Genomic DNA, 566468 nt, shown 5'->3' with positions numbered 1-566468 from the left:
AAAGCAGGGGCTGGGACAGCTGCACCCACATTCACAGCAGCGCTTTTCCTGACAGCTAGGGGGCGTGGCCGCCCGAGTCCCTCGCAGGGGAACGCTACACAGGGGTCCATCCGTGCAGTAGACTATTACGCAGCCAGGATAAGGAAGGGGGTTCTTCAATGTGCTTCAGGAAGGCGCACCTTCGGGACACCATGCTGAGTGAAACGAGCCATCGTCAGAGGACCCGTCCCACATAATTGAGTCGTTTATGCACTTGTCATTATGCACTTGTCTGAGTCACGTGGTAGGCAGGACACACACCTCACACACTCTGGGGGTCTGGGGTCTGCCTCGGTCCCCTGCATGAAACGGTGGGACTTCTAGAATCTGAAGGGCATCGGGTCTCGGCTATCTTAGCAGTCCCGCGAGGAGCCCGCGGCGGGAAGAGCTTACCGTGGAGGGGTGGGGAGTGTGGCTTTTGTCTAATGACATAGACCCCAGTAAGAGTCATAGGAGGCTGGGTGCGGTGGCTCACGCCTGTAATCCCAGCACTTTGGGAGGCTGAGGCGGGAGGATCATGAGGTCAGGAGATCAAGACCATCCTGGCTAACACGGTGAAACCCTGTCTCTACTAAAAATACAAAAAAAAAAAAATTATCCAGGCGTGGTGGCAGGCGCCTGTAGTCCCAGCTACTCAGGAGGCTGAGGCAGGAGAATGGCGTGAACCCGGGAGGCGGAGCTTGCAGTAAGTTGAGATCGCGCCACTGCACTCCAGCCTGGGCGACAGAGCGAGACTCCATCTCAAAAAAAAAAAAAAAAAAAAAAAAGAGTCATAGGAAACCCGCAGCATTTTGGAGAGAATTCCTGGCACAGGCCCTGCTAGGCCAGCTAACGTCAGTCATGCTGCCTACAAAACAAAGAGAGCACTTCCAGTTTGGGCTAAAGAGGACAGGAACGGGACAACGAGGGTCCTCCTGAACTCCAGTGGGGAGGGGGAAAGGGGAGAAGACTCTGAAGCCTGGGCCGGGAGCATGAGAGCCACCGGGACTCCTGGGAAGAAGGGGTGCGCCAGTCAGCAACCTCGAAAGCTGTGCCCCCCCCCAGGGTTTCAGAACTGCTGCGGGCGGTGCCTGTGGGTGCCTCTGGGCAGCCCCACCCTTGAGTGCAGGACGTGGGCAGAGCTCACCCTGCAGGGCCAGCAGGGAGCCCTGGGTCTCTGGGGTGCACGGAGGAGGCACCCCGAGGAGCCGCGTCCACACCTGGACCCGCAGGGAGAGGAGGGATGGGAAGTGTGGCTGGAGGGCGGCTGTGGCAGAACACGCTTTTCAAAAGTGGTTGCGCGTCGTCCCCTCCCTCATGCTCATCTTGCTCTGGGCCTCTCACAACCACACTCTGAGGCAGGCTCCATGCCCGGCCCCTGGAAGCTGGGTGCAGGGTCCTTTGGTGGAGGCAGAATGGGCGACTCCAGGCTGGGTCACCGGCACGGCTGTCTCCTGGGTTCTCCTGAGCACTTGCTCCTGGGACCTGGAGCTGGGCTGTGAGGAAGCCCCAGCCACACGGGGAGGATGGGGAGGCTGCGCTGAGAGTTCTGACTCCAGTCCCAGCTGAGGCCGCGCTGAGAGCACCCAGCCAATGCCTCCGACGTTGTGGAGCGGAAACAACCCCACCCCCACCGCCTACTCTGAATTCTGGGCCTGGAGGCCGTGGGCATCGTGAAATCGCCCGGTGGAAGCCGCTCAGCTTTGGAGTGGTTGGTGCTGCCACAGCAGACCCTGAACACCCGAGACTCAGCAGCCAGGTGGAGCCCGGTGTCTGCAGGTGGCGGGAGCAGGGTCTGGCTCAGATGCCAGCAGGCAGGTGTCCCAGAGAGGGGGCAGGTTCCTGCCAAGGAGGAGATGTGGAGGCCCCACGTGTGTGTTGAGAGGGGGCAGGAGGGGGGCAGGGCCAGAGCCATGGGGAGTTGAGGTCCTGGGAGCAGCTGGCAGACAGCACTGCGGGAGCGGGACAGAGCACTGGGGGAGCCGCCGCAGGGTGGGGGTGGTGCTCAGTCTGGGTTTTCTTCGCTCTAGGCTGGGGATGCTTTTTCTGGAGTGGGGCGGGGGCTGCAGCGGACGCTCTGGGGAAGCAGGAGGAGGTGGGAGGGCGTGGGAGCAATGGTAGTCCCGGGAAGGGCCCCAGAGGATGGCCGTGTCTGTCGGAGGAAGGGGGTAGTGCAGTCCCTGTGCTGTCCTGGGGGAAGTAGGGTGGTCATGCGGTCCCAGCACTTGTTGGAGAGAGGGAGTGAGGGGCCCTGACCCGCCCTGAGTCTCAGTTGCGAGGCCAGGGCGCCGTGCGGCTTTGTGAGTGGGGGGCTCCCTGGGGTCTCTCGGGGATGTGCTGACCTTGGGTGTCCCCCACGCCCTGCACACTGAGGCCCCCTCCTGCCCACGGTATGGGACCCTCCACGTTCCTGTCCAGGGTCCAATTCCAGGCTCCAGGTCTGCGCCCTCAAACAGCACTGGGTGCCCCCACCCCAACCTGCGTAGGCAGCCACCGCCTACACCCCGCCTGAGCCCTCCCCATCTCCTTTCTACTCCGGCCGCTGCACACGTGGGGTCTGACTCAGCCCTTGGGCAGCCCTGGGTGGGTGTGGCAGCCTCGAGCCTTCTACCCCACCCATCCACACAGCCTGGGACCATCCTGGGTCTGCACCAGGCAGCCCCTTCCCGGGGGCAGGAACTTTCCTCGGGTCCTGTCCACCCCAAATGTTTAGAGTTGGGGGCAGCAGGGGCAGGCACCCTGCCTGGACTACCCCGCAATGATGGCCCCAGTGTGGCCTGGGCAGGGGTCTCTGAGGGCAGCCGGGCAGGGCTTTTCTGGCAGGCTGGAGGCAGCAGCTGTGCCCATGAGGGCTTGTGAGGGATGGGAACCCTCCTACCTGGCTGGCCCAAGGTGGCCTTGGCCCCGTCACCCCGAGAACTGACACCGGCCAATGTCAGGCCTGCAGCAATCGCTGTCTGCTCTGCGTAGGGCACTGCCCAGGACGCCTGCCAGCCTCTGAGGCTCCACACCCCAGGCTCCCTGGGGCCATGTTTTGTGACATTGCTTCTTCCACTTTAAATCTGCTTAACCCTTTCTTTGGGGCAATTTCAGCATATCCTGAGGGGGCTCTTCAAGCTGCAGGCCGCACACACACTGCCAGGTGGTGGGGGCTACCTGGTGGGAGCCGTGTCAGTGGGGCCAGGGATGCTTGGGAGGGGCAGGGCTGCCTTCACCACCCAGAGCCAGGCTTGACCCCTCCAGTGCCAGGGTCTGTAGAGGGAGGAAGCCTCCTGGGACCATCGGCAGAGGGATGGGGTGCCAGGCCCCACCCTGCCCCTGAGCTGCCCCAGGCCATTCCTACCCACTGGGGCTTCCAGCCTTGGTCAGCAGGGTGTCCTCTCCTGTCCTGCGGTGGGCGGCCCAGCAGCCTCTGTCCCCGCCTCTCTGTTGCTGTGGTCGGCTCTGCCTTCTGCCCTGCAGAGGGGAGCCATCTCGCCCCTCAGGGACTGTGGCTGGCCTGTCTCTTGTGGGCCCCTTGAAGGTCTGGCTCTTCCCCTCCCCGTGGGTGACGATGCGTGGCTCCTGGGTGTGCCCACCAGCGTTTACCCATTCCACCCTCCTGGTGGCCCCACGCCTGCAGGCTGTTGCCATCCCATGTCTTATCCAAGGAAACTGAGGCACAGAGAGGCTCCTTGCTACTCGGCTCGCCCCACTCATACACACAGCTGGGCTTCCCACCGAGCAGGAGCCGCCGCACTGGGCTTGGGGAAAGGTGGCGAGAGGACGCAACCTCTGAACTCAGGGCCCTCGTTGTGAAATGCGCCACCCCCGAGCTGTGTCCGGACGGCTGGGAGATGGGAGAGGATGGAGGACAGGGCAGCCAGGAGGGCGGCCCCCATGACCTGAGTGCCGTGGCCTGGCCTGGCGGGTAGACGGAGGGGGCGTCCTGGAGTGGTGTGAGCCATGGCCCTGGTGGGCCGGCTTCCGAGCAGCCCCTCCCGCCGGAGCCGGCTCCTGCTGCCCTCAGACCCCTCCTGGGGCCCTAGTGGACCTCCTTCCCACGGTGGGTGGGCCGAGACCCCTGGGTTCCGGGACCGTCACACCCGCACTTGCCACTGCCGTACCCTACACCGGGTCTCGCTCAGCCTGGCCTCGCAGCTCCTGCCTGGCGGGGAGGGGGCGCGCGGAGGGGCCCAGACCTGAAATAATTCACTTTCTCTCCCCCCAGCTTTGAAGCGAGTCAATTTTTCAAACCACATTTGCTCTCTTATTGTTTATTTTCGGGCAGCAGCAGCAATTTTCGAGGCCGCTGCCGATACCCACCTCAGATATCTCTCGGGTCACCTGTCATTCCAGAAAGGTCAGCGATTCATTTAAAGTTTCATCACTCTTCACATAAGCAGGCAGACACCATTTCATTTGCCGCAGCCTTTGTGTGGGCCAGAGACCCCAGCCTGTCGCCGCCTTCCTGGCCGGGGAATTGACGGCAAGACCGGCACCTCTGCCTGTGTGTTGCACCCACTGCCCCTCCCTTGCCCCTGCAGCCACCTAAACAGACTTTCATTTGGAGGCAATTTGGGAGGTGGGGGCCCAGCTCCCCCGGCAGGGCTTCTTGTCCCAGATCTCTTAAAATGGAATTATCCAATTATGCCAGGCCCCCCTGCATCTCTGCCCAGCCACCGTGTGGATGACACCACCAGCCATGCATGAGGCAGGCCTGGTCCTGGGTGTAGCCGCCGGCACCACCATGAACCAGCCCTGGTGCCCTGGCACGCCAAGGTGACACCCACCGTCCCATCTCCCCGGCCCACCTCCACCATCCCACCTCTCCCGTCCTACCTCCCCCGGCCCACCTCCACTGTCCCACCACCCCCATCTCATCTCCCCCGGCCCACCTCCCCAGGCCCCACACAAGCTGGACTGGCCGCCCATCACCCCTCCCCCAGCCTCGCACTAGCTGGATTGGCCACCCGTCTAGTTTGGCACCTAGTCCCCATCGGGCACTTTGGGTCAGGCAGCCCACGTGCCAGGCCCTGCCATAGCTTAGGGCCCCCAGGAGGGACACATCCTCTCCCCAAGGAGCTCACAGCCCAGGGACAGGGGGTGCCAGGGGAGGGCAGGAGAGACAAATGTTGCTCCTGGGGAATGGGTGATCCTGGCAGGCCTTGAGGGTTGGGCATGGCAGATGGGGTGCATGGCAGATGGGGTGCATGGCAGATGGGGCGCAACCTGTTCTGCAGACTTTCCAGGTGTGGGCTGGGGGGTGCAGTGCACCCGGGAGGGGGCAGCAAGGCACAGTTGGGCGCAGGAGGAGGCCTAGGAGCTGGAATGACAGGGGCCGGGTCCCATGGAGCTCCTCCCGCCACGCCCTGACTGCTCAGCCCTGGCCTGTGTGAATGGTGGACGGATGGGCCCTTGAGGGTGGTGTGTCGGGAAGAGCAGCTGGAAGGGCGAGGCCGCTGCCTGGTGTCCCCACTGTACAGGGGGCCCCCGGAAAGCAGTGCCCAGGAAAGTGCAGGTTTTCCCTGCATGGGGGACCCAGGTGGGTGTCAGACCTGTTGCGGCTCCAGGGGTCCCTTGGGAGGTCTCTGGCCCTGCCCGTTGGCAGCCTGGGATGAGGTGGGGGCCTGACTCAGTGGACAGGGTCTGGAGGACTGTCCCAACCCCCACCCCCACCTCCACTGTGGCAGCTGGGGCAGGGCTGGGCAGGAGGGCTCTTGAGATGGAGGCCTCAAGACAGCTGGCCCTGGGCGTGGCCCTGGGGGGCGTCTGCCTGCTGTTCTAGGAGCCTTGAGCTTCTCGGCCCCTCCCTCCCGGGCTGGGCCCTGGGGCAGGGCTAGTCGCCATGTCCCAGACGTCGAGCCTAACAGCCTGGGCCTGACAGGAGCCGTCTCCTCCGAACCCGCACTTGCCCCGCAGAGGATGCAGTGGTACAGATGCTAAGACGGAAGACACAGCGACAGGGAAGTGGTCAGGGCTGGGTGCAGGGGGATTGCCTGAGCCGGGGAGGCTGAGGCAGGAGGATCGCTTGAGCCTGGGAGGTCCAGGCTGCCGTGAGCTGTGATCACACCACTGCATTCCAGCCTGGACGACAAAGCAAGACCCTGCCTCAAAAACGAAAAAGAAAAAGAAAAGAAGTGGTCAGGTGGAGCAGGGCAGAGGGGAGGCAAGCCGATGGGGACCGCGGTGTGCCGGCCACAGCAATGGCGCCTTTCTTGCTCACCCTGGCCGTGTGGGGCCTGCAGGGACAGTGCACACGTGGGGGCCCAGCCCCTGCCAGGGCCTCGGGTGGGTGGGTGGCCTCCTGGTGCAGCCCTGTCCTCCCCTACTGGGGCAGCAGTAGGGGAGGGGCTGAGGGTTAGAGGGAGAGTGGCTCCCTGGCCCCACCTGCCTATAGACATGGCTTCCTGGTTCATTCGGCCTGGGGAACTGCCGTGTCCACCTGCTGACTTGAGGGGCACCCTGAGGCTCCTGTGAGGGGGTGAACCCAGCTCCTGCGTGCCCCAACTTCAGGCCAGAGCCCTCCTCTGCAGAGGAGCCCCAACTCTGACCCCTTCTGGAGTAGGGCACCCGCTCCTGCCCCAGCCCTCAGCTCACCTCACACTGAAACTGGCAGCAGGGCTCGGCTCATCCCTGGCAAGGCAGCCCCCACCTCAGCTCAGCTGAGTGCCTGGACTCTGGCGAGGGGGGACTTGCTCAGTGGTCCCTGCATTAGGGAAGTGGCCTGTGCCCCAACCATAGCACCCAGTGAAAAGTGGGAGGGGCCTCGCCTAGGTGGGAGAGGGGGTCACACGTGGTGGGGCCTGCATCAGGGGAAGGGAGAGGGAGAGGAGGAGGGGGAGGAGAGGAAATAGGAGGGGGAGGGGCGGCAGTACCCCGAGGGACCGCCACAGCGCCATTCAGCCCACACCCTCTGCCCTGCCGTTTTCTTTCCTGGGGGCCAACACTCAGCGCCACTGGCCCCACTGGGACTCGGGGTGCCTGTGCAGGTGTCTGGGGTGAGTATGCGTGTGGCTGGCAGGTGGCGGGGTGTGTGGTATCTGTGCATGTGTGTTTGACCAGTGTGGGTATGTATGTGTGTGTTGTGAGGGGGCGCAGCCTCCCAGCGGGCCAAGCGGGGTGGGCTGGGCTGGGCCAAGGCCCGCCTAGGCTCTTGCAGAGGTAGGGAAGGTGCTCTGGTACCCCGGGCTGAGGGCAGTCCCCACCCTTGAAAATTGTGCTATTTGCACAATTCTTTCTCATGCATTCCACCTGTGCTGACGAGGGCCCACGCCTCCCCAGCCTCCTGTCCAGTGCTGCTCCCGTGGCTGTGGGGCCTGGGGCCACTCATTTGGCCTCTGTGCCTTGTCTCCTTGTCTGTGAAACACTGGAGATGTCCCTCAGGTCCAGGTGCCATGCCCTGCCCCTGATGGGCTCCTGGCTGGCCCGAGTCCCACTGTGCTTCTGCTCCAGCCAAGTACCGGGCGGAGTTGTTGGAGCCGACGGCCCTGCGCTCCGGCACCCGGGATCCCCCGGCCTCGGTGACGAAGGGTCTGCCAGGCCAGGAGGGAAGCGGGCCGGGGAAGGAACGCGGTGCTGCACCCGCACGCACCCCTGCGCACGCCGCAGAGAGGAGAGAGAAAGATAACTGATGGGTAGTATTTTAAGGCATATTAACCCAATTACAAGTATATTTTTACAATCATGACTCCAACATTTGTCACGCAGCATTTATTAGCCCCAGAGCTGGGCTGTGCCACGTGAAGGCTGTGAAACAGCAGCATTTCATTACGCTCCGCCCGCCGGGCTCCATCCTGCGGCTCTTAAACCGCATGATTTTATCAAAATCTTCGGAAATTGAAGCAATCACTAAAAGGTGTCGGGGAATTAAAATGTCCTGTCTCAGTGTAAGAGATACACTTCTCGTAACATATATCAGTGGCTCTTTTTTTTTTAAAGACACATTACTATGCAGAGAAAAGGCATCAAACCGGGAGGGGGTGCGTTCCAGAAGGATCGGACGACAGCAATTCTTCACGCTTAAAAATCGTCTCCTGAGGGACGTGCTGCCTGCAGAACTGCTTCTGCGGCCGCTCTGGGAGTGCCAACGTGGCTGTCTTACCGACTTCCTTTCTCAGCCTCATTGTTTGGGGATTGCGGCCCCCGTCAGCCTCTGCTTTGAGGAAACAGATCCAGGCAGCCCCTGAACCAGAGTGGGGGTCCTGGCTCCCGTCCGTGCCCCTCTGGGCCAAGGGCCTGGCGGAAGGCGCAGCGTTTGGAGTCGGCCCCACGTTTTTCCCGCACACTCCATGCAGCTGCGGCTGCACGCCTCGGATCGGAGCAGGCAGTCCCCTGTGCTTTCCCCACCGCCCAGGGCCTCGGTGGAGCTGTTTTTCTCCCAGAATCTTCTCCCACTTACCTCCCCACAGCCGGAGAAGGGGCAAGAAGGGGCTGGGCCCCTAGGGGCTCACAAAGGGGGTGCGTAGGCAGCAGCAGTGGCCTTCGGCTGGGCCTGGGGGTGCAGCTTGGCTCTCAAAGGGCACCTTCCAGGTGTTTCTTTTAGAACAGTCCTGGGGTTCCCACGAGGTCATTCTGCCAAGGTCCTCAGTTCTTTTTGGAGCCTCGCTCTGTTGCCGAGGCTGGAGTGCAGTGGTGCGATCTCAGCTCACTGCAACCTCTGCTTCTCAGGTTCAAGCGATTCTCCTGCGTCAGCCTCCTGAGTAGCTGGGATTACAGGCGCCCGCCACCACATCCGGCGAATTTTTGTATTTTTAGTAGAGATGGCGTTTCACCATGGTGGCCAGGCAGGTCTCGAACTCCTGACCTCATGTGATCTGCCTGCCTAGGCCTCCCAAAGTTCTGAGATTACAGGCGTGAGCCACCGCACCCGGCTGGTCCTCAGTTCTTTGGGACGATGGGCTGTACCACCCAGGTGCCCCCTGCAGCCACATAGGGCTGGATGGGGCAGGAGGCACTGTTGGGGGGCCCCGGAGGGTTTGACTTCCCCTCTCAGGAACTTGGGACTGTTTAGGGACCCACACTGTGCTGGGTCAGTTCTGAGGGAGGGGCTGGGGGTCTGGAGCAGGCAGGGGGCACACCTGTGTGGGGTGTGTGGCTCTCCAGGGCCCTGGGCCCAGCAGCATGGTTCCTGGGCTCCTGCCTGGCCCCGAGGAAGAACCTGGTCCCCCAGTGCGTGTTTGCTGTGGGGTCTGAGTTGGGGGTAGACATGGGGGCACGGGGCAGTCCTCAGGGCTCCCCTCACCTCAAGCTGTGTCGGGCTGGTGGGGTTCTGCTGGGTTTGAGTTTAGGATGGGCAGTGGTGGGGGGAGGAGCAGAGGCAGGGGAGTGAGGGGACCCTCGAGGGGGACCCCTGATAGAGAGCCAGGCGGCTGAGGGCCCTGCCAATGTCTCGCTGGAGCCCAGGGGTGCCCGGTGTCTGTGTTCTCCAGATGCCCTTGGTGTCTGGGGAGCCCAGGCCTGTGGGAAGAGGCTGGAGTCCCAATGAGGGAAAAGAAGGCCCTGCCCCACTGGCTCCAGAGATGCCAGAGGAGCTGCCTGTCCCCTCTCGGAGCCTTGGTGGCCTGGATGTTGAAGTAGGGGAGATGCGATGCTGGAGGGAGGCCCCGAGGAGGGTGCGGAGCTGCCCAGGGCGAGCCCCCGGGGGCCTTTCCCACCTGCCAGGGGCTGTCTCCCTCTCCTCCGTTTCTCCGTCTCTCTCTCCCACTGTCTCTGTCTCTCCCCACTCTGTCTCTGTCTCTTCCCCATCTCTGTCTCTCCCCTTGTCTCTGTCTCTCCCCTTGTCTCTGTCTCTCTCTCTCGCTGTCTTTTCCCCTTTTAAAGGAAGTTTCATGGGAGAAGTACAGTTGGGAATCTGGAAGCAACCTGCATGTACCATGTGGCACGGCCTCGGTGGAGGCCACAGCAGCGCGCGGCGGGCGGACGCCGTGTGAGTGAAAGAGCCAGTCCCTGAAGGTGCCCTTCCATCTGGTCCCTGTAGAGGGCATGCCTGCAGTGACACAGCTGTGGAAATGGAGGGCAGATGAGTGGTGTCTGGATCGGGTGGTGTGGTGGGCAGTGGAGGGCCAGGAGGGTCCTTGAGGTGGGAACAGCGCCCACATCTGGACGGTGTAGCCAGCGTTGGGCGGTGACACTGGCCACAGCTTGGCAAGAGGGTACCTTTGGGGGAGGGTGGGTGGGGGCGCACTGGATCTCTTTGTGTTGTTTCTCATAACTGTATGTGGAACTACAATTTTCTCAAAGTAAAAAGTTTAATTGAAAACAATACGTGGCTATAATAAAAAATCTGGACAGCATGGAATTATGTAGAGGGGACCTGCCAGCCCAGCGTCCCTCAGCCTGGCCCCGTGCTCACAGGAGGGGACCTGCCAGCCCAGCATCCCTCAGCCTGGCCCCGTGCTGCGAGGACATGAGTCAGAACTCAGCCCCCGCCAGACCATGCATGGTCCCTGGAGGTGGCCTGGTGATTCTGTGGGTGTGGCCTGGTAGTGGCCTTGGAGCCAACCCTCCCCTCGTCCCTCTGTCTCTGTGTGCAGTTTTTGCCCAGCGCAGGAGCAGGGACCCTCATGGGCCACATCAGCAGGGACAGGCAGCAGAGGCTGGACGGCCACTCTTGTGGCCCCACGTCTCAAGATAGTGGTGCTGGTCCCCATTGAGCTCAGCCATGCCTTGGGCAGACAGTGACCGGGGTCACACCCAGTCCTGTGGACCCTCACTGAGTGCCTGCACCACAGAGAGGATGAGCCTGGCCTCTGGGATGGGACTCTCCTCTGACAGCACAAGAGAGGAAGAGACAAAGGGCCCCAGTAGACCACAGATGGGCCTACCTGAGGCCTCTCAACACATCAGAGCTGGTGCCTGGACTGAGTTGCAATTCTGCTGCTTCCTCTCTGCCCGGCTGGACTGGGGACCGGGCCTGGCTCCTGGGAGCTGTGTGCTGGCGCTTCCCACGGTGCTGGGTAAGCTCCAAGTGTCCTGCCAGACTTTGCAGTGTCAGGAGGGGTCTGTGCACAGGACAAGGGCTGCTTGGTGCTGTTTTTTTGTCTGCCGTCTGTGCCACGATTTATACCAGTGGTGACTTCCCAGGGCTCCCACCAACCCCAGCCCCACCCCACCAGCCACGTAAAGTGTCAGTGGTTTCTGATGTGCCCAGCACCACCAAGCCTAGGGGTGGGGCAGCCCTGCTGTCCCCGGCCTGTGGTGGACCCCCAGCCTCTGCATGCCCCTTCTCAGCCCTCAATAGACAAAAGCCTGGGAGGGTCAGCAGGGCGCCAGGATGTGGGGAGCCTGTCCTGGCCACTGTCCAATGGCCACGCAGGACCATGGCAGCGTCTGTACAAAGAGGGGCTGGTGGGGCTCCTGCTGCCCGCCTTCTTGCACCCCTGCCGCTGGGGCCCTGTGGCCGTCCAGAGCCTGGAGGTGGGCGGGGGTCCCTGTGGGCAGAGGGACCAGTTGTGCGTTTCTGTCCTTTCAGTGGCTGCGTCTTCCCTGTCCTCTGACTCCTGTGGGAGCTGGAATCTGTGCCTCCCCGTCCCTGGCATGTTGGCACTGGCTGGGTCCCATGGTGCTTTGGTTGGTCCCCGATGAGCAAGCTGTGTCTCCATCCTGTGGGGGGATGGGGTGGCAGACGGCCCAGTGGGCACGTGCACGGCTTTGCCTGGGGCCGGCAGTCTGCAGGAGGAACAGACGTCCCCCTCCACACCCGAGAGCTCCTTCCTGGCAGCAATGCATATTACGAAGGAGATGTGAACTTTGTAAAACTTAAGCACCTTACACATTTTTTTTTAAGAGACAGGGTCTTGCTCTGTTGCCCAGGCTGAAGTGCAGTGGCACCATCACGGCTCACTGCAGCCTCCAACTCCTACACTCAAGTGATCCTCCTGTCTCAGCCTCCTGAGTAGCTGGGACTACATGTGTGGAGCCACCACACCCGGCTAACTTTTGCATTTTTGCAGAAATGGAGTCTCCCTATGTTGCCCAGGCTGTTCTCCAACTCCCAACCCCAAGCAATCTGCCTGCCTTGGTCTCCCAAAGTGCTGGGATTACAGGCGTGAGCCACTGCACCTGGCCTAAAACTATTAAAGCATAGATCCACATTACCAGATTTTTGAAAAGAAGATAGAGAAGAGAACCCAAAATAATCATGATGACAGTAATACCCCCACCGTGGGGGGTGCCTTTTGTGCCTGCTTGTATACCCCGGGGGGCAGTGCCTCTATCATCCTTTTTTCATGAGGGGAAACTGAGGCTGGGGATTGTTAGATCCTGCCCAGGGTCCCCCCACAAGGAGAAGGGGACACAGGCTGGGGCAGGTGCTGGGTCCCTCCCCTTCTTCCACCTCCAGGAAGTCTTCCAGGCTGAGCCCTGACCTGGTGACCTGTGAATCGGTTTATCTGTCCATCCTGCCTCCTGCTATGTGGGGCCGCTGGAGGCGGGGCCGCTGCTGGCTCCCAAGGGAAGGAGGGAATCTGCCCAGAAGGGGCTCAGGGACTTCGCAGAGGAGGCTCCGGCTTGGCTGCCCTGCTGGCAGCCTGGGGGGACCTGGGGCCCGCGGCGCCCCTCCCTGCAGCGGTCTCTGCTCACCCTTGGCCCCGGGAGCTGCCCCCAGCGGCCCCTGCTCTCCCTCGGGTCGGCCTTCCGCGACGCTGCCCTGCCCTAGACCGTATTTCCTGCTTGTTGGTGTCACAGACTTTGCCACGCAGGGTCAAGAGTTACCCTGCCCCGTCCTTTGTGTTCTAAATTTAATTGTTGCACTCCTTTTCTCCCTTAAAAAGATCAGTAAAAACTGTTAATTTGATCAATACTTAATTTTTTCACCCGAGCGCGCGTCTTCTGCTGGCCCGTGATAAGCTGGCGGCAGGGCAGAGGGACAAGTGAATTGTCAGGAATTTCTCCAGTCTCCCGCGGCCACTCCACCACTTAGAGCCGTGTAATTTATACCCCGGCAGCCGCTCTGCAATTACCCTGTCTATTGCTGTCGACAGTATCGCGCTATCTTTTAAATAGATCCGGCCTGGCTGGTCCAGACGAGCGTCCAGGACAAATGACGCCATCCCTCATCCCGCAAGCCCTAAAGAGATAAGTCCCTTAAAGAGGGGACCATTTATCAGCTGATACAAGCTGGATACTTACAAGCCCACTTCTTTGTTTGGGCTCTTTTCAGATTTCCAAAGCTATTGATCTACCGAGGGGGGAGCCGGGTTGGGGCGTGGGGCGCGGGGCGACTGTCAGGGGCGGCCCTGGGCCTGAGCTCACCCTACTCGGAGGGGCCCTGGCGTGGCTCCGGGCCGCGGTCCAGCCTCCCCTGGCCTGGGCTGAGCGCACCTGCCGCGCGGGCTTCCCTCCTGCGGGCGCGCGGGGACGTGGGTGCCTCTGCTGACTCCAAACCTCTGGGTTGCAGACGAGGCGCCTGGGCCAAGCCCTGGACCCGCGAGGCCGGTGTCGGGAAGGCTCAGATGCCCCCGGCCCCCGACCCAGGACCTGGTGCCTCTCTGGCCGCCACCGGCTCCCGCACAGGACGCCTGTGTCCCCGCCGGCGGAGAACGCCCGACCCTCTGCCGCGCCCGCTCGTGCTCCGCATGGGCCCTCGGCCCTGGGCACTGGGGAGAAAATGACCCAGCTGGGCTGGGATGGGGCAGCAGCTGCCCCGAATCAGGGCCGGTTCCGTTGCCATAGGCTAGCCGGGCAGGGTGTGAGCGGCCCCGCGCCCCGCAGCCAGGACCTCGGCCATGTGCCCTGCAGACGCCCCTCCTGCGGGGCCCGTGTCTGGGGGGCTCCAGGCGTGTGCGGGTGGGACGTGGTGCGCGGCGCCCACTCAGGCGCCCCCGCGGCCGCCTCTCCTCCCTGTGGGCAGCGATGGCAGGGGCTGCCTGGGCTCTGCGGCGAACTCTGTTCCCTCCTGCTCCTTCCACCCAGGCCTCAATCACCTCCTTCCTTCCATGCTGTGAAGATCCTGCCCTCCCATCCCCAGGCTTCCAGGCTCTCCAGTGTCACGGCCCTGGGTTCACCCTGGCTTGGCCCAGGAGAGGGGCTGGGCAGGGGGTGCAGAACCGCGTGTCGGGGGCCCCTGGGTGTGGCTGGCGCCCGGGAGCCCTAGGGCCCCTCTCCTGCCCCTGTTTTCCCCCAGGAAGGACCGCAGCGCCCCCCAGCCTCCGGGATCCCGCCCCCTGGCCCCCTCGGCCTTGCTCAGGAATCCTGGGCTTGGGCCCTGCCCCTCCGGGACTTTGCGGGTAATCTGTGTGGTGTCGGCCTCGCGCCCTCCAGGCCTGCGCGCTCTGACGCTGCCTCCCGGAGCCCTCGCTCCGCCCACAGAGACTGATGGGGCCGCGTGTGGACGTGGCTGGTGCGCACCGTGCACAGCCGGTCATCTGTTTGGTCTTAATTTAGAAAACCTTCACGAGATTATTACGTGGCATTTTTTTTTCCCTGTGGTGTTTGATGGTATCAGGTGGGTTCAGAGCTCAGCCTCTCCAGTTTATCTTCCTCAGAGAGCTGCATTAACACGTAGGCACAGCGGCCCGACAAACCCCACAGAACAAATAGAAACGATCTTAGCAGCGTCTCTCTTTAAAAATAGCATCCATTTATCATCCAGCCGGATGGTGCTGGGCTCAGCCTGTGGTCTGGGGTGACCGACTGCTTGGGCTTAAATATCCACTCTCCCGTTTCACTGTATTTAAAGTCTTCTCTTTCTACCCTGCACCCAAGAAGGAGGCCCCCAAAACTTGTGTCAGCAGCCAGAAAGGGGTGGGCAGCTGGCATTCGGGGTGGAGCTTCCCAATTTGTAAAGGAAGGAGGAGCCCTGGAGGGTGACCTCCTGCGGCCCTCTGGGGAGTCCCTCAGCTCAGGGTCTCTGGGTTTCCTTCTGCTGCTAAGATCCCTCTCTGGGTCATGCTTTCCCTCCAGAGACTCCCAGGCCCCTGGATGGATCCCAAACTCACACCCAGAAGGAGCTGAAAGTAGGGTAGGGCCTCAGGGCAGACCATGTGCTCAGAAGGAACCAGGACCTACCTATTCCTTTGTCCACTCACAATAACATGAACTAGGGTATTTGATGTGCAGGTGGGCCCTGTGTGGGGTGTTGCAGTTGCTGTGGGAAACAAGACTGACTGCCACCCCATCCTGGCAGAGCTTACCATGCCATGGCCAACACTCTCTGTAGGAATGTCATGGGGTACATGTGCATGCGCATTCTCTCTCTCTCCTCCATTCCTGGCAAGTACAGGGGTGGCTGGCTTCTTCAGGTGCATCACAGGTCCCGGAATGCAGAGTCCACAGTGTGTCCAGAGTGGGGCCAGCCTGCAGAAATAAACCCTAATGCAACAGTGAGTACAATAAATGTAAATGAGTTAGACTCAATGATCTGAAAGTAGAGACTTACAGGTTGAACGAAAAACAAACTGCTGCTGTATGCTCCTTAGAGAAGACACATTTTAAAGGAGAAAGGGCACAGAAAGATTGAAAATCAAGGGATGGAAAAGAGATACACCAGGCAAATATGTACACCCAAAGCAATGTGGGATAGCAATTCTAATGTCAGACAAAATAGAAATAAGGCCAAACAAATCACAAAAGACAAAGAAGAATATTAGGGACTAGTTCAAAAGAACAACAGACCAAGAACATAGAATGATTATATATATATATATATATATATATATATATATATATATATATATGTATGTATATATGCATTAAATAATATAGTCTTAGAACATATAAAACTATAACTGAGAATATTACCAGGAGAAATATATGACTAAACTGTGTTATTTAGAATTTTCGACAAATTCCTCTTATAAAACAATAGATTAAATATACAAAAGTAAGTCTATTTAATTTGAATGGCATAATAAATTAATTGAATTACCTCTATTATCTATCAGTTTACACATCTCATGGAGAATACAGATTTCTTTTGTGCACAGTTATTATTCACAAAAACAGGCCATGTGCTAGGCTACTGTATGGTCACCTTCAGAGGCAACCTACCCAAAATTTGTTTCAAATATTGGGAACGGATGGCTTCACACATACACACCAACAGGGCTTGAAATGGTTTGGATTGTTTGCATAACTGAGGTCTCTGAGGAGAGCAGGGCAGGCCTCCCAAGCAGGTCAAGAATGGCTTGAGAGAGCAAGGAATGGAAAGGTTTTTATTGTGGTTCAGGGCTGGACCTGGTTGAGAGTTTTCATGTGCAGGCAGGGCCTTTTGTGGTTTGAATTCCCCACCAGCATCAAATGAGGGAGCACCCGGGCTTTCTTATCAGCTTGTCCAGATGTGGGGCACAGGAGAAAAGGGAGGGATGCTTAAAAGCTGTTGGCAGCCAGACATCAAAAAATGGAGTCAGGCTGCTTATTTCAGCCACAAGAGAAAATGTGATAAATTTCAAAGAATTGGCATAATAAAGACTGTATCCTTTCACTATAATGCAATACAATAAATAAAAGAATTGTAAAAAAAAAGGAAAGTCCAGATATCTGGGAAGAAAAATCGTAAGTACTGAATACCCCTGGTTAAGAGAAAAATCATAAAGAAATTATGCAACATTTAAAGCTCTGTGTGTCAGGAGCTGTGAGACATACCCAAAGCAGTACCTAGAGAAAAAAAAATTATGATTTTGAATAAACTTATCAGAATACAAACAAAAGTCAAAAATAAATAAGCAAAGCATTTAACTCAATAGGCTAGAAAAAGAACTAAAGATACAGCTAAGGAAACAAGATGTAAATAAAGAAAAAGCAGAAAGCAGTGAAATAGAAAACATCTTTAACATTAAAAAGTCAGAGAAGATTTTCAAAGCTAAAACTGGACGTTGTAAATATAATAAGACAGGCAGTACTGATGACAAAGGAGAGAAGAAGCAAAGTAAATATAGAATGAAAATGGAAAATAATGGCAAAAATAATGAAGGGAAAATTATGAATGACTATACACTAGTATATTCAGAAAGCCCAAATAAAACGAATGCATTTCTGTAAAAATATAAAATGCCAAATTGACGCCACAGTAAATAGAAAATGTAAAAGACTAATATCCATGAAAGAAATTGAAATGGAAAACAAATAATTCCCCACTAAAAATCTTCAAGAAAGAGAAATTATTTCTCATGTAAACTCTTCCAGAGAACAGAAAAAAAAAAGAAATGTCCTGCAGCTCATTTTATGGGCAAGCAACACTCTTATTCCAAAATCAGAAAAGACAATTGTAAGGCCGTTCAATAAAAAAATTATAAATAAAATATAACCAACCAACCCCAAGTGTATGTTTCTAAAAATCATTATCAAATAGGTTTATTTCAGGAATGCAAAGATGGTTCAACATCAGAAAAATCTATTGCCATGATGTACCTCGTGAATAATGACTAGAGGGGAAGAATTGCATGATTATCTTTACAGATTAAAAAAGGATTTGATAGCACTGGATCTCTATTTATTGTTTAAACTCTCAGAAAACTAGTAATGGACAGAACATTTTCTTAACTTGATCAAAAGCTACCTATTTAAAGACTGACAGCAAACATCACTATTTATTAGAAAAACTTTACACAGCATCTCCCATAGGAGCGAGTACGAGATAAAGGAATATCATGTCTATTTCTCAAATTCATCACCAGGATGAATAGAATAAGACAAGAAAAATGCATAGGAAGTACTGGATTGGAAAGGGAGGAACACACTGCTATCATATGCAGATGATGTGATTACCTACACACAAAGCCCAACAGAATCTGCAGATACATCACTAGAACTTATAAAACGATTTAGCAAAGCTGACTGATACAAGATCATTGTATCATTGTCCATTTATGCATAATAAATTACTCTCAAGTTTAGCAGCTCAGAACAATAAACATTTATTTTTCCAAAGCATGGGAGCAGGCACTTGGGAGCAGCTAAGTTGGGTGGTTCTGGCTCAGGGTCTCTCAGGAAGCTGAGATTGAAGTGCTGGCTGGAGCTGAAGTCACCTGAAGCCTTGCCTGGGCTGGAGAATTTGTCTTGAGGATAGCTCCACTCATAGAAGACCTCATCTCCTTACTGGCATTGGTGGAAGGTTCTTTCCTGACCATGTGGACCTGCCTGTACTTGGATGTCCTCATGACACAGCAGCTGCCCCCACCCCCAGCAAGTGACCTGGAAGCCAGCAAGTAAGGAGGGCACCACAGGGCCTTTGATGGCCAGTTCTTGGCAGTCATGCACCATCATTTCTGCCGCATTCTGTTCATAAGAAGAGATCACTAAGCACAGCCCACACTCAAAGCGAGTGGAATTAAGCTCCACCTCTTGAAGGGAAGGGCACTGAAGAATCTGGGAGCATATTTGTAAACCACCACAATTATCTTACAAACATCACTAGTGTTCTGAGGGAAAACAGGAACTGCAAATGGGGAACCACCACAACAGTGTTGAAACAATCGAAGACCTAGGAATTCACCTGAGGAAGAACGCACCAGACCCTATTTGGAGAATGGGAAAATCCCAGTCTGCTGAAAAGGCGGGCATGAAAGCAGAGCTGCATCACAGCCGCCAATGGCTGACTCAGCATTAAGAATGCTAGTATTCCCTGAATTAATCTGTAAATTAAATATAATTCAAATGAAAGATTTTTGGGAAGTGTAATAAACTAATTTTAAAATGTACATTGAAAAATGAAGATACAAGAACATCTTAGTCTTTGAAAAGAAAGAGCAAAGGGAGGGGGAATTACCCTACATTTATTAAAATATTAAATATAAATTAAAATACAATCATTTAAAATTTATTAAAATTGCCTACAGTTATAAAATGTATTAAAATATGCTATAAAGACATAAAAACAGTATGCCAATGGCACTGGAACAAATAAATAATAAAACTGAAGACAGATTCCCCCTGATAAATCTGTTTTTTGTGGCAGCTTGATGTCACAGGGTGATATAATATGTCTTTGGAAAGGGAAGAGGTTTTTTTTTCTTTTTGAGGCAGAATCTTGCTCTGTCACCTAGGCTGGAGTGCAGTGGCACGATCTCAGCTCACTGCAACTTCTGCCTCCTGGGTTCAAGCGATTCTCCTGCCTCAGCCTCCTGAGTAGCTGGGATTACAGGCATGCACCACCACGCCTAGCTAATTTTTGTATTTTTAGTAGAGATGGGGTTTCACCATGTTGGTCAGGCTGATCTTGAACTCCTGGCCTCAAATGATCTGCCTGCCTCGGCCTTTCAAAGTGCTGGGATTACAGATGTAAACCACTGTGCCCGGCCAGAAAGGGAAGAGGTTTTAAAAATGCCTACTGTTTTTAAGCAACAGGTTTGGGAAAAGCTTCATGACATGTGGTCTGGGTAATGATTTTTTGGATATGACCCCAAAAGCACAGGCAACAAAAGAGAAAATAGATAATTGGGACTATGTCACACTAAAAAGTTTTTGCACAGTAAAGGAAACAATCAGCAGAGTGAAGAGACAACCAGTGGAATGAGAGAAAATGGTTATAAACTGCCCATCTGATGAGGGGTTCATTTCGAAAATAAACAAGGAACTCAAACAACCCAATAGCAGGAAAACAAATAACCTGATTGAAAAATTGGCAAAGGACCTAAGTAGACATTTCTCAAAAGAAGACACACAAATGGCCAACGGGTTGTAAAAAGGCACCCAGTGTCATGAACAGTCAGGGAAATCAAAATCACAATCCCAGTGAGATATCACCTGACACCTTTTAGAACAGCTACTATCAAAAAGATGAAAGATAACAAGTGTTGGTGAGGATGTGGAGAAAAGTGGAAAAGAGTACAGAGGTGCTTCAAAAAATTAAGAATAGACCACCACACGATTCAGCAATTCAACTTCTTCTTTTTTTTTTTTTGAGATGGAGTCTCGCTCTGTTGCCCAGGCTGGAGTGCAGTGGCGCGATCTTGGCTCACTGCAAACTCTGCCTCCCAGGTTCACACCATTCTCCTGCCTCAGCCTCCCGAGTAGCTGGGACTACAGGCACCCGCCACCACGCCTGCCTATTTTTTTTTTTTTTTTTTTTTTTTAGTAGAGACGGGGTTTCACCGTGTTAGCCAGGATGGTCTCGATCTTCTGACCTCGTGATCCGCCCGCCTCGGCCCCCCAAAGTGCTGGGATTACAGGTGTGAGCCACCGCGCCCGGCCTCAACTTCTGAGAATATATTCAAAGAAAATAAAATCAGCTTCATGGCTGGGGGGGTGGACCACCTGAGGTCAGGAGTTTGAGACCAGCCTGGCCAACATGATGAAACCCCGTCTCTACTAAAAATACAAAAAATTAGCTGGGCATGGTGGTGCATGCCTGTACTCCTAGATACTCGGGAGGCTGAGGCAGGAGAATCGCTTGAACCCAGGAGGCAGAGATTGTGGTGAGCCGAGATCGTGCCACTGCACTCCAGCCTGGGCAACAAGAGGGAAACTCCGTCTCAAAAAAAAAAAAAAAAAAAATCAGTCTCACCAAGAGAGACCTGCACGCCCATGTTCATGATAGTACTATTTGTAACAGCCAAGATATGGAATCAATCTAAGTATCCATTGACAGATGAATAAAGGAAATGTGGTCTATATACACAACTGAGTACTACTCAGCCTTTAAAAAGAAGGAAGCTGGGTGAGGTGGCTCATGCCTATAATCCCAGCACTTTGGGAGGCTGAGGCGGGAGGATTGCTTGATCCCAGGAGTTCAAAGCCAGCCCAAGCAACATGGTGAAACCCTGTCTCTACTAAAAATACACACACACACACACACACACACACACACACACACACACACACAAATTAGCCAGGTGTGGTGGCGCATTCCTGTAGTCCCAGCTACTTGGGAGGCCAAGGTGGGAGGATCACCTGAGCCTGGGAAGTCAAGGCTGCAGTAAGCCAAGATTGCTACTGCACTCTAGCCTGGGTGACAGAGTGAGACCCTGTCTCAGAAACAAAGAGAAGGAAATCCTGTTATTGACAATGTGGATGAACATGGAGGACCTTATGTTCAGCAAAATAAGCTAGGCACAGAAAGACAAATACTGCGTGATCCACTCATGTGTGGACTCTAAAGAAGTTGAACTGAGATGTAGAGAGTAGAGACATTGGGCCGGGTGCAGTGGCTCACACCTGTAATCTCAGCACTTTGGGAGGCCGAGGCGGGCAGATCATTTGAGGCCAGGAGTTCGAGACCAGCCTGGCCAATGTGGTGAAACCCCGTCCCTACTAAAACAAAAATTAGCTGGGTGTGGTGGCATGCGCCTGTAATCCCAGCTACTGAGGAGACTGAGGCAGGAGAATTGCTTGAACCTGGGAGGCAGAGGTTGCAGTGAGCCAAGATTGTGCTACTGTACTCCAGCCTGAGTGACAGAGCAAGACTCTGTCTCAAAAAAAAAAAAAAAAGAGAGAGAGTAGAGACATTATTAGTCAAAAGGTACAAAATTTCAGTTATTAATAGATTGGAAGAGTAAGTTCAAGAGATCTACTGTACAACGTGTGACTATAGTTAATCATATATTGTGTTGTTGAAAGTCATTGAGAGTAGATTTTGTGTTCTCACTACAAAAAATGATAAGCATATGAGGTTATTTAGCTAAATTTATGTTACTTAGCTAAATTTAGCCATTCCACAATGTATGCATATTTCAAAACATCATCTTGTACATAGTAAACATATATAATTTTAGTCAGTTAAAAAATTAATTAATTAAAAAAACAAGTCTGCAAATACCATGACATTCCTCCCACTGAAAGATGAAGTCTGTCTCCTCTCCTTAACTCTGGATTGGCCCTTGTGACTTACATGTAACCAATAGAATGCAATGCAAATGACACTGCATGACTTTCGAGGCTAGGTCAGAGAAGGCCACGCAGCCTCTGCCTGTCCTCTTGGGACACTTGCCATAGGGGCAGCCAGGCACAGAGTAAAAAGTCTGACTGTCTCAAGACCGCCATGCTGGAGGGGCCACATGTAAGCATTTGTGTTGACAGCCCAGCCAAGCTCCCAGCTGACAGCCAGCCTCCATTGCCAGCCACGGGGGTGGCCAATGGGGACATCCAGCCCAGGTGGCTCTAGCCCCAGCTGACATCCAGGTGCAGCCACATGCCACTTTCTCTCTTCCCAAATAAGAGCTGCCCTTGCTGAACCTTTCCCAAGTTACTCATGCTCAAAAATGTGAGCAAATTAAGATACTTGTTTTAAGATGCAAGGTTGTAGAATAATTTGTTATGCAGAAATAGTAACTGGAACATATAATGTTGGGAAAATTGCCTCACTTTATGGAAAATGGAAGGCAGGATCCCTACCTCATACCATATACAAAGAGAAACCTAAACATAAGAGATTCAGGACCTAAATGTAAACGGTAAAGCTGTAGGCTCATAGGAGAAAATGCTGTGGAATTTCTTTGTGACCTTGGCTAGGAAAATATTTCTTAAGCAAGACTCCAAAAGAACAAATCATAAGATGAAAAATGGATGGATTTGAATATATCAAAATGAAGGATTCTGTTTGACAAAGAATTCGATAGGCCATGTTAATGAATGGACGACAGAGGAATAGATGATATCGCAACATCTGAAACCCACAAGGGATTGATAGAATACACAGGAAACAGCCATCAATCACCTTGAAGAAGACAAAGCCTCCAAAAGAAAAAGGGGCAGAGACACGAACAGGAGATTCTCAGAGAGAACCTGAATGGCTGATGATAAACAAGGAGTGGTTGTTCAGCTTCTCCAGTGATCAGAAAGACGCAAATGGAAACAGCAGTGAGATAAACTCTGCACCCGTCAGAGAGGCAAAAATTAGATAATTGTATAGTTCCCAGGATTGACAAGGATGTGGGCCAAGGAGAACCTCTGCCTGGAGAGGACGTCTCCTGGAAAGCAAGCTGGCGGCAGGTGGTGAAAGCAGGCAGGTGCCCACCCATGAGCCGGCAAGAACGACACTAACGCTTCAATCCTCGCACAAGCCCCGGGAGGAGGGACAGGTATCAGGCGGAGCACAGCAGCAGGGTCAGGAGCACAAAGGCCAGGATGGCTCCACCTGAGCTGCTGGGAGCTGCAGGACCGGGAGGGTTGTGCACACTCGCTGTGCCTTGTAACCGGAGCTGCGCATGAGATGTGTGAGAAGCACATGAGGTGATCATGCAAAGTGCTTGATCCCTGCTGGCACAGACCAGAGATTATTGTCCTCCTGGGAGCACAGATCAAGCACAGGGAAGCCAGTGAATGGCTCGTTCCCCAAGGGAGACACGAGACTCCTCTGACCAGTGACTTTGGCCTTAGGCCTGTGCTGGGTCTCAGATGTGGCCACCTTGCCTCCTGCTGGTCCCGCTCTTCTTCATGGGGCAGACCTGGGACCCCGCTTCCTTTGCTTTTCTCCCATCTCTAACTGTACCCTGCCTGCAGAGGACACTCCGCCCACCTCCTCTTGGTGCTGGTCCCCTCCCCAGTGCACTCTCAACAGCCTCTGGCCCTCCCAGAGAACATGATTTTGCTGGGTCTCTGGCACCCACAGTGTGTTCACCCAGCACACCCATCTCCCTTTGCCATCTCCCAGGACAACTGGGCATTGCCATTTCACTGAGAGTTAACTATCACTTTGTTTAGGCTCCTAAGAGCCAACTAGCAGTGAGTTTGCCCTGTCACCCAGGTTCTTGACAGGATGTTAATTCTCATGACCAAGAAAGAGTCGTCAAATCAATGCATTCTTGCTCATCCAGGCTGATCCCTTCATCTGGGACCTAGAAATCCAACTCCAAGGTTTTTCTCTGGATCCTGCCTATATATGTAGCTATTTTTTGTTTTGCTTTAGTTGAGACAGGGTCTCACTCTGTTGCCCAGGTTGGAGTGCAGTGGGGAACATAGTTCATGGCAGACTCGACCTCCTGGGCTCCAGTGATCCTCCTGTCTCACCCTGTCTAGTAGCTAGGACTACAGATGTGCGCCACCACACACCTGGCTAATTTTTGTTTTTGTAGAGATGGGGTCTCACCATTTTGCCCATACTGGTCTTGAACTCCTGGGCTCAAGAGCTCCTCCCGCCTCGGCCTCCCAAAGTGCTGAGATCGCAGGCGGGAGAGGACTGATCTCGGGCTGGGTGGCTCTCTGAGGCCAAGGTCAGCCTCCAAATGGGGTCTCAGCCAGGGCCACCAGCCTCCTCCTAGTCTTCCCAGCCTGGGTGCAGGGTGCAGGGCCTCCCGTCCACTCTCTCTTGGGTCTGTGTGGGTGGCATACATGGCACTGGCTCACTCCCTGCCCTTCTGGTCTTTCCCCGCGGGCTGGTGGTGGCGTCCCTGGCAGGGAGGGGAGTGTCGTTCAGCTGGGTCCAGGAGGAACTCCGTGGACTCTGTCCAGCCCTGCTGGGCAGCATGCCCTGATGGCCGTGGCCTGGCTGGAGTATAGGTCGCAGAGTATCTGCCCTGCCACACTGCCCCCACGGCAGGGACCCTTCTTATCATATCAGTAGTAAACGCTGAAACATGACATGAGAATGGCGTCTCCTTGCTGTCCTAAAGCTCATTTGTTGGATTGCTGACAAGGTTCGGCTGTTTGCCATGTGCTGCCTTCAAGTAGTCAAGGAGCTCTGTGTGGCTGATGTAAAGAAATTTTGGGCGGGGAGTGATGGCTCACACCTGTAATCCCAGCACTTTGGGAGGCCAAGGCAGGAGGATCACTTGAGCTCAGGAGTTGGAGGAGGCTGCAGTGAGCTGTGATCACACCACTGCACTCACACCCAGATGACAGAGCAAGACCCTGTATCAAAAAAAAAAAAAATGCTGGGCATGGTGGCTCAAGCCTGTAATCCCAGCACTTTGGGAGGACGAGGAGGGCAGATCACCTGAGGTCAGGAGTTCGAGACCAGCCAGGGCAACATGGAGAAACCCTGTCTCTACTAAAAATATAAAAATTAGCTGGGTATGGTGGCGGGTGCCTGTAATCCCAGTTACTTGGGAGCCTGGGCAGGAGAATTGCTTGAACCCAGAGGCAGAGGTCGCAGTGAGCCAAGACTGCCCCATTGCACTGCAGCCTGGGCGACAAGAGCAAAGTTCTGTCTTAAAAACAAAACAAAACAAAAAAAGATATTTGGCCTGCTTAGAAACACATACATGTCTTAAAAGTCTAATTGGGTTTTGCCAGTAATATTCCAGATATGCAGGACCAGGAGGAAGAGAAAATTCAGGTAACAGTTATTAAATATTTAAGAAAATGACCGATTTCTAGAACATTTGGAGAAAATTGGAAACTCAAAATTGGTTTTGTCTTTAACTTCTACTTCTGTAAGGGAGGGGACATTATGATGAAAGTCTGGTCTGAGCAACTGTGGCATGCAAGACCGCAGGAGGCGAGGCCCGGGTGAGGGGCGGGGCCTGGGCCGCAGGCGGGGCCCTGAGCAGAGGTGGGGCCCTGAGTGGGAGGCGGGGCCCTGAGTGGAGGCGGGGCCTGGGTGGGAGGCGGGGCCTTGAGTGGGAGGCGGGGACCTGGACGGGAGGCAGGACCTGGGAGGGAGGGAGGGCTCGGGCAGGAGGCGGGTCCCTGAGCGGGAGGCAGGGTCCTCAGTGGGAGGCGTGGCCTGGGGGGAGGCGTGGCCTGGGCGGGAGGCGGGGCCCTGAGTTGGGGGCAGGGCCTGGGCAGGAGGCAGGGCCTAGGCGGGAGGTGGGGCCCGAGGTTGGAGGCGGGGCCTAGGGCGGGAGGCGGGGCCTAGAACGGGAGGTGGGGCCCGGCTCCCTGAGTGGAGGCGGGGTCCGGGCGGCAGGCGGGTGGGGTCTGGGGCTCCGTGCACCCCGCGCCGGGGATGCTTTCTCCCTAGCTTGTTGCGCCGTCCGATTCTGCCCCAGCCTTAGATCTCAGCTCTGAGCTGCCCTTACATCCCTGCAGATCTTTTCTGGCCACACTGGTGGCCCGCGGGGTATGGCTGCTTCTGTCTCGCAGCGTTGGCCTCCCTGACTGGCCGCCGGTGTAGGGCGCCGTGGGCGGGGTCCCTGGGGCGAGGCTGCCTGGCCTCCGCGGTTGGTTCGGCGGCCGCGGGGCTGCAGCTCCCGGCTCGCACTCCATCATCGACGGATGACAGCGGGAACGGTGGGAGTTCATTACAGGGACCATGAATTGTTGGAGGTAATTTAGATTACAATTTAAAGTTTAATTTAAAAATCTATCAACAAATGTGAAAGTACTGGAGGAACATTTTAAAATGCACTTTAATCTCACCAGCACAAATAGCTTCTCGGGGCTCTAAACATCATCACCTGGAAAAACAGTAAAACTTTACTGCATCTTTAATTAAATTACAAACACAAAGGATAATTAACTTTTTTATTTTTATTTTATTCGTGCCATTGTTTCTCCTCCGAGTCAATATCTTCCGGCTGCAGGAGCGGCTGTTAGGAGGAAGTTTACGGCGAGGCCTGATGGGTGGATGCCCCGGGGCGGATGCTCGGCCCCTGCGCCCTCCCTGCGGGCCCCGCAGCGCTGGGGCCGCGCCCCTTCGTGTCCCCACAGCGCGGACACTCCTGGCCAGCCCGTGGCGGGAGGCGCCCTGGGGACACGCGTGGCCGTGGCTCGCGGGTGTCGCGTGTGCTCACCTCGGACCTGGGCGTTCTGAGTCGTAACTCACGCCTCGCAGCGGCCCTGGGAGGCAGCCCCACCCCCTTTTACAGGCGGGGAAACGGGGGCTCAGAGAGGTCGGGCCATCCGCCCTGGTCACACAGCGGCTGCGTCACCGGCTGACTCGAGCCTGGCCCCACCCGTGCGCGCTGCACTTCTGGGTGCTGGGCTGCGGCCCAAGCCCCCTCCCCAGGACGCGGGGCTGGGACAAGGGGGCGAGTGCGGAGGGCGGGGGGGTGGCGCAGGCGCCCATGCAGGGGCTTGGTACCTAAAGGCGACATGCCGGTCCCCATGGGGTAGTAGACCGTGGGGGCCCGAGGGCGGCCGGCGTAGGGAGGGGCCTCCCACGAGGGCCGTGGGCGCAGCGGCAGGGCCCAGCCGAGGCCACCAGGGGGCGCCCAGCAGGCGCGGGCGGGGCCGGGGGCCGGGGCTCTGGCTGGGACCCTCGGGCGGGGATGGCGGCTAGGGGCGGGGGGCGCGCCAGAGCAGGGAGGGCAGGGGGGGCAGGGACCTGACGGGAGCCCCTGGAGGCGCAGGCGCCTCCGGGCTGGTCGGATTCGGGAGGGCTCGGGAGGGGCGTTCAGTAGCGCTGGGAAGGGGATTCCGGCCTGGAGGGCGGGCGGTGCTATGGGGGGAGCGCCCCGGCTCTGCGCCTGCGGGGGTGGGGGGCCTAGGGGTGTCGCAGCCGGGCCGCGCCCTTTCCCGCCTGCCCTGCCTCGAGAGGCGACCCCTCTCCTCCCCCTCTTCTCTCCCTTCCCCTTCTTCTCTCCCCTCCCCCTCTTCTCTCCCCTTCTCCGCCCCTTCCCTGCCCTGCCCTCCCCTCCCTTCCCTGGTGACGGTGGGAGCTGTGGTTCGCTGCTTGCCTCCTCCGAGCCTCGTTGTCTGCAGAGGGCGGTTCGGGGTAGGGGGGTCGCGACCTCGTAGGTGGGCGTGGAGGGCAGGGCGCTTCCCACGGGGACCTGCAGAGTCTAGTGGGTCTGTCGCGCTCACGACAAATCTTCTGCCCCCAGCAAGGCCCGTGTGATGCCCTCTCCCCGTAACTGAGGGTCCCCTCACCTCCTACCCCCACACGTTCCTGCAGAGCTTGCAGGCCACACCGGCTCTCACGCCAACGCTCGCGCCCTTCTACACACCGGGTGCGGGCACTAGCGCACGCACCGCTGTCCCCAAGGCTGGTCGGCCCCTCCTGCCTGGCACGCCCGCCCCTGGCACTTGCACGCAGACGGGGTGCAGGCCACCCGGGGTGTTCAGTTTTAGTGCAGTGGCTGCTTAATTATTGGTTAATCTAGCAATTTAGCATGCTTCATTTAATTCTAATTAGGAGAATTAATAGGCAGGGAATAGCGATTTCAATAGACTGGCACAAAACAAAACCTAGCCTGGACATCGTGCCGGTCTGGGGGCCGTGTCCAGGCTTGGGGGGGCCTGGGGGTGTTGGCAGCCAGGACTGCAGACCTTCCCAGACGCCTGAAGGTCGTGGCGGGGGAAGGCGCTCAGGGCGGGCAGGAATCGTGCTGTGGCTGCTCACCCCGGCCTGCAAGGGCAGCCGGGTCAAGGGCATGGGGAGAACCCCCAGAGCATCCCCGGGCAGCACCCCCACAGCCCCCACCTGCACCCCCGCAGCCCCTCACCTGCAGCCCCCGACCCGCAGCCCTGCGGCTGCCTGGTCCCGGCAGAGCCTGTGTTTGTCTCTGCTCATCAGGCGGCTCCCTGACAAGGCCCCGACATTGGACAAGGCTGTCCTTCTAATTAAGGTGCTAATTGAATTAAATGGCCGCGGTAATGAGCAGATGAGCGGCATAAAAAGTACAGAGTCAGATAGGCCAATTAACAAGAGCGCCGCGCATAATTATAACATTGGAAATACATGCAGCTCGCTCCAACATTGTTAATTGTTACCGGGGGATTTATGGTAATTGGCCCACAACAGGCAGCCGGGGAACCTGCCCAGGGCTGGTAATTAAAAAAATGATATTCTACACAAACGCGGATGGCCTAATTAGGCCTTGATTTACATAAAGGCCTTTGAGGAGGTGCTGGGTACCTCACCGCTGCTGCTGGGGCCACTCTGGCCAGCAGTCCACGAGGTGAGACCAGCAGGCAGGAGCCCCCCTACCACCCCGCACCCTGTGGCCACGGGAGCTGCTGGCGTCCAGGCTCCGTCTGCTGGCGGGGTCCCCATGGCCATCCCTGAGCCCTGAGCACAGGCCCTGCCTCTGTCTGGGAGAGGACCTCCAGGGCCCAAGGCCACCTTCCCCTGGGTTCGCCACTGTCCTGGGGGGGGGGGGCAGGTCCATTCGTCTGGCACATGGCCCCCTCTGCTCTCCCTGTGTGCTCCCCTCCTGCAGTGTCCCAGTGAGTGTGCCTGGCCAATGTCCTGGGCACGTGGTCAGGCAGGTGATCTGGGTCCAGCCCTCCCCTACCACGAGGACAGCCTCAGACCCAACACCCTGGTGCGGGAAGTGCCCCTGCCCCCACTGTACCTGCTCAGTTGCCTCAGAGAGGACCCGGAACACTACCAGGCGCACAGAGGGCTGGAGGGAGGGAGGGGCCGGGAACAGTGTGCAGTGTGGGAGGGAGGGGCGGGGGCACCCTTGGAAGGCAGAGAGGAGACCAACTAAGCTCTGACTCACCCCTCGTTCTCTTACCCCCTCCCTCAAGGAGGCCGCCCTGCGCCCCATTTTACAGAGTGGGAAGTGAAGTCTGATGTCTGACAAACTAGGCCCAACTCTCCGGGCTTCCGCCACAGCCCCTCTCCTCTCCTGGGGCTGTCCCCAGGGGCCAGCACGGTGCCGGGCACCTCTCCAGAATGTGGACCCTGGCCCCGTGCCCCGGCCCCAGCCGGGGCCCAGTCCCAGTCGCCCCTGCGGCGTCCCCGGCCTGCCCACCGCCGTCGCCTCTTCGACTTTCTGGAGCAGATTTACCGTAACGTTCACACTCTGAACAGAAAACTCTGCCTCATTTACAAATGTAATTTCAATTGAGGGTAGTTTTCCAATCTCCTTTCATTGGAGTCCCAATTGAGCCCCTTCTCGCGGTGCTGATGGCATGATTAGACAGCGTGCGCGCCGAGGCAGATTAGTCAAGCGCGGCCCCGTAAATTGGGAAGGATGTTTTATCAGGACACGTCGCTGCGCTGCAGGCAGCTGTGGGGTGCTCTGGGCTGTCCCCTCGAATCACAGTTATGGAATAATTTAGCCGGCGATTCTCTGCGATTACTGCCGCCACTGATCATGCTGTCACTTTCCGAGTGAGCACTTCATCCTGCGTTTATTCATGCCAGATCTGTTTTGCTTTTGTAATGAGCACATATTACCCCGGCACAAAGAGGATGAAGGCAGCCGCGTGATAGATAGGCGCGAGATTAAATGGGATCTTTATGACTTCTGCAGCCATCAGTTCTGACTGTGTGATAAGACGCGTCGACTAGGGCCCTGATTTGCTCTTTATTGGAGCCAATATTAGCATGCTCTCACCAGTGCACGGGCCGATCAAACCCACTTAAGGTGGACTCACCGCGTAGGCCCAGCTGCAGATGCTGCTGGGATGGCCAGGAGGGAGGCTGCAGCCCACAGCCGGGCAGGTGGGGGGTGTGGAATTCTCACACTGCCCTGGGGCCACTTCACCCCGGGTGGCTTGCAGGGGGTCCCGGGGGTGAGGTGCCCCTGGTGACCCCGGGCTCAGTGGACTGTCCTGTATGCCTGGGTCTCAGGGTGGCCCTCTCCCTTCCCACCCCTTATCAGGCCTCCAAGAACGATGGCTCTCCCAACCCATGCTGGGGACCCAGCAGCCTCCTCATTCTGCCCCCAGCTCCTGCTCTCTGGCAAGGAGGGAGATTGGCTTGTTTAGGACCCCAGGGGTGCCAGGCCATTTCCTGGGTGGGGGCAGTGTCCAGCACCTTCCTCTGCCACTCAGTATCATGGAGACCCCTGCCTCCCCCTGCTGGACAGCCGCCACCTGTACTCAGCTTCGGGCAAGGCGCTCCCCGTCCTGCCTCTCTGTCTTCCTGCCATACCTTCAGCAACCCCCTTGAAAGCCCCCCTCCCAGGCCACCCTTCTGTCAGGGGCACTGCCTGTGCCTGTCACTGCCTTTCTTTCCCCTGGTGTGGCCCCTGCCAGACCGCAGCCATCTCCCCTGTCAAAGTCTCCTAAAACTCAGACTGGATGATCTGCATCCAGTCTGCACATTGGATGATGCCAAGTGGAGATTGGATGATGCCAACTCGGGCACAGGGTGGGATGGGGTAAGGTTGGGGGCCAGAGAGACTTGGGGTGTGGCGGAGCCCTGGACCTGAGTCCACACAGCATCCCATCCTGTGGCTGCGCTTTCTCCTGAAGGGGCTGCCAGCCCTCCGCAGGGACCGCAAGCACAGCTGGGTGTGCCCCGTGCAGTCAGCCCTGCCAGGTGGCCCCCAGCTGCCTCTTCCCCCAGCAGGGCATGGGCAGGCAGTGGGCACTCGGGGTAGCTGGCTTGCTGCACCCTGTCCTCTTGGTGGGCGGATGGGGCCCCTTCACTGCGTGGGGACTGGACTGCTGTCACGTGCCTTTAGATGTGCAGGTTGCTTCTGTGGCCACCTTCTGTGAAGGAGGCCTGTCACTCATCCACCTGGCACATTTTTAACCTCAATGTTATGTGTTGACACCGAGGGAGGCAGAGACCATGAAAGGTTGCCATAGCCGAGGGGTTCGGGCAGCCGATTGTCCGGGGAGGCCCAGCAGCCTGGCACACAGGGCTTGGGCCCTCCTGCCAGAGACAAGCTGAGCCTGCCGCCCGCTGACCACCTGCCGTCCAGCCAGCCCCATCCACCGGCTCCAGGCCCACCTCCTGCACCTGTTCAGGCCTTGCCTGTCTCAGGGGTGCCCGTGTCTGCAAGGCCCCACAGGAGGGGCTGGGACAGAGTGGGGCTGGGGGTCCCTTGAAATGATCCCTCGGCTGAGGGCCACAGAGGAAGAGAGGCGTGGGGGCACCAGAGGCCATCTGTGTTTTAAACGAATGTCTTCCAATCTTCCTCACAGAGGAATCTGAAGAAACGTGCTGGATGTCCCCGGAGAAGGAGCTGAACCATTTGAGTGGGGGCTTCACTGACTCTCCCCACACACAGGGCACCGGGGGAGAGCAGCCACACGACCGGCAGGTGGGGGTTTTGCCCCTGGTGGGAGGGGATGAGGAGGGCACCAGTCCGGCCCTGAGACAACCCCCCAGACCAGCCCTGACTGGGACACTCTGCAGGATGTCAAGCAGTGCCCCCAAAAGCTGTCAAGGCCGTCCTAGACCAGCGGGGCCTCAGGAGATGGTGCAGAGTCCCGGACCAGACAAACGGCACTGGGAAAGCAGGAGCCCAAAGGAAGGCTGGAATTCAGGGAAGAGCCACGTGCCAGGCTGTGACGAAGGCGACAGGATGAAACACTGGGCGGGGGGGGGGGGGGGGGAGGCATCCAAACTCTATGTGCTGTCTTTGCACTACTCTGTAAATCTAACATTATTCGGAAGTGAAAGTTAAAAATCACTCTGGCTCTGGTGTGCAGTGTGGCTGCTGGGAAGGAGGGGAAGAGTTGGGGATGCAGGAAGAGCTGGGATGAGGGAAGAGTTGAGGGTGAGGGAGGAGCTGGATGAGGGAGGAGCTGAGGGTGAGGGGGAGCTGAGATGAGGGAAGAGCTGAGATGAGGGAGGAGCTGAGGGTGAGGGAGTTGCTGAGGGTGAGGGGGAGCTGGGAGGAAGGAGCTGGGAGGGAGGAGCTGGGAGGGAGGAGCTGAGGGTGAGGGGGAGCTGAGGGTGAGGGGGAGCTGAGATGAGGGAAGAGCTGAGATGAGGGAGGAGCTGAGGGTGAGGGAGGAGCTGAGGGTGAGGGGGAGCTGGGAGGAAGGAGCTGAGATGAGGGAGTAGCTGAGGGTGAGGGGGAGCTGAGATGAGGGAGGAGCTGAGGGTGAGGGGGAGCTGAGATGAGGGAGGAGCTGAGGGTGAGGGGGAGCTGAGATGAGGGAAGAGCTGAGATGAGGGAGGAGCTGAGGGTGAGGGGGAGCTGAGGGTGAGGGGGAGCTGAGATGAGGGAGGAGCTGAGGGTGAGGGGGAGCTGAGGGTGAGGGGGAGCTGAGATGAGGGAGGAGCTGAGGGTGAGGGGGAGCTGAGGGTGAGGGGGAGCTGAGATGAGGGAGGAGCTGAGGGTGAGGGGGAGATGAGGGTGAGGGGGAGCTGGGAGGGAGGAGCTGAGGGTGAGGGGGAGCTGAGGGTGAGGGGGAGCTGGGAGGAAGGAGCTGAGATGAGGGAGTAGCTGAGGGTGAGGGGGAGCTGAGATGAGGGAGGAGCTGAGGGTGAGGGGGAGCTGAGATGAGGGAGGAGCTGAGGGTGAGGGGGAGCTGAGATGAGGGAAGAGCTGAGATGAGGGAGGAGCTGAGGGTGAGGGGGAGCTGAGGGTGAGGGGGAGCTGAGATGAGGGAGGAGCTGAGGGTGAGGGGGAGCTGAGGGTGAGGGGGAGCTGAGATGAGGGAGGAGCTGAGGGTGAGGGGGAGCTGAGGGTGACGGGGAGCTGGGAGGGAGGAGCTGAGGGTGAGGGGGAGCTGAGGGTGAGGGGGAGCTGAGATGAGGGAGGAGCTGAGGGTGAGGGGGAGATGAGGGTGAGGGGGAGCTGGGAGGGAGGAGCTGAGGGTGAGGGGGAGCTGAGGGTGAGGGGGAGCTGAGATGAGGGAGGAGCTGAGGGTGAGGGGGAGATGAGGGTGAGGGGGAGCTGGGAGGGAGGAGCTGAGGGTGAGGGGGAGCTGAGGGTGAGGGGGAGCTGAGATGAGGGAGGAGCTGAGGGTGAGGGGGAGATGAGGGTGAGGGAGGAGCTGGATGAGGGAGGAGCTGAGGGTGAGGGGGAGCTGAGATGAGGGAGGAGCTGAGGGTGAGGGAGGAGCTGAGGGTGAGGGGGAGCTGGGAGGGAGGAGATGGGAGGGAGGAGCTGAGGGTGAGGGGGAACTGAGGGTGAGGGGGAGCTGAGATGAGGGAAGAGCTGAGGGTGAGGGAGGAGCTGGGTGAGGGAGGAGCTGAGGGTGAGGGGGAGCTGAGGATGGGGGGAGCTGGGAGGGAGAAGCTGGGGATGAGGAACTGCAGTGAGGGAGAAGCTGGGAATTGGGGAGGAGTTGAAATGAGGGAGCAGCTGGGATGAGGGAGGATCTGGGAAGAGGAAGGAGTTGGAAATGAGGGAGGTGCTGGGATGAGGGAGAAGCTGGGGATTGGAGAGGATCTGGGGAAGAGTGAGGACCTGAGGGAGGAGCTGGGATGAGGGAGGAGCTGGGGAGAAAGAGGAGCTGGGATGAGAGAGAAACCAGGAAGAGGGAGGAGTTGGGAATGAAGAAGGATCTGAAATGAAGGAAGAGTTGGGATGGGGGAGAAGCTGAAGGGGCGGGAGGTGTGGAGAGACATTTTAGAGGTGGGAGGCTGTGTGTTTGTGTGTTTGAATGTGTGAGGGTGAATGTGTGTGAGTGAATATGTGAATGTGAGTCAATGTGTGAATGTGGGTGTAAATGTGAATGTGGGTGTGAAGGAACGTGAGTGAATGTGAGTGTGAATGTGAGAATGTGTGAAAGTGAATTGTGTGAATGTGGGTGTGTGAATGTGTGTGAATGTGAATGTGAGAATGAATGTGTGTGAAAGTGAATTGTGTGAATGTGGGTGTGTGAATGTGTGTGAACGTGTGTGAATGTGAATGTGGGAATGTGAGTGAATATGTGTGTGAATGAGTGTGAGTGAATGTGTGTGTGTGTGTGTACACGTGAGTATGTGTGTGAGCAGTTTTGCGAGTGGACAGTGTGTGCATGTGCACATAGGATGTTCGGTGTGACTGCGTGTGCAGGGGCCTCACCTGCCTCCACAGTGGCTTGGCCACACCTTTTCACAGCTGGGGAAGCTGAGGCCCGGCCCTCTGGGGCAGGAGTCAGGATTGGTGGTGTCATCTGCCCGTCTGCTGGAGCCCCTCCCACCCTCATGCTCCCACCAACCCCCACCTGGCTTCTGCCACAGGTGGCTTGCTCTTTGTGATTTTTAGGCCTCCAGCCCCCTTCCCCCGACCAAGCCATGGATGTCCCCCAGCTGTCCCCACAGGAGTGTGGTGAGGGTCTGCGGGTCTACACGGAGCCTTAGCTGGGGCTCCCACCTTGGAAGCTGGGTGGGGGTTCTGTGCCTCCTGCAGGCCCCCCCCAACCTCTCCCTTATCAGAGCTGCCGAGGGCTCCCGACTCCCCCACCCACCGCCCTTAATAGAAACCCATAAATATCTCTACTTGCTAATTTAAAAAGGGACAGGGCTGTTTATGAGCACCCCAAGAATGACATTTATGGGCCTGAAGGTAAGTGATTATTGACAGTAGACAAAGGCCCAGGAGTGGAGGAGCTGGCCCATTCGCTCCCAGAGATAAGGAGAGTGTTTCCTTTTCTCATGCTAATTTCGAACCTGCACTGTACACATTAGAGCAGGGAGGACTTCCCTTTCTTTTCATCTTAAATGTCACTACAAAGCGCTGGGATCCCAGGAAAGAGGCGCCAGGACGACACTCCCCTGCCGCAGGAGCGGGGGCTGCCAGGCGTTGGTGGTGGGACTGGGATGGGGGACGGGGCTGGGAACTCAGGGTGTGGGAGGCCCCAGGGTGCGGGGGTCTTGTCTCCTCCAGGTGTCAGAGCGCCTGACCCCACAGCTCAGCTCCCAGGCAGAGTGGGCCAGGGACCCACCGTCTTCCTATCTCACCAGGCCTCAGCCCACAGAGTGCTTTAAGAGAAAAGCAGATTAAATGTGTTTCCTTGTCTGTTTATTACATGTGTGTGTGCCAGAAGCCGCTGCATGCACACTTGTTCCAGGGCGAGGAAAATAGGGGTGGCTGCTGCCCTGGGCCTCGGATCAGAGAAGGGTGGGGCAGCCCAGAGAGCAGCTTTCCACCTCCTTGCACGATGCACCCCTTCCACGCTCCCTTCCCCCTGTCCAGGGTCAGGGCTCTAAGAGAAGCAGGAGGTCACCCCCAAGCGGCTTGCTGAGGAGGCCCTTCCGCCTCGTGGGGCCATGGCAATGAAGAGCACACTTGGACCCAAAGGACAGAGCACTTAGGGTGGCGAGCACAGGCCCTCAACTCCAGGGACACCTTCCTCCTGCCGGCGCCAGGACCTGGAGACGTTCTTCCCTGGCAGCACCAGCACCTGGCACCAGGTCTGGTTCACCTGCCGACCCCAGCCCAGGTGAGGCCCTGCGTGGCTGGAGTCAGGGCTGGGGAGGTGGAAAAATAGCAGGTGATTCTCCCGGGGAAGCCTGGAAGAAACGGGTGGGCTCCGGGAGGACACCGGCTGGGCAGCCAGCGGCCTGGCCCGGTGAGGCTCAGCCTCAGCCTCTGCTTCCACCCCTGCACTCACAGCTGCACACACCGTGCTTGGGGCAAGACTGCTGGGCTGGGGTCTGCCAGACGCTCAGTGAGGCGGCCAGCATCCCCCACTTTCCCTGGGAACTAGGGATGAGGGTCAGAGTCTGCCCCCCATGGCCCTACCCACACTCCTAACCCTTGGAAACCTCTGCTGCACACCTGTGACCTGTGGTGGGTTGGGCACTACCCTCACCCTGTGGCCCTCCTGGCCCCTGCGGCCCCCAGCTACAGTGCCCCAAGCGGAGAAGGGTGTCCCCAAATGCATAAACACAGGTTCCAACCCGCAGCCTCACCCACCGAGGCCTCATTGCACATTGTCGAGATTGGGGCATCCTCTTCACCCCCACAGACCACCCCCCCCACTAGTCTGGCCTTAAGCAGCTCCTCCAAGCCCCTCAAAAAGGCCCAGGAGCCCAGCAGGTCTGGTCCCAGTGGCCTCCCCAGCCTCCTTGACCTTCTTAGCTGGGCTGAGGCTGCCTCTACCCGCCTGGGCACCCTCTCTCCTCTCAGGCCTGCTGGGTCCATTCAGATTTGACACCAGGGCTGTGCTGCTGTGTTGGCCTGGAGTGGATGGGCTGTCCAGGAGGAGCTGCACTCGGCTCGGGGAACTAGGGTTGGAGAAGCCCCTGAGGAGAGAGGACGGGCCGTCATTTGGGGACCCCTGCTGCTGATGCAGGGGTGCAGACGGGGCCGTGAACCGCCAGGCCTTGACCTGGTTCTGGGCGTGCACTGGGGGAGCTGTGGAGCCGAGCAGTGTGAGAGGGAGGCAGGTCCCTGAGCGCGTGTCACTGTCCTCACCTGGCACACGCGGATGGTGTTGGAGCCAACCCGTGTGGATGGATAAGCCACCTCGTGGCGGTGCCAGACGAGGACCCAGCTGCTCTGTTGCTAGGCACAGGGCCGTGGCCTTCACTGCACGGCCGGCACCGAGCCCAATGCCAGGCACATGGAGGGTGCTCAGCCCACCCTGGCCGGGCCATTTCCTTTGTCCCCTCTGGATCCCTGTGTTTGTTGAGTGGCTGAATGACCCACTCTGTGTGATGTCTGAGGACTGAGCCACCCCTCTGGCTAAACACTGTCCGCACACTTCCAGGCGTGAGTTAGGAATTCCGTGCCCTTGCACCCTCTTCCTACCCCGGGTCACCCCCCCTCACAGCCCCACAGGTGTCCAGAACCCAAAGTTCTGTGGCCTAAGGAGCCCCGCTAGATAAGCCAGGAGCTAACATCCCCGCCTCTCAGTGTCAGGAGCCCCTGGAGTGGGGTTGTGAGCACCAGGCAGATCTGCTGAGGATCTGAGCGGATTCCTCAGCCAGGTGCATCTACCGGCATCTGCCAGCCGCAAGCCAGCCATGCGCCCCCTACGCGGGTGTCTCAGAGGCGGCGTGAGCCCCAGACAACGCCCTGGAGCTGGGCTGTGTCCAGGGTTCTGCCTCCCCCATGGCATGTTGCCTGCAACTTCATTTCTGCCCCAAAGTCTCCCCAAGAAAAGCGTGTTACTAATGCCATTGCGCTGCTGTGTGAAGCCGGAGTTCTGGGGGTCCTTGGGGTGGGTGAATCTGGCCTCCCGGCTGCCATGGTTTCGGCTCCACAAAGGGCTCCCACCTCGGTATTCTGCTGCCCCACCCTTCCTCCCCCACAGGCGCAAGAGGGGTCACCCTGCACAGGCGGAGTGCTCAGTGCTGTCGTCTGGCCCTGCCGCTGGTTCTGGCCTTGCTCTCCTTGCACGACAGGCCCAGCCTCTCTTCATGGGCCTTTTCTTGCCTTTGCCCACACACCCCTGGGATCCAGGGTCGTCTGAGCCAAAAGGCCTTCGAGGTCATCCGAGGTCATCCAGGTCGTCCTGGACCACGGCACCCCAAACTCCCCTGAGCTCCCCAGAGGGCTGCCCAGCCTCTGAGAAGCACAGAGAGCAGCCTGCCGCAGCCCACTCCACATCCTGCAGACTCAGAGCCAGAGGCCGGAGAGACCAGGCGGGCTGTGGGGAGCTGGGCCCTGCCCCGTGCCCTGTGGGCTCCCCAGGACATACTGCCCTTGGCTGCCTACAGACCCACGGCCACACAGGAGCCCCAGGACCAACCAGCTCAGCCTACCAGAGACCTCGAAGCCGGGACAGCAGCTTGCCGGGCCTGTGCCGGGAGGGTCTGCCCGGGACTGCGGTCCATGTTCCGGCTGCGTGGTGCGGCCCACAGCCCCCATGGGGCTCCTGGGAAAGCCTGCCCCGCTGGCTCCACGGCTCTCCCAGCCTCTGGAGGACCCGAGGGCCTGGCGTTTCTAATGCCCCTCAGAGCTGGGTGCGCCGTGGGCGTTGTCAGGCAGCTGGAAAATTGAAGGGCTCGCGGGGCGCCCTGGGAAGTGCGTGGCCGCTCCCTTCTGTTTCGTCCATTTCCCCTCAAACAACTTCCCGGGAAATGGACGCGGATGCTTCTGACAGTGGATGATGGATGGTGCCGCACAGCCTGCCCAGGAGAGCGCCGCGGGGCTGCGGGTCGGAGGCGGCGCGGGTGGGAGGTGGCGCGGGTGGGGTGGGTGGGAGGCGGTGCGGGTGGGGTGGGGTGGGGTGGGCGGGCCGCCCCAGGCTGTCTGTGGGCTGCATGGGAGAGGGTGGAGTTGGGATGGGGGCGCTGCTGGAGGAAGGACCCGCAGAATGAACTGTGCAATCGTGGGGAGTGGGCCCTCCGGACACTCGCTGTGGGGAGATCCCTGGCTGGCTTGGACCCTGCCCCATTCTCCAGCCGAGACCCAGCCCGCCCATCACCTCGCCGGGCCTCGGCTTCCTCATCTGTAAAATGGGCCTGTGCTTGCCCTGCCCCGTGGCGGCGTGAGCTCCAGGAGGTGCTGCTGAGCCGGGGCCTGGTGCACAGAAGGGAGCTCCCGCGGGTGGTGTGCTGGTCACTGGGAGGCCTCAGGGTGTGCGGGCCGGACCTGCCCCGGCTGGGAGACTTCCACCTTAAGGTGTGAGGAGCCCTCCGTGGCCGAGTTCTCCTCCGCCCCCACCGCCCTGGTGACAAATACTAATGTCTAAATCAGCAGCCGCAGGCCGCCGCCTGCCGTGTTCTTTGCTGAAATGTCACCTGTTCCTATCTAACGATTTGCATAATGCAAACCTTCTCACTCGTAAAATACAGATTAAGAGGGGAAGCCGGAGTCATTCTGGAACCAGGGAGCCATTTCAAAGGGAACGAGGAGGGAGGCCTGGGAGGCGCCGTGCTCTTAACCCCGTCCCTGCCGGCCCTGCCTGCACCTCCACAGCCGGTCTGGCCTAACACACTGGGGCCGAGCTGGGGTCAAGGTTGATCCCATGATGCTGGGCGGGTCCAAGCTCTGGAAGGGCGGGGGGCGTGCTGCCCAGCCCTTCCCCTGGCCGCACGTGTGGACGGCTGTGTCCCCCATCCCCCTGCACCTTCCACCCATGTGTGGAGGGGAGGCTGGAGGGGCCGGGGGCCCTGGGCTGGGGCTGCTCCTGGTAGGTCCTTGGGGGCCTTTAGGGCTGTCCTGGCCCCAGGTGTTTTAACGATGTGGCCTCAGGCCGAGGAGGGACCCCGAGCCCAAGTCATGATTAGGGGTTTCTCCAGCCCCCCAAATCTGGCTGGGTGTGTGGTCTCAGCAAAGGGGGAGCAGGTGCTGAGGAGAGAGGAGATCCCAGGACTCTGCTGGGCACAGGGGGCGTGGCCAGGGCCACCCCTTCAGCCTGGGTTGTGGGGCCATGGCCAGCTTCTGGGCCGGAGGAGGGGGCAGAGGTCCTGAAGGTCCCTGGTGGGGGATGGCGGGGGACAGGGCTGCTGCAGGGGGTGGGAGGGGAGCTCAGAGGATGGGGCCTCTCTTCCGGCAGGAGGCGAGGCTGCTCCCCGCCCTGCGCAGCGAGGAGTGGGTGGGCCTCACGCAGCCCCAGGTCCTTCATGCTGCAAAGCCAGCACCCGCCCGCCGGTCCTGGACCTTGCCCCCTCCCTCTCTCCCTCCACTGGTCTGCCCTCCACCAGTACCGGGTACCACCAGCCCTGCTCCTCCAGCTGCCAGGGGACTCCCTGGCCCAGCCTCTGCTCCAGGAGGGTCACAAGGGAGGGGCTGACTTACAGGCCTTCCCTGTGGAGAAGAAGAGAGACCTGGGGCTGGACCTCCCCAGGAGCCCCCCTCTGTGACTCCACCCAAAGGGAGCCCCGCTCACCTGGAGCTACACCCAACCTGTGACTCCCGCCAAAGCCACACTCACCTGAAGCCACACCCACCCGGAGCCCCACCCACCCAGAACCACACCCACCTGTGACTCCAGCCATATTCCCGCCCACCTGGAGCTACACCCAACCTGTGACTCCCGCCAAAGTTACACCCACCTGAAGCCACACCCACCCAGAGCCCCACCCACCCAGAGCCCCGTCCACCGGGAATGCTGCGAGGTGGGAGCCTTGCCCCTCTGCCTGCCCTGCAGCTTTCCTCTGATCATGGTCCTGGGGAGTCTGGATTTACCAGCTCCCAGCATTCACCTACCCCTTCCCTCACCTCTCCCGGGACAGTGGACGCCTGGGAGCCTCCCCTGGTGCTCCTGGGCACCGTGGCATTCTCATCTCGGCATCGGCAGCACTGCGGCTTTAGCGGTGGCTCTGCGGGGCCCGCTTGGTGCCGCGTCCATGTCAGCTCAGGAAGCGCTGGCAGCCCTGTGGTTGGTGCCACCCTTTTCTTGGCGGGCTCCAGCACAGACAGCATCTGTGTCTGATGCCCACGAGACAGAAACCCAGACTAACCCTGGGATCTGCCGAGCCTCCCCCTCTGCAGGTGGGGCGCCCGCCTCGCCGCCGGGGACGAAGGGGGTCATTGCCTCCCCCTCTGCAGGTGGGGCTCCTGCCTCCCCGCCGGGGACGAAGGGGGTCATTGTCCTGGATCTGAGGTCCTTCTCAGTGCCGTGAGACCTCACACTGTCCCCTACCTGCCTCTACCGCAGTCCCCAGGGACGTATGGAGGAGGCTGGCGTGCACACACATGACCTAGTGTGCTGGCTTCTCTGTACTTGGAGAGCCCAGTTCTGCCCCTCTGCTGGATGCTCTCTACCGGCAGCAGGCGAGCCGTCTGTCCCCATGGGGCACCTGCGGGGCCACACCCTCGCTCTGCCTGGGCCTGTGGACATCCTGAGGCTGGTTTCAGCAGTCTCACTGGACACCAAGAACAACATTCCTAAGCCTGGGTTTAGCCATGGGGTCATTAGGTTGAGCCACAGCCAACCTGCCTGCACGGGCTTGATTTATGGCCAAGAGACTGAGAGGGCCCCCTGCAGGGTCTTCACCCCACAAGGCCAGGACCAGGCCTGAGAACCCAGGATCCCACCCACATAGAGGCCTCTCCCCTCCAGGGGCAACCTCACCTGTGTGGGTGCGTCCCCACCTGGAGGAGATGCTAAACCTTGCTAAACCTTGGAGCAAGTCTCAGGCCCCAAATTACTCCCCCTACCCCCATTTCTGGCCCAGCTGAGCAATGACCCAGTGCCCGGCTCTGAGCTGATGGTTCTGAGAGACCCCTGAGGAGCAGGGCTGTTGAGTGGCTTTCATGTCGGGAGCTGCTGTCACTGACTGCCCTGACCTCTTTCAAGGCTGACAGGACCACGGGGTTTTCCAGTCTGAGCTTGCAGGGGAGTGGCCTCGGGGGTAGACAGAGGTGAGGACGAGGGAAAGGCTGTGAGCAGTCGGGTGGGGCAGGGCCCCTCACTGCTCATCCATCATTCACCCGCCTTGCCAGAGGGGCCCAGCCTTGGCAAGGTCAGGGTCCTGCCTACCGAGAGCAGACGTTCTGGGGACTCCGACCTGCACCCAGGCAGCTGCCGAGAGTCCCCCAACACGGAGGCCCAAAGAACAGCCAAGGATGACCCCACGTGGGACCCAGGGAGCAAGGCCAGGGTCCCCAGGACTAGGAGGCCTTGGACAGGGCTTGGCCCCACAGCTGGGGAGGATGATGCTGGCTCAACTCCCAGAGGGATGCCAGCTGCAGGAGGTTGTTGAGCTGGGCTGCGGAGGGGTCGGCGTCGGCAAGCAGGCCTGGCATGCTGGGGAGCTGAGGGGCAGGGGGAGCGCCTTTGAGGGCCCCCAGCCCAGCCGGCTGCATCTGCAGCCTCCCCCATCCTGCCCCTCACTCTGGCCTCTTAGACCACCGACCCCACAAGGCCCCCTCCTCAGCCATCAGCAAAGACAGGCTGGCTGGTCCTGCTCCTTCTTTAAGCACCTTGCCCTGACCTGCACCCCCTGCCCTCCTCCCTGGCACCCCAGCCCACCCCCTTCCCTTGGAGGGGCAGCCTCCACGGCCCTCCTGGACCCACACCGAGGGGGCTTCTGTCTGGTCACCATGGGGACCTTGCTAAACCTCGGGGGCAAGTCTCAGGCCCCAAATTACGCCCCCACCGGCAACGTTATCTGGCCCAGCTGACGTCTCCTTCCTCCGGCAGACACCGCACAGCTCCCATAGCTCTGCCTCTCCATCAGCCGTCTCCTCACAGCCTCCTCCTGGTCCCCTCCCTGCTCCTCTTGTGTCATTCCCACACACACCTGTCCCACCGCCCGCTCCGCCTTCTCAGGGTTGCTGCCTGAGGCCACATAGCCTCTGGGGTCCTGCCCCTCCCCTGCTCAGATCCCCACTGGCAACCCTGTGCTCCAGAAGCCTGCTGACCCTCAGGTGTGCACCTGTTCCCCCTCAACCATTCTGCTTTGTGTCCCTGGGTCCCACAAGCAACCGGTTAGCCTTCCAGCCCTCGCTCCAGCACTGAGGGTGGTGCAGGGCACAGGGTGGGTGCCCTTAAGCCTAGTGCAGTAACCAGGGGCACCCCAGGGCTGGGGCCGCCGGGACCATCCTCCCTGGGGCTAAGTCACCCCAAGTTCTGGGCCTGGATGTGCTAGGTGCTGGGGAGAGCGGGGGCAGAGGGTGCCACACAGGTCACTCCTGCCTCCACCATAGGGGCTGGGGGTGCAGCCCTGAGGGTGGCCGGGAGGCGGAGATGGGGAAGGGCCAGGCCTCCAGCTGCTGATAAAGCTTCATTAATGGCCTCTCGCTAATGAGAAAGCCGGGCTGATTATGACAAATCGAAGGGGGCAGGGGCTAAGTGGAGACACCAGAGACACCCTGGGGCAGGGGTGGGGGTGGAAGGGTGGGCAGGGTGGAAGGGAGAGGTGGTTCCCAGGCTCCTTGCTCCTCCAGTGCCCCCACGCTGGCCCTTCACCTGCCCAAATCCCCACCCACCTCCCCACGCTAGCTCTCCAAAGTGCATGGGGCCTGGGCAGCAACGGGTGGGGTCCCTAGGGGTGACTGAGTGATCTGTTTCAGGCTTTTCTGGGCAGGACAGGAGGAAGGGCGGTCCTCAGCTTGAGGCTGGGATGGGGGTGCATGGCTTGGATGGAGACTCAGGGGCCTCTAGGGCTGCAGGGAGGACGGGCCAGGCAGGTGAGGAGTTGCCCAGAGACCCCGGGCCCAGCCATGGGGTTGTTGAGGACACCTTGAACCACCCTAGCAGAGACAGCTAGGCCAAGGCTGGGGCAGGGACCATGTGGGCAACACTCACCCCGTGGGGAGCTGGCCCCGTGGTCTCTGGCTTGGGCAGGGAGGCACAAGCTCTGTGCCTCAGTTTCCCAAGAGTACCCCAGGTAAGAGGCCCATTTCCTCCTCTCCTTCAGTCCAGGAGGTGTCTGGCTTGGGAGACACACAGTCCTGGGTCTGCAGCTCTGGTGCCCCTTGTCCCTCTCCAGGTCCTTGTCCCTGTATCCAGGACCTCAGGTCCGGGGACTGCTTTTTCTGGGAAGCACCCCTAACTGGGGCAGAGGCAGCTGTCTGAGCTTCCCTTTGCCCATCCGTCCGCCTGTTTTGAGCCTCATTGCGCACCAGACTGTCCCAAGAGCTGGGCACAGCAGGCAGAGCAGATCCTGCTTTCAACATCCAGGCCGCGGCCCTGCCCACCCTCACGAGCCACCCTCCTTCTGCTCGGCCCTCCCCCCAGCAGCCCCTTCCAGGCCACGGCCTGTTAGACCTGGGGACCCACACTGCTGTGTCCAGCAGCAGCCCTGGATGCCCTGACACCTCCCTTCCCAACGCCCATCCCCAGTCAGCTTCTGGAACCTTCTCTCCAGGTTCCCTTCCTGACCACTGGGGTCCTGCCAGCTCTGCCTGCCCATGGGTGCTCCCGCCCGGCCCACGCCAGCCCTGGGCTGGACAGCAGGCGGGAGCCGCAGGATTTGAGGCACCACAGGCCCCATGCAGCTGGCCTCCTACCATGCTGGGGTGTTATTTAGAGGGTTTGGGGCGAGACGAGAACAGCCTAATGGGGCTGACCATGTGGAAGGATGTCTTATCTGAGCCCGCGCCGGCCATCCATTACCACTAATGACACCGGCCTCGCGCCTCGGCCGCTCTTGGCCAGGTGGGCCACCCTGTCCTCATTGTCCTCTTCCAGGGATGGCCCCGAGACCTGCGGGAAGGGCCTGGGGTCTCCCTATCGTCCCGGAGCAGCAGCCCCACGTCGCGGGCACCCCGTGATAGATGAAGCATGGAAATTAGTTCCAGAGTTTAACTGATAACCACAGAGCCCGCGACACTCGGTTATGGCAGCTCTAATTGATGAGCTCATTAAGTCCATTATTAGAGAAATTGATTTCAAATAGGCACTTGGAGCGCGCGGGGAGGCAGGTGGAGAGGGAGCGCGGAAGGCAGGGGAAGTCTCGAAATACATAATGAGGCACGTAATGTTATAGGTTTGTTTAATGAAAAGCCTCAACTGCACGCTCGTGGCTGTGTGTGTTTTAAACACCCATTTTATGTACTAATAAAGCTCCCGGTGCTGGGGTCCCTCCCTGGCCCCAGCCCACTGTGCTCCATGGCTGTCCCTAATTAATTAATTAACCCGGGCAAGGCGATCAATGAGTTAGTGGCGCAGAATCGACACTCCGAGGCCGTGGCTTGTTGGGAGGGATGAGGGAGGCCGGTGGGGCCGGCGGCCGAAGTGGGTACCTGGCCTTCCCATCCTCTGCCCTCTCGGCCTCACCCTGCCTGGCTCGGCCACCCGAGGCTGAGGCAGACCCTGTCCTGGATGGTGGGGACCTGGGTTGCCATGGAGCTGCTCCACCCGGCCAGGGAGAGGTGGCCCAGACCCCGAGGGCCAGGGTCCCAGAACCAGGGCGGGAGACAGTCTCGGTGACCCTGACCTGTCTGCTCCAGCTCCAGGGGTCCCTCCCAGCCATGCTCCACAGGCTACCGACGCCCTCCTCTCGGGGCTACAGGGCTCAGTCTGGGATGGTTGTCAGCATCCCCACCCAGCCTCTATGCAGCCCCCAGACCACCTGCACCTAGATGGACACACGTGGACACACACAGGTACTCGGCATCCCACATGCAGACACACGTGGACACACATGGACACACGTGGACACACAGAGATACTGACACAGAAATACACAGAATCCCTTACAGAGACACATGGTCACAGAGACACACGCAGACACTCAGGGACACGCTACATACACATGACCAGCCCTTCCTTTCTGCCACGTGCTCCAGTGTGGGTCCAGGGCTCTGTGCTCCCCGGCTCCCAGGCCTGTGGCTGCGCCTGCCCTCTGGGTCCTCTGCTCTGAGGCTTGACGCCTGCTCTGTCCGGCCCTGGCCTCTCGAGCCGCCTGTGCTGATGACCACTGGCCACCCTCCTGCCGCCGAGTCCCAGGCCGTGAGTCCGGAGGCCCCGACATCTCCACCCGGCTGTCCCAGAGGCTTCTCACACTCAACGTGGCTGAATCCTCATGATCCCCGATCACTTGCTGCCCAGAAGTCCCCGTCCCTAGTGAGGGGTGCCCAGCCTTCCAGGCCCCGCCGTGGGCCCCGCAATTCTCCCATAGAGGTTCCCATGGCTGCACCACGGAAATGCACAGAACCCAATCCCTCCTCATGCTGCCTCTCGGCTGTCCAGGTCCCCTCAGCGTCCACCCCGTCGCTGCAGCTCAGCAGCCGTCGCGCAGAACAGAGCCCTCTGGCCTCCAGCCCGTGGCCACGATGACCCTGGCTGTGCCTCCCACACCAGGTGCTGTGGCGAGGGCCTCCTGCTGTCCCCTGTCTGGAGCCGCTCCCCAGGTGACCGTGCTCCCTTCGCCCAGCCCTTCCCGCCTTGTCCCACCTTCCTCCACGGTGGTCACCTTCACCTGGGGTCCCGCGTGCATCCCGTGGACCGACTGCCACATCCGCACTAGGACGCAGGCTCTACAGGACATGGTGACATCTGTTTTCTTTTTCCTCCGAGGCAGCCCAAGTCCCCAGAACAGTGTGGGGTGCCGAGGAGCTCCGCCAAGTTCAGGAGAGAACAGATTTGTCTAACTCATTTAGCCGCACAGCAGGGAGTCAGGAAACAGCGCCCGGTAACACAACAAGAAATGATGCATTTTGCAGTGGATACGATAATTAAAATGGTGCTGGAGCCATGCACAAGCTGAGCTGGGCCCGGTGTGCAGGCAGCTGACGCAGGGCGCTGAAACACAGAACAAACCTACGAGTCTGTCGGGTGACTCGACAGGGGCCGCACCTGAAGACCGGGTGACCGAGGCGCTGCGGGAACCCGTGGCCCACGGCAGGAAGCCGCTGCCATGTCCTAAGGCTGCCGGGGTGAAGCTGGAGCTGGGGACGCAGAGCCGGGCCAGGCTTCCTAGAAGACGAGGATCAAGAAGGAGGCACCTCCCAGCGGGAGCCGAGGTGAAGAAATGCCACCCAAGACAGATGTGGAGGGGTCCAGGCCCCCGATCCCTCTGGGCTGCGGCCAGGGGCTCCCTCGACTGGACCCAACCAGAGGGCAGTGGTCGGAAGCCTGGGAGCAAGGGTGAAGGGTCAGTCCCAGCCCCAGGGCAGAGTGGCCGATGTGGTGGGGTGGAGGTGAGAGGCAAGGCAGACGGCCGGCACAGCCATCGCTGCACGGCGGCCCAGGCCCACACCTGACTTCCATGTGACCGGGCCCCAGGTGGCTGCCTGGGACACTGCAGCTCTCCCCGAGCCCCCACCCAAGACGGAGACCCTGGCTCCAGCCACCCCGCAGGCACCACGCAGGGGTGAATTCCGTGTGACATCACCTGGGCTTTCTGTAACCCATAGCTACGGTGCCAAACACCACAAATATTTAAAAAGTAAGGGTAGGCTGGGTATGGTGGTGCATGCCTGTAATCCCAGCTACTCGGAGGCCGAGGCGGGAGAATCGCTTGAACCTGGGAGGCGGAGGCTGCAGTGAGCTGAGATCGCGCCACTGCACTCCAGCCTGGATGACAGAGGGAGACCCTGTCTCAAAACAAAAAACAAAAAACAACAACAGCAAAAAACCAGTAAGGGTAGGAGAAAGGGTAAAAAGACGTAATTGCATTAATGAGATGGCTGGATTCGTGATGAGGACACCGGCACCCCCAGCTCCATTTCTGTGCTGTTCACGAGGCCAGCTGGCGGGGTTGCCTCCTGCCATCTCCCAGGGTTCCCTCGCCCTCCTCAGGTGGCCCGGCTTCCTCCTCCCACGGTGCAGGGAGGTTGTGGCATCTCAGCCTCATGGGATCGGGCCACCACGGAGTCTAGGGTCCAAGTGAACTCCAAGAGCCACCTCCAACTGCGGGAGTAGGAACATTCAGCCCAGACCTGTCCCCCTTGGTGTGACACCCTCAGAATCCACATTCACGCTGCTTCCCCGTGTCCCTGCATGGTCTCCTGTCCCTCAGGCTGTGTATTCAGAGAAGACAGGACAGTTTCCTTCTGGTCGTGGGGAGGGCAGCCAGCCGGGGGGGCTGGTGTGGGGGTAGCACGGGGGTGGGTCCCTTCTGATAGGGGAGGGGCAGCTTCTGCTGCCAAGGGAGACTCATGGGGACCCGGGGCTCAGGGGTTTCCAAGCTTCCAGAATTCATCTCAGTTCATCCGGATCCCATCCCCGTCTCAGGACACACCCCCTAGCCCAAGCCCCACTCCGAATAAAAGTGCAGACAGGGCCAAGCACTGGGTTCAGGCTGTCACTGGAAACCCCAGCGTCACGCTTGGAGCCTCACCTTCAGCCACATCTGTCCTAGGGCTGTAAGGAAGGAGAAGTGGGTTTAAGACCGTGGCGGGGCACAGGGAGGTGCCTCCTGGCTTTCTGACTATGGCTTGGCCTTTTTGCCCTGCACTGCCCTGCCCTTCCTTTCCCTTCCCTCCTCTCCCCTCCCCTCCCCTCCCCTCCCCTCCCTTCCCCTTCCTTCCCCTCCCTTCCCCTCCCTTCCCTTCCCTTCCTTTTGCTTTCCTTTTTTCTTCTTTCTTTCCTTTTTTTTTTTTGAGACAGGGTCTGGCAATGTTGCTCAGGTCAGTCTTGAACTCCTGGGCTCAAGCAATCCTCCCGCCTCAGCCTCCCAAAGTGCTGGATTGCAGGTGTGAGCCGCCGTGCCTGGCCTGCCTTGGGCTTTTTATGTTAAGGCGTCTGTGCTCATTGTTGTCCACACATGCAAATATGACTGTGAGGAACCTCGTGAGCCAGGCAGGCATCGGCCGGGGAAACAGTTCCTGTAGGCTCGTGGGGCCTCCCCCTCCGCAGTGTGGCTCCGGGCTGTTCTGAGGCCTGGCGGGGATGGTAGGTGATGGGTGGCCCTGCAGAGGGGACTCGGTGCTTCCCAGCCCCTCTGTCCACCTCCCAGACCAGCTGATCCAGGGCCTGACAGACACAGCCGGCCCGGGTCATGCCGAGGAAGGGACAGGAACCACCCTGCCCATCCCACTGCCTCCCAGTGAGGTGTGAGGCTGAGCCCTGGGAGCACCGCTGGGACCTGGAATTTGCCTGGCAGTAACCCAGGATCTCGCAGGAGTCCCTGGCATCGGGCCTGACCCTTTGCTCCAGGTCGTTTTTCACCCTCCTTGCTCTAATGGTCAATTCGATTGAAGAAAGGCCCACGAAGTGCGCGCATTGCTGAGACACGGCCTCCGTCGCCTTCTTTAATTTTCAGGTCTGAAGACACTACTGCCCGTTGCCGCTTCAAACCCACTGAGGGCCGCCCCCGACCCTGTGTGTGGCTGTGCAGGGGCTGGTTCTTTCCAGTGTCCGTGGCTGTGGCCAGCGTCAGGGTCGAGCCGTGACCAGGGTAAGTTGAGGCTCTGGAGGGGAGTGGGGTGGGGCCAGGCAGTGCAGGGGTAAGTTGAGGCTCTGGAGGGGAGTGGGTGGGGCCGGGTGGTGCAGGGGTAAGTTGCTCTGGAGAGGGATGAGGTGGGGCCGGATGGTGCAGGGGTAAGTTGCTCTGGAGAGGGATGAGGTGGGGCCGGACGGTGCAGGGGTAAGTTGAGGCTCTGGAGGGGAGTGGGTGGGGCCGGGCGGTGCAGGGGTAAGTTGCTCTGGAGAGGGATGAGGTGGGGCCGGATGGTGCAGGTGTAAGTTGCTCTGGAGAGGGATGAGGTGGGGCCGGACGGTGCAGGGGTAAGTTGAGGCTCTGGCGGGGAGTGGGGTGGGGCCGGGCAGTGCAGGGTCCCTGTCATCCATCTGTTCACTGTGTCCTCCACTCCCAGGCCCCGTGTGGAGACAGAGACAGATGGCAGAAAAGCGATTTACAATGTGGCCTGTTCTATTTCCAATTAAACCACAGACATTAGTTAATATGCAGGGCTGGGAATCTCGGGCGGAGATAATGTGCAGATAGCTCTATAAAACTCTGCTAGGAACAAATAATTTTGCACAAATTTGCAAACAGCATGGTTTTTGTAAATAACCGTAATCTTTCTACCAGCGCTGGTGCCGATTATGCGTTTTTCCTCATGATAATTTAATGATGACCTAATTTACCTACTGTTGCTGGGCGTCCAGTGCAGCCGATGGCGTTGTCCAATGTGGTCCCAAATCCATCCTGTTGGCTTTACCTCATATTGACCAAGTGTTTACAAATTGAGCTTTTTTCCCCCTCGTTATGCCTGACGGTTAACTCCGCTAATGAGCCCGCTGCTGACGCGGCACCGGCCTGCCGGCCCGGGAGTCTCGGCCGCCCTCGCCTGTCCTGAGCCCATCCTGAGCCCGTCCTGAGCACAGCCCCGGCATCAGCATGGGCTGGCAGGGGGTGTCTGGCCTGGGTGCCGCCCGCCCCGAGAAGAGGAGGGGGCAAGGTGAGGCCAGGAGAGAGGCAGGGGTGGGGCTGAGGAGGGAATGAGGAGGGGGCCCGGGAGCTGGTGCAGTATAGGGAGGCTGCTCAGAGGAGGGCGTGACCTGAGGCTGGGTGGGGCGGGCTGGGGACTCCGGGTGAGGTGCGGTGTGGCCGGGGGAGTCACAGGACGGCCCCCAGGGGAACTTGCTCTGGGGCTGTGGAATGAATACCACGGGCAGGGGTGGAGCTTAAAACAGCAGCATTCTCTCATGGTCTGGAGCCCAGAAGCCACCTGGAATTTACCCGGCACCAACCAGCATCACCAGGGGGTACCCGGTACTTGCCCCATGGCTCCCTCTGAAGGCTCGGAGCTCCCTCCTGCCTCCTCCAGGTCCGGGGGCTGCGGCAACCCTCAGAGTGCCCTGGCTTGGAGCGGCCACTCCAGCCTCTGCCTCTGTCTTCCCCAGCTGCTCCCTGGCACCTCTGTGTTCCTTCTTAGGAGGACACGGTCATTGGTTGGGGACCTGCCCTTATCTGGAAGGGTCTCATTTGAGCCTTACCTCAGCCACATCTGCAAAGACCCTTTTTCAGATCACGGTCAGGAGCGCGGGCTTCAGGGATCTTCATGGAGGCTTCCCTCCCCGGGGTCACTGTTCTGTGGACACGGAGGCTTCCCTCCCCGGGGTCACTGTTCTGTGGACGCAGAGGCTTCCCTCCCCAGGGTCACTGTTCTGTGGACGCGGAGGCTTCCCTCCCCAGGGTCACTGTTCTGTGGACGTGGAGGCTTCCCTCCCCGGGGTCACTGTTCTGTGGACGCGGAGGCTTCCCTCCCCGGGGTCACTGTTCTGTGGACGCTTCCCTCCTCGTGGTCACTGTTCTGTGGACATGGAGGCTTCCCTCCCCGGGGTCACTGTTCTGTGGACATGGAGGCTTCCCTCCTCGTGGTCACTGTTCTGTGGACATGGAGGCTTCCCTCCTCGTGGTCACTGTTCTGTGGACATGGAGGCTTCCCTCCCCGGGGTCACTGTTCTGTGGACATGGAGACTTCTCTCCCCGGGGTCCACTGTGTGGACTGCTCGGGTGCCGTGGGCAGTGGCTGCCTCCACTGCTTAGAGAAGTGGGAAGGACGGTCTGCAGAAAGAGACAGGACCCAGGAGTGAGGCCAAGAGGGAGAGAGGCAGAGGCAGAGGCCGCAGGCGAAAGGACAGGGACAGGGAGGCCGGCGTGCAGGAAGTGTCGGGCCAGCCCGGACTGGTCCCCACCAGGAGCACCCTGCCAGGGCTCTGTGGCTCCGAGATTTCTCCCAACAGATTTGCTTCTCTGATCAACGGTGGTCGGAGGCCCAGAAAGAGACATGGGGAGCCTGGGTTGGGAGGTCCCCACCAGCGTCTGGAGGCCTCAGTGTACCCTTCTGTAAAATTGACGAACAAGGACGCCTCTTCCCTGGCGTCTTGGGGAGGGTTAAATGGCGTCATCTCCGTGTGGGACCTGGTGCTGGCCTTTGTCACCATCCCAGGGTCTCAGTGCCTGGGCAGAGAGGCCTCTCCCCCACCAAACTCAGTTTCCAGCGGTGGCTGCTGTGTGACGGTGGGGCCTTTACTTGGTATCCGTGTGCTCGTTTGATATCCGATTCTGTCCTGGAATGCCAGCTCACAGGGCAGGGGTGGCGTGTGCTTCTCCCTCAGCTCGGAGCCCGCAGGTGGTCCACGCTTGTTGACTCTGTGGCAGGTCTAGTTCTGAGCGTCATTGTCACCTGCGCAGAGCAGGGTGCTTGGATCAGCGCCTGGCCCGTGGTTGGCACCTGTGGGCATTGCATTAGCTGCCAGTATTATTCTCTCATTTAATCTTCACAAGCTCACGAGGGTTTGCTGAGTGGATCAAGGGTCAGAGTGGGGAGTGGGGGTGCTAACTGGACTACCCCAGAACTAGCAGAGCAAGGCTGGGCCAGGGCTGGTGAGGATGGCGGCTGCCCGGGCCATGCCAGGCAGGCTCCATGCCACAGACCCTATGCCGGGACCCACAGGCTTGTTATTCAGCCCCAGGCATCGGCAAGCGGGGCATAAATAAATGGATGATGGGACGGGCAGGTCGAGGCTGATGGGGGCCGTGGCTGCACAGGCAGAAGGTGGTCTGGGGGTGGACAGACACGCTCTGGTTGAATAGATGGGCGCATGGGTGGGTGGGTTTGGGATTTAGTGGGCAGGTGGGTGCATAGATGGGTGGGGGAGGAATTGGGGGGGTGGAGACAGTAGTGAGGGGGTGTATTTGGGAGCCCATGGGTGGGTGGGTGCATGAGCAGGTGGGTTTCTGGGCAGTGGTAGGCGGGCTGGTGCCTGGCGGGGGCCTGGGTGCGGCCCGAGGGGCTTGCCCACTGGGCTTCTCCTGGCCTCCCCTGTTGGTGGAAGCCTCAGAGCCGCGGGACCCGGGAGTGGCGCTTTTGTCTGTTGCTTGGAAACACAAACAAACCAAAAGAGAGTTGCCAGCTGCCCCCTGAGGGCACCTGGAAACCACATACCGAGGTGATGGGGAGACAGACCAGGGGGCTGGTGAGGAGGGGTCCCCGTCAGACAGGTCAGACAGAGGGTGAGGGGTGGTTGCTGGGGTCGGGGCGAGGCAGCCTCGTAGGCACTGAGTCCCAGTTGTGCATGGGATGTCAGGGGCATGTGGGGTCCGGGCCAGGGAGAGACCTGGCAGCCGGGGAGGGAGTGGCCTGGCAGCCGGGGAGGGGGTGGGAGCTGGCTCTGAGGGGGGCAACCAAGTGGGCTCCCTGGAGGAGGAGTGCCTGCAGGCCAGGGGGCTGTGGGTCATGGGGGCTCAGGGGAGAGCGATAGCTGTGTCTGAACAAAGGGGTGGAGGCGGCACAGACCGGAGATCTCAGAGGAGGCCTGGCGTCCCACAGCTGCGGAGGTGCAGGGCTGAGACCCCGGCAGGCCTCGTTGGGCGGCTGCCCATTCTCTCCAGGAGCCCCATGGTGGGCGCGTCATCCAGGCCATCCTGCTCAGCTTCCTGGACGTTGCACGCCATGCTTGCACCAGCTGGCGGGGCTGCCCCTCTACCATTCTTTTCCAGGCATCTGGGCTGGGGGGCGGTGATGCGGAGAAGGCATCATTGAAGATGTTGTCGGGCCTGTGGGTTTCTGCATCCCCTGGGCAGGCAGCTCACACCATCACCCCAAGCCGTGCTGGGGAGGAGAGGAGCCATGGGTGCCTGTGAAGGGGTTGTTATTACACCGCCCTTAAAAACAGTCCCGTTATCAACTCTTCCACTCAATGGTTATGACAGCAGCATTTATGTGCTCTGGTGACGGGGGCCTCGAGGCTCAGTACCGCCTGGCAGCCCTGGAGCCTCGGACCGGGCACCCCGTATTCTCCTCGGCTGGATTAGGCCCCAGTGCCATCCTCCAAGCACCGAGGGCTTCCCGGGCCCCTTCCCAGACCCCGCCCCCCCAACCTGCTTCTTTTTGCTAAAAAGCTAGATTTTTCTACTATTTGTGCTGCTTTTAATCCATAGGAAGTCAATTTTCCACTCATATATTAGTTTATTTTATATTTTCAAATTGATTCGACTATGCATTGATTTCCTGTTGTGGGCATTGTGTCCTGAGCCGGGATTACGCGTTTAGGAGAAGTGGATACTCGTGGCACATAAAGGTGCTTCTACGCCACAGAGCTCTTATCTTGAAGAGGGAGAGTCCAATTTTATTGAAACAGCTAAAATCCCACTTAATTGAATTTTTTTGCTCTAAGATGTACAAGCTTAGAGACGTTTGCTTTCCAATTCAACTCAGGCTCCGTGGTGTTTAAATTTCCAGACCCATAAAGACCTTTATGAAAAAGACCCTGCAAATATTGTATTTCTGAGCGGGCGCGTCGGTGAGCACCCAGGTGGGAGTGGGGAGGCATCCGTGCCCTTGGACAGCCTTTGATCCTGCGGAGGGGCCCTGGGCGCTGGCTCCTGGACGGTGCCTCCCCTGGACCGCTCGCTCCCTTCCTTTGGGCCAGGCAGTTTCCTCTCCCCGCTGTGCTCGGTGGCCTGGGCTCTGCGGCTTCCTCAGTGGCCTTTCTGGGCGTCGCGAGGGTGCTGACCCCACCCTTGCCCCCACCCTTGCAGTGGCCGGGCCAGGTGGCCCTCATTCGTCAGGGACTGGCCCTGGCTGCCCGGTGGCTGAGCTGGGCTTTGACCCCGGCCACTGGCTCCCAGGCCCTCTCCTCTCACCTCCCACTGACTCTCAGGGAGGACAGAGGAGAGGGGGTGAGCAGGCCGCACCCAGCGCCCGGCTCTCTGGAGCTGCTAGACGAAGCCTCCTGGACAGCAGCCTCTGCCCCCGCTCGGCCCAGGCCATGCCCAGGGCAGGGGTGTGGCCAGTGTGTGTGGGGACCTGGGTCTGGGCGGGGTCTTCACTGCACCTGCCCTGGGCCTGGGCTCCAGGCCCACCAGTCACAGCTGGGTGAATGAAGGGGTGGCTGAGAGTTGGGGACCCTCCCTCTGTCTCGGGGTGTCTTAGGTGAGTCTGGGACCCTCTGTCTGGGGGTGTCTCTGAGGTGAGTTTGGGACCCTCTGTCTGGGGGTGTCTTAGGTGAGTCTGCGACCCTCTGTCTGGGGGTGTCTTAGGTGAGTCTGGGACCCTCTGTCTGGGAGTGTCTCTGAGGTGAGTTTGGGACCCTCTGTCTGGGGGTGTCTTAGGTGAGTCTGGGACCCTCTGTCTGGGGGTATCTCTGAGGTGATTTTGGGACCCTCTGTCTGGGGGTGTCTTAGGTGAGTCTGGGACCCTCTGTCTGGGGGTGTCTTAGGTGAGTCTGGGACCCTCTGTCTGGGGGTGTCTTAGGTGAGTCTGGGACCCTCTGTCTGGGGGTATCTCTGAGGTGATTTTGGGACCCTCTGTCTGGGGGTGTCTTAGGTGAGTCTGGAACCCTCTGTCTGGGGGTGTCTTAGGTGAGTCTGGGACCCTCTGTCTGGGGGTGTCTTAGGTGAGTCTGGGACCTTCTGTCTGGGGGTGTCTGGTTGGCTGGGCCTCCTCTGTCCTCAGGAGGCACCCTTGTCTTGCTCCCTGAGCCTGGCTGCCTCTTGAGTCCTGGAACCCGCTTGGCTGCTCCAGGCGTGTGCTGGCCTCATGGGCACCAACCCACATGCAGGGACACAGGCTCCTGTGTGCTCTGCTCAGATGCAGCTCCGCCTCCTGCCAGGCGCCACATGTGCCCCCCATGGAGTCATGCCCTGCTGCCCGGGCCCCACCTGACCACATCCAGCCTCCATCAAGGCCTGGTCCCCATCCCTGGAAAGGCCAGACACTGGGCCGTGACACCCCCTTCCCACCTCCCACCTGCCCACCGGACTCTTTACTGAGTCTGCCCTGGCCTGGGGCCTGAGCACCTGTGGGCTGGGCATGGCCAGGTGGAGTGGACCCTGGGGACCCTAAGAAGCTCCTCCCAGCCTTGAGCGTCCGCCCCAGCCATGCCCCTGGGGCTCCTAAATCCCCATGGCCCTTAGACACACTGAGGGGGAATGCTGGGTCCAAGGACAGCTCCTTCCCCCTGGAGACGGGGTGGGATCTAGGCCTGCTTCACCTCTGGTCCCCTACCCCAGCCTCAGTTTCCCTCTAGCGCCAGGGGCTGGGGCTACGCCTCACTCCTGTGGCCGCTGGATTGGTGGTCTGAACGCCAAGCTGGGACAGACGGGAGCTTGGCCTGACTCCAGGGCCTGCACTGGCCATGGCGCCGTGAGTGGGTGGCCCCCTCAACTGTGGGGGGTGGCTCTGCCTCTGGGGACACCAGCCCCCTCTCCCCAGCCTGGACTGTCATCTGTTCTTCACGGTTCCTCTGTCTTCCCACCACCTTTGGCCGGGTTCAGAGCCCTCCTGGTGTGCTGGGCGCCGGGGCTGTCCTGCCCAGGCAGTGAGTGTCCTTTAGGGGGGCAGGCCGGGGTGGGCAGTGGTGCTGGGTGCCGAAGAAGGCCTGTCTCTCTAGGTGAGGCCTCTCTCTAGGAGGGCTGGGCTGGGTGCAGGGCCAGCGACTCAGGCGTGCACAGCCCTGACCGTTATCCGATGCCTCTTCACACACAGTTGCACAGACGACAGTTTAATGGCGCTTTGTAATGGGAGCTCCTTTGTATCTCTATCCCATGAAAATGGCTAACGGTGATAAGGGAAGGAAGAAATGAAGAGTCTGCAAGGCCCCTGCCCACCTGCTCCTGAGAACACGCTCGCCGCCTGCGGGCATCGCCTCCGCTCCCTGGAGCCTCCAGGAGATCTCTGACCCACCAGGGGCAGGGGAGGGCATTGGTGGGGGGCTGGGGGCATAAAGGGGAGGCCAGGGCTGGGCCCAGGGGTGGCCGCCGGCCCCTTCTTCTGTTTCTGGGGTGGGAGGGCTTTGGCAGGGCCCTTTTGGGCTGTGTGGCCCGACCCAGCCTGGGTGGTGCAGCCCTGAGAGCCCAGGCAGTGCAGGGAGAGCCCAGGTCCGCAGCCCTTGAGCAGCAGGTTTCATCATTCATTCATCCATTTAGTGGCTGTTTCCTGAAAAACCTCTGGGACTTTGCCCCAAACCTCCCGAGTCTTAGAGAGAAATGTAGCCGGAGAGTGGCTGCTCCCAGGGCGGGAGTTCAGGGGAGGTGCAGTCAGCTCAGAGTCACCGCTGGGCAGTGCAGTCTGGGGAGACTTCCTGGAGGAGGTGGCATTGTCACCGTGCCCCGAAGCATTTGAGCCCCTGGACTCGGGACCCCTCGCTGCCCAGGGGCATTGCCGGCCATCACTCTTCTCCCCCACAGTTTGTGCTGTCCCAGAAGAGCACAGCTGCTGAAATGTGCTGCCCATCTCCCCTGACAAGCTCCACCATCTTGCCCCATCCTCCCCTGCCAGCCCCTCTGGGGCGTGTGGGACAGGACACCCAAGTCCTGCTCCTTCCTGCCCTCAGCATCCCCTCTCAGCTTGTGCACAACAGAGGCTGGATCTGGAGGATGGGGCAGAGAGGCCTCCGGGTCCTGTTGTGGGGATGGCTGGCACCGGCCTTGGGCCTTCAGTGGGTGGTCCCACTGAAGCACCGCCTTCTCTGGCCCCATGCCTGACTGTGAATGGGTGAGGCTCTGAGGACCACAGAGACCTGTCCCTCAGGCCCTGCCCATCCCTCCTGCCTGGGGCTCTGGGGCTGGGTCGGTGAGAGCAGATCGGGCAGTATCTGGGGAGTCCCAGCTCTGCCCTCAACTTGCCCTGAGGTGACAAAGCCTCGGCTGAAGGCGAGTGGGACCCACTGGGTCTGCAGTAGGGAAGGTCCAGGCCCGACCACGCCTGGGGGCTGTCCCGGCTCTGGCCTCGGCCCGGGCCCCCCCCCCACCCCGACCAAGCTGGCCTTCCTGCCTGCACCCATCTGGGTCTTCTGTGCCCCTGAGCTGGGGCAGTGCCCCCGCCAGCATCCCAAGAACAGGAACGGGCCGCAGAGGACCAGATGTGACTGCACAGGGGCCTGGACGCCAGCTTCTTCCCTCCCGCCTGCTTTCTCACCTGGAACCGTGGCCATCTCAGAGGAAACCGGCCTGTCTCGGGATTTTCTCACCCGCAGAGCGGGGAGGGCCCTCTGGGATGTCTGCAGTGCACCGTGTGTCCAGCAGGGGGCAAGCGCCCGGCCCTGGAGCCGCAGCAGGGTCCGCTTGGGGCCGCACAGGGTCCTCGCCCAACCTGTGTCTGAACACACAGGAGCGGCCGGGCCAGGCAGTCCCAGCGCATTTTAATAGTGGAATGTAATTCCTGGGTGGCAGAAAAATGAAAGTGAGAAGTCTATGAATTATTACAAATGCTCTCGATCTGCTGGGCCGTGCAGCGGGGCCCTGGGCTGCAAAGCCTTTTTTTCTCATGTTTAAGTTGGCGTGGAAGATGAAATAGTCACAGAGACGCGGTGGCCCCTCAAAGCTGTTATTGCCAGCTGTGTGTCTCCTGTAAACACTTTTCTGATTTATAACCTCACTCTGCTTTATAAATGGAAAAACCAGAAACGCCTTCAGGAGCAGCCTTTCACCGCCCAAGAGGCCTCTGCATCCACATGTGGCTGCGGTGGCAGGGTGCCGAGGCTTCTGGTCAGCCTTCCTTCCCAGGGCCAAGGCCTCCACCCAGGCCTGGAGCGAATGTGGGTCCCGGAAGGGTGACCCACGGTGCCTGTTTGCCTGGGACGGACGGGGTTTCCGGAACTCGGGGCATTTGATGCAAACCTGGCAGGTTCCCGGCAAGCTGCTTCCCTGGACTCTGGCGGTTCTTTTGGTCGACAGACGCTGTGGACAGGTTTTCTGTTTGTTTTGGAAGGAGAGGGGGTACTCAAACATCCGGCGATTGTCTTTGCTGGCCTGTGTCCAAGAGGGGAAGCTGATGCCCATGGCTGGAGGATCTCGTGTCGTATCTAGAGTCCCCTCAGGACGGCCGACTGCCAGCCATGGGCCACCCGGGAGCTCACCCCACAGCCCCACCTCGGTGCCCACACCTGGGCCAGGTGGCCATGGGGTCCCCAGGCCTCGTGCAGATGAGGGAAGGGACTCGCTGCAGCCTCCATGCTGGCGTCTGGCCTCAGAAAGAGGGCTCAGGAAACGTTGGCCACTGACTCTTGATATCACAGTAACCCAGGGTGGCTGGGATGCTGTCCTGCTCAATGCGGAACTGAGTCACTCGTCCCAAGTCCTGCAGTGACCCAGGCCATGCAGGTCCAACCCGGAGCAGCAGAGCCCTTGGAGCAGGCGGTGTGGATGGCAGCCCCGTCACAGCCAGGATGCCAGGATGCGGGGTCAGCTGGGGTGTGGGTTGTCAGTCTCCTGGAGTTGTCTGGGGTGTGGGTTGTCAGCATACTGGGGTTGCCTAGGGTTATTTGGGGAGTGGGTTGTCAGTGTCCCAGGGTTGTCTGGGATTGTCTGGGGTGTGGGTTGTCAGTGTCCCGGGGTTATTTCAGGTGTAGGTGTGGGTGTGGGTTTTCAGTGCCTTGGGGTTGTCTAGGGTGTGGACTGTCGGTGTCCCGGGGTCGTCTGGGGTGTGGGATGTGGGTTGTGGCCTGGGGTTACCTGGGGCGATGCCTCCCCTCTCCGGGGCAGGTCTTCGTAACATCAGGAATTTGCAGGCACATGTGTCTGGGCGTTGGGAAGCAAACAGTCTGTGCTGGATTTGCTCTGTGGATTCTTGAATTATCTGGAGAATACGAGCTTCTTGATGAAAGTTGTGATTTTGTGTTATGAACCGGAGAGTCATGGGCTATCAGGCCGGGGGCTGGGTAATGTCCTGAATGGCAGGCGCTGTCGTTTCCAGGAAAGACGATGGTGTAAACGTGCCATTCACCCTTTAGAGCCCGAGGCTCAGGGCCCACACTGAGGCCCTGCACTGCTTCTAAGTCTGCCCAGGATCAAGAGCCCTTGGGCAGGGGGTGTGGGTCCCTGGAGACAAGTTTATCAGTAAAGCAGGAGACCTTGACCGCCAGCTGAGAGCCTGGGGCGGGTCTGGCTGTCCAGCTGAGAGCCTGGGGCAGGGGTCCGGCTGTCCTGCTGAGAGCCTGGGGCAGGGGTCCGGCTGTCCTGCTGAGAGCCTGGGGCAGGGGTCCGGCTGTCCTGCTGAGAGCCTGGGGCAGGGGTCCGGCTGTCCTGCTGAGAGCCTGGGGCAGGGGTCCGGCTGTCCTGCTGCACTGAACCCACTGTTAATCCCCACTCCCCACACGGCCGCTAATGACTCCCTCAGTAGGGCCTGCGGTGGGGATGTTTACTGAACAGGAAGTAAAATTGTAATCTCCTGTTCAAACAGAATATTCACACAACAATAAAATTATAGGTTTGGCCTCAGGGAACCATTCCTAGGACTTGGTGCTTCAGTGAAGAAGCAGTTCCTGCTGGGAGCTGGGCAGCATGGGCTCTGTGTGGGCCGAGAGTGGGATCAGTGTCAGCTGCCAGTGCTGCACCAGCGATGCCACGGCCACCAGCTCTGCAGGGGCCCACGGCGGCAGCGGGCACCCATGAGAACCATCCGCAGGGGGGGTCATCAGGGCCACGCAGCCCCAGGGCGGGGGGCGACAAGGCAGGAGAGTGCCCCCAGCACCTACCACCCTGCCCAGGCTGTCCCCTTTCCAGGCAGAAATGAAAACGGGTCATATTCTCATACTGCTGGGCCTAGCACATGCGAGATCTGCCTAGACACGGTGAGTTTGCAAAGTACCAGAGACTGGAGACCGTCACCACAGCAACATACACCCCGCAGTTCTGGAGGCTGGAGGTCTAGGATCCGGTTGCAGGGCCGGTTCCTCCGAGGCTGCGAGGCAGGACCGGTCCCATCCTCTCCCCAGCTCCCCGTGGCGGCCGGCAGCCCTCGGTGATCCTTGGCCTGAGAAAGCACCGCCCTGACCTCGGCCTTCATCTTCGCACGGCCTCTCCCTGCGTGCCTGTCTCCAGATCCCCTTTCTGTAAGGGCGCCTCGTGCTGGGGTGAGGCCCGCCCTCCTGACCGCCCCTTAACCTGACTTTCTCTGTAAAGACTCTGTCTCCAAACAAGTCACATTCTGAGGTGCTGGGGGCTGGGACGTCAACACCTTCCTGAGGTGCACACATTGACCTAGGACAAATGGCATTTTCAAATTAAAAAAAACTTTAATTTTGAGTAAATTTTACAAAAAACTTTTAAATATAGTATGGAGAGTTCCCGTAGCTCCCTCACCTCCCGCAGGACAGCACTGCACCGAAGCAGGGTCCCCTGATCGGCCTGGGGTCGGCGCCATCCACAGAATGGAGTTGCTGGGGCTCCCACTGGGGCCCTACTCCAGGACCCCAGGCTGCGTCGAGGGGTCACCTTTGTGGGACCCCAGCCTGGATGGGTCCTCAGGCTTCCCTTGTCCTTCATTATCCTGGCCAGTCTGCAGGGAGCTGGCCGGGCGTTGGTGGAATGCTCCTTCCTGATTGGGGTGGGCATACTGACGCCAGTGTGCTCTGCTCACACCCTCGTCCTCGCCTGTCCAGGCATCCATGCTGTTGGCAGCTCTAACGTGCCAGTGGTGGCTGCTGGACACCCTGGCTGTGGGTGTCTCAGGCCCCGAGTTCTGGCCTCAGTAGCAGGAAGGACAGTGGGTGGGCGCGGGGTGTCCATGGTGGGGGCCACAGTGCCGCCAGCTTTGCTCAGTGGGAATGTGGGGCCCACAGAGGGACCCAGGCTGCCTGTGGACTTTTCCTCCTGCTGCCCCTTGAGACACAGCAGTGCCTGCCTTAGCTCTTCTTGGGGGAAGTGGGGAGGGGCACCTGCTTCTCAACATGTCAGTGACTGCCTGGCCAAGCGGGCAAGCAGGGCTGGGAGGTCTCACTGCGTGCCCTGCCCACAGGAGTTTCTGGAGAGACTCGCTCTGTTTCTAGGGGCAGACTTGGGCTGGCAGAGGCGACCCTTGGCAGTGGCAGGAGCAGCCCCTGTCTGGTCAGGGCAGCCCAGACCGGTCCCTCCAGCCCCTGCAAGCACCTATCAGACTCCTTTCTGCAGAAAGAGCCAGAAGGATGCCACCATTTGCAGCTGGCCCTTGGGACCCCAGGTCTCCAGCTGCCCCTCCCACCATCCTGAGTCCTCACACTTCTTCATGCTTGTGATGAGGGCGGTGAGCCCTGAACTCTGTTTAGGGCCAGAGAAGGGGTTGCATCAGTGACCTCAGGCCCGCAGCATCGTTCCTAGTGGCCTGGACGCTGGGCGGTCATCTCACATGGGAATCCCAGGACGCAGCGGTTTAAGGACAGCAAGCGGGCAGCAGCAGGCCGGGAGGTCTGACCCCATGGCTCACGGGTGCCCTGCCTGCCCACTCCCTGGCTTGTGCACTGGGCCTCGGGGTCCTGAGCCCGGCAGCCGATGAAACCTCCGAGATCCTTGGAGTCTTGGGGCTCACACCCTGGCTCCCCGTCTGAGGGGCTCCCTGGGTTGGGGCTGCTGTGATGCGTGCTCAGCGTCTTTTCCTGAATTCCTGCCTCCACCTCTAAAGCTGCAGGGACAAAAGAGCAAACCAAATCAAGCCCTACAGCACTCCAGGCATCCCCCTACCCCCCCCGGGGCCAAGGCCTACTTTTGTCCTAGCCCGACTGGCCCCCAGGCCTGTGCCTGGTATCTGGCTGAACCCCAGGGCCTGCAGCACCCACCTGACCCCCAGGGTGATGGCCGGTCAGGAAGGTTTGTGGGTCAGGCCTGCTCAGAGCCCAGGATAGATTTCACAACTCCCACAGAGCTGGGTGGGACAAAAGGTCCATTTTTGTGGCCATTGTTGATGTCTCCTCCTGTGAGTCAGAGAGGTGGCCCCACCTGCATCGGTGAGGCGGAGTGAAGGCGCCGCTCTGGGAAGCCTGGCTGTCCCTGGGTTCCCCGTGGAAGCCCCACTGCATCGGAGTACAGAGCGTGAAGCCACGTAAAAATCTTTATTATCTTGGCAATTTCCTAAGTCATTGGTTACTGTGTTTGTTAGATAAACCCACAGCCTTGGAACGTGCTGTGCTGGGGTGACACTCCTGCTTGGGAGGTTGGAGCGGGGGCTTCCTCGGATGACCCCAGGGCCCTGGAGGCCACACATCAGACCCTCCAGCTGCTCCAGTAGTGGACAGTCAGGGGCACCACCGAGGCTCTTGTCCCTGTTAGAGGTTCTGGCCCTGGTGGACCCTCGAGATGACTCACGGTGGGACTCTGGGGGGAGTGTGGGTGGACGGAGCTGGTCCCGGGGCTCCTGCCACCAGGCAGCCCCACTCAGCCATGGCCGGGGTGTCTGCACGGTTCCCAAAGGGCCCTGAGGAGAAAGGAAGATGGTGCCCGACTGCCTGTTCATGCAGCCCACTCACAACGTCCAGGCAGGGGAGGCGAACAGCACCCCTGCCCAGAGGAATGAGTAAGAAGGCAGAGCGTCCACACCAGGAAAAATGGGGAGTGTCCACACCGGGGAGGATGCGGAGTGTCCACACTGGGGAGGATGCGCAGTGTCCATGCCAGGGGAGGGTGCAGAGCGTCCACGCCGGGAAGAATGCGGAGTGTCCACAACAGGGAAAATGCAGTGTGAATATTCCGCATTCATAAGGGAAAACCCTTAAAAAGGAAGGATGTGCTGACGCCACTGTGTAGACAAACCTGGGGACCCTGTGCTCAGCCCTGAAATAAGGCCAAATGACTTGTCCAGAACGACAGATTCCCAGACAGAAAGCAGAATGGGGGGTGTCGGGCTGGGAGGAGGTGGGGGCGTGGCCCCTGAAGGCAGGGGGAGGTGGGGGAGGCAGTTGGGGGAGGTAGGTTGGGGAGGAGAGTGGGGCGGGGCTCCTGAAGGTGGCGGTTTCTGACTGCGGTGAGGATGAGAACCTGGGATGGCACCGCTGGTGTTGGGTGGGTGCCATTGCAAACATCCGAGTACACAGACATGTGCCGTGTAAGATGGCTAATTTTAGGTTATGTGAATTTTGCTTCCAGTAAAAACTAAAATAAAATAGGTACAGTGACCACATCAGTGGGGCCAGGAGGAAGTGAGGTGATGGAGGGAGGGATCCTCCAGGGTCCTCTGGAGGCTGCAGAACCTTGTCTGGGGCCTGCAGATTTGCAGGGAGGCATGGGCCGGAGGCTGCAGAACCTCGTCTGAAGCCCGTGGATTTGCCGGAGGTGTGAGCCAAAGCAGGCAGCCTGGGGTGCGTCCTGGTCTCAGGGCATCTCACCAGGGAAAAGGGCCCCAAGCTGGGCAGGCCTGGGCTGCCTTCTTGACTCTGCCTGTGCCCACTTGGGGTCCAGAGCAGGTGGAAGGCGGTGGTGCCTGGTGTGGCCCCTGCTCTGTCTGCTGCTCTCTCCTCCTGGGGGCTGAGGGAGACCTGTGGGATGCGAGCTGGAACAGCACAATCGGAGTCCCTGAGCCACGAGCTGAGTCGGGAGTCCCCGGCCTCCGAAGCACAAGCCTAGAGACCTCCAGTGTCCCCGGGGATGGACCTGCAGCATTTCCGAGAACACAGATGCTGACTCCACGAGGCCGACTCAGAGACGCCGTACTCACCGGAACCCGCAGGAAGGGCCTGAAATCAGTGGTGTTTTCAGGGCTGTCGGAACAGACGGGGCTTCCAGGGCCTGGGGTGGGGCCGGGGCCCGGCAGCGTCTTCCTGAGTCATGTCCGCTTTCTCCTCCTCACTTGCTCCAGGGACCTTCACTCCGGGGTGTGCGGCTGAGGGCAGAGGTTTCCGAGTCCTTCTCTGTCCTCGGCTGCCGCACTCGCGGAGATGCTGATGAGGAGAAGGCAGGGTGCCATGTGTGTCCTCTCCACCAGCCTGCGGCCCCCGCCCACACAGGACCGAGTTTCCTCATCTGTAAAGGGCAGGTCATTGTCCTTCCTCATGCTGTCATCTGGGCGCTTAAACAAGGGGACATTTGCAGCCACGCGGGGCAGACACAGGTGCTTTTTATGACCCCAATGTCAATGTTGCATGGCAGAAAGTTGGGGAGCTGGGACCCCCAGGCCCACCCGAGCCTAAGCCTGAGCCAAGGATGTGTCCTGGCAGGGAGAGGGAGTCCCTGGGGTCTTGTGGGACCTGTCCACAGGGCACGCCGGGGCCTGGCCAGTGACGATGCTTCCCCAGGCCTGTGGACACGGAAGGCAGGAACAGGGAGGGGCTGCAGCCGGGCCGCCACGGGCAAATGCTTGTCCATCACAGATGGGCGTCTGAGGCTCTCGGGCTGCCTCTGCCATGCCCCGGGCCCCACCTGGCTCTCTGGGGGGCGGCCTGTTAGGATAATGGCCTGGCACTGAAGCCTTCCTGGGCACTGTTGCGGCCGGTCCCTCCCCAGTTCTCCGCCGGCCGCGTGATGGAGCTCTGACGGGGACAGACTCCCGGCCGGAGCTAATCGAAGCTGAAAAGGTGGAATCAGCGTGTGTCGTATCCTTTTGCCACCTTCATCAATCCAGCTAACTGGGTTTGAGCTGCGCTCGGCAAATGTTCTGCAGCGGGAAATTAATATGTAAGACATCTGAGGCCTGACGGCGGCCGCAGGGCCAAGCGGGTGCTCGGGCAGGGTGGCCTCCTAGGGCCACCACGGCTGCCGCCCGCTGAGGACCTGCAGTCTGGGGAGGGTCCCCACCCTGGCCCCCACCCTCTGCATCATCAATTCAGTTACCTCCGCGGTTGATACATATTCAGGCCCGAGGACGCCGGGAGACAAAGGAATCTGTATTTACCCAATAATAAGTTCTATTTGGAGGAGGTTTGAAAACAATTCCCCGTCACATTTGTCCCTGTCAGATCACATTATTCACAAATGAAGTTCACAAAGTATCAATTCAATTTCAACGAGGCGCTGGCTGGTGGGGCTGGGGCTGAATTTAGCTGGGTGCTGGGGGGGCGTGGACAGCGTGGCCGTCAGAGGTAATCAAAGGCAGGCGCAGCGGGCAGGCTTTCCATTTCACCCCCTCTGTGCACATCTGTTCCTGGATAATCCCATTTTCTACACTTCCAAATCACTGAAGACGGCAGCTGGGGGGGCTCCGGGCCCCTGGGAGCTGAGGCGGAGCCTGGGGCTGTGCGCCCACCCAGCGACGGGGCCTCCTGGGACTGGCACCTCTCCAGGTCAGGCTGCAGCTGTCCTGGTCCCCGGGCCGTGTGGGGTCACCGGGCCTCACACCCCCTGGGGCCTCTCCCTGCGGCCACATGTCTGTGGGTCCCGTCCCTCTCTGACTTTGGGAGCTACACTAGGACTCCAAGTGTGGCAGGCCAGGTCTCCTAACGCAGGCCTCCACAACACCTGTTTCAGCACTGACTGGGCAGTGAAGTTAAATATTAAAAGCCAGTGCCCTGATACAAACGCTGGAGTGTAACAAAAGCCCACCCAGAGTTTTGCCCAGGCCTTTTGTTTTGCCTGGCCCTTTAAAACTCTTGCCCAGGCCCAGAGTTTGGCCTGGGCCTTAAAGCGACAAGACGATGAAGGAATTCGTCACAGGACCCGTTTAGGATTAAATAAGTTTTACTGTGGGTCTGAAGGAACTCCCCAAACCTCTGTGATTTAGCAGGAGACAAGATAAGGGCAATCACCTCAGCACCTGGACCCATTTAGATTAAGTAAACTTAAACTTGCTGAGGCTCCAGAGGAAGGTCTTCAGGACTCAGACCTTCGTTATAGATGAAGAGAAGTTCATCACTTACGTCTTGAGATGAATGCACACTTACACGCAGACTTAGAGCTTAGAAGGTAGATCAGCTCTGGAAAACTGCAATTTTGAGTTGGTCTGGTGATAATTTCCCAGCCTTCTCCTTGTAACCAGTTGCAGAAATAAAACCTCTCTTCCTCCCCAGTTCATCTGCATCTCATTATTGGGCCATGAGAAATAGCAGCCTGACCCTCGGGTTGGTCCGGGAACGCAAGGGGGATGTTCCTGCACCCTCCCACCTCTGCCCTCCCACCCCTCCCCTCCCACCCCTGCCCTCCCACCCCTCCCCTCCCACCCCTGCCCTCCCACCCCTCCCCCCACCTCTGCCCTCCCACCCCTCCCCTCCCACCCCTGCCCTCCCACCTCTGCCCTCCCACCGCAGGAACGCTCCCTCTAGCCCGGGCACCTGTTAGCACTTCCGCGTGTCCGTGTGTCCCGGTCAGCAGCCCCTCCTTTCCCGGCACTGGTGAGGCTGGGGGGAGGGGAGGCTGGGTGTTTCTGGGGCTTCTGGGTCAGACGACTCTTGGATCCACTCCAACCTCAGAGCGGAGGCCAGGGGCCAAGGGCTACAGGGTGGACCCAGCCCCATCCCCAGCCCTCCCCATTCGACCTTGTCATCCAACCAGTCCCAGGTCACAGGTATAGCACCAATGAGCACCTCCCAGGACCCAGGAGGACTGCCAGGGGTGGGGGTCAGGGGCATGGCTGAGGGATCAGGCACCCCCCAAGGCAGGCTGGGCTGGAGGGGGCTCAGCAACCCCAAGAGGCTCTCTGAGTCTCAAGGTGCCCTGGCCTTTCCCCTGCCCCAGCATGGACCTGCCCCCAGTAGCAGGACCAGCCGTTCCTCTGCCCAGGCCTCTCCTGTCTGCTCCGGGGCTGCCCCTGCCACACCTGGACTCTCCCAGCTGCTGGACTTGCATGTCCCAGCACAAAGCTTGCCTCCTGCCCCTTCACTGCCTCTGAGGACCAGGCTCCTCCTCACCAGCCATAGGCACACGGCGGGCCTGATGCTACCTGGGGCCCCTGGTTCTAGATGCTGCTTCCCTGTGGCACAGGGCAGTGGGTGGGCCCTGGCCCCGCAGCCCTTGGCTCAAAGGGTCCCACTGTCCCGTCAGAGACTGCCGACCCCCTACCCAGGGGTCTGCACCCAGTGTCTCAGCCCAGTGTGGCCCAGGAGGCAGCCCCACCCTGCTGTGACCCTGGCCCTCCACCGCCCCATCCGTGAAGGGAAGGCTCAGGTCCTTGCTATGCTGGGTTGGGCTGGTCCGGGCCTCACAAAAGACTGCAGACCCCACATGAGCCTCAGGAGGGGACGGGGAGCCAGACAGATACTGGGGACCCGGGTGGATGTAGGACCTGGGTGTGCAGTGGGGGCATCAATGGGCTTGGACCCCTCCTCCCCAACCCTAACCACAGCAGCCTCTCAGCGTGGGTGCGAGGGAGCCGTGGGCCTGCGTGTGTGTTTGTGTGGTGTGTGCATGAGCGCGGGTGTGAGGCGTCGCCATGGGCCTGTGTGTGTGTGTGTGTGTGGTGTGTGCATGAGCGCGGGTGTGAGGCATCGCTGTGAGCCTGTGTGTTTGTGTGTGTGCGGCGTGTGCGTGAGCGTGGGTGCGAGGGAGCCGTGGGCCTGTGTGTTTGTGTGTGCGGCGTGTGTGTGAGCGTGGGTGTGAGGCGTCGCCATGGGCCTGTGTGTGTGTGGTGTGTGCATGAGCGCGGGTGTGAGGCATCGCTGTGAGCCTGTGTGTGTTTGTGTGTGTGGCGTGTGCATAAGCGCGGGTGTGAGGCGTCGCTGTGAGCCTGTGTGTGTGTATGTGGCGTGTGCATGACAGCGGGTGTGAGGCGTCGCTGTGAGCCTGTGTGTGTGTGTGTGGCGTGTGCATGAGCGCGAGTGTGAGGCGTCGCTGTGAGCCTGTGTGTGTGTGTGTGTGGCGTGTGCATGAGCGTGGGTGTGAGGCATCGCTGTGAGCCTGTGTGTATGTTTGTGTGGCGTGTGTGTGAGCGCGGGTGTGAGGCATTGCTGTGAGCCTGTGTGTGTGTGTGTGGCGTGTGTGTGAGCGCGGGTGTGAGGCATCGCTGTGAGCCTGTGTGTGTGTGTGTGGCGTGTGCATGACAGTGGGTGTGAGGCATCGCTGTGAGCCTGTATGTGTGTTTGTGTGTGTGGCGTGTGTGTGAGCGTGGGTGCGAGGCGTCACCATGGGCCTGTGTGTGTGTTTGTGTGTGTGGCGTGTGCATGAGCACGGGTGTGAGGCATCGCTGTGAGCCTGTGTGTGTGTTTGTGTGTGTGGCGTGTGCATGAGCGCGGGTGTGAGGCATCGCTGTGAGCCTGTGTGTGTGTTTGTGTGTGTGGCGTGTGCATGAGCGCGGGTGTGAGGCATCGCTGTGAGCCTGTGTGTGTGTGTGTGTGGCGTGTGCATGACAGCGGGTGTGAGGCGTCGCTGTGAGCCTGTGTGTGTGTGTGTGTGGCGTGTGTGTGAGCGTGGGTGTGAGGCGTCGCTGTGAGCCTGTGTGTGTGTGTGGCGTGTGCATGAGCACGGGTGTGAGGCGTCACTGTGAGCCTGTGTGTTTGTGGGTGTGTGGCGTGTGCATGACAGCGGGTGTGAGGCGTCGCTGTGAGCCTGTGTGTGTGTGTGGCGTGTGCATGACAGCGGGTGTGAGGCGTCGCTGTGAGCCTGTGTGTGTCCGCGCATGTGCCTTGTGCCTTTCGTTGCCGCCCTCCCAAGCAAGATGTAAGAGGAAGGCTGCAGGGATGGGTCTGGGGTCCTGGGCTGTTTGGGGAGTGTGAGGATCCCTGCGGGTCTTGATGTGGCCTCTTTCTGCTTTCGGCCGCATTGGACATTAGCACCCTGCTGGGCAAAAAATGGTTTCATGCTCCTGGAAATTGGCGGGGCCAACATGCTGATTGATTTTCCAGGCAGGCCCCTGGGTCCCCGCGGTTCCTCTGGCTGGGTGGGGTGGGCTGCCCGGCTGTGGCAGCCACCTGTGGGATGTAGGGGTCGGGAGGCACCGGGGTGTCTGCCCCAGAGGCCTTGACTGCAGGTATCTCTGCCCACTGATGAGGTCCAGCTTCAGAAACGGGAGAAAATGCCATTGTCATCCTGTTTCAGCGAAAGCTAATCTGTGTCTTTGCTTCTCCATTTGGCTCTGCTGTGCGCCCCTGGGGGGTTCTGGAACACGAGCCAATGGAAAGGGCCTTAGTGAGAGCGAGGGATGCCGTCACCACCGCCCCCCACCCCCCGCCCGCCGCCGCCCCATAGCACCTGCCTGTGTGCTGGCCGCGTCTCCTCTCTGCAAAGGCAAGACCTGGGTCCCTGCAGCCTGGCACCCATGTGGGGCTGCCTCACCCCGGGAGTGTGCAGGAGGTTGGGGGTCCTGTCAAGTAAGAGGACGGAGTGCCGGGGCCACCCTGGAGCCGAGGTCTGCGCTGGTCCCCATTCGAGCAACTTGGAGCTGCACCGGGCTCTCGGGCGCCTGCTTGCTGTAACATGCTGGGGGAGCCATGGGGGCGCGGGGTGGAGGCTGCCGGGCTCTCCTGCCCCTCACTACCTCCCCCATGGCTTCCCCTCTTTTGCCCCTTTCCCGGATTCTGCTGCGCCCTGGGGAGCCCCCGCTCTGGGCAGGCGTGACCCGAGGGGCAGGAGAGGCCGGGCCCTGCTGGCAGCAGCCCCCACTTCAGAATCTTGTCTGGATCGTAACCGGCGCTGGGCCCTCTTGATATATTGATCCCAGGGCCAAAGCATGTTGTAAAATGAGGTGATCATAATGGGATTTAAAGTTATGACGGCGAAGTCGTGCAACATAGCCGGGCCTTGGCAGTTTCATTTACCACTGAAAAATCACATGGACGCTAGAGGCTGCAGATACCTCCGGAGACAAGGCTTGGCCTGGCCTGGGGCCTCCATTTAAGAACTGGGAGATACACCTAATGCTAGATGACGAGTTAGTGGGTGCAGCGCACCAGCATGGCACGTGTATACATATGTAACTAACCTGCACATTGTGCACATGTACCCTAAAACTTAAAGTATAATAATTAAAAAAAAAAAAAAAGTATTTGTAGCCCAGCTTTTGTTTTCCTTCTTTTTCTGTGGATAGAAGGACATTCCTTCAAACCCAGGAAGCTGAACACCCACGGCAAAGCCAACCGTGCCTGTGGGGCAGACCTCAGCCTCCTGGGATCTCCTCGGCTCCACGTGACTTCTCTGAGCACACACACACACACACGCCGGCACATGCACGCACAGTCACACACACGTGCACACACGTACATGCACACACATGCACACGTGCACACACATACACCTGCACACACACGTGCACACATGTACACGGACACACTGCACCTGACCATGCGCTCAGACACACATGCACACACAGTCACACGCATGACCCACTTGCATGTTCACATGGTGTGTGTGCACACACGCACACGCACACACACGCGCACACGCACACACATGCACGCACACACACACTGCCTGAGCTCCACCTGTCCAGTACTGTGGGGATGGGCCCAAGGGGGAGCTTCCCTTCCCCATCTGGTGTTGCAGACGGCTGTGTCCCTTGTCTCCAGCTCACGCCTCTTGTGTCACACTGGTTGAGTGTGTCTCTTGCATTTCCAGAAAAGGCGAGTGTGTTCCGGCCTGGGAAGGTGGGTGAAACCCGGGTCTCCTCCTTTCAGTCCAGCGAGGCAGGTGCTGGTGCTCCCTGGAGGAGGTTCTAGGGGGCCTCCCAGTACCGTGGGGTTCTGGACCCAGTGGTGTCATGGGTGCTGAACAGCGCACGGAGAACAGTCTGTCTTTGGCTGTGGTTCTGAGGACCCCCAACCAGGGGAAACAGTGTGGCCGTCCTGGGCCTTTTCTCAGTTGTTGGGGGGTGAGGGGGGTGGCTTTGCAGAGCTGTGTGCTGGGACTGGGGACCTGGATGATGTGAGAGGCTCTCCCAGCTTCCAGAAGCTCTTGGTATGGGCGGGGGGAGGGCGTAGGCCCAGCAGCCACAGGCAGCAGTGACACCCAGGAAGGGCTGGGGAAAGGCAGGTCAGGGGAGGCTTCTTGGAGGAGAGAGCCCAGAGCTGGCTCTAGGACGAGCTCCAGTGGCTTTGGCTCCTGTTTGCCCTTGTTGTGCACCAGCCACCCACAGCCTCCCCTCCTGCAGAAGCACAGACACACTCCGCAGACACACTCCACAGACACACTCCCACCCAGGGCTGCCATGGCCGCAGGGATGCACTCTGGTTGGTGTGGGCTGAGGGGTGCGTCCTGGTGGGTCTCAGCCGCACACTGCTCGGCTTGCTGTCTTGGGCTATGTCCTCGTGGGGCATGAAGCTGGACAGAGGACTTTTCCTGGGTCCCCAACGTCCCGGGGCAACAGGGTGGAAGGAGCTGGTGGGGCCCTCCAGTGCCTCTGTGGCAAGGAGTGCCCCAACCCAGGAGCTGCCTGGGCCCAGCCAGGAGCACGGCCCAAGCCTGGCCTGTGCCTCACCGGACGTAGAGATGTATCGAATTCAGCTTAGCAACCCAAGCATGAATGCCCGGCCTTTAAAGAGAAACTTATCTGTAATTAAAATCATGCACAAGTTTTAGAAAGAGTGTTTACAACTGGGAAGAAAGCTGATTGTGAAAAAGAATAGGCTTCTGTGGGGCTGGGAGTGTTTAATTCAGAAATAAATCCCCCCACGGGAGGTGCTTCTCCGGGGCTCTTTTCCCTGGTGCTTTTGGGGGCCGGCGGCTGGCGTGGCGCCGTGTGGATGCTGTTGACGGTGACCTTATCGAGCTCCCATCACAGACGCGAGGGCCGGGCTGCGGGCTCGCGGGTGGCTGGAGAAATTTGCTGCGAACTCAGGTCCTCCGCTTGTGAGCAATAAATTAGCCCAGTTAAAATCAGCAGGACCTGCTTATTCAAAGTTTATGTTTCCCTGTAAGCAGATGGTGGCCTCAGCACGTGTGGAGCAGGTGGCATCAATCATGGCTTTGGGATTTAGGAGACAGTAACACTGCTCTCAGCGGGAGAGCCTCTGCCCTGACGCGCGGCAGTCAGAACGTGATTTACGCCGGTCCGGGCTGGCTGCGGCCGCCGGTGTAATTTAGGAGGTGAAGGTGGCGATTAGGCGTTAATTGTGGGGAGGCTGATGGATCTCTGTCCCCAAAGCCCCCTGCTGGCCCCTTCACCGCATCGGCGTGACCCTCTGCAGTCCTTCTTGCCATCAGAGATGACTAGCGTGGCCAGTCGGGGGCTAAGTGCTTTTCTGGGCATTGACTGCAATTAAGAGCACACATTTGAGTGGGAAGATGAGGGGCTGCGGGCTGGAACGCGGCCTGAGGCGTGGGCAGCTGACTGGCCTCTGAGTACCCAGAGCCCCCGGGCAGAGCAGCTGTCCCGAGGCCTCTGAGCCACCAGCCCCTGTGATGTGAGATGCGCCCGAGACCCTCCCTGCCTGCCCCACCCAGGCCCAGAAAACTCCCAGGATGAGGAGGCCGCGCGCTGTGTTCGCGTCCAGGTGGATTTAGCTTGCCACGCTCAGCCGCCGACGGGCACTCAAAAGAGACCCCCGTGAACTGATGTTCCTGGCAGGCTCCCCGTGGCGCCCACAGACCCAAGCCCCTTGGCCACTGTGGCTCACTGTGGACCACCCAGGGCTCAGGGCTCGCCTCTCACGGAGTTAGGGGCAGGACCCCACCACCCAGACTTCCCACTGGGGTCCGCCCCTTGGCGTGGGTCTTTCTGACCGGCTTTGCCGAGAGGCAGGACCCCTTGGTGACTAGGGGGTGTTTAGCAGCGGGGGACAGTTTACCACCCCCTGCGTCTGTGTGGGCACGTGGCTCCGGTTTCACTCGTGGGTCCGTGTCTGTGAGGTGTGATTCCTGGGTCGCCGTGGCCGTGTCAGCTGTCCCCGAGTCCCACTGACTGTCCTCTGAGCGTGTCCTCTGTCTCACTCACCCCATTTTGGCCCAGCCATTCCCTGGGGCTGGTGTTTTGAGGCTGTGAATTGCTAATGGGGGTCCCTGGAGGCTGCTGGGGACACATCGGGGTGGGCAGGAGGCTCCGGACCCAACAGAGATGGGGGTCCACGGCCGGTGCCTGGGAAGGGGTCCCCCCACGGCAGGTTCTGCCTGGATTTCCTGGCAGGCTGGACCTGGGTGGGTGGCGGGGTGTCCAGGATCCCTGCAGATTCGATGCAGGTGCATAGCCAGGCTGCCGGCTGGAGTCAGGGCTGGCGGACGGGGTTGGGCGCCCCTACCTACAGATGCTGGTGGGGAAGGCAGGACAGGTGGAAGGCCTGAGCCCTGGGGTCACCGGGACAAGTGGCTTCCTTAGAGCCCACACAGGCCTCCCCTGTGCCCAGCTGGCTGCCCGGGTGCCTGGACCCCCACCGCTAAGCTCACACGAAGGCCAGATTCAGAGAGGTATGGCCTGCGCCAACCTGCTGGGGGGCAACCCTGTCCTCCTAGCCCACCAGCCCTCGGCCCTGCTCCTCCCTCATAGCCCGTACCCTGCCCGGCCTTCAGCTGCCCCCACCAGCAGAGACTCTGCTGCTGCTTCTGTGTCTGAAGGCAAATCTGTCCTCCCTCTTGGGAGACATCGCCCACCCCAGGCCCCTCCATCTGCCTCCCTTTCTCCGGTCACCCTCTGATCCCTGCATCTCGGTGAGGAGAGTCAGCAGAGTGGAGCAGGGCCGAGGGGCGTCTGGCCCAGACACACACACAGCTGCCAGGACAGGGACGCAGGCAGGGCCTCTGCTGCTGATGGGGGACAGAGTGGGGGGTCCCTGATGCTCTAGGCCTGGGCCCCTGTAGGTGCAGCCTCCTCCTGCTGCCCAGGGCGGGGAAATGACCGACTGTCTCCTTCCTGCTGGGAGAAGGGTGTCCCCACAAGGACAGGTGACTCCTAACACCCAGTCCCCACTCATTCCAGAGAAAATGGACTTTCACCCAGGCCGAGCCTATCCTTGGGGGCCTCGCCTCCAGCCTCCAGCCTCCAGCCTCCCTGTGGGAGCCGATGTCCTGCCTGTGGGCAGGGAGGGAGGTGTGTCCAGGTCTCCTCAGAGCTGTCCCTGACACACAGCAGCTGCGTCTGTTGGTTTTAACACCAGGGAGAAATACAATTATTTCTTAAATACAGCCTTCTGATTTATTTCTTAAACACGACCTCACCTAAGCAGCTGTCAATAGGGGTTTTCTGCTACTTGCTGCCAACTCCATGCTACGTGCCATAGACCAGAGCTCCCTGCTGTCCACACGAGGCATCTTCAGGCAGATTACAGGAGAAAATACGGGCACTCATCTCTGTGACCTTAGTAAGCACTGACCAAGGGAGGGCCCTGAAGAGAAGCTGTGTCAAACCCCAGAACTTCTCTTTGTCAAATGACACCCCAAGAGAGGGGACCTCCAAAATGACACACCAAGAGAGGGGACCTCCAAAATGACACCCCAAGAGAGGGGACCTCCAAAATGACACACCAAGAGAGGGGACCTCCAAAATGACACCCCAAGAGAGGGGACCTCCACACGCCTGAGAGGATATTTTCTGTGCACAGAAGCAAAGTACTAGCATCCAGAAAGAATTCCTAGAATCAGCCGGGTGCGGTGGCTCACGCCTGTAATCCCAGCACTTTGGGAGGCTGAGGTGGATGGATCACTTGAGGTCAGCAGTTGGAGACCAGCCTGGCCAAGATGGTGAAACCCTGTCTCTACTAAAAATATAAAAATTAGCTGGGTTTGGTGGCGGGCACCTGTAATCCCAGCTACTTGGGAGCCTGAGGCAGGAGAATCGCTTGAGGTCGGGAGGTGGAGGTCACGGTGAGCTGAGATCACGCCACTGCACTCCAGCCTGGGCGACAGAGCAAAACTCCGTCTCAAAAAACAAACAAACAAACAAAAAGCATTCCTAGAATTAATCAGATCAAGACAGACAACTCAGTATGAAAACCAGCAAAGGCGCACACAGGCACACACAGGCGCACACAGGCACACACAGGCACACACAGGCACTTTGCACGGTGAGTGTCAGTGGGTGTGAGGGAAGAGGCTCTCCCTGGCTGGCACCAGGGTCAGGGGGGATCGCTGCACCCACCAAGCAGCAACAAACAACATGGAAGCTGGCGGCAGTGTGTGTGCATGCGTGTGGCCCCAGAGCCCCAGCCCCAGCACCAGGGGATGAGCCAGACCAGCGACTTGGGACAGTTTGGTTGAGTGTGGGAAGTGGGCAGCGTGAACCCAGAGGACCCAGGAACCCACACCTGAGCAGGGCCTTTCTCGCTTTTTTTTTGAGGCGGGATCTCACTCTGTCACCCAGGCTGCAGTGCAGTGGTGCGATCATAGCTCACTGCAGCCTCAAACTATTGGGCTCAAGTGCTTTCAAACTTTTTATTGCAATTTACAATCTTTTGTAAACATCAAATATTTCAAAATTAAAAACTTAAAATTTGAGTTAAAAAAAGCGAAGCTGGCTGGGCGTGGTGGCTCACACCTATAATCTCAGCTCTGTGGGAGGCTGAGGTGGGAGGATCACTTGAGCCCAGGAGTTCGAGATAAGCCTGGGCAACATAGCAAAACCTCATCTCTACAAAAAATACAAAAATGAGCTGGGCGTGGTGGTGCACGCTACTCAACTACTCGGGAGGCTGAGGTGGGAGAATCACTCGAGCCCGGGAATTGGAGGCTGCAATGAGCTGCAATCACATCACTACACTCCAGCCTGGGTGACAGAGTAAGACCCTGTCTCAAAAAGAAAAGCTAAGATTTGGACTCAACCATGAGCTGGCCCGGCTTACTGCCAGGGAGGGTCGCTGTGGGATTCTCACCCTCAGTGCTGGTTTTACTCTGATTCTCTGCCCCAGCCCTGGGCTCGGCTGTTTCTCTAAATACGACTTGGGAGGTGTTTAGGATCTGGTATCTGAGTGGCCCATGTGCCGACTGTCATCAGGGTGTTATTGCTTCCAGCCCGTCAGTGGTCAGAGCTGGGACGCGTGTGCATGTGTGGATAGACTCACATATGTAAAGAGCACAGGACGACATTTTGGGCTGGATGATTAAAAAAAGGGACACAGTAGAACAGGTGACAACATTTGAATGTTGTAGGTTAGATCATATTTTATTAACGTTAATTTCCTTATTTTGATGTTTGTACTGCAGTTACATAAGAGAATGTCCTTGCTTTTAGGAAGTGTGCATTGCACTTAGAGGGACATCATGTCTGCAGCCTACTTATAAATGACAAAAAACGATGTAGATAGAGGAGGAGGGGGAGCGTGGGAGACAGCAAGGGTGCTAAAGGCCAGCATTTGCGGAATCCGGTGAAGGATGTGTGAGAATTCTTTGCACTATTTTTGCAACTTACCTAGAAGTCTGAAATGATTTAACAATGCTGAAAGATGATGTACTCTTACCCCTAGGAAAGGAGGAAAATGCTGAGATTGGATGGATTCTTTGTGTGAAATTAGTAACAAAATACTCAGAACTGTTATATTTTAGGAGGATATAATCAATAGATATTCTGGGTTAGCTGCTACCCATATGGATGCAGCAAAATTTGACCCTGCAGAAAAAAAAAATCTTCACGGCTTCGGGATGGAGGATGTTGAATAGTACACATGAAGTGCCAACTATAAAAAATTTAGAGAAGCAGAGCTTTTGCTCATCAAAATCACCACAGGCCATCAGCCAAGGGCTTGTATAATCACAACATAAAAAACTGCTACAGACGTATAAGAAAAAGTCAACGCAATGTCAAAAACTAGCAAAAGACTCAAACAGGCACTTCACAAAACACGGCACCTAGGGACCAAGCAGCATGCAAAAAGGTGCTCAACGTCATTAGGAAGCAGGGGTGGCAAAATAAAACCAAAATGAGATGCCGCCACGCATCTACCAGGGCGGCCAGAATGAAAAAGACTGAAAGCCTCAAGGGTTGGCAAAGAAGTGGAGCAGGAATGTGCTGGTAAGCGCCCAACAAGCACTCACCTGATCTGCAGCGCGGGCTGATTTCCATGGTGCAAATACTCCTGCCGTGGTTGATTTCCAGTTACCAGTCTTGTTGCTCGTGTGGAGTTGGAAGAGATTGGCATGGTTGGCTCTTGCAAGCCCCTGTGAGCCAGCTCCAGCCACTACTAAGGAGCAATCAGAACTCCCATCCCTGCTGGTGTCATGTACGTTGGTGCAAGCACGTTAGGAAACTCTCTGGCAGCATCTACAAAAGCCAAGCACAAGAACTCCCTGTGACTCAGCAACCCCACTCCTAGGGGCACCTCGAAACAGAAACATACACATCATTCACAAAAAGACACGTGCAAGAATGCTCCCAGCTCTGCTACCTGGAATAGCATCAAATGAGAAAATACCCAAATGCCTACTAACAGCATGGGGAAAACTTACTTGTGGTATATCCACACAATGAAACATTCTAGAAATGAGAATGGGCAATTTACTGCTACACATGGCAAAATGAATGTGCTTCCTAGACACAATGTTGATTGAGCAAAAGTGTTCAGACACAAAAAGTTACTCATGCAGGGTTCCTCTATATTAAGTGTGAAAACAGGCTGAACAAACTCATGGAGTTAGAAAGTATAAAAGTAGTTACCTTTGGGGAGCACAGAGGTGCCAGGAGGTGGCATCAGATGGTAATCATCTATTTATTGAGTCGGAGGGGGTTACATGGATTTCATTTGGTGATAATTGAGTGGTACATTCATACATTAAGCACTTTTCTGTATGAATATTATGATTACATTTTTAAAGCTTTAAAAAATCATGACAATTCCTATAAACTAACAATGAACAATCCACAAATGAAATTAAGAAAGCAATTCCATTTTCAACAGTGTAAGAAAGAATAAAATACTTAGGAATAAACGTAACCAAGGAAGTGAAAGACTTGTACTTTGAAAACAACAAAACATTGCTGAAATAAATTAAAGAAGACATAAATAAGTGAAAAGACTGCCCATGTTCATGGATTGAAAGACTTCATAGTGTTATGATGACAGTACCACCCAAAATGATCTACAGGGTCAATGCAATCCTTATCAAAATCTCAACATGTTTTGTAGAAATAGAAAAGCCCCTCCTAAAATTCATATGGAATCTCATGGGACCTCAGATAGTCAAAATAATGTTGAAAAAGAATAACAAAATTGGAGGAGTCACACTTTCTAATTTCAAAACTTACTACAAGATGATCTAATCAAAACAGTGTGGTAATGGCATAGAGACAGACATTTAGACAAACCAATGGAATAGAATAGAGAGTACAGAAGTAACCCTTGCATATATGATCAAATGATTTTCGCCATGATATACAAGTGACCGACAAGGGTGTCTAGACCACTCAATGGGGAAAGAAAGGACAGTCTTTTCAACAGAAGGTGCTGAGAAAACTGGATATCCATAGGCGGAGAATAAAGTTGGAGCTTTGGTCTTAAATCACATACAAAAACTAAGTAAAAATGGACAAAAGACCTAAATGTAAGAGGGGAAACTATAAAACCCTTAAAACATAGGGAGAAATCTTTGGATTTGTCAGTGATTTCTCAGATATGACACCGTAAACACAGGCAAAAATAAATAAATACAACTTACTCAAATTTTAAAACTTTTGTGCCTCAAAGGACACTATCAAGAGAGTGAAAAGGTAAACCACAGAATGGGAGAAAATATTTGCAAATCATGTACCTGATAAGGGAGTAACATCCAGAATATGTAGAGAACTCCTATAACTCAACAACAAAACAAACAACCCAATTCAAAAACTGGCAAAGGACTTGAATAGCCGTATCTCCAAAGATGATGAACAGGTGACCAACAAGCCATGGAAAAAATCTTTATATCATTAGCCATTAGGGAAATGACAATAAAAACTACAGTGAGTTACCAGTTCTTTATCATTAGCCATTAGGGAAATGACAATCAAAACTACAGTGACTTACCAGTTCTCTATCATTAGCCATTAGAGAAATGACAATCAAAACTACAGTGAGTTACCAGTTCTCTATCATTAGCCATTAGGGAAATGACAATCAAAACTACAGTGAGTTACCAGTTCTCTATCATTAGCCATTAGGGAAATGACAATCAAAACTACAGTGAGTTACCAGTTCTCTGTCATTAGCCATTAGGGAAATGACAATCAAAACTACAGTGAGTTACCAGTTCTCTGTCATTAGCCATTAGAGAAATGACAATCAAAACTACAGTGAGTTACCAGTTCTCTATCATTAGCCATTAGAGAAATGACAATCAAAACTACAGTGAGTTACCAGTTCTCTATCATTAGCCATTAGGAAAATGACAATCAAAACTACAGTGAGTTACCAGTTCTCTATCATTAGCCATTAGAGAAATGACAATCAAAACTACAGTGAGTTACCAGTTCTCTATCATTAGCCATTTGGGAAATGACAATCAGAACTACAGTGAGTTACCAGTTCTCACCGTTAGGATGGCTACTATCAAAAAACAGAATGTAATAAGTGTTGGTGAGGACATGGACACATTTAGAACCCGAGCACGGGTTGGTGGGAGTGCTAAATGATGCAGGTGCTGTGGAAAACATGAGGAGAGTTCCTTAAAAAATTAAACCGAGACCCACCACAGGAACCAGCAATTCTGCTTCTAGGTATGTTCCTTTGGTACATACTCAAAGAAATTAAAAGCAGGGATTCAGACAGATATTTGCCCTCCCGTGTTCGTAGCAGCACTATTGACAATAGCCAAGAGGTGGAAACAGTGCATGCGTCGAAGGGTAAGTGGATAAACAAAATGTGGTATACATAAACAATGAAATATTATTCAACCTAAACAGGACGGAAGGTCTGACACGTGCTACAACACGGGTGAACCTTGCAGGCATTATACCTAGTGAAATAAGACACAAAAGGACAAATACTGTGCGATTCCATTTATATGAGGTCCCTAGAATATACAAATTCCTAGAGACAGACAGTGGGATGGTGGGTGCCACGGGTGTGGGATGAAAAGAGCTCTGTAGACGGATGGTGGGGATGGTTGCGTAGCATTGTGAATATACCCAGTGCCACGGAATTGTACCCTCAAAAAGGGTGAAAATGGTAAATTTCATGTTATGTACATTTACCCACAATTTGAAAATATGAGCAAAAAGTCACAAAGAAGTTGTTTCAGTCTGGGTCCAATCAGGAGACAGAGACCACACAGGGCAAATCCAGGTGATTTAATGTGGAGAATCACAAATGACCAGAAGTGCAACCAGAAGTCAGAAGGGGCTGGTGCAGGCCTTGGGGAATCTGGTGCCGGGGGCAGGCAGGAGGCCTTCAGGCGCTTCTTCCGCATAGAGAGGGGAAAATCTTCCTGCCAGCCGGCCAGGAAAAAAACAAAAGACATGCATTACCTACAAATCTGTGATACTTTGGGATGAGCTTAGATTTCCCTGTGTTCTGAAATATCAAATGACTCTGAGCTACACACACAGACATTTGGGGGGAAAGAATATGTCACACAAATTACTGTTCCCATGAGAAGGGAGCAGAAAGACATTCCCGGATGCTGCATGGTGCAGCCACCAGCCCTGTTGTAGGCGCTGAATCTTCTGTGCCCAAGGCAGGCTGTGGCACAGGGAGGGAGCTCACAAGAATCTGGCGTGAATACAGTAGTCTCCTTTCCCATGGTTCTGTCTTCCAGTTTCAGCTACCCGTGGTCATCCACAGTCCAAAACTGTTCAATGGAAAATTCAGAATAAAACAATTCTGAATTTTAAACTGCATGATGTTCTGAGTACTGCAGTGAAACCTCACACCTGCCTGCTCCATCCTGCCCCGGACAGGAGTCATCCGTTTGTCCAGTGGATCCACGCCGCAGATGCTGCCTTCCCATTAGCCACTTAGCAGCCACTTCGATTATCAGATCAAGAAGACAGTGTGCAGGTATTGCTACTATGTGAGGTTTCCAGCTTCCACTGGTGGTCTTGGAACATATCCCCTAGGGACGAAGGCGGTGGGGGGGTTCTTCTGAAACAATGCCAGTGATGAGAAGCCGGAAGGACGGCTGGCGCGGCCCCTCCTACGTGCTGCTCCAGTGCTTCTGTGATAGGTCTTTTTACTGTCCCTATGCACAGATTAGACAGAGGAAAACAGAGGTTAAGTGGCTTGCCCAGAGTTGCAAGTGCAGAGCCAGGAGTCGGCTCCAGAGCAGGTGCCATCCTGAATTAATGAAGACGTTGGTCCCTTGACGGGACAGCAAGGAGGCTGCAGCAGGAGCCCCGGAGCCTCGGGGCCTGAAACATACACGCTGTGTGGATGCCACACGATGAAACCACCGGTGCAGCACTTGGAAAGAGCTGCACAGCTTCCGTGAGAAGGAAGGGCAAAGGTGACTCCTCTGCTCTCGCCCTCAGTAACCAGAGGAATCTATGTTGAAAATAAATCTGAAAAAAGCAAGAAGGATTAAAACAAGTTGTTCCTTCTCCAACTCATGGAAGGTGATTTAAAAGTGCACAGCCCGAGTCCAGGGGTGAATGGCAGAGCTGTGCAAGGAGCTCAAACGGGGAAGTGTGGGAGGAGGCAGCAGAAGCCACAGCAGAGGTCCCTGTGAGGATCGATAACTGAGGGCAGCACTGCTTGCACCTGAGCGTCAGGGGACACACAGGGCACAGCAGGCGGATGGGAGAGTGCAGGGGCAGACACCCCCACTCCACTCTCAGAGCACCCCAGCTCCTCTGAGAACCAAGACCCTTCCCTGGCAAGGCAGAAGTGAAGGGCTTGTCTGGTGAAGCAAAGCCCACTATCCACAGGATTTGGTGGGTGTGGGAAGCATGGAGGGAGGAGATTGGCCCGGAGGGCCTGGGCTCCCAGTTCCAAGTGAGGGAGGCCCCTAGAAAGGAGAGTTTGAGTCTGGCCCCATCCCGGGAAGCTGGCCCCACCACGTCCACAGTCTTTGACGTGTCTTGTATAATTCCCCCACCCACACTGAATATCAGCTGACTTTAAGGACAAGCTTCAAACAGAAGAAGAATGGGGCAGGCTGAGGCTGGGTGACTTCCAAGGATGGATCATAAACGGCAACTTACCCTAGTCCTGGCCGCCATGTTGAGAGGAAGCCCAGGTCAAGGTGAGGCTACACGCAGGGGTCCCAGTCCCAGCCCAGCCAGCCTGACCACCTGATGGTGAGTGAAGGGGCCTCTGGACGACTCCAGCCCAGACTCCAAGTCACCCCAGTGACATCAAGAGGAGCAGAGACCAGCTGTCCTCACTGAGCCCTGCCCAAAATGCAGATTTGTAGGCAAAACAGATGCTGTCATGGTTTTAAGACATTAGGTTTTGGGGTGGTTGGTTATGCAGCAATTGATAACACTAGGCAACCTTTGCCTCCACGTGGGAGACCCTGAGGCAGACACCTGGGGGGACTCCCCAGTTTCTCCTGGCTGGTCGTCTGTGGTGGTCTTGAGCGTGTGCAGACTCTGTGGCCACTGTGGAAGCCATCACCCAGTGCTGGGGATGGAGGGCAGATGGCACATCCCTGCCCCATGTGGGCACCCTGGTACAGCCACAGGCAGAGGGGGAGAGGCCAGGCCTGCCAGCCTTCTTGCATCACCCAGATAGGCCCCAGCAGGTCCCTGGTAGTGGCTCCTCCTCCGGAAGCCCTCCTGGTGGTCTTCTGCAGCCCCCCTGGCCCTCCCTTCTCTCCCAGCCTCATGACGATCAGGGTAGGAAGGAGGCTTCCCTGTGCTTGCTGAGACGCAGTCAGACCCCTGAGACCTGTTCTGTCATGCAGAGCACAAGCGGCACCTGACTTTGGGCTGAGTCGGGATAATTTCCAGCCGCGAGTCCAGGCCCACATCAGGATGCGGCAGAGGTCACAGAGCCTGGCTTGCCCCAGAAAGACCTGGACTCAAAGTATTTGGGCAGGAGGCTGGTAAGGCACTGACGTCCCCAGGCCTTGCCTGTGGCTGTGACGGGACAGAGGACAGGTGGGCCTTGGGTGTTCACACCAAGGGGCATGAGGGTGAGGGGGGCAGGGGCCAAAAGAGTGGAGGGGAACCCAGGGTGGCAGCAGCAGCCTTAGCTACAGGCCGGCCTTGCAGGGGGGCTTGCAGGGGAGCCTGGTGGGGTTGCTCTGTGTGCTGGCCGTGAGGATGCAGGGCCTGGTCCCTCCGGATGCGGCCTCTGCTGAGTCCTGCAGTGGAAACACTCCTGCCGTGTATCGGGACAGGACAGACAGCTTCCTCCTCACCTCAGGGACAAAGGGGACTGTCTGTACCTCGTCTGTGAAGCCAAGGTGTCCGCCCAAAGCGCTGTGGGGCTGAGGCGCTTCCTTCTTCCTGTGTCCGTCCGCTGCCCCTGGGGGTCTTGGGGACAGCTGGGGGAGGCGTTGCTGTAGGCGCTGGGTCCAACCTCTTTCCAGGTGGGGACCCGAGTGGCAGCTGTAAGCCCAGGAGGGCGCTCTTCCTCGCGGGCCAGGGGGGCTGCAGAAGACCACCAGGGGGACTTCTGAGTTGCTGGTGGGCACTCAGCTGGGGGCCGGTCCTGGGGGCCAACAGGCGCCCAGCAGGGGCTTGGCGTGGCCTCCGCCCTTGGAGGGATGAGCTGGGGCTGGTGCTCGACCCGCGTTAACTTTTAATTTAAAGTCTCTCACCAAAACACAATGGACTTTTGACATACAAATATTAAAAATTAAATTTCCCGAGTTCATTATCTGATAATTAGAACTAAATAACATCTTAACTGAGAGGCCAGCCCCACGCAGATCAAGTCAGTTCCATTTAAGATTCCATTAGACCAGTGTCGGAGCGGTAAGTAATGGACCATAAAATTTAATTTGGAAATGATCTCGCGCCGAGATGGAGCGATAGCGCTTCACAAAGAGCGGCCGGGCCACAGGGCCCCGGCGGGGGCGGGATTCAAAGGCACCGCGGCGGCCGCCGGGAACATGTGTTCGCGCTTTCTTCCCTTTCTCGGCCCTGCGGTATTTAAAAGTCAGAATTGACCAGTGTAGCTCCGTGTAATTACAAAGATCCCCTTATCAGAGTCTATTTGCCGGCGCGAGGAAAGAGAGGCCGGAGCCGTCGGCTCATTTGCATGCGGGGCCCCGGCGGCCGCAGGAATCACCAGAATCAGCGCGGGCCTCGCTGCACCGGGAGGGGCCGGGCATGGGCGGGGCTGGAGGGAGAGGCGTCCCCGGGGCGGCCTCGGAGGGGCTGGAGGGGGGAGAGGCGTCCCCGGGGCGGCCTCGGAGGGGCTGGAGGGGGGAGAGGCGTCCCCGGGGCGGCCTCGGAGGGGCTGGAGGGGGGAGAGGCGTCCCCGGGGCGGCCTCGGAGGGGCTGGAGGGGGGAGAGGCGTCCCCGGGGCGGCCTCGGAGGGGCTGGAGGGGGGAGAGGCGTCCCCGGGGCGGCCTCGGAGGGGCTGGAGCGGGGAGAGGCGTCCCCGGGGCGGCCTCGGAGGGGCTGGAGCGGGGAGAGGCGTCCCCGGGGCGGCCTCGGAGGGGCTGGAGGGGGGAGAGGCGTCCCCGGGGCGGCCTCGGAGGGGCTGGAGGGGGGAGAGGCGTCCCCGGGGCGGCCTCGGAGGGGCTGGAGCGGGGAGAGGCGTCCCCGGGGCGGCCTCGGAGGGGCTGGAGGGGGGAGAGGCGTCCCCGGGGTCGCCGCCGCGTAGGGAGGGGTCCGCGCACCCTGGACAGGCCGGGGCTTGTGTCCCAGGGTCACTCGGGTCTTTGCAGAGTGACGACGGCTGGGAAGGACCCCGCTCCTGAAGCCAGACCCAGAGCGGCTGAGACCTTTCCAGAAGCTGCTTCCGTGCTGAGTGCAGGGAGCCTTTCCAGGGAGCCTTTCCGCGCTGCCTTTCCAGCCGTTCCCTCCCCGAGCCTGGCCTCCGCCCTTTTCCGCCCTTCTGGGCTCAGCAGGCTTTGGACGCTGGTTCGATCCCCGCCCCTGGAAACCATCCCCGGGGTTTGTGGGTGCCGGGGCCGTGGCGCAGCCCCACGCTGACCGCAGAGGAGCCCTTGAGCCCTCGCCGAGCCCACGCACTCCTACCCTGTGCTGGCAACCTGGCCACCTGTCCCCTGGTCCACCCGCGCCATCAGGGCGGACCAGGCAGCGGGGCCTCCAGCGACAGGATCCAGCAGCGGAGAGGAAGGAGGCTGAGGGACCCCACTCCGCGCCCCCCCCTCGCCCTACCCTCCGCTAGGCAGAAGCCCCCGCCGCCAGACCCCAAGGAAGCGTCTAAAATTAATTCTTGTTCCCGCAGCAGCGGGTGACCCCGATGTCTCGGCCTCCACGGCTCTAGCCGGCAGCCGGCTCTGCGTCTTATCTCCAGAGCAGCCTCATTTGTTAACTTCTCGCTGAATACACCCACTCCCATTATTTCTGTAATTCTTGGCAATAACAGCCCTTCCCCTAATGAAACCTGCATTATTGGAAGGTTGCAGTCCTGACCCGGTGAAGATTAGCTGTGTCCTCTGTTATTGCTACATATGTAATTGTATAATTGATTTTAAAATTTACTTTTGTGTCCGCACATCATAAAGTAAGCAGCCCATTAAGGGGCAGAAATATAATTAATATATCTCTAACCACTTCAACCCCGGGAAAACAAGGGCTGGGGGGCTCTGCCGGCCTGTGGGCGGGGGCGCCGCGGGGTCCACCCCTAGGCCTCCTACAGTCATGGGCCTCGGGAGGGGCTGTCCAAGGGGGTCCGAAGTGGGGTGGGGTGGTGCCTCCTCCAGCGGGAAGGCTGCCTGCCTGTGGCCATGCCCCCTTCAGCCGCCCCCAGGCCCAGTGGCCCTGCCCTTGCTGGAGTGTGGTTGTGGTGAGGCTGGACTGATCCCACGGGGGCCCTCTGAGGCTGAAGCCCCTGCCCAGCTGCCTGCATCGTGGGCACCCAGGGAGCAGAGGGGAGTGAGGGGCCTGTAGGAGGCTGCAGGGAGCTGGGCCCAGGCCAGCCTCTGTAGCAGGGTACATTCCACCGTGGTTCTCTTTGCCTTTGCCACCCCTTCCCAGGCACACAGACACCCTGTGCCTGCTTGTCCACCCTCTGCCCTAACCAGACCCCGTACTCCATGAAGGGCCACTTGGGCCCCAGGGTCAGTGCCCATGCTGGCTCCAGAAGAGCCTGGTGCTGGCCCCCAGCCTTTGCAGCTATGCTGGCCGGCCGGGAGGTCTCCAGGGCTGGCTCCAGGCACTACCGCCTTTGAGGGGATGGAGAGGAACCAGGGTGCCGGGAGCCTGGAGACCTGGCCCAGGCGGAGGGAGGCGCATAGCCTTTGCCCAAACACCCCTGTGGCACCCCAATTTAATGTTTTTTGTTTGTTTGTTTTTCTGAGACGGAGTCTCGCTTTGTCGCCCAGGCTAGAGTTCAGTAGCGCAGTCTTGGCTCACTGCAACCTCCACCTTCCACGTTCAAGTGATTCTCCTGCCTTGGCCTCCCGAGTAGCTGGGATTACACGTGTGCGCCACCACACCCGGCTAATTTTCGTATTTTTTATAGAGACGGGGTTTTGCCATGTTGTCCAGGCTGGTATCGAACTCCTGGCCTCAAGTGATCCATCTGCCTTGGCCTCCCAAAGTGCTGGGATTCCAGGCATGAGCCACCGCGCCCTGCCTAATGTTCTTTCTTTTTATTTAAACAGCTTTATCGAGATATGACTTGCACACCATTTAAACTGTAAAATTCAGTGTTTTTCATTTTCCACAGAGCTGCGCAACCATCACCACAGTCCATTTTCAACATTGCATCACCTCCAAAGAAACCCTGCGCCGTCCCCTCCGCAGCCCCCTGCAACCCCTCACCCGTCATCCAGATTTGCCTGCTCCGGGTGTTTCCCAGGAGGGTGTTTCCCAGGAGTGGAGTCACGGAACACGCCCTTTGTTGCCGGCCTCCTTCACTGGGCACAGAGTCCTCAGGGTCCCCCCAGGCTTCAGTGCCAGCGTCCTTCCTTTTGATGCGTGTGATGCTCTGGGTGAGGACAGCATCTGTGGGTGGCCAGCTTGCCCGGCAGTGCAGACTTGGGTGCCCCCACTGTGGCTGTCAGGGCGGCTCCCTGTCTGCTGTTGGCACGGGGTGGATGCACTCACAGATGTGCAGACGCATGGATCACAGGTGTGCAGATGCATGGGTGGGTGTGCAGCGCACACTCGTGGGTGGGGTGCTGGGAAGGGCTGGTGCCAGGCCAGAGCTGCAGAGTACAGCAGGGGCTCCTCAGCCTTGGGCCCTCAGGCGGCTTCATGGCCAGGGGGCCCCACTCAGAGGGTACCTGGTGCTGCCCCGGGAGGCCAGCTTTGCTGCACGTAGGTCCTGGGCAGTCAGGCAGTGCTGCTGGCTGAGGGGCTGGGCAGGACGAGGGCCTGGTCTGCTTGGCCTCCCTAGGACAGCCTCCACACAGACAACAGCCCGGGAAAGGCCGTAGGCTCAACTTCACCAAGTGCTGCCCGTCCAGGGTCTGGTGCCACCGGAGAGGCTCACTGACTGCCCCTGTGGCTGGTGAGCTCGAGGCAGGGGTGTAGTCTGCCCACCAGAGGACCTGTGTTGCTCCCAGGCAGACCGTTCACAGCCCTCTGGTGTGGATGGGGCCACTCGTACATCACAGTCCTCAACACCCGGGTCTCTGGGCTCAGCCCTAACTGTCGGCCAGGGGGTGGGGGGCTCATCTGTGAGGAGCAGTTTTTGTCCCACAGGAGTGAGTGAGGGGTCTGAGAAGATGTCATGAAGACAGGGCGAGAAACAAAAGTTTCATTTCAACTGGCTGACGCTTTTACAGAAGCAAATATCAGCGACCCAGTGACAGGTGGTGGGTGTCCCCGAGACCCCTGGTGGGAGCTCTGTGGGTCACAGCGGCCACGGGGTCTGACCCCAGCCACCCACTGGGGGCCAGTCGCTCCCCAGGGCCACCATGGTGTGGGTGTGCCGGGGGGTTCTGCCTAGATGCCCAGGACAGCCCTGAACAGCCGCAGTGCCTGACACCGCAGAGAGCAAGCGTCTCCACCCAGGGCTAGCCCAGGTGGGTGGCACCTGTGGCTGCTGGTGGGCGGAGGGCTGGAGCCTGTTCTGGCCACTACTGGCTGACTTCACTGCATGGGAGAAGGGCGCGGACCCTCCCGTGGTCCAGCTCCAGGGGCAGGATCGTCGCTGTTACCCAAGGCCAGCGGTGGCCTCAGACACAGCTAGGTGCAGAGATGCTATACTATACTCCCCACTGCCTCCCTCCCCTGAGGAGGGGTGGCAGAGGGCCCAGGAAGATGCCTGGGGCTGAGAGGGAGAAGGCCAGCGGGACACCAGGAGCAGGGGACCTGAACCCCACATGCTGAACCCCTCAAGCCTCAGGTGAGTCCTGGAGCCCGGGCCCTGCCCAGCCAGCCTGGCTTACAGATACACCCCGAGGGCACCCCTTCCCTCACTGTCGACCCACTCCAGGAGAGGACGCATCAGATAACCCCGTAAATCACACGTCAAAACACTTTTTAAAGGAAACCGCTGAAGAGACAGCGTTTCCTCAGCCTGGTGAAGACGCATATAGCAAAATCTATGTAAGAAAGCCGGCTACTTAATCACGGAGACGAAGAACCTCTGCGAGAGATTGTTCTGCTTAAAAAATGTGGTGGCGACTTGCAAATATGTTTTTAGAAGCAATTTTATTACAAACTGTCCCATCGGATAGCGCCTGGAAAGTTATGGGGAGCTGTGTTCATTCTTCAGACGCTGGGACAGCAGCGGGAGGTTGTTACAGGAGGATTTATTCCAGCAGAGCTGGGGAGGGGCCCGGGCCAGGTGTCGAGGGGACGGGCTCCATCTGGGTCTGTGTCCTTCCCAAGGGGCCGGGTACAGGGTCCCTGCCAGCCCCTCCTCTGCTCAGTGCCTGGCCCTGCTGCCTCCCTCCTTGCTGGTGCCCCAGTAGAGGGGCCCTGGGAGTGAGGAGCAGCCGTCTGGAGGGAATGCACAGATCGCAAAAGGCCGGAGGGAGGCCCAGGCTCAGGGACACGGCACCCACAGTCTGGCTGACGGAGAGACGTGAACACAGCCACAACTCACAGAACACTTCAGAGGGACTCAGGCCCCAGCAGGAAGAGGCAAATCACAAGAAGCCCCTGGTGTGGCCCAAGAATCTTTTTTTCTAAGTCAGGTGTGAGACCTGGAGTCCACAGGGACTGTGTGGGGTCTCTGACCTCTTCCTCCTGGCTGGAGGGGGCTGAAGCCAGAAGACACTCTCTGCTCCTTCTGCATTCTCCTCATCACAGTGTCTGCCTGGCAGCTCTGAGATGGCCCCAGGGATGCACACCCCTACGGAGTCCCCTCCCCTGGAGCAGGGCTGCGCCTAGCAATGCTTCTGGGTGATGTGGCAGGTGGAGAGGCAGCTCCTCTGAGAGGAGGCTGTAGAAAAGAGCATGCCTGTGTCTTGGGTGCTGGCTGGATTTCTCCCTCGCCTTCCTCCCCTCCCTGACCCTATCTCTCTCTTATCACTTCCCCTTGGGGGAAGCCAGCAGCTGGAGCGAGTCCACTCAGACAGCCTATGGAGAAGCCCATAGAGGCAGGAAACCGACATCCCTGGGGTATAGGCAGTGAACGTCGGTGGCTTGCCAACAGCCTCGGGATGTTCTTGGGAATGAATCTACCACCAGTCAGGCTTTGAGATGCCTACAACCATGGCTGACAACTTGACTGCAGTTTCACCAGAGACCTTGAGCCAGAACTACACAGTTAGGCTGCTCTCAAGTTTCCAAGGGTCCCTCAGTAACCGTGCAGGATAATAAATATTTGTGATTTTTAGGTACTATGTTTTCAGGCAATTTGTTATACAGCAATAGATAAGTAATACAACTAACCACCATAATCATTATGACCATCATCACCATCACCATCATCACCACCATCACAATCATCACCATCACAATCATCACATCACCATCACAGTCATCACCATCATCACCATCACCATCACAATCATCACCATCATCACCATCACAATCATCACCATCACAGTCATCACCATCATCACCATCACAATCATCACCATCATCACCATCACAATCATCACCATCACAACCATCACCATCACCATCACAATCATCACCATCATCACCATCACAATCATCACCATCATCACCGTCACAATCATCACCACCACCATCACAGTCATCACCATCACAGTCATCACCACCATCACCACCATCACCATCATCACTGCCATCACCATCATCTCCACCACCATGATCGTCACGACCATCAATATCACATCATCACATCAATATAATCATCACCATCATCACCACCATCACCAGTGTCATCTTTGTCACCATCACCATCAATAACATCACCACCATCACCATCATATCTCCACCACCACCATCACCATCACCACCACCATCATTATCACCATCATCACCATCACCAATACCATCATCATCATCACTGTCACTGTCATCACCATCATCATCACCACCACCATCGTCACTACCACTATCATCCCCATCACCACCATCACCATCTCCACCATCACCATTGTTACCATCATCATCACCACCATCATCGTCATCACTATTACCACCATCACCACTATCATCACCATCACCACTACTTTTATCATCACCACCATCACCATCGTCACCATCACCATGACTACCATTACCATCATCACCACCACCATCACCACCACCATCATGACCACTACCACCACCATCACCTCAGTGTCACCATCATCATCACCATCACCACTATCACCACCATCACCATTAACCACCACCACCATCATCACTACCATCACTACCACCATCATTACCAACATCACCTCCATCATCATTGTCACTATCACCATCATCACCACCACAACCGTCATGACCATTACCATATCACCATCATCACCATCACCACCATCACCATCATGGCCATCACCATCAACCGCCATCACCATCAACCACCATCATCACTACCATCACTACCACCATCATTACCAACATCACCTCCATCATCATTGTCACTATCACCATCATCACCACCATAACCATCATGACCATTACCATATCACCATCATCACCATCACCACTATCACTATCATGACCATCACCATCAGCCACAACCATCATCACCATCACCATCATCATCAACCACCATCATCACCACCAGCATCACCATCATCACCATCACCACCACCATCATCCTCATCACCTCCACCATAGCCATTGCCATAATCGTCATCTCCTTTCTTCGTGGTCCACAGCTCTTTTCACACCTGGTCTGTTAATAATCAGAACAGTCATGCAAGAGGAGGAAACTGGGACTCAGAGGTGGAGCAAGTTCCTTACGGCCACCCAGCAGACATGGCAAAAACCGAGCTGAGGCCAAGTCTGTCCAACTCCAGCTGCTCCAAGGCTCAGGACAGGCGTGTGCTGGCCCATATTCCCTGGAGGGCTCTTTAGTCCAAGATGGAAGAGTATGGCCACCCAGCTGGGACCAGCAAAGAGGGGTAGGAAGGGTGGGGTGATGAGGGAAGAGCTTCCTCCCAGCCTCACCCTTGAGCCTCGAGACCCGGCTCAGGCAGCCCTCACTCCCCAGACCCCTCCATGTTCTGGTCCTATAAAGAAGGCCGGGCTCGGGCAGCCCTCACTCCTCAGTCCCCCTCCCTGTTCTGGTCCTATAAAGAAGGCCGGGCTCGGGCAGCCCTCACTCCTCAGTCCCCCTCCCTGTTCTGGTCCTATAAAGAAGGCCGGAAGCCCGGGCCCTGCCTGGGTCAGCAGGGGTGCCTGTGTGGGCAGCCTGGGGTGTGGGGAGCCAGACCGTTTCTGAGTGTCCAGGCTTTAACATGACGTTCAGTGTCCAGAGAGGCTGCAGGCGACGGCGCCATGATGGGAGAAGAGGCTGGCGGGCAGGGACTTGGAGGGCGGGGACCTCCAGGCGGGCTGCGGCAGCGGGAAGGGGCCCCAGCGGCTCCGGCGCGGCGCACGGGAGGGGAGGGCCCGCCGCCAGGTGGCGCCTCGCCCTGCTCCACCGATGTGGCCGCGGCTCCCAGCTCCCGGCGGCCCGGCCCCGCCGCCTCCCCACGGCCGCACCTTGCACCGGCACCGCGGATGGGCCCAGTTTCTACGGCAGCGGCGGTCGGCAGTCGGGCTGGGGCTGCCAGCGCGGGCCGCACCCTAGGGCGCACCCCGCTCATGCGCTCCACAGCGCCGCGTGCCCTGCGGCCGTGCTGGGACCCTCCTGGGGCGGTGCTGGGACCCTCCTGGGCGGTGCTGGGCGGGGGGGTGGGGGGTGCCGGGGCCGTGCTGGGGCCGTGCTGGGCTGTCCTGGGGCCCTGCTGGGCGGTGTTGGGCTGTCCTGGGCTATGCAGGGGACGTCCTGGGGCGGTGCTGGGCCGTCCTGGGCGGTGCAGAAGCCGTGCTGGGGCCGGGGCTGGAGCCGTGCTGGGCTGTCCTAGGCTCGGGGACTGCCCGCACTGGCGCTGCCCCAGGGACCTGGTCCCTGACCCCTGGCTTCCCCGCTGAAGCCCGCCTGGCAGGCCTGTCGCCCCCACGGACATCGGCCCGGACCTGTGGCGCGCTCGGTCCCCATCAGGCCTGACAGTGTGGCCCTTTAGCCAGGGCCGCTAATTGATAACACTTAATTAATCTGCCCAGGAGAGAGATCAAATGGGGCTGGGTCCCGGCGGCCGTGTATTGACCCGGTTATTTCAGTTAACCGCGGAGCCAGGGACTGCTCTGCTGAGCCCACTCCAGCTGCCCCCGGCCCGATCCCCGATCTGTCTGCGGCCCAGGCCCTACCCCGGCGCCCCGCTCGGGGTCCATGGCCGGCAGCTCCAGGACCGCAAGGCTGCGCCTAAAGGAGCTGCTGCTTGCAATTAACTGCTTTATTTAGGGCATTTTTTTTTCTTCAAACAGCAATTAGATTTCTGTAGGCTTTGGAGAAAGCAAATGACCCGCAGCAAGACACCTTATAAATCAGGCCCTGAGGGTGGGCGAAGCCCCACTTTGGCAGGTGGCTGGCTGCCCTGCAGGGGCGTGGATGGGGGGGCTGCGCCCAGAACTCCCTCGGGGCCTGTGTGGGCTGGAGCCACGGTCTCTGCCCTGGAAATGAGAGTTTCGGGAGGCCTTGGGTGCTGGCACCCTATTAAATTGCAAAGCACCCACCCTCCCCTGTCCCCGCTACCCTGCCCTTCCTCCCTCATTCCCTCTCACCTCCCCCATCCACCCCCCACCCTTCCTCTCCTCCCTCTCTCCTTCCCCTTCCCTCTCCTCCCCTACTCCCTTCCTCCCTATGCCCGCTCTGTTCCTCTTCCCTATGGAGCTATGATTGGACAGCCTAGGCCATGTGCCCGTGCGTGGACCAATCACCATAGTTAGACAGATGGGGCACCATGATTGGACAGCCTAGGCCATGTGTCTGTCCCTGGACCAATCACTGTGGCTAGACAGATGGCGCACTATGATTGGATGGCCTGGGCCATGTGCCCACTCCTGGACCAATCACTGTGGTCGTAAAGATGGGGTACTGTGATTGGACAGCTTAGGCCATGTGCCTGGCCCTAGACCAATCCCTGCGGTGGGAGAGATGGGACACTGTGATTGGCGGCCCTCCTGACGGGGCTGGGGCACCGCTCTGGGCCGGGAGCCACAGCATCCGGTGGGGCAGGGGTCGAGGCCACCCCAGCTGCCTTGATGGCGGTCTTGGGACCCTGGGCGCTGAGCTGGGGCACGGGCAGCCTGAGTGTGTTAGTCTCTGAGGCCCAGCCACGGAGGCCGCGTTCCAGAACCCTTGAAAACCTCGGGCCCAGCGACAGCTAGTCCCAGCTCCGGGATGGCCATTCCTTTTCTGTCCGCCTTCCTTTCCGGTTCCCAAGTGGCTGCGGTCTCCGGAGGCCCAGTGCAGACTCCTGGTGGCAGGGACTGGGGCAGAGAGCAGGCAGCGACTGCGGAATGGGAACAGGGTTCCCTCTTTGTCAAAGTCAAAATAAAACGTAGATGAATCTCTATGTTTCGTGGGTTTTATTTGAGAGGAAGGAATTGCAGTTCGGGGCACACACTCAGACCAGGGGGGCTCCCCATCTGAAGAATAAAAACAAGGCTGCAGCTCAGGAAACAGGAAGGTCACCTGTGGTCCCGAGGACGTCGGGCATTGGAAAAGCTCGGGCCCGCAAGTCCCCACTGCTGGGCCAGGCCGGGCAAAGTCGGCCCCGGAGTTGCGGCCCTGATGGCAGTAGCTGCAGATGAGGCTGCCTTCAGGTGACAGCAGTTTCAGCAGCTGGACTTGCAGAGAATCACATTCCTAGAGGAATGTCTTGCACCCCGAGTGCTTTTCCCTCAGCCTCCTACTCTCACGTAGTTGGGTGTGACAAGAATGACCCAATTTGTAAGATCAACTTTCACAGGGTGAGGAAAATGTTCTGGAATTAGGCCGTGATGATGGTTTCACAACCTTATAAATACACTAAAAATCACAGAATTGCATGCTTTAAAATGGTTAATGTCATGTTATAGTTCAATTTGAAAAAGCAGTGGAAAATTTCTTACGAATTAATACTAAGAGAAACAACCCAATTCAAAACACACCAAAGATTTGAGGAGACGTTCTTACCAGAGAAGATACACAGCTGGTAAGTGAATACATGAAAAGATACTCGACATTGCTAATTATCAGGAAAACGCAGGTTAAAACCGCACAAAGCTGCCACTGTGCACCTATTGGAGCAGCTGAAATTACAAAGACCAACCTTGCCAAGTGCAGGTGAGGACACGGGGGAGTGTGCGTGCATCGCGGTGGGGAGTAAAGTCGAACCGCCAGTTTAGAAACCAGCTTGGCTGTTTCTTTAAAAATTACATATACATCTACCCTACAATTTCACCATTCCACTCCTAGGCATTTACCCAGGGGAAATGAAAGTGCATGTCCACACAAAGACTTGTACGTGAAGTGCATTGAACTTTATCTGTAACAGCCCCAAACTGGAACTACCCATATGTCCATCAAAAGGTGAATTGTAAACTGTATCACTGTGTATCATAACCACACAATGGAGTACTGCTCAGCTCAGCAACAAAACAGAACTACTGTTACTCAAGACGACATGAATGGATTACAAAATAATTGTGCTGTGTGAGAGAGGCCAGAGGGGAAAAGTGTACATTTGTACAAAATTCTAGACAGTGAAACTTAATCTACAGTGACTAAAGATCAGTGGTTGCCGGGCTCAGAGGAAAGGTGGAGAGGAGGTGTCAGGAAGGGACAGAAATGACTTCTGGGGGTGACCGGAATGTTTGTGTCCTGGGTCCCGGGGATGTTCTTGCTGGCATGGACACATGTCAAAACCCATAACATTGTACATGTTAAATATGTGAGGTTTGTTGTATGCCAATGATACTTTGATAAAGCTGTTTTTTTAAAAGGAGCCCATCCCTGGGGCTGCCCTGCTGTCCCTGGTCAGCTGCTCGTGTCCCTTCGTAGGACAGGCAGGTGAGCACTGGATGAACCCGCAGCCCTCGGAAGGCCTTGAGCCTCTCCACTCCTCCCTGGCACTGAAGCTGGGCCTCCCTCCCGAGCCCCAAAAGCTAGGGGATGTGCAGGCACCGAGATAAATGAATCCCAGCCAGCAGGCATGGGCAGGGAACACCCCAGGGACGAGGGGCAGCACGGAGCCCACAGAGGATGGGGGCAGCCAGGGCTGCGAAGTGGCTGAGACGGGGGAAGGTCAGGCCTGGTGTGTGGGCCTCTGGGGCAGGGCCTGGGCTCTGAGCATGGTCACCCCCTTCCACTATCCACGCCCAGCCCCTGATGCCTGTGCCCTGCCTGCTGTCTCCACCTCCAGGGTGCCACGGATGTGGCCCAGGGCCGGCCTCGAGCCTCAGGTCTGCTACTTGCCCTGGGAGAGTATATACCTCACTCCCTGGCCTCAGTTTCCCTGCTTTTAAAAGGAGACCCCATGGGCTGTCTGCTCTTGACCAATGGGAGGCAAGCAAGCTGCTGCTGGAGGGAACATCTTGTTTGAGGCTGCCACGGTGCTCCAGAGACAGCCCGTGCTGCTGTCCCTCCAGGTGGAGTGCAGAGGAGGCCCGGAGGCCCAGGTACCCAGGAGCTCCCTGAGGAAGGGAGGGAGGGAGAACCCTAAATGGAGCTCCCCCACTGCTTCCTCCCTCACCCCCATCTGCCCAGAGAAGATGGGCGTGCATCTCCCTCTGCCCAGGGCCCACCCATCAGGCTCTTCTCTTCCCAAATCCACTCCCCATCCCAGGCGACCGACCCAATCCCCGAGCCTCAGGCGACCGACCCAATCCCCGAGCCTGGAGAGACCTCGCTGGGACACCCTGCCTGGGTCAGCCACCTGCAACTGTGCCCCACCCTTCAGTGGCGGCCCACTGGGTGGTCCTGTCTGCATCTGAGAAGCTGAACTTTTCCAGCTGCCAGCCTGCCACAGCCCAGGGAAACAGGATTGCCCCAGACAGAGAACAGAGACACAAAGTGTGGAAAATTGGAGTGACAGCGCTGCACTGATCGCTTGTTGAATGAGTGAGCGAGCAGTTTGCAGGGAAATTTACATTTATATAGTGCATTTCACCAGGCTGGGTCAGGGCCACTGGCCAGACACCCGTGCCACAGCTGCTGAGGCCACACACACCTGGGCCCCAGGAGGCTCCCTCATGAGCCTGGGAGGACCCAGGGTGGGCAGAGCCCGGCTGGGCATGGGGGGTGACTCCACATGGCTCTCCCAGGCTCCCCCTGTGCACCGCTGCCTGCGGTCCAGGGACCTGTGCCCTTCCAGCGCCTCCCACAGCTCTTCGCCCACCCTGCCCTGTCCCTGCCGACCCTCCCATGCCCCCCCACCCCCAGATAACAAACCTCTCCAGAGCACGCCAGCCTCCCGCCTCTGCTGCCCCTCAACCTCAACTACGTGACCTCACATCCCTCACAGACGCCTGCCCAGCCCTAGCCAGCCTGGGGACAGCGAGGACCTGCAAGGGCTGTTTCTCGGCTCAGGGGCAGACGCCATGCCAGTGCCAGCACTTACCACTCGGGCGTCCTGCAGTTAGGAAGAGAGAGTCAGGTGCTGCTACAGATGGAATCACCCCCCCAGTCCTGTGATTTGTGTGTTGAAGACCTGACCCCCAGTGCCAGGCTACCTGGAGACAGGGACCTTGAGGGACTGTCATCTGAAGTGATGGGTGTCCCTACAAGGAGAGAGAGACCCCAGGAGGTGAGGACACAGTGAGAAGATGCCACCTACAAGCCAGAGAGGCCTCAGGAGAAACCAAACCTGCTGGCACTGGAGTCTTGGACTTCCAGCCTCCAGAAGTGTGGGAAAATAAATGTGTGTGTGTGAGCTGCCCAGTGTGCTATTTCCATCATGGCAGCGAGCTGACTAACACAGCAGTCCATGTGGAAAAGTGGAGGGGAAATGGCCATTTTTAAACAGATGATGTGGCTGTATCCCTGCAAAATCAACTGAAAACCACCTATAGCAAAAGCGTACGTCAGTAAGGAGGCTGGGAACAAAATAAATAAGCCTAAATCCACAACAACCAGAAAGAAAGAAAATTATAAAATGCTTATGAAGCTGGCCAGATGCAGTGACTCACAACTGTAATCCTAGTACTTTGGGAGGCTGAGGCAGGCAGATTGCTTGAGCCCAGGAGTTTGAGACCAGCCTGGGCAACATGGCAAAGCCCCATCTCTACCAAAAATACGAAAATTAGCTGGGTGTGGTGGCGTGCATTTGTGGTCCCAGCTACTTGGGAGGCCGAGGTGGGAGGAGGCAGGAGAATTGCTTGAACCTGGGAGGTGGAGGTTGCAGTGAGCTGAGATTGTGCCATTGCACTCCAGCCTGGGAACAGAGCAAGACCTTGTCTCAAAAAGGAGAAAAATAAATAAATAAATAACTTAGTAAAAGATGTGAGCCCTGTACCAAGAAAGCTTTCAAGTTCTGCTGGGGGACACAAAAAGCAGCCCATCCCAGGATGGAAAGACTAAACGGAGCTTCATCCCTGAAGTCATTGCCAATAAAAAACAACAGGATCATTCAGAACCAGACAAGCTGAGTCTGAAGTTGTGCAGAAAGTAAGCATGCAAGAACAGCGGGAAGCCCAGAGAAGGCACGCGTGGGCTTCGGCATCCAGATAGGAGAATAGATCACAGAGCTACAGGGAGCCACCATGGCACAAAGGACTCAGCACAGAGCCCAGCAGTGAGTCTACAAAAGAGAACACGTGCTGCAGGCACCTTCTCAACGGAGAAAGCAGAAGATGGAGTGAGTGCCTGGTGACCCCTTGGTACCTAGTTCACTTGCAATCAAATTAAACTATAGACGTAATCTCAGAGGAGACAAAACTTTTCTATGCAAACAAACACTATAAAAGATGGATACATTTGACTAATGTAAAATCATGTATTTCTTTTTTTTTTTTTTTTCTCATTTTTGAGACAGAGTCCTGTTCCCGGGCTGGAATGCAGTGGCATGATTGCAGCTCACTGCAACCTCCGCCTCCCGAGTTCAAGCGATTCTCTTGCCTCAACCTCCCAAGTAGCTGGGATTACAGGTGCCAGCTACCACGCCCAGCTCATTTTTGTATTTTTAGTAAAGATGAAGTTTTGCCAAGTTGGCCATGCTGGTCTCGAACTCCTGACCTCAAGTGATCCGACCGTCTGGACTCCCACGGTGTTGGGATTACAGGTGTGAGTCACTGCACCCAGCCAAAATCACGTATTTCTAAATGGCAGAAGTTGCCTTCCCAGGAGAAAAAGACGAACGGGGGCGGGGGTATTGCAACACGTGAGAGGAGTAAAAGGCTAATGTCCTCAAAAAACTCCCCCAAAAAGAAAGCAAGAGACGGCGATGGAAGAGCAAACCAGCATAGACAGGAGTGCAGATGCAGGGTCTGGACCCCCCACAGTGGGACGGGATATCTCGCCCCTGCTCCCCTCCGGAGTGCCACCCCTCTGAGTCTATCCCACTCAGGACCCCCAAGTCTCCCAGTCTTTGGCCCTGCCGAAGCCACCTCTGTCCTCTCAGGGCACAGCACGTTCACGGGGGAGGGTTAGGCCAGAATTGTCAACCTGAGAGCAGGGGGAGGGTGGCACGGACGCCTCCTGAGCCCCCATTATATCCCTCCCAGGCAGCACCAGGCATGTAAATGCTGGAGCTCCTGCCCCTGTGCGCAGCTGATGTTCTCCGAGGCCTCGTGGCGACACCGTTCTGGAAGCAACGCCAGCCTCCGTGGCTGAGGCTGTTCCAGGCCGCCCTCCTGGGGGGACAGAGGCCCTCGGGACCCTACTTCTGGAGGGCATAGGGGCCTCTGGCCAGGGAGCTGCCCCATCCCCAGAAGCCAGCCCTGTTCCCCAGGGTGCCGCCTGCAGCTGCTGTCAGCTCTGCGAGTGTTTTACAGAAAACACACTTTGATGAACTGAGTAGACAGGATGCCTTCGCACCTCACTGGGGTGTCCATCAATTCTGCCAGCACAGGCAGTGAGCACCGCAGCAGGATGCCTGGCACCCAGTCGGGTACTGCCCCAGAAGTGGCATTTTTCCTGGGAGGCCATGGAGGACAACAGAGCCTGTGGCATTTGCATGTTTTGTGACACTTCTCATGCCAGGGCTGTGCACGGGGGAGAAAAGCAGAGGGAGCCGGGTCTCCGTCTCACCTGCAGTAATCCTGGCCCATGAGGCCGCTGCCAGGTCAGTGACAGGGCAGGGGACAGGTGGCATTTCCTCTTGCTATGGCTGAATCTGAAGGTGCAACCAGTATCCAGAAAGCCCAGCTGAGGCCCACGTTGGAAAAATGAGAAAAAAGGGAGTTTTCTCCACAATGGCCACAAGGATACACTAAACATATGAAAATACGCTCCCCTCTTCTCCTGGCCCTCTGGGACCCGGACAGAGCCCCTCTCCTGAGTCTCGTCCGCCAAGGCTGATCTGACCTACTCCGTGGGGGCTGGCTTCCACCCCACTGCACTCCAAGAGGCTGTGGCTCCAGTCCCCCAGGGAGGGGTCGGCCCAAAGGCCCCACCAGGCCTGGCCCCAGTGCCCTGCTGCCAGCCATGACATCAGGAGACAGGGCAGGGGGAAAAACTGGGGGGCCTACAGACCCAGGGCCTCCCTGCTCCAATTGCCCTGTGGCCTGTGACTTCACCTTGGGGTGTGTGCTGCCCACTCTAGTGCCCCTCTCCAGCACCCCAGTACTCCCAGTACCCACGTGCCAGTGGCCCCAGAGGCCACTCTACAGCAACCCCAGTGCCCACTCTCCACTCCTTCAGTACCCATCCCCCAGTGACTCTAGTGCCCCCACAGTGACCCCAGTGCCCACTTTCTCAGTGAGCTAGGAGGCAGAACTCAACTCCAGAGGTGGGGCTTGGACACTGGACCAAATCGAGGACTAGCCAAAACAGATCTGGGGCAGAAGCATCTCCCAATAAGACACACTCACCAGTGTGTCATGTCAGTCACCACTGCCATGGCAACAACCAGAAGTTACTGCCCCTTTCCATGGCAACCACTGACAGCCCAGATGTCACCGCCCTCATTCTGGAGAATTCTGCATAAACCACCCCTTAATTTGCATATCATTAAAAGTGGGCATAATGAGCACAGAGCTGCATCTGAGCCGCCACTCTGGACGCACTGCCCATGTGAAGCCCTGGTCTGCGAGGAGGGGCACCTCTGCCTCTGCTGTGACCCCTGCCCTTGGATTCTTTCCTGGGGGAAGCCAAGAACCCTCCCAAGTTATGGCCTCGACTTTGGGGCTTGCCCGTCCTGCATCACCAGTTCCCCCCACCACCCCCTGCAGTGGCCCCAGCACCCCCAGTGGCCACCTCACAGCGACCAGCGTGCCCACTCCTCTTCCCACTCCTTCAGTGCCTCCAACTCATGGCCCCAGCGCCCACCCTCCTGTGCCCCTTCCCCATGTTCCCCAGATCCCACCTTCCAGAGCTCCCCTGTGCCCCCATCCCAATGCCCGCAGTGTCCACTGCCCAGTGACCCCACCCCAAGGACCCCAGGAGCCTCCAGGTCCCAGCTCCAGGTCCAGGCCTCCTGTGGCCACATGGACAGCACAGCCTGGCAGCCACCTTGTCTTCACCCTGGGGCATTCTTCCTGGGGGGAGGGCAGAGGTCAACCAGAGGTCAGGCAGAGGTCAGCTAGAGGTCAAGGTGACCCTGGTGGAGGCCCCTCCCACCCGCTGAGCTGCAGAAGTCCCTGCCCACCAAGTGAACCGTGATTGGCTCAAATCAGAGGCGGTGCATGGCCCCAGCTGTGAGGATTGGCTGAGGCACACATGACCTCAGCCCATCCAATCAGATGAGGGCAGGCCGTGGTGAGGCCGAGGGTGGAGGCTGCAGCTGCCCTAGGCTGGACACTGGCACTGAGGCCTTCGAGGGGGACGGGGCTGGGCCGGCCCAGGGACCCTGTGCCCTCATGCCTGGTGCCTCTCAGGCCAGCCTGGGCTCCTGCAGAAGCGCAGCAGCCTCTCGGGCCCGTGCGAGTGGGCTGTGGGAGGAGGGCGCCGGCCGAGGGGTGAACAGGAGGACCCCGGGGAGCCGGGGGAGCCCGGGGTGTCCGGGTGATCGAGTCCTGGGGCTGCCAGGGCCTTAGGGGACTTTCGGAGCCGGTCACCCGCGGGTGGGTCCTGGCGTGCAGGGGCCGCAGGCTTGCAGGCAGGAGTTTGGGTGAGGGTGTGGGGCTGGGGGCAGCCGCTGAGGGTGGTCCCCGCCCTGCCCGGGGAGGAGCGCGGCCGCCCCGGGGCCCCCCACGCCACTGTGGCGGGAGTTTTTAATGCCACCCACGAGATATCAATCTCTGCTCCCTCCAAGACAAATGCCGTGTCAGGCCGGCTGCCTGGACCCCTTATTTATCACCATTTAATATATATTAAAGCGCTCACACCTCTGATTGCCAAAACAAACAAACAAAAAACTGCATCAATCACAGGCCGGCAACAGGCGGGTGGCAGGTGGGGCGCTCAGGGTGTCCCCTCCGGCCCAAACTCCCTTGGCCTCCCTGCCCTAGCAGAGGCCGGGTATCCTCCTTCGGCCCAGGTCACCCCCTACCACGTGCAGCGATGCCCCGTGGGCAGGCCAGCTCTCCCCACTCCCTCCCCCGGCGAAGCCATCGCGGTGCAGAGGACACGAGGCACAGAGGATTTGGCCTGTAGCCAGCAAGAGTTCAAGAAGACACAGCGGCCTGGCACCACTTCCTGACAGATCTCCGAACCCATCACGGCCACCCTGTCCCACCAGGTACTGCCTGCTGAGACTGCCTAGGCACAGGTGGTCTGGGGCTTAGGGACCCCCAGTTCAGGGAGCCCCCTACCTCACTCAAGGCGGGGCCTGGTTCTGGCTTTCCTTTCCAGGGAGCTGGGGCCCCGTGGCCTCCGTGTTAGGATGGGGAAACGGCATAGCTGTGATGGACCCAGGGCAGACTCTTTCACCTGGAGAAACGGACCCAATTCCAGGGAAATGTTGAAATACGGAGCAGTGATTGTAGTTGGAGACGGTGGGGAGTGGACAGACCCTTTCCTGTCAGGTGCGTTGGCCGCCGTGGACTTGCGAATGTGGGCAATAGAGACAAGACTGAACGTAGCCGGAGGCGGAGCCAGGATCCTCGGGGCACAGGCGGCGCATGGAGACCCATAAATGGAGAAACTGAGGCCTGGGCCAGGCAGGCTCACACCCTGATGGGCAGCCTGTACATCAACGGTCCCTCCACCCCAAGGTGGGGACGCCCCTGGCCCTGCCCCCACCCATCCCCTGCCTCTGCCACCATCCCACTCCGTCACCACTCCCCCCTCATAATGAGAATCTCTTGGTCCCTGGGGGTGGAGCCCTTGGTAGCCCCCAGGAGTGGGGGCTGCTGGGACTGCAGTGAGAGGGGAGGGGCATGGGCTCGGGCCACTAAATCAGTCCACGCTTGTCACCAGCTCGGGGCCGCGGGAGCCGCCCGAGCGGAAATAACAAATGGCTGTCATTGTGGAGCCAAAAACCTGTGATTATAATTATCACATCCTCAGTGACCTTGCGTAAACTTTAATCCCTCTCCAACGGAGCATTTAAATAGCCTTCGCTGCGTGCCACAGAGCCCCCCGGCGCGCCTGCCGTGCCCCCAGCTCCTGCAGCTGGCTCCCAGGGAGCAGGGACACCTCTGGAGCCACCATGTCTGCCATGGAGCTGTTCACAGGCACTGGGCTGGGGGTGCCTGTGGCCAACTTCTTATTGGGCTGGGGCAGCAGGTGGGGGGACAGGGTGAGGGTCGGCCAGGGAGGTGGGGAGCCAGGCACTGCCTCCAGGACCCTCTGACTCACTGCATCCTGTGGCCTGGTCCTGGGGTGAGGACAGGGGGTCGGAGGCCACAAGCCCTCCATCCCCTCGCCCTCCAGAGGCTGGGCACGTAGCCCACCAGCCAGCTTCTCCTGGAGGGCCCCTGGAAGTCCCTCAGTTAGCCTCGGGCAGCACCCTATTCCCCTGTTCCTTGGCCAGCCTTGGAGTGGTCCGGGCCTGAGTGGGCTGAAGGGTCCTCGTGCAGCCTCAAGGTTCTGGCCTGGGAGACCCTGGGGGTCCCTCAAGAGTGGCTCCCCTTTAAGAATGTGGCAGGATGGGGACCCTTGGGGCCTGGGAGTGTGGTCCCCCACTGACTCAGTGTGGCTGTTCCAGGTGGGCATCCACACCTGGAGTCCCACAAGGGTCGTGAGAGGTCTGGATTGAAATGGTGGCTTCCCTGTAGCCTTCCAGGGCCCCCAGCACACACCCCTTCCCAGGGCAGGGAGAGCTCTGGGGCCGAGCTGGGCCTCCAGGCCAGTCTCCTGATCACACACGGGCTTTGGACTCGAGGCCCAGAGGGCCAGGTGTCGGTGACCTTCGTGGTGCCCCAGTAGGCCCGGACCCAGCCCTGTCCCTCTCCAGCCCCTGGTATGAGTGTGCCCTTGCTTGGGGAGGTGCTGCAGGAGGGACTGAAAACTCTCTGAACTCCTCCCTGGCCCTCTGGAGGCAAGGGGCTTGCGGCAGAAGCCCCCCGGGGCTTGGCTGGTGCCCACTCCCTTTCTCCCCACTCCTCTCTTCCCAGCAGGAGGAATTGCCCCTTTTCAATATCACTTCTCTGCAAGATGTCGGAGCCATGGGGTCAAACGTGCCAAGGACGTTCCTGCAGGCTTCGCTCAGGGCAGGGGCAGAGGGGCACTTGATGCCAGTCACCAAAGGCACTGACAAGTGCTGTTGTAAAGAACATGACTTAGTTTGAGTCCTGAGTTCTCCAGATCAGTGTGAGCGGGAGCCCCTTGCTTTCGAAGCACCCCCATTACCTTCCCGGGGTTGGAGGAGGGGTGGAACTTCCTTCTCCCCTCCTGGGGTCACACCCCATGCCAGGTTCTGGGATAGCCAAGACCTGGCAGACGAGGCCTCTGCCCTCCCTAGAGCTGCCTGGCATCAATCAGGTCATGCCAAGTGCGGGTGTGCACCGTGAGGGTGGCTGGAGCCTTGAGCGGTCGAGGGGTCCTGAGGGAGTCGGCTAAGCAGAGGTGTGGATGGGGGGTCCTGAGGGAGTCGGCCAAGCAGAGGTGTGGATGGGGGGTCCTGAGGGAGTCGGCCAAGCAGAGGTGTGGATGGGGGGTCCTGAGGGAGTCGGCCAAGCAGAGGTGTGGATGGGGGGTCCTGAGGGAGTCGGCCAAGCAGAGGTGTGGATGCAGAGGGGACGTGACCAGCACATGGGCAGGAAGGGGATCCCAGGCAGAGGGAGCATCTCATCTCTGAGAGGGAGAGGTGGGTGCTAGGACTAGCCAGGCCAGGCCCTCTCCTGGGCCAGTCCCCCTCTCCTCCCTTCACCTGCCATGCCCACACGCACACCTGTCCCCAGCTGCTGATGCGGATGGCGTGCTGGGCAGGTGGGTTGCAGATCAGGAAGCAGTCACAGTGGCCTCCCGCTGTCAGGGTGTCTATCAGGCAGGTAGGGGGGTCCGTGGGGCACCCAGGTGCTGTACCCGTGCCCCCTGTTGGTTCCTTAGCCTGGCTTCCACTCACAGCCTGCAGGTCACAGCCTGCCCCCAAGGGGCTCCCCTCCTCTGCCCCAGTCCCAGTGCTAGGCTCTTCCCAGAACCAGGCCCCCGCCTACACGGTCCCCCAGCTACAGGTGCGGATCTCAGTGTCTCTCCTGGGGAAATCCCAGCTCATCCCTGAGATCCTATAGTTATCCCCCAGGAAGGTGTCCCCACCCCTGCCCTGAGCACCCAGGACGGCCTTGTCCCCAGGGTGGCAGGAGGGTGGCAGGGGCAGGAGAAAGCCACCAGGGAGCTCTCCCTGCAAGCCCAGCCTTGCACACAGCTGGAGCTCAGAGACACACCCAGGGTGGGACTGAGACTTCTGGATGGTGGTACCGAGGTGCCTTCATGGGGTGAGTGGGGGGCAGGCCAGGCCCTGCACAGCTGCACACACATTGGCACATGCAAACACACACATACGATGCCTGTACACTCATGCACATGGACACACGTATGCATAGTTACACACAAACACGAGTATGGTAACATGAGCACACCTGAGTACTTGGACACACGAACACAAGTGCGTGCGCACACACACACGCACACTCACCGTGCTGGGAGTGTGAAGGGCTGGGCCCAGGCATGGGTGCTGGCTGTGGAGCAGGGGCCTGGCTGGTCTGAGACAGCAGCTGAGTCTGCAGATGGGGACAGGCCACCAATAGCAGAGGGGCTTGGAGGGCCCAGGCCCAGCCCTGAGGAGCCCCAGAGCCCAGGGCTGGAGGAAGCGGGGCCTGCCTCAAGGCTGGAACAACTGTGACCAGCAGTGGCCTGTCCCAGGGGGAGGTGTGGCCACCAGGGCCAGTCCAAGGGATGGAGGTCCAGGAATGGAGCTCCTGAGAGCTGCTGGCCTGTACACCACCCTTTCAGGGGCCTCAACTGGCCAGGCTGCCAGAGGCAGGTGTGGTCAGGGGGCCGCTCAGCACTGGGATGGGGATGGAGGCCTTGACACACACTGTGGGGCCCAAACCATAGGCCTTAGGGGTGGAAACAACCTCAGCTGGTTCCAGGCAGAGGTTTTTCATCCTTCCACCTACCTGCCCCCAATTCATGATCCTCTCTCCTTTTATCCACCGTGCGCTCATACCATCTGTTCGCCCCTTATACATTCATCCATCAAACTATAAATTTGTCCATCCACTCATTCATTAGCTCATCAGCTCTTCCGTATGTCTATCTATTCACCTGTCCATCCGCCCACCAAGCCTCCATCCACCTCTGTATATTCATATATCCGTCCACCTGCTTGTTCATCAATTCATACACTTACCCAGACATCCATTTCTCTATCACTCAATTGGCCCATTTATGTGACAGGGGCTGGAGTCTGGTGCCCATGAGGCGGTGCCTGCCTTCACCAGGAGCACATACCTTCGCCCAGGTCCAGGTGCAGAGCCTTTAATGGGAGAATGAGGAACTTCTCTTTTTGGTTATCCTAGATTTCAGTGAGTGAAGAAGTAAGGTCAGCAGCTGAGATTGAAGAGTAAGTGGAGGGTGTTAGCAGTTTAAGGAAAGAAGAGACTGGTGAGGGGAGAAGTGTCCCTGAAAGCAAGAGTGCGAGTGAGGAAGAGAAAAGGAGCAGGATTGCTGGGCAGTGTTAAGCAGCCCCTGGAGGCTCGTGGCCATAGATTTACCCAAGTTCAGCATGATTGTGTGTTTGTGTGATTGTGTGTTTGTGTGCAGCCACATTCCGCTGCTCAAGTTCATCTACACATTGACCCACCTATCCATCCATCTACCCAATCCATCATCCATCCCCCTACCTATTCATCCACCCATCCAGCCACACCCCCGTCCACCTGCCCACCCCTCATTCTTCCATCCATCTGTCCACTCACCCACCCACCTGTCCATCCACCCACCCATTCATCTATCAATCTATACATTTATCCACTTGTTCATCTCTTCATCTGTCCATCCATCACCCACCCCCCTCAACTGATGCAGACAGGAGACAGGGAAATACTGAGTGGAAGAGAGTGGTTCCCTGGCAAAGACCCCACCCTCAAGCCTGGAAAACTGAAGACTTAAATGGGAACAGGCATTCCTGTTTTTTCACCCAAATGCTGCTTTGTGGCCCACGACACCACCCTATCCTGTACGCATGTAAACCCCAAACCCAAGGCTCCACAAGCAGATGAGCAGAAGAGCAGAGAAACAGCAGAGTGGTGCTGTAGAGAAGGAGAGAAGAGAAGGAACATCTGAACGTCAAGAGGAGCTTGGCTAGGGACGGTGGGAGAGGAGATCAGCCGCGGGACAGCTGAACTCCAGGGGTAGGTCATCTTCCCACTCCGTCTCTTTTCCAGCTTCCCATCCATCTCATGGAGAGCCACCTCCATCTGGCAATAAAATCCCCCACATTTACCATCCTTCAATTTGTCCATGTGACCTGATTCTTCCTGGATGCCCGACAAGAACCTGGGTACCAAGAGGGCACTGAGCTGGTTAACACTTAAGCTGTCTGTGGATGGCAGAGCTAAAGGAGCCCTGTGACACACTCACTGGGGCTTCCGTGCAGGCACCATCCCTAGATGCTACTGTGGGGTTGAAACCCAAAAGCACTTGCTCCAGCTCCTGTAGCTGCCCAGCTGCATGTTCCCCCTCCCATAAGAGATTCGAGTGCACAGCGGCCGAACATACGAGCCACACCCCTGTTGCGTGTCCTGTGAGGGGGATCAGGGAACACGCCCATTTCATAACTATCTATCTATCTTATTTATTTCTTCATCCACCCATCCATCATCCACGCTTCCATCCACCCACTCACTCATCCGTCCTTCCATCCACCCACTCACCCATCCATCCATCCATTTCTTCATCCATCATCCATATCTTCACCCATCCTCTATCATCCACCCATCCATCCGTCCATCCATCCTTCCATCCACCCACCCATCCATCCATCCATCATCTACACATCCATCCATACGTCTGTCCATTCATTTATCTCTCCATCCATCCATTATCCATCCATCCATACATACACCCATTTCTTCCATCCATACACCCATTTCTTCCATCCATACACCCATTTCGTCCATCCATTCATCCATCCATCATTTACACATCCATCCATACATCTGTCCATTCATTTATCTCTCCATCCATCCATCCATTATCCATCCATCCATCCATACACCCATTTCTTCCATCCATACACCCATTTCATCCATCCATGCATCCATCCATCATTTACACATCCATCCATACATCTGTCCATTCATTTATCTCTCCATCCATCCATCCATTATCCATCCATCCATCCATCATCTACACATCCATCCATACATCTGTCCATTCATTTATCTCTCCATCCACCCATTATCCATCCATCCATCTATCCATACACCCATTTCTTCCATCCATCCATCCACCCATCATTTACACATCCATCCATATATCTGTCATTCATTTATCTCTCCATCCACCCATTATCCATCCATCCATCTATCCATACACCCATTTCTTCCATCCATCCATCCACCCATCATTTACACATCCATCCATACATCTGTCCATTCATTTATCTCTCCATCCATCCATTATCCATCCATCCATCCATCATCTACACATCCATCCATACATCTGTCCATTCATTTATCTCTCCATCCACCCATTATCCATCCATCATCTATCCATACACCCATTTCTTCCATCCATCCATCCACCCATCATTTACACATCCGTCCATACATCTGTCTATTCATTTATCTCTCCATCCATCCATTATCCATCCATCCATCCATCCTCTACCTATCCATCCATACATCTGTCCATTCAGCTCTCCATCCATCCGTCCATCCATCCTTCCATCCACCCATCCATCCACTCATTCATCCATCTGCTCTTCCATCCATCACACATATCTCACCCCTCCTCCATTCTAGGGAATGGTATGAAGGACAGGACACTGTTCCTGCCCTGGAAGAGGATTAAAGTCCGAGGTGAACAGAGGGTACAAGTGAGTAAATGTGGAGGGTGACACTGTGGTCATGATGCGCAGCACTCTTTGTGTCTCTGTGGTTGCTAGAGGCTGAGCGCCAGCTCTCCACCATTCCCCCACATCCTGGACTGTATCTTAGACCACTCAGTTCAGGAATGGTGTCCCGGGCTGCCTGTCGAGCTGGGTCTGGGCTGTGGGCAGGTCCCTTTCCTTCTTCCCACTCACTGCCCCTTTTGTTGTCTCCCACCCTTCCAGGCCACGTTTGGCTCCCTGGGGGCTGGGCTGCAAGGCCCATATGTTCTGTACGCTACAAGAAAGCAAAGCCACATGGAAGCAGTTCGTGTTCCCCATGTGGCTCCAGACTCCCTCTGCCCTGCGGTGGGGTGGAGCTCGGGGGGAAGCGGGAGCCCAAAGCCCCTCTAGCAGTGGCTGAGCTGTCTCTGGACCCACAGAGGCTGCGGCTCCTCAGGAGGAAAAGCCTTGAGCCCCAGCCAGCCTCCAGCACCCAGGCTGGGCTGAGCTTTTCATCAGGGGCCTCACCACGAGGGACATTGGGGGTGAGGAGGCAGAACTCAGGACAGGCAGCCAAGGAAGACCTCCTGCCCCTGAGCTGGCCCCGCACGATGGCTAAGGATGGCAGGGCCTTCCCACGCCTTCCCTGGAAGACCTCACGCAGCCCAGCCGGACAGGTAGGCCCAGCACGGCTCTCGTCCCACTATGTAGATGAAAACAGGTTCGGGAAGCGGTGCCCACAGCCAGAGGTACTGTCCATCCTCCCTGGCAGGGCAGGGCAGCCTCCCCACATCCCCTGTGGCCACACATGTGGAGGCATTCACACTCCCTGACCCGGTGTCGTGGCTGAACCCGGATCTGCTCATGCCTGTTTCCCGGCTCGTGGCAGCCTGTCACTGCTCTGCACCTGTCTGGGTCACAAGGACCAGGCTGTGGGCCCCTCCCTGAGCAGCCCTAGAGTCTCCACACTCCAAGGCAGGGTTGGCTACGGCCTCAGGGCCACAGAAGGGCCCCTGCCCCCGCCTATCCAAGCTGCAGCCTCTGACCTGGGGGGCGGTGGAGGGGGCGAGGCAAGAGCGAGTCCTGGGTCGTGGTGGGGCCGGGCCCTGGGATCCCTGAACCTCGGTCATCACACGGTGCCCTCCATGCCCACCCGGCAGTCGCACTGAGACCCGGGCCGCAGCCTCACTGTGAGCCTCCTTCACACACAGTGACCTTGAAATGCAGGAGGAGTCCCGAGTGATCAGGGGAGAGTGTGTGCTGTATAAATTTCATGCTCTTCATAACGACATTTGTCTGCTGCCCGGCTCCCCTAGGCCGCACCGTCAGTCTCCCAGACACGCTCGCCTCCCGCCTCTGCCCAGAATAACCTAAAACCCGAAAAACTTCCATCACTCCTGCTTTCTTCTTAGAAAACACTCAATATCTCAATCTTATCAGACCCGTTATTTATGTGTCTCTACTCCCAGCAGATGAAACGGGACCGCAAAATCCTCAGGCCGTGCCTCCAGCAGCAACAGACAAACCCTCGAGGGGCTCCCGGGGGAATTCTGGGAGTGGGTAGGACCCCGACAGGAGCCGTGCTGGGCCTCCCATCGGGGTCCGCCCTGCCCTGGATGTCCACTCCACCGGGCTCCCGGGGCTGATGAGAACCTGGTGCCTGCACACCCACCCTGCGCCAGCTCTGGAGGGCTGGGCCTGCGTGAGGGTCACACTGTAGGGCAGTTTGGTGGCTCCAGGGACATGCACGGCTCTGTGGCCCTATCCTGTCCCCCTCACACAGTCAGAGCTCTGCCGGCTCACACACAGTCAGAGGCCCGGAGGGACCCTGTTGACGACAGGAGCAGAAAGGCTCCTGGTGCTCAGGGAGGCTGGTGAGGCTGGCCTATGGGCCATTGGCCAGGCGAGGTGGCCCTCCAAGGTGGGTGTGGAACCGCTGCCCACCTCCCTCTCAAGCCAGACACCCTGTGTGGCTCTGATGCCTGCTCTCCAAGCTCTGGGGAGAGGGGCCCGTGAGGTCGTAGACCTCAAACGTAAGCATAAACAAGCGTTTTCCCCAACATACAAGACATGCAGATTCGATGCTGGGTGCCAGGCTGGGGGGTGATGGCGGGGAGGGCCCCTCCGTGGAGGTGGCTTCACTTAGGAGGTCTGGGGAGCGGAGTCCGGGGTCAGGGGTGGAACCATGGACAGTGGTCCTGAGGCGGGGTGTGGGGCCTCATACCCGCCTCGCACACAAGCGTCTTCCTGAAGATGACGGGTCTGAATGTAACATAGTAAATGGGAAGTTAGAAGACGTCACTATTAGCCACAGGTGGGAGAAAGATTTCTCAAACAAATGTTCGAAAGTATAAACTAGAAGGTCAAAATGGACACACATTTTGATGCCATCAAATAATTAAAGATTTTCCTGCACAGAAGCGAATGGACGGGCCACACTGGGAAGGACGTTTGCGATGTCTAAAACCGACGGACACTTGGTATCTAGAACTCCACACGTCAAATTACACAGCAGCACGACGACGCGGCCTTGGCCGGAAACTAGGGGACGACGCCAAATGGCAATTTGCAGCAGGGAAAACCCAGGAGGTGCAGAGGCTAAAGTCATTAGGAATCTAGACATGCAAATAAAGCCACGCTGTGTGCCCATTGGACTGGTGAACACGGAGGCACCCGTCGTGCTGAGCACCGCCAGGATCTCGGGGGGCCCCGCGCCCTGCAGGGAGCCAGGATTGGGGGCGGGTCTGTCTCCACGTCATCGACCAACTGTCCTGGAGGGACCTGCAACTTCCCGCCCAAACCCAGTCACTCTTGCAGCCAAAGGGACAAGTGGCGAACACTGGCGAGCAAACACTGGCAAACACTGGTGAACACGGGCAAACACTGGCAAACACTGGGGTGTCTGTAGACTCTTAGGGACGTGCAGTCTCTCTGCCTGGGGTCAGCAGCTCCCCAGGAGGCCCCGAGGTCCCTGAGTGTAGGCCCCAGTGCTTGCTGTGGCCACAGTGGGCACCAGAAGTGGGTGGGGGAGGGAGGGGGCTGTCCTCAAGAGAATGTGCAGCACCCACAGCAGCTGGGAGCCCCAGACCCTGGAGCCCTGGGCTGGTCGGGAAAGGCTTCCTGGAAGAAGCAACCTCCTGGCAGATAGTGGGGAGGGCTGGCCAGGAAGAGCTGTGGAGGGGGGCTGTCCCTGTGCCCTGCGCTGCTGCCCCCCAGGACATCACAGGACTTCCTCCCACTGCAGAGCCTCGGCCTTTCTGGGAGTTGGGCAGAGGGGGCTCCTCATATCCATCTCGGGAGCGCCCGCCCTTGCCAAGTGGCCCAGGGCCTTCATCATCAGATGTGAAGAATCACAACGTCCCCTAGTTCCCACATGAACGGGCACTGTCCGGGGCAGGGTGGCCGGCACAGCTGGCTGGAAGAGTCCAGGACCTCGGCAGGTCACTGGTAATGGTCCCTGCCAAGGTTCCCTGGGTGGCCTCACGGGTCTGATGATGGCTGAGGTGCAGGAGTCCCACCTCCCAGACTCTGAGGCCCCCCTGCAGGCTCTGGCGTGTGGCAGTGGTGAAGACCCGAGGTGTGAACCTGTGGGGCGGGGGGCTGCAGAGGCAAAGCCCAGGCAGGGATCCACCAGAAAGGCAAAGGACAGAGATGGGGCTCTCTGCCCGGCGAGCCCCCAGCTGGCAGAGGCCCCATTCGCCAGCACAGCTGCCACGGGGGATGGAGCCGCACTGGAGGAAGCAGCATCAGACGTAAAATAAATCTCTTAATAAAATTACCGTGGCTCGGCTCGGCACCCTCTGTGCGTGCAAAAACCTCCTCGTGCTGCGGCGATGAGGGGAGAGGTCTGTTCCCAGGAGGGGCCCAGCGGTGCCCACACCACCAACGTGCGCCCGGCCCCACGGAACTACAGCAATCCCATGACAGTGATGAACCAGCAGAACAAAGAATCCGTCCCCAAAGCAGATTCTGCCTCTGCCGCAGGGACCAAGGGCCTTCTCCTGACGCATGAGGAGAGAGACCATGTGCCGCTGGCCGTCACAACTTGCCTGCCTGGTGGACCGAGCCCAGCAGCTGGGCAGCCTCCTGGGGAGGGTTCCAGGGGCCAGGAGACATTGGGGCTAGCAGAGGGGCTGGAGAGGGAAGTAGAAGAGGGGAAGAGGGGAGTTCAGATCTTGGCTCCCGCAGGCACTCTGGACCTCCATACCTGACTTCATCTCTGTGGCCCAAATTCCCCAACTGGAAAATGGGTATAATCAAACCTGCCCTGTCAGAGGCACCGTGGGAGGCTGCCCTCCCACCCTCAGGCGTCAGGTGCTGATGTAGCCCACCTCCAACCTCCGTGGCCCACTGAGCTCCAGGATGGGTGCCTGACTGAGCTGAGACTACCACGTTCCTGCTCCTGGGGTGCAGCCGCACACAGCTGAGAGGCAGGCAGGGTGGGAGCCAGGAAGGCCAGGTTTGGGAGCTGGTATGCCTCAGGAGGAGGGTGTGCCACCAGCTCACAAAGGGAGAGCATGTGGCTCCAGAGGGAGACAGAGGCACTGCCAGGCCCCTGTGCTGCTGGCAACAGGAGCCTGCACTCACAAAGCATCACGGGCAACTCCCTGCTCACACAGCCAAGTGGGCTGTGACCTGCCTGCTTCAGGCACGGTTGGATCCAGCATCTCAAAGCAGAGACCAGGCTGCTTCTGCCTGTCGGGGTGGCTCAGAGGCCTTTCTGGGGGGCAGAGGCAGTGAGACCCAGTCCCAGCTTGCACCCCAGGCTGCTGGATACTCAGGTGGGCCCTGGAGGGGAGCAGGGGAGCGGGAGGAGAGGGCTCTGTCTAGGTTGTGCTGGACCCTGGGAACAGATGGCAGCTGAGATGGGCACTGTCCCCCAGGAGGACAGCCGGTCAAGGGGGTGCAGAGGCCCGAGGGAGACACCGTTGTGCCCCAGGAGGACGGCGGTCAGGGGGACGCAGAGGCCCGAGGGAGACACCCTGATGGTGGCACAGCTGAGTCTCCCATGCTCAGCATGTGTGCCGTGAAGCCCCACTCCTCCCCCAGGTGGAAGAGGAGGGGCTGCCCCAGCTGTGACCACAGCTTGCAGGAGGCCTCAGGTGAGGGGGTGAGGATGGCCCCTCTCTGCAGGCAGGGGTCAGTGTGGGGGTGGGCACCCCCGAGTCGGCTTGACACTGGTGCCCTGGGGCTGCTTAGCCTCTGTGAGCCTCAGTTTTTCCATCTGTGTGGGAATGCGCCCATCCAGTGTGATAAGGTGTCCCGTGTGAGCTCCCGGGGGGCTGTTAGGGCTCTGAAGGAGCAGCGGAGGTGAGGTCGCAGCACTGCAGCTGCACTCGGGGGTCCTCGGCTGGGCACGCACTGGCCCTGGGGGGGAAGATTCTGCCAGGGCCCTCAGCACGCCGGGAAGGGCCCAGTCTGTCACCCACGCTTGTCCTTGGCTCTCACCACACAGCCCGGGGCGGGGCCTCCCTGCAGCCACACGGCCACCCGGGCCTAGGGCCGCCAGGCACTGCCCTGTTCGGTAATGGGAGGGGCCCTCAGCTCCCTGGTGGTCCGTTTGTAGGGGAGCCCCCTGCCCACTCCTCTATGCCAGCCGTCGGCCCTCTGAGGGGGTGCCACACTGCCAGACCCTGGCTCAGGAGCCTGCGAGCTGGGAGGAAGCAAGTTTATTACCTTCCATAACGTGATAAGCCCGTGCTGATTGCTGCATTAAGGGACAGGACCGCTAGGCTATAAATTACAGGGGATGTTCTCACGTGTCTGTCTCTCCAGGGCCAGCCAGGAGAAGTTAATTATTTTTATAGGTCCAGACAGGGCATGGGGTGATCAGAATGCCAGGTCCTGGGTCCAAGCCACACAGAAGCCGCCCCCTGCCTGCTCCGAGAGCCAAGCCCAGCGTCCTGGGAGAGGGGGCCGGCTGTGCCTGCCCGGGCTCCGTGTGCCAGCCCCTGGCTCCTCCCGCGGATGAGCAGGTGGGGGAGTTGTTCCTGCCCACAGAGGAGTGGGCTGAGCGCTGAGTGGCCGGCGGGCCATCAGTGACCCTGAGGAAGCAGGCTTCCCCCAGTCGCCCACCACAGCCTACATTACAAATACATAAATCATAATGTTTCAACAAAAGCAAAATTTAATTTTCTCCTTTCAGCCGTTATCTGGGCCGGGTGGTATATGGCAGCCTGCGCCCGCTCATTCATTACGCCCGCTGAATGGATAATGGCAGGCCGAGTCGATTGCAGCCGGCTTTGTGAGGCCTCTGAATGTGCTGTGCAGCCTGTGGCGGCCCAATCTCCCCGCATCTGTAATAGATACACAGGACTCTATTATTCCTTGCCAGAGCAAAATTAAATAGTTGTGTGTGTGCCGGGGTGGGGGCCGGGGCTCCGGGAGGCGGGAGGCAGCGTCGCACCAGGAGACCCGCTCAGCCGCCAAAGCACCCCCGGCAACCACAGAGGCTGTCCCCAGCCCGGCAGGTCCAGGGCCCCGGAGCAGCTCCAGCTCCACGGTCAGCGACCCCTGAGTCCGTGGCCTCTTGGCCTTCCCATACCCGCCATCCCACGGGACGGGCCCATTTCACAGACCCAGGACACTGAGGCCTGAGCTGTGCCCTCCTTTGCTCTGGGTGTTTCTGTGGGACAGTGGAGTCCAAGGCTCCTTGGCTCGAGACCCAGGGACAGGGTGGTTGGGACGAGAGGCTCACGTCAGCTTGTAAAAAGGGGGCCCCTGCACCCCACCCACCTACGATCCGTCCATGTCCCTTCCTGTGTGGCGGAGCCCCCTCCACCTCCAGCCTGCAGACGTGCCCCAGCCAGGCTCATGGCCTGCCATGCTTCTCATGGGGCGGGTCTGCTGGCCAATGACCCCACCCCGGGGTTCTGAGAGTCGGGAGCTGGGAGTGAGCTCAGATCTAACCCCCTCCCACCTTCTAGGTGGTAGAGCTGGGAGCTGGTCCCCCTTCCCAGGGGAGGGACCTGCCAGGGCAGAGAGCTGATCGGGACTTGGCTTAGCATCCAGGGCACCCAGGAATCCCCCAGCACCTGGCTCCTTCCTGCAGAGCACCTGGCAGGGGCAGGAGAGGGTGGGCCTGCCATGGACCCTGGAAAGGGATGCCCAAGCCCCCTGTGAGTGAATTGCCCTGGCCCTGTGTCCAGTGACTGCCGATGGCCATCATCCACTGCCCCCGCTCCTGCTTGAAGCCTACACCCCAGGGCAAAAGCCTGTCCTGGAAGTAGGGGCTGGGGTCCCCCAGGAAACCCCCGCCTGTCATTCCCAAGGGCATGACCTCCCATGTGGACAGAAGCCATCCGAGCAGAGACACAACCTGGACGGGCAGCTGCGTCCAGCTCCCGGAAGCGCCCTGGGGAGGTGGGAGGCGGCAGGTTCATGATGGAAGTGTGGATGCCTCTGACACAGCCGGAGTTACTTCCTCCCGTGCCCCCTCGTGCGTGTCTGTGAACGCGCTTGACAGAATGGAGATGGAGTGCAGCCCGGGCTGCGGCCCCCTTTCCATTTAACCTTCGCGCTGCCCCTCCTCATTCACAGACGCCTCTGCAGGAGCTGCTCTGGGGCTGCCGAGTGCTCTGCCCGGTGGAGGTGCCCTGGGGTCTCTCAGCCCCACCCCAGGCGCTGAGGCCAGCATCCCACAGACACTGGAGCCCCAGGGCCCCATGGCCCCACGTCCCCACACACGGCTGTTTCGACCTGACAGCCGAGTGTCTGCAATCTTGGCCCCATCCCGTGGCCTGAGTCTCACTCTCACTTTGCAGCCCACAGCTGCCCGTCAGCTTGGGCTGAGACTGTGCAGAGAGTGGGGGGCCAGGTTCCTTGTGTCCCGCACAGCCTGGCTGTCCCAGGAGCCTCTGTTCTCATGGAAAACTGTTGGAGGAGCCAGGCATGGTGGTGCACACACCTGTAGGCTCAGCTACTTGGGAGACTGAGGCAGGAGGATCACCTGAGTCCAGGAGGTCGAGCCTGCAGTGAGCTGTGATAGCACCTCTGCACTCCAGCCTGGGTGACAGACTGAGGCCCTGTCTCCAATAAAAAAGAAAGAAAGAAAAGAAAAGAAAATGGTCAGGGCCTGCCTAGTGCCCACAAGCTAGGAGCCCAGGCCTGGGTTCCAAGGCACTGAGGTGGGGACCGCCACAACAGTGTAGGGCCCGGGGGCTCGTGGCAGCAGCTGAAGGCCAGCGTGGGTCCAGGAGAAGCTGTGGCTCCTTGGTGGGGCACTGGCTTTTGGGGTAGCCTCGGCTGGGTCTGGATACTTGGTGACTTCCGTCAAAGCTCCTGCTTTGTCCCTTGATAACTGTGGAGCAGATGTCTTGAGTTTCTGGTCACATTTGGCTCCTAAAACTCAGTCTGAACTGGGCACGGTGGCGCATGCCCATAATCCCAGCACCTTGGGAGCCTGAGGCAGGAGGATCGCTTGAGCCTGGGAATTTGAGACCAGCCTGGGCAACACAGTGAGACCCCATCTCTACAAAAAATAACAATCAGCCAGGCATGGTGGCATCTGCCTGTAGTCCCAGCTACTTAGGAAGCTGAGGCAGGAGGATCCCTTGAGCTCAGCATTTCGAAGCTGCAGTGAGCTGTGATGATGCCACTGCACTCCAGCCTAGGTGAGAGAGCAAGACCCTGTCTCTAAAAAAATAAAAATAAAAAGTAAAATAAAACTCAGTCTGGTTTAAACCTTATTTACAAACCTTTCTGTTTGTTCCCCCAGGCCCCTGAGAGCTCTCGGTGGGACTGAGCTGGCGTGGCGCTCCCTTGGCAGGTGGGTACTTCCTCACCGTCTCTCCCGTCACTCAGAAAACATTTACTGAGCACCTGCCACATGCCTGGCATTGTGCTGGGGAAAAGAGACTCAAGAACTCCTGTCCTCACGGACCTGGCATCCCAGGGACAGAGATGGTCACTAAACACAATACGGAGGTAAATTTTGAGGTTAGAAAGTGACAACTGCATGGAAGTTAAACATTGGCAGGGGGGTGGAGTACAAATTCTTAGTAGGCTGGAGGTACGTTTGCTATTTTCAGTAGGATGGGCTGGGTGGGTAGCAAAACCTTGAAGGCAATAAGGGCAGGAACAGCATTTCCCACAAGGGGAACAGCCAGTGCAAAGATCCTGAGGCCAAGGCCTGCCTGACCCCTCAGGACAGCAAGGAGGCTGGCAGAAGGCTGGAGAGGGTGAGGTCTGAGAAATCATGGAGTAGAGCACGTGGATCTGAGACCTCTCAAGGGCCTTCACTTGGCTGTAGTGAAGGAAGCCACTGAAAGGTCTGGTGGAGAGGAACGAGGATCTGATATGTGTTTTAAAAGGATCACCTTGACTGAGGTGCAGAATAGACTGCAGGGCCCAGGTGGAACCAGGAACGGCAGGAGGAAGCCCCTGCAGGGAAGCAGCTGGGAGATGATGGTGGCCAGGCCTGAATAATGGGGTGGAGATGAGGGACAGGTTCAGGACATATTTTGAAAGTAGAGCTGGCTAGGCTTGGTGGCTCATGCCTGTAATCCAGCACTTTGGGAGGCCGAGGTGGGCAGATCACCTGAGGTAAGGAGGTCGAGACTGGCCTGACCAAGATGGTGAAACCCCGTCTCTACTAAAAAAACAAAAATTAGCCGGGCATGGTGGTATGTGCCTGTAATCCCAGCTACTCGGGAGGCTGAGGCAGGAGAACCGCTTGAACCTGGGAGGCGGAGGTTGCAGTGAGCTGAGATTTTGCCATTGCACTCTAGCCTGGGCGGCAGAGCAAGACTCTGTCTCAAAAAAAAAAAAAAAAAAAAAAGTAGAGCCAACAGGACTTGTTAATGAATTGGATGAGATGAGTCAAAGACAAATTCAAAATTTTGATATGAACAACTCAAAGATGGGAGCTGCTTGCACCTGAGTGGAGAAGGCTGGAGGAGAGCAGGGCTGTGGGAGGGAGGTCAGGAACTCAGTTCCGAGCACGTCGATTGGGCATCCGAGTGCCAGTGCTGACAGCAGCAGGTTTTATGAGAAGTTCAGAGAGAGCTCTGGGCTGGAGAGAGAGATATGAGTCATTGTGTGGAGATGGGTTTTAAGCTACATGAGCCAATTAGATCACCCAGGGAATGATAGAAACAAGAGGAGGGCCAAGGCTGTAGCCTGAGGACACCCATCATTAACAGGTCAGAGAGATGAGGGGAAGCCAGCAAAGGACATGAGAAGAAACATTTGGGGAGGGGGGAAGCCAGGGGCATGAATTATCTGGAAGCCATTGAGGAAAGTGTCTCCAAGAGGAGGGAGAGACGCTGCTTGGGGTAAGGTGAGGACTGAGAACCGACCATGTGATTTTCAAATGTGGAAGTCCCTGGTGATCTTGACAAGAGCAATTTTCATGGAACAATAAGGAAGAAAACCTGATTGGAGTGGACTTAAAAATAATGAGCTCTATTTATGGACAAGATGAAGTGAGAGGATTTGGATTTACCCTCCCACCTGAAACAACTAAAAAAGATAAATGAACCAATGGATCTACAGACATTGAACATCAGGCAATGAAGGAAAATTATGTCAGAGACATGGAAAAAATGAGGTGAACCTTAGGATTTTCCCAGTTTACTGCCTTGAGAAGTTTCCAGACCATGGTGCAGGGAGGGGGAACCCAGGTGGAGCAGTGAAAAGAGCACCAGTGACCTCTGGGAGAACTTCAAGCAGCACTGTCAACCTAATATTCAAGCAATGGGCCCTTTTTATCTGTGGGTTCAGCATCTGAGGATTCAACAAACCACAAATCAAAAACATTTAAGAAAAGAAAGCATCTGTGCTGAACATGTACAGACGTTTTTCTTGTCATTACTCCCTAAACAATACAGTATAACAACTATTTATGTAGCATTTACATTGTATTAAGTATTATAAGTAATCTAGAGATGATTTACAGTATTTGGAGGATGTGTGTAGGTTAAATACAAATACTGCACCCTTTTATATAAGGGACTTAACTCCATGGATTTTGGTGTCTCTGGGGAATCCTGGGCCCAAACCCCTGATGGATACAGAGGGACAGTTGTATATGTGTGATTGGAGCTCTTCAAGGGGGAGGGAGGACAGAAAAAAATACTTCAAGAAATCATGGCCAAAACTTTTCCAAATAAGATGAAAACTATAAATCTACAGGTCTAAGAAACTCAATAAATATCAAGCATGGTTCATTAAAACCAGTGATAAAGGGAAAATCTTAAAAGCAGCTAGACTGTGACACACACACACACACACACACACACACACACAAAATGTGCAAAGAAACAAAGATGAGGGTGACAGCAGATTTCTAATTGGAAACAATGCAAGCTGGGAGAGAATGGAACAACATTTTTAAGGTGCTGAAGGAAAAAAAAAACCACTGTCAACCTAATATTCTTTACACAGTGGAAAATATCTTTCAAAAACAAAGGCATGACCAGGCATGGTGGCTCACACCTCTAAACTCAGTGCTTTGAGAGGCTAAGGTGGGAGGGTCTCTTGACACCAGGAGTTCAAGACCAGCCTGGCCAACATAGTGAGACCCTATCTCTAAAAAAAGTAAAAAAGCTTAGCCAGGTGTGGTGATGCATGCTTGTGGACCCAGCTACCCGGGATGCTGAAGTGGGAGGATCCCTTAACCCCAGGAGTTCAAGGTCACAGTGAGTTGTGATTGCATCACTGCACTCCAGCCTGGGTGACAGAGAGAGACCATCTCTAAAAATAAAAAAACACACACAGACTTACACACACATGCATGCACACACACCAAACAAAGGTAAAATAAAGAATTTTTCAGACATAAGAAAAGCTGAAAGAATTAATCACCAGGAGATTCACACTACAGGAAGTGTTAAAGGATCTTACTCAACAGAAGAAAAATGATAACAGGGGAATACACAGAAGAATAAAGAGCATCAGAAACGGCAGCTGTGACAATTTTCTGTTTCAAGCAAAAAAGTAAAAGCAAAATATATTGTGGGGTTTATAACATGTGTAGAAGTAAAATGTATGACAACAGCACCAAGACCAGGAAGGGGGAAATTGAAGTATGTCAGTGTAAGTTCATATGCTGTCTATGCCACACTATAATATCACTTGAAAGCAGACCACGACAAATTAAAGAGGTATACTCTAAACCCTAAAGCAACCACTAAAATAAGAAAACAAACAACTATAGTTAATACAGCAAAAGGAGAGAAAATGAAATCATAAAAAATGAGACATGGAAAAAATGAGGCAAACCCTAGGATTTCCCCAGTTTACTGCCTTGAGAAATTTCCAGACCATGGTACAGGGAGGGGGAACCCAAGGGGAGCAGTGAAAAGGGCACTGGTGACCTGTAGGACAACTTCCTGAATCCAAAGGAAGACAGAAAGAAAACAAAGGAACAAAGGATAGGTGGGACAAATGAGAAACAAAAAGAAAAACCATATATTAAATCCAGATAGATTAATATTTACATCAAATGCAAATTGCCTAAACACTCCAATTAGAAGGCAGAAATTTTCTGATTCGGTAAAAATGTCAAGACCCAACTATATGCTTCTTATGAGAAACTCACTTTAAAGACACAAATTGATTAAAAGTAAAAGGATGGAAAAAATAAATCATGTTAATACTAATCAAAATAAATCTGGAGGGGCCATATTAATATCAGACAAAGTAGATTTCAGAGTGTAGAATATTACCAGGGATATGAGGGTCATTTTATAATGCTAAAGGGTTAATTCATCAAGAGGACAAAAAAATTCTAAATATTTATGCACCCAACAAGGGACCTACAAAATACATTAACTAAAAACTGAGAAAATCACAAGAAAACGTAGACAAGCCCACTGATATAGTCAGAGATTTCAACATCCTTCTCTCAATAATTGATAGGACAAGTAGGGAGAATACCATCAAGACTAGAGAAGATTTCAATGCTATCAACCAATTTGATCTTATTGATGTACAGAACACTCTGGCCAATGACAGTACGAGTTCTATCCTTTCAAGTTCACAAGGAACATTTACCAAGAAACACCATATTCTGCACCAGAAAATAAGTCTCAATAAACTTAAAAGTATTCAAGTCATGCAATATATAACATACATATGTTGTACAACCACAATGGAATTAAACTAAAGATCAATAACACAAATATCTGAAAATTTTCCAAATATATGAAAACTAAATAACACACCTCCAAATAACCCCTTGATCAAAGAAGAAACAAAAAAGGGAATGAGAAAGTATTGTGAACTGAGTGAAAAGGAACATATAACATGTCAAAAATTTTTGGATGCTGCTAAAGCAATGTAGTACTTAGAGGGAAATTTATAGCACTAAACATTCATATTAGGAAAAAAGAAAGATCTTAAATCAATGATCTCAGCTTCCACCTTACAAAACCAGGAAAGAAAAAAGCAAATAAAACTCAAACAGAAGAAATAAAATTATAAACATTAAGTGGAAATCGATAAAATAGAAAACAGAAAAGTAATAGAGGAAAATCAATGAAACCAAAAGTTGGTTCTTTGAGAAGATTAATGATATTGATGATCCAGGCTAATCAGGAATAAAAATGAGAAGACACAGATGACCAATTTCAGGACATTAAAAAGGTGACATCATTTTAGATTCTACATGTATGAAAAGGATAATAGAACATTGTAGACAGTTTATGCCAATGAATTTAACAATTTAGATGAAATGGACAAATTTCTCAGAAGATACAAACTATCAAACCTCATTCAAGAAGAAATTTTAAGTATGGATAGTCCTTTAGCTATTAAAGATTGAATTTGTAGCTAAAAATCTTCCCAAAAGAAAACTCCAAGACCAAATAGGTTTTAAGGAGGAAATAATACCAATTGTATACAAACTCTTCCAGAAAATTGAAGAGAAGGAAATAATTTCTAATTCACTGAATGAGACAAGCATTACCCTGATGCCAAAACCAGGCGAAAAAAATGACATTAAAGAAAACTATGTACCAACATCCATTATGAACATAAATGCAAAATTCTTAGATTTTAGCAAATAGAATCCAACAATATTGTTAAAGGATAATACATCATGATCAAGTGGGGTTCATCTGTGGAATGCAAAGTTAGTTTAATATTTAAAAAATCAATCAATGTAATTCACCATATTAACAGCCTAAAAAGAAAAACCTTATGACTATTTAGATACAGAAAATTCATTTGACAAAATCCAACAATTGTTTCTGATTTAAAAAAGATAAAACTTAGCAAAATAGGAGTAGAAGAGAACTTCCTCAACTTGAGAAAGGACATCTCTGAAAAACCCACAGCTAATACCGCTGAATGGTGAAAGACAGAATGCTTTCTCCCTAAGGTTAGGAAAAAGGCAAGGATGTTTGTTCTTAACCTTCTATTCAACATTGTGCCAGGTATTCTAGCCAGTGCAATAAGGCAAAAATGAAAAGCACCCATACTGGAAAGGAATAAGTAATACTTTATTCATACACAACATGATCATCTACACAGAAAATCCTATGGAATCTACCAAACAAGATATGGAATATACAAAGGCTAATAGAAATAATACTTTGTTGGGTATGGTGGCTCACACCTGTAATCCCAACACTTTGAGAGGCTGAGGCAGGAAGATTGCTTAAGCCCAGGAGTTTGAGACCAGCCTGGGCAACATGGCAAAACCCTATGTCTACAAAAAAAAATTTTTTTTAATAGCTGTGCACGGTAGCATGTACCTGTGGTCCCAGCTGTGTGGGAGGCTGAGGTGAGAGGATCACTTGAGCCCAGGAGGTGGTGGCTGCAGTAAGTCTGCACTACTGCACTCCAGCCTGGGCAATAGAGGAAGATCTCACCTTAGGAAAACAAAAACAAAAACAGAGCCAATACTTAAGTGAGTTTTGCAAGGTTGCTGGATACAAGATTATTATATGAAAGTCAATTGTATTTCTATATACTAGCAACAAAAAATTGGCAATTAAAAAATTTAAATAGTATTTACAATGCCACAAAAAATATGAGATGCATAGGAATAAGTCTGGCAAAATGTGCATAGGAGCTGTACACTGAAAACTATTAATGTAAAACATTGCCTAGAGAAATCATGGAAGACCTAAATAAATGAAGAGATATACCATATTCATGGATCAGAAGACTCAATATAGTAAGTTGTCAATTATCTTTGAATTCATCCATGGCTTCAATGACATCTAAATTAAAATTCCAGCAGGTTTTTTTTTTCTTTTTTGAGATAGAATCTCACTCTGTCACCAGGCTGGAGTGCAGTGGCACAATCTCAGCTCACTGCAACCTCCGACTCCCTGGTTCAAGTGATTCTGCTGCCTCAGCCTCCCAAGTAGCTGGGATTACAAGCACATGCCACCATGCCCAGCTAATTTTTGTATTTTTAGTAGAGATGTGGTTTCACCATGTTGGGCAGGATGGTCTTGATCTCCTGACCTCATGATCCACTTGCTTTGGTGTCCCAAAGTGCTGGGATTACAGGCGTGAACCACCACGCCTGGCCAGCATTTTTTTGGTGGAAATTGACAAGCTGATTCAAAGAATCTAAAATAGTCAAAATAACTTTGTAAAATAAGATCAAAATGGGAAGACTTACACTACCTGACTTCAAGACTTATTGTACAGCTACAACAATTAATACAGTACGAGCTGAAGTTGAGACTTTGCATTAGTTCATCCATCAACAGCCACAACAACCACATTCAGTATTGTGCGTGTTTCTCTCTCACCCCCTTCTACACTGGGTGGCAGGAAACTTTTGCCAAAGGCCAGCTCCTACAGGGTAGCCTCCCCTTTCCCTGGCCCTGGTGACAGCTTCCTGCCCTCATCCATCAAGCCCACCCTGTGGCCAGCCCTGGGGCTTTGCCACCCCCAGTGGGTTTCCTTGTGGCTACTTGGTGTGTGTGTAGCCTGGGTGGCTGGGTCCAGTAGGAATCAAGACTGAACGACCCCCCCCACCCATGGAGGGTGTGGGCTAGGAGCAAAGACAGGTGCTATGTTCTGAATGTGACCGCAAAATTCTTGTGTTGAAACTTAGTCACCAATGCAATCGTATTAAGAGGTAGGGTCTTTATGAGGGGATTAAATCAGGAGGATGGAGCCCTCATGGATGGGATTAGGGCCCTTATACTATAAGAGGGATTGAGGGAGTGGTTTTGCTCTATTCTGTTCTTCCACCATGTGAGGACCCAGCAACAGAGGGCCATTTTGTGAGCAGAGAGCAGCCCTCACCAGACATCAAACCTGCTGATGCTTGATCTTGGACTTCCCAGCCCCCAGAACTGTGGGAAGTGAATTTCTGTTATTTATAAATTTCCCAGTCTGTGATATTTTGTTATAGCAGGACTAAGACACCAGTCAATGAACAAATGATTCTTTGAAGGAGAAGAAAACACAAAGATGATAAAACTAGGCTGTTTCTGTCACTTGCTGATTAGATGGACCAGCTGGGTGGAGAACCCAGCAGCAGCTGGACCACTGTATTGTGAGCTTCCAACTCAGGGAAGCCCTCTACCTTGGGCATTTCTGTGTTTCCCACACAGTGTTGCTCCCAGGGGCAGCCCCAGTGCCTCCTGGCTGGGGATTGGCATCTTTGGGAGGGCATGGACCATGGCTGCCCCATTGCTGCTGGGGTCCTGGTACATACTGGCACAAATAAGGTGCTAGTAGCTCCTTGGAAGAATAAACTCTTCCCTCTTGCTGTCTGCAGTCTGTGAACTCACCCCTTCTCTCTGCCAACTGGGACTGTGATCACATCTGCAGACACCCATAGTCTAGCCCGGGGTAGAATGGAACAAGCCATGTAAGGGGTCATGAGTCAGCTCACCCCAAGAGATTCAAAACCTTGGCCAGAGGAGAGCAGCTGGAAGTGGGAGCTAGTGTCAAGCATCAGTGACAGGCATGGGGAGGTGCAGCCCAGGGCAGCAGGACTGACAGGCCTCTGGAACAGACCAGGCAACACAATGCCCCCATGTGATCTCTACCTGGGATCCCCCTCATGGCTCTCTGCCCACACTGGATACTCACAGGAATGAGCACTACCTGGCTGCAGCACCCCCTCCAGGTCACCATCTGGGTCCACCCATTACAGCATTGGCGCTGGAGACGGGCACGTGCTGGTCCATGCAGATTCCACTCTTTTCTATTCCACTGAAGGCAGGGGCAGTCCCCTCCTGGAGGTTGGGATTGGGTTTGGGGGGAGTTTGGAGCTTGTCTGGCAGCTTCTCTGGCAGAGCAAGGCCACATCTGCCCTGAAGTTAGGAGCCAGTCTCTGAAGACTCTCCGTAGGCCCTATGCCACCCATTCTCTCAGGCCTAGGTGGGTAAGAGGTGCCCTAAATAGCGACTGATTGGAAAGTGGATGATGGCAGAGCCAGCAGCCAGGAGGGGGGTCCATTGGCTGATGGCTTCCCTTTCATCAGTGGCTCCTTCTTTTTCTAAATGGGCACCCCCATCCGTCCCCAAGCCATGGAGGACATTGAAGGCAGCCTTGAACTGTCCCTTCCTCCTCTGCCGGGGCTGGCAGCCACCCAGGTAGGCTCCCGCCTTGACAAGCCTGTGCCCCCTGAAAGGGCATCCTTAAAGCCCTGCTCCTGGTGGGGAAGCCAAGCACTTCTGTGGACAAGGGCCCTGGAAGGGAAGGGTGAAGAGTCGGCCTTGGGTGGAGGCTCAGCTGCATGCCTTTCCAGGAGGTGTTGGCCTAGGGAGGGGTCCCATCCTTACCTGGGCCAGGTTCCCAGGCTGCCCTGTGAATTCACACGTCCTCCTCGCCCCTGCACAGCCAGCACCAAGGGAAAGCAGCCCCAGGCTATGGTGACAGGAAGTCCCCCTTCCCGCTCCTGCAGATCCTCCTGGAATGGCGCCAACTATCTCAGCTGAGATAAATTCCCAGGCAGAGGATGGGCCTGAGGGACAAAGGCCGCCTGGGGCAGGAACGGTGCTAAAGCAATAAGGAAAGGCATAACGGCCCCGCACTTTTAATTTGTGACTAATTTGTTGCACAATGAGGTTGCAATTTTCTAATTGTGATTGCCATTTTAATTTTACTCATGGCTGTGCAACCAACAATGTATAGTCTAGTAATTAAAATTAATTGTACCTTCACCTGCATATTTCTATTAGGCTGTTAAATTTAGTCTGTAAGCTCAATGATTCTGTTCCCTGAAAGATGCCGAATTCATTTCACTGAGCCTGATTCTGCCACACTTGGTAACTCCCTACTCTGAAGGTGGCCTTGCCTTCTGATGAGGGGACGGGGCCATCTCTGCCCCAACCCCTTGGCTCTTGGCAGGCTAGGGGAGGTGAGCTGTCAAGGGCTTTCGCTGAGCCTACAAATCTATTATTTGTTACATTTCTAATGAGTTATTAGGTTCTTAAATTGTATGTAGGGATTTCATGAATAATCTTGGAAGACACAAATGGGCTTTCTCCACCAAGTTAAGTCCATGTATGACTCCCATGGCTCTTGCTGGATGCTATTTTCCCAACATAAGCATCTTGGTGGCCTTTGGTGGGGGTGGAGGTGGGGCAGGGGTCCCTTCTGAGTTCCGAGTGTGAAGGCCTGAGAATCAGGCCCGGGTGCCAGGGCCAGGGAGCCCTTGGATGCCATTACCTCTTCCCAGCAGCCACCTGGGTTCATGGGGAAAGAGCCTTTCCTGTGCTGGATGAGAGCAACTTCCAACAATCCTCCTTCCACCTTGGAGGCCTGGTGCCCCAACCCTGGCTGTGCCCAGGGAGCACTAAGCTCCTTCAATTAGAAGTGCCCTACCAGTTCTTGGTAAAATTGCAACAGCAGCCAGGCCAGATAGATGGACCCTGAAGTGCTGGGGACCCAGACCATCCAAGCCCAGCCTGCTGCCCATCTTTTGCACCATCCCTTCCAATAATCACCTGGGACCCAAGACAGCTGTGGTGTCTGTGATTTGAGACCAAGAATCCTACTGATGGGCCCTGCACTGTGGAGGAGCAAGCTGAGGCCTCGGGCATGGCCGACTGTTCACTCAACTGGTCTGTGGACTCCATAATCACATGGAGGGAAGGAGGCCCCTGAACAGAGTCTCCCGGGCCCTGGGGACCGCATGGGCCTCTCCCGGCCACACAAGGAGCCAGAGAGTGATTCATACAGGCCCAGGCCGGCCTCCAGAGTCACGGCAAAGAGGGTCCTCAGAGCAAGTGACAGTGAGCAATGGGGACACAGAGTGGCTGACCCAGCCAGAGCCAGCCAGGAGAGGGAATAGCCCAAGCCGTCTTCCCCAAGGGAAGCAGAAAGAAGACAGAATTCAGGAGGAACACCTAGAAAAACCCAGCCTGGGCAAAAAAAATGCTCACCCTGCATTCCCCAGGTGGACCCGCCCACGGCCTCACTGGTTCTGGTAGGACCCACCACCATGCTTATGCAAGTCTCTACCCGGGGGAGGTCAGGAGGGCCCACCAGGATCACCTGGACACTGCACTGTACCCCACACATGTCACCAGCCATGCAGATGGCCCCTGAGGCCAGGCTCCCTGGGCCCCTCGGGAGAGGTTGAGGGAAAGCTGGACCTGGTGACTCCTGCTGGGGCGGGGGTATTTCTGCCCCAGAGAAACTCTCACTTGGGCTTCAAGTCACCCGGCTATGTTGGTATTGACTCCGTCCCCTCTAAGAGCCCCTGGAGGGGCACGGATGGGCCAGTGGGCAGAGGCTAGACAAGGCCTCCAGGTGTGGGTCTCATGCTCAGGAAATGGTGTCTGCCCAGACTGAGGGCTCTGCGCCCATGGGCCATGCCAGGCAGCCTGGGCAGGGGAGGGAGGGAGAGAGATATGAGGCCAATGGGACTGACTCCTGGCAAAGGACCTGAGCCTTCTTCTGTGAGTTGAAGGTTCCCAATTCCACTGAGCCAGGAAGCCCATCTTGCTGGTGCCTCTTCTCTGAGCCAGGCCATAATGGGGCTAGGGAGGAGTCATCAGTTACTGTCCTTCCTTGACATCAAGGAAAACATGGATCTTGATTGTGCAAGAAGGAAGGATGGGCCCTGAGAACCTTTCAGGGAAACTGGGAATAGATACCTCCCCACCCACCCACCCACACATGCAACCATCCATCCACCCACCCATCCATCATCCACTCAACCAACCATCCATCTTCCCATCCATTCATCCATCCACTCACCCAGTGACCCATTCACCCACCCATCCATTCACCCCCTAATCCACCCAACCATCCAGCACACATCCATCATCCATCTACCCACCCACTCACCCACCAACCCACCCAACCATCCACCCACCCATTTATCATTCACCCATCCATCCATCCACTCACCCATCTACCCATACACTCACCCACCCAGCCACCCACCCACCCATCAATCTATCCACCCACCCACCCATCATTCACCCATCCATCTGCCCACCAACCCACCCAACTATTCAGCACCCATGCGTCATCCGCCCACCCACCCATCCATCCATCCATGTGTCATCTGTCCACCATCCATCCATCTACCCATCCATCCATCATTCAGCCATCTACCCACCCAGACACCCACCACCAATCCATCCAATGACCCACTCACCCACCCAACCATCCATCCATCCATCCGTCCATCCATCCATCCACCAATTTACCTATCAATCCATCCATCATCATTCATCCAACATCTATATATCCATCTACCCACCAGCCACTCATATATCTATCATCCATCCACTCGCCCACCCACCACCCATCCATCTATCCATCCACCCACCCATCTATCCACTCATCTATCATCCATCCACCCACCCATCCATCATCCACCCATCTATTCATCCACCCAGCCACCACCTATCCATCCATCTATTTACTTATCAGTCCACCCATACATCATTCATCCATCATCTATACATAATCTACCAATTCATCATCCATCTATCCATTCATCTACCTATCAATCCATCATTCTTCCATCATCTATACATCCATCCACACATCCAGCCATCTACCCACCCATCCATCATCCTTCCATCCATTCATCCATCCATTCATCCACTCAGCCATCACCTATCCATCCATCTATTTACCTATCAATCCACCCATCCATCATTCACCCATCATCTATACATCATTCACCAATTCATCATCCATCTATCCATTCATCTACCTATCAATCAGTCCATCAGTTATACATTCATCCACCCATCCACACACCACTGATCCATTATCCATTCATCCACCAACCTACCAATGCACCCATCCATTCCCCATCCACCCACCCCATCCATCCACCCACCATCCATCCATCCCCCACCCATCTATCCACTCACCATTCACCTGTTCATCATCCATCCTTCCACCCACCCTCTCATCCTCTCAGCAAGTGCACACTGAGTGCCTGCCACATGTCAGAGCTGAGCACAGAACAGGACAGGCAGGGCTTGGAGCCCTCAGGTTTTTCACATCCTTAGGTGAGGCTGGTAGGCAAGATAGATAATAAAATGTAAATTTGGAAAACTTGTAGCATGTCTTGCCAATACACACTATGAAAAAAATAGTGCAGGAAAGGGGGCCAGGTGCTGAAAGCTGGTGGGGTACAGGGGTGGCATTACAGCCTCAGCCTGAGGAGGTGAGGGCAGTCTCATGTGGAGCTTCGAGGACTGTTAGAGAAGCAGCCAGGGAGCCAGGTGACTGGGGGGTGAGCATGGGACATGGTCTCAGGACCATGGAAGGTCTTGATCCCTTCTCTGGGTAACACAAGAGGCATCAGAAGCTGAGAGCCAAGGAGCGACAAGATGTGAATCTGGCTTTATGTGACCTCCCCATGAGGCTGCCCCCACCTTCTCTCCTGACACACACCAGCAGGGGGTCCTAAGCCACGGATGTGACCAGTCACCCTGCTTGATGCCCTCAGTGGCTCCTGTCACCTCACGGTAAAGCTCAGCCCTCAGCACAGGCTGAAGACCCAACAGCTCCTGCACCACCCCCGCACCCTGTGTGCCCTCGCCCTCCACTAGCAGTCATGCCAGCGTCTTGCTTTCGTCCTTCCTTGCCTTTGACCTTCCTGTCCTTGCCCCTAGACATCCTTTCCCCAGTTCTTACTCTGGTGAGCTCCCTCTCCTTCACAGGCATCCTCCCCCAGGAAGCCCTCTCTGGACCCCTGGGCAAGGCTGGGGGTATCTGCAAGTGCCAGGCATCTTGGCTGTGAGCAGCGGCCGGGTGCATTCAGGCCATGGCCCACCCGCTCTGCTGGGCCCACCTGGGGAAGCTCTGCCCTCCCTCCATCCGTGAAGGTAGTCCTCTGGGGCTGTCCTGTACCCTGCAGATCTGGCTTTTTCCTGCTCTGCTGGTGCCCAGCCAGGTGAAGAGCACATGCCTGGCTCCCCTGGTGGGTCCCTCCTGCACCTCTAGGGACACCGGGGGATGAGACGGTCCTGCCCAATCCTGCCCAGTGGAATATGCCCAGGCCTGGATGCCTGCCCTTCCCCCTCACTTGCCCCGATCCTGGCAAAGTACTCCCCATGCTCCTGCACTCAGGCCAGCAGTCAAGAGTCCTCCCCCGTCCCTCACCCCTCCATCACCAGGGCACCATTTCATGGTGAACAGCTCTCCCATCTGCACACCCTGGGCCAGGCCTCAACCAACGAAGGGGCCTCTGCACGGCCTCTCACTGTCCCATCTGCCTCCACCCCACAGCCAGAGGGGCCTCAGCAAGGCCTCTCACTGTCCCACTTGCTTCCACCCCACAGCCAGAGCAGCCTCAGCACGGCCTCTCACTGTCCCACCTGCCTCCACCCTACAGCCAGAGCAGCCTCAGCACGGCCTCTCACTGTCCCACCTGCCTCCACCCCACAGCCAGAGGTCTCTGCGCGGCCTCTCACTGTCCCACCTGCCTCCACCCCACAGCCAGAGGGGCCTCTGCACGGCCTCTCACTGTCCCACCTGCCTCCACCCCACAGCCAGAGGGGCCTCTGCATGGCCTCTCACTGTCCCACCTGCCTCCACCCCACAGCCAGAGGGGCCTCTGCACGGCCTCTCACTGTCCCGCCTGCCTCCACCCCACAGCCAGAGCGGCCTCAGCACGGCCTCTCACTGTCCCACCTGCCTCCACCCCACAGCCAGAGGGGCCTCTGCACGGCCTCTCACTGTCCCACCTGCCTCCACCCCACAGCCAGAGGGGCCTCTGCACGGCCTCTCACTGTCCCACCTGCCTCCACCCCACAGCCAGAGGGGCCTCTGCACGGCCTCTCACTGTCCCGCCTGCCTCCACCCCACAGCCAGAGGGGCCTCTGCACGGCCTCTCACTGTCCCGCCTGCCTCCACCCCACAGCCAGAGGGGCCTCTGCGCGGCCTCTCACTGTCCCGCCTGCCTCCACCCCACAGCCAGAGGGGCCTCTGCGCGGCCTCTCACTGTCCCGCCTGCCTCCACCCCACAGCCAGAGGGGCCTCTGCACGGCCTCTCACTGTCCCGCCTGCCTCCACCCCACAGCCAGAGGCCTCTGCGCGGCCTCTCACTGTCCCACCGCCTCCACCCCACAGCCAGAGGGGCCTCTGCACGGCCTCTCACTGTCCCGCCTGCCTCCACCCCACAGCCAGAGGGGCCTCTGCGCGGCCTCTCACTGTCCCGCCTGCCTCCACCCCACAGCCAGAGGCCTCTGCGCGGCCTCTCACTGTCCCACCGCCTCCACCCCACAGCCAGAGGGGCCTCTGCACGGCCTCTCACTGTCCCACCTGCTTCCACCCCACAGCCAGAGGGGCCTCTGCGCGGCCTCTCACTGTCCCGCCTGCTTCCACCCCACAGCCAGAGGCCTCTGCGCGGCCTCTCACTGTCCCACCTGCCTCCACCCCACAGCCAGAGGCCTCTGCGCGGCCTCTCACTGTCCCACCTGCCTCCACCCCACAGCCAGAGCAGCCTCAGCACGGCCTCTCACTGTCCCACCTGCTTCCACCCCACAGCCAGAGCAGCCTCAGCAAAGGCCACTTTGGGCATGTTCTTCTCTGTGTGGATGCTACCCTTCCCATCCTCTCCATGGCCCAGCCTCATGCCCCCCAGGGCCTCTCATCTTCTCTGCTCAGCCCAGCAGCCTCCAGAGCCCCTCAGCCCCGTGGCTGCCCCACCACCTACTGCTGGTGCCCGCGGTGCCCTCTGCCCGGGGCGCCTTTTCCTCCCACCCGCCCGGAGCCCTGCACTGCTAGCTTTCTGCCCCTTCTCCTCAGCGCTGGTCAACGTGTGCTGCCACCCAGGGCTCACAGGCAGGGACGGGGCCTTGTTGCTGCTCCCGAGGCAACCCCAGTAGCAGAATTCAATGAATATCACTGAACAAATGAATGAACGAATGGACGGGCGTCAGTAGTACACCTCAGCTGCATGGTTCCCATGCTCACTATTTTTAAATAATAGGACAAAATGCAGCTATGCTTTGAGGTCCCATGGGAGTGGATTCTGTGGTGCCAGGGAAGGTGGGCACTTGGTCATATGGAGCTGCTGGGCTGAGAGTTCCAGCCTTGTCGGTCAGGCCTGTGCTCCTGGGTCAGGGCTGGAGGTCCCCTGATGCTCCCTCTGTCCTGCTGCCTGTGGCTGGCTCCCGCCCAGAGGAGACAGGGAGGAAGGCCGGGGCGGTGCGGGAGCACTGGGGAGGCCCTGCCGTCATCGGGGTGGGCAGAGTTGCCAGCAGCAGGTGCTGCTGTTCCAGGGTGAGGGCACGGTGGGTCCAGAATCCTGAGCAGTCCAGTTTACTGGCCAGTGCGCAAGAGGGTGCCCCCACCAACCCTTGACCTTCTGACCTCCCCCTACCCACCCAGTCCTCCACCCTAGTGGCTGCCTCCTCCTGGCCCTTCTTCTCCACCCACTGCAGGCCAGGCTGTCATCTCCTTTGCACCCCACCCACCCTGGCCTGGCAGCCATCCCATTTCCAGGTGGCAGGGTGGGCAGGTGGGGGGTGGGCAGGTGAGGGGTGTAGCAAGTGGGGGGTGTGGCAGGTGGGGAGTGTGGTAGGTGGGGGTGTGTGGCAGGTGGGGGCTGGGCAGGTGGGGAGGGGAGTGAACAGGTGGGGGTTGTGGCAGGTGGGGATGTGGCAGGTAGGGAGTGGGCAGGTGGGAGGTGGGCAGGTGGGGAGTGGGCAGGTGGGGGTGTGTGGCAGGTGAGGGCTGTGGCAGGTGGGGGTGTGTGGCAGGTGGGAGTGTGGCAGGTGAGGGGTGTGGCAGGTGGGGGGTGTGGCAGCGGGGGGTGTGGCAGGTGGGGGTGTGGCAGGTGGGGGTGTGGCAGGTGGGGGTGTGGCAGGTGGGGGTGTGGCAGGTGGGGGGTGCGGCAGGTGGGGGGTGTGGCAGGTGGGGGTGTGGCAGGTGGGGGGTGTGCAGAGCTTCCTAGCACCCGCCTGCCCTCTTACTCCAGGAGCTGGGGCCTCCCCTATCTAGTAGGAGACAGAGGGTTGACAGATCCCATGGGCCTGTCAGTGGCTGCTGGGAACAAACGCAAGCAAAGGAGGGGACAGAGGCGGATTGGGGGGAGGGGGCCAAGAGTTTAATCCAGAGGTCGGGAAAGGCCTCCTCGCCCAGGTGACAGCGAGAGCCTGACGGGGATCCCGGCGTGGCCACCTGAGGAGGAGCCTTCTCGGGCCAAAAGAGGAGGTGGAGGAGCAGCCGGGCAGGGTGGGCTTGACCAGAGGGCTCGGAGGCCTTGCAGGCACCGCAGGGAAGAGGCGAGGCTGACCAGACTGGCGTCCTGGTGGAGAACAGCGAGTGGAGGTCAGGGTGAGGGGTTGCGGGTCTTGACAGGCGCAGCCAGACAGCAGGAGCGCGGCGGGGCTGGGGGGGCCTCTGGGGAGATCCGGGAGGGGGAGCCGGGAGGAGCTGCCACCCGGGTGGGACCAGGAGTGGGGGGGTCCCAGCCTCGGGGGACGGCTCGTGCGGGGTGGGCCGGAGTCCCAGCTGGAGCAGCGGAGTGGAGATGCCCGCAGGGGCTGGACGCCGAGCCCCGGGTGCGAGATCTTGGGGGCGGGAGGACGCGTGAAGCCTGCAGCGGACGGAGGGCAGGCCCGGCCGGCCCCGACACTCACCCGGGCTCTGGCTGCCCCGCGGGACACGGGCGCGGGACACGGGGCGCGGTGGCCGCTGACACCCGTCAGGCGCGATAACGGGCGCGGCGCCGCCGACGCCGCGAGCGCATTAATCTTCCCCAAATTAAAATCTGCAGCGCGGCGTTTAAGATTGAGGCCACCACGGTTCAGCGCGGTGTGACCGCCAATTTTGATAAAAGTGTTTTAAGAGCGGGGAGACGGAGATAAATTGCCTGCGGCTGCGGCGCGCCACCGGGTGAGAGCCGCGCAGACCCCGGGTCGCCCCCGCCGGCCGCGCTTCCCGCGGTGACGTCCGCTGACATGGGTCCGGCCTGGGCAGGCGGGGACCGCGCCCCCGGCGGCTCCCCCAACCCCCACACCCCCGAGACACCGGGCAGGGAGCTTGCGTGGGGTCCATGGAAAGCCCACCCGGCCAGCCGGCGCCAAGGAGCCGCCCGGAGCCCGGAGCGCAGCCGTGTTCCCCACACGGTCCCCACCCGAGGTGCCCAGCTGCGCCTGACTGAGAGGGCGAATGCCTGATGCGTGCAAGTTCCTTTCTTCAATAAACCCCTCTAGAGCGCCCGAGGTGCAGGCACTGGCTCTGTGCGATGAGCTCCTGCAGGGATCAGCCACCTGGTTCCAGAAGGGGCTGGCCAGGCTCAGCAGTGAGCCCCACTCAGGACCACGCCCACTCTGCCAGGCCCAATAGTGAGTCCCTCTGGGAACCACATGCGCCCTGCCAAGCTCAGCAGTGACGTCCCTCTTGGGACTACACCCACCCTCTGCGCCCTGACAGCTCAGCCAGCCCCAGCTCTGGCTGGGGTATGATGGGTGACGCTGGCCATGTGGAGTCAGACACCTGGGTGGGGACACTGGGAGCTGCCCTCCTGGGGAACCTCCCCAGGATTTCCCTGTCCCCTGCTCATGAGGGACCCCACAAGACGGCCCCTTCACCACCCCTCCTCCTAGCCAGATTGGCCCCTGTTTTAAAGTCAGAGTTAAAGACCCTTCCTCCTTGGGGCCTTCTCAGGCCTCACTCCCCTGACTTCCAGCGCCATCTTCACCCCTGTGCCTCACTCTCCTGCCCTGTTGGGCGGTGCCCTCGGGTCCTCTACCCATGGTCAGCATTGGTCCCAGCAGATGCCCTGACCCACTCCCACAAACCCTCCCAGGCCTCGGCCCCTCCTGCTTCCTAGACACATCCCCACCTGGCCAGCTAGAGCTGCCTGTGAGGGCAGTAGGGCTGGGCTGGCCGGGTCTCCGGGGGAAGGAGAAGCACTGGCCTGGAGCCTGGGCAGAGCTGGGCCCACGCCAGGGCCTGGGGTCTGAGAAGGAGCTCTCTGCGAGGGGTTCCTGGAGGAGGAGACAGAGCCTGAGAGGGATTCGCAGGGACAAGGGTGCTAGGAGGGCTGGTTACAGCATTGGGGTCAGGGTGGAGCAGGTCCAGGGGAGGAGCAGTGTGGGGGACTTGGGGCCGATTTTTGAAGGACCCAGAGAAGTTGCATTGGCGTCAGCTCAGCTGGACATGTCGTTGATGGCTTTTGCCTTTTCTTAGAAAGTTGAAGCCTGTAGGAAACACCTGGTTTGCTTTGGGTGAAGCCTGCTTGCCTGCTTGTCCTCTCCCCTGAGCAGCCGTGAAATTGATATTTAAAACTAATTGTACACCACCCTCAGGGCAGCACTGCCAGGCAGTGGCTGGACAGTGGCCATATTCATTCCATCTTGCCTCGGGCTTTGTCCATGACCCCAGCAGGAGATTAGGGGCTGAAGATGAGGGGCTTATCTCCAGCGGACAGCGGCTGCCCCACCCCCACTGCCAGCCGCAGCCCCCTCCTCCGGCTGCCCACGGCCGCTCAGCTGCCCCCTCCTCGGAGAGTGGCCCTCCGATCTCATAACATCCAATTACTGCCCTGACTGCTGTCTGGGTCTCAGATCAAATCGCTCAGCTGCAGTGAGGAGCTCCAAACAGGTCAATCTTGGCTGGTTAGACACGGTGTCCAGCATGAGGCCGCGGAGCCCGCCTCGGGAGCCAGAGGCAACACGCACAGCCCTGGGGTCGTGGCCGCCACCAGCGTCTTGATGATACTGGGCTCTGGCTGTGAGTCAGGGCCAGGACACTGTCAGCATGCAGGGCGCGGTCAGGCATGGACACGAGGGTGGTGGCCTCGGAAAGGGTCACCAGCGACTGGCCACCAGGCTACCCAGCAGCTCTGGCAGTAGGTGCCGCGGCCCCCGGCCCACTGGCTGCAGGCCTGTGTGCTGTAGTGCACTGGGTGGAACAGCATCCCTCTGAAATTCCTGTACATCAGTACCCACGAGTGTGATTCATTCAGAAACAGCCTTTGCAGATGTACTCAAGGTAAAATGGAGTCACATGGGTAGGGCGGGCCCTAATCCAATGACTGGTATCCTTGTAAGAAGAGAAAACAGAGACACGGAGACACCCATGCAGGGAGATGGCCATGTGAAGACAGAGGCAGGTGGAGTGTGCCGCTACAAGCCAAGAGGATGGCATCCAGAAAGGCCAGCAGCCCAGGAATCTGGGGAGACGCAGGAAGGTCCTCCCCTGGAGACTGCAGAGAGTGTAGCTCTGCCAGCACCTGGGTTTCAGGCTTCTGGGCTCCAGCCTGTGATAGGACGCACTTCTGGCATTGTTAGCCCCTCGGGTTGGGGCACTTTGTTATGGCAGCCACAGGACATTGGTGTGCCCACTGTGTTGGCAAAATCTCTGGTTGGTCCCTAGGCCCACAGCTTCTGCCCACCTCCCACCACCTCCCCTCCAAGCCTCCTACCCTTCCCATGGCCCTTTGGGATACCCACAGCTATACCCTGATGTTCGGAGGTCACTTGAATCCACTGAGAATCTTATGTCAGTCCCAGCCATGTCATCAAACAGGGGCCAGCCCCCTGTGATCTCCACCCCCTACCCTGCGGGCCTCCTCAAAGCCAGGCAGCAGGGCTCTGCAATGCCCTTCAGGGTCCCAAGACCCTGAACCTCCCCCCCTTGCCAGTCAGCCCCAAACTCAGCAGGAGCAGGGTGCAGCGCTTAGAGCCATCCACAGACCTAGCTCCACAGCCTCCACCTCTGGGAGCCTCAGGGCTTGCATCTGTAAAATGGGGGCAAAACTCCCACTGCTGAGGTGGCCTGCGCTCTATCATCCAAAGGAAAGAGTGGAAGAAGTTGTGTAAAAACGATGCCTGGTCAGCCAGTGTAGACGGGAATTATCCAGGAGAACCAGGTCCCTGAAATGTCCCTAGCCCCAAGGGTCATCGTGAGGACTAAATGGGTAAAGCTCTCTTTGCACAGTGCCCAGCCCTTAGTGGGCACTCAGCAGACACTTTTCTCTGCCCCTTGGTATTGACAGCCACTGGGGGCCTCCTCTGGACCCTGCATTCTCAGCCTAGAGTGGAAGGTGTCACCAGTACCGGTGGCCTGGTCTCCCTTTAAGGTTGGGCCCCAAATGTGGGGTCCTTTATGGCCCTCCTGCCACAGGCACTGATGCTCATCCGTGGCCTTCCACTTGGTGTCTCCTATTTCATTCACAGCCTCTTGTACTTGTGTGCTCTACCAAGGTTTCAAAATGCCATTATCCCATTTAATCTAACGGCAACAGTTTGAGGTCAGCAAGGCAGATGTCTTTCCTGTTATCTCTCACATCATCATTGCTCATATTCACCCATCATCACCACCATAATCATCACCGTTATCATCATCCCCATCATCACTATCACCATCATTATTATCATCATTCACATCATCCCCATCAACATTATCACCACCATCACCACCATCAGCAGCAGCATCGCATCATCACTGTCACCATTAACATAATCATCACCATTATCATCAACATCGCCATTATCATCAACGTCACCATCATCATCATCACCATCATCAGTAGCATCACCATCAGCATCACCATCACTATCATCATCATTACCCCTACCATCATCACAATCATCACCACCATTGTCATCACCATGGTCACCACTATCACCACCACCATCATTATCACCATCACCATCATCATCATCACAGTCACCATCATCATCACCATCACCATCATCTTCACCATCATCATCGCTACCACCATCATCATCACCATAATCACCACCATCACCACCATCATCACCATAATCACCACCATCACCATCATCATCACCACTATCATCATCACCATCACCACCATCATCACTACCACCATCATCATCACCATCACCGTAATCACCATCATCACCACCATCATCACAATCAACACCATTATCACCATCACCATTGTCACTGTTGTCAACCCAATGATGATCTTCTTCATTATCTTCACAATCATCATCATCATCACCATTGTTGTCACTGCCATCAACCCCTTCGTTATCTCCTTTATCACCACCATGACTGTCATCATCATCGTTATCATCATCATCATCCAAAACCAATTTTCAGCTGCAAAGTCAAAGGTAAAGAGAAGCACTCAATGACTTGCTGAAGGCCACTCGGTCTTCCACAAGGCCACTTTTTAGAAGGGTTCAAACACCTTCTGATCTTCTTCTGTACCAGTCCCAGAAGAAATGCCACCCAAGCAGCCCCCACAGTGCCCTACGCTCTCTACCTTCCTCCTGGAGATGCGCTGATTTTCTGGCCCATGCCCACAGTCAATTCTGCTTGAGGCTTCTGTATCCTGCTCACTCCCTCAGTCATGCCCCATCTCTGTAAGGCCAGAGAATCCTTTTCCATAATACCCAATAAATAACCTGGATTTAATTGAATTAATATCGACAGCATGTAATTGCTCCTGGTTGTTCAAGCCTGCTGAAGAGGGGCGTGAGTGGGTGGGGCAGTGAGGTTATTGCTTTAAAAAAAAAATACCCTCAGCCCCGAGCAGCGTTTTGGCCTTATTATTATAGTTATAATGAGGGCAGCTGATTTGATCTCTCCTTCCACAATAGCGCAGCACAGCCTGGCTAAATAAACAGCCAAAGTCCTTTGTCCCTGTGGGCTGTTTCTGGGTAATTAAAATCAATAGGGTCTTCCTCGCAGATCTCCTTAGCCTCATCAAGCCTCAGTGCTCAGGGCTGCCAGGTGTAAGACAAGCAAATGAACTTGCAGGCCCCTGAAGGGGTGGACTCAAGAGCTGCTTGCAAATGAACCAATGAACCAACGGAGCGGGACGGGTGGCGCCCCGGCCAAGCCCCCTTCCCACCTGCTGGTGGCTGTCCTCCAGTGCTGTGGCCTCCCTGGGTCCCAGGAATTTTGGAAACAGCCACAGTCCCAGAGGTGATTGTGTGTAGGGGGGAGGTGGGGCAGGGGGGAGGCTGCAGTGGGGGGACTCCAGAGTGGGCCGTGAGGCCAAGGTCTCAGGCTGCAGCTCCGAAGCCAATGGACAGAAGCCCCCAGGTGGGGCCTGGGGTCTGTGAGGAGGATCAGAAAGGGTTCTCCCCACCCGGGCCGGTATCCTTTGCCCACTCTCCCCACCCCGGCCGGGGACCTCTGCCTTCCCCACTCCACCTTTAACTTCATGGAAGGTGAAGTAAGTCCCTGTGGAGCACTGGACTCCTCTCCCCAGCGGCCACCCCACATCCTGTCGCTGGTCCCAGGGTGGCAGTCAGCGGCCATGCGTGGACTCTCTGGACCACACAAGCTTCAGGGTCCTTGCTCACTGCTCAGCGGGTGGGCACCGAGGGGCACCCACCTGCAGGGTCCTGTCCTGGGCTCTGGGGCCCAGGAAGGGAACGGCATAGAGCCCACGCCAAGGCAGGGAGGCCGGCCTGCTGCACTTGGAGCAAACTGGGAAGGAGCTGGCACAGGGTGTGGGCAGTGGGGCGGGAGGGTCCCGAGGAGGCCGTGGCAGGTGCAGGGACCAGGCCCCGGGAGGCCGTGGGGGCAGATGAGTGGATTCCAGAAACACGCCAAGGACAGAGACTGAGAGGTCTATGAAGATGGGGTGGTGGGGGGCACTGACGTGAGGGTGAGGGGCCAGCCGTGGGGGTCATCAAGCTCAGAAGAGCCAGCGGGGCTGGAGGCACCCGCTTGGGGTCCTCAGTGTGTGGACAAGGGATGAGTGCAGACAGGGCAGGGAGGGGTCAGGGCAGCACCGGGTGCCCACAGTTAGAGGATGGGGCCTGGAGAGACAGAGAAAGCAGCACGGAGCCAGGGCAGGAGAGTCTGCAGGGAGCAGAGCTGGGGTGCTGGGCCGAGCTTGGGGTGGCCGAGCTCCAGAGGCAGGATTGGAAATGCCCCCAGGGGCTGAGGCCACACTGGGCTCCTCCCCGCCTCCTCCACCTCCGCACCCTGTGAGGCAGGGACCACAGTGCTCCTTCTACAGATGAGAGTGGGCATCATACTCAAGGTGGCACGGCTCGCCCTGTCCTCCTCATCTCCAAAACAGACCTCGGCCCCGCCCACTTGTCCACTCTGGGGGACCCCTGCCGAGTCTGCCTGGCCACTCAGGGACCTTCTCACTGGTCACCACCACGGACGCATCCTCCCTCTCTTGCCCCTTGCTCTGGCCCAGTCTCCTCCCTCAGGGCCTCGGTGGCTCCCCCTGCACTGGGCTGTCTGTCCAGCTGTTTTTGACGCTGCCCCCCCAGATCTCCCCGCCCTCTGACATCCCTTCTCCTGGCCCCCTCGACCACAGTGCCCGGCGTCTCCTCCCCAGCACCGCACAGTCTGGCTGCCAGGTCCGGCTTTAGTCCAGAGAGCAGGCTTAGAGGGCAGGGGCAGGGGTGGGGCAGGAGCTGCCCGCTGGCTACAGCCCCTAAGGGAAAGGCCCCTTCTGGATGTAAACTGTTACATTTCCACCCATGTGTGTGAGTTTTGGCTTCTGCTAGGTCCTGGCCTGGCCTCAGGCCTGCAGGGCTTGTCCCATGTGGTGGGGTGGGGACCACAGCACCAACCTGGGGAGGCCACTGCAGCCTGGGAGAGGCTCCACCTGAGGCCCTTCCACCCCAGCCTCTCCACTCCCACTCAGAGCTCCCTCCCTGCCCAGCTGCTCAGAATCCTCTTCAAGACAGCCTGCAGCAGGGGCTGGAGTCACCCGCCTGTGCCCTGGGACCCAGCACGGAGCCTGGTGACCCACAGGAGACAGCCAATTCCTGTGTCCGTCAGGGTCCAGCCGGAGGCAGAGCTGACACAGGCCACCCTTGGTGTGGGCTCAACGGGTGAGTCCCAGAGGGTTGGGGGAGCAGGACCAGAGGCCCTCGGATCCTGATACGTAAGGACCTGATGCTGGCAGAGGGAGGCGGCCCCAGCCAGCCCTGCGGGGAGACTGCCCACCAATCAGAAGGCGAAGGGTTGGGCTCGGCCAGGCCACCCGCCCCTCACCTCCACTCAGCGGCAGGTTCACCAAGGATGTCTAACAGCCCAGCTCTGGCCTTCCTCCCACACAGCCTACGGGCCACCCAGTGCCCGATGACACCTGACTTTGAGGGTCTCTGTCTGGCTTGCCGAGGACCAGGAAAGAGTTTATTTCCATTCTTAAAAGAGGTTTCAACTTCATGATCCTCTGTAAGCCCTCTTTTCCTAATTAAATGTAGCCTGAATTAAATTCCTTTCAGGGTGCGGGGGCAGCCGGCGCGCTGACCAGCCAGAGGGACCCTCACCCCTCAGGGTGGGCACGAGCAGCGATCACAGGACAGTGATCCATGGGCCAATATCCCCAGCACCCACGCAGCCGACTCCAGGGCCGCTATTAGCTGCTTTTTAATTAACTGTCCACCTCTCCCACCCTGGGCAATCAGACGCCCAGAAGAGGGAAGGAGCAGCCAGGCAGTCTGGTGTCCATGGCCTCCTTTCCTGCTGACGCTGTGGGGCTGCCGGCGCCCCCTGAGCCGCACTCCGGGGCCTCTGTGTCTCCCCGTCCTGCACAGTGCAGAAATCCCAACCTTCACCCACATTCCCTCGGGTCTCCCAGGGCCTTCTGGTCTTCTCGGGTTGGCTGGGGGAACACTAGATCCCGCAGAGGCAGTGGCAGGAGTGAGGGGCCCTCCGGGGAGGGAGGGCAGGGGCTGGGGAGGGGACACCCGAGGTAGGAGGGGGCGGAAGGCCTGGCAGCAGGAGGACCAGGGGTGGGGGAGCCGTGTCGGCCACGGGGTCAGGGGGCTGCGGCTGCCCCCTCCCTTGGGGATGCCTGGGGACACGGTGCACCCCACAACCACCAGCCACCCCCCAGGGCCTGCCCACGGCACAGGGGTCCAGAGACCGACAGTGGTGAATCAGGTACGCACCGACTGGACTTTGGGTTTCCAGAAACTGCCTCCAACAGAGATCCTTGGGTTTGAACCCAGGCCCAGACAAAGCTGGGACCCCAGCCCCACTCCTGCACTTATTTCATGAAGCTTTGTGGGCACTGAGTCGCTGCCTTCCTGCAGCAGAAATCTGGTGGGAGAGAGGGGCATAGACGGGAGAGGGCAGGCTGCCTGGCGAGGAGGGGGCAACGGTTCAGCTCGGTCGGCATGGGGGCCACTTTGAGGAAGTGACTTGGAGCTGAGGCCGCAGCAAGGGAGCAGTGAGCTCCACACAGCTGTGGGTCCCGTGCTCCCTGCAGATGGCATGTGCAGAGGCCTGAAGCAGGCAGGGGTGAGGTCAGCGTGGCTGGAGCGCACGCAGGAAGCCGGCGGCCGGGGAGGAGAGAAAAGGCTGGGGGCCCATGGGGGAGGCTCTGCGGCCTGGGCCGCAGGCTACAGGAGCTGGCCCCTCTGAGAGCCGGAGGGAAGGACAGCTCTGGGCTCCTGACTCAGGGGGCCCTGCCGGAGCCCTCTCAGGCCCTGCCAGCACGGCCGCCACAAGTCCCGGCTTACTCCCGGGACCCCAACTGCAAGCAGAATGTGGAGCCCACACAAGGGGCTTCAGAGAGCTGCAAAAACACATGCTTACAGCCCCTGGGAGGTTCGCAACCAGCAACACATGCCCACACACCTGACACCCTCCCACACACACCTGCACTCCCCACACACGCCTGCATAGCCCGCCGCCAGCACACAGACGACCACCCCCCGCACTGGTGGAGGCCTTGGCTCCCTGGCTGGCTCACGCTCCATCCACTCCCACCGCCTGTGTGCACAGCCCCACGGGGGCCACCCACCAGGCTGTCCTGGACACTGACCCAGTGCGGATGCTGGACACTGACCCACGCGGGGCTTGTCGGGGGGCGACGTGATAACTCTGCAGTCTCAATGAAACGCTGCCGCCAGCCCTTGGCTGGAGGATGTTGGGGGCGGGGGCCCTTCTCCAAGCCTCCTTTCCTTTTCCCCAGCTCCAGGGCTGGAACATCAAACCTCAAGCCCCTTCTCACGCTCCATTCGCAGGGGACGCCAGTGCTTTCTGATCTGACACCCGCCTCCCCTGAGTGTGGCTCCTCTGGGCTGGGACGGGCTCAGGAGTGGCCTCCCCTGAGTGTGGCTCCTCTGGGCTGGGACGGGCTCAGGAGTGACGGGAGCAGCACAGGACACGGCGCACATTCTGTTCTCTTCTCTCCCTGCGGCTGGAACACAGTGTCTCGGGGCCTTCCCTGGCTGGGGGACAACCTGTGTGTGCACCTGGGCCCTGAGCACAGGGACTGGGCCTCTCCTTCCTCTGGAGACCCCAGACGTGCACAGTGTGTCCTCCGTGACGAGCAAACATCAATATTCCTTAATCCACATCCAGTATCATGAAGCCCAGTGGGTGGTCACTGGGGGCTGCCCGGTAACCTCGGGCCAGCTCAGTGGGGTCCTGGGCAGCAGCTTCTCCCCCCACTTGGAGTCGGAGAGCAGCCTCCAAAGACCCCCGGAACCCCCCCGGGCACAGACCGAGGTCAGGTCACCCCCAGTGTGCTCAGGACCGGGATGCAGAGGCCGCCGGCATCGCGCAGGCTGGGACTGGAGGGAGGCGGGGCGGGAGGGAAGCCTCCTGGGAGAAGCTGACCCTTGCAAGCGAACGATCCCTGGCGGTTTCCCAGTCAAGTCCCGGCAAGCAGTCAGAGCCCCCCGCCAAGGTTCAGGAGCACGGATGGAGGCGAGAGGGTGGCCTCTGCCTTCATGCTTTATTCCCTGACAGTATCCATCTTTCCAAATTGATTTTTGATATCCATAGTGACCTGGAAGGGAGACACGGCGATAACTCTCAGAAAGTGGAAAACAATATTATCGCCACAAATATGAATTACTGGCCGCCAGGTGAAATCTACTGTGCAGTGAATTATGTGGCCCTGGCGCTCCTATAATTCTTGGGAATTTTATAGAGTCGTGAGAGGGCCTGTGGGCGCTGACAAGCACTTAACAGCCAGAACCGGCCCCACAACTCTCGGGGCCATTTGATTTAGCCGTCCCGGGCACTGTGGGCCACTCTGCCCTGTCTGGGAAGCACGGGGAAGGGGGAGGGGTGGGCCGCCACGTCTGGAGTTTCAGACTTCATCTGTGGCTCTGATCATCATTCTCAGGGCTGGAGACTCTCAGATGCTGCCTCGTCGCGGTCATGGGCAACAGAGCAGCACCCGCTCTGTTCTCTGTTCACCCTCTCTGTTCCCTTTTCACCCTCTGTTCCCTTTTCACCCTCTCTGTTCTCTGTTCAACCTCTCTGTTCCCTTTTCACCCTCTCTGTTCTCTGTTCACCCTCTCTGTTCCCTTTTCACCCTCTCTGTTCCCTGTTCACCCTCTCTGTTCCCTGTTCACCTTCTGTTCCCTTTTCACCCTCTCTGTTCCCTGTTCACCCTCTCTCTTCCCTTTTCACCCTCTCTGTTCCCTTTTCACCTTCTCTGTTCCCTGTTCACCCTCTCTGTTCCCTGTTCACCCTCTCTGTTCCCTTTTCACCCTCTCTGTTCCCTGTTCACCCTCTCTGTTCCCTTTTCACCCTCTCTGTTCCCTGTTCACCCTCGCTCTTCCCTTTTCACGCTCTCTGTTCCCTTTTCACCTTCTCTGTTCCCGGTTCACCCTCTCTGTTCCCTGTTCACCCTCTCTGTTCCCTTTTCACCGTCTCTGATCCCTGTTCACCCTCTCTGTTCCTTTTTCACCCTCTCTGTTCCCTGTTCACCCTCTCTGTTCCCTCTGTTCACCCTCTCTGTTCCCACTGTTCACCCTCTCTGTTCTCTGTTCACCCTCTCTGTTCCCTCTGTTCACCCTCTCTGTTCCCTCTGTTCACCCTCTCTGTTCCCACTGTTCACCCTCTCTGTTCCCTTTTCACCCTCTCTGTTCCCACTGTTCACCCTCGCTCTTCCCTTTTCACGCTCTCTGTTCCCTTTTCACCTTCTCTGTTCCCGGTTCACCCTCTCTGTTCCCTGTTCACCCTCTCTGTTCTCTGTTCACCCTCTCTGTTCCCTTTTCACCCTCTCTGTTCCCTGTTCACCCTCTCTGTTCCCTTTTCACCCTCTCTGTTCCCTGTTCACCCTCGCTCTTCCCTTTTCACGCTCTCTGTTCCCTTTTCACCTTCTCTGTTCCCGGTTCACCCTCTCTGTTCCCTGTTCACCCTCTCTGTTCCCTTTTCACCGTCTCTGTTCCCTGTTCACCCTCTCTGTTCCTTTTTCACCCTCTCTGTTCCCTGTTCACCCTCTCTGTTCCCTCTGTTCACCCTCTCTGTTCCCACTGTTCACCCTCTCTGTTCTCTGTTCACCCTCTCTGTTCCCTCTGTTCACCCTCTCTGTTCCCTCTGTTCACCCTCTCTGTTCTCTGTTCACCCTCTCTGTTCCCTCTGTTCACCCTCTCTGTTCCCTCTGTTCACCCTCTCTGTTCCCAATGTTCACCCTCTCTGTTCTCTGTTCACCCTCTCTGTTCCCTCTGTTCACCCTCTCTGTTCCCTCTGTTCACCCTCTCTGTTCCCACTGTTCACCCTCTCTGTTCTCTGTTCACCCTCTCTGTTCCCTCTGTTCACCCTCTCTGTTCTCTGTTCACCCTCTCTGTTCCCTTTTCACCCTCTCTGTTCCCTTTTCACCCTCTCTGTTCCCTGTTCACCCTCTCTGTTCCCTCTGATCACCCTCTCTGTTCCCTCTGTTCACCCTCTCTGTTCCCACTGTTCACCCTCTCTGTTCTCTGTTCACCCTCTCTGTTCCCTCTGTTCACCCTCTCTGTTCTCTGTTCACCCTCTCTGTTCTCTGTTCACCCTCTCTGTTCCCTCTGTTCACCCTCTCTGTTCTCTGTTCACCCTCTCTGTTCCCTGTTCACCCTCTCTGTTCCCTGTTCACCCTCTCTGTTCCCTTTTCACGCTCTCTGTTCCCTTTTCACCCTCTCTGTTCCCTGTTCACCCTGTCTGTTCCCTGTTCACCCTCTCTGTTCCCTTTTCACCCTCTCTGTTCCCTGTTCACCCTCTCTGTTCCCTTTTCACCCTCTCTGTTCCCTGTTCACCCTATCTGTTCCCTTTTCACCCTATCTGTTCCCTGTTCACCCTCTCTGTTCTCTGTTCACCCTCTCTGCTCCCTTTTCACCCTCTCTGTTCCCTGTTCACCCTCTCTGTTCCCTGTTCACCCTCTCTGTTCCCTATTCACCCTCTCTGTTCCCTCTGTTCACCCTCTCTGTTCCCTTTTCACCCTCTCTGTTCCCTGTTCACCCTCTCTGTTCCCTTTTCACCCTTTCTGTTCCCTATTCACCCTCTGTGTTCCGTCTGTTCACCCTCTCTGTCCCCTATTCACCCTCTCTGTTCCCTGATCGCCCTCTCTGTTCCTTGTTCACCCTCTTTGTTCTCTGTTCATCCTGTCGGTTCCCTGTTCAACACTCTGTCCCCTGTTCACCCTCTCTGTTCCTTGTTCACCCTCTGTTCATCCTCTCTGTTCCCTGTTCACCTTCTCTGCTCCCTGTTCACCCTCTCTGTTCTCTGTTCACCCTCTCTGTTCCCTGTTCACCCTCTCTGTTCCCTTTTCACCCTCTCTGTTCCCTGTTCACCCTCTCTCTTCCCTTTTCACGCTCTCTGTTCCCTTTTCACCTTCTCTGTTCCCTGTTCACCCTCTCTGTTCCCTGTTCACCCTCTCTGTTCCCTTTTCACCCTCTCTGTTCCCTGTTCACCCTCTCTGTTCCCACTGTTCACCCTCTCTGTTCTCTGTTCACCCTCTCTGTTCCCTCTGTTCACCCTCTCTGTTCCCTCTGTTCACCCTCTCTGTTCTCTGTTCACCCTCTCTGTTCCCTCTGTTCACCCTCTCTGTTCCCTTTTCATGCTCTCTGTTCCCTTTTCACCCTCTCTGTTCCCTGTTCACCCTGTCTGTTCCCTGTTCACCCTCTCTGTTCCCTTTTCACCCTCTGTTCCCTTTTCACCCTCTCTGTTCCCTGTTCACCCTCTCTGTTCCCTTTTCACCCTATCTGTTCCCTGTTCACCCTCTCTGTTCTCTGTTCACCCTCTCTGTTCCCTTTTCACCCTCTCTGTTCCCTGTTCACCCTCTCTGTTCCCTATTCACCCTCTCTGTTCCCTATTCACCCTCTCTGTTCCCTCTGTTCACCCTCTCTGTTCCCTTTTCACCCTCTCTGTTCCCTATTCACCCTCTCCGTTCCCTCTGTTCAACCTCTCTGTTCCCTATTCACTCTCTCTTTTCCCTCTGTTCACCCTCTCTGTTCCCTTTTCATGCTCTCTGTTCCCTTTTCACCCTCTCTGTTCCCTGTTCACCCTGTCTGTTCCCTGTTCACCCTCTCTGTTCCCTTTTCACCCTCTGTTCCCTTTTCACCCTCTCTGTTCCCTGTTCACCCTCTCTGTTCCCTTTTCACCCTATCTGTTCCCTGTTCACCCTCTCTGTTCTCTGTTCACCCTCTCTGTTCCCTTTTCACCCTCTCTGTTCCCTGTTCACCCTCTCTGTTCCCTGTTCACCCTCTCTGTTCCCTATTCACCCTCTCTGTTCCCTCTGTTCACCCTCTCTGTTCCCTTTTCACCCTTTCTGTTCCCTGTTCACCCTCTCTGTTCCCTTTTCACCCTCTCTGTTCCCTATTCACCCTCTCTGTTCCCTATTCACCCTCTCTGTTCCCTGTTCACCCTCTCTGTTCCCTCTGTTCACCAGCTCTGTTCCCTTTTCACGCTCTCTGTTCCCTTTTCACCTTCTCTGTTCCCTTTTCACCCTTTCTGTTCCCTCTGTTCACCCTCTCTGTTCCCACTGTTCACCCTCTGTGTTCCCTATTCAACCTCTCTGTTCCCTATTCACCCTCTCTGTTCCTTGTTCACCCTCTTTGTTCTCTGTTCAACCTCTCTGTTCCCTATTCCCCCTCTCTGTTCCCTGTTTACCCTCTCTGTCCCCTGTTCACCCTCTCTGTTCCTTGTTCACCCTCTGTTCATCCTCTCTGTTCCCTGTTCACCTTCTCTGCTCCCTGTTCACCCTCTCTGTTCTCTGTTCACCCTCTCTGTTCCCTGTTCACCCTCTCTGTTCCCTTTTCACCCTCTCTGTTCCCTGTTCACCCTCTCTCTTCCCTTTTCACGCTCTCTGTTCCCTTTTCACCTTCTCTGTTCCCTGTTCACCCTCTCTGTTCCCTGTTCACCCTCTCTGTTCCCTTTTCACCCTCTCTGTTCCCTGTTCACCCTCTCTGTTCCCACTGTTCACCCTCTCTGTTCTCTGTTCACCCTCTCTGTTCCCTCTGTTCACCCTCTCTGTTCCCTCTGTTCACCCTCTCTGTTCTCTGTTCACCCTCTCTGTTCCCTCTGTTCACCCTCTCTGTTCCCTTTTCATGCTCTCTGTTCCCTTTTCACCCTCTCTGTTCCCTGTTCACCCTGTCTGTTCCCTGTTCACCCTCTCTGTTCCCTTTTCACCCTCTGTTCCCTTTTCACCCTCTCTGTTCCCTGTTCACCCTCTCTGTTCCCTATTCACCCTCTCTGTTCCCTGTTCACCCTCTCTGTTCCCTCTGTTCACCCTCTCTGTTCCCTTTTCACCCTCTCTGTTCCCTGTTCACCCTCTCTGTTCCCTTTTCACCCTCTCTGTTCCCTATTCACCCTCTCTGTTCCCTCTGTTCAACCTCTCTGTTCCCTATTCACTCTCTCTTTTCCCTCTGTTCACCCTCTCTGTTCCCTTTTCATGCTCTCTGTTCCCTTTTCACCCTCTCTGTTCCCTGTTCACCCTGTCTGTTCCCTGTTCACCCTCTCTGTTCCCTTTTCACCCTCTGTTCCCTTTTCACCCTCTCTGTTCCCTGTTCACCCTCTCTGTTCCCTTTTCACCCTATCTGTTCCCTGTTCACCCTCTCTGTTCTCTGTTCACCCTCTCTGTTCCCTTTTCACCCTCTCTGTTCCCTGTTCACCCTCTCTGTTCCCTGTTCACCCTCTCTGTTCCCTCTGTTCACCCTCTCTGTTCCCTTTTCACCCTTTCTGTTCCCTGTTCACCCTCTCTGTTCCCTTTTCACCCTCTCTGTTCCCTATTCACCCTCTCTGTTCCCTGTTCACCCTCTCTGTTCCCTCTGTTCACCAGCTCTGTTCCCTTTTCACGCTCTCTGTTCCCTTTTCACCTTCTCTGTTCCCTTTTCACCCTTTCTGTTCCCTCTGTTCACCCTCTCTGTTCCCACTGTTCACCCTCTGTGTTCCCTATTCAACCTCTCTGTTCCCTATTCACCCTCTCTGTTCCTTGTTCACCCTCTTTGTTCTCTGTTCAACCTCTCTGTTCCCTATTCCCCCTCTCTGTTCCCTGTTTACCCTCTCTGTCCCCTGTTCACCCTCTCTGTTCCTTGTTCACCCTCTGTTCATCCTCTCTGTTCCCTGTTCACCTTCTCTGCTCCCTGTTCACCCTCTCTGTTCTCTGTTCACCCTCTCTGTTCCCTCTGTTCACCCTCTCTGTTCCCTCTGTTCACCTTCTCTGCTCCCTGTTCACCCTCTCTGTTCTCTGTTCACCCTCTCTGTTCCCTCTGTTCACCCTCTCTGTTCCCTCTGTTCACCAGCTCTGTTCCCTGTTCACCCTCTCTGTTCTCTGTTCACCCTCTCTGTTCTCTGTTCACTCTGTCTGTTCCCTGTTCACCCTCTCTGTTCAACCTCTCTGTTCCCTATTCCCCCTCTCTGTTCCCTTTTCACCCTCTCTGTTCTCTGTTCACCCTCTCTGTTCCTTGTTCACCCTCTCTGTTCTCTGTTCACCTTCTCTGTTCCCTGTTTGCCTTCTCTATTCCCTCAGCGGATACTTGCCAGTGGGAGTAGGTGGTGGGACACCCGTTTGGCCTTGTCAAGGGTCCACACACCTTCTGTGAGAGGGGCCTTGGGGCTCACCTGGCCCAACCCAGAGTAGTTGGACACCCAGAGCCCCACAGCAAAGGGCGTCCTGCCACCTCACAGAGCAAGGCCAGGCCTGCCTTGCAGGATGAACACAGCAGAGGACATCTGGAGGGCAGGTGGAACCAGTGCTGACCAGTGCCTGTCCCTGGAGGCGAGGCAAGGCTCCCACCCAGGCAGGCAGGATCGAGGGGTAGGGAGGCCTGGGGGCTGGACTGAGCCCTGCCCACAGCTGCTGTCCATTGGTTGAACAAAAGCACAAAGGGGCCGGGTGCGATGGCTCAGGCCTATAATCCCAGCACTTTGGGAGGCCGAGGCAAGCAGATCACCTCAGGTCAGGAGTTCAAGACCAGCCTTGCCAACATGGTGAAACCCCGTTTCTACTAAAAATACAAAAATTAGCTGGGCGTGGTGGCGCATGCCTGTAATCCCAGCTACTCAGGAGGCTGAGGCAGGAGAATCGCTTGAACCCGGGAGGTGGAGGTTGCAGTGAGCCTAGATTGCACCACTGCACTCCAGCCTGGGCGACAGAGCAACACTCAGTCTCAAAAAAAAAAAAAAAAGTACATAGGAAGGAATGAGAGAATGGATGAATGAATGAATGAATGAATGAGAGAACTAACAAAACAAGGAGGGAGGAGGGAAGGAAGGAAGGTGGGAAGGAAGGAGTAGCTGAGTGAGTGAACATGAGTGCCCATCTAGCTGGCCAGAGCCAGAGACAGTGGGAAGCATTTCTGAGCTCAGACCCAAACTCCAGCTGCCCCAAGTCGGCCTTGTCTGATGGGGGGCATTTGGGGCCCCGGGGTACAGACGTCGGGGAGAGAGGACAGTCAGTCAGTGTGAACGCTGTGGAGGTAAACTCAGTGGCAGGGTTAAGGGGAAGCACCTTGATGTTCGTGCCCCTGGATCAGCTCTATGCCCATTACTGGCTGGGCTGCGGGCTGTCCCCACCCCAGGGATAGCCAAGGATCCTGGGGCTGCGTGTCTGGGTTGAAGTCGGGGACATAAGATGGCGGGGAGCTGGGGGAGAGGAAGGGGCTGCTGGAAGTTGGGGCTGAGGGGGGTCGCCGTAGGGCCTAGTCATCAGGGTCCCTTGCTGACCAGGACTCCCCAGAGCAGGGCGGGGCTGGCTCGGCAGCTCCCCACAGGTGATGGCCACCTCCTCCAGGACCCCAGCCCCAGGGCCACTCAGAGATGGGGGTCCGCATGGGAGGTTGAGGGAGAAGCCTCTCGGCCAGGTGTCCAGGATGTCCTGGTTGTCACTGATGCCTGGAACTGACTGGAAGTAGAGTCCACAGGCTTCTCCAGGCCCAGACCTCGGTTCCTCGTTCTCCGACACCCAGGATCTCCCTCAGTCCTGAGACTGGGATCCACGCTGCCCACTGGTTGCAGGAACTTCCTGTGCCAGGGTCCTGGGGGGCAGAGGCCGGGACCGCGGGGCTAGCCCGGGTCTGTCCTCTGGCCTGGAGTTCTCTTGGCAGCCCGGCCTGGGGGCATCCGCTGCACCGCCTCGCCACCAGTTGGGGGTGGGGGCAGGACCAGGACCAGTGCCAGATCGCACCGGGAGGCCTCGAGGGTGGGATGTGGCCCGCCGTCTCCCACGGTGGGACAGCAACAACACAAATGTCATTTAATTTACATGACAAAGTGGCGCCTTTATTGCGAGCTGACAGAATGCCGCTGGGGCAATTTCCGAAAATTATTTAAACAATGTAATGAGTTAAATGTCAGCGCTGGCTAATTATGTTTATGCTAATTGTTAATTAGCCCTATAATGCAGATAGTCTTAATTAACAATGGTTGTGAGTGTGGGTGGGGGCTCTGGTGGCTGACACAGATTGTGTGGGCTCGGAAAGGGCTGGGAGGTCCCGGGGGCTGGGCACGGGTCCTGCCAGCCAGGCCTGGGCACCAGCCCGCAGCTTCTCCTGTGTGGCCTTAAGGTCCCCTCAGCCACCTGCATCCATAGCAGAAGGACCTCCGGAGGCCAAAGTGTCCTTCCTCTCCCTCTCTCCTCCCTCCCCCGCCTTCATCCTCCTCCCCTCTCCACCAGGCTGAGGACAGATCGGAAGGAACCTCACACAGGCCAGCTGGGCAGATGTTGGGGTCCTGGTGGCCCAGCCCTGCATGAGCCCCTCCTGTGGGAAGGACAATGTGGCTCATTGTTAGGGGAGGAGAGGCTGCTCAGCCAGGCCCCCCCAGTCACTCACCACCCCCCAGAGCGCTGCCAGGAGAGGGTGTTTAGTCCCCTGTGATGGAGAAGTCAGACACCACTGGGGAAGGCTCTCCTGCCAGGCAGTTTGCTGAGGCTTAAAGGCCCCAGAGCCCCCACACTTTCCTCCAAGCTCCCTTCTACTGGGCCACCTGGACTCAGGGAGGGGTTCTGCCTTACACTCCATGACTTCCCAGGGACCCTGACCTCACTGGACAGGACCCTGGGGCCACCCCATGGGCAGAGCGGGCCGCTGTGCACCCAGCTGGATGAAATGAAAGGAACAGCCACAGGGACTCCCTGGGGTGGGGGCCCTTGTCTAGGCCATGGGGGGCTGAGCTGGAGAGGGAGAGGAAACAAGCAAAGTCACCCAGAGGAGCCGAGATGGGAGACCTCTTGAGTAGGATCTAGGAAGTGTCAGGGAGAAAGAGGAGGACTGGTCTTACAGGGCTGGGTGGGATTTGCATAGCACAGGGCAAGCATGGAAGCTGAACCAGACACAGGGAACAGAGAGGACAAACACGGAACAGAGATGACAAATACACAGCTGAGAGGGCAAACAGGGAACAGAGAGAGCAAACACAGAACAGAGAGTGCAAACACGGACCAGCGAGGACAAACAGGGAACAGAGAGAGCAAACTGGGAACAGAAAGGGCAAACACAGAACAGAGAGGACAAACACAGAACAGAGAGGAACAACAGGGACCAGAGAGGACAGACAGAGACCAGAGAGAACAAACAGGGACCAGAGAAGACAAACAGAGACCAGAGAGGACAAACAGGGAACAGAGAGGACAAACATGGACCAGAGAGTACAAACACAGAACAGAGAGGGCAAACAAGGACCAGGGAGGACAAACACAGAACAGAGAGGGCAAACAAGGACCAGGGAGGACAAACACAGAACAGAGAGGACAAACAGGGACCAGAGAGGACAAATGTGGAACAGAGAGGACAAACAGGGAACAGAGAGGACAAACATGGACCAGAGGGGACAAATAGGGAAAGGAGAGGACAAATGGGAACAGAGAGGACAAGCAGGGAACAGAGAGGACAAACAGAGTGTAAACTAAAAATAAAATCCTAAGCTCCTCACCAAATAAATGGAGTCCCTCTATCCAAGGGAACCCCAGCAAAACCTTAAAGACTTGGCTCCCAGCCATGATGGAAAGGGAGCTAGAACTCACCCCGTTTTAGTTTCTCCTTTTTAGAGTGTAGCCACAACTGACCAGCATTAATATTGGTGCCTAAACATTAGAGGTCATTAGAGATCATTGGAGATCTGGAGATCACATGACTGGCAGAACAGACTCTTCATGGGAATAAGATATCAAATTATAAACAGGGCTCAAAAGCTACTCCAGGCAAGGGTAAGTCCCACCTGCGGGCCATTGATCCTGCTAAGCAGGGCATATTGTGGCTGACTGACATAGCATCCTTATCTTAAACACTCCTTTCTGCTTTTTGACAAAGTTTTATTCCTTTAATCAATTGCAGATTAAAGGATCTCTGAATCTACCTATGACTCGTGATATTGTCTGGCTTTGTGTTCCCACCCAAATCTTATCTTGAATTGTAATTCAAATTGTAATCCCCATATGTTGGGTGAGGGACCTCGTGGGAGGTGATTAGATCATGGGGCAGGTTCCCCCATGATGTTCTTTTGATAGTGAGTGAGTCTCACCAGATTTTATAAGTGTCTGGCATTTCCCCTGATGGCACTTCTCTCTCCTGCCACCATGTGAAGAAGGATGTGTTTGCTTCCCCTCCCACCATGATTTTAAGTTTCCTGAGATCTCCCCAAGCATACAGAACTGTGAGTCAATTAAACTTCTTCCCTTTATAAATTACCCAGTCTTGGGTAATTCTTATAGTAGTGCGAAAATGAACTAATACAGTAAATTGGTACCAGGAGTGGGGCACTGCTAGAAGGATACCTGAAAATATAAAAGTGATGTTGGAACTGGCCAGCTGGCAGGGGTTGCAACAGTTTGGAGGGTTCAGAAGAAGAAGAAAAATGTGGAAAAGTTTGGAACTTCCTAAAGACTTGCTGGATAGCTTTGAATAAAATGCTGATAGTGATATGGACAATGAAGTCTAGGCTGAGGTGGTCTCAGATGGAGATGAGGAACTTGTTGGGAAGTGGAGTAAAGGTGACTCTTGCTACGTTTTAGCAAAGAGACTGGTGGCATTTTGCCCCTGCCCTAGAGCTCTGTGGAACTCTGAACTTGAGAGAGATGATTTAGGGTGTCTGGAGGAAGAAATTTCTAAGCAGCAAAGTGTTCAAGAGGTGACAGAGCATTAAAGTTTGGAAAACTTGCAGCCAGATGATGCAGTAGAAAAGAAAACCCCATTTTCTGGGGAGAAATTCAAGCTGGCTGCAGAAATTTGTATAACAAGGAGCCAAATATTAATTTCCAAGACAATGGAGAAAATGTCTCCAGGGCATGTTAAAGACCTTCATGGTGGCCCCTCCCATCACAGGCCTGGAAGCCTAGGAGCAAAAAATTGTTTTGGAGACCTAGGAGGAAAAAATGGTTTCATGGGCTTGGTCCAGGGCCCCCTGCTGTGTGCAGCCTAGGACTTGGTGCCCTGCATCCAAGCCACCCGAGCCATGACTAAGACGGGCCAAGGTACAGCTCAGGCCATTGTTTCAAGCCCCAAGCCTTGGCAGCTTCCATGTGGTGTTTGTCCTGTGGGTACACAGAAGTCAAGAATTGATGTTTGCAAACCTCTACCTAGGTTTCAGTGGATGTGTGGAAATGCCTGGATGTCCAGGCAAAAGTTTGCTGTGGGGGCAGAGCCCTCATGGAGAACCTCTGCTAGGGCAGTGCAGAAGGGAAATGTGGGTTTGGAGCCCCCACATAGAGTCCCCACTGGGGCACTGCCTAGTGGAGCTGTGAGAAGAGGGCCACTGTCCTCCAGACTCCAGAATGGTAGATCCACCAACAGCTTGCACCATATACCTGGAGAAGCCACAGACACTCAACACCAGCCCATGAAAGCAGCCGGGAGGGAGGCTCTACCCAGCAAAGCCACAGAGGCAGAGCTCCCCAAGGCTGTGGGAGTCCACCTCTTGCATCAGCGTGACCTGGATGTGAGACATAGAGCCAAAGGAGATCATTTTGGAACTTTAAGGTTTAATGACTGCTCTACTGGATTTCAAACTTGCATGGGCCTGCAGCCCCTTGTTTTGGCCAATTTCTCCCATTTGGAATGAATGTATTTACCCAATGCCTGTACCCACCCTGTATCTAGGAAGTGACTAACTTGCTTTTGATTTCACAGGCTCATAGGCAGAAGGGACCTGCCTTGTCTCAGTTGAGACTATGGACTTGGACTTTTGGGTTAATGCTGAAATGAGTTAAGACTTTGGTGAACTGTTGGGAAGGCATAATTGTGTTTTGAAATGTGAGAAAATGAGATTTGGGAGGAGCCAGGGGTGGAATGATATGGTCTAGTTCTCTGTCCCCACCCAAATCTCATCTTGAATTGTAATTTGAATTGTAATCCCCACATGTTGGGGGAGAGACCTCATGGGAGGTGATGAGATCGTGGGGGCAGTTTCCTCATGACGTTCTCATGATAGTGAGTGAGCCTCATGAGATCTGATGGTTTTATAAGTGTCTAGCATTTCCCCTGCTGGCACTTCTCTCTCATGCTGCCATGTGAAGAAGGATGTGTTTGCTTCCCCTTCTGCCATGATTGTAAGTTTCCTGAGGCCCCCTCAGCCATGCAGAACTGTGAGTCAATTAAACCTCTTTCCTTTATAAATTTCCCAGTCTTGGGTAATTCTTCATAGCAGTGTGAAAACAAACTAGTAAAACTTGTAAGCCTCTGTTTTGAGATTTCCCACCTTTTTGGGCTGAACCAACGTGTATGTTTGATACAGTTTAGATATTTGTCCTGCCCAAATCTCAAATTGAATTGTAATACCTAAGGTTGGAGTTGGAGATGGGGCCTGGTGGGAGGGGTTGGAACATGGGGGTGGATCCCTCATGAATGGCTTGGACCCTCACCCTGGTGATGAGTGAACTCTCCCTCTGAGTTCACATGAGATCTGGTCATTTAAAAGTGTGTGACACCTCCTCTCCATTCTCTCTCTCTTTCTCCTCTTCTGGCATGTGATGTACCTGCTCCTCCTTTGCCCTCCACCATGACTGGAAGCTTCCTGAGGCCTCCCCAGAAGCAGATACCAACACCATGCTTCCTGTACAGCCTGCAGATGTGACTTTAGAGAGGACAGTCCCCTCACCCATACCACTGCCACACAGAGAGGGAAGAAGAGAGAGCACCCATGCATATGTGTGACCTTACAAATCACAGCCCCACCCATTGGTTGACAAGGCCCAATTGGTATTTTGTAGATTACAGTTTGAGCAATCAGATTATTCATGCCTCCTTTACTAGGGAGAGGTGTCAGAGGTAGAAGCCTTCCCACTCCCCTCTCTCTGTCTCCAAGGAGGTCATTCATCCTTGCTAGAGCACACAAAGGCCCCCACCGCACCTCTGCAGCCACATCTGTAATGGTGTCCCCACATTGGCACCTCCCACTTCCCTCTCGATAGTTGAGGGAACGTAACATAGCATTACACTACTGATGATGGTAGAATAACAGGAAGAGCAGGGGCTCAAGCACTCCTGCCCCAGAACAGGCTACAGGGCCAGGAAAGCTATGCTTTTTGATCAAGGAAACATATGTGCATCCAAATCCAAATTCCTCCACTGAAAAGCTGTGTGACCTTGAGCACTTTACTCTCCTGAGTTTCCTTATTTGTAAAATGGGAATAACACTTCTCTGTCTGGGTTGTGTTAGGGTAAGAAATGAAGTGTGCAAAGCATCTAGCATGCAAAAAACACTTGTTATGCTTGATCAAGCTTTATCATCATTGCCATCAAGCATCACCATCACCTGATGGGGTGATGATGGTAATGATAGTAATGGTGATGACTGTGGTAGTGATTGTGTTGGTGACGATGATCGTGATGGTGATGATAATGATGATGATAGTGATGATGATAATGGTAATAATGGTGGTGGTGATAGTGATGTGATGATAGTGCTGTTGGTGGTGGTGATGGTGATGATGGTGACAATGATAATGTGAGATTATGGTGGTGATGGTGATGAGATGATGGTGTTGATGGTGATACTGATGGTACTGATGATGAGATAATGGTAATAATGGTGATGATGACGATGATGTGAAACAATGATGGTAATGGTGATGATAATGTTGATGGTGGTGATGGTGCTGATGAAGGTGGTGATGATGCTAGTGACGATGTTGATGGTGATAGTGGTGGTGATGGTGTCGATGGAGGTGATGATTATAATGGTGATGGTGGTAGTGATGATGGTGGTGACAGTGATAATAGTGTTGATAAGAATGGTGGTGATGACAATGTGATAATGGTGGTGATGGTGGTGATGGTGGTGGTGATGGTGATGGTGATGATGGTGATGGTAAAAATGTGATGGTGGTGATTGTGGTGGTGATGATGGTGATGATAGCAGAGGTGATGGTGATATGGTGGTGATGGTGGTGGTGCTTGTGATGATAGAGGTGATAGTGGGAATGATGGTGATAATGGTGGGTATGGTGATTATGATGGTAGTGATGGTGACAATGATGATGGTAGTGGTGATGGTGATGTAACGATGGTGATAATGGTGATGCAGATAATGGTAATGATGATGGTGATGGTGATGATAATGATAATGTGAGATAATGATGGTGATGGTGATGGGGATGGTGGTGATGTTGATGTGATAATGGTTGTGATGGTGGCGACAGTGGTGGTGATAGTGATGACAGTGGTGATGGTGGTATTGATAGTGATCATGATGGTCATAATGGTGGTGATGGTGGCAATGGTGGTGGTGGTAGTAATGCTGGTGTTGCTGGTAGTGATGATGGTGATGGTGATGGTGGTAGTGATGGTGATGATGACTGTGGTGATGATGATGTGATGGGGATGATGAGGAGAATGGTGGTGATGATGATGTGATCATGGTGTTGATGGTGGTGGTGTTGGTGGTGGTGATGGAGACGATGGTGATGGCAGTAGTGATGATGACGATGTGAGGTGATGATGGTGACGGTGGTGATAGTGGTAATGGTGGTGATGCATTCAGTGGGCAAAAGTTAAACAAAGAGCAAAACCTCTGGTTGCTGTGCCATGAAGATGTGTGACAGCATCGTGCTCACAGTCTCTCGGCACTCATGTTTCCGTTGGCATCCACTTTCAGCTTGAATGCCATCAAGAAGTTATCCTTCTCTCCAAAAGAAGGGAGGCATAAGGCACACCTTCCTGTCCTTTCAGGGTCACAGAACACAGATGGGTACACCTTACCCCTCAAGCTCCTTGGGCTCCAGGCTCCCTTTCCAAGTGATGGGGGCTTGAGATGTGTCAAAGACTTGTTGGGCTCCCCAGGGACACACAGGAGACATAAGTGGGGGAGGGAGAAGAGGAGGGGCCCCCAGTGAGGACTCGCCAGGCAGGTTCACTCTGCTTTGTGTGCCTCAGAGACTTCCCATGCACCAGAGGGCCTTGGGAACCACCTGTGGTGATGGTGGTGGTGCTTGTGATGGGATGCCCTGGGAGGCATCCTTCAGCCAGATGATAATAAGAAGTGGGGATCATATATACTACCCAACAGGCCAGCTCACACACTCTTCAGGGTGAGGGGCTTGAATAACACTCGTGTCTGGATGTACACCAGGACACATGCTCACCCTGGTGAGAGGGCCTGAGGCTCACGTGGCTCCAATGCCCTTCACCAGAGGACATCTGGGAGCTGCAGGAGCATCTTCAAGGAGGCTGCATCCTGAGCCCACCCCAGCAGGGCTTGGCACAGAGTGACAGAGATGGAGGGTGGTGCACGGACTGGGGCAAGCCAAAGCCTCCCTGGCCAAAACCTACCATTGGACATGCAGTTCCAAGTCATGGGGCACCCTTAGAACCCCTGACCCCAAGCAGTGCCAAACGTGGGCGGAGCTGAGGGTGGCTGGGCAGCAGCCAATTAACCCTAGGCCTCCAAAGCCAAAAATGGCAGCACTTAGCCTTATTTAGTACCATTTATACCAAACCGACAATTGTACATTCACTCACTCAGCCAGTATTCCCTGAGCACCTGCTGCGTCCAGCCATGTCCTCAGAGCTGGCCGAGCTGAGAAGGCGAGGGCAGGAAACAGGAACAGCCCTCCCTCCCGAGCACCTGCTCTGTCCACACCTGGTCCTCACAAGGAAACTCAGGGAAGTCCAGGGAAATCCCCAAACCGATGAGGAATCAGGCTCAGGCAGAGGGGCTGCCCAAAGTCTGTTCCACGGGCAAACCGGGCTCCCACTGGCCCCGTGATTCTGAAACCCCAAGATTCTGAAACTCCATGCTGCCCAGAAAGAGCTGCAGAGACCCCCTCCTTCCCCCACCAAGGAGGGAAGAGGTCCACAGGCCTTAGACAGGGCCCCGTGGGTGTCCAGACCATCAGGATGGTGTGGGCACCTGGGAGAGTGAGGTGGGACCAGAGCTCGGCCGACGGGGCCCACTGGAAATTGCTATCTGCTCAAAGCCTTTCTCTTCCTGCCCTGTGCTCTGAGGAGGAAGTCAAGGAAATGGCAGTGCTGTATCCTAAGGCTGGGGGTTCACTACAACTCTTCCAGTGCTCCCTTGTGCAAGAGATGAGGTGCATGGAGGTGACAGATTGTGCCTGGGCCCCGGAGGGAGGGAGGGGAGGCCAAGCTGGGATTTAAGCCTGTGCCAGCCAGGTTCTGGGTGCGAGTTCCTAACCAGTCCCAGAGCCCCCAGCTTCCACCCTCTGATCCCAGCCATGGAGTCCCCTTGTCCCGGCCTGGGGGTGGGGGAGGAGCAGGACGGTCTGACCACAGGGGGACTTGCACCCACCCTCGTTTCTACACCTGTCCACCAGCTCTCACCCCCAACCGCTGACGGCAGAAGAGGGACCTCACGACGCCCAGGAGAGGAACCGGAGACCAAAGTCGACCCCTTGGGTCCAACTCAGCATCTTTGGGCACCTGCAGCCCAGTCAAAGCCCAAAGTCGCTGGGGACGCTGGCTCCCTCCCCTTTCCCAGAGCTCAGGGCCTCTGCCTGCTCCTGCCGGGGACTTGGTGGGCTGTGCCCTGAGGGTCCCAGTGCCTGGTCCCTCCGTCTGAGCCCCTCATCCTTGCCCCAGGCCCCACTGAGGCCTCTGCCTCGGACTCCTACACACTCCAGACTGAGGTCCCTGAACCCTCCACAGGAGCCCAGGCAGAGCTCTTCACAATATTCCGGAGGACCCCGGGGTCTGCAACCTCCCCCACCGGCCTGTTCCCCCACCTGGCACCATGGGAGAAGAGGGATTTGGCCCCACTTGCAGGCCTGCTGTCTCCCTGCCCAGGGCTGGCGGACCCTCCCCTGGTGCCAGCAGACCCTCCCCTGGTGCCAGCAGACCTTGCACAGCGCTGGCAGGTCCCATCTCCACCTGGGGTTTTGATTCCCCCACTCAACCCCCTGGCTTGGACCCAGAGTGGGGCTTCCTCTCTCCCCGCCTCCACTCTGGCCCCCTCTCCACCATGGCGGAGAACTCCAGGGGCAGGACCCAGCTTCCCACAGGGAGTGGAGGCCAAGGTGCCTCCCTCCTCCCCCTCACGGCTCCTCTCCTCCTCCTCCAGGAAGACTCCGGGGACCCCCACAGGCGGGTCCCTCCCTTTTCCCCAACCCCCCACTCCCTGTGTGCCGGTGTGCTGCTCTCACCCTCTGACCACAGACCTGCCGAGAACACTGCTCCCCGGGCCAGGCCTCAGCTCGGTTGGGCCACGCTGGGCTCCAGTCTCCTCCAATCTGACCACCATCGGCTGGGGCCAAACCCAAGCCCCCTGACAGAACGGGAGGGAGGAAGGTGGGAGACAGGCCTGGAGGCTTGGGGGAGCCAGGCCCAGCCCAGATCAGCCTGCAGGGTGTGGGAGGAGCTGCATTTTGCTTTTAATGGGACAGACACTTAAAGGAGAGACGGGGATTTGCGGTCCCCATCAAACCATGGCCCATCTCCCAAGGCCTTCTCTTATTCCCGGCAACTGTAATAAAAAAGCCAGGTGTGTGGCCTCCTGTTTGTAGCTCCCCAGTTGTGTGGAGACGTCATTTACAAGAAGACTCACCCTAACCAGCCCACTCTTTAGGCTCTGGCCCTGGGCAGGGAGCCAGGGAAGCAGTCAGCTCTGCACCCAAGGCTCTGTGCAGGCTCTTGTCCGCTGTAAGCCCGGGCTTAACAAAGCCTCTCCCAGGACCCCAGGTCCTCTAAGGATGGTGCCTCATGCCCCAGCAGCAGGCGCCACGGGCTACCAAGCCCCCCTGGCTGGGGCTCCTGGGGACCCGCGTTCTGGGCACCTCACCCACACGCACCGAGCAGACGGGTTGAGGCGTTGCAGTGATGGAGCCAGGGGGCTACCCGTGTGTCCACGCAGGGCAGGACCCATCTCACCAGACCCTGAAACCCCAGGTGGGATAGGAGGAGCGGACACGGAGGGCTCCCCAGCCCTCTGTTGTCTAGCTTGCTCTGCAGCCCCCGCCCTGCCCTCGGAACAGCGGAGGAGCTCCGGGTGAGACCTCAGCACACAGGCGAGGCCAGCCCTGAGGACAGTGCACTGTGGAAGAGCCTGGGGCTGACTTCAGCGCATTTAAGCACAAGGCGAAGAGGGTGGAGCCATCACTCGGAGTGTTAGGAGCGTGGCAAGGAGATGGGGGTGGCCTGGCTGTGGGGGGAGCCCCAGGGAGGGCCCACACAGGCACCGTCGAGGGTCTCAGCACATGGGGCCAGTGCTGGTCAAAGCGGAGGTGAGAGGGGCAGGGAGGTATCAGCGTCTGTGTGGCAACACCGCCCAGACTGGGGAGGGGCTGTCAGAGGACCCAGGGGTCTCTCGGGATGTGTGGGCTGGAAGTGGGGTTCTGGGCTTTGGGACGCTCAGAAGGGCCTGGAGCTCGGGGAAAGGGGCTGCCCTGGAAAGCCTGGGCTGGGGCCCCAAGGGGTAGGGGCCGGGACATGAGGAAGCAGAGGAGAGTAGGAGGGCAGGCAGCGCCCAGGGCAGAGGAAGACCCATAAAGCACAGGCTGGTGAGGAAGGGGCCTCATATCCCGGCCTCCTCCCTTCTGAGACCCAGCCCCTGTGCCAGGCCCACTCAGATCCAGAGCCGCACATCAGATGCCCCTGGGCGCCTGGATCCCACCCTCCTTCTGTCCTGGCAGCCCCGTAAGAAGGCTGCTGCCATCCCACTATGCCCTGAAGAGGACAGAACAAAGCCAGGGGGTCAAACCAGGGTCTGTGTGAGTGTGCGCTCCTCTGAGTGTGTGCCCCTCTGAGTGTGCACTCCTCTGAGTGTCAGCTCCTCTGAGTGTGAGCTCCTCTGAGTGCGTGCTTGTCTGAGTGTGTGCTCCTCTGAGTGTGCACTCGTCTGAGTGTCAGCTCCTCTGAGTGCGTGCTTGTCTGAGTGTCAGCTCCTCTGAGTGTGCGCTCGTCTGAGTGTCAGCTCCTCTGTGTGTGCACTCGTCTGAGTGTGAACTCCTCTGAGTGTGCGCTCATCTGAGTGTCAGCTCCTCTGAGTGTGTGCTCTTCTGAGTGTGAACTCCTCTGAGTGTGCACGTCAGCAGGCCTGGCCTGTCACTGGGTGGCAGTCTGGGGCCAGTCCACCTTGGCTTTGGTACCAACCTCCTCTTTGCTAGGAATGGCACCAACACTAACGGCCCCCAGGCCATGATCCTCCGCCCAGAGAATTGATGACTTGGAATTGACTCCTCATAGCTTCTCCATCAATTAGAGCTTTGCCCTGCTTCTGCTGTCTCACTTATTGTACTTCCTGCAACTGCAAAATCAAAACAGTTCTGTTCAGCATTGATTAGGACACGGGACCCCATGTAAACATGCCCCTCCTCTGTCACACATCCTTCAGAAAGTCCCCAAGATAAATGCTCCACTTCCTGGGAAACACAGATGAGAGTCCCATCTGGCATCGGCACTGCCACCAGCAGCAGAGACCCTCAGGCGGTGGGGCCTTCCAGACGCCTGCGGGGGAGAGGGGTGTCCCCTCTGCCAAGGACCCTGTGCCCCTCCTGCTGCCTGATCCGAGGGTCTCAGAATGACGGGTCCTGTCTGAACCTCCAGACCCCAGGGTGTTTCACTCTCTTCTGCACCCCTGGACCCTGTGCCAGCCACAGTTCTCCAGAAAAATGGGACTGCTGGGAGAGGCCTGCACATTAAGACACTGATTTCACAGAACTGGCTTATGCAATTGTGGGGTCCAGCTGGGCACGTCTGAGTAAGCAACAGACTGGAAACGGGTGGTGGCTGACACTGCCATCTTCAGACAGAATTTCTTCTCTGGGAAGCCTGTGTTGCCCGTCAGGCCCTGCCCTGGTTAGAAGAGGCCCAGCCCGCGCGGTGGCTCACGCCTGTAATCCCAGCACTTTGGGAGGCCGAGGCGGGCGGATCATGAGGTCAGGAGATCGAGACCATCCTGGTTAACACGGTGAAACCCCGTCTCTACTAAAAATACAAAAAAAAAATTAGCCGGGCGTGGTAGCGGGCGCCTGTAGTCCCAGCTACTCGGGAGGCTGAGGCAGGAGAGTGGCATGAACCCGGGAGGCGGAGCTTGCAGTGAGCCGAGATCGCGCCACTGCACTCCAGCCTGGGCGACAGAGCGAGACTCCGTCTCAAAAAAAAAAAAAAAAAAAAGAAGAGGCCCAGCCCATTAGGGAGGGTCATCTCCTTCCCTGAAAGCTGACCGATGGTGATGTTAACCCCACCTGCAGCGCACCCCACACAGCACCTAGCGAGGGCTTGGTGGGATGTCGGGGCTGCAGCCTCACCAAACCAAGCCGAACATCATGGGCTAGGAGCTCCCTGAGGGCAGGGTCTGGCCTGTGAGGCAGTGGCCTTCACACCCTGGCCTGGCACAGGGGACCTGGGCTTACTTGGGTCTTGTCCCTGCCCTGAGAGGCCAACACCTGCTCTGTGCTGGGGGAGCCGGGGAGGCTCAGGGTGGGGGATGGCGCAGGGGGGACTGCGTTATTGGGTAAAATTGGAGGATGCTGGGGTCTGCCCAAACAGCTGGCAGGACAGACAGGGCCTCCGCTGTGAGGACCTGGGGCTCAGACTGACCCTTCGATGCTCCGCGTCTACCCACTACCACGGGGGCTCATCAGGGGCAGCCACGTGGCCTTGCCCGGCCATTGACCTTCACCGTGGCTCCAGACCCTGTCCAGCTGCCTCCTCAACACGTCCAAGTGGCTGATCAAGACACTTGAAGTGATCAAACCAAACCATTCCTCTCTGGCCCATCGTCCATCTTCTTTTTCTCAGAAAAAGGCGCTGGCCCTCGCTGTCACCACCGCCATCCTGCGCACCCACCAAGGCCCTCAGCAAACCCCACCAGCTTGCCCTCGGCACGCACACCAGACTCAGCACCTTGTGGCATCTTGGCCCACCTGCACCTCTGTCACCAGGCCACTGGCCACCCCAGCTCCAGCCCTGGTCGGCTCCATCAGCCAGAGGTTGCTGTAGATCTTGGGACCCCGGCCGGGCTCCCTGTGGCCCAAGCCATGTGCCCAGGAGACCCCGAGCTGCCGGCCCGCCTTTCCAGCCTCCACCCTGCTGGTCCCTCAGTGGGAGCTCAGTCACCTCATCCTCCTCAAGGAGCTGCCCTGGCTGCCCAGACCACCACACAGAGCTCCCACCTCTGCACAGGGCCCACCAGAGCCATGCCTGGTTGTTCCGGCACATTTCTCCATCAAGGTCAAGCACACAGGGCAGGACCCACCACACGTGTTCACGGTGGCGTCTCCATGCCCCATGGTTTGTTGATGAGCAACTGACTGGTGCTCCCAGAACAACGCCCTCCCAACCCAGAGCAGGGTGGTGGGTGAAGCCCCTGGATGGGAGCCCACGCAGGCCCTTGGGGTGCGGCCTACATTTCAGCTCCCACAGCTAAGCTCATGGGATCCTCCCCTGGGCCACAGACACTCGGCGAGGGCAGGCTCCAATGCTGAAGGAAGCATTGCTTCACACGGAGGGGCATGGGGAAGGAGCTGGACCCCTTAGATTAAAAAGAAGAAAATCAACCCACAAAATTTTACAGCAGACGGGACTAAACCTCAGAGAAGAAAGAATGGTTCGAGTGATGAGGACGCACGGTGTCCTCTTTGCATCGCCAAATTGGGCATATTCGAAGGATAAACAGGGGCTGTGTGGGCAAAGGAGCCAGCTGAGGGCCCAGGATGGGACAAGTTCAGCTCCAAAGAGCAGAATGACTGCCATGAATGAAACACATCAAATCTGGCTCAAGCCTTGGCTCAGTAATGACACAAAACAAATGAACACCTCACTGGGCACCATTGGAGGTGGTTAGGGTGCCAGTTTGTTACTCTGAAAAATGTATCAATACAGGAGAAGAAAACAAGCATTTATCCTGTTTGTCCTGAATAAGTGATATTTCAGAGTAACCAAACAATTTACGAAGGAAAATTCTCCCTTATATAATTGCAGCAGATAAATGACTAAGAAAATAATGAATTAGAAAAAAAATCTTTGTGTAACCTTTTATAAAATAATGAATTGGGGCAACAATTATCAACTGCCACCACCTCAGCCCATAAGTCAATCTCAGCATCAGACAGGGCCTAACCTGGTGTATTGCTTGCTGACACAAAATAAAACAAAAATCTCCATAGGATTTAAAGAAGATCCAAAGTCTCATAATTTCATATTCAAAATGACCAGGATACAATCCAAAAATACTCAGTATGCAAAGAACCAGGAAAAGTCTGACAAATTATCAAGGTGAAAGACAATCAACAGATATCACCCCCCAAGAAGACCCAGTTGTTGGAATTATCACACTTTTTTTTTTTAGACAGTCTTTCTCTGCCACCCAGGCTGGAGTACAGTGGTGCGATCATCACTGACTGCAGCCTCCACCTCCCAGGCTCAAGCAATCCTCCCACTTCAGCCTCCTAAGTAGCTGGGACTACCAGTGTGTGTCACCATGCCTGGCTAATTTTTAAATTTTTTTTGTAGAGATGGGGTCTCAGTATGTTGCCCAGTCTGGCGTTAACCTCCTGGGCACAAGCAGTCCTCCTGCCCTGGCCTCCCAAAGTGCTGAGATTACAGGCATGAGCCACTGTGCCTAGTCCTATCACACAGATTTTAAAGCAATTATTATAATCACGCTCTAAGAAGTAAAGGAAAACACTATTGAAAAAAATGGAAAGATTGAAAGTCTCATCCCAGAAAGAGAAGCAATAAAAAAGAATCAAATGGAAATTTTAGAACAGAAAAATACAATAACCAAAATTAAAAATTCACTGGGTGAGTTCACAAGAAGAATGGAGATGACAAGGAGGAAAATCATTCTGAAATTTTAGAAAGAGCAATGGAAATTATCCAGTCTAATAAAAGAGAAAAAAATTCTTGAAAAATAAACTGCTGGCCGGGCACGGTGGCTCACGCCTGTAATCCCAGCACTTTGGGAGGCTGAGGCGGGCAGATCACGAGGTCAGGAGATCGAGACCATCCTGGCCAACATGGTGAAACTCTGTCTCTACTAAAAATACAAAAAATTAGCCCAGCATGGCGGCAGGCACCTGTAGTCCCAGCTACTCGGGAGGTTGAGGCAGGAGAATGGCGTGAACCCGGGAGGCGGAGCTTGCAGTGAGCTGAGATCACGCCGCTGCACTTCAGCCCGAGCGACAGAGCGAGACTCCATCTAAAAATAAAAAAATTAAAAAAAAAAAAACAGCTGGGTGATCATAGTGGCTTATGCCTATAAACCCAGCACATTGGGAGGCTGTGGTGGGAGGATTATGTGAGGCCAGGAGTTTGAGACCAATCTGGGCCACATAGCAACACCGTGTCTCTACAAAAAAGTTAAAAATTAGCCAGGTGTAGTGGTGCATGCCTATAGTCCCAGCTACTCAGGCTGAGGTGGGAGGAGTGCTTGAGCCCAGCAGTTCCGGGCTGCAGTGAGCCAAGGTCGCACCACTGCACTCCAGCATGGGCAAGAGACTAAGACCCTGTCTCAAAAATGAAATAAAATAAATAAAATAAGTGAAATAAAATAAAATAAACAGAGCCCCAGGGTCCTACATGATGCTAGGAAATGGTCTAAGTTGTGTGTCACTGGAGTCCCAGAAGGAAATGAGAAAATAGAAATATTCAAAGAAATAGAGTATAAAATCTGCTGAAAAGTCATAAATTTATAGATTCAAAGAAGCTCAGTGAACTTCAGAAAGGATAAACTCAGAAAAATCCATACCCAGAAACATCAATCAAACTACCAAAAACCAAAGACAAAGAAAACGCCTCGAAGGCAGCCAGAGAAGGACGGTGCACGGCCTGAGGGAAACTTGGGTTTGAAAGCCTGTGGATTTCTCATTAGAGAGCACAGGCGCCTAAGGCAGTCGGCCAGTGTTGTTAAGTGCGAAAAGAAACTAGTTGTCAGGCCGGGCACGGTGGCTCACGCCTGTAATCCCAGCACTTTGGGAGGCCGAGGTGGGTGGATCACTAGAGGTCAGAAGTTCGAGACCAGGCTGCCCATCGTGGTGAAACCCTGTCTCCATTAAAAATACAAAAATTGGCCAGGCGCAGTGGCTTGCGCCTGTAATCCCAGCACTTCGGGAGGCCGAGGCGGGTGGATCACGAGGTGAGGAGATCGAGAAAATCCTGTCTAACACGGTGAAACCCCATCTCTACTAAAAATACAAAAAATAATTAGCCGGGCGTGGTGGCGGGCACCTGTAGTCCCAGATACTCGGGAGGCTGAGGCAGGAGAATGGCGCAAACCTGGGAGGCGGAGCTTGCAGTGAGGCGAGATTGTACCACTGCACTCCAGCCTGGGTGACAGAGCGAGACTCCATCTCAAAAAAAAAAAAAAAAAAAGAAAAGAAAAGAAACTAGCTGTCAACCAAGAAGTCTGTACAGCAAAAATGTCCTTCAGGAATTAAGTAAACTAAAGACATTCTCAAATGAGGGAAAATAAAGAGAATTTTTCACTGCAGATTTGTTCTAAAAGAAATGTGAGGCCTGGCGCAGTGGCTCACACCTGTAATCCCAGCATTTCGGGAGGCCAAGGCAGGTGGATCACTTGAGGTCAGGAGTTCGAGACCAGCCTGGCCAACATGGTGAAACCACATGTCTACTAAAAATTAAAAAAAAAAATTAGCCGGGCCTGGTGGTGGGTGCCTGTAGTCCCAGCTACTCAAGAGGCTAAGGCAGGAGAATCGCTTGGATCTGGGAGGCAGAGGTTGCAGTGAGCCAAGATTGCACCATTGCACTCTAGCCTGGGTGACAGAGCGAGACTCTCAAAAAAAAAAAAAAGAAAAGAATAGAAATGTGAAAGAGGGTTCTTCAGGCAGAATGGAAATGATTCCAGAAGGAAACTTGGAACTGCAGAAAATATAAATATCTCGGTGAAGGTAAAATACTATTTTTTCTTCTTACTTTGTTAAAGCATGCATGATAGCTGAGAGTAATGAGTTAAGAGCAAAAATTATAACACTGGGGATGTTATGAGTGTATATACATGTAATAATGATTATAACACTGGAGGAAGTTATGAGTGTATATACATGTAATAATGATTATGACACTGGGGGAAGTTATGAGTGTATATACATGTAATAATGATTATAACACTGGGGAAGTTATGAGTGTATATACATGTAATAATGATTATAATACTGGAGGAAGTTATGAGTGTATATAGATGTAATAATGATTATAACACTGGGGAAGTTATGAGTGTATATAGATGTAATAATGATTATAACACTGGGGGAAGTTATGAGTGTATATAGATGTAATAATGATTATAACACTGGGGGAAGTTATGAGTGTATATAGATGTAATAATGATTATAACACTGGGGGAAGTTATGAGTGTATATAGATGTAATAATGATTATGACACCGGGGGAAGTTGTGAATGTATATATATGTAATAATGATTATAACACTGGGGAAGTTGTGAGTGTATATAGATGTAATAATGATTATAACACCGGGGGAAGTTGTGAGTGTATATACATGTAATAATGATTATAACACTGGGGAAGTTATGAGTGTATATAGATGTAATAATGATTATAACACTGGGGGAAGTTATGAGTGTATATAGATGTAATAATGATTATAACACTGGGGGAAGTTATGAGTGTATATACATGTAATAATGATTATAACACCGGGGGAAGTTATGAGTGTATATAGATGTAATAATGATTATAACACTGGGGGAAGTTGTGAGTGTATACACATGTAATAATGATTATAACAATGGGGAAGTTATGAGTGTATGTACATGTAATAATGATTATAACACTGGGGGAAGTTATGAGTGTAAATAGATGTAATAATGATTATAACACTGGGGAAGTTATGAGTGTATATACATGTAATAATGATTATAACACTGGGGAAGTTGTGAGTGTATATAGATGCAATAATTATTATAAAACCGGGGGAAGTTATGAGTATATATAGATGCAATAATGATTACAACACTGGGGGAAGTTATGAGTGTATATAGATGCAATAATGAGACAACTTTCTGTATAAGGGAGCAATGTGGTTGTGGTGTGAAGTTCTCTACGTCCCATTTTCAGTGGCAAATATTAATTATAAATAGACTGTGACAAATTCAGCATGTAGATTTCAATCTTGAGAATGATTGCTTAAAACAAACAAACTATTTAAGGAGTGCAAAAACCCAGTAGAAGAATGAAAGTGGGAGACTTCAACATAGAAATAATCTGACAGAAGACAGGAAAGGGATGGCAGAGGAACCAAGTGTGAGGCTTCAACAGACACTCATAATAAAGCGTTGGGTCCAAGTCCAAATAAATAGTTAAAATTAAATACCCAGGAATTCACCAAATAAGTGGAGATCTCTACAATTAAAACTACAAAGCAATGACAGGAATTGAAGAGGAGGCCGGGGCGGGGGCTCACACCTGTAACTGATGATAGGAATTGAAGAGGAGGCCGGGGCGGGGGCCCACACCTGTAACTGATGATAGGAATTGAAGAGGAGGCCGGGGCGGGGGCTCACCCCTGTAACTGATGATAGGAATTGAAGAGGAGGCCGGGGCGGGGGCTCACACCTGTAACTGATGATAGGAATTGAAGAGGAGGCCGGGGCGGGGGCCCACACCTGTAACTGATGATAGGAATTGAAGAGGAGGCCGGGGCGGGGGCTCACCCCTGTAACTGATGATAGGAATTGAAGAGGAGGCCGGGGCGGGGGCTCACCCCTGTAACTGATGATAGGAATTGAAGAGGAGGCCGGGGCGGGGGCCCACACCTGTAACTGATGATAGGAATTGAAGAGGAGGCCGGGGCGGGGGCTCACCCCTGTAACTGATGATAGGAATTGAAGAGGAGGCCGGGGCGGGGGCTCACCCCTGTAACTGATGATAGGAATTGAAGAGGAGGCCGGGGCGGGGGCCCACCCCTGTAACTGATGACAGGAATTGAAGAGGAGGCCGGGGCGGGGGCTCACCCCTGTAACTGATGATAGGAATTGAAGAGGAGGCCGGGGCGGGGGCTCACCCCTGTAACTGATGATAGGAATTGAAGAGGAGGCCGGGGCGGGGGCTCACCCCTGTAACTGATGATAGGAATTGAAGAGGAGGCCGGGGCGGGGGCTCACCCCTGTAACTGATGATAGGAATTGAAGAGGAGGCCGGGGCGGTGGCTCACACCTGTAACTGATGATAGGAATTGAAGAGGAGGCCGGGGCGGTGGCTCACACCTGTAACTGATGATAGGAATTGAAGAGGAGGCCGGGGCGGGGGCTCACCCCTGTAACTGATGATAGGAATTGAAGAGGAGGCCGGGGCGGGGGCTCACCCCTGTAACTGATGATAGGAATTGAAGAGGAGGCCGGGGCGGGGGCTCACCCCTGTAATCGCAGCACTTTGGGAGGCCAAGGTGGGCAGATACCTGAGGTCAGGTGTTCAAGACCAGCCTGGCCAACATGACGAAACCCCGTCTCTACTAAAAATACAAAAATTAGCCAGGCGTTTTGGCGGGCTTATAATCCCAGACACTTGAGAGGCGGAGGCAGGAAGAGTTGCTTGAACCCGGGAGGTGGAGCTTGCAGTGATCCGATATTGCACCACTGCACTCCTGCCTGGGCGACAGAGAGATACTTTGTCTGAAAAAAAAAAAAAAAAGAAAAAAGAAAAAATGAAAGAAAAGAAAAAGAATTTGAAGAGGGCACAAAAAGATATTCCGTGTTCAGGAATTGGAAAAATCAATATCGTTAAAATGTTCATACTACCCAAAGTGATCTACAGATTCAATGCAATCCCCCTATTAAAATACCAATAACACATCACAGGAATAGAAAAAAAATCCTGAAATGTATATGGAACCAAAAAAGACCCCAAATAGCTAAAGCTATCCTGAGAAAAAAACAACAAACAAACAAAGAACAATTGTAGGAATCACATTAACACATAGATCAATGAAACCAAGCAGAGAATCCAGGAACAAGTCATATACCTACAATTAGCTCATTTTCAACAAAAATGCCAAGAACCTACATTCAGGAAAAGACAGTCTTTTCAATACACGTTTCTGGGAAAACTGGATATGCATAAGCAAAAGAATGAAGCTCAGCCCCTACCTCTTGTCATATACAAAAATCAAATCAAAGTAGATTTAAAGACTTAAATCTAAGACCTCAAATTATGAAACAGCTATAAGAAAACATTAAGAAAACTCTCCAGGACATTGGTCTGGGCAAATGTTTCTTGAAGAATACCCCACAAACACAGGCAACCAAAGCAAAAATGGACAAACGAGATCACGTCAAGTTAAAAAGCGTCTGCACAGCAAAGGAAATAATCAAAACAATGAAGAGACTACCTGCAGAATGGGGAAAATATTTGCAAACTACCCATCTGACAAAGGATTAGTAAGCAGAATAGATAAGGAACTCAACAGTATAGGAAAAAAAATTCTAATAATCTGATTTTTAAATGGGCAAAAGTTCTGAGTAGACATTTCTCAAAAGAAGACATACAAATGGCAAACAGGCATGTGAAAAGGTACTCGACATCACTGACCATCAGAGAAATGCAAATCAAAACTATGAGATATCATCTCACCCCAGTGTAAATGGCTTTTATCCAAAAGCTGGAGGGTAACAAATGCTGGTGAGGATGTGGAGGAAAGGCAACCCTCACACACCGCTGGTGGAAATGTAAATTAGTGCAACCACTATGGAGAACAGTTTGGAGGTTCCTCAAAAAACTAAAAAGAGAGCTACCATACGACTCCCCAATCCCACTGCTGAGGACACACCCCAAAGAAAGGAAATCAGGTTACCGAAGAGATACCTGCCCTTCCATGCTTGTTCCAGTACTGTTCACAACAGCAAGATTTGGAAGCATCCTAAGTGTCCACCAGGAGATGAATGGATAAAGAAAACGTGGTACTTATACACAATTCTGTCATAAAAAAGAATGAGATCCATGGCCAGGCGCGGTGGCTCATGCCTGTAATCCCTGCACTTTGGGCAGCTGAGGTGGGGAGATCACCTGAGGTCAGGAGTTTGAGACCAGCCTGGCCAACATAGTGAAACCCCGTCTCTACTAAAATTACAAAAATTAGCAAGGCGTGGTGGTGCACGCCTGTAGTCCCAGCTACTCAGGAGGCTGAGACAGGAAAATGGCTTGAACCAGGTGGCAGAGGTTGCAGCGAGGTGAGATTGTACCATTACACTCCAGCCTCGGTGACAAAGAGAGACTCCATCTCAAAAAAAAAAAAAAAAAAAAAAAAAGAATGAGATCCTGTCATTTGCAACAACATGGATGGAACTGGAGGCCATTGTGTTAAGTGAAATAAGCCAGGCATAGAAAGACAAATTTTGCTTGTTCTTACTTATTTGTGGGAGATGAAAATGAAAACAACTGGACTCAGAGAGAGTAGAAGGATGGTTCCCAGAGGCTGGAAGGGTGGTGGGGGTGGGAGTAAGGCTAATGGGCACAAAGGGCAGGTAGAAAGAATGAATAAGACCTAGTATTTGATAGCACAACAGGGTCACTGTAGTTAATAACAATTTAATTGTACATTTAAAGATACCTAAAAGAGGCCGGGCGTGGTGGCTCACGCCTGTAATCCCAGCACTTTGGGAGGCCGAGGTGGGTGGATCACGAGGTCGGGAGATCGCGACCATCCTGGCTAACACAGTGAAGCTCCGTCTCTACTAAAAATACAAAAAATTAGCCGGGCGTGGTCGTGGGCGCCTGTAGTCCCAGCTACTCGGGAGGCTGAGGCAGGAGAATGGCGTGAACCCCAGGGGGTGGAGACTGCAGTGAGCCGAGATCGCGCCACTGCACTCCAGCCCGGGCGACAGCGAGACTCCGTCTCAAAAAAAATAAATAAATAAAATAAAGATACCTAAAAGAGTATAATCGGATTGTTTGTAACACAAAGGATAAATGCTTGAGGGGACGGATGTCCCATTCTCCATGATGTGATTTTTATGCTTTGCGCGCCTGTATCAAAGTATCTCATGTACCCCATAAATATACACACATACTCTGTACCCACAAAATTAAACTCAAACACAGTTATGTTAAATGTCAGTAATCTAAACATACCCAATTAAAAGGCAGAGATTGTTACACTGAATTTTAAAAAATATCCATTCCACTACATGCTGGCTACACAGAACCCACTTTATATATGACTATATTTGTAAATTAAAAGTTAAAGGATAAAAGAGATATACCAGGGAAATGTTCATCAAAAGAAAGCTGGAATGGCTACAATATCTGATAAAGTCAACTTCAGAATGAGAAAAATTATTAGGGGTAAACAGACATTTACCCCTAATACATTTTGTCATTACATAATGACAAAAGGGTCAATTCACCAAGAAGACATAAAAACCTAAACGTGTATTGCCCTCATAACAGACCTTTAACTGAAAGGAAAAGTAACAGACTCACAACTCTAGCTGGGGCCTCAACAGTCCTCTCAGTATCAACAGAACAATTAGGCAGATAAGGAGGGAGGATACAGGAGAACAATACCATCAGCCAACAATTTCTAAATGACATTTACAGCATCTGCCATCCAACAGCAGCAGGACACACGTTCTTGTCATGTACACATGGAACTCTCCAGAGAAACCATATCCTGGCTTATAAAACAAAACTAACAGATTTAGAAGAATTAAAATTATGTAAAGCATGTTCTTTGACAATAGTGGGTTTAAACTGGAAATGAACGACCTAAAGATACCTTTAAAACCCCAGAGGCTGAGAAATTAACAATTACACTTGTAAGTAATCCATGGATCAAAGAAGTTCTCCTAGAAGAAATTAGAAAGCATTCTGGACTAAATACAAATGAAAATTTAAAATATCAAAATTTTTGGTATGCAGTTAGAGCAGCTCTTAGAGGGAAATTTTTAGCAATAAATGCTTATATTAGAACATCTCATTGACAACCTAAGCTTCTAATTTAGGTAACTAGACAAACAAGAGCCAAAGAAAACCAAAGCAATCAGAGGAAAGAATAGTAAAGATAAAACCGACGTCAGTGGAATTAAAAACAGATAACCAGGTGCAGTGGCTCATGCCTGTAATCCCAGCACTTTGGGAGGCTGAGGTGGGCGGATCACTTGAGGTCAGGAGTTTGAGATTAGCCTGGCCGACATGCAGAAACCCCGTCTCTATTAAAAATACAAAAGTTAGCCAGGTGTGGTGACACATGCCTGTAATCCCAGCTACTTGGGGGTCTGAGGCAGAAGAATCGCTTGAACCTGGGAGACAGAGGCAGTGAGCTGAGATGGCGCCACTACACTCCAGCCTGGGTGACAGAGCGAGACTCCATCTCAAAAAACATAAGTAAATAAAATTTTAAGAAAAATAGAAACAAAAATATTAGATAAAATCAATGGAATCAGAAGCTGGTTCTTTGGAAAAGTCAATAAAAATAGGTAAAACTGATAAAGAAAGAGAAGATACAAGTGACCCATTACAGGCGTAACAGAGGGGCTGTCACTGCAGAGCCCACAGGCATTGTAAGGATAACAAAGGAGCATTCCATGCACACATTCAGCACCTCAGATGACTGGACCAATTGGAAATCCACAAACTACCAAGACTCACTCAAGAAGCACTAATAACCTGAACAGCCCTATCCCCACTAAAGCAGTTGAATCCATAGTTAATAACCTCCCAAAAAAGAAAACTCCAGGTCCAGATAAATTCACTGGTGAATCTTACAAAATATTTAAACATAAAAATAACTCCAATTCTATACAAAACTTAATCAAAAAATAGAGGTGGAAGTGACACTATTTTATTTTATTTTTTTCTCTTTTTTTTGAGTTGGAGTCTTGCTCTGTCGCCCAGGCTGGAGTGCAGTGGCGCGATCTCGGCTCACTGCAAGCTCCACCTCCCAGGTTCAGGCCATTCTCCTGCCTCAGCCTCCCGACTAGCTGGGACTACAGGCGCCCGCCATCATGCCCGGCTAATTTTCTGTATTTTTAGTAGAGACGGGGTTTCACCATGTTAGCCAGGATGGTTTCGATCTCCTGGCCTCGTGATCCACTCGCCTCAGCCTCCCAAAGTGCTGGGATTACAGGCATGTGCCACCATGCCCGGCTGGAAGTGACACTTTCAACTCATTTCGCAGGGCCAGAATTCCCCTAATACCAACACCAAAGTCATCGCAAGAAAATACAGGACAAAACCTCTCCGGCACATAGATGTGGAAATCTTCCACAAAACACTAGCGATCAAATCCAGAAACATGGAAAGCAAGAGCACATGATGGCCAAGTGGGGTTTACCCTGAGAACACATGGCTGTTCAACAGAGAACGCCAGCCATCACAATCCACCATGTTAACAGACGCAACGAGAGAAGGCATATGAGCCTATGGATACAGAAAAAAAAGGTGATAAAATGCAACATCTGTTAATGATTTTACAAATTTCTCAGAAAATTAAGAATAGGAAGGAACTCCCTTAACCTGGAGCTGTTATAAAATGTTTTTGAATTTTTAGGATTTAATCACTGATCGTGGGTATATAGAAATTAGATTGACCTTTTTCAGGCTTTTTCTCTGACCTTGCTGACTTATGAATTCTGGGTGCTTTTTCCTTGGGATTTTCTACGTAGATAATCATGTCGTCTGTATGCAGGGCTAGTTTTATTTTTTCTGTTTCAATATGTTTACATTTTATTTCTTTTTCTTGCCTGAAATATTTACAGGTGAAGCAACTTAATGTCTGAAGATATATTTTAAGATTCCAGAATAAAGGTGTGGCTCTGGATACACAAAACCATATTGACACCAAAATGTTGACAGATGTTGCATCTGAGTGACAGGTCCCAGGAAGCTGATCTTACTCTGCTCTGTATTTTTGTGTGTGTTTGAAATATGTTATAGTAGAGGGTACTTTTTTTTTTTTTTGAGATGGAGTCTCCCTCTGTCGCCCAGGCTGGAGTGCAGTGGCGCGATCTCAGCTCACTGCAACCTCTGCCTCCAAGGCTCAAGCAATTCTCCTGCCTCAGACTCCCGAGTAGCTGGGATTACAGGCACCTGCCACCACGCCCGGCTAATTTTGTATTTTTAGTAGAGACGGGGTTTCACCAGGTTGGCCAGGCTGGCCTCGAACTCCCAACCTCAGGTGATCCGCCTGCCTCGGCCTCCCAAATTACAGGCATGAGCCACCATGCCCAACCCAAGGGTACTTTTTAACCTATTGCCACCCACAAAACAACCTCAATAGCTGACCAAATGGAAAAAAGACAGAGCTCACAAAGAAGACAAAGTTCACACAAAAAAAGAAGCTATGTAGCTAATATTCATGAGGGAAAATGTTCCTTCTCACCAGTGTCCACAGAAACGGCAACCGCCACAGAAGGAGGCGGGGATGCCACCCTGTGGGATGGTGCCCATGCCAGTGACGCCGGAGACGTTACCCAGCCTTTAGGAATTCGCTCCCTTTAACCCAACCCATCACTTCTGGTGTCTCCTAGAGGTGGACTCAAGTCTAAACAAGAATCTACGCAGCAGTGGTTCCAGGCACAGAAAGCCAGACTGCCTAGGCACACGGACGGACGGCTCACGCCCTCCGTGTGACAGGGTTCTATGGGACCAGTAGAACCTGTGTTACGAAGTCTGCTATGACAACGAGAAATGCCTAGGATACAAGGGGGGGCCAGCATCCAAGCGCCCAAGGCTATAGGTGCAGCGCCCACATTTATGGTTTTTTTTTTTTTCTGAGACAGAGTCTCGCTCTGTCACCCACGCTGGAGTGCAGTGGCATGATCTCGGCTCACTGCAACCTCCACCTTCTGGGTTCAAGCAATTCTCCTGCCTCAGCCTCCTGAGTAGCTGGGACTACAGGTGCTCGCCACCACACCCGGCTAATTTTGTATTTTATTTTTTAGTAGAGATGGGGTTTCACCATATTGGTCAGGCTAGTCTCGAACTCCTGATCTCAAGTGATCTGCCCGCCTCGGCCTCCCAAAGTGCTGGGATTACAGGCGTAAGCCACAGCACCCGGCCAACATTTATGTTTTTAGGAAGCAGAAAATGAGATGAGAGGAAAGCAGAAAACGGCAAGGTGTGAGCTGGGCCGTCGCTGTGCTGTGGGTTATGGGAGATGCTGCTTCTCCTCTGTGCTTTTTCACGAGTACATGTTACTTTGATCGCTAGAAAAGGCAACGGTTGTCTACAATCACTGTGAGGGCAGGATGTCCTCACAGACACCTGGCAGGGTTCGGCCAGGTCAGCAGGAAGCCCAGGTGGCATCCTCGTCACAGCTGGAAAGAGATACCGTCCCGACCAGCCCCCCTCGCTGGGATCACGCGGTGTGGTCCTGGGTGGTGTCTGTGTTCACATTCCCTTATTCATCCCCAGCCCTGAGCTGCCTCCCACGTCTGCCGTGTTGGGGAGGTGGAGGAGGGGACATGGAGCCTCACCCCACAGCCTCCTCAGTGTGATGACAAATGGGCACTTGGATAGGGGCTGGGAGGACTGACGTAATGGGGCATCCTTTGGTGAGGCAGCCACCAAGACCTATCTTGAGTATTGACCCCAGGGCACATCAAAAAAATTAAGTTCAGTAATTTGCTGGGTGAGGTGGAGGCTTCTGTAGTTCCAGTTAGTGAGGAGGCTGAAGTGGGAGGATCATTTGAGCCTGTGAGTTCCAGGCTGCAGTGAGCCGTGACTGCGCCACCGCACTCCAGTCTGGGCGACAGAGTGAGACCCTGTCTCAAAAAACAAACAAAAGTTATCATTGGCCCAGCACTTTGGGAAGCTGAGGCAGGAGAATGCCTTGAGCCTGGAAGGTCGAGGCTGCAGTGAGCCAAGATCTCTCTCCTGCACTCCAGCCTGGGTGACAGAGTGAGCCTACCTCTAAAAAGAAAAAAAAATTATGGCAGAAATTGCCATGTAATGAAACAAGCAACAGAAAGTGCATGCCAATGGTGAAAGTTTTATTGAATTTATATATTATTAGTAAAAAAATTACGTATTATAATGCAAAATCGGAAAAAGGGAATGGGTTGATGCTTTTTAATGACATGAATGTCATAAATATTTCCTTTTTGGAATCATTTTAGATTAACAGCAAAGCTGCGAGGAGCGTGAGACAGCACCCACCCACACCCCACGGCAGCCCACATTCACCTCTTAAGTCACCCCCGGACATTTGTCAAAACTAGGAGAGCGGCATCGCCACACACTGTGAAGCAAACTACACACCCTCTGGGATTTCACCAACGTTTTCCCCCACGAATGTCCCTTCTGTCATCCAGGGTCCAGTCCAGGACGCCAAACTGCTCTCGGCATGGATGTATTTTTAGCAGAAAAAGGCGCTTGAAGAAACATGTCCGAGGGAGTAAGTGCCGCGAGGCGTGCGGGCAGCCTGCGCCTGGAAGAACAGGGTGGGAGGCACCAAGTTCTGCAGCTTGGTCTCTGCGGCCACTGTGCCATCTGTTTATTTTGAACCTACTGTTTACACAAAGGAACGAGTGCGACCTGGGGTGGGGTGGGGACAGGAGCTGAGCTTGAAATTGAGCCGCGCTCCCAAACCACAGGCCTCCTCTCAAAATGGACGCGTGTGGCCGCATCAGCGGGCCACAAGCAACTGTGAACCGGGATTCAAAGGACATTTACATGCTCATATGCTACCTGTCCACATGCACACACCCGGCAGTACCCACAGCCGCCACTGCAAGCTTTGACCGACAAAACACATTCCTGGGCAGGAGTGTTGGTCACGGACATTGTTCAGAAGCACGTCTCTTGTGGTGGGAGGAAGCAGGCAGCCCGTTTGTTGCTTTCACTTTTTTTTTTTTTTTTTTTTTTGATATGGAGTTTTGCTCTTGCCCAGGCTGGAGTGGAGTGCAGCGGTGTGATCTTGGCTCACCGCAACCTCCGCCTCCCGGGTTCAAGTGATTATCCTGTCTCAGCCTCCCAAGTAGCTGAGATTACAGGCAACCACCACCATGCCTCGATAATTTTGTAGTTTTAGTAGAGTTGGGGTTTCTCCATGTTGGTCAGGCTGGTTTCGAACTCCCGACCTCAGGTGATCTGCCCACCTCAGTCTCCTAAAGTGCTGGGATTACAGTCATGAGCCACAGTGCCTGGCCTCACTATTGTTTTAAATTCCCTACAGACAGGGTGCCCACTGCCCGGCCACCATGCCCAGAGACAGTGAGGAGGACCTGGGCCATTTGGGCAGGGGATCGGCCTGGCCTGACAGGGAAGGGGTGGTGTGGAGTTTCAAACAGCGAGCCAGCCCCGCTGAAGCCCCCTGGATCCCCGCCAGGAGGTTCCAAAGAACCTCAGGCTGCCAGAAGACAGGTGCGTCTGAGGCCCACAGCTACTGGGCAGGGCAGACTCACTGGGCCGCACCTCCAGGCCCCCACTAGGAAGCCCAGCAAGGGAAGGGCTGCATTCACCAGAGCCACCTGCAGGCACCAGGCTGCCTGCAGCACTGAGGACGAGGGGGAAAGCAGCCGTCAAGCTGCAGTGTCTGTGATGTCGTCAGATTTCACCCCAGACCACCATGTGTGTCCTGATTTTGGGCATGGGACAGCAGCGCTCCTGAAAGGCACACGACCCGGGACTGCGGAGCCAGCGTGGGTCCTCCATTCCACCAGCAAGTCAATACATCCTGCACTGGGGGGCAGTCTTGGCGGGCATAGGGGGTTGACCAGGGCAGCCAGGATCCAGCCTCTCTGAAGAGCTAATGTCAGAGCAGAGAAATTCATGTCAAAGAGAAGATGAAGAGGAGGTGACTTCAGAACAAGGGGACAGCCAGTGCGAAGGCAGCTGGCCCGCTCACCCCTCAGGCAGCAGGGAGGCCGTGCGGTGGGGGCGTGGGAACCAGGAAAAGGAGAGGAAGGGTGGGCAGGGCAGTCCCGGCCGGCCCCGTGGACTCTGGCCACCGGCATGGGTTTCAGTCTCTGAGTGTGGGGTGGTGTTGGAGGAGCTCGAGGTGAGGACTGGACTCCACACATGCAGGGAATGGTCCGGCCAGGCCCTCACTTCAGAGAAAGACAGGAAAGCCGGCGGGGGACAGGGGCCCTCCAGGCCCCAAAAGAGAGCCAGGAACGTGGGCACCTGCCCCCCCGCCCCCCCGCCAAGTCTGCAGCTCCAGGCCAGCAACACAGGCGGGCGGGCCCTCCACCCCAGTCTCTCAGTTCTGCCCTCCACCCCAGCCTCTCAGTCCCGCCCTCCGCCCCAGCCTCTCAGTCCCGCCCTCCGCCCCAGCCTCTCAGTCCTGTCCTCCGCCCCAGCCTCTCAGTCCTCCTGGCCCGCTGAGGGCCCCACCTCAAGCAACCCTGCCTGACGTGCCCACTGGCTGCGTCCGAGGAAGCTGGGCCATGCTGGGCCTGCTGGTGGGGACGAGGCCAGCGAGGCGGGCAGCAGTATCCCAGGCCTTCGCAGCACCTGTCCCCAGATTAGATTTCCCCTTTCTCATTACCACCATAATGGGTCCTTCAGACCTCATTCCAGCCCTAGATATTATCTGACCCGTATAATTAATTAATTATAGCCCAAATATTATAGATTATTAAAAATAGCATAACTAATAGTGTAATATCTCAAGCTGTCGACTTTAATAGTCAACATTGTCTTGGCGGAGCTTATCAGCCCGGGACACCCGGTGAGAATATTGATTCCGGGTAATTTTAGCCGTCATCTGCCATCCTGACGGGGAATTGTCAGGTCCTCACCCGAGCCGGGCCTCATTTGAAATCGTTAAACCGCCGCGCAGCTCACAGTGGATCTTAATGTTTCCTTTTTCTCCCCTTCAATATGTTTCGGCAACAGAGAGGAAAATAAATGGAGAATTGAAGTGCTGGAAGTGGGATAGGAGGATCTGTTCAAGAGGAGGGGGTGACTGACTTGTCTCTTGCCTTGGGGACGCTGGACTCTGCATCCCTCTTCTTTTCTGGGGGGCTCCTTTTGGCCAAGCCCACGAGGCTGTGAGGGGGAGGGGCCAAAGGACAGGGCCGAGGGACTGAGTCGCACACAGACACCGCACATGGCACTGCAGCCCGGCCGGAGACCAGGGGGCCCAGTCCAGGGGCCCCGCCACAGGCCCACGACAGAGGCCCCGGACACGCTCAAGCCAGGAGCAGAAACACACGCATCCACGCGCACAAACCCACGGACGCCCGGACGCTCACACAGGCCGTGGTTGGCATGCACCGTGCGGTCACACACGGACACGGACACGCGTGGATGGCCCGCAATGCACACGATCGTAGGGACACGTGGATGCGGACACTCGGACACACCGCGCGGTCTCAGGCGCACGCACCCACTCGGAGATCACAGGTCGGACGCGCGGGACGGACACCCACGCGCCACTCACGGGGTCCTGCGGGTGCCGGGAGGGGCCGAGGCTTAGCAGGGGACGGGGGGATCCGCGAAGGTCGCAGAGAATCAGAAAATGTAGGGGCGGCGCGGGGGGCGGGTGAGGGCGGGGGCCGGCTCCCAACCGCCGAGAGGAGGGGTCCGGAGGAGCTGCTGTGGGGGGAGGGCAGCTGCGGGGGCGGTGCAGGCCCGGAACCGAACGGCCCCTGGGGGAGGGGCTCGGCGGTGCGAGGGGCGTGAGGAGGGGGGGGGTCCGCTGCGGGGTGGGCGGGGCCTTCTGAGACCCCCGCCTTGGGCTCCGCCGGGGGCGCGCCATGTGAGCGCGCAATAGCCCGGGCTCACGCGCCTACCCCCACCCACCTCCCACGGACACGCGCCCACCCCCACCCACCTCCCGCGGACACGCGCCCACCCCCACCCACCTCCTGCAGACACGCGCCCACCCTTACCCCCTCCCGCGGACACGCGCCCACCCTTACCCCGACCCGCGGACACGCGCCCACCCCCACCCACCTCCCGCGGACACGCACCCACCCCCACCCACCTCCCGCGGACACGCGCCCACCCCCACCCACCTCCTGCAGACACGCGCCCACCCTTACCCCCACCCGCGGACACGCGCTCACCCTTACCCCCTCCCGCGGACACGCGCCCACCCTTACCCCCTCCCGCGGACACGCGCCCACCCTTACCCCCTCCCGCGGACACGCGCCCACCCTTAACCCCTCCCGCGGACACGCGCTCACCCTTACCCCCTCCCGCGGACACGCGCTCACCCTTACCCCCTCCCGCGGACACGCGCCCACCCTTAACCCCACCCGCGGACACGCGCTCACCCTTACCCCCTCCCGCGGACACGCGCTCACCCTTACCCCCTCCCGCGGACACGCGCCCACCCTTACCCCCTCCCGCGGACACGCGCCCACCCTTACCCCCTCCCGCGGACACGCGCCCACCCTTAACCCCTCCCGCGGACACGCGCTCACCCCGACTCCCTCCCGCGGACACGCGCCCACCCTTACCCCCTCCCGCGGACACGCGCCCACCCCGACTCCCTCCCGCGGACACGCGCCCACCCCGACTCCCTCCCGCGGACACGCGCCCACCCCTACTCCCTCCCCGCGGGCGGCCCCAAGCAGGCGGTGGCGCCAGAATCACTCTCCAAGGCTTCCGCAGGAGCGTTCCTCAAACTTCTAATTATGATTCACGCGCGTGATGATGATAATTTAATAATCGCGGAGCTGCGGGAGGCATTAACCTCAATTAAGCTCATTGCGCGGCCTGACCCGCCCTCCGAACCCAAAGCGGCCCTGCAGGGCGGGGTGACGGTGCCGAACTCGTTTATTGAGCACCTGCTGTGTACCTGGCCTCTCAACCCCTTACTCCTCCTTCCTCCCCGCACCCACCCTGGAAGCTCCCTGCTCCCGTGCGCCAGGCGAGGGCCGCCCTCTCACGCCTGGAGCCCTCCCAGACCGCATCCGCCGCCTCCCTCCTCCCTGAAAGGCTGCTTTAACCGCGGGGTCTCCCTGAGCGCGCTCATCCCTGCCCCTTACGGCCACCACAGTGCCCACCCTGTCAGAGGAGCCACGAGGAGCCCCGTGAGTGATAACGGGGGAGTGGGCTCCTCGTGGGGCACGGCGTGCTGGAAGAAACGCTGGCACCCGTGTCTGGGGTAACGGTGGGGAGGATAGAGGTGAACGCATGGAACCCTGTCACAGAGGGAGAAACTGAGGCAGAGGAGCCAGGTGAGATGGGAGCCAGGTAAGAGGGTGGGCTCCAGGCAGACGCACGGTGGTGGTGCTGAAGTCACGTTTTGTCAACCCCAAGACTCAGCGGCCTGCAGTGGCCAGGGACACCACTTCTTCCAGGCGGGTGGTCTCTGCTACAATGCCTCTGGGTAACAACCCCGAAGACAGGGTCGAAGCGGCACCGTCTCCTGCTCGGGGCTGTGGTCGGCTCAGTGTGGCTGCCCTTGGTGGGCTCATCAGGATGAAGGCTTCGCATTGGATCCAGTTGGCTCCACGCCTTCATTCCAAGTCCCAGGCTGAGGGAGTAATTGCTCCCTGCAGCACGTTCTCATGGAGGGGGTCTCCAACCGGCAGGGGGCCCTTATGGCCTGAGCTCAGAACCCACACGTCACCACCCTGCCCACTGCGGGTCATGGGCCAAGACCAGCTTCAGCGTGGCTGGAAGTGTTTGTTCCCCAGAGGAAGGCCATGGATTGCGGAGAGGGTAAAGGGAGGAGAATTGTGGGTAAATTCTCCCATGGGTCACATTGCTGATTCAATTAACGCTTCCCCAGTTGGATGGGGCTGCAATGAGGGAGGATGGGCCCTACTGTGAATGCACACCACACATCCTGGCTCCTGATTTGAGCTGGAGCCAAGCTCCACAGCATGGCAGGGATGAACACTCCCCCTGTGCAGGGGACTCCCCAGGTCTCTGTTTCCATCCTCTTCCTGCACCGCCTCTGGGGAAGACAAAGCCGAGCCAGAGGCAGGGATTCAGATGTGTTCAGATGCCCGGGACTTACCAAAGGCAGGGATATCAAGAAGGAGTCCAGGAAAGACAGAGCCAGAACTGGACAAAAATACCTCTCTGTAAAGTCCCCCGTGGCCTGATCCGAGGGCAGCTCGGGGGTGTAAATCCCACCAGCCGCTCAGCCATGGAGGAGGGGTAGTGTGCTCCCAGGTGTCTCTGGGGGCCCAGGGAAGTTCCTCCAAGTTAAGCCATGACACAGCAGCCCAGAGCAGGGGTCCACCAGCCCACACGGAGAAAATGGATCAGTGCCAGACCACACTGTTCGTGGAGGACAGAGTCAAGGTGGCCAGAGCCGTTTCCCTGCCCAGGGGCTAGACAGATGGACCAGGATGTCAGACAACTAAAAGGGTGGAGGTGGGGTGCACAGGCTGAAACACTGCCCCACCTGCCAGCATTGGGCCCTTCACTCTTCCCTATCCCAGAATGCTTTTGCCTTTTGCATCCTGCCTCTACAGTCTCGGGGGCACGGGGGCGGCGGGGGGGGGGGGGATCCACCAGTGAACAGATAAAGGTCACGTGACGTGTTAAGGCAGAACTGTGAAAGCTTGGGTTGGACGGGTGCACAGGATGGCACCTGCCTTACTCGAGGAAATCAGGATGGCCTCCAGGTGGTGCTGCCACCAAGGGGAGCAGGGATGATGCATGTGCACTAGTGAGTGGCTAAGGGCACCGAGAGGACACGGCAGCTCGGCCATCCAGGCACAGGGAGGGGCTCGGAGTAACCACCAGCAGAGAGGACATGGCGGCTCGGCCATCCAGGCACAGGGAGGGGCTCGGAGTAACCACCAGCAGAGAGGACATGGCAGCTCGGCCATCCAGGCACAGGGAGGGGCATGGAGTACCGGGTACAGGCCTAGGGAGCATACAGGATAGCTGGAAGGATCCAGCCAGGAATGGCCCCTGATACCAGGCTGCAGAGCCTAGACATGGTCCCTGGCACTTCTGGAAGGGGAGGAGTACTATTCAATTTACATTTTAGAATGATGGAAAGCAGACAGGAGGCAGCCAGTCTGGGGCAGTGGCAGGCAGAGGCCAGGCGGCCAAGGCACCCCCAGACCCCCACTCAGGAGAGGTCTCCTGACCATGTGTCTCCAGGCAACATGACTCTGGTGATTCCCACACAGACCCCTAGACGACTGTGGCAGCCACAGACAGGAGAATGCCTATGCTTCAAGCCCTGAGTACCAGCAGGAGCTTGGGGACAAGGGAGGGAATGTGGCCATCCCAGGCAGGCTCCAACCTGGGCATGCTGCTGCCCCATGCAGTGTAAGCCAGTGGCAGGCAGAGGCCAGAGAGGGCAGGGGCAATAAGAGAGAGTCTGGAGGGACAGAGCCTGAGGAGTAAGGACCCCTCTGGGCTTGGATGCTTTCTCTCAGAGACCAGTCACACGATTACCTATGACTTTGCACATGAAAAACGCTGTGTGAAAGGAACCCAGCGTTCACATAAAAACCCTACCACTTACCGGCTGGGGACACTGAGCACAGCATGGGTCCTCACTGGCCTCAGGCTATGCATCTGTAAGGTGGTAATCCCTGCCCCGGCCTGACCCTGTGGTCGGTAAACCCTCAGGAGCCAGGGTGCTCTCCAAGTTCAACCAGCAGCACCCGGGAGAGGGAGCCAGCCGCGGCCGCCTCTGCAGCCCTGATGGGAAGCCAGGCATCCTGCCCTCCACATAGCACCCATGTCCCCAGTTGTTCCAATTGTTTGTATCTTCTTGTTTTTAAGTTTAAAGGGTTTCAGCCTCACCTTTGCATCTCTGGTGGGCTCCTCGCCAGAAGCCAGGCCCTGTGCCACGTGCTTTCCCTCCTTAACTCGCGCAGCTTGCAGGTAGGAGAATGGAAGAACACGCGGTGAACGGCCTGGTAAACTTCTGGCCCTTTGGTGGATGCTGGCTTGGTCGAGGTGAACGGGCTGGCTTTTGATCGGGCTGTGTAATGTACGCCGTGCCAAGACTCCACACACAGCCTGCCGCCCTCTTCCTCCCCTGGGGCATCCCAAAGTTTGAGAAGGAGTCGAGGGCGGGGCAGGGAGGTCAGAGACGGCGGGCTGGAGGCCAGGAGACACTCGGAGTTGCTGGCGCTGTCCGCGGTGCTGAACACGGCCCGAGCCCGTGGCCTCCGGGGGCGTGGCGGGAGCGCGCTGTCCGCGGTGCTGGCGCTGTTCGCAGTGCTGAAGCTGCCCTGTGCGGAGGCGCACGAGGCTGGGGCCGCGGGTCTCCAGAGCTGACGTGCTCTCGAGGTTAGAGCCTGTGTCCCCTCTCGCTTCTGGTGTCCCGAGTGTGGTACACTCTTTCTTGAGGAGTCACAGGCCCCTAAGTGGGCATATCTTAGAGAAGGAACCCAGACCTGAAAGCAGAGGGCTCCCCTCTGACTTCCCAAACTCCGGTGATCAACATGGGTCGCCGTGGCGCGAGTGTGTGCAGCGGCGAGAGGAGGGGACACAGGAGCCTCCTTCCCTGTCCTCCGCCCGCACCCCCCGCCCCCGTCCGGCAGATGCAGGGAGGTGCACAGCGAGGCTGTGGGGCCAAGTGTGGGGTGGAGTGCACTTCGCACGAGGCAAACACTATACAAAGTGGAGGTGATTATGCCACTGCCCAACCCTAGAGCCCCTGGGACCCTGCTGCCTTTCCAGCCTATCCAGCTAAAGCTTTCCAGGCAAAGAGAGAAGGGACCTCCCTCCGTGCACCAAGTAAAAGGCTGTGACCTTGTCGTCATCATTCACCCCATGAGGGGAGGGTATCAGGACCTGGAGGCTCGCATGGGACTCAACCCCTACAATTGAGAGATGAAAAAAATGCGGCGGGGGGTGGCTCATAAACCCACGCTGAGTTCGTGGCAGTGGTGGCTGGCTCCCCCTCTTCCTCTTGTCCCTCAAACTTTAAAAACCTCTAATGCTGGGGAGAAAATCCTCGAAGTCTCAGCTCCCACCCACTCCTTTCCTCAGGCTCCCTTCTAAGACCCTTTACCACCACCCATACTTCTGCTCCTGTCCCAGGCGTGTTCCTGCCGACGCCCACACCCAAGCCCATCGTGACCCCACCTGGACCTGCAGCGGGGGAGAGCTCTGCAATGGAGGGAATGTTTCCTGTGCACTGGGCAGGCAGGGGCAGCCCACCCCCGGCATTGATTTCACCTGTCAGTGCCCACCTGGGGCCCTGCAAGTGAAGCTGGTGTCTTGGAGATAACCCGAGATGGCAGATGGGCAGAGATTGCACAAATGGGGGTCTAATTGACAATCAATTGTGATTAGGAGTGAAAGGACGTCTTTATAGCCCCAGACATGCTAGGTTGAGATCGGGGAGGGGAGGTATGTTTCTGGGGATCTGAGAGAGGAGGAGGGGTGCCCTGCATCTCTGTGGCTTACGTTGTTCCTCAGAGATGGGGGAGGGGTGGGGCAGGGGAGCATGCAGCGATGCCGTCTCCGAGCCTTTCCCAGGGGAGGCGACGGGAGGTGCCCTGTGTAGCTCTGGGGGACCCCTCAGGCTCCACCACCCGGCCCCTGCTCCTCTGAACCTGACTGAAAACTTCGAAGTTCATTACCCTGCCCGCTGCGGCTCACACGAGGATGGTGTGGGGCAGAGAGAGGAGGGGAGGGAAGGCTCGAGGAGAACCTTGGGGCCCACAAACTTCAGATAGCCACGTGCTTTCGTCAAAGTGGCACTCAACCCTGACCAGCCCCCGCCCCCATCAGGGAGAACATTCTGCAGTGCTCGATGTGCACGTGTTTGCTGGGAAATGAGTCATCATTGTATATTATAACGCAATTCCGTTATGCTATTCCCTATCGTATTAAATGTGTTATATTTACTATGTTTTAGCGACAATCATCATACATACTGCATCTATGTTGTATAAAACATCTTTTCCATGTGATTGTGTTCGTTTTGAAAGTTGTACTAAGAGGGCTGTGTGCCCATTACCCATCCCTTCCTCACGCGCAGGTGTTCCAACTGTCTGGGACCCGGCAGGGGTGGGTGTTGTGGCTACTAGTGGGAGATGTTTGGCTGAGGTCAGGCCGTGGCAGGGACGGAAGCTTTGAGTGGGTTGTGCTTGCAGGGAGACCGGCAGCCAGGTCAGGGGTATGCCCTTGAGACCTGCCCGGCCCTCCCCCACCCAGGACTCGCCCGCCACCCAGCGGTCTCCTGGGGAGGGGGCACAGCAACCTTGAAAGTGTCTGGTGTGCCCCTCCTCGGGAAACAGTGAAAGAGGAAGCCAACACCAGCGCGGAGCTGGCGCTGGCGCTGGCGGGGAAGAGGGAGATGCAGGGATGCCAGTGCGTTTGTGAGGGCTCTGCAGGGCTTGTGTGCCTGGGTGCTCGTGAACGGATGCTCGTGAACGGATGCTGGGTGCTTGTGTGTGCTACGCACTTGTGAACGAGTGTGTGTGTGAGTGGCGTGTGCACCTCTATATCCAAATTTAGCTGGGGGGCGGGGAGAGAGTGAAGACCAAGGTGGGGGCAAAGGAGATAATTGCCTCCCTGCGATGGGAGATTACCCACCCTCCTTCCCCAGAGGTGATTTATAAGTTAAAGATAAAGAATAATCAAGTCCTGGCAAGGAAGGACACGGTGCTGTGGACCTGATTAGAATCTCGGGATGGACCAGCAGCGGGGAGGGCGGGGGAGGGGAAGGGGAGGGGAAGAGGGACGCGAAGGCCTGCGCCCCCCCCCCGCCCCGCCCAACCAGTTCCAGGCTCCCTGGGGCTCAGCGTGTCCGAGCTTGGCCCAAATTACAGCCGATCGGTCCACCATTATTTCTCCCAACTTTTAATTTCTGCTTCCAAAGGATCATTGCCCGCGGTAATTGCAAAGGACCGCCCTGCGCGCGGAACAGGCTCCGGGGACCGCAGCGTAAGGCGGCGCGCACACCCGCCGGTGCACGCGCCCGCGCGCTCACACCCTGAAGAAGCGCGCGCGCTCCCACTGCCGGCGCCCACCAGGGTCCACCTGCGTCTGGCTGCTCGCTGCGTGGGCAGGAGGAGGAGGGAGACGAGCGACCCGCCGGGGAGCTACCACGATCCCGCACTGGGACTCCGGACGCCAGGCCCAATCCTCGAGGGCCGAGGGCCGCGGGCCGCAGGGCCCTGTCCTGCAAACACCGCCGCTGTAGATAAAACGTACCCAAATAAAGACTCAGGCCGCGGGGCTTCCTATTTATCCAGATGTGGAGAAGGGGGCATTTGTCGTATTCTTTTTGGAAGAAACACACATTTTCCCCTTACTTGAAGAGGATCGATTTTATGTAGGCCGCCTGCTGTGTGTGCAATTTGTCGGTCCCCCTTTTGGGGGCGGGTTAAGAGGGACAAGCAGTCTCTCATTTTCGATTCCACTTCTAATGAGCGGCCCGGGGACCGCCGGCTCCGCCCCTCTGCTGGGACTCCAGGTCGGGCCCTAATTTGACGACGTGAAAGGGGCGGGCGTGGGAAGGGATGGAGGGGCACAGACCCTGAGCAAGAGAGACCCTGGAGACGCAAAAGGAGACCCCAAGCGGGAGCAAGTGAGAGAGGCGGGACCGAGACCCACGGAACGCGCGGGAGGGGGCTGCAGACCCGGCGGAAACTCGGAGAATCGCGCGTGAGAACCTCTCCCCCCATCCCCACCCCAACTGCCGAGGGGCGCCAGAGCTGTGGGAGCCTTCGGAGCTCAGGGCCCTGCGCGCTGGGGGCCCGGAGGAGAGGCCGGGCCAGTCACCACATCCTGCGCCGGGATGTCCCAGCCAACTCTTGGCGCTCGCTGGCCCGCGCGCCCTGGGGTCGCTGCGGCCCCGCCGCAGATTGATCCCGCAATTATTTAAAAGCCGGGGCTGTCTCCTCCCCCTTAGCCAAAGAGGCTGGCGCGCCGTTTCCGGACGAGCGGAGGCGCAGCGACGCGCCGCTGACCACCACAGCCGCCTGCGGACCGCTCTGGACTCCGGGCTGCGTGTCTGTTCGTCCGGCCCGGCGGCTCCGTCCGTGTGTCCTGTGCGGGGCCCGCCTCCTCGGCCCGGGACCGTTCGCAGCCAATTAGGCGCGCGCGCTAACGAGGGCGGCGGAGCCCCGCGGCCGCCTGCGGGCGCACGTGTGTTCGGCGTGTGGGCGCGTGGGCGCCTCCGGCGGGGCTGCCATAAATGCGCGGACCGGGCGCCGCGGGCGCCTAAGGCGGCGGCGAAGGCAGCACCGGCCAAGCGCAGGGCGCGGCGCCGAGAGCGAGCGGAGCAGCGGCCGCCTGCGCGGGGTCGTGTGGAGGTGCGGGGGCCGCCAGGGATGGGAGCCCAGTAGGTGGCGGGGCCCGAGCCGCCGGAGCGGCGGGAGGCCGGCATGAGCGCTAGCGGCCCCGAGGCTCCTGGGGACATTCCCGCGCTACCGCCGCCTCCCCGGCCAGGTTCGGGGCCCGCACCGCCCGCTCCCGCCGCCGCTGCCCAGGAAGCTATGGACGGGCGCGCCGAGCTGCCGGCCTTTCCCCGCGCTGGAGCCCCGCCGCTCGCGGCCAGCGACACTGTGCCTGCGGCGCCCGAGGGGGCTGGAGCGGCCCGGCCCGCAGCGCCCCTGCGCCCCACCTCCTTCTCGGTACTGGACATCCTGGACCCCAACAAGTTCAACAGCAGGAGGCGTCGTTGCGTGCTGCTGGGCCCAGTGGCGCCCGCTGCGTGCGCCCCTTGCGCTTCGGCCCCATGCGCCCCTGCACCCGCCGCCTCGGGACGCCCGCCACGCGCGGAGGAGCTGGAGCGCCGCGCCCTCGCCGGCGCCGGGGGAGTCGGAGCCGCCGGAGCTGAGCCGCCGAGTGAGTAGGATGCGCCCGGCACCAGGTCGCAGGGACAGGGGGACCGGAGGCTTCTATGCGTTTACGACCCTGGGACACCGTGGCGAGTTGGGTCTGGCCCACGCCGAGGCTCCGTGGAAAGTTCGCTGAGCGCCGGGTCCGCACCAGCCCACCCGTGGCCTCCATCCGACCCGGACTGCAGGGCCTGCATCGCCAGGCTCCTCTGGAGAAGCTTAGCCGGGTCAGGCCCAGGGGCTGCAGGGCTGTGAGGCCGGTCCAGGGTTCGCCTCCGCGCGTCTCCGGCCTAGAAGGGTAGTTGGTGCAGGAGGCGAGGGGCCGCTCGCGGTGGCTGGCCCGTGACCTCCCCGCCCCCACTGTGCCCGCCCGAGGCCTCCCTCCCTCCCTCCTTTCTCCCTCTCTCTCTCTCTTTTTTTTTTTTTTTTTTTGGACAAATCAGACTAATTGTGACAAAACGCTGGTTATCTCTGGAAAAACAATTAAATCCCTTCGATTACAGTTAAGGGGAAATGTGCTTAGCGGCGGGAAGCGGCCGGTAATGGGGCGGCCCGCGCCCCCGGTCGGGTCGATATCCCATTACGGCGCGTGCATATCTCTTTCAAGCACCTTGCAAACTCCCCCCGAACATCTAAATTATAGGGTCAAAATTCGGATAATTACTCGATTAAAACCTATTACACTTATTAGGGGCCGCTATTGATCGCGAATTGCATTCGACCTGCTCCTGATTGCTTTTTGTGTCCCCTCCTCCTCCCTCCAACTTTCCGGCCCTACTGAAGCACAGGGAGGACAGCGCGGGGCGGACCGGGCTGGGCCGCGGCCACCGGCTCTGCGCCTGGAGGCTGCGGGCCGCACCTGCGCGGGGCCTCTTCCGGGTCGGCCGAGATGGAGGGCGAACAAATCCGGCTGAGTGGAGGGGACCCTACGGACTCTGCGGCGGCTGCGCTCAGAGCCTCCACCTGCGGGGAGTCTATGGGGCGCAAGGCCGGGATCCCGCTGAAGCCGGGAAGGCGCGCGCATAGTACAGCCGGGGAGTCATCTGGGCCAGGCACCCGGGGCAGGGCTGGGACGGCGCTCGCGGTCGTCTAGGGGCGGATCCTACTCCTGCTGAGGGTCGCGGGGACTCAGACCACTTGCTGGCCTCCATGCCAGGTGGCCAGTCGCCCTGGAAGAATCTGACAGGAGCGATTGGTCATTTCTTACCGGAGATTTCGGTTCCGACCTGGCGGGAGAGCAGGCCGTGGCTGCCGCTGGGCAGCTCTGTGGAGGGCACCTGCCCCGACTCCTCCTGACTTAGGCCCCCAGTGCCGGGGCACAGACGACCCTGCCTGGGAGAGATGCTTTCTTCCAAATTTCAGAGACTCAAAATGCAGTCACTTCAGGGCCTCTGCTTGGAGGATGCGGAGCTGCTGTTCAGACTCGGCCGACCCGGGCCTTTAGGCCGCGGGGAGCCACTCCGACCTGCACGCCCGCCCAGCCCTCCTGGTGAGGCCGAGCAGGGCCCTACCCGCGGCAACTCTGCGCAGGGGCCGAGGCGCGGGCAGGGGAGCCGGGGCTGACCCTCGCGACCGAAGCTCAGGGCCTGGAGGCTTGAGGTAGGGTCGGGGCCAGGGCGTAGGATTTGGGTCCCCCAAGCCCCATTCTCTCGGCCGGCTCCGGCCCCACCGCCGTGCCTGTTATTAAATGCCCGGTAATTGGCTGGCCCTGCGCCGGCGGTAATTGGGGGGTAATATACGCCGAAATAAATTAAATGGCCTTAACTAGTTTGTACATTACACAAAATGAGTTTAATTAAGTTTGTATCAGCCCTGCGGATCGATCAGAGCTTCCACTCCGCTGTCATCTCCGCAGCCGGGCCCGGCCCGCAGCACCCGTCCAGCCCCGCTCAGGCAAAAACGCCCGGCGCCGCGAGAACGGGCAGCGCGGGGCGAGAGGGACCCTCCCCATAGAAAGAAACAAGCAAGGGACCGAGAGGAGACGCGGGCGGCGGGAGGGAAGGACAGGCCGAGGGGAGGGAAACGACAGAGCGAAGGAAAGAGAGAGGAGGCGGGTGAAGAAGCAGGAGGAGCTGAGCAGGGGGCGGGAGGGAACCCTGGGGGAGGAAGCGGGGCGCGCGGAGGGCGGGATCCGGGAACGGGCCGGTCCTAACTGCCCTGTCCTGCCCTTGTCCCTCCCGCCCGCAGATGCCGGCGACCCCTTCAAGGCAGGGGAGGCCGAGACCAACGACACCAACGGCTACAGCAGCGGCGGCGGCGGCCACAGCCCCAGCGGGGACGAGGTTCCCGACGACGAGGACGACGACGAGGACGAAGCGCCCGAGACGGAGGCGGCGCGAGGCGCGGAGGAGGCGCGGGGAGGCGGCGGCGGCCTCGGGGCCCGCGGGTCGGGTTGCCAGGGCGCGGCTGAGACCGACGCGTCCCCCGGAGCCACCGTCGACGAGGCAGCGGCCCCCGGACCCCGCGAGAACTCGCCCGTTGCCCCGGGCCCACCGGGAGGTGCAGCGGCGCCGGGGGGCGCGGGGACCACCCCGCAGGGCACGGCGACGGCGGCGAAGCCCAAGCGGAAGCGCACGGGGTCCGACTCCAAATCCGGGAAGCCGCGGCGAGCGCGCACCGCCTTCACCTACGAGCAGCTCGTGGCGCTGGAGAACAAGTTCAAGGCCACGCGCTACCTGTCGGTGTGCGAGCGCCTCAACCTGGCGCTGTCGCTCAGCCTCACCGAGACGCAGGTGAAGATCTGGTTCCAGAACCGCCGAACCAAGTGGAAGAAGCAGAACCCGGGCGCCGACACCAGCGCTCCGACCGGCGGCGGCGGCGGACCGGGACCGGGGGCCGGGCCTGGCACGGGGCTGCCCGGCGGCCTCAGCCCGCTCAGCCCCTCGCCGCCCATGGGCGCCCCGCTCGGCATGCACGGCCCGGCCGGGTACCCGGCGCACGGCCCCGGAGGCCTGGTGTGCGCCGCGCAGCTGCCGTTCCTGTCGAGCCCGGCGGTGCTCTCGCCCTTCGTGCTGGGCTCGCAGACCTACGGGGCGCCCGCCTTCTACGCGCCGCACCTCTGAGCCCCGTGCCGCTCCGCCCCCGAGGCCGCCGCCGGGCCCGGCTGTTTTCTACGATTCCAGTCGTTGACTCTGTACATAACCGGTTGCTACGGAAGAGTTTTAAATTTATAAATGACCATGCGCGTCGGGGCCGGGCAGGCGGCTCCCGCGGGCTCGGCCCGCTGCGAAGCACTTTGCAGAACTTCACTCAATCAATAAACCGCAGGCGGCCGCGCCCCCGTCTCCCAGGCTCCCGCGCCGCCCTCCGCCCGGCCGGGCCCACCCACGAATCCTCTCCGGTGGGGACCAAGGCTCCTCGGGTGTTGGCCTTGAGCGGGACTCCAGCCCGTTTTCCCACCGGCCTGGCGTCCCCCGGCCGGAATTCAGGCCACTCTGCTGGTGCCTGCCCGTCGTCGTGGGCGCAGGGGCCGAGCTCAGGGGCTCACCCGCCAAGCTGGCTGAGGCTCAGGTCCCAGCGTCACCTCCCTGACCGCCCCCTCCCCGTCCCAAAAAAGATCACAGGTCTCGGAAAGTGACCAGCTGCTTCCTCTTCGCCTCTCCTCTTAGCCATGGAGCTGGTGGGGCCGCGGCAGGGGGCGCAGCATTTTCCGCCTCCTGCTCCCCACCCCTGCAGCCTGCTCCGGTCCCACTCCCCTGCCCCACAGCCCCGCAAGGGAGCACCGGGCTAGGCGTGTCAGCTTGGGGGCGGTGTCAGCTTCGGCTGCTGCCTGGAGGAAGAAGCGCCTGCCTGTTTTCCCCGGGGGAGAAGGGGCTGCCTGGGCTCAGCTACCTGCCCAAGAGCGTCCCAGCCCATTCAGACCCCGGCCCCCAAAAGTCGGGTCGAGTGCTCCCTCTTGGAGCTGCCATCTCTCCTCCAACGACGCTGAAAACAGTCCCTACATCTCCTCACAGGCTCTCGGAGCCCTGTGGGTTTGGTGTTCGCCTGAGCTGGGCTCAGGGAGGTGAGAGGCAGAGGCGCTTGGGCTGGGCGGCAGTGTAGATGCAAAAGCTGGTGCTTGGAAGCGGGGAAGGGCGACGGGAGGAGGGTTCCGAGCCCCAGAAAGGGTGGGGAGGCGGCATGAGACACTGGCCACAGCCGGGCAGGTGCTGCCCCTCTTCTGCCACTGGCGGGAGTCCTGAGTCCTGCCTCACAGAGAGAGCTTGGCTCTGCCTGGCGGCTGTGCCCTGACTGGGCCCAGTCTCCTGGTGTCCTGTTCATTTTCTGTAAGTGGGCTGAGCTCATCTCTGGGCTGTCAACCTGACAGCAACCACTGGGGGAGGGCTGGGGGCAGGTGGCGGCAGTGAATACCCAGTGCCACAGGCAAGATGGGAGACACTGCTGCCCACTGGCCTGGCCAGCACCTGTGGACAGAGAGCAGGCCCAGAGCAGCGCCGGCCATCAGGCAGGTTGGGGGGAGGGGTGCGCAGGGGCGGCTGGGATCACCCTGTGTGTTTGCTGCCCCCACACCCCAGGCCCCAGGCAGGCCTTGGTTCCTCCAGCCAAGGGCCGGCCTGACTCCCAGTTGCTCTCTGCTCCCTTTCTGGGTCTGCATAGGTGAAGTCACCTGCCTGCAGCAAGCGTCCTGAGGCTCACCAGCCCGGGGGCAGGGCAGCCTCTCCCTCCTCCCTCCGCTGGCAGAGCTCAGGCTCGCTCGGTGGGGGTCCATGAGGGAAGGCGAGCCACCTGCAGGTGGCCAAGTGTAGCCAGAGGGTCGACTCACAGCTGAAGCCAGTGCAGCGGGCTTGGCCTAAGCTGGGCACTGGGGCTGCTGAGTGGGAAAGCAGCTGCCGCGTGGCCAGGAGGAACCCAGGTCTGTGCTGCAAGGGCCTTCCCCTTTGCTGAGCTTGCTGGAACATTCCAGGAGCTCACAGCCCCACAGGGAGATGATAGAAGGTGGCTGCGACGGTGCAGGCCAGATTCAGACCCACTCAGAGCCGGGCCGGACCGCTGTGTGCAGCCCTCCCATGGAGCTTAGATCCTGGCTCCCCGTCCCTCCAGCTTCCACATGCCCCCACCCTGGCCTCCTCTGTCTCCTCCCCTCAAGGCTCAGCCAGAAACACAGAGCCACACCGGAGGGCCCTCTAGCAGTGCCCCTGGGCTGCAGGATGGGATGGAGGGTATGAGCCGGGGGCTGTGAGGTCTGGGAAGCAATACCCCCCTCCTTGCACCACCCCTTCTCTAAGCTCCCTGGACAGCCCACAGCCTCATGCTGCAGGCATGGGGGGCATTTCCTCCAGTCTCTGATTCACAGTCGCTCTGCAGCGGACCCTCGTCAGAGTCAGACTGCGTGCAAAGCCACCTGAGCCTCCCACTGTGCTTTGCTGAGAGTCACATGTGGGAAACTGAGGCCCGGCGGTCATGGGGCTTGCTGGGGGCAGTGCCAGCTGTGGTGCCAGCGGGTGCCCTGCTCCCTCCTGGAGGAGCCTCCACTTTTTAGCCCACACTCCTACTGGGTCCCCAGGCCCCCAGTCTCCCTGGGAGAGTTGGGGTGCCATTCCCTTGCCTGCCTCCCAGGGAGCCCTTGGGCTGCCCCACCACCCCCATTTCCACCAGGTTCGGGCCTCCCCTGCCCGCCATTTCCAGTCTAGGCTGCCTGTGCCTGACTCAGTTTCAGCTCCCTGGGCCTGTGCTGCAGGCAGAGGTGAGCGGGAGCCTTGTTAGGGGTCTCGACGTGTCCCCCACTTTGGTGTCAGGGCCGTGAGGGAAGGTCTCAACCCCAGGATCTGAGGGCACTCTTCCATGGACCCTCCTCCTAGGGCTCAGGACCCATCCTGCCCTGGACCACACCTGCCCCAAGTTCCCAGAACCACATGCATGTCATTGCTGCAAAGCCAGGCACAGAAGGGGCCTCCTGTCAAGCGAGCATGAGCCCAGACAAGGGCAGCGTTTGCTCTCACGCCCTGGGCTCCCATCTCCTGCCCAGAGACCGCTGAGCCCAGACGGTAAGGGGCCTCCCATTGAGGCCACCTCCCCACCCCCACCAGCCGATGGTGCTGTGGTCCATTGCTGTGTGGGTCAGGCCTGGGTTTGGCTGCGTGTAAGAGAAAACCTGAATGAAGAGAGTTGAAATGAGACTGTTTACTTTCTCTTTGTGAGGGAATTCTGGCCATGGCAGCCCTGGGCAGTTTTGAGACCTTCACTGAGTCCTTGGAGACCCAGCTCCTGGCTCTCTGTGCTGCATCAGGCCTGGGCAGGCCTCAGCCTCACAGACCCCAGTGGAAACTGAGGCTCCAGCCACCACATCCTCACCCCCGGCTGCAAACAGGAAGAAAGGGAGTGGCCAGCAACACCCCTCTCTTTTAAGGAGCTTTCCCGGAAGCCCACACAACACAGCTGCTCATGTTCCATTGGCCAGAGCTGGGTCACGGGCCCTCTCTTAGCCAAGGGAGGCTGGGAAGTGCAGTCTCCCCCCGGGCATCTCACTCCTAGTGAAAGGGGAGGACGGATTGGGGCCACCGGCTGCCCCTGCTGAGCCCCCCTGTGCTCCCCACCCCCATGCCCACCTGCCCACACCCCCAGCCCCAGGCAGCTGGGCTTCTGAAGAAAGTCACCCTCAGCCCGCCTGGTCTTTTCCGAAGCCCAGGGCCTCGACCTTGGTGGGCACCCAGCTCCTACACCCTAAGGTGTCTGGTGTACCGTCTCCATAACCCCACCCTGTGTTGGCCACAGGTCCAAGCCCATCTTCCAGCCATAGGATCTTGTCACCTGCCTGCATCCTGCCAGGGGAGACAGCCCCTGCTGGGCTTCAGATGCGTCTAGTGTCTCCCGGCTTAGGCATAACCCTCCCTGGACCCCGTGTGGCCTCCAGCTCTCCCCCTTTCCTCCCAGCCTCCAGCCAAAGTATCGAAAGAGCCGTCTACACCTGCTGTCTACACTTCCTCCTCATTTCTCCACCCCTAAGGAGGCTCTCGCCATCACTCGGGCCCTTGGCTGCCCCATCCTGGCGTGGCCTCCTCAGCGCCCTGCTCACTTGGTGGCTGGTTCCTCCTGCTCTGAGCCCTGGGCGGCCTGGGCTTGGGGAACCCTCATCCTCCACTTGCCTTCCTGCCATGGCAATGGTGTGCCTGGCCCTGTCCTTGCCCCGCGATGTCCTGGCAATGGTGTGCTTCTCCCTGTCCTTGCCCCGCGGTGTCCTGGTAATGGTGTGCCTCGCCCTGTCCTTGCCCCACGATGTCCCCCCGGGGGCCAGGGGCCCTCCAGGCACCACAAAGTCAGACCAAGCTCCTCCCAGACCAAGCCAGCCCCACAGCCTCAGAGCAAACCCCAGGCACCAAGCACCCTCCCCACATCCAACCTAATCTACCCATATCCAGATGCCTGAAAACACCCTGCATCCAACCTGATCTACCCACATCCAGATGCCCGAAAACACCCGGCATCCAACCTGATCTACCCACATCCAGATGCCCGAAAACACCCTGCATCCAACCTGATCTCCCCACATCCAGATGCCTGAAAACACCCTGTATCCAACATCCCCCCCGGCCACCCCCACGTTGTCCCCCCATCCCTAGGACCTCCCTGCGGTGCTCAGGCCTCCCCACACCCAGTGTCCTGCCTGTGATGGCCGCCACCTTGGTCCCCCATTTCTTCCCTGGTGACTGAGTGCCCCCTCACTCCTGGTCTCTTCTGGCCAGCTGTGCACAGCATCAGCTGGGAGGGGGGGAGGTGAGGCTGGACGAATAGCTCGGCAGCAGAGGGAGGTGAGCGCAGGGAGGAAGGGGCAGGGGTGGGCGGCCAGGCAGGGCTGCAGGACCGCACCTGAGGGAGGAGGCAGGGCTGAGCCCCATCCCTGCCCCCATGACCACTGCGGCCCCCACCTGCCTCTGGCACTGTTGCCCCTCCCCCATCCCAAGGTCACCTTTTCGTCCACAGAGGCCCGTGGGGTGGGGGCATCTCATCCACTGGGCGGGGACCTTGCTCATGGGTGACAACCTGGGGATGTCCACGTCCCACCTCCTCCCGACTGCCCTGCAGGGTGGTCCCCTTTGGAGACAGCTCTGCTGGTGCAGACGCCTTCTCTCTTTCCCTGGGAGGCTGTGGCTGAGCGCTCATCTCAGATGAGCTGAGCTCCACATGTCCTTCCTCTGGGGCAGCAGGCAGCTCGGTGCTGCCTGTGACTAGGTTCTGGCCAAGTTGACATGAACAGTGTGTGGGGGGCGTAGGGGACTGAGAAGGCTCCTTATGGGAATCAGCTCAGAGGGGAGGCAAAGCCCTCCTCCTTCCTTCTGCAGACCTGGTGATGGCTGGAGCCCCAGCAGCCACCTTGGGCCATGAGGTAGCCTTGGGGCTGGAGGCCACGTGCTCTGATACTGAGCCAGGAACTGGAAGGTGCTTGGGGGCGCCTACCCTTGGACCCTGATTCAATAGGACACAAACCCTTCTGTCTACGAGCCACTCTTATTCGGAGTTTCTGGTTCTGTGTTGCTAACCCTGACACCACTTTCCATGGTGACCCATCCACCCTAGCGCTGGGGCTGTGACCCATGCCCACCAGTCCTCCCTTGGTCACTCCTCGCACTCACCCCCTGCTGCTCTCTGGGCCAATCTCAGCCAGTCTGCCCTGGATGAGGGCAGCAGCATGCTGGACCAGCTGGCACGGGCCCCCTCCCACTGTGAGCCGTACCAGTAGCCCCTACGTGCATCTGCAGGCCAGACCGCCCCAGACTCCTCCCCCTCCTCCATCTGCCTGGCTCATGGGGACCCAAACCACTTTGTGGCAAGTGTGGGTGGAAGGTGTTTGCTGAGGGGATCTGAGAAAAGGAGGGCCCACCCCCAGCACCCCCTTAGTGCCAGGTCACTGACAGTGCCCTAAGCCTGCAGTGCTGGAGCTGCTCCCAGGTGCACAGGCCCCACCCCCTCACCCCACCAGCCAGAAGGGCCAGCCCAGCACCCCCACCCCACAGGGCCCCTCACTTGGTCACAAACACTGAGTCACAGGTTTGTCTTTTAATCAGCATCCATGAAAATTCATTAAAAGGTCTAATACGAAAAGCACCAGGCTAACAAATCAGTCCTGAATTCAGTTTTACAAAAACACCCTCTCCTCTTCCATCTCATCCCTAATATTCCCACGTTATCTCGAGGTACAGAGAAATATAAAAGGGATCCTTGACATAAAAACGTATTAAAAAGCCACCAGGAGTAGAATGTACGGTAACAGCATCTGACTCGGCCGGCAGGACAGGAAACCTACAGAGCCACCATGCCAGAGCTTTGTGTGAGCAGGCGGGCACTCCACATGGGCACGTGTGTGAGCAGGTGGGCACTCCACATGGGCACGTGTGAGCAGGCGGGCACTCCACATTGGCACGTGTGAGCAGGCGGGCACTCCACATCGGCATGTGTGTGAGCAGGCGGGCATGCCACAATGGCACGTGTGATCCGGCGGGCACTCTACATGGGCATGTGAGCAGGCAGGCACTCCACGTTGGCATGTGTGAGCAGGCGGGCACTCCATGTCGGCACGTGTGTGAGCAGACGGGCACTCCACATGGGCACGTGTGAGCAGGCGGGCACTCCACATGGGCACGTGTGAGCAGGCGGGCGCTCCACATGGGCACGTGTGTGAGCAGGCGGGCGCTCCACATGGACGTGTGTGAGCAGGCGGGCGCTCCACATCGGCACATGTGAGCATGTGGGCACTCCACATCGGCACATGTGAGCAGGCGGGCGCTCCACATGGGCACGTGTGTGAGCAGGCAGGCGCTCCACATGGACACGTGTGTGAGCAGGCGGGCGCTCCACATGGACACGTGTGAGAGCAGGCGGGCGCTCCACATCGGCACGTGTGAGAGCAGGCGGGCGCTCCACATCGGCACGTGTGAGAGCAGGCGGGCGCTCCACATGGGCACGTGTGTGAGCAGGCGGGCGCTCCACATGGGCACGTGAGCAGGCGGGCGCTCCACATCGGCACGTGTGAGCAGGCGGGCGCTCCACATCGGCACGTGTGAGCAGGCGGGCGCTCCACATCGGCACGTGTGAGCAGGCGGGCGCTCCACATGGACACGTGTGAGCAGGCGGGCGCTCCACATGGACACGTGTGTGAGCAGGCGGGCGCTCCACATGGGCACGTGTGAGCAGGCGGGCGCTCCACATGGTGTGTGAGCAGGCGGGCGCTCCACATGGGCACGTGTGTGAGCAGGCGGGCGCTCCACATGGACGTGTGTGAGCAGGCGGGCGCTCCACATGGGCACGTGTGAGCAGGCGGGCGCTCCACATCGGCACGTGTGAGCAGGCGGGCGCTCCACATGGACATGTGTGTGAGCAGGCGGCACTCCACATGGGCACGTGTGTGAGCAGGCGGGCACTCCACATCGGCACATGTGAGCAGGCGGGCACTCCACATCGGCACATGTGAGCAGGCGGGCACTCCACATCGGCACAAAGCGAGGGCTCATGCATAAGAGTTGCAGGGACACCTGGACAGCTATTTGAAATTTAAAAACTGGGTTTCCTGGCTCACATTTTGTATCAAAAACTAGAAGTAGATCAATGATTTCAATATGAAAATGAAACCCATAAAAGTACTAGAAGAAAACACGGAAAACATTTCAAATATAATCTTTAAGGGGGAAGAGCATTCTAACTAGAACACAAAACTTAGAAGACAAGAAAGATTGATAATTCAACTACATAACTCATGAAAGGAAGATCTGAGGAACGAGATGTCCACAGTGGCCGCTGAGAAGCTCTGCCACACTCCTGGAGGCATGGAAGGCTGTGCCCACACAGGCACAGAGCTGTGTGCGTGCCCGAGAGGAACCTGAGCTGCCCTGGCCCTCACCTCTGGCTGGCTTTGTGGCTACGTGCAAGAAGTGAAGGCAAAGGCACAGTTGGCAGCTGCCTGCTGGAGCACTGACCACACATCAACTGCGTGTCGGCAGAACCGCGATGGAGCGCTGAAGGCACACACACCACGCATCAACTGCATGTCAGCAGAACCGCGATGGAGCGCTGAAGGCACACACACCACGCATCAACTGCGTGTCGGCAGAACCGTGATGGAGCGCTGAAGGCACACTCACCACGCATCAACTGCATGTAGGCAGAACCGTGAGAGTTACTGGTGCAAAGCACTTAAAGGGGTCCTCTGTCCAGTCACTGGCTGAACATGAAGCCGATGAGATGGACACTTCAAATTAGTCCAGAACACACACTAAACAAAAGGTAACAGCAACAGAACAACAATAAACTCGTGGAGAGGGTATCTGATTTCCAGAGTTGCACAGCACATTATTAAAGTGTCCAGTCTTCAAAAAATACATATATATGAGACCACAAAGAAAGAGTATGTTATTTCCTTGGCTCTGACATGGGAAAAAAGGTCATCAATAGGAACTTCCCCTGAATAAGCCCTGATGTTGAACTTAGTAGACAAGTCACCTATCTATCTTATCTTATCCTATCTAATCTATCTAATCTATCTATCTATCTATCTATCTATCTATCTATCTATCTATCTATCTATCTAGTTTTGAAAGCGTCTCGCTCTGTGGCCCAGGCTGGAGTACAATGGCTCGATCCTGGCTCACTGCAACCTCCGCCTCCCGGGTTCAAGCAATTCTCCTGCCTCTGCCTCCCAAGTAGCTGGGATTACAGGTGCATGCCACCACGCCCGGCTTAGACAAGTACTTTAAATCAGCTTCTACACATATGTTCAAATAACTAAAGGAAACTGTGTCTACAGAATTAAAGTATGAGAATGTTTCACTAAACAAAGAATATGAGTAAAGATACAGAAATTATAGGAGAGAGCCAAATGGAAGTTTGGAGTAGAAAAGTACAATAACTGAAATGAAAAATTCACTAGAGCAGCTTGACATCAGGTTTTGTTTGGCAAAAGCATCTGTGACCTTGAAGATAGGTCAACTGAGATGACCCATTCTGAGAAGAAGAAAAAATTCCAGAATAAAGGAAAGTCAAGGAGGCCTCCAAGGCTGTGCCCAGCTCCACATCAACACACGTAGCTGGAGTCCAAGCGGGGGAAGAGAACATGGACGTAAAATATTTCGAGAAACGACAACCTAAAATTTCCCAAATTTGCAGAACCGCAATGGAGCACTGAAGGCACACTCACCGCACATCAACTGCATGTCGGCAGAACCGCGAGAGTTACTGGTGCAAAGCACTTAAAGGGGTCTCCTGTCCAGTCACTGGCTGAACATGAAGCTGACAAAACCGAAGGATTCAATACCCACATTCAATATCAATATAACTAGGCAGAAGATCAATAAGTGAAGAGAAGACATAAACAATCAGACTACAAGAAATATTAACCTCTATATCCAAGAAGCTCAAAGAACTGCAGGTAGGACACACTGAAAGATCCACAATTAGACACACCACAGTCAAACAGTCAGAAGCTAAAAAGAGACTGAGACACGGTGCGGTGCTCCCGCCATGGAAACCACAGAGGCCAGAGGCAGTGGAATGACATCTACAAAGGACTGAAAGAAAAAGAGGGCCAACCAAGTCAGCCATATCCAGCACAATTATTCTTCAGAAGAGAAGGAGAAATTACAACATTCTCAGATAAACAAAAACAAAGAGAATTCATTGCTAGAAGATCTGTCCTACAAGAAATACTTGAGGCTGAAGTCCAAGACACCACACTCAAATCCATACAAAGAGCACCAAAAAAGACAACTGCAAAGCCAGCAACAGAGACAGCAGAAACTCATTTCTGTTTGTACATCTTTTCTTCTTCTATGTGATTTAAAAGACAACTGCATAAAGCAATAATTACAAGACTGCTGACGGACTTACAATCTAAAAGGTAGCATTTATATGACAAATACAGCACCAAGAAGCTGAGAGGAAACAAAGCTACTCGAAGTGAAGGTTTTTGTACATTATTAAGTTCATCTGAACACTTGATTGGTTTTACGATGTTACTGTAATACTCAGAGCAGCTGCTAAGAAAGTTACTTTTTAAAAAACCCAGTAAAACAGACAAGGAAATTACAATGTTACAAGAGAATTAAATGTCCATTTAACACAAAAAAGTAATGGAGAAATAAAGGAAGAAAGACAAAAAAGACAATATAGAAAACAAATTTAGAAATGGCAGATACAAATCCAACTTTCTCAGTAATCACACTGAATGTAAATGGATTAAACATCCCCCTCAAACAGCAGAGACCAGCAGGACAGATGAAAAACATGATCCCACTATATGCTGTCTACAAGAAACACACTTTTGATTCAGAGCAGAGACCAGAAAGACAGATGAGAAACACTATCCTACTATATGCTGTTTACAAGAAACACACTTTAGATTCACGGCAGAGACCAGCAGGACAGATAAGAAACACAATCCCACTATATGCTGTTTACAAGAAACACACTTTAGATTCAGAGATACAATGAAAGTTAAAGGGTGAAAAAAGATACCATGCAAACAATAATCAAAAAAGAGCTAAGTGGCTATACTAATAACATACAAAAGGGACTTAAAGACAACATTTTTTTTTCACTAAAGACAAAGAAGGACATGTCATAATGATAAAAGGGTCTGTTCATCAGAAAGAAATAGAAATACAGATGCACTTAACAGAGCTTCAAAATTTATGAAACAAAAGCTGACAAAACTGAAGGATTCAATACCTCACATTCAATATCAATACAACTGGGCAGAAGATCAATAAGGGAAGAGAAGACATAAACAATCAGACTACAAACCAATCAGACCTAACAGGCTTCTATACAACACTACAAACCAATCAGACCCAACAGGCTTCTATACAACACTACAAACCAACCTCTGACCCAACAGGCATCTATACAACACACACACCAACCTCTGACCCAACAGGCATCTATACAACACTACAAACAAACCTCTGACCCAACAGGCATCTATACAACACTAGAAACCAATCAGACCCAACAGGCATCCATGCAACACTACAAACCAATCAGACCCAACACACGTCTATACAACTCTACAAACGAATCAGACCCAACAGGCATCTATACAACACTACAAACCAACCTCTGACCCAACAGGCATCTATACAACACTACAAACCAATCAGACCCAACAGGCATCCATATAACACTACAAACCAATCAGACCCAACATGCATCTATACAACCCTACAAACCAATCAGACCCAACAGGCATCTATACAACACTACAAACCAACCTCTGACCCAACAGGCTTCTATTCAACACTACAAACCAATCAGACCCAACACACATCTATACAACTCTACAAACCAATCAGATCCAACAGGCATCTATACAACACTACAAACCAATCAGACCCAACGGGCATCTATACAACACTACAAACCAACCTCTGACCCAACAGGCATCTATATAACACTACAAACCAATCAGACCCAACAGGCATCTATACAACACTACAAACCAACCTCTGACCCAACAGGTGTCTATACAACACTACAAACCAATCAGACCCAACAGGCATCTATACAACACTCCACCCAATAAGAGCAGGATAGATATTCTTCAACACTCTGGGACAGAAAATACCGTATGCCAATAAAATAACTCTCAATACATATAAAAGACAGGAAATCATACAATCTATGTTTTTTAGCCATAATGGAGTGAAATAAGAAATCAGTAACAGGCCAGGTATGGTAGCTCATGCTTGTAATCCCAGCACTTTGGGAGGCAAAAGTGGCAGGATCACTTGAGCCCAGGAGTTCCAACACAGCCTGGGCAACATAGTCGGACCCTGTCTCTACAACAAAAATTTTAAAAATTTAGCCAGGCTTGGTGGCTCATGCCTGTAGTCTCAGCTACTCAGGAGGCTGAGGTGGGAGGTCAAGGCTGCAGTGAGCTGCGATCACGGCACTGCACTCCAGCCTGGGAGACAAAGTGAGATCTTGTCTCTTAAAAATAAGAAAAGAAGTCAATAACAGAAGGAAACTTGGGAAATTCACATATATGTGGAAATTAAACAACAAACTCTTAAATAACCAAGAGATAAAAGAAGAAATCACCAGAAAAATCAGAATATACTTTTAGATTTAAAAAAGGGAAAACACAATATAGCAGAACTTAAGGGATGAAGTAAATCAGTGCTGAGATAAAAATTTATAGCTACAAATGTCTATATGAAAAAGATTTCAAATCAGTAAGCTAATTTTCCATCTTAAGAAACAAGAAAAAGAAGAGAAAATAAAATCCAAAGCAACCCAAAGGAAATAATAAAGATTACAGTGGAAATTAACAAAATAAAGAATGGAAAATCATAGGGGATAATAAACAAAACCAGAAGTTGTTTCTTTAAATAGATCAACAAAATTGATAAATCTTTAGCTAGACTAAGGGGAGTAAAAGAGAGAAGAATCAAATTACTAAAACCAGAAAATACTATGAATAGGCTGGGAGCATTGGCTAACATCCACAATCCCAGCACTTTGAGAGGTCAAGGTGGGAGGGTCACTTGAGGCCAGGAGTTTGACAAAGATCAGCCTGGACAACACAGCAAGATCCTGTCTCCACAAAAAAATTTTAAAGAAAATTAGGGCTGGGTGTGGTGGCTCATGCCTGTAATCCCAGCACTTTGCTAGGCTAAGACAGGAAAATTTCTTGAGGCCAGGAGTTTGAGACCAGCCTGGCCAACATAGTGAGACCCCATCTCTACCAAAAATAAGCTTTTAAAAAATTAGCCAGTCATAGTGCCATGCCCCTGTAGTCTTAGCTACTCAGGAAGCTGAGATGGGAAGATTGCTTGAGTCTGGGAGGTCAAAGCTGTAGTGAGCCATGATTGTGCTACTGTACTCCAGCCTGGGTGACAGAGCAAGACTCTGTCTCAAACAAAACAAAACCAAAGACAGAAAATTAGCTGAATGTGGTGGTGCATGCCTGTGGTCCTTCCTACTGGGGAGGCTGAGGTGGGAGGATCACTTGGGCCCATGAGTCTGAGGTTGGAGTGAGCTATGATTGCACCACTGCACTCCAGCCTGGGCAACAGAGTGAGATCTTGTCAGTTAAAAAAAATTTTTTTAATGCTATGAACCATTATATATGAACAGATTGCAACAAAGAACCTAGAAAGGGACAAACTCCTGGAAAGATGCAAACTACTGGAACTAAACAGATCTATAATAAATGAAGATACTGAATTAGGGGAAAAAATCCCACAACGAAAAGCCCAGCCTTCACTGGTAAATTCCACCAAATGTTTAAATAATTAACAACAATCTTTCACAAACTCTTCCAAAAAATAGGAGGGGAGGGAACACTTCCCACCTCAATCTATGAGGTCAGTAGTGACGTGACTAAAGCTAAAGACATCACAAAAAGACTACAGCCCAATATCCCTCATGAATACAGATGCAAAATCCTAGCAAACCAAAGCCAGCAGCATAGAAAAAGGATTATACACCATGAACAAGTAGAATTTGCCCCATGAATGCAAGGTCGGTTCAATATATGAGAAACAACGTAATATACTGTATCACTACAATAAAGGACAAGAATCATACTATCGTCTCGACAGATGGAGAAAAAGCATCTGACAAAATTCAATACTTTATGACAAAAACACTCAACAAACTAGGAGGAGAAGGTAACTTTTTCAACCTGATAGAAGCATCTACACAAAACTGCATTGTTAGCATCACACTCAATGGTGAGAGACCGAAAGCTTCCCGCTAAGATCAAGAGTAAGACGAGGATGTCTGTTCTCACCACATCTATTCAACATTGTCCTGGAGGTACTAGCCAGAGCAATTAGGTAAGAGAAATAAAAGAAATCCAGATTAGAAAGAAAGCTGTTTGCAGATGACATGATTTTGTGTATGGAAAATCTTAGGGAACATACAACTAATTAGAATGAATAAACAAGTTCAGCAAGGAATGCTGGATACAAGATCAATACACAAAAGTCAGTTGTACTTCCACATATTAGCAATGATCAGCCCCAAAGTGAAATTTGGAAAACAATTACATTTGTGATTGCTTTTGTAAATGCAATTTATAATCTTTTAATAATTTATAATTGCATTTATAGTCCTTTTGGTTATAAATCAAAAATAATAAAATATGAGTAAATTTAACAAAATAAGTGAAAAACTTATATACTGAAAACTACAAAATACTGTTGAAATAAATTTTAAAAGACTCAAATAAATGGAAAGATAATCAGAAGCTCATGACTCAGAAGATTTAATATTAAGACGGTAATACATCCCAAAGCAATCTCTAGATTTAATGTAATTCCTATCAAAAATCTCAGCTGCTTTTTTTTTTTTTTTGAAGAAACTGATGAGTGGATCCTAAAATTCATTTGGAAATGCAAGGGATGCAGAAGAGTCAAAACAGCCTTGAAGCAGAACAAAGTAAAACTTCTCACAACAAAGCAGCACTGATCAAGGCACTGTGGCACTGGCATAAGGTTAAACAGGTCAATGGAATAGAGTCAAGTGCCCAGAAATAAGCCTGTACATTTTTGGTCAACTGATTATCAATAATGGTGTGAAGATAATTCAATGGGGAAAAATAATGTTTTCAACAAATGGTGCTGGGACAACTGGATATCCACATGCAAAAGAATGTGGGCTCTTACACCACACACAAAACTTAATTCACAATGGATCAAAGATCTACACATAAGAGCTGAAATTATAAAATGCTTATTAGAAACTAGGTGTAAATCTCTGTGATCTTGGATTAGGTGATGGCTTCTGAAATGTGACAGCAAAAGCATAAGCAACAAAAGAAAAAAAACAGATAAATTGCTGTACTTCATCAAAATTAACTTTTGTGCTTCAGAGGACACTATCCAGAAAGCGAAACAACAGTATGGAAGAAAGTTTTTGCAAATCAGCTGAGTGCGGTGGCTCACACCTGTAATCCCAGCACTATGGGAGGCCGAGGTGGGTGGATCACGAGGTCAAGAGATCAAGACCATCCCAGCCAACATAGTGAAATCCCGTCTCTACTAAAAATACAAAAATTAGCTGGGCGTGGTGGTGCGCGCCTGTAGTCCCAGCTACTCAGGACGCTGACGCAGGCGAATCGCTTGAACCCAGGAGGTGGAAGTTGCAGTGAGCCGAGATCACGCCATTGCACTCCAGCCTGGCGACAGAGCAAGATTCCATTTCAAAAATAAATAAATAAATAAATAAAGTTTTTGCAAATCACATGAGGATCTAGTATCCACAGTATACATATAAACTCCTGGCCAGGAGTGGTGGCTCATGCCTGTAATCCCAACACTTTGGGAGACCGAAGCAGGAGGATCGCTTGAGGCTAGGAGTTCGAGATCACCGTGGGCAACACAGTGAGACCTCATCTCTACAAAAAATTTTAAAAATTAGCCAAGTGTTGTGGTGTGTGCCTGTAGTCCCAGCTACCTGGGAGGCTGACGTGGAAGGATGGCTTGAGCCCAGGAGTTTGAGGCTGCACTGAGCTATGATTCTGCCACTGCACTCAGCCTGGGTAAGAGCAAAAGCCCATCTCTAAAAGGAAAAAAAAAAAAAAAAAAAAGCAACTGTTACAACTCAAGATAAATCATTCAATTAAAAATAGGCAAGAGGTTTGAATAGACTCCTCTCCAAAGGAGATACACAAATGGCCAGTAAGCCCACGAGAAGATGTTCGGTCTCCTTCTCCAATGCTGCTGTGAACATGGGTGCACAAGCTTCCGCACGGACAGGTTTTCACCTCCTTTGTTTTATACATTGGAGGGGAACTGCATGGATAAACCTTGAAAACAACGCCAAGTGTAAGAAGCCAGGGACAAGAGGACACATGTATGAAAAGGCACATCCAGAAACAGAAAGCAGATGACTGAACGGTTCACTAGCCTTTGTGTTTGTGTTAAAAACAGCATTTGCACAAAAGTGGGTTTCCCAGAGTTCCTCTGAGTGGTCGCCTCCTGGCTGGGGAATGCACGCTCTGAAGGCTGAGCTGCACACACATTCCGTCCGTGCTGAACCCCACACCACGACACGCACTGGCCTCACGAGGACTCGCAGAAGCCCTCTGGAACAGGGTCGCTGCCTGTGTTCACATCTCCAGGCCCGAGGGCCTCTTCTGCGAGGCCAGACCCATCACCAGACGATGCCGAACCCTGTAGCAGCAGAGCGGCCGTACCTTCAGGGCATTGCAACGCACCATTTCTTTACATCAAACACAGTAATAGACAAAGCATGGTTACTGCCCAGACCCACGCCCACTCTGCTGTCCTGAGACACTGGCAGAGGGAGAAAGTGCTGATGGCCAGTGCACTGGGCCCCGCTCTCTAGTTCAGTGCGTAGTTAAACTGGTTTGAAAACTTCTCGTGCTTCTTCTGGTCCATCCGGTTCATGGCTGCCACTACCCTCCGCACAGCTGCCCTGTGGGGAAACAAGGCAAGATGTGACTTGGGAGGCTTCCGCCAGGGGCCTGGGCTCCCAGTGGCGGCATCACCAAAGTTAGGCGCTGGTCCTGGGGCAACTGCTGCCCTCGGACACGGACAGACTGCCTGTGGGTGCCACCTTCAGAGACAGATGGGTGACGGGCCCCTCGGCCCTGGCCCGAGACAGACAGGCTTAGAAAGGGCCGCCCCAGGTCCCAGAAGCGGAGTCTGCGGCGGGTGGTTCTGCGCGGTGAAGGTGGCCCCAGCCCCACCTTGGCACTTCTCCCGTGGCCTCCCACACTCCAGGATGAGGGCAGCCTCCCCCTTGGCCTCCCGGGGAGCGGCCTTGCAGGAGATGCAGCCAGGAGGCATCAGGACGGCCCTGCCCGCTGCTGCACGCACGGCTCCACGGCCAGGGCTGGAAACCTGGAGGGCTGCAGCAGGGGGGGCACAGGCCAGGCAGGCATTCCGGGGAGCAGGATGAGGTGTGCTGTGCTGACCAGCTCAGCTGCTGCGACCCACGAGGGTGTGGAGCTGTGGAGCCAGCAGGGCCTGAGGCCACAATGTGGTGAAGCTGCCGCTCAGCTGCGGCCCCTGTGGGGCTGCCAGGCGCTGCTGTGGGGGCCCCTGTGGGGCTGCCAGGCGCTGCTGTGGGGGCCCCTCGAGGCAGGGTTTTGCCTGTGGTCACCCCAGATCCTTTCTGTAGGGAGGGGTCTGGGCCACACAGCTATGGCGAAGAGCCAGCTCCTGCCATGGGCTTCAGTGTCCTCATGAGACACAGGGAGGAGGCCTGGCATGGGCCCACTGGCCATTCCTCCTCCTGGGCATCAGCACCAAGGCTGGCCTCTGCCCCTGGCTGATCCACGGAAAAACAGCCTCACCCTGAGCTCCAAGGGCTAAGGTGCCTTGGGTGGCTGGCATACGGGATGGGTCCAGCCCTGTGCCAGGGGCCCCAGGCAGCCTCTCCACAGCCCCCACCAGCGCCCCTGCCCCACCCAAGCAAGGCTGTGGATGTACCACCCACAAGCCTGGGGAAAGCCTGGTCTGAGTGCTGTGAAGGCGCCTCCCACCCGAGCCCACTCAGGCCGGTGCACGGTCATGCTGGCCAGGAGGGGCCTCCTCTGCCCGGTGCACTTAGCACCTTCCAGGTGTGTCCAAGGGAGGGTTTCTGGGATGGCGATGGGTGGGGGCCACCTCACTGGTGCTACCAGACAAACCTGCACCAGCAGGGACTTGACACAGATTTGGGAGGGAGTCAACAGCCTCAGGTGGCTTCTAAACAAGCATTCTGGATTTTCTTGGGCGAGAACAAGGCAATATGAAGACAGAAACACAAGGCCATGCGAGTGGCTGGTGCCCCAGCTGACAGACTGCACGCAGGGACGCCGGGCTGGTGGGCTTCGCACTCTGGCCCTGCCAAGTCCTCACCAGTCACACAGGCCCATGCTGGGCTGCAGAGACACCAGGCCAGCCTCCCAGAGCCAGTGCTCAGAGAAGACACGCTGGGGCTGGGCTCTGCTGGGGCTGACGCGTGGACCCCCGTTCTGCCCGCCTTTGCAGTCATCGCCCTCCCTGAAGTCACCGCTGCAGAAATATGCAGGCACTGACCTGGGGGTACAGCCAGGCAAGGGAGAGACGAGGGGCTCACTCTGCACCAGCCGAGGCCTGTGTCCTGGCATGGCTCCCCCAGGAAGCGAGGATGGCGGTGCCTGGCGGTCGAGCCCCTCTTATCCTGGGGAATGCTCAGGGGCGTTCCTGAGCAGACCCTGCCTGCTGCCCCTGCTGGCTGGCACTGCCCCTCCCCGGGGAAAGGCCGGGTGGTCCCCCAGGGGAACTCAAAGCAGGGGAGCCCCTGGAGGCCCCAAGTCCCTGGAATATCTTGGAGCTCAGATGGCCCCCCTTGAACACCCTCACACGGGGGGGCCACGCGGTGGGAGGTGACCCAGCAGCCACTCTTACTTGGCAAAGACTTTTCTCCCAATGCGAGCGCGGGCGGTATCAGCCTGAGCCTTCAGGTTGGTGAGGCTGGGGTACCTCCTCTTCTTCCCCCTGCCTTTCCCGCTATACCTGGACGAGCCGAGATCCTGCCCTGTGGCTGCTTCCACGTCTCTCATCAACTCAGGGTCCTGCCATTCTGCAAACAAAACTCAAGCACTTCAGGAGATGTCTGGCACTGACCAGAGCCCCTCTTACCCGAGGCCCCCAGGAGGGGCTCTTGGTCTCGTCCTGACAGGGGGGCTGGGTCGCCTTGCCCACGGCCGTACCCTGGCAGCAGCAAGCCTGAGAGGATGCTCGGCGGGTAGGGTTCCCTGAGCAACAGGCTGGGGAGGGTGGGCATGCTGGCCCCCACAGGGTGAAGGCGACACAGAGCTTGCCCCCACCGCCCCACACCCCCACAGGCCCCTGCAGCCCAGAGATGGGGAGCGGGGGCTCAGCCCAGAGGCCACTCCTAGGGCACCCATGGGCCTCCCAGGCTGGAAGGCGGCTAAGGCCAGCGGTTGGGGGATGGCACCATCCGCAAGCTCCTTTCCTGCCTGCAGGCTGGACCGTGCCCCACTAGGCAAACTGTGGCCCTGCTGGACACGCCTGCTGGTGGGGACGTACGTGTGGCAGGGCTGGGCCGAGCATGATGCTCAGCAAAGGGCTTTTCTTTTTCGTTGATCCAAAGATGACCTGGCCTCAGGCCTCAGAAATGCAGGCTGGGGCTCTCCTAGACAGAATTGCCCTTCCCAAGCAAGCCGTGCATTGTCTGCTTGAGGCCCTGTGGCAGTGAGGGGACAGAAATGTCAACAGCCCCACTGGGCAGCCTCCCAGGCTGAGAGTACCCACCGTGCAGATGGCACTGAGGCCCTCGGGGGTCACAGGCCCAGGCTTCCTGTGGGGTTCCCCACACAAGGTGGAGGTGGGCCTCCACCAGGTGTGGTGCTGGTCGGGCTCGGGAAGGCCACCCCTGACGGGACTGTGATGGCCAAGGGACTTACAGACAACCCTGGCTCACAGAAGGGGGCCAGGCACCAATGCTCCAGAGGCACCCGCTCCTGCAGACAGGACCCCACGAGCTGAGCCAGTGGGACCAGGCCACGGGGGCGACCAGGCCACGGGGGCACATCCCCGGAGGAATGCCCACATCTCGGACGGATGGCCAGGCCTCCCAAGTGGATTCTTTGAAGTGAAGGAATATGGGGCCCACAATTCAGATACGGGAACGATTAATCCAAGATTAAGGAAAACTGTCCAAACAGTTTATCTCCCAGTAATAAGAAAGCGCCACAGTTTAGGAACCCGGTGAATGGAGCAATTGTTTAAACACAACGAAAAAGCCCCGGCACCCAGCAGAGATGGAGCGAGCGTCTCAGTGAAATGAAGGAGCAATTTAAAAGCCTTTGAGGAAAATCAATAGATGCTGGGACCGCGCGGCCTTCCTGGGCGCTGACGGGCCCTGCAGCAGCACGCACATTGTCACTGAGGTTAGCGCCAGGGAAAGGAAAATTGTGCCGTGCGCGAGGGAGGCGGGGATCAATACCGTAGTTAGTAAAGAGACGCTATTTCACATCTGACTGGCCAGCGCCGGCCGCAGCCCGCGGCCTGATACCTGTTTGTTAACAAGTCACCAAGGGCTGGAAAACCAGATACTCTTCAGGGTTGACACAAAAAATAGGCACTTAATTTGCTCCTGAGTGTGAGCCACCAAGGAAGGCCTCACCCGGAGATTAGCAGGTCAGGGCCCTCCCGCCGCCCAGGGCTGAGCTGCTGCCTCTGGGCATCAGGCTGCACTCAACATCCGCCTCTCATGACCAGAGTGCAAGACGCCCGGGAGCCATGACAGAGACAGCTTGGAAGGGATCCTGGGCCCCCAGCGCTGCTCTTCAAGACAAGGTGTGAACCCCCACTTCGGGCCAGGGCCAGGCCTGCAGGTGTGGCCACTCTCCAGAAGGGACCGAGGCCAGGCGGGGACTCACATCTGTAATCCCAGCACTTTGGGAGGTGAGACAGGAGAATCCAGGAGTTCAAGACCAGCTTGAGTAATACAGTGCCACCCCACCTCTACTAAAAATAAAAATACAAAAATTAGTCGGGCATGGTGGCATGATAATTCCAGCTACTTGGCAGGCTGAGGCATGAGGATCGCTCGAACCTGGGAGGCCATGACTGCGCCACTGCACTCTAGCCTGGGTGACAGAGAGAGACCCTGCTTCAAAAAAAAAAAAAAAAAAAAAAAAAGCCAAATCAAAGTTAAAAAGAAGAGAGAGCGCCTGAGGCTGGCCAGGGCCTCTAAAAACAAATCTTCCTTGGAAAACAGATATGCAGGGTGGGCAGATGGGCCCGAGGGGAGGCAGGGCGGGCAGATGGGCCTGGGGTGAGACAGGGTGGGCAGATGGGCCCTGCTGATGTGGCAGTGCTGCCCCACAGTGGCCTTGCTGTCCGGGGCCTCTGGGTACCCGCACTCCTGCCGCCACAGCAGTGGCCACACGCCTCCTGAACAGAGCTGTGGCCACCTGCACACTGAGGCAGGTGCAGGGTATGGCTGAGGAGGCCAGAGGGGTTCCTAGAAGCCACTCTGGGCTCAGCCCAATCACTTCTCTCGCCTTAAGGCCTTCACCTGCCTGAAAACGCGGGGAAGCAGGACCCAGCCACACAGATGGCACCTGTGGCTTCGGGGCCGTGGGTGCCCACCTCCCAGTCAGGGCCTCATGAACACGTGACCCCCTAAAGCTGGAGCATCCTCTGGAGCCCCCAAACCCAGGACCCTCAGGGCAGCATCCCCTCCTGATTCTGCCAGTTATGACTGAGAGGCTTGTAGCTCCATGGACGAAGCTGGCAGAGCGGGTGCTCTGTGACTCTGCAGACACACCCCAGGCCACTAGTGGCAGTGAGTCCCAGGCTGTGCCTCCCACGGTGCCCGCCCCGTCCAGACCTACCTGGGCGCTCCTGCTTCTGCAGCTGCCGCCGCTGCTCGCGAGCCCTGTCTTCCGGGTCGAGTGGCCGTCCTTCATCGTCCCTTGGAACAATCTTCCCATGGAAAGGGCACTGCACAGCGAGGACACGGTGGCTGACGGTGGGGAGGGGTCCGCTTGCCTTGACCACCTCCCCCCACCACCACGACTTGGGCACAAACAGCGACCAGGGTGGGTGGTATCGCAGAGCCAAAGTGTACACAACCTGGAATCACGCGCCCCTCAGAGGAGGGCGTCCTGAGAGCCACAGGGACGTGGGGATGGCTCCGTCCCTCCTCTGGAGCCGGGAGGTCTTGGGCAGCTGTGGAAAGTCTAGGCCTCCCTCATCCAGCATGGCCATAGCGACCCCCCTGCACCATGCCCAGCTGCCAGGCTGGGAGCTGCCCTGGCCCCCTGGCCTCTCCTCACTTCTGAGGATCCCAGGCCCAGCACAGACCCGGGCTGCAACCATGGAGGATACTGTGTGTCTTGGCCCCCGGAGAGTCCCCAAGCCGTGTACCCAGGTGTCAGGCTTCAGGGCCGTGGGCAGGAGCCCCAGACACCATTCTCTGATGGCCAACGGCTAAGCAATTTCTGCCCACCACGGATAAGCCCCTTCCATGGGCTTCTCAGTGCTCACAAGCACCCTGACCCAGGGCAGGGGCAGGTGGGGCTCAGCACCCCTCTGGCTGCCCCACCTGGTCCAGCCCACACCCACCCCCGCCCTCGGGCCACGGCCTCACCTTCAGCCGGTCTTGGCGCTCACAGAGCCGGCCGTCTGGCCTCGGGGCACGGCACCGGTGCTGCACAGGCTCAAACTTCCCGGCAAAAGTGATGTGGCGGCTCCGGAGCATCTCGGAGATGTCGGCATTGACCACTTCCTCCTCCACCTCGCTGGGCTTCCAGAAGCGGTGCTGGGAGTCAGACCTGCAGACACAGCCAGAGGCCCTCATAGCATCTGCAGGGACCCCAGAAGAGCGTGGCCACGGTGGTGCAGGCACAGGGGAAGGCCAAACACCACTGCAGCCCAGCCACCCCAACACTGTGGACAGCACCCAGGCAGAAGAACACGGTCACTCCCGGCTGGGTCTGAATTCTGACGCCACGTGAACCAGCCGCGCGACCACGGGCACGACCGCCTGGGTCTGAATTCTGACGCCACGTGAACTAGCTGCGCGACCACAGGCACGACTGCCACCTGCAAGATGGGCTCTCCCTACAGGGCAAGGGCGACAGCTGCTGCGTCCTTGAGGCGTGACCTTGAAGGCCAACGGGGCATCCACATGAAGGTCGTCCTTCCACTGCAGGGACGTAAGGACAGGGCGGTAGCGCACCAGGAGAAGGAGTGAAGGCCGTTCAGCCCTTGGCAGCACAGAGGGGCCGGGTGCTGGAGACCAGACTCCACTGCCCCAGGCGTCCCAGGTGCGTCCGCTCCCACGCTCTGCTGTTGTCATCAGCCTGGTTAGGGACGCTTTCCGGCGGATGCCACGGGATGGGGGGGCTGGGTGTGCCGGCCAAGAGGAGGCCGGCCTCAGAGGACTCCGCCCCCTGCCCACCTGGATGCTCAGGCAGGGGAGAAGTGTCTGAGGGGCCCTCACACAGACCAGACTGCCCCTGTGCTGCCACCAGGCCTCCTTCTAGGGCACACAGCCACAGTTGGGGCCAGCAGGAGCCGGGGAGGACAGATGGGCAGTGCCAAGGGCTCCCAGTGATGAGAGGCTGCTCATTGCCTGCTGACTGGGGAACGGTCGGCTCTGCCCGAAGCTCCCGGGCTCCCACACCCTGTGCCTGAGGATGCTGGAGGAGCAGAGCCCAGCAGCCCTGCCCTCACCCCGGGTCCACAGACAGGAGCACAGCCCCAGGCACGGCCCACACTAGGGAGAAGGGACCAGCAGTAGGCCCTGCCCTGGGGCTGCCTGGACCTCATTTCTGCATCCACCTTGGTCTGGGATGAGGCTGGTTTGGGATAAGGCAGTGGGTGGGAACGCAGGCAGAATGTGCTGCCCAGGGCCTTGGCCCCACTACAGGCAGAGGCGTCTCAGGCAGAGGCGTCTCGGGCAAAGCCCTGGTGGGCTGAGGAGCACCTGGCCATGTGCCCCGCAGTCGAGGAGGTACATGCGGCTCCCCCGAGGGTGCCTGACCGCCCGGCCAAATGCTTCCTGCCGCACCCAAGGCCCCGTGTGAGAAGCAGCGATGCATTCTGCCACCCGGAACTCGGACCAGAGACGCCCCGTGGATCGCAGTGAGAACACTCAGGAGCCAGCGCACAGCAGCCACACCATGGGCTCCACCGCTTCCTCCCCGTCCAGGTGCAGGGATGCTCCCCTCTACTCCCCTCGGCCGAGGACCACCGGCTATTTTTTTTTTCAGACAGAGTCTTGCTCTGTTGCCCAGGCTGGAGTGTGATGGTGCGATCTCAGCTCACTGCAAACTCCGCCTCCTGGGTTCAAGCGATTCTCCCGCCTCAGCCTCTTGAGTAGCTGGGATTACAGGCGCACGCCACCACGCCTGGCTAATTTTTATATTTTTAGTAGTGATGGGGTTTTGTCATGTTGGCCAGGCTGGTCTCGAACTCCTGGCCTCAAGTGATCCACCTGCCTTGGCCTCCCAAAGTGCTGGGATTACAGGCGTGAGCCACTGTACCCAGCCGGGGCCCGCCAGCCCTCTGTGTACCAGGACGGCTTTGTTCTAGTGGTTGCCTGTGGCCGCCACCCCCATCAGCCCTGTCTCCCACCACGGCCTGGCCAGGCCCTGGCTTCCCGGACCCGCATCATCTTGACCTCCTGGATGAAAGGGGCGAGCCCAGGCTCTCCGAGATCCCTAAATGTGGCTGAGAGCCAGAGGGCAGGACCCCTCCACCTGGTGAGGGAACGTGGGGTGAGCAGCCCCTGCCATCCTGGCTAGGGGCCAGCCAGGAGGAGTGTGGCCCTCAACTGGCTGTGGGGCACATGTGGCACCCAGGTGCCATCTCCTGCACCAGCCCATGTACCCCCACCCACGCAGCTGACATGGGGCCCTTCCCCAGCCTGGGCCGCTGCCATGTGTAGGCTGCAACTCCATCAAGCCAACCACAGCAGTGTGCAGGCAGTTGGGGGAAACATGAAGCCGTGAGCTCGATGCACCAGGTGCGTGGTGCTGATGGGCCAGGCAGGTGGAACGTGAAGCCAGGCCTGCCCAGCAGGGCCCCGGTGCCATCCAAGACTAACCGGGTCCTCACCAGCAGCTGCTCAGGCCTCTCTCTCAGCCCAACTGCCTGGGGGCTCAGGGCAAAGCCTGTGGTCCTGGGGACGGGCCAGGCAGGTGGGAGGAGGGACGGGCATCCGCTTCTCGGTGGGAGCTTTGCTGGGCGTCACCTGCCAGGCTCAGAAACCAAGCACTGGCCTTGGGGCACCCCTGGTGGCAATGTGTGACAGGGACAGCTGTTTCTTCCCGACCTCTCCGGCCGCTGAGCAGCCTGCCCAGCCCCTCCCTCCTCACACTGTCCCTAATCTGGCCCCCACTAGGGGCGGTGTCTGTGGAGCCCTGAGGACGGGGCCCTCAAATCTCAGTCCTGCCGTGAGTGAGACCAGGGCCTGCCTCGCTTACCATCCTGCTCTCGTGTGTCGTGTGTGAGCCCAGCAGAACCCCGGGAACACAGGCAGCTGTGGACAATGTGCCAGGACGTCCCGGCACTCGGGGCCCGTTCCTGGGCATCCAGACACAGAGGCAGTGGCTGCCCTGGGCACACGGTGCTCCTCAGGCCCTGAAGCTGCCCTAGGACCCTTGCCCGGCTCCCCTGCCCGCCCGCTCTCTGGAGGTTCTGACATCAGCCCCTCACACGGATGAGACGCTCCCGCATCATGCTGGTCTTCCCAGCCCCGCAGACCCCGCAGCATTGGCTTTAGTGGTTACGGTGTTTGCACAGGCAGCCCGGCCCTTGAAACGGGTGCTGTGGGGACGGCAATATTCCGTGTCACACCTGGCCCTGGGTCTTGATGGCGGGGACTGGCAAGAGGCCAGGGGGACCCACCTCTGCCCTCTAAGGAAGACGCCTTAGGGTGACCTTCCATCCCAGGACACAGCCTTGGCACTGTCCTCCCCGCCCTCTCTCGGGTGTGGAGAACCGTCCTGCGGCGGGAGCTGAGGAGGCGGCAGGGGCCCTGCTCCCCCGATAGGCCGTGCCAGCGAGCTGTGGCAGGCGCTGGAGTACCCAGGTGGCCTCTTGAGGCCCAACGGTCCGGACCTTCGCACAGATGACCCCCATGTGCCCCCTTCTGCTGCAGCTTCACAGAGAAGAGGCCGGCGCGGTGAGGGGTGCAGAGGGGAAAGTGGGCAGGGAGGGTGGCTTCCCAAGGCTCCTTGCAGAGCCCCCGCCTGAGGTCTGGACACACAGTCACTGTGAGCAGCTGCAACACGGTCAGGAAGCCCCAGGCCTCAGCCAACTGTGCAGTCCTGAAGCAGGACAAACTGAACGGGCCCCAGGGCCGCCTTTAGGGGAGTGGTTTCTCGTCCAGCTGTTCCCAGAAGATTCATAACACCCAAGCTCCATGGATGGCCCCCGACACAGCAGCAGAAAGGCTCAAAAAAGCCCTGCTGGGCTCCACGAGCCGGATCAGTAGGGGAGGCCCACCCCTGTGCCCCTCCAGGTGCCCGGAAGGTGGGGCAGAGCTGGGAGGCACGGCCAGCTTCCTCAGACCCAGGGAGGCCTGGTGAGCCGGCAGCCCCCTCCTCAGGCTGGGACCCTGGTTGTGCGCCCTGGCCGACTTCAGACACACGGGGACTCACTTGACAATCTTCCCGGCTGTGAGGAGCTCCTGGCCCCAGTAGTGCAGGTCCACGCCGTAGGGCACCACAGGCGCCCGGGCCCGCTCTGCTGCCAGCTTCTGGGCCTCCTGTGGCTCTGGCAACGCTCTGGAGGGGCTACAGGAGCAGAGTGGGACAGCCTGACGGTGCTGCTGGTGCCAGCCACAGCCACCCTCCTCTCCCTCCCCACCCCCACAGCAAGGCTGGGGCCTCGGGTCGGATCAGGTGAGCAATGGCTTCTGCCTCACGACGCCTGGGCCTCAGAGCCACCGCTGAGGTCCTGTGAGAAGCTCTGGGCCCTCGCCAACAGCTGGCCTCTGGTCTGCAGTCCTTCACCCTGGCCCAGAGGTGACCTGACATCTGCCTCTCAAACCCCAGCCCTGGGGGCTCCTCTCAGAGGCACGGGCAGTGTCTGGAAGGGTATTTGTTGGCCCAGTCCCACCCGGGCTCCAGCTGATGCTGGCACTGACAAGCCCAAACATGGCACCAACACTGCTCACCCGGCCGGGGGTACAGACCCAAGGCTTCCGCCAAGATATCCAGAAAAGGCACTAAGCAGCCTCTCGAGGCCGGCCAGTGCTCTGGGCAGAGGCTGTGGCAGCGCCGGGCAGGGGGCTCAGCACACAGGACACTGGGAGTCACCTGGCAGATGAGGGTGGAAGCAAGTGGTCCCGGAGCTGCCGCAGCTGAGCAGCCGCAGAGGTGGGGTCCGACACCTCCTCGTCCATCCTCGTCCTCGTCCGCAAGCACCACACAACTGTGTCTTTCTCTGGTGCTGCCTCCAGCCCTGAAACAGACACGTGTCCACTCCCTGCCACCACTCCCACAACCCGCCAGGCACATCCCGCAAGACTGGGCAGTTAGGACGCGCCTACGCGTTAGCGTGTTCCATCTTCCGACAGTCCCGAGGTGGGTGCCTGCTATCTGCTCCTCACGGGCGAGGGTGAGGCCCGGAGCAGCAGCTCAGGCCACGCTCTGCCAGAACATGGCGTGCGTCGGGGGGTCCGGCAGTCCCGCCTTGTGGCCATGCTGTTCACACACTGTGCCGCCGGGCTTTGCGGAAGTGCCAGCCTGAGCAGATGGATTCGCCAGGCTGGAAAGAAGCTGGGCAGCAGCGAGAGCCCAGACTGCCCGGCACCCTGTGCCCACAGCCCCGGCAGCTCAGGCTCCGGTGGTGAGATGTAGGCAGCCTGGAGCCCTCCCCAGCACCCAGGCCTGAGGTGGCAGCCGCTTGGAAAGGCCACCCACAGGGCGCTCACAAGGTCCTCAAGGAGAAGAGACGCACAGCTCCACACAGGGGTTCAACCCACGTCTCACGCCGACGTCAAACCGCGATGTCAGCGGGGATTCCAGCCCCTGCGTCCCCACGGAAACGCCCGGGGCTGCACCACAGCTTCAGCAGGCGCCTCTGACAGCCACAGGGGCCGCTGGACCAAGGCCTTGGCCCTGGCAACTCCCTCCGTCTGCCAGGCAGAGGCTGAATTCCAAGGACCAAGATGCCGTCCCGGAGTGCCTGTCGAAGAGGGTCCGCCCCGCCGCCAGCAAGACGAGGCCGTGGCGCTGCCCCTCACCAACGTCCCACAGAGATGACAGGGACGAGGCCACCAGCCCCTGGCCTCCGCAGCCCAGCGTGCACCCAGGGTCCCCGGACCAGGACAAGGAGATTCTCCAACACTGCTGGGCCCTGACCTGCCTCTCCCCTCCTCCTGCACCACGGCCTGCGCTTGGCTCTCAGGCTGCTCCGTGGGGCTCACCCCGACCCTGACGGCGCCTCTCGGTCAGGGCGGGGCCTATACTCCCTAGCGGCTAAGCTGGTGTCCTGAGGCGTCGGGATGGCAGGGGGCACAGGAGGTGCCAGGTAGGCTATGGGTTAGGACAAAGGGCACCACCCACCTCCCCAAACCTGCTGCAAGAGCAACTGAGGCCTGCACTTGAGCCTGTCCTCCCCTGTGGGCTGCCGGCCAGGGGGGCTCAGGACCCCAGAGGAACCTGGACCGCAGGGAAGCCAGACTTTGGAGAGCTGCCATGGAAGAAAACAGACCGAGCAAGGCGTCCTGGCCGCGGCGGAATCCACGGAAAGAAAACGGACCGAGCAAGGCGTCCTGGCCGCGGCGGAATCCACAGAAAGAAAACGGACCGAGCAAGGCGTCCTGGCTGCGGCGGAATCCACAGGAAGAAAACGAACTGGCAGCCGGGGCGAAGAGGTGCACAGCCCATGCCACGCTCCCCAGGAGCTACGGGTACCATAGAGACACAGCGAGAGGCCAGGAAGTGAGGGGATCCTGAAGGTGCCTCCACCAAAGACAAAGGGCAAGGAAAACTGTCAGGTGCAGAAGACTTGCTGGGTGGCTGAGGGGACCGGCCACAGCAAGAGTGAGACACAGGTGACCGCAGACAGCGAGGGAGGAAGCACGGAACACCCTCTTAAGAGCTCCGAGGGGTGTGGGGGACGCGCAGGTGTCAGCATCCTCGTCTCTCCTAAAATCCCAGGAGGAGAGACATAATTGGAGTGCAGAAAACAGTTGAAGAAACAATGAGCCACATTTTCCTGGAATTGGAAGGCTCACTGACAGTCAGAGGAGACAGAGGAAAAACCATGACCAGAGGCACTACAGGAAAACCTAAGAACACCATGGCCCGAGACGGTTAACACCGAGCACTGAGGATCAACTTGATTGGATTGAAGGATACAAAGTATTGATCCTGGGTGTGTCTGCGAGGGTGTTGCCAAAGGAGATGAACATTTGAGTCAGTGGGCTGGGGAAGGCAGATCCACCCTTAATCTGGTGGGCACCATCTAGTCAGCTGCCAGCGAATATAAAGCAAACGTGAAAAGGAGGGACGGCCTCGCCTCCCAGCCTACAGCTTTCTCCCGTGCTGGATGCTTCCTGCCCTTGAACTCCAAGTTCTTCAGTTTTGAGACTCGGACTGGCTCTCCTTGATCCTCAGCCTAGAGATGGCCTCTTGTGGGACCTTGTGGTCATATAAAGTTAGCTGATACTTTCAAAAAATAAAAATTCTATTGACACAAGATTTTCAATGGCAACCGTGAATGCAAGATCTTAGAAGGTCACTTTGAAAGTGCCGAAGGAGAAGTTCAAGCTCAGGATTTTATAGCCAGCTAAAAGGTCATTTCTTGTGCAGGCACAGGACAACGACCTCATGGAGACAAGGCCTTTTGAGGTTTGCCATGGTGAGGTCCACTTTGAAAACACCTTCAGAGCCAGTAGTCACAAAGAAAAGCCAGGGGGCAGGGGGGTGGAGCAAAACATGGGCAGTGAGTGTGTAGAGACGCGGGAGGTGAGTGCCCTGAGACGCGGGAGGTGAGTGCAGGGACGCGGGAGGTGAGTGCAGGGACGCGGGAGGTGAGTGCAGGGACGCGGGAGGTGAGTGCAGGGACGCGGGAGGTGAGTGCAGGGACACGGGTGGTGAGTGCCCTGAGACGCGGGAGGTGAGTGCAGAGACGCGGAAGGTGAGTGCAGGGACGCGGGAGGTGAGTGCCCTGAGACGCGGGAGGTGAGTGCAGGGACGCGGGAGGTGAGTGCCCTGAGACGCGGGAGGTGAGTGCCCTGAGACGCGGGAGGTGAGTGCCCTGAGACGCAGGAGGAACACTGAGCACATGACTTTGTAAAGCTGACTCTCGCCTGTCCCTACCCCAAACCCACGTGTTCATATCAACCTGAATTAAGTTGGTTCTGGATGATCCAATGTGATGGGGTGGAAGGAGGCCACACGTGGGGAGAGGGTGCTAGGTTATTTGTCTTATGCAGGAAATAGTACAGAAATTGAGAAATACATATGTGTGTAAATCCTTTCTACAATGAGGAGTGACCATCTGAAGAATAAAAACCAGCACAACAACGGGGCACATAAATGGTGGGAGAAAGTAGGAAACGAGACAAGGACGGCAGCAGAAGTCGGAGAGAAAGTGCCATGGATGGACGCGTGACAGGCCGCCAGATGTGTCTTTTGAAGACTTCGTAACAACCGTTTAACTAAACAGATTCAGATTAACAGAAAGACAGACTCTGGAGTGGATGTCTTTAGCAACATGCTGTCTAAAGAAGACCCACGTGATACAACGGTTAGCGAAAAGTTGAAAATAAAGGGACGAAGAAAGATTTACTATGAAAACAGTGACCAAAAGACAGAGGAGGTCCTATGTGGGTAGTAGAAAAGCTGGATTTTAAGTAAAAAATAGGAGGGTAAAAAAAGGAATGCTTGAAGGTGTAATAAACAAGAAGAGATATGTAACTTACAAATGCAGTCTCAAAACATAAGAAGCCATGGTGAGGGCTACGGGTGCAGAGGTATCCCTGACTGCGGGGACTTCAGCGAACCCTCTTGGGAAGTGGCTGTTAGGGAAAGAATGAGCGGTATCATGGGTGGTTTGTACAGCACAGTCAAAACCACCAAACTAAGAGATGCCGTGAGATTTCCTATCTGATATGGTCTGGCTCTGTGTCCCCACTCAAATCTCATCTTATAGTTCCCATAATTCCCACACGTGGTGGGAGGGAGCTGGTGGGTCTTCCCGGTGCTGTCCCCGTGAGAGTGAATGGGTCTCACGAGATCTGACGGCTGTAAAAGCGGGAGTTTCTCCGCACAAGCCCTCTCCCTGCCTGCTGCCATCCACGTTAAGATGTGACTTGCTCCTTCTTGCCTTCCACCATGATTGTGAGGCCTCCCCAGCCATGTGGAACGCTAAGTCCAGTAAACCTCTTTCTTCTGTAAATTGCCCAGTCTCAGGTATGTCCTTATCAGCAGCAGGAAAATGGAGTAATACAATATGCAAGAAGTCCCTTCTCCAACACACACGCGGAACTGACGAAAGAAAACCAAGTACTAAGTCAACAGGGGCCTCAGTCACCTCCCAAGAATCAGCACCGCCCAGACTGTGTCCTGAGACCACAGAACAGAGCGTCAAAAACAGAGGCCGCCAGAGAGCTCAGACACCCAGAAACTCATGTACACGTCATCGATTTTACACACACACACACACACACACACACACAGGTCCACCCACAGACGCACTCTCACTGAACACGGGTGAGCTGCAGAGCGTGCAGGCCTTCTTTTGTGCAGGCTTACTGAGTACATACACACACATACATGTCCACACACAAGTACTTACAGGCATGCTGTCACTGAACACACATGTGCTCACCGCAGGCTTTCTGAGGACACCCACAGTGCCTCCACTTACCAATGTGCAGAGCCGGGAATGATCTGTTTGGAGAGAAGAGCTGGGAGGAGAATGAGGAGGCATGAGAACTGGGGGTACTGCAAGGCCGCCTGGCACAGGGGCTTCCAGGGAGGGAAGTGGGTAAGGACAAAGGGCCTTATTCAGGCCCATGACAAGCATCCCGTGAATCAAGGAGTGAGCCACCGACCCCGTCCCTGAGTTGCAGAGGAGGAAAAAGCTGCCTGTCTGAAAGGGCTCACAGAACTCGGGCTGTCTGGAGCCACCTCTGACTTGGGCCACTGACTCTCTGGACAGAGGTCAGCCTGGCACACGCGCCCTGTGCTCAGTATCTGCAGGGCTCGCCAGCCTGTGGCTATGAGCCAAGTCCAGCCCACCGCCTGTTTTCGTGAATAGGGTGTTACTGGCACACAGTCACACCCATCATCTACACGTGGAGACAAGGCCTCATGTGGCCCCCGAAGCTGGAGAGACTGCGCTCTGGCCCTTCACAGAAGGTGCCTGTCCCGCTCGGGAGCTCCTCTAAGCCGTGCATGGCTGCACGCCTGCCAGGCTGCTCCCGTTTCCTGGGTTCCCAGGGGCTGAGAGCGGAGGGTGTGAGACAGAGCCACACAGAGCAGGTGATGGGGACGGACCTCCAGCCCCGAGGCGCGCACCCGGGAGACACCGGGCAGCCCCTGCTCAGCCCTGGCACTCCATGCCGTGTCCCGGGTGTTGCTCACAAACCTGCCAAGTGCCCCTCAGTATTCCGGCAATACACATGACACAGATACGGGCTGTCAGCACACGCATGCACACACACGCACACACGCACATGCTCACAGTGACGGAGGCAAGACTGACAAGTGAACAATGTGACATTTAGATACAATCGCAGCCAAAAGATCAATCTGAGAATTCCTAAGAGTTACAAGAATGAAATATATTTTTCATCGATTTGTTGTTTTAAACCATTAAAAAGATGGGTAAGCGTGTTAAAGCAGGGTAAATACTTAGGGCACTAAACACACTCCCACTTGCGCATCGCGTGGAAAATCAATCTCTCTGACATACTTTCAAAGCAAAACCCCAAAAATCAGTAGCATTCCTCAGGCACCAAGGGCATTTTCAGGAAGAATAACGACTCCTGGAAAACAAGAGGCCACACGTCACAGCCGAACCCGGCGCCCGCCTCGCCCGCACGGCGTCTCACTCGAGTCCAGTATCTTGGCTCAAATTCACTCCCACGGTTGTTTTGAGAAAGAATCATAAAAATGTCCAAATCCCCTTTTCTGTTTACATTGGCCAAGTGGCACCTATTTGCCTGAAGCACCAAAGCAGACAGTGAGGGAGGGAATCCATGGTAGGAAACGGAGAGGGGGGCCTCTGCGCCCAGGCAGCCTGCCCAGCGCTGACATTATTGATTTTACCTAGTTCAGCTGGCCTTGTAATTAAAATGTAAATTGGAGAAAGAGATTATGTCCTGACAGAAATGGTAGGATTAAGGGGAAGATAAAGGCCCCTCAGTGAAAATTCAGAGGAAGAAATGAGAAAGAAAAAGAGCACGGTTTCCCCCGCGGTGTGGATTTAGACTAAATCTAACTACTTCAGATTCGCCCACGTTTAATTGAAAAAACAGCGGCAGAATATAAACTAGTGTTATGAACTGAGCTGGCCCCTCCGCCTGCCCCCACGCTTCCCGCCTGGTCCCCGCCTCCGGCACTCCTGGGGCTCCCAGGGTGTGAAGCTGAGTGGGGCCAGGGGTCCTCCGTGCACACCCCAGAGGGCAGCTCTGTCACCAGGGCCTGCCCCCTCCTTTGGGCCCTCCAGCCCTCGCCTGGGGCTGGTACAGCTGGTGCTGCATGCTCGCACCCGGGCGACTCCCAGCAAGGCCGCCAAGGCCGCCAAGGGTACCCAGGCCAGGCCCACAGGGCACATCGGCACCTTCAAGGCCGACGGCAGAACGTGGTTAGCCTTCCCACCTCAAGAAGTCAATCAGTGGCAATAAAACCACCAGGGCCTCTGCCTGCCCCAGGCAAGGCTGTGATGGAGCTCCCAGCTTCTAAGGCACCCTCCCCTCCACCGGGGCAGGTCTAAGGCACCCTCCCCTCCACCGGGGCAGGTCTAAGGCACCCTCCCCTCCACCGGGGCAGGTCTAAGGCACCCTCCCCTCCACCGGGGCAGGTCTAAGGCACCCTCCCCTCCACCGGGGCAGGTCTAAGGCACCCTCCCCTCCACCGGGGCAGGTCTAAGGCACCCTCCCCTCCACCGGGGCAGGTCTAAGGTACCCTCCCCTCCATCGGGGCAGGCATGGGCCTTGAGAGGAAAGGGGCAGGCGCCATGCAGTGGAGGAGGCTTGGAGCCAGCAGAGGAGGGTGCTGTGGGGACCTGCGGCTGCAGCGAAAGAACCAGCCGCCAGTGCACCAGCTGTGCACACTTCCCTGGACCAGGACGGACCCAGCAGGGACAGCTCATCATCTGCTAAGCCTGGGGCCTGAGCTGGAGACACACATCTGGAGGTGCCTTCACAACCAGGGTCAGGCTGGGACAGCCTACGGGTGAGGCTTAGCCGGGACTGCCACGCCCAGTGCCTACCTGTGACCCTGTGAGGCTCGGTGTACCTGCAGCAGGGCTGTGTCAGAGCAGGCGTCCTAGCACACCCGGCAGGGGCTGCGAGGCCCGTGCAGCTCGGCCCCCTTGGCTGGACGCTATTGTCGATGGGCTCAGGACCCCTGGGCTTCAGTGGGGAGGGGATGGCCAGGCCTGGTGACGAGTGAGCGCTGTCACCGTTGTGTTTGGCCACAGGCCGGGGGAGCCTCACCTCTTCTGATGAAAGGAGACCGCTCTGTTCTTTGGGGAAAGTCACCTCGTTTGAGTTTCGCTTCTGGCCTTGCTTCAGATAATTTAGAGCCACAAGTCAGGTTTTAGGGAAAGTGTGGATTTCTGCTTTTGAGACGCCACACGTCACCCCGTCTAAGATGTGTAACTTCTGCTGAAAAGGTTCAGAAGCCATCATAACAGGCCTGTGCAGAGGCCCAAGGCCAGGAAATGTCAGTGACACTACAGGCCAAGGGTCAGTGCCAGCTCCCAGACTCTGAAGATGCCCAGGAGGGGTCCGGGAGATGAGGCAGCCCAGCAGGCCAGGTCAGGACAGGCCTGCGCAGACAAGACGGCTGCCTAGGCCCCGGCTACAGCACCTCCAGGAGACACCTCTGTGCTTCCACCACGCTCCGGGGGCTGGACCCACGGCCTGGTCCACCTGAGGGCGGCCAAGAGCCATGAAGGAGATTGCAGCGGCCAACAGTGTGCTCAGGCACCCCCAGGGCCCTCATGTCAGGCGTGGGGACGCCTGCCCGAGGTGGGGAATCAGCAGAAACACCATTTTAGGTGGATGTTGGTGTTGGAAGAACAGTGTGTGTGGGGTGGGGACAGGGGAAGCCCGATGAGGGCACAGCTGGGGCTGCGTCTCGGTGGGGGAAGGCGTCTGACGCAGTGAGGTCGGTGGTGGGGAGAGGCGTGCAGGTCCCTCGGCTTCTGCCTGCCTGCCCCTGGAGAAGCAGCGCAGGACCCTGGTCTGGAATGGGCCAGGCCACAATGGTTCCCAGAGCGAGGTCCCGGCTGGCTCCAGGTGTCTGAGGCTTTCTTCCAGACCCTCAAGCTCACACTGACCCCAGGAGCTCAGCCTTCCCAGCCTGGGCCCTCCCTGGGCGGCCCCAGGGCAGAAGACAGCAGGCCCCAGTAAACAGGACCATACAAATGGAAGGTCGTTAGAAGCCTGGCTGTGCTAATTCGGCATGACACCCTTAATGGGTCATATCTTCACACATGAGTTGTCTAATCATCTAAGTTATCTTAACAAATTTACATCTCTTCTTACAGACTCTGATTGAAACCAACTTGTCCATTCCACACAAAAGCTGAGGGTCTTGTTTTCATTTGCCTCCCCTCCATGCAAACACCACTGTGGGTACTCTGGGGAACTTTAAGAGTAGACCCACCTGGGTCCACGCCCATCGCCCAGGGCCACAATCCTGGGTGTGGCACTGGAACGCGGCTTTGGGAGGTATTTTTGAAAAACCTAAGCCCTCCACGGCACAGGCTGTGGCAGGGTTCGGCACCTCCCGAGTGCTCCCTGACAGTGAGAAGAGCCCCTTGCCGTGGAGTGCACGGCAGCCCTGGGCCCAGACCCGAGGCTGTGGCATCACCAGCGGTGAGGAGCGATGCCTGTGCTTGTGACCCCCGTAGGGGATGGGAGCCTGGAAGGCGCGGGGTGGTGGCCCCTCCCACCTGCCAGCAACAGCTCCTGTAGCTGCGGGAATCACACCCACAACCCGCAAGTTCAAGGAGCCCACGAGAGCCCAGCCTCGTGAGTGAGACCTTTCTGTCCCTGAGCAGGGCTGCGGATGGCACAGAGGGAGAGACCTGCCCCGCCGCGTCCTCACAGCAGGCCGGTGTCCTCCACACACAAGAACCAAGGGTAGGATGGTGGCCCCTGTCCCAGACCTGGGCACCTGAGGGCCTGCCTGGCAGAGGAGGACCAGCAGGACCAGCAGAGAGGAAGCCCACCGCGGGGCAGGCTGCAGGGAGGGCCCCAGGCCCGAGAACCCGAGACGGAGCCAGAACGTAGAGGAAAAGCACGCACACGACTTCTCGGCCTCGTGGCTATGACCGTGAGCAGGAAAAGCAGCATTTTAAACCAAAGCAGCAGTTACCACAAGATGGGCTCCAGGCCCTGCCCCCGAGGTCATGACCCCAAGGGGCCACATCCTGAGTGGGGGACCCTCCACCCAGGCGCCCCCCCACGGGGCCCGCTGCTCACCATACTCAGGCCGCAGGTGGTCGGGGATGTGGGGCTCATACCCCTCCTTCTCAGGGACCTCCACAAAGTCCTCATCGTCCTCATCTTCCTCCGCATCCCCCAGGGCTTCTGTCTGTGGAAAAACACCCCAATACAAATCAACCCCCAGACCCTGTGTATGAACACAGCTCCCGGTGGGCAGAGCCCTGGAAATTCCTATTTCTTGTGGAGCTTTTTCCCCTGCTTAGGGCTCCAACATCAGCCACGGTTGGACTGCATTTAAGATCGTCTCCAAGGCTGTTCTTGTTCCCCAAAATCACACCACCTCTGCACTGCCCCTGTGCTGGGGGCTGTTTAGAGTCTATGTTAAAACCACGAACTGTAACCCTGGCTGACTCCCCAGGTCCCTGTGGGAGGTGCTGCCCTCCTGTGGAATGGAGTCACACCGGTGCGAGGGCAGCGGTGCCCCCGGGGCTTAGGGCAGTTATCTTCCCACCAGGTGGAGCAGGTGCGTCTGCGGTGCCCCCGGGGCTTAGGGCAGTTATCTTCCCACCAGGTGGAGCAGGTGCGTCTGCGGTGCCCCCGAGGCTTAGGGCAGTTATCTTCCCACCAGGTGGAGCAGGTGCGTCTGCGGTGCCCCTGAGCCTTAGGGCAGTTATCTTCCCACCAGGTGGAGCAGGTGCGTCTGCGATGCCCCCGGGGCTTAGGGCAGTTATCTTCCCACCAGGTGGAGCAGGTGCGTCTGCGGTGCCCCTGAGCCTTAGGGCAGTTATCTTCTCACCAGGTGGAGCAGGTGCATCTGCGGTGCCCCTGAGGCTTAGGGCAGTTATCTTCCCACCAGGTGGAGCAGGTGCGTCTGCGGTGCCCCCGGGGCTTAGGGCAGTTATCTTCCCACCAGGTGGAGCAGGTGCGTCTGCGGTGCCCCGGAGCCTTAGGGCAGTTATCTTCCCACCAGGTGGAGCAGGTGCGTCTGCGGTGCCCCCGGGGCTTAGGGCAGTTATCTTCCCACCAGGTGGAGCAGGTGCGTCTGTGGTGCCCCTGAGCCTTAGGGCAGTTATCTTCCCACCAGGTGGAGCAGGTGCGTCTGCGGTGCCCCCGGGGCTTAGGGCAGTTATCTTCCCACCAGGTGGAGCAGGTGCGTCTGCGGTGCCCCCGAGGCTTAGGGGAGTTATCTTCCCACCAGGTGGAGCAGGTGCGTCTGCGGTGCCCCTGAGGCTTAGGGCAGTTATCTTCCCACCAGGTGGAGCAGGTGCGTCTGCTCTTAGGCAACGGGCCAGGGCTAGCTCCCCACACAGGGTTCTCCCGTGGTGCTGGTGTGACCACAGCATGTCAGGTGACAGAAAGGGACAAGTACTTCTGGAACATTCTGTCCTTGAGGACTTGTATGAAAACCACCTCCATTTCCTTTTGACAAGGCCACTTCTCTGCCAGGGTAGGTGTGGGGGGATCCCTCACTGAGTCTGGAGAGCCCTCGTGCCACCCCCGCCTCCCTCCTCCCATTGAGGAGCTGGAGAATGGCAGGAAGACTTGCTTTCTTTTTCCCCTGAGAAAAGCCAGTTCCTTGAGCCCACCCTGCCCCTTCCTGCGCCCGACTTGGTGGGCAGAGGCAGGGACCTGTGTGGTGACTCATCTCATCAGGCCAGAGAAAGACGGTGGCTCCTGCACACAGCACGGCTGTGGCACAAGACACCATGGCTGCAGCTGTGACCATAGGACCAGCCCAGGCAGGCCTGCTCTGTTGCTAACAGAACGCCAAGCTGTCTTGTGGGCATAACAGGGCCAAGAAGAACTGGGGAGGCACCTGCCTCCCTGCTGCCTGCCCTGGTAAAGCCTTTCTCTTCCCAAAAGCTGCTGCTGCAGTACTGGCTTCTGTATGCACTGGGTAGCGAGCCCACTGCTCAGTAACATGGCCACACAGTGGGCATCAACTGCTCCATCCATGCGCTCAGAAGCGGCTGTGGGCAAGCTCTTCTCCGCCTCACCTTCCCTCTGGCCTGCATCCTTCCAACAGCCCCACCACGGCCCAGGACAGGGTGTGGGAGCTCGCACGCAGCCCCCAGGGCGCACCATCCTTCCCTGAGAGCCCCGCCTCTGCAGCTCACCCACCACCAACTTGGTGTGGGCTCAGCACAGCAGGGCGGTCATTCCTCACCTTCAGCTCCCTCAGGCCAGGAGACGGGCTGGCAGGGCTGCTAGGGCAGCTGAAGGTCTTGCCCCCAGGGTGGCCAGGGTGGTGGTGCCCTGGGGTGGCTGGGGTGGAGGTGCCCCAGGGTGGAGATGCCCCCAGGGTTGAGGTACCCCCGGGGTGGAGGCGCCTGCATTCCTGTTCCCACAGCACAGCTGAGGGAAACTTCCCGGAAGGGAGATCCCTGTTGGAGGAATACCAAGCAAGGGGACCCTTAATGGGTTTATAAGAGAAAAACCGAAAAACAGAATCACTCTGACACACACCTGCATCTCTAAAAAGCATTCCCAGCAGCAACACCTCAAAGGCGCCTGCGATCGCAGCTGTTTCCTGAAGGGAGGAAGGACAACTAAAGAGGGGCCTGACCCCTGACCCCTAGGGCGGGAGCCCACATGTTCACTGGAGACAAAGCCCGGGTGTGCAGGGGACTGCGGCTCCAAGCCCAGCCCCCACGGAGCCAGGCCACACAAGGCCACGGGGCCCGGGCTCCAGCACCGTGCGGGGAGGTGGCCCTCACGGAGCCAGGCCACACAATGCCACGGGGCCCAGGCACCAGCACCCTGCCGGGAGGTGGCCCCCACGGAGCCAGGCCACACAATGCCACGGGGCCCGGGCACCAGCACCCTGCCGGGAGGTGGCCCCCACAGAGCCAGGCCACACAAGGTCATGGGGCCCGGGCACCAGCACCCTGCCGGGAGGTGGCCCCCACGGAGCCAGGCCACACAAGGCCACGGGGCCCGGGCACCAGCACCCTGCCGGGAGGTGGCCCCCACGGAGCCAGGCCACACAAGGTCACGGGGCCCGGGCACCAGCACCCTGCCGGGAGGTGGCCCCCACGGAGCCAGGCCACACAAGGCCACAGGGCCCAGGCACCAGCACCCTGCCGGGAGGTGGCCCCAACACCAGTCATCAGACCAAGTGCACTTTGTTTAGGAGCAGCCCACTGCTGAGCATCTGGGAAGCACAGGAGACATTAATCACTGGAAACTGTAATTTTTGTTATCAGTCTAACACTGATCAAAAGGGAAGCCTGTCTCCACCGCTGACCTGTGAAACGTCCCAATTATACTCTTTGGAAATGACGGGGGCACTTAACTCCTGCGCTGAGCAAATGATGGCGATCCATCACGTCTGAATAACAACAAGCCACGGACCTGAAAATTATTTCTGTACAGAATCTGCCAGGAATTTATGAAAGGTGGAGAGCAGCCCAAGGTTTCAAGGCATTACGGTTCTCAGCCAGTGCAGCGTGTATCACACACTAAACAGAATTTATGTGTTTTAATTTTCTAAAAGGTAGATGTGGACCGGGTGCTACAATGCATAACATATAGTGCCAGATTTTAAATATGGGGGTCATTTTCAAAAAATATTATGCTTATTGTTCGCACCCTTGAATTTCATCGGGGACTTTTATCAAATTTTCATTTCCTAAAAAATATTCAACTGCTCAGGTAACTATTAGGAATTATACCTTCTTTCTCCCCAAACAATGGTTCATTTCTGTGACTAAATTTGGAGCCCTGGGTTCCCCTTTGTTCTTAAATCAGCGCTGATGAGGCCACCCTGGTCCTGGTGAGCATCTCCCTCTGTAACAGCGGCCAGGTCCGTGGCTGTATCTCCCTTCACCTCTGAGGAAGCCGCAGGGCTTCCTCCTGGGCAAGAGCCCACCACAGCCACCATTTCCATACTTCAGCTTGAAACTATTGAGGCCGTGGTAGCCCCTCAAACCACAGCAACTCAGCATTGAGGGACTTCACTGCTGATACTAAATGGAAGGCTGAAAGCTGCTGTTTTCAGGGTTCAAGTCACACGGGATAAACTCTCATGTCTGAAACCCACAGATGCACAGTGCGGTCACCTCCAACATCTGCTGCTGGGCACACTGAAGATGGGGAAGCTGTGAGCCTAGGAAGCTGTGTGGCTGTTCACAGGCCTGTTCGGAGGACAGGAACAGCGTGGTCACCAGGGACAGAGCTCACCGAGGCCTGGAAGCGCACGGAGCCCAAAGGGAGGGTGAGGCCCCACACGAAGCCCCCCTTCCACGTGGTCCCACACGCCTCCAGTTCACCTCTAAGAAGTCAAATCATCAAGTGGTGACAGGCAAGAGCCACCCGCCCTCAAGGGGAGGGACAGATGAGCCGGGGGCCAGCACCACGGGTCTGCAGGCCCTGCTGAGGGGCTGGGCACCGGTGCGGTGGGGCTCTGGACGAGCAAGAATCCAGGAAAGGAGATCATACACCCTATGTGGTGCTGGGGCTGGCGATGTCTACAAAATGAGGTTAGGTTTGGAAAAGGTTCTCAAGAGCAGTCTGCTTTTACCCCGACCTGGCAGCCGAGTTTCCTGTGATAAAGCAGGGGCGTGGGAGGCACAGGTCACCTGCAGGCTGTCCCCTCCCAAGGGGGCTGTGACCCATGCCCACACCTTCCCTAATGGGCCAAGTCCCCTGCGGGGCATTGGAAGCCTCCCGAGGCTGGTCCACAGTGCAGGAGCTACAGGAGCTATAGACCCCTCGACATGGAGAGCCAAGACCACCCGTGCACAGGGCGCCTCCAAAGGAACCCCGGCCGCTGTGGGGAGGCGGGCAGGAGCACTCCGGCCTCTGCTGGCTTCATACAAATGGATTCTCACCCACACTTAAAAGGATTTAGAAAAATGAGCCTCCACGATCATAATTAAACAAGCAATAAAATGGCTAAAATATACAATGCAATCAGTTCACAGAAGTAGGGTGGCAAGGTTACTAATTATTTGAGAAGGAAAGGAAGAGGAGAGGCTGTGTGAAGGGGCAGGTCCGTCCGCCACACGCAGGCTGGGAGATACAGCTGGGGCCATTAAATAAATTTTGTACGATCTAATTAACTTGGTACGCGGTCTCAATTACTTTTCACCCAAGAAATCACTTTTGTTCAGTTTTATGTGTGTCTGTTTCCCTTTTTATAAAAAAAAAAAAATGATGTAAGGCCTCGTCAGACAAGTGAGTTCCAAACTGCATTTGTCTTTCAGCGCCTTGATAGCTATGTGTTTAAAAACCCATTCTATCTTATAAACCAAAAATTAAACGTGCTCAGCTGTGATGGTCGTCACTGCATCTGCTATTTATATGCTAATGCCCTCCCTGGAAGGCCGTGCAAATTGCCCGGCCAGGCCAATATCTCATGTGCATCTCCGGCTGCCAGGGACGCACCTTGAGAGGACGGAGGGTGGCGCGGTGCAGGGCTGACTGCAGCGAGCCTGCGGGAAGGGCACCTGGCGGGCAGCACTGTCGGGGCCGAGCAGAACCTGCTGGACACAGACACAGCACCAGAGGCGCGTCCTCACCTCTGAAACGAGAGCCTGGAGGTTCTGCTGAAGCAAGTCGTTGCTTTCTAGAATGACTGGTTCTTTACCATAAAATCTACACTCATCAACACGCTCTTACAAGAATATCACAAAACACAGTGCTGTGGGCCTCTTCCCATTCTCGTCTAACCCAGGTCACTCCCAGGAATGAGGCTCAGACAGACCTGCCCTTGGGAGCTGCCAGCCAGCATGGTGGGCCTCGGGCCGCTTCCTGGAGTCCCAGCTGCAGGGGCCAGGACCACAGCACCACAGGCCTGGGGGCCTTCTTGGGTGTGAGAGGAGGAGGCCTCAGGTTCACAGGATGCCTGGAGGTCGATTCCAGAGCTAGGCTAGGGGCAAAATGTCTGCTGGGTCCCTGGGGCCGCCTGCCAGATAGAGACACACATCTGTCGACCAGATGCGGGCCGGGGGTCCTGGGTCTGTGTTGCTCTCCAGATGGATGGAGCTGGGCCAGGGCGGCCTCTTCTCCTGGGGCAGCCAAACTGGTGTTTGCCCCTGGGTCCCACATAGGACATTCTGAGCAGAGGTTGTGGGCCTGGTTCTTACTGAGCAGGAGCACTGGGTGCGGTGCTCAGGAAGCTGGTTGAGGCACCAGGGATCACGCGGACTTTATGTAAACGCCCCCTTCAGTGGAGAGCGGAATGACTTCTTAGAACATCTGGGGCCTCCAAACCTAGTAGCTCCTGCCCCCGAGCTCTGCGGAGAAAGCTAACTCTGGGCTCGGGAAAATGAAAGCTGCCTGTGTCCTTGCTCCTGGGCTCCGGTGAGTCACACACACACTCAGCTCACGGGGGCGGGAAAGGACCCTGCTTCAGCCTGACGTTCTCAGGGAAGGAGAGTGCAGCCAGGGCCCACAGGGGCCAGAACGCCAGCCTCTGGGAAGCGGGCGCCAGCCTCTGGGTGCGGCCACAGCACGGGTTCGTCAGGCAGCCCTCAGGCGCACTCACATTCATCAGGAGGCCAGGCCTGGACAAGGACGCCGGGGCCCACACAGCTTCTCCCGGGCTCAGCTTCCCTGTCTGTAAAACGGGGTGGAAAACCAATCGACCCCACAGGGCTGCTTTCCAAACGAAAGGGGTAACAGCATGGGGAGGTGTTTCAAGGAGCGGTGGGCTTGTCTGGCAAGTGCCCTCTGTTTTGCAGACAGGTACTGAGGGACGGTGAAAGCCCAAAAGACGGGTCTGTGCCACCGGTGTGGGAGGGAGGGCTGGCACAAGGCCCTGGATGGGCCTAAGATGTTCTCCCCGTGTTCCCTGTGCTGACTCCAGAGAACCTGTGTATCTGCACCCCGCCCCCCGTGGGCAGCCCTTGGGATGCGGTGGCGCACGCAGCTGCTTGGCCTTCGGCGTGATGGAGGGGCCCCATCACCCAGGAAGGTTGTTTCCCAGCCCTAGGGCGGTACAAGGTTTCCCAGCGGCGCTGATTTAGGTCCCTCCTCCCCTGCCTGTGCCTGGTGGGTCCACGTTTCATTCCCGGGTTTTCAGTTTCTGTCCCTTTCACCTCCCGGAAGTCAGACACTCCCATGGCTCCAGAGCATCACAGAAAACTTTCCCTCACGCACAGCAGGAAAAGGAGGTGGGGCCTCGATCCCAGGGGCTGACAGGGTCCCCGGGAGGCTGTCGGTTGCATCCTGGAGCCCACTGAACATCAGAGGGCAGAATGCTTCTGGCATCTAACTCCAAAGATCAGAGCTTTGGTGGTGAGGTCGGTGGAGGAGGCAGGCAGGCGGCCGACAGAGAAAGAAAACCACAGAGTCGGGGGGACGACTCTGGTTCTGTGGGCAACGGAGGACGCATCCATGGCCGAACCCATGTGGCTGCCACATCAGACTCAACATCGGCGAGAACAAAAACAAACCCGTATCTTTCAGCCACGGAAACAAGTAACCCGGTAACTAGCAGAAGGAAAGACAGAGCCACGCTGATGGTACTAAAGAGAACGATGCTTAAGATGGGTTTCTGACTCACTGGCTGATAGGAAATTAATATTTTGTTAATTACACAATACAAAGTAATTGGTGATTTGAGCTATGTAATTTGGCAGCAGGCAACGTGAAAGTTTCCAGAGGATTTTTATCAGCTCAGCAAATGACGCAGCCACGGATGATCACACCGGCCCTACAGCGCGGCAAGGCTGGACACTCAATCTACCAAATGACGCTGCACATCGATCCAGGAGATTCACCCTCGGCCTGCTCCCAGACAAAAGCCACACAGAGGCACTCCGAATGCACAGCACACATATTCAAACCAGCGTTGAGTATTTTCTGAAGACGGAACATCTGTCCCCAGACGGAAGCCACTCAGAGGCACTCCAAATGCACAGCACACATATTCAAACCCGTCTAAGTATTTTCTGAAGACAGAACATCTGCGTCAAAAGGAAAACAGTATTACGTAGAAACCAAGTGGGAAATGTTAAAAAGGAAAGACACGGTGTCTGCTCCCGGGTGGCTGCCCAAGGACAGCCTCAGCACGAGCACCGGCCGGAGACAGCACGAGGACGGGCTGGGCCTTCCGGGGCTAGGCTCCTGCCTCCTGCCTGCAGCTAGCAGCGTTCCATGTTCCCATCTCCTACACGTTAGTTGGAAGTTCTAAACATATTTAAATCAGGCATGACTGAATTAGCGTGCCCTGTTCTACACACGGAGTTAACGACGCCAATCCCCGTGCTAAATGGGGAGACACGGAGGGAAGTGATTTAAACCCTCTGTAAATTTTATTTGAAAATTAACGAGGAGCACCTCGTTCATAATTTCTAATTAAAAGGGCTCTAATTAACGCCCACGTTCGTCAGCCAGCCCCACCTGCCGCACACACGCCACTCGGACGCGGCGGCCGCGCGGAGCCAGGAGGGAGATGGGCAGATACTGCAGTGGTGCCACGGCATCTATTCTGGGAAGCATCGCTCACCTGAGCCAGGCGAGCCCGCCAATCACTTCATCTCCAGGCAGCTCCTCGCACTCCAGCTGCCGCGAGCAAAATCTCCAAGGACTTCAGAATGGTGCTTTAAAAAAAAACCAGTTTGCGGAGAAGAGTCTAGAAAGTGTCCATTCAACTGACAAATGAGCAGCGTGGCGCCTCCCTTCCCACCGGAGCTGTGACATCCTCAATCCAGCCTCACAGGCCCTGCTGCCCTTGCACACTCACCAGCTCTGAAGCACAGCTGGGGCACATCTGCTGGCCGGACCGTGTGGTCGAAGGGGACGAGGGGTCCCCTAAGCACTGTCAGTCCTGGCCGCAGACACCCCCCGCCCAGTGCCACCACTCAGATCTCAAGAGGATGCACACCGATGGGTCAGGAGTGGGCCCCGGCCAGCAGGAGTGAGGAAGGACAGTGGGATGGCAGCAGGCCCTGGGCGCTGGGTCAGGGTGGCTGCCTGTGTGCCAAGGGCTGGGGTCACGCGCCATGGAGGGACAGTGCTGGCGGCTCCACCACGTGGGGCGTGAGATGCTCACGTGAGAGTCACTCAGAAGCTCAGAGACAGCTAACAGTGTCGGTGGGGTCCCCGGGACCTGGTGGGTGGGAGCAGCAGCTGCTGGGGTCCTTCAGGCGGCCGTGCCCTGCCCAGTACCCTCCTGCATGGCCTGGCCCACACCCGTGTTATGGGCCCTGGCCCCCACAGACCAGGCCCTGAATATAGCATCCCTGAGGCAGGAGGGGCTAGTGCTGCCTCCAGAGGGGCACGGCCAGCAGGAGCCCGCAGCCTGCAGAGGTCTGGGAGGCCAGCACTCCTGAGCCCACACAGGGCAGGGGCCAGGCTGAGCTGAACACTCATGAAGAGCACGCAGGGTCCCTGGCACACAGGGGGAGTCTGCATCCACCAGGGTGAGGTGGAGCTGTGGGTGCAAGTCAGCCATGGCTGGGAGCCTGCAGGCCTCGCCGGTACCGTGGCCGCGCTGAATTAGAGTCCTGACTCGGGGAACGGCAGCTCCTCATCCTCACCCAAGCAGGCCGAGCTGCCAGCAGTCCCAGAGGCTGCCCAGACTCACTTCCACCAGCCAACCCCACTTGGAGGCCATCCCAGATGCTGTAGAGCTGTGAGATGCAGGCAGGGGTAGCACTAGACATTCCAGAAGGTTCCACTGCCAGAATCTCAGGCCAAGGAGAGCCACCTGGCTGCCCCAGCCCCGGCACTGCTGCTGATACTAAAGGACTGTGCCAGCTGGAGGGGCCCAGGCCTGATGAGACCAGACCATGCCACCCATCAGCCCCCCTCTGCTCTGTGGACCCTCACCAATAACCAGCTGGAGGGGCCCAGGCCTGATGAGACCAGACCATGCCACCCATCAGCCCCGCTCTGCTCTATGGACCCTCACCAATAAGCCAGCTGACCCAGGGGTTGCCACTGCCAGGCAAAGGCCCACCGGCCACCTTCAGACAAAACTGTCTGCAGACTGCAGAAGCCGTGCCAGGTGAGTCCAGGGCGGCAGGTGCACCGGTGCAGTGCCTGGTGCAGGGTCTCAGCGTGAGGCTCCAGCAAGCCTTGCCCGTGCCGTGGAGACCGGGCAGTGACCTTGAAAGGGCCTCAATGTGAGCCACAGGGAAGCGCCCATGACCCCAGCCGGCAGCCCCCACGCAGCCCACTAGGCAACAGTGACAGGGGCTGGCATAGGGGCCCGGTCCTGCGGCTGCCATCCTGTGGGCCCAAGTGTGCTGGGCATGGGCAGTGGGCTCACCCTGATCCTGACGTGCTGATGGCACTCACCATCTTCCTCCCAAGCCTAGACCAGCATCCTTTCGCATTGCAAAAAGTATATTTTCGTCACAACTCACAAAAGTATTTCCTTGTGGAGCAAGGTGTTGACCAGCACCCACAAACGCGGCCACACACGAGCGGCATGGCCAGTGGGCTCCCACGTGTCTATAAATTCTCCGGGAGTCGGTTTCGGACTTAAAGGAGAAAAGCAAGCTCGCCCTCTGCTGGCCCCCGTGGGGGCTGCACACCACCATGTTGGGGACGCGGGGCCACTGACCTGGGGAAAACGACAGGCTCAGCATTTAATCGAGAGGAGCCTCCCCACCCCCCAACTTCCAAGGCCCCGCACGCCTGCTGCTGTGGAACCCAACCTCTTCCCCAGCGAGGAGCACAGTGTCACTTCCACCCCAAAGCTTTCCTTAAAGTGGGGAGAGCCAAAAGGCCACCATCTCCTAGGCCAGGGCTGGATTTGGGGTCCGAGATCAGGGGTGTTGGGGTTCAGGGCTTGGGTTCCTGAAGGGAGAGGTGCCTGAGAGACAGCACTGCTGTGCGAGCCCAGGGTGGCCGCTGTGTGCCTCCAGTCCTAAGGCCCGACTGTGCTGGGTGCTGCCGAGGACGTCTGCAGAGGACCCCAGCTCTCAGGCCCCTCCAGGCACCGAGGCCCAGATTTCCATTCCATGCTCAGCCAGTTCAAGGCCCCTGGCACAGCAGTGTGCCGGGCACCCCCACCCTCGAACGGCTCCGACACACCCAATGCGACGGTCTCTGCTCCCAGCTTCACCCACCAGAGGCACCCCATACCTCCCTCCAGCCTCCAGCCCCTCGCGGCAGCCCTGCCCCCTTCTAACCCCGTGCTCCCTGCTCAGGGAAGTGCAGTGCCCCCATGACCCTCCCAAGCCCCTCGCAAGGCCCAGCAGACAGTAACCCAAGTCTTCACCCCAAGTGGGCACCAGTGCCCGCGCTGACCCTCCTGGCCGTCTGAGGGTTTGCCGAGGGTCTCTCCTCTGGTGGATACAGTGCCTGCCAGGACAGGTGCCGCACTGCTGATGACCCCCTAGAAGGAGTCACGGGGGGACAGCCTGACTGGTGGCTTCCTGGAGGCGCGCACAGCACTCAGCACTTCTGCTCAGCTACCATACACGGCAGCCGGGCAACACCCGACAGCTGCACTGTCCCCTCTGCCATGGCGATGACCCTGGGCTCACAGGAAGCCCTCGCTGGGGAGGCAGGTCCTGCTGAGGCTGAGTGGGCTTGGGGTGTGGCTGGGGTCCGCCAGGCCCACAGGCCCAGGGCACAACCCCCCCACAGCTTCTCCTCCCCCACTGAGGCCTCTGGGACCCCTTCCCGCTCGCCGCCTGCCCACTCACCCTGCGCCTTTCCTCTCCCTCAGGCTCGATGTCCAGCTCCTTGTATTTTCTCAGTACGAGCTCCAATTCAGCCTTCAGGTCAATGGCACGCTTTAAACATCCACCGTGGGTCCCGACGCGGGTGAAGCGCTGCGAAACGGGGGTGCGAACAGCTCAGGGGCTGGCCGGGCAGGACCTGGGAAGCTGTCCTGCTGGGAGGCACATGCCAGGTCCACTGGCCCGGGGGGTCCCTGGCACACCTGGGATGCAGAGGACAAAGCTGCGGGTGAGGGACAGAGCCCTCGCGGGTCAAGGGCCATTCAGTCACCGGGCCACAGTCCCCCCATGAAAGGGACCCCCCCCATGCATGGCACTCTGCACACGTCCCTCCACCCACAGGTCCCAGGTTCGAGGCTCACCTGGATCCACGAGCACACAGCCGGCAGGAACTTGTTCCGGATGAGCTTGAGTGTGTCGCGGGCGGCATGGATGAGAGCAAGGTTGTCCTCGTTCTCCTGCACCTTCAGGCCCTCTGGGGAGAAGCACACAGAGGTCACGAGAGGGCGCCGACTGGTGTCTCCCACAGGCCCCGGAGAGGCAGACCACGCAAGGAAGGCTGCTCTAGCCTGAGGGGAACCTGCCAGATGCCCATGCCTGCCCCCGGGAATCCCAAACCTGATGCTGTGAGAAGGAAGTGTTTTATTATCTCAGAAAAGAACACTGTGGCTTAACACCAAAGCCTCCCCTCACACGCAGCTCCACTGCCTGTGTCTCAGTCTCCTTGGCTGCAGCCATCCCATCTGGAGGGCGAGACCACCCACAGCCTCTTCTACTCACCGCCCCCACACGCCAGGCACAGAACCTTCCCCTCCACAGCCCACCCCACAGGATGGCGCCCCTCCAGCCCAGCCTCACCAGCCCCCACCCCCCGGCCTCTCCTCCGCTGGACACCCCAACTCCAGTTCTGCCCTGCCGTGGCTTCCCCCGCTGTGGCACCCTCAGTGTCCGGCGCAGGACAGAGCTCTATGCAGGCGAGGACAGCCCAGGCTTGCAGCAGCAGTGTCCACCCCGCACAGGCCTGCAGCCTCACTGCTGAGGCACCTCTGGGCAGCTGAGACCCGAGGATCAGTTCTCCCAGCAGCTTCCCAGCCCAGCTGCCTCCTGGCCCTGGTGAAGGGACACCTGCTGTGCCTGCTTCCAAAGAAGAAGGTTCCTCAAAGAGAGCGATTTGAAGCCACACACATACCCAAAGGGCCCCAGCCTCCACTCACACCCCAGGGGGGCAGCAGGGGGCTTGGGAGGAAGCTGGGGCTGGGGGGCGGGGGCGGCTATGTCTCTGCAATCCTCACCCACCCAGGCTGCAGTGCCGAGGCTGCCCGTGGCCATTTCTGGAACACATTTTCCTCCCAGCAAGGGCCGGTGCTACCTGACCCCTCATGGCGACACGGGACCCTGACAGGCCTGTGAGCTGACGGGATGCCCACACAGCCTGCCCAGGGATCCAGTCACTTGGAGGTCAGGCCTGTGCTCCCTCATCCTTTGGGGACCGCAACAGCCTCGAGACCCCACCTCACCCCAATCCTGTGGGTCCTTACTCTGCCCACAGCCTTACTGAGGTGGGGGCTGCCATGAGCTCTTAGAAGTGTCCCTGTGGCCACAGAGGCCTGGCATGGGTGGGGGGAGCCCAGTGCAGAGGCCACACAGAAAGGAAAAACCTGGTGGTGACCCCTGACCTAGCTCCCCAGGGGAGGCCCCTGCATTCCCAGGCTCCTGGGCCGGGTGCCAGTGAGGGAGGGGCCTACCCGGGAGCCGGGGCAGGGCAGCGCCACAGAGACCCCGCGAAGGCAGTTACCTGAGCAGAGCTCCACATCCAGCGTGTACTTGTGCGAGCCCAGCCCGTGGCTCCGCACAAACTCCTCGAGGTCGCTGTCCTCGTCCTCATCTGAGGGGTCACCTGTGGCTGTCTGGGATGGCTGTGCCCCGCCGCCCGCTCTGGGGTGGCCTGCAGAGGCAGGCAGGTCTCTACTGCAGCAGGGCTGCTCCCCGTCCCGGGGGTCAGGGGTGCCAGACCGGCAAGGGCCCACCTGGCCCGCGCAGGAGGAGCGAAGGGCATCGGACATGCCAGAAGCCACGCCAAGGGATTCCGTCTCCGGGTTCGGGTCAAAGTCAAAAGGCACCAGCAGCCTAAAGCAGCTCTCTACCTCCGTCAAGCAGGATTCAATTTCTCCAGACATTTCTGCCAGAAGATCAAGACACCTGTTTGCTGCGCCATGTGGAGCAAAAGCACCAGCCCACTCAAAACCACACTGAGGCCCACTCCCCGCAGGGTGTCACTTTTCAGCACCAGGTGGAATGCAGTGGTGCAATCCCAGCTCACCCCAGCCTCGACCTTCCAGGCTCAGGTAGTCCAGCCGCCTCAGCCTCCTGATTAGCTGGGACTACAGACACGTGATACCATGCTCAACTAACTTTTTTGTAGAAACAGGGTCTTGCTATGTTGCCCAGGCTGGCTTTAAACTCCTGGACTCAGGCGATCCGCCTGCCCTGGCCTCCCAAAGTGCCGGGATGACAGGTGTGAGTCACCGCGCCCAGTCGTGTGCTGCACTTTTTAACCGCTTACTAGAGCACCCAGCTCAGCAGCTGGGCCTGCAAGGCAATCTCTCTGTACCTCTGGGTAGCGAGCACGAGTGCGCAGGGGACAGCCCACCTGCACTTCCCAGGACATGGCTGCACCTCTTCCCTAGGGCAACAAAACAGCCTCGTTCATGCCACACCTCCCGGGCTGGAGCAGCTTTCCTCCTGGCAGCCTCCTCATTGTCTGGGCACCCAGCTGCCTGCCTTGTGAGCTCCCCTGAGGCCTGCGTTTCCAGTGGCCTGTGGCAGGGCCCACACCTGGGACCACCGTCTGTCAGGAGAAGGATCTGGGGTACATGTAGTCTGAATACACAGGGCCGTGCCTCCGCCCACATCAGGAGGTGTCTCAGGAGGGCCGTGGCACCCCCTCCTCACACTCTCGTGGTGCCCCTCACAAGAAAGGCTGACTGCCGAGAAGCAAACAGTGAAGTTTTGGGGAAGGGGCTGGCAAGGGCAAGGCAGCCACAAAATAAATAGGTGGCAGGGCCTTCAGCCAGGCTGGGGCTCAGACCACTGCCCACAGGCACACCTGTGCCTGGCATCTCTGCCCAGAGGTCCGCGCAGCGAACGGGCGTGGATGAATGTGACCACCAGAGGGCGCGGGAGAGGCATGGACGGCCTGGGAGGCCTATGGCTAAGAACGCCTTCCGGCCCGACCTGAATCCTCTCCACCTAGCCTGTCTCAAAACCTGGGTTCCTTGCGGCTGGGGCCCTGGGACCAGGAGGATGAACTGCTGGACCACGGGCAACCCTCAGAGGCGTGGGCCCCTCCCTCCGTCCTGGACACTTGCCTTGCATCTCCCTCTCTGCCTGGCTGGCTCTTTCTTGATAAATTTTATCCAAGTGCTTCTGCTTCTCCTCTTCTCTCTTCCTTTCTGCCAGACTCCGAGCATTCGTGTCTTGAAAATCCACCTGAGCAATTGAAAATAAAGACTAGGGGACAGGCGCGGTGGCTCACGCCTGTAATCCCAGCACTTTGGGAGGCTGAGGCAGGCAGATCACGAGGTCAGGAGATCGAGACCATCCTGGCTAACACGGTGAAACCCCATCTCTACTAAAAATACAAAAAAAAATTAGCCAGGCGAGGTGGCGGGCGCCTGTAGTCCCAGCTACGCGGGAGATTGAGGCAGGAGAATGGTGTGAACCCGGGAGGCGGAGCTTGCAGTGAGCCAAGATCGCGCCACTGCACTCCAGCCTGGGCGACAGAGCGAGACTCTGTCTCAAAGAAAAAAAAAAAAAAAAGAAAGAAAATAAAGACTAGGGCTGGCCCAGCACAGTGGCTCATGCCTGTCACCCCAGCACTTTGGGAGGCCGAAGCAGGTGGATCACGAGGTCAGGAGATTGAGACCATCCTGGCTAACACGGTGAAATCCCATCTCTACTAAAAATACAAAAATTAGCCGGGCGTGGTGGGGGGGTGCTTGTAGTCCCAGCTACTTGGGAGGCTGAGGCAGGAGAATGGCGTGAACCCGGGAGGTGGAGCTTGCAGTGAGCTGAGATCGCACCACTGCACTCCAGCCTGGCCAACAAAGCAATACTCCATCTTAAAAACAAAAAATAGCCAGGCGTGGTGGCGTGTGCCTGTAGTCCCAGCTACTTGGGAGGCTGAGGCAGGAGGATCACTTGGACCAGGGAGGCGGAGGTTGCAGTGAGCCGAGATCGCGCCACTGCACTCTAGCCTGGGTGACAAACCAAGACCCTGTCTCAAAAACAACATCATCAACAACAACAACAAAAACTAGAGCTATCTATACAGAATGTGAGGAAGATAAAGCTCAAGTAGGCCTAACAAAAGACAGCACCCATGCGTGGCCAAGAGCCCTATGCGTCTGTAAGTTCACAGTAGTTTTTTTTTTTTTTAAGAGACAACGGTCTTGCTGTGTTACCAAGGCTGGACTCAAACTCCTAGGACCAGGTGATCCACCAGCCTCGGCTTCCAGAGTCAGTGGGACTGTGGGTGTGCACCCTCACACCCAGGTGTTCACAGTGCATTACAACAAAACACAATGCACATCTCTCTGCTGTCTGAGCCCGGGAAAGCCAGCACGTCTGCTAACTTAAAAGAGGTGACGAGACTTCTCACCCCAAGTACCTCACAGGTAGGAGAGCAGTGTGCTTGTTCCATTAGCAGGCAGAGGCTGCTGACTGGACCCAGGAGTCTGAAACAAACCCTGAGCATGAACCCTGGGAGACAGGGCACTCCAAGGGCACACAGGGAAGCCAGCAGGGCTGGGTCATTGCACTGGGGAGGACTGAGCCTTCGTGGCAGGTGGGGTAAGGGGCACGGTAGGGTCTGGGCAATGAGGCTGGGTTCAGGCCACAGTGGCAGATCCTGGTGGGTTTCATCATGCCAGGCACCAGCCCGAGCCCACAGTAGGGTGCGGGTGGAGCCTTAAAGTGCAAGGTTGGGACAGGTCCCAGAGTCCAGGGGCCACTGTCATAGAAAACGTTGCATCTGAAAAGTTGGATTGGGCTTTTCCTTTGTCTCCTACACACACATAAAAAATGACACAAGCAGCCTCAGCTCCACCCACACATAAAGCTTATGCTCTTCCTCTCAGAGCTGCGCCGCCCCTCTCAGGGACGCCGTGACCCCAGATGCTGCCCTCTTTCCCACACCCCACAGATGGTCTGGCAGCCTGGGTGTTCAGGCAAGGCCAAGCAGGCCCCTGCTGTGCTAGGTTCAACAGGAGGCGCATCTTCACCCTGGTACCGTCTGCCCTCCTCACGTCAGGTAACCAGTCTCTGAAAAAATGGGCCAGGCCCACCTACCTTTTTGTTGTGTCTTAAGAAGTGGTAGCCCAAGGCAAGCTTCTTGTAGGCCTCCCCGAACTTCTCATTCCACCCTTCCACGGCCCGGGTGGTCGCCTGCCTCAGCCTCTGTGCCGCCTCCCTGGGGGGCGGCAGAGGCTGTGCGGGGTCTGTGCCCAGCGTGAGCTCCAGGAACTCCTGGAAGTTGGAAACAACCAGCATCCGGAACTGGTGAGACCTGACGAAGAGTTCCTCCACGATCTGGAAGGCTGAGAGACGGATCTCGGCGTGCTCCTGGGTCAGCTGTGCTATCAGCAGGCGGTAGGCGCGGCTCAGCTGCTCCTCTGAAGACCTGGGGATGCGAGCTGGCCTGACCCAACTGCCCCACACGCAGAGGATGGGCGGGGGGAGACTCTCTGTGCAGGGATGCCGCACGCACGTGTGGCAGGGACCACCACTGCCTTCCCATCTTTATTCTCCCCTTTTCTAGAGCAGGGTCTGCAAACTACTGCCCAAGGGCCACATCTAGCTCCCCAGCCCCTGCCTGTTTCTGTGTGGCCCACAAGCCAAGAATGTCGAAACAAACAAAAAATACTTGGTGAAATGTGAAAATTATATACACTTCAAATGTCGGTGTTCATTCACAAAGTTTCATTGGAACGTCGCCCATCTATCCACCTACATCATCTACAGCTGTGTGTTCACAACTGAGGCATTACAGCAAAGCCTGAAACACAAACCATCTGGCTCTTTAAACACACGTTACCTAGCGCAACACACACCGCCCGGCACAAACGCCCACCGCCCGGCACAAACCGCACACCGCCCGGCACAAACCGCACACCGCCCGGCACGAACGCCAACCGCCCGGCACAACGCACACCGCCCGGCACAACGCACACCGCCCGGCACAAACACACACCGCCTGGCACAACGCACACCGCCCAGCACGCACACTGTTCAGCTGGGTGCCTCCTGCTGCAGGAAGGAAGGAAGGCCTAGAGCTCGGGACATCTCCCAGCCCCTCCTGAATGCTCCTATTCCCAGCTCCTGACCCCATATAAACCATTGCGAATTGGATTTCCTGGCGCAGGCAGCAAAACCTGACCTGAAATTTTCTATCAAAATGTCAACACTCCATCACTGTATAAACAATCTATAAATTGCCATTTTACAAACGCAGGATACAGAATAATCAGTGTCCTCGATTTATGCTCCACCCTCCAAGGGGAAGTTTTGCTTCCCCCATGAATCTCTGGCTGCCTGAGGGTGACGGCAGAGATCCCGTCCGGCGTTTTCCTTGGAGGAAGTGAACAGAGGTGGACATACCCTAAAGGCGATGGACCAACTCGCCCATCAGCAAACTCTATTCTCTCCCTTCGAAAAGTCCAGCAGCAAAGAAAAAGATGCACGTTTCTCTCTGAATCACATATGTGCACTCAAGAACTCCTACAGGATGTGCTCCAGACCACACAAATGGGAATGAAGAGAAGCACCAACCGCAGAGCAGTGGGGTCCCCAACGCCACACGCCCCGACCCCAGAACATGACCACCCGTCAGAGCTGGGTACTGCAGGGCCCTGAGAAAATGTCCTGGGTGTGTCCCTCGGGTGGTTCTCTCCCAGGTGGGGGCAGGAGGGCAGGGCCCTGTGTGTGTCCTGGGCCCAGTGGGCCAGTTACTGTGAGTTACTGAACCCTAAGACATACTTGCAAATTTTCTTCAGTTCCTTCATTTTCTCAGGATTTAGTCGGGGTTCTCCTGAAGTTGTGAGCTCTTCTACCAACTTCGAAAGTTTCTGATCCATATCTAGAAATAAGTAAGGCAGAGATGCTATATCACCATCTGTATTTTATAGCTCTCGGTGTTATTAACGTGTTTACTGGGTTCCACTATAAACCGAAAGCTCCGGGAGGACCCTGAGGCTGGGGTCCATCTGTGGGTGCCTCTCTGGGAAATATGTGTGTCCAGCAAGGCCTTTACGGCGGTGATTGCAGTTTTAAAAGTGAACCTTAAACTCGGGACCTCTATAATCCCGTGTGTGGGACGCTGCATTGAGGGTCGTGCGTTAAAGGAACCAGTGGCACTGTCCGAATCAGCTTTTCCCCAACGTGACTGTTGCTGTTTCCCTTATTCACTCAGATTCCGCAGGGCAGCCTCCAGCAAGGCTGCAGAGGCCAAGAGGAGCCAAGAAATTCTGAGACCAATGAAAATCGCGTCCGGAGACCAGGGGCGGCCCTAACGGAGGCAGCCTGCCCGGATACCCAGGGCCGAGCACCGCGGCGTGCCTGGTGGGATGAGGCGAGGGCCTGCCGCACCGCCAGGGAAAGGCCGAAAGACCCGGAAGGAAGCGCCAGGCGAGGCTGGGGCGGAGGCTGGGAAGCTGCGCCCTACCCGGGGAAAGAAGGGGCCCGGTAGGGCCACGCGAGGCTTGGACCGCGGGGTCGCTCTCGCACAGCGGCTGCACCGGGCGGGCGCGCCGGCTTCGACGGTGCTCGGGGGGCTGCGGCCTGTCACTCGGCCCAGGGCCCGCCCTCCGGCCCCGCCGCCGGCGCTCTCGGGCACACGGACACGCCCTGGCCGCAGGTCTCTGCCCGGCGCCCGCAGAGCCCCGGGGACCGAACCGGCGCGACCCCCGCCCGGCAGCGTAACCACAGCCCCACCTACCGCTGACGCGGCCGCTTGCCTCGCCCCGCCCCTTCCGGCGGGGGGACCGCCCCTCTTGTCAGGTGCCCAAGACCTCTACCGCCATTGGCTGGCCCTGGGCCGGACGCATCAGGACCTGGGGTCACCACGGCGACGACTGCACCTACCGCTCGACGCGGCCTTTCTCGCCGTTGCCCCACCCTTTCCGCTGAAGGCCCCGCCCCCTATCACGTGCCCTGAGCTCGACAGCCAATGGCTCACCCCGGCCCAGGAGGCGCAGGCGCAAAGACGCGGCCGAGGTCTGCGCGGTGACGTAGGCGCGCTCCCGGCGAGGGCGAGGCAAGCTGCCGGGGGGGGGGGGGAGGGGGACGCACGAGAAAAAAGAGGCGGGAGGGCGCAGAAAGTCCTTAAAGGGACCGCATGTACGGGCGCCGGGGGCGGGGCCGGCCGGGAAACTGAGGCCGAAAGGAAGTTCTGGTCTGGGCCTCAACGCCACGCCCGCCCGGGGGCTCGCGGCCAGGTCCCTTCACCTGCAGAGGGCCGGTGAGGACTGCCCAGACGGGAGGGCGCGGGCCCCCGCCCCCGAGCTCGCCCCGCGCAGGGCGCCCTGAACCCCGCGGCGCCTCCCCGCTCCGGCCTCGGGAAGGGAATCCCTGGGCGGGCTCGGGGGTCTTCGGGGCCCACCTCGGCGCCAGACGCACAGCAGGTACCCCGGGCCCAGGCTGGCCCTGGGCGGAATGAGAAGCGGAGGCGCCGTCCGTCCTGCCGCCGAAGTCCGCAGCCTCGAACGCAGGGGAGTGCGAGGTCGGCTGCGGACGGACGGACCTGGAGACCGGGCTTGGGAAACCGTGGCTTCGGAGGAACGTGGTGTGGACCCCACTCGCGGGGCGCCCGGCACAGGCCACGCAGAGCAGACGCCCGACTGGGCTCCCGGGGCTGGGTGCAGGGCGGGGGCCGCCGGCGGCGGGCCGGGGTTTCTTTTTCGGGGGGATGGGCGTGCCCTTGCATTACGGTGGTGGTAGCTCACAACTCTGTTAATCGTGTTTTTACAGGGTGGGTTTCAGGATGTGTGAGTTATATCTCAGTAAAGCAATTATTTTAAAAAGGAAAAGAAGAGGGACTCCCTGCGCCGCCCCTCTCTGCAGCACCAGCTTCTGTCCCTGGGCGTCAGTGGCTCCCAGCTCCTAGCTTGCAGCCAGCCCCGAGCCGCTCCTCCGCCTCACCCCTTCCTCACCCTGCCTCTTGCTTCACTGAGCAAGCTGCAGCCAGACCCTCCCTCAGCGCCCCTTGCCCTGTGCATCCAATCCCCGGCCTGTGGCTTCCTCCAAGGCACCCATCCAGCAGTTTCCCTCTGTCTTCTACAGCATGGTTTTTTTTTTGTTGTTACTAGTTCTCATTAGTATAAAAGGGTGCCGTTTCTCCCATACTAACAAAACCCTCTCTTTATCCAACTTTTCTTACCAATTGCTAAGTCCAGTCTCCTTTACACTGCCCCGGGGTGTCCTCTCAGCCCTCAGGCTCAACAGCACAGCCAAGCTGCCCGTCCACTGCCCTCTGTATCCGCTGATGGCCCTGCAGCCTTTTTTTTTTTTTTTTTTTTTTTTTTTGAGACAAAATCTCGCTTTGTCACCCAGGCTGGAGTGCAGTGGCACGATCGCGGTTCACTGCAGCCTCCACCTCCCGGGTTCAAACGATTCTCCTGCCTCAGCCTCCCGAGTAGCTGGGATGACAGGCACCCGCCACCACGCCCAGCTCATTTTTGAATTTTTAGTAGAGACGGGGTTTCACCATGTTGGTCAGGCTGGTCTCGAACTCCTGACTTCAGGTGATCCGCCCGCCTCGGCCTCCCAAAGTGCTGGGATTACAGGCGTGAGCCACCGTGCCTGGCCTGCCCTGCATCCTTCTGTTCGCTTGGACCAATTACCTGATTCACTTGGGCTTCTCTCTTCCTCTCACTCCATGCCCATTTGGTTTGCAAATCCTGACAGCCCTACCTTCAGAACACATCCAGATCTGAGCACGTCCCACTGCCTCATTGCCACTGCCAATTCCTGGCCACCCCTGCAGCAGGTCAATGCCGTCACCTTGTCTTTCCCTTGCACCCTGGTACCCCTAGACCATCATGCAGCAACCAGAGGGACCTTTGAAAGTCTAAGGTCGGATCACAGGATTCCTCTACACAAAATCCTCCGACGGCTCCCATCCCAGGGCAAGGCAAAACTTGTCGTGGCCTGTGTTTGCTGCCCCCTGCATCCCACCGGTTGACTTCTCCAGCCTGCTCTTGCTGCCACACGGCCTCTGGGGAGCGGATCCCTCTGCCGGGAATCTTCTGCCAGTATCCAGAGTTCCTTGCCTCCTTCCAGCCACTGCTCATGTCTCACCCTGAGCAAATACTTCTGCACCCTCTCACCTCCCTGGCTCAACACCCCCCATCCGTTTTCTAAACCTGCCGTGCTTGTTCCCAGGGCACTTCTGGCCCTTGTGTCACACAGACTTACTGTCTTACTAGGTGATTCGCTTTTTTCTCTTCACTCCTAAAACATACAGTCCCTGAAAATAGGGACCTTTGCTTTGTTTCATGAAGCCAGACAAAAAGTGGGTGCTCAATATTTGTTGAATGCTGGATAAGATTAGAAAGCCAAGATAAATCATGATGAGAGTTAGACGATATTTTTGTTTGTTTTTGTTTGAGACAGAGTCTTGCTCTGTCGCCCAGGCTGGAGTGCAGTGGTGTGATCTCGGCTCACTGCAACCTCTGCCTCCCAGGTTCAAATGATTCTCGTGTCTCGGCCTCCCAAATAGCTGGGATTACAGGCGCCCACCACCACGCCCAGCTAATTTTTGTATTTTTAGTAGAGACAGGGTTTCACCATATTGGCCAGGCTGGTCTCGAACTCCTGGCCTCAAGTGATCTGCCCACCTCAGCCTCCCAAAGTGTTGGGATTACAGGCATGAGCCACTGCACCAAGCCAAGAATTAGAAGATACTTCTAAAAGATATTTTAAAAGAACCAACGGAAACTTAGAGATGATAAAACCCAAGCAGGATAAACAAAGAAAACCACCCAAGGCACATCTTAAATTGCAGAAAACTAGTGACAAATCTTAGAAGCAGTCAGATTAAACAAGGCGTATGACATAGAGGCACAAAGAAGCCAAGGATTTCTTGTCCCCTCCTCCCCCTCCACCCAAAAAAAAAAAAAAAAGCCAGAAGAAAATGGAACGTCTTTAAGGTGGTAAAAGAAAAAATACTGTCAATCTGGAACTGTATATGCAGCAATATAGCCTTTAAAAACTGAGGTGATGTAAAAGCATTTTCAGACAAAAGCTGCATGAATTATGACCAGCAGATTTGCAGTCCAGGAACTGTTATAGGATGCTCTTCAGATGAAAGGAAAATGATACCAGAGGCAAACTTTATAAAAGGAATGAAAAGTTCTGTAAATACTTTTTTTTTTTGAGACGGAGTTTCACTCTTGTCACCCAGGCTGGAGTGCAATGGTGCGATCTTGGCTCACTGCAACCTCTGCCCCCTGGGTTCAAGCGATTTTCCTGCCTCAGCCTCCCGAGTAGCCGGGATTACAGGCACGTGCCACCACGCCTGGCTAATTTGTGTATTTTTAGTGGAGACAGGGTTTCACCATGTTGGTCAGGCTGGTCTCGAACTCCTGACCTCATGATCTGCCTCCTGGAGGTGGCAATACCTTAGATGCGAGAAGGATCTAAATCTGCAGGAAGATATACCATATTCGTGGGTTGAGGACTCAATATTGTTATAAGTCCTTGTTATGGACTGAATTGTGGCCCCTGCCTACCAAATTCCTATGTCGAAGCCCTAACCTCCAATGTGACTTTATTTGGAGATGAGGCCTTTAAAGAGGGGAACGTTAAATGAGATTCTAGGGATAGAGCCCTCATCTGATAGGACTGATGTCCTCGTAAGATGAAGAGACTTCTGAGATGTGTGTGCACAGGAGGAAGTCCACCACGAGAGGTACACAGTGAGAAGGGGGCCGTCTGCAAGCCGGGAAGAGAGGCCTCACCGGGAGCCAACCCTGCCAGCATCTCCTCTAGAACCGTGAAGAAATAAATGTCCATTGTTTAAACCCGCTAGTCCGTGGTCTTCTGTTACGGCAGCCGAGCAAACTAATACCGTCCCCAAACAGGGATGATAGGTTCACTGCAGTTCCAGTGACAATCCCAGCACACTTTTTACAGTGTTGAGCAGACACTGATGAGTTGATTCTACAACGTGCGTGGAAATGCAACAGACCTAGGACCACCGCGACCACTCTGAAAAAGCAGAACTGGAGGACTCATCATACCCCCTGGTTTCAAGATTTGCCTTAAAACGGCAATAGTTAAGATAATGTGGTGTTAGGACAAGGATAGAACTAAAGGCCAGTCTAACAGAAGGTAGTGTCCAGAAATAAACCCCAACTTAACACAGCCAGGAATTTTTTCTAATGGAGCCAACGTTATTCAACGGGATAAGAAAGGTCTTTTTAACAAATGGTGTTAGAACAATAGAGTAAACATATGGGATGGTGGGGAATCATCCTCAGGCTCTTCCTCACAGAACACACACACGAGATGTGTTACAGACTTAAACATAAAAGCCGAAACTGAATCTTCTGGAAGATATATTATTGCAACCCTGGAATAGGCAGACTTTTTTTTTTTAGAACTTAGAAAAGCATTAGCCACAAAAGAAAGAATAAATTGAACTGCACTAAAACTTAAAAAATCTGCTGATCAAATGACAGTCAATAAAGTATAAATACACATATCCCTCAAAGGATTTGTATGTGAGGAATCCCTACAAATCAATAAGATAATGCAATTTAAAATGAGCAATAGACAAATATGTAAATTACAATCAGCGCATCAGGAGGTCAAAATCAGACATCAAAGAAAAGCAAGGGAAAATCACACTGTGGCCCCAGTGCACACCCACCTGAATGACTAACCTGACACTACCAAGTGTTGGCAACAATGTGGGGCCACTGGAATCCTCACACTGCTGCTGGAGTGTAAAACACTACCACCAACTTTGGATAAATCTTTGGCAGTTGTGGTACAGTTAAACATAAACACACCATGACTCAGTTCCTTCTACTTCCAGAGAATTACTTCCCAAAGAAATGAAAATAATGTCTGCAAGAAGACTGGCACACAAATGTTCATAAGAGGTTTACTTATTATAGCCCCAAATAGGGAACAACCCAGATGTCTATCAAGAGAATGGATACAGGCTGGGCACAGTGGCTCACACCTGTAACCCCAGCACTTTGGGAGGCTAAGGCAGGCAGATCATGAGGTCAGGAGATTGAGACCATCCTGGCCAACATGGTGAAACCCCGTCTCTACTAAAAATACAAAAATTAGCTGGGTGTGGTGGTGTGCACTTGTAATCCCAGCTACTCGGGAGGCTGAGGCAGGAGAATTGCTTGAACCCGAGAGACAGAGATTGCTGTGAGCCAAGATTGTGCCACTGCACTCCAGCCTGGTGTACACTGTGGTCTGTGCATACATGGATTACTATCACACCACTCAGCAACACCTAAGGACAGAACTGCTGACATGTGCAACAGGCATGAACCTCACAAGCGTCTGCGGAGTGAAACAAGCCAGACCCACCAGTGTCCACATTCCACCATCTGACACCTATGGAGGCACAGCTCACCTACGGTGACAAAAATTAGAGCAATGATTTTGTGTAGGGGTTGTGGATAACTCAGAAGGTACGAAGGGTCCCTTTCTGGGGCCATGGGGACGTTCCATGCCTGGGCTTCAGTGGTGGTCACATGGAGGTACATTTATTAAGACTCATTGAGTAGCTTTTACTTGTATGTGCATTTTGGTGTATGTAATTTTTACCTCAATTGAGAAAGAGTACAGCGAGATAACACAACCAACAAAACATCTCACATTCAAGACTCCCAGTGCCACTCGCTGGTGTGGATGTGGAGCAGATGGGCAGAAGTGGGTGCAACCCCTTTAGCAAACCGTCAGTGTCTGCTGAGTGGACACGTGGCCCAGCAATGGCAACTCCTCGGCATCTCCCCACAAAAGAATGATGCGTCCAGCAGGGGTCGCCTCCCGGAGTGCTCACGGCGGCTTTACCTGGACACCGCCTGATGTCCACCGGCGGGAGAAGGGCCAGGCCGCTGCGCTTGTTCTGCCTGGAGAGCACAGGCCTGTAACCAGGCAAGACTTTGCCGTGCCAGGGCTGAGCCGCCGAGTAACGCTGAGCCACAGACCCATGCCATGTGGCTCTGTGTTCAAGGAGCTCAGGGCTGGGGTGCGCCACTCCGATGACGACTGACCAGGATATTGACCGGGCAAGGCCAGGGGCTGGGAACAGTCTGTTTGGTGGTTACATGCATGTTACACAGAAATTCGTTATGTGAACTTAGAATGTGTGTGCTCCAGTATGTTCTACTCGAGTTAAAAAGGAAAGAACAGGACGCAAGACAAGGAAAGCCCCTGCACGTGAGGACGGTGGAGGCCGGGGCGGCTGCGTGGCGGTGGGGCCACAGGGTCTGCTTCGGCCAAGGGCTGACCTGGGGACGGGCACTCCAAAGAAGAGCACGTGGGAATGTGGTGGGTTCCAGCTGGGTGCTGTGGAGGGGCCAGGGCAGCCACCATGGGGTAAGAGATGGGCTAAGGGGCACCAGGCTGGCCACAGGAGCTGCGACGGGGCACTGGAGAGAACAGGGGTGGGCGGTGGGGGGAAGGGCCAGTGGCCACAGCCCGCAGGCCTCCTTAGCCCAACCCTAGACTCAGCCCAAGCCGCAGGCCCAGGCTTGCTGGTGGCTGCAGCCTGAGCCCCCACCCCCAACAGACAATGGCCCGCGGGTCCCAGGAACCAGTGTCTGATTCACCCAGCTGCAAGCCGGGGCCTCAAGACGCTGGGGCCATCACGCCTCAGGGCAGCGCCCGAGAGGAGGACTGCGGTCCGGGCAGGAGTAGCCTCCAGCCGGCTTCTCAACTCCCGGTGGCCGTGGTGCCAGAAGCTACGCATATGCCCGCCATGCTGCCCGGGCCCCGGGGAGGAGCAGAACACAACCTCGGTGTTAGAAACGCACGGCAGCCTCGGCTCACACGGAAATGAGAAATAGAAAACCATTTTATTCGCATGGTTTACATTTACAGTTTATTAGCTAGTCAACATCAACATGCAAAAATAAGCACTAACTACAAACCTCTACGATACGGTTCTCTGTCAGCTACGGTGGTTCATTTGTTTTGAAAAGTCATCAGTACTTCTTTCAACTGAACGATTAATTTCTGTAATGGATAGCAATTAGACTCTACAGTTATGGAACCATCCGGCAAGGCCTCTGCAGAAACTTGGTCCCGTGGATTTCCACGTTATACATTCTCGAAGCAGGAAGTAAGGCGGCACACAGAGGGTGTGATATCGAAACGACGCAGCTACGAACACAGCCCCGCGATGTGATATCGAAACTATGCACGTACGAACACAGTCCCGCAGACACGGCCCGCGAGGCAGGCGGGCGTCCTCGAAGCCAGCCCCTGACGGTGGCGGCGCCAGGCGTTTTGGCAGCAGCTCTCGAATGAAGCCATAAGTGTCCCTCGTGGCGCGGCATCGCGGGTCACTGCAGGTCAGTCCAGTGCCGCTGCCACCTTCCCCGGCCGGGCCAGGGCCAACAGGAAGTGGTGAAGGACCAGCCCGTTCTCCAAGTCTCATCGTTCACAGAAGGAAAGAAACTGAAAACACAGGGAAATCACGCACTCCTATATTTTAAACATTCTAAAGTTTCCCTCGGTGTTTAGGTCAGTCTTTAAAGAAGTTTCCTTCGCAAGTTGAAAGTACTTTTCAGAAGCATCAAATGGTTGACGTGTTACAAAATCCTACCAATCCAAATGTTTTCAAGTACAAACTTATGAAACCTTATTTTCTCTCTTCCTAAGAGTATTTATCGTTGCTCACGGATCTTTGGTCGCAAGAGACAGAAACGCCGCGGCAGGCTGGAGCGTGGGACAGGAGGAAGGCGTGGCCTCCCCGCCCGCTGCAGCCCGTCCCCGAGGCGTGCGCTTCACGACGTGGGGCCTACATGATGTACACCTTCTCGGCTTGTGAGAAGTGGAAGACTTCTTTGGTTCTCGGGCACACGACTTTATCATCTTGACGGATAGAAAGCAGAGACTGAAAAATAAAACCGGGAATGCATTAAGGCAAGCGAATACAACGTACACACGGATTTCCATGGAAAATCCCCACAATGAACCACCAGGGAATGACTCATCCTCTCAGGCAAAGTTCCTTCCCGAAGACACACCTGCCAAAGAAATCCCGGGGCCACCTCGCCTGTCCTTCCCACCCCTTCATCCATTTCGAATGAAGCTAAGGCAGGGTGGGGCGAGAGGACAGCCCTGTCCCAATGGCGACGTGTGCCAGCCTGGCCCCCCTGCCCTGCCCGCCCCACACAGCCCTGTCCCGATGGCGACGCGTGCCAGCCTGGCCCCCCTGCCCTGCCCGCCCCACACAGCCCTGTCCCGATGGCGACGCGTGCCAGCCTGGCCCCCCTGCCCTGCCCGCCCCACACAGCCCTGTCCCGATGGCGACGCGTGCCAGCCTGGCCCCCCTGCCCTGCCCGTCCCACACAGCCCTGTCCCGATGGCGATGCGTGCCGGCCTGGCCCCCCTGCCCTGCCCATCCCACACAGCCCTATCCCAATGGCGACACGTGCCAGCCTGGCCCCCCTGCCCTGCCCATCCCACACAGCCCTGTCCCGATGGCGATGTGTGCCAGCCTGGCCCCCCTGCCCTGCCCGTCCCACACAGCCCTGTCCCGATGGCAATGCGTGCCAGCCTGGCCCCCCTGCCCTGCCCCCCTCACATTGTAGCCGTAGACGTAGCCGTTGGGCAGCATCATGGGCGGATTGTTCTCGTTCATCACGTCGCCAGAAATCTTGCAGACCAGGCGGGAGTTGGCACAGTGGGCCATGGGCAGGGGCTGCGCCAGCTTGTTCAGGGAGCGGCTGCACACAGGGCAGTCAGGGCTCTTGGAGCTGCCGTCCTCCTTGTAGCACTGTCTGAGCATCGGGTCAAGGAAGGGTTGGGGGCCACCCAGGGCAGCCGGGGTGAGCCCAGCCCCCTGTGGCCACTCTGCCCTGGGCTGCGTGCCCTTCTGGCTATGTGGGCGCCATGCTGACTACACGGGGCTGTCTTTCGAGGCACAGGAAGTGCTGCACTCGACAGCTAAACAGCCCCACTGAGGCCTCGGTGGAGACAAGAAGCCTGCGCCTTCTCACCCCGGCCTCCAGCACCAGGACCACAAGCACAGAGTGGCTCCGTCGCCCGCCGCCCTCTCCCCGGCCACGTAACCTCTCCAGGCAGGACAAGAGCCACCCAGCAGGGACGTTCTGCTGGCACCTAGGAACAGGCAGTGGGCAAGCACGCCAGCCCTCTCGCTCAGAGTTCCACAAAGAGGGGACAAGGGAGGGGGCCTGAGTCTCATTCATACCCCGGCACAGCCAGGTACCAGCGGCAATCACGAAACACTCACTGCCCTCTGGGCCTGAGGCAGGTCACATGAAAGACATTCATAGGCGGGGTCAGAGTCAGTTGCAGGAGGACAGTCAGTCACAGGTGGGGACAGAGTCAGTCACAGGTGGGGACAGAGTCAGTCACAGGTGAGGGCAGAGTCAGTCACAGGCAGGGGTAGAGTCAGTAAGAGGCTGAGTCACAGGCAGGACGGAGTCAGTCACAGGTGAGACAGTCACAGGGCAGGGGCAGAGACAGTCACAGGGCAGGGGCAGAGTCAGTCACAGGCCAAGGCAGTCAGTCACAGGCAGGGGCGGAGTCAGTCACAGGCGAGGACAGAGTCACAGGCGGGATGGACTCAGTTGCAGGAAGGGACAGACTCAGTCGCAGGCAGGGGCAGAGTCTGTCACAGGCAGGAAGAAGTCAGTTGCAGGTGGGACAGAGTCAGTCACAGGAAGGAATCAGTCACAGACGGGACAGACTCAGTCACAGGCAGGGCCACAGTGAGTCGCAGGCAGGGACCAAGTCCGTTGCAGGCGGGAGCCGAGTGAGTCACAGGCAGGATGGAGTCAGTCACAGGCAGGGACAGAGTCACAGGCGGGACAGAGTCGGTCACAGGCGGGACAGAGTCAGTCACAGGCGGGACAGAGTCAGTCACAGGCAGGGCAGAGTCAGTCACAGGCAAGGTTCTTGGTAATCACACGGGAAAACTATTCTGAATGGTAATCTCCCGGCTGCCAGAACACATCAAAATCGGGCTTTTAGATCAATGCCCATGGCGGCCTCTGAGATGATGAGAGAGGAAGCGCACCACTTCCCAGAGTGAAGGCTGCACGACGCATCCGAGGCCCCTCAACACGGCCCCACCCCGACCATCCAGACACCACGCAAGTGCAGCACACGGGAGCTCGGGGCTGTCTGTGGTGGGAGGACAAGAGTGGCAAGGTGCAGGGTCAGCGTGTTAAAATATGACCAAAGACGCCAACCCCAGGCCAAACCGCACTGCGCACGGGAGGTAGGATACGGTGTCTTGATGGCTGAGAGGCCGGCCTGCAGGGTGAGGGTGAACACAGAGTTGTTTCCCAGCTGGTGTAGTCGGTAGTTGTCGTACCGGAACTGCTGGATCAGCATCCGCCACCGTGCAGGGTCCAGAAGGTCCTGGAAGACAGAGAGCAGAGGGTCCTGGGGATGCTCCCAGGGAAGCTCCTGGGACAGCTTAAAAACGTGGACCATGGTGAAGCAGGTGTCATCGGCCCACAGCCATCCCCCAGTGACCCACACACTTTGCACTAAGGGTCAGCACAAAGCATAACTCCCTCAAGTGTTGACTGATACACACAGTGGGATGAGTGCTGACTTAACTCTGATTTCAACATGCTGCGGGATGAGTGCTGACTTAACTCTGATTTCAACATGCTATAGGGCCCGTGCTGACTTAACTCTCTGATTTCAACATGCTGCAGGATGAGTGCTGACTTAACTCCCTGATTTCAACATGCTGCAGGATGAGTGCTGACTTAACTCCCTGATTTCAACACACTGTGAGGCCAGTATGGACTTAACTCTCTGATTTCAACATGCTGTGGGACAAGTGCTGACTTAAGTCTGATTTCAACACACTGTAGATGAGTACTGACTTAACTCTGATTTTAACATGCTGTGGGGTGAGTGCTGACTTAACTGATTTCAACACGCTGTGGGGTGAGTGCTGACTTAACTCTCTGATTTCAACATGCTGCGGGATGAGTGCTGACTTAACTCTGATTTCAACACGCTACAGGGTCAGTGCTGACTTAACTCTCTGATTTCAACACACTGCAAGGCCAGTATGGACTTAACTCTCTGATTTCAACATGCTGCGGGATGAGTGCTGACTTAACTCTGATTTCAACACACTACAGGGTCAGTGCTGACTTAACTCTCTGATTTCAACACACTGCGAGGCCAGTATGGACTTAACTCTCTGATTTCAACATGCTGCGGGACAAGTGCTGACTTAACTCTGATTTCAACACACTGTGGGATGAGTGCTGACTTAACTCCGATTTCAACATGCTGTGGGGTGAGTGCTGACTTAACTCTGATTTCAACACACTGTCGGAGGAGTGCTGACTTCTCTGATTTCAAAATACTGTAGGGCCAGTTCTGACTTAAGTCTCTGATTTCAACACGCTGTGAGGCCAGTGCTGACTTAACGCTCTGATTTCAACACCTGCAGGACAAGGGCTGACTTAACTCTGATTTCAACACTCTGCGGGATGAGTGCTGGAACTCTCTGATTTCAACATGCTGCAAGGCCAGTGCTGATCTAACTCCCTGATTTCAACATGCTGCGGGATGAGTGCTGACTTAACTCTGATTTCAACACACTGTGGGACAAGTGCTGACTTAACTCTCTGATTTCAACATGCTGCGGGATGAGTGCTGACTTAACTCTGATTTCAACACACTGTGGGACAAGTGCTGACTTAACTCCCTGATTTCAACATGCTGCGGGATGAGTGCTGACTTAACTCTGATTTCAACACACTGTGGGACAAGTGCTGACTTAACTCTCTGATTTCAGCATGCTGCGGGATGAGTGCTGACTTAACTCTGATTTCAACACTGTGGGACAAGTGCTGACTTAACTCTCTAATTTCAACATGCTGCGGGATGAGTGCTGACTTAACTCTGATTTCAACACACTGCAGGGCAGGTGCTGACTTAACTCTGTGATTTCAACACGCCGTGGGGCTGGTGCTAACTCTGTGGTTTCAACACGCCATGGGGCCAGTGCTGACTTAACTCTGTGATTTCAACACACTGTGGGGCCAGTGCTGACTTAACTCTGATTTCAACATGCCACAGGGCTGGTGCTGACTTAACTCTGCTACACTCACTTGTGAATCAACTTGAATGATCTGGAATGTGTGCATCCTGTGCACTGTGACAAAAAATAGATTCACACAGCTGGAAGGACAGCTCAGTGCAGAGTGCACCTCAGAGCATTAGGTGTAAAAACTCTTACTTCAGAGAAATCATGTCTGAAATGGAAAACAACCGGTCCATGTTAGGTTAAAGCATCACAGAACAGAAAATTAAACCTGATGAATGTCTGTCCCTAAATAACCTCAGGTTTAGACTTAAGAGAGAGAGCATGTGTGAGCACAGGAGAGAAAAACCTTCACATCAACCCAGAAAGGCCGCTCAGTCTCTAGCTTGGGGGGAGACGGCCACACCTGGAGGGAGGGGAGGTGGTCATCAGGGGACGTCACCCATCAGTCTCTGTAAGCTTCTCAGTCTCAGTTTAGGGTAAACACCACACTTAACTCCAACATTTTTAAAGGCTGTTTTAAATCTCATTTTTGTCTAAAAATCAAAGTCTACAAGGGAGGAAGCCCACAGTCCAGAAGGTCCTCACTGAGAAGGAACAGCTCCTGGCATCCTCAATCCCCAGGACTGGTTGCCTCTGGGCCTCTGGTGGCTTCTGCCATTCTCTGAACAAAATGCTTCCTTCTGTTTCTTGCCTGACCCATGGCAACGGGGCCCATTTTCCTGCCACGAGACACGGTTTTGCCCCCTGAATCTGGCAACAGATGAGCCTTGGGGCTGGCACTGCCTGCCTCCCTCTTTACCACACTGCAGGGCTGCGTCCGGTGAGAGGTGCATGCTCCACCCGGCCTAGGCCCGAAGTCTCAGCCCCCTGTATGGGTCAGCCTTTCCTGCATTTCTAACAAAATCCTCTCCAGAGCAAGTGAGAGAAACAAGGTGCCAACTCACAGTCCGGGAAGCTCAGACCCCACCCCTGAAGATCCTCGTGACCTAATGATGATTTATTATGAGATGCCCCAAACGCCTGAGATCCAGGAGAATTCAGGCTGAGAAAGCTTCCAGCAGCTTTCAGAAGGCAGCGGGTCTGGGACTGCCCAGGGCTTTGCAGTCCCTACAGGGTGGCAGGTGGGGGCTGCCGGGAAACACCCCCGCCTCTGACAGAGACTGGCGCCAGGCTCAGAGAACAAACTGTCAACTCCAGGAGGTTTTATCTGCTTCCCCCTTTTCCAGGAACTGAAACTGTTCCCAGTGTGACGAGCACAGGGGTGGGCACGGGGGTGGGTACAGGGGTGAGCACATGGTGGGCACAGGGGTGAGCACACGGTGGGCACGGGGGTGGATGCAGGGGTGAGCACATGGTGGGCATGGGGTGGGCATGGGGTGAGCACACGGTAGGCATGGGATGGGTGCAGGAGTGAGCACACGGGCATGGGGGTGGGTGCAGGGGTGGGCACATGGGCACTGGAGTGGGCATGGGGGTGAGCACAGGTGGGCATGGGGGTGGGCATGGGGGTGGGTGCAGAGGTGAGCACGGGCATGGGGGTGGGCAGGGGGGTGAGCACACGGTGGGCATGGGGTGGGTGCAGGGGTGGGCACGGGTGCAGAGTGGAGCCACTCACCCAGGAGCAGCCAGCTGCTGGGTTGGGGCCAGGTCTGAGCACAGGGTGCCTGGTTAGTGATGGCAGAACCCCCAACCCTACCCCAGTGACGGCAGAGAGTCGGAGGCTCCAATATTTACAGATAAAATACAAAGCGTCAGCAAGAGAAAGAACCACGGAAGACGGTGCAGCCTAACTCCTGACTCAGGGGCTGCAGAGAAAGGAGAACCAGGGAAACAGGCAAGGAAGCTGGGCCCCGGCTGAACGCTCCAGGCTGAAAGGCTTCCTGAACCTTTCTCAATTGCTTTTTTTTTTTTTTGGAGACAAGGTCCTGCTCTGTCACCCCAGCTGGAGTGCAGTGGCACAATCTTGGCTCACTGCAGCCTCAACCTTATGGGCTCAAGTGATCCTCCCACCTCAGCCTCCTGGGTAGCTGGACTATAGGCAGGTGCTAGTATGCCCAGCTAATTTTCAAAAAAATTTTTTTTGTAGAGGTGGGGTCTCACTATGTTCCCCAGGCTGTTCTCAAACCCCTGGGCTCAAGCAGTCCTCCCACCTCAGCCTCCCAAAGTGCTGGGATTCCAGGGGTGAGCCACCACACACAGCCCTGATTCAAATTTCTTATGAGCAAAATGGGAGTCAAACAAGAAAAGCTTGTCTTGGCAGGCTGGACAGGCTGTGTGGCTGGGATGGGGCCCTCACGTCCCGCCCCACGTGTGGAAGCAGCTACAGACCAGAGACACACCCTGGATCCCCACCCCAGCATGACACCGACCCCAGGGACGCACGCCCTACCTTGTACGGGGAGATGTGCGTGTCGGGCGGGAAGGCCAGCATGCCCATGGCCTGGCGCACCTCGTCCAGCTGGCTCCCTTCTGCTTGGCTGAAGTGCTTTCTTGCATGTCTAAAAAACAACATTTTGGCACATTTAAGTTTGCGTTTTAATTTTAACTTTTAGAGACAGGGTTTCACTCTGTCACCCAGGCTGCAGTGCAGTGGCACAGTCACAGCTCACTGTAGCCTCGAACTCCCAGGCTCAGGCGATCTTCCCGAGAAGCTGAGACTGCAGATGTGCAGCACCACACCTAGCTAATGTAAAAAACATCTTGTTAGAGACAGATTCTCGCTGTGTTGCCCAGGCTGGTCTCCAACTCCTGGGCTCAAGCCATCTTCCTGCCCCGGCCTCCCAAAGTGCTGGGATTATAGGCATGAGCCGCTGCACCCGGCCTGCATTTTTAAGTTGAAAAATCTGAGCTAACAGCTTTTATGTCAGAGTCTAGGTACAAAGTAATCGCCTCACTCCAAGCCGACCTGCTGGGTGGGGCTGGGATGGCGGGAGGTGCGGCTCACCAGAGGCTGGAGGAGCAGCTACCAGACACTCCTTCCTCCAGGGGACAGGGCACCCAAGCCACACACACAACCCACGGAAAACACCAGAACTGCAAATGGCACCTGCCCCCGAGGCCTCTCCAAAGCGATTCTGGTTTACAAGGAACCCAAACCCTGAGGATTCCCACTCTCCCCGGATGCTCGCCCCCACGGACCCCGTGGCCCCAGCGGACCAAGAACGTGTAGTCTTCTCAACTGCAGTCCTTGCTGTTTGGCAGTGACGCCCAGCACAACCTTCCGAAGAACAGCCTCCCTCAGCCCACAGGCTGGACTCCCTGCAGATCCGGCCCAGCCCTCTCAGCCCTGAGCGTGCCACACACCACATGCAGCCACGATCTTTCCTGAGCCAACTCTGCGGGATGCACACAGGCCTACTCCAGGCCAGAACCCCACTCTAGTCCAAGGCTGGGCAACCAAGAAACCAAAGCAGAACATAACAGATCCCTTTCAAGCTGACCAGCGGGCACCTGCTCACCCCCAGGGCCCCCATTCTCATGCCCCCCACACACACAGGGTCACTGTCCCTCTGGCTGTCCTGAGGGCCTGCACCCCCATGTCCTGACCCTCACACGGGCCCCTGTGCACCCCATGTTCTCAGCCCTCAGGGCCCCTCGGCCAAAGCGACCCCAATGCACAGAACCAGGGGCCTCAAGTCCCATGTGTGAGTCAGCCCTGTGCTGTCCAGAACAAGGCATGTACCAAGGAACACAGGGCTGAGGAGGTGCCAGGCGCTCACGGTGGCCTTGGAGAAGATGCAGTGTCTGGCAGAGACTGGAGTTAGTGTAGGAGGTGGCCCAGCAGCCCCTTGATGGACAGCACAGGGACCACGTGGTGGAAGCACCACCAGGAGAGCCCGGGGCAGCAGGGAGTGGGGGGCGTCCAGGCTTGGGACCCAGCCTGGGGAGTCCACACGGCTGACGCCCCAGGGCCTGTGCAGGGCCTGGGAGTCGGGGGTGAATCCACACGGCCGACCCCGCAGGGTGCGTGTGCAGGGGCTGGGGACGGCCATCCGAGATTCCAGTGCCCATGCATCCCCCTCCTGGAGCGCGTGGCTGGGCGTGGGTCTGAGTCCAGAAGGAGCCCCACCCAACCCCCTCATTCCATCTCTGGAGACAAGTCACCCTTCGTCACACGCCAAGACGTGCACAGAACACGGCCAACGGGCATCTCACCTCCTCCCAGAGCTGCTGAAGAGAGGAAATTTAATCTCTGTGGTTGACATCTACAAGATCTCATTTGCATGACCTGGTTTACGTGTCTTATCTCACCATCAATCAAACCCCAGACAGACATCATCCGCCTAACAAGCTGCCTCACCTCGCACCCCAGGTCCCTGATCCACAAATCCTGACCCCAAGACAGAAACAGAAAACCTAACAGTGGCAGCTGACTCTTTTCAGATCGTTTGATGCCAGCATTCAGCCCCAACACACAGAGAACTGCAGCCGAGATGTGGGGCCCTCAGAGCAGGTCTGGGGAGAACAGCACGGTATGCATCCACAGGACACAGGGGAAACAAAACCGTGACTTTTCTTTAACAAACTAAATGCAGCTAACATAAGAAACACAAAAACATCCATTTTTCTTTAAAAATATAAACACACGGGCCAGGCACGGTGGCTCACGCCTGTAATCCCAGCACTTTGGAAGGCCAAGGTGGGCGGATCACAAGGTCAGGAGTTCAAGACCAGCCTGGCCAACATGGTGAAACCCCATCTCTACTAAAAATACAAAAATTAGCCGGGCGTGGTGGTGGGCGCCTGTAATCCCAGCTACTCAGAGGCTGAGGCAGGACAATCACTTGAACCCGGGAGGCGGAGGTTGCGGTGAGCTGAGATTGTGCCAGGCAACAGAGCAAAACTCAACCTCAAAACACACACACACACACACACACGGAGAGAGAGAGAGAGAGAGAGAGAACACCCAGAAGACAAAATTCCTAAACGGTGCCTGGCCAGGCTGAGGTGTGGGTGTGCGACAGACTGCACGGAGCTGCTCACACAAAGCCCATGAAGTACAGGCCAGGTTCCAGCTGCCTGGGGTCAGGGATTCACTTACTCATTTACTAAAAATTAAAGGCATTAAAAGTTAATCACTAGCAGCTCATACTTTTGCATTTCGCAAAAACCCACAAATGCCCCAGGCAGGGCGGAGCTGCAGCCACCCCAGCCAACGAGGCCCCCTGCCCGGCCCAGCACGCTGGCTCCACAGACAGCAGGACTCACCTCGCCTGCCCCAGTGGACCCAGAGGCTAGGCTGCTGGCCTCAAGCCCTGTAGATGGTGCCCGACGCTCCAGCGCCATGTGGACCGTGAGTTCAGAGGTGCACGGGAAGCTCCTGCGGGCTGGGACCCTGGCAGCAGGTGAGAGGGCCCTGCCTGGAGCCCTCAGGAGACACGTGGCCAGGCTTCTCCGCCTTCCCTCTTGTCCAGCCTCAGCGATACACACCACCCTCTGGGCTCCCAGCCAGACACCCGCACTCCCTCACCCCACAAACGTCCTGCCGATGCCCCATCTGCCACCCCAGCCCAGCTCCCATGTGCCTTGTGGGTGGCTCCAGGGCCACGCTGAGCTGAGGCCGGACTTCCCTGACCAGGCCCTGGCATCTGGAGAACCACTCCCAAGACGGCCCCAGCAGAGGATGTAGCTCACACTGCGCCTGCCCCCGAGACACTGGGGTGTTGTTTGCCATGCCTGCCCGGCTGGCTGATGAGACTTCGAGGCAGCACGTGTCTGCTTGGGGGAGGAAGGACACGCACTTCCTGGGACCTGCCTGCTCCCCTGCAACAGACGAGGCCGCAGAGGGCACAGCTCTGAGCTCGGCTCAGACATTATGAGGTGGAGGCCCCGCGAGTCTCTAGGGCAGATTCTACCCAGAGCAGGGGGAACAAGGCAAAGAGATCCTACACGGAGTGGGGGTAACACAGGCAAATAGACCCTACGCGGAGCGGGGGTAACACAGGCAAATAGACCCTACGCGGAGCGGGGGTAACACAGGCAAACAGACCCTACGCAGAGCGGGGGTAACACAGGCAAATAGACCCTACCCAGAGCGGGGGGAACACAGGCAAAGAGACCCTACGCGGAGCGGGGGTAACACAGGCAAAGAGACCCTACGCGGAGCGGGGGTAACACAGGCAAAGAGACCCTACGCGGAGCGGGGGTAACACAGGCAAAGAGACCCTACGCGGAGCGGGGGTAACACAGGCAAAGAGACCCTACGCGGAGTAGGGGTAACACAGGTAAACAGACCCTACGCGGAGTGGGGGTAACACAGGCAAACAGACCCTACACGGAGCCGGGGTAACACAGGCAAATAGACCCTATGCGGAGTGGGGGTAACAGGTCAACAGACCCTATGCGGAACCAGCTGCCACCTAGATGAAGACACCTGTGACGGAGGGACTCCGGGATGGACACGTTTTGTTTTCAGACTCCAGGGCTGACAGTTGCCGGGGCCCTCAAGGAGACGGAGGCTGACTCCGGATGGAAGCAGACTGCCGCCGGACAGAGGCCAGCGACACAGGCACCGAGGCCACACTGAGGCCAGAGCAGAGCGGGAGCCCCTCCTCTTGACAGGGGGCCCCTGGCCGTGTCCCCGCAACGCTCACACGCCACTCTCCACTGGCCTGGGTCCCGAGATCCCCGCTTTAGCCCTCTCAGGCACAGAAGGGACCTCGTTGCAGGCCTGGCTCCCTCGTGTGTGAAGACGAGGCCTGACCTGCCACCATGCGCCCATGTTGGCATCAGGAGCCGGAGCAGGACCCCGGGCCTCTCCAGGGTCCACGCAAGGGCAGGGACTTGCCGTGGTTCTGCCGTGCATCTTGGGGACCACCCTCAGCACCTCATCGCGAGACGCCCACTTCTCCAAATGGGCCCTCTGTGGAACACTCGGCCACCTGGCCCACTGCAGGTGGATATGGAGTCGCGGACGGGTTTCTGTGGGCATGGACAGGCGCCCCCTCCTGGCAAACACACCTGCTGGGCACTCGCCCGGGAGCTGAGGGCCAGCCAGGCCCACACACCCCACACAGCAACTCAAGCGTCACCGCAAGGCTTGGCCGCTCAGGAACCTCCATGAAAGTGAGTGAGACGACCTAGCACTCAAGGAGCAGCCCTGCCCCGAGACGGGGTGAGCACGAACTGGCCGACACTGCCCAGGCCAGGGCCCACTGCTGCCTGACGATGCCCACTCTGGGGAGCCAGCGGGAAGCCAGCGGACAGCCTCTCTTACTTTGCAGACGCCGTGCACCCCAACTGGGCTGAGCCACAGTGACAGCCAGCATCCCCTTCTCAGGCCTGACCACCAGGGCGCCGCTGGCCTCAGCTCACTGCACGCCGCCCTTGGGTCGGAGACAGGTCGGAGAACCCAGAAGTGCCCTCATCACACGCTGTCAACACTCCCCGATGACCGTGAGGGACATTCCCAAGCTCAGGACGCTTGGAGCTACCTGAGGACCACACGTCAGAGACACTCCCAGCTACTAAGGCTGGCGGCACTTTCCAACGTGGAAAGGGGGTGCCGGGAGCCTGATCCACGTGTTTTACGTGGACGGTCGGGACCTCAAAGCTGGTTCCCCTGGCAGCCACGGGGGTCTGGATGCCCACCTGGGGCCACACCTTGGTGGGGGCCCTGCCAGGCTCCAGGCCTCACTCCCCAAGTCCCATTCAGGAAGAGTGGGAGAAGCAGCCACCTGAGCGGGCAGGAGTCAGACTCAAGACCCAGGGGATGACCCAGGGGACGTCCCAGGACCCAGACCACGACAGGGAGGGCTGGCAGGGGCCGCAGCCGAACATCCTGCCCTCCCTCGAGGAGACGCACGTCCGCAATGCCTACCTCACAGCGTCCAGTCTCTTATTCTGCCGGATGAGTTCAATGAACTCCTGGATTCTGAGGCTGAACTCCAGGCAGCTCTGAGGGCAAAGACAAGACGAGGGCTTAGACAGCACATCCCACAGAGCCCAGGTGCCCGGGTGCCGCACCCGCATGTCCACCAGCAGACCCCACAACCAAAGCTCTGAACCCCTCTCTCACAGGCACGGGGAAGGCAGGGCTGAGGCTGAAGTTGCCACTTTAACCTGCAGCAGACTTTCCAGGGAACACTGGGTTCTGAATGTGAGTCCCGCCCCTGCTCCTGCAGCTGCGGTGGGGCGTGCAGCCGCCCAGCATTTCAACCCGAAGGCCGGGACGCTCAGGGCGCTTCCAGGAGCACAGCTGGGAGGGCAGAGCAGCAGGTGCAGCTGCTGGAGCAAAGGCACCAACCCCTCTGCAAGGACAAAGCAGCTTCCTGGGTCCCGCCCTGAGGCCACTGCTTCCTCTACACTCCCACCGGGCCTCTGGACCCAACTATCCCGAATGTAGACTGGGTGCTGGCTTGAACCCGGGGCTGTTCTGGGAGAACGTGGGCAAGTCCTGTCCCGAGGCGCTGATGCCCCGGGCGGGGAGGAGACAGGGACCACATGTGGGGCTGCTGGCTGGTGCCTCACAGAACAATGAGGCAGAGAAGCAAGCTTGGAGCAGGCAGGACCCAGGTCGGTAGGGCGGGGAGGAGACAGGGACCACATGTGGGGTTGCTGGCTGGTGCCTCACAGGGGCATGAGGCAGAGAAGCAAGCTTGGAGCAGGCAGGACCCAGGTCGGTAGGGCGGGGAGGAGACAGGGACCACATGTGGGGTTGCTGGCTGGTGCCTCACAGGGGCATGAGGCAGAGAAGCAAGCTTGGAGCAGGCAGGACCCAGGTCGGTAGGGCGGGGAGCGCCTGCACCGAGGTTATGGACGGGGGACCGCACAGACACCTGGCGAGAACATGGCGGGCAGAAGCCAGGGCCGGTGCCGAGGCCCCAGGCGGGTGGCACATGGAACGGAGGCCTGGCCCAGGGGACACTGAGGTCCTAGGTGGCTGTGAGGCCAAGTGGCGGCTCGCGTGAAGGGAGGGCGCTTCCAGGATGTGTAGAAGACGGAGAGAGGCCGAGTTGGGGCTGCTGGCTGAAGGCACTATGCCTGAGGCGGGGGCCGGCGGGGAAGCTCCTGAAGGACCAAGTCCCACACGTGTCTGCCTATGAGCCTCTCACGTGCACCCAAGGGAAGCCCAACCCTCACTCTGAAATCTCAGCAACCTCAGTCCAACGTGGGCCGAGACTTGTGGCTGGGGTGGGGGCAACGGCAACATTGACCGCAGTCATCCAAGATGAGACGCGGATTCTACGGAAGTGACATGTCCGTCTAAACCGTAAGATCTTCCGTGTGGTTTCAGGACATTCTCAGGGCTTCACCCCGGAAACAGGATATAGGCGTGGGCACCACGGAGCGAGTCTTGGGCTGGGGCCACGTGTCACTCTGGGTTCACATGGCCTGGCTCTCAGGACGGCATGAACAGAAACTCCACGTGGCAGATGAATCCATCCCGGACCACTGCATTTAAGTTGAAGCTCATCACTTCCACTTCCCAGAGCTTTTCCCACTGAGCTTTCTGAGGTGCCACCTGTGCTCCAGCCCACTCCACCTGCCAGCCTTGCTGCCCCGACGCACAGAGCACCCACAGCAGTGGCTCCGCATGGGTGTGGGGAGGACTGGGCTGCCCAGACCCCCCGGGGGCCACCTGCCTTCCAGGGGCTCAGAGGGGCTCAGGTCCCTGCCCTGCTGCCTCTGCCCTGTACCCTCAGCCCCTCATCACCCTGTGTCCCTAGACAGACGGGTCAACAGGCTGGACGCAGAACTCACAGGCTTGCTCCAAGCTGGGGCAAGAGGACTGTCTCTGACCCCAGCAGTGGCACAGGCTCTGGGTGGGGAGTGCCAGGCTTGGTACAAATCAGCCGAGAGGCACAAAGTCATCCCAGGGTCCCAAGTCCCCACCCCACTAATCAGCAGGCAGACTTCGGTCAGCACTCCGCTCCCTTCAGAGCCAGCCTGGCAGGAGAGGAAGGGAAGGGCCAGCGGGAAGAGACAGAGGCTCCCCACCAGGGCCCCACCTGCCTCCCAGGGGCTGCCTGATGGCTGCCGTGTCTAGAGCAGGCGAGTGCCGGGGCTCTGTCTAAAGGCAGGACGCAGCTGCCGAGGGGGTGCTCTAGAAGAGCAGGACTCTGGGCCCACTCTAGGTTACCGCTTCACACAACAGACACCTCAAACCTGCTTTTCAATAACACCTTTTGCTCTAATAGGTTACTTTCAATTGGTCCACTAATATGTAAGTGTGTCTATGTCGTGAAACTTAGGTATTCAGACCCAAATCTAAAACACCGAGTCTACACTGTCCCATATGGCGTGGAGCGCCAACAAGGCTGTGCCCGCCCTGCGACAGGCGCCCACACTGATGGCTCCGTGTGGCTTTCGCACAGACGTGCAGCAAACAACTCACTGCTTCAGGGGCCTTCAGGGCCACTCACCCACCCATGCCTGTGAAATCCATCTCTCAGCCAGGTCAAACTTGGGTCTCAAGTTTCTTTTCCCATCTAGGTTCTCACAGCTGGTCCCAGGGACCCGTTAGAGCACAGTCTGGCTCCTCCTTGCCTCCCCACACACCCCCTGGCATGCGTGCACATGTGAGCAGACTGCACAGACAGCCGTGTACCCCAACTGGCTCGGCCGCATCTCGTACCGGGCATGTTTTCGTGTCATTTGGAGTCTTCAGGGCGCATTTCTGGACAGCATCTAAATATGGATTCAGGCCCCGTCCAGTCTCGACTTCATCCAACACCAGGCACACTCATCCAATCTCAACTCATCCAACACCAGGCACGCTCATCCAATCTCAACTCATCCAACACCAGGCACGCTCATCCAATCTCAACTCATCCAACACCAGGCACGCTCATCCAATCTCAACTCATCCAACACCAGGCACGCTCATCCAATCTCAACTCATCCAACACCAGGCACGCTCATCCACCAGGCATCCAATCTCAAATCATCCAACACCAATCTCAACTCATCCAACACCAGACACACTCATCCAATCTCAACTCATCCAACACCAGGCACGCTCATCCAATCTCAACTCATCCAACACCAGGCACGCTCATCCAATCTCAACTCATCCAACACCAGGCACGCTCATCCAATCTCAACTCATCCAACACCAGGCACGCTCATCCAATCTCAACTCATCCAACACCAGGCACGCTCATCCAATCTCAACTCATCCAACACCAGGCACGCTCATCCAATCTCAACTCATCCAACACCAGGCACGCTCATCCAATCTCAACTCATCCAACACCAGGCACGCTCATCCACCAGGCATCCAATCTCAAATCATCCAACACCAATCTCAACTCATCCAACACCAGACACACTCATCCAATCTCAACTCATCCAACACCAGGCACGCTCATCCAATCTCAACTCATCCAACACCAGGCACGCTCATCCAATCTCAACTCATCCAACACCAGGCACGCTCATCCAATCTCAACTCATCCAACACCAGGCACGCTCATCCACCAGGCATCCAATCTCAAATCATCCAACACCAATCTCAACTTTATCCAACACCAGACACACTCATCCACCAGGCATCCAATCTCAACTCATCCAACACCAGACACACTCATCCACCAGGCATCCAATCTCAACTCATCCAACACCAGGCACGCTCATCCAATCTCAACTCATCCAACACCAGGCACGCTCATCCAATCTCAACTCATCCAACACCAGGCACGCTCATCCAACCTCAACTCATCCAACACCAGGCACGCTCATCCAATCTCAACTCATCCAACACCAGGCACGCTCATCCAATCTCAACTCATCCAACACCAGGCACGCTCATCCACCAGGCATCCAATCTCAAATCATCCAACACCAATCTCAACTTTATCCAACACCAGACACACTCATCCACCAGGCATCCAATCTCAACTCCATCCAACACCAGACACACTCATCCACCAGGCATCCAATCTCAACTTCATCCAACACCAAGCACGCTCACCCAATCTCAACTCATCCAACACCAGGCACGCTCATCCAATCTCAACTCATCCAACACCAGGCACGCTCATCCAATCTCAACTCATCCAACACCAGGCACGCTCATCCACCAGGCATCCAATCTCAAATCATCCAACACCAATCTCAACTTTATCCAACACCAGACACACTCATCCACCAGACATCCAATCTCAACTCCATCCAACACCAGACACACTCATCCACCAGGCATCCAATCTCAACTTCATCCAACACCAAGCACGCTCACCCAATCTCAACTCATCCAACACCAGGCACGCTCATCCACCAGGCATCCAATCTCAACTTCATCCAACACCAGGCACACTCGTCCCCCAGGCATGCATTCAGGGCCCTGAGTCCTGGCCCTGCCTGTCCCCACAGCAGCTTCAGACAGGTCGTGTGCTCATGGCAAGCCCCCAACACCCTCCAGCAACACTGTCTGGCAGGTAATTAGGGCTTGCAGGAATATCCTGGCAGCACCAAGAATCTATCTTCCCTCTGACATCCACAGGAAACAGCCCTGGCGGAGTTCCCACTGTGAGGTGTGTGCCGGCTCTCTGGGAGGGAGTGTGGGGCTGGCACTGTGTGGTGGGGCCGCAGGTTACATACCAATTCTGGCTTTCCTTTTAGGGTTTCCATACCAAGGTCCAAACTTTCTTTAGGGGAGCCATTAGCCGCTCTACTTTTTCGTCCCGTCTTTGCTTCGTGCTTGTTTTGGCGGCCCTGAGTGGCAGTGTGTCACTCCTGGCTGGTAACTGCGTGCACCCTGCCAAACTCAGCCAGGGTGAGGTTAAAGCAGCGCTCAGTTTAGAAAACAGAAAAGTTTTGCTAATGGAGGCAGAAGTGTTAACATAAGTTAAAACATTTCTGCAAGCCCCGAGGGTGACAATGCCTTTTAATAAGCAGGTTTAAATTTTGTCCTTTAGGAGTCCATTTCTTAAGCTTCTTTTGGTCTCTAGAAAAGTCGGTACTCGGCCGGGCACAGTGGCTCACGCCTGTAATCCCAGCACTTTGGGAGGTTGAGGCAGGTGGATCACAAGGTCAGGAGATCAAGACCATCCTGGCCAACGTGGTGAAATCCCATGTCTACTAAAAATACAAAAATTAGCTGGGCATGGTGGCGCATGCCTATAATCCCAGCTGCTCAGGAGGCCAAGGCAAGAGAATCGCTTGAACACCGGAGGCAAGTGAGCCAAGATCGTGCCACTGCACTCCACCCTGGCGACAAAGCGAGACTCTGTCTCAAAAAAAAAAAAAGAAAAGAAAAAGTGGGTATTAACAATATCACAGCCCAGAGCTCTGCAGCCTCGCAGATGGAGAATGACTTCCCAACCAGCTTTTCTGTGTCTATGACTGAGTGCAGGGAGCCCACGGAGTACCCCCATGGAGCAGGACTGACCTGTCTCCAGGCTCTAAGCCCAGCAGCCCCAACATGCTGTGTGCACATGGTCAGCCTCCTGTAACCCACCCCTTCTGAGCCTCATGCCAGCTGTACACAAACTGTAATGCCAAATGAGGTGCACTTTTCCAGATTTTAGCCTAAAAGTGTAACACAGCCACCAAAAAAACTCCCAAACCCAACCCCCACCTTACAAACCAAAACCAAACTACTGTGAACCACCAGGCAAGGGGGTGCTGGCTCCAGGGCAGGTGGCGCAGCCTCGGCCCCGACCCACTCCCACCCCAACCTGGGAGTCCATGCACCTTCATCTTCCGGAGCCGGGACTTGTTGTCATGGCACCAGGCCAGGCAGGTGGCCGTCTCACGCCTCTCCAGGGACTCCTCCACCTCTTTGGCCGTCAGGAACATCTCAATATTCACTAGGTCCTTAGAGGAAGGAAGCAGCACCTGATCAGAATGTGCTGGCTCAAGGCCCCCATGCCACCCTCCCACACCCCAGCCTCCATGAGGCAGGCCCAGCACCAGCCACCACTCCAGATGCATCTCCAGTCCACACTGTGGGTCTGCACTCGTGGACTACTCAGGGCCGCTCTGAGATCCTAGGAACAGAACAGCCCCCAAGGACCAAAAGGTCGGACGCTCACAGAGACAGCAGCCATAGCCGGGCAAGGGAGCCAGGCTGGCCCCACCTGTCCATGGAGAGGAGCTGCTGAGACACACATGCAGGAAGGGCCAGGCCACATGCCAGGCGGCCCTGTCTCCACTCCCCACAGCCCCCCAGCACATCTACAGGCCCTCCCTGGGCAGCCCCCTCATTTCAAAATCAACAGTAAGCAAATAATAACATGCTAAATAATACATAAACACATTATGGCTAATATCGCGGTACTTACAACCAATGATTTATATGAAAGCAAAGAAAACAAAAAAAAAAAAACAAAAAAAACAGAGTAACCCAGGCTTAGCATCAAGTCTCCGCTAGTGGCCGGGCACAGGGGGTGGGTGCTCAGTGCCTAGCAGTGGAACCCATGGTCTCTGGCAGGGGCAGGACAGCAGCTGGTACGGGACTCCACCAGGCACGGCAAGGCTTGGGGCAAGCGCTCAGGTGGTCCTCAGCAGCAATGACTCCCGACCTTCCCCAGTGGGACCAAGGACGGCACCTCCACCTGCACATAGCTCAGGACCCAACGGCCCAGGATGAGGCCACAGTTCACCACTTGGGTCCCACAGCCCCACGTCTGGACCACCGGCCTCACAGATGCGCTGTTTTCTTTGATGATTTCTCTTTTCTGAAACCCCTCATAACATTGTTTTCTTGCACCTTTTCTTTCATGACTTCTTGTTTCTGATACCCCTTCATAGCGTTTTCTTGCATGTTTGCTTTAATGATTTCTCTTTTCTGAAACCCCTCATAGTGTTGTTTTCTTGCATCTTTTCTTTAACGGTTTCTCGTTTCTGAAACCCCTTCATAGCGTTTTCTTGCATGTTTGCTTTGATGATATCTTTTTTAAAGCCCCTTCATAGCGTTTTCTTGCACGTTTGCTTTGATGATTTCTTTTCCGAAGCCCCTTCATAGCGTTTTCTTGCACGTTTGCTTTGATGATTTCTTTTCTGAAGCCCCTTCATAGCGTTTTCTTGCACATTTGCTTCGATGATTTCTTTTCTGAAGCATGTTGATGATTCTTTTCTGAAGCCCCTTCAAAGCGTTTTCTTGCATGTGTGCTTTTGTTTGTTTTTTTGAGACGGAGTCTCGCTCTGCCACCCAGGCTGGAGTGCAGTGGCGCAATCTCTACTCACTGCAAGCTCCGCCTCCTGGGTTCACACCATTCTCCTGCCTTGGCCTCCCGGGTAGCTGGGACTACAGGCGCCCGCCACCATGCCCGGCTAAATTTTTGTATTTTTAGTAGAGACGGTTTCACCGTGTTAGCCAGGATGGTCTCGATCTCCTGAACTCGTGATCTGCCCACCTCGGCCTCCCAGAGTGCTGGGATTACAGGCATGAGCCACTGTGCCCGGCCTCTTGCATGTTTGCTTTGATGATTTCTTTTCTGAAGCCCCTTCATAGCGTTTTCTTGCATGTTCGCTTTGATGATTTCTTTTCTGAAGCCCCTTCATAGTGTCTTCTTGCATGTTCATGTTGATGATTTCTTTTCTGAAACCCCTTCATAGTGTCTTCTTGCACGTTTGCTTTGATGATTTCTTTTCTGATGCCCCTCCATAGCGTTTTCTTGCACGTTTGCTTTGATTTCTTTTCTGAAGCCCCTTCATAGCGTTTTCTTGCACGTTTGCTTTGATGATTTCTTTTCTGAAGCCCCTTCATAGCGTTTTCTTGCATGTCTGCTTTGATGATTTCTTTTCTGAAGCCCCTTCATAGCGTTTTCTTGCATGTTTGCTTTGATGATTTCTTTTCTGAAGCCCCTTCATAGCGTTTTCTTGCATATTTGCTTTGATAATTTCTTTCTAAAGCCCCTTCATAGCGTTTTCCTGCATGTTGATGATTCTTTTCTGAAGCCCCTTCAAAGCGTTTTCTTGCATGTTTGCTTTGATGATTTCTTTTCTGAAGCCCCTTCATAGCATTTTCTTGCACGTTTGCTTTGATTTTTCTGAAGCCCCTTCATAGCATTTTCTTGCGTGTTTGCTTTGATGATTTCTTGTCTGAAGCCCCTTCATAGTGTTTTCTTGCATGTTTACTTTGATGATTCTTTTCTGAAGCCCCTTCATAGTGTTTTCTTGCATGTTTGTTCTGATGATTTCTGAAGCCCCTTCATAGTGTTTTCTTGCATGTTTGCTTTGATGATTCTTTTCTGAAGCCCCTTCATAGTGTTTTCTTGCATGTTTGCTTTGATGATTTCTTTTCTGAAGCCCCTTCATAGCGTTTCCTTGCATGTTTGCTTTGATGATTCTTTTCTGAAGCCCCTTCATAGCGTTTTCTTGAATGTTTGCTTTGATGATTCTTTTCTGAAGCCCCTTCATAGCGTTTCCTTGCATGTTTGCTTTGATGATTTCTTTTCTGGAGCCCCTTCATAGCGTTTTCTTGCATGTTTGCTTTGATGATTCTTTTCTGAAGCCCCTTCATAGCGTTTTCTTGAATGTTTGCTTTGATGATTCTTTTCTGAAGCCCCTTCATAGCGTTTTCTTGCATGTTTGCTTTGATGATTCTTTTCTGGAGCCCCTTCATAGTGTTTTCTTGCATGTTTGCTTTGATGATTTCTTTTCTGAAGCCCCTTCAGGGCAGGCGAATGTTGGGTCTTCCACAAAGTCTTGCTTTGTTTTGCAACTTGAAAAACCATTTTTTTTTTTTTTGAGACAGGGTCTTGCTCTCTTGTCCAGACTGGATGGAATGCAGTGGTGAGATCATGGCTCACTGTTGCCTCAAATTCCTGGGCTCAAGTGATCATCCCACCTCAGCCTCCTGAGTAGCTGGGACTATAGGCGCACACCACCATGCCCAGTTAATTTTTTATTTTTATACAAATAGGGTCTTGCCACATTGCCCAGGCTGGTCTTGAACTCCTGGGCTCAAGTGATGCTCCCACCCTGGTCTCCCAAAGGCCTTGTTTTGTAGTTTTGCTCTAAATTTCAGGAAGTGGCTCCTGGTCTATATCCTGCCTCATGTCCCGTCCACACAGCCTCGGGGTCTGAACCCAGCTGGATCTCTCTTACTGAGGGTTTCTCCAACATCCGGGTCTCCGGTTGTGAGAGTCACATGAAAGATGTGAGGCCAGCTGGCAGCAGGCTCGTACGTCAACTGAAACTGGAAACCATCTAAGTGAACTGGTTTTCTGTCTCACACGAAATGCTCATGCTGACTTTTGTTTGTTTTGAGACAGGGTGTTGTCCTGTTGCCCAGGCTGGAGTGCAGTGGTGCAATCTTGGCTCACTGCAGCCTCCACCTCCTGGGCTCAAGTGATCCTCCCACTGCAGCCTCCAGAGTAGCTGGGACCCCAGGCACCCACCAACACTCCCAGCTAATTTGAAAAAAATTTTGTAGAGAAGGGTTCTCACTTTGCTGCCCAGGCTGGTCTCAAACTCCTGGGCTCAACGGATCCGCTCGCCTCAGCCTCCCAGAGTGCTAGGATTACGGGTTGAGAGCCCTGCGTCCAGCCTAAGGCAGCACAGGCAGGTGCACAGCACCAGCCACACTGAGGACTCTGTTCTGCCCCTCCTGGGCAGCCTTCCCTCGGCAGCAGGCTTCCTGTCCTGTTCCTGGGTGGCCTTCCCTCGGCAGCAGCTTCCTGTCCTGTATCGTCTGGGACCTTGCTCCAATCCAGAGCATGAGGTTATTTTCCTAAGTTTGTCACATCTCCAATTTTGGTGCACAGGAATTTTGGTGCACAGGTAGGAAACTGGGGTCCCACGTGGGAATTCCATGGCGCCCCCTACAGGAAGTCCAGGTCTGACCAGCGCAGCCAGGGTTTACATTTCCACAACCTGGCAGCTCCCCCTCGGCCACAGCAGCACCTTCCCCAGGGCTTCCTAGTGCCGTGGTCACCTGTGGTCAAAAGCGATTCCTCAGCTCAACGCCCTCCGGAGCATCTCAGCAGAAAGAACCCCTCCCCCCCAACCCAGTCCTCATGGGCTCCACACGCCCGCCTTCTTCCACACAGCAGCTCCAGGCCCTCTTTCGGACAGACACGCTCAGGGCACCCTAACACCTTGAGTCTAGCCTGTCTCACCCTGCTGAGGCCTACTCCAACTGGCCTTAGAATCATCAGCCCTCCCATATCCACCCTGCTCTACGCACTTCTGTGGAACGCGTGGCCTGTGCCCACCACAGGACCCCCTTCTTTCACTTCACGTCTCTCTCCCCCAACACAGCGCACATTCCCTGGGGCCAGGGGCACCCACAGCTCATGCTTCAGCAGCCACTGCCAGGTTGCTTGGCCACACCCCGTGTGTCCCAAGGACAGTGTGCTGGGCGTTTAGGAGAGGATGGCTAGGTCATCTGTGAACACACGGGGGGCCGCCCCAGGCAGCCAGGACATGTGGGCAGCATGGAGCGAGGGCCTGTGCATTGGGGGAAGCCAGGCACACGGGGCCAGGGAGGCGGGTGGGTGGGAAAGGCATGTGGGACAGGGCACCGGAGCGGACATGTGCTGGCCCCACTGTCCGTCACATGAGCCTGGGCAGGTGCAGGTGAGAATGCCCTTCCCTGACACCCAGGTGGAGGAAAAATGGCACCAGATGGGGGTCACAGCAGCCCAGTGGGCAGCGCGGCAGAGGCATCACAGATGACCCCGTCCAGCGACGAGAATGTTGGGTGCACACTGGAGTGGCTGCGAGTCATGACCTGGAGGCTTCGGAAACTCAACAAGACTGCAGGGCACCCAGGGGCACCAGCCCCGGTCACCCAGAGGATCAGTGCACTTTGCCATCTGGCAGATCAACTCATGGCACAGCTGTGACACGTCACACTCACGCTTGTGAACCGAGATGCCATACCCCAGCGGTGCCGAGAGCAACAGCGCTGTGCAGGTCTGGGCAGGTGAGGGCCTCCAGGACACGAGGACTCACTCGCTCACCCTGCCCACTGGGCAGCTGCTCACCACTCCCCTCCTGGAGGGCAGGACAGACACCACACACACACACGAGCAGGGAGGCTGTGCAGCAGTGGGGAGAAGGCATGGGTGGGAGGGTGCCGCTCCACCCAGGTTAGCATCTGAGAGAAGGTGAACGAGGTGCGGGACAAATGCCGAGGACAAGAGCCAGCAAGAGGGTGGGGCCGAGTGGGTCTGCGGGTGAGTCCGGAGTGTGGGGCCTGCAGATGAGTCCGGAGTGTGGGGCCTGCGGGTGAGTCCGGAGTGTGGGGCCTGCAGATGAGTCCAGAGTGTGGGGCCTGCAGATGAGTCCAGAGTGTGGGGCCTGCAGATGAGCCCGGAGTGTGGGGCCTGCAGATGAGTCCAGAGTGTGGGGCCTGCAGATGAGCCCGGAGTTGGGGCCTGCAGATGAGCCCGGAGTGTGGGGCCTGCAGATGAGCCCGGAGTGTGGGGCCTGCAGATGAGTCCAGAGTGTGGGGCCTGCGGGTGAGTCTGGAGTGTGGGGGCTGGGGTGGGCCTGCAGGTGAGTCTGGAGTGTGGGGGCTGGGGTGGGCCTGCGGGTGAGTCTGGAGTGTGGGGGCTGGGGTGGGCCTGCAGGTGAGTCTGGAGTGTGGGACCGGGTGGGCCTGCGGGTGAGTCTAGAGTGTGGGGGCTGGGGTGGGCCTGCAGGTGAGTCTGGAGTGTGGGGGCTGGGGTGGGCCTGCGGGTGAGTATGGAGTGTGGGGGCTGGAGTGGGCCTGCGGGTGAGTCTAGAGTGTGGGGGCTGGAGTGGGCCTGCAGGTGAGTGTCGAGTGTGGGGGCTGGGGTGGGCCTGCGGGTGAGTGTGGAGTGTGGGGGCCGGGGTGGGCCTGGGGGTGAGTCTGGAGTGTGGGACCGAGTGGGCCTGCAGGTGAATGTGGAGTGTGGGGGCCAGGGTGGGCCTGGGGGTGAGTCTAGAGTGTGGGGCCGGGGTGGGCCTGCAGGTGAGTCTGGAGTGTGGGGCCGGGTGGGCCTGGGGGTGTCTGGAGTGCCGCAAGGCTGGGGAGCTGGGCAGGAGCGTGACAGGAGTGTGGGGGAGGCTGCAAGCCAGCAGGGCGTGCAGATGGCTGCATGGGGGCGTGAGTGTGGCCCCATGGGCACCCGAGGCCTTGGACTGCACAATGTGAGGCCGCCTCCAAGGCTGGGAAGGGAGCCTTGTGCTGGGGTTGAATGCAGCCAGGGCTGAGGCCCATGATGCCCCAGGTGGGAGCCACACACATGTGGGTGGGATTTAAGCCGTGGAAAAAGAGAAGACCCCTGGTTAGACAGAAGCAGGGAGGAGGTGGGCTGAGGAGCCGTGGCAGGGAGCAGCATGGGAGGGAGGCCTGTGGGGCCAGGCGCATGGCTGGGCATGGGGAGGCTGGGCCCGGGACAGGGCCATGGGGCACAATCCTCTCGCACAAGTCCTGCCTGAGAGGTTCTCAAGTGTTGTCATCTCAGTCAAATGGAACACGGACGCCACCTTAACCCGAGTCAGGTGAGGCTGTGCTCCCACAGCGGGATCTGGACAGGGGCAAGGGCGACGGGCCCAAGTCCTGGTCTGGGAGGCTCCAACTGCCATGGGCCCCCACGGCAGTGGACAACTGCCCAATGGCAGAGAGGCCGCCCCAGCTAACCTGGCCCAAAGGTGCCAGAGGGCAGCACCGCCCAGCGTCTGCTCAGCTGTACCCACGGAGGGCAAGGGTGCCACGTGTTTCTACAGGGTGCCACAGAAAACACGGAAAACGCACCCCGCCTGAGATAAAGGCAAAGCTCTCACGAGGCAGCAATGGAGCATGTGTCAGCGCAAAACCTGGGGTGCAGGTATCGGGCGGGAAAATCCTAAGCAGGATGTGTGCAGACACCACAGGGAAATGAGAAGAACCTGGAGAGCCGCTTAGACACTGACTTCCTGCCTTCAGAAGGCTAAGTCCCAGGTGCGTTTCCACAAAGGGTCAGGGCCTCTCAGCTGGGGAGGAGGCCCTCACCACAGCGCGGACACACACATGGGGTGGGGGAGAAACACGCACACGGGGGGGGGGCACACACACGGGAAGGGGACACACACACACAGGGGTGGGGACATGCACACGGGGCGGGGGAGAAACACGCACACGGGGGGGACACACACACGGGAAGGGGACACACGCACACGGGTAGGGACACGCACACGGGGGGAGGGGGACACGCACACGGGGAGGGGGACACGCACACGGGGAGGGGGACACACACACACACTGGAGGGGGGACACATGCACACGGGGGTGGGGGGAGGGGGACACACGCACATGGGGGTGGGGGGAGGGGGACACAAGCATGTAGGGACACAGGCATGCTGGGGGACATGCCACAGGGCGGCTGGCCATAGGCCTGGGGCCAGCTGGGGCGCTGTGCCTGCGTCTGGCGGGCACCCACCTCGATGCCGCTCTGGCGCGCCAGCTTGACGGCCGTGTTGTAGTAGCCGCAACGCAGCAGGTGCTCCACCATCATGCGATCCATGCGCTTCCTCTTCCACACGCTGGCTGCCGCGGGCTGGTCGCTGCTGTGCTCTTTGAGGTGCTCGATCCGGCGCTTGCACAGCTTGGCGCTCTCGTCCTCGGCCTGGATGGATTCCACCGCCTGAGCCACACACACAACAGAGGCCCGTTCAGGACAGGGATGCCCCGCAGCCCTGCACCAAGGGAGGCCAGGCCGCCCCAATCCACAACACTCACAAGGAGAAAAGCGGGGATTATGGGACAGAAAGAAAACCGTGCTCTACCGAGTCCGCTAGGCAGGTGTGCCTGGCCCAAGAGCTGCAGACGGAGGCAGTGAAAATCCACCACCCTGGATCTGCAGCTTCTCTCTGCTATTTCTGGCTTTATATTAATATACCCTGAAGCCATGTTGCCAGATGCATACAATTTCAAATTTCCTATGCCTTTCTGGTTAAACTGTTTATCATTATAAGGTGACTTTAAAAAAATCTTTTGCAATACTTTTTTTCTTAAAGTCAATTTTGTTAAAAATGAATCGGGCTAGATAGAAACGTTCCAGGCCTGTGCTGCCCAACACAGCTGCCACCAGCCCACGTGGCTGCCACACACTTAAGGGCAGTGGTGCAAGTGAGGAACTGAATTCTTCGTTAAAATTTGACAGCACGCACGGCGACTGACTACTGGACAGATCCAGGATCCGGGCTGGCTTCTTTCAGCACATTCTACCAATTTTGGCTTCCAACTGCTGTGCAGAAATCAGCTGTCCGGCTGTCTGTTGCCCCTTTGGAAGTGATCTTTTGCCCTCAGGAGCTTTTCAAATATTTCTTTGTCTCTGTTTTCTTCAGTTCCACCACGGGAAAATCCCATGTCGGTTTATTTTCACTTACTCTGTGTCGGATTCTGACCTGGTGGTACTCATCAGTTCTGAAACCTTGGTCACTCTCCCCGCACCATCTCTGTCCCCACCCACTGGTGGGCTCTGGTGAAACACGCCACAGGTTTCTGCTCTATTCCATGCTTTACTCTCGCAGCCACTTTGATTTTTCAGTCTCTGTGCTCCATTCTCAATCACCCTCCAGTTTACTAATTCTGTCTTTAGCTTTGTCTGTTAACTGTTAAACTGTTATAGGCAAATGTTGAGTTTTTCATTTTTGGTTATTATATTTCCCATTTCTTGAAATTTTAATTCCTTTTAAATTCTGAATTTTTTTTTTTTTTTTTTTTTTGGAGACAGAGTCTCTGTGCAGGCTGAAGTGCAGTGGTGCGATCTCAGCTCACTGCAACCTCCAGCTCCTGGGTTCAAGTGATTCTCCTGCCTCAGCCTCCCGAGTAGCTGGGACCACAGGCGTACACCATGCCCGGCTAATTTTTTTGTATTTTTAATAGAGACGGGGTTTCGCCATGTTGGCCAGGCTGGTCTTGAATTCCTGACCTCAGGTGATCCGCCTGCCTTGGCCTCCCAAAGTGCTGGGATTGCAGGCGTGAGCCACTGTGCCTGCCCAATCACTTTTTTAAGACAGTGTCTCACTCTGTTGCCCAGTCTGGAGTACAGTGACACAATCTCTGCTCACTACAACCTCGACCTCGTGAGCTCAAGCGATTCTCCTGCCTCAGCCTCCCAATTAGCTGAGACTACAGGTGTGTGCCACCACGCCTGGCTATTTTTTGTAGAGATGGGGTTTTGCCATGTTGCCCAGGCTGATCTCAAACTCCTGGGCTCAAGCAATCTACCTGCCTCGCCCTTCCAAAGTGAGCCACAGTGTCCAGCCTTAAATCACTTTTTATACTGTCTGTTCCCTGCAGAGACTTTCAAACTCTTTTTTTGAGATAGGGTCTTGCTGTCGCCCAGCTAGAGAGTGCGGTGGCATGATCGTGGCTCACTGCAGCCTTGACCTCCTGGGCTCAAGCAATCCTTCTGCCTCAGCCTCCTGAGTATCTGCTGGGGCTACAGGAGGACACCAGTACGCTTGGCTATTTTTTATGTTTTGTGGAGATGGGGTCTCCCTGTGCTGCCCAGGCTGGTCTCAAACTCCTGTGCTCAAGTGATTCTGCTGCCTCAGCTTTCCACAGTGCTTTCCAGGTGTGAGCCACCGCGCCCAGCCTGCTTCTGTTCTTTAAGCACAGTAAGGTGTGGCACCTGGCAGCCCCTGCACCTGCAGTCCATGCAGCCCTCTGTCTACTGCCTGCTGGGTCTCCAATCCATCGTGGTGTCTTGAGACAGGGTCTCACTGTTGCCCAGGCTGTCTCTGTGCTAGACGTTGTACTTGAAAACTGAGAATCTAAGAATCATCTTATGCCCATATTGAAGGTATCCTCCCCAAGAAAGAATCTGAATTGACTCTGCCCAGAGCTGGAAGGCACCACCAGCCGGGACCACCTCACCGGAGTGAAGGCTGAGGGTCTCCAATCACCCCAGTCCTCTGAACGTAGGCTGCAACGCTGTGTCAATGCCAGTCCACTTCTGGTACACCCCACGCTGAGCTGTAGTACCGTGGGGTCCCACCTTCTCTCCACTGGGCCCCACTTTCCAAGGCCTGGGTCATCGGTCCTCACCTCCATCTGGCCTGGCCAACACTCCAGGGGGCAACAGCAGTCTCTTGCTGCTCACCTCTGACCCCTGCTCTCCGGTTCTGGCCTGGTGATTCCTTTCGGTTTCATGGTTTATTGGGTATTTTCAGTGCGACGTTTCAAGATATCTCATCCCACTTTCTGGGTGTCTTCAGTGGGCCAGATTAGTTCCAACGCCCCTGTCCACCAATCCCAGTGACAAGGAACTTCACATGCTCCTTGGAGGTGAAATTCCATCTAAAAATAATCGATCAGGCCGCGTGCAGTGGCTTACACCTGTAATTTCAGCTTTGGGAGGCCAAGGCAGGTGAATCACCTGAGGTCAGGAGTTCGAGACCAGCCTGGCTAACATGGTGAAACCCTGTCTCTACTAAAAATACAAAAATTAGACGGGCGTGGTGGTGGGCGCCTGTAGTCCCAGCTACTCGTGAGGCTGAGGCAGGAGAATCGCCTGAACCCGGGAGGTGGAGGCTGCAGTGAGCTGAGATCGCACCACTGAACTCCAGCCTGAATGATACAGTGGGACTCTGTCTCAAAAAAAAAAAAAAAAAAAAAATCAATCAACCTGCTATACATCCTGGTCTCCCTGTGGCCTGGACTCTGGACACACCTGGAGCAAGACAACACGGTCCCTACAGGAACAGGAAGCTGGCCTGCTCAGCCGACAGTGGCCCCAGAAGGCAGACAGCAGGGAAGGGGGCCCCCAACCGCACCTCCCACGTTCCCATCATTGCAGCTTGCCTGTCTTAGGACTCATTTTCGAGACAAAAGGGGTGTCCATGCCCCAGACTGAAGAGGGACCGCCGGGCGGGACCAACCTTCCTCTTGAGGACGCTGAGCTTCTCCACCACGCCGTCCAGCAGGCTGACCACGGAGTCCACGGCGGGGCAGCCGCTCAGCGTCTTCTCCAGCTCGGCCACCACCATGGTGACGTGGCTGGTCTCCCGGTCAATGTTCTTCTGAGCGGCGCGAAAGCGTTTGTTCAGCGTCTCGTAGGGCACCTGGAGAGGAAGGAGGATGGTGAGGGATCTGCTCCCCTGGTGTGAGCCCCACCAGCCCCACACCCAGGACACACCAGGTCTCCTCATGGCACTTGTAGAGGCAGAAGTCTCAGAAGGTTCATGGTCTCAAAGTATCTACTCTAAACCTCAACCAAGACCCACAAAAGCCCTGCTGAACGGAGAGCCACTCCACATCCCTGGATGAGAAGCAACCCCAATTTTTGCCAAAAACATTGTACGTGTATGTTGACAAAATAATCCCAAAGTTCATCCAGAATAACGAACAGTTAAAGAAATTTCCAAACAGGAGAGGAGTGACCGGGGTGTGAGGCTATCAGACGGTAAAACACAGGCCTGGCCGGTGATCAGCCAGGCTGCTGCGGCTGCAGGCGCCACCACACGAGGCCGGGCAGGGACAAGGGTGCATGGGGCGTGGGCTCCACACGGGCTGGGGTTGGGCACAGCAAGCCTCACACACGCACGGGAAGCCACAAGTGCACGACCCACACCTCTCCTGTGTGATAGCGTTTGCCTTCCCCACTCGTAAGAACCATCCATTCCCTGTGGAAAATAAGCCAATCAAGGAGAATCTTAAAGTCGCCGTTAGTTTTCTGTCCCTCTGAGAGAAGCGCTGCTGAGTTCTTCTCCGCCTGTTTCCTGTGCTCTACGGTTTGAAAGCGGCACGACAGAATCACGCCCCAGCGCTCCCCGGCCTCCGTGGCCGGGCTCCCGCAGGAAACACCGCCCGTGGTCCTGGCTGCACTGGTGGCCGGCAGCTCACCACACAGCGCGTCAGCAACACGGCCGTGCTGCCACCCAAGAGCAGTGGGCCCAACTCTGCCGTCGCAGCTGTGCCGGAACAAGCGCTCCACCTCGCCTCCTCTCCAGCCGTGCCCAACCATGGAGGACAGACTCTCGGGTACCGCCTGCTCCCCCGGCCCTGGGCACGCCTCGACCTCGTGTCAGCCACTGTGCTTAGCCGTGAGGCCACGTGAGGAAGGCAGGGCTGCAGTGAGGGAGACCTGGACGCAGCTCAGCGCTTGGGCTTCCCAGAAGTAGGGACAGCCAGGGCAACAGAGACAGGACTGGCCTCAGCCAAGGAAGGAGCCACACAGCAGGGCTCTTCCCCAGACTCACTTTCCCCCCGAAAGCAGGGGCAGGAGGCAGGTGGCAAGGCCGGCCCTGAGCCCGTCCCCCCGGCTGCCACTCCCCACTCGGCCTGGCACCAGCTGCCCTCCACTCAGACATCCCCCAGGGCCGACGTGGACCCACTGCGGGTGACAGGGTGCACACGCTCTCGTCCACACCAGACAGCCACACAGGAGGGTTTGCAAATGGCAGCCAGCATCACCGTCTGCTACCGAGCAGGACTCACACTTGCTGGTGAGCAAATGAGTCAGGATGTTGAGAAGGAGGGCAGGGAAGCTATCAAGACACAACACGCTTAACCAACTCACAAAGCAGTGACAACAGGAGACGGACTTGAAGCCAGGCACCGTGTGTGGCATCGGGAACCAAGCTTGCTGGTGCCACGCAGCCTGGGGTCCCATCATCCACACTGCCTGCCTTCAAGATTTCTCCCAAGGATTCGGCACTGCTTAGGAAAGACGGGAAAGATTCTTTTCGTCTGCTCTACATCTAGTGGATGGGAAGTCACAGCAGACAGCACTTCAGCTCTCCATAAATACCTGACCAGTGCAAGCGAGCTCAACGAGACCCACTGGGGAAGGCCCCCCCGAGGCCCTGACACCACAGCCCGACACCGGCCTGCAGGACTCTCCCACTGGAGACCCTATCTGAGTGTATCCTGCCACGAGGTGGAATTTCTAAAGGACGCAAGGCATATACTCAGTCTTTGCTCTGCCTGTGCAGGCGCCTCACAAGAGCAGGACAGAAAGTCTTCGCCATTAGACCATTAGACAAAGCGGCACAACCACCCTCGCTCGAGCGGAGGAACCCACACAGCATCCGCACACCAGCACATTCCAGACCGCCACCAGAAAAGGAAAGGCCTCTCTGGACGTCCCTTAGCTGCATTCAAGTTCTACGCGGGAACGGGGCCTTTCTGGACTTTCCAACCCCTGCCGGGCTGTCCGCCTCACCGCGGTGCTGACGCTGCTCAGGCACAGGGCAGAGCTCCGGGCAGCTGGTGTGCTGCAGACAGGAACCCTTTGCTCCCAGTGCAAGGGAAAAGGCCCTGCCCAGAACGCGCCACGGTTACGCAGAACGCAGGCATGAAGGAGGCCGGGGAGGGGCTCACCGGGGCCATGGTGTCTTCACAACTGGAAGACCCCACCTCCCTGCCAGTGGCTCTCAGGGTCCACATCCAGCCGCTTACTCCTCAGGCCTCCCACGCCTCTGCGCACGCTCCTCCCACCTCCCTGCCTCTGCTCCTCCTCCAGCGCTGGCCCGGGGCTATCCAATCTGAGTTCAGGGGATGAGCGCAGCACCCCCTCTCACTCCAACAGGGCAGCTGCTGACCCAGACAGCAGCTCCTCCCTACATCCACGCCCCCCAGAGGAGCCAGGCCAGCCCCGGAAAGCACCGCCTCCTCTTCCGGGGGACCCAGCACGTGACTCCGGGCCCTAAAAGCTCCCCTCCACTGGCCTGGGCTGGCTGGTTAGCAACAGCCCCTTCACAGGCTCCTTAAAGGGCATTTGGTGACCGAGTGAGTGGAATTTCAGAAATGCTAAAGACTCTAACTCGAGCCAAATTATCACTCAAGAATGAGGACAAACTGAAGTTACTTTCAGATACGCAAGGGCTGAAAGCTGAGCACACACAAACCTTCCTGGCAGAAAAACTACTCAGAAATATTGCTTAGTGATCAAACACAATAAATCCATGGACAAAGACAATGTAAGACACAAGAAACAGCAATGCAGAGAGGGGCCAGCAGATTCTAAGACACAATAAACAGCACTGCAGAGAGGAGCCTGCAGAAGATACAGCTCGCCCAAATGAGGACAGGCAGCCTCACAGACCGTATCACAGGAAGAACAGTGAAAAGGGGCAAAGCATTAAAAATAGATTCCTAATAGCACAGGCAACAGAAAGAGACAAATGGGACTACATCAAACTTAAAAACTGCAGAGCAGGAAAAACCAACAGAGTAAAAAATGGGAAAAAATAGCTGCAACCCAGGGATCTGCATATGGAGCTACTATCCAGAATGCAGTTTTAAAAACGCCTACAACTCCACAACCAAAGGAAATATCCAATTTTAAAATGGGTGAAGGACTTAGACACTTGCACAGAGAAGATAAACCAATGGCCAAGCGGCACATGACAAGATGCTCCACACGACCAACCACTGCTCAGGAGACACAAGTGCAGACGTGAGGCATCACCTCGTGCCCGTTAGGACGGCGATCACTCAACACCGAAAGCTATGCCACGGCAGGAAGCGGAGCAGCGGGACACGCGTGCAGTGCCAGGGAACGTGCCCGGCGCAGCGTGTAGAGCAGCGAGGCAATCCCTCAGAACGTTAGGCACAAGGCTCCTGAGTCCCCAGCAGGCCACGAGAACTGAAGGCAGGGTCCCAGGAGGTATCTGCACACCTGTGTTCATTGCAGCCACGAGGCAGAAGCCACCCACATGTCCATCACCAGGGGAATGAAGAAAGAAAACGTGGCAGTCACACACCACATAACGACATTTTGGTCAACAACAGACCGTGCAGGTGATAGTGGTCCCATTAAGATTAGGATACTGCATTCTCACTGCAGCTTTTCTATGTTTCGATGTGTTCCATGCAAAACACCACCGTGAAACAGCTGCCTGCAGTACTCAGCGCAGTGACATGCTGTACAGGTTTGCAGCCCAGGAGCCACAGGCTGTACCACGGTGCAGGCGTGCAGCAGCCACACCATCTGGGCTCCTGTTAGTTCATTCCGCGAAGTTCACACCGCGAAGTCGCCTAACGATGCATTTCTGAGAGTTTTTCCATGTAAGTGACACATGACCGTATGTGCACAGGTAATGGTTCATTTCAGGCATCAACTTGATGGGATTAGGGATACCTAGAGAACCTGTGAAGCATTACTTCTGGGTGTGCCTGTGCGGGTGTTTCCAGAGGAGACTGGTGGGTGAGTGGGAAGATATCCTCCAGGTAGGTGGCACCATCCAGTCCGCTGGGGCCCAGACAGAACAAGAAAGGCAGAGGATAAGCAATTTCCTGTCCCTCCTGGAGCTGGGATCCTGCCCTTTGGCATCAGAACTCCAGGGTCTCTGGCCTTTGGATGTTGGGACTTACACCAGCATCCCCCAGGGTTCTCAGGCCTTTGGCTTTGGACTGAGCCATGCACCAGCTTCCCAGGGTCTCTGGGGTGCAGGTCTACTGGGGGACTCAGCCTCTGTAAACACACAAGCCAGTTCCCCAATAAATCCCCTCATCTACCTCTATATATTATGAGTTCCGTCCCCCTGGGGACAACTAACACAATACACAGTGGAACAGTATTCAGCCTTTTAAAAGAGGGCAATCCTCTCACTCACTGTAACATGGGTGAACCTTGAAGACATTATGCTAAGTCAAATAAGTCAACCATGAAAAGACAAATCTGCATGACTCTGCTTGTATGAGGTATCTCACACAGTCCAACTCTTAGACACAGAAAGCAGAATGCTGGATCCCAGGGGCTGGGGTGGGGAGGAGGCAGTTTTGTTTAATGGCTATGGAGTTTCCGGTTTGCAAGATGAGAGGGTCATGGTGATATAGATGGTATGACTGTACTGTGTGCTTACAGAACGGTGTCTACGCTATAAATGGATAAAGTGGTTGCTGTATAAAATGGTTGATGGCAAATTTTATACATATATAACAGTATCTTTTTAAATTAAAAAATGTTAACAAAAATTCTAATGAATTTTGATAAATGGCACCTGACTGCCAGACTTCTCATAAAGCTAGAGTGCTGAAGCCAGTACAGCACTGGTCTAGGAATGGATGCAGGGGTCAATATAGGGTGGGGAACCCAGAAAAGGACCCACAGGCAGGGTCCATTTACATACAGCCAAGGGGCCAAGGCAACTGAGGCGAAGGACAGTCTCTGCAACAGCCAGGACAGGGAAGGGATGGCCCTCAACCCAAACCTCACATCCCATGAAAAGTGCCTCCAAATGGATCATGGACCTAAACACAAAAGCTCAAACTGTGAAACTCCTTAGAAGGAAACATGGGAGAAAATCTTTGCATCCTTGAGACAGGCAACAATTTCTTAGAAGGATACAAAATTTACCAACTGTAAAAGAAAAATCCATCTTCTGAACCTTATCAAAACTAAAACTTCTGCTCTTCAGAAAACAATGTAAGAAAGTTAAGAACACCAACCACAGACTGGGAGAAGGCCTTCACAGTACAGCTGACAAAGGGCTTCCATCTGGAATACAGCCAACTCCTGCAGCCTCAGTATTACGACAAGCAAGCCCCCCCAACCCACTTTTCTTTTCTTTTCTTTTCTTTTCTTTTTTTTTTTTTTTGAGACACAGTCTCACTCCATCACCCAGGCTGGAGTGCAATAGCGCAATCTCGGCTCACTGCAACCTCCGCCTCCCGGGATCAAGTGATTGTCCTGCCTCAGCCTCCTGAGTAGCTAGGACTACAGGCGCCCGCCACCTCGCCCGGTTAGCAATCCCATTTTTTTAATGGGGAAAAGGTTTGAACAGGAACATCACAGAGAAGTTCTATGAAGGGCAGGTAATCTCTAGGAAGACATGCAACATCGTGAGTCATCAGGGAAATGCAAATTAGACCACAGCGGAAAGCGTGATGGTGAATTTTATGGGTCCATTTGACGCTGCCAGGTTCCCCAACAAACATTTGGCCAAGTATTATTCTGGGTGTGTCTGTGAGAGCATTCTGGGATGGGATTAATATCTGAATGGGTAAACTGAGGAAAGCCCACAGCCTTCCCCATTGGGGAGGGGCCCTGCCCAATCTGCTGAGGACCTGAAGGGAAAGGCAAGGCTGGGTAAGAAGGAATTCCTCCTGTGGGCGGGGCATGGTCTTTTCTGGCCTTTGCACTTGGACTAAAACCCTGGCTCTTCTTGGATCTCCCGCCCGCCCGACAGCTTCCGGGTTAAAACTGTTACTGTCAGCCCTCTTGGTTCTCAGGCCTTGAGACTGAGACTGGAACTACATTTCAGCTCTCCTGGGTCTCCGGCTCAGGACTTAGCCTTGATAACTGCACCAGCCGATTCTTTGTGACACAGCTCCTTACATGCACGCGTGCGCACGTACACACACGCACACTCCCACACACGCGCGCACACACACACGCGGGTGCCACTGGCTCTGTTTCTCTGGAGAACCCTGGCACCCAGAAGAACAGTTCCAAGTCAAGAGGCCGCCACCACATGCTGGTGGAGCCGGGATACCTGGACTCTTGCTGGCAGCAGTTCTGATGATCCTTCTGGAAAAAGCGCTTAGTTCTTTAAAAGGTAAAGACACCTACCAGATGACTCAGCCATTCCACTCCCAAGAAAAGTGGACATAGAATATCCACATACAGGTGCAGGAATGCTTGTTCACCACAGTTCCAATTGTCCATTGACCAGGACGGGTAAACAAACCATGGTGTGTCCACACAGAAGAGTCCTCCAGCAATCAGAGTGAGGGCCGCGCCGCCTGGAAGCAGCCGGGCACAGCAGCAAAAGCAGGCTCCACTCACAAGGCATCCTAACCAGGGCCGGGCTCACCTAGTGCAGCGGCTTTCCACAGGGACAACCTGCTCCCCAGGGGACATCTGGCAATGTGTGGAGACCTTTTTGATTTGCCACAATTGGAGCATGGCTGTGAACTGGACAAACCACAAGAGGAAATTAACTGGAACAAAGAAAACCTTAACGATCCACCAAAAAAAAAAAAAAAAATGAAAAAATGAAGACAAAAGCATAGGAAATAGAAAGCAAAATAAGATGGTGAAGAGAAGTCCACGGTATTAATAATCATCATAAATCTGGATGGCTATGGAAAGACAGAAACATCAGTACAACTTTTTTGTTTTTAAAACATCTCTGAGAAACCGAAGCAGATAAAAAAAGGATAAAGCCACAAAGCAGTACCATTCAATAGACTATAGCGTGAGACACATTTGTAGAGTTTCAAATTTTCTAGTAGCCGTAGTACAAAGAAACACATGAAATATGTTTTAATATATTTTATTTAACCCAATTTATCCCGAATATGTTCATTTAAACACTCAATATAAATTACCAGGGGCCGGGTGTGGTGGCTCATGCCTGTAATCCCAGCACTTTGGGAGGCCGAGGTGGGCGGATCACGAGGTCAGGAGATGGAGACCATCCTGGCCAACACGATGCCCCCGTCTGTACTAAAAATACAAAAAAATTAGCCAGGCGTGGTGGCGGGTGCCTGTAGTCCCAACTACTCGGGAGGCTGAGGCAGGAGAATGGTGTGAACCCAAGAGGCGGAGCTTGCAGTGAGCAGAGACCACCCCACTGCACTCCAGCCTGGGGGACAGTGCGAGACTCCGTCCCAAATAAATAAATAAGTAATTTTCAGGGCCAAGCATGGTGACTCCTATCTGGAATCCCCGTGCTTTGGGAGGCTAAGGTGGGAGGACTGCTTGAGGCCAGGAGTTGGAGACCAGCCTGGGCAACACAGAGACACCCCCGTCTCTATAAAACAAAATACAAAATAAACAAACAATAAATAATCATTAGATATTTTACATTCTTTACCCTCTTTGTACTAAATCTTTGAAAGCCAGGGCATATTTTACATTGACAGCACACGACGATTTGGACCAGCAACATCTCAAGTGCTCAACAGCCACATGCGGCTCACAGAAAACACACTGGTGAGGTGAAGGAAACTGGAGCCACACGACTGACAGGGGGAGGAGGATGCGTGGGGTTTGACGGGAGCTACAGAACCTGGGCCTCACCCTTCAACCCAGGTATTCTACTTCTATGGACCTGGACTAAAAACTCCCGACTCCTGTGTGCAGAGCTACACACCACGGACGCCCCCTGCCCTGCCGGACCCCCACCCTGCCCTGCCCGACCCCCATGCCCTGCCGGACCCCCACCCTGCCCTGCCCGACCCCCGTGCCCTGCCGGACCCCCCTGCCCTGCCAGACCCCCCTGCCCTGCCGGACCCCCACCCTGCCCTGCCCGACCCCCATGCCCTGCCGGACCCCCACCCTGCCCTGCCGGACCCCCCTGCCCTGCCAGACCCCCACCCTGCCCTGCCCGACCCCCGTGCCCTGCCCGACCCCCCTGCCCTGCCGGACCCCCCTGCCCTGCCAGACCCCCCTGCCCTGCCAGACCCCCACCCTGCCCTGCCCGACCCCCGTGCCCTGCCGGACCCCCCTGCCCTGCCAGACCCCCCTGCCCTGCCAGACCCCCACCCTGCCCTGCCCGACCCCCGTGCCCTGCCGGACCCCCACCCTGCCCTGCCCGACCCCCGTGCCCTGCCGGACCCCCCTGCCCTGCCCGACCCCCACCCTGCCCTGCCGGACCCCCACCCTGCCCTGCCGGACCCCCCTGCCCTGCCGGCACTGTGCAAGCATGCTCTTCAGTTGTCTATTAAGCTGAATCATACAAAAAATCCCAATGTCATTTTTAATTTTACCAATTTTTACTGATACAATTCACAGGCCGTAAAATTCACCCTTTTAATATGTACAATTTAGTTTTTAGAATAAGCACAAGGTTGTACAAACCACTCTACTTCTAGATTTTCATCACTCCAAAAAAGGAACCCGCTGTAGTCCCCTCAGACCCAGGCAATCAACCACCAACCGATTCCATATAAATGGAATCACACGTGATGTGGACTTTTGTATCTGGCTTTTCTCACTTAGCATGTTTACCAGGTTCACCTGTGATGTGGCATACAGCGACGCTCCACTCCTCTTCATGGCTGAATGGTCTTCCGTGGTATTCGTATACCTATTTGTTTAGGAATTCACAAGTGATGGACCTCTGGCTGCTATCGAGAAGGACATGACATTCTTTTTTTTTTTTTTTTTTTTTTGAGACAGAGTCTCACTGTCGCCCAGGCTGGAGTGCAGTAGTGCGATCTCAGCTCACTGTAACCTCTGCCTCCCTGGTTTAAGTGATCCTCCTGCCTCAGCCTCCCAAGTAGCTGGGACTACAGGTGCACGCCACCATGACCGGCTTTTTCTTATTTTTATTTTTTTTTTGTATTTTTAGTAGAGACGGGGTTTCACCATGTTGGCCAGGACGGTCTCAATCTCCTGAGCTCATGATCCACCCGCCCCAGCCTCCAAAAGTGCTGGGATTACAGGCATGAGCCACCACACCCGGCCCGAGGATGACATTCTTAAGAGTTTCTACTGCTCTTGGGGATAAGCTGAGGAGGGGAACTGCCAGGTCCTATGGTAACTCCGTGTGTCACCTGAAGAACGGCCAGGTTGTTTTCCGAGGTGGCTGCGTATGAGGATTTCAATTCCCCACATTCACACCCAACAACTCGCCATTGTTTTTGCTACAGCCCTTCTGGTGGGGTAGGAAGCAGCACCTCACTGTGGTTTTAGTTTGTATTTCCCTAAGGATTAATGATGTGCTTAGTGGCCATTTGTATATCTTTGCAGAAGTTTGCTAAAATTGTGTGCTCATTTAAAAAATGTTTTCTTGGCTGGGCGCGGTGGCTCACACCTGTAATCCCAGCACTTTGGGAGGCTGAGGCGGGCGGATCACGAGGTCAGGAGATCGAGACCAACCTGGCTAACACGGTGAAACCCCGTCTCTACTAAAAATACAAAAAAATTAGCCGGGCATGGTGGCAGGTGCCTGTAGTCCCAGCTACTTGGGAGGCTGAAGCAGAAGAATGGCGTGAACCCGGGAAGCGGAGCTTGCAGTGAGCCGAGATGGCGCCACTGCACTGCACTCCAGCCTGGTGACAGAGTGAGAATCCAACTCAAAAAAACAAGTTTTCTTTTGCCTTTGTATTAATGAACTAGAAGAGTTCCTAACCTATTCTGAATACTAAACCCTTAACAGATATATGACTGGCAAACATTTTCTCCCTGTTCTGAGTGGCTGTCTTAGTCAGCTCAGGCTGCTGTAACAAAAATATCACAGACTGGGCAACTTAAACAGCAAACACTGATTTCTCACAGTGTAAAGGACTTTTGTTGCATCTATTGAGATGATTATGTGGTTGTTGTCCTTCATTCTATTAATATGATACATGACACTGATTTTCACACGTTGAACCAACTTTGCATTTCTGGGGGAAATCCTACTTAGTCCTGACACATAATCCTTTCTATATTTTGTTTTCTTAGATTTTCTTCGTTTTCTAAGATTTTGTTGAATATTTTGGCATCTATTTTCTCTCATCTGGAACAATGGTCTATGGTTTTCTTGTGATGTCTTTGTCTGGTTCAAGGTTATATCAAAGTTATACTGGCCTCATAGAAGGAGGTGGGATGTAATCCCTCCTTAACTGTTTTTAGAAGAGTTGGTATAAATACTTCTTTAAATGTTTAACAGAATTCATCAGTGAAACCATCTGGTCTCAGGCTTTTCTTTGTGAGGTTTTTGTAGTAACTTCAGCTGTTATAGGTCTATTCGGTCATCACTTTTAACTTACAAAAATAACAACTGTATATGATTCAACCTAACACTTTTTTCCTTCTACACATTTTGTCTGTGTCCCTTGTCCAGTGCTTATTTTTATTTACTTATTCACTTACTTATTCATTCATTCATATAGGGCCTCACTCTGCTGCTCAGGCTGGAGTGCAGGGACACAATCATGGCTCACTGCAGCCTTGAGCTCCTGGCTCAAGTGATACTCCTGCCTCAGCCTCCCAAAGTGCTGGGATTACAGGCATGAGCCGCTGTGCCCTGGCTTGGTATTTGCTTTTAAATTCTGGTTCTATCTTTTCTGGTTATACCAAAGAATTAAACTTTTATTTATCACATCTCCCCAATTTTTCCTAAGTAATTTGTTGCATTACAGCTTTTTATGTTCACGGGATTTCTCCACTTAGCGAATGCTAAATCACATCTCCTCCAGTACATCTTCTCCTTTGGTGACTCACAGCAGTAATCCTCCCTGATTTCATCACTGAAACAGAATGTGGCAAGCAGTGTGAGTGGAGACATGCGTGAAACGTCTGCACCTGCCCGCCCGCTGCCCCCACACGGTGCCATCAGCTTCAGGATGCGCTTCCTCAAACCTTCTCCAGCGTTTGCCGTGCTTCTGACAGAATTTGCTGACAAAACGCAACGCATTTCAGTGTGTCATCATCATGTTTTCACCAGCACGGGAAGGAAGAATTTCCTCAATGCATGAGGCTCTTTGTCTTTTGCAATTAACCAGAAGAGGTTTCTAAATATTGATCACGAAGCTCATCACAGGGCCAGAAGTGCTGGATTAAGCCCTGGGTGGCAGTTTACATCCCTCTCCGTCCTGGAGGGGCCAGTCTCATGTTCTGGTGCGGGGCATGTAATCACGGTGGCTTCCTGCCATCCTGAGCTAATCTCCCCAAGCACAGCACATACCCTGAGGGAGGCTCACCAAGGAAAAACGCTTCGAATCCCCTAAGAGGCTTCTTGAAAAAATGACACTTCCAGTCAACTTCTGAGGGGATGTAACCAGATTGATGTTGCGCCCTACAAAGCTCCCAGTGGCAAGAGCGCTGTCGGCCCTGAGCTCTGCGCTCCCTGTTGTGTGCACGCCCAGTTAGGCCCAGCCTTAGCCAGCCACTTCCTTGCAGGAACCTTTTTAAGCCACTGGTCCGTCTTGCAAAGGGTATGCAACCTGCGGCAGCGGCACACACGCACGCCACGCAGCCCCAGCCTCGGAAGCCGGCAGCACGGAAGAGCCAGGGCCGTGCCCCACGCGGTCCATTGCCCTCATTCCCAGGTCACTCCCTGACCAAACAACAGAGACTGCAAGCGGGCAGGAGTGTCAGTTCATAATCACAACATTAGCAGAGCTTCCTCTCTCACCTTTCCATAAAGTATTTCAAAGGGAGCCAGCTGTTCTGCCACAAGGTCACAACTTTGGCAGTTACATACCTGGCTGTGGTGTCTGGCAAGGCCCAGCCCTTCTTGGTGTCCCTTTCATTATAAATAAGAAATATTTATCAAACACAAAAAGAACAATATGATATCATTACGGTTTTCATGCAGAAACACGGCATCCTCTGCTAGTGCCAATCTTCCTTCGGGCCTTTCCTGAAACAGCTCCGTGGCAGTCAGGCTGCCTGCTAAGGATGCTGTTGGATCGTCTGTCTCTGCTGCTTTGGGTTATGGTGAATGGGATGTGTTCTAACTGGCTGGCGGTGATATAGAGGATGGCGACTGGGTTTCGTGCACTTACTGTATGCCCCGTTATTGTGCTGACTTTCTCAATGGTTACATTTACTTCTATTTCAATTCTTACTGCTTTAGACAGAATTGCCAAAATAATATTTAATATTATTTTGTTCATTTGTTAATTGGAGAATTTATTTCTTCTCTATACTTCAAAAGAGCTTATAATCCCAGTGGTCAGAAACAAGCAAAATACCGTTATGTGAGACAGCGGTCACGACTCACGAGGGAAAAGGGCAGAAGTGGGAGATGCTGGGGCTGCAGTTTCAACAGTGGAGTCAGAGAAGCTTCACAAGGTGACAGCTCAGCGAAGATTGAAGGAGGTGAGGACATGGGACCACGGACATCGGCAAAGATTGAAGGAGGTGAGGACATGGGACCACGGACGTTGGCAAAGATTGAAGATGAGGACATGGGACCATGGACATCTGTGGAAGGAGCGCTCCAGACAGAGGAAGGTGGCAGTAAAACCCTGGGCCCGGCATGCTGGCCTGCCTGAATGGCAGCAGAAAGGCCACTGGCCCAGCACCCTACAGGGCAAAGGGCCTGGGAGCCACTGTAACGACCCTGGCCTTCATCCCCAGGACAGGAAACTCCTAGAACAAAAAGACGACAGGATCTGGCGCTGGGGCAGCCGGGGTGGGCATGAGCAGAGCAGGAGCAGCCAGAAGGCTATTCAATATTCCAGAGAGAGATGCGACTTGAGCCGCAGGGGCAGAGGTGGGAAGAGCAGCAGCAGCTGGGCCTGGGCATGTCCTGACGCCAGGGTGGAGGGGCAGACGGGCTGGGCATGAGCTGTGACAACAGAGGCATCAAGGCCAACCTGAAGGTTCTGGCCTGACCAAGGGAGATGGAGGGGCTGCCCTTCCCGAAGAGAAGGGAGACTGGTAGAATTGGTTTGGGCAGCAGGTGTTAAGATGATAAGCTCAGATCTAAATATGCCAAGGAGCTGGGCATGGTGGCTCACACCTGTTATTCCAACACTTTTGGAGGCCCAGGAGGGAGGATTGCTTGAGCCCAAGAGATGGAGACCAGCCTAGACAACGGAGCTAGAACCTATCTCTACAAATAAAAAAATTAGCCAGACACGGAAGCAGGCGCCCGTGGTCCCAGTTACCCGGGAGGCTGAGGCAGGAAGATCGCCTGAGCCCAGGAGGTCAAGGCTGAAGTGAGCTGTGATCATGCCACTGCACTCCCGCCTGGGTGCCAGAGTGAGATCCCATCTCTAAAAATAATAATAATTTTAATAATAATAATTTTAATGCCAAAGTGCCTTGCCAAGTGGGTATGTTTTACAGGCTACTGGATACAGGGCTCTGGGGTTGGGAAGATACCTGCCTGGGAGTCATCAGTATACACAGAGGGTCCTATCAGTCCACTAGACCCTGTGAGAGCACCAAGGCAGCGGTGCTCACAGCAACACCCAGGGCCAAGGACTGAGCCCAGGGGGAAACGCGAGGATGGCGCTCTAGGAGCCCGAGGGGGTGAGCTGTGTTCCAGCCCTGTGAGAGGTCGAGATGGGCAGCAAGAATCCATCATGGGTCTCAGCAGTGTCTTGGGGTTACCTGGTGCCCTGACTATAGCACTGTGATGGGGGTAAAACCAGATGAGAAGCAATTCCAGAGACCCCAAGGCAGGGCTGGCTCAGACAGAGGGGACCTGTGGGTCCCGCACACAGTTAACCAGAAGACGGCGCGTGTGCCTCTTCGTGGATAACCAGGAGACGGCGCGCGTGCCTCTTCGTGGATAACCAGGAGACGGCACGCGTGCCTCTTCGTGGATAACCAGGAGACGGCGCGCGTGCCTCTTCGTGGATAACCAGGAGACGGCGCGCGTGCCTCTTCGTGGATAACCAGGAGACGGCGCGCGTGCCTCTTCGTGGATAACCAGGAGACGGCGCGCGTGCCTCTTCGTGGATAACCAGGAGACGGCGCGCGTGCCTCTTCGTGGATAACCAGGAGATGGCGCGTGTGCCTCTTCGTGGATAACCAGGAGACGGCACTGCCTCTTCAGGTCACAGGGATGGGGCAGGGGGTCTGGTGCATGAACAAAGGCTGGCCTTGGGCGGGGCACACATGACATATCTCCAGTAACAGAAAGGAGACAGTGAGCACAAGCAGGCAGGCGACAGACAGGGCCAAGCCGCGAGCAGAGCACAAGGACGGGGCAGGCATGGGGGGCTCATGGAGAAGGAGGGGCATATGGAACAGTACCTGGGGTAAAGGGTGCTAAAATGCCTCAAGAAGCATGGCCATGCTGCCAGGCAGTACTCGACACCCACTCCAGGCAGCAACCAGGTTCCTCAGCAGTTAGGTGCGGCTTCTGTGGCCAGTGCAGGGGCCTTGCACAGCGGGGTTTCCATGCTGGAATGTTCTAGAACAATGGGAAGCAGAGAAGGGCAGGGGCTGGGGCTACATCGCGAGGGGTGGAGGCAAGGGAGAAAGGAAACGCAAGAGGCTGACCACAGCCAGATGAGGGCACAGGCCATGAGACCAAGACATACTCTGGAATGCGGCAAGTGGACAAAAGTGAGATGCGAAGTTTAGGAATCTCCCAGACAGACGGGGGAGAAATTGGTTCGGCCAACAGCCATTGACTGACTCCTGTGCCAGGCACTCGTGGGTGTGACGTGAACGACGACAAAGGACGGCCCCTGCCCTCGCAGAGCAGACGCTCTAAAGGAAACACCCAACCAAAGCACAGAGAGATGCAGGCGACCGCGTCAGACTGTGACGATTGCTGCAAAGGAAACCAGGCAGGCAAGGGACAAAGGGCAAAAGGAACCACATCCTAATTTTATTTAGGGCAGCAATGAGCCCACACTCAAGCGCGTGCTCTCTCTATATATATGTATACACACACACGTACTTTTTCAGGCTCCTCCAAAGCTAGAAATGGCCAGCCCCGTGCTCTGGGGAATGAGCTGAAGTGTAAACACTTGGGAGGATGTCCACTAAGGCCCCACGCAGGGAGCTGGCCACGCAGGGCGGCACTGATTCCCCCTTACCCTCCTTCTGGCCACGAAGGCCACAGCCCCAGCAGCCATCGTGGACTCAAGGATAAACGTGAGAAACAGAAATCGAGAAAACCTCCGAGTTCTCGGCTGTCACTGAACAAGTGCCGGGGGACATCGCTGTCAACTGACTTGGGAAGGGTGGCTTAGTAAGGCAGGTCTGGGGCTCATCTGGGGCCCCGAGGCTGAGATGCGGCATTTGGTTTTGCGCCTGGTATCGTATCTTTGAACTGCCTCCCAGACATGCGAAGAGAGCTCCGGGAGGTGACTACACGGGATGGCCTCAGGGAGAGGCCTGGGGAGGGCAGCAGTGTGGGGACAGGAGCTTGGAGACCGTCTGTGAAGCCACACAACCTCTGGAGGGCTGGCTGGTGACATAAAACAAAAAGCCTCCAAGACTAGAGAAGACAGCATAGGCAAGTGAGGACATGCAGCGAGGGGTGGGGAGAGCCCAGAGGATGGTGTCACGGGAGCCGAGTGACGGGAGCGTCTCGAGGCAGTGGGGTCCGCTGTGGACTGACCGCTTTCAGGAGCATCATCCTGTCCTCAAGAGGAACATCTAGGTGGAGTGTTGGGGGGCAAAAATCTGATTTAGGTAAAACAGGAAGAGAGACATGAAGGGGCAGAGACAGGGAGTAGTAGCTGGAGGAGGACGGGGGACAAGGAAGGGGTTTAGTTCACGAGAGGAAGACTCAGAGCCATGTGCACACCAGGGAGCTGCACAGCCAATGGGAAAACCGACCAACAGAGAGGGAGAACCAAGTGCAGGAGCAGCCACGAGGCAAAGGGCACAGCACAGGTGAGGGGGGCACAGTGCAAGTGAGGGGGGCACAGCACAGGTGAGGGAGGCACCGGCACGGGTGAGGGGGGCACAGGCACGGGTGAGGAACAGCACAGGCATGGGTGAGAGGGGTACAGGTGAGGAATGGCATGGGTGAGGGCTGCACAGGCACAGGTGAGGGGGCACAGGTGCGGGTGGGGGGGCACAGGTGAGGGTAGCATAGGTGAGGTGCAGATGTAGGTGGGGGGCGCACGTGAAGGTGGTGCAGGAGCAGGTGAGGGAGGAGCAGGTGAGGGGGGCACAGGCACAGGTGGGGGCACAGGTGAGGGCAGCACAGGTGAGGGCAGTGCAGACGTGGGTGAGGGGGCGCGGGTGGCACAGGTGTGAGTGAGGGGGTGCAGGTGAAGGCAGCACAGGTGAGGGCGGTGCAGACACAGGTGAAGGGGCAAAGGCGCGGGTGAGGTGGGCACAGGCATGGGTGAGGAGGGCACAGGCGCGGGTGAGGGGGCACAGGCGCTGGGGAGGGGGGCACAGGCGCGGGTGAGGGGGGCACAGGCACTGGGGGGGCACAGGCGCGGGTGAGGGGGGCACAGGCGCGGGTGAGGGGGGCCCGGCACGGGTGAGGGGGTACAGGCGCGGGTGGGGGGGTACAGGAGCGGGTGAGGGGGGTACAGGAGCGGGTGAGGGGGTACAGGAGCGGGTGAGGGGGGTACAGGAGCGAGTGAAGGGGGTACAGGCGCGGGTGAGGGGGGCACAGGCGTGGGTGAAGGGGGCACAGGCGCGGGTGAAGGGGGCACAGGTGCGGGTGAAGGGGGCACAGGCGTGGGTGAGGGGGGTACAGGTGTGGGTGAGGGGGTATAGGAGTGGGTGAGGGGGTACAGGAGCGGGTGAGGGGGGTACAGGTGCAGGTGATGGGGCTCATCCACCACCGGTGTGGGAGCAGGTGCAGGTCAGGCAGGGTCTGCGACACAGGCATGGGCGAGCATGAAGTAGGAGGGAAAGTCTGAGAGAAGGACAGGTATGAAAGGCTCGCCTGGGAGGACAGGAAGGAGACTGCTCTGGGCCCCTCCCTCGAGTGGGGCAGCACTCAGGGTCCCGGTCCAGGTCCACAGCCGGCCATCAGCACAGCAGGTGCTTTCTTCTGCTCAGCCACATTCAGCTCAACAGTCACTAAATGTGGTATTAACACAGTGAATAATTCTTTTTGTTCAGGTTTTCAAAATAATGGCCCCTAGCTATAACGATTCTGAAATAGCAGACCTAAAAATCATCAGCAGTTACCCTGGCAGGAAGTGTGCTTTGCGATGCCTGGGTCAGCACCCAGACATCCCCACTCGGCCTGAAGCCCCCAGAGGGTGGGGCTCACAGCACGGCCTCTCTGCAGACGGGGCAGTCACATGCTACAGGCACCGGCCGGCCTTGTCTTCATTCTGGTGCCAATGTGTCTCCTTGGGCTTGCTTCCCATTCTGCTGACCCCTGTACCCACAGACCGAGTCACTGCCCAGCACCCAGTCTCACTGTGAGACTCTCCCTGCACAGCTCTGGGACACCCCCAGCCACATCACCCCAATGGTGCTGCGTGCCTGTGTGCCTACTGGGGTGAGAGCCGGCCAGGACTTCAACACGGTCCACAGAGCCTCACCCCAAAACTTAGCTCCGCCAACCAGCTCACAATATTGCATTCACTGGAGGAAGCTCATCCCCACCCCCGCCCCAGCCCCTGCCCCTGCCCCTGCTCCCGGCCCCACCCCCACCCCCTGCCACTGTCCAACATTCACCTCAACCTCATCAGTGTCTTTAAAGGATCTGAGATGTCTGTGTGTGCTTGTGCTGATGCCTCCCTCCCGCCGGAGCGTAGACAGGGGCCTCACTTGTCTCCCCATCATGCTAGCCCAGGGCCTGACTGTGCAGGGCCTGACCGTACCTGGCCGATGGAGGCTCTCAGACCACTGCTGCGGAGGACGGCATGGGAGAAGCTAAGTGCACCTGCAGCCCTGCTCTGCAGCCCGGCGGTGGTGCCTTGCTTAGGTCCCAGGGCCGCTCCAGGCCTCACGTCAGTACTGCCTCCAACCTAGCCCAGCCATTACGGTGAATCAGGCATTAAAAAGCCCTTTCTTGACTTGAAATGTGTTAAAAAATAATACTTAAAAAAACAAAAACAAAACCAACCCCCCAGCTAGCAGTGAATTCAAGTCTACATCCTCATCTCAGCCTTGCCCAACCAGCTGGAAAGACCCAGGCCTGGGAGGGAAGACCTGTGCCAGCGCGGAGGCCGCGGAAGCCAGCCCAGGGCCAAACCACCAGCGAACGGTGGGAGAGGCGAGGGGAGTGGAGCTGGGAGCCACAACGGGCAGACCATGGCTCTTCTGGGCAGAAGGAATTTCCACTGTGCTCTAGAGACTGGGCGGATTCTGGAAGGCTGTGTGACGTTACTGCAGATAAAGTACATCGAAAAAGCTGGCCACAGAAGAGGAGGAGACCCGGCCTAAGACTCCTCAGACACGGCATCACCAGGGTCCAACCCAATGTGTGTGTCAGTAAGTCAAACGCTTCGTGGTTGCCTGTGTTTCTCACACTCGAGAACACATGATCCTCCCAAATCCAGCCAAGATGGAGTGAAGAAAACTACAAAAGGCGCAGGAGCAGTTACAACTTCAGCACACAGCTGGCACCCGAACTCCCTACCACAGGCACAGACCCAGGCTGTGAGGCATCAGGGCCATGCCTGGGCAACCAGACTGTCATCAAACCAAAGGCAGAACATGCAAATCTTCCTGTAGAGAATTCAGACACCTGAGAATGCAACCACAAGCCCGGTGTTTCTCAGCCTGTCCTCTGGGGAGAGGACAGCATCACCACCTCGGGTGTGAGAGGACTCACTGGAGCTGGGAACCCTTGCTGGGGCTCCAGGAGAGGAGAGGTGAGCCCAGGTGGGGTTCACAGAGAGGAGCCAGGTCCAGACCAGGGTCTCCAGGTGATGAACGCCGCTTCCCGCCCTGGGCTGTGCAGACACCCATGTGAAATTCTCTAAACTATTATTTTTCTTCGGCTATCTGAAGGGAAATAGTAGGAGTAAATACACCAAAATGTTAATGAAGTTCTCTCTGTGCAGCAGGGTAACTTGAAGAAAAAACAAATTACTTTTATTTATTTATTATTTGAGACAGGGTCTCACTCTGTCACCCAGGCTGGAGGGCAGTGGCGCAATCTCGGTTCACCACAGCCTGGATCTCCTGGCTCAAGTGATCCTCTCGTCTCAGCCTCCCAATTAGCTGGGACTACAGGCGCACACCACTGCACCCAACTCATCAAATTACTTTTATAATCAGAAAAAAAAAAAACCTTTTACAAAATAATGAAAGCAAGGGCTTCCAATTCAAGATGGTGAACTATGCATGTTGAATTGAAAGATGGTGAATTCCTGAGGTCAGGAGTTCAAGACCAGCTGGACAACATGGAGAAACCACGTCTCTACTAAAAAATACAAAAAATTAGCTGGGCATGGTGGCGGGTGCCTGTAATCTCAGCTACTCAGGAGGCTGAGGTAGGAGAATTGCTTGAATCTGGGAGGCAGAGGTTGCAGTGAGCTGAGATTGTGCCACTGCGCTCCAGCCTGGGCAACAGAGCGAGACTCCGTCTCAAAAAAGAAAAAAAAAAAAAAAAAAAAGATGGTGAGTTATTCATCTTTCCCCTCCCCAACAAGGCATTACCCACCACCCTACACCAGACGGCGTTCACAGCATTTGACAGCAAAAAGACACAGCCACAGCCAGGACGCAAGGCTGAGTCCTCATGAGCCACACCTCCGTTTGGTAAGAGGAAGAAACAAGTTCCTTAAAGCAGGATCCAGCCCAGCAATTCTCATGGGTGTGTGCATGCCCCCAGGGCACATCTAGCAATGTCTGAAGACATTTTGGGGGCATGCTCTTGGCATCTGGCAGGCAGACACCAGGGATGCTGCTAAACATCCTATACTGCACAGCCCCCACCAGCGACAAAGGCTCATCCAGCCCAAATGTTCACAGGCTGGTCCACCCCTTTGGTGGAAATAAAAGCTCATGACGACAGAGGTGCCCAAGATCAGTGCGTGTTGGCTGCAGCAATTCACGTCTGTTCCATTCTCTTCCCACTTCACCAGGAAAATAGAAACATAAGTACCTGCCAGGCACCCCGGAGCCCCACCAGCCGCCCTGACGCTGTGAGGAAGCAGACATCCCAGGTGTTACTGCTGAAACCCACCTAGGGCTACCAAGCCCTCTGAAGAGAAAGGGTTAGTCTGTGGAGGACTCACATGGCAGGAAAGCAGTTTAACTCTTACCAGGTGAAGATCCAGTCCAGAGCATGCCAGCTGCTACCACCCTGCAGGAGGACGTGCTCTCAGACTAGAGAAGCAGAACATCCACCCCCCACCTTCCACAACCCCAGTCCTGCAGTCCTCGGTCCCTTCTCTGACATCTGCACTGGCCCCTCCTGGAAACTGAAGAGTGCAGCTCTTGAGCTGTGAGCTCAGCATGTTCAGTTTAATTCTATACCAATAAATGCTTCTAAATCAAGGATCCCTAGTTTCCCAGCAAAACACCTCCATTATCCACTAGGAATCACTCCTGAAAACTTCTACGAAAAAAAGTTTTAACTCAGTAGTGACACAAGTGTCAACAGAGAAATTATGACACTATAATATTTCTTTACCTGTATGACTATCTGCATGACTATTTTAATCAGAAGCTATGCAATCACTCTGGAATACAAATTACATTCACGATTACAAAACAGCAGAAGACCTGAAGAACAATCCTTTCCGGAGACCTTCCATCTCCCTTCCTAGTTCCTTCAATACACAATGAAAGGATTTCTGGAAACTTTTCCTATCTAGTGTTTCCCACATTCACCAGCCAGTACCAGAAGTGACAAACCACCACGGTTCTGATCTTCAAGCCTTCTTGTGTGTTAGCTGAAATGACAGGCCTGGAGGTGCACTGCGTGAGACAAAGTGGTCAGTGGTTAGGACTCCCTAGTAATATCACCACAATGTCCTTGTATAGACCTCTCTCAGCTGCAGGGTCTCCATCTCTAAACCAACAGAGACCCACCAATGTCACTGAGTATTAAAAACCAACCACCTACATCTTGGAGGGATCTAGCAAGAGGCTAGACCTTTGGTAACATCAGCAACATTGCCCTCCCTTCCTTGATCAAAAGAAGTGCTGGACACACAAGCACCATGAAACCCCACTGCGAAACCATTAGCGTGCCGGGCGCGTGGCTCACACCTGTCAGCCCAGCGCTTTGGGAGGTCAAAAGGCAGGAGGATCGCTTAAGTCCTGGAATCCAAAACCACCCTAGGCAACAGTGAAACCCCGTTTCTTTTTAAAAATATGAAATAAACCGCTAGTTAATAAATAGGAGGAGAAGCTTGCTTCTTCTTTCCTATGAAGACCAGCTACACCAGGGTACAGCCTGACTTCAGCAGCGCTAACTGTAGCAGGGACCTTTTAATGAATGCGAGGCACTGCTTGAAACAATACGTGGTCACTCATTTCACCCTGAGGTGACACAGGCGCTACCACTGCTTAAACCTGACAAGAATAAACAGTCACCAAGTGGGCCCTGATGTCTCCCAGTAAGGACGAATACAGAGGAGCCTGATTCACACCCCAGCAGGATGGCTCACAGCCTGTGCTCTTCAGCCCTTTGCTGAACTGCCCTGGGGCTGGGGGAACGCACAGCAACCTGGCCATACTGCATCCTCCACACCTGTCGCCACACCGTCCGTCCTCAGACGGAAGTGAACACCAAGGCGCTCTGGGAGGACAGAGAAGCTACGCAGCTCTCCAGGAAGGCAACACAGAACCACAAAGCTCAGCCGCAGCTCTAGGAAAGCTATGACCTTGATCTTTTAAGGAATTCCTTCCCAGGTGCTTCATATCAAATCCTCTACTAACTAGGTAAAGAACAAGTATCGGCTCCTTCTACTAGGAGCACAAATTTCATTCTAAGAAGTGCGACGTGGCTAGGTGACCACCCAAGGTCACGCAACCGGCAGCCGGACGGCAAGAGCTGTATTTCAGGTTTGGTGACGCCCATCAAAAAGGTCGCTGGGTGCCATCAGGCCGTGAGGTTTCTCCCTACAGTTCCTAACTAGCGACCGGCGCAGCCGGCACCTCCCAGCCCTGGGCTCCCGGGAGGGCGGCCGGGCACTGGCTGGGCACGCCGCGCACTCCGTCTGCCTGGGCGCCAGAGACCCCACGCCCCGCAAACTCCGGCTTCCACCCCAGCCCCAAATTCGCCACCCTTCGCGCTGCCAGAGTCGTCGCTGGCTCGGCTCACGCAGCTCTTCAAGCAGAGGGGCCACAGTCGGGCGCCTGGCAGGGCCAAAGCCGCCGCCCCCGCCACACCTGCCCGGCGCGGACCGGGCGCCCCTAAGAAGCCCGCACGGCCCCGCGAGGCCGCGCCCAGCTCCCGCCGCCCTCGCCGCTGGCCCTCCCGGGGCGGCCCCTCGCGGCCCGAGGGCACTGGCTGGAGACGCCTTCGCTGCCCTCAGCCTGCGCGGCGCAGGCGCCCACCTTGAGGGTCGGGTACTCCTGGACCTTCAGGGTCATGGACAACTGAGCCGCCGACTCCTGCACCGCCATCTTGAAGCGGCCAAAACATTAGCGGGCGGGGGACGCGCGAGCGCGCTGCACGCCGGGAAATGACGCCACGCGCCGGCCGGAGCGGGATGGGGGCGGGCCGATGCCCCTGCACCAATCGTATCCGCCCAGTCGGCCGGAGGCGGAAGAAGGCGCGAACCAATCACTGCCGGGTTTCCTCTCGTTCAGCCAATCAACGATAGCCCCGGCTGGCGGTTTCCACCTTGAATTCGCTACCGGGTTCAGGCCGCAGACGCCGGGGCTGGGGATGCTCCTGGCCCGGGGCGGGCCGATGGGGTGCGGGCTGCGGTCCGGGCGGGTGGAGCTGGGGCCGAGCGGGCTGGGGGACTTGGCGTCCGTCCAGTTACTCGGGGCTCCCGCGGGGTGGTCCCCTGTGGGTCCCTCGTGCCTGCGATACCAAGGGCAACGCCGACAAAACGCCTGGCCACATGCGCCTGTAGCCAGCTATTTTTCTTTGGCCCTATTTTGACCGATTTACAGCTGCTGGAATCCTGATGTGGAACCTCCGACTTCCCATTGGAAGAGGAAAGGCCCAGTACCTAACATTGATTTATGGACAGAAACTCCCGAAGCATGAGAAGCGTGTGGCCTCTCCGCCCTCTCCTTGCAGGGCGGGCAGCGCTGGCATCCAGGTCGTGCGCTGCCTTCATTTCCGCCACTTCACATTCTCAGCCTTTCAAACACCACCCGTCTCCCTCCTTTCCAAAATAAAACTGAAATTAGATTTTATTAATTAGGAAATGACGTCCCAATTAAACCACCTTGTGTTTCACATAACACATTTCTAAACAACTTTTAAAATATTTGGTGTTTAAACAAAGGAAAAACATCTAAGGTGACACAGCGATGAAGCGAGAACCTCCACTTGGAGGCTGCTACATGTTACAGCCGCAAGACATCCGACCCGCACTGTGGAATCTTTCTGTCTTACTTAAACAGGAGTTGGGACTAAGGGAAGTGTTATTCCTCAAGTGTGTGGCTGCAGACTCCAGTCTTTCAGACATTTGAAGTAAGTTTTACAGTGAGGTGCACAAATCTTAACTATACAGCTTTAATGAATTTTCACCCATATTTGCACTTTTATCTAACCATGTCCTGGTTGAGATTTAGGACATTTCCCGTGGCACAGAAAGCTCCTCTGCCCCTTCCCGGGCTATATCCCCATCATTCTAACCCTGCTCCCCGTAACAGCGTTCCTGACCTTCCTATAGATGGAAGAAGCATGCACTCTGTGCTCTTTGCGTCCTTTCGCATCGTGTCTGCCACTCTCCGGGATGGTCCCAGTAGTACACGGGAGCACTGCAGCAGTTGGATGGACTGCCCTCCTCTTAGAGACTGCCTTCACTTCACCAGGGATTCAAGATTAACCCAAAGGAAACGACACGGGTTTCATTTCCATGGTAAAATGATCCTATCCTAGTACCATCTACAGTCAGAAATACTTAGGAATTATAAGGCAGAGGTTTGCACGTTGGAGAGGTTGTTTAACCCTCTACAACCTTTGAGTCATTCATTCTAGGTTTTCTTATGTTGGAAGATAAAACTGTATTTGAATTAGTCCTTTTGTAAACCAAAAAGTGTCTGAGACAGATCTCAATCAGTTTAGAAGTTTATTTTGCCAAGGTTAAGGATCATGACCAGTGACACAGCCTCAAGAAGTCCTCAGAACACATGCCCAAGGTGGTTGGGTTACAGCTTGATTTTATATGTTTTAAGGAGATGTAGGCATCAATCAGTACATGTGAGATTTACATTGGTCCGAAAAGGCAGGACAACACAAAGCACAGCGGGGCTTCCAGCTCACAGGTGGATTCAAAGATTTTCTGATTGGCATTTGGTTGAAAGAGTGCTTATCTAAAGATCTGGAATTGAGAGAAAGGAACATCTGGGTTAAAAGGGGTTGTGGAGACCAACGTTCTTATTACATAGATGAAGCCTCATAGGTGGCCACCATTAGAAGCAATAGATGGCAAATGTTTCCTATCTAGATCTTAAAAAGCTGCTAGACTTGGCCGGGTGCTGTGGCTCATGCCTGTAATCCCAGCACTTTGGGAGGCTGAGGCGGGCGGATCACGAGGTCAAAGATCAAGACTATCCTGGCCAACATGGTAAAACCCTGTCTCTACTAAAAATACAAAAATTAGCTGGATGTGGTGGCACTCACCTGTAGTCCCAGGTACTTGGGAGGCTGAGGCAGGAGAATCACTTGAACCTGGGAGGCAGAGGTTGCAGCAGTAAGCCAAGATCACACCACTGCACTCCAGCCTGGGTGACACAGCGAGACTCCTAAAAAAAAAAAAAAAAAAAAAAAAAAAAGAGCTGCTAGACTCTCAGTTAACCATTAACTTCTTCAGAATCAGAAAAGACCCAGAAAGGAAGGGCAAGGGATTCCCTACAGAATGTAAATTTCTCCCACAAGAGACAGCTTTGCAGGGCCCTTTCAAAATATGTCAAAGAAATATATTTTGGGGTAAAACACTTTGATTTCCTTCAAGGCCAGCTATCTGTCATGTGATGCTGTACTAGAGTCAAGTTGGAATTTGGCATCTTATTGCTACAGTCTGTTTTGTCAGTCTTAAGATCTCTGTTTTAATGTTAATGCTGGTAAGTTTTGTGCCTGAACTCGAAAGGGAGGAGGGGATACTGAGGCATGTCCAACTCTCCCTTCACGTTAATAGTGGCAGGAGGCAGACCGAGCAGTTACCCAGTGAAACCCAACCTTCAAGCCGAAGCCAGTTTACAGCCGACTTACAAGTCCCAGGTAAATCCATGGACTAGATTGGGAACCTGTCTTCCTGCCTGGCATGCTTTCCTCTGATTGGTCCCCACCCTTCACCTCTTTTACATATACCTATCCTTCCCTAATTGGCTTTTTGTTTGTTGGTTGGTTGTTTTTTTGTTTTTGTTTTTTTGAGATGGAGTCTCGTTCTGTCTCCCAGGCTGGAGTGCAGTGGCACGATCTCGGCTGACTGCAAGCTCCGCCTCCCAGGTTCACGCCATTCTCCTGCCTCAGCCTCCCGAGTAGCTGGGACTACAGGCATCCGCCACCACGCCCAGCTAATTTTTTTTTGTATTTTTAGTAGAGACGGGGTTTCACCATGTTAGCCAGGATGGTGTCGATCTCCTGACCTTGTGATCCACCCACCTTAGCCTCCCAAAGTGCTGGGATTACAGGCGTGAGCCACCGCACCCAGCCCCTAATTGCTTTTTACACTGTTGTCCCCACCTTTGAGTGATGCCTTTGTTTTAGCCATTTTTGCGTTCTCACAAACCAATCAGTGTGCGCTCTGAGCCCATGAAAGCCCCAAACCCAGCCACATGGAGAGAGAAACCATCCGACTTCAGGTGGGGGACCACCCTCACATCCCTGCTCCACTGAGAGCTGCTTTGTCACTCAATAAAATTCTTCTCCATCCTCCTCACCCTTCAATTGTCAATGTATCATCATTCTTCTTGGACATGGGACAAGAGCTCGGGATGCACCAAATGTGAATACAGAGAAGGCTGTAACTCCATAACCCTTTGCCCTTCACCAGCAGAGGGCAGCCGCCCCATGTGATGTGGGGAAAAGCAAGAGAGATCAGATTGTTACTGTGTCTGTGTAGAAAGAAGTAGACATAGGAGACTCCATTTGGTTATGTACTAAGAAAAATTCTTCTGCCTTGAGATTCTGTTAATCTATAACCTTACCCCCAACCCCGTGCTCTCTGAAACATGTGCTGTGTCAACTCAGAGTTAAATGGATTAAGGGCGGTGCAAGATGTGCTTTGTTAAACAGATGCTTGAAGGCAGCATGCTCCTTAAGAGTCATCACCACTCCCTAATCTCAAGTACCCAGGGACACAAAAACTGCGGAAGGCCGCAGGGACCTCTGCCTAGGAAAGCCAGGTATTGTCCAAGGTTTCTCCCCATGTGATAGTCTGAAATATGGCCTCGTGGGAAGGGAAAGACCTGACCGTCCCCCAGCCCGACACCCGTAAAGGGTCTGTGCTGAGGAGGATTAGTATAAGAGGAAAGCATGCCTCTTGCAGTTGAGACAAGAGGAAGGCATCTGTCTCCTGCCTGTCCCTGGGCAATGGAATGTCTCGGTATAAAACCCGATTGTACGTTCCATCTACTGAGATAGGGAAAAACCGCCTTAGGGCTGGAGGTTGGACCTGCAGGCAGCAACACTGCTTTGTAAAGCATTGAGATGTTTATGTGTCTGCATATCTAAAGCACAGCACTTAATCCTTTACATTGTCTATGATGCAAAGACCTTTGTTCACGTGTTTGTCTGCTGACCCTCTCCCCACAATTGTCTTGTGACCCTGACACATCCCCCTCTTTGAGAAACACCCACGAATGATCAATAAATACTAAGGGAACTCAGAGGCTGGCGGGATCCTCCATATGGGATCCTCCATATGCTGAACGCTGGTTCCCCGGGTCCCCTTATTTCTTTCTCCATACTTTGTGTCTTTTTCTTTCCTAAGTCTCTCGTTCCACCCTACGAGAAACACCCACAGGTGTGTAGGGGCAACCCACCCCTACAATGTGACAGAAGCAGCAGCGGGACTGAGCCAGCCCTGGAGCCATGGGCTGATGCGGGGCAAGCGGCTGACAGAGCTGTTGACGCACCGCTGTCCATCAGGATGCAGACTAAAAGAGCTAATTAGCATGCTGTAACACCCCCTCTGGGGCTTCAGGATCACAGCACCCCTACCTAGGCGCCACCGTGTTCCCCTTGTCTGGATGCCGGAGTCCACCATGGGAGTGGCTTGCAACATGCCTGGTCCAGCCACAAGCCCTGCACGGAGCCTGCGTCTGTGCTGACACTTGGAACCGTTGGCTGGACCCCGCACTCACTCACTCACACACCCCCTCCCATAGTGCATAGTCGCAACAGCCGCAAACGCTGGAGTGCGGGCCTGGCATGACCTAACGGGCCAAGTGAATGGGCATCTCCTGTGGCAAACCTGGGCCTGAGCAAGGCCTGGGCAAGGGCGTCACTGGCTGGGGGTCTCTGGCTGACAAGTGACCAAGAAAAGTCCTGTGTCGCCATCGTGTCCTGAACTGATTTTTCAGGTTTCTTTGAAACCCCCTTGGCTGAAGGTGGGGGTAGGGGGTTCCATTCAGTCAGTTGGGGGAGCTTAGAATCTTATTTTTGGTTTATATAACTTGAAATTGTCCAGCTGTCAGACTCTGACACCAACTGGCTATCCTACAATCCAACCCCATTCACACTCACTCGCAGAGTTAGCACAGACCCCACAGGCCAAGGGCTCCGTTCCACAAGGCTGTCCCCACTCCAGGTGATGGCTGCACATGGGGTGCCCAGGCCACCCACAAGGCAGATGACACATTTGGGGCTCCCACAAACCCTTCCTCAGGTTCAATAATTTGCTAGAATGACTCACAGAGCTCAGGAAACACTTAATGCTTCCCAGCTTATTATGAAGGACACAGCTCAGGAATAGCTAACGGGAGTGCATCAGGCATGGTGGGGCGAGGAGCTCCCAAGCCTTCTCTGCGCGGCAACCACTCAGCACTTCGGGGCATCCACCAGCCAGGAGGCTCTCCTGAATCTCATTATTCACACATTTTCATATCTCAATCCCCAGCCCCCCTCATCCCCAGAGGTGGAGGTGGAGTGGAAGAGGGGCTGAGAATTCCTGCCAACCAATCTCCGGGTCTTTCTAGTGATATCTGGAGGCCCCACCCAGAGTCACTTCATTAACATAAACTCAGGTGTGGTGGGAAGGGGTTCCTTATGAAGAAAGAAGACACTCCCACACTCAGGAAATCGCAAGGGTTTTAGACACTTGGTGACCGGAACCAGGGACCAAGACCAAATATACTTTTTGTCGTAGTATAGCATTCAACAGCTGCCATGTTCTGCGTCTCTTGGTTCAAACTTCCAAAATCTTAGGCTCCAAAGTCTTGCCCAGTGTGGGTTGGCTGTCCATCTGGACTAATCAGCTATGCCAGGGATGAGCTGTGGGGCACACGTGGTTCCCTTGTGTGGGTGGGCCAGGAGCACCCAGAGAAGAGCAGCCCAGAGACGGATGGTGCTGGGTGCCTCCTGCATGGCCACTGTGTGGGAGGACCTGACCTGTGGCTCAGGGACGCACTGTCATAGCCAGCTCACATCACATGCTGCAGGGGGTCCACATCCTGGGGCCCTTCTTATCTCCACTGATGGACGTCAGGGCTCTGCTACTTAAAGGTAACCCCCTCAAGGTCGAGGGGCTGACTCTGCCCCAAGCTGCACGACACAGCCCTTCCTCTCACCCAGCCAGATCCGTTTTCTGCACTGGAGTTGCCCTTGTGGTTATTTTGATCCACACATCTCTTAGGAGGTGGTTAACACCTGCTGAAAAACTTAATTCTTGAATGAATGAAACATGTACCTCACATCAGGTAAGAAGATTTTACACAGTTCACTGTTCTGTTGGTTTTTATTTATTTATTTATTTTTTGAGACAGAGTCTTGCTCTGTCACTCAGGCTGTAGTGCAGTGGCACGATCACAGCTCACTGCAGGCTCTACCTCCTGGGCTCAACCGATCCTCTCACTTCAGCCTCCTGAGTAGCTGGGACTACAGGCATATGCCAACATGCCTAGCTAAATTTTAAAGTTTTTTTGCAGAGACAGAGTTTCACCATGTTGCCCAGGCTGGTCTCAAACTCCTGGGCTTGAGCGCTGACTGTTTTGTTGGTAAGAAAATAGCATCTGATTTTCCCTTAAAAGTATTTAGTAATACAAACTATAATTAGTTCCTATGGTTAGCTGTAGAGGTGGAATCGACTCAAGCCACACAATTGTTATCTTCACAACATCTGTTTGTAAATGTCTCCAGTAAAGGCCTCCCGGCTCCCTGGAGGAGGAGGCCGGACACCTGCCAGTGCTGGATGGTGGCCTCCCTGCTCCCAGGTGGGGCCCAGCCAAGGTGAGTGCTTGAGGTAGCTTCGGTTGGGCCAAGCATCTTTTCCTCTGGATAAATACCCAGTAGTGGAATTGCTGGATGGTAGTTCTACTTTTAGTTTTTTGAGAAATTCCACTGTTGGTGGAGGGACTTCCCACTGTTAACCGGTACCGCCATCACTAATGTACACGCCCACCCACCGTTCCCACGGTTAACCAGTACAGCCGTCACTACTGTACACACCCACCCACCGTTCCCACGGTTAACCGGTACAGCTGTCATTAATGTACACACTCACTGTTCTCACTGTTAACCGGTACAGCTGTCACTAATGTACACGCCCACCCACCATTCCCACAGTTAGCTGTCACTACTGTACACACCCACCCACCGTTCCCACGGTTAACCAGTACAGCCGTCACTAATGTACACACTCACTGTTCTCACTGTTAACCGGTACAGCTGTCACTAATGTACATGCCCACCGTTCTGTTAACCGGTACAGCCGTCACTACTGTACATGTCCACCCACCATTCCCACAGTTAACCAGTACAGCCGTCACTAATGTACATGCCCACCGTTCTGTTAACCAGTACGACCGTCACTAATGTACACGCCCACCCACTGTTCCCACGGTTAACCAGCACAGCCATCACTACTGTACACACCCACCCACCGTTCCCACAGTTAACCAGTACAGCCATCACTAATGTACACGCCCACCCACCATTCTCACTGTTAACTTGTACGGCCGTCACTAAAGTACACGCCCACCCACCGTTCCCACTGTTAACCGGTACGGCCGTCACTAATGTACACGCCCACCCACCGTGTGTGAGAGCTCCCTTTCCTCAGCATCTTCAGCAGCATCTGTTATTTTTTGTCTCTCTAATAAGAGCCCATGTAACTGGGGTAAGATGACGTCTCGTTGTGGTGGTGACTTGCCCTTCCCCGATGCTTAGAGGTGCTGAGCATTGTTTCATACACCTGTTGGCTGTTTGTCTGTCTTCTTTTGAGATATGTTTATTCCCAAAATAGACATTTCTATTTTGGGGGCTAAAAGTGCCCTCAGGCCACTTTCTAGTGGGATTTTTTTTATTATTGTTGCTTGAGTTCCTTGTATACTCTGGATTTTAGTCCCCTGTTGGATGAATAGTTTGCAAATATGTTCTCCCATTCAACAGGTCGTCTCCACCCTCTGTTGACTGTTTCCATCATGGTGGGTTTTTTTGGGTTTTTTTTGAGATGGAGTCTTCAGACGGAGTCTTGCTCTGTCACCCAGGCTGGAGTGCAGTGGCACAATCTCGGCTCACTGCAGCCTCTGCATCATGGCTTTTATTTTATTTTATTTTATTTTATTTATTTTTTGAGTTGGAGTCTCACTCTGTCGCCAGGCTGGAGTGCAGTGGCGCGCTCTCGGCTCACGGCAACCTCTGCCTCCCAGATTCAAGTGATTCTCCTGCCTCAGCCTCCCGAGTAGCTGGGATTACAGGCGCCTGCCACCACACCCGGCTAATTTTTGTTTTTGTTTTTGTTTTGTTTTGTTTTTAGTAGAGATGGGGTTTCACCATGTTGGTCAGGATGGTCTCAATCTCTTGACCTTGTGATCCACCCACCTCGGCCTCCCAAAGTGCTGGGATTACAGGCGTGAGTCACCGCGCCTGGCCCACATCATGGCATTTTTAAAATTCATCATTTAATGTCATTCTAAGTAAAGAAAAATAAGCAGTTATTCACACGAATTGTAGTGTTCATCGTCACCTAACGCTAGTTTTATTTATTTTTTATTTTTATTTTTATTTATTATTATTATTTTTGAGACGGAGTCTTGCTCTGTCGCCCAGGCTGGAGTGCAATGGTGCAATCTTGGCTCACTGCACCCTCCACCTCCTGGGTTCAGGCGATTCTTCTGCCTCAGCCTCCTGAGTAGCTGGGACTACAGGCGCCCACCACCATGCCCGGCTAATTTTTTGTATTTTTAGTAGAGACAGGGTTTCACCCATGTTAGCCAGGATGGTCTCGATCTCCTGACCTTGTGATCCGCCCGCCTCAGCCTCCCAAAGTGCTGGGATTACAGGCGCGAGCCACCGCGCCCAGCCTGTCCAACGCCATTAAGTGCAAACATAAGCAAATCAGTGTTCACCATCATTTGTCTGACGCCAGTTTTAAATGCAAACGTAAGTGCTTTAGTTTGAACTCTGCGTCACCAAACTCACGAGGCCTGTGCTTCCCAGCTCGATTGCACAGACCTGTTTTGTTCTTCTTCATGGAGTGCTGCATGAAGCTAATGCAGCTGTGATTTCATTTCTGATGTGCACATATTCTACCAATGCCCTCTACCTTTAACTTACTGACAAGTAAGGGGTGTCTGGAGGGAAAAGGAACTGTGGGTTGCCTCATCTTTCCTCCTGTCCACCATGTTCAGCACACGCAGTTCTAACGTGAGGAAGTCACATGCGTAAGAAGTACATGATGGGGTATGTGTTTCTTAGCACTCCCCTGTTTCTTCTGTGTTTATAGCATGTTCTGGTTCAAACAGAAGGCATGGCCTCTCTGGACTTTGGGGCCCCTGCTCACTCCGTCCTGGATGTGACACCCTCACTTGTACCCACTGGAAACCTTGCTGTCCTTCCACACCTCATGGACCCCTCAGAATTCTGTGTTCGTGGGGAACTACCCATGCTCTATGCAGCTGGGGTGCCGGGAACAGGTGCAGATGGGATGTCTCTCACCGTTGACCATCTTGTATATGCAAGATTTGGGTTTTTTTTGAGACAGAGTCTCGCACTTTTGCCAAGGCTGGAGTGCAGTGGTGCAATCTCTGCTCACTGCAAACTCTGTCTCCTGGGTTCAAGCAGTTCTCCTGTCTCAGCCTCCTGAGTAGCTGGGATTACAAACACACGCAGTTCTAATGTGAGGAAGTCCCATGCGTAAGAAGTACATGATGGGGTATGTGTTTCTTAGCACTCCCGTTTCTTCTGTGTTTATGGCATGTTCTGGTTCAAACAGAAGGCATGGCCTCTCTGGGCTTTGGGGCCCCTGCTCACTCCGTCCTGGATGTGGCACCCTCACTTGTATTCACTGGAAACCTTGCTGCCCTTCCACATCTCGTGGACCCCTCAGAATTCTGTTCGTGGGGCACTACCCATGTGCACCACCACACCTGGCTAATTTTTGTATTTTTAGTAGAAACAAGGTTTCACCATGTTGGTCAGGCTGGTGTCAAACTCCTGACCTCAAGTGATCCACCCGCTTCGGCCTCCCAAAGTGCTGGGATTAGAGGTGTGAGCCGCCTTGCCCGGCCGTATCTGCAGATTTGTTTCTTGAATTAAATTGGGAAAAGTTCCAGTTACGATTTCTTTTTTTAAATTTTAATTTATTATACTTTAAGTTCTGGGGTACATGTGCACAACATGCAGGTTTGTTACATATGTATACATGTGCCATGTTGGTGTGCTGCACCCATTAACTCGTCATTTACATTAGGTATATCTCCTAATGCTATCCCTGCCCCATTCCCCCCACCCCACGACAGGCCCCGGTGTGTGATGTTCCCCACCCTGTGTCCAAGTGATCTCATTGTTCAATTCCCACCTATGAGTGAGAACATGCGGTGTTTGGTTTTCTGTCCTTGCGATAGTTTGCTCAGAATGATGGTTTCCAGCTTCACCCACGTCCCTACAAAGGACATGAACTCATCCTTTTTTGTGTCAGCCACGATTTCTTTAATGATCTTTTCCTGCCCCATTCACTCTTGCTTCTCCTCCTGGGATGCCAATTACGTAAAGGTTGGACAGTTGGACACTGTGGTCTCCGTGGCGGTGCCACAGGACGGCAGGGCTCAGTCACGGCAAGCTGGGAGGAGCTGAGAGCCGACTCCTGTGCTCGGTGTGTCTGTTGGGCTCAGACACACAGGGAGCCAGAGATTTTGCATAGACATGTGAGGAGAACTGCTGAGCACACTTCACACGGCAGAGCTGCTGAGCCGCGACCCTGGCGGGGTTGTGAGGAACAAGAGAGGATAGCCAACAAGATGGAGAGGAGATGGTGCTGGGCCATCCACACTCACCTGGCAGGAACTGGAGACCTGCTGGGGTGGTTGTACTAAACAGAACAGAGAAGGCAAGAAGAATGCAGTGCTGCACGGCCCCTGCACATCGGCATGGATGCTCCCAACGGGCAGAGCTCACAGAACGCAAGGATGCAGCCCTTGACCAGGGAGGAGCGAGGACGCAGAGGACCAGGGAGGAGTGAGGACGCAGAGGACCAGGGAGGAGCGAGGACGCAGAGGACCAGGGAGGAGAGAGGATGCAGAGGACCAGGGAGGAGCAAGGACACAGAGGACCAGGGAGGAGCGAGGATGCAGAGGCCAGGGCAGAGCATGACTTGGGAAGTCCAGGGCGCAATTGGCAAAGGATCCTCAGCTATGACACCAAAGGTACAAGCAACACAATGAAAAACAGAAAGATCGTACTTCATCAAAACTAGAAATGTTTGTGCATCAAAGGACATTACAAAGAAAGCAAAAAGACAACCTACAAAATGGGAGAAAATATTTGCAAATCATATTAGATAAGACACTTGGAGACAGAATATATAGTGTTTACAACTCAACAACAAAAAGACAACCCCATTAAGAAATGGACAAAGCACTGAGTACACATTTCTGCTGAGAAGACTTACAGATGACCAATTCATCACTGCAAGAGGGTCACCATCATGAGTCACCAGGTAAGGTGAATTGTGACACTGAGACATGGCTTCATAGCTGCCAGGAAGCCAAATCCAAGTGGCCGGCGTCAGGGAGACTGTGGGAAGTGGGAACCTCCTACTTTGCTGGTAGGTGCAAAATGAATGCACTTGCTGTGCAAGGTACTTTGGCAGGTTCCCAAAAGTTAAATAGAGTTAGCATAGTCAGCAATTTCACTCCTATGTAGATACCCCAAAGAGCTGAAAATTGGCATTCCAACAAAAGTTTACACATGTAATAGCAGCACTATTCAGCCAAAATGTGGAAACGGGTGCCCATCTACTGGTGAATAAATGAACAACACGTCGCCCATCACATGACGGAATATCATGCAGCCATGAAAAGGAGTGAAACACAAGCACGTGCCACAATGCAGGTGAACCTCAAAAACACCAGCTAAGGGAGCTAAGCCGGTCACAGAAGAGTGCATAGTGTGTGACTCCAGTACTAGGAAATGTCCAGAAAATGCAAATCCGTAGGGACAGGATCAGACTGACAGTTGCTGGATGGGGGTGGAAATGGGAGGTGACTGCTGCTGGCACGGGGTCTCCATCTGCCCACCTGGGGCAGCTTCATGCCGCATCTGGGCCTCCCGGGTACTGCCCACCCCAGGTGAGGGGCCACCCCACAGGCAGGGCTCCTCTCTGGGCGTTGCACCTCAGGGGAAGACTGGACATTGGCCTAGAGATGTTGTTATTTGTTGTTAAATAAAATTGAGGAATTTTAAAAGATAGTTTTTTCTTGTAAAAAATATGTACCATAATATTTCTCATTTTCATCATTCGTAAGTGTACGATTCAGTGGCATTAGCTATATTCACAATGTTAGGTACCCATACAACTATCTATACCCAAAACATTCATAATTCCTAACATAAACAATGCATCAATTAAACAAGAACTCCTCATTCCCCTCTGCCCCCAGCCCCTGGTAACATCAGTTCTGGTTTCTGTCTCTATTAGGCTGCCTGTCCTAGGTACCTCATCTAAGTGGAATCATATAACATCTGTCCTCCTGGGTCTGGCTTATTTCACTAAGCATAATGTTTTCAAGGTCCACCCATCTTGTAGCATGCCCCAAAGTCAAATTTTGTAAATTTTATAAATTTTGTACATTTTTCAATTTTTCTTCAGGTACTGATTTCTAACTTTATACTGTGATGGTCAGACAGGATTCTTTTGTATGATATCTATCCTTTGTAATCTGCTGGGGCTTAATTTGTGCTTAACATGTAGTCTATCCTGGAGAATGTCCCATGGACTTTCCTTTTCATGGCTAAATAGTATTCCATTGTATGTGTGACCAAGCTTTGTGTATCTGTTCCTCTGTGGACGGACTCTTAGGTGTTTCCAGCTTTTGGTTATTGTATATAATGCTGCTATGAACATTCGTGTACAGGTATCTGCTTTCAATTCTTTTGGATCTAAACCCAGCAGTGGAATTGCTGGACCATAAGAAAGTTCTATTTTTAGCCATTTAAGGAACTGCCAAATCGTTTCCTACAGAGTCTGCACCATCTTCCATTCCCGGCAGCAGTGCACACACAAGGGTTACAGCCTCTCCATGTCCTCGCCAATGCTGGTCTTTTTCCATTTCCTTGATGATGGCCACTGTCATTGGTGGAAAGCGGCATCTCTGGGTGGATTCAGTCTGCGTGTGCCCCAGGACTAATGGTGCTGGGCATCTCTTCATGTGCTCATCGCCCACCTGTCTATCATCTCTGGAGAAATGTTCACTCAAGTCCTTTGCCAGGGCCAGGCACGGTGGCTCGCACCTATAATCCCAGCACTTTGGGAGGCTGAAGTGGGCGGATCACTTGAGGTCAGGAGTTTGAGACAAGCCTGACCAACCCTGTCTCTACTAAAAATACAAAAATTAGCAGGGCATGGTGGTGTGCACCTGTGGTCCCAGCTACTCGGGAGGCTGAGGCACAAGAATCACCTGAACCCAGGAGGCGGAGCTTGCAGTGAGCCGAGATCACACCACTGCACTCCAGCCTGAGCAACAGAGCAAGACTCCGTCTCAAAAAAAAAAAAAAAAAAATCCTTTGCCTATTTTTAATTTCTTCTTGTTTCTTGTTGTTGAGTTATAGACATCTTTATACCCTCTGAATATTAGCCCCTTGTCAAATAGATAATTTGTAAATATTTTCTCCCATTCTGTCTTTTCACTTTCTTGATAGGGTCCTTTCATGCAAAAAAGTTCTTCCTCTGATAAGTTCAACTTCTCGATGTTTTTGTTGTTGCTGCCAGTGCTTTTGGAGTCATATCCATGCACTTATTACCAAATCCAACATCATGAAGATTTCCCCCTGTGTTTTCTTCTAACAGTTTATAGTCGTAGCTCTTAAGTTAGGCCTTTGATCCATTTTGAGTTAATTTTGCTTTACGGTGTAAGATAAGGGTCCAACTTCATTATTTCGCACACATATATCCAATTTCCCCATTACTGTTTGTTGTGAAGATTGTCCTTTCCCTATTAAACGGTCTTGGCACCCTTATCAAAAATCAATTGACCACAATGTGAGGGCTTTTTTCTGAGTTCTTTAGTCCATTGGTTTACATGTCTGTCATTCTGCAGTGCCATACTCTTTGAATTACTGTAACATTGTAGTAAGTTTCAAAGTTGGGAAGTGTGAGTACTCCAATTTTATTCTTTTTTTTTTTTTGACAGAGTCTCACTCTGTCACCCAGGCTGGAGTGCAATGGCATGATCTCGGCTCACTGCAAGCTCCATCTCCCCGGTTCACGCCATCCTCCTGCCTCAGCCTCCCGAGTAGCTGGGACTACAGGCGCCTGCCACCAAGCTCAGCTAATTTTTTGTACTTTTTAGTAGAGACGGGGTTTCACCGTGTTAGCCAGGATGGGCTCGATCTCCTGACCTTGTGATATGCCTGCCTTGGTCTCCCAAAGTGCTGGTTTTACAGGCATGAGCCACCGCACCCAGCCTTATTCTTCTTTTTCAACAATGATACAGGGAGTCCTTCAGGTTGAAATGAAAGGACACTAGACAGTAACTTGAAGCCGCATGAAGAAATAAAGGTTTCTGCTAAAGGGTAGTTATAAAAGCTAGTACTGTTGTATTTTTGGTTTGTAACTTCTTCTTTTTTTATTGTCTACACGATTTAAAAAATGCATAAAAATCACTATTAATCTTTGTTATTGGGCAAAAAATGTATAAAGATCTAATTTATGACATCATCAAGAGAAGAGGTTCCGGAGCAGGACAGGAGAGATTTGATATGCTCTTGGAGTTAATCAGGCACAAATTCAGACGGGAGTGTTAGAACTTCAGGATATTGTATGTAATGCAATTCTCAACGGTAACCACAAAGAAAATAGCTATAGAATATACACAATAGGAAATGAGAAGCGAATCAAAAATTTCACTGCAAAAAAATTCGCTGAACACTGCAGTAACGGAGGAAATGGGGAACGAAATGGCTCCCAGGCACGTAGAAAACAAGCAGCAGCAGTCAAAGAAAATCCTCCTTATCCGTTCTCCCTTTAAATCAAAGACAGAGATTGGCAGAATGAATTTAAAAGCAGGATTCAACCATGCACTCCTATATGAGACTCGTGTTAGTTCCATAGACACAGGTTGAAAGAGAAAGGAAGGGAAAAAGATGTTCCGTGCAAACAGTCTCAGAAAGAGAGCAGGTATGGCTATCCCAACATGATACCAAATAGATTTTAAATCGAGAGACATGTGCCCTCCAAGAGACAAAGAAGGACATTATAGATTAACACAACGTTCAGTACAGCAAAAATACAGTAAATACAAGCATTTGCCCACCGAACAACAGACGCTCAAAATATGAAGGAAAATGCAACAGAATCAAAGGGAGAAATAGACAGTTTTACAATAATAGCAGGAGATTTCAAAACCCGACTCTCAATAACAGATGTAACAGAAGATAATTAAGGAAATGGAGGACTTAAAAACATAAACCAGTGAAACCTAATAGACACATCCAGAACCCGTGCCCAATAGCAAACCCCAATGAAACCTGATAGACACATGCAGAACCCTCGCCCAACAGCAAAACCCAGTGAAACCTAATAGACACATCCAGAACCACCGCACAACAGCAAAACCCACTGAAAGCTAATAGACACATGCAGAACCCCCACCGAACAACAAAACCCAGTGAAACCTAATAGACACATGCAGAACCCCCACCCAACAACAAAACCCAGTGAAACCTAACAGACACATCCAGAACCCCCACCCAACGGCAAAACCCACTGAACCCTAATAGACACATCCAGAACCCCCACCCAACAGCAAAACCCACTGAAACGTAATAGACACATCCAGAACCCCCACCCAACAGCAAAACCCAATGAAACCTAATAGACATATCCAGAACCCCCACCCAACAGCAAAAACCAGTGAAACCTAATAGACACATGCAGAACCCCCACCCAACAGCAAAACCCAATGAAACCTAATAGACACATCCAGAACCCCCACCCAACAGCAAAACCCAATGAAACCTAACAGACACATCCAGAACCCCCACCCAACAGCAAAACCCAATGAAACCTAATAGACATATCCAGAACCCCCACCCAACAGCAAAAACCAGTGAAACCTAATAGACACATCCAGAACCCCCACCCAACAGCAAAACCCACTGAAACCTAATAGACACATCCAGAACCCCCGCCCAACAGCAAAAACCAGTGAAACCTAATAGACACATGCAGAACCCCTGCCCAACAGCAAAACCCACTGAAGCCAAATAGACACATCCAGAACCCCCACCCAATAGCAAAACCCAATGAAACCAAATAGACACATCCAGAACCCACACCCTACAGCAAAACCCAATGAAACCTAATAGACACATCCAGAACCCCAGCCCAACAACAAAACCCAGTGAAACCTAATAGACACATCCAGAACCCCCGCCCATCAAAACCCACTGAAACATAATAGGCACATGCAGAACCCCCGCCCAACAGCAAAACCCACTGAAACCTAATAGACACATCCAGAATCCCCAACCAACAGCAAAACCCACTGAAACCTAATAGACACATGCAGAACCCCCGCCCAACATCAAAACCCACTGAAACCTAATAGACACATGCAGAACCCCCGCCCAACAGAAAAACCCACTGAAACCTAATAGATACATCCAGAATCCCCACCCAACAGCAAAACCCACTGAAATCTAATAGACACATCCAGAACCCCCACCCAACAGCAAAACCCAATGAAACATAATAGACACAAGCAGAACCCCCAACCAAGAGCAAAACCCAATGAAACCTGATAGACACATCCAGAACCCCTGCCCAACAAAACCCAATGAAACCTAATAGACACATGCAGAACCCCTGCCCAACAGCAAAACCCACTGAAACCTAATAGACACATCCAGAACCCCACCCAACAGCAAAACCCACTGAAACCTAACAGACATACCCAGAACCCCCACCCAACAGCAAAACCCACTGACACCTAATAGACACATCCAGAACCCCCACCCAACAGCAAAACCCAATGAAACCTAGTAGACACATCCAGAACCCCCACCCAACAGTAAAACCCACTGAAACCTAATAGACACATCCAGAACCCCACCCAACAGCAAACCCAATGATACCTGATACACACATCCAGAACCCCCACCCAACAAGAAAACCCAAGTGTGCACAGGACATGCTCCAGGATAGACCATATATTAGCCACAAGTTAGGCCTGAGTAGATTAAAAAGGATCGATATCTGTGATGGTTGACACTGAGTGTGAACTTGATTGAAGGATGCAGGGTGTTGATCCTGGGTATGTCTGTGAGGGTGTTACCAAAGGAGATTAGCGTTTGAGTCAGTGGACTTGGGAAGGCAGACTCACTCTTAATCTGGTGGGCACAATCTAATCAACTGCCAGCAAATATAAGGCAGGCAGAGAAACATGAAAGGTTGAGACTGGCCTAGCCTCACAGCCTACATCTTTCTCTGTGCTGGATGCTTCCTGCCCTCGAACATAAGACTCCAAATTCTCCAGTTTTGGGACTCGGACTGGCTCTCCTTGCTCCTCAGCTTACAGATGGCCTAATGTGGGACCTTGTGATTGTGTAAGTTAATACTTAATAAACTCCCCTAATATAGCCTATTAGTTCTGTCCCTCTAAGAGAACCCTGACTAATACAGTATCATACAAAAGAATCTCTCTGACCATCACAGTATGAGGTTAGAAATCAGTACCAGAAGGAAAATTGAAAAATTTACAAAGTTATGGAAATTATTTTAAATAAGACTCTCTTAAACAACCAGTTGGTCAAAGAAGAAATTGCAAGGGAAATGAGAACATAATTAGAGATACATGAAAATAAAAACACAATATACCAAAATTTAGGGAATGCAGTAAAAGCAACACTCAGAGGGAAGCTGATAGCTATCAATGCCTATGTTAAAAAGAAGAGTACAAAGACTGGGAACCAACCCAAAAGCCCATCAGTTATAGACTGGATAAAGAAAATGTGGCTTGTGGCCGGGCACAGTGGCTCACGCCTGTAATCCCAGCACTTTGGGAGGCCGAGGCGGGTGGATCACGAGGTCAGGAGATTGAGATCATCCTGGCTAACATGGTGAAACCCCATCTCTACTAAAAATACAAAAAAAAAAATTAGCCGGGCATGGTGGCGGGCACCTGTAATCCCAGGTACTTGGGAAGCTGAGGCAGAAGAATCACTTGAACCTGGGAGGTGGAGCTTGCAGTGAGCCAACATTGCGCCACTGCACTCCAGCCTGGGCGACAGAGCGAGACTCTGTCTCAAAAAAAAAAAAAAAAGAAAAGAAAAGAAAAAAAAAGAAAATGTGGCACATATACACCATGGAATACTATGCAGCCATAAAAAAGGATGAGTTCATGTCCTTTACAGGGACATGGATGAAGCTGGAAGCCATAATTCTCAGCAAACTAACACAGGAACAGAAAACCAAACACTGCATGTTCTCACTCATAAGTGAGAGTTGAACAGTGAGAACACATGGACACAGGGAGGGGAACATCACACAGCAGGGCCCATCGGGGGTGGGGAGCAAGGGGAGGGAGAGCATCAGGAGAAATACCTAATGCATGAGGGGCTTAAAACCTAGATGACAGGTTGATCGGTACAGCAAACCACCATGGCACATGTATAGCTATGTAACAAACCTGCACATTCTGCACATGTATCTCAGAACATAAAGTAAAATAAAAATAAAAATTTAAATTTAAAAAAAGAAACAACAACAATAACAAAAAAGAAGAATGATCTCAAATTAATAACCTAACTTACATCTTAAGGAACTAGAAAAAGAAGAGCAAACTAAACCCAAAGCTAGCAGAAGCAGGGAAATAATAATTAGCAGAAGCAAGAAAATAATAGAGAAGAGATAGAGAAAATACAGGCCAGGTGTGGTGGCTCATACCTGTAATTCCAGCACTTTGGGAAGCCAAGGTGGGAGGATCGCTTGAGCCCAAGGAGTTTGAGACCAGCCTAGCCAACATGGTGAAACAGGGTGTGGTGACATGTGCCTATAGTCCCAGCTACTTGGGAGACTGGAGGTGGGAGGATCACTTGAGCCTGGGAGGTCGAGGCTATAGTGAGCCATGATTGCACCACTGCACTGAAGCCTGGGTGACAGAGAGAGACCCTGTCTCAAAAAAAGAAAAAAAATAGAGGAAATTAATAAAACCAAAATTTGATTTTTTAAAAAATATCAACACAATTGATAAACCTTTGCGTAGACTGACAAAGAACAAAAAGAGAAGACACAAATAAAAACCAGAAGTGAAACCAGATGTGAAAATGGCCTTATAGAAATAAAAAGGATTATTAGACAATATGTCAACAATTGTATTCCAACAAATTAGATAACATAGGAGAAATGAACAAATTCCTTAAAACACACATTAACCTAAATGGACTCAAGAAAAAGTAAAAAATCCCAACAGACCTATAACATGTAAAGAGATTAAATCAGTGATTTGCTTTAAATTACTGATTAACCTTCCAGCACAGAAAAGTCCTGGGCCATATGGCTTCACAGGTTAGTTCAACTAAACATTTAAAGGAAAATTAATACCAGTTCTTCTCAAATGTTTCCAAATAGTTGAACAGGAGGAACACTTCCTAATTCATTCTATGCAGCCAGCATTACCCTAATACTGAAACAAGATAAAGACATTCATGGAAAAGAAAAGTACAGACCAATACCACTTACAAATACAGATGCAAAATCCTCAGCAGAATATTAGCAGATTGAATGCAACAGCATCTTAAAAGGATTGTTCATCTATTCATCATGACCAAGTTAAATTTATCTAGGAATGCAAGGATGGTTCAACATGAGAAAATCAATCAATGTAATACACCACATTAATAGAATTAAGGGAAAAAAATCCACATAATTATCTCAATTTACACAGAAAAAGTATTTGACAAAATCTAATACCTTCCATGATTTAAGAGAGAAAAGCTCAGAAAACTAAGAATGCAAACAAAATTTCTCAACATGATAAAGGGTATTATGAGAAACCCATAGCTGGGCAGGCATGGTGGCTCATGCCTGTAATCCCAGCACTTTGGGAAGCTGAGTTGGGATGAACACTTGAGCCGAGGAGTTCAAGACCAGACTGGGCAACATAGTGAAGCCTCGTCTCTCAACAAAAAAATATTTAAAAATTTGCTGGGCATGGCGGTACACACCTGTGGTCCCAGCTACTTGGGAGGCTGAGATGGGAAGATCACTTGAGACCAAGAGGTGGAGGTAGCAATGAGCCAAGATTGTGCCATTGCACTCCAGCTGGGACTACAGAGCAAGATTCTGTCTCCAAAAACAAAAACAAAACATGGCTGTGGGTGGTGGCTTATGCCTGTAATCCCAGCACTTTGGGAGGCTGAGGCAGGCGGATCACCTGAGGTCAGGAGTTCGAGACCAGCCTGACCAACATGGAGAAGCTCAGTCTCTACTAAAAATACAAAAAATTAGCCGGGTGTGGTGGTGCATGCCTGTAATCCCAGCTACTTGGGAGGCTGAGGCAGGAGAATTGCTTGAACTCGGGAGGCGGAGGTTGCAGTAAGCCGAGATCGCACCCATTGCACTCCAGCCTGGGCAACAAGAGTGAAACTCCGTCTCAAACACACACACACACACACACACACACACACAGAGCTAACATCATACTCAGTTGTGAAAGATTGAAAGCTTTTCCCCTAAGGTCAGGAACAAGGCTCGCACCACTACTATTCAACAGCATACTGGAAGTTGTACCAATGCTAGACTGTGGGCGGCAAGCCACCCAGGTGCCGAGGCAAGAGACCAAGGGCACGAGCTGTTCCAGTGTAATAAAATACATAAAATAACAAAAGTTATACTAGATATAGATCACAGATATAATTATATATGAATATCATTAATCATTAGTTTGTAGCAATTACTCTTTATTCCAATATTATAATAATCCTTGCTCTACAATTACAACCTAGGAAAAACCAGGCCATACAGAGATAGGAGCTGAAGGGGCACGGTGAGAAGTGACCAGAAGAGTATGAGCCCTCTGTCACTCCCGGACAGGGCCACTAGAGGGCTCCTTGGTCTAGCGGTAACGCCAGCATCTGGGAAGATGCCCATTACCAAGCAGACCATGGTCTAGCTGTAGCGTCAGTGCCAAGGAAAAGCACCCGCTACTTAGCAGACCAGGAAAGGGAGTCTCCCTTTTCCCAGGGGAGTTTAGAGAAGACTCTGTTCCACCACCTCTTGTGGAGGGCCTGACATCAGTTAGGCCCGCCCGCAGTTATCCGGAGGCCTAACCATCTCCCTGTGATGCTGTGCTTCAGCGGTCACGCTCCTGTTTCACTTTCATGTTCCACTCTGTACACCTGGCTCCGCCCTCTAGACAGCAGTAGCAAAATTAGTGAAAGTATTAAAGTCTTTGATCTTTCTAAAAAGAGCATAGAAAAAATAATGACCTAAGCTGTCCTCTCTCTCTCCACTTTGGCTACCTAACAGGGAAGGGCCCCCTGTCCAGTGGACACATGACTCACATGACCTTATCAATCATTGGCGATGACACACTCTTTACCCTTTTGCTTTGTATCCAATAAATAACAGCACAGCCAGGCATTTGGGGCCACTACCGGTCTCCACGTCTTGGTGGTAGTGGTCCCCCGAGCCCAGCTGTCTTTTCTTCTATCTTTTTGTCTTGTGTCTTTATTTCTACAATCTCTTGTCTCCACACATGGGGAGAAAACCCCACAGACCCTGTAGGGCTGGCCCCTACATAGACAAAAAAAGAAATGAAAAACACCCAAATGGATGGGAAGTGGTAAAACGATCTCTATTTGAAGATGACATAATCCTACATATAGAAAATCCAAAAGAACCCACAAGAAGGTACAATAGCTCATAAATTCAGCAAAGTTACAAGATCAACACATCAAGATCAACACGCAAACTTCATTTGTTTCTGTGCATCAGTATTGAACAATTCAAACAGGAAATTAAGTAAACAATGCCATTTACAACAATATCTAAAAGAATTAAATACTCAGGAATAAGTCTAACCAAGGAGGTGAAAGACTCGTATGCTGAAAATAGAAAAGATTGCTAAAAGAAATTAAAGAACACCTAAATAAATGGAAAGACATCCCATATTCATGGATAGGAAGACTTAATATTGTTAAGATGTCAATACTACCCAAAGTGATCTACAGATTCAACACAATGCCTATCAAAATTCCAACAGCCCTGTTCAAAGAAATAAAAGTAGATTCTCAAGTGTATATGGAATTGCAAGGGACTCCCAACAGCTTAAATATGAGGAATTTAAGGCCTTTTAAACAACAGGAATATTTATTTAAGATCATGCCTAAGTCTTCTCAGGGAATCTTCTGGAGAGGGAACTTTCCAGAGATGCCTTGGATCCTCATGATGTTGGTGCTTGGTGTGGTCTGGGAGGGCCTAAGTGTTCTCAGGGAATCTTCTGGAGATGGAATTTTCCAGAGATGTCTTGGATCCTTCTTCTGGAGAAGGAACTTTCCAGGGACGCCTTGGATCCTTATGACGTTGGTGCTTGATGTGGTCCGGGAGGGCCTAAGTGTTCTCACGGTATCTTTTGGAGATAGAACTTTCCAGAGATTCCTTGGATCCTCATGATGTTGGTGCTTGGTGTGGTCTTGGAGGGCCTAAGTGTTCTCAGGGAATCTTCTGGAGATGGAACTTTCCAGAGATGCCTTGGATCCTTCTTCTGGAGAAGGAACTTTCCAGGGATGCCTTGGATCCTTATGACGTTGGTTCTTCATGTGGTCTGGGAGGGCCTAAGTGTTCTCAGGGTATCTTCTGGAGATAGAACTTTCCAGAGATTCCTTGGATCCTCATGATGTTGGTGCTTGGTGTGGTCCGGGAGGTCACTAGAAGGGAAGTGGTCCTTCTATTCTCATCCTCTTGATTTTTAGATTATGTCTTGTCAACATTAACAGATGTGACTGAAAAGGCAACTTTACTCAGAATTCTGTGCAAATGTCACAGAAGCTATCACTTTATCGTGAAGGATGTAAATTCAGGGTTTTTCATTGTTGTTGGTGGTGGTGGGGTGTGTGTGTGTGTGTATAGGTGTGTTTAGAATCAGGGTCTTGCTCTGTTGCCCGGGCTGGAGTGCTGTGATGCACTCTTAGCTCACTATAACTTTGAACTCCTGGGCTCAAGTGATCCTCCTACCTCAGCCTCCCTAGTAGCTAAGACTATAAGCATGCCCACTACACCAGGCTAATTTTTAAAACTTTTTTTTTGTAGAGGCAAGGTCTCGTTATGTTCCCCAGGCTGGTCTTGGACTCCTGGTCTCAAGTGATCCTCTATCTCAGCCTCCCAAAGTGCTGGAATTACAGGCATGAGCTATGATGCCTGGCTGCAAATTCAGTTTGATCCCAATGCAGTGTGTTGGGGAACAGAAGACTCAGAGGACTAATGAGGAGTCCAGTATGTAGGATATTGGACCCCCAGGCCCTTTATGGGCCACCATTCCATGTGTGCATAAAATGACAACTTACCATGTTGAAATGTTTTACCGTTACTGCCAAGTGAAGTCTTCACTTTTCAAGATCTCAAAGGAAAGGGACCGGATGTATTTATGTAGCAGGGAGTTCTGGGAAGCATTGGTCCTGGGAGCTATGGCAGGACCAGCAATGACACCACGTGGTGCTCTGTGAGGCCCTGAGGAGAATCCCCTGCTGGTGGGTGGGGGTGGGGGTCGGGGACTGGGCCTCAGCTCAAGGCCTCCCATTATGCGCGTTCTCCACACGGAAACCTGGCCTCTGTGGTGCAGCTCCTCTGCACAGCTCAGATCTTCGGTGCCACGTCACGGGATCCACAGGTACCCCGGAACCCTGGCCGCAGCTGGACACCTTTAACCTTGGGTGTGGAGGCTTCCTGTGGAGTGGCCAGGTCATCACGCTCAGGGAAGCCTTCCACCACTGGCAGCAGTCTCTGGTCATGTCTGAGACCTGCTATGTCCTATAATTTCTTCTGGCCCCACATGGTCCCCTGTCTGGCAGTGCCCACGTCTTGGCCACCCTGATGCTGGTGGTTCTGGAACTTTCCAGAGGGTTCCAGCTGGTTCTGTTTTAAGGATAGAAACCATCAAAGAACAAAATTTCAGCAAATTGAGTTTTGAGATGGAGTCTTGCTAGGTTGCCAGGGCTCTGGGCTTAAGCGATCCTCCCACCTCAGCCTCCTGAGTAGCTGGGACTACAGGTGTGCACCACACACCCAACTTAATTGTCTTTTATTAGTAATTCATGAACTGGGCAGCACCCAGCCTGCAAAACAGACAGGAGCTCCTTTGGGCATGGCAGCTGACCAGCCATGACAAGGCAGCTTCAGTAGCAAGGACCATCACAGCACAAGCAGCCCGGCTCTCCTGAGGCTATTTTCCTTGTATGGATTGACTTCCTGATTATGCCGGCTTGGGTTGACTGGGCCTCTTTTGATTGGTTGCCATGGATCTTCTGGTTTTTGGAAAACTGGCCCGTTTGGGGATTTCTCGTGGTGTTTTTTGTTTGTTTGTTTGTTTGTTTGAGACAGGTTGTTGCTCTGTCACACAGGCTTCAGGGCAATGGCTCAGTCATGGCTCACGGCAGCCTCCATCTCCTGGGCTCAATGGATCCTCCCACTCCAGCCTCCTGAGTAGCAGGGACCACAGGCGTGTGCCACCACCCTCAGCTAATTTTTTGATTTTTTGTAGAGATGAGATCTCACTGTGTTGTCCAGGCTGGTCTTGAGCTCAAGTGATCCTCCTGCTTTGGCCTCTCAAAGTGCTGGGATTACAGGTGTGAGCCACCATGCCTGGCATCCTGTGGTTCTTTTTAAAGTTCCAGTTTGATTATGTGCCATGTAGCACGTTTTAGTTTGGTCTGTTGGGGTCTAGTGCAGGAGCTCAGCCCAAATTCAGCTCCCCAGACATTTTATTTAATAGAAGTGGGAGGGTTGGCTGGGCGTGGTGGCTCATGCCTGTAATCCCAGCACTTTGGGAGGCCAAGGCAGACAGATCACTTGAGGTCAGGAGTTCAAGACCAGCCTGGCCAACATGGTGAAACCCCGTCTCTACTAAAAATACAAAACTTAGCCACGTGTGGTGGTGCGTGCCTGTAGTCCCAGCTACTTGGGAGGCTGAGGTAGGAGAATCGCTTGAACTCAGGAGGCGGAGGTTGCAGTGAGCCAAGATCGTGCCATTGTGCTCCAGCCTGGGCAACAAGAGTGAAACTTTACCTCAAAAAAAAGAGAAAAAAAACCCACAGATAAGCTCATTCTAAAGTTTGTATGGAAACGCAAAGGAACCAGGATAGCTAAAACAATTTTGAAAAAGAATAAAATGGGCCAAGTCCAATGGTTCATGCCTGTAATCCCAGCACTTTGGGAGGCCGAGGTGAGAGGATTGCTTAAGGCCAGTAGTTTCAGACCAGCCTAGGCAACATAGTGACAGTCTGTCTCTACAAAAATAAATTTTAAAAAATTAGGCAGGCATGGTGGTCCACGCCTGTAGTCCTAGGTAGTTGGGAGGCTGAGATGGGAGGATCACTTAAGCCCAGGAGTTTGAGGCTGTGGTGAGCTATGATCGTGCCACTGCACTCCAGCCTGGGTGGCAGAGCAAGACCTTGTCTCTAAAAAATAAAAATAAGAGGCTGGGCGTGGTGGCTCATGCCTGTAATCCCAGCACTTTGAGAGGCCGAGGTGGGCAGATCACAAGGTCAAGAGATTGAGACCATCCTGGCCAATATGGTGAAATCCCGTCTCTACTAAAAATACAAAAAATTAGCTGGGCGTGGTGGTGCACGCCTGTAATCTCAGCTACTCAGGAGGCTGAGGCAGGAGAATTGTTTGAATCTGGGAGGCGGAGGTTGTAGTGAGCTGAGATCGCGCCACAGTACTCCAGCCTGGTGACAGAGTGAGACTCTGCCTAAAAAAAAAATAAATAAATAGGTAAATAAATAAAAATAAGAATAAAATGGGAGAAATCAGTATGTCCCATTTCAAGACTTACTCTATATATAACCATAGTAATGAAGGTTATGTGGTATTCATGGAGGAAAAGACACATTGATCAATGTTACAGAATAGAGTGCCCAGAAGTCGACCCGTGCTAGTGCAACTAACTGGGTTTTGACAAAGGTGAAAACTTAATCTAATGGAGAGGATAGTCTTTTCAGCAAATGGTCCTGGCGCAATTGGACACCTGTATGCAAAAAACAAACAAACAAACAAACAAAAAGCAAAAACACCTTGATTTAAACATCACTTCTTCAACAAAAATTAGCTCAAATTGATCATCGTATAGGTTTAAATGTAAAATTATAAAACTTTTAGAAGGAGACATAGGAGAAAATCTTTAGGACTTAGGGTTTGGCTGAGAGATATTAGACATGACCCTGAAAGTACAACCTATAAAATAAAATGTTTGGTAAATTGGACTTTAGCAAAGTTAAAAACATTTGCTCTGTACAAATCCTGGTAGGAGGATGAAAAAACAAGTTTCATGTTAGGAGAGCATATCTGCAAACCACACATCTGATAAAGGACTTATGTCTAGAATATATACACTCAAAACTCAACAGCAAAAAAACCACACTACCCAAATAGTAAATGGGCAAAAGACAAGAAGAATTTTACCAAAGAGAATACAGTCCTCGCTCGGTATCCACGGGCTCTGCATATGTGGATTCTACCAACCACGGATCCAAAATATTTGAAAAAAAAATTGTGTTTGTATTGAACATGTATAGACTCTTTTCTTGTTATTATTCTCTAAACAATACAGCATAACAACTGTTTACATCGCATTTACATTGCATTCAGTATTATAAATAATCTAAGGTGGTTTAAAGTACATGGGCGAATACTTTGTTATGTGCAAATGCTGTGCCATTTTACATCACGGACTTGAGCATCCGGGGATTTTGGTATCTGAGGAGCGCCCTGAAGCCAATCCGCATGGATACTGAGAGACAGCTGGATACAGATGGCAAATAAGCGCATGAAAAGACATCCAACGGTACTAGTCACGCGGGAAATGCAAAGGAAAGCCCGAATGAGAGAGATCACTACCTACCTATTAGAACAGCTAAAACGGATAACATTAAAAATAGTGACAACACCAAACGTTGGCAAGAATGCAGAGCTCTCACATATCACTGGTGAGAAGGTGAGCTGGTCCAGCCACGCTGGCGAGACAGTCTGACGGGTCCTTAAAAAGTGAAACATACGCTTACTTCACAACCCAGCAATCACACAGCTGGACACTTGTTCCAGAGAATCAAAAATTACATTCACATAAAAACCTACGTGCAAATGTTTGCAGATTTCTTTGAAATAACAAAAAACGAAAACACCTGGAAACAACAGAAACATCCCTGAAAAGATGCACGGATGAAGAAACGATCCCATCCCCCATCCTCCACGAGCGACACCCCGGGGTCCCGGTGTGAGAAGAGGAAGGGGTCGCCCATATCCCCCTCCTCAGACCTGCGCCCAAGGTCCCTGCACCCAATTCCCTGCTCAAACAGCCCCTCCTCCTGGTCCTCACGTTCCCCACCCCGGGGATCACGCCCTGACACTGTGGTTCACTGGATGTGCACCCATCCACATCGGCTCCAAGCCGCTTCTCCCCAGGCAGGTCCGCGTTGCCCGAACTCTGCCCTGCCAGCCCCATTGTCTCTACTGCAGACCCTACTCATCCCTCCTCCTGCCAGGTTCCCCTTAGGTTCACTCACCTCCCTGGAAGGCATGCTCTGACCCAGGCCACGCTTCTCTGACCCCTCTCCTCGCTTACCCACTGTTGCTTTTAGCTCCTGTGACTTCAAGTGCTGCCTCTGGGCCCCAGGCTCATCGGCCATCCACCTCCACCGGGGGGTTCCATGGATGTGTCCTGTTCCCCAGGTCTCCTCAGAAACCCCGTCCTCCCTGGATCTTAGGTAGGACCGCAGCCCAGAGTCAGTGCAAGCCACCCGCCACCCCAGGCTTCTTCCTCACCGCTTCTCAGCCCTACCACTGGAAAGCAGCCCTTCCCCCGTGACCATGAACGCCACTGTGTCTCCTTGCCTTGCTCCTTCAATCCCCCTCTGAGAGCAGCGAGAATGACCCTTATGAAGACAAACCCAAAATCTCTCCCTGCCCCCAAGTCCTTCCACCCTTCTCATGGCCCACAGAGCACAGCTCCCATCCTGGCCACCTCTATCCAGCTTCCCCACCTGCCACACTCCTCCTGCCTCACCCAGCCCCGGGGATTGCTTTCCAGGGACACCGCTAGCGTTCCTCACGCCTGCTGATCCCAGGCCTGTGGCACTTAGGAACCCGACAGTGTGATGCACCTGCCGCCGGGACTGGCAGGAGTCCAAAGGCCCAGGGGAGGCTCAGGACCCAGAGGATGGGGCAAAGTGGGCAGGACTGGAGCCATCACCTCTAGGTCTAAACCCAAACATTGCCAGACACTAGCTCTGGGGTTCCAGGCCGCAAATGGTTACACAGAAGTCCCTGTGCGCCGTCCCCTTGGCTCCTGTATCCTGTATTGTAGCAGCGCTGTCTCACCAGCCTGCTTGGAGTTTGACACGAGTCTAGCCGGGTGAGAAGCGCATAGGGCAGCGGCGAGCAGTCTGTGCTGTGTTAGCTGGTGGTTCAGCAGAGTTGGACGGTGAGTCTAGCTGGGTGAGAGGCATGTAGGGCAGCGGCGGGCAGCCTGTGCTGTGTTAGCTGGTGGTTCAGCAGAGTTGGACGCGAGTCTAGCTGGGTGAGAGGTGTGTAGGGCAGCGGCGGGCAGCCTGTGCTGTGTTAGCTTGGGGTTCAGCAGAGTTGGACACGTAGTTGGGTGAGAGGCATGTAGGGCGGGCAGTCTGTGCTGTGTTAGCTCGCTGTTCAGCAGAGTTGGATGCGTAGTTGGGTGAGAGGAGTGTAGGGCAGCGGCGGGCAGCAACACAATAAACCAACTAGATCTAACACACATCCAGACATTCTACCAAGAACAATAGCAGCATATACATCCTTCTCAAATAAGCATGAGTCATTTTCCAGGATACACCATCTGTTAGGCCACAAATTAGGTCTCAATGGATTTTAAAATGTAGGTATCACACAAACTCTTCTCCAACCACAACAGAATAACGTTAGAAATCAATAACAGAAGTAAAACTGAAAAATCCACAAATTTCTGGAAGTTAAACAACACACTCTTAAACAACCAATAGGCCAGAGAAGAAATCACAAGGGAAATAAGAAAATACTTAGAATGAAAACGAAAACGCAGCAGACCAGCACTTACAGGATGCTGCAAAAGCAGTGCCACAGGGGAAGTTCATAGTTATAAATGCTTACACTAAAAAACTAGCAAGATCTCAAACCCGCAACCTAACTTTACAACTTAAGGAGCTAGAAGAAGAATAAACTAAACCCAAAGCTAGCAGCAGAAAAGAAATACTGAAGGTTAGAGAAGAGATAAAGGAAATAAAGAATTGAAAAACAATAGAGAAAAACCAGTAAAACCAAAAGTTAGTTCTTTGAAAGATCAACAAAATTAACAAGCCTTTCACTAGATGGACTAAGAAAATAAGAGGGAAATCTCCAGTTACTAAATCAGAAATGAAAGTGGGCACATTACTACTGACTCTATAGAAATAAAAAAAAATTGTGAGAGTACTATGAACAATTGTATGCCAACACATTGGATAACATGGATGAAATGAACAAATTCCTAGAGACACAAAATCTACTGAGAAACAAATCAGGAATAAATAGAAACTCTTAACAGAATTATAACTAATGTGGAGATTGAATCAGTAATCAAAAATCTGACAAAGAAAAGCCCTGGACTTGATGGCTTCACTGGCAAATTCTCCCAAATATTGGATGAAGAATACCGATTCTTCTCAAACGCTTCAGAAAAACTGAAGGCGAAGGACTACTTCCTAACTATTCTATGAGGCCAACATTATCCTGATGCCAAAGCCAGACGAAGACACTATGAGAAAAGAAAACTGGGCTAAGTGTGGTAAATCACACCTGTAATCCAAGTACTTTGGGAGGCTGAGGCAGGAGGATCACTTGAAACCAGGAGTTCAAGACCAGCCTGGGCAACATATTGAGACCCCATCTCTACAAAAGAATAAAATAGGCTGGTGTGGTGGTGCACGCCTGTAGTCCTAGCTACTTGGGAGGCTAAGGTGGGAAGATCACTTGAGCCTGGGAGTTCCAGGCTGCAATGAGCCATGATCGCACCACTGCACTCCAGCCTAGGCAGCAGAGCAAGACCTTGTCTCTAAAAAAAAAAAAAAAAAAAAAAAAATTTAAAGAAAGAAAACTACAGACCAGGGCCAGGCACAGTGGCTCATGCCTGCAGCCCCAGCACTGTGGGAGGCTGAGGTGGAAGCTCAGGAGTTCAAGAACAGCCTGGGAAACATGGGGAAGCCCCATCTTTACATAAAATACAAAAATTAGCTGGGCCTGGTGGCATGTGCCTGTAGTCCCAGCTACTCAGGAAACTGAGGTAGGAGAATGGCTTCAGCCAGGAGGTATAGGCTGCAGTAAGCCAAGATTGCATTACTGCACTCCAGCCTGGGCAACAGAGCAAGACCCTGTCTCAAACAAAACAAAACAACTACAGAACTAACATCCCTGATGAATATAGATGTGAAAATTCTCAACAAAATACTAGCAAACCTAATTCAGCAGCATATTAAAAAAAGGATTACACACTATGACCAAGTGTGACTTATTCTTGGAGTACTAAGACGGCTCAACTGAAAATGGATCAGTGCAATACACAACATTTCCAGAAGGGGAAAATCACCCACATAACCATCTGAATTGATGCAGTGGCAGCATTTGACAAAATTCAACACATTTTATGATTTAAAGAAAAACACTTAACAAACTAGGAATAAAAGGAAACTGCCTCAACATTACATAATAAAAGCCATATACGAAAAACCCACAAGGAAGGGTGCCTGTTTCCCCACTGCTATTCAGCATAGTACTAAAAGTGCTAGCCAGAACAATTAGGCATGAAAAATAAATGAACTAATAAATGAATTCAGCTAAGTAGCAGGATAAAAAATCAATACATTGTTCATGCTAACAATGAACAGTCCAAAAAGCAAATTATGAAAACAATTCTACTTACAGTAACAGCAAAAAGAATAAAATAAAATATTTAGGAATCAGCTTAACCGAGGAGGTTAAAGACTTCTGTACTGACAACTACAAAAAAATTGCGGTAAGAAATTAAAGAAGACATAAATAAATAAAGAAGACATCCCATGTTCATGGATTGGAAGATGTCAATAGTACTCAAAGTAATCTACAGATTTAATTCTACCCCATCAAAACCACAAGCCTTTTTTTCTCAGAAATGGAAAAACCCATCCTAAAACTCATATAGAATCTCAAGGGATCCCAAATAGCAAAAGCAATGTTGAAAGAAAAGAAGAAAGTTAGAGGACTCACACTTCCTGATTTCAATACTTACTACAAAGCTATAGTAATCAATAATTTCGTAATCTGGTAAACTCACTATAAACCTACAGTGATCAAGAATACAGTAATCTACAGTCTGTCGTCATATCAGTGTGGTACCCTGGACCTACATGTCTATCTTTATGCCAGTACCACACTGGCATAGAGACAGACACATAGGTCAATGAAATAGAACACAGAGTTCAGAAATAAACCTTCACATATATGGTCAAATAATCTTTGACAAGGTGCTGAGACCGTCCAGTGGGGAAAATAATAGTCTTTTTGACAAGCGGTGTTGGGAAAACAGGACATTAATTTGCAGAAGAATAAAGTTGGACCTTTTGCCTCACACCATATACAAACTACAAAAACCTAAATGTACAATCTAAAACTGTAAAACTCTAAAAAATAATAATAAGACAAAGCTATACAACTTTGGATTTGGCAATAATTTCTTGGATATGACAACAAAAGCACAGGCAAAAAACAATGTCAACAGAGTAAAGAGGCAACTCACTAGATGGGAGAAAATAGTTGCAAGTTGTGTATGTGATCAGGAATTAGTATCCTTAATATGTAGAAAACTCCTAAAACTCTACAATGAAACAAAAAGCTGATTCAAAAATAGACACATGACTTGAATAGACATTTCTCTAAATAAGTACTCAAATGGGCAATATGTATATAAAAATGCTTGACGTCACCATTTATTAGGCAAATGCATATCTAAACTACAATAAGGCTGGGGAACAGTGGCTCACACCTGTAATCCCAGCACTTGGCGAGGCTAAGGGATTGCTTGAGCCCAGTTCAAGACCAACCTGAGCAACATAGTGAGACCCCCCCCTCCCACCACATCTCTAAAAATAAAATAAAATAAAATAAAATTTAAAATTAGCCAGGCATGGTGGTGTATGCCTGTATTTCCAGCTACTCAGGAGACTGAGTAGGAGGATCACTGGAGCCCAGGAGGTCAAGTCTGCAGTAAGCTATGATTGCACCACTTATACTCCAGCATGGGAAACAGAGTGAGACCCTGTCTCAAAAACAAAAAAAAAAAACAAAAACCAAACAAAACTGCAATGATATACCACCTAACACCATTAGGTTGGTTACTATATTAATAAAACAAACAAGCAAACAAAAAAACACACAAAAAATCCAGAAAATAACTAGTGTTGGCGAGGATGTGGAGAAACTGGAACCCTTCTGCACTGTTGCTGGGAATGTGAAATGGTACATCCACGATGGAAAACAGTATGGTGCTTCCCCAAAAAATTAAAAATAGAATTACCCAGCAACTAGATTTCTGCACATATACCCCAAAGAATTGAAAGCAGGCTCTCAAAGAGATATTTGTATGCACATGTTCATGGCAGCATTATTCACAATAGCTAAAACATGAAAGCAACCTGTATTAGTCCATTTTCATGCTGCTGATAAAGACATATGCAAGACTGGGTAATTTATAAGGAAAAAGAGGTTTAATGGACTCACAGTTTCACGTGGCTGGGGAGACCTCACAATCATGACAGAAGGTGAAGTGCACGTATCACATGGCGGCAGACAAGAGAAGAGAACTTGTGCAGGAAAACTCCCCTTTATAAAACCATCAGATCTCGTGAGACTTATCCACCACCACGAGAACAGCATGGGAAAGACCTGCCCCCATTATTCAATTACTTCCCACTGGGTCCCTCCCACAACATGTGGGAATTGTGGGAGCCACAATTCAAGATGAGATTTGGGTGGGGACACAGCCAAACCATATCACAACCCAAGTGCCCACCGATGGATAAATGAATAAGCAGAATGTGGTATGAACAATGGGATACTATTTAGCCTTAAAAAGGGATGAGATTCTGACACAGGCTGCAACACGGATGAACCTTGAGGACACTGCACCAAGCGAAATAAGCCAGTTGCTAAAAATACAACTACCACAGAATTCCACTTATATGAGGTAGTTAGAGTAGTCAAAATTATAGAAACAGAAAGTGGAATGGTGGGTACCAGGGCCAGGGGAAGGGAAATGAGGAATTATTGTTTAATGGAGACAGAGTTTCAGTTTTACAAGATGGAAAGAGTTCTATACAGATGCATGGTGGTGATGGTTGCACATCATGAGTGTATTTACCACCACCAAACTGTACACTTAAAATGATTAAGGTTGTAATTTTAAGTTATACGCATTTTACCACAATTTTTAAAAGTTGAAAAAAAGACAGAAGTGAGGGCAGTGGTTGCACTGGGGAGGAGGAAGAGGGTAGTTACTGGCGGGGGCTTTGGAGGGGTTTTTGACACAGCGTTCTACTTCTCAAACCAAGTGGCAATTACATAAATATTGCTTTGCTTTTTAAAAAAAGATTGTGGCTTTCTTCTTCCTAGAAGACTGTGTGTTGTCCTCTTGTCTGGCGTGCTTTGTTGATAGAAGCTGCACCATGGGAAAGCCTACATGGCTGGGAGCTGAGGGTGCCTCTGCCCAACAGCCAACGAAGAGTAAGCTTGGATGCAGACTTCCCCAGGCAAGCCTTCAGATGAGACCACAGATACTGTGCTATTGTCCTGATTGCAGTCTGGTGAGAAGCCAATATGCAGAGGACTCAAGCCACGCCTGGATTCCTGACTCATGGCAATGGTGAAATACTGAATGTTTTTTAAGCTGCAAAGTTTTGGGGAATTTTGTTATGCCCCAATAGGTAACAAATAATGCTATGTACAGAATCCTATGTTACTACTTATTTTATCTTGTGACTTTGAAAAAAATCGATATTTGACTATTGCTTGGCTTTTATCATTGTAATTGATAGGCTGCTTTCATAACTGCTTTTGATATAATCTGAGTGGTTTTATTTTTCACTTTAAAATTTTTTTGTCTTTTGTATTCTGTAGTTTTACTCCTAAATGTAGAAGTGTAGTTTCATCTTTTTTCCCCAGCTCAAGTCTCACACTGTTCCTGAATCTAGGATTCACATTTTTCATCAAGTATAGAACTTTCTTAGTGATTAACTTTTTAAATACTGTTGCTTCCTCATTCTTCTAATCATTCAGAATGGAACTCTCATAGATGTTTGGGATCTCCTCATTCTGTCATCATGCTCTGCCTCGCATCAGAAGTAATTTCTGCATATACCACAAATTCAGCTCTCAGCTGGGTCTAAATTGCTTTTTAAACTCACTCATTGAGTTAATTTTAGCAAGCATGGTTTTTCATTCTAGATATTCCATTTAGTTCTTCAAAACTGCCTATTCTTCTCCCACTCCCTTGCAATCGTATTCTTGTTCATTTACTTCTTTTATTCCTGTAATTCTTACCCATGTTAAACATGTTTAATTAATGTTCTCTTTTTTGCTTGATTCACCTTTTGAAGGCCTTTGGTGGGGGAGTCCGTTCCTGCTGTTCACACATCTGCTGACTTCCCTCATGTGGTTCTTTCTTGGCATGTTTTGTACTTTATGATTGTAAATTCATCTTCAGTGGGCTTTATGGGTAGGAATTGGAGGGGGCTAGATTGATAATGTCTACGTGATTTTGCTTCTATCACTGTGCCTGCTTCTGTCATGGGCTTCAAGGGTATTACTAGCCTGGGCCCAGGTTTTATATCAAGTTATTTGCTGCAGGGGTGGTAGGGCCTAGACTGTGAAACCTGTGAAAATTCGATACCTAGGCTGGGCACGGTAGCTCATGCCTGTAATCCCAGCACTTTGGGAGGCCAAGGTAGGAGGATCACTTGGGCCCAGGAGTTCAAGACCAGCCTGGGCAACACAGCTAGATCCAGTCTCAAAAAAAAAAATTCAATACCTGAAGTCTAACAAGGCTCTGAGTCCTGATTATCAATTGTCAACAAAACTGTTTCTGTCTCACAGAACCACAACAGGCAGGCAAACACAGAACCATCCTGTTGTCTTCCTGTTCCTGTGGGCACACTCATTCACATCTCTCCTGACGGCGTAGCCCTTTGAGTGCCCTTGTTCCAGTTCCTGATTCACGTGGATCCAGGGAGGCCTCGTCTCCTTTCCCATGTGAGTGTGGAGACTTAAACCCCGAGGCTCCAGACGAACACTCTCCTGGGCTGCTGCCCTTTGGCTCTCACACTTTAAGACCTGGTTTTCAGCCTTCTGTTTGTCTCTGGTTCCTGTCACATCCCTGACCTCCTTGTGAGCTCAGCTCTGCATCAAGTTTGTTGTTTCTATCTTGTGCTCACAAGTTCTGTTCTGGGAGGCTTTTGGGGTTAGACCATCACAGGTAAAGACAGAAGGGGAAATCTACTTTTGCATTTCTAAGCTCAATTTCTAGGCTTGTTTTCAGAACATTTGCCATCCCCCTCTGTTCTGGTTTGAATAATTGTCCCCTCCAAAATTCATGAAGTTTGATTGTCATTGTGATGATCTTGAGAGGTGGAACCTTTTAGAGGCGATGCAGCCACGAGGGCTTTGCCCTCCTGAATGGGCTGGTGCTGTTATCATGGGAGTGGGCTTCTTATCAAAGGGTGGGTTCAGCATTCTTTTCTCTCTCTCTCCTTGCCCTTCTGCTATTCTGCGATGTGATGATGCAACAAGAAAGCCCTCACCAGATGCAGCCCCTTGAGGTTGGACTTCCCAGCCTCCAGAACCATAAGCCAACAAGCTTCTGTAAGCTGTCAGTTACCCAGTCTGCAGGAGTCTGCTATAGCAGCACAGAATGGATGAAGACATCCTCTGTATCATTTTGCAATCCTACAAGAAAGGTGTTCTTTTGTACTCATTTCATCACTGGCTAAACTGGACTCTGGATGGCTAAAGTAACAAGGCAGGTCTGTCTGCTTCCAGAGGACCTGTCCTGCTGCGGCGGTTCTGGGCTCCCCTGGGCTTTGTGGCATTTTACAGCTTGCAGTCATCCTGCAAGGTAGATGTTACTTCTCTTCCCATCTTATGGCTGAAAACCAAGCCTTACAGCAGTTATACAAGTTATGTGGCAGTTTTCAGCGATTGTATTAAAAAATATTTTAGGTAGACAATGTGGTGTATATACGCAATGGTATACCAGTCAGCCTTACAAAGGAAGACAATGCTGCCATATATGACAATATAGATGAACCAGAAGGGCATTATGTGAAAAAAACCCAGGCACAGAAAGACAAATGCTGCACAATCTCACTCACAGGTGAAATCTAGAAAAGCTGAACTCACAGAAGCAGAGGGTAGAATGGTGTTTACCTGGGGCTGGGGCCGGGCAGTGATGTTGGTCAAGGGATACAACATTTCAGTTACATTGGAGGAATATGTTCTAGGGATCTATAGTAGGACATGGTGACTGGAAAATTGCTAAGAGAGTAGATGTTAAGTGTCCTCACCACACCAAAAAACAAAAAGTATGTGAGTTAATGCATGTTAATTAACTTGATTTAGCCATTCCACAATGTATTCATATTTTAAAACAAGTTGTAAACAATATATACAAGTATTATTTGCCAATTAAAATACATACATTTAAAAATATTTTAGATATTTGTCCATTTTTGTTTCAAGTTTACTTGCTGGTCATTTTATTGTTAAAAAATTCTTGGTTGTTTTCGGCTGGGCACAGTGGCTCATGCCTGTAATCTCAGCACTTTGGGAGCCTGACGTGGGTGGATCACCTGAGGTCAGGAGTTCGAGACCAGCCTGACCAACATGGTGAAACCCCATCTCTACTAAAAATACATAAAATTAGCTGGGCGTGGTGATGGGTGTCTGCAATTCCAGCTACTCGGGAGGCTGAGACAGGAGAATTGCTTGAATCTGGGCGGCAGAGATTGCAGTGAGCTGAAATTGCACCATTGCACTCCAGCCTGGGCAACAAGAGCGAAACTCTGTCTCAAAAAATAAAAATAAAAATGACTGTTTTTTTTTTTTCTGTGTGTACATGACTGACAAGACCAGTGGTTTCCTTTAATACCTCATCGATGTTCCCAAGCACTTTTTGTATTTGAGGTGTGTGAAGTAATAGGGTGGCCCTTGTCTTGAGCGTGATACTGAACACACCGACTAATAAAATGGGGGCCTTTGGCTGCACACCAGGCGCTCTGGGTACTGATGAGCTCGCCCCCGACTCCATGCCAGGAATCAGAACGGTTGCCCGGGAGAGTCGGCAGAAAGAGGAGGAACCGGACGCAGTGATCTACCTGGTTTGTCCTGGTGTCCAGTAACTTGGAGTTCTTCTTTCACACGTGGCTGGCACAGAGGAGACACTTATAAATACCCGAGTTGAATAAAATAGTCCATTGACATGGAGTCGCATGAAGCAGCATTCGTCCATCCAAAACGCCGATGCTTCTTTAGAGTGGACTGAGTTTTCCCCCAATACTAGGTTGTCCCACGCGATGGACAAAAATAGCCCATGTGGCAACGGAGGCTGGCCGGGGGGACCTAATGCCCATGCCTCTGGCATCCTCACCAAGGTGACTGTCCAGTAGCTCCCAGGACAGCCCATCCGTGTAGGGCAAACGCCATGAGCCCCTCCTGTGTGCAGGCACAGGGCAGGCCCAGGCACAGGGAGGCGGGTGGGCAGGCACACGAACAGCCAAACGCTGACCCTGGAGGGCGGTGGTCATCTGCTCATCACAGGGGAAAGACTGGAGGTGGGAGAGGCAGGTGCCACCCGCAGGAGTTGGGACGAGCTGTGCACACGGCTGGGCACACGCAAAGCTGAGCCTTCTTCGTGAGCAACACGGTCACATTTGGGTGTAGGAATCTTGGCTGGAGTTGCCCAACGTGGGGAGCAGACAGCTCTGCAGCCAGGACCCCAGCTGGAGAAGGCAGCGCTTGGAACAAGCCAGGACAGTGGACAGACGGGCCGGTGCCAAATAGAAGTCATGATAACGCGCTGACGAACACTGTGTGCAGACGGAGGCCATGAAGAGTGACGATGGGGAAGACGCTGGATCCCTGGCTGGCCTGCATCCCTCTCCGTTCTCAGTTGCCTGTGGAATTCCGGGGAGCTCTGCTCCAGCTACACTGCACATAAAAGTGCGCAGGAAGTGGATCCTGGAGAGGAACTGCTCTTCTGGACTGAGCTTGCTGCTCATGGCAGCCCCACCTGCAGGACCCAAAGCCTTATGTGATGTTTGCTGGACACTCAGCCACGTGGCTGCCTGTTGAGCTCTGCAAGTCCACGCGGGAGCCAGGAATTCCTCCCCAGAAGTCTCTCCATTATATTCACCACCCCCTAGTAAATCACAACCTGACTTGCTGCAGAGGATGGAGTGCCTGGGACTCGTGTGACCCCAGCTCCCCTGGGGAAGTGGGGGTGGTACGTCCCTGCACCCGGCCACCTGCTGCCTTCTCCTGGGCTGCCTGTCCATGCCGAGCAGACAGGAAAGTCCAGTGAGGTCCCTGCCTGTGCACTCCACCAACCACATAGTCCCTTCCCGGCAGCCTCACCTAGGCCCCTCCAGCTACGACCCCTTGTCCCCTGCACCGATGCCTGGCCTTGGAGGTTGCTGCTCATTTTTCTGGAATTTTTTCTTAGATCTCTGCAGGGCTGCCCCTCCCCCTACAAGGGCTCCACACGTGTTCCCTCCTTCATGACTCCCACTGGGCTTCCCCGACAGGGCCCCGCCCTCCCCAAAGCTCTGGTGACACCTGCCAGGTTTCCTCCAGGCCACAGCTCGGCAGCCCGATCTCAGAACAGAACGTGGTGCGTGCCAGCAGGGCAGGTCTGGCTGAGGGCCCAGCATTGTCAGCGGGGTCGGAGGTCTTCCCAGGCCTCGAAGGGGAGACGTAGGCTTCTCAGGGCAGCCCAGGACGCGTCCTCACGAACCACAGCGAAATTACAGCAGGTGTCTCGCGGATAGGAGTCTGCATCATTCCGTCTCCATGCCGTGGTTTCTGAAATTATGCAACTATCTCAGCATTCCAGAGGGCTCAGAGTAGCCACGCGCAGAGGCCCTCCCCATGGGGTGGATGGAAGCGTCCACTCGCGGCGCGAGGAATATCCCTGGGCCCCTCGGGAGAGTCTGCAGGGGCAGCCCCTGGGTGAGCAGGCCCAGTGCGGCCTCTCCCTGAAGGGACTTTCGGGCCCTCCCGGGTCGGGGCTTCAGCGGTAGCAGGCAGGGCTTTGATATTAATGCTTAAAGGGAAAGCAGAGCTGAGCTGTCAGGACGTTGGTTGGCCACAAACCCTACTCTTGTTAAAAGAGAAATGGGGTCGGGGAAGGGGTTCTCCAGCCCTGAACTTCCCGGGCCGGGCAGGACGCGGTCCCTCCAGGAGTCGGGGCCCCCCCGCCTGGGGACGCACTGGGGCGGGCGCGCTTCTCCTCTCGGGGTCCCATGTGCCGCCGGCTCTCGGACGGTAAATCAGGGCTCGGGTGGGGGCGATGGGGGGCCCGCGGCCTCGGTGCCCCTGGCCAGCCTCGGAGGCGCACGGGCCAGGCCGCGGGGCGAGAAGCGAACGCGGGAGGGCGGCAGCTGGCGGGGCGGGAAGGGAGCGGGGCGTCTGCGGCTGCGGCGCGGAGGAGCGCCATTTACGTTCGGGCCCGCGCCAGGCGCTGACGTGGGCGGCCCTGTCTCGGCTTCCGGGCCCGGCGCCGTCCCGCAGGGTCCTCGGGGCGGACGGCGCTCCCGCCAGCGGCGCTGAGTCCGGCCCGACCCTGCCCGACTTCCTCGGGGACAGGCGGTTTAGAACGTGCGGAACACCAGGCCCGGGGCCTCCGCCGGGCTGCAGCCCCGCGAGCTTCCCGCCAGGCTCCCGCCCCGCCCCGCCCCGCCCCGCAGCCGCGTCCCGGCCGGGCGGGCCCTGAGCCGCCCGCGTGAGTCCGTGCGCCGCCCGCGCTGGGAACCAGGAGACCAACCGCGAGGCCCCGCCCGCGCGCGCCGCCGTGTCCCCGCCCGCGCGCGCCGCCGTGTCCCCGCCCGCGCGGTCGTCGGAGCGCGGCTCAGCGGCGCGGCGGAGACTCGGCACGGCGGCGGCCAGGCGCAGGCGGGCGGGCGGAGCAGCGGACGGCGCCGAGGCCGCCCCACGCGCCGGGCTCGCGGCGGCGCAGCGCGCCGGAGTGGTCGGGGCCCGCGGCCGCTCGCGCCTCTCGATGGGCAGCTCGCACTTGCTCAACAAGGGCCTGCCGCTTGGTAAGGCCGCGCGCGCGCGCGTTTCCGGCCGCGGGCGGGGGCGGGGCGGGGCTGGTGCCGCGCGGGCGGGGGGCGCGGGGGCGGACCGAGCGCGCGCCCGCGGGCCGCCGGCTTTGTGTGCGAGTGCGCGTGCGCGCCGGCGTCCGCGCGTGGCCGCGGGCGGGGGCGGGACCGCGGGAAGGGTCTTGCGCATGCGCGGGCCGCTGCGTGTGTGCGAGCGCCGCAGTCTGCTCTCCCCGCCCGCGGCCCGTGCAGGTGACACAAAAGGGCCTGTGGGCCTCTGGGCTGCCCCGCTGGACCCCCAGCTCCACCGACCCCAGCCCCGTCGGACCCGGGACGTCACCCCGGGTCCCGATCCCCGGCCGCTACCCCGTCCCCGGTCATGACCCCGTGGCTGGGCCTGCGGGGCCGGGGTGGGGCGGGAGCCGTGCGCAGCTCGGGGTGTCCTGGGGCGCGCGCTCCCGGGCCACTCGCGGGAGCGCGCCTCCCGCCGGGAGGCCGCCGGCGACCGTGGCCGCGCGCTGTGGGGGAAGGGGACGGGGCGCGGGTGCCGGGTATGACCGTGGAGGAGGCCGCTGCCCTCAGACCGGGCCCAAAGCGCAGCCCCCGGCGGTGACGCGGGAGGGCCCGGGGTCTCCGTTCCCGCGAACTCCGCGAGGTCTCGGACCGGCCCAGCGCCCCCACCTGCCCTTGCCTGGGCCCGCCCAGGTCCCGGGGCGCCTTCCTCGCGGGCTGCGGCCGCGGAAGCAGGGAGCACGGGCGGGCGCCGGGCTTGCCACCATCGCCATCTTGCAGCGCCCGCGTCCTGGGCCGGCCCGAGCCGCTGCGCGGAGCCTCTCTTTCCCTCGACCCGGCTGCAAAGGCAGAGTCCGTGCGCCTGAGCCCCGGGCCGAGACTGGCGCGTTCTCTGGCGGCCTCCAAGGGCGCCGGTGTCTGGAAGCCCAGCCTGGGCCAGATCCCTTTTGCTGTCGTCTCCGTGATTGCCGGGACAGAATTCCCTTCCAGTGGGGAAAAGGGAAGGCGGTTGCGCCCTTCCCGGTGCCCTGAGTGGGGAGGTGAAACCCTGAGAGTTGGGGCAAGAGGGCCCGGAGCTAGGGCCGAGGCGGCGGGTGCGCAGGGTGTTCCGTTGAGCCCGAGCCCCCCCTCCCCCCTCCCCGGCCTCTCCACCGTTTCTGTAGGAGCGCGGCAGGGAGCACACGTCCCTCGGGAAGAAAACGGCGCCGGCGGCTGGGCCCGCACCGCGGCCGTCCTCGCTGAGCTCCTAGCGCGTGGCCTTTGCGCGTCTGTGTACCCGTCTGCAGCTTGGGGCAGGGTTGGGGGAGAACCGTGGGGTAACTATTTGCCGTTGCAGCTGAGGATGACAGCTGCGGTTTGGGGGTCCCCCTTTCTGTGTCCTGGAACTTTGTAGGGCGTGGCTCTGCCCTGGGCCTCAGCACCCGGCCTCCCAGGTCTCCCCTGCCTGCCCAGGCCTGGCCACCTCCCTCTGGGGTCTGGGTTTGGCTCCTGGTTGGGGCTGTCGGCTCCGCAGACGCCTTTTGCTCTCTGTGATTCTGTTGCCCATCTTTGAGCACCTGCTTCCATGCAGGCGTCCTCTGCAGAGCTCTGGGAGGGACACACACTGGGAGTGGCATCTGGTCACTCCTGGGGGTGCCTCGTCCGCCTGCCCGGCCATTTTTGGGGTGTCTGCCATGTCCCCAACATGCACTTCTTCCTGTCAGCCTTGACCAGGGCAGCCGTTAGTTCTGAGAGGTGGGTGTGTGGTTGGGGATGTCAGCGAGTAGGATCTTCCCTTTTATGCGCTTGTCATTAACCTGAGAACGTGGCAGTGGGGGAGGAGAGGCTTGGCCCGGGGTGCACAGGACTGTGGGCTGGTCCTGTCCCTCTGATGAGTGGGACGAGCCTTGGTCCAGTCCTGTGGGCTTGGCGCAGAGCCGACCCCCTGCCATGTCCTGGTGGGATTGGAAGTGCTGGCTCGTCCTGCCTGCCTCCCCCAAGGGCTGGGAGCCCCCCACTCTTTGGACATTTGTAGTGTAAGGTTCCATTATCTAGCAGACAGCAACTGTTAACCATCACTCTGTTAATAAATTTTTTCTGGAGGAACCCTGGACAGAAGTAGTCATGCTCTCCAGGAAACGGGCCCCAGGCTCGAGAGGCCCAGTCTCTTCCCTCAGGGCTTAGAGGTGGCCATCAAGCCACACCTGGTTCCCCACCAGCCTGGCAGTTTTTCTGGTTTTTCTCCTCTGACTGTCACTTGCCCTCTCAACTTCCTGTGGCCAGTACCCCCAGAATGTGACCTGGTCTGAGCTGACGGTGGTGTCACTGAGCCAAGAGGCGTGTGGCTGGCACCACTAGTGTTGCTGAGAACTCTTCAGGCAGCACTTTGTGCCCGGCTGTGCCCTGGTGCTCCCCATGCAGTGCCCAAGTCAAAGGTGTGTGCCCTGTGAGGTGTTTACCCCGGTTGACTCTCCTTGTAGAAGGACTTAATGTTTCTCACTCCACTCGGGGCTGGAGAGGGCTCCGTCCGGGTGGTGCTGACGGTGCAGGCCTGGCCCAGGGTCCAGGGGTGGCCAGGAGGTGGTGGAGGCAGCAGGCAGTGTCATACGGGTTCCGTGGTTGAACTGCATCGCCCGAGGGAACGCTGGTCGGAGCGCCGGGTGGAGCGCCAGGGTCCTCTGGTGGTCGCTGGATGTTGGTAGTTGTGGGTAAGAGCTCTGTGCCAGGAGTGTCTGGACCCCCGGGTCCTCCATTGTCAGCTGCAGTGGCCGGAGTCCACTGCTCTCCCCCGCACTGGGTTGTGGTAACCCACAAGGTGCCACCTGCGTCACTGACCGTCGTTTCCAGAAGCCCCTCCGGCCACACATTCCATGTGGTATCTCCCACGAGGAAATGTTCGTTTTTTTCCCTGTGAAGCCAGAAATTTCTTGGTGGCTCTTTGCCGAGCCAAACGTTAACCTTGAGTTGTCTCTCTGGGCGGCCCCAGGTGGTACCAGTTCTCACGGGTGTTGAAGGAGAGTGAGGATGGCCCTGAGGGAAGCCCAGTTGGTTTGGTTGGGGAGGCGTTGGGGCTATGGCCCTGAGAGAGGTGTGGGCGGTGTTGGGACCAGGCCCCTTCTGCACCCTCCCCTGGCACCGCCATTAACTCTCCAGGCCTGGTGTGGCCCAAGCCACCCTGCCCGCCCGTGCTACCCTACCCACACGTGCCACCCTGACCTGCTTGTGCCATCCTGCCCGCACGTGCCACCCTGCCCACCCGTGCCACCCTGCCCTGCCGCCTGTGTCACCCTGCCCGTCCATGCCACTCTGCTATGCCGCCTGTGTCACCGTGCCCTCCTGTGCCACTCTTCCCTGCCGCCCGTGTGACCGTGCCCTCCTGTGCCACCCTGACCTGCCGCCCGTCTGTGGTGTGGGGGCTCCTGGGCTGCCCTGTCTGCGTGGCTGGCAGGAGCCTCAGAGGCATCCGAGGCTGTCTCTCCAGTGGTGTCATGTGTAGAATGTGTTGGGAAGGGGAGGAAGGTGTAGCCCTGATACCCCACACGTGGTAGGAGCCAGGAAGGTGGCGTTCTGGGGGTTCCTGGAGCTCACAGGTTGTGTGCGTGTGCTCGCTGAACAAACAGGGAAACGTGCGGCTCCACGGATGTCCTGGAGAGGGGTCTTGCTGGCAAATCCGTGCCTTTGATCACAGCCCCTGCGCTGTGTCCTCTGAGCTGTGATGCGGCCCTGCAGGCCCCGTGGAGTGCGGTGGCTCCCTGGTTCACAGGGATGCTGCCGTCCAAGGTGCTGTATCGGCTCGTGGATGACTTGGGCAGTGTCTGTCTGGGGTGCTGTCGTCGGAGGAGCTGTTTCAACCTGTGGGTGACGGGCCATGTCTGTCTGGGGGAGGTTCTGTTGGCCCCGTGCTCTCAGCCCAGTGGCTCCATGCTGCTGTGCGGCTCCCTCTTGGGGGCCTGCCTTCTCTGCTACTGCAGGGCAGGGCCTCAGTTTTCTCTGGGCGGCAGGTGGCTGTATCTCAGGACTGGAAGGCTCCCGGTCAGGCTGTGCACAGCCTTGGTTCATGTCAGCCCCTGGCTGGGCAGCACCGCCAGGCCCTAGTCTTTGGGCCTCCAGGCCTGGACAGCCAGAGGGGGCATCTCACCAATGCCCAGATGGCTGCCGGGGACTCACGGCAGGGCAGCTTTGTCACGAGAGGGCCACTCGAGCCCGGAGTAATCAGGGCTTATGGGGACAGGGCAGGGTGAGGGCCGGTGAGACCGCCCAGCCTTAGGGTGCCCTTCTGGTGGTCGGGGAGCCCTTCCTGGGCAGCGGCTTTAGGGGCTGCTGTGGGGAGGGGGAAGAAGATGGGGTTGGTGAGGAGGAGCTTTTGGGACACTGTCCTGGTGGAGGTCGTGAGGGAGGGGAGCGGACCGGTTGGCCCAGCAGGGCTGGCCAGTGGAGGGACGTGGAGGGTTGGTAGCTGCCGAGCCTGGGTCTGAGCAGGCGGGGATGGGGACCAGGTGCTGAGGCTGGGGAAGGAACGGGGGTAGCTGCTTGGTCCTGGCGCATCTTGGTGTCCCCTGGGACTTCCTGGAACCACCCCCCCCCACCCCCCAGTGCCCAGAGACCCGCTGTGGCTGTCTGGATCGGGGCAGGTCCCAGCCCATGGTGACCCCCAGTGTGCCGGGGCAACCCCGGTCCCTCTCCAGACCAGAATGGACCGATGCCCAGCACACACGTGGATCGGGGCCGAGTGGGCAGGCGTGGCCAACAGGAGGGAGGATCCGGCAAGCAGATGGTGATGTGCATCCAGAGACAGGGCGTTGACATGTGGCCAGGAGGCTCTGGGGTCATCGGGCCGCCACCGTGCAGCCCCCCGGGACTTGATGCCTCCAGAGAACCTGGGGGCTGCTGCCCCTCACCTCACCCCCATTTACTTTTTGTTTTAGAGCAGTCTTAGATTTACAGGAAAATAGGAAGCACAAGCTTCCACGTGCTCTACACTCACTTCCCTCGTGGGTCCCTTGAGTGCTTTCTTACAACATGAGGTTAAGCGTCTGCAGGGTGAGAACCTGGAGACTGTCCTCGTGTCGCTGGGCTGAGAGCCGTGTGTGGCTGTGAGTTTTTGATGAGGAAAAGCAGTGTGGGTCCTGGATTTGGACAGCACAGGCCCCTCTGGGAGCCGTGTGCCTTCACCTCGGAGTGTGTGGGCGAGGTACAGAGCTGGAGCCCTTGACCCTGACCGGCCAGCCAGGAAGGCCGTAGGAGGCCAGCTCCCTGGCGTGAGGTGCGCAGGGCCTCTGGCATTGCCCTAGGTGAGGGCTCCAGGACTCGGACGCTGGCTCTCAGTGGGGCAGGTGTGGCCCGGCAGGGGGCGCTTTGTGGGTGCACAGTGGCCCCAGGGTGGTGCAGATGGTGGGCAGACCTACCCCAGGGCTGTTTCTGAGACAGAGGTCCCTGGAGGAGAACCAGGTGCTGGGCCTCAGGTGTCTGTCCTGAACTGGAGCAGCCTTGGAACAAGGAACCACAGGAAGTCCCTGTGGCATGGGGTGCAGCCCCTCAGTCTGGCAGGGCTAGCCCAGGGAGTGCAGGGCCCCAGGAGCCCTGCCACAGGTTCCTCAGCTCGGGAGCTCACGGCCTCCTCACTGCAGGGTCCTTTCAGGAGGGCCAGGGTGGCCTTCACACATCTGCTTCCTCCTCAGAGACACAGGTGTGGGCACGTACTGGCCAGTATAGATAAGCATTGAGCAGCATTGATGGGTATCGATGAGCCTCCAGGAGCAGCGGCTGGTGCCTTGCTGCTGTGGGCAGTATTGAGTATTGGCCGGTCTTGACGAGCAGCAGCCGGTACTGGGCCACCGTGGGTAGCATTGATGAGTATTGACTGGTATCAATGAGTATCAGCCGGTATCAATGAGTATTGGCCCGTATCAATGAGTTTGGCCAGTATTGATGAGTATCGGCTGGCATTGATGAGTATCGGCTGGCATTGATGAGTATCGGCTGGCATTGATGAGTATCGGCTGGCATTGATGAGTTTGGCTGGGCGTGGGTGGCACGGTGCCTTGCCCCCTGGCCAGGCTGGCTCGCGGGTGAAATGTGACATTCAGGCAGTTTTCTCCTGTCCTTTTAGTTTGTTTTTATGTGGTATCCGGGTACCATGGGGAGATCTGGCATTCAGGGCAGGAGGCTGCTGCGCAGGTCATGGGGGCCCAGGCGCAGGCGATGGGGATCCCGCTCCACAGTGTTGCTCTTGGGCCCCCCGTCGGGGAGTCCCACACAGCACCTGCCATGAGGAGTGGTGTTGGGGACCCTGGATGGGAGGTGCGTGCGTGGGGTTGCACCCCAGCCCCTGTGATGGTGTCTCTGGAAGCTGGAGATGGTCGGCATGTATGCTTGAATCCTGCAGAGGGAATTGAGGGTTGGAGATTTGTCTGCGAGGCCTGTGGCAGGGGCGGCCTCACAGCACACTACCAGGGTCTTAGGCTTGGCTGAGTGGCCTCTTCTGGCCTGGCAGGCAGTCGTCTCAGCCCACGCCTGCCACGCTGCTGGGCTGGTGGTGGCCGGCTCCTGTCCTGGTCAGCCTGATGTCAGCTGCACGTTGGGGTCAGCCTCGGTGCTGTGTCTTCATGCCAGAGCAGGGGCCAGGTGTGGGCAGCTCAGTGACACCCTCCCGAGGGCTGGGCGATCGTGTGCACTCCCAGCACCCTCTACTTTGCAGGGCTGCGTCCCTGGAAGGCTTGGCCCTCTCAGGGGCCCCCTGCCCCTGTGCATTCAGCCATTGGGGTTCGTGCCCTCGGCTTCCCGCCAGGCCCTGGCCGTAGCGGTCAAGAAGAGCTGAGCAGTGGTTTTGGGAGAATCGAGGGAGCGTCGCCAGGATGCACTGAGGGTCGGAGGTGGAGCCGGCGCGGCTCAGTGCAGGCAGTGCCAGGCTGGATGCTGGAAAGCCAGCAGCACCTCTCCCGGTGGCTCCTGGGAAGTTCCACGTCCTTGCCTGGTCACAGAGGCCCGGGAATCAGTGACATGAGATAGAAGCTTCCAGAACAGGAGGCAGAGCCTTTCCGCAGTTTCCCTGCCCACAGCACACACCCTGTGCCCTCCGCCCCGTGGTTCTTGGACACTGGGGACATCTGGGTGCGGCTAGAGCCTGTGGGGGTGGCCGCAGCCCTGGGGGACTGTTCCCAGGAGTAGGCCTCGGGGCCACAGGGGCGCGGCCTCGGGCCTGGCACTGCAACCTCAGGGTGAGCGCCCTTCGTGTGTGCGGCAGGAGCCGGGGCCCCTGGCTGTCAGCAGGCCCCCGAGTCCAGGTAGGTCCCAGACAGCAGTCCCGGGTGTGGCAGATGCAGTGAGGTCCACTTCTGAGGCGTTCCCTGGAGTCTGTGAGTTCTGGTCGGACCTTCGATGGCATTTTAATGTGTCTCTTGTGTTTGATTTTTAGTAAGACTTTGACCCCGACGCAGGCTTCAGTGATTGCCGCGGATCAGAAGCCTGAGCACTTTGGCTCGAGACAATTAAGGACGTGGGATGAGGCTCCGAGACAGGACGCGGTTCTGCCTGGGGATCCTGAAGATAAAAAGCTTTGAAAAGTCGAATTCATGGTCGTGGAAGCTGAGCCCATATTAAGAGATGTCAGGTTGGTAGGGGTTCCTGGCGTCGGCGGCAGAGTGAAGCCGGCCGGTCTCTTTGCGACCGTGTGGAGGAGGCACTGCCTCGGATCAAGTCGAGGGACCTGGGCTGCATGGGCGTCGGGCCGGACTGCTGCCACCTGACCCCCAGTGTGCTCTGGGCGAGGACAGGTGCCCCTCGAGGGAGGGCTTCCTGCACACCTGGTGGCAGAGCACAGCTGTGGTCAGGCCTGTCCGTGGCATCTGCTGTCTGTTTCTGTCGGAAAGTGTCTGAGAGGCACGGAGGGCCTCCACGTGGAGGCCGCCAGCACGAGGGCGGAGCCCCACACGGAACCCTGGAAATCTCAGGTGTCCACCCGGCTGGCCCAGGAGCAGAGCCGCGGCCCCTGTGGAGCTGTTCCTTGCGGTTGGTCTGTGCTCTCTGGCCCGGAAGTGCGTGTAGTCCGAAACAGCCTTGGGCTTGGGGGGTGCTGCAAAGCCTGCTTCAGCACAGGCCGTGTGACTGTGAAGCCTCCTGGGTGTGTCCCCAAGCCTGCAAGGGTGGGCTGTCCGGGGAACCCTGGCACGGTGGTCAGGGGCAGCTCATGGGTGATGTGAGGAGGCATCTTGGGTGCCTGAGCCTGATGGGGCCTGGTGTCTCCGCCTGCTCCCCCCTCCCCACCGTTCAGCACCCGGGAGTCCCCCAAGGCGGTTCCGACGAGGGACCCGGTTCCCACTCACCCAGCACCCGGGAGTCCCCCCAGGCGGTTCCGACGAGGGACCCGGTTCCCACTCACCCAGCACCCGGGAGTCCCCCCAGGCGGTTCCGACGAGGGACCCGGTTCCCACTCACCCAGCACCCGGGAGTCCCCCCAGGCGGTTCCGACGAGGGACCCGGTTCCCACTCACCCAGCACCCGGGAGTCCCCCCAGGCGGTTCCGACGAGGGACCCGGTTCCCACTCACCCAGCACCCGGGAGTCCCCCCAGGCGGTTCCGACGAGGGACCCGGTTCCCACTCACCCAGCACCCGGGAGTCCCCCCAGGCGGTTCCGACGAGGGACCCGGTTCCCACTCACCCAGCACCCGGGAGTCCCCCACGGCGGTTCCGACGAGGGACCCGGTTCCCACTCACCCAGCACCCGGGAGTCCCCCCAGGCGGTTCCGACGAGGGACCCGGTTCCCACTCACCCAGCACCCGGGAGTCCCCCACATGGTTCCGACGAGGGACCCGGTTCCCACTCACCCAGCACCCGGGAGTCCCCCCAGGCGGTTCTGACGCAGCCGAGCGGTCTGCAGTGATCCCGTGTGTCCACGCCTTCCTCATCAGAAGTGAAATCCAAGGATACTGAGAGCGGATGTCTATCCACTCACTCAGAAACAGCAACATAAACCTTTCTGCTCATGAGAAGTCATCACCACCACACACAGCGGGGAGGGAGGCCACGTGCAGAGGGAGGCCATGTACAGTGTCACTGGGCGGCTGTCTATGGTGCTCGTGGGCAGCTCCCGTCCAGAGGGAATGAAGGAACAGGCGAACCAGGACGCGGTTTTGACCGTGCAGACCTCACGTTTGGGATCTGGTTTCCTATCTTGAAGGAAAGTGGGTGGAATGGCCAGTGGCTCCTCCGAGGACGCCAGGGCGCGAGGACCTCACGGGAGGGGCATGGGCCCAGCCGTACTGGGAGCCCTCGGCTTTGGGGTGGTCAGTGGAGACCCATGCCCCGTCCCCTGCAGGCGTGTGCTGCAGGCCCACTGCACCCCTGGGCTGTCCACCAGAGCGTTTCTTTTCTCTGCCATGGGTTCCAGGAGGCACTTCCCTGCTTCCTGGATACTGGCAGCTCGGTGGCCTCTGCTCACCTGCAGGCAGATGGGGCAGCGGATGGGGCGGGAGACTGGGCCGAGCGTGCTCGTGGCCGCGGCCACTGGAGAGCCTGCAGGGTCACTCTGCTCCTTGGTTCTGTCCTGCGCCTCCCCTCCTGCTGGCCGAACGGTCCTGGGTACTGCTTGGTCTCCTGTGGCCGGTCTTTGGAGGGGGAGGGGAGGGACCGGCTGGGCCCTGGCCCCAGCTCCGCCTCTGCCCAGCTGCTGTGGGGCTGACAGTGGCCCCACCTGGTGCTCCCTGCCTGGCACGGGGCGGTCGGGCGGTGCCTGGAAGCTGCCATGCTTCTGTGACGCCTCAGAGCCCTTATTTCTCCAGTTGGCCCCGATGAAGCTTAGTTGCGTCATACGCGAAAGGAATGGGTGTTAATGATCTTTAATCATCTGGTTCTGGGAAGGTCAGGGGCACAGAGTGGACTTTAATAGGTTTTAACCCTTTTCTTCCTTTGTTCTGTTTCTTTTGTCTTCACATCTATAATTGGAAGTGATGCCAGGCAGAGGGTGGGGGGCGTCCTACGTGAAACACTGGTGACCCCATCAGGGATTCCGGGCAGCCACGCGGTAGCCCAGGCAGGAAAGGGACAACCATGTTCCCAAAGTCCCGTGCTGTCATCTGTGTCCTCCAGTGTCCTGGTTCCCTCCTGTCCCCCTGCCTCATGGAGCTGCTCTGGGGTCTCGGATGGTCTGGGAGGGTCTCGGGGGGTCTCAGAGGGTCTTGGAGGGCCTAGGAGGGTCTGGAGGTGTCTCGGTGGGTCTGGGAACGTCTTGGGGAGTCTCAGAGGGTCTGGGAGGTTCTCAGAGGGTCTGGAGATTTCTTGGGGGGTCTCGGAGGGTCTTGGAGGGTGTGAGAGGGTCTCAGAGGGTCTTGGAGGGTGTGAGAGGGTCTCAGAGGGTCTTGGAGGGTGTGAGAGGGTCTCAGAGGGTCTTGGAGGGTGTGAGAGGGTCTCAGAGGGTCTGGGAGGATCTCGGAGGGGCTTTGGAGGGTCTCGGAGGGGCCTTGGAGGGTCTCGGAGATCCTGTGCCCAAGGGAGATGGTAGTGGGTGTCCACAGTCTGTGTCCACTTGAGTCAGCGAGCTGAGGCACACACGAGTTGTCTTTCACGTGGATTTTTAATTTACTTTTTACAAATATCACAACATATAGACCAGAAAACCCCCGGCAGTCGGCCCTCGTTGGCCCGTGCGCAGTGGGTGGCGTGGAGTGGGTTGTAGCCACGGGGCCGCAGTGGTGCAAGGCTGAGCACTTGCCTCTGTCTTGCAGGCGTCCGACCTCCGATCATGAACGGGCCCCTGCACCCGCGGCCCCTGGTGGCATTGCTGGATGGCCGGGACTGCACAGTGGAGATGCCCATCCTGAAGGACGTGGCCACTGTGGCCTTCTGCGACGCGCAGTCCACGCAGGAGATCCACGAGAAGGTACCACCACGTGGTCGCCTGGGGCTGGCAGAACCGCACGTTGGTGGGAGTTGGAGGGACGGGAGCACGGCCGGCCCGGGCCACAGCAGGTCTGGGTGCCACTGGGGCAGGAGCGGCCTCTGTCCCAGTCATCCCGCGCCATCAGGAGGTGGACACGGGGTTTTCCCTGCACACCATCAGGAGGTGGACATCGGGTTTGCCCTGAGCCCCATCAGGAGGTGGACACGGGGTTTTCTCTGTGCCCCATCAGGAGGTGGACACCACGTTTGTCCTGAGCCCCATCAGGAGGTGGACATTCGGTTTGCCCTGTGCCCCATCAGGAGGTGGACACGGGGTTTTCCCGTAGCCCCATCAGGAGGTGGACACTCGTTTTGCCCTGTGCCCCATCAGGAGGTGGACACGGGGTTTGTCCTGAGCCCCATCAGGAGGTGGACACGGGGTTTGTCCTGAGCCCCATCAGGAGGTGGACACGGGGTTTGTCCTGAGCCCCATCAGGAGGTGGACACAGGGTTTTCCCTGAGCCCCCTCAGGAGGTGGACACCGGGTTTTCCCTGAGCCCCATCAGGAGGTGGACACGGGGTTTTCCCTGAGCCCCCTCAGGAGGTGGACACCGGGTTTTCCCTGAGCCCCATCAGGAGGTGGACACTCGTTTTGCCCTATGCCCCATCAGGAGGTGGACACGGGGTTTATCCTAAGCCCCATCAGGAGGTGGACACGGGGTTTTCCCTGAGCCCCATGAGGAGGTGGACACGGGGTTTGTCCTGAGCCCCATCAGGAGGTGGACACTCGTTTTGCCCTGTGCCCCATCAGGAGGTGGACACTTGGTTTGTCCTGAGCCCCATCAGGAGGTGGACACGGGGTTTGTCCTGAGCCCCATCAGGAGGTGGACACGGGGTTTGTCCTGAGCCCCATCAGGAGGTGGACACTCGTTTTGCCCTGTGCCCCATCAGGAGGTGGACACGGGGTTTGTCCTGAGCCCCATCAGGAGGTGGACACGGGGTTTTCCCTGAGCCCCATCAGGAGGTGGACACGGGGTTTGTCCTGAGCCCCATCAGGAGGTGGACACGGGGTTTGTCCTGAGCCCCATCAGGAGGTGGACACGGGGTTTTCCCTGAGCCCCATCAGGAGGTGGACACGGGGTTTTCCCTGAGCCCCATCAGGAGGTGGACACGGGGTTTGTCCTGAGCCCCATCAGGAGGTGGACACGGGGTTTTCCCTGAGCCCCCTCAGGAGGTGGACACCGGGTTTTCCCTGAGCCCCGTCAGGAGGTGGACACTCGGTTTGTCCTGAGCCCCATCAGGAGGTGGACACCGGCTTTCTCCTGAGCCCCATCAGGAGGTGGACACCGGGTTTGCCCTGAGCCCCATCAGGAGGTGGACACTCGGTTTGCCCTGTGCCCCATCAGGAGGTGGACACTCGGTTTCTCCTGAGCCTCATCAGGAGGTGGACACGGGGTTTTCCCTGAGCCCCACACTCGGTTTGTCCTGAGCCCCATCAGGAGGTGGACACTGGGTTTGCCCTGTGCCCCATCAGGAGGTGGACGCTCGGTTTCTCCTGAGCCCCATCAGGAGGTGGACACGGGGTTTTCCTGAGCCCCATCAGGAGGTGGACACCGGGTTTGCCCTGAGCCCCATCAGGAGGTGGACGCTTGGTTTGCCCTGAGCCCCATCAGGAGGTGGACACCGGGTTTGCCCTGAGCCCCATCAGGAGGTGGACACTGGGTTTGCCCTGAGCCCCATCAGGAGGTGGACACCGGGTTTGCCCTGAGCCCCATCAGGAGGTGGACACCGGGTTTGCCCTGAGCCCCATCAGGAGGTGGACACCGGGTTTGCCCTGAGCCCCATCAGGAGGTGGACACGGGGTTTGTCCTGAGCCCCATCAGGAGGTGGACACCGGGTTTGCCCTGAGCCCCATCAGGAGGTGGACACCGGGTTTGTCCTGAGCCCCATCAGGAGGTGGACACCGGGTTTGCCCTGTGGCTTCTTGATTCATTTTCAGTTTTCTCCCAGAGAGCAGGTCCTCGGGATGCCAGCTTTTGTGGCGGGGGTGGAGTAAGGTGCTTCCCCCGGCCCCAGTTGCGCGGCGGTCTTCACACGGCCGGTCTCGGCATTGCCCGCGGCCTGGCTTTGGTCCAGCAGTGAGCAGCCTTTGGGCAGCTTTCCTGATTCTTGTTTGCTCAGGAGACCCACAGGCTCCTCCGTGATGAGAACTAGGTTGGTCTGGCTTCTACTTGTAGCCAGGGATCAGTGATTCAGAGCAGCTTTTCCCTGAAGACAGACGAAGAAGCTGGGCCCCCAGGAGCTCATAGGATAGGGCCAGGCCCAGGCTGCAGCCTGGAGAGGCCTAGAACCTGCAGGAACGGGCGGGTCTTGCCAACTCTGGCCTGGGGTGTTGGCTGTTCTGGAAGAAGTGGCTGAGAGGCTGAATTAGGCTTTGGTGGCGTCACTGGCCTGCTGGGTGTGGGGCCCTGCCGGGATATCCGTGGCCTGAAAGGTGACATCTGGAGTGAGGGTGACCTGGACTCTGACGTGCCACACGATTGGCACCTAGCCTGCTGATGTCCAGGAAACCTTGAATCTGGATTTTCGGGGACCCCGCACTGCCGGCCCCAGGTGTCTGGCAAAAGAAGTAAGACGGCCCCTTTAGAGGAAGACAGCGTCAGCCCAGGCCTCGGGTCATTTCTACAAATCACCGTCTGGTACGGGGTCCATCACATGCAAACAGAGGTAACCAGGCAGTCAAGGAGATGGGCAAAACGCAGAAGCCAGGGAAGCAGTGCCACCTGCAGGAGCTCCCCGTGCTGCCCACGAGCCGATCAGCCGATCACCCCAGCCCAGCCCCCAGCAGGCTGGGCCAGACACCGACGAAGAGCTGATGACTCTGGAACGGGGCGTAGCAGCGTTAGGGGAGAAAATGAGATGCGGATCTGAGAAACGCCGAAGCTGATCGGGGGAACTGAGGGGCGGGTTTACCAGCTGACCAGGCAGCAGCGGACAGGAGGGAAGGAGAGAACGCGGGAGAGGGCGAGATGAGGAAGGGTCGCTCTTGCAGAAACTTCAGAACAGGAGAGGGAAGGGGTTGGAAGTGATGACGACAGCAAAAGCCTTTCCAAAATGGACGGAAGAAAACCTGATGTTAAAAATGCGCGTGGTCTGCCGGGAGCGTCTGCTGGGGCGTTCGCTCTGGAAGATTCTTCACGGTTTCTCACACGGGTAGATGTGTGCTTGTAATGCAGCCCACTGGCCACACTCCTTTATCCCGGAGACTTGGAACGTGCGTCCACACGCCCAGTGGCCACACTCCTTTATCCCGGAGACTCGGAATGCGCGTCCACACACAGACCTGCACGTCATGCTTCCTAGCAGCTTAACTCACCATAGCCCAAACCAGAAGGACGCCCCCCACCGGCTGTCCTTCAGTGGGTGAGTGGCCAGGCAAATGCTGGCCACCTCCCTCGGTGTCCTCCTCAGCAACAGGCATGAACGCTGGGTCCCTGCCACACCCTGGGTGATCTCGGCAGCATGATGGCGAGTGAAGAAGCTGGTTTCAAGGGGTGCACACTGTATGATCTCTTCATCCCCAGGTGATAGGATTAGCGTGACGGAAACAGTGGCCCGGGGTGCAGGTAGGGGAGCCGCCGGCAGGCCGGTGTCTGGAATCGGCACATGGGCACGTTGGCACGTCACGTGGGCGTGTCCACACGCATGCAAGGGGCTGTGGGTGAACTGCCCGTGGTGCACACCTGAGGGAGTCGTGTGGCACCAGCTCGGTTTTGACAGTGCTCTTTGTTAGGTACAGTTTTCTCATTGGGAAGCTAGATTTGTATTAAAGATACACACGTAAGGATAAAAAAAGAGGCTCGTAGAAAACTTTTGGTGTCGTAAACAATACTCAAACAGTTTTGCCAACAAATTGGAAAGCTAAGGCAAAACAGATGTTTTTCTAAAATTGCAGTAATCCCAAACTGCCTTGACAGGTTCATATAAAATGCAGATCAGTGGTTGGGGTGGGGCCGGCGTGGGTCCTGGCATGAGACAGACTTCCTGCTCCCCACCCAGGCTGCACAGCCCAGGGCAGAGAAAGGACAACATAAATACACAGAAAACTGCCCCAGGGGATGCAGCTGGATTCTTGGAAGAGACGAGAGTGTTGGGAACCGTCCTGGCATCCTGGAGGGGCCTGAAGCAGCCCCTAACCAGAAGCAGAGCCGGCGCCACAGAAAGGAGCCCCCAAGAACTAGGAGAGCTTGAAATTAAAAACATGAGTGAAAATCTCATAAAAACAGGAAGCTCAAAGACACAGGGACATTGCAGAAGCCAGAGAGGTGAAGAGAAGCCGTGACCTCCCGGGGCTGTGTGTGGAGTCTGCAGGGGCCGCCTGGATGCCGAGTCCGCGTTTCGCAGTGTGTGGTCCTGCGGGAGGACTTGGCTGCCCACGCTTTCTTGCCACTAGGGGTGGCCAAAGGATTGAGCTCCAGAACAGAGGGGAGCAGGGCCTCTCCCTGCCGTCCCCTCCTCGTCCCTGCTGGCTGGAACCCGGGGTAGCCACCTTGGACTGTGAGGGGAGCCGCGTGCTGGGAACCGTGGAGCAACAAGGCAGGAGGCAGGGACCCTCGTGGCTGTGGAGAGGGCAGCGGGGCCGCAGGCTGCCTGTCTCCAGGCTTTAGCGTGGGAGGAAACTGAACGCCTGCTTCGTGTGCCACTGTTAGTCAGGAATTCTGCCTCCTGGGGCAGAAACTTCCCGCATAGCTGGTTGGAGGTTGCCGCTGTCTGAGTGCCGTGGAGGAAGAGAACGTGATACCGTCAGTGCGGTCACAGGAGGAGCGGGAAGAATGTCGGGGCCTGGGAGGCGCCCCAGTATTCAGGTTCAGGACTAGGATTTTACTGATACCACGGGTAGGGGATGTCACCCACCGGGACACAAGACTCAGCCCAGCCCCACCCGCCTGCTTTGGAATTTCCACAGGAGAAGGGTTTTCAGCCCAGCACTGCACATCTGATCAAACTGCTGAGCAAGAAAAAGGAAGCCCTGGAGCCCGGAGGCTGTGTCCGGTGTGGGCTGCGGGGCCTGGAGCGGCAGGGCGGCTCCAGGAGGGCACAGGACGCAGTGGCCTGCGAGGACCTGCAGCCAGCTGGACAGTTGCACTCCTGCAAGACAAGCATCTCCAGGCCTTGGGGGTGGGGAGGCCACCAGAAAGCTCCGCCAGACAGAGGTGCTGGGGCTGTGCAGGAAACGAAGTGATTAGAAATCCCGGAGAAAAACACACAAGCAGACGTTGTCATGGTGACTGGGAAAAACACACAAGCTGGCGTTGTCATGGTAATGGAGTGTAGGACAGGCCCGGAGCCCCTCGGTCTCTTGCTGGTGGCTGGCACAGAGACGGGCTGCCGTGGGCTCTGACCTTAATACCGGGTCACAGTCGCTTCTAGGACCAAGAGGACAGAGACCCCATCGCCGTATGCAGGGGCCTGTTTCCAGGCAGACTGCCCAGTGCCCAGCTGAGCCTCGGGTGCAGTGCGACCCTTGCAGGGCATGTCCAGACCCCAGGACCCCCTCTCGTGTCTAGAAGATCCAGTTGGGCAGTGTTGGTACCACCAAGAGTGGACTGGACAGAGGATCAGAGACAATCCCACCCGGCAGGACCCAAGGACTCAGGCAGTGGCTTTTCAGGTGTGTGGGCCGAGGACTGGGGAGTCGGTGAATTCTGGGGCCCCTGGGGTGGCCGTTCAGGAACTGCAGCAGCTCCCCCCACCACAGATGCTCGCTGCCTACTGAAGCGGCCACGTGTTTGAATGAAGAGCAGTTAGAGGAACGCTTGCAAGAGAATGTGTTTATTACCTGAGGTTATGACAATACAGAACATACAATGTTTTCTGTGGAAAATGTGATACTACAGAGGAAAAGGTCACTTTGATTAAATGGCAATTAGAAGTAACAGCATTGCAAGGTAGGGTGCAGCAGCTCACGCTTATAATCCCAGCACTCCAGGAGGCTGAGGCGGGTGGATCACTTGAGGTCAGGAGTTCAAGACCAGCCTGGGCAACATGGTGAAACCTCGTCTCTACTTAAAATATAGAAATTAGCCACGCGTGGTGGTGCGCGCCTGTAGTCCAAGATACTCAGGAGGCTGAGGCAGGAGAATCTCTTGACCCTAAGAGGCGGAGGTTGCAGTGAGCCAAGATCGTGTCACTGCACTCCAGCCTGGGCGACAGAGCAAGACTCTGTCTCAAAAAGGAAAAAAAGAAAGAATGACATAGCAAAATAAATTTAAAAAATAAAAACGGGAGAGGTAGGGGTTGGGTATTTTCAATTTGTGTGCCAGCCTAAGGGTGAATGTCTGATAACACTCAGAGCTGGTGCAGGGGCTGTGCCTGTCATCCCAGCGTATCCAGAGGCCAAGGCCAGAGGATCGCTTCAGCCTAGGAGGTCAAGGCTGCAGCGAGTCATGATTACACCACTGCAGTCCAGCGAGGTCGTGTCTGTAAAATAAGTAAATGAAAAAGTTTATATATTCAAAGACTCCTCCCAATCAGTAGAAACAGAAAAATCCCGACAGAAAATGGATGAGGGCGGTGGCGTTTGGTACAGACAGAGCGGTGTATGAGAACCGGGGTGCACCTCCCGGGTTCTCACGGGTGCAGCAAGCACCGCCGGTAACCCCTGGCCTGGCCTGCGCTGAGCCCTGCACCAGCCGTGCTGAGGGAGCCTGGGCCTGGCCTTTCATGTGGGATAGAAACGGTCGTGCCGGTCTCGATGGTGCTTTGGCAGTTTCTCTGGAAATCTGAAACCTGCGGTCTTCAGCCCAGCCCCACCCTGGGCCTGCATGTGGCTGCGTGTCGTAGAGAAACATCTGCCCTGATGGTGACCTGATGTGAGCAGCAGTTTCACAGAGTAAGCCACCCCTGTGCACGAGGTCTGGAAAGGTAAGTGCGACGTCGAGTCCTGAGCACAGAAGCAGGTGGCAGAACTGCATGGCAGGAGGTGGGCTTGGCGGGCCCCTTCCTGACCCCCAAGAGCCAGCTGCCACCAGGAGCGTCCTGGGGTCTGTTTCCAGCCCGGTGGCAGCCGAGCTTCCTGGGCACCCAGCTTTCCCCAGCCTGCTCTGAGCACTGGAGTTGAGGGCACTGAGCAGAATGGGGCTGAGCCCCTGGCGGTGGAGGGGACACATCAGTGGGTGTTGGCTTGAGGTGGTTTCTGGGAGGCTGCTGGGCCCCGATCGAAAGGGACACACCTGGCTGCACCCACCTCCTGCAGACTTTCTCCGTGGGGGACCAATGCAACAGGCGGGGTGGAGCAGCCACGTGGCAGCCACGAGGGGGAAAGGAAGGTAGACCCTGAGGCTGACGAGCCACTGTGGCACCCTGGCCTGTGGACCTGTGGATGACGTGGCCGCCACGTGCTAAAGTGTACGCGCTAGCAGCTCTGGCCCTGCAGCTGAGCACAGGCCAACCTGGTACGTGGCGGAGGTCGGGGCACGGGGTGCCCCAGCCGTGTTCAGATTCCTGTAGTGAGAATACTTTCACCTAATACTACGTTGTTAAACCTGTATTCAGTAGGGAAAAGGGCAAGGACCTGAAAAAAGTGTATTAAGAATCGTGCACAGGCAAGTGATGAAAGCCTCGTCGGGGAGGCAGCTTGCGCTTCACAGCTCAGCTGGGTGGGCACGCCCGGAGCCCGAAGGAGGGCCCTTGGCCGGCGCACGCTTCGGCTTCTCCGAACTTACCTGGATGAGATAAATTTTCATCACGGAAGAGCCGACGCGGGAAGCAACCTTAAGGCTGCGCGGATGAATATTCGTCATATTCACGTGAATCTGATCGCTGTCTCCTCCGAATGCGCAGGAGGTGACGTGCTGCGGTTCAGAATCGACTTTTTGAGGCCCGTGGCCAGTGCTCAGGGTGAAAGCAGGCTGTTCTCTGCGTACACACAAGCCTGTGTGGTGTGGGTCTGTCCAGCCTGTCCATGCCGAGCCTCTGCACACACACTGTGGGAGTGGCCCCTGCACATCCAGCTGCCCAGGCCGGCCCCCCGGGCTCACGTCTGGCACCAGGCCTGTCCCTGACCCCAGGGCCCATCTCCCACTGCGCCTCTGCCCACCGCTCGCATGCGCAGCCCCTCCTGCCCACAGTGGGTGCCGACAAAGCTTCATCTGCAGGTGACTCCCTCTTAGCTGCGGCTGCTTTGCCAGGCTGCCCGAGGCACCTCCTTGGTGTGTGGGCGCCCGTCTCCAGTCCACGCAGCGCAGGGGTCTTCCTGGCCGCACCGCTCGCCTCCACCACAGCTGTGCACCAGTCGCCCACTGCTGGCCTCTGCCTGCCCGTGCTGTCCTTGTGGCCTCACCCCATCCACACTACGTCTGGTCAAGTGTGGTACACCAGGGTTCACCCCATCCACACTGCACCTGGTGCACCAGGGGTCACCCCGTCCACACTGCATCTGGTGCACCAGGGGTCACCCCGTCCACACTACATCTGGTCAAGTGTGGTACACCAGGGTTCACCCCGTCCACGCTGCGTCTGGTGCACCAGGGGTCACCCCGTCCACACTGCGTCTGGTGCACCAGGGTTCTGCACGCATGCAGCCTCAAAGCCCTCCCGGGAGGCCCGGGGCAGCCATCAGCCCTGTCCATGCACTGATGAGTGTTAACACACACCTGTTCCTCTGTGGTCCGGGTAGATGCCTCCCTGCCTCCTGCAGCCGAGGTGCTCCAACCTTCCCTTCTTCCTGGAGAATGCCCAGGCTAGCCCAGGGCTCCCCTCCCCTGCTGCCCAGCCTCTGCTGTGGCCCTGGTCTGTGTGGTCCTCCATGGTCCTCTCCTCTAGGTCCCCTGCGGTGGGCAGGAGGGAAGGGAGGCTGTGCCAGCCTCAAAGGGAATCGTCTGTTCTGGCTAAGCTGGAGGTCCGGGCACTGTAGGAGAAGGGGTTGCAGCTGGGTGGTGAGCGTCTTCCTGGGGGCTGCCCTCACCCTGCCCACGTATGCCTGCCCAACACCAGCTGCTCTGCCCAGGACCCAGGCAGGGTCAGCTCCCACAGGACGCCCTGCGGTCCAGCAACCCAGGCACTGCCGCCCGGGATCCACAGGCTCCATGCTCGGCAGGAAGGGAGGGAAAGACGCCACCTAGGCCCCGGCAACCTCTGTGCTGAGCCTGCGCTGTTGATCCGTCAGGAGTACCTGGGGCCCCGCTGGACAGGTGGTGGGTGGGAGTCATGTCCACATGGGAGGCTCACTGGTGTCTCCCGGGACTCGGACATGCCCACGTGGACGAGGCCTGCGCGTCCTGGTGTCCTCAGCCACGGCTGTTCGCACAGAGCATCTCTGCACCCATGGGTGGGCGTTGTCATGCACGGGAGTGTGGGATGGACATTTGCGGGTGGATGTGTTTGGGTGTGGGTGGACACGCAGGTGGTGCACACACATCCCCACCCTGTGCCCAGTGCTGCACCTGGTTCTTCGGCCTAGGGCACTTCCTCCACCTGTGTGCCTCTGCACCCCACACTGCCCCTGCCCTCCCTGGGCTGGGGGTAACTGGGAGCCCTTGGCAGGGTGGGGTTGGCTGTGACCACAGCGATGCCATGTACTGGCTGAGTGGAGGCGCCAGGGTTGGGCTGCTGTGCTGTGTGCCAGGTCTGCGTTCATGGGAGCTGTTCCGGTCTAAGATTTGTCATGGAAACTGAAATTAAAAACGTGACTGTTGTGAACACTGCTCAGACCCAAGCCTCGCCAGCCAGGGACAGCATTTCTGGGCAGGTTCTTGGGCGACACGGGGGCAGTGCATGCTCCTGTGGATGTATCCTTACGGCTGGGTGGCGTCTGCCTGCCTCCGCCCACGTGCTTGTGTGCCGCGGGGACTTACCACTTTCTACCTGCATCCCCGGGCCTGCAGGTCTCAGGTTCCCTGGCCGCCCCACCCAGCTGCACCTGCTCAGTGTCCTTTCTGGGTGTGGCCGCACCCCCCTCCTGTGTCCTCGCCTGGCAGGACCCCATTTCTTCCACAAGGCTGAGCAGAGTCTCAGGGTGGGGCGCACGCTCAAAAGGAAACATCTCAGCCACCACAGTGGGGAGCGGGCAACTCTGACCAGTGCCGGCCTGCAGCCTACATGCGGCTGAGGAGGCTGCGGTGGGAATTGCTGGGACTCAGGACGCCTGGGCAGAGGTTGAGGGGCCACGCATGGCGGGGAAGCATTCAGGTAGCCTCTCCCAGTGTCCGGGCTGGTGCTTGGGGAGCAAGCCTGAGGGCCACAGGCTAATTTCCCAGCCGGGCTCAGCCCCACCCCCGAAGGCCCAGCCCGAGGGTCTGCAGGTTCCGGGCTGAGCCTCTGTGCTTTCTCCTCGCTGCAGGTCCTGAACGAGGCTGTGGGGGCCCTGATGTACCACACCATCACGCTCACCAGGGAGGACCTGGAGAAGTTCAAAGCCCTCCGCATCATCGTCCGGATTGGCAGTGGTTTTGACAACATCGACATCAAGTCGGCCGGGGATTTAGGTAGGCCGGCTCCGAGTTCTCTCTTGTGCCCATTCATGCGAGCTCCGTCCCATCTTGCTTCGTCCATGGAGGCTTCACTGCCACACTGAGGGCTCCGTTGCACATCGCCTGGTGTGGCTGGCGGCGGTGTGTGGTCCCGTCTGGGGCCGGCATGAGGTTGCAGCCATTCTGTTCCTCACAGAGCCTCATCTCAGGGCACTTCCTCTCTTTTGGGCAGCAGGAAATCCAGCTGTGGCTTCACACAGGTCTGCATGCATGTCTGGCTGGTGCCCCTTGCTTGGGTACTGGGACCCTGGGGGTGAGGGCAGGGGCGTCAGTGTGTGGCTGTAATAGGGCTCATAGGTCTCTGTCCCGAGACACAGCGGGAACAGCAGCGTGTCGCAACCCAGTACATGTGCACTCAGCACACAGAACACACACGGAAGACGCACATCTGCACCCGTGCACGTGCAGTCAGCACATGGAACACGCACACTCATCTGCACCTGTGCACATGCACTCAGCACATGGATCACACACGCTCATCACACAGAACACATGCACCTCTGCTTGCGCACTCAGCATATGGAACACTCATAGAACACGCACGTCTGCACCCGTGCACCTACACACGCACATGGAACATGCACATGTGTCTGCATCCATGTACACTCATTAGAACAAACTTGGGGCGGTGCTTGGCCATCCTGCTTGGAGCGCACTTTCTGTTTTCTGCCAGGCTCGGTCTGTTTTTTCTCCTCCTCTCGATGCTGGTAACAGGCGAGGTTGTACCCTGCCCTTGCCCACAGTTGGCCAGCGCCTCACGGTTTTGCTTTCCTTTTCCTAGGATACAGCTTATGGCATTGCAAAATTGGAACCGTCTGTGTTCCTGCGGGGGACGCAGGTGGTGTCGGAAGCCATGCCTCCATCTGGGGGTCTCCTGCGCTGGCTTCAGCTGCTTCCGCCGGCGCCCATGGGCCAAACCTGTGTGCCAGCCTCCTCCCGCCTTTGTCTCTGCGGTGGCGTCCCAGGAAGGGCCGGCCGCGGTGTCGGGTGCAGGCCTGGGTGTGTGGTGTCGGGTGCAGGCCTGGTGCTTTTTGAGGGGTCCCTGCTGTTTACCATCTCTGTTACCCGTGGAGTTTCCCAGGCCTGGGCTCTGTTCTTCAGCCAGGGATGGTCTGGGGCACCCCTGGGATCTGGCCCACCCTCAGGAGGTCTTTGTTCCAATCTCGTGTGGCGCCTGGCTTGGCTCTCCCTCAGTCTCCCTTGTTTAACATTTTTACGTCCAAGTGAGTTGTGTCTAGGGGCTGTGCAGCCCCTGCCTGCGCCGCCCCACGTCAGGCCCTCTCCCGGCCCCCGGGACCCCTTGCGGAACCACACGGTCCTGTCCAGCTTCCGGGCCTATGAATGCAGCCCTGTCCTGGCCTCCTGCCCCCTCCTCCTCCCCAGGGAGACGGATGGCCAGTCGGACACAGGAATGCAATCATCCGGATGGGGTGGGAAGTGCCGTGCAGGGGAGGCCCTGGCCAGGGACAGGCCAGGGATGAGGGTAAATAGGCTCAGGGAGGGGCAGTGGCTGGGGAAGGGCCTGTCTCTGGGGACAAGGCCGGGAGCGGGGAGTAGGGGTCACACATGGGCCTGCCTGGCCACTCGGGAGAAATGGGATGGACTTGCTTTCCAGGAATGGCTCCAGCTTCAGTGTTACCGACTGCAGGGGTGGGGCATGGAGGGCGGAAGGGGCTGCGGGGCCCGGCTGGGCCTGGGGGAGGCCTGAGGACATGTGCGGATGTCCACGTAGGGTTGTGCAGGTGGGGCTGGCACCCAGATTCTGACCTGGCCACAGCCTCCCAGCTGGGTACCCCTGAGAGGAATCGGGGTGGCGAGGCGACGCGGGGAGACATCTCTTCCTGGGCTGCCAGCGCTGAGTTGAGAGGGGTCAGGGCAGCGCCTCACGCCCCAGCCCTACCACACACCGAGCAGTTGCTGTGCGTGTGCTGCCACGTGAACCTAACGTGGAGGTGGGGCTCCTGGAGTTGCTCTGTTGCGCCCGACCTGTGAGCAACGTGTTCATCTCGTGGCCTCCCGGGGTGGCCTTGGGGACACGGCCTTTGGCTTCTTCCTTGGGAAGCTTCAAACCCGCTCCAGCCCCGGCGGCCCCGGTGTCCTCCCGGAGGCTGGGCCCGGCCCGGGGGTGACCGCCGTGTCCTTGTCCCCACAGGCATCGCCGTCTGCAACGTGCCTGCAGCGTCTGTGGAGGAGACGGCCGACTCGACGCTGTGCCACATCCTGAACCTGTACCGGCGGGCCACCTGGCTGCACCAGGCGCTGCGGGAGGGCACACGAGTCCAGAGCGTCGAGCAGATCCGCGAGGTGGCGTCCGGCGCCGCCAGGATCCGCGGGGAGACCTTGGGCATCATCGGACTTGGTGCGTCGGCCGCGGCTCCGCGCCTGTGTCCCTCCCTGTGTCTGGCGCTGCCGCTCTTCAGCTGTGCCCAGGAGGAGAGGCCCGGGGCGGGGTGGGGCTGCTGCAGGTGTCGGTCCCAACCCAGGACAGGACTGAGTGCGCACAGGCACCAGGTCCCGGGAATCCCAGGCGTGTGCCCTACGTGCACGGACGTCACAGCACACGTGGGTCTCACACAGGCACACACAGATAACGTACACGGATGCCACAGCACACACAGCCTCACACAGACATCACAGCACACGTGGGTCTCATGGGCACACGCAGATAACACGGACATCACAGCACTCACATGGGCTTTATGGGCACACATAACACACGGATGTCACAGTACACAGGCTCACACAGACATCAGAGCACACACATGGTCTCACACTGGCCTGCATGGAGGTCACAGCACACAGGGCCTGCACAGATATCACACACAACACCACAGCACACATGTGGGACTCACACAGACATCATGGCACACACAGACATCACACACGGATGTCACAGTACACATACTCACATACTGGCCTGCACGGATGTCACAGATGCCACAGCACACATGTGGGCCTCACAGACATCACAGTATACATGACCTCACGGGCGCACACAGACATCACACATGGACATCACAGCACACACATGGGCCGCACGGGGACATACAGATGTCACAGCACACACGGGTATCACATGGCACACATGGGCACCACACATGGATATCACACCATACACATGACCTCACATGGACACACATTGATGTCAGTCATGGGCACGTACGCAGATAGATGCGGGCATACGTGTGGGCACACACGTCAACCACGGTCTAGCACGTGCTCGCCCCTTGAGTCCCCTGGAGGTGGCTGTGTAGATCCTGCTGGGGCCGGGGTTCGGGCAGCCGTGGGCTTCCTCCGCGGTCACCAGCAGCTGCCCCTGGCGCTGGCCCTATCCCCGGGGAGTGGTTTGCCTTTCAGTGACCCCTCGCTCTTCATTTGCCCACTCGCTTGGCAGCCGCCTATCCTGGGCCCAGCACTGTCCTGGGTCCGGCATGCAGTGGTGAACAGGCCCCACACAGCCAGGCCCAGGTTGAGCTCAGAGCGGCAAGCGTGTGCATGTTTGTGCACGTGTGTGTGTGCGTGTGTGAGATCCTGGGAGTAGAGCCATGTCTTAAGGGAAAGTAGAGCTGGGAGAGGCCAGGTGAGGAGCCCCGTGAGGGAGGGGGGAGCATCTGGGCGGGGCCCAGGTGTGGGGTGGGAAGGTGCTCCCTGAGAGGGTGGGCGGGGGTGGTGTACCTTTTCTGAAGACCCCCTGGACACCTTGGCCCAGGTGCCTATCTCCCCAGATCGCGGGTTCCTCAGGAGGCCCCGTGGGGATGCAAGGGCCTTGCCATGCCAGGGACTCCCCTTGACCGGCCGGCCCCCCGCTTCCCAAACATCCAGGCAGCCCACTCCTGCTGACCGCTGTCCTTGTCCCGCCAGCGTTTGGGGAATCGGACATTTCGGGTGGTCTCGGTGAGGCGGCCACACCTAGGTTAGTGGGAGAGGTTGGTTCACGGATGTGCATGGAACACGTGCCTGTCTCTTCCTGGACACGTCTCTCACGGTCTTGCTGGTGCCCCCACCAGGACCCCAGGGCTGGCTGGAGCCTGTGAGGATCCCAGAGCCCTGAGGTGCCTGTTCCTCATACCTCTGCCCGTCTGAGGCCTGGGCGGCCCCTCCTATCTCAGGGCCATGGCCCGCATGTGTGGTTTGTTGAAGGAGGGGAGGAGGGAGGGTGGGCAGGAAGCCCAGGTGGGGGCAGAGGTCGGGAGGGGCTGGGGACTCGGGGCTCTGTGGACCTTCAGCTCCGTGGGCTGCCTGCTGGCCTTGTCCAGGGGCGGCGCCTCCGCTGTCTCCAGAGCAAGCCCACAGGACGGGAGGCGCCTCATGTGTGCCTTGCCTGCAGGTCACCGCCTGTCCTGCAGCCACAGGTCTGACACCTCACCTGAGGTGTACGAGGGACTGTGGGATGTGGGGGGGTATGGGCTGTGTCTGTGTGGCCAGGGATGTCTGTAGTTCCCCTGGTAAGAGTAGGTGGGTGTGCTGCCTCCAGAGTCACGTGTCCTGTCTCTCCTGGGGTCGGGGTCTGTGGTCCCGGCCCTGAAGGCCCCGGGCCCTTCCCGTGGCCACTCTATGAGGCCTGAGGGCGGCGCCTTCCCAGGCTGATTGTGGAGCTGGGCCCAACCAGCCCCTCCCAGGGCCCCGTGCTGAGTGGGGGTTGGAGCACCCAGGTCGGGATGCCCTCAGAGGGTAGGGCTGTGGCCACCCCGTTCGTTAAGGTCCCCACCTGCCAGGGCCCCCGCCCAGGCCTGGCCTGAGGAGTGTGGGTGGGGACTGCAGGGGCGGGGACGCCGGCGTCCTGGGGAGTGCAGGGTGGACCTGGCAGGTTGTGGGGGTTTACCATGGGCGTTCTGCCCTGCACTGGCCCAGGTCGGCCTGTGGGCTCTCGGGCAGCCCCCGTGCACTGGCCCAGGTCGTCCTGTGGGCTCTCAGGCAGGCCCCCCTGGAGCTGCTGGGGGGCAGCTGCTTCCCTGGCTCTCGGCACGGGCCCCTCTGTCTGTGGTGATCTCGTGATGACCCAGGCCAGGTCAGCGCTCCCTCGGCCTCGGGAGCTGAGGAGAGCAGTTCTGTCCTTAGGGACACAAGCCCCCTGACGCTGCAGCCTCTACCTTGTGGACGGGACCCCTACCCCACCCCGGCTGCCCACCTGGCCCCGTTGACTGCAGAACACTTGCGTCCCGTCCCCCGCCCCGCCCCTCGCCCTTGTCCCTGAGCCCCATCCCCACCCTCTGTGGAAGAGCCTCATGCTCCAGGCGGGGCCGGTGCTGGGCACCAGCCACTCAGGCTCTCCCAGGGTGTGCATGTCCCCATCTGCCCTCTGCTGTGCACACCCTGTGTCTGGGTTGTTCTTAGCGTGGAATCCGCGTGTGTGGTGGCTACAGGAATGTGGAAGCCCTGGGCAGCGTGTGGCTCACGGTGTTGGTGCCACTCGGCGCAGACGAGGGGGCGGCCGCTTCCTCTGCTCTATGAGGCTCTGGTGCCCGTGACTTACATCTCCTTCTTGTTTTTTTCTTTCCTCCCTCCTTCCCTTCCTTCCTTCCTTCTGAAAAATGCACTGTCTTAGGTGCACACAGGAAAACATTGTACACATTCACACCCAAGAACCCACCAGCACGTCGACAGAGCAGGCTCCTGCACACAGACAGCTCCCTCGGGCCCCCTTCTCCCGTGGCGGCCCCGCGACAACCCTGCGAGGACCCGGGTCCCACTTCCTAGAGCAGAGGGCCTTCCTCGGCTCTGCCGAGGTGGGATCACGGGCACGCAGCCTTCTGTGTCCGCCTCCTGTCAGTCGGGGTGATGCCTCTGGGTCTCACCTGTGTTATCACACGACCCAGCAGTTTCTGATAACGGTTCCATCACGTGAACACAGCAGGATTTGCTTCTCCAGACTCTTGGTGATGCATTTTCTAAGTTTTTGGCTAATATTACAAACAAAACTTGTGTGAACACATTTCTGCCCGTCTTTTTTGTGCACATAGACTCACGTCTCTTGGGTTTGTACCTAGGAGTGGAATTTCTGAGTCCCAGAGCACGACATTGTTTCGCCTGGAAGGAGTCGCTGTTCTTCAGGCAGGGGCGCGGCGTCATGCTCCGGCAGCCGCGTATCCTTGCCAGCACTCTGTGTCATTCTAGCCCTTCCAGCAGGTATTTTGTGATATTTTAATTTTAACCTACAGTTTCCTGATAACTGAGGAGGCTGAGCACCTCTTTGTGCCCTTGGCCACTCGGAGCGCCTCCGGCCGTCTTTTTCGTGTTGGTTACGAAGCCCTCACGTGGTCTGCGTCAGGTTCTTGTCAGATCGACATGCACTGTGGATATTTTCATAATTTCAAAATTTTTGTTTTTTCTTGTTTACGAATCTCAGGCCGTGGCTTGACTTTTCACTTTCTTGACATCTCTCTGTGACGAGAACACGTTTTCAGTTTTTATGAAGCCCAGCATATCACCCGTTTTTTAGGTGAATACCTTTTGTGTCCTGAGGAATCTGTTTACCCCAGGGTCATCCGGGTAACAGGTTCTCTGTGTTTTCTTCTGGAAGCTTCTACCTCTAGGTCCAGGGTCTCCTGGGCTGCCACTCACACGTGGTGTGAGGCTGGGGTGGTGGCCCACCCTTTCCCGGGATGGCAGGTCGCTGCGGCACGATGCGCCAAGGAGCCCCCCTTCCGGTTGGCTTGGCTCCTCTGTGGAAAGGCAGTTGGCCACATGTGAGTGGGTCCGTCTGGACTCTTCTGTTCCGTGGACCTGTTTTTCTTCCCTTTCTCCCGTGTGACGCTGTCTGCACGGCTGTGAGCCTTGAGATCCTCTACCATGTTCTTGACGAGGGTCTTGGCTGTTTTAGGTCCTGCTGTGCATTTCCGTTTCCATTCTGGAATCAGCTCATCAATTTTCATTTTGTTGAGTCCTTAAAATCAGTTTTGGGAATGCTGACTTCCTAATAATATTGAACCTTCGGACATAAATATGATCTCTCCATTTATTTTAACTTTTCTTAACGGTGTTTCGTCGTTATCAGTAGAAGGTTTCCACGTAGTTCATTAAGTTTATTGTTAGGCATTTGGCATTTGTAATGCTGTTATCAATGTTTAATTCTTTTTTTCTTTTTTTCTTTTCTTTTTTTTTTTTTTTTTTTGGAGACAGTCTCGCTCTGTTGCCCAGGCTGGAGTACAGTGGCGTGATTTCGGCACACTGCAATCTCTACCCTTTTTTTTTGAGACAGAGTCTCACTCTGTTGCCAGGCTGGAGTACAGTGGCATGATCTCGGCTCACTGCAACCTCCACTTCCTGGGTTCAAGCAATTCTCCTGCCTCAGCCTCCTGAGTAGCTGGGATTACAGGCACACGCCACCACACCTGGCTAATTTTTGTATTTTTAGTAGAGACAAGTTTTTGCCATGTTGGCCAGGCTCGAACTCCTGACTTCAAGTGATCCACCCATCTTGGCCTCCCGAAGTGTTGGGATTACAGGCATGAGCCACTGTGCCCGGCCTAATTGTTTCTTGACGGTTGGTTATTAGTAGGTAGAAATACACTTGAGTTTTGTAAACCAACCTCATATCCCACAGCGTTCTAAATTCTCCATGTTAGGCCGGGTGCAGTGGCTTGTGCCTGTTATCCTAGTGCGTTATGAGGCCGAGGCCGGAGGATCACCAGGAGTTAGAGACCAGCCTGGATGGCGTAATGAGACCTGCCTCTGCCAAAAACAGATTCTCTTGAATTTTCTCTTGGACACACTGCTGTGTCATCTGCAGATAAACACAGATTTACATTTTCCTTTCTGATCTCTGTACCTTTTATTTCTTTAATTTCTTTATTTTTGCCTTTTTGCATTAGCTACAATCATCAGCAGCAGTGACTGTGGGTGTTACCGTGTTGATGCGGGAGAAAAAGTTTCTGACATTTCACCATTAAGTAGGACGTTTCCTGTTGGTCTTTTTGTGGTCTAATTAATTGGTCTGATGTTGAGGCAGCCATCCCAGCTCTTTTGATCAGTGTTTGTGTGGTATGTCTTTTTTCATCCTTTTAATTTCAGCTTATCTCTGTTCTTATATTCATTCATTCAGAGACAAGGTCTTGCTCTGTCACTCGGGCTGGAGTGTGGTGGTGCGGTCACGGCTCACTGCAGCCTTGAGCTCTGGGGCTCAAGAGATCCTCTTGCCTTAGCCTCCGAAGTAGTTAGGACTATAGGTGCGTGCCACTGCAATTTTTTAAAATTAATTGTTATTATTATTATTATTATTTTTTGGTAGAGACAAAGTCTTGCTGTGTTGCTCAGGATGGTCTTGAACTCCTGGGCTCAAGTGGTCACCCTGCCTTGGCCTCCCAAAGTGCTGGGATTACGGGTGTGAGCCACGGCGCCTGACTTCTGTCTTTTATGTTTAAAGTGTGTCTGTTATTAATAGTATAGAGTTCCTCTTTCTTTTTTCAGTCTGACGGTCTTTGCCTCTTGAGTGTTCAGTTCATTTATTTTTAGTGTAATTGCTGATGATTTGGATTTCGGTGTCATCTGGCTACGTGTTTTCTGTTCATCCTTGTTTTTCCTTTCTGGCCTTCTTTTATATTAATCAGGTGTTAAATGATTCCTTGCATCTGTTGTTGGTTTTTAACCTATACTCTGCTTAGTGATCGTGTTTAGTTTTACTTTAGAGATTAGGATACGCCTTCATAACTCACTGCCACCCAGCATAACCTGTGAAGACTCGTCCAGGGCGGCCAGAGGCCCGCGGTGGCTCCTCTCACCCTCGGGCCGATTTTCCACGTCTATTATGCAGAAAACCATACAAGAAGCTATTAGTCATGAGTCTGTCAAGAAATTTTTCAGCAATTTTTCTTTTGAATATCAACCGACACATCCACCCTTTCTGCCTTGTTTATCCCGCCCCCGATTCTGGCTGTCCTCGGGCGTCACGTTCCTGTAGCCTAAAGACTGTCTTAGAAATGTGGCTCACCAGTGACCGATTCCTTTTGCTTTTCTTTGTCTGAAAATGTGTTGCCCTTTTTTTTTTTTTTTGTGGAAGATAGTCTTGCTCTGTCGCCCATTCTGGAGTGCAGTGGCACGATCTCGGCTCACTGCAGCCTCTGCTTCCCAGGTTCACGCCATTCTCCTGCCTCAGCCTCCCGAGTAGCTGGGACTACAGGCGCCCGCCACCACGTCCGGCTAATTTTTGTATTTTTAGTAGAGACGGGGTTTCACCATGTTGGCCAGGCTGGTCTCGAACTCCTGACCTTGTGATCCGCCCACCTCAGCCTCCCAAAGTGCTGGGATTACAGGCATCAGCCACCAAGGCCTGTTCTTTAAAATTTATTTTTTAAATTCTTTTCTCTCTGCTTCTGTTTGGATGCCATCTGCTGACTTTGAGCCCCTCCCTTCAAGCTCCCGATCCTTTTCTTGCAGTTAGCTTTGTCCAGGGAGTTCCGTTTCAGAGGGTTGTTTTCGTTCTGGAATTTCTATGTGGTTCTTTCTAGAGTTACCATTCATCTTCCGGAAGCCTCCATTTTTCTGCTGTTGACATCCACACTTGTTGTCATCTCTGAGCATGTTTATAGTAGTTATTAAGAGCTTTTGCTGGCTGATTCTAGCCTGGGTCATCTGTGGGTCTCTCCGCTTCTAGTGTTCTAATTAGAAGCTACATCTTCCTGTCTCTTCACCTGCATCATCATAATTTCTTATCATAAGCCAGACATCATGTGGAAAAGAATGGCAGAGACAAAAGTGAAGAATTGTCTCGCCCCGAACAGCCGCTGCTCTCCCGTGTCAGGCGTGGCCGGCGCCGGCCCGCGGCTTTAGCTGGTTTTCGCCACCGGCAGCCTGACTTCCAGGGCTTTGTGTTGTGCGCAGTGGGAAACAGCGTGTCGTCCGCCTTCTGCGCTGTGGGAGACGCCTTTCTCTGTGTCTGCCTGTGTTCTCTTCCTGCCCATTCGGTGGGATCCCTGGCAGGGGACGTTGACAGACGGGGGCTGTTCTGCACCTGGGGAGCTGCCCGGGTACTCCGGCCGTGGCTGCAACCCTCAGAACTGCTGCTCCCACCTCCGCCTGCCGAGCCCTCCTCCCTCCTGCAGCAGCCTCGTCCCTGGGGATGGAAGGAGCCACCATGTTCCTTCTCGTAGAACAGGCGCCTCCCTTTCTAGGATGTAGTGCGTTTAGACGGTCCTCAGCTCTTCTGACTGGCCTCCCAGCCTCCCCCAGGCCTCTTCCCAGAGTGGGGGTCCCCTGGGCGTTTGGGCCACGTCCGGCCACCCTGTGTGCCTGGCGGTCTGGTCTCCTTGGCCCTCAGGCCGCCGCGGGCCCCTCGCACGTGTTGTTCCAGCTCTCTGGCTCCCTTCCTGTCCCCTTATGTCTCCAGCAAGCTTGGTCTTCTCAGGGAGGCCTGCCCTGGCTGCCGCCTTTGAAACTGCGCCCACTTCCCACCCACCCCGGCGCTCAACCTGCTTCCTTCCTGTGTAGCGGTTCCCTCTGAGGCAATGCAGGAGACACCACGTTCACGGGCTTGGGGTCCTGTGTCCTTTGCAGCCATGTCTGGGCTTCTGGGCTTCTGGGGTCCTGTGTCCTTTGCAGCCATGCTGTTGGCTCACAGTGGGCACGAGCACCCTGCAGACCCTTCCCCGAGGAGGAGCCGGCCCCAGCCAGACACGGTGGCTCAAGCTCCACGGCTCCTGTGCTGGGACCCGTGCCAGCCTCGGACTGCTGGGCTGGGGGCAGGCACGTCTGCCTGGGATGGCTTTCTCTGCCGCTCCACTCGAAGGGGACAGGACCTGAGCCCAGCGGGGCCTCCCTGATCTGGAAGGTTCCCTCATGCCCCCTTTGCCGTCTCCACGTAGTGGTGGCTGGAATTGAGATGCCGGAGACATTGATGGGTGGATCGAAAGGCCAGCGGAGGGGCCTGGGCACATAGGGCATGTGTTGGGTGGGTGGAGACCCACTGACCGGTCCGTTTGACACTGAGTGGTTCATGTCACGTCCTGTGGACAGGCTGCAGGGGAGTGGTGTGGCTGGCAGCTGGTGTGGGCCGAGGGGCTAGTGTGCCCTTTCCACCCCTGTGCATCGCCTCCGCCTTGGCAGTGGGCGCGTTGGAGTGGGCATGGAGCGCTCGTGTGGAGCGGGCGTGGGCACCTTGGTTTGACCACAGCTGGTGTCATCCTTGGCAGATGGTCAAACTGAGGCACAGAGGCCACTCCAACCCTAGCGTTCGGGACCGGCCTCCCGGCCACGGGTGAGAAGGGTCTCACACTGTGTCTTGACGCCACCAGGTCGCGTGGGGCAGGCAGTGGCGCTGCGGGCCAAGGCCTTCGGCTTCAATGTGCTCTTCTACGACCCTTACTTGTCGGATGGCGTGGAGCGGGCGCTGGGGCTGCAGCGTGTCAGCACCCTGCAGGACCTGCTCTTCCACAGCGACTGCGTGACCCTGCACTGCGGCCTCAACGAGCACAACCACCACCTCATCAACGACTTCACCGTCAAGCAGGTGCGTGGAGCCGGGGACACAGGACTCTCCTTCTGCGGGGCAGGTACAGGTGGGGGTGTCAGGCAGGTCCCTCCCAGCAGCCATCTGCACCTGGGCAAGACCCTGCCTTCAGCAAACCACATGGTGGTGGCTGCCAGCACTGCTGGGGGAAGCCCTGTCTGCCCAGACAGCGTTTTCTGTGTTCTGAGTTCTACTCAGGACATCTAAAATACTCTCTGGACAAGACAGAACCTCATACCTTTGAACACCAAATTCCCCTGAAGCCCTTGCTGCTGTCACAGTGGGGACAGATGCTGCTACCTGGGGGCGTTGGGTCGGCCCTTGTGACTTCCGTGCTGCCAGGTTCAGGTTTCACATCTGCAGCTGGAATGGGCTGTGCTCAGGTCGGCCTCTGACATCTGCAGCTGGAACGGGCTGTGCTCAGGTCGGCCTCTGCCTCAGCACAGCTCGCAGTGCAGCCTCAGCCCTGTGTTCCCCTTGAGTGGGTGGAGCTGGGGATGGCTGCCTCCCACTGGCTCCAGGCCCTTCAGGGAGTCATCGTGTGTGCACATTGATGTGTGTGTATGTGGGCAAGTTTGCGTGGGTGCATTTGTCTGCATGTTTGTATGAGCTTATATGTATGTGCATGTGTGTACACACGTGTCAGAGGCCACCTGCCCACTCTAGCTGCCCCAGCAGCCTGTAGCCACAAGGAGGATGAGGCCAGGTTCCCGCTGCCCCTTCCTTTGTTCACAGAGTCAGTGGGTTTGGAGCCTTCTAGGGGACAGGGTGTGGCACGTGGATGCTGGTCAGAGCCCTGCCGTCCCCGAGGACCTTGGGTGTGAGGCTTTAATGGGCAGCAGTGCACCAAAGAAAAGCCACCGTGACCTGCCCAGCTGTCAGCCAAGCACCGTGGCTGGGTGGACTTCTTGGAATGAAATGGGGGGGCTGCAGGAAAGCCCTGGCCACGAAGCCGAGGGAGAGCCACCCCCAGGGCTTTTTGCAAAAGTGCATGAAAAGCGAGCCTGTTCCGAAGACGGAGGCTCTGCTGCAGGCCCCGCTGGGGTTGGAGTCAAAGACCACGCCTCAGAACAGACGGCCCTGGGCTTTGCCGTCCCAGGGAGTCCCACCTCGTGGGCTGAGGCCCTGCCTGGGGGAGGCTGGGCTGGAGGGGACCCAGAAAAGGGGTACCACAGGGGGACCAAGCCAGGAGCCCCCGCCCAGTCCTCAGCTCAGGGCTTGGGCAGGAGGGTGGAGCTCTCTAGGAGCTGTGGAGCCGTGCAGGTCTATACAGGGCCGATCCTCAGCCAGCCTGTCAGGGCCGTGGTGCAGCACGCCCGAGGCCTTCAGTCCTAGCGCCGTGGTGAGCCCAGGGTGGGGCTGGGAAGGGGCTAGGGAGCTGGGCCTTCCCAACGGCATGCGTGACCACCTTGCTTCCCTGGCTGCCCGCCCTGTGCGGATCCCTGACTGGGCCTGGCCTGTCCTTATGTCTTCTAGATGAGACAAGGGGCCTTCCTGGTGAACACAGCCCGGGGCGGCCTGGTGGACGAGAAGGCGCTGGCCCAGGCCCTGAAGGAGGGCCGGATCCGCGGCGCGGCCCTGGATGTGCACGAGTCGGAACCCTTCAGGTGCCCCCACGGCCAGTGCCGCCCCCCTGCTCTTCCCTGTCCACCATCCTGCTGGCCTTGACCTCCAGACGGCGCCTCTGCCAGGCCGGACACTTGCCTGTACTCAGGCCTCTCGCTGGCCAGCAGTGGGGGAGTTTGCCGCCCGCTGCGGGGTGAGGATGGAGCCACGGGCTCTAGGCCTGCCTTGCCTCGGTCCTGTGAGGGGCTGCTCAACCTCCTCAGCCCTTCTTTGGGCAGGGCTCCTGACCAGCCAGGAGAGAGTGAGGCCCCAGTGTCCGTGAGTGGTCCCCATGGGCCCTGGCCATGGAGTCATGGCATCCCGTCCAGACCTGCAGCCCCTACAGCGCCTTGGGACCCCAGGCAGCCCTGGGCTGGATGTTCAGCCGCAAGAGGAGACACCCCCACAGGGGCAGTATCAGCCTGCAGCTCCTGGGGCTACAGACCCTTCGGCTGGAAGGGGCCAGGCAGCATGTCCCCCCATCAGGGCTCCTCCCACGAGGGACTTGGAGATTAAATCCCTTGGGCTCCCACACCCGCCGCTGTCAGGAGCCCCTGGTGTGTCTGATGGTCCCGGGGCTGTGCTCTTGAGCTCAGCCAGCCTGCCAAGCAGAGCGGGGCCGTGGGGTCTGTGGTTCCCAGGCAGGGCCTCCCACAGGGGGTTCCAGTGCCCAGCCACCTCCCCCCCGTACCCAGCCACAGCACTCAGGCAGCACTGACCATGCCTGTGCTGTTCCCAGCTTTAGCCAGGGCCCCCTGAAGGATGCACCCAACCTCATCTGCACCCCCCATGCTGCATGGTACAGCGAGCAGGCGTCCATTGAGATGCGAGAGGAGGCGGCACGGGAGATCCGCAGAGCCATCACAGGTGGGCGTGGGGGCCGCTCGGTCAGGCCTGGGGGTCCCTTCCTGCCAGCCCCAGATGCTCATGGGCTCGCATCCGCCCGGCAGCCAGGCCCATGTTCTGCCAGCTCAGGGCCCGTGGTGCTCTCACTGCACCCCCAGCAGGGACCTCTAAGGCCAAAGTCAAGTTGAGCCCTGGCGTCGTGTCTTACACACAGGACCTGCTGGGAAGTTGCTGGGCTGAGCAGACAGGTCCCTCAGCAAGCTGGGCACGTGCTCTGGGCTGGGGGTCCCCACGCTGCAAGGGTGCCAGTGCCCAGAGAGACAGGACCCTGCCGTGCCTTGGGAGCCCCGGGGCTGAGAGGGAGGAGCACACTGCCAAGAATCCTGCTGCCCATGTCTTCAACCCAGTGGGCCACGCTCCTGGGGCCCCCTCAGAGCCACAGCTGTTCCTTCCTTCTGCATCTCCCAGGCCGGATCCCAGACAGCCTGAAGAACTGTGTCAACAAGGACCATCTGACAGCCGCCACCCACTGGGCCAGCATGGACCCTGCCGTCGTGCACCCTGAGCTCAATGGGGCTGCCTATAGGTGAGCAGGCCCGCTGGCCCAGAACAGCCTCCAGGAGGGCTCCAGGCTTCCCCTGGATCCCAGCACAGCCCCTGGTGGGAGGGGCGGCGTCTCCACTGACTGACCTGGAGGATCTGGGTAGAATTGGTAAGGCCAACCTCACCTGAAAGGCCCATGAGAACCAGGGCCTCTTGGAAGGAGCCTGGGCTGGGGTGGCCTTCAGGGCTCAGTGGACACAGGAGTGCTGTGGGCACGGGGCCTGTGGGAGGAGGGGGCTTTGGGTGAGGCGAAGACCTCATGTTCAAGTCACCTGGAGACACCAGGGCTCCCCTCCCCTGCCCTGAGAAGTAGCTGCCATAGGCAGGAACATCCGTGTAAAGGCCGGGATCCTTACCCTGACTGCTGGTCTTCCTGGAGAGGCCCCCTCGGTGCTGCCGATGCTAGGAGGGCAGGTGGGGCCCGGCCAGGCCGCCTACAGGTGGGCCTCACCGATGGACCCTCTCCCAGCAGGTACCCTCCGGGCGTGGTGGGCGTGGCCCCCACTGGCATCCCAGCTGCTGTGGAAGGTATCGTCCCTAGCGCCATGTCCCTGTCCCACGGCCTGCCCCCTGTGGCCCACCCGCCCCACGCCCCTTCTCCTGGCCAAACCGTCAAGCCCGAGGCGGATAGAGACCACGCCAGTGACCAGTTGTAGCCCGGGAGGAGCTCTCCAGCCTCGGCGCCTGGGCGGAGGGCCCGGAAACCCTCGGACCAGAGTGTGTGGAGGAGGCACCTGTGTGGCGGCCCTGGCACTGCAGAGACTGGTCCGGGCTGTCAGGAGGCGGGAGGGGGCAGCGCTGGGCCTCGTGTCGCTTGTCGTCGTCCGTCCTGTGGGCGCTCTGCCCTGTGTCCTTCGCGTTCCTCGTTAAGCAGAAGAAGTCAGTAGTTATTCTCCCATGAACGTTCTTGTCTGTGTACAGTTTTTAGAACATTACAAAGGATCTGTTTGCTTAGCTGTCAACAAAAAGAAAACCTGAAGGAGCATTCGGAAGTCAATTTGAGGTTTTTTTTTTTTGGTTTTTTTTTGTTTTTTTTTTGTATGTTGGAACGTGCCCCAGAATGAGGCAGTTGGCAAACTTCTCAGGACAATGAATCCTTCCCGTTTTTCTTTTTATGCCACACAGTGCATTGTTTTTTCTACCTGCTTGTCTTATTTTTAGAATAATTTAGAAAAACAAAACAAAGGCTGTTTTTCCTAATTTTGGCATGAACCCCCCCTTGTTCCAAATGAAGACGGCATCACGAAGCAGCTCCAAAAGGAAAAGCTTGGGCGGTGCCCAGCGTGCCCGCTGCCCATCGACGTCTGTCCTGGGGACGTGGAGGGTGGCAGCGTCCCCGCCTGCACCAGTGCCGTCCTGCTGATGTGGTAGGCTAGCAATATTTTGGTTAAAATCATGTTTGTGACTGTAACCATTTGTATGAATTATTTTAAAGAAATAAAAATCCTGGAAAGAGCCAGCGTGCCCAGCATCTGTTCTGGTGACTTTCATGAGGACACGGGTGAGCCTCAGTCCTGGCTCTGGTGACCTCCACGGCTCAGCTCAGCCTCTCTGAAGTGGGCGGCCTAAGAGAGACCCAGAGACAGTGCAATGGCAGGTTGGGCAGTGGTCTCTGTGTGTACCGCCCTCTGCCCACTGGGTCTGTGGGACGCTGTAGGGTCCTGGCTTGGAGGCGGCCTGCCCGAAGTGCCCCAGTGGGAGTGAAGCAGTGTGCCAGCCGGGCCGTTGTGTGGATGATGGTCTGACTGGCTGAGGTCCTGCCCCACTGCCCACCCCTCCCTTCTTGGCATAGCTCCCGCAGGCCGGCCTGCAACCTGGGAAGACTGTGGGCCACAGGAGGAAGGAAAGCAGATGTCAGGGCTGAGGAAGCTCCCCAGACCATGGGTCAGCCAGCCTGCGGAAATGGGCAAAAAAGCCAAAAGGGGTCATGCCTCACCTTGGCCCACAGCTGAGCCTGTTTACCGGCGTCCTCTTCAAAATCCCAGCCTCCTGGTTTCTCAGAGCTGCTTTTGGAAGCGTGGTCCATGCAAATCAGCAGAGTCCCAACTCATTTATGAGAAGGGGTTGCAGCGGGTCCAGGTAGCGCGAGGAGGGGCTGCAGCGGGTGCTGGGGGAATCCGAGGAGGGGCTGCAGCGGGTGCTGGGGGAATCCGAGGAGGGGCTGCAGCGGGTCCAGGTAATGCAAGGAGGGGCTGCAGCAGGTCCAGGCGGTGCAAGGAGGGGCTGCAGCAGGTCCAGGCGGTGCGAGGAGGGGCTGCAGCGGGTCCAGGTGGCGCGAGGAGGGGCTGCAGCGGGTCCAGGCGGTGCGAGGAGGGGCTGCAGCGGGTGCTGGGGGAATCCGAGGAGGGGCTGCAGCGGGTCCAGGTAGCGCGAGGAGGGGCTGCAGCGGGTCCAGGTAATGGAAGGAGGGGCTGCAGCGGGTCCAGGTAATGGAAGGAGGGGCTGCAGCGGGTCCAGGTAATGGAAGGAGGGGCTGCAGCGGGTCCAGGCGGTGCGAGGAGGGGCTGCAGCGGGTCCAGGCGGTGCGAGGAGGGGCTGCAGCGGGTCCAGGCGGTGCGAGGAGGGGCTGCAGCGGGTGCTGGGGGAATCCGAGGAGGGGCTGCAGTGGGTCCAGGCGGTGCGAGGAGGGGCTGCAGCGGGTCCAGGCGGTGCGAGGAGGGGCTGCAGCGGGTGCTGGGGGAATCCGAGGAGGGGCTGCAGCGGGTCCAGGCGGTGCGAGGAGGGGCTGCAGCGGGTGCTGGGGGAATCCGAGGAGGGGCTGCAGTGGGTCCAGGTAGCGCGAGGAGGGGCTGCAGCGGGTCCAGGTAATGGAAGGAGGGGCTGCAGCGGGTCCAGGTAATGGAAGGAGGGGCTGCAGCGGGTCCAGGTAATGGAAGGAGGGGCTGCAGCAGGTCCAGGCGGCACGAGGAGGGGCTGCAGCGGGTGCTGGGGGAATCTGAGGAGGGGCTGCAGCGGGTGCTGGGGAACCCGGGTCCCCTCGGGACGTTTCCATCCCAAGCCTTTCCCTGCATGCAGGTGGGTTATCCTGCCACCCCAAGTGTCCAGACCCTGCAGCGTCAGCCCCCAAGTGTCAACCTCCCCTTGCTCCCTGCCCCATATAAAGCAGAAGCGGGGGGGGGGGGCTGCTGCCTTTGGTGGGGTGCCCCTTCCTACCTGGCTCTGCACCCCAGTGCCCGCAGAGGTCTCTTGGGTATGGGCAGTGGCTCCCAGTCTCGAGGCCCACGCCGAGGACAGCCCCACCTCATGACTGAGGCCTCTGCTCCCTGCCCCCACCGGAGGTGAGTGGCAGAGGCCGCCCAGCCCATCTCTGACCTGTCTTGGGCTCTTCAACTTGGAGCCCCCCGGGCCACTGAGGGAGGTGGCCTGGGCAGGGTGGGAAGGGTGGGTTCTGGACACGGTTAACAAGCCGGCCCTGGTTTTGCTGACGTGGGCACGGGTGTGAGGAGGGGCAGCCAAGGTGACTTCAAGTGTCTGGGCTGCAGGCTGGAGCTGATGTTTTCTGATATCTCTGGTGGGGGCTGCAGAGGTGGCAGTGGGAAGACCAGGAGTTCCGTGCTGACGGCTGGCTCCAGCCTCTCCACAGGCAAGCCCTGGGCTGGATCACTGGGCCCTGGTCAGCCCCCACGGCAGCCGAGGGTGGGGCTGGCCTCTGGCAGGGTGGGCCGCCTTCCCAGCTCCAGCTGGAGACAGGCCCCGCCCTGAGAGGCAGCCAGACACTGGGAACTATCTCTGGACACAGGCCTGGAGGCTCCCACTCAGCTGGCCTCATTGTTTCCATGTTTCCAAGTTGAAGGGTCGGGGCAGGAATGAAACGCCTCCAAGGGCTGTCTGTGGTGTGAGCCTGGCGGCCAGGGAGCCGGGACGCTGAAGTGTAACTGAGTCTGGGATGTAAGGGACAGAAAGCTGTCAGAAAAGTGTTCTGAGCCTTGAAACGAACCTCCCCTTGGTGCCACCTCCGGGGAGTCACCCCGCCCAGCAAGGCCCCAGGAGGGGTGCGGGGTAGCAGGAGGTGGGTGGGGGGCCCTCGGCCTCGGTTTCCTGGCCTGTGAAATCGGCAGCACTGTTTATCTCCCTAGAGGCTGGTATTAGGCTGGAGGTTGTGCCAAAATGCTTAAGAACATGAAAGAAGGTTTGCATGTTGGAAGGGAAGAGATAAGCCGCTGGTATTTGCTGACAAGCATCTGTGTACAAAACCCAAGAAAATCAGCCAAAGCCTGCAGCTAATCCTGGGACTGGCCAGGTGACCTCACAGGAGCGCCTCTGGTGCCTGCCAACTGTCTCGCCCAACCTGAGGCGGAAACAAAGTCGCAGACAGCGGGTGCCCTGTGACAGGACGTGTCCTGCTCTGTCCTTACGACGCAGGGTCTGGCCTGCTCATGCGATTCCACAGTGAGTGGGCACAGTGGTCAGAACCTGGTCCCAGCCACTGGCACCCGGCTGGTAAAGACCGTGGGAGTGACCGGGGCCGCCAACCATGGTGAACGGTGAGGCCGCCGGATGACGAGATGGGCTGTGCTTGCCGGCGGCGGGCTGTTAGTGTTGTAAACTACATGCGCTTTAAATACATTTTACCGAGTGCTAGAGCCGTTCATCACCACCCCAGGCAAAATTTCAGCTGCTTACGTTGAACAAATTCAACAAGTTTATCCTCAAGTTTATATGCAGCAACAAAGGTCTATGAATTTGGGCTCATAAAACTCAGGCGAATTAAAGAGGAAACAGCCACAGCAGCCTGGTTCTGACACTGAGGGCTCCGGGGCAGGGGCAGGGCCCGCTGGCTTGACGTGCTTGTGCGTGCACAGGTGTGTGGGTGTCTGCCTGGTGGGCGGGCGGCGTGTGCATGTGCGCATGTGTGTTTGTGAACTGGCGATGTGATGGAGGGCACGGGTGCTGGGCTTCCCCCTCATGGGTAAAACCAGAGCTGCTGTATGCCAGCCGTGGAGGCATGGACGGCCCCTGAGCTCGGACAGCAGACGGACAGACCGTTGACGCGTTGGCACCGTGGCCAGAGTCCGTTCAAGAAAGGTCAGCAGAGAGGGCTGAGAACGCGGCAGGCACATCCTCCAAGGGCCCTGCTGGAACCCCTGGAGCAAGAGGAAGCGGTGATTCTCCAGGCCTTGGGTAGGGCTCAGAGGCAAGAGGGGTGGAGCTGGGGAGGGTCGGGCAGCCCCAGCACCTCAGGCTACTGCGCCTTGGTGGGGAACTCTCCTGCGGCTGCTGATGAACACCCGGGCTCTGGTCTCCTGTAGACCTCCGCCCGGGCACGGGAGCAAGGGGAGGCTGCAGGCAGCTCCGGGGGCCTTGGCAGGAAGTTGGGAGGGTCGGGACAGTCCCTCTGGGGTGGCCCAAGCAGGGCACAGGGCGGGGAGCCAGGCTCTTCAGGGCCCCACCACAGGCTGGCCCTGCACCCCATCCTGCCTTCTCTCCCCACTGTGGGCCCAGAACTTGCCCCGTGGGGGCCGGGAAGCACCCACCACCCCCACCCCTAGCTGCTCTCAGCCAGAGCCCAGCTGGCCTTGCAGGATTGATTTTCCAGCAAAAAACAACAGCAGAGAAACCCAAGAGCAGCTGCATGAGCCCTCCCAGGCCTCCCCCCGCAGCCAGCACTCCCTGCAGCAAAGAAAACCATCTGGCCACTGGGCCCTGAGCCCGGCGCCCGGAGGAGGACCTGCTCCCCAGGCTCTGCTCCCCAGGCTGGCCCTGGGCCTCTCCCGGCCTGACCCGCTCCCCTTGGCATCAAGGCCCAGGAGGGACGGGGTGGCCCGGCCAGGGCGTGGGTGTTCCCCGGCCCCTCTGAGCACCAGCACCTGGTGAGTCTACCTCTGCTTCCCCAAGCCCTTGACCACTCCCCTGGACAGCCTCAGCCGCTCCCTGACCCGACCTTCAAACAGCGGCCAAGGGCTTCCTATGTAGGGTCTGAAAACATCCCTGATAGGCAGGACATGAGACTTGAACAATATAAGGTTAGGTGCATCTGTAAGCACGGCACATGGTTAGGCAGCCGGACCCCCTGGAGCATGTGTAAGCGCGGCGCGTGGAAACAGCGGCTCTTCCGGGTGGCCTCTCTGCTGCCCTTTCTTTTTTAAAGCAGCTACTGACCCCGTTGGTCAGTGGTAGCAGTGTCTGTAGGATCCCACTGTGGAGGGCTCGCCACTCACTCTCCAGGTCCCTGATGCAAGCTGGCTCCAGCTGGGGGTGCCCACTGTGGGGATGCCGGGGCCAGCCGGGGCCAGGGCTATGGACACTGGTGGGACGGAGGGTGTCGAGCAGCCAGACTCACCCACATCCCTCCCAGCCCCTACAGGTGTCTAGGCCTCCAGCCTCCACCCCCTCTGTGCAGTGGGCAGTCACACCTGGTGGGGCCCGGCTGCCTGCCCAGACAGCAGGTTCTGAGCAGCAGCCCTGGTGTCCCAGGTCAGCCTCTGCACAGCCCCACATTCACCTGACAGTGCCTCCCTGGCACTGCCCTGCACCTGCCCACACCTGCCCACACCAACTCCAGCCTCCTCCCTGTGCTCCCCACCCGCCCTGCACCTGCTCACACCTAACCCCATCCACTCCCAAATGACACCATCCACCCCTACCCACCTCCAATTGCCCCACACCTGCCCCACACCTGCCCCACACCTGCCCCCACTGCCTCTTCTCCTGTCCCTATCTCCTCCCACCCTCCATGTGTCTCCCACCTATCCCCTCAACTGCTCACACCTGCTCACACCTGTCTGCCCCTCACCTGTGCACTCATGGTCAAAGCCATCTGCTTTTACACCTACCCCACACCTGGGGTTCGCCTTAGACTGGGGTTTGTTCTCTGCTGCTGGCGGGGCCCCGGCTCTTCTGCCCCCTGAGGGAGACCTCACAGGGCAAGGCCGCTTCCCCACCATGAGCCTCAGGCCCTGCCTCCCCTCTCCGCCTGCAGAGCTGAGCCTGGGGAGACTCCTTCTATTCCAAGAGCCCCACTCAGCCCGCTGGGTCCCCGTTCCCTGAGGAGCTGCTGCTTTTGCTGGGCGCCCCAGCCCTCCCACAGGGGACACATCTGTCCTGGAGAGACCACCTAGGGAGGCATTTGCTGTTGGTCCCTGCCCTGGGCCCTCCAGGTCACTCCCTCTTCTCGTCTGTCACAGCGTGGCCCTCTGGCCCCACAACCTGGGCTGCCGGCCTCCCCCTGCCCTGGCAGAGCAGTGGTGGGGCCAGACCAAGGGCTGACAACCGCCAGCCCCTTCAGCTCGGCCTAGGCGCACGGTCAGCCCAGGGGAGCTGGGGGCTGCGGCCGGGCGGGTGAGTGGCACCTGCAGACCCTGGGCAGGGCCCTCTCCAGTCCTGGGTGCCCTGAGAGGCTGCTGGGGTCCGGCTGCTGCCCGCTGGCTCCCGTGGGGGCACACATGAGGAGCAGGGAGGGGGGCAACCTCCTGTTCATGGCCCTGGGTCAGCCTTGGGTAGGGCAGGGTCACCCTGACAGCCCCCAGCCCAGTGCCAGGGGAGGAGACCAGGCAGGAGAAGCCCTCCCTGGAAATGCAAACCCAATGCTGGGCGTGGCCTCCTCCCAAAAGCTCCGCCCCCCACCATACTGGGGGTGGCCTCCTCCCAAAAGCTCTGCCCCCAATCCCCCACTCCCTGGTCAGGGTTGGGGGCCTGGAGGGAGACAGAGGCCAGGAGGCAGCCAGGGGAGCTAGGGGTGGGCATCAGGGGCGGAGCATGGCTTCCTGCGGCCCCAACCCCCAGGCCCGAGTGAGGAGGTCTCAGAGGCCCCTCCTGGACCTTTCTGCCCATCCAAGCTGAGGGTCCCAGTTTATCGGCTGAGGGCCTGCACAGCTTCAGGGGTGAGAGGGGCCCCTGGTGGGGCCTGGTCAGGTGTTTGTGGGTGGGACATCTGAGTGAGGGAGCCTGGGCGGGCCTGGAGGCCCTGGGGCCGTGGTGACACCAGCATCCCCCCTGATCAACACCAAATGATGCCCCTCCCTGGGCCCCCACCCTCCCCAAGGCTGCCGCAGGCACTGCTGGCAAAAGCCTCGGATGCTTGGGCTGGCAGCAGGGAAGGCCAGGCAGCTCCGATGGGGCCTCTGGGGACAGGACTGCGGTAGGCCAGGATCCTCGTTTTTAACCCTGAACCTTAGCACCTCTGCAGGGTCCCCCAGGTGCTGGGCACGGCTCTCCCTGGACAAAGCCCACAGCTCCACGGGTGCCAGCTGCAGTTCTAGTAAAGATGTGGACATGGAAACCGAGGGGCAGGGTTTGTCCCTGGATGCAGCTGCTCCGAGGAGGCCCCAGCTCGAAGGTGCCTCCCCCGTGCCCAGTTCAGGCATCGGGCCTCAGCCAGCGCCACCTCCTGTGTCCAGGAGCTCTGGGCATGGCCTCTTCCCCAGGACCTCAGCCGGGTGCTGTCTCCACCCACAGCCAGTTCCTGTCCACGTGCCCCCAGGGCCCTGCCCTGTGCAAAGTCTGGTCAGCGTTACGGGGAGGGCGTGGCGAGGGCACAGGGAGGGGACAGCTGGGTCTTCCGCCTTAGCCACAGGGACAGGCCAGGCCTCACAGCCAAGAGCCCCGGGAAGAGCTGCATGCACACGGCTGGAGAGAGGCTCTGCACCCGAGCACAGCCTGCTGCGACTCCTCATAGACTCGGAAAATTGATTCGAAGGCAGAGGTGAGTTTCGGAGGGTGGCTGTGCACAAAATTCAGAGTCAGGAATCAGCATCTTTCAAATTCAAGCACTTCCAGTTAGGAGAGACAATGAAGAAAGAAAAGGCACCATTCCCAACAGCAACAAAAATTGTAAATTTCTAGGAGCAAACGGCGGGCAGATCTATACCTGTTATAGAGGGTCTGAGGCCTGACTGAGGACCACAGACCAGCAACAAGCCCGGTCTGTCCTGGGCGTCACGAGGTGCCATCCCCCGTGCTGGCCGGCTGCCACAGCGGGGCCAATTAAAACACCAGAGAACCCTGGAATCAGGTAGATTGATTGTGAAGTTAACGTGGAAAAATAAGTAAGAAAACTAAGGAAATTCTGGAACAAAAGATGAACAAGGGAACCGTGGCCACCAGGTTTTAACACACACCGGAGGCTGCACCTAGGGAGCCCCGTGTGGAGCTGGCGCGTGGGTCGCTCACAGTAACAACGCGAACGGTGAACACACAGGCATTACAGACACGCCAAAGGGACGTTTTGAATCAGTGAGGGGCTGTGTTCAGATCAGCAGTGCAAAGCCACCCTCCCGGGTCTGTATCCTGCAGACAGTCCGTGCCCGTCTAATATTCTGGGGACCCCTGCATATCAGGCAGAGGTCATGGGGTCACACAGTAGCATTTCTCTGCATTTCTGGCTAATGACTGAGCAGAAAGGATGTGTATCGGCTCCAGGGTAAGGTAATGAAAAACCAGTGTGCTAAAGAACTCTCACAGCTCAGCAGTATAAACAACCCAGTTAAAAATTGGGCAAACTGGGAGAGGCCGGGCGCAGTGGCTCACGCCTGTAATCCCAGCACTTTGGGAGGCCAAGCTGGGGGGACCATTTGAGGTCAGGAGTTTGAGACCAGCCTGGCCAACGTGGTGAAACCACATCTCTACTAAAAATACAACAATTAGCCACCACGTGGTGGTGCACGCCGGTATTCCCAGCTACTCAGGAGGCAGAGGCAAGAGAATTGCTTGAACCTGGGAGGCAGAGGTTGCAGTGAGCTGAGATCACGCCACTGCACTCCAGCCTGGGTGACAGAGAGAGACTCTAACTCAAAAAAAAAAAAGGCAAAAGAATTTGAATAGATGTTTTTTCCAAATAATATATGCGACCAGCCAACAAGCTCATGACAAGCTGCTTAACACCATTAGCCACCAGGAAAATGCAAATAAAAACCACACGAGACCACACCTCACACCCACTGGGATGGCTGGAACCGAAAGCATCACAGGTGTCAGGGCGGAGACGTGGGAACCTCACATGCGGCTGTTCTGTTCTTCAAAGTGTGAAGCCGAATTCCATGTGACCCAGCAATACCACTCCTGGGTACACGTCCCCGAGAATCAGAAACAAAAGCTTATCCACACAAAAGCGTATCCACAAATGTTCCTGGTAGCATTATTCACAATAGCCCAAAGGTGGGCACAGCCTACATGTCCATCGGCTGAGGGACAGATGGGCACATTGTGGCCTGGCCCCACACTATTCTTCACCCGTAAAAAGGAATGAAGCTCTGGCCCATGCTCCAAAGTGGATGAACCTCGCAAACATTTGCCAAGTGAAGGAGGTCAGACGCAGATGGCCACATATCACATGAGACCATTTATGTCAAATGTCTGGAATGCGCAGGTCCACGGTGACACAGAGTAGACTCCCAGCTGCCCGGGGCTGGGGGCGAGGGCACAGCTGGGGGAAAATGGGAAGGGTCTTAGTCCATCCCCGCTGCTGTAACAAAACACCTCAGACTGAGTAATTTATAAGCAACAGAAATTTATTTCCTGTAGTTCTCAAGCTGGGGAGTCCAAGATCCAGGTGCCGGCAGGCTGGGGTCTGCTGAGGGCAGCTCCAATGGCGTATCCCCCCTCACATGGCAGAATTCGGAGGAAAAACAGCCAAGCTAGTTCCTTCTAGGCCTTTTATAAGGGCCCTGAGGACAGAATCATGGCAAGGGATGGGACCCTGGGGCACCTTTGGGACCGCAGAGCTCACTGCCTGCCTGGGTCTCCCCCGATCCTGGCCCAGCCCTCCTTGGCCGCCCCAGCCATGGCTCAGGCAGGTGCAGGCGCAGCTCCAACCGTTGCTCCCAAAGGCACATGCGGGGGGCCTTGGCGGCATCCACGCGGCACTGACACTGCAGGCGATGGTGGCCTCCACCCAGATTTCAAAGCATGTTGCTGACAGCCTTGGGGCCCAGGCAGAGGCTCATCATGGGATTGGAGCTGCCTCGGAGTCCCCACCGAGGCAATGCCCACCGGAGCTGAGGTGGGGGCTGCCTCCGAGACCCCAGGACTGCAGGGCCACCAGCGAGCAAGCACAGCCTGGGAGAGCGGCAGGCAGGAGACTCCGACCCATGAGCGCTGAGTGGGCTGAGCCCAGAGAAGCCGTGGGGGCCCAGCCCTGCCCCCGTGTGTCTGGAAGGTGGGCAGGGAGTCCAAGATCATCCCCTGTTCATGTATCCTATGACTCCTGTCCCTCTAGAGAATGCTGACTCATACGATTTTGTATGTGAGAGCGGTGAGTACTGGGCCCCGCGTGCAGTGCCGTGGTTGGAACGTTTGCGTCCTCTAAAGCTCAGGCTGAAACTTAGACCCCGTGCAGTGCCGGGAGGTGGGGCCTGATGGGAGGTGTTTGATCCACTCACGAGGCAGAGCCCTTGTGACTAAAGCCACCATGAAAAGGGCTTGTGGGGCAGGCCCACCCTCCAGCCGGTGAGGATGCGACGTGCAAGGGCCATCGTGGAAGAGGAGAACCCAACCTTGGCCTCCAGACGGGGAGGCAGGAAGTCTCTGTTGATAAACTGCTGTCTGACATTCTGTTGTGGCCGCACTCAACCCGTGGCGGGGAGCGGTTGCTAACAGGCACAGGACGTCTTCTGCGGATGATAAACGTGTTCCGGAGTGAGATGAGTGGGGATGGTTGCACAACTTCGTGAATATGCTAAAAACCACTGAATTGTACACTGTAAAGAGTGACTTGTGTGCATGTGAATTTCATCTCCATGAAGCTGTTTTGCGGGAGCCAGGTGAAGCACTGCGGAGGCCACGGCTCAAGAAGGCAGCACCGGCTGGGCGAGGTGGCTCACGCCTGTAATCCCAGCACTTTGAGAGGCCGAGGTGGGTGGATCACGAGGTCAGGAGATCGAGACCATCCTGACTAACACAGTGAAACCCCGTCTCTACTAAAAATACAAAAAAATTAGCCGGGCGTGGCGGCCGGCGCCTGTAATCCCAGCTACTCAGGAGGCTGAGGCAGGAGGATGGCGTGAACCCAGGAGGCGGAGCTTGCAGTGAGCCGAGATCACGCCACTGCACTATAGCCTGGGTGACAGAGCAAGACTCTGTCTCCAAAAAAAAAAAAAAAGTCAGCATCAGAAAACCAGAAACTGCGCGCGGACCTCAGTGTGGCACGCACTCCCGGGGTGCAGATGGGGTGAAGGCAGCCTTCTCTGTGGTCACATGCATGTAACGGCACCTTCTCTCTCAAGGCCTCCTCCCTCCCTGCGTGGTTTGGGGGCTGTTCCTGATAGCACAGATGCCCTGGTCACAAACACCTGCCTGCGTTGCTGACCACAGGCCTGGCCTGGAGAAACCCACACCCTCTTCAGGGAAGCGAGCAAGGGGCTTGGCAGTGCCTGAAGCCAGTGGGCTGGGGACTCACGGCCGGGACACTCAGGGCAGGTAGGGCAGGCATGGGGCCCCAGCATGGCACAGGGCCAGACCCACCCCCTCTTTGTCACTGCCCACATACTGCGGGGGGAGGGGCTGGAGGAACTGGGGCACCTGCATTTGGCCTGCAGGGAATCTGGGTCCCGCTGGCTGTGGGTGACCGCAGAGGGCCATGTGGGCAGGGTGCATCCATGGGCGCCCCAGGCCAACCTCATCAGGGTGGGAGGGGGAAGGGCCAGGAAGCCTCAGCCCAGACCAGGTATGGTGGGAACAGTCCACACGGGAGGGGCCAGAACCGTCTAGAAGGCCCTGGCGTACAGGTCTGCTGCAACAGAGCCAGGAGGGCACGGGGGTGCCCACATCCAGGGCAGAGGCACCACGTGGTGCTCAGTCAGTGGTCAGGGTCAGGCCTGGTTGGTGGCATTGAGGACACTGCAGGCTTGGCCCCACCTCCAGGAGCTGGGCTTTCTCCACATGCTCACAGCAAAGGCAGGGACCAGAGGGGTGGGGGGCTGCACCCACCCTCTCCTCGCTGCTCCCCTCCCCCTTACCACGTCCAGCGATGTCCACGCAGATGGGAGACTTGTGAGGGGCGTCCACACCTGGCCTGCAGTGGCTGCCCAGCTTCCTGCTAGGGAGATGGGGCCGGTGCTGATGGGGAACAGCTGTTGTGGGGGCAGCCAGAGGAAACCACATTCCCGTGGGGTGAGCTCATGGTTTACACGTTCCCTGCCAGATCCATAACATCCTGGAGGCAGAAGCGCAGAGGCTGAGCCCCCCCCCCCCGCCCCCGCTGAGCCTCCCCTGCTCTGACACCAGGGTGGCTCAGCCATCCTCGCTTAGCCTGCACCTCCTGTCCTGAAGCCCCTTCCTCCCTCCACTTGCTCCCTCTGTCATTTACTCCCCAGCCCCGACCCACCCTGCTCACCCCTGAAGCTTCTCTGGGTCCTGGACTCCGTTCTGCAGGCTGGACACCTTCTCAACTGTCCGTGGAGCCTGCCTGGTCTCTGGGGGTGTTGAGTGAGGGGTGACCCAGGAAGAACGCGTCAGAGACAGTGGACAGGGAAGCGTTTCTCACCCCTTAACTCACAGCAGCCCCACCGGGCGGGCACAACCATCAACCTAGCCGCAGGTGTAGAAACTGAGGCACACAGACGCGATGTGGCTGCCTGTCTGGTAACTAGCAGCCGGGATTGGAGCCTGGGTCCAAGCTGCCTGTTCTTTCTTTCCTAGGCCGTGCGCCGTTTCTCCTGGAATAACTGGAGGTGATTTCATGGAACCTGGAGGCTGGGCTTCAGGCTGGGGGGAGCGGCTCCAGACTGGGTCTTCTCTGTGGCTCTGCCCCCCGCTCTCCTTGCTTGAGTGGTGGGGGCCCTGCATCCTCTCATGCCCACCCCCACCTTTCTCGCCAAATTGTCAGAGGCTTTTGTCACCTGGAGACACTGTTCCTGCCAGCTCCGGTCTTGGAAAACATGGCCTCTCCTCTCCTGCCCCGGCCCCGGCCCCTCCTGCCAGGGGGACGTGGGCATTTCTGCACCCAGTAGAACCCCGCAGCCAGGAAAGATGCCTGGAAGGCTAGAAAAGAGGCGTGATGGGGGGACCCCATGTGTGGCAATAGAGCAGCACACCCAGCTATTCTCAGCCACCATGTGGGAGAGAAATGACGCCTCTGTCGAGCTCCCCATGGCCGGAGCTGCTCCATACAGCATCCTAACCTTCACCCCAACTGCTCAGTTGCCATGGCAAAGGGAATATTTTGACTCCCTTTTTTTTTAAATTTCCAGGTGATGATTGCTAGAGGAGTGGGAAGTTACTAATTTTTGTATATTTATCTTGTATTAAATTTTTTTACTGATTTTTAATTTTAATTTTAATATTTTTTGAGATGGAGTTTCACTCTTCTGGCCTAGGCTGGAGTGCAGTGGTGTGATTTCGGCTCGCTGCAACCTCCACCCATGGGTTCAAGCGATTCTCGTGCCTCAGACCCCTGAGTAGCTGGGATTACAGGCATGCACCACCACGCCCGGCTAATTTTGTGTTTTCAGTAGAGACAGGATTTCACTATGTTGGTCAGGCTGGTCTCGAACTCCTGATCTCAGGTGATCCGCCCACCTTGGCCTCCCAAAGTGCTGGGATTACAGGCGTGAGCCACCGCACCTGGCCTGATTTTTAATTTTTAAATGAGGGAGCAGAGGCATAACTAGGTTTACAATCATGTCATCAACAAAATAAATTGTCTTATTTTTCTGATATTTGTGCCATTTATTTGGTTTTTTTATTAAGTTTGCCAGAACCTCCGAGAAAATGCTGGACAATTATGACAACAGCAGGCCCCACGAGTCGACTCTGGATTTGTGACATTTGTGTTTTCCACGTAGAACAATCTTGGCCACTATTGTGGACAGAGACTTTTGCACTTTTTTCTATTTTACTAGAAATAGTGCTTTTATTCATAACGATTGCTGAATTTGGTCAGTTTTCTTTTCAGTACCTGTCGGTGGGGTTCTCTGAATTTTCTGTGCTAATTGGCTAATGAAATGACGTCTCTGATGACTGGGCTGCCCTCGTAAGCCTGGCCTTCATCTGCTTGGCCATAACACGATGCTGCCGACGCTGCGTTGGGTCCTATTTGCTGTTCTCTTGTGTAGAATCCGCCGACGCTGCGTTGGTTCCTATTTGCTGTTCTCTGGTGTAGAATCTGCCGACGCTGCGTTGGGTCCTGTTTGCTGTTCTCTTGTGTAGAATCCGCTGATGCTGTGTTGAGTCCTATTTGCTGTTCTCTTACTTAGAGTTTTTGCATCTTCAAAAAATGATATTTGTCTATGGTTTTCTCTTTTTGTTCCACATCAGGTTTTTGAATTAGGTTATCCTGGTTTCATGAGATGAATTACAGAGTTTTCCATCCTTTCATGTCTTGGGAAGGTTAAAGTAACCCTGGGATGACTTTCCTTCCATGGAAGGTGAGGTCATCGTCAGCTGTGGACATCTGCTCCTGGTGCCTCCTTTCCTGGCTCAGCTCTCGCCCTCTCCAGCACCTCGTGCTCATCTCTGCGTGGTGCCGCTCGTCCAGAGTCATTCTGGACTTTACACCCACGACAACATGGCTGCTGCAGGTTTCAAAGCAGCTGCCCCGGCCGAGCGGGCTGTCTCATCATTCCTCCAGCCTCTTCCATACTGGGGTCTCTTTCTTCCTAATCATGTGTGGGTTTTTTTATTTCAATGTACAAAAATTCTAAATAGAGGTAGTCATTTATTTGCTTTAGTTTTTTTGTTTGTTTGTTTGTTTTTGAAACAGAGTCTCACTTTATCACCCAGGCTGGAGTGCAGTGGCACGATCTCAGTTCACTGCAGCCTCCGCCTCCCGGATTCAAGCAATTGTTCTGTCTTAGCCTCCCAAGTAGCTGGGACTACGGGCGCACACCACCATGCCCGGCTAATTTGTGTATTTTTGCAAAGACAGGGTTTCACCATATTGGCCAGGATGGTCTCAAACTCCAGGCCTCAAGTGATCCGCACACCTCAGCCTCCCAAAGTGTAAGCATTACAGGCGTGAGCCACCACGCCCAGCCTAGGCAGTCATTTCTTGATGCAGCTTTTGGGCTGGGCAAGGGGATTTTATTTCTTTCAGAAAAACAATCATTTCTCCTTTTTACTTATTTGTTTTCTACTTCATTAATTTCTGGTTTTATCTTCATAATTCTCCCTACTTTTTAAAATGCACTTTATTGTTCTCATTCTAGTTTCTTAGGGTGGCACAAAGTCCCTCTCATTTATTTTTTCCTCTAAAAAATAAGAGCTGTGCTGGGGGCTCTGGGCGCTGCATTAGCTGAGTCCTCGATATTTATGGATCGATATTTATGGCTTCTCGGCTTTTCAGAGAGCGCACGTTCAGATTTAATATCCTGTTTTACCCAAGGGCTACCTGGGAGTGTTTTGGTTTCTAAGTTTCTGGGGGAAGAGGTGGCACTTTCCGTTATTTATTTTACAATTTTTTGGATAATAGGATCATTTTAATTATTCTACTTTTTAGTTCCTTGAGGTTTTCTTTGCAGCCAATACACAACAGACATGGACTTATCGGAAGTCGGAACGTTTGGAAGCTCTGTTTCCCGTGAGGAATGTTCGGAAGCACTGTTTCCCATGAGGAACGTGAGCATGACCATCCATATTGATCTGTCTGCATTTTTCTGTTGCCACTAGACCTAATTATGGAGAGAGAGACACGGAGGGAGCTCCTGTGACCCTCAAGTCCCCTCATCACGTCCCCGTCCCGTTGGCTTTCCGAGTTTAGCTCCCATGTTTGGACCATGGAGGTTTATGTCTTCTATCTCAGTCATCGTCCCTGCCACATGCCCAACCAGACATGCTGACATCACAGGCCCTACTCAGCCCTCTTTCCTCTCCCCTTGGCCTCACCTTCATGTCAGGGGGTGTCCTCTGGTCTGACTCAGGGGCAGTGACTGGCTTCCTTCCAGTACCTTCTCTGGATAATGAGTATGGATGACATACCTTCTAGTGTCTGCTGTCGCGCTTACCGGTGACACTTCTGGGCTGGTTTGTGATGCCTGGGATGGAGCCGTCTCCCTAGTGGTCATGGATGATGTTTCACTGTCCCCTGCTTCTGGTGGCACAGATGAGAACTCCAGGCCTCGTGCTCTCTCTGCTGGCACACACGTCTTCCCTCCATGCTGGCTGCACACCTGCCCATGGGGTTTCTGCAGGAGAGGAGACAGCCAGAGGCCCAAGTGGGGTGTGTGGCAGGCAGGCAGCAACCCTGGTCACTGCAGTGGCCTCTGCTCTGAGTCTTGGGAGTAACCCTGGTCACCGCAGTGGCCTCTGCTCTGCTTCTCAGCTATGCCTGGTGTGACCCCCAGGGTCTTGGTCGGCATGAGGCCACAGAGCTCACGTGCACTTCCCGCAGCTGCTTCCACGGTATAGATGAGAAGTTCCCATGGAGCTCACATGACCTCTAGAGACTTGCAGACCCCTATGCTGTCAGACAGAGGAGGCTGAGGCTCAGAGAGGCACAGTCACCTTCTTGAAGATGCACAGCCGTGATTGAAGAAGCTGGGATTTCTCCTGGTCTCTCTGACCCTGGAACACGTGGCCTCTGGGTGTGCCCAGTAAGAGACGTTAAAGAAGGGCCTCCCCCATGAGCCCTGACTGAGGCAGGGCACTAAGCACCCCGTCGATGTGCTTCGTGGTTCACAGGGGAGAGGCAGAGGGCCTGTCGGGGGGCAGCGATGGGGCAGCCAGAGGGGGCGGTCCTGGCCTGTGTGAGCCTCCTTGAGGGGAGGATGCCAGGAACTACCCCATGATCTTCTATTCTCATGTAAGCCACAAGACGCCAACCCAGATCCCCACAGCAAAGGCGAAGTCACCAACTCAACAAGGCGCATGGCCAGGCCTGGGGCTCACGCCTGCAATCCCAGCAGCATGGGAGGCTGAGCAGGAGGATGGCTCGAAGCCAGGAGTTCGAAACCAGCCTGCGCAACACAGTGAGACCGCTCTACAAAAATAAAAATAAATCAGCTGGGTGTGGTAGTGCACACCTGTAGTAGTCCCAACGACTTGGGAGGCTGAGGTGTGGGCATCCTGGGGCTGGGGGTCTCCGGGGGTTGGAGGTCTGGGGCAGGGGCATCCCAGGGCTGCTGGCCATGACCAGGCTTTGCGCCTCTGCCTGCTGATGGCCCTGGGGCTGTGATGGCGGTTTTGCACAGAGCCCACCCTCCAGCCCTGCTTGCTGAGGGCTACTCGAGGGGCTGCGGCAGTGCCTACCCACATGTGGTGCCCGGGATGCAGCCCCCATCCGCCCAACCTCAAGCTGTGCCTGGAGAGGTGGGGGGTGGGGGGCGGGGGGGGGGTTCAGGTGCCATGGCAGCCTCCAAGGGGCTGAGGACTTAGGGAGGGTGCTGGAAGCTGGCCGGCCTCTGAGGGACCTCTGAGGCGCAGGGGGCCTCCAGGGCCACCAAGCTGATGTGCCCACCGAGGGGCCAGGGGGCCGGTCCTGTTGCCTGTGGGAGTAGTGGATGGGGGAGAGTGAAGTGGTTCCTGCGAGGCCGGCCACACACCAGCGGGACCCGCCCTGGGACCGCAGGAGATGCGGGAATGGGACATTGAGTCATGGGCACCAGCCTCGGGCCATCTCCAGAGGACGGCGGTGGGGGCAGAGCCCAGCAGGAGGTGCTGCCTGGGGCGCCCTCCCTGTGGTCCTGAGCCCTGAGCCGCCGGCTGTGGCGTTGGAGCCGCGGGCTGTGAGTTTGGAGCCGCCGGCTGCGAAGTGAGGCCGCCAGCTATGGCGTTGGAGACGCCGGCTGTGGGGTTGGAACCGCCGGCTGTGGGGTTGGAGCCTCCGGCTGCGGGGTTGGAGCCGCCGGCTGCGGGGTTGGAGCCGCCGGCTGCGGGGTTGGAGCCTCCGGCTGTGGGGTGAGGCCTCTGCCAGGCAGCCCCCGCTGAGTGTTTTTCCTTCCACTGCCTCTGGCCCCGGGCCAGACTTGGAAACGCTGACCCACATTCCCCCCGCGCCCGGCAGAAACTAGGCCACCAGCGAGGCTGGGGAGGGTGTCCCGGCAGCGGGGCCAGCTCAGACTTTCCAGGCTGGGGAGCAGGTCCCGCGGGCCAGAGCAGGGGGACTCTTCCCAGGGCCTCCGGCGCAGCTGGCCCAGAGAAGAGGACGGAGCCCACCCGGGCCAGGAAGAAGCTAAGCTGTGCAAGCCACCCTGTCCCACATAGCCCTGCCTGCGGCCTGCGCTACCGCGGCCCGGCTTCCCCGTTTCTTCCCACTCCCCCTGCAGGGCCCGCCGGCTGCTCCATCCGGTCCTCCAGGCCTGGGGCCGTCGCTGTCCCCCCGGGGCTGGTCCCAGGCCTCCCACCCTGGGGCTCGGCTCCTTGAACCGCCTCTGAAGTGGTCCCTCTATCGGGACCTGCCGGTTGAGCCCCGTTGGCCCTTTTTCCTGCTACCCTGACTGGGCCACCTCCCAATGACACGGCCTTGGCAGAAGAGGCCCGGACACCTCCCTGAAGACCCTTGGAGGAGCCCATTTGCCGTCGTGGGGCTGGGGGTGGAGGGAGGCCGGCCGGAGGGTGTCTCTCTCCCCATAGGCACTGCCCGCTGTGCCCAAAGTCTGGCTGCAGCTCCCCAGAGACGTCCGGTGGGGCCTCTGGCAAGGCCACTTCAAAGCTTGTGGCTGCAGGGAAGGTGGGAACAGCTGCTGGGCCACAGGGCACCCCCCTGGGTTCCACATACTGGCAGCCTCGTCCAAAGAAGAGGGACAGGGAGCAGGGCCCACGCCACCCCCGTGTTATTCCCACACCGTCCCCCACGTCCTTCCCACGCCACCCGCACGTCCTTCCCACACCCCCCACGTCCTTCCCACGCTGCCCCCCCACGTCCTTCCCACGCTGCCCCCCCACGTCCTTCCCACGCCACCCCCCACGTCCTTCCCACGCCACCCCCCACGTCCTTCCCACGCTGCCCCCCCACGTCCTTCCCACGCCACCCCCCACGTCCTTCCCACGCCACCCGCACGTCCTTCCCACACCCCCCACGTCCTTCCCACGCCACCCCCCACGTCCTTCCCACACCGTCCCCCACGTCCTTCCCACGCTGCCCCCCCACGTCCTTCCCACGCCACCCCCCACGTCCTTCCCACGCCACCCGCACGTCCTTCCCACACCCCCCACATCCTTCCCACACCGTCCCCCACGTCCTTCCCACGCTGCCCCCCCACGTCCTTCCCACGCCACCCCCCACGTCCTTCCCACGCCACCCCCCACGTCCTTCCCACACCGTCCCCCACGTCCTTCCCACACTGCCCCCCCACGTCCTTCCCACGCCACCCCCCACGTCCTTCCCACACCACCCCCCACGTCCTTCCCATGCCACCCCTCCACGTCCTTCCCACACCACCCCACGTCCTTCCCACGCCACCCCCCACGTCCTTCCCATGCCACCCCTCCACGTCCTTCCCACACCACCCCATGTCCTTCCCATGCCACCCCTCCACGTCCTTCCCACACCACCCCATGTCCTTCCCACGCCACCCCTCCACGTCCTTCCCACACCGCCCATGTCCTTCCTACACCCCCCGCATCCTTCCCACGCCACCCCCCACGTCCTTCCCACGCCCCCTACATCCTTCCCACACCCCCCACATCCTTCCCATGCCCCCTCCACATCCTTCCCATGCCCCCTCCACATCCTTCCCATGCCCCCTCCACATCCTTCCCATGCCCCCCACGTTCTTGTCCCATGGTCAGCGGCAGGTCCTACGGGAGTGACCCCTGTTGCTGGGGAGGTGTTCTGGTGACACAGGGCTGTAGGAACACACAACCTTCCCTCCTGGAGAGAGGACTCAGTCCCCACCCAGCTCCCCCACACTCCTACTCCTCCTCCCCAGCCCCAGGGTGGGGCCCACTGAGACTGGGGGGGCTCTGGAGAGAGGCCAGGCCTGGCGTGCTGGACTCCCCCAGGACAGATACCCGGTGACGGGGACACCCCGTGATGAAGGGTGTGTGGGGCAGGGGACAGGATGGACCTGGGCAGAGACTGGGACAGGGGACGTTGCACCCTCCAGTGCCCACTGAGTCTCTGCAGTGACATCCACTCTCTCTCTGCAGGGTCCATTAGCATCCTCCAGATCAAAGGCAGGGTCAGCCTCAGATGCAGGCATGTGCATGGTGTGTGAGCACATGTGCTGTGTGTGTGCACCCATGTGTGAGGCGTGTATCTGGCATGGTGCAGCTGTGTCAGGGGCATGTGTACGTATACAAGTGTGTGCACATGTGTGTGTGGCATGCATGCATGTCCACATATGTGTGTGGGCCTGGTGGGTACTCAGATGTCTCCATCCCATGCCCCACCCTGTGCCAGATGAGGTGGCAGCAGAGAAGGGACCCCAGCAGCTGCTGCAGTGGACATTGAGCTCTGCCCCCTCCCTGGCACCTCCTTCCACTCGGCCTTGCTTCTGAGGACCCCTGGCTGCTGGAACAGCTTGATGTGAGGGCTTGATGCTGGGCCATGGCCTCAGCAAGCCTCTCCTTGGCCGGTGGCATCTCGCTGGGGTGTATGTGGGGCTGGGGCAAGTGCTCTCTGGGCTAAAGGAGCAAAGGCTTCCAGCAGGATGGCTGTACCCCCCAAGCCTTCCTAGAATCCAGGCTGCGAGCTTCTGTGTTAAGAGGCTAAGAAACAAGGAGGCAGGTCCCTCTTTGTTTGCCCCGGGCAGCTCCAGCTTAGCCTGAGCCACCCTCTGCTGCTCTGTGCTGCTCCCACTGCCCTTTCCAGCCCAGGGGTGCTGCTGGGAAGAGGCTTCCCTGTGAGCACTCAGCCTTCTCACCCTAATGCCAATCCGAAAATGGCAACTGAGTTTAGCTACAGCAAAGGGCTTTACCATCGTGTCAAGAGACTGAGAGTAGGAAACTCTATTGGGAAAAAGAAAATGTGAAATTTAAAGCATAAATCCCTGAATTCCAAATCCCTTTCCTTGGATCCACAGCCAACCCTGGCCAGCCAGCACAGGGCTGCCAAGACCAGCCCTAGGGCTGACTCAGAGCTTGGACAGAGTCCCACACTCAGTAGAGCTGCTTGGCTGGCTGTGGGTCACGAGGAAAGGGATTATCTCTGTGCTAAAGCATGTGGGGCCATCTGGTGAGGTCACCCCCATCCCACACTCTGCAGAGGAAGAAACTGAGGCCTTGAGAGAGCTTAACCCATGCCAGGTCACACAGCCGTGGACAGGCCTGAGCTGGAATCCTTGTCCCCTGACACTAGCATGGGGCTTCCTCTGGCCCCTCCTTGCTGTGGAGAGATGAGGGGCACCCACATCCTCACGGGGCTGAGTCTCTTCTATCCCATCAGAGCCCTGGAAACAGGGACCCAAGTGGTCTGCGGCCACCAGCCTGGGTGTGGCCTGAAGGCTGGGCGTGTAGGCCTATGGGGAGGGGCTGGCTGTCCTGGGAGCTATGTACCTGAATGTAGAATGACAGGAACTCACTGCAAACCTTGGTAACTTGTGGGCACCTCCTCCACCCTCTCTCCACACTGATCCAACCGCTGCCTCGCACACACGTGTGTAGGGGAGGCCTGTGCCCTATGGTTCTGGTGTCCCCTCCAGGCAGGGCCTACACAGCCCAAGGAGGCCTCTGTCCTTGCACTCCCACTAGGCAGAGGTCTCTCCTGCCCCTGGCCTTCCCAGTGGATTTCAGTGCTGAGTTCTGAGCCAAGGTGTGAGAGGAGGGGCGCCATCATCCCAAGGAGTGCACTCTAGGCTGAGCTGTCAGGGAAGAGCATCAAGGAGCCTCCAGCACCTTCACTGGGAGACTGGCTCCTCAACCCTGTCCGTCTACTCCTGTGGGCCAAAACTCACAACTTTTACTTTTAGGTCTTTGATCAATTTTATACATGGTTAATTTTTTTGTATATGGTGTGAGGTAGGAGTCCAAATACCTTCTTTTGCAAATGGAGGTCCAGTTGTCTGAGCACCATTTGCTGAGGAGCTGATCTCTCCTCAAGTGAGTGACTTTGGCACCCTTGTTGAAACCAGTTCACCATAAAAGTAGGGGTTTATTTTTGGACTTTCAATTCTGTTCCATTGTCTCTATACCTAGCCTTAAGCCAGTACCATATTGTCTTGATTACTATAGTTTTGTAGTAATTTTTGAAATTGGGATGTGTAAGTCTTCCAATTTAGTTCTTTTATTGGGTAGTTTTGGCAATCTGAGGCCTCTTGCAATTCCGTATGAATTTTAGGATCAGACTTTCCATTTCTGCAAAAAGAAAAAAGAAAAAAAAAGCAGTTAGAATTTTGATGGGGATTGGATTGAATCTGTAGACCAATATGGGGACTATTGCTATCTTAACAATATTAATTCTTCTAATTGAGGAACACAAGATGTCTTTCCACATATTTAAATGTTTAATTTCTTCTAACGATGTTTTGTAGTTTTTAGTGTTCAAGTTGTGTACTTCTTTGATTGAATTTATTCCTAAGTTTATTCTTTTGATGTGATTATAAATGGAATCATTTTCTTAATTTCATTTTCATATTGTTCATTGTTTTAGAAATGCAACTGATTTTTATAATATTGGTCTGTATTTGCAGCCTTGCAGAACTCATTTCTCAGCTCCAATGTTTTTGCATGGATTTCTGATGATTTTGTATGCATGAAATCATGTCATCTGCAAATAGAAATAGTTTTACTTCTTCCTTGCCAACCTGGCTGCCTCTAATTTTATTTTCTTGCCTAATCATTCATATTGAACCAACTTTGCATTCATTGTGCATAATCTTTTTGCAAATGTTGCTGGATTAAGTTTACTGGTATTTTGTTGAACATTTTTTGCAGCTATATTCATAAGAGATACTGGTAAGTTTATTTTTTGTATGACGATTTTGTCTAGTTTTGGTATCAGGGTAATACTGGCCTCCGAATGAGTAAGTGTTCCCTGTTTTGGAAGAATTTATGAAGGATTGGTATTAATTATGCTTCAAACATTTGGTAAAATTCACCAGGGAAGCCATCTCATCCTGTTTTTTTTTTTTTTTTTTTTTCTACTTCAATCTCTTCATTTGTGTTAGGTCTATTCAGATTTTGTATGTCTTCATGAGTCAGTTTCAGTAGTTTGTGTCTTTCCAGGAATTTGTTCATTTCATTTAGATTATTTAATTGGTTGGCACATTGTTCATAAGAGTCCCTCATAAATCTTTTAATTTCTGTAATGTCATTAGTAATGTCTTCTATTTCATTCCTGATTTTAGTAAATTTGAGTCTTCTCTTTTTTCTTAGTCTGGCTATTCAATTTTCTTGATCTTTTCAAAAACCAACTTTTTTTTTTTTTTTGAGATGGAGTCTCACTCTGTCACCCAGGCTGGAGTGCAGTGGCATGATCTCAGCTCACTTACAAGCTCCGCCTCCTGGGTTCAAGCCATTCTCCTACCTCAGCCTCCTGAGTAGCTGGGACTACAGGTGGGTGCCACCATGCCCGGCTAGTTTTTTGTATTTTTTAGTAGAAACGGGGTTTCACCATCTTAGCTAGGATGGTCTCGATCTCCCGACCTTGTGATCCGCCTGCCTCAGCCTCCCAAAGTGCTGGGATTATAGGTGTGAGCCACCGCACCTGGCCTTCCAAAAACCAACTTTTGTTTTTTGTTTTCTTTTCTTTCTTTTTTCTTTTTTTTTTTTTGAGACAGGGTCTCACTCTGTTGCCCAGGCTGGAGTGCAGTGGTGGCATGATCTTGGCTCACTGCAGCCTCGACCTCCTGGGCTCAAGCCTCCCGGGTAGCTGGGACCACAGGTGCGTGCCACCACACCTAGCTATTTTTTATTTTTGTAGAGATGGGGTTTTACCGTTTGCCCCTGCTGGTCTTGAACTCCTGAGCTCAAGAGATCTGCCTGCCTTAGCCTCCCGAAGTGCTGGGATTACAGGTGTGAGCCACCATACCCGGTCTGTTTTAATTGATCTTTTAAATTATTTTTCTACTGTAATTTATCTCTGCTCTACTATTTATTATTTCCTTCTGCTTGCTTTGACTTAGTGTGCTGTTTTTTTCTAGTTTCTTTAGGTGGAAGGTTGGGTTATTGATTTGAGATCTCTTTTTATTTAGTGTAAGTATCCACGGCTGTACATTTCCCTGTAAGCACTGTTTAGCTTCATCTGTATTTTAGTATATTGTGTTTTCATTTCCATTTATCTCAAACTATCTTCTAAATTCTCTTGTGAATTCTTCTTTGCCCTATTGGATACTAAGGAGTTCAGTGTTTTATTTTAACATATTTTTTAATTACCCAAATTTCTTTCTGTTATTGATTTCTAATTTCATTCAATTGTGGTAAGAGAACATACTTTGCATGATTTCAATCATTTTAAATTTATTGAGATTTATTTTATGACAACATCGGGTTTATTCTGTCAGACATTCCACGTGCACTTGAGAATAATGGGCACAACAACCTTTGCGGTTGTTGGTGGAGTGTTCTACAGACGTCTGCCAAGTCTAGGTGGGTTAGAGCCTGTTGACGTCTTCTACTGACTTTTGATTTTCTGTCCTGTTGCTTTATCCATGATTGGAAATGGGCTATTGAAAGCTGGAAGTCTCCAGCTGTTATTGTTGAATTGTCCATTTTGCCCTTCATCATTTCCGCTTTGGCTTCATGTATCTTGGGGCTCTGTGTCAGGTGCACATATGTTGATAACGGTGATATTTTCTTGATGGACGTACCCTTTTATCACTATAAAATATCCTTGTCTGTTGTAACAACTTTTGTCCGAAGGTCTGTTTTCTTTCATATTGTCACAGTCACTCCAGCTCTCTTCTGCTTACTATTCTATCTTTGCTCTTTTACTTCAGAGTGTCTTTGAATGTGCGTTGAATCATGGTTCTTAAAAGTCAGCCCTTCTATCCGCTGCTTTTTAACTGGAGTGTTTAATTAACATTTAGTCGACACTACATACTGAGTTGATAAGGGAGAATTTAGGCACACCATTTGCTATTTGTTTTCCATATCTTAGGTTTTTTTTGTTCCTCTGTTTCCATATGGCCTTCTTTGGTGTTAAATAGATATTTCCTAGTGTCTCATTTCAACGTATTTGTCATTTCTTTTTTTTTTTTTTTTTTTTTGAGACGGAGTCTTGCTCTGTTGCCCAGGCAGTGGTGTGATCTTGGCTCACTGCAACCTCCTCCTCCCAGTTTCAAGCAATTTTCCTGCCTCAGCCTCCTGAGTAGCTGGGATTACAGGCACCCGCCACCACGCCCGGCTAATGTTTTTTTTTTTTTTTTGTATTTTTTAGTAGAGATGGTGTTTCATTGTGTTGGCCAGGCTTGTCTTAAATTCCTGACCTCAGGAGATCCACTAGTCTTGGCCTCCCAAAGTGCTGGGATTATAGGCGTGTGTTGCTGTGCCTGGCCTGTTGTGTGTATTTTATTACAATAAAAAATTGGGGAAAATATTTTTAAAGGGCAGTGTAAAAATAAATAGTTTATGTGTGTAGCTCTTTTTTCTCCTACCTGATTTAAAAGACAACTGCAGAGAGTGATGATTAGACATCTATGCTGGTAGTCAAATGATGTGTAAACATTTAAATTATATGACAGTGATAGCACAGAGGAGGAGGAGGGAACAGAGCTATATATAGGCAAAGTTTTTGTATACCATTGACATTAAATTATAATTAATCTGAGATCAGTTGTTATAAATTAAGATATTAATTGTAATCCCTAGGGTATCTGCTAAAAAGACACCTTAAAAGATATAGTAAAAGAAATGACAGAGCAAGACTTTGCCTCAAAAAAAAGATACACATAACATAAAATTTACCATCTTAGCCATTTTAAAGTGTACAGTTGAGTGGCATTAAAAACATTCATCATGTATAAACGTCAACCCCCTCCATCTCCATAACACTTCATCTTATGAAACTGAAACTGTGCACTCATTAAACAACAACTCCCCATTTCTGCTCCCCCCAGCTTCTGGCAACCACCAATCTGCTGTCTGTCTCTCTGAATGTGACTATTCTAAGTACCTCATCTAAGTGGAATCACACAATCTTTGTGTTTTGTGACTGGCTTATTTTACTTAGCATAATGTCCTCAAGGGTGATCCATATTATAGCATATGTCCTTCCTTTGTAAGGTGAAATTTCCTTTCTTTCTAAGGCTAAATAATATTCTGCTTATCTGTTTGTTCGTTGGTAGGCACTTGAACTGATTTTGCATTTTAGCTGTTGTGAATAACGCTGCTATGAACTTGAGTATACAAATATATTTTCAAGACCCTGATTTCCATTATTTTGGGTATATACCCACAGTTGCAATGTGGGATCATACAGTCATTCTATTTCTAATTTTTTGAGGAACTCTTATCGTGTTTTTCATAGGAACTGTGTCATTTTATATTCCCATCAATAGTTCTCCAGGGTTCCAGATTCTCCACATCCTTGCCAATACTTGTTATTTTGGGTTTTTTTTTGATAGTAGTCATCTTAATGGGTGTGAGGTGATGTCCTATTATAGTTTTAATTTGCATTTCCTCAGTAATAAATGATGTTGGGAATCTCTTCATTTGCTTATTGACCATTTGTAGATCATCTTTGGAGAGATGTCTATTCATGTCCTCTGTCCATTTATAAATTGAGTTTTTTGTCTTAGAGTTTTAGGAGTTCTCTATATATTCTGGATATTAATGCCTTATCAGATAAATGATTTGTAAATATTTTCTCCCATCAGCTGGGTGCAGTGGCTCACACCTGTAATCCCAGCACTTTGGGAGGCCGAGGTGGGTGGATCACCTGAGCTCAGGAGTTTGAGACCAGCCTGGGCAACACAGTGAAACCCCGTCTCTACTAAAATACAAAAAATTAGCCGGGCACAGCAGCATGCGCCTGCAATCCCAGCTACTTGGGAGGTTGAGACAGGAGAATTGCTGGAACCCGAGAGGCAGAAGTTGCAATGAGCCAAGATTGCACCACTGCACCCCAGCCTGGGTGACAGAGGGAGACTCCATCTCAAAAAAAAAAACAAAACATTTTCTCCCATCTTTTGAGTTGCCCCTTTACTCTGTTGATGTTGCCTTTTTTTTTTTTTTTTTTTTTTTGAGACGGAGTCTCTTTCTGTTGCCCAGGCTGGAGTGTAGTGGCCCGATCTCAGCTCACTGCAAGCTCTGCCTCCCAGGTTCACACCATTCTCCTGCCTCAGCCTCCTGAGTAGCTGGGACTACAGGCGCCCACCACCACGCCCGGCTAATTTTTTGTATTTTTAGTAGAGACGGGGTTTCACCGTGTTAGCCAGGATGGTCTCGATCTCCTGACCTCGTGATCCGCCCGCCCTGGCCTCCCAAAGTGCTGGGATTACAGGCGTGAGCCACAGCGCCCAGCCAGATGTTGCCTTTTGATACACAAATATTCTAATTTTCATGACGTCCACTTTGTCTATTTTCTTCTTTTGTTGCCCATGTTTTTGGTGTCATATCCAATAAATCATTGTAAAATCTGAAGTTGTACAGTTTTGTCTTATGTTTTCTTTTAAGAAGTTTATAGTTTTAGGTATTACATTTAGGTCTTTAATCAGTTTTGAGTTAATTTTTGCATACAGTGTCAGGCAAAAGGTCCAACTTCATTCTTTTTTTTTTTTTTTTGGAGATGGAGTCTCACTCTGCGGCCGAGGCTGGAGTGCAGTGACGCGATCTCAGCTCACTGCAATGTCCGCCTCCCAGGTTCAAGAGATTCTCCTGCCTCAGCCTCCCAAGTGGCTGGGATTACAGGCATGTGCTACCATGCCTGGCTAATTTTTGTATTTTTAATAGAGACGGGGTTTCACCATGTTGGCCAGGCTGGTGTGGAACTCCCGACCTCAGGTGATCCGCTCGCCTCGGCCTCCCAAAGTGCTGGGATCACAGGCTTGACCAACTTCATTCTTTTGCATGGGGATGTCCAGGTTTTCCAACACCATTTGTCAAAAAGACTATTCTGGCCGGGCATGGTGGATTACGCCTGTAATCCCAGCACTTTGGGAGGCCGAGGTGGGCAGATCACTTGAGGTAAGGAGTTCAAGACCAGCCTGGCCAATGTGGCAAAACCCAGTCTGTATTAAAAATACAAAAAAGAAATTAGCCAGGGGTGGTGGTGCACATCTGTAATCCCAACTACTCGGGTGGCTAAAGGAGAATTGCTTGAACCCAGGAGATGGAGGCTGCAGTGAGCCGAGATTGTGCCACTGCACTCCAGCCTGAGCAACAGAGTGAGATTGTGTCAAAAGAAAAAGAAAAAAAGACTATAAGACTATTATTTCTCCCATTGAATGGTCTTGGCACTTTTGTCAAAAATCATCTGGCCATATATGTGACAGTTTATTTCTGGCATAAAGATAGAGCATAGCTTATTGCTTATTGTATTCTTTTTTTTTTTTTTTTTTGAGACAGAGTCTTGCACTGTCGCCCAAGCTGGAGTGCAGTGGCGAGATCTCAGCTCACTGCAACCTCCGCTTCCTGGGTTCAAGTGATTCTCCTGCCTCAGCCTCCCAAGTAGCTGGGATTACTGGTGCACACTATGACACCCGGCTAATTTTTTAAAATTTTTGTTTAGTAGAGACGGGTTTCACTATGTTGACCAGACTGGTCATGAACTCCTGACCTCGTGATCTGCCTGCCTCAGCCTCCCAAAGTGTTGGGATTACAAGCATGAGCCACCGTGCCTGGCCAGCTTATTGTATTCTTGATTACTGGAACCTTGTAGTAAATTTACTAGATTATTAGATTTTGATTACTACAGCTTTGTAGGAGATTTTGAAATCAGGAAGTGTGAGTCCCCCAGCTTTGTTCTTCTTTTAAAGATTATTTTGGCTACTTGCGGTCCCTTCAGAGCCCATGTGAATTTTAGAGTGGTTTTTTCTGCTGCTCTCTTTTGGTTTTGGTTTGCTTGGAATCCCTTTTTTCACCCTTTCCCTTTCAGTGTACTTGTGTCTTTGAATTTAAATCAAGATTTTTGTAGACAGCATTGAGCTGAATTATGTGTGTTTATTCATTCTGCCAATGTCTGTCTTTTGAGTAGAGAGTTTAATTCATTTTCATTTAAAGTAATTACTGGCCAGTTGCAATGACTCATGCCTGCAACCCCAGCACTTTGGGAGACTGAGGTGGGTGAATCACTTGAGCTCAGGAGTTTGAAACCAGCCTGGGCAACATGGTGAAACCTGGTCTCTACGAAAAATTAGCTGGGCGTGGTGGTATGCACCTGTAGTCTCAGCTACTTGGGAGGCTGAGGTGGAGAATCACCTGAGCCTGAGAGGCTGAGGCTGCACTGAGCCATGATCTTGCCACTGTACTCTAGTCTGGGCAACAGAGTGAGACCCTGTCTCAAGATAACTAACAAAATAGATAAATAATCACTGATAATGAGGGATTTACATCTGTCATTTTGCTGTTTGTTTTCTATTTGCGTTATAGGTTTTTTGTCCTCCATGTTTTGTATTACTGTCTTCTTTTAGGTTTAGTTGACTTTTCAAGTGAAATATTTAAATTCCTTTCTCATTTCCCTTTGTGTACATTATATAGCTATTTCCTTTGTGGTTACCATGGGGATTACATTTAACATTCTAATGTTATAACTCTAATTTAAATTTATACCCGCTTAATTTCAATAAATTCTACTCTTTTACAGCTCTATCCTACCTCTTTCAGTTGCTGATGTCACAAAATTACATCTTAATTCACTGTGTGCCTCAAAACATAAATTAATAATTTTAAAAAAATGCATTAGGCTCAAAGTATGAACCAAACGTGGAGTTACAAACCAAAGTGACGAGAATACTAGCTTCTTGACTCATGCTTTTAAAAAACGCATTCTCTTAAATCATTTAGAAAACAAAAAAGTGGGGTTACAAGCCAGTGTTACTATAATACTAACTTTTATCATTGCTCACATATCTACTTTTATTGAGATCTTTATTTCTTTATATAGCTTCAAGTTATGGTCTAGTGTCTTTTCATTTCACCCTATAGGACTTCCTTAAGCATTTCTTGCAGGGCGGGCCTAGAGGTAGTGAACTCCCTCATTGTTTTCATTGTTTAAAGTTTTATTTTCTCTCTCTCTTTCTTTCTTTTTTTTTTGATGGAGTTTCACTCTTGTTGCCCAGGTTGGGGTGCAGTGGTGCGATCTCTGCTGACTTCAACCTCCACCTCCTGTGTTCTAAGCGATTCTCCTGCCTCAGCCTCCTGAGTAACTGGGATTACAGGCATGCACCACCACACCCAGCTAATTTTTGTATTTTTAGTGGAGATGGGGTTTCACCATGTTGGCCAGGCTGGTCTTGAACTCCTGACCTCAGCTGGGATTACAGGAGTGAGCCACCACACCCAGCCCTCTCTCACTTTTGAAGGACAGTTTTGCTAGATATAGAGTCCTTAGTTTTTTTTTTCTTGAACACTCAGAATATATATCAGCCCACTGCTTTCTGGCCTCCAAAGTTTTTGATATCTGCTGATAATCTTGTGGCAATTCCTTGTATGTGATGAGTAATTCCTCTTGTTGCTTTCAAGATTCTGTCTTTTTATCTGTCTTCCAAAAGTTTGATGTATCTTGGTGTGGGTTCTTTGAGTTCATCTTACCTGGAGTTTGTTGAGCTTAGATGTTTATATCCATGTCTTTCATCAGATTTGGGAAATTTTAAACTATTATTTCTTCAAATGTTCTCCTGACTCTTTCAGTCTCTCTTCTCCCCCAGTGCATATGTTGCCCTGTTTTATGGTGTCCCACAGGTTTCTTAGGCTTTGTTCATTTTTCTTCAATATTTTTTCTTTGTGTTCCTCAGACAATAATTTCCATTGTCCTGTCTTCAAGTTCTCTGATTCTTTCTTCTGCCTGCTCAAATCTGCTTTTTAATCCCTCTAGTGAATTTTCACTTCCATGATTATACTTTTCACCTTCAGAATTTCTTTTTGGTTTCTTTTTAGGTTTTATATCTTTTTATGAATATTTCAATTTTGGTCATTCATTTTTTTGTTGACTTTCTTGACACTTCCTTTAGTCCTTTGAGCATCTTTAAGACAGTTGTTTTAAAGTCTTTGTCTAGTAGATATATAATCAATCAGGTCTTTTTAGGAACAGTTTCTATTGACTTTTTTTCTTTAAATGGGCCATACTTTCCTGTTTCTTTGTATGCCTTGTGATTCTTTTTCTTGAAAATCGGACATTTGAATCTAATATCACAATTTTGAAAATCATGTTTCCCCCTTCCCTGGGGTTTGTTGCTTTTTGTTACATTTTGTTGTTGTTGTAGGCTTTCTCTGTGCCAAGGGTCAGCGTTAGGTACAAACATAAGGTCTTCTCGGGTCTTTTCTGAGCCTGTGTGTGCCATATCACTTTCTAACTTTCTCCATACATGCAGCTGCTTTTGAATGTCCTAGTCTTTAATGTCTGGCTTCCAAAAAGGGAAAAGGAGAAAAATGAAGTCACTTCATCCAGTGCAGGAGAGCTTGCAACAATGGGGGAAGGTGAAACAATAGGCACCTGCTTCTTTGCACTCTTGTGATCAGAACAGCAATCAGCAATCAGAACACCAATCCCAAATATCTGAAGGACAACATCCTTTTTTCTTGCCAGCCTCGCTCCTGAAAGCTGTCTGTAAACTGCTACAGGAACATGTGCATAACTGTCTGCGCTGGGGCTGGTGGGGAGGATGGGTGACTGCTGTTGTGCCAAAATTAACTGCATTTTGCCTCCAAACCTACTCCTGGAAGCTGCAATCCTTCAATAGACTCCAGAGCTCCAAAACTGTTACATCAGACAGATTCTGCCAGTGCAATTGTTGTCTGGGTAGGGAAACATATTTCTGGTGCTTATTGCTCCACCATCTTCCCAGAATCTTCCTAGAATGTCTTTTCTAGGTCCCCATGTCACTGCCTTTATCAGTGCTCTTTGTTTCTTCATGTGGTTTTGAGTTACTGTCTTGTGTTCTTTCATTTCAGTCTAAGGTACTCTCATTAGTATTTCTTGTAGAACAGATTTCCTAGTGATAGACTCTGGTTTTGATTTACCTGAGAATGTCTTAATTTCACCTTTATTTTTTCAGATATAAACTTCTTGGTTGATAGTATTTTTTTTTCCAACATGTTTAATATGTCACCCAACTGCCTACTGGCCTCCATGTTTTCTGGTAAAAAGTCAGGTGTTAACCTAACTAAGGATCTCCTGTATGAGATGAGTTGCTTCTCTCTTGATGCCTTCAAGATTCTCTCTTTGTCCTTGGCTTTGACGGTTTGATAATGATGTGTGTCACTGTGGCTATCTCTTTGCATGTTCCCTACTTGGAATTGGTTGAGCTTATTGGATGTGTAGATAAACATTTTTCTTTATCTTTGGGAAGTGTCAGCTATTATTTCATCAAATAATTTTCTGCCCCTTTATCTCCCTCCTCCCTTTCTGGGGCTTCAGTTATGCATTTGCATTTGTTTGTATGTTTGATGATGTCACACAGGTCTCTGAGTCACTGGTCAGTTCTCTTCATTCTTTTTTCCTCAAGCTGGATACTTTCAATTTACCTATTTCCTTTTTTACTTACACTTTACACTACCTGCTCAAATCTTCTGTTGAAATCTTCTAGTGAGAGTTTAAATTCAGTTATTGTACTTTTCAACTCCAGAATTTCTACTTGGTTCTCTATAATTTCTGTCCTTTGCTGATATTCTCTATGTGGTAAAACATCACTCTTATACTTTAAATTATTTAGAAAAGTTTTCCTTTGTTCTTGGAAGATATTTAAGACCATAAATTTAAAGTATTTGTCTAGTACATCCAGCATCTTGTCTTCCTCAATGACAGTCTCTATCGACTGCTTTCTTCCCCATGTGTAGGTCATACTTTCTTGTGCTTTCTCACATCTCACAATTTTTTGTTGAAAAATGAACATTTTAAATAGTATGATGTGGCAACTCCAGAAACCAGATACACCTCCATTCCCCCAGAGTTTGTTGTAGTTTATTATTAACTTTTCTGAATTAATTATGCAAAATCTGTATTATCTACCATGTGTGGCTACTAAGTCTCTCCTCAGTTAGCCTAGTGGTCAGTTAATGGCCAGACAGAGATTTCCTTAAAGGCCCAGAACCAGTCATCTCCCAGTTTTTGTTTTGAGGTTCTATGCATTAGAGAATGCTTTCAACACTCAGTCAGGCAGTTAACAACTCTGCAGTAGCCCTCACTTCCTGCTTGCATAGAGCCTGAAGGTCAGTCAGAAGTATGAGCTCAGTGCCTTCTGAGGTATTTCTGGAGCTCAGACCTGGGAATATGTGTGGCCTTCTAGATTCCCAGAAATAGGCTGGATTTTTTCAAAGCTCCCCATTGACATCTCACTTCCCAGATTTTCCTTTTCTTTTTTTTTTTTTTTAGTTTGTCTATTTCTTGCCCAACTGTTAGCCACCACCTTGGGCAACTGCAAAGTTCATCAATTGCCTATAATTATTTTCAACAATAACCCCAGGAGAAAAGTCTTTTCATGCTGGGTAAGCTCTGAATCAAGTCAGAAACAGACAGCTTTGCAAGTGGTGTCTTCTAGGGAACCACCAGATAGGTCAAATAATAATGACTTTCTGGAAATGAGGCTTTGAAAGAGCTCCAGCTCAGGCTGTTAGTTTTTATCACAAATGTAGGTTGTTAATTTTTAAGGCTACTACAGAGCTGGAGGGGGTGGGTGGGAATGCATGCTGTTCTTACCAAGATTCAGCCTATTTTATCAATAAAATAAAATAACCCTACATAGATTGCTGCACGCCTTTGGTTAATTTCCAGAGTACTTAAAATGTATTCTGACATTTTTTGCCAGTTTTCTCACTGCTTGGAGGAAGATGAGAATTCTCAGAGGTCCTTATGCTGCCCTTTTTGCTGCAGTCTTGACATCTTAACGTGGATAGAAAAAGGTACTATGGCAAGTGCCACTGAAAATGGATAGGCTCATATTCGAGGGAGGTGGACTGTTGCACAGAGGAGAAAAAACAGTATTTAGAACCAGATAGTAGCAGCAGATTCTCCTCCCAGATCTGTGGCTCGCCAGCAGTGACCTGGCCTCCTTTGCAAGGTGGGACTGGAAGAGCCACTGTGAAACCTGATAAGAGTGAGTGCTGTGTTTGCTGGCCCTCCCGTGAGCCTGGCATGGTGGCTGCAGTCGTGCTTCCAGAGGTGAAACAGCCGGGCAAGGTCCCCACTCAGCGTCAGCTAAATAAGTCAGAGAAGAGCAGGGGGATGAGCACTGTGTGGGCTGCAGCTCAGCTCACTGGCACGATTCACATCCTTCTTCTGGGTGTCCTCCTGGACTGCAGAGGCTGCAAAGCTGAATCCAAGACCCTGGATTCCCTGACCTGATTCAGGCTCTGCCAATCAATCGGAAGTGCTCAGAGAAACCTGAATGCAGAATGGAGGCATGTGGGCAAGAGGGACACAGGAGCACGTGGCCATCTGCTGCTGGGGTGGCGGGTTCCTGCGCAGGGGGGACCAGCTGCCACTCTGCAGCCCCGTCCTGCTGTGCAGTGTGGGAGGTCACCCTTGGACACTCAGTCCACAGTCTCTCTTCAGCCCTCCTCACAATTCTATAAGCCACTTAGCCCCCATAGTAAATCCCTGTCTGCTCACACTGGTTATGGTAGGCTTAGTTCTCTGTAGGAGCTCTGATTGAAAAAAAACCCTGGCATGACAGAGTATGACCAGGCATTCCTCTGGGGGTGGGGGGTGGGGCCTGCAGCTGTTCTCCCTGAGGCCTGTATGGCAGGAAGAAGGCAGCACGGGAAGAATCCTTTAGGTAGGGAGAGCTGCACGTGCAAAGGCCCTGAGGTGCGAGCAGCCAGGGATGTCTTGGCCAGAGAGGAAGTCAGCGGGTGCTGAAGAGGAGGGACAGAGGAGAGTGGGGCGGGAAGAGCCACTGGACCATGTGGCCCCATCCCTGCGAGTCTGAAGTCTCAAAGGCTAAAGTAGCCTTTAGAAAGCAGGTATGTGCACAGCCCATGGTGCCTGGCCGGAGCGAAGCCCTCGGTGTGTGCAGAGCCCGTGGTGTCTGGCCGGAGGGAGGCCCTCGGTGTGTGCAGAGCCCGTGGTGCCTGGCCGGAGGGAGGCCCTCGGTGTGTGCAGAGCCCGTGGTGCCTGGCCGGAGCGAGGCCCTTGGTACATGTCCGTGAGTGGACAAGCAAGTGTGATGTGTCTGGGTGGGCCGGCAAACACAGGGCTTTTCAGGTGGGTTTTCAAATGCGCAGCAGGGTCCCTTGGGGGAGCCAGAAACTGATCCTGGAGTCTGGGTGCTCTGGAGGAGACGGCCGCTCCCGTGGGTGGGTACTCCGCGTCTGAGTCAGCTGGTGTGGTGTCAGCAGATGTGGCCAGGAGCTCCATGCTGCTGGGCCAGGCCTGGGTGCCTGTGCCGCGCCCCAGGGAGGGGCTGTGGGCAAGCCCTGAAAGAGCCGTTGACATGCCAGACCCTGAGGGCCCCCGTGCCAGAACCCATGCAGAAAGGTAAAGAAGGCCTCTCCCTTCTCAGCTGGGACCCCTGCCCCCTGAAGGGATCTTGGGTTCTGGGGCCCGGGGCAGGGCCACAGCCTGAGGCGAAACAGAGCAGGGTGGCAGTTAGGGGAGGCTCGCCAGGCATTCTTGTATGCCGTCTGCTCCACTCGGCTCACAAACAAACCCATGGAAACCCCACACCCGCCTGCTCAGATCCAATTTAAGCAGCACAGACTCCACCCCCTATGCCTGACTGGGAAAGGAGCTTCACAGCACCTGCGGTTGTCCAAAAGTCCAACCTTAGCAACACATTTTGGTTAAGACAACTTTTAAACATTGCCAACACCCTGGGAGTGTGGGCGCCGATTACTCACACTGTGGTCTACACTTACCCAACCGCAGCAGGCACTAAGGGGGTGTCAAAGACAAGGGGGTGCCTGCTGGGGCCGTGGCAGGGCAGCCAGGTGGAGCTGGATGCGGACACAGGGGCTGCTCTGCCCAGCTGCAGACAGGCAGCAGCCACTGGCTCCAGCCACAGCCTTGAGCCACACTCTCCTGAAAACCACCTTGGGGCAAGTGGCTCAAGTGACCTCCAGGAAGGCCCTGTCCTCAGAGGACCCTGGCATTGCTGTCAACCAATTCACTAAACACTTTACTGAATAAGAGAATCCAATCTACAAAATGTATCCACTCCACCCCAGCCCCCTGCAACCTTGGGCCTAGTGGGGTCACTCCTTTGTCCCCATCTCTGAGATGCAAGGAATTCTCACCATGTGGTTAATGAATGAATGAAGTGTGTGAATGAATGTACAGTGTGAATGAATGAACTGTGTGAATGAATGAATGAACTGTGTGAATGAATGAATGAATGTACTGTGTGGATGATTGCATGAATGTACTGTATGAATGGATGATTGAATGAATGTACTGTGGAGTGAATTAGTGCATGAATGTACTGTGTGAATCAATGTACTGTGTGGATGATTGCATGAATGTACTGTGTGAATGGATGATTGAATGTACTGTGTGAATGGATGATTGAACGAATGTACTGTGTGAGTGAGTGAATGAATGAATGTACTATTTGAATGGGTGGATGAATGAAAGTACTGTGTGAGTGAATGAATGAATGTACTGTGTGTGTATGTGGGGGGCTGCTCCTGCCTGCGGGCACAGAGGAACTCTTCTGTGTGGGTGGGGGGACACCTTGCAAAGTGCTGGTGTGTGAGTTACACCTATGGATACTTATCCTGTGACCCTCAGCAGAAGGCAGGATAGAGACTTCTGGTTCACAGAAGAGGGTCTGAGAGCCAGAGGGGTTTCCAGCAAGACTCTGAGAGCATGAAGTCACACAAGATCACTCCGTCACTGGCCTGCAGTCCCTGCCTCAGTGCAGAAACAGCTCTGCCTGAGACCCCAGCCCGATCCAACCCAAGGGGCCACAGGATCCGGAAAATTAAGCCCACCTGGCCCCAGTTCTCCCATGTCCCCCTCTCTGAGCACAGCAAAGAACGCTCCCATGTCCCCTGGTGCCCCAGGGCCTTCGCAGGCGTGCTTTTGGAGGGGCCTCCCACTACCAAAGGAAGTTCCTCCTGGCTGCTGTCTACTCCAGCCCTCCAAACAAGCCCCCTCCCTTCCCAGACAAATCAGCTGTGGCCCTGCCTGGAGCACCTCCAAGGCCTCGGTCTACCACCACCCCACATCCTAGCTAGAGACCCCCAGGCCTAGGCCCACCACTGCCCTACATCCTAGCTGGAGCCCCCCCAGGCCTGGGCCCACCACTGCCCTACATCCTAGCTGGAGCCCCTCAGGCCTGGGCCCACCACTGCCCACATCCTAGCTGGAGCCCCTCAGGCCTGGGCCCACCACTGCCCACATCCTAGCTGGAGATCCCCAGGCCTGAGCCCACCACCACCCACATCCTAGCTGGAGATCCCCAGGCCTGGGCCTACCACCACCCACATCCTAGCTGGAGAACCCCCCACCCAGGCCAGGGCCCACCACCACCCTATATATTAGCTGGAGACTCCCCCCACACAGCCTGGGCCCACCACCGCCCTACATCCTAGCTGGAAACCCCCCCAGCCTGGGCCCACCGCCAAGTGGGGGCCCCAAGTCGCAGAGCTCACTGAGACGGCATGAGAGCCGGGCTGGGAGAACAGCTCCTGCTGCCCCTGGGCTGTTCCGCAGCCTCCTTGGCCTCCTGTGAGACTGGGTGAGCCTGGAAGCCGCTGCCACGGCCAGAGCTGGACTGAGATGGGGACTGTGCCTCAGCGAGTCTCTGGAGCGGCACCCTGGCTTCCTACACAGGAACATGCCCCAGGCCCGGCGCCTCCTTCCTCTCCTCAGACCCAGAGCCAGTAGCTTTGCCATGGAGCCTGAGCTCCTTTCAGCCGAGGAAGCGTCCAGAAAGCGAGGGTTAGTCCAGGGATGCAGAGTAGCTGCAGTACAGCCGCCCCATGCCGCTCTGGGAAAAAGGCCTGTGGATTCGAGTCCAGCCTCTGAGCAGCGGCTGCCAGTCCTGCTCTGGGGACTCGTGGAGGGCCTGAGATCCTTCCAGGCAGATGATGAGATCGAAGCCCATTGCATGAGGGCACCTTTTGCTCCCATGCTCTGATGGGCACATGGCGGCTTTCGAGGGCTGCAGGCCAGAGCAGGCACCTGACAAGGCTGGTAACATATGCAGCCAAGGCTGGATTTTCTTCATAGACTTCAACCAACAGCACATCTCAGCAGATGAAGTGCTGGAGCCGATATGGGAATCCAGCTTCCACTAAGCCGGACAATACAAAGATTTGCACCAACGTAGAACCACGCCACTTTTCTCAGTCGGGTTTTTCATTTTTAAAAGTATGATTGCTTTTCATAAAACATTATGCTATTTATGTTAATGTGTAATAGCAATATTTTCTTATTTTTAAGTGAATTGACAAGTATTCTGAACATTTCTGTTATGATTTAGAAAATGATAAGTATCCATAGGTATAACCCATACAAACAAAAAAGTTCTTCAGTGTCCTCAATGAGTTTTTTTTGTTTTTGGTTTTTGTTTTTTTGATTTTTTTTTTTTTGAGATGGAGTCTCGCTCTGTTGCCCAGGCTGGACTGCAGTGGCGCGATCTTGGCTCACTACAACCCCTGCCCCCTGGGTTCAAGAAATTCTCCTGCCTCAGCCTTCTGAGTGGCTGGGATTACTGGCGTGCACCACCACATCCAGCTAGTTTTTGTATTTTTAGTACAGATGGGGCTTCACCATGTTGGCCAGGCTGGTCTCGAGCTCCTGACCTCAAGTGATCCGCCCGCCCTGGCCTCCCAAAGTGCTGGGATTACAGGCATGAGTCTCACTCTGTCGCCCAGGCTGGAGGGCAGTGGCACACACAGTTCACTGCAGGCTTGACCTCCCCTGGCTCAAGTGATCCTCCCACCTCAGTCTCCTGAGTAGCCAGGACCACAGACACAGTCTCCTGACTAGTTGAGACCACAGGCACACTCCACCACACCCAGCTAATTTTTGTATGTTTTGTAGAGATGAGGTCTCCCTGTGTTGCCAAGGCTGGTATCAAACTCTGGGCTCAAGTGATCCTCCCGCCTCGGCCTCCCAAAGTGCTGGGATTACAGGCATGAGCCACTGCGCCTGGCCCTCAGTGACCTTTAAGAGTGTGAAGGAGTCCTCAGATAAAAACATTTGAGAAGCACGGAGGTGGAAATTTGTCTTTGGCCTGGGGGCCTGGAGTCTAAATACTGCATTGAGTGGCTGATCTGTGGTTTTTGCTTAAAATACAGGTTAGATCATTTGTTTCTGTTTGCATTCTGTCCTAGTTGCTTCTATTTATTTTTTCTCTCTTTTTGAATCTGTGAAACATTAACAGGGTTCCAAACATCAGAGTGTTTTGTCTAAGCTTAAAAGCCCTCTGGGTGATTCCGATGAGCAGAGGCTGGGAAGGATTGAGCAAGACCATCCCCGAGCTCCTTCCTCCGCTCTGTTTCCAGATCCCATGACTGGGGACCTATAAATATTTTCCTGACATGGAGCAGGATCAACTTCAGCATCTGTTAGCTTCATCCCAAAGGCAGGGAAGCCTAGAGCCCCTGGGAGGGCTCTGCACCGCACACACCGCCGGCCTGCAGCCCCAGCCCTGTGCGGGGTCCTGGGGAGGGGGGCCCCCTTTCTGTGGCTCTTCCTGACTCCCTGCGCGTTCCACCCCAGACCCTCAGCCCACTCTGACCTCCCTCCAGGAGGGATGGCTTGCAAATGCCCTCTGGCCACAGTGCAGACCGCTAGGCTGTTCTGTGCAGCTTTAGGCCATGCCAGGAAAGAGACTTAAAGCCAGGGCCCCAAAGGCCAGGGATGACTGCGCCGGCAGCCAGGAGCTTCCCCAGCCACCTCCAGCATGTAGACTGAAGTCAGGCCACGCACAGGGCTCTCCAGGTCACACCCTGCGCGGGAAGGTGTAGCACGCTGGCTGTAATTTCGAGAAGGTGAAAACAAGAGCCCCTCTGCCCCCACGCCCTGAGCTTTCCCGAAAGGCTTGGGGCAAAGAACTCCCCTCAGTGGCACCTAAGGAGGCACCAGGAAGGCGCTTGTTGGAACGGGAGAGAAACGGGGAGAGGAGAGAGGAGAGAGAGGAGGAAAGGGGGGAGGGGAGGAGGGGAGGGACGGGAGGGGACGGGGAGGGGAGGGATAGGACAGACAGACAAAGAAAGGGGTGCGGCAGCGCTGCCAGGGGAGGAGGGTGATCCGATCCGGGGAAGGTCGCTGGGCAGGGCGAGTTGGGAAAGCGGCAGGCCCCGCCGCCCCCGCAGCCCCTTCTCCTCCTTTCTCCCACGTCCTATCTGCCCCTCGCTGGAGGCCAGGCCGTGCAGCATCGAGGACAGGAGGAACTGGAGCCTCATTGGCCGGCCCGAGGCGCCGGCCTCGGGCTTAAATAGGAGCTCCGGGCTCTGGCTGGGACCCGACCGCTGCCGGCCGCGCTCCCGCTGCTCCTGCCGGGTGAGTACTGCGTGCCCCCGGGACACCCAGAGAGGGCCCGGGCCTCCTGCACTTTCCCCGCGGTCCAGAACCTTGTGGCACCTCCAGAGGGACCCCCAGGACTGGCTGCGACCGAGCTTTAAGGGTCTAGTCCCGGGGGCAGCCAGTCGGCCAAGGCCCCGGGTCCCTGCGACGGCGAAGGCATCCCGGAGGCCGCACCCAGACTGGCCCGGCAAGCTGCAGGGACTCGGACTGAAAACCTGCCCGTTACCCCTGGTCGCTCGCAGGCGCACGGGCGATCTAACCCCGCGCCGTCCATTCCGCTGATGGGGGTCTCGGAAGCGCCGCAGGAGAGCTTTGCGGAGCAGGGAGTGGGGCGCGGGTGCTCGGGTCCGTTCTCGGAGCCCAAAGTGCCGCAGCCCTCTCGGCTTTCCACCCCGAGGCTGCCACGACGGTGCCAGCGCGCGGCTGCTCCCGTCTGTGCTCCCAGGTGATGGAAAACCCCAGCCCGGCCGCCGCCCTGGGCAAGGCCCTCTGCGCTCTCCTCCTGGCCACTCTCGGCGCCGCCGGCCAGCCTCTTGGGGGAGAGTCCGTCTGTTCCGCCAGAGCCCCGGCCAAATACAGCATCACCTTCACGGGCAAGTGGAGCCAGACGGCCTTCCCCAAGCAGTACCCCCTGTTCCGCCCCCCTGCGCAGTGGTCTTCGCTGCTGGGTAAGTACAGCCCCCTCCTCGCCTCCTGCTCCACCAGGAGGGCTGCGGCGCCGGAGCCCCCCGCCCAGCTGCACGGCGGCGCTTCCCAGTCTGGGGCGTGCTGACGTCGGGAGACTCTAACACCAGAATGTTTGCCGAGCGCCTGCGGTGTGCGGTTCCGGGGATGCGGTGGGGGCAGGGGGCGCTCACGGGGAGGGCGCAGGTGGGTCGCGGCAGGGGCAGCCACAGGGTGTCACGGTCCGACGTGACAGGGGGCCATGGTTCCCTGCGGGCGGCGGGGAGGGATTTCCTGGGGCGCCCCCTGGAATCCAAGCCCGACCGCAGTGTCTGACCATGGTCCGCGGCGCGGCCGGGTGGTCCTGCAGGGGCCGCGCATAGCTCGGACTACAGCATGTGGAGGAAGAACCAGTACGTCAGTAACGGGCTGCGCGACTTTGCGGAGCGCGGCGAGGCCTGGGCGCTGATGAAGGAGATCGAGGCGGCGGGGGAGGCGCTGCAGAGCGTGCACGCGGTGTTTTCGGCGCCCGCCGTCCCCAGCGGCACCGGGCAGACGTCGGCGGAGCTGGAGGTGCAGCGCAGGCACTCGCTGGTGAGCGCGGGGCCGGCCGGGGGCGGGGTCCCGGGGGCCGGGGCCAGGCGCGCTGAGCCGCCGTCGCCGCAGGTCTCGTTTGTGGTGCGCATCGTGCCCAGCCCCGACTGGTTCGTGGGCGTGGACAGCCTGGACCTGTGCGACGGGGACCGCTGGCGGGAACAGGCGGCGCTGGACCTGTACCCCTACGACGCCGGGACGGACAGCGGCTTCACCTTCTCCTCCCCCAACTTCGCCACCATCCCGCAGGACACGGTGACCGAGGTGAGTGGGCACCCCGCGTGCGCAGGGGCCGCTATGGCCCCCGCGGTGGGGACGGGGCTGGGGCCTGGCTGCACCCTCGCCTCCCAGCCCAGGACAGCTGCTTGCGGCTTTTGTGTGGAAGAGGCTCTGCTTCTAGCGCCAGCAGTGAGCAAGGGGGTGCAGCCCTCCCATACTCTCCCAACCCGGGGTCACAGCACCGCAAGGAGGACAGCGGGACTCGCGTCCCGAGGAGGCCGCCCCTTCCTGGCCTCGGTTTCCAGCCCGTGTTCCGTGGGATGGCTGAGAGGAGTACATGGGACCCTGTCCCCAACAGTGGTGCAGAGGGCACGCTGGACGCTGGGCAGTGGCCCCAGTGAGGCCATACGCATACCAGAAGGTGGGCTTCTCGGACCCCAGGCCAACCTCCCCTTCCTTCTCCCCAGATAACGTCCTCCTCTCCCAGCCACCCGGCCAACTCCTTCTACTACCCGCGGCTGAAGGCCCTGCCTCCCATCGCCAGGGTGACACTGGTGCGGCTGCGACAGAGCCCCAGGGCCTTCATCCCTCCCGCCCCAGTCCTGCCCAGCAGGGACAATGAGATCGTAGACAGCGCCTCAGGTAACGGACATACGGGTCACACGGGACACACAGCAGCCCCGAACCCTGCCACAGGGCGACCACCAAACCCAAATCTAAGGCTCTGAGAAATTCCAAGTAGGGATTCGTAGTGCGTATTGCAAGATGGTGCTTAGAAGATTTAGGATTCTGTTGATTCACACACTGAAGATGTGACTCTTGCACATTATTTGCAGTTGAAAGCATCTTACAGGGCCACAGCCCAGAGGAAAGAATGAAAGGAGGCTCCAGACAGTACCTGAGAGACTCTGTCCTGTCAGACACGCACCCACAGGTGACCTGTGTGTCACAGCTGACAAGGAAGCTTGCTAGGATGGCCCTGTCTGTGTGGCCACCGGGTGACAGCTATGCTGCAGGGCACCTGTGGGGGTCTCGGGACCCAGCCACCACACAGCTCGGGGCTCTGTTCACAGGCGCCTTGGCCTGGGGCGGGGCAGGTGCTGATGAGCATTCCCCTAGCTCTTCCAGGCACCTGCTGGACAGGGCAGGCTGGGAACGCTGGGGCCGAGTGGCAGTTCCCTCCCTGCTCAGCTGGGTGGCAGCCACTGGCCCCACGGAGCGCCTGTGGTCTGGAGTGCATTGCTGGGTTGTGGGTCAGGGCCTGTTGGCTCTGGGTCTCTGGGTCTCACCTGATATGGGTGTGGGAGAGTCAGCGTAGGCCCCAGACAACAGCGGACTTCAGACTTTCCCGAGGAGGAACTGGAGCCCACCAACCTGGCCATGGGCCCCATCGTCCTCCACCCTCCACGTTGCTGGCTGGAGTTGAGGCAGGTACGGGGCCACCCCACGCCTGCCCCCCAAGCCATGTGGTAGGGACAGATGTCGTCTTGAGGAGCAGCAGTAATTACAAGCTTACTGTCAGCCGTCCCTGGAAGCAAGGGCCAGGTCAGGTCAGACAGGAGGCCGCCTGGCTGGCGGGAACCACTCCCCAGACAGAGACTGTGCCCAGTCCTGGGTCCCTCCTCATTTGGGATGAACTGGGCCTCCCTGTGCCAGCCTCGGTGCTGCCCCTGCCCAGTGCAGGCTTGGGCTCCTCACTCATTTGTCCACACGGATGCTCCATTCCAAGCAGATGTCCCCGAGCCACTTACCCAACAGGCAGACGTGCCAGCACTGTCCGTGGTGTGCAACTGGTCTGGCGGGAAGAGCCCCTCATGGGCAGAGGGTCCAGAGAGGTGCGGTTTGCCCCACATTCGGGGGCACTGGGCCACAGTGGGCAGGGGAGCATGTGGCCAGTGCCCTGGGCTAGGAGAGGGATAAAGTCAGCTGTGGCCAAGCAGAAGCAGTATTGCAGGGGAAGGGTGGGGAAAGACTGTGCTATGAGCTCTGAGCAGGAGGCAGGACATGGAGAGAAGGGTGGGAGACGGACAGAGCCAGCTGTGCCAGCCGAGGGACCAGAGTGGGCAGTGGGGACGGAGCACAGACCACTGCCCACAAGGGTCTCTCCTGTGACTTCTGGCTTCCCGAGGGCAGAGGCTGGGACGGGCATGTGGTGGCTGGCACCCAGGAGGCTCCGCCAGGTCCACGCCAAGCCAGCCTGGCTCTGCTCTGGCTTCCTGCTCACACGCTGGATGCCTGTCCCCAGGCCTCCTGACAGGGCTCTGCAGCATTGGAGAGGCTTGTGGTGGGGCCCTCGCTGTAGAACAGGCACTGCCAGTGCTCACTGACTCCTCATTGCAGCCAGGGCAGGGGCGCTCCCACCACCTCGGTTTCAGTCAGGAAGCTGGGGGGTGCTGGGATCTGCCAGCAGCTCTGTGTGCTCCCCAGGTGGGCTGCCCGGGGCCCTGGCTCTCTGGCTTCTACACCAGTGCCCCTGCAAAGCCTCAGCGCCCAAGGTCTTTGCAAGCCCTGTTCCTGCATCTCTGGAGAGGGCTGCTCCAGGTGTGGGCCTGGCCAGGGCTGCCAGACCATTCCAGGCACTGCACCTGCACATTGACGCCCTTCTCCACTCTCTCTCATCCTTCAGTAGCCACAAAGCTGGCAGCAGGGTACTCGCAGATTTGTGAGGAGAGCCGAGCCCTTGCTGACTGTCCTCGCGTGCACCGCAGAGTGAGGCGGGGCTCCTGGCCTCCTTAGGGGCTGCCTGCTCTGGGCCACACAGCCAGAGAAACACTGTCCATCTGGCTGGCTTGGCCTATGGGGTGCAAAAGAGGTGTTTTCACTTTGCTTTGGAAACATGGAAATTACCAAGTGACTTAACCATAACACCAAATGATGATTTTTAAATTTATGAAAATTATGGAACCACATGGGACACAGGGAAACGAGAACGATACTGAAAAGGTCTGAGTCCTGTGGGGGTCTAGGTCCCGCAAGACAGCTAATCAGGTGCCCCTGTCTGTTATTCGGGTAAATGTAGCAGCTGGGTCCAGGCTCGGGCAGAGCAGCTTTCTACAGCAGGGGTGTCCGCCCTCTCCCGGGGTTCCCACGGGGTTCCCAGGGGCCTCTTACTCTGCCACAATGTGGGAGTTCCAACACCACAGGGACTTGAGCAGCAGCTCCGGCTCTTACGTAGAAACGCGCAACTCCAGTCCCTAGGTTGTGTCCGAGGTTGCCATGGTGCCATCCCATCTTGCCGCTCACTCTGCGACTGTGCGGAGAAACGCAAGTGCCCCCGAAGGGTGGGCGTGGCCTCTGATGAATGCACACGTTGGTGGGAGGTGGCTTCCGTTTGTACGAAGCGCCTCTTCACGCGAGCGTTCACCTCGGGCTCCCCTTTGCTTGGTCCAGTTCCAGAAACGCCGCTGGACTGCGAGGTCTCCCTGTGGTCGTCCTGGGGACTGTGCGGAGGCCCCTGTGGGAGGCTGGGGACCAAGAGCAGGACTCGCTACGTCCGGGTCCAGCCCGCCAACAACGGGAGCCCCTGCCCCGAGCTCGAAGAAGAGGCTGAGTGCGTCCCTGATAACTGCGTCTAAGACCAGAGCCCCGCAGCCCCTGGGGCCCCCCGGAGCCATGGGGTGTCGGGGGCTCCTGTGCAGGCTCATGCTGCAGGCGGCCGAGGGCACAGGGGGTTTCGCGCTGCTCCTGACCGCGGTGAGGCCGGGCCGACCATCTCTGCACTGAAGGGCCCTCTGGTGGCCGGCAGGGGCATTGGGAAACAGCCTCCTCATTTCCCAACCTTGCTTCTTAGGGGCCCCCGTGTCCCGTCTGCTCTCAGCCGCCTCCTCCTGCATGGATAAAGTCATCCCCAAGGCTCCAGCTACTCTAAATTATGTCTCCTTATAAGTTATTGCTGCTCCAGGAGATTGTCCTTCATTGTCCAGGGGCCTGGCTCCCACGTGGTTGCAGATACCTCAGACCTGGTGCTCTAGGCTGTGCTGAGCCCACTCTCCCGAGGGCGCATCCAAGCGGGGGCCACTTGAGAAGTGAATAAATGGGGTGGTTTCGGAAACTTCAGTGTTTTCATGTTATGGATCTCTTTGCATTTGAATAAAGACTATCTCTGTTCCTAACAAATGTCACTGGCTGTCCCCACACTTGTTCTGGGCCCCGTGCAGTGCAGGGACCCGTGGTGTGCGCTAATTGGGGACACACGTTCAGAAGGCGCCTGGTGATGCCGTCAGGGCCATGAGGCACGTGCTCTGTGTGTGTGTGGGAGGGAGGCTTGAGACCTACAGATCTCCCCACAACAGACGCCACCCCTGGCCCATACAGGATTTCAGAAAACACAGCAAATGGCATGTCAGATGCATCCACAAACCCGGCAGGCAGGCGCCTGCCCACAGGACGATCAGAAGCTCAGACAAGGGGCACCTTGAGATCCGGACGAGGCCCCAGAAGCCCTCACTCTGCCCCCTCCTCTGTGGGAGCAGCTTGCATTGCTGCTGTTCATGGGGGGGCCACTGACCACCAAGACCCTTGCAGCCCATCAGGCCACCAGCAGACACCTCCTGAGACCTGAGCTCTGAGGCCCCAACCTCAAAGATGTCCTCAGGGGCTCACTGTGATCTGCCGTGGCCCTTTCTGCAGCAGGGGTCCCCGGCCCTCCCCACCAGTGCCACTCACCTGGTGGAACCCCAGGGCCCTCTCAGTGCCTGGGCGGGAGCTCTGTGTGGTTTGAGGATGGAGATGCTTGGGGGATGGCTGCTTCTTCAGTCCTCTCCCAGTGACTGGAAGGTGGGGGCTCACTTCCCTCACCGAGGCCTGGTAGACGACCCTTCCTCGTAACTGTCTAAGGCCCTCCAGCCCTGATGCTTCTAGAACCAGACCCCAGGCCCAGCTCCCACCACCCTGCACGCCATCCCTGCCCACCATCCTTGAAAACAATGAACTAAGCCCAAGCTCACGGGCGCATGAGCTCTGAGGTGACGTGGAGATCTGAAAAACCCCTGGCTTAAAGTTTTCTTAAGGTTCCTGGGACTGACAATGCCAGGAGGCCCCTGAAGGAATGGCCGTAAATCCTGTGTAGAGATCACACTGTGTACTTGGAACTCAAGAGGATCCCCAGGAACATGAACCCACAATCAGAACCCACAAAACGCACAGAACACCAGCCCTGATGCTCCTGAGTCAGAGCACATGGCAAACTCCACGGTCAGAGCCACCGGGCCGCTGGGGCTGGCATGACCAGGAGAAGATGCTGACCGAGTTAACCTCGCCAGGAGCTCTAAACTCAAAGACACCAGAGCAGCACAATGGGGTGGTGCATTGAAGCCTCGACAGACGGACACAACACTCCAGTCAAAGGGCAGAGACTGCAAGAGCAGACTCACAGAACCATGCGCTACTGTGGAACCTGTGAAGTCCTGTAGGATCACTGAAAGGCTGGGGAAGGGGTTGTGGTGCAGACTCCTGCAGACACCTGGATCCACCTGTCCTCCCTCCTGGAGCATGGAGCTGGGGGGCCCTGGGGTAGGACAGGCGTCACTTTGGGGCCAGAACATTTACTGCCCAGGTGAGAGGCTATTGTGCTTTCCTGGCCTCAGGGACCCCAGGGCATGTGTTGACGTGGGTGCCATCACAGAAGTCTCCGGGGCCCCAGGGCATGTGTTGACGTGGGTGCCATCACAGAAGTCTCCAGGGCCCCAGGGCATGTGTTGACGTGGGTGCCATCACAGAAGTCTCCGGGGCCCCAGGGCATGTGTTGACGTGGGTGCCATCACAGAAGTCTCTGGGGCCCCCACGCCACTAGGATGGCTACTGTTGTGCTGAGGCATTGAGATTTGAAGGAGACCAATGGGGAACGCCATCCGGTAATGGAATGCTGTGTGAGGAATCCCACAGGGGCCGCCTGGCCGGAGGGTGGATCAGACAGGACCTATGTGGCTGCCCTCTCCTGAATGAGGTGGGGAGCACGGGAAGGCGCAGAGTGCAGAAACAGCACTGCATCAGTGGCCGCCATCTTGACAGCAGTGAGTAGTGGGTATAGACAGGAAAATGGAGAGGAGAAGCCCCTGCAATAGTCCCAAAAGAGAGAGGTTTGGGCCTCAGAGACACCCGTGGACATGGGAAGAAATGGATGAGTCTGGGTTTGTTTTGATGAAAACGCAACGTGAATACTTACAGACCTGCGTTTAACATGCCTCCCAGAGATACCCAAGCAGTTGACCCCATCCTACTTATAGACCTGCGTCTAACATGCCTCCCAGAGACACCCAAGCAGTTGACCCCATCCCAGTTTCAGGAAGGCCTTGTCCCAACTGGGTCAGCATGGGGAGCCAGGGGGGCAGTGAGCAAGTGAGGGCAAGTTCACACCTGAGGGACCCATTCGTGGTCTGTAGCCCCCTGCACACTGTGCTGCCACAGGTGGACGGGGGGCACCTGGGCCAGAAGGAGGGGCTCCACAACTACACTGAGACTGCATGCCCCTCATATGAGTGGGATGTGGATACGCTGGGCTCCAGGGTGCTGCTGGGCCTACGGGGTGAGGGTTGGTCCAGCCCACTGTGCTGAGAAGTGGTCGGCAGTCCACAGTGTCCAAGCCATAGGAGGATAATCATGGAATGGGCCACTGTGCTCAGCAACAACACACAGGCCATGGGGACTGGGGCTGAGGGGTCTGTGGCACTGGGGGAGGAAGACAAAGGGTAGACCATGGAGAAGCGATGGGCAGGGAGTTCCTGGCAAAGATGGTAGGCTGAGGAACTGAGCACTGACACCTAACTCCACTCCCACCATACTCCACTGGAGCTGCAGAAGAGGGTGTGTGGATGTCACAATCCAGACGCCTGCCTTGGCACTCTCAGGGGACACCCTCCACCCACAGAATGGCGAAACGGGATGGATACAGCTCTGAGACACTGCCCCTTTCATAAGATGCAGGGAGGACTCCACTTTCTACCCCCCCTTCTAAAAATAAGTAAACAAACACATTGAGGCTGGAGCAAGGAGGTGGTGTCAGGCCAAAGAAGCAAGCTCATGAGCAGCTGGGAGAGACAGGGCTCCTGAGGGCTGCTGTGAGCTTGGCTAGCAGCAGAGTGAAAAGGTGAACCCGGCACCCCACATGGAGAGGGACCCTCGAGGCCAGCAATGCCCTGTGATATAGGAAAGGACAGGAGCGATTCTCTCCTCAGGAGCTTTCCCAGTCCCTAGTGTGAGCCCCAACAATCAAAATCAGGCAATGAGCACAACACAAAGATTAAATAAACAAGAAAACAAGTAGCTATAATTGAAAGCCAGAAAAAAAACCCAACAGATTCAGACACCCAAGATCTCAGATAATTAACTTGTCAGAAATGTAATATAAAACAAATAGAACAAAAATGACCAACCAACAAGGGAAATTAGAAACAAACAGATACATTTGGAAAGGAAAAATTATAAAATGAGGAAGCCTGAGTGAGTTGGAGAGCTAATTAGCATAGCTGAACAAAGAATTAGTGAACTGGAAGATCTAGCTGAAGATATCAGGCAGAATGCAGCACAGAGAGACAGGAAATGGGAAATTTCACAAAGATATGGAAGACAAGATGGAAAGTTCTAAAATGTTTTAAATCAGAGACTCTAAAGGAGATAATAGGGAGAGTGGAGAAGAGATAATATTTAAAGAGAAAATAGTGCAAATTTACAGCACTGGTTAAAATTAGAAGCTGTCTCCAGAAACAGAAAGCATAATGTATTCCAAAGAGGAGAAGCGAAAGCAGTCCACGCCCACGCACAGTATATTGAACTGGTGAACACTAAACACAAAGAAAGAACCTTCAGGCTGGGCGCGGTGGCTCACGCCTGTAATCCCAGCACTTTGGGAGGCCGAGGCGGGCGGATCACGAGGTCAGGAGATCGAGACCATCCTGGCTAACACGACGAAACCCTGTCTCTACTAAAAATACAAAAAAAATAAGCTGGGCGCGGTGGCGGGCACCTGTAGTCCCAGCTACTTGGGAGGCTGAGGCACGAGAATGGCATGAACCCCAGAGGCAGACCTTGCAGTGAGCCGAGATTGCGCCATTGCACTCCAGCCTGGGAGACAGTGAGACTCCATCTCAAAAAAAAAAAAAAAAAAAAAACAAGAAAAAACCTTCAAAGGACCCAGAGGAATGTACAGATTGCTTATGAAGGAACATCTATTGAATGACAGCTACTTCCTAACAGCCCAAAGGGAGTCAGAAGGCAGTCAGATAATAACTTTTGAAATGTTGAGAGAAATTAACTGTCAACCCACAGCTGGGAACTCAGCAACACCTTTTAAGAATGAGAGCAAAATGCAGACATTTTCAGATTAACAGAAACTGAAGAATCTTAATACCAAGATAATTACCCTGAAAAACTTCTAAAGGATGTTGTTCAGGGTGGAGGAAAATTATCCCAAAAGGATGGTCTGAGATTTGAGGAATGGTAATACAAATTATTTTAAATCTCTCCAATAACAAAAGTATAAATTCCCCAAAGATGGAGAAAAAAATAACAGCAAAATTAGAGAAGCTGAAAAGCAGCGGTAAAGTGAGAGCTGATCAGCAGGGCCGAGGAAAACAAATCCTAAGCTGGAAGTTCAGGTTCACAAATTCAAATAACTGGCCGGCCACGGTGGCTCACGCCTGTAATCCCAGCACTTTGGGAGGCTGAGATGGGTGGATCACTTGAGGTCAGGAGTTTGAGACCAGCCTGGCCAACATGGTGAAACCCCATCTGTACTAAAAATACAAAATTAGCCGGGAGTGGTGGCAGATGCCTGTAATCCCAGCTACTCAGGAGGCTGAGGCAGGAGAATTGCTTGAACCCAGGAAGCAGAGGTTGCAGTGAGCCGAGATTGCACCATTGCACTCCAGCCTGGGCGATACAGACTCCTTCTCAAAAAAACAAAAACCCCAAAAAAACAAACACCCAAATTCAAATAACTGGGCAAATTTTTAACCACAGAATGTTTAAAAGCACAGGGAATTGTCAGTTCCAAATACATTTATTACTAGATTCTATAATGTCATAGTATAATTTTGGTATAGGATAATGCTGACCTCATAAAATGAATCCAAGTGCTCTCTTCTCTGACTTTGTGAAAAATGGATATTAACTTTTTCATAAACGTTTTATAGAATATTTCACAGAATTCACCAGTGAGGCCACTGGGCCTAGAATTTTCTTTGTGGGAGGAGTTTTTAATTACAAATAAAATTTATTTATTCGATTCTTTATTAGATTGATTAGGCTATTAAAAATATTTTTTCTTGTGAAAGTTTTTGTAATTTGTGCTTTTGAAGAATTTGTCAATTTCATCTAAATTGTCAAATGTATTGGCACAACTCATTCACAAAATTCTTTTAGACAGGGTCTCCCTCTGTCGTCAGGCTGGAGTGCAGTGACACAGTCACTGCTTACTGCAGTCTCAGCCTTCTAGGTTCAAGCCATCCTCCCACCTTAGCCTCCTGAGTAGCTGGGACTACAGGTACCCCCCACCCCCACCACACCCAGCTGATTTTTATTGTTTTGTAGCAACAAGGTCTCACTATGATGTCCAGGCTGGTCTTAAACTCCTCAACTCAAGTGATATCCATCTTCCTTAGTCTCCCGAAATGCTGGGATTACAGACATGAGCTACCACACTGGCCCATAAAATTTCTTTATTACCCTCTTATTATCTGTAGAATTTATAACGATATCCCCTTTCATTCTGATATTGGTAACTTGTGGTTTTTCTCCTTCTCCCCTGATCAGACTTACCAATTTTATTGATCTTTCAAAGAACGAGTTTTAGTTTCATTAGCTTTCTCTAGTGTTTGTTCATTTTGTTTCAATGATTTCCACACTTTACTTTTACTTTTTCTTCCATCAATCTTTAATGTTTCCTTCCTTCTTACTTTAGGTTTAATTTGCTTTTCTTTTTGTAGTTTATTAAGGTAGAAGTTTAGGTCATGGATTTTAAACTTTTCTTCTTTTCTAATACAAGCATTTTTTTTTTTTTTTTTTTTTTTGAGACAGAGTCTCACTCTGTCACCCAGGTTGGAGTGCGGTGGTGTGATCTCAGCTCACTGCAACCTCCGCCTCCCGGGTTCAAGCAATTCTCCTATCTCAGCCTCCCAAGTAACTGGGACTACAGGCACATGTCACCATGCCTGGCTAATTTTTAAATTTTTAAAATAGAGATAGGATCTTACTATGTTGCCCAGGCTGGTCTCAAACTCAATACAGGTATTTAAAGGCATAAATTTCCCTTTATAAATTGCTTTAGCCGCATACCACAAAAGAAATATGTTTTCATTGCAATTCAATTAAAATACTTCCTATCTTCCCTGTGACATCTTCTCTGATATATGGTTTATTTAAAACTGTGTTTAATATCTAAATATTTGCAGTTTCTCATATAAGTTTTATTACGATTTCTAATTCAATTAAGTTATGGTCAGGAACATATTGTATGATTTCAATCCTTGTAAATTTATTGATACTATTTTATAGCCCCAAGTAAGACCTATCTTGGCAAATATTCCCTGTGCATCCTGTCATGCCTGAGTGTGGTGTTTCACTAATGTTAGTTTGCTCAAGTTGGGTCACATTGGTTGATGGCATCATTCAGGTCTTCACTAATCCTACTGACTTCCCTTTATTTGTTCTATTACTAATAGAGGATTGTTGACATCTCCAACTATAATTATAGACGTATCTCTTTCTCCTTCAATTCTGGCAATTTTTGTTTCATAAAATTTGGAAGCTTTATTATTAGGTACATATATATTTAAGATAGTTCCCATTTATCATTATGAAATGCTCCTTTATCTCCAGTAATCTTCTTTTATTTAAAAATCTATCTTGCCTGATATTAATATTGGCACTCCTACTTCTTGGATTAGAGTTTGCATGGAATATCTTTTTAAAAGCCAGTTTCTTGTAGACAATACTTATTTGAGTCTTGCTTCTTTACTGGTCTGATAATCTCTGCCTTTATGTCATTTACATCGAATGGACTTAATTGATATCATCAGATTTAAATCTACCATTTTCATTTTTATTTTGTCTCATCTGTTCTTTCTTTTCTTGCATATAATTTTATTTTTAAGCCATGTAAATATTTTACATAATTAAAAATAAAAATAGTGAACTTTAAAAAGGCAAAATAACTAAACTGCAAATATTGAAAACAAACTGACACAAATGAAATATACTTTATATGAAAATAAAGTAATTACTTCAATAACTTTAAATGGTGTTTTTGTGCATATGTCCCCGGGAAAAGACGAAAGAGAATGGCAAAGAAATCTTAGATGGCATTTTGTAGTCTTTTTGATAGCAGCAAATGTTGGTGTGGCTCTTTGGAAACTCTTGCGGACACCCCCGCTTTACTGCACTTTGCTTCACTGTGCTTTGCAGATACTGTGCTTTTTACAAATGGAAGGTTTGAGGCAACCTTGAATTGAGCAAGTCTGTCAGCGCCATTTTCCAACAGCATGTGCTCACTTCATGTCTCTGTGTCACTTTTTGGTAACTGCCACAATATTTCAGTGTATTTTATCATTATTATATCTGTTATAACGATCTGTGTTCAGTGATCTTTGTTGTTACTGCTGAAATTGTTTTAGGACGTCACCAACTATACCCACGTAAGATGGCAAATGTAGTAGATAAATGCTGTGTGTGGTCTGACTGCTCCAATGACTGTCCATTGCCTCATTTCTCTCTCTCTCCTCAAGTCTCCCTATTTTCTGAGATATACTAATATTGAAATTAGGCCAACAAGTAACCCTGCAGTGGCCTCTAAGTGTTCAAGTGAAAGGAGGAGCCATCATCTCTCTCTTGCAATCAAAGGCTAGAAATGATTAACATAAAGCTGAGATAGGCTGAAAGCTAGGCCTCTTGTACCAAACAGTCAGCCAAGTTGTGAATACAAAGAAAAAAGTGTTGTTATTTTTTGAGACAGGGTTTTGCTCTGTCACCTAGGCTGGAGTGCAGTGGCATGATCATAGCTCACTGTAACCTTGAACTCTTGGGCTCAAGGGATCCTCCTGCCTTAGCCTCCAAACTAGCTAGGACTACAGGCATGTGCCCAGCTAATTTTTTTTTATGTATTTTTTTGTCGAGACAAGGTTTTGCTATGTTGCTCAGGCTGGTCTCAAACTCCTGGCCTCAAGCAATCCTCCTGCCTCAGTCTCAAAGTGTTGGGATTATAGGCATGAGCCACTGTGCCCAGCCAAGAAAAGTTCTTGAAGGAAATTAAGAGTGCCACTCCAGTAAACACACAAATGATAAAGTGAAACAGCCTTATTGCTGATATGGAGAAAGTTTGAGTGGTCTAGATAGAAGATCAAACCGGACACAACCTTCCCTTAAGCTAAAGCCTAATCCAGAGCAAGGCTTTCTCTTCAGTTCTATGAAGGCTAAGAGAGGTAAGGGAGCTGCAGAAGAAAAGTTTGAAACTAGCAGAGGTTGGTTCATGAGGTTTAAGGGAAAAAAAAAAAAACAGAACAAGGTGAAGCAGCAAGTGCTGATGTAGAAGCTGCAGCAAGTTACCTAGAAGATGTAGCTAAGATCATTGATGAAGATGGCTACACTAAACAGTGGATTTTAAATGTAGACAAAACAGTCTTCTATTGGAAGAAGATGCCATCTAGAACTTTCATAGCTAGAAAGAAGCCAGTGTCTGGCTTCAAAGCTTCAAACGACAAGCTAACTCTCTCACTAGGGGTAATGCAGCTGGTGACTTAAAGTTGACTCCAATCCTCACTGACCATTCTGAAAATCTTAGGGCCCTTGATAATTATGCTAAACCTCCTCCACTTATGCTCTATACATGGAACAACATGGCCTGGATGACAGCCATCTGTTTACAGCATGGCTAACTGAATATTTTAAGCCTACTTTTGAGACCTACTGCTCAGAAAAAAAAAAAAAGATTATTTCAAAGTATTACTATGCATTGACAATATTGACAATGCAGCTGGTCACCCAAGAGCTCTGATGAAAATGTATAAGGAGATTACTGTTGTTTTCATGCCTGCTAACACAACATCCATTCTGCAGCCCATGGATCAAGGAGAAATTTCAATTATCAAGTCTTACTATTTGAGAAATACATCTTGTAAAGCTATAGCTGCCACAGATAGGGATTCCTCTCATGAATCTGGACGAGTAAATTGAAAACCTTCTGGAAAGGATTCACTATTCCAGATGCCATTCAAAACATTGATGATTCATGGGAGGACATACAAATATCAACATGAACAGGAGTTTGGGAGAAGCTGATCTTAACCCTCAAGGATGACTTTGAGGAGTTGAAGACTTCAGTGCAGGAAGTCTCTGCAGATGTGGTGGAAACAGCAAGAGAAATAGAATTAGAAGTGGAGCCTGCAGATGGGACCAAATTATTGCAATCTCAGGCTGAAACCTGAACTGATGAGGAGTTGCTTCTTATGGATGAGCAAAGAAAGTAGTTTACTGAGATGGAATCTAGTCCTGGTGAAGATTCTATGAACACTGAAATGAAGCCAAGGGTTTAGAATATTCCATAAACTTAGTTGATAAAGCAGCAGCAGAGTTGGAGAGGACTGGCTCCAATTTTGAAAGACTTTCTACTGTGGGTAAAATGCTATCAAAGTGTCACATGCTACAGAGGAATCTTTTGTGAAAGCATCAATTGATATGACAAACTTCGCTGATGTCTAATTTTAAGACATTGCCACAGCCACCACAACCTTCAGCAGCCACCACCCTGATCAGTTAGCAGCCGTCCACATCAAGGCAAGACCCTCCACCAGCAAAAAGGTTACCACTCCATGAAGGCTCAGATAATCATTAGCATTTTTTAGCAATAAAGTATGTTAATTAAGGTACATGCATCTTTTTTGTAGACACAGTGCTTATTACACACTTAATAGACTACAATATAGTGTCAATATAACTTTTATATGCACTGGGAAACAAAAACATTTCTGTGACTTGGTTTACTGCAATGTTTGCTTTATTGGTGGTCTGGATCTGAAGCTGCAGTGTCTCCAAGGTATGGCCTGTATAGCTATGTTGAAGGATAAAGCAAATATATTGTATTAATGCCAGTAAGCAGATTTTTGGCATAAAAGAGATACAAGTATATATTCAATGAAATTAAGTAAAACTCTTTAGTCTTACACTTCGATTGGACATGAGAATATGAGCTCCTTTTTTAATTTAAAAATAAGCCCACAGTAAAACCTTTCCTAGCTCTGTCCCCTGAGAAAGCTCAGGGCAATGACGATCTGCAGAAGCAAATGCCCCTCACGTGAATGCCTTTTATATTATATTAAAGAGTGAATGTTATTCTGTCTAAAGGACACAGGTGTGAAACTGAAGGGTCACCACTGGCCAAAGGTTGGGCAATTTAAGTATTAAGAATAATGACTCCAATATATCAGAAAAGCATTAAATACCCAGCCACTCATGAATTCATAATGATACTTTAAAGAATTCCCATTGGTTACATGGCTGCTGTTAGGGAACAAACATACTCCTTTGAAAACCGCTTATTCTAGGGAAAGAACCAAGCCCATGGCCGGCCTTTCCTGTACAAACTGCTTCAGGGCAAGCAGCTAGTTGGTGAGAAGTTCTCCTGTAGCAACCACTGAGGAAAGAGGAATAGAGAGAGTGGATGTCAAAACTGCCAGGCAGAGGCTGAGGGAACCTGACAAGGGGCAAGCGGGGACAGCACTGAGCCCCTGATGGGCTGTGGTCACTCAAGGCAGGACACCTGGACATCATGGCCTCCACTGTGAGGCACCAGGAGGCACTCAGCAGCAACTCCAGCTTAAAGTCTGAGCCCGAGTCTCATCAACTCTAACTGCACACGCTAGTATCTGGGAAGCTGGAGGAAGAGCCAGCCAACCCCTCGCCACTCCCAGCACAGTCTCTGGAGCATCAGTGTCAGTGCCCAGGCCCCGTCCTCACCTCCAGATCAGGGCGTGAGCTCAACAAGAACCCCCGGAGATTTGCAGTCACAGCGAAGGTGTGCTGAGTCCAACGGCACCTGAGGACACTTTCACCACATCTGGGATGCCAGCCGCCAAGAGCAAGGGCCCCAGGGCCTCCAACAAATTAGTGGGTTAAGAAAGAGACTTGTGTGGGGAAGGCAGACCCTATAAATAAAAGAGTTTTAACAGACATAGCAACCAAGTGTCATGTGTGGATTCTGTTTAGATACTGATCAAAATGAATCAACTGTGAAAAAGACCTTTTAAGTCAATCAGGGAAACGTGACTGTGAACTGGGTGTCGGAGGACAGGAAGGGATTCTTATTAACCTTGCTGTGATGGCATGGTTGGTGACTGTTTCATTTAATAAGGTCCTCACTAGTTAGTGACGCATACTGAAGTGCTGATAGGTGAAACGGCCTCTGACCTGACATACTTTAAAAGTGTGTGTGTGGTGTGTGTGTGTTGGTTAAGTAAAACTAGTTTGGGGTTCATCACACAATTCTCTAGTTTCATGTGCTTAAACTGTTCTAGAATAGACGGTTTTGTTTTTTTAAGCTGTGTGAGGAAGTAGAGAAGTGGAGCTAGCCTATCTGGCAACCCCTCAAGATGTCAGGCTATGAAATAACACTGGCAAACACTTACAGAGTGTACTGTGTGCCAGGGACTGTTCTTAGCACTTTACACAGAGAGTATCATTTGGTCTTTACAGCCACCGTATAAAGTGGGCTCTTTATTCTCTCAGATGAGGAAACTGAGGCAGAAGACAACTAAGGAACTTGCCTAGGATCGCACAGGAGGTAAGGGGCAGAGGAGGGACACCCAGTGTGGCCCCAGAGTCTAGGCTTGTCAACATTGTGCTTCAGAACATCTCTAAAGGAAAACATTGGCTGTTTGGGAGACGGAGGCAGAGGGCACAGACCAGTGGGAAGGGAGAGAGGTCTCTGAGGAGGAAGGAAAAGGTGGGCTCTGAAACCGGAGCTGGGTTTAGGTAGGAGGAAGGGCAGGTCGTGGATGAAGACAGCTGCAGGTGCGTGCCTGGTCGCCCTTGCCACACGCTTGGAATCCAGCCAGAGCTCCACCTGGCACCAGAAAAGCAACAGCTACACCCTTCACCAAATGCCCACTATGCACCAGACCAGGGCTGAGAAGCCCACACCGCCTGTGTCATCTAATCCCTGCGACAATGCACTGCCCCTGCCTTATGGGTGACGGCCTGGAGGTCCGTCGATCTGTCCACACTCACATCACTGAGAAGCAGTGTAGTCAGACAGCCCAGGCCCTCGGCTGCCAGCACTTGCTCCAAACCACACGATGCATTCTTTCCGTCTTCCCACTTCTTTCCAGAGTGCTCAAAAGGGCTCGCTGAAGCATTCTCATGATGGTGCACTCACATACAAAAAACAAGCGTGTGCAAAAATGTGAGCACGTGAGCTTTGCAGCCGAGCTAGCTGTTCTCTGCCACTGTCAAATGCCCGGTCCCCGTGATGCAGTCCTGCAGTGATTAGTCACATAAGATGTTGCACTGGGGGCGTTGACGAATGGGTCACAGGACCTCTGCACTATTTTTGTAACTTTTTGTTAGTCTACAGACATTTTTAAATAAAAGGTTTGAAGAGAAAACACTGGATGTCACAGCTGAAAAGACCTAATGGATCACTAAGTGATTTTCACTCCTTTTCTAAATGAGGAAACAGACTTAGTCTCTTCAGGGCGCGCTCTTCCTAGTCCAGGTGCTTTCACTTTAGCCAGGCTCCTCCCACCCGCAGGTCCACACCCACCTCCCCCGCACCCAGTCTCCCACCCTCACCCTCACACCCAGACTCCTCCCAACCCAGCCTGCCCCCGGCACCCGGCCTCCCCCAACACACCCAGACTCCCTCCCACACACCCAGCTCTCCCCAGACACCCAAACTCACCCCTTACACCCAGCCACACCCCCCCACACCTAGCCTCACCCCCACACCCAGCCTCCCTCCCCTCCTGCCTACACCTGCCTCCCCATCTCTCATTTCTCATACTCCATGACACCATCTTCATTAGAAGCTTCTTCACTCCATCAGAATGCTTCAATATCTTTTCAAAGTGGCGGATCAGAAGGAACTCTGCATCATCAGCTTGGAAAGGCCCCAAATTCTTACACCTTTTTATCTTGTTCGTCGGATTTGCTGCAAGTATCTGCCCAGTGTCAGCGCCACGTGTCACTTCTCACGAAAATCAATTTTACAAAATTAGCCAGTGAAATACAAACACCCACTAACCAGTGGCACTTGCAACGGATCCATTTCAAAGAAAGTATTATCAGAAGTGGCTCAAGCAACAGAAATGCAAATGTTAACATTTCTTTTATGTTTTGGTTTTCCATTTTCAACTGCCTTTTATTTCCACGCAGGGGAACGTGAGGAGAAATGCCTAATAGAAGACATTCCAAGCGACACACTGGTAACAGGTAAGTAAAACGTGCTCGGTTAAATGTTGAACTCCAGAAGTGGTTTTACAGAATTCTGCCATCCTCTATGTCCATATTACTTGGCAGTGAACATAATGCTGCATGGTTTTCTCTTGATCATTTATCAAGTTCTTCAAACCTAACAGCCTTAAGAGTGAATGGTAAAATTCATAAAACAGGAAATCTGGACAGGGTTCCCTGGAATCCAAGCTTGATTTGTTTTTCCAGTTGTCAATGTTCCTCAGTAAAAGCATCTTGGATGCCATTTCTCACTCTAATAGTGGTTGAACATTCAAAACGTACGTGAGGTCTTTAGACTGTGCAGCAAGACAGGAGCACAAGTCACACGTCCTCTGTGCCCTGGCCTCCTGGTGTCCACAGAGCCATGGGGAGAAGGCATCGTGGTGGGTGTGCAAGTGCAGATCGGAGACTGTTTTCCAAGCAAACTGCTAGTAAAAGCTGCTAACACCATGGTGACTTCCACACGTTTCCCACACTGCCACCAAGCACAGCCCCACACAGCTGAGCTTCACCTGCCTTCTGAGAAAGAAACAAGTACCTGTGGTGTCAGAACGGTGTAGAAAATCCAGAATATGCTTAACATTTAGGCCACAATCAACATCAAATTCCCGGGTTTTAATGCAAAAAAAAAAAAGGAGGGGGAGTAGGAAGAAGAGAATCTAGTGATATTCCTCACAAGTGCTGATTACGTATTTTATATCCCATTCAATCTTACAATGAATACTGTTGAATCCTCTTTTCAATTTATCTTGGTCATTACCTTTGAGTGTGCTATTGCAAAAAGTAATGACCCATCCTGCGAAAGATTAAGTAAATGCATCAAGCATGGAGGCAGAGAAAGAAACAGAGCAATGTGAGATCAAGTTTTGGGATGAGTAGCATGGAAAAAATAGCCAGGAAGAGAGCTGGGTGGTCTTAGAGCCCTCGCTGCTGCTCCGACACTGTGGATGAAGCCATATTTGGGACTCTGGAGTCTGTACGAGCCTGCATGGATCCAAATCCCAGTCTGTCACCTGAGAGCTGTGTGCCACTGGGCAAGTGACTTACCCTCTGTTTCATTTGTGAAATGCAATGATGATTAAAAAAACAAACATCTATTTCTGTTGGTTGTGCTGATGATTAGGTTACTCTTTGTAAGGCTTTTACAACCTAACCCAGCTCACAGAAAGTACTGTGTTTGCTCAACACGTTCTCTGAGCCCAACGATCTCATCCCACGGGAAGCTTGGCCCCTGAGGTAAATAGCCCTGGGTAGCCGGCTGTTTTCCTGGTAACATATGAATTTTCCAGCCTGCAGTTGAAGGGGCAGAGGAAGAGGAAGGGGGACAGTGCTGGCCTGTCCACTTGCCTGTTGCCTCATGGCCCATCAGCTGGATGGGCTCACCCAGGACCCACTGGGACATCACAAGGAACTGCAGCCACCTGAGCCATGGCGGCACTGGCAGCAGGAAGGCAAGTGTGGCTAGAGAGTGTCCTGACAGCTGTGTCAAGGCAGGGTCTCAGTGATGACACCATGGTCCATCTAGAGTGGCTGGTGCCATCATGCCAGCTGCAGCAGGGAGGCACAGCCAGGGCTGCATGCTCCACGGAACTGGCAGGAGCTGCGGACAAGCAGGAGCCCTGCCCCTTCCGAGTTGGGTGGTAGCTCTCTGCAGACTTAGGCATCCCTGTGCTCTCGGGCCGGGAGCAGATGGGTGCCCCACTCTCCTGGGCACAGCTGCAGCCACTGAAGTCACAGCTGTAGACCCAGACCTCCTGCTCCACAGAGCAGGCAGAAGCCCCACCCAAGTCCCAGCTGCAGATCCAGGCCTTCTGCTCCATGGAGCAGGCAGGAGCCCCACCCCTCTGGGCACAGATGCAGCTGCCCAAGTCATGGCTGCAGACCCAGGCATCCCTGTGCTCCTGGAAGCCGGGAGCAGAGAGAAGCCCCACTCTCCTAGGCACAGCTGCAGCCACCCAAACCATGGCTGCAGACCCAGGCATCTCTGCACTCTAGGGGGCCCAGGAAGCCCCATCCCCGGCCTTCGCAGGTTTGGAAGTGCCTGCTTCTGCTGCCTGGCTTCTCCCTGCTGTCAGTGTCCACTTTGATCTCAGAGTAAAGTCAGGGCGAGCCTGGGCACTGTTGCAGCCTGGCTAGGTGTGCACACGCTCAGGGCAGTGCTAATACATCAGCCCCCTGCTGCCTCAGCACCCTCCAGACTTTGAGCACCGAGAATAGGAGGGAAGCCAAGGGGGGGCTGAGGGTAGCTTGGCACTGGCCTGCAGGCACCCCTTGGCACCTATAGCCTGGACACCATGAATAGCAGCAGGACGCAGACAAGTTCCTGGGTGGAAGAGGGCAGGTCCCTGGTGAGGCCCCCACCTTCAGGCCAGGGAGGTCCTGAAGGCTGGGGACTGGGCTGCCAGTCCTGCAGACCAGAGTGGGAACTTCTGGTGCCTTTACCCATGACTGCTGATGTACCAATCACAGTGCACTTCCTCCCCTCTAAGGCCCATAAAAGCCCTAGGCTCAACCAGAGCTGAGCAGACATCAGGGCAACCAGATGCAGAGAGGAGCTACCCATTCCATGGCCTCCTCTCTGCTGAGAGCTGGGGAGACAACAAGAGGACCTGCCTGCAGAGAGCAACAGCCCACTCCAGGGCCTCCTCTCTGCTGAGAGCCGCAGACACAACGGGATGGCCCGTCTGCAGACAGGAGCAACCCACTCCAGGGCCTCCTCTCTGCTGAGAGCCTCAGAGATGACAGGATGGCCTGCCTGCCAAGAGGAGCTTCCCACTCTACGGTCTCCTCTGTGCTAGGAGCTGAACACTCGTTGTGACACCCTGGCTGTGGAAAGGAGCTGCCCCTGCGGGTCTCCTCTGAGCCGTTGTATCGCTCAATAAACCTCGTCTTCCTCTTGCTCACCCTCCACTTGTCTGCAGACCTCATTCTTCCTGGTCACAGGACAAGAACTTGGGACCCGTCAAATGGCAAGGCTAAAAGAGCTGGTATAACACAAACAGGGCTGAGACATGCCCCTTGCTTGCCATGCTATGGGGGAAGAGAAGGAGAGAAGAGCTGCAGCCCTTCAGGGAGCCTAGACTTGGGAGCCCCCCAGGCCAGGAACAAGCAGGAGCCCTGCCCCTTCTGAGTTGGACTCCCTCTTTGGGGCCCTGTGGTTCCTGGCATACTGCATTCCCCAGTGCCAGCTGTGGAAGCTGCTTGCAGTGCACCTGGTCCAGCTGCAGCCTTGCAGAGAGTGAGCGCCCATGCCAGCACTGGAGCTGCCCACCTTGCAGCAGCTGCTGGTGTGCCTGACTGCACAGTGGCTGGACCCCATGCTCACTCACACACCCCTCACTGCTCTGTGCCTGACTCGCTCTTGGCAGGTGTGGGATCCAGGCCAGTAGCGTGAGTTGAGTGCAGCATGCCAGGCTGAGTGGGCAGAACAAGACCAGTGGGCCCAAGCAAAACTCGGGCAAGGGTGCCACCAGCCACAGAAGTTTCCAGCTAGAAATGTGACACCCCAAGGATCCTCTGACAAGCGGTCCCATCTGGCTGGAAGACAAGGGCCCACTGTGGCTGGCTCCCTCACCCAAGTCAGGAGCCTCTGGAGTCCTCCTTCCCACAGATGCTGCTGTCCACGCCTCCCTCCTCAGTTCCTGCCAAGGCTCTTCCCTGACTGACTGCTCCTCCTCACCTGGTCTTCCCAAGCCTCCCTACTCTCTGTTCTTCCCACTCTGCAGTCTCCTTAACTATCACCCTTGGGCAATTATTTAGATTTAGAGCTTGGCTACTTAAAACTCACTGTTATGGAAAACTTTGAAAGTGCATCAGGGCCAGGCATGGTGGTTCACACCTGTAATCCCAGCACTTTGGGAGGCCGAGGCATGTGATCACTTGAGGTCAGGGGTTCAAGACCAGCCTGGCCAACATGGTGAAACCCCGTCTCTACTAAAAATACAAAGAAGAAAAAAAATTAGCCAGGAGTAGTGGTGGACACCTGCAGTCCTGGCTACTTGGGAGGCTGAAGCAGAAGAATCACTTGAACCCAGGAGGCAGAGGTTTTAGTGAGCCGAGATCGCGTTACTGCACTCCAGCCTGGGTGACAGAATGAGACTCCGTCTCAAAAAAAAAAAAGACGCATCAGGCCACAGTTTTAACTTTTCTTTAAAAGAGAACAGTATGACCTTAAAGTCTAAGAGCTACAGACTGGTCCTGGAAGCCATCCTGTGGGTCTGGTGCTCCTCACCCACTGCCCTGTGGTGGAGGAGCCCACGCCTGCCCCACACCCTAGTGCCAAGGGAGCCTCTGCACTGGCGCTCTGGGGTGGCTGCTCACCTTTTCCTTGCCGGAAAGCACAGCCCACAGCTGTCCATAGTGCAGGAACTACATCTCCACAACTGTATCCAATCATCCTTGTTCTGCCATCTGGGTCCACTCAAAATAAATACACATTTTTTCACCTGAAAGTCCGCCATAACTGAAGTCACAGATTCCACCCATCCCAGATTTCTCTTTGCAGGCTAACTCTCCTTAGTTGCCAAGTGCGTGGTTTTGCTCCAGTTTGTAACACACATGCGTGAAAGTATCTCGTTTGGGTCAAGCTAAGAGCTGGGAGCTGAAGACTCTGTAGGGCAAGACAGGCGAGCTCCCTGGGCCTGCCCCTGCCCCTGCCCCTGACTGCATTCAGCAAAGAAGCCGCAAAGCATGTAACCCAAGAAAGAAGAACTCACCGCTGACCCAGGACAGCCAGACCAGAGGAGGCCGAGGGAGCAGGCTGTGGAGACTGAGGCAGGAGGGTGGAAGGCTCTGGCAAAAATGGGGGATGGGCATAAGACAACAGAAGATTATTACTCAGACATGGAAAAACCAAGGACAGAAAATGGGCAAATCGTACAAGGAGAGAAAAGCAAACCAAACTCATCAAAACCAATTAAACAACCAACCACAAGTAAGTCATGGTCCAAATATGATGCCCTCAATTTCCCACAGATTGAGTGGTGCGAAGCTGGCTGGGGGGAGAGCTGGGATTGGCCTTTTACCTTGGCTGCTGTGGTCTACCAGCAGGCTGCTGGGACACAGGCCCTGTGCTGGGGGATGGGGATGGGAACAGGAGGATATCTGGGTCCCCTTCCCAGTTTCATGTCGCTCATAAAAGTGGTCATTTTGCTCTGTGTCAGCAGGGACACTTCCGGTTTGAAAGTGTATTAGGACTGAATGAGCTCTTTGAGGGCATGAACTCTTCTATTAACCTTTGTATCCCCAAAGCCTATTGCAGTGCCTGGCACATGTGGAGTGAGTGCTTTTAATCAGAACTGAACAAACTGCAGGATGAACTGTGGTTCTAAGACTTCCACACACATTGAGACGAATTTGAAAGTCAGATTCTAATTACAAGCATGCAGCCAGATGTGGATGCATCTCACTTCTTGACTTGGCTGAAAACTAACATACAAAAGCCTTTCTGAAATCCATTTCCATGATATCCACGGTGTTCTAAACTCTCGCTGTGGGTGCCATTTCCATGATATCCACGGCGTTCTAAACTCTCCCCGTTGGTGCCATTTCCATGATATCCACGGCGTTCTAAACTCTCCCTGTCAGTGCCATTTCCATGATATCCACGGTGTTCTAAATTCTCCCCATCGGTGCCATTTCCATGATATGCACGGCGTTCTAAGCTCTCCCTGTCAGTGCCATTTCCATGATATCCACGACATTCTAAGCTCTCCCCATCGGTGCCACTTCCATGATATCCACGGTGTTCTAAGCTCTGTCAGTGTCACTTCCATGATATCCATGGCGTTCTAAGCTCTCCCCATCGGTGCCATTTCCATGATATCCACGGCGTTTTAAACTCTCCCCGTCGGTGCCACTTCTGTGATATCCACGGCGTTCTAAGCTCTCCCCATCGGTGCCATTTCCATGATATCCACGGCGTTCTAAGCTCTCCCCATCGGTGCCATTTCCAAGATATCCACGGTGTTCTGAACTCTCCCCCTTGGTGCCATTTCCGAGCTCTCCCCGTCGGTGCCATTTCCATGATATCCACGGCGTCCTGAGCTCTCCCTGTCGGTGCCATTTCCATGATATCCACGGCGTCCTGAGCTCTCCCCGTCGGTGCCATTTCCATGATATCCACGGCGTCCTGAGCTCTCCCCGTCGGTGCCATTTCCATGATATCCGCGGCGTCCTGAGCTCTCCCCGTCGGTGCCATTTCCATGATATCCGCGGCGTCCTGAGCTCTCCCCGTCGGTGCCATTTCCATGATAACCGCGGCGTCCTGAGCTCTCCCCGTCGGTGCCATTTCCATGATATCCGCGGCGTCCTGAGCTCTCCCCGTCGGTGCCATTTCCATGATATCCGCGGCGTCCTGAGCTCTCCCCGTCGGTGCCATTTCCATGATATCCGCGGCGTCCTGAGCTCTCCCCGTCGGTGCCATTTCCATGATAACCGCGGCGTCCTGAGCTCTCCCCGTCGGTGCCATTTCCATGATATCCGCGGCGTCCTGAGCTCTCCCCGTCGGTGCCATTTCCATGATATCCGCGGCGTCCTGAGCTCTCCCCGTCGGTGCCATTTCCATGATATCCGCGGCGTCCTGAGCTCTCCCCGTCGGTGCCATTTCCATGATATCCGCGGCGTCCTGAGCTCTCCCCGTCGGTGCCATTTCCATGATATCCACGGCGTTCTAAGCTCTCCTTGTCGGTGCCATTTCCATGATATCCACAGTGTTCTAAGCTCTCCCTGTTGGTATTCCCTAACAAAAAAAGGAACGAGACTTGTGCGGCACAACCTTTTCTTGGTGAAGCCACAGGCTCACTGCGGTTCTTCCTCAATGCTCAGAAATGGTCAGTTGCCCAGGACTTAATTTCAAGCTCTCTTGGCAACTGAAGATTGCGTTTTTAATTATGTTTATTCCACTCTTTTCCCTTTAAAGATCATCTCCCTCTCTCTTTTCTTCCTTTTCTCCCCGTGTTCCTTTATATATTCAGCAAATATCTATCGCTCACCTATGAGTCATTGTTCTTGATTCTGCGGATTCACACTGGAAAGAAACAAAATAATGGAATCTTGCCTTCAGGGTGTTTATGGTTTCATGGACAGAGAAAAACAATAACCTAGAAAATGAGCAAGTCATAAAACAGCTCAGAGAGGGGGACAGGAGGCTCCCAGCATGGACGGAGAAGAACTCACTGGGACAGTAACCCTGAAGCTGTGATGCACGGGGATGGGGGAGACTTGGAGTGTGTCTGAGGAAGCAGACAGTGAGGCTGGACTGGCTGGAGGACAGAAGGTGGGGCTGGAAGGTCAGCATCACGGCACCTTGGTCAACAGCCACAGACAGACTTTGAATTTGACTCTGAGTGACAAGGCTTTTCGTATAATCCACACTTTAAATGCCACATGGCTGCAGAAGCAGAGATATCCAGGGAAGCTCCTCCCATCATCCAGGAAAGAGGATGGGGCTTGGATCAAGGGAGCTCCAGCGAGAGGAGCTATGGTCAGATACCAGATGCGTTTGGAAGGCAGAACCTATAAGACATTCTGACAGAATGAAAATGGGGTTCACAAAGAGACAAATAAACAGGAATTTACAGAGGTGGAGAAGACTGCAGACCATGGTTTGGGTCAGGGTGGGAGGGCGGGGGGTCAGGAATTTTTTTTTCTGGATTAATTAAATCTGAGATGCCTGTTGGCCATCTGTCACAATCCATATTGTGTTGCTATATCAGAATGCCACAGACTGTGTAATTTATAAAGAAAAGAAATACATTTCTCACAGTTCTGAAGGCTGGGAATTCCAAGAGCAATGGGCATCTAAAGCACCTGTTTGAAGGTATTGAGTACAACCAACACAGACAGGACTTAAGAGGCCATGATCTTTGGAGAGGGAAAAGACACGAGGTGAGCTCCACAATCATCCTGGTGTTTTCCACTCAGGAAAATTTCAAATTGTATATTAGGGTAATAAATCTCAAGAGAAAGGGCTAAGGAAAGAGAGGTCAGAGTTCAGGACTGCCAAAGTGGCTGGGAAGTGAGGAGGGAAATCCAGAAAAGGAAGGAAACAAAAATAAGGAGCCTAATAATCTGAATTAAAATCTTCCTCAAATAACTGGCTGATACCTAAGTTACATAAAAGTAGAGAGAGACTCAAAACAGGCAAACAAAAACAACCAGCAGGAAACAGCAACCGCTGAAGAATGAAGCAGAGGTTTTGTCAGCCACATGGACCTGGCGGGAAAGGACCATGACCCAACAAGGTGGAGGGATCTCAGAAAACACCCTGGACCCTACAAGGGTTACACTCTGGGCATAAGATCAGGCCCTAGAAATAAGGACTACATCCCAGGGGTGGGTTACATTCTAGGAATAAGGACAAAACTGGAATAGATCAGCCCTGTTTGCTAGCAGGAAATAACCCTCCTTGGAGGAGGATAGCATTATTCAAACCCTCTACAATATACCAAAAAAGAAAAAAAACCCTCTATGATGTACAGCATCCAATCCCAAATTATGAGGCATGCTTTAAAAAAAAAAAAAGATTGAATGACCAGAAGCCAAAATATTAAACAGGCAATAGAAAGAGATACACAGATGATTCAGAGCGGGACTTTAAAATTACTATTAATATGTTAAAGAAAATAGGGAAATTGATGAACAAGATATATGAAAAGATGGAGAATTTCAACAATTAGGATCTCTTTTTAAAAAACCAAGTGGACATTCTGGAACTGAAAAACACAATGTCTGAAGAACTCATTCGATAGAGTCAACAAAAGACCAGGAAAGAAGATTAGTGAAGGAGATTAGATTAGTGAACTGGAAGAGATTTCAATAGAAAAAAGAATGAAAAGACCAGAAAGGAGTGTAAGATATGTGAGGAAGACAAATGGCCTAAGATACATGCAATTGCAGCCCCAAAGAGAAAGGTGAGAGAGAATGGAGAAAAGGCAATATTTAAAGACATAATGGCCAAAAAATTTTGAAAATTGATGGAAGACATCAACCCAGAGATTCAAGGAGCTCAGAGTACCCCAAATGAGGATAAATATAAGGACAACCACACCTAGGTACATCATTGTCACACTATCGAAAGCCAAATACAAAGAGAAAAAAATTAAAAATAACCAAAGGGAAAACCACAATCGTTTCAGGGCACAGTTACTTCAATCTTAAAAATGATTTTGTTAACGTTTCAACAGAAGCTATGGCATCTTCAGAGATGCTGAACAGAAAGGGAAAAAACGACTTTGTGATAGATTTTGAAATCAGGAAGTGTGATGACTCCAACTTTGTTCTCTCTCAAGATTAATTTGGCTCTTCATAGTCTTTTTTGGTTCCATATGAATTTTAGAATTGTTTTTCTATTTCTGTCCATCGAAATTTTGATAGGGATTGCATTGATTTGGTAGATTGCATTGGGTAGTATGGACATTTTAACAATATGAAGTACTGCAATCCATGAACCCGAGATGGCTTTTGTCTTCTTTCTTTCATTAATGTTCTGTAATTTTTGTATACTAGTCTATCACTTCCTTTGTTAAGTCTATTCCTAAGTATTTCATACTTTTTGGTGGTATTGTAAATGGGACTGTTTTCCTAATTGTCTTTTCAAATAGTTCATTGTTAGTGTATAGAAATGCATCTCATTTTCTGCATTGATTTTGTATCCTGCAACTTCACTGAATTCATTTATTCATTCTCATAGTTTGTTTTGTTTTGTTTTGTTTTTTGAGACAGAGTCTCGCTCTGTTGCCCAGGTTGGAGTGCAGTGGCACGATCTTGGCTCACTGAAAACTCCACCTCCTGGGTTCACACCATTCTCCTGCCTCCCGAGTAGCTGGGACTACAGGCGCCCGCCACCACGCCCAACTAATTTTTTGTATTTTTTTTAGTAGAGGCAGGGTTTCACTGTGTTAGCCAGGATGGTCTTGATCTCCTGACCTCCTGATCTGCCTGCTTCAGCCTCCCAAAGTGCTGGGATTAGAGGTGTGAGCCACCATGCCCAGCCAGTTCTCACAGTTTTTTATGTAGTCTTTAGGGTTTTCTATGTATAGGATCATGTCATCTGCAAACAGGGACAATATTATTTTTCTTTCCTATTTGGATGTCTTTTATTTCTTTTTCTTGCCTAAATGCTCTTGCTAGGACTTCCAGTACTATGTTGAATAAAAGTGACAAAATCAGGTATCCTTGCCTTTTTCCTGATCGTAAAGGAAAAGCTTTTGTTTTCCCCAGTGAGTATGATGTTAGCTGTTGACTTTTCATATAATGTCTTTATTATGCTGAGGTACTTTCCTACTATTTCTAATTTGATAACTTTTATCATGAAAGGATGCTGAATTGTGTTAAATGCTTCTTCTACATCTATTGAGATAATCATGTGATTTTTATCTTTTATTCTGTTAATACAATATACCATATTGATTTATGTGTGCTGAACCATCTTTGCACCCCAGGGATAAACCCTACTTGGTTATGGTGTAATAATATGATCCTTTTAAAGCGTCTTTGATTTGGCTCACCAGTATTTTGTTGAGGACTTTTGCATCTATATTCATCAGGAATACTGGCCTATAGTTTTCTTTTCTTGTAGTGTCTTTGTCTGGCTTTAGTATCAGGGTAGTGCTGTTCTCATAAAATGAGTTTGGAATGGTTCCCTCCTCTTCAACTTTTGAAAAGAATCTGAGAAGGATTGGTGTTGATTCTTCTTTAAACGCTGGTTGAATTTGCCAGTGAAGCCATCTGGTCCTGGGCTTTTCTTTATTGGAAGGTGCTGGATTATGTACTCAATCTCCATATTAGTTAAGGAGATATTCAGACTTTCTGTTTCTTCATGATTCAGTCTGGATAGATTGTGTGTTTTTAGGAGTTTATCTGTTTCTTTTAGGTTATTCAGTTTGCTGGCATATAATTATTCATACTAGTCTCTTATTATCATTTTTTATATCTATGGCATCAGTTTTAATGTCTCCTCTTTCACTCTGGTTTTATTTGAATTGTCTCTTTTTCTTCATCTAGACTCGATTTCAAAATATACTATAAAGCAACAGTAATCAAGACACCGTGGGCTGGGTGTGGTGTCTCACGCCTGTAATCCCAGCATTTCCAGCATTTTGGGAGGCTGAGGTGGGGAGATCACTTGAGGTCAGAGTTCGAGACCAGCCTGGTCAACATGGTGAAACCCTGTCTCTATTAAAAATAAAAAAATTAGCTGGGCATGGATGCCTGTAGTCCCAGCTACTGGGGAGGCTGAAGCAGGAGAGTCACTTGAACCCGGGAGGTGGAGGTTGCAGTGAGCTGAGATCACGCCACTGCATGTCAGCCTGGGCAACACAGTGAGACTCTGTCTCGGAAAAACAAAAAACAAACAACAACAACAAAAAACCAGTATAATACTAGTGTGAAGACAGACAGACCAATGGAACAGAATAAAGAGCCCAGAAATAAATCCACACATATATGGTCAACTGATCTTTGACAAAGGTGACAAGAATAGGGTGGAGAAAGGACAGTCTCTTTAATAAGTGGTGCTGGGAAAACTGGATATCCACATGCAAGATAATGAAATTGGACCTTTATTTTACACCATACACAAAAATAAACCAAAAATAGATTAAAGACCTAAATGTAATACCTGAAACTGTTAAACTCCTACGAAAAACCATGAGGGAAAAGTTTCATAACACTGGTCTTGGCAATAATTTCATGGATGTAACAACAAAAGCACAAGCAACAAAAGCAGAAACTGACAAATAAGACTGCATCAGACTCAAAAGCTTCTGCATGGTAAAGGAAACAAAATGGTAAAAAGGTAACCCATGCAATGGGAGAAAATATTTGCAAACCATGTCTACCTGACAAGGGGCTAAGCTCTAAAATATATAAGGAATGCCTACAACTCAATAGCAAAAAACCCAATAACCCAATCTGAAAGTGGGCTAAGGACTTAAATAGACATTTCTCTAAAGAAGATATTCAAATGACCAGCAGGTATATGAAAAAATCTCAATGCCATGAAGGAAATGCAAATCAAAGCAATGAAACATCACCTCATATCTGTCAGGATGGCTATTTTTTAAAAAAAAAAAACAAGTATTGGTGAGAATGTAGAGACACTGGAACGCTTGTGCACTGCTGGTGGGAAAGCAAAGTGGGTGCAGCTGCTGTGGAAAACAGAATGGACGTTCCTCAAAACACTAAAACTGGCCGGGTGTGGTGGCTCACACCTGTAATCCCAGCACTTTGGGAAGCCGAGGCGGGTGGATCATGAAGTCAGGAGTTCAAGACCAGCCTGGCCAAGATGGTGAAACCCTGTCTTTACTAAAAAATACAAAAATTAGCTGGGCATGCTGGTGGGAGGCTGAGGCAGAGAACTGCTTGAACCTGGGAGGCGGAGGTTGCAGTAAGCCAAGGTTGCGCCACTGCCCTCCAGCCTGGGCGACAGAGCTAGACTCTGTCTCAAAAAACAAACAAACAAACAAAAACAAAACCAAACCAAAAAAACACTAAAACTAAAACTAGAACCTCATATGATCTAGCAACCCCACTTCTGGGTATTTACCCAAAATAATTGAAATCAAGATGTCAAAGAGATATTAGCACCCCATGTTCATAACAGCACTATTTACAATAGTCAAAATGTAGAAACAACCTATATGTCCATTGATGGACAAATGAGTAAAGAACATACGGTATAGTCATACAATAGAATATTATTTAGCCTTAAGAAATAAGGAAATTGTGCAATCTTAAGCAACATGGATGAACCTTGAGGACACTATGCTAATAAGCCAGTCACAGAAGGACAAACACTGCAAGATTCCACTTACATATGGTATCTAAAACAATGAAATTTGTAGAATCGAAGAGTGAAATGGTGGTTTGTCACGGGCTGGGGGGAGGGAGAAATGAAGATTTACTAATTAATGAGTGTAAAGTTCCAGTTAAGCAAGATAAATAAGTTCTAGAGATCTGTTACACAACATCAAACCTACAGCCAACAATACTGTAATGTACACTTAAAATTTTGTTAAGAGGGTAGATCTCATGTTGTGTTCTGGCCACAATAAAATAAAACTAATAAAGCTTAAAAAATAAAGGAAAAAATACAAAGCTAGATTTCTAGATTTCGGTACTCAGTGAAAATATCCTTCAAAAGTGAAAGTGAAATAAAAAAATTTTCACACAAGCAAAAGCTCAGAGATAGTTTCGCCATCAGATCAGTACTACAGGAAATATGGAAGGGAGCTCTTCAAGTCGAAGGGAAATGAACATATACATATATTGACTTGTGGAGTTTATAACACATGTAGCAGTAAAATATATGACAACAACAGCACAAAGGAGGAAGGCAGGTAAACGCAGTTGAACAGCTGAACGATTCTTGCAATGTTCAGCAAGTAGTAAATACGCTAATTTAAGGAAGAAGGTATTGCAACAAGGATGCATATTATTACCAAGGTAATCAATAAAAGAATACCGTACTAAAAGAATGCATAACTAATATGCTAATAGAGAAAAATGGAAAAACAAAAAAAAAAACTTGATTAATCCAAAGAACGGCAAGAAAGGAATAAAGGAGCAAGGAACAAATAGGACAAATGGAAAACAAATAGCAATATGGTAGACTTCAACCTAAATATATTTTACACTATATGAAGGGCAAATGGGCAAAACACTCCAATTAAAAGACCAAGATTGTCAGACTAGATTAAAAAAACAAAAATTAAAGAACAGCTATTTCCAAAAGAAAACTTTAAATATCAGAAAGACTGAAAGCAAAAGAATAGAAAAAGACATACCACGCAAATAAGAACAAAAAGATAGCGTAAAGTAGACTTTAAGAAAATAAATATTACTGGAGTTACAGGGGTACACAAATCACCAATGTTGCTTTTAATAACAAAAAGATGTTTAGGGGGTGTTTCCTACTCAGCTGTTATGAACCTTATTTAGAAGAATGAGGCCAGGCGCAGTGGCTCACGCCTATAATCCCAGCATTTTGGGAGGCCGAGGCGGGTGGATCACCTGAGGTCAGGAGTTTGAGACCAGCCTGGTCATCATGGTGAAACTCCCATCTCTACTAAAAATCCAAAAATTAGCCAGGCATGGTGGTGGGCAACTGTAATCCCAGCTACTCAGGAGGCTGAGGTGGCAGAATTGCTTGAACCTAGGAGGTGGAGGCTGCAGTGAGCTGAGATGGTGCCACGGCACTCCAGCCTGAGCAACAGAGCGAGACTCTGTCTAAACAAACAAACAAACAAAAAACAAGAAAAGGAAAGTAAGTTCAAGAGAGATAGAGAGATGACCTTAGAGCCAGTCATCAAAATCTACCTAAAAGTTTGTTTTTTCTCATTAGGACTAAAAATAGTCTGCAAGAGATTGATATTCCATCTTCCCCAAGTGGAGGTAGCCGAGACCACTTAGAATAGAAAACAGGCTTTGTCGACAAAAACACAAGCTATGACATCCACGTTAATTGCCTAATAGCTGGGTGACTGAGTCTGTTTCCTTCTCTGTAAACTGAAGATAACATGAGCCTTGGAGCAGCAGAGCACTTGGCACACCCTTGACATGTTGCAGGTGCTCTGTCGGGGTGGGTTCCCACCCTCTCTTCCCCTTGGCCTCTGGGTAGCTTAAGACTACTAGAGACGCAGGTGTGGCTCTGACTCTGGCTCAAAGCTCTCTCTGAAAGAAAGAGAAGCTGCTTCAGAAGCAGAGAAAGGCCTGCATTCCCCAACTGGACACTGAGAAGGGAAGATACAGGGCTTGCGCATCTGCCAACGGTGCCAGCTAATAAACCTGGGGTAAGAAATCCTTGCCCTGTAAACTTACTTGGAAATTCCTAAGCCAAATATATTCTGTATTTTTTATCTTGTTTCTCTTAGTCCTTCTTATTAATGTCCCTTAACAATAAATTCAATTGTCTTGAATTTAAAAAAAACGGATAAAGCAACTTTGATGGTAAATTTAAGAGGTAGAGATGAGAGGAACAGGGAGGGAAGACGCTGGTGGTGGGTAACTGTGTACGTTCTTCCCACCTGCCTAGTGAGTTTCAGTTTTTTTGTTTTTGTTTTTTTATTCTTTTGAGACGGAGTCTTGCTCTGTCACCCAGGCTAAAGTGCAGTGGTGCAATCTTGGCTCACTGCAGCCTCCCCCTCCCGGGTTCAAGCAATTCTTCTGCCTCAGCCTCCCTAGTAGCTGGGATTACAGGCATGTACCACCATGCTCAGCTAATTTTTGTATTTTTTTAGAGACAAGGTTTCACCATGTTGGCCAGGCTAGTCTCAAACTCCTGACCTCAGGTGATCTGCCCACCTTGGCCTCCCAAAGTGCTGGGATTACAGGCGTGAGACACCGTGTCTGGCCAAGTTTTAGTTTTAAAGCCTTTAAAGCCACTTGCTTTCTGGTCCTTGGTGCACTTTAAAAAAAAATGTGTTAGTCCCTTATAAAAAGCAGGGACTGTTAAAAAGGGAGAATCACCATGAAGCACAGTGATCATAATGCAGCAGACTGTTCATAAAATGTTTAGAATTCAAAACTAATAAGCAAAAACATGTGCTCCTGGATGCTCCCTTTCAAAGGGTCTCCTGATCTATCTCAAGCATTCTGCAAAATACCCGTAGTTTTGTCTATTTTTCAAAGTACAAGACTTAGCGACTAGACAGGGAAGACGAGGACGAGTTCAATGGGTGTCATCATCCATCATTCCACTGGGGCAAACAGACCCCACTCCTGTCTTCACGGGAGACCTCACTGCCTCTCTGGATTGTCTTGGGTTGGGTGCTCTACAAAGCAGACCCTGAGCCAAGGATTCAAGTGCAAGTGATTTGTTAAGGAAATGCTCCCAGGAGAAGGGAGAGGAAGAGGCCAAGCAAGGGCATTATTTCAGGTTAACCCCAGACTCATCCCAAGCCCTGGAGGAGCCCAGGAGCATGAGATAACTACAGATCCAGCAATTCTGCTCCTAGATCCATACTCAGAACAACTAAAAGCTGGGACTGAGATACTTATGTATCAATGCTCACAGCAGCCAAAAAGTGTGCATCAACAAATGCATGGATAAACAAATGTGGTCCATCCATACAATGGAATATCATTCGGCCATAAAACGAAGGAAATTCTGTTACATGCCACAACACAGATGAACCTTGGAAATATTATGGTAAGTGAAATAAGCCAGACACAAAAAGAGAAATACCGTATGATACTACATGTAAGGGACCTAGAGGAGTCAAATCCATAGAGCCACATAGAGACTCTTGGAAGTCAGGGGGATGGGAGTTATTGCTTAAGTGGGTAGACTTTCTGCTCAGGAAGATGAGAACATTCTGGAAATGGATGGTAGTGATGGTTACACAACAACGTGGCTATACTTAATGTCACTGAATTGTATACTTAAAATGGTTAAAATGGTAAATTTTCTGTTACATATATTTTACCACACTTTTTAAAAACATTTTTTAAAAATCTGGGTAAGGGCCAGATGCGGTGGCTCACGCCTGTAATCCCAGCACTTTGGGAGGCTGAGGTGGGCAGATCACGAGGTCAGGAGATTGAGACCATCCTGGTTAACATGGTGAAACCCTGTCTCTAAAAATACAAAGAAAAATTAGCCGGGCGTGGTGGTGGGCGCCTGTAGTACCAGCTACTCAGGAGGCTGAGGCAAGAGAATGGCGTGAACCTGGGAGGCGGAGCTTGCAGTGAGCCGAGATTGCGCCACTGCACTCCAACCTGGGTGACAGAGCAAGACTCCGTCTCAAAAAACAGTAATAATAAAATAAAATCTGGATAAGATATACCACAGCTTGTTCCACCTCCAGGCAAAGGAGCCGGGCATTTGTACTCACACCCCATTCGTTGGCACTGGCTCAGGCTGAGGAGGCACAGACCTCAACTCAGGCTCTCCCTGTCCTCTGTGCAGGGTATGGCTCCAGCACCCAAGGCCTCCTTTAAGGCCACAAGCTGCAGTCAAGCATGCCAAAGCCAGGGGTGGCTAAGAGAGCAGGAAGGGACCTTAAGGGCCAGGGGTCATCAGCAGTGCCCACTACAGCCCTGTGGGTCCAAGTCATGGCAACTGTCTTCTCTGTGGCCAAGGAAAAGTGCTCTCACCCCAGGAGTGTTGCTGATACCTGGCCTTACCACAGGCCGTTTGCTAATACTCATGGTGTCTAAAGATGCTGACTTGGGGGAAGTGTCTGCCCTTTCAATCGTTTCTCTTTGGTGATGAAAAATGACACACATCTAAGAATAAATGTAAGGTAAATGTGCATAATGTCTACATTGAAAACAACCAACCAGTCACAGAGGGCTATCCCGTATTCACAGGATAGAAAAATGGGCAGGAGATTAAGATGCTTCACACGAGAGGAGACCTGAATGGCCAGGAAGTGGATGAGAAGGTGCTTGAGTTTGTTAATCATCAGGAAAAACATAAAGCAAAGCCCACTGGGATGTGACTACACACTCACCAAATGCCAAAATGAACAAAACAGAAAATAAGCATACACGTGGATGTGGAGCTCCCACACACTGTGGGCTGTGAGCAGGCACCACCGTTTCCCACCTACCGAAGCTGAACATGGGCACACCCCATGACCGGGTAAACAGGAACTGTCCAACACAAATGCACGCATTGGCTCACAAGACATGCACGAGAGTCTTCATAGCAGCACGATGTGAAATAGCCACAAACTGGACACTGCCTACATGCCCATCAATAGGCAAATGTATAAGAATAGTTGTGTATTCAAAAATGCAGTATTAAACAGCAATGACAGTGATCTACATGGGCATACAGCAACACAGACGGCACTCACGAAATGTCGATTAAAAGAAGCCAGACACAGAGCATACATTTTTATATAAAGCACAACAACAGACAAAAATAATCTGTATTTAGAAGTCAGCGTAGTGGCTCCCTTGGTGGGGGTAGTGATAGGTGGCATGGCAGCTTCCAGGATGCTGACGATGTCTGGACCAGGGCGATTCTGTCTGTGAGAATGTGCTGAGCTTTACTCTGATGATCTTTTTGTCAAAAACAGGCTGCTTCTACTGAGACTCTTCAAAATGTTATAGGGAAACAGAATATCCTCCTGGGAAACGGGGACATTCTAGAAGAGATCACCATGTTCATAGCTACTCTTGAAAGCAACTGCTTTCTATGCCCAGGTCTGCACCTCATCAACTAAATCAGAGCACGTGGCGCAGAAACTGAGCATCAGCAGCATGTAAAGGTCCCCAGATGACGCCAACGTGCAGCCAACTTCAGGACCCGCTGGACGATCTTTCCTCCCACATGACAGTGGGAATTTACAGACCCCGTCTCCCAGCCTGGAAGTCTCCCCTCACCCTTGGAGTCTCAGTCTAAATGTCACTTACCCTCCTCGAGGTTCCTGTTACCCTCAGAATAGGAGCAGGCAGTATGATCAATGAGAAAAAAGGGCCAGGTCCTAGAGGACTGAGGAACTCTTTAGTGAATCTGGATTTCATTCTAAGATCAATAAGGAGGCATTGAAGAAATTAAGTAAACATCATCCCTCTTCTGTCACTTACCCCATTCTGCCTTAGTTAGACATGAATTAATTGTAGTTAGCACATTTTGAGTGATGACCATGGGCAGGCAGTGTTCTCAGGGAATGCACTGATTAATCTCCATGACCACCCTGACATAGGGCCTGCTACTATCCTCGTCTTACTTCTGAGAGGTTTTGTAAAGTCACCTGAGATCACACAGCTTGGGAGTGGTAGAGCCAGAGCCAGGGTCAACCAGATAATTCTGCCTTAAACCACCATGCACAGGGCCTCCCATTGCCTCATCCTTTCCTCAAACACAGAATGACCCTCAGTGTCTGCCAAGCTCCATACTGAACACTGGGAAGATAATGTTGGGTCTTTCTTCAGCTCTCTGAATATACCTGAATTTAGCTTACAGAAGAATATTTAAAACAGAAAGACAGTCACAAAACATTAGGTGGAAAAATCAAGCTACGGATAGTATGTGCAGTATGATCTCATTTTTTATAAAATATAAAAATGTACTTACAGGAAAAAGGCTAAAAGGATAACATGAAATACCAAAAACTTCTAATGGAGATTTTACTTTCTAAACCCCCTACAATGAATGTTTTACTTTTCTAATACCAACCCAAATGACCCACAATGCCAACCTCAAGGACTCATCTTCTGGAGCCAATGGGGCAGCCATGCCAGGGATCACAGGGAAAGGCTGGCTGCCTTATCAAGGGTGGGCACAGGGTACCAGGGAGGCCAGGATAGGTGCAGCCTGGTGGACAGCATCTGCATCCCTGGCGCAGCTCCCCTCCCACAGGGTCTAGATGCTCCTGGCACCCAGTGTTTACTGAACACCCAAGAGGAGTAAGGCCTCTACCTGGAGGCTCTGCAAGAACGACATGTGGAGTTGGTTTACAACACACACACACACCCCACATCCAAGTCTGTAGGGAGTAGTGGTGTTGCTTTTGGTGGCCAATGCCCTGAATCTGGGAATCAGCCCTGCTAAATTTTAATCTTGGAGCTGCCACGTATTATCTGGATTTTAGATAAGTCATCTCAGCCTCTTCAGGCCTCAGGCCCCTCCTCTCTAAAATTGGGTATTGTTAGACCTGCTTAACAGGGTTGTGGGGTTAAATGGGAATGTCGCTAGAAAAACTTTGTGAGTTAAAAGCCTAATAATAATGTAAAGAATTATGTATCAAGTACTTACACGGAGCTTCATTTACAAGGTGCTAATCTCTGTGTTAAATAGCACACAACTATTAAGCCACATATTCTTCATACCCTAAGAGAGATGCCATGATTATCCTTGCTTTACTGGTGGGGAAACACACTGAGCAGCTCGGTATCTTGTCCAAGACGGCACAGCTAGTAAGCTCCATCCCAGTTCCTAGCAGCCTCTCTCGCCACGCAGTAAGAAGCAAGACACAGCATCTCATCCGTGGATATCTGCGTTCTGTACAGACACCTCCTGTCACACGATTATTTCATCTACACTGCACTGAGTGCTCCCCCAGGCTTACTCTGCCCAGGAGCAATGCTTCTCTTCTGCCATCTAGTGGCAGCCATGGCGCATGACACCTGAGGGGGCGTGTGCTTAAGGCTGGAGGATCTTGGCAAAATCAAGCAGAAATTCTCTTCCTCCATTCTGATAACTCAAAGTAGTATGCCAGGAATATTGGCATTTTAATGGGAGGAGGGCGGGCAACTGGCACTCACTCATTCAAAATCATTTGCTGAGCATGTACTGTAGGACACACTTTCATTCGTTCCACAAAGATGTATTGAGCCCCTACCAAGGAGCCAAACACCACCCTAGGTTTACTGCCAGGCTCTAGACAGCCAAAGAAACAGGAATAAAATACATTTCCTGCCCTCTAGTACCTTACGGAATACAGACAAGGGGGGCCACCAGAACATGCGGGTATGCTGAAAGATTAGCTCCATATGGGCAAGTGGGGGCAGCAACAAGAGCAAAATCCTATAGAATAAGAGGGGGTGGCCACTGACAGAATAGGGAACCCCACCCATCCCAACAAGCGGGAGCCAGAAAGGGTAAACGTGGGGGGGTTAGGACATTTGCTGGTGAAAAGATGGTGTCTTATTCTGTTTTCTGCTGCTCTGACAGAGTACCACAGCCTTGGCAATTTATAAAGTTTATTTGGCTCACAGTTCTGGAGGCAGGAGAGTCCAAGAGCATGACACCAGCATCTGGCAAGGGTCAGCCCACGGTGGAAGGTCAAGTCAGTGCATGAGACAGAGAGAGAAGTAGGCCAAACTTATCTTTTTGATGAGAACCCCACTCCCACAATGGCTTTAACCCCTTCATGAGAGTGAAGGCTTCATGACCCAATCACTTCTTGAAGACTCCACCCCGAATACTGGTAAAATAGCAATTAAATAGCAACATGAGCTCAGGGGAGCCATTCAAGCCACAGCAGGTGGAGACTCTTACCATTTCCATAAGACACAAGGTAACCATCTGAGAAGTGGGAGTAGGGGCAGGAAAGTACTGAAAGAGGCTAAGGAGAAAAGACACACATGAACCAGTTGTTTTAGAGAATAGTGAGCACAAATAACTGTGATTTTTAGGTGGTGATATATTTGGAAAGTGACTTGGAAAGCCTCGCTGTGCGCTTCTCTCCAGGAACATTCAGCTACTTCAGCAAAGGTGCCTAATCACCTTTAGGGCCTTGTTGCCTGTGTTGCTGAATGCCTCAAATGCACTTTAAAAGAAATGTGTATTCTACTGTATAGGAGAATGTTCTATAAATGGCAAGTAGGTCCTGTTGGTTGATGATGCTGATTAGTTCTTCTACATCCTTGCTGATTTTGTCTAGTTCTATCAAGTACCAAGAGAGGAGTACAGAAGTACCAAGTGTAAACAGGGATGTGTCTACTCCTCCTTTCAGTTGTCAGTTTTACTCCACGTTTTGAAGCTCTCTTGTTTGGTACATTTAGGGTGGTTATGTCTTCTTGGTGAATTGATACCTTTATTATTGTGTAATGTCTCTCTTTATTCTTGGTAATTTTCTTTGCTCTGAAGTGTACTTTTTTTTTTTTTTTTTTTTTAAGTAGGGCCTCACTCTGTTGCCCAGGCTGGAGTACAGTGGTTCAGTCACAGCTCACTGTTAACCTTGAACTCCTAGGTTCAAGGGCTCGTCCCACCTCAGCCTCCTGAGCAGCTAGAATTACTGGTGCATGCCACCACACCTGGCCAACTTTTAATTTTTTTTTGTAGAGACAGGGTTTTGCTATGTTGCCCAGGCTGGTCTTAAACCCTAGCCTCAAGTAATCCTCCTGCCTCGGCCTCCCAAAGCACTGAGATTATAGGTATGAGCCACCACACCCAGCCCTCTGAAGCCTACTTTGTCTGATATTTATATAGGCACTCAAGATTTTTAAAAACCCATGTCAAAGTGGTATATCTTTTTTCATATTTTTACTTTTAACCTGCCTGTAGCACTATATTCAAAGTGATTTTCTTGTACACTGCATTATAATTGGGTCATTTTAAAAATCTATTTTGATAATCTTTGTCTGTTTAGACCACTTACATGTAATGTAATTACAGATGTCAAGATTTAGGTCTGCCGTTTTATTATTTTATTTTTATTCTTTCCCTGTTTTTTTATTCCCGTTTTCCATTTCCTGCCTTCCTGTGGGGTATTTGAACATTTTGTACTACTTTATTTTGATTTACCTATAGTGTTGTTCACTTTATCTTTTTCTATAATTTTTACTTGTGGTTACCCTTGGGATTATCATACACATACTTATCAGTCTAGTAATATCAATATTTTACCATTTCAAGAGAAATACAGAAACCTTACCACCATTTAAGTCCCTTTGCTCTCCCATTCTTTATAACATAGTTGTCTTAAATATTACCTCTGCATACAATGAAAAGCGTATCAGGCATTGTTATAATTTCTTAAAAATTTTTTTTCCATAGGTTACTGGGGAACAGGTGGTGTCTGCTTACGAGTAGCTTCTTTAGTGGTGATTTGTGAGATTTTGGTGCACCCATCACCCAAGCAGTGTACACTGCACTCAATTTGTAGTCTTTTATCCCTCACCTCCTTCTCACCCTTTCCCCCGAGTCCCCGAAGTCCATTATGTCATTCTTATGCCTTTGCATCCTCATAGCTTAGCTTCCACTTATGAGTAAGAACATACAGCGTTTGGTTTTCCATTCTTGAGTTACTTCACTTAGAATAAGTCTCCAATCTCATCCAGGTTGCTGCAAATGCCATTAATTCATTCCGTTTATGGCCGAGTAGTATTCCATCCACCCTGTTTGTGTGCTACCTAGAGGTTAATCTGAAACCTAGGCAGTATTCCACACCATAGTTGAATTCTCAAAGTTTCTGCTTTATTGATTCTGGTCAGTTTCAAGCATGAGCTGCTCAGAGGTGTGCTCCGGACTTCATACACAGAGTTAAAGATCTTTCTCTCCAGTTCTCTCTTCTCTGAAATCCTCCCCAAGTCTCTAGTGTAGAGACACTGACTCTTTATTGTCCTTCACTTAGTGCTCGGTGGGCATGTTGACAGGGTGCCACCCCACAGTCTCCATGCTGAAGCATCCAGTGGGAGGGGTGCAATTTCTTTAAGGTGTTCATCTGGAGTAGGGCAGTAATATAGTTTGGGTATCTGTCCCCACCCAAATCTCATGTTGAATTTTAATCCCCAGTGCTGGAGGTGGAGCCTGGTGAAAGGTATTTGGATCATGGGGGTGGATTCCTCACGAATGGCTTGGGCCATCTCCTTGGTGATAAGTGAGCTCTTACTCTGAGTTCACAAAACATCTGATCACTTAAAAGTAAGTGGCATCTCCCCCCACTCTCTCTCTTGCTTGCTCCTGCTTTTTTTATTTTTTATTGAAACTTTCATTGGTCTTGATGCTCCTCCTTTTGCTATGTTACGGCCTGCTCCTCCTTCACCTTCCACCATGCTTGTCAGCTTCCTGAGGCCTCCCTAGAAGCCAAGCAGATGCCAGCACCATGCCTCCTGTAAAGCCTGCAGAACCATGAGCCAATTAAACCTTTTTTCTCTGTAAATTACCCAGTCTCAGATATTTCTTTATAGCAATGCAAGAACAGCCTAATACAGGGAGGTATACTCAAAGAAGCTTCATCTTGCAGGGCATCCTATTCCAGATCTTTTGGCTGGAGACATTAGGTTCTTTTCAAAATTTTGGTCTGCAATTGTAGGTTGCAGACTGCCATAGCACCCAGACCAGGATATACAGGAGGAAGAAAACAAACAGATAACCCACTGCTGAGTTGTGCTATGAGTCCTGAGGTCCTTGGCCACTCTATCTTCTTTCAGAGTCGTCTGGTAGTTGCTTTATACATTTTGCCCAGGATTTTTAGTTGAAATCAGCAGGAGAAATTGGACAGAATGGACCTATCCCATCTTGTCCAGAACCATCAGTGATACCTTTTTTAAAACCTTCTTAAAATGGATCATACTAAAAAGTACTGAATACACATTACACATATAGTTAACAAACTTTGGGATGGGAAGAGCGGGAGAGATGGGCCAGAACTATTTGAAAGATGCCTTAAGACTGAGGTCACTCTACAGTGCAGGCAGAGCTTGAAAGTTAGTTGCAGCTTTCTTATCCCTGGAAGTGTTCCCTCTAGTTGTCTCCCAGAGAGTACATATTCCATGGGATGCCCTTGTGGCCAATATCCAGCCTCACATTCCCTTCTCAAGCCCTATCAGGGAATTGTCTCTCTCTTGCCTTCCAGGGAGGCACTGTGATAATGGAGCTAGTAGCTCCAGGCTTTGGAATCAGACTGCCTTAGTTCTAATTCTGCCTCTACAACTTCTTGGTTATGTGACTTTATCTGAGAACCAGTTTCCAACCTGTACGATGGGGACATAATACAGAAACCAAGGACTTCATGTCTAAAACACCAAAAGCAATGGCAACAAAAGCCAAAATTGACAAATGGGATCTAATTAAACTAAAGAGCTTCTGCACAGCAAAAGAAACTACCATCAGAGTGAACAGGCAACCTACAGAATGGGAGAAAATTTTTGCAACCTACTCATTGGACAAAGGGCTAATATCCAGAATCTACAATTAACTCAAACAAATTTACAAGAAAAAAACAAACAACCCCATCAAAAAGTGGGCGAAGGATATGAACAGACACTTCTCAAAAGAAGATATTTATGCAGCCAAAAAACACATGAAAGAATGCTCATCATCACTGGCCATCAGAGAAATGCAAATCAAAACCACAATGAGATACCATCTCACACCAGTTAGAATGGCGATCATTAAAAAGTCAGGAAACAACAGGTGCTGGAGAGGATGTGGAGAAATAAGAACACTTTTACACTGTTGGTGGGACTGTAAACTAGTTCAACCATTGTGTAAGTCAGTGTGGCTATTCCTCAGGGATCTAAAACTAGAAATACCATTTGACCCAGCCATCCCATTACTGGGTATATACCCAAAGGATTATAAAACATGCTGCTATAAAGACACATGCACACATGTTTATTGCAGCACTATTCACAATAGCAAAGACTTGGAACCAACCCAAATATCCAACAACGATAGACCAGATTAAGAAAATGTGGCACATATACACCATGGAATACTATGCAGCCATAAAAAAGGATGAGTTCATGTCCTTTGTAGGGACATGGATGAAACTGGAAACCATCATTCTCAGCAAACTATCGCAAGGAAAAAAAACCAAACACCGCATATTCTCACTCATAGGTGGGAATTGAACAATGAGAACACATGGACACAGGAAGGGGAACATCACACACCAGGGACTGTTGTGGTGTGGGGGGAGGGGGGAGGGATAGCATTAGGAGATATACCTAATGCTAAATGACGAATTAATGGGTGCAGCACACCAACATGGCACATGTATACATATGTAACAAACCTGCACGTTGTGCACATGTACCCTAAAACTTAAAGTATAATAATAAAATTTAAAAAATACAATAGTACAGAAACCAACAACTTTTTACAACCTCTACTATTATCACATAGTCTAAGCCACTTAGATTACAATAGTGTCACTGCTTCCACCCTTGACCCTTCTTCATCCTTTTCTCCACATAACAGCAACAATAAGAAACTTAAAAGGAAAGTCACATCATGTCACTTCTCTACCCAATTGCTTCCCCAAATCCTTACAATGGACATCGGGACTCTCTATGATCTGGCCCCTGCTACCTTTTCAACCCCACCTCCTACCATTCTTTCCCTGCTAACCTCACTCCAGCCATTCTGCTGCTCCTTGAATATTCCAAGCATCCTCCTGCCCTCAGGACTTTTGCATATGTCCCTGCACGGAATTTCCTTTCTCCAGATGGAGATAACATAATGTGGTAGTAAGGGAAAAATCACCTCGGTTACTAAAAAGTGTGTGAGTGTATACAGCGGGCCCTCCATATCCACAAATTCTGCATTGGCAGATTCAGCCAAATGCAAATGGAAAATATTTGGGAAAAAATAATAAGAAATAACAATACAACAATAAAAATACAAATAAAAACCCAATACAGTATAACAACTATTTGCACAGCATTTAAGTACTAGGCATTATAAGTAATCTAGTGATTATTTAAAGTATATGGGAGGATGTGCATAGGTTATATGCAAATACTATGCCATTTAGTATAAGGAACTTGCGCATCTGTGGATTTTGGTGTCCTGAGGACGTCCTGGAACCAATCCCTCATGGATACTGAGGCACAACTGTACATATGTATAATTTATACGTGTATCTATATATTTACATATAACACATTTATTCAGTGCTATGTCAAGCACCATTCTAATGGAGCAATTTACAAACATCTGAATCTTCATGACAATAACCCTACATAGGTAAATACTACTTTTTTTTTCTTTTTGAGACAGAGTCTTCCTCTGTCACCCAGGCTGGAGTGCAGTGGCACGATCTTAGCTCACTGCAGCCTCTGCCTCCCACTTCAAGCGGTTCTCATGCCTCAGCCTCCTGAATAGCTGAGATTACAGGCATGCGCCACCACGCCCGGCTAGTTTTTGTATATTTAGTAGAGATGAGGTTTCGCCATGTTGGCCAAGCTGGTCTCAAACTCCTGACCTCAAGTGATCTGCCTGCCTCAGCCTCCCCAAGTGCTGGGATTACAGGCATGAGCCGCCGTGCTCAGCTGGTAAATACTACTTTTATAACGATTTTAGATATAATGAAACTAAAGTATAGAAAAATTAATTTGCCCACATAGCTAGCAAGCAGTAGAGTCAGGATTCAAACCCAGACAGTGTAGTGCCTTTTCTCTCACTTTTATAAAATTTTATAATATTTGTACTTTATAAGCATATATTATAGTTACATAAATCTATACAAGAGTGATGCATGTTAAGTGTTTAGCACAGTGCCTGGCGCATAATATGGGTCCAACAAATGTTACCTGGTTTTCATTCCCACTGTACCTTTCAAGGGCACATGAGGGAAGTTAAGTCATATGATAGCTACCACATACTAATGGGAGATAGCCAGAGACTCCTTCAGATCCAACCTTCAGCAGAAACCTCTGGAGACAATGAAACGGAAGATCTGACATGACTACACTGATATTTTAGCAAGGAATTCTGCTGGAAGTGTATGGGATCAAGTTACAGGAGAAAGAAGTTAAAGCAGGGAGAACTACTGGGGAGGTTTCGGAAAAGGTCCAAGAGTTCCATCTCTTAGTGGCAGCTCACATGGAGTTTACATTCTAGGTGGAAACCTTTCATAGGCTTATTTTCGGCAGTTCTCACAACTGAGATCTGAGAGGGATCGATATTACCCCTATTTTTCTGAATAGGAAATGGAGGCTTGGAGTGGTGAAATTTGTCAAGTTACCTAGTAAACGAGAGTGAGAAATGAAGAACTCAAGTCTTCCTCTATATTCCAGAGTCCTCTACTCTGTTAGATACTTAATCACTAAGCTATAGCTGTTCAGACTAAGAGTGTTTTACGATTTAGGTAAACTGAGAAAGATAAATTCATTTAATTTAACAGTAACATCTAATAAACATTATTACTGTTTCTTACATGTTGTAATGTCTTATATTTTTGAAACAGGGACTTTCAAGATACAGCAATGGGACATAGGCAGACATACGTTCCTTGAATCTGCTCCTGGTTTGGGAATGTTTGTGACTATTACAACTTACAATGATGAGGTAAAACATTCTTTTATACTTTGTTACTAAAATTTTTCATTTGCCAAAAATTCAGGCATCATGTAGCCCAGTTTTAAAATCTCCACAGAAGCACTCACTAACCAGAATTAACAATTTTTAATGCATATAGCACTGAATGATAGCATGACATAAAAACATAGAAAGTGCCTGCCCTCAATGAGCCTATAGTTTAGTTGAGAAGCAGAGACAGGCTTCATAATACAAAAAGCTTGTAAAAAATAAAATGAGGATTCCCAGATTTGTCATCTTCAGGTTTGCTGATCTTGCTAGGCAAAAGGGACCTTAAGACCAAAGCATCCTGTGGTTTTACACCAACCAGGCCCCATCTACTTTGCTGGTGCTGCAGCCCCACCCAAGCACAAGGGTCAGATAAGCCAACTCCTCCCTCCTCCCATTTTGGCATAGGCGTTCTCTAGTAATGCAGCAGCCTCTGGGACTGTCTGGTCTTATATACCTCTTACTCACCAGGAGTTAGCAGAGGAGTACAAAAGTCACCAGGAAATGTGGAAAGAATATGGATTCTGGAGTCAGAATCAAACTCAAGCATGGATTGTCACATATAAGCTAAAACCTTGGACGGGTTATTTGCTTTGATGCTGTTTTCTCATATATACAATGGATATAATAGAGATATCCATCCCCCACCATGTAAGCTCAAGACAATGAATTTCTCAGCCCACTAACTCAAATCTAGTCCTGGAGCTGTGCTCATGGGGTAGCAGAATGGTGGTGGACCAAAGACTTGTAGAATAGAATAGGCCTCTTTCTGGCTGGCAAGAAAAGGGTGCTTGAAGTAGGCAGGACAGGACTCCCATTCTCATGAAACTGGATAACTGGTTGGCCCAAGCTCAGGAAGACACTGTGACACCCCCACTTATGTGGAGACAGAGAGCTGTGCTGAAGACTCCAATCCAGTTGGATTTTTGGACACTTGATTTTCCCCTGTTCAATAGTTATCTCTCGGCACATTTGGCACCTCACTGACAATAATTCCACTGGGACTGTTTTCCTAGCTCCAGCCACTTGTCAAGACAGCTACCCTCTCCTCCCTACACACCCACATCTATGCTTCTAGCCCATACTTTCTGTTCCTTGTAATATCAAACCCCAATTCTATACTTTCCCAATAATCCTTAATGACCATCTGAAAGTGTCTCCAAAGCACATTAAACCCAGAGCCAAATTTTAGTTGGGCCAAAAACTATCACATTAAAACCCATTCACTGTTTTTTTTTAAAACACATAGAAGACTCATTCTTTGAAAATCGAAATTGCCTGAAACAACATCTGAACTCTCTATTCTGTTCCATTGATCTATTTGTCTATTCTTTCACCAATATCACACTGTCTTGATTACTGTAGCTTCATAGTAAATCTTAAGGTTGGTTAGTCTCAGTCCTCTTTTATTCTTCTCCCTCAATATTGTGTTGGCTATTGTGGGTCTTCTGTTTCTCCATATAAATATTAGAATCAGCTTGTCAATATTCACAAAATAGTTTGCTAGAATTGTATTGGGATTCTGTTGAATCTATAGAACAAGTTGGGAAGAACTGAGATTTTGACAATAATAAGTCTTCTTATCTATGAACATGGACTTCTCTCCATTTCTTTCACCAGTTTTGTTTTCCTCATATAGGTCTTGCATATATTGTTAGGTTTATAAATAAGTAATTTGAGGGAGCGTGCTCATGTAAATGATACTGTGCTTTTTATTTCACATTACACTTGTTCATTGTTAGTATATAGGAAAGTGATTCACTTTCTTATATTCATCTTGTATCCTGCAACCTTACTATAATCACTTACTAGTTCTGGCAGTTTGTCAATTCTTTTGGGTTTATACATAAACAGTCATGTCACCTGTGAACAAAGACAGCTTATTTCTTCCTTCCCAAACTCTTTATTTCCTTCTACTGCATTAGCTAGGACTTCCAGTCCACCAAGAAAAGGTTTCTAGTTTCTGACCAGTAAGTGTATTAGCTATAGGTTTTTTGTAGATATTCTTCATCAAATTAAGTTCCCCTGTATTCCTAGTTTGATGCATTTTTATCATAAATGGGTGTTGGCTGTTGTTAAATGCTTTTTCTGCATCTATTGATATGATGGTATGATTTTTCCTTCTTTCACCTATTGATGTGATGAATTACACTAATTGATTTCTAATGTTAAACCAGTCTTGCATATCTGTAATAAGACCCATTTGGTTGTGGTATATAATTCTTTTTACATATTGTTGGATTTTCATTTGCTAATATTTTGTTAAGGGTTTTTGCATCTATCTTCATGAGATATAATGATCAGTAGTTTTCTTATAATGTCTTTGTCTGGTTTTGGTATTAGGGTAATGCTGGCCTCATAAAATGAATCAGGAAGTATTCCTTCTGTGTCTATCTTCTGGAAGAGATTGTAGAGAACTGGCACAATTTCTTCCTTAAATGTTTGTTAGAATTCACCAGTGAACCCATCTGGGCCTGGTGCTTTCTGCTTTGGAAAGTTTCTATTGATTCAACCTCTTACTAGATACAGGCCTATTCAGATTGCCTACTTCTTGTATTTTATTAGATTGCATATTTCAAGGAATTGGTCAGTTTCACCTAGGTTATCAAATTTGTGGGCATGGACTTGTTCACAGTATTCCTTTATTATTCTCTTAATGTCCATGGGATTTGTAATGCCCCTTCTTTTGTTTCTGATTATTTGTAGTTTGTGTCATCTTCATTTTTTTCTTAGCCTGGCTAGAAGCTTTTAAATCTTTTCTAAGAATCAGCTTTTGGTTTTGTTTTTTTCTATTTCTTGTTTTTAATTGATTTCTGCTATAGTTTTTATTATTTTTCTCCTGCTGCTTACTTTGCATTTAATTTTCTCTTCTTTTTCTCGTTTCCTAAGGTGGAAGCTTAGATTATTAATATTAGATCTCGTTTTTTAATACAGTCATCCCTTGGTATTTGTGGGGCATTGGTTCCAGGACTCTCCAAAGATACAAAATTCTGAAGATGCTCAAGTCCCTTATATGAAATGGTGTAGTTTGCAGGTAACTGGTACACATCCTCCCATTAATTTAAATCACCTCTAGATTACTTATATCTAATACAATGTAAATGTTGCATCGTTGTTACGCTGTAGTTTTTCACTTGTATTATTTCTGTCACATATTTTTTTTCAAATATTTTCAATCCATGGCTGGTTTAATCCATGGATGTGAAACCTGGTATTACAGACAGCCAACTGTATATGGATTCAATGCTTTCAATTTCCCTCTAGTCACTGCTTTTATTGCATCCCACAAATTTTGATAAGTTGTAGTTTCATTTTGTCTTGAGATTTCTTCTTTGACCCATGTGTTAATTAGAAGTGTGTTGTTTAATCTCCAAGTATTTTGCGATTTTCCAGCTATCTCTCTGTTACTGATTTCCAGTTTAATTCCATTGAGGCCTGAAAACATACAGTGTATGATTTCTATTATTTTAAATTCTTTAAGGTGTGATATATGGCCCAGAATGTGGTCTATCTTGACGAATGTTCCATGTGAACTTGAGAAAAATGTGTCCTCTGCTATCATTGGATAAAGTAATCATAGGTGTCAATTATCTCCAGTCAACTGATGGTGCCACTGAGTTCAATGATGTCCTTACTAATTTTGGCCTGCAGGATCTGTCCATTTCTGACAGAAGGGGCTGAAAACTCCAACTATAATAAAGTGTTCATTTATTTTTTCCTTGCAGTTCTATCAGGCTTTACTTCACATATTTTCATGCTCTATTGTCAGGTGCATACACGTTAAGGATTGTTGTCTCCTTAGAGAATTCACCCTTCTATCATTATGTATTGCTCCATTATGTAATTATCCCTGATAATTTCCATTGCTTCTGAAGTCTACTTTGCCTGAAATTAATACAGCTACTCCAGCCTTCTTTTGATTAAGGTTACCATGATGTATCTTTCCCTATCCCTTCACTTTTAATCTATGTGTCTTTACATTTCAAATGATTTTATTATAGACAACATATAATTGGGTCTCATTTTTTGATCCACTCTATTTCTTAACTGGTGTATTTAGACCATTGACGTTTTTTTTCCATGTGTCTAAGGCATGAACCAGGTATAGGTACAGATCAAAAGTCAAGCTGGGATGAACAAAGGGTTGCTTTGTCCCTGGCTAATATGGGCACCACCAACTAGGTGCCACTCTACCCAGGCCAAGGACACAGACCATTAACATTTAAAGTGATGATTTATATAGCTGGATTAGTATCTGCCATATTTGTTACCATTTTCTATTCATTGCCCTCATTATTTTTTTCTTCTCCTCTTTTTCATGCCTTTTGTGGTTTTAATTGAGCATTTTCTGTGATTCCATTCTGTTAGCATATGAAGTTGCCCTAGAGTTTGCCATATATATTCACAACTAGTCCAAGTCGAATTTCAAATAACACTATACACTACCACTTCACAGAAAGTGCCTTTTTTTTTTTTTTGAGATGGAGTCTTACTCTGTCACCCAGGCTGCCGTGAACTCAGCTCACTATAACCTCTGCCTCCCAGGTTCAAGCAATTCTCCCTGCCTCAGCCTTCTGAGTAGCTGGAATTACAGGCACCCACCACCATGCCTGGCTAATTTTTTTTTGCATTTTTTAGTAGAGACAGGGTTTCACCATGCTGGCCAGGCTGGTCTTGAACTCCTGACCTCAGGTGATCCACCCGCCTCAGCCTCTCAAAGTGCTGGGATTATAGGTGTGAGCCACCATGCCCAGCCGCAAGTGCCTTTTATTAACAAAATATTCCTAATTCTTCCCCGCTGCCCCTGATTTTATCATGGCTTTCATTAATTTCACTTACAGGTAAACTATGACCATTCGATACATTGTTGCTATTATCTTGAATAAAGTGATATTTCTTAGGTCAGTTAAGAATAAGAAAATAGAAAGTTTTAATTTTACCTCCACTTTTCTAATGCTCTTCCTTTATGCAGATTTGAGTTTCTGACCTACATCATTTTCCTTCTTTCTGAAGAACGTCTTTTAACACTTCTTACAAGGCAGATCTACCACCAAAAAATTCCTTCAGTTTTTACTTGAGAAAGGCTTTATTCCCTCTTATCTCTTGCAGGATAATTTTGCAGGATACCAAAGTCTAGGTTGGTCATTTTTTTATTCCCAATACATTAAATATTTCACTCTACTCTCTTCTTGCTTGCATAGCTTCTGAGGACAGGTCAGATGCAACTTTTACGTTTGCTACTCTGTAAGTAAGGTTCTCCCCCCTCCGGCTGCTCAAGATTTTCTTATTTGTGTTTGCTTCTCTGCAGTTTTAATGAGATTCCTAGGTGTAGCTTTTTGGTTTCATCTTGGGGTTGAGGGAGTGAAAGGATTAATCCTGCTTGGTATACTCTGAGCTTCCTGAATCTATGGCTTGGTATCTGACATTAATTTGGGAAAAATTCTCAATAATTATTGCTTCAAATATTTCTTCTTTTCTCTGTTTCTCCTCCATCTGGTACTCCCATTATGTGTCCAGTTACACCTTTTGTAGTTGTCCCACAGTTCTTGGATATTCTGTGGGACAAAAGTTGTCCATACTATCCCTGGATACTTTTAAATCTTTGTCAATCTGACAATGAACAAGGGCTATCTTACTGTAGTTTGAATTTTTTAATTACTAGCAAGGCTGAATATTTTTCATGTTTATTAGCCATTTGATTTCTTGTTTAGGAATGGCACAATTTTTTACTAGATAATTTATAGAGATTTATTTTTACGAATGGAAACTAGAAAATAATAAACTCAATTTATGGAAATCCTTAATCCTAGGTAATATTGTCGAAGCTATACGGCCCGCAAGGGACATTCTATTTTACTTCACATTCACCTGGTGAACACACCATTTGCTTAGAATCTAATTCTACAAGGCTTGTGTCATTTGGAGGGAGTAGGCTGGTGAGTATATGCTTCCCATGTCCTTGTTGATGAACACAGCATCAGCACTATTCAAGCATGACATTAGTATGCAGAACCATTACACTCAAACTGGCTAGAAACTTATTAAAGTCCTATGCCCAGATCTCAGCGCAGCAACCAAAGAGGGAGCTGGAGAGCTTGGAAGGGGTTCAAAGGAGAGCCATGAAGTTGATTAAAGGGTTTGAAAAATAAGAGCTGTGAGGGAAGGTTAAAAGAGCTGTGATTATTGAGGCTTGAAAAGAAGTGAAGGCTGAAGGGTGAATAAATAATGGAATTCTAATAAATAAAACTCTTACATGGTAGATGGTGACTGGCTATTTTCTAAATGTGTTCGGAACTGATGAAAACAATTTGTACTTTAGCTTAAGAAATTTAGTTATATGTAAAGAAAATTTCCCTCCGAACATTAATCAAATTTTCTCCACACCAAAGTCATTTACCTAATAGTTAATTTCATGTTCAGGAAGGTATAAATATACTATAAGGTCAGTAATTTACCATTGAATGCATTATTATTACAAGAAAGACTACCAAGTAGAATAAGAAAGAGTGGCAGTGAGGGAAAAAAGGGAGCTGAAGAGTGAAGCAGTGCCCTGCTTATGAAAAGGGGGAAGGGAGAAAAAGGAAGGACGAGGATACAAGAGTGAGAAAGTAAGGAAAAAGAGTGGAGCTGTTTTTAAAAACATGCCGTTTTATCCTTTTTACTGTTTGTACAGCGGATCCACCTAGATATTCGAGTTGGAGAACACGACCTTGATGCGGCCATTGCTCAAGCAAAGGACAAAGTTAATGAACTTACCTTCAAGCTTGAACATCTAATTGAACAAATTGAGCAAATAGTCAAAGAACAAAACTATCAAAGGGTCAGTCTGCCTATTCAGCTTATTTTATCTCTTGCTACCAGCAACGCATTTCTCAACACAAAGCCCCTGGACCAAGGAAAGAGTGAACTGCCTGTTCCTCACTTTCTCTCTGAGGTAGAACGGTGTGGATTCACAGGGACTAGAGAGAGCAATTTTTCTTCACTCTGTCGGCTGGACTATGAACTCCTCTAGGAAAGAGAATTTCAGTTCATTCATCTTTTTATGCCCTGTGCCTAACGAAGTCCCCAGTAGCACAGGGTGTGAGCTTGCAGAATGAATAAATGCTTCCAAATGCATCCCATGTATTTGTAGAGGCTCACGTATGCACACTTTCCAAATCACAATTTTATTCTTATGACATTAGGTGCTTTTTGAGTCACTACACTAAGTGGATATTGGTCAGATATGGGCTTAAATCTCAACTACCTGTCAGTAATCTGTGTCATCTCTAAGCTTCAGTTTCCTTAACAGGAAGATAAGGACAGGTGTGACAAGCAAATAAGGCATGCAAGTGCTTGGCCTAATGCCTGGCATAAAGGCTGGACTCAAATGATGAAATCTACCACTATTGGATAATATTCGCTTTGCCTGATGGTAGCAAATAAAATATACGAATAGGTCAAATTCCTGATATTTTACACCAAAATACAAAACCATCTTTTTTAAGGTTGATTTTTACTCTCTTATACTTGGCTAAGCAATAGATTCTGGTTTAGAAAAGCAGACTGCACGGATACGTTGGTGTAAGATATTAATTGGGTAATATTAAATACTTTGAATGCCCACAACAACCCTCCCCTCAAAATCGTGAGTTAAGTACTTTATGACACTAAACCTATTTCTTTTCCGCATAGGACCGTGAAGAAAATTTTCGAACGACCAGTGAAGATACAAATAGCAATGTTTTATGGTGGGCTTTTGCACAAATACTAATCTTTATCTCAGTCGGAATTTTCCAAATGAAGTACCTGAAAGACTTCTTTATAGCTAAGAAGATTGTTTAAAATATTATCAATAAGGACAAATAATCTGCATAATGTTTGAGTTAATAAATCAAAATACCTGCATATATGTGTATTATTCTTATGATTTCAAAGATACCAGAGATTGAGATTAACGTTATATCATTATAACATTGATAGAATGCTTTTATAATGCAGCTTCTGAATTTGATAGATTAGGCACCTCATCCTAGTCTTAAACTTATTTTTGAGACTGAGTCTCGCTCTGCTGCACAGGTGCCGTCAGGCTCACCACAGGCTCGATCTCCAGGGCCCAAGCAATCCTCCCACCTCAGCCTCCCGAGTAGCTGGGACCCCAGGGGCCCACCACCACACCCAGCTAATTTTTGTATTTTTTGTAGAGACGGGGTTTTGCCACGTTGCTGGTCTTGCTATTTTAAACTTGGTAGAGATCAGCACTATCTAACAGAAATAAAAGTGGGCTACATACATAATTCTAATTTGCTGTTGTTGTTGTTGAGACGAAGTCTCACTCTGTTGCCCAGGCTGGAGTGCAGTGGTGTGATTTCGGCTCACTGCAACCTCCGCCTCGTTCAAGCGATTCTCCTGCCTCAGCCTCCGGAGTAGCTGGGATTACAGGCGTGAGCTACCGCACCCAGCCCATACGTAATTCTAAGTTTTCTAGTCTCCACACTGAAAAGGATTTTTTGAAAGGGTAAAATCAACGCTACTGATATATATTTAACCTAATATATCAAAAATATCATGTTAACATGTAATCAATATAAAATTACTAAGAAGGTTTTCATACGAGGCCCTGGAAACAGCTGTATTTTACTCACATCTTTCGGGGCGCAGGGGTCATTTGGCCCGCAGCTACCGGGAGCGCTCACCCTGCGCTCTCCCGGCACAAGCACTTGCCTGAGCCTTTCGATCCGAGCTTTGCAGCGTCCCAGCGGGTGGAAACTCTCAATACCACGCAGAAGACAATTTTATAAAAAGTCACTTCCCCATGCTGGAAGCTGGAAGCAGCAGAGGTCCTTCCCGAGCTACGCCTTCCGTTTCAGAGGGAAGCAGGCTCAGGCCTCCCGTGCTGAGGTGTCTGCGCCAGCGGCCACCTGGACACTAGCCCCAAAGCGTGCAGCGCGGCCTGGCCCCCACCCCCACCTGCCCCCCCCACCACCCCCACCGCCTCATCACACCCCCCCCACCGCCTCATCACACCCCACCCCCACCGCCTCACGCCCCCACACCCACCCCAACTCCCACATCCCCACTCCCGCTCCCACCCCAACTCCCACACCCACTTATCCCTCCCTCCCTCCTATCCCGCTCCCCGGGCCCCCAGGGCCCCCACGCCCACTCTCCCCTACTCCTCCGCTGCCTCGCCCAGCGCACTACCCTGGCCGCCCTGGCCTCCGGCCCAGCTCCCGGCCCTCAAGGTGGGCCTGGCCCGCATCCCCCGCCCTCGGCGCTCCCCCTCCCCCTCCCTCACTGCTGTCGCGCCGCGACGCCTCCTCAGCGCAGCCGCCATTCCCCGCGCCCGCCACCCAGGCCCGGCTTCCACAAAACACCTGAGGACCGCAAAGACAGGGGCGGGACGTTGGTGCTCGCGGTGCGTTCCTCCGCCTACTCCAGCCCAAACGACCTGGGAGACGAGTCAGACGCGCCCTCCCGGGTGCTGCGGGACAACCCGCGAGGTTGGCGGGAGGGCGCGAGCTCCAGTGCGCGGACGCAGTGCTGCCGTCGACTTTGCGCAGGCGCAGAGCTGCCCGCCCTCGGGCCCTGCGCGGGGAGGCTGGTCCCAACCTTGCGTGGGCTTCGCGTGGGCCCGGCCTCGCCGCTGCAGTCGCCCGCCTGGCATGGCCAACTGGGTGTTCTGTAATCGCTGCTTCCAGCCGCCCCACAGGACGTCGTGCTTCAGCCTCACCAACTGCGGGCACGTGTACTGCGACGCCTGCCTCGGCAAAGGTCAGGGCTTCCCGAACGCAGGCTGGAGAGGGGAGGGGAGCGGCAAGGGGGTCAGGGAACTCCGGGGGATGGGGGGCTTGGGTGGGAGGGCCATGGGGGCACGTGGGGGGCTGCGGAGGAGAGAGGGCGCGTGGAGAAGGGGGAGGGGGCAGGGGGAGGGGGATGCCAGGGGAGAGGCCGCGAGGAGCAGGGGAACTCTGAGGGGAGGGGGACCTGGGGTGGAGGGGGCGCGTGGGGGGCCGAGGGGGAGAGACGGCGCATGGAGCGGGGGGGGCATGGGGGGGTGAGGGGCCGCGGAGGTAGGGGTATTCGGAGGAGGGGCCACCGGGGAGTGGGGGCCGCGGGCGTGATGAGGGGCCCCTGGGGAGAGGGGGACACTGGAGAAGCGGTGGGGAGGGAGCGGGGGAGTGAGGGGCTGCGGGAGGGTGGGGAAAGAGGCGACGCCGGAGGTGGTGGGGGGCTGCAGGGAGGAAGGGGACGCCAGAGGAGGGGGGCAAGGTGGGGGATGTGAGGGGTCAAGGCTGGGGGGGGGAAGGGGGATACCGAGGAGATGGGGGGAGGGGAGACGCCAGGGGAGGAGGGCGTGGGGGAGGGTCCGCAGGCAGGAAGGGGCCGTGGGGGGGAGGGGCCGCCGGGGGGAGCGGGCTGCAAGATGAGGGGGACACAGGGGTCGGGCCACGAGTCCTGTCAGTCGGGGGCTCTGGCTTGCAGGCTGCGGGTCCGCCTGGAGGACCTGGGGGAGAAGCGGGCAGGCGGCAACCTTAACGCTAGTGGAGGACTCTGGCCCTATTCCATGGGCAGCGGGGGGCCCTGGTGTCAAGTGGACAGTCGCATTGTCAGGGAGGCGTTTTTCTTTCTGTGAAAATTTTGTGTTGAACTGATGTTTATGCAAAAACACAGTGAGCTTTTACCAAGCGAACTTCCCCGTGAAAGCAGCCAGCTGGGTGCCGGTGGCTCACAGCCCTCCAGCCCCAGGGGACGCCAGCTGCGCTGACCTCCATCCTCGGAGTCGGCCTTAGGCCCATGGGGCCTTGGTGAATGCAGCCCTCCAACCAGCCCTACAGCAAAGCCGCTTTCTGTGGCTCCCCATCTTTCTTCCTTTTTCTCCCTTCCTTCTCTTTGCCTCTTTCAAGGCAGAGCTCAGCTTTGTCGCCCAGGCTGGAGTTCGGTGGCGGGATCTCGGTTTACTGCAGCCTCCGCCTCCCAGGCTCAAGTGATTCTCCTACCTCAGCCTCCAGGGTAGCCAGGGCTACAGGCATGTGCAGCCACGCACCCCTGATTTTTTTAATTTTTCACAGAGATGGGGTCCCTTTGTTGCCCAGGATGGTCTCCAATTCCTGTCCTCTAACAATCACCCGCCTTGGCCTCCCGAAGTGTGGGATTAGCAAAGTTCATCATTGTATTTGTATGTAACTGTAGTTCATCTACTTTCATTGTTGTGTGGTATTCCATTGTATGGATACACCCCAAGTTACTCATCGTTTCCACTGTCCATGGCCCTTTGGGTTGTTTGCAGATTTGGCTGCAGAAATAGTGCTGCTGTGAATCTTCTTGCTCCTGTCTTCGGTGATCTTAGGTACACATTTCTGTTGGGTGTGTAACCTAGGAGTGGAGTTGTTGATTTCAGGTGTGTATTTAAAAACAAAAGTGTCTCGGGCAGCCGGGTGAAAAGTAGATTGGAGGGAGATAGAAACTGTGGGAGAGACTGCAGCTGAGCACATGAGAGGTGATGGGGAGAAGTGATAGGTTCAGGAGAAGTTAGGTAGATTCAGCAGACATGAGTCGGAGACAAGGTCTAGAGAACTGGACAGGGTTTCACTGCTAGACAAAACACTGGAGAGGAGCCCAGCGGGAGGGAACCCAGCAGGGTGGGGCACAGCAGGGTGGGGTGCAGGGCCCCTGAGCTCATGTCTGGACACGGCCTGTATCCTGTGAGAGCCATCCAGGGGAAGACAAGAGGCAGTTGCACATGTGGGTCCGGAACTCAAGACAGCCAGGAACACATTTGGGGAGCGATTAATACGGGATAATAATCCTATAATCCTAGATATTGGAGTGTGGAGAGCCCCAAAGGTGAAGGAAACTAGAAGAGACTATCTAGTTGGAAAGAGCATTTGTTGAAGGAGGTAAAGAAGATGTCAGGTGAAAAAGAGATGTTGATGAACTGGACATCCCAGTGAAGTCAAGGAATTGGTGTTTGAAAGTGTCCGTTGGACCAGTGAGGAGGGCACTGGTGACCCAAGATAATGTTCCCCGAAGATAACATTGTTAGGAATGATGGAGACGCGTGTGCCTTCGTGGTGCTGGGAAGTGTGAAGACAGGGCTCAGAGTGTCATAGCTTTTGAGGTCAGCATACTCTGCGTTGGCAGGTGACTGGTTAAGGGCCTGGGGCAGGTATAGATTCACAGGTTTGCCTAGCTCTTAAAGCCTGAGGTCAACACAGATTCCAGTAGTCTGAGTGCATTCCTCCAAAAAGCCACAGATGCTGCATGTCGGGACCACACCAAATCCAAAGACACACAAAAAAATGGTGAAAAGGGGTGGAGGCTCTGGGCAGAGCCCTGACTGTAGCTCTGTAGCTGTCCAGTGGTGTGTCACTCAGAGGGAAGCCCTTGTTTAGCTCTGGTATATATCCTTCCAAGCATTTCCTATAGATGCAGATTTTTAAAGCAAAAGCAATACAGTGTGTCTACCATTCAGTAATCTGCTTTTATTACTTACTCAAACATGGACCTCCTTCCGTGTTAAAATAAGTCTGTATCATCATTCTTAAGGTTGCATGATACATCTTTTGGCTATCATACCATAATATAGTTTCTGCTGTTTTGCTATGAGACACCACTTGTTCTCTTACTCGATTTTTTTCCTTGGAATATATTCTTCGGGGTGGAGTGGCTAGGCTGCGGGTGTGCACATGAAAAACTGACCCAAATGTGACCCAAACAGGCACAAAGGAAGTGCCTGTTTCTATTCCCTGTAGTGACACGTGAGCACCTGTTGTTTTCTCCTCTTTGGTGTCTCTTACTAGTGACCTTGACCTTCATTTTGTGTGTTTATTGGCTGTTTGCATTTTTTCCTATGCCTATTCAGGTCTCCTCGTAGCCTTTTATTGAGGTGTTTCTTTTTAATTGACTAGTGAGCACTATTTATAGATCAGGCATCAATCCCTTTGTCCTTTGGCCGCACGTGATTTCCTCTCTGTCATGTCTGTTAATCCTCCTCCCTTGTGAGAACTTTTCGATTTTTATGAGTCGGCTCTGTTAATCTTTTACTGCGTGACTCCTAGCTGTGATGGTGCATAAGAGGAATTTTCTTGCTGCAGAATTTGCACTTAAAGAGCTAGAAGGGAGGGGACCTACTGTCAAGGGTAGATGTTTTTAGCATGAGGGCAACTTGAAGAAGAGAGGAAAGGAGACAATTCTGGAGGCTGTTAGAAGGGGACCCCCTCACCCCACAGTAGGACACCATTCTGTGTGCTGGGAGCTGCAGACACTGAGGCGAGTCTGGATACACAAGTGAAAGCCTGGGCTTGGGCTGGAAGAGATGCTGCCTCCAAGGCAGAAAGGAAGGAGGTAGCGTGAAGTGGGTTGTTCTGTGGTGGGTCAGTGTAGAGGAGAGGGCAGAGAAATTGAGGTAGGTCATGAGCCAGGGCTGCTTCTGAGTACATGATATGAGGGCCCTGGTTTGAACAGCCCCATGGGGAATGGGGCAGAAAATACCCAGGAAAAGCAGGATTGCCCAGCAGTGTTGCTGACTCAGCCGCGTTGGAATCCTCAAGTCTGTGAATCCACCTCTCACTTAAGGGATGTTTTTTTCCTAGTTCTTAGCTGCACTGGCCCAGAGGAGGGGACAAAGCCACCGGGCTTGTTCAGGTTTGGACCTGATGTCCTCCCTGGAATGACAGGAGTGTGAAGGCTCATAGTGCCTGGTCAGCCCTGGGCTCCAAGTTGACTAGTGAGAAAATCAAGCTTGAGGTTCATTTTGAATAGTTAAAAATTTTAGATTAAGATATCACTATAAAGCCTAATCATAGGCTGGGCATGGTGGCTCATGCCTATAATCCCAGCACTTTGAGAGGCCGATGTGGGCGGATCACCTGAGGTCAGGAGTTCAAGACCAGCCTGGCCAACATGGCAAAACCCTGTCTCTACTAAAAATACAAAAATTAGCCTGGTGTGGTGGCAGGCACCTGTACGCCCAGTCACTTGGGAGCCTGAGGCATGAGAATCACTTGAACTCAGGAGGTGGAGGTTGCAGTGAGCCAAGATCGCATCATTACACTCCCGCCTGGGTGACAGAGTGAAACTCTGTCTCAAAAAAAAAAAAAAAAAAAGCTAATTATGGCCAGACACAGTGGCTCACGCCTACAATCCCAGCACTTTGGGAGGCTGAGGTGGGAGGATTGTTTGAGCCCAGGAGTTCGAGCCCAGTGTGGGCAACATAGTGAGACCCTGTCTCTACGAAAAAAATTAAAAATTATCTGGCTGTGGCGGCACACGTCTGTGGTCCTAGCTACTCAGGGAGGCTGAGAGGGGAAGACTGTTGAGCCCGGCGGGGGGTCAAGGCTGCAGTGAGCTGTGATCATGCCACTTGCAGATCAGCCTGGGCAACAGAGCAAGACCTTGTCTCAAAAAAATTTTTTAATTTTAATTTTAAAAAAGCCTAATTGTAATAAATACCTGGGATAGACTTAGCCGTAAGTGTTGTTGATCTTTATGGTCACTGTTTTTGTGCATATTTGCAAAAGAGGGGAAAAGGATGTTAGTTCTATAAATCCTTCCAACTGTACCAGTACCCACAGCCTCATCCTGTCAGAACATGAAAACCTGTAAGTGATACAATCCTGCCTATTTCTTGGAGAAACATTGTAAAGTCTGCATGTATACATATTTAAAAGTAGTAGTCAGTCTAATATAATAAAGCCTATTTTTATTTTATAGGTAAAAAGAATGAATGCTTGATTTGTAAAGCTCCTTGTCGTACAGTTTTACTTTCAAAGCATGTAAGTTGAAATCTGTAGTATCTGCATCTTAATCACAGTCATATTTCCTTTTAAATTTGATATTTAATTTTTAGTCGTTTGTGGTGTCTAAAATTTTCAGTCACTTTGCTCCGTTAACAAAGATATCTGAGTAATCAAAATGCAGTTAGGATTTAGTTTTTAAAACTTAATTTTTAAAACTTTCTTAGCTATAGATTGACCTTATTCCTAGGTTGTTGAATCGTGCTGTGTTCCTGGAAATGAAAGTGGGTTAAATAGATTTCTGCAGCACAATACAGGCACCTTAAGAGGGTGATAGAGTTTGGATTTGTATAGGGGTCATATATAATTAAGAGTGTTGTTCATAAAGTAAGTTTAAAATCAATTACTGCTGAAGGCTTAAAACAATGCCTTTTGTTCTCTCTATAAAATATTCAGTTTAACTTGTTATTGGTATAAACAAATGATTGGTCTTTTCTCTGCCTGATCTCCAAAATGTGCATTTGGTCTGATGATTTAAACATAATAGTTGTTTTTTTCTGATTACAAACATAATACAAGGTTACACAACATTCGTATAGTACAGAAAATTATAATGGCAAATGTGTAAGTCCCGCCGGGCGTGATGGCTCATGCCTGTAATCCCAGCACTTTGGGAGGCCAAGACGGGCGGATCACGAGATCAGGAGATCAAGACCATCCTGGCCAACTCGGTGAAACCCCATCTCTACTAAAAATACAAAAAAATTAGTTGGGCGTGGTGGTGGGCGCCTGTAGTCCCAGCTACTTGGGAGGCTGAGGCAGGAGAATGCGTGAACCCGGGAGGCGGAGCTTGCAGTGAGATGGCGCCACTGCACTCCAGCCTGGGTGACTGAGCGAGACTCTGTCTCAAAAAAAAAAAAAAAAGTGTAAGTCCCCAGATCCTGTTTCCCAGAGATGACAGTGACCAGGAGTTTGGTACCTGTTCTATGTGTGTTATTGTGATTTACCTTTTCATAAAAATGGTGTCTTCTCGGCCAGGCGCAGTGGCTCACACCTGTAATCCCAGCACTTTGGGAGGCTGAGGCAGGCGGATCATGAGGTCAGGAGATCGAGACCATCCTGGCTAACATGGTAAAACCCCGTCTCTACTAAAAATACAAAAAATTAGCCGGGCATGGTGGCACACGCCTGTAGTCCCAGCTACTCGGGAGGCTGAGGCAGGAAAATCACTTGAACCCAGGAGACAGAGGCTGTGGTGAGCCGAGATCACACCACTGCACTCCAGCCTGGGCGACAGAGCAAGACTCAGTCTCAAAAAAAAAAAAAAATGGTATCTTCTCAGTTGACATTATATTTTGGGCACACTCACTCTTAAAAGGACTGCATTATATTTTAGTATTTTCCTATCAGTGAGCCTTTGGATTTTTTCGGTTTTTCGCTGTTTCAAACAACCTTCCAGTGAACATTTTTAACCAATATCTCTCCACACTTATAAGAATATTTCTGTGGCATAAATTCCTGAAGTGATGAAAAAGCAAGGGCAAAAGATATAAATGTTTGCACTTTTAACAGAAAACACTTTCTTTTCCTCCACACATGTGGCAGCTTAGAGCCTCAGTGCCTGCCTGCTTCTGCTCCTCGCACGGTACCCTCGCACTAAGCCCTGTCACACGGTCGGGCTGGAGGCTGGTGAGCCCTTAACCTTTCTCTAGCTTGAGTGGAATGTTCAGGTCATTTACTTACTTTCTTGTTTCCTAGTAAGTATATTTAAGACCATCCGTGTCTTTCTGTGCACTGCTATTCTGTATCATTTTGAGTACTGCTTTTCTCTCATTTCTAAATAATCTCTAATATGTCTTTATTTTTTTAACTCAGGAATTATTTGAAAGGATATGCTTTAGTTTCTAAGTGGTTAGCTTTTAGCTCCCTGTCATTTTCATCGTTAATTTTTAGTCCTATGGCATTCTGATGAGAGAATATGGCTATGTGGGTTTTTTAATTATCAGGATTTTCACTGTGGTTTAATACACAGTAATCGTTCATATTTGATGGGTGTTTAAAAAGGTGTGTGTTCTTTTCTCTGTGTCTGAGTGACTGTGTGTGTGTGTGTGTGTGTGTGTGTGTGTGTAAGTAAAATTGTTTAACATGTAGAAGTTGTTCCTGCTTCTCTTTCTCTAAACCATCACAGACCGTGTGGGCTCTTTCTTCCGCAGTGTCTTCCGAATGCTGGTCTTCCCTTCCCTGTTGCTTCACCCCCCCATAGGAGCTGCTGCTTCCTCCTCCTCTCACTCTGGCTTCCTAGAGCCTCTTCACCCTGCAGCCAGAGGGATCTGCTTAAATGCATCCCAACTTTCCAGGAGTAAGCGCCAAAGTCCCCCATGCATGTAGACCCTGTGGCCTGGCCTCTGGCAGCCTCGTGGTCCCCAGGCAGCCACCTTGGCCTGCAGCCCCTCCAGGAGCCAGGGTCTTCATCTGCCTCAGTGCCTGGCTTTCCTGTCCCCTCTGACTGGAATGTCCTCCCAGATGGCCACAGGCTCCATCCCCCACAGCCTTAAGTCTCTATGGAATGTGAGGAGACATCACCAACAGCTCTGGCTCATGCTGGCTTCTTTGACCCTGACCTGCGGTAGAAAGGACGCTTTATATTATGCCAGCATGTGCACTTGCACGTGGGTGCATCCGTGTGTGAGCACTTCGGTGAAATCAGTTTCACAGGGCAGTTCTTATCCTCGCTTAGTGCAGTACCCTCTGATGGTTTCCAGTCTCATGTTGTTTTTTCTTTAAAACAAAACACATTGTGAGTGGACTTCCCCAGACCTGATTGTGACAGACACCACCATGTAAAAGTGACCTTCTGACGCTGTGTTCCTTGACCTGGATTATTCTGCTTCGCAGTGTGTGTCACCACCTGAGATATCTTTATATATTGATTTGTTTGTCATTATAATGCTCCATTACGATTGAACGCACAAAATAGGGCACCACCGTATTGGTTGGGTGGTGGATGGCCAGGGAGCAGAGCAGACTGAAGCCAGTGCCTGGGGATGTGGTGGGTGGCCGGGCCGCCAGGAAGGGAGACTCCGGTGAGCGCGGAGCAGAGCAGCAGCTGTGCTCCCCCTGCATCTGCCTCCTTGAGGAGGGAGAGTGTAAGCTAGACCGGGCCGGTTTTTACACACACACGTGGAAAGGAGTAGCTACAGTAAGGAGGTGAAGGACGAGGATGCCCCACAGTCATGGACACGCCAGTTGCTTTTGAATTCCAAGTGGTAAGAGATAAGTCTTGAGGGTGAAGGCCCTGAAAGCTGAGGCAGCACTTCTGCCTCGCTTCACTTAATGGGAACCCCAGCAGGCAGAACTAGGGCCTGGAGACAGCAGGCAAGAGAGCTCCTCCAGAAGGCAGAGCTGCAGTCCAGCCCAGGCTCTCCCTGGGGCAGGAGCCCCCAGCACCCATCCTCAAATGCCTCATGACGTGCACCTGTGTTCTTCCTCCTCCCTTGGTGTGGTGGGAAGTGTTTCTTAGCTGTCCTGCCCCGTGCCGCCATTAGATGTCAGGTCATGGCGAGGATGCAGACACGTTCATTGTCTTTCTAGCTCATAGATTGCAGGCCAAATCGGGACCCGAGGGAAGGGGCCACATGCTGCCCCAGCATCTGAGCTGGGCCAGTGACAGTGGTGGTGGGGGTGCTCCACTCTGTGGGAGTGACTTTCTGTCTAAGGGAGGAGTGACCTGGATACCAGTGACCAGAATGGCAGACCAGGCCAGGCTGGGCAGTCATCACCACACCTGCTCCCTTTCTTCCTGGGCACCTGGCTGTACTCATTCTCCCCACCTACCTTCCCATGCTGAAATGCAAGCAGGAGCAATGAAGACCACTTCCAGGCGTGGCCCATAAAAACAGCCTCCTGGACAGCCCTCCACTGCCCTTCTGTCACCACAGAAGCCCTGGAGAACAGGGCAGAGCTGCTGGGGGCGGGGTGACCTGAGCCCAGGGCCTGTGTGGAAGGCCACCCACTGAGCCTGGTCTTGAACTATTGTATGGGCAAGAAACAAGTGTCCCCACAATAAGCCATTGAGATTTGGGGGTTGTCTGATACACCAGTTGGCCTACATTCATCTTCACATGTCCGCATAAATTTTGGAGGCATGTCGTCAATTTCCACAGACACAGAATCCTGTTGGGATTGTTACTGTGGACTTACTGTTCTTTAGGGAGGCTTTGTGCAACAGTGTTAGTATCTCTCTTAGGTATTTAATGATTTGGACTGCTACTATTGTAGTTTTAAACAATTTTTCTCAAGTGCTTATTGCTAGTATATAAAAATGCAATGGATTTTCTTAACTGTCTCTAGAGACCTTGCAGAATTTACTTGATAACTCTGTTGGTTTATGTGTAGATCCTGCTAGAACATTTACATACGCCAACATGTTATCTTTGAATAAGGACGCTTTAGATCTCTCTTTCTATTCCTTATGAGCTTCCTTTTTTTTTTACAGCATTGGCTGGGACCTCCAGTACAGTGCTGAGGAGAAACAGTGGCGTTAGCTGGCGCCCTCGTCATTTTCCTAATTTCAGGGTCAAGCTTCCAGTATTTCATCAAGTATTATATGTGCATCAAGTTTTTGCTAAGGTTTCTTTTTTAATCATCATGAATGGTATTGAATTTTGTTAATTTTTCTATGATTATTGACTATAAATATTTTATTAGCTTATTGTATAGCTGTCGAGATTATCATTTAATTATTCTCATTTATTTTGTTAATGTGGTGAGTTGCATTTATTTTTAGAATTTGAAACCCACGTTAGATTCTAGGAACAAATTCAACTTTGTAGTGATACAAGGTAGCTTGTATATGTAAGTAAATTCAGTTTGCTACTATTTTGCATGGGGTTTTTTGCACCTATGTTCATATGAGAGCTGGACCTGTAAATTTTTTTTCTTGTAATGCCCTTTTCACATTTTGGTAAATCAGGTCTATTCTGGTTTCATAAAACAAGTTGTAAATTATTTTTATTTTTCTCTTCTCTGGAAAATTTTTTGTAAGATGGGGGTTATTTCTTTAAATGTTTGGTAGAATTCAGGAATGACACTATTTAGGCCCAGTAAGTTTTTTGTGCAAAGATTTTAAACTAGGGATTTAATATCTTTATTAGACATCGAACTGTTTAAAGTTCCTAATTCTCCTTGAGTCAATTTAAGTAAATTGTGTTTTTCTAGGAATTAGTGCATTTCGTCGGAATTTTCAAATTTCTTGTCATCAATATGCTTGTTATCCACTCATATTTTTCATGTCTGTAAGTTCCATAATGATGCCCCTTGTTTAACAGTGGGTATTATGAATTATCTTTTCTCTTGACCAGTGTGCCAAATGTTAGTGATTTTTTTTTTTTTTTTTGTATTTTTTTAGTAGAGACGGGGGTTTCACCCTGTTAGCCAGGATGGTCTTGATCTCCTGACCTCGTGATCCACCCACCTCGGCCTCCCAAAGTGCTGGGATTACAGGTGTGAGCCACCGTGCCCGGCCTTTTATTTGAGACGGAGTCTCGCTCTGTTGCCTAGGCTGGAGTGCAGTGGCGCAGTCTTGGCTCACTGCAAGCTCCACCTCCCGGGTTCACGCCATTCCCCTGCCTCAGCCTCCCGAGTAGCTGGGACTGCAGGGGCACACCACCACGCCTGGCTAATTTTTTGTATTTTTAGTAGAGACGGGGTTTCACCATGTTAGCCAGGATGGTCTTGATCTCCTGACCTCATGATCCGCCTGCCTCGGCCTCCCAAAGTGTTTTTTTGGGGTTTTTTTTTTTTTGTATTTTTGTATTTTTGGTAGAGACAGGGTTTCACCCTGTTAGCCAGGATGAATGTTAGTGATTTTTATTAGTACTGTGAACTCTTGAACAACACAAGTTTTAACTGTGTGTGTCCATGTATACATAGATATTTTTCCAGTCAGATGCAGATCAAAAATACAGTATTCATGGGATACAAAACCTGCTCAGATGGAGGGCTGACGTTTCCTGTATGCAGGTTCTACAAGGCCAACTGTGGAACTGTAGTATGCCTGGATTTCAGCACACTTGGGGTCCTGGAACCAATTTCCGCTCATATACTGAAGGATGACTGTATTTTCAAAAACTAATTTTTAGCTCTGTTGGTCGTGTCCATTTTATATTTGTTTCCTATTTTGTTAATTCTCTTTATCATTTACTTTTTGTCTGGATTTAGTTTGTTCTTTAAGATGGGTGCTTAGGATTAATTTTCAACCTTTCCTCTATAATATTACACTATAGGGTCATAACTTCCCTTCTGTGTTCATTTTTGCCTGCAGTATATATATTTGATGATACTATATTTTTATCTTTGAATTTTGATATTTTTACTCAGTTTCTCCTGTGACCCATGTGTTACCTAAAAGTATATTCATTTTTAAATATTTGCAAGTTTTTAGTTACAGTTTCTGTGAGCTAACACATAGCCAAGTACACACATTATGAGTGTATACCTCAGTCAATTTTTCAGAATCATAATGTGTAACCAACATTTAGGTCAAGGAAAGTAGTTTACCCCCTGCTGCAAGCTTTCTTAGGTGTATGTACAGATATTTTTGTGCTGAGAAGGAAGAGCCCTTCACAAGGTGAAACATAATGGGGCCATATGTGTATTTTTGTTTCCCTATGGCAGGAGCTGGAGGAGGGATGACACTCAGTAGAGGTTTCTCAGGTGAAAGGAGCAATAGATGACGATGTAGCAGATGATGTCACGAGTGGTGTGGAATTTCATTAATTTTTCTATAACTATTGACCATAACTATTTCATTAGCTTTTTTCTTCCCCAGTAGAACTTATTCATTCTGGAGAATTAGTAGGAACTGGAGATACAGGTGGCAGAGTCATAATCCTTCAACAGGAGCAGATGAACAAAATCTCATCTTAAGCAGAAGGGAATGCCATGTTTACAGGACCTTTCAGAACCATGAGCCAGAGTTTGACCACTTGAAAAGTTTAGAAACGGAAGAAAAGTTCAACAAAGCTAGGTGGTTTCCCCGAGAAAAATTCTGCTCGGTATTGTCTACCAATAATAAAACAATACAATTATGGAAAATCAGTGAAAGGGACAAAAGACCAGAAGGATATAACTTGAAGAGGAAGATGGGGTGTGTAGAGATGCCACCACGGCTACTGCACTGTGAGTGCCTGTCGTTAGGCTCGTGGGTCTAGGGGTTGCGGTCACTCCACAAAGAGCATCTGCCAGTGCTCATACTGGTCACACCAACTCAATTCCTGTTAATAGAGATTTTGAAACATATTTATCTGCAGGTGATTTGCAGATTAAAATCAAGTCTTTGGCATCTGGAAATTATAGACAGGAGTTTTAATATTGTGGATATCAAGCCTGACAATATGGAAGAGCTAACAGGTGATTTCAGCCGCAGAATTCCATCTGAACAGCTGTAACACATCTGTATCTAGCAGCAGTAAAGGAACTATTTGCTCATGTGACATGAGAGCATCTGCCCTCTGTGATAGGCATCTACACTGAAGAACCTGATGATTCCAGTAACGGGTCATTTTTGTCTGAAATCATCTCCTAATTTCTGACGTAAAATTCAGCCATAGTGGTCAAATATGATGATAGAGACCATTTGTTAGTCAAAAGTTGGAACTTCAATATGGAAAACGCGGCCGGGTGCGGTGGCTCACGCCTGTAATCCCAGCACTTTGCAAAGCCGAGGCAGGCAGATCACCTGAGGTCAGGCGTTTGAGACCAGCCTGGCTAACAAGGAGAAACCCCATCTCTACTGAAAATAACAAAAATTAGCCAGGCTCAGTAGCACACACCTGTAATCCCAGCTACTTGGGAGCCTTAGGCTAGAGAATCATTTGAACCTGGGGAGTGGAGGTTGCGGTGAGCGGAGATCGCGCCACTGCAAGCCAGCCTGGGCCACAGGGTGAGACTCCATCTCAAAAAAAAAAAAAAAAAAAAAAAAAAAAAAAAAAAATTATGGAAAATGCCTGTGGAAATGTAACAGGTGCACCAGTAGCTTGGAAGTAAGCTGTGCACTGTGTGAAAAGGACCATGTGTCTGACAAATTCAGTGTTGTTGGAATGGATCTGACGGTGTTGTGACTGGGTCTTAACAGTAATTTCAGAATGTTTGACAGGAACACAAAACAAGACCTAACGCTAGAAGTATCACGGGAAAGCAGTAAGCCTGGTACGATTCTGAAACCGTGCAAAGTCCACACAGGCAGCAAGCAAAAGAAGATGAAATGAGTGTTGACAGCCGAGAGTCTAGCAAGGAAGTCCTGTGTAAGCCTGGCGCCCCAAGGACAGTATCGTGCTGTAGCCAGTACAATCTGTGTGTTTCAAGACAGTAAATTAGGGCTAGCATTCCTAGTCAGAGAACCCCCTTCCTGCCTAGTGGCAGTGGCTGAATCAGCCTTCATGATGATAAGAGCCCTCTTTTGCAGCGCCCCTTTCCTGTGTCTGACAGCGAGTCACCAACAGCACGCCTTTACAGCTGCGTGAGGAGAGCCCCGTGGATCCCGCACAGTGGTACCCGTGTCCGCTTGCGCCGTCGGACCTTGTGGACTCGATTGCTCTGCACCAGGGTTGATTTTCTCCATTCCTTACGCGCGCTGCCATGATGACGTCAGACGCAGCAAAGGCCTTCAGTCACGCTGTGAGATTTAACTATGTATCCTCGTTACTGTACCATTGTGGCGCACACACCCACCTTTTAAAAATTAAATACAAAAAGAAAACATTCGTTTGTGATTTTCCTGGGGATTGTGCGAGCAATCTTGACTTTTAAAAGTCTAACAAAAATTCAATTTTCTTGATGATGCGAGGGCCTCAGCTCTCACCGATCCCCCTTCTCCTGGCCTGCCCCGCCCCGCTCCTGCAGCCACACTGGCTCTCACTGCACGAGGCCCCACCATACGGTGCTGCCATGGACAGCTAATACTCACTTAGATTTTCCGCCATTTCCCCCTCTTCCCTGCTCCTCGCTGCCTCCCGAATCTCTGTGCTTCTATCAGGAATTATTTTTCTTACCTACAGGGAATTCCTTTATTATTTATTTTAGTGCTGGGCTGTTAGTGTTTTCAGTTTTTGTTTTTTAAAAAATGTCTTTTTCTTGAAGCACATTTTCACAGACTTCAGAATTCTTTGTTGAAAGTGAATGCATCTTAGCACTTTGAAAATTCTGGCACCTGGCTTATCGCTGGCCCTCTGCAATGTGAGTGCCGGGGTGGAGGAATGGCTGCCTGTGTTCTCCCGCTCAGGCCTCACTGAGGTCTGTGCATCTGTGCTGTGATGCCATTTGTTAGTTTTGTAGACTTCTTGGCTGTTCTGTCTCTAGGCTCATCTTCTGGACATCCTGGGGTGTCTGTCATGTGTAGAATGACTCAGTCCCCCTCACCCGGAAGGCCATGGAGCCATATCGATCTGTGACAGCTTCTTCAGTTGCTCCCATTTCTGGTCCGTGGAGCTCTTGGTCTTGTCTCTGAGGCATCTGTGTATTTATAATATACCTTAGATAACAGTGACAGTTCCCACTCCCTGCGCACTCACATGGGCCACGCTCTGCTGGGGGCACTTTTTCTGTATTGTATCACCTGCTACTTGCCATGGCCGGGGCTGAGGGGGTGCTGTTTCTGCTTCTGTTTTATACGTGGGGAGACCGAGGCATGGTGGAGTTAGGTGAAGAACCAGGGTTGCAGGTCAAGGGTGTGCAGAGCTGGATTTAGGCCAGACTCTGAGCTCCTGATGCCTGTGGCGTTGGACATACTGCTTGTGCCTTTGCAGTTTGGTGTGTATGGGAGGGTGTTACACGGGAGCTCGTACCCCATCCGAGCCAGAGCCAGGTCTCCCCTCTGTTGGGTCTCAGTCCCCCTGTTACAGAGGAGCTCACCTCCAGGATGCTCTGCTTGGCCTCTGCCTCTGGGAGCCTGGGAGTGGATTCTGGAGTGGCTTCCAGGACCTCTTCATCTGCACCTGCCCCAGGCTTTGGAGCTGGTGCCTTAATCCTGATCCAAGCCAGTCTATACTCTGTCTTCTAGAATTCTTCAGTCTGGTCAATTCAAGATATCATTTCCTGTTTTCTACCACAAATAGAGTATTTTTTTCCTAAATTTTACTATCATTTCAGTGGGATTTGGGGAGCCACTGGTAGGTAGGTGGATGGGCTTAGATGATCGTCTTGACTCTCTATGCGCTCACTGTCCTGAACCACAGAATGGGAGGAGGCATGAGGTTCTTCCTACATCTTGTCATTCTGGTGTTTGTCCCTTTCTTTGTTTTTGGTTTTGGATTTTGGTGTTTTGTTTTTTGTTTGTTTGTTTTTTGTGTGTGTGTGTGTGTATAATTCAGACTTTATTGCTTATTAATTATGTCACTCCACAAAATTTTAAGTAAACAGACATTGAGAAAATATACTGGGAGTGTTAAACAGATGACGGCAATATTGACGAGGCTGTTCAAGTGTTTTACATAAGGTAATAAGAGGCACCACCATCACCATAACCCCTAGAAATGTGTACATTTCATATAAAAAGAGTAAAAATAGTTCATTGTTATGTAACTAGCATCATTCTCTGTAATCTATGAGCCATAATAAGCCTGAACAATTTCAGTCTCTTCAGAGCAAAACAAAGTATTTTATTCCACTAGCAGATGTTTCTCCAAAAACAAAAAACAAACCAATACAACCACAAATACTACCCACACACAACCCTGAAACATAAGTTGCCGTATTCCAGTGGTCTTGAATTTTAACATGTTTTGCTCTACGTTAATTCAAGAAATAAAATGAGAAACAGCTTTGAAAATGAGATTAACTCCTTTGCTGTAATTATACTTACTCTATAATTCATTTAGCTGAAGTCAGTTAATGAGTAAAAACCGAGGATACAGCTCAAACTGCTCTTAACTTCTTTAAATGTTTACTGTTCTATCAAAACTCAGACCCAAGCTGCACAGGTGTACCTTGAGGCACTAACAATCTCCCTACCAGACATAACAGTTTTATGTGTTCTTAAAGCTGGGCGCATAAACAAAATCACTGTACATCACACATAAACATCAGAAACTTTTCTTGGCACAACTAGACCAATAGTTTCCTCTATTATTATTACTTTTAAATCAGGCATGTGTAACAGTTCAGCGTTTAAAAGACTCCCATGTATATGATTAAAAACATGCTCAGGTTGAGAAATATATTTGAATACTTGAAGAGACACTCCAAAAAGAAACAAGACTTGAAATGTGGTTTTATGTTGAACCATTTAGGAGACCTCAGTTATCCAACAACTAAAAGCACACAACAGCAGATAAATAGGATTTTATTAAAATCAATGTCTCCAACAATACAAAAACTAAGTATTAAGGCATCTTTTACTCCCATCCTGGTATATGCAAGAGAAATGTTTTAAGGAAGGGCCAGCATTTCTTACTAAAGTGCTTTCTAGTGTATTTGGCAGATTTGTTTTTATATTCTCCTATTCCACGTATCACTCAAAGCACTCATGATCAAACATCTTGACCCAAATCAAGAGAAAAGTATAAATAGATATTAATTTATTAAAGGGAAGCAGTTCACCTTTCAAAAATTAAAAGAAACTACAAAAAGTATCATGTATAAAGTTCAAATACCAGCATTTAAATTTCTCTGAAGCAATTTACGGTTCAGTAATTAAGCAAAAGAAGAGATGAAGACTTAAGATAAGAAGCCTATTAATATGGATTGCACTATGGAGTAACTGTTCACTACTCGGCTCCACTGGGATGATAGTTTGAAAAGGGCTTCATACTCCTTTAAGAAAATAGCACATCCACCAGGATAAGATCATTTAAATTAACACTGATTCTTATTCCCCATGCCTGTCCCTTTATAAAGCTCAAGGGGCTTCATAAAGTATACTAAACAGTAACATTTTCACCTTTTATTAAGACAAGTTTGTGAAAATAATTTAATACAACCAGATCTCTTCATGAACTTTCAACTTACAACCTTTTTAATGTAAGAAACATACAAAAAATTGTGTTTTATAAAAAGTCGCCTCAATACCGGAAAATAGTAATGAAAGATTTTGAACCCAGTTTTACTCTTTAAAGAATGCTCTTTCCTTGTCTCAAATTCCAAGTGCTACTCATCATCCTTAGAGCCAGTTTTGCTTAAATGCTTCACAACATCAACCCAGTTCCAGCCTCGAGGAAGTTCTCCTTTGTGATCTGTTTTGTCTGCCAGCTTACGCTTCTGGGCTTTTGAAAGTTGTTCTTTTTTGTCTTTTTTCTTACTTGATGGGGCTGTATTAGGAGTTTCAATTGAAATGATATTGCTTATCGATGTTGCGGAATTGATGGGATTGTGATTCTCCATGAACTGCTCTTTATTGTCTTTGGCATATTCGAACAATGTATAGGTCATAACGGTTCCAAGATTAGCTTCTACTGCTTCCTGTAGCTTCGCTAATATACTCTGCTTTACAGCTGATGATATGGTGTTGTTAAAAAAAGCGTTCATAGATAGAATTGGAGGTGTTTGGGGATATGTTTCTGTCCAGGAAATCTCTATTAAGAAGGCTTTGGGATCACCATTTTCACCTATCCTATATTGAAAAGAAACTGGACTTAATTCCCGGAAACTTTCATCTCCTTCATAAATGGAGCGTAATGCTTCTAGTTCCATCTCCTGGTCCTCGTTGGCACTCATCGCGCCGGTCGCGGGGCACCTCCTGAGCGGACGGCGTTCGCAACAACGAAGAGAAAGCGAAGGCAGCGGCCCAGAGGCCGGGGGTCCCCCTTTCGCGCCTCGGCTGTGGGGGCGGCACAGTCTTGGCACTGGCAGACGCCAACTGCGCGCGCCCCGAGGCTCGGCAGCGCCCAGCCGCCGGCGGTGGGCTGTGGGTTACGAGCCGGAGCCGCGGCTGCTGTTTGTTTGTTTTTTGAGATGGAGTCTTGCTCTGTTGCCCAGGCTGGAGTGCAGTGGCACGATCTCGGCTCACTGCAACCTCCACCTCCCGGGTTCAAGCAATTCTTCTGCCTCAGCCTCCCAACTAGCTGGGATTACAGGCACCTGCCATCATGCCCAGGTAACTTTTATATTTTTGATAGAGTTGGGGTTTCACCATGTTGGCCAGGCTGGTCTTAAACTCCTGACCTCAAGCGATCTGCCCACCTTGGCCTCCCAAAGTGCTGGGATGACAGGCGTGAGCCTCTTTTCTTTGGACTGCTCAAGCGATTCTAGCTCACAGCAGCTCCATGCCTAGGACAGCTGTCGCCTAGTGTTCTGTGCTAACGTGGTCCTGGGTGGGGAAAGTGAGGGAAGGCCAGAGGTGCAGGGAGGTGAGGCAGGGCATCCTGGAGACACTTGTGAAGGAAGTTGGGAGCGTCTGCATGAGGGCTTGTAACCAAATGCTGTTTCTTTTGCCCAGGCTGGAGTGCAGTGGCACAATCTCGGCTCACTGCAAGCTCTGCCTCCCGGGTTCATGCCATTCTCCTGCCTCAGCCTCCCGAGTAGCTGGGACTACAGGTGCCCGTCACCACGCCCGGCTAATTTTTTTATATTTTTAGTAGAGACGGGGTTTCACTGTGTTAGACAGGATGGTCTCGATCTCCTGACCTTGTGATCCGCCCGCCTTGGCCTCCCAAAGTGCTGAGATTACAAGCTTGAGCCACCACTCCTGACCTACGAGACGCTGTTTCTTAAACCTGCGTCCTTTCTTAAGGTCCTTACACTTGCTTTTTAAATAACTCGACATGTACTTGTGACTACATAGTGGTGACTTAATGCTTGTCAGCCTATATCATCCTTCTGATTTTAGTATGTCTCCATACTAAAGGAGGAGGCTGGGCTGGAGGCCTTCATTCATGGTGACCTTCTGCCCTCACTAAGACCCTTTTGAGGAGGGAGCGTGTCTTTGCCAGGCAGGCTGCTCTGCCTCCTGGCCCTCACCACTGTCCGGCACAGCCCTCAGAGGGAAGTGGCCAGGACGAGGGGCTGTCCTGTTGATCGAGGCTGTCCCTGGCAGGGCCCCTGAGAGGCCATTCACAATGTGCTGGCCACTTCAGTCATCTACAGCTAATTCTAGGTCTTCAAGTACAGTTTTTAACTGGGGGCCAGAAGCACTTATTAGACACAATAAATGTAGAGTCATTTCTTTATCTTTCAGACCGACGCAGATATCCAGGCATTCTTCATGAGCATAGACAGTCTGTGTAAGAAGTACTCCAGGGAAACCTCCCAGGTGAGCTGTGAGGGGTGTGGCTTGGTTCCGTGATGAGCCAGGTGCACTATCCCAAGACCATGGAGCTGTGGGGGGTGCACTCGGTTCCATGATGAGCCAGGTGCGCTATCCCGAGACCATGGAGCTGTGGGGGGTGTGGTTGGTTCCGTGATGAGCCAGGTGCACTATCCCGAGACCATGGAGCTGTAGGGGGTGTGCTTGGTTCCATGATGAGCCAGGTGCGCTATGCTGAGACCATGGAGCTGTGGGGGGTGTGCTTGGTTCCGTGATGAGCCAGGTGCACTATCCCGAGACCATGGAGCTGTGGGGGGTGTGCTTGGTTCCCTGATGAGCCAGGTGCACTATCCCAAGACCTTGGAGCTCTGGGGGGTGTGCTTGGTTCCGTGATGAGCCAGGTGCACTATCCCGAGACCTTGGAGCTGTGAGGGGTGTGGTTGGTTCTGTGATGAGCCAGGTGCACTATGCTGAGACCATGGAGCTGTGGGGGGTGTGGTTGGTTCTGTGATGAGCCAGGTGCACTATCCCGAGACCATGGAGCTGTGGGGGGTGCACTTGGTTCCATGATGAGCCAGGTGCGCTATGCCGAGACCTTGGAGCTGTGGGGGGTGTGCTTGGTTCCATGATGAGCCAGGTGCACTATCCCGAGACCATGGAGCTGTGAGGGGTGTGGTTGGTTCTGTGATTAGCCAGGTGCACTATGCTGAGACCATGGAGCTGTGGGGGGTGTGGTTGGTTCCGTGATGAGCCAGGTGCACTATCCCGAGACCATGGAGCTGTGAGGGGTGTGGTTGGTTCTGTGATGAGCCAGGTGCGCTATCCCGAGACCATGGAGCTGTGGGGGGTGCACTCGGTTCCATGATGAGCCAGGTGTGCTATGCCGAGACCATGGAGCTGTGGGGGGTGTGCTTGGTTCTGTGATGAGCCAGGTGCACTATCCCGAGACCATGGAGCTGTGGGGGGTGTGCTTGGTTCTGTGATGAGCCAGGTGCACTATGCTGAGACCATGGAGCTGTGGGGGGTGGGCTTGGTTCCGTGATGAGCCAGGTGCACTATCCTGAGACCATGGAGCTGTGGGGGGTGTGCTTGGTTCCATGATGAGCCAGGTGCACTATCCCGAGACCATGGAGCTGTGGGGGGTGTGCTTGGTTCTGTGATGAGCCAGGTGCACTATGCTGAGACCATGGAGCTGTGGGGGGTGTGCTTGGTTCTGTGATGAGCCAGGTGCACTATGCTGAGACCATGGAGCTGTGGGGGGTGGGCTTGGTTCTGTGATGAGCCAGGTGCACTATCCCGAGACCATGGAGCTGTGGGGGGTGTGGTTGGTTCCGTGATGAGCCAGGTGCACTATCCCGAGACCATGGAGCGGTGAGGGGTGTGGTTGGTTCTGTGATGAGCCAGGTGCGCTATCCCGAGACCATGGAGCTGTGGGGGGTGCACTCGGTTCCATGATGAGCCAGGTGCGCTATGCCGAGACCATGGAGCTGTGGGGGGTGTGCTTGGTTCTGTGATGAGCCAGGTGCACTATCCCGAGACCATGGAGCTGTGGGGGGTGTGCTTGGTTCCGTGATGAGCCAGGTGCACTATCCCGAGACCATGGAGCTGTGGGGGGTGTGCTTGGTTCTGTGATGAGCCAGGTGCACTATCCCGAGACCATGGAGCTGTGGGGGGTGCACTCGATTCCATGATGAGCCAGGTGCGCTATGCTGAGACCATGGAGCTGTGGGGGGTGTGCTTGGTTCCATGATGAGCCAGGTGCGCTATGCTGAGACCAGGGAGCTGTGGGGGGTGTGATTGGTTCTGTGATGAGCCAGGTGCACTATCCCGAGATCATGGAGCTGTGGGGGGTGTGGTTGGTTCCATGATGAGCCAGGTGCGCTATCCCGAGACCATGGAGCTGTGGGGTGTGGTTGGTTCTGTGATGAGCCAGGTGCACTATCCCGAGACCATGGAGCTGTGGGGTGTGGTTGGTTCTGTGATGAGCCAGGTGCGCTATCCCGAGACCATGGAGCTGTAGGGTGTGGTTGGTTCTGTGATGAGCCAGGTGCACTATCCCGAGACCATGTGTTTTCTGTGTTCTGGAGGCAAGTTCCTTTGAAGATATTTGATCAGCAAATATTTTCTGCCAAAATATTTCTGTGGGTTGAATTTTTACTTTCTTAATGGTGAAACATTTACATACAAAAGGTTCTGATTTTGACAGTGTTCATTTGGTCTGTTTTATTGTTGTTTTTGCTTTTGGTGTCACATTGAGACAAAGTGGTCTCAGTCAGCTCTGGGATCCTTTGCGCAAGATGCCCCCTCCCCATATTCACACGTTAGAATCTCAGGTTTGGGAGCCCTCCCCACCAGATCAGGGCTCTCTGGGTTCAGGGCAGCAGGTTGCTTCTTGACACTGTCCTTCCCTGACAGTCACCCAGGGCCTTCTGCCTGCCAGGCCTCCGATCCCCGCTGAGCCCTGCATGGCAATGCTGGCTTCGTGGGCCCCCCTTCTGGCAGCTGAGCCCCTGCCGTGGCAGTGTTGGCCCCGTGGGCCCCCCTTCTGGCAGCTGAGCCCCTGCCGTGGCAGTGTTGGCCCCGTGGGCCCCCCTTCTGGCAGCTGAGCCCCTGCCGTGGCAGTGTTGGCCCCGTGGGCCCCCCTTCTGGCAGCTGAGCCCCTGCCGTGGCAGTGTTGGCCCCGTGGGCCCCCCTTCTGGCAGCTGAGCCCCTGCTGTGGAAGTGTTGGCCCCATGGGCCCCCATCCTGGCAGCTGAGCCCCTGCCGTGGCAGTGTTGGCTCCATGGTCCCCTCCCCTGGCAGCTTTTACCAGCTGCTGTGCCAGTCCTCTCAGTTGCGGCTTGTCCATTCTCTACCTGTTTCTTCCTGACCCTCCTCCCAGTCAGCACGCGCCTCCACTCCAAGCCTCCCCCACCCCCAGCTTATGACGCAGGTCATTGTCCTCTGTGCCCACCCCCACATGCTGAGTGGCACTTCTGGCCTCCTTGGATGTCACCGGACAGCTGCAGTCCACCAGTCTGGGGGAAAGCTGCCAGGAGAGGAAGGGGTCCTTCCCCTGGTCCCCGCCCTGCACTTCCTTTCCCTCTTCCGTGAAGAGTGCAGCTCCCACCGTTGGCCACCCCACCTGCCTTGTGGGGAAAGAGGCCTAGTGGGGGCAGCCAGGATCTGAGGCAGGAGACTGAGGATGGACCCCCGCATGGCACTCTCCTTCGTGGGCTTGTGCCTTCAGGCTGTGGTCAGCCAGGTCCCCAAGACTGTCCTCCTCTGGGAGGTTATCCCACTGCAGCAAGCTTCCTTGCTTCTGAAACAGCCTGAATCACCCACAGTATCTCAGGCTTTCCCGAGGCTGTTGCCGTCTCAAGTTATGCCCAGCCACATCCTCCAGGGAGGTGCCCAGAGGCTCGACCCATGGAAGCCAAGCAGCAGCCAGAGATCCCCAAGAACACTGGGTCAGCACAACATGGGCACCCAGACCAGGATGCCGGCGGTCCCAGAGCCAGCCAGAGGCCCATGGAAACACCATCCAGGACGCACCTCACCCCCTCACCCTGCTCCATCCCAGCAGGACCCTCACTCACGCCAAGTCCCCTTGGGGCCGGAAGTTGCTTGAGTTCATAAAACATGTCTGTTATCACAGACATCGGAGCCACAGGCTGCACGCTCCAGGGTGGTTTTGCCAAGTGCTGCAGAGGCCAGGTGCTGTCTCAGGAGAGAAGACCCAGCAGACCTGGCCAGCCCCTCCAGCCACCTGTCTGCTCTGCCTCTCGTGCCTCTCAGGCTTCCGGCATGGACCGTGGAGACGGCTGGCTCCAGCCTGGGCAGCACAGGCTCTGCCCAGTGACCTCGTGGCCCCACTGTTTGTCAGTTACACTGTGGAGGTGAGCGTCACAAACGCAGGGTGGAGTTTTCCCGCAGCTGTGTGACGTGAGGTGGTATTGTAACATTTATGCTCTAATATCAACGTAACATAAATATTGGAATATTTGTTACAATATGTTAACACATAATGGATTTATTGTTATTTTTAAATGAATTAATAAATACTTTTAGATTTGTCTCAGTCTTAATTTCTAATAGGGTAAATATCAACAGATAAAACCCACATAAGCAAAGCTCTCTGGGGCCCTCAGTCACTTTTAAGAGCGCAAAACTGGCCCAAGACCAAAACTGAGCACCAAGGCTCAGGCCTCAGGACCTGCCCTGGGACAGCGTCAACAAACCACCTCAGCCACTGCCTGCCCTGGTCCGCCTTCCTAGTCTAGTTGGTAACAATTAAACATCTTCCTCTTCCCAATAATCCTCTAAGATCCGTTCCATCCACCCAGCCTCTGCCCTACCACAGGCTGCGTCAGCACCGAGCATGCAGACCCTGGTCCTGGCGTAGTCGGGAGCTCATGTGGACGAATGCAGGCACAGGCCACTCCATGGAGGAGAACTGGTATTGAACCGAAGAGTGAGAAGTGTGCTCCGGACCAGGCAGCCGCCTCTCCTGGCCTCTTGGCAAGAGTCCGCGTGAGTGACCTGCATTCTCCCCCGACTGCCTTGACTCTCAGGCCTTCGCGGCCTCCCAGTTCGCAGGATGCGGGCAAAGCACGCGTGAGCACCGGGCAGCTCTTCCTTGGGGCCCTGGGCTGACCTGGCCCAGCGCAGCCTCTGTGACCATCGCAGCCCTGGAGTTTTGCAATGATTTCATTGACCTGTTTCTCTGGCTCAGTTCAAGAGGCATATTCTCTGCAAGATAAACACTCGCTGTCCCTTTTAAACTTTGTTTTATTATTAAAATCTACCCTCTTCTGAGGCCACACCCAGTGTCTCAAGTCTCTAGGCCCCAACATTGGTCAGAGTCCAGGCCAGACAAACCACGGAGGCGGCATGAGGCTGCAGGCCTGTGTGGCTCCCCCTAATGAAGTCCTGGAGGCTGGTGTAGACCCTGCAACACCCAGACAAGTGGGTCTTGGCTGCCCCCCCAAGCTCATGTGAGGCTCCCCAGCTCCACCCTCAGTAGAACTCATCCCATCTGCTGCTCAGGTCCCCTTGGAGACTTTCCCTGCAGCCCAGTCCTTGCTGCGGCCACACCTGCCCTGCCAAATCAGGATCAGCCACAGACTGACCTCGTCTCCCCAAGGCCTTTCTCTAAGAACAGCCAGACCAGGCACCCCCACAGCCGGGATGAGGCGCGTCTGCTGGTAGGTTCCTCCACGAACATGTGAAGCTGAGGAGCAGAGGCGCTTGCCTGCAGGGTGGAATGTTCCTGCTGAGGGTGCTTTGGAGAAGCTTCCCACACAGGCACAATTGAGTGTGGCTTTGAGGGGCATGTGCAGGTGTCCCCGACAGGCAGCAGGACTTGCGAAGCGTCGGCAAAGGTGGGAAAGGTGCCCTGGCCATGGCCTGCAATGTGCACAAGAGCTGGGGTCAGGGCAGCCTGTGGAGTCCTTCTGTCCACTCCTCTTCATAGCCCACGGGGTAGCACCCAGGACTGTCTTCCCTCCTTGGTGGAGACGTAGTCCCCTTGTCGAGTAGGGGAGAACCCTAGAGCTCCAAGTCATTCTGAGGACGCAGCAGCCAGGAAACCACGAGGCTGTCATCCCCATCCTCTGGAGACGGCCTCTCATGGAGGAGGTTGGGAACAAAGGCCTGGCATGTGCTGGGCCTGTCTTTCCACAGGAGGGAAGAAGCCTGCCCTGTGTTTGCACCTGGCCAGTGAGCCATGGGCAGACAAGGCCGCTCCCTCCTGCTTGTGTTATCATTGCAGATGGCAAGGTGGAGTGAAGTGGGGGATGGAGCTAGAGGACGCCAACTTTCAGTACCAGTGGAGCCACAGTTAGCCCTGCTGTCTGTCGGCCCTTCCAGCCTGGTCTTTCCAGAGGGTAGACACCATTGTCTGAACACTCAACTCATACGAAATAGCTCTTTTCTTCCTCTGAGGAAATCACAGGACTCTCTTTCCTCCTTATGTTGGTACTCTCAGAAACCCAGTTCAAGCTGTCTAGACAGCATGCGTGGAACCCGGGGCTCCTGTAAATGGGAGGGTGCTGGTGTCAGGCATGGCTGGCCCTGGGAGTGCAGACAGGCCCACCAGGCCTCTGCCAGCTCTGTGGGTCTCGCTTAGCCTCATTCTGTGTGCCGGCTCTCTTTCCACTTGCCCCAGCCATTGGTCCACACCTGTTTGGTCAGGAGGCCATTCCTCAAACCAGTAGCCATTATCAGAGGGACAGCACCTTGTGATTGGCCCAGCGGTAGAGCACCACTCGCAACTTGAATGGAGCAGGTTGCTGGGGAGACTTTCCTATCATGCCCATTAAGCCTCCCCTGTGTTTGCCCTTGGCCTTGCCTGTGCAAGCACTGGCCATGGGCATCTGTGGGGGCAGGACACACGTAAGACAAGCACTGTGAGCTGTCCTGAGAGTCCCTCCAGCCTCCTCCTCCCCCAACAAAACTCCAGCCACAGAGACCGTGGATCTGTGTCAGCAGCTGAAACCTATGATCTTTTCAGATTTTAGAATTTCAAGAAAAACACAGGAAGAGATTGTTAGCCTTCTATAGAGAAAAGGTAAGTGGAATTGATTCATTGCCACTTGAATTTTTTTGACCTTTAGATTTAAATGTCAGACTTGTTAATTAACACCTTGCTCTCAAAGGGGACGGCTGCTAGATGCAATATCTGTTTCTCTGTGTGTTTCCAGCTATGGGGACGTTGTCACTGTCCCCTTCTGAGCAGCCTATTTGCCCAACCCTTGTCTGTAGTTACCGAGTAGCCCCTTGGGTGCAGCACCGCATGGGCCTCCCTGCCCGGCCACACTTATCCCCTCAGCCACCGGGGGCAACACTGGGGCCTTGGGAGTTTGGAAGGCAGCTTGAAGGCTTCTCTGCTCAACCATCCCATTTTAAAAAACAAGTCCTTTTTAAAATACTTTGAAGGTTATGTAGTAGGTAAAGTCAGGAACCCAGCTTTAAAGACAAGGGACCCTGGGGCCGCTTCCCCGAGTCTGGAAGCCAGCTTGTGACCCTGCTGCCTCCTGTCTGTGCATGAACATTGTGTGTACACCCAGACCTGGAGTGGACAGACCACCCTTGGCCCTGCTTGCCAGCCAGTCACTCCCCTTCCATCCTGTCACCCCCACCCTGTCTTGTCACCTTGCCCTGTCCTGTCACCCCCATCTCTCCCCTCACCCCATCCTGTCACCTTATCTTGGTACCCCATCCCTGTCCTGTCACCCCAACCCCATCCTGCCACCTTTACCCCATCCTGTCACCACTCAGGCCATCTTGCTACCACCACCCTGTCCTGTCACCCCATCCCATCCCATCACCCCTCATCCCATCCTGTCACCCCTTATCCCGTCCTGTCACCCCTCACCCCTACACTGTCCTGTCACCCTGTATCAGTCTGTCTTCATACTGCTATGAAGAATAACCTGAGATTCGGTAATTTATAAAGGAAAGAGGTTGAATGGACTCACAGTTCCGCATCACTGGGAAGGCCTCAGGAAACTTACAGTCACGGCAGAAGGCAAAGGGGAAGCAAGGCACGTCTTACATTAACAGCAGGAGAGAGGGCAGGGGGAACTGCCAAACACTCTTAAACCATCAGATTTCATGAGAACTTACTATCACGAGAACAGCACGGGGGAAACTGCCCCCATGATCCAATCACTTCCCACCAGATCCCTCCCTTGACACATGGGGACTGCAATTCAAAATGAGATTTGGGTGGGGACACAGAGCCAAACCACATCATTCCACCCCTGGCCCCTCCCAAATCTCATATCCTTCTAACATTTCAAAACACAATCATACCTTCCCAGCAGTCCCCCAAAGTTTTAACTCATTCCCGCATAAACTCAGAAGTCCAAGCCCAAAATCTCATCAGAGACAAGGCAAGTTCCTTCCACCTATGAGCCTGTAGAATCAAAAACAAGTTAATGACTTCCAAGATACTATGGGAGTACAGGCATTGGGTAAATGTTCCCATTCCAAATGGGAGAAATTGACCAAAACAAAGGGGCTGCAGGCCCCATGCAAGTCCGAAACCCAGCAGGGCAGCCATTAAATCTTAAATTTATCCTTTTACCCAATGTCTCACATCCAGGACATGCTGATGTAAGAGTAGGGGGGCTCCCAAGGCCTTGGGCAACTCCACCCCTGTGGCTCTGTAGGGTACAGCCCCAGTGGCTGCTTTCTGGGCTGGGGTTGAGTGCCTGCAGCTTTTCTAGGTGCACAGTGCAAGCTGTTGATGGGTCTACCATTCTGGCATCTGGAGGACAGTGGCCCTCTTCTCATGGCTTCTCTAGGCAGCACCCCAGTTGGGACGCTGTGTGGGAACAACCACCACACATTTCCCTTCTGCACTGCCCTAGCAGAGGTTCTCCATGAGGGCTCTGCCTCTGCAGCAGACTTCTGCCTGGACATCCAGGCATTTCCATACATCCTCTGAAATCTAGGTGGAGGTTCCCAAATCTCAGCTCTTGTCTTCTGCACACATGCAGGCCCAATACCATGTGGAAGCTGCCAATGCTTGGGGTTTGCACCCTCTGAAGCAGCAGCCCAAATTGTACCTTGGACCCTTTTAGTCATGGCTGGAGCCAGAGCGGCCGGGATGCAGGGCGCCATGTCCTGAGGCTGCACGAGAGTTGAGCAGGGGGCCTTGGCCCGGCCCATAAAACTACTTTTTTTCTCTGGGCCTATGATGGGAGGGGCTGCTGTGAAGATCTCTCACATGCCCTGGAGACATTTTCTCCACCGTCCTGGCTCTTGGTTACTTATGCACATTTCTGCAGCCGGCTTGAATTTCCCCTCAGAAAATGGGTTTTTCTTTTCTACTGCATGGTCGCGCTGCAATTTTGTTCAGACTTTTATGTTCTGCTTCCCTTTTAAACATAAGTTCCAATTTTAGATCATCTCTTTGTGAACACGTATATGACTGTATGCTTCAGAAAAAGCCAGGTCACATCTTGAACGCTTTGCTGCTTAGAAATTTCTTCTGCCAGATGCCCTAAATCATCTCTTTCAAGTTCAAAGTTCCACAGACATTGAGGGCAGGAGCAAAATGCCTCCAGTCTCTTTGCTAAAGCACAGCAAGAGTGACCTTTGCTCCAGTCCCAATAAATTCCTTATCTCCATCTGAGACCTCCTCAGCCTGAACTTCATTCACCATCCATATCACTATCAGCATTTTGGTCAAAACCATTCAACAACTCTCTAGGAAGTTCCAAACTTTCTCACACCTTTCTGTCTTTCTGAGCCCTCCAAATTGTTCCAACTTCTGCCCATTACCCAGTTCCAAAGTTGCTTCCACATTTTTAGTTATATTTATAGCAGTGCCCCACTCTACTGGTACCAATTTTCTTTATTAATCCATTGTCAAACTCCTATAAAGAACTACCTGAGACTGGGTGATTTATAAAGGAAAGGGGTTTAATTGACTCACAGTTCTGCTTGGCTGGGAAGGCCTCAGGAAACTTACAATCATGGCAGAAGGCAAAGGGGAAGCAAGGCACATCTTACATAGTGGCAGGAGAGGGGGTGGAGGGGAATTGCCAAACACTTTTAAGCCATGAGATCTCGTGAGAACTCACTGTCATGAGAACAGCATGGGGGAAAGCACCCCCATGATCCAATCACCTCCCCCAGATTCTTCCCCTTGACACATGGGATTACAATTTGAGATGAGACTTGGGTGGGGACACAGCCAAACCATATCATACCCCCACCACATTCTGTCACCTCTCAACCCCATTCTGTCACCCCTTTACCCCATCCTATTACCCACTCCCTGCTCCTGTCACACCCACCCTGTCCTGTCAGCCTCTCCGCTGTCCTGTCACCCCCCCACCTCATCCTGTCACCCCCCCACACCTTGGTTCTCTCACCCTCACCCCATCCTGTCACCCCCACCCACCTTGTCACCCCACCCCATCCTATCACCGTCACCCCATCCTGGTACCCCCACCTATCCTGTCACCCCCACCCCATCCTCTCACCCCCACCCCATCTTCTCACCCCCACTTCTGTCCTGCCACCCCCAATGCCATCATCTCTCCCCCACCCTATTCTCTCTCCCCCACCCTTCCTCTCACCCCCACCCCATCCTCTCTCCCCCACCCCGTCCTCTCTCCCCCACCCCATCCTGTCACCCCCACTTCTGTCCTGCCACCCCCAATGCCATCGTCTCTCCCCTACCCTGTCCTCTCTCCCCCACCCATCCTCTCACCCCCACCCCATCCTCTCTCCCCAACCCCGTCCTCTCTCCCCCACCCCATCCTCTCTCCCCCACCCCATCCTCTCACCTCCACCCCGTCCTCTCACCCCCACTCCTGTCCTGCCACCTCTATGCCATCCTCTCACCGCCATCCCATCCTCTCCCCCATGCCATCCTCTTTCCCCCACCCCATCCTCTCTCCCCCACCCCATCCTCTCATCCCCTCCCCATCCTCACACCTCCACCCTGTCCTCTCACCCCTACTCCTGTCCTGCCACCTCCATGCCATCCTCTCACCCCCATCCCATCCTCTCCCCCATGCCATCCTCTCTCCCCCACCCCATCTTCTCACCCCCACCCTGTCCTTCCACCCCTATGCCATCCTCTCTCCCCGACCCCATCCTCTTTTCCCCACCCCATCCTCTCGCCCCCACCCCATGCTCTCACCCCACCCCATCCCCTCATCCCCACCTCTGTCCTTCCACCCCCATGCCATCCTCTCCCCCCCACCCCATTCTCTCTCCTCCACCCCATCCTCTCACCCCACCCCTGTCCTTCCACCCCTATGCCATCCTCTCACCCCTACCCCATCCTCTCTCCCCAACCCCATCCTGTCACCCCACTCCATCCTCTCACCCCCACGCCTGTCCTTCCACCCCCACCCCATCCTCTGTCACCCCACCCCCTCTTCTCTCACCCCACCCCTTCCTCTCACACCCACCCCTGTCCTGCCACCCTCATGCCATCCTCTTTCCCCTACCCCTCCTAGGCCACCACAGCCCCATCATACTCCTTGGCAGCCACCCAAAACCCTGCCTGGAGGCTTCTTGCAGGAGAGAGCCTGGGCTCAGATTTTGTTATATTTTGTGTACGTTGTCTCCTAATCCTCCCAGCAAACCTGGAGGATGGGCATAAGCCATGATTACAGACTGGACAGTGGGATCCTAGACTCTAGTCACTCCCTTGGGGTCTGGCAGCTCCCACACACAGGGCAGGGCTCCAGCCTGACAGCAGAGGCTGTGCCGTGGGATGACCTGGCAGTGGCCATATATGGAAGGTGCTTGTGTGTGACTTTGAGGCCAGGTGCTCCCCTGGAAGGGCTGACACTGAATTTGCATCCTGCCGGCTTGTGTGGGGTGCAGCACTGAGATTTGTCCCCTGGGGCTTGGGTTTGACTTCGCTCTGCATGGCCTCCAAGGCCGATTCCCTAAGTGTCTGATGGGTGGAACTCCAGGCAGATTTACTCATGAGCAGCGCGAGGGCAACTCCATGCAGAGTAACCCACATTCTGATTCAGGGTTTAAGAAATTTAGAGGGTCACATGTCACTCAGCATAGCCTGTCTGATAACAAGAGGTTGTGTAATTATGTTTAGATTTCTAGGTTGGAAGAATCCCTTAGGAAGTCAGTGCTGCAGATAGAACAACTACAAAGGTAAGGCCCCCCACCCCCCATGAGTGCACAGTCGAGGCACCCACTGCCACGTGCATTGGTCGTCTGGCTCTCCAAGATCGAGAATGAAAGATGACCGCAGAGGCAGAGGGAAGAGCTCGTTCATTTACCAGAAACTTTCGTCAGAGCAAAAATGCTGCGGGAAAACCGAAGGGAAGAAGGGAGACAAAAAAGAAAAAGTGAAAAAGAGATGAATGGTTTCCCCTTGGGGCAGGTGCCCCAGTGATTGCTGAGGCAGTGGGAGGGGCCTGGGAGAGCAGCAGGTGCCCCTGGCCTCTCAGAGTGACCCAGCACAGGTGGGGTGGCCCTGCAGCCAGTGACTGCGGGACTCCACCTGCAGCCTGGCTGCCTGCTTTCTGCCAGGAGTCGTAGCCGTTTGCGAAAGGTACATATATGTGGCACGTTCTGTGTATAAAGGCACTGCTGTGAATGGGTGTTGCATCTTAGGAAGAAACATCCAGAGTTGCTAGGATTAACCAAAATGGGGACTTAAAGCATTACCTTTCAATATCTGGAAAATCTGGCCATTTGAAACCCTCCTTTCTTGTACATTTTAGCTCATCCGTGCTTTTGCCGTATTGCCTCTGTTCTGAATACAGTTTTACTGCATTCAGAGTTTCTGGAATTTGGAATCAATAACAGGCCAGAGTTCAGTTACCACAGTCATACACAGATGCGGCACATCTTACACTCGGCGATGCCTTAGATTTTACGAGACGTGTTGAATAGTCACAAGCCCCCGTTTGCTGGCTGCATACTAACATGGAGGTCGAGGAGTCAGGAACCCTGTCTGCCTCCCATTGGCTGTGTGTGTAGGGGTGGGTGAGCCTCCAGCGTGTGTGCAGGTGCCCACCTCCCTGCTGTGTCAGGCAGCTGTGCGTGGCATGGCCTCACTGGGGCCGTGGGGCCTGTGGGAAGCTGGTGACGCCAGTCACACTGGCTGGTGGCCCTGCTCCTGACACGAGGTTCTGATTGCCTCTGGTGAAAAGGGATTCTTTCCCCTGTCGTTATTTTGGGTTCTAAGAGTTGCCATGGGCTTGTGTTGTGAAGGGTGTGTTCCAGGCGTCAGCAAGCAAACTCCAGGCCAAATCCAGCCTGCAGTGTATTCTCTTCTCCTTCCTTTCCTTCGCTTTTTTTTTTTTTTTTTTCGAGACAGGGTCTTCCTCTGTCACCCAGGCTGGAGTGCAGTGGCGTGATCTCAGCTCACGCCTCAACCTCCCAAGGCTCAGGTGATTCTGCTGCCTCTGCCTCCCAAGTAGCTGGGACCACAGGCACGCACCACCACACACAGCTAATTTTTTTATTTTGTGTGGAGATGGGGTCTCACTATGTTACCCAGGCTAGTCTTGGACTCCTGAGCTCAAGTGATCCTCCCGCCTCAGCGTCCCAAAGTGCTGCAATGACCAATGTGAGCCACTGCACCCGGCCACAATGTATTTTCATGTAGCCGCCAAGCTGACCATGGCTTTTACATTTTTAGAAGATTGTAAACACATTGCAACGGAGACCTTATGTGGACAGCAAAGCCTCCTACATTTACTAGCTAGCCCTTTGCAGAAACATTTGCAGATTCCTCCTTTAAAGCATCACAAGAGGAAAGGCAGATACTTGAAATGCATCAAAGGGGCCAGGCGCAGTGGCTCACGCCTGTAATCCCAGCACTTTGGGAGGCCAAGGTAGGCAGATCACCTGAGGTCAGGAGTTCGAGACCAACCTGACCAGCATGGAGAAACCGCATCTCTACTAAAAACAATACACAAGTAGCCAGGTATGGTGGTGCACACCTGTAATCCCAGCTATTCAGGAGGCTGAGGCAGGAGAATCTCTTGAACTCAGGAGGCAGAGGTTGCGGTGAGCCAAGATCATGCCATTGCACTCCAGCCTGGGTAACAAGAGCAAAACTCCGTCTCTCAAAAAAAAAAAAAAATGCACAAAATGTGGAATTACTGTCATTTTTTTCCTTGTTGGTGTATAATTTTCTTTCATTCTGTGGATTCGTGTTTTGCATCAGTTCTGTAAAATTCCTGCCCATTATCTTTTCAAGTAGTACTCTCTGCATCCCCAGCCACAACCTGCAGCTCCCCACCCTCGACGTCAGCCTCTGCTGTGATCTCCGTTGTTTTAGGCCACCTGGTCACATGCTGGGTTGCTTCTTCCAGCTCCCTGATTTTCAAGTTAAGCCAGTGAACCCCAGTGAGTTTGTCTGTTTGTTTGTTTGTTTGTTTGTTTGTTTTTGAGACAGAGTCTCACTCTGTCACCCAGGCTGGAGTACAGTGGCACGATCTCAGCTCACCGCAACCTCCGCCTGCCGGGTTCAAGCGATTGTCTTGCCTCAGCCTCCTGAGTAGCTGGGATTACAGCACCACCACGCCTGGCTAATTTTTGTATTTTTAGTAGAGGCGGGGCTTCACCATGTTGACCAGGCTGGTCTCGAACTCCTGACCTCAGGTGATCCGCCCACCTCAGCCTCCCAAAGTGCTGGGATTACAGGTGTGAGCCACCACACCCAGCCCCCATTGAGTTTTTGTTCTGTCCATTACAGTTAACATTTTGAGAACATTCCTGCTCATTTCACCATTTGGAAAATAGTCCTTGCTCATTGTTGCATCTTCGTCTTTTATGTAGTCATTTCACAGGCAGCCTTTTTATTTTCCTTACCTGATATCCTCAGGAATCCAAATCTGCCTTCTTTTCTTCCACTCTCGCTGGAGGGAGGTATATTTCTGCTGATCTCTGGTGAGGTTGCACAGGCCAATCCCACTCTCTACATACCTGGTATCGCCTGCATTTTCCTCCAGAGAGGATTCCCATGTGCTCTGCCAGCCCAGCTGACCTGCCCCAGACCGCTGCGCCCCCGACCCCGTCTTGCCCAGCCTCACTGTGGTGGCGTTCGTGCCACCCACTTTTGTTGTCGTTGTTGTTTTTGTCATCATCCTCTTGCTCCCACGAAACAAAGTGCATTTTAGAGTGGCCTGGAATCAGGAGCAAGTGCCCTTCAGAGGAGCCAGGCCACGGCCCTGCCAGACGCAGAAGGCTCAGGTACTTCCGCCCACCACAGTCAGCCACGCAGCAGCCAGTGTTTACTGAGCACCAGGTGCATTCTCAGCACTGTTCTGGGGGCTGGCAATTCGGAGTAAGCCAAACACGCCCAGTGCCCGTCCTCTGGGAGCTTCTGTGTGGGGAAGAGGAGGCAGAAAGTGAGCTTGTATGTTGGGCCGGGACAGAGGCTGTCAGGGTAAGTGACTCTGGGTGAGGAGGTTGAGGGGCAGTGCGAGGGCAGGCTCTAGGAGGTGACTCAGAGCGGAGGCCCCAGTGGTTGAGCTGTTGTGCAACTGCCTATTCCTAGCTAGCTTGGTCCCAAACTGAAACTGCTGAGGGCAGACTGTTCGTATCTCAAAACCCAGCCAGCACAGACGGGCACTCGGTGCCAGGAGACAGCCCCACCCCTCATCTGCAGTCATGCACCTCAGTGTGTCCACAGAAACAGACACGCTCCCCCAGTCTTACGTGTGCATCTCAGGATGTCCACCAGGCCCTGTGAGGCAGAGAGGACCCAGGTGCAGCAGCCTTCTGTGGCCGGGAGTCACAGGGCACAGCAGGCGGTCTCTGCTACTGGCCGTCGTGGAGATCAGTCCAGGGTTGCTAGACCGGAAAACGTGACCAAGTAACTTGTCCATATTTCTCTTGCTGGCCTGTTTTTCTTTCTTTTCTCTTTTCTCTTTTCTTTCCCTTCCCTTTCACCTTCCTTTTCCTTTTTTGAGATGAGTTCTTGCTCTGTCACCCCAAGCAGGAGTGCAGTAGTACAGTAGTACAATCACGGCTCACTGTAGCCTCCAACTCCTGGGCTCAAGCAGTCCTCCCACCCCTGCCTCCCAAAGTGTTGGGATGATGGACATGAGGCACCATGGCTGGCCTCTTAGTGGCCTTTCAAAGCTGGTGCGTTAGTGGCTCCTGTTGTCAGGTCTTAATTTCACACCTTTAACACCCGCGGTGGCCATGTGCTGAGTGACGGTTGCAGTTGTAAGAGCCAGTGATGTAAATGGCAGTGGGATGTTGAGTTCACTTGGCTTCAGCGCTGGGGAGGAGCAGGGCCGTGCGACTCACAGGACGCTATGGGAACTGCTGAATTCATGTGAAATGCCCTTTGCAAACCCAGTAAGAACATTTCACTGATTCAGAGCCTTCTTACACTTTCAGTTGGAATGACCTGGGGGGAAGTCAGTTTTTATGGTTTAATTCAATACCTTTTCTCCATCTATTTAGTATGAGATCATCACAACAAACAGCTTTCAGCACAATAAAAAGTTCAGTTTCAAGTAAGTAAAATCATGCCAGAAAGAGAACAAAATAGAGATGTATGTTGCTGAATCACGCTGTATGCACTGACGCTGGCATTTTCGTCATCACTCTTCCAGCAAAACCACACGGATGCCTGCTGCCACCTCACTCATCAGCCCCCGACAGGTGTGTGGGTCGCTCGCAGAAATCACAGGACCCGTAGGTCTTTCCGCTTCTGCACCTCCCTTCCCATCCCAACCCCATCCCCTCTCCAAGCCCCCAGATTTTGCTAATCCATACAGTTGACTGGACATCAACTCATTTTGGTACTTATTTCATCTCCCTGTGAGGCTCAGGTCCCAAACTAAGTGTGTGACCCAGGCGGCCAATCAGAGCACTCCATCCTGCAGCCACAGTGATTGGTTTGGGAATGATCATGTGACCCAGTGTTCTGCGTGCCCCCCGCTCAACTGGGGTTCCAGTGCCCGGCAGCTGACAGCCCTGCCCTAACAGGAAATTAAAGGGCTGACCTGGTGTGCCTTATATGGAATCCTTCTTTCACCTGGGGGATGGCCTGAACCCATTACCCAACCCATGGCTGGGGGTCCCTCACACAGGAAACGTTCATACTGGCACATGTCCTGTGGCTTGTGTCTGCCCCATCTCCAGGCTATGCCTGCCTGGCCATCACTCTGGCACAGGGAGCCCAACCTCATGTTCCCTCCAGCATCCCAGAGAAAACCCGGCCTGGGGTAGCTCCTAGCTCTTCAGATGGAAGGCACAAATTCAGTCCACCCCTGTGATAAGAAACACATTCAGATTTATTACTTACAGGTCCTGGACAGGGAGGGCGCGTGTGGGGAGAACAGTGCTCTGTCCACAGGTAGCAAGAGGCAGGAAAGAAGGCTCAGGCAGAGAGGGGGCCTCATGGGCCAGCACCTTTACTGGGGCTCAGGGCGTCATCCAGGCAGGTTTCCCGTGGGGAGTTTTAATTGGTGGGTTTAGAGCAGGCAGGCACAAGCTCCACAGGGTCCCGCTGTGACTGAGGGCATCACTGTGGTACATCTGTACGGTCAATGAAGGGTGAGGGGTCAGCGGGGCCAGCCAAGTGGGTTTTGTCCACCCTCCCACAGGGAGGTGGCCACTGGGAGGCAAGTGTCCAGATGGACCACACTGAGACACTGGGAGCGGGTGGAGAACTGGAAACTGTTGAAGGTGACTGAGCCCTGCCTCTGGTATGAGAAAGTTAAACCTGTCTTCAAAATGAGTGCTGAGGCCACCTAAAATTAGAATTCACTCCAGACAGGCTGGACTAATGGGAGTCACCCCTGGGACTCTTGCTGGAGCTGTTGGAAAAGCGTGAGCCTCTTTCCGCAGAGATCACGAGCCATAAGGATGGCAGGGCTAGGAGGGGGCCAACGCAAAATGAATCTGATGATGTTTTCCTGTCTGCCTTTGGCAAATGAAGGAACTAGTGCATACTGAGCATGCACGGTGTGGTATGTGTGGCCAGGCAGTGAGTGATAACAGAAGTCAGTTCGGGATCCCACTCTCAGAACATCCTAGTCCAGCAGACTCCAGGCAGGTGTTGGCAGAGAGAAGAGAAGGGGTTGTCTGGAGGGAGAAGCTGAGTGTGCAGAGGTGCAAGAGAGGAATGCCAGGGAGAGCCCAACCAGGGCGGGCCGGCCAGCGGCCTCTGTCCTGGAGAGGCTACATCCCAGTACAGACGGCGGGTGGCCCTAAAGAGGGAGGAAAATGGCAGTGATCAGATGCCTAAGTGGCTAAACTGGCCGCAGCATGAAGCTAGAGGAAGACTTAGACATTTATGCATGGTCTCGTCATGTGTGTATTTCAACTGACGTTGTTAGAGGTAAGTCCTGGGCTCACTCAAAGCCTTTCACTATGTGTTTAACAGACTGGAGTCGATGGAAGTTGATCTCTCTCCTTCTCCGATTAGAAAAGTAAGTGCATGTCTCCTGCCGAGTTCCTCTGTATACCAGACGTGTGGCATTTCCCATTTTCCTCAGTAGTGAAAAACGTAACCTCTCGTGCAACAGTAGACAGACTTTGCACAGCGCTCCTGCATCGTGTGCTGGTCCCGTGGGTGAGAGGGGTGGGCTGTGGCTATAAGCTGGGTCATGAGAACGCTCCTGTTCTGCCTGAATGGCCAGGACTGCAGTTGCATCTGGAGAAACAAAAGCAAATGCGGACAAGGTGTTGGCAGGGTCCCATGCAGGTCCTGTGTTGTTCCCATGCAGGTCCCATGTTGGTCTTGTGTTGACCCTGTGTTGGTCCTATGTTGGTCCTGTGTTGACCCTGTGTTGGTCCCATGTTGGTCCTGTGTTGACCCTGTGTTGGTCCCATGTTGGTCCTGTGTTGACTCTGTGTTGGTCCCATGTTGGTCCTGTGTTGACTCTGTGTTGGTCCCATGTTGGTCCTGTGTTGACCCTGTGTTGGTCCCATGTTGGTCCTGTGTTGACTCTATGTTGGTCCCATGTTGGTCTTGTGTTGACCCTGTGTTGGTCCCATGTTGGTCCTGTGTTGACCCTGTGTTGGTCCCATGTTGGTCCTGTGTTGACTCTCTGTTGGTCCTGTGTTGACCCTGTGTTGGTCCCATGTTGGTCCTGTGTTGACCCTGTGTTGGTCCCATGTTGGTCCTGTGTTGACCCTATGTTGGTCCCATGTTGGTCTTGTGTTGACCCTGTGTTGGTCCTATGTTGGTCCTGTGTTGGTCCTGTGTTGACCCTGTGTTGGTCCCGTGTTGGTCCTGTGTTGACTCTGTGTTGGTCCCATGTTGGTCCTGTGTTGACTCTGTGTTGGTCCCATGTTGGTCCTGTGTTGACTGTGTTGGTCCCATGTTGGTCCTGTGTTGACCCTGTGTTGGTCCTATGTTGGTCCTGTGTTGACCCTGTGTTGGTCCCATGTTGGTCCTGTGTTGACCCTGTGTTGGTCCCATGTTGGTCCTGTGTTGACTCTGTGTTGGTCCCATGTTGGTCCTGTGTTGACCCTGTGTTGGTCCTATGTTGGTCCTGTGTTGACCCTGTGTTGGTCCCATGTTGGTCCTGTGTTGACCCTGTGTTGGTCCCATGTTGGTCCTGTGTTGACCCTGTGTTGGTCCCATGTTGGTCCTGTGTTGACTCTATGTTGGTCCCATGTTGGTCCTGTGTTGACCCTGTGTTGGTCCTATGTTGGTCCTGTGTTGACCCTGTGTTGGTCCCATGTTGGTCCTGTGTTGACCCTATGTTGGCCCCATGTTGGTCTTGTGTTGACCCTGTGTTGGTCCCGTGTTGGTCCTGTGTTGACTCTGTGTTGGTCCCATGTTGGTCCTGTGTTGACCCTGTGTTGGTCCCATGTTGGTCCTGTGTTGACCCTGTGTTGGTCCCATGTTGGTCCTGTGTTGACCCTGTGTTGGTCCTATGTTGGTCCTGTGTTGACCCTGTGTTGGTCCCATGTTGGTCCTGTGTTGACTCTGTGTTGGTCCCATGTTGGTCCTGTGTTGACCCTGTGTTGGTCCTATGTTGGTCCTGTGTTGACCCTGTGTTGGTCCCATGTTGGTCTTGTGTTGACCCTGTGTTGGTCCTGTGTTGACCTTGTGTTGGTCCCATGTTGGTCCTGTGTTGACCCTGTATTGGTCCTGTGTTGACTCTATGTTGGTCCCATGTTGGTCTTGTGTTGGTCCTGTGTTGGTTCTGTGTTGATCCTGCGTTGATCCTCTGCTGGTCCCATGTTGGTCCTGTGTTGACCTTGTGTTGGTCCTGTGTTGACTCTATGTTGGTCCCATGTTGGTCCTGTGTTGACCCTGTGTTGGTCCTGTGTTGACTCTATGTTGGTCCTGTGTTGACTCTATGTTGGTCCCATGTTGGTCTTGTGTTGACCCTGTGTTGGTCCCATGTTGGTCTTGTGTTGACTCTATGTTGGTCCCATGTTGGTCCTGTGTTGACTCTATGTTGGTCCCATGTTGGTCCTGTGTTGACTCTATGTTGGTCCCATGTTGGTCCCATGTTGGTCCTGTGTTGACTCTATGTTGGTCCCATGTTGGTCTTGTGTTGACCCTGTGTTGGTCCCATGTTGGTCTTGTGTTGACTCTATGTTGGTCCCATGTTGGTCTTGTGTTGACCCTGTGTTGGTCCCATGTTGGTCCTGTGTTGACTCTATGTTGGTCCCATGTTGGTCCTGTGTTGACTCTATGTTGGTCCCATGTTGGTCTTGTGTTGACCCTGTGTTGGTCCCATGTTGGTCTTGTGTTGACTCTATGTTGGTCCCATGTTGGTCTTGTGTTGACCCTGTGTTGGTCCCATGTTGGTCTTGTGTTGACCCTGTGTTGGTCCCATGTTGGTCCTGTGTTGACTCTATGTTGGTCCCATGTTGGTCTTGTGTTGACCCTGTGTTGGTCCCATGTTGGTCTTGTGTTGACTATGTTGGTCCCATGTTGGTCTTGTGTTGACCCTGTGTTGGTCCCATGTTGGTCCTGTGTTGACTCTGTGTTGGTCCCATGTTGGTCCTGTGTTGACCCTGTGTTGGTCCCATGTTGGTCCTGTGTTGACCCTGTATTGGTCCTGTGTTGACTCTATGTTGGTCCCATGTTGGTCTTGTGTTGGTCCTGTGTTGGTTCTGTGTTGATCCTGCGTTGATCCTCTGCTGGTCCCATGTTGGTCCCGTGCTGGTCCCTGTCAGTCTCTGTTGGTGTCAAGGAGAAAGGGCAGCAAAGTTGGTGGCCCTGTGCTTTACCTGCCTTCACTTGCTGTCTCATGAAATGACAAACAGTGCTGAAGAAGACAGCAGTAAACTTTGTCAGCCCAGGAAAAGAAATGGGTCAGAAAAGCTAAGGACTCTGGGAAACAGGAAGCAACAACTTCAAGCTGGAGAGAAGCAAGACCAGAGGAAACCTGCCCGGAACTCAGGGAGCGTCCAGGCCCGGCTCTCCTGTCGTCTGTCCTGGTGGGCAGAACTCAGCGCCAGATGTACCACATCGGCCACACACCAGGCGGCTCGGAAACGGGAGAGAGGAGGCAGTTTGGGAAGGACTCAGGGCAGAGTGAGCTGCACCCCATAGGAGGGATCAGGACTTGAGAAGCCTGTGGGGCAGGAGGGGGCCGAGGAGCAAAGGCAGGAAAACTGAGTGTGTTCTAGCGGCAGTGAATGCCTGTGTTCCACAGTGCCAGTTATTGGCTTATTTGATTTATGTGTTGCTTCGGGTTGTGCGACACAGTGTGGCTCATTGGCAAGTACTGTTCCGAGCCCTTTATAGATATGAACTCAGTCGTGTAGCAGCCCTGTGGCATGGGTAATCACACCCGGAGCCGGATGATGGAGGGGCCCGGAGTCAGAATAAGAAGGCAGAACTGGATCCAGTAGGGAACGAAGAGCCGCCACAGCTTCCGTGAAAGAGAAACGCCAGTTCCTTGGCAGTTGGGTCAAGCACACGCATCCTCTCCCTGCCCAGCTCACCTCCGCCATCCTCATGGCCACGCCCACACCCACCGGCAACACGGGAGCCGTGCTTCCAGAGGGACACGCTTCCTTATGGGTGCACCTCCTCCCTAGGCAACTGGCCCACATCGAGGACCCCACCTGCCCCCTCAGGCCCTGCTGGAAGCTCTTATGGAGCCCTCCCCTGGGTCCCTGTAGGTCCCCACCACCTGCCTTGGCTCCCCCAAGGCCGGACACCTGCTTCCAGCTGTCCCTTGCTGCACTAGGGCCTTGTTTCACGGATGAACTCAGAGCCTCCAAGTCCCCACAGCTTAAGGAGGAAGAACTTTGTTCTGTCAGGTCAGCTTTCTACCTTTCCTTAGGATCTGAGTAATTGAGGAGGATAGAGAATACTCAAGACTGGCAGGCAGCAGGCATGTCGGGCTCACGCCTATAACCTCAGCACTTTGGGAGACCAAGGGAGGTGGATCACTTGAGCCCAGGAGTTTAAGACCAGCCTGGACAACATAGTGAGACCCTGTCTCTAAAAAAAAGGAAAAAGAAAGAAAAGACTGGCAGGCTAAATTGATTGACACTTCACTAGGTGCTACTGTTGGAAATTATTGCTGAGGAACCAGAATGTAATGAATCAAAGTTCCTAAGTGAGGGGCAAAGACCAGACATGGGCATTTTCTGTCTTTTGCTTTTTGTTTTTTGTTTGTTTGTTTGAGACAGAGTCTCACTCTATTGCCTATAGGCTGGAGTGCAGTGGCGAGATCTCGGCTCACTGCAACCTCCACCTCCCGGGTCCAAGGAATTCTCCTGCCTCAGCCTCCCGAGTAGCTGGGACTACAGGCACGCACCACCATGCCTGGCTAATTTTTGTATTTTTAGTAGAGACGTGGTTTCACCATATTGGTCAGGCTGGTCTCGAACTCCTGACCTCGTGATCTGCCCACCTCAGCGTCCCAAAGTGCTGGGATTACAGCCCGGCCAGCACACATTTTTGTAAAGGGCCAGATAGTAAAACATTTGGACTTTGCAGACCAGACAGTCCACAGCTACTCAACTCTGTCATGGAATTGCAAAAGCAACCATAGAAAGTATGGAAGCTAATAGGCATGACCATGACTGTGTTCTAATAAAACTTAATTAACAAAAACAGGCTGCAGGCCATAGTTTGCCAACCCCTGTGCCACACCAGAATGCAAATTTCAAGGAAAGTGTCTAAAACCAACTTTTCACCTCCCGAAACGCCTTGTTACCCTGGAGTGGATGTGTGTAGCAGTTCCTTTGGAAAGAGCTCCCGTCCTCCCTGCCCCACATGATGGCCTAGAGTGAGAGGTGCTCCTGGTAACCCTCAGCCTGAGCAGAGGTTCTGGGACACCACCTGTTGCCTGTGCAGACTGAGGTCTCTCTGGCCTGCAGAGAGCGGTGTGCAGGCCTCTCTCGAGGTGAACCTCCCACACTGTTCAGGGCTGCATGGGAAAGAGCAGTATCGGGGGTGCTCTTGGTGGGGTTCCTGCCCCAAAGGCTCGTCAGAGGGAGGGCCACAGTGCAAGGGTCTCTCATTGGGTGGACTCGGAGAAGCAAAGCCAGCGCCATCCCATGACAGCGCCTGGGGCACAGCTGGGCCCGTCCAGAGGGGATTGGTTCTTTTCCTTCCTCCTCCACCCTTGCTGCTCCAGGCCTGGGGACCTCAGGCTGCTGGCACTGGGGAGGAGGAGAAGCAGAGCCTAAGGCCCCCACCCTCCTGGACAAGGTGCCCGGGAAGGCGAGGGAGAGTCTGCCTTCACATGCAGATGGAAGTGTTGACTAAGGTGTCTGGCTTGGCGGGATAATTTCTAAGTTAAGGCTGTTAACCTTAAATGAGCACGGCATTTTCTATTATGTAAAATTGACCAGGATTAACATATCTTTTTGAAAAGGTAAAATAATGACAAATACAAAGTGAATACCATTCACACACTTCCTTCAACTTATGAGGTGGCCAGACACAGTACCTCACGCCTGTAATCCTAACACTTTGGGAGCTGAGTCAGGCAGATCCCTTGAGCCCAAGAGTTTGAGACCAGCCTGGGTGACATGGCAAGACCCCATCTCTACAAAAAATTAGCTGGGCATGGTGGTGCACACCTGTAGTCCCAGCTACTGAGAAGCTGAGGTGGGAGGATCACCACCAGGAGGTTGAGGCTGCAGTGAGGTGAGTGACTGCCCCACTGCACTCCAGCCTGGACGACAGTGAAACCTTGTCTCAAAAAAAAAAAGGTTATTAGTTAATGAGGGAAACCAGCTGATATAGTTTAGATATTTGTCCCTGCCCGAATCTCATGTGGAATTATAATCCCCAGTGCTCGAGGTGGGGCCTGGTAGCAGAAGTTTGGGTTATGGGGGCAGATCCCTGGTGGCTGGTGCTGTCTTTGCCATGGTGGGTGAGTTCTCACGAGATCTGGCTGGTTAAAAGTACATGGCACCACCCCCCAGTCTCTTGCCTGCTCGCCCTGCAACACGCCTGCTCCCCCTTGGCCTCCCACCCTGATTGTAGCCTCCTGAGGCCTCCCCAGAAGCAGCTGTTGCCATGCTTCCTGTACGGCCCTCAGAAGCATGAGCCAGTTAAACCTCTTTTCTTTATGAATTACACAGTCTCTGGTATTTATCGCAGTGCAAGAATGGCCTAATACACCAGTTAAATGTGAAAACTGGTTTAAAGGAGAATCCAAAGAGCAAACATGCGTGTAGGCAGCCAAATGCAGATGTGAACACACCGATGCGTACACAGCCCCTCACACGTGGCAGGAACCAGTGTCTTGCCCAGCCAAGTCTGCCATGGCCCATTTACAAGAAAGGTTTGCACCACTGTCTTCTGTAACTCACAGCTGTCAGACAGCACCAGGACGGGGAAAGACACCAGCACTTGAACGCTCTGCGGAGATTTTCTCTAAATGGAGCAGCAAATGGAACGTAGTTCGAAGGGACGGTGATGTCAAGGGGATTCTTAGGATGAACTTGATATTGAAGACATCCTAGCGGATGGGAAGGATCCAGAAATGATGGCATAGCAGCACTCCAGGCAGGTGAAAGGAAGTACCTGGAGCCTGTCCTGATGAGGCAGGAATATGTCTGGTGTTCACAGGATGGCAGGCAGAGGCTGAAGGTACAGAGACAAAAGCTCCTGATTTCACAAGATTCTGTCTTCTTGGGGGTAGGAGTGAGGTCATGAGCTTCAGGTGGATGGGGAGTGTGCTCAGTGGACAGCTCCATGAGAAAGCTGGCCTGCTGGCAGCTCAGAGGGCCATGCCAAGCAGGGGGGTCCATCCTTCCAAGGTTAGAGTCTTGCCAGCGAGTAGGAGTGGAGGACTGGCAGGGTAGGGCCAAGGGTGTGGCAGAGAGTGTCCCTGGAGCAGGGCACTCCTGTGCTGGTAGAGAGACCACGAGGACACAGAGGGGCTTCCACGGTGTACTGGAAGGGCCTGTGGATTAAAGGATCTGTGGGGTGGCTGTGCCGGGGGCAGAAGCCAGGAAAGTGGGTAGCAGAGGTCTTGGCGGGGCACAGTTGATGGTGGCAGAGCCTGAGGACCAGCGGGGTGAGGCAAGGAGCCTGGGAACAGGAGATGCCAGCAGTGAGTGGAGAGCCAGAGGAGCGAGCCCAGGAAGGGGCAGCAACTAGAAATAGCACCTTGCCATGCCCCCAGGTCGCACTGAGAGGCAGGAGGGGCTCAGAGCAGAGCAGCCTCCCTTACCAATCTCAGAACCTGCGCTGGCAGCTCTGGGTTCACAGGTTCCTGTGGGTTGAGGAGGGATGGTGGCAGAAGCGACCTCGTGGTTGCTGGATAGAGTGAAGGGTGGGCACAGAGCAGGGCCCAGCACACACAGCTCTGAGCAGCATTAGCTCCAACCTGTCCATCAGCATCTGGATTTCAAGGTGACAAAATTATGCACCCAAGAATGATTTACTCAGAATTTCACATTCTCTAACATCAGCTGCAAACTTTGTTTTTTTTCACCTAAAATTCCTAGTAGAGCCCTTTATCCGTTCACTGTTTTAGGCCCTGGTGGAACAGAGGGAATCAAACAGGTAATACCCACCCACACCCCCTCTACCACCAGCAGGCAGAGTCGGGAGATGAACACAGAATCAAGTTAGACAGGAACTTGTCAGAGGGCGATAAAGATGAGGGAGATGGGGTTCCGGGAAATGTGTTCCTAACAGACAGTGGGAGTCCAAATCTCGTAAGCCGCAATATTGGAATTTTACCCATTGTTTTCTTGTTGCATTCTTAGTCCGAGATAGCAGCCGGCCCTGCGAGAATCTCCGTGATTAGTCCACCTCAAGATGGACGAATGGGTAAGTAAAATGTCCTGTAACCTCAGACCGATACATGCATAGATTAAAATGCATTCCCTGAAAGGTCATGTTTAATCAAAGCCGTCAGAACCTACCCAAGGGGGTGCTGTCCTTCCACCAGGTGCATGGGAGGCTACATATTCACCAAAATGGTGCAGCTTTTGAGTCCTTCCAGGGAGAAGCTCCTGATGACTGTGTAACAAGTCACAGGAGATAACTGGCTCCTTTGCATTCTATGTCCTCTTGGTTTTAAACAAAAATAGTGTCACTGGGTTTGCTTCCTGGTAATTGGCTTTGAATTGCTGGTCCATTTTCAAAGTGAATCCCTCCCTCACCCCTCAGCACACATCCACCTCAGCCCACACAGGCCGTCTCCCCACGTGCTGTCTCCTGCGTCTTCCCGCAGGGCCACATCTAACAGCTTCTTTCTGTTTCATCCCATGGTTGACCTTGTCTAAGCCCCCTGTTCCCGGAGAGTGTGTCATTTCCAGAGGTTCACCATGTTTCTGCATAGACGTCTGTCCTCACTGGCTGCTCCTCCTAGCGTTCAGTTCTGGAAGGCACGGGGAACTCACCAACTCTAAAACACTTCCAATATATGCTGAGGTACAAAGGGCCGTCTTGTTTCCGTTCCAGCAGGCTGAGGGCACCCTGGACACGCTCAGAACACACGCTGTGTCTGTTGTGTTTCCTCTTTGCCAATTTGAAAGGAAATAGTCATTTTGATTTGCATTTATGTGACTATTAATGATTCTGAGTGTTTTCAATTTATTCCTGTGTGTTTTTTCTATGAATTATCTGCTTTATTCCTTTGTCATTTATGTGGAAGCCCTCAGTGTGCAGGATATTAACCTTTTACCCAATTTGCTTTGTAATTTTATATTTGACCTTTGAATTTTAGAGACAATATTTTTATGTACTCATATCTATTGTTATTATCCCTTTTATTTTATAGGTTCTCATGCTTAGGGAGTTTTTTTTCACATACCTAAATCATTTTTTTCTAACTGGGTGGTTTTTAAAACTTTTTCTTAGAACAGTTTTAGGTTCACAGAAAAATTGAAAGGAAGGTACAGATTTCCCATATACCCCATGACTCCACACACGCACAGCTCCCCCGTCATCCTCATCCTCCACCAGAGCAGTCCATGTGTTAAAACTGATGTTCCTACATGAATACATCATTATCACCCAACGTCCATGGTTTACATTAGGGTTCACTCTAGGTGTCGAATGTTCTATGGGTTTGAACAAATATCTAGTGACATGTATCCCCATCGTAGCAGCATATGGAATAGTGCCACACCCTAAAAATCCTCTGTGCGCCACCTGTTCATCCTTCCCCCACCTCCCACCAACCCTTGACAGCCACTGATCTTTTTACGGTCCCTTTTTCAGACTCTCCTGGAGTTGGAATTCTACAGTATGTGGCTTCTCAGATTGACTCCTTTCACTTAGCAATACACACTTACGGTTCCCCCATCTCTTCTCATGGTTTGCTAGCTCATTTTTTCAGTCACTGAATAATATTCCATTATCTGGATGTATCATAGTTTATCCATTCACCTACTGAAGGGCATCTTGGTTGCTTCCAAGTTTTGGCAATTATGAATTAAGGTGCTATAGATGTCCATGTGCCAGGGTTTTGTGTAGACATGTTTTCAGCTCCTTTGGGTAAATACTAAGGAGTGTGAATGCTGGATCAGATGGTGAGAGGGTGTTTAGTTTTGAAAGAAATTGCCAGACTACCTTCCAAAGTGGCAGCAGCTTTTCGCATTCCCACGAGCAACGAATGAGAGTTCCTGTTGCTCCACGTCCTCACATTTGATGATGTCAGTGTTCTGGATTTCGGCCAGCTGATAGGTATGTAGCGGTATCTTGCTGTTTTATTTTGCATTTCATTGATAACATATGACTAGGAGCATCTTATGCTGATTTTTCATCTGCATATCTTCTTTGCTGAAGTGTCTCTTAAGGTATTTGGCCCATTTTTTAATTGGATTGTTTTCTTATTGTTGAGTTTTAAGAGTCCTGTGTATATTTTGGATGACATTTCTTTTTTGTGTGTCTTTTTTTTGGATGACATTTCCTTATCAGATAAATATGTATCTTGAAAATATTTTCTTCCATTTTGTGGCTTGTCCTTTGTTCTCTTGACATTATCTTTCACAGAACAGAATTCTTCTAGTTTTTAATGTTTACCTTCTTCCAAATTCTTTGGAGTTTATCTTGAGGTATGTTGTAAGATGAATTTTTTAATAATTTATTTTGAAAATACTTCAAGCACACAGAAAAAATTGTAAGAATAGTATTTAAAAAACCAACTTAGTTTTTTTAAAATAATTTATTTTGAAAATATTTCAAGCACAGAAAAAATTGTAAGAACAGTATTTAAAAAACCAACTTAGTTTTTAAAAATAATTTATTTTGAAAATACTTCAAGCACACAGAAAAAATTGTAAGAACAGTATTTAAAAAACAAACTAGTTTTTAAAATAATTTCTTTCGAAAATACTTCAAGCACACAGAAAAAATTGTAAGAACAGTATTAAAAAAAAAACAAAACTCCAACATCTCCCTTGCCCAGATTCCCCAAATGTTAACATTTTGTTAATTTGCTCCCAATCTGTCATCATTGGTATTTCTCTGAACCACTGAGCACGTTACCGATGTGGTGCCCTAGCATCGCTAAAAACCAAGAACACAGTCTTACAAAACCACCTGTAACTCAGGCCAGGCGTCCACGCTGACACAGCACAGTCCTACGAAACCACCCGTAACTCAGGCCAGGCGTCCACGCTGACACAGCACAGTCCTACGAAACCACCCGTAACTCAGGCCAGGCGTCCACGCTGACACAGCACAGTCCTACGAAACCACCCGTAACTCAGGCCAGGCGTCCACGCTGACACAGCACAGTCCTACGAAACCACCCGTAACTCAGGCCAGGCGTCCACGCTGACACAGCGCAGTCCTACGAAACCACCCGTAACTCAGGCCAGGCGTCCACGCTGACACAGCACAGTCCTACAAAACCACCCACATCTCAGGCCAGGCGTCCACGCTGACACAGCACAGTCATACGAAACCACCCGTAACTCAGGCCGGGCGTCCACGCTGACACAGCGCAGTCCTACGAAACCACCCGTAACTCAGGCCAGGCGTCCACGCTGACACAGCGCAGTCCTACAAAACCACCCGTAACTCAGGCCAGGTGTCCACGCTGACACAGCGCAGTCCTACGAAACCACCCGTAACTCAGGCCAGGCGTCCACGCTGACACAGCTGTACCATCCCGTCAGCTGTCACCACAGAGTTTTTCTTCTCCTCTGGTCAAGAATCTCATGGAAAGATGAGCTACATCCAGCTGTAACATCTCTTCTCTCTTCTCTGGACTGGAACATTTCTTCATAGTTCTTTTTCTTGTCCTCAACAGTTTCGAAGAATAAAGACCTTAAATTCTGAAGGGTGACCCATAACCTGGGTTGTCTGGTATTTCCTCCGGAGACCAGACCATCCTCTATTGGCGGGAATGCCCCAGAAATGCTACTGCTCTGCTTAGCACATCACATCAGAGCACAGAGGTGACCTGTTCTGCCACAGGGATGTTCACCTTAGTCACCTGATTGATTCCTCTTCACCTCGGTCTCCTGATTCCTCCAGGAGGATGTTCACCTTGGTCACGTGATTCCTCCAGGAGGATGTTCACCTTGGTCACGTGATTCCTCCAGGAGGATGTTCACCTTGGTCTCCTGATTCTTCCAGGAGGATGTTCACCTTGGTCACGTGATTCCTCCAGGAGGATGTTCACCTTGGTCACGTGATTCCTCCAGGAGGATGTTCACCTTGGTCTCCTGATTCTTCCAGGAGGATGTTCACCTCGGTCTCCTGATTCCTCCAGGAGGATGTTCACCTTGGTCACGTGATTCCTCCAGGAGGATGTTCACCTTGGTCACGTGATTCCTCCAGGAGGATGTTCACCTTGGTCACGTGATTCCCCCAGGAGGATGTTCACCTTGGTCACGTGATTCCCCCAGGAGGATGTTCACCTCGGTCTCCTGATTCCTCCAGGAGGATGTTCACCTCGGTCTCCTGATTCTTCCAGGAGGATGTTCACCTTGGTCACGTGATTCCTCCAGGAGGATGTTCACCTTGGTCGCCTGACCACACAGGCATCTATCAGGCTTTCTCACTGCAGCCACTGTGTCCCCCATAATGGATGAGTATCTTGTGGAGAGATAGTCCAAATGACACTGATACCTTTTGCCTCATCCGGCCTCACCCCCCAACAATCAGCCACCTAATGACTGCCTCATAGCAATTTTTCCATGTCCACAGTTCCTTCTATATGTATTAATTGTCATTCTACTATAAAGAAGAGCTTTTTCTTTTACCCAATTCAGGTATCTATGTATTCACTAATTTATAACAATAAGGATTCATAGATTTCTTTTTTTTTTGAGACAGAATCTTGCTCTGTCGCCCAGGCTGGAGTGCAGTGGTGCAATCTCGGCTGACTGCAACCTCTGCCTCCCAGGTTCAAGCGATTCTTGTGCCTCAGTCTCCCAAGTAGCTGGGACCATAGGCATGCACCACCACACCCAGCTAATTGTTTTTGTATTTTTAGTAGAGATGGAGTTTCGCCATGTTGCCCATGATGGTCTCAAACTCCTGAGCTTAGGCAATCCACCTGCCTCAGCCTCCCAAAGTGCTAGGATTGCAGGTGTGAGCCATTGCGTCCAGCCATATTCATAGATTTCTATTTTGTTCAGAGGTATGTATTTTCTGCTAAAATCCTCCCAGATATGGTCATGTTCAAAATGCATTTTTAAAACCTCAACCAGGAATTCTGTATCCAATGAAATTAACATTTTAAAATGAAGACTAAATACATTCACAGAGTAACAGAAACAGAATTCATTGCTAATAGACCTGCCCTACAAGAAATGTAAAGGAAGGCATTTAGGTTGATGCCACACAGTCACTTCAATCTGTTAGAAGGAATGAAGAGCATGGGGAATGGTGAATATGGGATGAGAATAAGAGACTGCATTGTTAATTATTTTATCTTCTCATTACCTTACAAAACATAACATTGAAGCAACAATGATAACACTGTATTGTTGGAGTTATAACAAATAGATGTAACATAGAGGATAATAAGCACAAAGGAAGAGCGAGGAGATGGAGCAACAGTGGAGCAGAAGATTAGACTTGTTTAAAGCAACCACAGCAAACACAACTCTAAAAACACAGCTGAAAAATCAAGAGGGATTTTTACATGACGTTGTAAAGCATGTATTAAAGACAATCAAGACAATAGAAGGACAAAGGAGACAGAGGCATTGGAGAATAAATAGCAGAACGGCCAGTGAGGGCTTTCTTCCGGACCCTGTCGATGAGTATATTTTCTCCTTTCACAAATACCACAATATCTTGGTTACTTTTACTTTACAGTAAGTTTTGGAATTAGACGGCATAGCCCTCTAACCTTTTTCTTAATTTATCAACATAATTGTGCCTATTCCAGGTTCTCTTCATTTCCATATAAATGTTAGGATAGTGTCAAATTCTACAGAGAAAGTCTGCCGGGAGTTTGATATTGATTGAATCTCTACATCGGTGTGAGGAGAATTGCCATCTTCACAGTTTTAACTGTCTCAGTGCTTAGATGTGCTATGTCTCTCCATTGATTAGAGCTTCTTTAGTTTCTCTCAAGAATCCTCAGCACTTTTCACTGTACAGGCCTTGTACTTTCTTGATAGACTTACACTTAGGTATTTCTTTTTTTTTTTTTTGAGACAGAGTCTCACTATGTCGCCCAGGCTGGAGTGCAGTGGTGCCATCTAAGCTCACTGCAACCTCCACCTCCTGGGTTCAAGCAATTCTTGTGCCTCAGCCTCCCAAGTAGCTGGGATTAATTACAGGCGTGCAGCACCACACCCGGCTAATTTTTGTAATTTTAGTAGAGACGGAGTTCACCATGTTGACAAGGCTGGCCTCGATCCCCTGGCCTCAAGCCATCCATCCACCTCAGCCTTCCAAAGTGCTGGGATTACAGGTGTGAGCCATTGCACCCGACCCTAGGTATTTCATTATTTTTTACGGTGGAATTTTCTTCATTTAATTTTTATATTGGTTATAGTTCACATGGTATATCTTTTTCCATCCTTTTATTTTCAACCTGCCTGTGTCTTTGAATCCATGATGTGCCTCTGATAGACAACATATGGTTAGATCTTGTTTTTTGATATATTATAATCTGTACTTTCTGATTTGATAGTCCATTGATATTTTATATAATTATTAATTTTTGTGGTTGGATTTGTGCCTGCTGTCTTGCTGTTTTTTGTTTTATATATGACAGGATTTTTAGTTTATCAGTATCTCCTTAACTGCCTTTGTTTGCAATAAATATTTTTATCATACCATTTTGCTATAGACTGATTTGAGTCCCCCCAAAATTCATATATTGAAGCCCTAACCTCCAATGTGACTATATTTTGAGTTAGAACCTTTAGGAGGTAAAGTTAAATTAGCTCTAAGCCAATAAGATTCATGTCCTCAAAACAAAACACACTATTCAATGGAGGAAGACACTATTCAGTGGGGGAAAGGACAGTTTTTTCGAGAAATGGTGTTGGGAAAACTGGATATCCACCTGCAGAATAATGAAGTTGGACTCCTTCCAGCACTATGTACAAAAGTTAATTCAAAATGGATCAAGGACCTAAAACTATAAAATATAAAACTCTTTTAAGAAAACATAGAGCAAAAGGTTCACAATGTTGGATGTGGCAGTGATTTCCTGGATATGATACCAAAGCACAGGCAACAACAAAAAAATTAAACAAATTGACCTCATGAAAATTTTAAATTTTTCCACATCAAAAGATACTATCAATAGAGTAAAAAGGCAACTTGCAGAATCAGAGAAAATATTTGCAAATCATATGTATCCAATAAGGGATTACAATCCAGAATACATAAAGAACTAAAACTTAACAACGAACAACCTGATTCAAAAATGGGCAAAGCCTGGGCGCAGTGGTGCACACTTGTCATCCCATCACTTTGGGAGACCAAGGCAAAAGGATCGCTTGAGCTCAGGAGTTCGAGACCAGCCTGGGCAACATGGTGAAACCCCCATCTCTACAAAAAAACTTAAAAAGTAGTTAGGCATGGGGGCACACACCTGTAGTCCCGGCTGCTCAGGAAGCTGAAGTGGGCAAATTGCTTGAGCCTGGGGGGCAAAGGTTGCAGTAAGTCTAGATTGTGCCACTGCACTCCAGCCTGGGTGACAGTGTGAGACCCTGTCTCAGAAAAAAGAAAGCGGAGGGCAGCAAATGACTTGAATAGGCAAAGTACACAAATGATCAATAAGCACATGAAAAGATACTCATCGTTCATCGTTAGAGAAATGCAAATCAAAACTACAGCAAGAGCTGGGTATAGTGGCTCATGCATGTAGTCCCAGCTGTTCAGGAGGCTGAGGTGGGAGGATTGCTCGAGCCAAGGAGACGGAGTCCAGCCTGGGCAACATAGCAAGACCTCATCTACAAGAGAAAAAAAAAACAGCAAGATACTATCTCACACCCATTAGGATGGCTACTATATATTTAAAAAATCGCACCTGCAGTCCTAGCTACTTGGAACACTGAGGCAGGATTGCTTGAGCTCAGGAGGTCAAGGCTGCAGTGAACTATGATTGCATCACTGCACTCCAGCCTGGACGACAGAGTAAGATCCTGTCTCTTAAAAACAAAAACAGGCCGGGCACGGATGTCTGTAATCCCAGCACTTTGGGAAGCTGAAGTGGACAGATCACTTGAGGTCAGGACTTCAAGACCAGCCTGGCCAACATGATGAAACCTGTTTCTACTAAAAATGCCAAAACTAGCCGGGTGTGGTGGCACACACCTGTAGTCCCAGCGACTTGGGAAGCTGAGAGGCCGAGGTGGAGCTGAGCCTAGGAGTTCCAGACCAGCCTGGGCAAAACCCCCTCTCTACAAAAAATTATCCAGGCTGGTGGCATAAACCTGTGGTCCCAGCTTCTCGGGATGCTGAGGTGGGAGAATTGCCTGAGCCTGGGAGGTCAAGGCTGCAGTGAGCAGTGATCATACCACTGCACCCCAGATTGGTTGACAGAGTGAGACCCTGTCTCAAGAAAAAAGAAAACAAGAGAGGAGAATGGACAAAGAAGTAATCACATAGTTGAAGTCTGTGGATGCAGCTGTCCTCAAAGTATTTTTATGAAGATGGTTAAACCTGAAACAAACTTCAGAATTATTTGGTCTGCAGATGTTTTCCTTTAAATAAATGTTTATTGTAATCATTTTTAAAAACCCAAAATAACAAGTGTTGTTAAGGACGCGGAGGAATTGGAAGCATGTGCACTGTTGGTGAGAATGTGAAATGGTGTGGCCGCTGTGGAAAACAGTGTGGCCTTTCCTCCAAAACTTAAAAACACAATTCCCAGATGATGCTGCATTTCAATTCAGTACTCAAAAGGATTGAAAGCAGGGTCTCTAAGAGATGCTTGTATACCCAAGATCGTAGCAGTATTATTCACAGTGTCTAAAACATGGGAGCCATCTAAGTATCCATCAGATGAATGGATAGGCACAATGTGTGTCTCCATACAGTGGGCTATGATTCAGCCTTAAAATGGAAGGAAACTCTGGCACACGCTACCGCGTGGATGAACATTGAGGACGCTATGCTAAGTGCATAAGCCAGTCGCAGAAACACAAATGCTGTGTGAGTCCATGTGTGTGAGGTAGTCAAGATCGTAGAGACGGAAAGTAGGATGGTGGCTGCCAGGGGCTGTGGGATGGAGGGGTGGGAAGCTCTCGTTTAATGGGAGTTTCACAAAATTTCAGTTTCACAAAATGAAAACAGTTATAGAGATGGGTGGTGTGATGGTTGCACAGCATTAGGAATGTATTTAATACCAGTGAACTGTACACTGAAAATGGTTAAGGTAGGAAATTGTATCATCATAAATTTTCCAAAAACAAAAGAGACACCAGGGAGCTTGCTTACTAACTCTCTGCACACACACAAAAGAGGCCGTATGAAGACAGAGTGAGAAGGCTGCTGTCTGCAAGCCAGGACCCACATCAGCCAGCATCTTGATGGACTTGCCAGTCTCCAGAACTGCGAGAAATAAACTTCTGTTGTGTAAGCCACCCAGTCTGTGGTATTTTATTACAGAAGCCCAAGCAGACTAATTAACACATTTTAGTTCTCCTGTTGATACTTTATCTGTGTGCTTTATTATTTCAGTGATTCCTCTAGAGATTACAACATGCATCTTGAACTCACCACAGTGAACACTCACTGAGGTGAACACCGACTGAATTCCAGTGGAACGTAACCACATTGCTCCATATAGTTCCGCTTCCTCCCACCTGCTTTGTCATATGTATTTATGTACATATATATGGGATCTATGTGTTATAAATCTAACAATATGGTGTTGTCATTATTTCCTGAATTAAACTTATGTTTCTTAAAGACCTTTAGAGGAAAAAAATATTTTATTCCATCATTCACAACATATTAACCATTTCCAGTTTTTTCTTGCAGGGAAGATTGGCTAGAAGTCAGTTCTCTTCATTTTTTTTTCCATATTTGAATGTCTTTGTCTTCATTTTGAAGGATAATTTCACTGAAGATACATTTTCTTGGTTGACTTTTTAGCACTTGGTATATGTGTCATTCCTCTGTCTTCTGGCTTCCATTATTATTAATATTGGGTTTTTTCTTTTTTTTTTTTTTTTTGAGACTGGGTCTCACTCTGCCGCCCAGGCTGGAGTGCAGTGTCTTGACCACGGCTCACTGCAGCCTGGACCTCCTGGGCTCAATCGATCCTCCCACCTCAGCCTCCTGAGTATCTGGGACTGTAGGCATGCACCACCACACCTGGCTAATTTTTCTTTTTTCTTTCTTTCTTTTTTTTTTTTTTTTTTTTTGAGACTGAGTCTCACTCTGTTGCCCAAGCTGGAGTGCAATGGTGTGATCTCACTGCAACCTCCACCTCTGGGTTCAAGTGATTCTCCTGCCTCAGCCTCCTGAGGAGCTGGGATTACAGGTGCGCGCCACCACACCTGGCTAGTTTTGTAGAGATGGGGTTTCACCATGTTGGCCAGGCTGGTCTCAAACTCCTGACCTCAGGTGATCTGCCCACCTCGGCCTCCCAAAGTGCTGGGATTACAGGCATGAGCCACCTTACCCAGCCATTTCCATTATTTCTGATGAGAAGTCAGCTGTTAATCGTATTGTCCTGTAGGTGATGAGTTGCTCTTCTCTTGCTGCTTTAAGTATTTTTCTTTTTGTCTTTCACTTACTAAAGCTTTATAGTAACTTTTGAAATTATGAAGTGTGAGTTTTCCAACTTTGTTCTTTTTTGAGATTGTTTTGCATATTTTGAGTTCCTTGCATTTCCATATGAATTTTAGGATCAACTTTCCCATTTCTGCTGACAAAGCAGGTTGAAATCTCGGTAGAGTTTTAATTCACCTTGTACATCAATGTAGGGGGTATTGCCATCTAATACTAACACTGCATCTTCCAATCCATGAATGTTGGACATAGCTTTACCTTTATTTAGGTCTTTGATTTCTTTCAATGGTATTTTGCAGTTTTCAGTGAAGAAATCTTGCACTTCATTGGTAAAATTTATTCCTAAGTATTTTGTTATTTTGGTGCTACCATAAATAGAATTGTTTTGTAACTTTTATTTTCAGGTTTTCATTGCTAGTATGTAGAAATACAACTGATTTTTATAGATGGATCTTGTATCCTGCAAGCTACTGAGTTTATGAGCTCTGGGGATTTTTTTTGTGGATTCTCTAGGGTTTTCTGTATATGGCAAATCATGTCATCTGCAAGTGGAGGTTGTTTTACTTTTTCCTTTCCAACCACGATGCCTTTTATTTATCTTTTACTTTTATTTTTATCTTTTCACTTCCCGTCCCACTGCAGGACTTTCATTTGTTTTTCTCGCCTAACCGCCCTCTCTGGAACTTTCAATACAGTGTTGAATACAAGCGGCAAGAACAGACATCCTTGTCTTTGTTCTGTTCCTGATCTTAGGAGGAAACTTTCAGCCTTTCACCATGAAGGATGGTGTTCACTGAGGGTTTCCTGGAGGCGCCCTTTATAGGGTTGAGAAGTGCCCTTCTAGTCCTTTTTTGTCATGAAGAAGGGTTAAATTTTTCAAGTGCTTTCTCTTTCTCTTTTGAGATGATTATTGGGTTTTGTTCTGTTACCATGATGTGTTCATAGATGTAATTACTTCCATTGATAGAATATATTAATATGGTGTTGATTTCTGTATGTTGAAGGAACTGTGCATTCCTGAGATGAATCCCGGTTGGTCGTGGTGTATGATCTTTCTTATACGCTGCTGGATTTTGTTTGCTGGTATTTTGTTGAGGAATTGTGTGTCTGTATTCATAAGAGATACTGGTCAGCACACTTCTTTCCTTGTAACGTTTCTGTCTGCTTTTGGTGTCAGGACCTCATTCTGTCCTCATAGAATGAGTTAGAAAATGTTCCCTTCTTGGTTCTTTTTTCTTTAGCATTTCTGTTTTTGTGTTGAAAGCCCTGTGCCTGGAGTCATTATCATCATATTTTCCTTTAATTCTTTGGCTCATTTACGGTAGCCGCTCTGGAGTCCTTAGGAAATGCGATCTGGGCCGCACAGCGTGGGCCTCTGCCATCTGCCCTTTTCCCTGAGTGTGGTCACGCTTCTGTTTCTTTGCTTATCCCATAATTTGGGGCTGCAATCTGGACAACCTGGGTACTGTATTTGTCCCAGCAAGTCTGGATTCTTGTATTTTTATCCAAGGTTGTTTGATTGGTTTTTGTTTGCTTGGGTATTTTACCTGGACCTAAGCTGGAGAATCTGTGTCCACGGCAGCCGCAGATGTGTCCGCTCATGGTTTCTGCTCTTTTCTTGTTGAGCTGAGATGTCCCGGGGTGTCCGCCTGTCTTTACAGCTCAGCGGTTGGCCGCTGCTCTGTCTGTGGTTGTGCTCCAACACCACGCATCCCTGAGGCTCCCCATGGCCAATGAATGATCTGTGCATGTGGGGAGCCGATATCCAGTCAGTTCCTGGTCCCCTGTGGCATCACTTCTGTGGCCGCACTGGATCCCCCTGCACAGGCCTGTGCTGCTTCTGTCGGCCAGGGTTCCGGGGAAGCCGCCTCTGTCTGGCTCTCTTGTTCTCGGCATCCCCCCGTTATTTTTCTGACTGGTCCCTGCCCTCCTTACCCCTCCCCAGCCAGGACTGTGGGCCTCTCCAGGTCCTGCAGATGGACCCCTCGTGGCTGATGAAAGTGTTCCCCTCCCACCTTGAGCCCACCCCCTCTGGAAGCAAGGCTGCTGGTCCTCAGCTACCCACCCTGGTGCAGCTGTGCTCTTGCTGGGTAGAGTGGGGTAGGGGGAGGTGGAGCAGCTGCTTATATGCTGCTGGATTTGGTTTGCTGGTATTTTATTGAGGAATTTTGTGTCTGTATTCACCCTCAGGCTGGGAAGCCAAGTCCCGCTCCTCCCAAAGCTGCAACGGGATTTCAGGAGTCAGTGTGTTCTGATTTCAGGAGTCAATGTTTTCTGATTTGTTGTCTGCCTTGAATTGATTTCCAGAGGCCTGAATGGTTGTTTCTACCATTTTGTCCAGTTTCGCACTTGGCTTTGTAGAGATAACTCATTGATTTCTACTGCACTGTAGCCAGCAGTCCTCCTCAATAAGCACTCATTGAATGAGTTGGTGAACGGCAGGTCCTGGACCCCTCACATGCTGGAGTGGCAGGCGGGCCGTCTGTGCGTTATCTGCCTTGCAGACTCACTGAGCAGTGTGTGGGGCTGTCTGACCTGTCAGCAGGGGCGCAGGGCGCTCACTCTTCAGTACGCGGTCCCCTCCAGAACACAGCACAGTGGATCTGGCATCACAGGGAAACAGGCTGCTGGGCATCCAGATGGTGAAATTTACTCTCTTCAAATGTCAGCATGTTTCAGTTAAATTTTTCAAATGGACATCTTTGTGAAACACATTAAATAGCATTACTCCCCTGAACGGAGACCGCTGCACTGGAAGGTGTTGTGGGAATGGGTTACCCCTCTGGTCACCTGCTTGTTAGTGGGACTGAAACATGGCGCCCCCTTGGCACCCTGAGGAGCTCCTCCCACCTCAGGGCTGCTGTGCTCTCGAGAGCTGGCCTGGCTCTGGGTGGCTTTCGGGCCTTCCTCTAGCACTCCCTGGCGGCCCCTTTCTCTGAGTCACTGCTCTTCAGGATGACGCCTGGTGTGACTTGATTCTCAGCAGAACCTGAAGGACTCCTCAGGATTCTCCAAGCCCTGTGGGACACACAGGGGGCTGATCGGCAGGGGTCTTTTGGGTCTGAGATCCCATGACCCACACTTGGCTCTCTTGAGCACTGCTTGCCAGACCCTGGGTGAATTGTTGGCCTCTTGGGTCCTCAGTCTCTTCATCTCTGTTGGTAATAGTTATCTTGAAAAATTTCCATTGAGTAAATAGGAAACAATTTTTTTTTTCTTTTTTTGATGGAGTTTCGCTCTTGTTGCCCAGGCTGGAGTGCAATGGTGTGATCTCAGCTCACTGCAACCTAACCTTAGCCTCCCAGGTTCAAGTGATTCTCCTGCCTCAGCCTCCCTAGTAGCTGGGATTACAGGCATGCGCCACCACACCTGGTTAATTTTGTATTTTTAGTAGAGACAGGGTTTCTCCGTGTTGGTCGGGCTGGTCTTGAACTCCCGACCTCAGGTGATCCACCCGCCTTGGCCTCCCAAAGTGCTGGGATTACAGGCATGAGCCACCACACCCAGCCTACAATTTCAACTGACCATATAGTATTGAGCATAAGTTACTTAACAAAAGATACCTGCCATCGTTATTATTTGTGGTTCTGTGTGTTCAATGTACAGGGTTTTGTTTTAATCACTGGTGTGAGGCTGACGGATGAGGAGGCAACGGCTATGAGGAAAGGAGTTTCCACTCATAGTTCCCCAGAGACCCCCAGGGAGGGAGTGAGGGGAGACCTAGCACCTTGGCTGTGGTTCTCATGGGAGGATCAGGCAGGGTGAGTGGAACAGGCCGCCCAGGCTTGGGGTTGGCTCTGAACACGGACTCTGGATTTGTTGGCTTTCATATCAGAAGTGTGCTCACCGTGGCCTCCTGCCTCTAGGAACTGGCTGTCCCTAGGAGGGCAGTCTCTGCAGGGTCCACAAGCCTCCAGATGCCAAACCGTGATACAAGACAGAAGTGAAGGCAGCACTCACACAGCCTAGTAAGACAGCTTTCCTTCTTGCTCTTAGCTGTTCTTTGGAACCTTCTCAGGGTCACCTGCAGACTGAGGAGTTACGATGCCTCCCGCAGGCAGCATCCTCACAAGGTCCGCACAGCCCCGGGGCAAAGACAAGACCCCTGTCGGGGGCACGGAGGCTGCCTTGTGCTCGGGGCCTCCTGCCCCACAAGCCGGCAACCCCCCGACGTGCCGCAGCAGGCAGGGCACTGGACAGTCACAGTCACTGCGCTGGGGAAGCCTAATGCTTGGGCTCCCTCACTGGGTGGCTTTCCCATCCTGGGGTCCAGGAGCAGGTGTTGCTTGAGAACTCAGTCGTCACATCTCCCCTTTCATGTTACAAGGCGCCTGGAGAAAGCAAACACGGGTGGGGCACTGAAAGAAATTCTGGACGCGCTTTTGCCCTTCCGGCAGTTCTCAGGGTAGCAGGAGCCAAGGCTTGGGAGAGGCGGGGGAGGAAGCTCGTGCTCCAGATGCTCATTGAGTACCTGTGTATGCCAGGCACAGTCCGCATGCCCACAGCTGCCCCCGTGATGGGCAGGCTCCCCTCGCAGAGCCCACGGGCCGAGGGCCCCTCAGTGAGGCTGAAACTCAGCTGGGACTGGCCAGTTCGTTTCCAGGTCTTGCTATCCAGCTGCTGATGATTCAGATGGCTTACATATTCTCTAAGCTGCAGAGGTGCATAAAGGTAGAAAGATTAAAATGTAGGATATTTACGCCCTCATGTGGAAGACCCAGGGCTTCTCAGAGTGTCGTGTTGGCACCAGGGCTGCCCGCAACCTAAGAGGACCCCGCGTGCCTGTGTGGCTCTGCCTGCCACTGCCCTCGTGGCAGGGAGTCAGTGACAGCTACGGAGAAGCGCAGCAGGCTGGCGTGGTCGTCGTCCTCAAAGCACCGTGATGTGTTAACATGAACGACTCGTGTTTTATTCTTGTTCCACCACAGGCAGCGTCTCCTCCCGGGGCCCCGAGCATCCCGGCCTGACGCCGAGTCAGAGGAGCATGGGAAAGCCTCTCAGGTAGTGCCCCCCGCAAGCGCCTCCTTCACAGCGTTCTAACCCCCACAAGCACCTCCTTCACAGCGTTCTAACCCCCACAAGCACCTCCTTCACAGCGTTCTAACCCCCACAAGCACCTCCTTCACAGCGTTCTAACCCCCACAAGCACCTCCTTCACAGCGTTCTAACCCCCGCCAGCACCTCCTTCACAGCGTTCTAACCCCCACAAGCACCTCCTTCACAGCGTTCTAACCCCCGCCAGCACCTTCTTCACAGCGTTCTAACCCCCACAAGCGCCTTCTTCACAGCGTTTTAAAGGAAATTGTCAGCAAAATAAAACTGCTCATCATCCCACTCACCAGAATTACTGCTAAAAGTTTAATATGTTGCTTTTCATCCCTGTTTTTACATGCTTTGAGTCAGGTTTTGTTGTATATACTACTTTAGAGTTTGCTTTTTTTTTTAGCCGGAGTCTCACTCTTTGTTGCCCAGGCTGGAGTGCAGTAGCACGATCTTGGCTCACCGCAACCTCCGCCTCCCGGGTTCAAGTGATTCTCCTGCCTCAGCCTCCTGAGTAGCTGGGATTACAGACATGCACCACCACACTCGGCTAATTTTGTATTTTTAGTAGAGACGGGGTTTCACCATGTTGATCAGGCTGGTCTCGAACTCCCGACCTCAGGTGATCTGCCTGCCTCGGCCTCCCAAGGTGCTGGGATTACAGGCATGAGCCACCATGCCCGGCCAGGAGTTTGCTTTTTTGAAGCTAAGATATAATGTAGGCATTTGCCCTGTTGCTAAAAACTTCAAAAGTACCACGTGGTGACTGCATGCTGTTCTACCACAGGAATAGGCCGTGGGTCAGCGGGCGTCTTCTATAAAGGGCAGGTAGTAAATATGTTTGGTTTTTGGGGCAGCTGCTCAGCTCCACCTCTGTATTGAGAAGGCCGGGGCAGGCAGTGTGTAAATTAATGGGTGTGGCTGGGTTCCAGTAAAACTTTATTTACAAAAACAGGTGGCAGGCTGGACTCAGCCCCAGCCCCGGAACAGACCACAGTTCACCTCCCCCTGCTCTTCTCAGACCTCTGGGTGGCCTCCCACTCCGTCTGCTGCATATTTAAGCACACACCGACGTCTCTGTCAACCGAACTCATGTGTTCAAAGGTCCGGTGGTCTCGCTAAAAGGCAGACCCTCCCATGTCAGCCCCCCAGAGCCCTTGAGTGGCTTTTGATGCCTGCGGTCCAGTCCGCCCCTGGCTGCCTGCAGGCCTCAGCGTTCTCTCACGCCCCCACCTCCCATCCCCGCTGGCCTGGGTTGTCGACCCTCCCGGGTGCCCACGGGCCCTGCAGCATCGGTCCACATCTTCTGCTGGCCGCCGGGCGGGGGTGTGCGTGCTGCTCCGAGGTACTCAGAGATGCCTTTGAATCCAGGCCTTTAAAACCACAAAACGGTCAGTGCTGTAACTGTCGTGTCACCAGAGATGCTCCGAGCATTCATGATGTTGTGTTTCTTGAATTTATTAGGATTCCACCTCTGCAAATTCCCTACAAGGGACCCCCACTAACGCCAACACCACAGTTACCAGGGAGAGCAGGAAGAGGGGACTCTCCAAGCTTCGGGGGCTCCCAGGCCAGGCTGCCCCCCCGGCCACCCATCAGCATCTCCAGCCTGCTGCAGAGGCAGTGTTTAGGCAAGTGCTCAGCCAGCCTCAGGAAGAAAATGCTTTTGGGAAACTGCGTGTGTAAAGAAGCTCTTTAACTGAGTGTGTGCCAAGGGCAGACATGGAGCTCTAAACCTTCTCAAGAGTTGTGTTTCTGAGTTTTGCCTTAGTTGTTCAGAAACGCAGTAACGTTCACTTTTATATTCATTGTGAATTTCCAAAATTATGACTTAAACATATTGATAATACTCTGAAAATACTAAGATGACATCTGAATTTTTAAAAATACACATTTTAGTGAATAAACTCTTCTCCCCAGCTTATTTTTTGTATGTAACATGTGCACCCTCATTTTCCTCAACAGTGTGAAGTTTTGAAGTCATTTCAAAGACAAAGTTGATGTGTTTTTACCACGACTTCCATGCCTCCTGCGGGACCTGCTCACCTTGGGGCAGTGACACCTGAAAGATGAGCACCCAGCCACCCGCTCTGCCCCCTTCCAGTCCTCCAGCCTTCGTGCCCACCAGCATGTGTACGTTAGACAGCCAGTGCGACTGTACTTTCCCTCTTGTTGAAATAATTAAGTAAGGTAGTCGCATAAAGTATTTTTCTGATTATCAGGGCTAGCATATATGTGATATGTTTGCAACTTTACTCTTAACTTGGAACTTCCTTAAAATGTTGATGCTGGAGGCAAAACGAACACCTGCCTGTTGATTTCCTGTTAGAAGGTTCCGGCTGCAGCTCGCGGCGGAGACAGGGCTGCTGTGGGGTGCGCACGCAGCGTGGGTCGGCGCCGCCACATCCTGCGTTAGGTGATTACTACGCATTCTGGTCACACAGTACTCACAGCTGGCCTGTGATGCCGGCTTCAGCGGATGAATCTCTGTCAGGTCCAGAGATGAATTCCGGGCCTGAGCTCACCCTGCAGATGCGGCCTGCGTGCGTGGAGCCTCCTCATCCGTCAGGAGGGTGGGGTCTCCTGCAGGAGACGCCCCTGTGCACGTGGCTCCCAGAGAGTCTCAGACCCACGTCTCTCCCGCCAGCCGGGAACACACAGGGTTGGAAAAGAGGCTTATGGGGTTAGTTCTAATCTTTTAGTTTGCATTTACCTAAAAAGTGTCAAAGAACTTTGTTATCTCACTCGAGTTAACCGAGTTAACAGCAGCCGGCCGCCACGTGAAGCAGGAGAATCCTCACCTTCACTGCAGGCGGAGCTGAGGCACTGCCGGGCTGCACACAGACTTTATTTCAGGTGAGGCGTCCCTGCCTTCACAGCAGCCTCCCAGGCCTGGGCCCTCCAGATGCCAGGATGCCTGGGCTGCTGGACAGAGGGTGCCCATGTTCTTCTGGAAGTCATGGCATTCATGGCTGTCCCGGATTGACTGTCCCCTCTGGGAGCTGACTATCCCCTCTGCCGGGAGCTGACTGTCCCAGGAGCTGACTGTTCCCTTCCAGGAGCTGACTGTTCCCTTCCAGGAGCTGACTGTTCCCTCCGGGAGCTGACTGTCCCCTCCGGCAGCTGACTGTCCCCTCCGGCAGCTGACTGTCCCCTCTGGGAGCTGACTGTCCCCTCTGCCAGCAGCTGACTATCCCCTCTGCTGGGAGCTGGCTGTTCCCTCTGTGAGTTGACTGTCCCCTCTGGGAGCTGACTTTCCCCTCCGGCAGCTGACTGTCCCCTCTGCCAGCAGCTGACTATCCCCTCTGCTGGGAGCTGGCTGTTCCCTCTGTGAGTTGACTGTCCCCTCTGGGAGCTGACTTTCCCCTCCGGCAGCTGACTGTCCCCTCTGGGAGCTGACTGTCCCCTCTGCCAGCAGCTGACTATCCCCTCTGCTGGGAGCTGGCTGTTCCCTCTGTGAGTTGACTGTCCCCTCCGGGAGCTGACTTTCCCCTCCGGGAGCTGACTGTCCCCTCTGCCGGGAGCTGACTGTCCCCGCTGCTGGGAGCTGACTGTCCCCTCCGGGAGCTATCCCTTCTGGGAGCTGACTGTCCCCTCTGCCGGGAGCTGACTGTCCCCTCTATGAGCTGACTATCCCCTCTGGGAGCTGACTGTCCCCTCCGGGAGCTGACTATCCGCTCTACCGGGAGCTGATTGTCCCCTCCAGGAGCTGACTGTCCCCTCCAGGAGCTGACTGTCCCCTCCGGGAGCTGACTGTCCCTTCTGGGAGCTGACTGTCCCCTCCGGGAGCTGACTGTGCTCCAGAAACTCGTGCTGAAATCAGATATGCAAAAATATTGTAGTAGCGTGCATGTTCTAAGTTGGTTTCATTCCCAGAAATTTCAAAACGTAAAATCATGAATCAAATTATGGCACTGGTGCTGCATTCCCTGTATGTGCTATGTGATATGTGCATGCAGGCTTCACACGTCCAGCTGCAGGCTACATGTGAAATACAAGCGGTAGGAATCGCTTCTCTTCCCGCAGCTGCCGTTCTCACGGTTTACCTCGCAGGGCTCAGCTCAGTCTGCAGCGGGCCGCCTTGGTTCTGGCAGGTGGACTTGCTGGAGCTGATCCTGCAAAGGAACGTGGCCGGGGCCGTCCTCATGCCGTCCTCATGGTGTTCCTTAGGGGACTTCTTTGAAAACTTTGCCAAGAAATATTGCCCCGGGGCTGCCCGCCACTGCCTCACCCTCTCTCCAGGCAGCCCCGGGCCCTTCTGTCTGGGGGCTGATGAGTGGTCCCTGATTTTAAAATTGCAGTTTCTTCCATCACTTCACCTTTCTAGACATAAACTTGAAGCCATACTTGTAGCATTTCCTGTTCTTTATTGTTGTTGTTTTTCATAGTTGAGCCTGCATTTGGCCAGGGTCCACCCCGCAGCACCTGGTTCTGTCCAGACATTCGCTAGGGGCAGCCCTTGCGCCTCGATTTGCCACTGGCCCACCTCAGCACACCTTTCCTTCTTTTCCAGTGATTGTCACCAGAAAAGGCACAATTTAGTAAAACATCCAGACAGTGGCACAAGCTTACTCCGTGGATGGAGGCGACAGACAGCACTGCCGAGGCGGAACTCCCGCCTGTCCTTATGCAGTGCATGAAAGCCCACGTTCAGCCCAGGAACAGCAGCGCAGGGCCTGAGGGATGATGTGTGAAGGCACGAGCTGTGTGAAACAAGACTGTGAAAGCCCAGGGCCAGCCGTGGGGTCATGATGGAGCAGCAGAGACTGGCAGGGGGGCAGGACCATGGAGGGGCAGTGCCCTCAGCTCTTCATGCGCGTCCTGGGCTAGAAGTGGGCGGCACCTTTTCTGCAGGCTCTGCCACTCCCACGTGTGGGTGTACAGCAGCCAAGCCTTTCCCCCACCCCCCACCGCCCGCTGTGAGTTGTCCTGCCCGGTGGTGTCTCGTGGGCTGTGCTGCAGGCAGTGAGGGGGCTGCCTCCACCACTCGCGGTGCAGCTGTGATTCAGGGCCAAGACATAACCTTGGGCTGAGTCCCCCACCGCTGTGCAGCCTCAGGCATCATCCCTCAGGCCCTGCACTGCTGTGAGGACAGGTGGGAGTTCCGCCTCGGCAGTGCTATCCATCGGCTCTATCCACAGAATAGCTTTGTGCCACTGTCTGGATGTTTTGCTAAATTTTGCCTTTTTTGGTGAAAAAAATGGTTCCCTGCTGTATTAGTCTGTTCTCACGCTGCTAATAAAGACATACCTGACTGAGACGGGATAGTTCATAAAGGAAAAAGATCAAATGGACTCACAGCCCCACATGGCTGGGGAGGCCTCACAGTCATGGTGGAAGGCAAAGAAGGAGCAAAGGCACATCTTACATGGCGGCAGGCAGAGAGTGTGCGCAGGGAACTGCTCCTATAAAACCATCAGATCTCATGAGACTTATTCACTCTCGTGAGACCAGCATGGGAAAGACCCGCCCACATGATTCAGTTACCTCCCATCGGGTCCCTTCCACAATGTGGGAATTGTGGGAGCCACAGTTCAAGATGAGATTTGGGTGAGGACACAGCCAAACCACATCACCTGCCCATCTAAGCACCACATCCACAGTTCCAGATGAGATTTGGGTGAGGACACAGCCAAACCACATCACCTGCTCGTCCAAGCACCAAGTCCACAGTTCAAGATGAGACTGGGTGGGGACACAGCCAAACCACATCACCTGCCTAAGCACCACGTCCATCTCATCAACCAGCACAGCAAGGCCCTCGTGGTGACAGCATAGGGAGGCAGTTGCCAACAAGACATGTGGTTCGAGCTCTGTGTGTGTGTTACGGGAAGTCCGGAAGTGCCAGGGGAGTGGACACATTGCTCATTGTGATTTTTATTTTCTCACTAAGCTTCTGAGTTTTGAGGGAAAAAATATTTGAGACTAAAACTAATGTTTATAGACAGATGTCATTATTGCTGGGTGGGATTTGGAGGAAATGCTGGAGAAGGAACTCTGCCAGAAGGAAGGAAGCCATTCACTGGACTGATTAGTGCAGACGGACTCCATGAGTTCACACAGCATTCTTCAGGAAAATAATGTGATGTTAGCTCAACTTGACCACATTTTGTTTCCTTCAGGATGTTTGCCACTAATAATGCTGTTCTCTGCAAATTAAATGAAAAAATGGTCATTTTGCTGGCAGTGTGAGAATGTTTAGTTTCATAGCTGGTTAACAAACATAGGCAAAACACTTCCGGGTTAACAGTGGCCTCAGCCACATTTCCATCCATTCCGTCCGAGCGACCCGCAGCCTCTGCAGCAGTGCTGGCCGGCAACACTAGAGGGCACTAGACCAAGGGGGCCTGAGCGGTGCCCGCGCCCGGCTGGGTTTGTTCCCACAGGAAAGCGTCTGTTTAGTGCCGCCCGCTGAGTGTGAAAGCGTTGAGCAACTCAGCAAAGCGACGACCTGGGCTGATGAGGCAGGATTGGGAGTGCGTGAAGGCAGTGCCCAGCAGGCACAGCCAGCGCTCGTGCCGTGCCACCCGCCAGCTGCCTGGCTTATCCACAACCAGGGAAGCAGCGGGGCATCCTCAAGCTGCTCTGTGTGGGGTGCTCTCTGTGAAACAGCAGCAGCAAACCCAGAAGCCGAGGTTAGACACTCAGCATTCGAGGAAAGAACGCAGAGGCGGAGGCCGCGGCGCTCAGAAACTGCCGTATTTAGAGATCACGCGGAGCCATAGGGTAAGTCTTTAGACTGGATTCTTGTTTCTACAAGTAGTGCAGACCCCCACCATGGTCCTTCAGAAGCAAATGCACAGCGTGGACGTAAAACGATGAGACCAACTGTGAACTTCTCAGGGTGGCTTCACAGCCTGGGCTGTGCTTTACGATGCATTATATTCAAATGTGCCCAGTGATGTGATTTGCACCTAATCCATTGACGGGTAATCAGCATTTTACTCCAGTAGGTACTAAATCAATATTTGACTATTTCTCCACCATCATGGCTCCTGATTCCTCGTGGCCCCAACTGTGGCAGACACCTGGAGATGGAGTGGCTGAGGGGCGTCCCCAGGCCTCTCCCCAGGTGCTGGGCCCAGCCTCCACCTTCAGGCGCTCCCCCACTCATAGCACAGCACCTTCTAGACCTGTTTCTGGTCTTTCAGAATTCCTATTTTGTTGGACTGAGGTCCTTTGTTTTGATTTTAATAAAAATGGGGTCACACTTAGCCTGACCAACATGGCAAAACCCCGTCTCTACTAAAAATACAAAAATTAGCCAGGCGTGGGTGGCACACACCTGGAATCCCAGCTACCTGAGAGGCTAAGATGGGAGAATCACTTGAACCTGGGAGGCAGAGGTTGCAGTGAGCCAAGATCACGCCACTGCACTCCAGCCTGGGTGACACAGCGAGACTCTGTCTCAAAAAAAAAGGGGGGTCACACTTGAGGTTGTTCCATGGACTGGCCCCTTTGTTTGGTGTGAGCTCTTGTAGCTGACTCACAGAAGTGAACCACGACTGCGTGTTCCGCTCTGAGAGGCACCGCGGCTTCCTCTCTTCCCGTCACAGACAGCGCAGCCGTGAGCACCACTGCATCGCCCTCAGCGACGAGCCAAGCCCGGGGGTCCTCCTGGGCCGCATCTCCTGCCGGGCGCCAGCCTCCTCCGCCCCTTCGGCTCTCACCAGCCAAGCTGCAAGGGGCACACTGAGCAGCAGACAGGCAGTGCTTCCATATCAGTGCCATGCCCAGCACCCTGACGGAACACGTGACCGAGGACACAGGTGCAGGAGGAGGCAGGGGACTAAGACCCTGAGCAAGTCATGAGCAGGCAGCACCCTAAGACACTGTCCCAGGACAGCCAGGAGGTGAGCAAGGCTGAGGGAGGGGAGCAGAAGGCCAGTCTCAGTGCTGGGGACTGTGTAGGACCCAGGCAGCCTGGGGTGAGGGGGTGCTAGGGCTGGAGGGGAGAGGAGAGGTTGGGAGGTCTGGAGGGGCAAGGATGACTAGGGTTCCAAAGATTCCCCTGATGAGTTCTGCCAGTCCTGACAGGACGGGGTTGGGGGATCAAGGCTCAGAGCTGCCACAGAGGAGGGCGTCAGTGAGGAGATGGATTTGAGCATCGCCTGCCTGAGTGGTGGGACAGAGAGCCAGGATCTGTGGCCACAGGGGAGGCCAGGGCCCCGGGACCCTGGGCAGGAGCTGCTGGCTGTGCTGGGGGGCAGTGAAGGAGAAGAGGGCAGGAAACCCAAGGGAAGCTGAGTGACAGGGTTTGGCTGTGTCCCCACACAAATCTCACCTTGAATTGTACTCTCCATAGTCCCCACGTATCAAGGGCGGGAGCAGGTGGAGGTGCCTGGATCATGGGGTGGCTCCCCCATGCTGTTCTTGCAATACTGAGTGAGTCTCATGAGATCTGATGGTTTCATCAGCGTCTGGTACTTCCCCTGCTTGCACTCACTCCGTCCTGCCGCCCTGTGAAGAAGGGACCTGCTTCTCCTTTGCCTTCCACCATGACTGTAGGTTTCCTGAGGCCTCCTCAGCCATGCTCAACTGTGAGTCAATTAAACCTCTTTCTTGTATAAATTACCCAGTCTTGGGCAGTTCTTTATAGCAGTGTGGGAACGGACTAATACGCCGAGGAAGGGCGTGAGTGATTCCTCGGCCCAGCCAAGATGGGGAAGGGCGGCAGGTGAGAGGCTGAGGGGAGGGGCAGAGCTGGAGCCGAGTTGGGGGCAAGTCAGGGACAGGCACAGAAGGGGACAGTAGCCAGTGCCACTGGGCTAGGACCTCTGGGGGTCTCTCCTGCAGCTCAAGAGACTGACGTGTGGAGAGCCATGGCCAGGCTTGGTTGAGAAAGTCACTCACTACAAAGCAGAAGCAGCCACGTGTGGCTGGAGTGGCCAGCGCAGGGCCCCCGGTACGGGAGAGTGGGTATCCGGCCACATCCGAACCTCTGCCCCACATACAGCCTCCCACAGGGACCCTCCAGGAGGCCCCTGTGTGGGCGCCTCCCACCGGATACGCGGAGAGGCAAAAGGTTCCTCGTGCCCTGTGCTCGGGGCAGCCCATCAGTCTCACTGTGCTGCAGCCGCCTGACGCAGGTGCATGCTCTGAAGGCAGATGAGCCCACAGGAGCTCCTGCAGCAGGCTGGGCGTCTGTCCGGAGCACTCTGGGTGTGCTTCCATTTCTAATAGGAGCGAGTTCATATTCAGGTCGCTCGGGCCGGCACGAAGCCCCAGGGGTAACAGATGCTCCCCACGGACGCTGGGGCCCCGCCCTCGGGATGGCCTTCCCTTTCCTCGCCCTGAACACTTTTCACCACCACCACCCTTTCCAGCCTTCTTCACCTAAATCATCACCAAAGCATGCTGGGTACTTCTTGGAAAGAGACCGGCCTTCCTGAGTGAGGGTCTCGCTCCGCATCGGATCAGGTGGCTTTCCCGAGGCCGAGTGCCCACTGCACACTGTGGCGGCCGGCTGGGCCTGGCCTTCCTTGGCAGCCAGCTCGAGGAGTGCAGCTGGCTGGCATCCAGCAGAAGTCTCATTCTTAGCTTTAAAATCTCCATGGATGAATAGTGTAAAGCAAAGTATTGGTTTACAATAGCTAGATGTGTTTATCGAAAGTGAAAGAATTTCCAGCTAGCACTATTTTCCCAACTGCAGCAAAGTCAACACCGGCAGGCTGCCGAGAGGGGGTGACAATTTGACCTTTGCGAAGTTGGCGCTGCCAGGACACAGCATCTGCAGTGGGGCTGCCCTGCCCTGGGCCTGGCGTTGGGAACCCAGGAGCAGGTGAGGTGTCCTAGGTAAGGGGGTGGGTGGTGCAGCAAACAGGCTGCCTGGAGGGAGTGGAGAGCCCTGGGCTTCCACCACCAGCCGCGACAGACAGAATTTTATTGAAAGAACAATCCAGAAAGCCCCCAGAACTGACAGGAAGGCCAGGGAGAAGCCAGGCTCAGGAAGTGGGCAGGCTGGAAGGAGATGGGTCCGGCCACACCTGCGGACCTGTCACGGTGGTGTGCAGGTGCAGGACCTGCCCCTGCAGCCTGGGCTCCGCCTGGATGCTCGCGACCTCCGAGAGACACCCAAATCCCCGCACCCGGGCCTGAGTCACCTCAGCGGTTCCCGCGCCTCCGCATGGACCTCCAGGCAGGTGTGCCCACCCACTGCAAGGCGGGAGGAGCCGCGTGCACCTCGCCAGCTCCCGGGTGGCACCCTGACACTGACCTGACCTGGACCCCCACATCAAGGGGAGTTGGGGCCGGGCAGCCTGAAGGCGCAGAGCCCCCTCCCCAGGCACGAGCTTGGTTGCCAGGAAGCCTCTGCTGCCGCTCTGGAGAGGATGAAAATGCGTTCAAACCCAAGCAACTATAAACACGAAGAAAGGTTTTGAACACGTTTTGTTTTCAGACTAAGAGGAAATTCCTAAAATTCTTCGGTGGTAAAACCAAGACTGCACACCGAATTCACATTGGAGCGGGGCTAGGGAGGCATGGCTCCGGAAGGGCTCGGGAAGGGCTGAGGAGAGCTCGGGAAGGGCTCGGGGAGGGCTGGGGAAAGGCTCGGGAAGGCTCGGGAAGGGCTCGGGAAGGGTTCGGGGATGGCTCGGGGGTGGGTGCTGGGGAAGGGCTCTGGGAGGGCTGGGGAGGGGCTCTGGGAGGGCTGGGGAGGGGCTCTGGGAGGGCTGGGGAGGGGCTCTGGGAGGGCTGGGGAAGGGCTCTGGGAGGGCTGGGGAGGGGCTCTGGGAGGGCTGGGGAGGGGCTCTGGGAGGGCTGGGGAGGGGCTCTGGGAGGGCTGGGGAAGGGCTCTGGGAGGGCTGGGGAGGGGCTCTGGGAGGGCTGGGGAGGGGCTCTGGGAGGGCTGGGGAGGGGCTCTGGGAGGGCTGGGGAGGGGCTCTGGGAGGGCTGGGGAGGGGCTCTGGGAGGGCTGGGGAGGGGCTCTGGGAGGGCTGGGGAAGGGCTCTGGGAGGGCTGGGGAGGGGCTCTGGGAGGGCTGGGGAAGGGCTCTGGGAGGGCTGGGGAGGGGCTCTGGGAGGGCTGGGGAGGGGCTCTGGGAGGGCTTGGGGAAGGCTCGGTGAGGGTTCCGGAAGGGCTCGGGAAGGGTTCGGGGAGGGCTCGGGGAGGGGAGGACTCGGGGAGGGCTTGGGAAGGGCTGGGGAAGGGGTCGGGGAGGGCTGGGGGTTGCTGGGGAAGGGCTCGGAGGCGGAGGGCACCAGGCACTGAGCCTCGCAGAGGCGGCCAATTTCCTGAGAGCCTCTCTCGAGAGGCAGCTCGGCGGGCACCCCCCACCCCGCCAGACTCCGAACTCCAGATCTCACCACTGTCTTTGCACACCCTTCTCTGAAGCCCTGGAGAGGCCCCCATGTCCCCGCAGAGGGGTGACCAGTATTGCAGACGCAGCGCACGGAAGAGCGCCCAGCCAGCTCTGGCACCCGCCCTGGCCAGTGCTGTGCCCGTTCATACCGGGTCTGCTCAGGGCCCCCCTCCACCCACACCCCCATCAATAGAGCCTTTTGTGACTTTCAGCTGGGAAAGAATTCCACACTTAAAGAAAAGTTAACGATATTAGCGTTGATGCCAGAACCCGGCTGCCCTAACACGGATTCCCCCGCTGTTGATGGCTTGTCTGTTTGCTTTGTCGTGTGGGCTGCACACCCCACAGTCGTGTACAGGACTCCGGTCGTTCCTGGGATTGGCCCTGCTCTTGGCCTGCCACAGACGCGTGGCCACCTTGGCCGTGATGCCAGGACGGGGCAGGTACCTGCTGCAGAGACGGACGTTCCCACCCCGACTTTCTCCTGGCCTCAAGTGGCTGGGGCTGCTGGGCAGCGTCCTTCCTGGCCACGCCAGGCTGAGAGCAGTGCAGAGCCAGGACCCCAGGGGCCGGGACCAGCAGTTTCCACCCGTGTAGGGAAGGGAGGCCATTGCCATTATCACCAGGGTCTCCACAGGCACCAGGGTGAGGATGACCAGAGCCATCGGAAATCAGACAAAGCCTGGAATCTTGGGGGAAGCAGAGGCCACCCCTGGCCTGCACTGTGGGGAGGGGCTCAGAGCTGAGATGCCTCTCAGGGCCACTGTTCCTCGGGCCAGGCTCATTCAGACACATGGCTGGGTCTGATCACAGTCTCAGGCGATGGGCATGGGGCAGGGGTCTGAGGCTGGGAACAGACACTCAGCCCCTCTCCGAGTCTGGCAGGAGGGCAGCTCAGGAGCTGGCCTGGGCCAGTGGCTGCCCCCAGGCAGGGCCAGGTGATTCCGGAGGCAGCAACAGATGTTCTCCAAAGCTGCCTCTGAGACAGGACCAGGGCTACAGGGTTCATCCCTCATTTTTCCAAAGGTAGTAGACTCAAATCTTCACCATATTTACTTGGAAAACTGCTTTCACAAGAGCCCGTATGACCGCAGGAACAGAAAAACACCCATGGCAGTGAGGATGCTTTGGCGGAACCCGCCAGGTGGCCCCACCAGGGCTCACAGCGCAGGAGTTGCCTTAAACAGGGCAGCTCCAGCTCCAGCAGAGCAGAGGACACCCCAGCTCCGTTCCCAGTCGTCCAGGCAGCAGAAAGCAACACAGGACCTGGCTCCGTCCTCACGGAACATGTGGGCTGGGAAGGCCTCACATGCCTGGCAAGGGGCTGGGGCTCCCCAGGACCTTCAGAGCACCAGGCACCTACTCTGGCAGCTGGGGAGAGTAGGACTTATGGGACCTTCATCTACTCCAGACCCTCAGAGCTGCGTTTTCCCCAAGGGAAGGGAAACGTGGCTGCAGGAACTCAGGAGGGCTGGAAAGAATGTGGTTCTTGGACTTACGGACCTTCAGAAACCTCAGGAATCCAGTCTCAGGAAATGTCTTTTCTGCCCTCATAGAAACACTGAGAAATGTGGCCTTAAGCCCGATGGAGCCCGGGGCTGCCTGCGATCAGGCACCGGAGGGCTCGGACCTGCAACTAGGGTGGGTTGGGGGGCTTGGCGCCAGAACACCAGGATGAGAGGGGCCGGGCTCAGCGCAGCTCAGCGCCTCCTGGGACCACGTGGTGGCTGGTTCAATTCACATGAGGCTTGGAGAGCAGGGTTTAAGAGGATCCCTCAAACCAAGCAAGAGAGCAGAGGGAGTACTGCGGAGCCAGGGCCAGCAGTCTGCGTTCAGAGCAGCCCTGCTCCCGGCCACCCCGTTCCGGCTGCCTCTCCCGCCCCCAGGTCCCTGCCCCCTGCTCTGCCGTCCCTGCCTGGCTGCAGCTCACCCCAGGCCCGTCCGGGATGGAAGGGGAGGCCCTGGGCTGGGGCGGGGGGCGTCCGTGAGTCAGCAAGTGACCAAGCAGGGGTTGCGTCACCTCGATGCCTCGCACGCCTCCCTGCAGAGGGTCCCGCGGCTGACTCAGGAAGGGGATGAGTGATGGGTGTGAGTCATCACTCGCGGAGCCAGTGGTCACTGGAGGTGTCCAAACACAGACTGTCAGTGTTGGAATTGGCAGGAGCTGTGGGGATGGACACGCTCAGTCTGCGGCTGCAGTCGGGGAAACCAAGGCCCTGCTCCCCATGCAGCCTGCACACCGCACACAGGAAGCCTGCCTCTCCTGGACAAGGTCCTCCACAGCTCCCTTTGTCCTCAGTATGTGGACCCTTTGGGGTGTGGCCCAGCCCCTCCTGACCCCTTAGGGCACACCCCAGCCACAAAGCACCACACGCGGCCACCCGGGTCTCAGGCAGCCTGGGAAATGTGTGTGTACATCACTGCTCTGTGCCAGTAGACACGTGTGTGCGCATGCATGTTGGTGTGCAGATGTGTGTATGCATGCATATGTGTGCATGTAGGTGTGTACGTGTATGTGTGCATGTAGGTGTATGTAGGTGGTGTATGTAGGTGTGTGTATGTGCATGTGTATATATGTGTGCACTCATGTATATGGGGTGTGCATGTGGGTGTATGTGTATATGTGTGCCTGTGTGTGCATGTAAGGGTGGGTGTGTGTGTGTCAATGTGCAGGGGTGGGGGGTGTGCATGTGTGTTGGTGTGCGGGGGTGGGTGGGTATGCGTGTGTGGGTAGGTGTGCGGTGGTGGGTGTGTGTGTCAGTGTGCGGGTGTGGGTGTGGGTGTGCAGGGGTGGGGGCTGTGGGTGTGTGGGTGTGTGGGTGTGGGTGTGTCAGTGTGCAGGGGTTGGGGGTGTGCGTGTGTGTGTCAGTGTGCAGGGGTGGGTGGGTGTGTGTCATGCAGATGTGTGTCAGTGTGTGGGGGTCGGTGTGTGTGTGTCTGTGCGGGGGTGGGTGTGTGTGTCGGTGTGGGGTGGGTGTGTGGGTAGGTTGTGTGTGTCGGTGTGCGGGGGTGGGTGTGTGTGTCAGTGTGCAGGGGTGTCAGTGTGTGGGGTGGGTGTGTGTCAGTGTGCAGGGGTGGGTGGGTGTGTGTCATGCAGATGTGTGTCAGTGTGTGGGGGTCGGTGTGTGTGTCGGTGTGGGGTGGGTGTGTGGGTAGGTTGTGTGTGTCGGTGTGCGGGGGTGGGTGTGTGTGTCAGTGTGCAGGGGTGTCAGTGTGTGGGGTGGGTGTGTGTCAGTGTGCAGAGGTGAGTGGGGGTGGGTTGTGTGTGTCGGTGTGCGGGGGTGGATGGGTGTGTGTCGGTGTGTGGGGTGGGTGGGTGTGTGGGTAGGTGTGTGTCGGTGTGCGGGGGTGGGTGTGTCAGTGTGCAGGGGTGTGTGTCGGTGTGTGGGGGTGGGTGTCAGTGTGCAGAGGTGAGTGGGTGGCTGTGTGTCAGTGTGCGGGGGTGGGTTGTGTGTGTCGGTGTGCAGGGGTGGGTGGGTGTGTGTCAGTGTGCAGGGGTGTGTGTCTGTGCAGGGGTGTGTGTCAGTACAGGAGTGGGTGTGTGTCAGTGTGCAGGAGTGGGTGGGTGTGTCAGTGTGCAGGGGTGGGTGTGTGTCAGTGTGCGGGTGTGTCACTGTGTGGGTGTGTGTCGGTGTGGGGGTGGATGTGTCGGTGTGTGGGGGTGGGTGTCAGTGTGCGGGGGGGTGTGTGTGGAGGTGTGTGTGTCGTGTGTGTGTGGGGGTCAGTGTGCGGGGGGGTGTATGTGGAGGTGTGTGTGTCGGTGTGTGTGGGGGGTGGGTGTGCATGTGTAGATGTGCATGTGTGTGCATGTGTGGGTGTAGGTGTGGAAGTGGGTTGGTGGGGGTTGGGTGGGGGTGGGTGTATATTTGTGTGTTGGTGTGTGGGTGTGGGTGTGTCTGTGTGTGTGTGTGTAAACTTCTGCCCAGTCCCTGCTGTGGGGCACTCTCAGACTCAGTATTTGGGGAGGCTGAGGGAGTTGAGGAGAGCAGCAGGACCCTGGACTTGGAGAACGGTTTGGAGGACGGTGGTCTTTGGTGGCTGCTCAGCTCCTTATGGCCCCAGGTGCAGGTGACTTGGTCCTGACTCCATGTTTCCAGCCAGCAGGGGAGTGTGGCCTGGTGGGTGGGGGCCCCCAGGGGAGGTAGGGCTTGCGGGAGTGTGGATACCTGGCTCCTTCGGGTGTGGCGGCACCAGTGTCCCTCCCGCCCGCTGTGCTGGTTGCTTCTCTTACTTTGCTCCCGCACGGGATGTCTCCCTTTATTTTATTTTCACTTGCAGTGCTTCTGGTTTCTCCACTTTTACATCTTAGACTGAAACTTGGCAGAAAACGATGCACGATAGGATGTTTCTGAGCCAAGACCCCTTTGAGGACAGGCTGGCTGCTGATTCGAGAGCACGGCCCAGAGCATTCAAGGAGAACATCTTTGCTGTTGGGTTTGTTTTCTTTGCAGAGTGGAGCTGTGGAAGCCGACGGACACTCCTGGCTGGCTGCAGCCAGGCAGCACAGAGGGAGGTGCGTGTTGGCAAACGTTTGTAACGCTCACTGAGCGGTGAGCAAGACGGGGCGTCGTGCTCGCCTTTTGTGAAAAGGAACAAAAGTGCTGCCGGATTCCTGGCCTGGGTGGAGCCCCATTCACATGACCCCCAGGGGCTGAGGTCACCCCCTGAGGTCCCTCCGTGGCTCCTCGCCTGCTCCGGTGGGGCTGGGGGAGGTGGCTTAGCTGAGGCTGCACCCCCGGGGGAGGAGCTGAGAGGCGCCAGCACACACATGCAGGGGTGTGTGTGTGTGTGTGTCTGCACTCGCCAGCTCCTCACCCCGGGGGGTGCAGCCTCAGCTAAGCACACACACACACACACACCTACATGCACACATGTGCACCGACACACATGCACACACAGTTCTAGAATGACCACCCTCACCACCTCAAGACTGGCCATCGGAGGGGCCACACTCAGAGGCACGGCGGCTCGAGTGGCCAGCGCCAGCAGGCGGGAGCAGCGGGAGAGGAGCAGGTGCGGCCAGCCCTGCGGTGGCCGTGGGCCTGCCACCCATGAGGCCGAATTGCTCATGGAACTCATGGCCCCAGCTCCAGCCCTGCGGAACCAGTGGCCCTCCCGCCCTCCACAGGGGCAGCTGAGCTTCCAAAGGCGAAGGCTGGAATCCAGTCCTTGGAACAATTTCCAGATGTTTTTGGCGTTAAAGTGCCTCCTGTGAAACTGGGGGTGCAGCCGGGCTGCCAGCCTGGGGTCTCCGGTCTACCCAGTGGGCACTTTTGTCATTTGGTCTGGCAACCATGCCACTCTGAAGAATGCTCTCTGCCCTCCAAGGAGAGCAGCCAGCCAGCGGGAGGCCTGTGCCGGGCAGTGGGCACGGGCCCTGACCCCAGCTTGGGGAGGGTCCTGGCATGGCAGGAACATCCCTACAGGCCCCAAAGCTTTAGCACAGTGGGAAGAGTGCACGGCACCTCTGAGCCTGCTCCCCAGGGGCACTAGGCCAACCAGGAGGCTGCCTGCCAGCACCCTCCGCAGCCCACCCTGCCTGGGTGGACAGACAGAGGCGGCCTGGGACCCCCTTGCCACGTGCCCCTCTGCAGTCCTGGTCACCCCATTGTTCAAGGGGTGCTGGGACCCTGAGCACTGCCCTGACCCTAGGCAGTAGGGAAGTGAGGGACACACACACGAGAACACACACGCCATCCACACACACAGAGCACCCACATGTGCACTTGCTCAAGTGTGCACAGACGCACGTGCATGGAAACCCCAGTACACGTGTACATCCCCACTCATGCACATGTACACACACACACACACACGAAACCCCAGCCCCACACACAACTACAGCACCAGGTGACACCTTTGCAGAAAAGGGATCGTGAAGCCTCAGACCCAAGTCAGGACTCAGAGCCCGGAAGCCTGGGTCTGCACCGGGCTCCCTCGCCTCCTGCCAGTGAGGCCCTGCCAGGCTGGGGAAGTGCCTGAGGGAGCGGCAGGAATGCAGAACCTGGGCGCACCTGGGAGACGAGGCCTCCTACAGCCAAGCTCCCTGACCATGGTGTGGGCTGCAGCCTGCCGTGGCCAGGTGCTGCCCATTTCAGGACCGAGGGTTCCTCAGTGACAGGCCCACAGGCTCCAGGCCACAAGGACCTCAGTTTCCCCACCTCCCTGGCCCTGGGCTTGGGCCCCAATTGCCCATCTAGGTGGCAGGGGCCCAGTGTCCCTAGGCTGTGACAACAGGGCTGCTCCCCAGAACTGCAGCACCAACCCTCCCCTCCCAAGGCCCCCAGCCCCTCACTCCCGCTGGGCCGGGTGCCCACCCTCCACAGGGCCGGCAGGAACAACCACATTGGCCTGGTGAGCACTCGTTTGGGAAACTGGATATATTTGCAATTTTTAAAACGCTCAGAGCCAACATTCAAAATGGGGCTGTTTTTCCAGTGGAAAATGTAACATGAGCCCAGAACCACTCCCGCTCACACAGAGGCCCGCCCCCACCACCACCGCCACGCCTGGGGCCAGGGCTTTACTCAGGGCCAAGCCTGGCCAGCTCCTGCGGCCCCGGCCCAGCACCCGCCACCCCCACACACACCTGAAGCCTTCAGACCAGTGTGCAGAAGAGGCTGAGGGCAGCTGCCCAGGGCAGACAAGGGTGCAAGGGGCAGGCAGAAGGCCCTGAAGACCCCCTGCCATGGCTGGGTAGGCTCTGTCTCAGGGGTGTTCACTCAAATCAAGGGCCGCTTGGCCTCACACAGCCAGGCCCCTCTGCCCCCCAGGTGCCACAGAGAACCCGGCAACCACAGGGCAGACCCTTCCCCTCCACAGGGCCCCCATGGCCGACACACCCTGCACGAAGCCAGCAGGAGTGAGGTTGCCTCTGGGGTCTGTGGGCCCAGGTGCTGCCCGACATGGTGGGACCCCGTTGCTCCCACACTCCTGGGGCAGCTGGGACAGCCGCTGTGACCTTCCCGCCTCAGAGGGGCTGTGCCCACCAGGCTGGGTAAACCTGTGACTGCTCATCCTCCTGGAAGGAGGACATCACCCTGCCACCAGCTTCAGCAACAAACACAGAAGACGACAGCTGTGACTGCAGCCTCTCCTGACACCCGGGAAGAGCTTCCCGAAGGCAGCGCGCCCAGTGCTTTGTGGATGTTTGTGGAGAAGATCAAATAAATGGTGGCCCTTTGAGACCTCAGCTGCGGTGCTGGGCAGAACATCAGAGAAGGCCCGGGTGCAGGGCTCACGCCTGGAATCCCAGCACTTTGGGAGGCCGAGGCGGGTGGATCACCTGAGGTCAGGAGTTTAAGACCATCCTGGCCAACATGGCGAAACCCCGTCTCTATTAAAAATACAAAAATTAGCCGGGCGTGGTGGTGCGTGCCCAGATACTCAGGAGTCTGAGGCAGAATTGCTTGAACCTGGGAGGCGGAGGTTGCAGTGAGCCAAGATCGTGCCACTGCACTCCAGCCTGGGGGACAGAGCAAGACTCTATCTCAAGTAAAAAAAAGGAATATCAGAGAAGCTTCCCTGAGGGTCATGCCCCATAGCATCCGCCTGTCCAGCCCCCAGGCCTGCCCCATGCAGAAGCTGAGGCCCCTCCCTGACCCAGCAGGGCTACTGCCCTCACCTGAGCTGACACGCACCCTGGGAGCAGGTGGGGCTGCTGGGGCAGGTGGGCAGGCGGCCCCGGGGAGGGCGGGTCAAGCTGTCTGGTGGGGCCTGACCCCAGCCTTCCACCCTGGTTGCCATGGCCCTGACCTTGGGAAGTATTTAAGATTCCGTGGCATGAAACTTCCCAGCTCTCCATCTATTCCCGCCAGAGAAAAACCACTGCCCCCCAGCCTCGTGGGGTGTCAGGGACAGGAGGTCCCTCCGTACAGCCCCACCTTAGCAGCTCAGCCATCTTGACTCACCCTTGGCCGATGCCACAGGAGCCTCCTTTAAAGTAGGCAGTGCCTGTGGATGGGTCGTAGGACCAGCCCGGGGGTGGGCAGGGGCTTTCCTGGCACCTTCTCTGCAGATCCTCTTTATACTGAGTGTGTAGCACCCCTGGCCCTTCCTGCCAGGTAGTGAAGGGGGGCATTGTTAGCCCTCCCACAGCCCAGGAGGGTCACCTGTTAGTCGGCGGCCACCAGGGTCTGCACCTTGCTCAGCTTGGCTCTGCCTTGGGGTGCCAGGGCAGAGGGTGGGCTGGGGCCTCGTCTGGGGTCACAGGAAGTAGGCCTGTCACGGGGACTCAGTGATCATGGCAGAGCCGGGGCTGCAAGCTCAGGCCCCTTGCCGAGTGATGTCACAGAAGCTCCAGCCGCACGGACTGAGTGGGGAGCATCGCAGGGGAGCGGGGTGGGCCGGGACTCCCAGCCCTGGGGTCTCTCAGCCAGAAGGCCACCCAGGCTGTCTGTGGTCCAAGGCCTGGGCTGTGGGGGGGCGGAGGTAGGCAGGAAGAGGCCTCAGGGACCCAGAGCAGCCAGGTGGGCCAGGGGGCACTGCTGAAACCAGGGGCGGGCGGGGCCTGGGGAGGGCTCTGCCGTGTGGTCCCTCGGGTGTGTAGCAGCAGCCACCCGCACCGCGGCCCGGGCCTCAGGGCTGCCTGCAGGAGGCTGGTCGGGGACAGCTGCCTCCAGGGCCACACACTCACAGCCAGGAGGTCAGGCCATTCGGGCCTGGGCAGACCCTCCCCCTCCCTCAGGCAGGGAGCTGGGGTCCCAGACCTTAGGGGCCCCACTCTCTCTGGCTCACAGGGCCTCAGGCCTTCAGTCCCTCCAGGCTGGGCGGCCGAGGCTGAGGCCCCACTGGAGGGGGCTCCACAGCAGCCCCTTTGCCCTCCCTGGGCAGGGACCCTCATCCCCGGGGACTCCGCTCTGGCCCACACGGCAGTCCTGGGAGTCGGACGGCCCCTGTCTGCCCGGCACCACTTCGGGAACATAGTGACAACCCCCAGCCCCCAACAGGCCCCACTGCCCCTCCCAGGGCCCTCCCTTTCAGGGTGGGCTGTCTCCAGCTGTCCAGTAGGTCCAGCACAACTGAGGGCTGAGCCCAGGGCCTGCGCAGGAGCGCGTGGCTGCCGACGGGAAAGTCAGGTGTGCCCCCCGGGGAGTCCAGGCTTCCGTGGGGACCTCTGTCTACAGGCGTCACAGCCAGGCCCCTGCAGCCAAGTTGGCTGGGAAGGAGCTGAGGCCGAGATAAGGATCTGGCCCAGCAGGGGGGGTGCAGGGACCACCTTTCCGCTGGGCACAGGGGAGGCTGAAATGCCTCCTGAGAAGGGCCTCCCAGCTGTCCCCGCTCAGCCCTGGGCCAGGAGACCCCTCGGGTAGCCTGTGGGGTGTGGGGCCCAGGGCAGCTGCCTGCCAGGGAGCACTGGGACCTGATCCACAGCCCC

The 566468-nt window shown here is 54.2% G+C and overlaps 12 protein-coding genes, 4 long non-coding RNA genes and 1 other non-coding gene across 45 annotated transcripts; 7 read left to right on the top strand and 10 right to left on the bottom strand.

Annotated features, from left to right (window-relative positions):
* The first annotated feature begins 192061 nt into the window (after positions 1-192061).
* On the top strand, positions 192062-195579 carry NKX1-1 (NK1 homeobox 1). The gene is made up of 2 exons (XM_034958063.2): positions 192062-192524; positions 194705-195579. The coding sequence occupies exons 1-2, from the start codon at positions 192062-192064 to the stop codon at positions 195577-195579; spliced, it is 1338 nt and encodes a 445-aa protein (XP_034813954.2).
* A 5913-nt stretch (positions 195580-201492) lies between these two features.
* Positions 201493-256491, bottom strand: UVSSA (UV stimulated scaffold protein A). Of its 5 annotated transcripts, none has more exons than XM_063603662.1 (14): positions 252647-256491; positions 250249-250348; positions 248563-248893; positions 246582-246702; positions 245009-245392; positions 243576-243688; positions 243178-243306; positions 231605-231716; positions 222246-222390; positions 221586-221720; positions 217565-217748; positions 216807-216915; positions 213847-214021; positions 201493-211885 (listed from the first exon to the last, which is right to left on the bottom strand). In XM_063603662.1, the coding sequence occupies exons 2-14, from the start codon at positions 250344-250346 to the stop codon at positions 211792-211794; spliced, it is 2130 nt and encodes a 709-aa protein (XP_063459732.1). In that variant the 5' UTR covers positions 250347-250348; positions 252647-256491; the 3' UTR covers positions 201493-211791. The 5 variants fall into 5 exon arrangements, with proteins under 5 accessions (XP_063459732.1, XP_054967093.2, XP_008961933.4 ...); XM_055111118.2 differs by lacking the exon at positions 252647-256491 and adding an exon at positions 251353-251405; XM_008963685.4 differs by lacking the exon at positions 252647-256491 and adding an exon at positions 251207-251403.
* LOC100986180 (putative protein CRIPAK) lies at positions 201956-202959 on the bottom strand. The gene is given in 2 exon segments (XM_034958170.3): positions 201956-202387; positions 202390-202959. Coding segments are annotated over 2 exon segments (1002 nt in total).
* On the top strand, positions 237723-246642 carry LOC134730239 (uncharacterized). The gene is made up of 2 exons (XR_010111895.1): positions 237723-237874; positions 243556-246642. It is a non-coding gene; the product is annotated as an uncharacterized LOC134730239 (long non-coding RNA).
* Positions 239128-240904, bottom strand: LOC134730238 (uncharacterized). The gene is made up of 2 exons (XR_010111894.1): positions 240024-240904; positions 239128-239481 (listed from the first exon to the last, which is right to left on the bottom strand). It is a non-coding gene; the product is annotated as an uncharacterized LOC134730238 (long non-coding RNA).
* A 1807-nt stretch (positions 256492-258298) lies between the features above and the next one.
* On the bottom strand, positions 258299-311259 carry MAEA (macrophage erythroblast attacher, E3 ubiquitin ligase). Of its 4 annotated transcripts, none has more exons than XM_034958163.3 (9): positions 311113-311259; positions 288251-288433; positions 284803-285006; positions 277157-277279; positions 271338-271414; positions 265908-266016; positions 261725-261858; positions 260054-260249; positions 258299-259360 (listed from the first exon to the last, which is right to left on the bottom strand). In XM_034958163.3, exons 1-9 carry the CDS (start codon positions 311179-311181, stop codon positions 259265-259267), a joined length of 1191 nt encoding a protein of 396 aa, XP_034814054.1. In that variant the 5' UTR covers positions 311182-311259; the 3' UTR covers positions 258299-259264. The 4 variants fall into 4 exon arrangements, with proteins under 4 accessions (XP_034814054.1, XP_034814055.1, XP_034814056.1 ...); XM_034958164.3 differs by lacking the exon at positions 311113-311259 and adding an exon at positions 290694-290964; XM_034958165.3 differs by lacking the exon at positions 277157-277279 and having other exon boundaries at positions 311113-311257.
* A 1536-nt stretch (positions 311260-312795) lies between these two features.
* Positions 312796-351510, bottom strand: LOC134730237 (uncharacterized). Its single transcript, XR_010111893.1, has 4 exons — positions 351108-351510; positions 350454-350699; positions 313364-313485; positions 312796-313061 (listed from the first exon to the last, which is right to left on the bottom strand). It is a non-coding gene; the product is annotated as an uncharacterized LOC134730237 (long non-coding RNA).
* LOC134730236 (DNA damage up-regulated protein) lies at positions 349403-350447 on the bottom strand. The gene has a single exon (XM_063603665.1). The coding sequence runs from the start codon at positions 350228-350230 to the stop codon at positions 349544-349546; it is 687 nt and encodes a 228-aa protein (XP_063459735.1). The 5' UTR covers positions 350231-350447; the 3' UTR covers positions 349403-349543.
* Positions 350501-389281, top strand: CTBP1 (C-terminal binding protein 1). Of its 13 annotated transcripts, none has more exons than XM_055111115.2 (10): positions 350501-350846; positions 359343-359537; positions 362649-362803; positions 373142-373286; positions 375484-375690; positions 384557-384771; positions 386248-386378; positions 387116-387243; positions 387691-387808; positions 388298-389281. In XM_055111115.2, exons 2-10 carry the CDS (start codon positions 359531-359533, stop codon positions 388479-388481), a joined length of 1290 nt encoding a protein of 429 aa, XP_054967090.1. In that variant the 5' UTR covers positions 350501-350846; positions 359343-359530; the 3' UTR covers positions 388482-389281. The 13 variants fall into 13 exon arrangements, with proteins under 13 accessions (XP_054967090.1, XP_034814053.1, XP_063459733.1 ...); XM_034958162.4 differs by having other exon boundaries at positions 350751-351161; XM_063603663.1 differs by having other exon boundaries at positions 350756-350846; positions 388295-389281.
* A 3376-nt stretch (positions 389282-392657) lies between these two features.
* LOC129397553 (uncharacterized) lies at positions 392658-405692 on the top strand. Of its 2 annotated transcripts, XR_008625043.2 has the most exons (3): positions 392658-392946; positions 396332-400176; positions 401398-402414. It is a non-coding gene; the product is annotated as an uncharacterized LOC129397553 (long non-coding RNA). The 2 variants fall into 2 exon arrangements; XR_008625044.2 differs by lacking the exon at positions 396332-400176 and having other exon boundaries at positions 401398-405692.
* LOC100977976 (myosin IC heavy chain) lies at positions 399355-400799 on the top strand. The gene has a single exon (XM_034958153.3). It carries the CDS (start codon positions 400188-400190, stop codon positions 400797-400799), a length of 612 nt encoding a protein of 203 aa, XP_034814044.2. The 5' UTR covers positions 399355-400187.
* A 2687-nt stretch (positions 405693-408379) lies between the features above and the next one.
* On the bottom strand, positions 408380-485264 carry LOC134730231 (uncharacterized). Of its 4 annotated transcripts, none has more exons than XM_063603648.1 (3): positions 485126-485258; positions 452770-452845; positions 408380-410928 (listed from the first exon to the last, which is right to left on the bottom strand). In XM_063603648.1, exon 3 carries the CDS (start codon positions 409554-409556, stop codon positions 408519-408521), a length of 1038 nt encoding a protein of 345 aa, XP_063459718.1. In that variant the 5' UTR covers positions 409557-410928; positions 452770-452845; positions 485126-485258; the 3' UTR covers positions 408380-408518. The 4 variants fall into 4 exon arrangements, with proteins under 4 accessions (XP_063459718.1, XP_063459717.1, XP_063459715.1 ...); XM_063603647.1 differs by lacking the exon at positions 485126-485258 and adding an exon at positions 484394-484701; XM_063603645.1 differs by lacking the exon at positions 452770-452845 and having other exon boundaries at positions 485126-485264.
* Positions 410926-434737, top strand: SPON2 (spondin 2). Of its 2 annotated transcripts, XM_034958137.3 has the most exons (6): positions 410926-429121; positions 429591-429813; positions 430179-430402; positions 430475-430666; positions 431089-431263; positions 434012-434737. In XM_034958137.3, the coding sequence occupies exons 2-6, from the start codon at positions 429594-429596 to the stop codon at positions 434194-434196; spliced, it is 996 nt and encodes a 331-aa protein (XP_034814028.1). In that variant the 5' UTR covers positions 410926-429121; positions 429591-429593; the 3' UTR covers positions 434197-434737. The 2 variants fall into 2 exon arrangements, with proteins under 2 accessions (XP_034814028.1, XP_063459714.1); XM_063603644.1 differs by lacking the exon at positions 434012-434737 and having other exon boundaries at positions 430475-431092.
* Positions 449306-450135, bottom strand: LOC134730232 (uncharacterized). The gene has a single exon (XM_063603649.1). It carries the CDS (start codon positions 450034-450036, stop codon positions 449434-449436), a length of 603 nt encoding a protein of 200 aa, XP_063459719.1. The 5' UTR covers positions 450037-450135; the 3' UTR covers positions 449306-449433.
* On the bottom strand, positions 479848-479977 carry LOC112439727 (small nucleolar RNA SNORA48). Its single transcript, XR_003027963.1, has one exon. It is a non-coding gene; the product is annotated as a small nucleolar RNA SNORA48 (small nucleolar RNA).
* Positions 485265-485285: 21 nt separating the features above from the next.
* Positions 485286-551963, top strand: RNF212 (ring finger protein 212). 5 transcript variants are annotated; one of them, XR_008625042.2, is made up of 12 exons: positions 485286-485522; positions 490464-490525; positions 504654-504728; positions 511216-511272; positions 516295-516353; positions 520635-520687; positions 520787-520835; positions 522565-522610; positions 530340-530403; positions 530863-531009; positions 545679-545751; positions 547255-547320. XR_008625042.2 is itself a non-coding variant. In XM_003811293.6 (12 exons), the coding sequence occupies exons 1-12, from the start codon at positions 485414-485416 to the stop codon at positions 547758-547760; spliced, it is 819 nt and encodes a 272-aa protein (XP_003811341.3). In that variant the 5' UTR covers positions 485286-485413; the 3' UTR covers positions 547761-551963. The 5 variants fall into 5 exon arrangements, 4 of the variants coding, with proteins under 4 accessions (XP_003811341.3, XP_034814042.2, XP_008961944.2 ...); XM_003811293.6 differs by lacking the exon at positions 530863-531009 and adding an exon at positions 547756-551963 and having other exon boundaries at positions 547255-547421; XM_034958151.3 differs by lacking the exons at positions 530863-531009; positions 547255-547320 and adding an exon at positions 547756-551963.
* On the bottom strand, positions 500840-503408 carry LOC100979556 (RWD domain-containing protein 4-like). Its single transcript, XM_034958154.3, has one exon. It carries the CDS (start codon positions 503192-503194, stop codon positions 502628-502630), a length of 567 nt encoding a protein of 188 aa, XP_034814045.1. The 5' UTR covers positions 503195-503408; the 3' UTR covers positions 500840-502627.
* Positions 551964-566468: the final 14505 nt, after the last annotated feature.

Source organism: Pan paniscus, chromosome 3, assembly GCF_029289425.2.
Source record: "Pan paniscus chromosome 3, NHGRI_mPanPan1-v2.0_pri, whole genome shotgun sequence".
In the NCBI taxonomy this organism is placed as follows: Eukaryota; Metazoa; Chordata; class Mammalia; order Primates; family Hominidae; genus Pan; species Pan paniscus.
Note: the sequence above shows the minus strand (reverse complement) of the source record. Positions and strands in the feature narration are given on the sequence as shown.

Coding starts and splice junctions, on each gene's coding strand:
- MAEA (XM_034958163.3), bottom strand. CDS start 311,181: ATGGCGGTGCAGGAGTCGGCGGCTCAGTTGTCCATGACCCTGAAGGTC. Junction 285,007..288,250: donor TCAGCGTCCTCAAGAGGAAG/GTTGGTCCCGCC, acceptor TGTGTGGCTCAG/GCGGTGGAATCCATCCAGGC. Junction 259,361..260,053: donor GCTACGTCTACGGCTACAAT/GTGAGGGGGGCA, acceptor TTTATTTTTCAG/TCTCTGCTTTCTATCCGTCA.
- LOC100979556 (XM_034958154.3), bottom strand. CDS start 503,194: ATGAGTGCCAACGAGGACCAGGAGATGGAACTAGAAGCATTACGCTCC.
- SPON2 (XM_063603644.1), top strand. CDS start 429,594: ATGGAAAACCCCAGCCCGGCCGCCGCCCTGGGCAAGGCCCTCTGCGCT. Junction 429,814..430,178: donor GCAGTGGTCTTCGCTGCTGG/GTAAGTACAGCC, acceptor GTGGTCCTGCAG/GGGCCGCGCATAGCTCGGAC. Junction 430,403..430,474: donor TGCAGCGCAGGCACTCGCTG/GTGAGCGCGGGG, acceptor CCGTCGCCGCAG/GTCTCGTTTGTGGTGCGCAT.
- LOC100977976 (XM_034958153.3), top strand. CDS start 400,188: ATGGGGCCCCAGCATGGCACAGGGCCAGACCCACCCCCTCTTTGTCAC.
- LOC134730236 (XM_063603665.1), bottom strand. CDS start 350,230: ATGTGGTTGGTGGAGTGCACAGGCAGGGACCTCACTGGACTTTCCTGT.
- LOC134730232 (XM_063603649.1), bottom strand. CDS start 450,036: ATGCCTGGGTCTGCAGCCATGGTTTGGGTGGCTGCAGCTGTGCCTAGG.
- CTBP1 (XM_034958155.3), top strand. CDS start 351,895: ATGGGCAGCTCGCACTTGCTCAACAAGGGCCTGCCGCTTG. Junction 362,804..373,141: donor CGCAGGAGATCCACGAGAAG/GTACCACCACGT, acceptor TCCTCGCTGCAG/GTCCTGAACGAGGCTGTGGG. Junction 373,287..375,483: donor CAAGTCGGCCGGGGATTTAG/GTAGGCCGGCTC, acceptor TTGTCCCCACAG/GCATCGCCGTCTGCAACGTG.
- NKX1-1 (XM_034958063.2), top strand. CDS start 192,062: ATGAGCGCTAGCGGCCCCGAGGCTCCTGGGGACATTCCCGCGCTACCG. Junction 192,525..194,704: donor CGCCGGAGCTGAGCCGCCGA/GTGAGTAGGATG, acceptor TCCCGCCCGCAG/ATGCCGGCGACCCCTTCAAG.
- RNF212 (XM_003811293.6), top strand. CDS start 485,414: ATGGCCAACTGGGTGTTCTGTAATCGCTGCTTCCAGCCGCCCCACAGG. Junction 511,273..516,294: donor TAGCCTTCTATAGAGAAAAG/GTAAGTGGAATT, acceptor AATTATGTTTAG/ATTTCTAGGTTGGAAGAATC. Junction 545,752..547,254: donor AGCATGGGAAAGCCTCTCAG/GTAGTGCCCCCC, acceptor TGAATTTATTAG/GATTCCACCTCTGCAAATTC.
- LOC134730231 (XM_063603645.1), bottom strand. CDS start 409,556: ATGGTAAAGCCCTTTGCTGTAGCTAAACTCAGTTGCCATTTTCGGATT.
- UVSSA (XM_063603662.1), bottom strand. CDS start 250,346: ATGGATCAGAAACTTTCGAAGTTGGTAGAAGAGCTCACAACTTCAGGA. Junction 231,717..243,177: donor AGGGAGAGGAAAGGCGCAGG/GTGAGTGGGCAG, acceptor GTTTTTCCACAG/ACAGAAGCCCTGGGGGATGC. Junction 217,749..221,585: donor ACAGCCGGGAAGATTGTCAA/GTGAGTCCCCGT, acceptor CTGTGTCTGCAG/GTCTGACTCCCAGCACCGCT.